This window comes from Melospiza melodia, chromosome 19 (assembly GCF_035770615.1).
Source record: "Melospiza melodia melodia isolate bMelMel2 chromosome 19, bMelMel2.pri, whole genome shotgun sequence".
Lineage (NCBI taxonomy): Eukaryota > Metazoa > Chordata > Aves > Passeriformes > Passerellidae > Melospiza > Melospiza melodia.
Window position 1 is genome coordinate 9052834 of NC_086212.1, and position 553676 is coordinate 9606509.

The following is a 553676-nucleotide window of genomic DNA, read 5'->3' on the forward strand; positions in this document are numbered from 1 at the left end:
AGCAGATCCTGCAGAGCTGCCCAGCTGGGAATGCAAAAAGGACATTGAGCCTGTGGTTGGCAATAGGGAAGGGGAGCAGACCCCTGCCTGCCCAGCACCCAAACCCACAGGGGTGGCTGAGCCTGGCCCAGCCCACGTGGAGCTCGTGCCTTCCCCAAACAGGTGCTAGCAGCGTGATGTGAGTTCCTCACTGTGCCTCAAAGCTGTGAAAATCAACTCATTCTTGAAAAGCTCTCCAGAAACACTGCCCTGTCCCCATGCTGGCTGCTGCCCAGCTCCTGGGGCCAGGGAGAGCCCAGCTCTGGAATCCCCTGGGGTCTCTGAAATCCTCCCTGCCGGAGCAGGGGTTTTGAGCTGAAGCAGGGAGATGCTGCAGAGCGAGCACAGCCTGGCTGCCCGCTGGCAGCACAGAGAGCCTGGCAGTGCTGCCCGCCCTGCCAAGCAGTGCTGCAGCCTCCTGCTCACCGTGGGTGTTCTGTACAGAAGGATGATGATGATGATGGCAGAGTTGAGCTCCCAAAATTTTGCCTTGTCCCCCTGTCTCAGGCGCGCAAGGAGCCAAATGCTCCTCTCTCCCTGGTTCCCAGTGCAGGGCAAGGGCTGCCCTGCCAGGGTGAATCCTCCAGACCTCTCGTGTTGGAGCAGGGCCCCTGTGATGCAGAGTGGAAGGGCCATGGGTGGGAGGGGAGGCAGCTGAGCCTGCCCATATGCTTCCTAATGGGGAGCAATAGCAGCTCTTCCCGGGAAGCTCGCGCCGCACCATCTGCTCTGTGCAGTACCTTCTCTTGCAGAGCTTTTTAAAGCTCTAACTTCCCTTCCCGAGCACTCTGCGGTGGCTGCTGCTTGTGTGCAGGCTGGCTCTGCTCTGAAATCGCCTCAGAACAGGTTGTCTGAACCTTCCACACCGAGCAGAGCATCCCAGGCAGGCTGAAGCCAACCAGGCCTCCAGGATCTGTGCTTCCATGTAAAAATAACCAGGAAAGGTGGCTGTGAATGGCTGCAGTGTGTCCCTGGCATTTGCCCTCATGCTGGGCACTCACTTGCCCTGAGGGTCTCTGCTCCTGGACTTGGGCTGGGTGGGATGCACTGCCCATGGTGGTGTAGCTGCAGGGCTTCCACAATCCACTGCTAATCCCATGGAATATCCAGAGCTGAAAGTGACCCACAAGGATCAGCAAGTCCAACTCCTGTCCTGGCACAGGACACCCCAAGAACCCCACCCTGTGCCTGAGAGCATTGTCCAAATGCTTTTTGTGCTCTGCCAGGCTTGAGGCTGTGACTGGGGAGCCTCTTCCAGTACCCAAACACTCTGTGGTAGAAGAACCTTTTCCCAATACCAACCTCAAACTTCCCTGACAGAGCTTCATGCAGTTCCCTGGAGGCTTATCACTGGTCACCAGAGAGCAGAGCTCAGCACCTTTGCTTCCTCTGAGGTGTAGTGTCCCTCTTGTAGTGATGTGTCCCTGTGTCCCATCCCTGTGCAAAGAAATTATTGCTGTGCACAAAAGGCCAAATCCAAGTGCACCTCTGGACCCCTGCTCCCTGTTGGCCACTCTGGCCAGCTCTGTGAAGGGAAATTATGGCTGTGCTTGGCTTTCCAGGACCAACGCTGCTGGCCACAAAAGTTTTTCCAGTGGGATCAGAACTGGCCACAACGCTTGAGTGCAGCCTCCAGCTGCCAGGGGATGGCAGAGGGAGGTGGGTGCAGAAGCCTGGGGAGTGGTTCCCGGTCCCAGCAGCGCTAAATTAAGGCTGGATGTGCCCCATGGGCGTAGCTGGGGCTGAGGGGGAGGCTGGCGGGGCCGGGGATGCGCGGGCGGACGCCGTGCGCAGATTGATGGTGCCAAGTCACTTCAGATATCTCGGCTGTGTTTGTGCGAGGCTCTAAATAAAACCGACAGCCCTGGCGGCTGCCTGCAGAGGGAGGGAGAGGAGGAGGAGGAGGAGGGGGAGCCGGCAGCGGGTCCTCCAGTGTGCACCCAACGCTGTCCTCGGGGACCCGGCCCAGTGTGCAGAGTGATGGTGCGAGCTGTGATGCTGCGTGGGCTGGGAGCTCCTGCTCTGCAGCGCCTGCCCCGTCCCTGCCAGGGCGGAGGGCACAGTGGGGTGGTGCTGGGAGCTGCCAGCATCGCACCTGGCAGCCCAGGTGCCTGGCCTGGCTGAAGTGCCCCTGGGCCGTGTGAGAAGCTGTGACAGGTGCAGGCAGTGGAGAATGTGTCCTTGTGATTCCCGTGGGAAGGACTTGGTGTCAGGGAGAAGCAGGGCGGTGCAGGGACACGAATCCCATGGATGCTGACACCCCGACAGCCTCTTCCTCAGCCCTGCCCACCACTACAGCTGCCTTGTCCTCAGAGTCTTGCTTCTGCCTGCTGCAGGCTCCCTCGGAGGGGACATCACGGGGATGTCCCCATTCTCCCAGTGTGCCGTGCAGGAATCTCCTCTCCCTCCCCATCCACCCTGTGCCTGTCTGTGCTGCACCAATGTCCCCTCCTGGCCCTGAGCCCCGTGGGCCAAGCTGATCTGTCCCTGTGGCACCACAAAACACTCCCTGTGCCTCTGCCATGGGCTCACCTGTCCCTTGGGAGAGCACTTGGGACCCCAACGCTTTGTGCTGTTTGTGCCTCTGCCACGGGCTGTCCTGGCTCAGCCCAGGTGGCCCCTGTGTGGTCAGGACCGCGAAGGCTGTGTGTGCCCCTGTCCCCAGTCCCAGCTCGGGGATGCAGGGCTGTGTATTGTGGTCCCTGTGTGCCCCTGTCCCCATTCCCAGCTCGGGGATGCAGGGCTGTGTGTTGTGGTCCCTGTGTGCCCCTGTCCCCATTCCCAGCTCGGGGATGCAGGGCTGTGTGTTGTGGTCCCTGTGTGCTCCTGCCCGCATTTCCAGCTCAGGGATGCAGGGCTGTGTGTTGTGGTCCCTGTGTGCTCCTGTCCCCAGTCCCAGCTCGGGGATGCAGGGCTGTGTGTTGTGGCCGTGCCCAAGCGCTGCCTACACCGGCAGCCTGCGGCGAGTGAGCGGATCCCCAGCCCCCATCCTGGGGCCGCGGAGCCGCCTCGCTGTGCCCCGGCGGGCAGGGACCGGGCACGGCGGGGCTGCTGGCGGCCGGTGCCGGGGTTCCCCTCCCAGCCCACCTTAAGGCAGCCGCACACCGGGCTGACCGGAGGACTCTGCCCCGGGGCGGGCGGGGCTGGCTGCGCCCCCGCCGCGGTGGGAAGCGGCGCCGCACCGGGGCTGCTGGGAGCCGAAGGGGGTCTCGGAGCTGGGGCCGGCTCCGTCCCTCCCCGGTACCACGGCAACGGAGGCGGCGCGGCGCGGGGGGAGGCGGCTCCGCGCGGCACCGGGGCACGCGCCCGCCCGGGGCCCCGCCGCGGCGGCCCCGTCAGCGGCCCCGAGCCCGCTCCGGTGCCCACGGGCGCGGCGGGGCCGCGGGTCCGTGTCGGTGCGTGCGTGTGCGCTGCCCGCCCGCCGCGGGGGGAGAACGGGGGGAGCCCGGCCTCCTTCCTCATTTTGGGGCTGAGAAGGGCGATTTCCTTCGCCAGCTGCAGTTCTGCTCTTCTTGCCTTTTTTTTTTTTTTCCTTTTGCCTTTTTTTTTTTTTTTTAAAAATTTGTTTTATTTATCAAACCCAGCCGCCGAGCCGGGCGCGGGGCCGCGCTCTGAAGCCGCGGGCTCCGCTCCCCGCACCGATGGAGCCGCATCCCCGGGATCCCGGCCGCGCCGCCTGGGCATTGCCGTGCCTGCTGCTGCTCGCCCTGCCCGGTAAGCCATGGCTCCTGCCTGCCTTCCTGCTCCTTTCCTAGCCCCGTTCCCCCCTTTCCTTCCCACCCTGCCGCCCTGCTCTGTCCCGTCCTCCCTTTTCTCCCGCTGCTCCTCTCCTCTGTTTTGCCTTGTTTTCCCCCCTTTTCCCCCCCCTGCTCCTGCCTCCTCTGTCCTGTTTTCCACCTTTCCCTCCCACACAGCTCCTCTCCCCGCTCTGCCCTGTTTCCCCCCTTTTCCCTGCTCCTCTTCTCTGCCCTGTCCCCCCCTTGTCTCCCTGCCCTGTCCCCCGTTTGCCCCGATCCTCTCCCCGCACACCTCCGGTACCGACATGACGCCGCCTCTCCGCGCACGGTTGCTTTGACCTTTCTGCTGTGACCTAGAGAGCGGCGGTGGCCGAGGGGCTCCCGCAGGGCCCTTGCCTCTTCCCCAACCCATCTTCAAGGCAGGCAGACATGCCCTTTCCCAGCGAGGCAGGGAATTCGGCAGGGGCATGAAGAGGCATGTTGTTCCCACCCATTTGCGAGCACCCCCTGCCAGCTATGGGTGAGGCAAAACTCAGCAAGCAGCCGGAATTCCCACTTGGAGATGGTAGTGGAGAGGGCATGGGGAGGCTCGGTGAGGGCTGACAGTTTTCTCTGCCAAGAACTTGTTTTTCTTGCTGCCCTCCTGCTTCACCCCACAGCGGGCTCTCAGCTGTTGGGCACTGAGGCGGTGGAATTGCAACACCTCTGGCCGTGTAGTCCTGTGTAGCCTCAGGGTGCCCCAGACCTCCCAGGGGTTCATGGCTCCACCAGTCCCTTATAAAAGCTGGGGGACACTGCAAAGGACCAGTCAGAGTGTGCCACTCTTGGCTGTTTCCCTTGCTGGCAGCGGGAAGTCTCTCATCCCACCAGGAACCAAGCCCTGTGCTGACTGCTGCTTTCAAGGATGCTTCCTTTCTAGGGTGTTTCGTTTTGGGTGATTTCGAAGGAATTGCTCTCCCTGCCAAAGAGGGATGGGGTTTTTGAGGCAAACCTGCAGCAATAATGATGCATCTTCAGGAGCATCTCGCTGCTGAGCTTTCTGCTTAATTCCAACCCCATCCCTTCCAGCCAGATCCCACTACAAACAGCCCAGCCCAGGTTCCGCGGGGGAAACCCACATTCTCCCGAGCCCATTGAAATAGTTACCATCAAAGCTTTGCTTGGGCAAAGAGTTGGATGCAAACTTGGGTAGAAAGCAAATGCTTTCAGCACAACGCTCCTTGCTTTGAGTCGCCTGATCACAACTGAGAAGAGTTGGCCCCAAACTGAAAACTCAGGCTGCCGAGAGCCAAGAAGGCTTTGGCGGTGAGCGCAGCTTCCCAGTGAGCCACTGTGATTTCCTGCGTGAAAGAATAGCTCCAGTAAAGCTCCTGAACTTAATTAAATGTGGTCTTGGAGTAAGAACCCCATTTCTTTGAGCCAGCCATGGGAAAAAACCACCCTGGTGTTTTGAAGTGGTTTGCATCCCTGATTTTAGGTGCAAACGTGCACGTCTTTTTTTTCCATATGGCGAATCCCTCCTGGGCCGTGGCTCAAACTGAGCTGAACTCCAGCAGAGTTGGCCCAGGCTCCCACTGCCGGCTGTTCTGACAGCTTCTGCAGAAGTGAAGGGGAAAAGGAAAGGTCCTGGAGGAGACCTTCCTGTGGGGCAAAGGCAGTGAGATGTGGGAAACCAAACAGCAAAGCCCCATTGAGGAACTGTGCCCTGCAGAGCCCTTCCAGGCCGGTCTGTCCCCACAGAGGGTTTCAGCTGTGCTTCACAGAGCCTCTTCCAAAGGGGAATTCGGTTTCCTGCTGGGGCTCTGGCTCTTGGGATGAATTTCTGCTGATGCTGGAGGAGGGGAGCTTGGAAATGGAGGCTGCCTGTGAGCTGAGGCTTCCTCTGATGTCACGGATGTGAAGCACAGCCTTTACTACAGCCCTCCCTGAGCGCCCTGGGGTCTGCTCAGGGCTCAGCAGCTATCCCCAGGGCTCTCCTTGCCTTCCCTAAACAGCAGATTCCAGGCCTTTTATAGGCAGCACCTGTTAGTTTCCGCCCCTGGCAGCCCTGCTGCAGGTGAAATTCCAGCAGGATTATTTTGGGGTTCCCCTGCCCGATGGCCTGCTCCTTCAGTGAGTGACTGTGGGGCTTGGGATGCCGGTGACCAGCTGCACGTTGTTTCTGGAGCACGCAGCCATCCCGGAGCTCCTTACCCAGCTCCTTCAGAGGAAAAAAATCTATTTTTACCAGGAAGCATCCAAGCAGCCTCTCCTGAATTAAACCCCGGCCTCTTGCAATCTGTTCAATATCAAATACTTCAAAAGGTGGAATACAGAAAAAAATGTGTCACCGACATGGAAAACTTGCACTGCAGCGAGAGCTGGGATTATTTTGCTCCCAAATTAAACTGAATAAGGGGAAGGAGGCAGGCTCTGCTAGATCGTGCTCCTGCCTCTGCTCTGGGCTGGAAGTGCTCTGGGTCTGCACTGCGAGGGTGCTCCCTCCTACGTGGGAACTGTCAGGTGATGCTTTTCAGGGCTCTAAAACCCTTGGCTAATTCTGGAGTGCAGGATAGAACAGATTACAGGGTCAGAGCACCTAAGTTCCCCATGATCTTGGGGGCAAGAGGATCGTGTTCCAATTCCTAGTGGTTTGAAATCTAAGGAAAAAGGTGTCATCAGGCAGCAGGGGAGAAGCAGGGAAACAGTGAGAAATTGTCGTGTCTCATGTTTCTGTGGCCTGAAGCCCCTGAATGTCCCACTCCTGGTGCACAAGCACATCGTGAGCTGCTGGGAGAGAGCTTGGCTGGGCTCTCACTCCCACTCCCACTGGGTGAGCACCTCAAAAGGGGAAGGAAAGGGATCAGCTGCATGTGAGGAGAAGCTGTGTTCCGGGAGAAAGAGGAAAGAAGCTTTGGTGGAAACTTTGCATTTTCTAACTAATGTATTCTGGGGTTTTCTGCCAACTTCCCCTTTGTGTTTTCCCTTTGGGGTGGAGGGGTGGGAGCATTGCTCTGAGCTGCTGCAGGGTGTTGGGGTCGTTCTGAGCAGGAAGGGGTCAGGCTGGTCCTGGTTGGGGTGATGGATGCAGGCAGGAGGTGGAGGAGCCAGGTCTGGCTGGCACTCCTGCTCCTCAGCCAGGAGCTGCTCCTGGTTGGGGTGTTTTGTGGTGGATCTGGCTGGAGCTTGTGTGTCATAGAGCAGAAATCAGAACAGGGTGGTCTGAGCAGAGCTGGGTGAGGGTCTCTGAGGCAGCAGAGCAGAACATGTGGGAAAATACCCCAAAGCCCCATTTCAGTCCTGTCTGAGGGGCTGCCTGGAGCCTCATGGTGTGACTCTTGTGCAGTGACCAAGAGCTGCCAGTGAAGCCCTTTTTCCCCTCCATCCTCTGGGAGCAGCAGCAGTCAGGAAAGCAGGAAAGCACCTTGCATCCTATCCCTGGACACCAGCACGCTCTGTGCCTGCTAATCCCTGCGCAGGGCAGGCGGGCACGCTGCTGCCCCGGTGAGGAGGGAATGTGAGCTCGGGCTGTGGAATGCATACACACCTTCCACTTGTGGCTGCAAATCTGCACCCTGGGAGAGATCCCTGCTGCTTGCAGGGGTAAATCCCTGCGGCCCCAGGAAGGCAGGACCCTTGTGCCAAGGTGGTGGGGAGCCCTTGCTGCCCGCCAGCCACAGGCAGGGCACCCAGCCACGCTCAGCTCAATGTTCCACTGCGGTCAAGAAATGAACTTTGGAGTTGAGCAGTGCCCACCCTGAGGCTCTTTGGTGTTGGGGTCAGCTCTGGGGCCCCAAAGCAGGCACTTGCCCAGCTCTCCCCCTCAGCACACCATGTGCCTCATGGGGAGATGGGCAGATGGAGAGAGGGAGGATGAGGAGGAGGCACTTGGCTCGCTCAGGTTGGGCTGTGTGGGGCCGTGCAGGCAGTTCTGCCCAGTGCAGGGGACCCTCATGGGGGTAACCACTCCACAGAAGTTGCTTTTGCAGAGGGGAGCAGTGAGTAACTCACTCATCACAGGGCACAGAGTGAGTGGTAGGGGTGGCCCTGGCTTCCTGCTCCTGTGGCCGCACATGGGACGTGTCCCTTGCTGTGCTGAGTGCCACCAGCTAATGAGCTTTGTTTGCCCAGTGTGGTGGAGCCAGTGCTTGGTGTTGTGGCCCCCTGGGTACCTGGGAGGGCTGGGGGTGCCAGTCTCTGTGCCTGTGACGGCCTGGTCCCTGCCTGTGTCACATCCACGTGCAGTGGGTTGGCATGAGACAGATGATGTGATGATGCTTCTGTGCTTGTGAACTTCCTCTGGGTGTTTCTCAACCATTTCTTGCAAAAGGTCTCTCGGCAGCAGGAGATGGAGAAGTTCAGGAGCTGCCACAGAAGCAGATCTGGTGGTGTTTGCCCCGTGTCAGTGCTGCATTCAGCACTTGGAGTGCACGAGGCCTCTGCTCCAGGGCTGCTCCCCACAATTTTGGTGTCATCTGAGAAACACAGGGCTGTCCTGCAGGTGCCCAGGGCACCACTGCTCAGGTGCAGGACCAAGGCTCAGAGTCAATGACTCATCTGGACATGACACAAACCAACTCTGTCCCTCTGTGCTTGTTTTGTGGGAAAAACTTGTTCGCATGTTGAATGCTGCTGGTGCGTTAACCCTGACATGGCTTCAAAGGGAAACACCAAGGCCTGAAGGTTTTGGCTGAAAATGCTGTGGACTGATGCCCTGGGCAAAAAGCCTTTAACTGGGGCAGTCTGGAGAAACTGCTCCTGGTAATTCTGACCGTGGAGATTGAGTAATTCCACACACAGTGCAACACAGTGAAAACATCTGTGGGTACAGCACATACCGCTGTGAGTCAGGAGGGATTAACAGCTGCCAAAAATCAGCTCCGGTCTCTGTGACAGCCAGCTGTGGCCAGAGGGGTCAGAGCAGCTTGTCCTGCAGCAGGTCCTCCTGGGAGCATCCAGCCAGAGATTATCCTGCTGGGTCCCAAGGGAAGCCCTGGCACGAGTTGCTGTCCTGGATTTCCCTGAGAGGAGGCTGTAGCCAGGTGGAGGTCATTCTCCTCTCCCAAATAACAAACAACAGGACAGGAGGCTTCAAGTTGTACAGGGGAGGTTTAGGTTAGATATTTGGGAAGAGTTCTTCACTGAAAGGGTAAGAGAGCTGTCCAGGGCGGTGGTGGGGTCACCATCCCTGGAGGGATTTAAAAGATGTGTGGATGTGGCACTTGGGGGTCGTGGTTTGGTCAGGGGCTTGGCAGTGCTGGCTTAATGGTTGGGCTCAGCGATCTTAGGGCTTTTCCAGCCTAAAGGATTCTGTGATTCCATGAGTCTGCTGTGAGGGATGTGGGGTGCTGGTCCGTGTGCTCCCCGTGCTGCTCAGCATTACCTGCTCAAACACTGAGATCTCTGTGTGACTGTGACACTGGTTCTGGGTGCCACGGCCACCTGTTACCAGCAGGTGGATCTAAATTGGTTCTCTCACTTCTCTCCCCATGCAGCTTTAAAAAATGTTCCTTTAAGCAGTGACCAGCACTGAAATCTTATGTGAATTTGGTTGCTATAACTATATTGGCATAGGAAGCACTGACAAAATTAACCCCTGGGTAACCCATGTGTGTAGTGAGGGTTATCTGGGATGTTACTGTCTGTCTGTCTGTGCAGGGAGGTGTGGCACAAGTGACTGGATTAGGGGCCAGTGGTATGGAGATGCTCCAAAGGTGATGTCTCCCTGTGCTTGCTGCTGAACAGGAACAGCACCTGCTTGGCTGGCATTGGTGGGGGATTGGCTGTGCTCTGCTGGGATCACCGGGACTGGGATTCCATGCAGAAATGAGACAGATTCAGGATAGAAAATGCAGTGTCACATTGGTGATGGGAGCTGGCTCTTTGGAGCACCTTGTTTTGTGAGCTTCTTTCTCCTGGCTGACAAAGCCAGGTTGCTGTGGGAGGCAACCCAGCGTGCTGGAGACACGGGCAGCTGGGATGTGCTCCATCTGTACAGGGCTCAGCACAGTCACCAAGCAAAGCTCTGTCCAGCTCTGCTGCCAAGCCCTGCAGGCAGAGCAGTGTGGCCACAGCCCATCACCTGGGGTGCTCAGCCTGTCCCGGGGCTGGGAGAACCGTCAGGAGTCTGGATGTGTGGTGCCAGGCAAGACTTGGTCTCTTTTTTCTCTAGGTGTGGATGCCCAGGCGGGTCAGGGCTTCACTCTGCAGCAGCCCCAGGCCAAGGTGACGGTGACAGCGGGGGACAATCTCACCCTGATCTGCACTGTATCTGGAATTGCTGGACCAGGTTCTGTGATGTGGCTGAAGGGCTGGGGCAGTGGGAACAAGACTGTCTATGACCAGAATAACGCGGATCCCTCCTCCCGTGTGACGGCGGCAGTGCCTGGGTCTGACACAAACTTCACCATCCACATCAGGAACGTCCAGCCTGAGGACATGGGCACCTACTACTGTGTCAAGTTTGTCAAGGGTGCCTTTGGTGCTGATGAGGTGTTTAAGCATGGCAGTGGCACCGAGGTGACTGTGCAAGGTGAGTGGGGCTCCTGGAGCAGCTCCTGCTGGGAACCACCCAGCGGGCTCTGCTCAGCTGGAGCAGGGATGGGGAAGGGGCTCAGGGCGGCTCCAGGAGAGGATCCCATGGGCCATCCCCGTGCCCTTGTGTGAGACTCTGCTCCAGGCAGGCCCAGGGCTGGGCAGGGGGCAGAGCCTGGTCTGAGGGCCCCGTGCTTCTCCCCACAGCCAAACCCAGCCCCCCGCTCGTGTCCGGGCCTGAGCAGAGAGCGAGGCCGAACGACTCAGTGCCTTTCACCTGCACGACTGGAGGGTTCTTTCCTGACAAGATTGACGTGAAATGGTTCAAGAACGACAACTCCATGACGGCTCAGCAACCCCAGGTCACTCAGTCAAGGATGAAAACCTACAACATGTCCAGCACAGCGCAGGTGACCCTGCAGAAGGACGATGCCCGCTCGCAGATCACCTGTGAGGTGACGCACCCCACGCTGCGGGCCCCGCTGCGAGGGAGCTTCCAGCTCAGCAGGGTGCTGAGAGGTGAGGGCTGGGGGCTCGCATGGGGGTGCTGCTCTGTGGGGCTGGGGTCCCTGGGAGGAGGGCAGGGTGCCCTGTGGGGCGCAGCAAACACCGAGCTCTGCCTCTCTTCCCAGTTCCCCCCAGCGTCAAAATGCGCGCTGAGCCGAGCCCCGCTGAGGTGAACAAGACCGTGGCCTTCACCTGCCTCCTGAAGGAGTTTTACCCAGCTAATGTGTCCATTTCCTGGCTGGAGAATGGGATTGAGATAAAGGGGCAGAACCTCTCCGGGCCACGGGAGGTGTCCCGGGGCTTGTTTGAGCTGAGCAGCCGCGTGGAGGTGCAAGCGACAGAGGAGAAAAACGGGTCCACGATCACCTGCAGGGTGGTGCATGATGGCCAGGCCCCTGCCAACGACTCAGCCGTCCTGTTGATCTCCAACCCAACCCTGGGGGGATTGAGCAACGAGTTCCAGATTAATAAAGGTGCGTCAGAGCTGCTGGGATGGGGTGCCTGGCAGGGTGGCTGTGTGGTGTCACCCCTGAGGAAGCTCAAAGCCCCAGTCAAAATCTGGTTAAAGGACCAAATCTCCATATCAGGGGTCTGGGGGATGTGATGGTGGCAGGCACTGAGCTGTCCCCCTTGGTCCTTCATGCATCACTGGGCCAGTCCCAGTTGTGAGGCTGCTGGTACTGGGTGGTACCACGTTCCTGGGCCATGGTGACCTTTTTGTTGGTGTTTCAGATGATATGCTCATCTACATCGTGGTGGGTGTGGTCTGCACCGTGCTGGCCCTGCTGGTGGCTGCCATTCTGTACCTGATCCGGACCAAGCAGATCAAGGGTAAGGGAGCCAAGTGTGGGGCAGGGAGGCAGCTGCTCCCAGCCCCGTTTTTCCTCTCTTTCCCATATGTTTCACATTGCCCCATTGGACAATAACTCCTGGCAGTGCAGCTGCAGGTCCTTCCCAGTGGGGTGATGGATAGAGCTGCCCAGGTTGTTTGAGGCTGCAGGGTAAACTCTGGCTGGTCTAAATCCTGCCCTGCACCTCCTGTGCTCCCCCAGGAGCAGTCCTGAATGAAATTGATTGAAACTCCAGGGAATTGCAAGCACTTGCCTCTGGGAAAAGATGTGTCCTTGTCCTTGAAGCAGTCTCTGCATGTGTTCTCTGTGCCCAGGGAAATGGGGCGTTTATCTTGTTTCCTGAATTATTTTTTCCCTAATTTTTTCCTTCTCTTTCAGCAGGTAAAAGCTCACCGTCTGCCAGGTGAGTGCAAATCTCTTCTAGTCACCAGGTAACCTGTGGGTACTCTGAGCTGGATACCTCCAGTCCACAGAGTCCCTCAGGACTGGGACAGAGCTGTATCCCCAAAACTTGTGAAGGGGAAGGCAGGAGCACAGTCTCTGCCCATCTCCCCAGCTGGGGTTCTGGGGATTTTTTGCTTGTGGTGGGGCTGAGCAGAATGGTGGGAGCTGGTCTCTGGCCAGCAGAGAGGCAGCTGTACCAGCACAAGCCAATGTTCAGGACCTGTCTTGCTGGGTGCAGCTGTGAGGACCTTGGCTTGCATCTGACCTCCATCACCAGGGAAAGGGCAACAGGACCCTCCATCCATCTGACTGTTCTTGTCCCTCCTTCCAGGTTACATGAGCCAGAGAAGAGCAGCGAGGCCACGACCCAGGTGGGTCATGCTGGGACTGGGGAGGGAGGGTGGCTGGGAGCCACTGGAGATGGCAGTGGAGGGTGGTGGTTCTCAGTGAAACATCTCAGTGTCTCCACTCTGTGGCCAGAGGTGGAAGAGAGGCTGCCCCAGGAAGAGGATAGCCACTTCCCAGAATCTTTTCTGCCGTCACCCTCCCTCCTCCTCCTCCTTCTCCTTCTTCTTCTCCTTCTCCTCCCAGTAAAGTCTGGGTTGGTGCTGCCTGGAGAACCAGCTGTGCGATAGCCAGCCAGGCTATTTGTGGAGTTATTTTGCATTTGGTGACGCAGCTACGAGCGAAGTCGTGATCAGCAGCAATCTGTCCATCCCACCCAGGCTCTGCCAGCTCCCACGTGGGCATCACTGGGCAGTCTGGCCTTGCTGGGATGCAGTGGCTTCAGTGACAGCTCTGGAATTGTGGCAGTGGTTTTGAAGCCAGAGCAGGGTGATGGGGTGGCTCACGATGTGAAGCTATAGCATGGGGTAGAGCATGGCTTCAGGGTGGTGGCTGCTGGCATTGTTCCCCCATAGAAGCAAGGCTGAGGTGCCCCAGGCCGAGCTGCAGTGGGATTGACTCCAGAACAGGGCTGTGGGTCCAGGGGCATCGTTCTAGAGGAGGAACTCTTGGTGCCTCACGCAGGAATCCGACCCCAACAACCTGACCTACGCGGACCTGAACTTCGAGAAGGAGAGGAAGAGCATCCGGCGGATGGTGGAGATGAGCCAGCAGTCGGAGTACGCCTGCATCCAGAGCAACCAGGCGCCCAACGGCGACGACAACCTCACCTACGCCGACCTGGACATGGTGCACCTCAGCAAGGCGCCCAAGCGGCCGGCCCCGCGCCCCGAGGAGGCTGGCTCCGAGTATGCCAGCGTCCAGATCACCAGGAAGTGAGCAGTGGCTGCAGGGACCCCCTGTCCTGCCGGGAACAGCTCTGCTCCTCCCTAAGACTGTTCTCTTGGATGCAGCGGGAGCGATGTGAGGATGCGCTGCGGTACCTGTGTTTTAGGATGGAAATGGAGCCCGCAGTACTTGTGGGGGTCTTCTCCCATCCAGAGAGACATGATTTTTGGGGGCAGTTTGGTCCTGGGGCTGCCAGCTCCATCCCTTCAGGACCCCCATCAAGGGTTGCTCAACCTCAGTGTGCCGGGTTTGCCCGTGAGCAGATTCAGCCAGCGGAGCTGCAGCCCCTTGGGAAGCTCCAGCTGGGCTGAGGGGACAGGTACAGTGCCTCCACACCAGCTCTCATGGGGATGCCCCTGCCTGGCCCACGGCTCCCCAGGACCAGCAGGGCCCCCACACTGCCTTCTGGGGCTCTGCCACCACGCCTGGACACCAAACTCTGGCTTTAAAGGAAGGACCCGAGTGTCCGCCTCTCTTCCCAAGTGTCCCTTCTGCGGGACCTCTGTCTCGCCACAAGGCCAAGAGGCTGGAAGGCCAACGAGCCAAGGCCCCCGCCCTGCCATCCAGGGGAGCTCCAGGTCTGGCTCCTCAGCACCAAGCATCCTCCTCATCATCATCACCACCTTCCTGTGCTCAGCCTTGCCCTGCCCTGGGACCCACCAGCGCTGCCCCAGGCTTGTACAAAGCGTGCGAGGGCCCCGCCAGCCTGGCTCCCCCCGGGAGCTCCCCGCAGGTACCGTGTAACATGTTTTGACTGTTTGACATGTAACTGTTAATTTTTAGAGCTGAAACCCCCAATGTTTTGTGTTGTACGTGGGTGTACTGCTGTGTACTTAACACTAGAATAAGATGTGCAAAATTAAGACCGAGGCCTCAGTAAAGAATCCCCCAAACCCTACAGAGTTTATAAGAGACTTCTATGCTCCCCCCACCCCAGCTCTGTCTTGGGGGCCAAGCAGGCTCCCCCCAGCCCGCCCATGGGGACAAATGTCTTCCCTGTGCCCCCTGCCTGGGCCACCCTGTGGAGTCTGACCCTCTGTTGGCTCCTGCAGCAGTGGAAGTACAGGGGGCTTGAGGGCACCTGGGGTCCTTGGGGGTGCTTTGGGAGCAATGTGACTGCTTGTACAGACATTTTTTTTGTTGTTGTTTTTTCTTTTTTTTTTTTTGCTTGCAAGATATTTTTATAATAAAAGTGAAAAGTCCTGTGCTGCTCCCGCACATGAGCGTGTCCCTGTGCTCAGGGGGGTCACCTTGGCCCTGGGGCTGCAGGGTGGGCTTGGGGGTCTGTGTGTCCTGCAGGGAGGAGGAGAGGAGGGCTCGTCCTGCACAGCCCTGTTGTGTGAGCTGGAGGGAGGGAAGAGAAGGCAGGAGGTCAAGGCTGGGATGGGGGCTGTGGTGCTGGTTCCCCTGGGCACCATGAGGGAGGGGAGCAGTGCACCCCATGGGCAGGGAGCTGAGCTGGGGTGCCCAGACTGGTGTGCAGGCAGGCTGGCTGCTGGCTCCAGCCTGTGCTGTGAGCTGAGTGTTCAGGGCTCTGCAGTGACCTCCCCCCCTTTCCCAAGCTGGAGCTGGTGCCTGGGCTGTGTCTGGGGCATGAACTGTCTCGCCAGAGCCAGGAACTGCCATGTGGGGCTACAGAGACACTCAAACCCAGGCTGGGTTTCCTCGGTGCTGAGCTGCTGCTGGAGGGGTCACTGAGCAGAAAAGGGACAGTTTGCCCCCTGCCCTCAGCACAACTGCCCCTTCCCAGCTGGGCAGCAGTGGTGATTCCCAAGGGAGTCTCCCCTTGCCAGCACCCTACACACCCCTGCAGCAGGCTGAGCATGGCTTGCTCAGCTGAGATGGCTCTGTCACCCCCAGGATATGGCTCCAGAGGTGTGTGGGGTCCCACATTCCTTTTGGCCCCCATGGCCCAGGAAGGACACCACCGTGTGCTGCCTGCAGCTCTCACAGCCAGCACCCCTGGCCCATCTGGGCACCCCAGTTTGGGGTGCTTGCTCTGCCCTGCAGAGCACACTCAGCACCCAGATGGCTTCAGCTTCGTTGGCATCTGCCTTTTATTGACTGCGGGGGGAGTTGGGTGTTGGGGCTTGGGGCTGACCCTGCCTCTGGAGTCGCTCTTGGAGGGGGAGCCCAGGGGCACCAGGAGGGTGCTGGGATCGGTGGGACACTGTGAGAAGCTCGGGGTGGGGAGTGAGGGCTGGGCTCAGCACTGCTTGAACACCTGGTGATGGTGCTGTGGTTTCACCAGCCACCTCTGCCCGTGGCCTCCCCGGTCCTGCCCTGGTTCATCCTTCCCAGTGCTCGGAGCCCCCTGCCCTGTAGCTCAGCTCTGGTGGTTTGCAGACCCTGCTGTGCTCCGGCAGCCACGGGAGGATGGAGGATCTGTGTCCCCAGCAATACCCCCGGGAACCCTGGGCTGGGCCACAGCCACTCCACCAGCAGCCGGAGTGGCACTGTCCCCTCCTGCACACAGGATGGGCAGGTGAACCAGAGAGGGACAATGGGACGGAACTCACGGTCCCCTGAGCGAATGAGGCAAGGGTGACACCGGGCCGGGCAGGGGACAGGGCTGGGGGCGATGGCACGGTCGGGGTGGCAGTGGCAGTGCGGGGAGCCATGCCTGGCTCTATAGGTCTGAGACCTCCCCTGAGTAGGCGCTGGGGTCCTCGTCCGAGCGCGTGGTCACCTTGAACTGCCGCCGCAGGAAGCCCCCGTAGCGCTTCTGATTGTCCCACTTGAGCTTGGGCCGGATGCGGCGCAGGAAGCCCCCGTAGCGCTTGTGCAGCTCCGGCCCCTCGGCCCCCGTGGGCTCCTCGTCCCCATCCCCGTCCCCTGCCGGCCCCGGGTAGTCCTCGGGGGCCGCTCGCTCGCCCGGCTTGTGGCCGAAGCCCCCGGACTTCTTGCTGAGGCCGCCCTTGCTGTGAGCGTTCTCGCGGAGCAGGGACAGCAGCTTCGCCTTGGACATCATCTTCATGAAGCCCCCGTAGCGCTTGGCCGGCGCTGGTGGCAGCTCTGCAGCGCCCAGAGCCTGCTCTGGCTCTGCCTCATCCTCCTCTGCCTCCTGTGGGGATGGCTCTGTCCCCTCGGCCAGGGCCACCAGCGGGGCCAGGAGCGCCAGCGCCTTCCTGCACATCTCCCACTCGGGGCCGGGTGACAAGGAGCCCTGGCATTCCCACAGGCACATCTGTAAAACAGCGGCCACAGGTGCTCGGGGTGAGCCCCTGCCTTCCTCCCACCCCACCCCGAGCCCAGGGGTCCGTGCCCACCGTGCTGCTCAGCTCGGTGAGAAGCCAAATTTGCACAACCCCAGCACCCTGGGGTGCCCGTGACCAGCACACCAGGTGCCACCCAGCTCTGCCACCCTGCACCCGTGGCACTCCACTGCTGTGGCTCCTTGGCTCACGTCCCCGTGGGGCTGGCACTCACCAGGGGCTGGACGCTGCTCTCGGCACCGCGGCTCTGGGCTGCGCAGAGGGAGCACTGGGTGACACAGTCGGCAGATGCCACCGCAGACAGGGACAGGCAGAGTGCCAGCGCCAGTGCCCGCCGTGCCATCTCGCCCTGCAGACGCTGCCTGGAGAGGGGAAGACAGCACAGAGCCTGTCACCATCCCTGTGCCAGCTCTGGGGGCCATCACCACTCCAGAGGCACTGGGCACCTACCACCTCCATCTGTGAGCTGCTCCTGGGATCATACACAGGGACCTGTGCCTGTGCCCACTTCCACATGACTCACCTGTGGGTGCTGCTCCCAGCAAGGACACCACAGGATGGGACCCCTTACCCTGGCTGCAGCCTGGTCCTTGGCACAAGCCCAGAGCCATTGCCAGCCCCTGGTGGGCACCAAGTCAGTGTGGGCAGGACCACAATATTGCATCTCGTATCTCATCTCATCTCATCTCATATCTCAGTTCCTCTCCATCTCTTACCATACCATTAAAAAGAAAAGTCCCTTTTTTCCCCCAGCACTGGGTTTCTCTGTGGTTGCCACGTCTGCATGGCGCAGGCAGATGAATCACCAGCTCTTCCCCTTGGCCCTGGGGAAAAGAGCCCCAGCAAACGGAGCTGTGGTGGCAGGTGGATGGGGGGATGCCATGGCCCAGTGTGGACTCACCCCAGGCTGTTGTACCCCACACCAGGGCAGCCTCATCTCCCCTCCCTCCCACCCACCAAGTCTGCTGGGCTGGTGCATCAGGAGAAGGGGAAAAGGAGGACTCTGGGTTCCAGCCTACCTGCAGACCACCATTGCCATCCTCCAGATGTTTGAGAGCCTCTGGCCTCTGTGGATGGACGAGGACACTGTGCTCAGCTGGGAGAGGGGCTCTGCAGGTGGCAGTGCTAAACCTGACCCTGGCTGAGGCTGGAGGGGCCCCTGCCAACCCCAGCAGCAGTGCCACAGGATCACGGTGCCACTGGGACCATGATAGCCCTGGAGTAAGAGCCAGCCCCAAAGGGGTGCGCTGGCTGCAAACCCCTGCCCGCCTCCATTGCTGCTTTTATCTAGGGTGGGTAAGGCATGACCCAGAGGGATCTGTTACACATTAATGACGCATATTAGAGACTATTGTGCTCTCCAGCAGTAGCAGCTAATGTACTGTAATTGGTACTGATGAAGAATTGTTAATGCCACAGTATTAATTCATGCTGGATTAAAATTTAATTTAAATTATCTGCACCATCGTGTGTCGAGCTGTCTGCATTCCTTGGCTGCACAGCCAGCAGCTCCGTGAATCCTCGCAGTGCCCTGGCAGTGTGGCAGGGCACGGGATGGCAGCTGCCCAGGACGGCAGGGGCACGGTGGGACCTCAGCCAGCCTGGACTCTGACACGGGGACAGTCCCTTATGGCATCAGGGCCACCGAGACCGCAGAGAGGAGCGAGGACGTGCCCGCCGCACAGGTAGGTGCCAGCTGCAGCTCCAGGGGGAATGAAGCTCCGACAAAGAGCTGATAACTGCTTCGCCGAGCCCCGCCGGGAACCTTTTCTTTCCCTTTCCCCACCCGCTCCCTCCCTTGCTCCTCCGCTGCCGGTGCTCCCGTGGGTGCCGCCAGAGCAGCACACAGGGACGGCACCGGGCACGTTCCCATGCTGGTTTGTCTGACACCGCACAGTTCAGACCTCTGGCATTCCAGACACGGTGTGTCCCATCCCTGTCACCCTGCTGCCGACCGGGGATTTCATGGCACTCAGGGGAGCTGCAGTTCCCTGAGCACGGCGTGGCCAAGGACACCCTGGGACACCCCACTGCAAATGTACCGTGTCCAGGTGGTGCCACAAATGTCCCAGCAGTGCTCTGTCTGCTCCCGGAGCTGGGGTGAGGAGGACTGGCAAAACGGGAGCAGGAAAAGGGGAAGAAAACAAAGGGCTTTGGACAAAAGAGGAAAGAAGCAGCGGAGAAGAAAAAGCGAAAAGAACACAAAGGGAGGAAGAAGAAAAGCAGAGTTCGAGCTCAATCCTGCGTTACCTGCAGGAGCCCAAGGCTCCGGAGCCTTTCTTCCTGCAGGAACACCTTGCAAGGACCATGGCAGGGTCTGACAATGCCAGCATTGAGTCCCAGCCTCTGTGGCCACTCTCGGCACATCCTACCTGTACCAGGCGCCTGCTGATGTCCCTTCCTCCCCTGTCCCATTTCCACTTCAAATACCAGGCTTTGCTTTGGAAAACCCCCAAGCATCATCCATGCACCCCAGGGGCCAGTTACAGAGCTGGTGACCCAAGGAGGGATGAGGAATCAGGACTGTGTGTGCTGGACAGCAGAGACTGGCCCCATCCTGACTAACCTGTGATTATACCTAACAAAGGATGTGAACAGCTCTCCCACACTGAGCAGATCCCTCCTCCCACACAGGTCCAGTTTCACAGGTTTGGGTCCTGCACATAGATCTGGTGGAGAAGAACAATCAACCTTCCAACATCTCCTTTCCTCACCTCCAAAAATTTCCTGGAAACACCATCAGGACAAGGCTTCTCAAAAAAGCTGGTAACTTTTGGAATAGAATCACTCAAGCACTGCAGCCACACTGCTGCTTGAACCAAGAAGGGGGAGAGAGAACCCCCCATCCTCTCTGCCCACTCCCTTTGCCCCTCCAAGCCCTGGGTGATTCTGCTGCCAGGATGGCAGGCACAGCATCAGCACAGAAATGAACCCCAGCAGAGCTCTGGACTGCTGCTCACGGGCTCTGAAACCACTCAAGGGACAGGAGGGACCTACAGCCATGTGGAAGCTCCCCAAAATATAACACAACTCCAACCACAAGCCACTCTCAGCAGTGCTGTTCTTAAACTGTTGCTTTTTGGGGAGCAAGAGCGATGCCCTGATGGTGCCCTGGCAAGGGAAGGGGGATGCCACCCCCGGCAGCCCTACCTGCCGCTGCTCCCCGTCCCGCCGAGCACCCGCTTCGCCAAGTCAGGACGGCTCGTGGCCGGTGGCTGTCCCTCCACGGGCGTCAGGCTGCGCCAGTCATCGGTGGCAAGGCCACACTGGCAGGTGGCCCCGCGGTGCCGCCCCGGTTGCCCACCGGACTCGCCGCCGGCTGCCTCTCGCCCCGCTTTTATGGCCACGGAGTCTCCTCCTGCGGCGGGGCCCGGCTGTGCGCGGCGGCAGAGCCAATCGGGGCGAGGGAAGCTGTGAATAATCAGCCCCGCAGCATCCCCGCCACCTCCCCAGCAGGCTCGCCCGCACCGCCGAGGCCTCCCCGCAGCCCCCGGCCGCCCCGGGAATCGGGGTGCGCATCCCACTACTGCTCGGAGACATCCATCGTGCCCTGCCTCGGTCCTCGGGGCTGAAACGCCTGCCCCAGACAAGGAAGGTGGCAGAGGACCGGGATGGGGTCTGCGTGCCTTCCCGCACAGCTGCGTCCCAGAGGGGTTTGGCTGCTGGGGGTGTGAATCCCCTGGGCACCGAATTCAAATCATGTCCAAGAAGGGTGGAGGGGGACAGGTGAATCCCTGACCTGTTCTCACGCTGCTCCCCAGGCTGGGGAGAGGCACTGTCCTCAAGTGAGCCCATCCAGAGCTGCAGGAAGGGAGAGAGGGTCTTCATGCCCCGGGAAAGGGATGTCCCAACCCACCCAGCCTAGCTGCTGTCAGTGAAAAAGCCTTTGCATAGAAACCCCCCAAGCTCGGCAATGCCAGGGCTCAGAGCCAAGCTCCACATCTCCCTGAACCCCCTCCTCACGAGGGCAAACACTGAGACGAGCCGAAGAGGCAGGGGGAGCTGGGTGGGGGGAAAAAGACACCCCTACTTTCCCCACTCAGCCCTGATTCCTGTTCTCACACATTTCCAAGTCTGATCTGGGGATAAAGGCGAACAGCACTGGGGCAATGACGGGCAATCCCCGATCCCCTGCAGCTCTGTCCCACTGCACCATGTCACAACAGACATGGGGGACGGGGGTCCGAGGTGCAGACCCCACAGGACATCCTGTGCTGGCCCCCACACCCCGGAGGGTGCAGACACATCCCCTGCGCCGCTGGCAGTGCAGCCAGTCCTCTCGCCTTGAAGATGGAGCTATTTTTATCGGAGCTCAAGAGGGATGTTTCCCAGCAACCTGCTGTTCTCCCGGCTCGAACACCAGCTGCTGGACCTGGTGCCCCCCTTGCTCAGCCCTCCCAGCACTGCTGAGGGAAGTGGGGGCCATCGACACGGCTGGGACCCTCTGCTGGGCGCCCGGCAGCCACGGCAACCTGTGCCCGTGGTTCTCTGTCAGGGCTGGTGATCGGGTCCGTCGGCATCCTTGAAAAGCAGGCGGGACCCCAGGCTTTTGTCTGGAGGTGGATTTTAACTCATCCGGGCTGGGCTGTGCCAACACGGAGGGGCCAAGGGAGCAGGGCAGACCCCGCAGCCCCCTCAGGGCCAAGGGAGTAACCCACCCCTCCATCCCTGGCGCTGCAGCGAGGGCGGATGGAGCTCAGGCCCCGCAGGGGCAGAGGGCGGCCACGGCCCCGCCTCGCTGTGTCGGGCTGTGCTGGGCTGGGCAGGCACAGAACAAAGCTGAGAAGAACAAAACGCATCTGCAAACCACCACAGCACCCCGGGCGAGGGGCTGTGGGCAGCCCTCGGGCAGTTTAACCCTTGCTGCTGGGACTGATGGCCGTGCGGGCACCACAGACACGGCGGGGTGGAGCATTTCTACACCAAAGCCAATATTTTTATATCAATATGTGTAAATGTATATATGCACCCAGCGGCCTGGGGTGCAGTCACCTCCCCGCAGAGGGTAATTGCACACGAGGGAGATGTGTTAGAGATCGAACAAATCCCCAGGACGCAGAGGGAAAAGTCGTTTGGAATGAGGCTCCTTCCCTTTGCTCCGCGTGGGAGGTCGAATTACTCCTGTCCCCAGAGCGAAGTGCCACCGATCCACTGAGCTGGGTAAGAGGGTCCTCCACGGGTCCAGGGCGTGGAGGGTGACAGGGTCCCCCGGGAGAGGAGCTGGAAGCCAGCCCACCCACCAGCAACTCAACTTAATATTCATCTGTCTCTTCCTAATGGGAAAGTGTCTCTGAGTCACACTGACATTTCCCTGGGACAATGGTAATTAAGTACCTGGGTAAGTGAAATGTGCGGTAATAGAAAAGTTAACTTTTCCCAACTACATGAGTGAAAGGCGCGTTCGGCGAGGAGGGGGCCGAGCGTGCCAGGCACCCGCGGAAGCAGTGGGAGTTAATGCCAGCTGGCGTCACACGGCGCTGCCACTCTGTCCCTGAGCCCCCAGGCCCCCCCGAAGGACCCTGCCCCGGAGCAGACAGGGCTCCCCATGCTCTGGGGCGCGGTAAATCGCCCCTGCAGCTGGTACAAGCTCTGCCGAGGCTGTCCCCGAGCAGGGGGACCGCGACCCAGAGCTCCGGCGGGAGCATCCCCAGGCGGGCAGTGGCTGCGCTGTGGGTGCTTCAGCACGCTCAGCTTTATCCCGTTCAGGGACACGGCTTTTCCAGAAACTCCCAAAACGCTTGCACGCCTGCCTGGCCCTGCCGTAAGCAGGAGAGGGAGGCGTTCAGACGAATTTTGCGGGACATGGGGAGAAACACCGCGGTTTCTGCTCCAAACCGCCCGCGGAGCTCCGATCCAGGGAGCCTCCGGCGAAGGGAGCCCCGAGCAGGGGGCGGCCAGCGCTGCCCAGGCGGGCACACGGTGACCTCCCTGCGTGGGCAGGAGGCACAAGTGCCACTCCACGGCGGTACGAGCAGCGGCGCTCTCGTAAACACGGCGAGTCACGCCGCTGCCGAGCGGCACCGGGGGCGCGGGGCTGCGGCGCGACCCCCGCGGCCTCCCCGGGAGGAGAAGCGGCTCCATTTAAAAATAAATTGAGGTCAAAGCACTTGCAGGAGCTGCAGCCGGCGCCGTGACACCGGGGGCAGCCTCGCATTAGAGTCGCCGGTGGCTCCGGGGGTCGCCGTCCCTTCCCCGCGGGCACCGGCGTGACGCAGCCGGGAGCTGCTGGGGCTGCGTGATGGCAGCGGCACACGGCCCAGCAGTGGGGCAAGAAAATGGGAATTTTGAGAGCTCCTCCGTGAACCGGCGCTGCAGACGCCGTCTCTGACCGGCAGCAGTGCCCGCCGCCAGCGGCACCGTGCGGGGGGCGGGAGAACGCGGGAGAGGCGGCTGGAAAAGTTCATTTGGGTTGGATCGCAATTCCCTCCCCAGATATTCCCTCCTCCTCCCGAGGAGCGGGGCGGCGGCGTGCAAAGCCCCGAGCCCGGGGGCTGCCAGCAGCGCCAGGAACAGGAGGAGAGCTCCGGGCAGCCCGGAGTGGACGGACACTGGTGATGCTCATGGCTCAGGGAGTGAAAAGCAATGTAGGGACGGGGACCTCTGTGGTTCACCCCACCTGCTCGCAGGAGAAAGGCCACCAAACTAGCCAAGATTCAACCCCGCGGGGACATGGACATCCCTGGGGACACACTGCAGCCCCGCGGTCTCCCCCGGCCCTCGCCGCCCCTCGGGGTCCCAGTGTAGGGCGGTCGCCGTGTCCCGCTCTTGGTGACCAGTGCCCGTTCCACCACCGGACACCCGGTGGGTGCCGCGCCACATTTGCGTGCGCCCAAAACCCTGGATCCTGGCCCGCAGGGATCCTCTCGGGATCGCAGCCACTTTTCCGGGGAACTTCCAGTTGGAAACTCCCCGGGGATCCCCGGCAGTGGGGTCGAACCCTCGGGGTGAGCGCAGCGCCCGGGAGGGGTCCCCGAATGCCGCCAGAGCTGCGAAACCGACCCCGAGCCTCATGCCCGCCCTTCCCGGTGCGGCTGCACAGCGCCGGCTCGCCGAGCATCCAGCACCGCGCGGCTGCCGCCGGCGCAGCGCGTCCCGGGATTTACCGGGTGCCGAGGATTTATTGGGTCCCGGGGCACCACCCCCTCCCCGGGGAATCACCTCCCCGCCGGGTCATCACCTACAACGTGCGCACCGCCCCCTCCTCGGTGCACCGTGTCCCGGAGCATCACCCCCCAGCCCCGGCGGCATCACCCCTGTCCCGCCGGTACATCCCATCCCGGGGCATCCCGTCCCCCCGGTGCGCCGCCCGTCCCGGGGCGGGGGGAGGGGGCTGCTGGGGGCGGGTCACCCCCCGCCGTTACATAAGGGGTTACGTCAGGGCGCGCGGTCACGCTCTTATCCCACCGCCGCCGCCGCCGCTCCCCCACCCCGCCCATTCACACTGCGCCGTGCAGCGCCCGGCCCGGAGCCGCCGCCGCCGCTCCCCAGGTGAGCCCCGCGGGCCGGGCCCGAGCCCGCAGCGCCTCCCGCGGGCCAGGCCCGGAGGGAAGGGAGGGAGGGGGGAGACCCGCGGCGGACGCCGGGGCCCCCATGACCGGCCTGTTTACACCGGCGCGGCGCGTACCACCGTGGCGGGGGAGCGCGAGGGGCCTGCCGCCGCGCTGAGCCCCGGCCGCGCCGAGCCGCGCTGGCGGCGCCGCGACCCGGTTACCGCGCCCGGGGCGGCAAACCCGGACCTCTCTTTCCGAGTACGGGGCCGGCACCGGGGAGAGGCCGAGCCCCGTCGCGGCGGCCGCCGCCCCCCCCCGGCGCCGCGGTGGTTCGCGCCGCGCGGCCGCGATTGGCCGAGCGCTTAAAGCGGCCGGCAGCGCGCGCTTTTCCGCCCCGCGGCGCGGCGGCGGCATCGGCGCGTGCCCCCTCGCCCGCGCGGCGCTGCCCGGCACGCGGGGCGGGGGGGGCCATGGACGGCGGCCGCCGCGGGACACAAAGGATGGGGCGGCGGCGGCGGGCGACGCGGCGCGGGGCCATGGCGGCGGCGGTGGCGGCCGGGCCGGGCATCGGCGGCGGCGGCGGCCCGCGGTACAGCCTGCTGGCCGAGATCGGCCGCGGCGCCTACGGCGTGGTGTACGAGGCGGTGTCGGGCCGCAGCGGCGCCCGGCTGGCGGTGAAGCGGATCCGTTGCGACGCTCCCGAGAACGTGGAGCTGGCGCTGGCCGAGTTCTGGGCCCTGACGAGCCTCCGGCGGCAGCACCCCAACGTGGTGCGCTTCGAGGAGTGCGTCCTGCAGCGGCACGGCCTGGGGCAGCGCATGAGCCACGGCAACAAGCGCAGCCAACTCTACCTGCGCCTCGTCGAGACCTCCCTCAAAGGTACCGGCACCCCCGGGGCCGCCCCGGCCCGGCCCCAACGCCCTCCGGGGCCTGCGGGGACCCTGTCCCTGGCACCCGTGTCACCCATCCCCACCCCTGAGCACCTGGATGTGCCGCCTCCCTGCTGCCCTCAGTGACCCCCGCACCCGGATCCTCCTGCCCCAGTCCCAGGTTACACCCCCGGAGCAGGTGGCTGCTGGGATGCCCCATGCGAGACATCCTGGGTTTGTCTCCTTTCTTCATGGACACCCTTCCACAGTATCCACACCTCAGGCACTGCTGCTGCCCTGCTTGCTACCCATCACCCCAGTGCTCAAATCCTTCCTGGGCATTGCCTGTGATTAACAGCACCCAATGCTCCCCCCAGCTCTCACTATGCTCTTCCTCCCACCCTGACTCACTGCATTTCCAGTGTAACCACACCTGGGCTCCTCCCTGAGCACCCCTCAGCCCTGCACACTTGGGGTCCTCTCTGGGGTATCTGCTCCAGGCTTGCTCCTATCACCGATCTCTGTCCTGTCCCTACAGGGCTCCCCACAGGGTCTCTGCTGCCACTCACCCTGAACACACCTGAGGGACCCTTGTCTGGACTCTGTCCCCCTGTGATGTGCATCCCTTCACACTCTCCTGTACGATTCTCCCAGGAAACCATTCCCTATGCCCCACCCATGTCTTGCAGCAGTGCCAGTGGGGTTCCTCCATGTGTCCTGCAGTCCCACCCCCAGTCCTGAGGGGCCCTCTTGCCATCTCCACGCTCAAACCTAACCCTTGGGGGACATCCCTGTGTGCTGGACCCCTGGCCAGCACTGACTCCAAATCCTGAGGCTCCATCTTCTACCCTGGCCTGTGCCACAGCCCGCACACATCCCCTTGGGGACCTTCACAGCCTGTGACTGTGTCCCAGTCACAGCAAGGGGACATCTCCCCCTCTCTGCCCAATGTACTGTCCCATCTCTGAGCACCCCAAGGCTGCAGCCTGTTATGGCTCAAGCTCTCACAGTTTTAGGACTGTCCCTGTGTCCCCCCCACTGCTGGCTCTGTAGGAACAGCCCTGGAAGCACTAATGCCTGTAGCCTAGGCTGATACCTCCATTTTCCCCTGGGGTCCCTCAGCAGCATCACGGGGCTGTCAGGGGTCACCTTCTCCTGTCACAGTCGATGGTTGTGATGCTGACATCTCCAAAATGCTCCCTCCCTTTGCTCCCTTGGCTGCTTGTCAGACCCAGCTTTGCCAATGTGCTGTGAAGATGTGGAAAAATACAGGAGCCCTGTTCCCTCACTGCCCCTGTGCCTCCCAGCCTGCTGTGAGCAGAACCACCCCCCCCAATCCTTCCTTCCCCAAACTTGTGTGCCAGGGTTCCTGTCAGCTCCTTGGGGTGCTCAGTGTCCCCGATCCCCCAGACCCTGTGGCAGGCACAGAGTTCATGCAAAGCTCCTGAGATCCATCCTCTGAGCAAACCTGTGGCTCTGACTGTCCCTGCCTTGCCTGTCCCCTCTGTGTCCCCACTGGGTGGACATGTCCAGACGTGCCTGGCTCTCCCCGTGCATCCCAGCTCCTGATCTTCTTCACACAGCCACCCAAGGGAGGCTCCCTGAGAAGGGCAGTGTCCAAATTCCTGTACAGCCAGGGCACACAGCTCCCTGGGACAGGAGCCAGCTCTTCCCTTCGGGTGTGTCCAGCTGTAGCAGGAGTGAGGGGTCCTGCCCCCTCTGTCTGTTGCACACCCTGAGGCGAGCTGGCTTGGCTTGGGGAGAGCCCTTGGGTAGCTGCAGGTGTCCCATGTGCAGGTGGGGAAGGAGACCCATCTCTGGAGGGGGTTGAGCCTTCTGAATTCCCAGCAGTGGGGAGGGCTTTGCCTGCCCTGGTCCTCCAGCAGCCCCTCAGAGGGGAGCAGAGCTGGGCTCTGCATCCCCAGCCTGGGCAGGAGTAGTTGTACTCCCCAAACCAAGCTGGGGCACATTCTCCTTCCCCTCTGCCTGGGGCTGCGTTGTGCCAGGCAGCCTGTGCTCGCTGCCTGCCCAAGTCTTGGCTCTGATAGATGTGGGTAAATGTTTTCACAACAAGAGGCTGTGCTGGATGAGCCCTGCAGGTCTGTCCCTGCCTGCCTGCGGTGGCCGTGGCGCTGCGCTCCGTGCCATTCTGCACGACCGCAGCTGGGCTATTTACGGGCCAGCACAGATGCTGTGCCAACGTGCCGGGGCTCAGGGCACGGCCAGGATTAATCTGAGACTCTCTGAATTGGAGCACAACGGTGGGGATACAGGCGGGGTTTGCTCTCAGCTACGGCCAGAGGCTGAGCCTTTAGCGTTTTAACGAGGTGTGGAGTAATTAAATTTAAAGGGCAGGGTGTGAAAAGGAAGGTGGAAGCTCGGTTCTGAGCTGGAGGAGAGGCACCTGTGCAATGTGCTCAGAGCACCTCCAGTGCTTGTGCACATCACATGCCCCTCTTGTTCCCATCCCAGAGCAGTGACAGAGCTGCCTTAAGTGAACAGGTATAAGGTGTTGCTTTCTGTTCCTCCCGTGTCATCTGTGAGGCCATCAACCTGCCACCAGCACTCAGCCTCTCTCATGGGCTGCCCTGGCATCACCTCTGTGTGTTGCCATCATTCCAGCTGCCTGGAATTCCATGCTGCCAGCTCCCATGTCTCTGGTGCAGCCTCCTTGCACAGAGGGAGTCAGAGGTTACATGTGCTGGTGGGCACTGGGATGCTGCTTCTGCTCTCGCTGCATTTCCATTTCCCCTGTGCAGCTAAGCAAATTAGCACGCTGTTAATGAGCTCCCCGGGATGGGGTGGGGGAGGTGTGTGTGTGCTGCTGGAAAGATGGAGTGTGAGTGTGTGCCATGCTGTGTTTGGGCAGGGAGCACATGGGGATGCTGGCTTGGTGATAGAGAACAGGTCCAGCCTGTCATTGGCATCTCCTCAGCTCCTGACTGCTTGTCTGCAGTTTGCTAACATCTCATCTTTAGGGAGCGTCTTGCCAGCTCTTTATGTTTAAAGCTGTTTGTTTTGAAGGCAGGAAGATGATTTAACAACTAAAACACTTTCAGATTATAGAAAGAAAATGAGGAAATATTACTTTTGGCTTAAGCCTCCACTCACAATGCTCCACCCAAAGTGAAGTGCCTGGTGCTCGCAGCTACTGCTGGATCCCCGTCATCTTTCCTGCGTTTGCTGACGTTCAGGGGCCAAGTTTTAAGTCAGAGCCTTCCTTATGCTAAAAACAAACCTTGGCTTGTCAGAACTAACAGGTCCTGGCTGCTGCTGAGCCAGTGTTTGAGCCACTGCCTGTGGGAAGGGGCTGCCAGCAGTGCTGTGTGTGAGGGATGTGGGGCTCTGCCGTGCTCCCTGTCATGGTTTGACTCCTGGCAGAGAAGACACAGACACTCCTGCTCCCTGTGTTGGGGCTGTATGGCTGCAGAGGGGAGCAGGAAAGCCAAACCCTGTGTTCTGCTGTGAATCTCAGAGATTTAACAAATCAAAGTAATGGCAGCTGTGTGAGCTGGGGCTGTCCTGGCTGTGCTGAGGTCTGTGCTCCCATGCTGTCATGCCAAAGGTGGCTTGCACCAGAGAAGCTGCTTTTCCTGGTCAGCATTTTGGTCTCCAGAGCCAAGCTGTCCTGTGCTGCTCCCAGCTGGTCCTTTCATGGTGAGCCTCCTTCCAGCCAGATGAGACCCCCAGAGTGCACCCAGTGCCCTGTGTAACTCCACCCTGTTCTTTCATCCCCTGCATCTGACCCTCAGACCTAATCTCAGCAGAAGATTGCTGAGGATGGGGAGGTGCAGCCAAATCCTTCTGTTGTGCCAATTTCCATTTCCATAGCAGTAGCCATGGATACAGACTGTTTGTGCAAATAACCAATATTCCCACCCACACTGCCTGCTGACCAGTGCAGCCCAGGGCTGGGTGGCCCTGGTAGTCCTTGGCTTTACCTGCTGCTGGAAGTTTTTTGCTTTCCCAGATGCTCTCTAGGGCTTTGCTCTAACAAAACCCAACTTTGTCAAATGGGTGGAGTTATGTAACTGCTTTCCAAAACACTTGAGTTCAGCTGTGGGACTTTTTAGCTGTGGCAGAGGTGAGTGGTATCCTCCAGCTTTTCTCTTATGGTACTTGATGATAAGAAAATCAATTTCTAGAGCAAAATGATGCTCTGGTGGTGTGTGCAGGCTCTGCCAATCACCTGGGTGCTCTCTGGAGGAGACTTGGAGTCTGACCCTGGGGTTTGCATTCCTGACATCAGCTAATGGGGATGGGTCTGTTGCCAATGCTCCCTGGGGCATCCTGGCATCCCTGGAGAGCATGAGTGGCAGACCTGGCCCCATTAGCTGATATGATGCTGTTGTGTTCTTCACATGTCTAATTGATGGGCAAGAGTCCTTCCTTAGGCAGGAGTTTTATGGAGTAAAGCCTGAGATGCTCTGAGCTTGAGGAGCTCAGTTTGATGTCTGGTGAAGGAAGAAGCTGTTTGGGGTGAAATACTGAGCAGTAGGAGTATTTACAGTCACAAGTGTGGCTGAGATTACACTCAGCAAACATTTTGCAGCTTGGACCTCCAGTTTCTTCTCATTAAAGACTTGTTGGCAGTTAATGAAAGTTGAAAGTTAATGAAGTGGCAGAGTTTCCCCAGCACAAATGCAATCCTTAAATGCACAGATTTGTTCTGGGAAGACCCAGTGGGCCATAGGGCTGGGACACTGCTGTGACCACTCTTGGCAGGTCTGTGCTGGCAGTGTGAAGGGCTGTGATTTACTCCCTGTGTGCAGTTCCAGTAAAGTGTGTGCAATGAGCCAGCCTTTGCCTCCTGCAGCACAGCTGAGGTGGGAGAGGAGGCATTCACAGAAGTGATTTATTTTTCCTGTAGACTCACTGCTAATTATGCTTTTAGCCTCTGCTGCTTTGGCTGTCAGAGCCTGGGGAGAATGGCCTGCTGGTAGGACTGAAGAACATGTGTTCTCTGCACTTTGCTGGGAGAAGGAGGTCCCTGAGCTGGTTCCCAGCAGTGGGTTTGGGTAAACATGGTGCTGGTGTGTCCTGCTCAACAGGATCCCAAAGCACTTGAAGCCACAGCAGTGCAATAGGTCCCAGTCACATTCCCAAAATTTTTGTTATCCACGTAAACCAGACCTGTTCCTCAGCCATCCTGGCTTAGTGTGGACTTTAAAATGTGTATGACAAACCCACTTTTTTTTGTCTCTTCTGGTCAGGTGAGAGGATCCTGGGCTATGCAGAGGAGCCTTGCTACCTGTGGTTTGTCATGGAGTTCTGTGAAGGAGGAGACCTCAACCAGTACGTGCTGTCCCGAAGGCCCGACCCTGCCACCAACAAGAGCTTCATGCTGCAGCTGACCAGTGCCATTGCCTTCCTGCACAAGAACCACATTGTCCACCGGGACCTGAAGCCAGACAACATCCTGATAACTGAGAAATCTGGCACCCCTGTGCTCAAGGTGGCTGACTTTGGGCTGAGCAAGGTCTGTGCTGGCCTGACTGCTCGGGGCAAGGAGGGTGGGCATGAGAACAAAAATGTGAATGTGAACAAGTACTGGCTCTCCTCAGCCTGTGGCTCTGATTTCTACATGGCACCCGAGGTGTGGGAGGGACACTACACTGCCAAGGCTGACATCTTCGCCCTCGGCATCATCATCTGGGCCATGATTGAGAGGATCACCTTCATTGATGCTGAGACCAAGAAGGAGCTGCTGGGGACTTACATCAAGCAGGGGACCGAGATTGTGCCCGTCGGGGAAGCGCTGCTAGAAAACCCAAAGATGGAGCTGCACATCCCTCAGAAACGCAGGACTTCCATGTCTGAGGGGATCAAGCAGCTCTTGAAAGACATGTTGGCTGCTAACCCACAGGATCGACCTGATGCCTTTGAGCTTGAAACCAGAATGGACCAGGTTACATGTGCTGCTTAAATTCAGGGCAGGGCACTGCTGTGCTTTGCAGCTGGGTAAGTGATTTGTGTTTTTTGTCTTGTTTCTGTCCACTAGTGCACTTTGTAGTGGCACAAAGGAGTCTTTTATGTTCTTAGAGCTATTTCTGTAGTGACTCATCAGAGCACTGCTTCTGAGGTTGTTTTCACCTATTCTACTGCAAAAATAAAATAGAGGTGAGAAATAGAATTAGCAGCTGCACATCCTGTCACTGCCCAAGGGCCCAGTGGAGCTGGAAGGGCTGGGCAGGAGCCTTGCTCCTCAGAGGTCCTGGCCAGTGGCTGAGACAGGCTGGGGCACAGCAGAGACACCTGCAAGCACTTGGTATAAGCTTTGGTGACATCTGTCTCTCTCAGGGTCAGGGAGGGATCTGCCAGTTCTGCCTCCTCTGCTGTGTGATGTAATTTTCACAGTCTGTGCTGGAGCTCCCTGTCTAGCACCCTCCCCCTCTGTGACACTTGGACAGGACACCTCGGGGCCCAGCTGGCTCAGTGAGTAGCACCAAGTGGCACATCTGTCTTGGCACAGAACTCTCTGCTTTCACCTACGAGGCACATGGGTCCATCCTGTGGCTCTGTTTCATTTCCCTATTCAAGGCAGGACTTCCCTTTGGTGTGAACGGCAGTGCCCAGACCCAGGAGATGCTTTGGTCTCCAGCATCTGTGCTTGTAGACCTGTGTCTGCTAAGGAAGGAAGCTTAAAAACAGCTCTGCTCAGACTGAGCTCAGCTCTGCCCAGAGTCCCCTCCCTTCTCCCCCCCTGCTAAACAGTCTCAGAGGTCTTGATCCTGAGGCCTGGGTGGTCACACATGGTCTGGAAGGACCCCAGGGACGTGGTTTAGCTGGCAGTGTCCCTCACCAGTGACACAGAAAGACTGGGAGGTGTTGCCTACATGGCAAAGCTGTCTGTAAACAGAAGCTGTTACTAGGGATTCTCCCAGCCAAACATTTCAATGAAACTGAAGAATTACAGATTACCAGGGGTGAGGCTGACATCTTTCCAGCCCACATCCTTTCTCAGGCTCCTGCAGAGCTGCCTGCCCATCACTGGTCCCAGGAGATCTTTGACAGCCTGCCTGTGTCACGTGCTGGCATCACAGCTTGGGCCCAGCCCTCACCTCACCCCAAAACCACACACAGCCAGCTGGACTGGAGCTGACCATGGATGCAAGAGGCTAAAGAGGAAGGAAATCTTGTCCTTGGCCCGCATGCACCAGCCCTCAGCTGATGGCTGTGTGTCTGTCCAGCTCTGAGAGCAAGCCCCCAGCTGCAGGCAGTGGGGAAGGTGGAGGTGTTTTGGCAGGTTTTGCTAAAATCCCTCATTGCTGCCACCTGAGGGTTCCTGAGCTTTAGAAAAACGCTGTGGGGCCTGACCCCCCTCTCTCTGTGTGCCCAGGTACACTGTGTGCTGTTTGTAGAGAAATAGGGATGGAAATGGAAAAACCCATTGGGTGGGTTTTGTTCTTCTCTGTTGGTTTGTCCAAACTGGTCCACAGACCATCCCCTCTGCACTCTTCCACCCACAAAATGTTTACCACCCCTCTCAAGTGCGAGTAACCGATTCAAGCACTGCTGCCTGGGGCTGGAGACTGGTCCCAGTGAAGTGTGGGCTGGGGATTAGGGTGGGGGAATGAATCTGGAAATGAGAGCCCTCAAGATGGGTGTGCTGCAGCCCCGGGGCAGACACCCTGCCCCGTGCCCGGGGCTGTGGGAGCAGCTCTGCCGCACGTGGAGGGTCAGGCCGGGCTCTGCCATCTGCGCTGCCTCTGTGCTGACACGATGCTGCTGCTTATGCAACCGGCCCCTGCCCTCGGGGGAAATTCATCCTGCGCAGATCTGCGGAATAGTACATGAAGGGATAACAAACACCGAGGGGACAGTCCTACCCCGCGGCTGTTTGCTCAGACCCAGCTGCCTCTTGCAGCCCCCCCCCAAGTCCATCCGTGAGTCTGCACCGATGGCTCCGTCGTGACACAGCTGCAGCAGCCAGGGATGCTCTTACATAACCCAACCTGGCACATGGAGCGTGGCTGCCTGGCCCACATAGAGCCCAGCACCAGCCATATGTCCCTGCAAACCCAGAGCGTTCTTTGCCTCACTCGTGGGGCAGCCAGAATATATGTATGGTGCACTTTGCTGTGTGGTTTTCCTGGGGTACTTGTGTATTCAAATCAGCCTTCTTCTGGCTGCTATTAAATGCAAATCTTAAATTGGAAACCTGCTTGAGAAGCTTAAAATGGGATTTAGAGCAGAGCCTGAATTCTGCTCTCAGGTAATTTTAGTTGACCGAGAAACTCACGTAACCTCTCCCAACTTATTTGTGGCACTGGCATGTAGCTTTGCTGTGCTGGGTCATGCAGCAGGTTCTTCCCCAGGACAGTTCAGACCTGCTCAGCCTTGGTTCATGTCATAACCTGGAAAACTGTAACCCTTCCTGACCCAGGGAATCGGATTTTTGCTTATTCTTTGCTATGCCACTGACCTATTCAGATTTTGCTTAATGTCTCAGCAGCTTCAGTTCTGCCATGGATGCTGCACGCACCTGAGAGCTTCATGCTCTGTTACCCTTCCAAAATGCAGATAGGAAATGTCAGTTCTCAGAAGGGAAGGTGTTTTTTGCTTGGTTTATGCTGGGCACCGGGCTGCCTGAGGTGGAGATAACTCATTATCTCCTTGCTTTTCCCACTGCTGGTGGCACTGGTGCAAACAGTTCCAGCAGAGATGGGCAGCATTTCTGTGGGAAAAACAAAGGTATTCTCTTTTTCATTTGAACACTTCTTCGCTTCCTTCTGCAAATATTTAGATAAAACCAAGTTTATCTACAGCTGTCTAGAGTTGTTGGCAAAAGCTGCCTTTTGGGCAAAGAGGACAAAAGCCTTTCTAGTACAATTGAGGAGTGGCTGGGTTGTGCTGGGTATCTGCTGATGGGTCTCTTTCTGTGATAGCCCAGCACTAACTGCACTGCCCACTGGGGAGTATTTCACCCTTCCTTCCCAATACTGAAAAACTGGAATGATTCTCCTTTCCTGCAATGAGAACATCTTTCTATGTCACTTTTGTAGTTGCCCTCCAGATTCCCTGGGGATGGTGAGGGGCCTCCCAGAGATGCTGCTCTGGTGGGATCCTCTGATGGGATGGCTTTGTGCAACCCTCAGACAGGTTGTAGAGGAAAAAGGTACAGTGGCAGTGTGGCCTTTTGCTTCTCCCTGCAGTGACACAAGGGCCTTGGCCGCAGAAACACAAAGGGTGAGTGCAGCATCACCCACCACTGACAGTTATGTGTTTAAGAAACTTTGCAGTTTTGATTCACACAGGACATCAAACTACAGTGGTTGTGATCAGTGTAGAGGCAGCTTGTTCTGGTAGGTTTGCATTCAATGATATTTTCACTGTGGATAAAACAGTTGATCTGATTTTGGGTGGATGCTCAAGATGAATGGCAAGAATCTGTGCAGGCTGAAGCATCTCAGGGGCTGTCATGAGCAGGATGGTGTTCAATAGCTGTGGCCAGTCTGGTTCTCTCCAGCACTCCTCTCTCACTGGGTTTGATTATTCCAGTTTCAGCTGAAAGTGGCTGTTTGTATTTGCATTGTTCTGCTCTTTGCATTTTACACGTGCACCAGGAGCTGATGCTGAACAAGCTTATCTGCTCACCCTGCACGATGGTGTCTGCTCTGGCCAGAGCTCTCTGGTGCTGTGCCCAGCCACCCCCAGCACTGCTGATAAACTGCTGCCCTGTGGAATTTCAGAGCTGAAGGAGGGACAGGGATCAGGGACACAGCAGCAGCTCTGAGAGCTGTCAGTGAGCAGGGACTGCTACATCCAGTTAGATTTTGGCTGTTAGTATCACTCAGCTCAAGTTTTACTCACTGGCCTAAAGAACAGCAATTTCATTCCTAAAACAATGTTGGTTTTGACTTTGGACTGTTTTCAGTGTGGTTTGTGGATCTTGGCATGGACAAAAGCCATAGTAAAAGCAAGGTCAGTTCCTCTTAGCCATAGTAGTGAATGCAGCATCACAGGGGCCACTCCATGGAGTGGTGACACCCTTCTGGACAGTGTTGATTCTACCTGGGGTGAAATGAAGCCTGAGGGTGACCTGGACCATGTCACCTCTGGCCAGTTGGATTGGTGTTTGTGTTTACTTGCTGTCATCCCTGCTTTGCCCTCTGGGGGCGGTCACTGCGGTTGGGTTTAAGGATGCACCCAAGGAATGCATCACAAGTACAGGTACAGAGCATGAGGGAAGGCTCAGGAGGTAAATCAGGCACTCAGCTCCGTTCCCTTGCACTCAGTGTCCACACCCAGGGGCAGATGACATGGCTAACACCAGGAGCTGCTGGGTTGTCTCTCCCTCCTCTGCACTGAGTCCTCTCTGCCATGCAGACCCCACTGCCCCTCTGTGTGACCCACACATTGGTGTCATCTTGTGTGCTGGACGAGGGCTCCATGGGCTGCTGCTTCACATCCTGCTGATGCCAAATGAACATTGGAGCTGATTAAAGCTATAAATGGCATCAGTGGAGGGATTAAAAGCTCTTGAACAAGCCCCTGTAAAAACGTGCGTCAGTGGGGCGAGCTCTCCTGTCTCAGAGCAGCGAGCTCAGGGCTGCTCAAGCAAGTTCCTTCCCTCATAATGTTCCTACTCCAGGGAAGCACAAACAGAAACCCTGCCCTACTTGCTAACAAAGCTGCATAATAGGAGAAACCTTCCAGAAGAATCCTTGTGTGTTTGCCCTGACCTGATGTCTGTGTGCCTCTCGCCTCCTCAAACAGAAAGGCTTTATTCCGATGGCAGCCTGCAAAAGTGGCATCCCTTTGGTTAACCTCTCCTGGAAAGGAGTGTGCCCATGACCTTGCCTTCTGCTCTGAGCAGCCTTGTCCTTTAGAAATGTGTTCCTCAGGCAGGGATTTCTTTAATGAGATTTCCTAGGGCTAAGGTATTGGAGTAATTTGCTGGGCAGTAGCATTTTTTCTGCAGCAGGTCTTTCCCACTGCTCCCTTGGTGTCTCTGCAGAGCCCTTTGCCTGGTGGCCTAGGACCTGCCCCTGCTGAATGGGGGAGTTAAATCCACCCCACACATTTTTTTCCCATCTGAGTTTAGAGCTCATGGACCACCCCGACTGCTTCCCAGCACAACCACTGCCCTCAGCTCTGCTGGTGCCTCCTTGAGTTTGGGACATCCTAAAGGATGGATTTTCAGTACAGAAGTGGCATCATGTGTATATAGGTGTGCTGTTCTTCTGCTGTCCACAGGGAATTTTCTGGGTTGCAGACAAACTATGTGGAAAATGCTGGTGGCTTATGTGCAGCATTGAGCATTCCATGTCCCTGAGCTCAGAGGACAGGAGGGTGCCAGGGCTGTGGATGCCAGGGTGCTGCAGGGACCATGGGGGTTGTTGTGTGTTGAGGCTTTGGCCAAAGCAGGGATTGATGCAACAAATCCAACTCTAAAATCCCTGGCACTGAGCATCCTTGTGGGCTGAGCTGTGAACCTCTCCTGCTCTGTTTCCAGTTGCACCAGCCTGGATTTTACCCACCAAACCTCTCCTGCTCTGTTTCCACTTGCACCAGCCTGGATTTTACTCAGCTTTTGCAGAGCCACTTGTGCTGCCCGAGCGCTGCTGACGCAGCAGGCGAGTGGTGCAGGGCAGCTCTGGGCTTGCAGCTTGTTCCACCTTTCCTGTGGAGTGCATGGAGCCAGCACTCACAGACACATCACATGGACTCTCAAGGCCAGGCTCTGCTGTGGGAACACTTGTCCTTGTTCCAGCAGGACTGTGTGGGATGGGGCTGTGTGTGGGGGTGTGAGGAGATGCTCAGCCCCAGCCAGCCTGTCCGTGGGGCAGCTGGATGTGTGCTGTCCTTGGCAGTGTGCTCCAGGCACTGCTGTCTGAGTCCTTCTGGGATAAAATCTGACTGTAAACTGAGCCCAGTCCCTGTCTGGATCGATAGCCAAAGCACTGGGCAGTAGAGAGAGGTGGCAGCACCCATTTGGGGCTAACTGGGATAAGTGGGCAGGTGGCAGGAGTGGTGTCCTCCACCCCTTCCATCCAGGAGCCAATGCCTGCAGTCACAATGTAGTAACAGAGACAAACCACTGACAAACCTGACCTCTCTTTCTCCTCTCTTGTTTTTTCTTGCAGATTTATTTACCAGGGACCCATAATCTCCATTATTTACGTGCAAGAAGGAAGTCAAAGATAAGGGAAGATGATAATACAGAAGATCCCCGGTCTACAGGATCTCTTGCAATGTGAAATATTTGAGTGTTACTTTTTTGTGTTGGGAAGGGTGTTGTGGGGGTGTGGGAGGGGGCTGCAGGTGCCTGTGGAAGAACACAAGCTGGCAGCTGTCACTCACAAAACTTTGAAAGAAGATCCAGAGAGCAGAGCTGCCCTTGCCTAGCCCTCCCTGTGTCTCCTGTGCTGCTGTTTGACTCATTAGATGTTTTTAGGGATGTGGTTCCATGAGGAAATGGGAATCAGCAGCCTGATGGTGAGGTGTACTGCCAGGCACCAGCTCTAAGTCCAGCTGGGCACAGCTTTGGGTTCAAAGCTATTGATTTTGCCTAAGGAAAATGGGAGCAAAGTGGTGGGTAGGCTTGCATTGGGAGTGCAGTGCTTTAGGAAAGAGGAATCTCTTGGTCCACATGTTGCAAGCAGATAAATAACTTCATAGCCAGGCAGCTCCTGAATAGGTGGTGCTGCCCAGGCTTGTGAGCAGCTGACATTAGGATAGAGTAGGATAAACAAGCTGGAAAGCCATTTGGCAAAGCAGGTCTTCCCAAGCTGGATTTCATGATCATCTTTGTGACTTTCTATACAGAGGGAACTGGGGAGCTGCTGAGAACATTTTCAGGTTGACATCATCTGGGTACAAGAGAAACAGAGAGCAGTGCACTGCTCTGATCCATTTAATGCCAAACTTCAGTCAATAGGAACAATGCTGTGGAGAGAAGGAGGTTTGGCCTAATGGGTCAAGGGCTGGATTTTAGCCTCCCACAGGACACTTTTCCCTGCTAGCTAATGATCTCCAGGAAGCAAAAGGCAATGCTGCTATTCAGGATAGGCTACAGTATAGTACAGCTCAGGTCAGGAGATTGGAACCTCAGGCTGAGCACTTAAAACTCTATTTCCTTGCCTATATTTAAAGCAAAACTCATTTTCTGGGGCTGCCCTGTGTTGATGATCTTTAGACTTTGCTCACTGTAAATGCAATGTAAAGCACCACCTCTTCTCCACTCTGCAGCTTCTGAACCACCTAAAATGTTTCTCAGCAGGTGAAATCACCAGCAGTGGTTTGGGAAGTGGGGCTGGTCTGACCCAGGGTGCTCAGTCTGGAGCTGGCCATGGCAGCACCTGCTCCCCTCATCCCTGGCTGTGGGAACTGCTCCTTGCATGCAGCTTTCCTCTGCCATCACTGGAAGGTTCCTAACTGGCAGCACCTCTATGATCTCCTCAGTGTACTGTGCTGAGCTCACAGGACTGAATGGAAATGGAGGAAATTCAGGTGGGCTCAGGCAGAGCAGGGAAAGGGTGGAGGAGCTTCTTTTCCATCTTTTCCAGAACACAAAGCTAAAGCTGTGGCTGCAGAAAGACCTAGTCCTTCTTAGGAGGACCAGGAGGCTCCAGACTGGCTGTCTGTGACTTGTGAAGGTTTGGACAGCACAAATGCACTGCCAAGCCCTTGTTCTCACACTGTGTTTGTCCCTAGGGATGTTTCTATGGGCTGCAGCTGGGTGGGATTCCTGCAGCTTCCTGTGCTGCATCCCACAGGGAGGGGAGAGTGAACCATTTAGCTCACAAGTGCAGTGTTAGTGCCCTGATCACTGGACCATCCTTCCTCCACCTGGCAGAGCCTTTGCTCCTGACTGTCACAGCTGTTCTAAGCAAACCCTGGCCTGAAGGGGCGCAGTAAGAGGGCAGGAGGGGAAGCTGGAAGGCAGTCAGTGCATTGCCCTGTTCTTCTCAGGACAGGAGTGAGTCCAGCAGGCCCTGGGAGGGTCGGCCCTCTTGGTCCACTGCTGTTTCAGGCCATCTTCAAACCACACGTGTCCACCTCAGCTTTTGCATTGCAGATGTGTTTTTCAAGCAGCTTGATGTTAGTGAGCTAGACCGTAGTGCCTTACTTAGGATTTAGCAAACACTTCCAAGGAGGAGTCCTAGGGCTGCTAGCCTTTGGCCAACATGGATGTTTCCCTGATTAGTTTGTCCTTCTAAGAGCATTTCTCTCTGATTTTGCTGCTGTTTGTGCTCAACTCCCCAGACTATATAGGAACCTGCCTTGTGTTTACAGCTCCCCACATCTCTCCTTCAGTTACTTTGGCCCAGACCAGCACTCCCTCTAGAACAAGGTGGGAACAGCTCAAACCTGCATATGCTGTGGGATGGAGAATGTTTTAGTTTTTTCCCAGCTGGGTCTTTTGGGTCTCACCTGCCCAGCCCCTGCAGGCCAAACTTCTTCCTCTGCTGTGGATGTTTGGCATCAGGATGCGCTGCTGGGAAAATCCAAGTTTAAGAAGGCAATCCCGAGCCTGTGGCCCATTTCCCACCCCAGGGCCATGCTGTCTGTCTCTTCCTGGCTGCAGTGAAGCTGAGCATCCAGGTGCTGGGGGTAGCTGGTTGGTGTGGGGGGAGCCAAGCCCCCCTTGCAGAACTCTCTGGGCTCGTTGGCCCCAGATGGTGCCCACGCCGGGGGAGTGATTGTATGAAACTGTTTACTTCTGATTTTGCTGTTTACAAGAGGGATGTGGGGTGGGTGGGGGGAACAAGCCAAGCCTCAGGAGGATTGGGAACTGTGTTATCTGCACCAGCCTGCAGCAAGGCCGACAGCACCCGCATCGTGCAGGTGTCACGGGGATCTCCCAGCCAGCTTTGGTCCATGGGGAGGAGAGCAGAGGTGGCTGTAGCCTAGAGGGGTTAGATTAGCTCCCCTGTATCCCCTTGCTGCTGTGTTTGAGGTTCAGCAGTGCTAGTGACAGATAAGAGTTACCCCTGTGGTCTTCCTCTACTCCTCAGGACCCAGCTCCTTCACATATCACAGGCTCCCAGAGCCTTTCTGGAGCAATAAGATGTAAAGCAAGCGTTACCATCGTCGTGGAAATCCTCCGTTGTGTGCGGTGTCTGTCTCCTCCGTATGCAGTACGAGTCTGGGTTTAAGCCTGCCAAGCATCACAGGGGAGCTGCTGCAGGCCACAAACTGGGATTTGTTTCCCTGGGCTCTCTGCAGGTCGGGAGAACAGGGAAATGCTGCTGCTTTCCTTCCTTAGCCCAGGCCTGTGCTGCCCAAGGCTCACACTACAGCTGCCCAGAGCAAGGCTGCTCCTGGTCCCTTCCTGGCAATGCTGGCATGGGGTGGGTGAGCAGAGCTCAGTGCTCCACTCCTCACAGCCCCCATCCCATCAGCCAGTGGGAAAGCAGAGCCCCATTTCCTTTGAACAGGGGTGCAGCCAATGCTTGTGCCACTGCTGTGGGAGGAGTTGTGCCTGTGTTCCTCAGCTGGATACAGGCACATCCAGCGTGTGGGCCCTTCATGTCCAGAAGCATTTCTCACTTCAGGGCAGGGTGTCTGGTGGGTGTAGCTGGAAGGGAAGTGCAGGGAGCTGTTCTCTTCCAGCTGTGATCTGCCAGATCATTTCTCTGCAGCCTGCACAAATGCTTTTAGCCCTGAGGGTGTCTGGGCTGCTGCAAGAGCTCACAGGGGCCACATGGGAGTGCCTGGTGGCCCCAGCCTGGCACCTATGCCCAGCAGCTGCCCAGGCCAGCATGGACCCTCAGCTCACTCACCCAGCAGAAAACAGCAGCTTTGCAGGGTGAGCTGCTTCACCACCACACCAGAACAGTTCTGGGTGAACCCCAGGACAGGGGCTCATGGCTGCCCCAGCCCTGCTGAGGGCTCTCCCTGCTCCCCACAGCTCCTGTGCTGAGCTAGCAAGAGCAGAAGGCTTAAACCCAGACTCCAAACTAAAGATAATATTAGTAAATGAATCTGTATTTTTCTTTTCATCTTTTTTTTTTTTTTTTTTTTTGCACAGAAGCTGGTTATCTAGGACCTATGTGTGAACAACTTTATATAAATATTTTTTGTACTTGGTTTCCTTGGGTTGGTATGAAACGTTCTATTTAAGTTTTTTGAACACTGTGGATCCCCTGATGTGTATGAATGGCAGAGGCTTTGTAAATTAAGGGACGTTTGTGTGAATAAAGCTATTTGATGGGGTTGAAAAGCCACACACAACTTGAAACGTGAGCTCTGTGTGTTTGTCCTGTGCTGTGCTGACAGCAGTGAGGCTGAAAGGGTGTCCCTGGCAGCAGTGGGCAGGCCAAGGCCCTAAAGCAGCTCTGGCTCCATCCTGGAGGGAAGGTCCAGCTAAGCCTGAACTGGAACTGGGCTAGCTGGACTGACCTCGGGGCTTAGGGCACTAAACCAAGGCACCCTGGCCAGTGCCAACCACAACGTGGCTCCCTGGCATGAAGCACTTGTGGCCCTTTATCCTTGGCCTGGATTAGGATTAGCCCCGTTCTTGATGCAGACACCAAGTAGGGCATTGTGATTAGCAGGACAGGCAAGCTTGGCCTCTGCCCTTACAGAAACACCTCCCCATCCTGCCCCTTCCTCCCCATCTGGCCACAAGCTGGCACCCCCATGGTTCAGGAGCCAGAAAGGACCGGCTGCCCACTCTTGAAGGTGCCTGCAAACCCCCCAAGGAAAATGCCCTGCAGAGCTGCCACTTGGGCAGCCACAATGGGCTCCTCCCTTTTCACAGACCCTCTGCCCCAAGTCCCAGATGCCCAAGCTGGTCACAGCAGCTGGGAGCCCCCGGTGCCGCGGTGAGAAAAGCATCACGAGGCTGAGCCGCATCCTGCAGCCACGGGAAGTTTTCCTGTGGGTGATGCCCACAGGAGTGAGCAGCCTGGGGCCACCCCGAGCCGGCGTGGGGCTCAGGATGTCCCGGCACCCTCGGCCCTTGGTAAGGGCCCCGCAGCCTCGCACGACCCGCGGCAGCCGCGCTGGACGTGCAGGGCAGGCCGTGCTCGCTGCGCTCCCCCTGCGGCAGCCCCAGCGCCGCCGGCCGCGTGGCCGTGGGCTCCCCCCGCACGGCCGTCACCATTGTGCGCCTTAATCGCTGCCGACAGGCACCTAAAATGGATGTTTTCAGCCCAGTGGGGCCGCAAGGAGGCTGCTCGACCGCAGCCGCAGCGATGCCGAGGGGCTGGCGAGGGGCCCCAAGCTGCGCTTCCTCCCGCTTCCTGCTGGGTTAGCTCGGGCAGTGACTGCGGCACCCTGTGAGGGGCAGCCTGGGGGCTCAAACATCCCCCCGGTCCTGCCCACAGCATCCTGCCTGCAGGCAGGGAAGGGGCTGCATTGGCTCCAGTGACACTGGCCCCAAGACTGTCCCTGTCCTGGTGACAAACGCAGCTGCAGAGACCCATTGTGCTACACTGCTGCTCCCCACCAAATGCAGGCACCCCCAAAACCTCTGTCACAAATGCTGTGTGGCACCTCCAAAAACACTTCTGCTCTTGTGACTTCCCTCTGGTTTAAGCTACACTGGTGACAAGGATCATGTTGACTCCAGGCTTGTGGCATTTCACTCGTCTCTGTGACCAGACACAAAATGAGCTCCATGAGCCCCATGGCCCCTGACTCCCAGCTCAGCCCTTGCAAATGGGATGAAACTGAACCCCAGCAGGAGCTTGGGCTTGGAGCCTGGCTCACCTCTCACGTGTGCTGCAGGTGAGGAGCCGGTAAGGGCAGGTGACCCCACAGCAAAGCAGAAAAGCACCATTAATGAGAAAGTTGATGTCAGTCACCAGAAGAGATGTTTCACTCTGGATTTGCTCTCTGGAGACCTGCTATTTCATATGCAAAGAGGTTTGCTGAACTCCACAAAGGTGCGTCAAGCATTTGACAGCTGACAGAATCCCCCAGGAGCCACCAGCCCTGTGCTCCTCAGGGACCAGGAGTGGGGCACGTGCTGGGGCAGAACTGCACATGGCAAAGGCCACAGCCAGGCAGCAGGGCCAGGGTGGGGAAGGCCAGGACAGCCCTGGCAGGCACCATGGCCGTGAGGCCATTCACAGTCCTGAGTGCCAGCACCAACCTCACCTGATGGGATTAAACCTCAGAGTAGAGGTGAGGTGCTGCTGCAGCCATGGCTTTGCTCTCCCTCCCTCTGCTTGCACACAGGAACATTTTCAAGGGCTTCCTCTCCACAGAGGCTGTGTTTTACAGTTGAAGCACTAAGTCATTCATCATAAAATGTAAGTCCATATTTCTGTGAAGATCTCCTGAGCTCCTCAAGCAGCAGCCACTTCAGCAGCACTCGCTGGGCCAGAGCGACACGAGCTCAGATGGAAGCTGCTGCTTGAGCTGGTGGGAGGAGGGCAAGGTCCATTGTATCGGCAAAGGACATTCATTTGCCTCATCCCCACACTGATGAATTGCTCCACTTGCCCGTGTCAGGCTCCAGCACAGCAGAGGATGAACAGCTAAAGCTGCACTAAGCCCACACACTCCATTGAGCGGCAGATGACTCACAGGAGGCTCTCGGTGCGGTGCGGGCGGAGGTGACAATGAACACAAGGGACAAAAGCTGAGTGAGCAGGGACTCTGCTCTCCCCCCTGACCCATTGTGAGGCAGAAGCCTGGACCCTCCTCACCCTCTGTCCTCCTGTTCAATGTTAGGACAGTCACAAGGGCCCTCGGACAGCCCAGCCCCACGGCACACGGCAGACAGGCTGTGGATGGCACCAAGCTTAAATACATTCCATCCCATTGCACACAATATCCCAGCAGCTCACCAGCTCAGACAGAGCAGTGCAGCCCCCCGTGTGTGTGGAATGGCTGTGGCTCCCATCCCTCCTTCTGCAGAAACCAGGCAGCCCTGCCCAGGGGACCTGGGGATGGAGCAGGGGGAGCAACATTACCCAAACCACCTCCTGATTCCACCCAAGGCTTCAAAAAATGTAATTTTTGCCTGCAATCTGTCTCAAATGCATTGTGCAGTCTGCCCACCCCACGCACACCCCACCTGCCTCTCCCCACAGCAGGGACTGCACGTGGCAGCAGCAGCAGCTTCACCCAGAGCCACTTTGGGTCAGTCTCAGTTCCGTGAACAAAAGCTGCTTCCCCAGCTCCTTTCCTGACAGAGCTGATGCCCTGTGCCCCTCTGGGGACCCAGAAATTGCTGGGAGGCAGCAAGGCAGGGAATTAAGAACTATTTCCTCTGCCAGAGATAAGATCTCTAAACAAGCTTCTCAGCCAAGAACTTTAATTTTTTTTTATTTTACAGGTTTTGCAACGGAATCTTATTCTCCAGAATTGCATCCGCCTCCAACCCCACTTAGAGCTGCCAAAGCCTGCACTTCCCCCGGGACCAGCCTGCAAGAGGCAGAGATGGATGGGATGACATGGGCATGATTTCACCCTTCTGTCCTGCTGCTGGAGCCAGGGGCTGTCAGGATTCCCAGAGGGACCCCCACCCTGCTCTGTCTCTGTGCTACAGCCCCTCCAGCCCCCCTGGATCAACCCCCAGACCACAGCCATGGGGTGCCACAGCCCCTGCCCCAGCCTCAGGGCCAGGGGAGAGCACCCTCAGGGCCCCTGCCCCAGCCTGAGGCCCCGGGGAGAGCATCCCTGTGAGCAGCAGACAACACCAAAGCCCAGCATCTCTCCAAGCTCTGACTCTGCTCCCTTTGCACAGATCCAGCCCCACAGTCAGTCCTGTTTAACCCAGGAAGGGCCAGTGTCTGTGCTCATGTGAAAGGTGCTCATGCCCCCCTGAAAAGCTTTTTGGGAATCAGTGAGGGCACTAAACTGGTTGTGCAGAGTTCACCTCCCCTTCTCCACAAACACAAGCAGGTCATTATATCTCTGTGAGCCTCAATCCCTCCTTGAGGCACAGACATGCCCCAGTCCTGGCCCTTCACACAGACAGATGTTCCTCAAACCACTGTGGCATTCAAGAAATAAAAGCCCCTGCCCTGCTCCTGCCCTGGCAGTTTGCAGTCCCCTTGCTTGTAGGCTGTTGTGGGATCAAACGCTCCAGGCTGATTTATCCACGGGACACGACAGCCCAGACAGATGGGAGGGAGCACAAGCCCAGCCGGATAATAAATCACAGCAGGGCAGCTCAGCCCGCCGTGCCGGCAGCGCGATCCCAGCGGGATCAATGCTCGGAGCTGTGTCCATGTCCCATTCCCTGGGGAGGGCAGGCATCCAGCTCCCCTGGCGTGCTGCACCCGAGCAGTGACACGGGGACAGAGCTGCAGGCTCAGCAAGCTTCCCACTCCCACATCCAAGGAAACGTGACCCCCTTGGGAAGTTCCCTGGAAAAAGGGGAATCACAGTCGCTGCTGGGATGAGGCTGCCAGCAAGGGATTCTCATGGGATCCGGGACAGGAAAACCTGCCTTGAACTCACGCTCAAGGACGTCTGTCTTGCAAAGCTCAGCACAGCACAAAGAGATCCGAACGGGCTTTTGATGAGCTTCCAGCAAGATAAAGGAGCTCCCCTGACCCCGCTCCATCTCCCTGGGCGGGATCATCAATAACCCAGCCCCGCCGCAGCCTGCGGCTCAGACGGGCTCTCCACTCTCATGTCCGCACGTGCTTAAATTAATGTCACCGCCGGAGAAAGGAGGGGGTGTCCACCCCAGGGGTCCCCTTGGGTGCCAAGGCTTGTCCGGGCTGTCCGTCCATCAGCAGGGGAGGAAAGCAGAGCCTATGAGGCAAATGCTCCCGAGGAAATCCGGGGTCTCAGCCCTGCGTGACGGCGGGGCTCAGACCACAGAAGGTTTTTGTCCCAAACCAGCCTCCAACCCCCCAAATTTATTGACAAACAGCCACTACAAACTCTGGCACGTCCAGGCTTTGGGGCTCCCTCCTCGGGTGCCATTAGTGGGTGTAATGAGCTGGAGATAATTGCTGCCTCGGGGACACAATTAACTCTTTCCTGCCCTGGTCCAGCTGGGGCTTTTGCATCCCACGGGAGCAATTCTCTCCTTCCTTCCCCCGGGTTCCTTAGAAAACTTCAATTCCTCTTCCTTCTCAAAGTGAGCCTCTGAATCAGAGTCTGACGAACACCACGAGTTCACTGATGTGTGGCTGTGATTTAGAGTTGGAATATATTTGGAATGTATAATTTATTTCAGGTACCAGTGAAACTGGGAGCGAGCAGTGAGTAAATCAGTCATACCCTTGTGATGATGGGGGCTGGAGCCTTTATGTTGCTCTGAAAATCCTGCTTCCACGCAGCCAGGTGAATATCATGAAGGATGGGTAAGATTTGGGGCTGCAGGGATAACTCAGGCACCCTGGAGGAGGGGGTGTTGGCAGATTTAACGACAGTGCTGCCATTGGGACACAACCTGTAGCAGAAAGGTCAGTGTTGCTCAGCCCTCTGTCCTGGAACAGGGATCACATTGCACCAGGTGCTGCCCAAAGAGCTGCTCCAAACCTGGCACCCACCTCCACCTGCCAGGTACCACCTGGAAACAACAGAAGAGGAACCAGGCACAAAGTCCACCCTCCTCCCTGCCTCTGTGGTTGTTACCTTTACAGCAAATCTCTTTCTCAGAAATGCAGATGTGAAATATGAAGACAGAAATTGCCAGTGACTTTTAATTTGGGTTCTGCCAATTTTTCTGTTCCAGCTATTGATTTTCCATAAAGACTAATCCTTGCTCTCAGCCTTCTCTGACAAGCACTATCTGGATGTTTTGCTTACCCTGAGTGTGGAAATATATGTTTTATTAAGTGTCAGAACTCACTAATGAGAGGAAGGAGGAAAATCAATTGTCTGCTTATATCTTGATCTCAGACAGGACTAACAAGTTCTTTATTTTGATGCTGTGGACAGAACAGGCAGAGTGACAAAAGGGTGACAGTGGCTGTCAGCTCTGTCACAGAGACAGCTCAGCTGATGAGGGGGGCAAAGGGTTACATGGTGTTGGAGCCTTCAAACACATTTGTATGTGTATTAATTCAAAGATATTCATAGAATGCTATAAAATCCTGTGGCTGAATTGATCCCTGTTGCAAAGGGATGGAAAACACTAAAATTTCAGCTTCAGACTCTAAGCAGGTTTATTCTCCCATCCCTAAAACCAAGAAAACAGCTTGGCCAGCAGCTCAGGGTAGGGGCAACCAAAGGGATTCCCTTTTTCCACGCTAAAGTTGGGATTCGGGTTAGTATTTATGGCAATAGAAGTACAAGCAAGCTCAGCGCCAGGCCTCTCAGTGCAATAAAGCCCATTTCAAACATGCACTGTGCTGTGCTCAGGTGGAATGAGAGGAGCAGTGAGGCCCCTTCCAGACCAAGCCACCCTGTGATTCTATGATTCCATGATTCCTGCTTGGGCATCTGGCACAGGGCCCAGCTGGAGCAGGAGTCAGGGCAAGCTGCACCTCCACAGGGCTCTTCTCACACCCTCAGACCACCAAGGCTGATTGGAAGGGACAGCTCCCTTTCCCAGCACACACCATCCAAACAACGGGATCAAGACCCGTGACACGAGCACGAACATTCGTTTCCCACAGAAACTTTGTATAATTATAAAATATTAATCTCTGCTGGCCCTCCTCTCCAAACAAAGATACCAACCTGCTTTCACTCATATTTGTTATCTCCCTTGTCTGTTAGAGGATCACACCTGACAGTTGTATAGTTAATCTCTTGGCAGCTGTGAAATGAAACCGTAAGCTCTGGCTGCCTTGAGAAGATGCATTGATTTCTTAAAATGACACATCGCCTCCTCCCTTGCTGTTCGAGCAGGAGCCCAGGGCTGGCGTTATGAATCTTGCCTGTCATTCAATTACAAAAGCTTAGCAGAGATGCTCCAGCTGAGCACACCAGACAGCATTAAGGCTGAGCCCTGACCCAAAGATTTAATAACAGGGAGTACGAAGGCACCTGCAGCCCCAGAGGCTTGACCAGTTTGCTGATGAGTTCACCAGTTGTGGTATGGAGCTTGCCACCTTGAACCAGACCAGCCACTCTCTTCTCCACAGCAACACAGCTGACTGGGCAGCCAGGTGTCCCGTAGGAAAGCAGAGCAGGAAAATCCCTTCCTTCCCAGAAGGAAGTTCGCTGCACTTAATGGAGCATTTTATATCCTATTTCAACACAGCTCTTTTATGAGGATTATGTGTTTAACAAAACTCTTGACAGTGTGGAACAGCCTCAGTCTCACTGTGGACAGTGAAGTGCTGGTGTCTGGCCTCTGTCAGAAGGAAATGCAAGATTCTCCCCCAAAAGGACTTTGCAGGATTCTCCCCATTTGCAGCAATGTCATAAAGCCCAGAGGGCTTTATCTGAGATTTAGATGGGATATTAGGAAGAAATTCTTCCCTGTGAGGCTGGCACAGACTGCCCAGAGAAGCTGTGGCTGCTCCATCCCTGGAAGCGTCCAAGGCCAGGTTGGACAGGGCTTGGAGCAATGTCACTATAGGACATGAAATAACACAAGCCACACACTGCTGCTTTCAAGGTGAAGAAAAGGGAAGTTTATTTTCTGACTCCAACATTTATAGTTCTCCAAAAGTGACAGTGGATTGGAGGGTGACAGTGCCACCTCTCCAATGACACTGGACAGACCAACAGTCCATCAAATTTCTCCTCCTCCATAAAAGAATGCAAACTATAAGTTATTTACAGAAAGTGTGTGAGAAAGTTTGCTACAAGAATTTAAACACCAGAAGGCTTAAAAAAATCTTAAAAAATCAGGGCGACAGAGCAACCTGGGTTAGTGGAAGGTGTGGAAGGGGGGTGGAAGGGGGGTGACCTTCCAGCCCCAGCCCTCCTGTGAGCCTGTGATTTCACGGTTCCATCCCGCAGCGTTCCACCTTCCCGGGTTCCACCACCATCGGTGCCATTGTGATGCAGCGGCGGGCACCGAGCGCCGCGGTGCTGGCCCGTGTCACCGCCGTGTCACCGCTCCGCAGACGCCGCGGGCACATCCGGCCGCACGGGCAGAGCAGAGCCGCTCTCCCCACGACGCCCGGTGTCACCGAGCCTGAGGCCTCCGAAGGTCCGGGGGACGGGCAGGGCGGGAAGCGGCTGGGGAGGAGATTAGTGGGATTCACTGCCATCGCTACCCACGGCTGGGGCGTGGAATGGGATGAGCTTTATGGTCTTTCCAAGCCGAACGGTTCCGGGGGTGACGGAGGGGAGGGTTACGAACGATTCCCGGGGTGCCCCGGCCGGGCCGCAGCTCCCCAGGCCGAGGGGTCGCCGTGGCAACGGCCGCGACCTGCGGGGCCGGGCCGGGCCGGGCCAGGCCGCGGGGGCATCCGGCGGGGCCGCGCCGGGACCGGAGCGTCTGGACAGAGATACCGGGGGTGAATAGCAGCCGGATACAGATCCCGGGGGAGAACAGCACCTGGACACTGCTCCCGGGGGTGAATAGCAACTGGACACTGCTCCCGGGGGTGAACAGCACCTGGACACTGCGCCCGGGGTCTGAACGGCACCTGGACACTGCTCCCGGGGGTGAATAGCAACTGGACACTGCTCCCGGGGGTGAACAGCACCTGGACACTGCTCCCGGGGGTGAATAGCAACTGGACGCAGATCGCGGGGGTGAACAGCGCCTGGACACTGCTCCCAGGGGTGAACAACACCTGAACACTGCTCCTGGGGGTGAATATCGACTGGACACTGCGCCCGGGGTCTGAACGGCACCTGGACACTGCTCCCGGAGGTGAATATCAACCGGACACTGCTGCCGGGACTGAACGGCACCTGGACACTGCTCCTGGGGTCTGAACGGCACCTGGACACTGCTCCCGGGGGTGAATGGCACCTGGACACTGCTCAAGGGATGTGACAAGGTGGGCCAGGGCCCGAGGGAGCAGCCCCTGGTGCCCCTGAGACCTCTCCAAAGCCTGCCTTGGGTGAACACAGAGCCCCCTCCCTGGGTGATGCAGCTCCTCGTGGCTGCAAACAGAACAGCAGGGAATGCAGCCAGCCCTCCCTGGCAGGAGGGAAAAATAGGGATGTAAAAACATGGGGAAAAGCAGGGGAAAATAAGCACAATGACAGCTCGGTCTGTGGGCAAACACATTGCTCAGCAGAGCCAAATCCCTCCAAGAGTGGGGAATGTCACCTGGCACATGTGCTGGTCCTGCTGCTTCATACACGATGCCGGGAGCTGGCACTGCTTTAGTTTAGGTCGGGATTTTTTGTGGAAAGAAAAAAGTGAAAAGGAAATACAGCTTGTTTTTCTTCAGTTGACAGCTCTCTTGGATGATAAAGTTGCATATGAATGACTTACTATAAACTGTGGTGCAGCTCAGGGCCAGACAGCTGAAAGGTTTACAAATGCTTGGAATTCCTATGAGGAAGTGTTATTAGCTCTGTTATGAATTTAGGGAAAATGAGGCCAAGAAAAATTGCTTTGTTAAGTAGATTTCCCCATCTAGCTTCTACAGGGCATTTAAGAATTAAGATATCCCAATTAGATCTTGGTTTCAGAATGCTATATTTATTTTGTTTTCAAATCAAGTGTATTCAGCTTGTGAAAGCCACCTAAATATCCATCTGGGTTTTCATTACAGTATCACTGACAACAGGGACACAGGCATTTATTTAGCTAATTGCTGTTTGTGGTACATAAGCTGTGTGAGCCACAGGCACTTTGGTTAAAGAACAACACAGAAACACCTTCCACCTTGGCACAGATGGCATCATCAGGCAGGGCATATCTTTGCCAGTAAATGAGATATAAAATCATCCCAGAATGGTTTGAGTTGGAAAGGACCTTGAAGCTCATTTCATTCCAATGCCCTGACATGGCAGGGACACCTTCCAGTAGAACAGGTTACTCCCAGCCCCATCCAACCTGGCCTTGAACACTTCCAGGGATGGGGCAGCCACAGCTTCTCTGGGCAGTCTGTGCCAGAGCTTCACCACCCTTCTTCCCAATATCCAATCTAATCTTGCCCTCTGTCAGTTTGAGGCCATTCCCCCTTGTCCTGTCACTCCAGACCCCTGTAAACAGCTAAGATTAAGCCAGCAGAAGTGGTGCTGCAAGAACCACTGCCTAAACACCCCCACAGCAAACTGTTACCTGTTTAGAGGTGCTTTACATGTGTGTCATCCTCTTGCTGTGCATTGCAGAAAATCCAAGTAGACCTCATGGTCTGAGATGATTCAAACTAAACCCAAAGACAGGGAAAGCAGCACATCACAGAAAACACTGTCAGGTTGTGACTGTCAATCCGCTGGTGAAGGTAGAAGCACAAGGAAAATGCTGTCATTCCTCTTGGAAGCTGTCGTGAGGTGGCACTCGGTGGATTGTGTTGTTCTGCCTGCTCCATTCCAGCTCGTGTGGGGGCAGAGGGTTAATTTGAATCACCAATGTGATTATGTAGAACTGGCTGAGAAGATGGGCCTCAAACCTCAACAGCCTGGCAGATTACAAAGAGAGAAAAATAGGCATCTCCAGAGAGGCAGAAGAATGGAAAGAAATTGCTTACAGGAGTACAAAGGCAGCTAATTAGAATGAAACAAGATAATAAGATAGGGAGAAATTTTGGCAGAGTGTATCAGAGAATAGTTCCTGTCAGTGAATCTATTAAGTAGAGGTAGAACCTCTCAAGGGCGGGTAGAGGGAGACCAGTTGGAACACATATAACTAGAGGATACAAAACATTAGACACCAGACAAGTATAAAGGAAAATTCCTCTGAAACTACATCTAGTCTGACAGTTCTTTATAAGCTAAGCTTTAATTAAGAGAGAAGAGTCACAGCCATGATTGTACTCCCTCCCATCTGCTTTTCCTTTGGTTCTTAATGTTTTTATTGTTGCTTTCCTACACAGCACCCAAGCTTTGGAAACATGGCTAAGGTTTTGCATGAATCTGAAACCACTCCGGACAGTACCCCACCCAGAGAAGAACAGGATGACAATGCCAGCATGAAGCAGTACCTGAGAAACAAAAACCTTGTTCTGGATTTCCTGCGCTCTGACCTGAACCCCCACCACCTCCAGTACCACTGGAACAAAGTTCATCTTCTGAAGAAGTGTTACTTTTACTTGAAGTTTGAGCCCAGACACGTGTGCGTGAGAGACCAGAACAATATGATGATTTTTGCCGATATCTTGCAAATAGCAAACCCCTGCCAACTCCAGAAGATCAAGAAGGTGGGAAGAAAACAGACTGAAATCCAGCTGGCACTTTTAACAGAGCTGTTGGAACAGCTGGAACGAGGCCGGGAGGAGCTGAGCCGTTACGTACAGATCTGTGACGTAGAAGATTTCCTCTCCCAGTGGGACTTGAATATAAAGAGAGTGCTCAAGCTCTCCATGTTTTTCAATAAGCTCATTTCCTTGGAAGAGCCAAGGAAGCTCCACGTCAAGCACAGTTTGGTGTCACAGATACATCTCGGGGGTGCTCTACACCCTCCCATCACTTTTTCTCTCTACACGAAGAAGCCGCCGATTTTTGATCGGATAGAGTCGTTCGCGTGCCAGACCTGGGCCCAGCTCAAGTGGTTCACTGAGAGTCAAGAGTCCCACCTGGAGCGATGGCAGCTGGAGATCAAGCTGGTGACAGATGACAGTCAGACAGAACCAGGATACGGTCGGACCCAGGAAGTCATCTCCAACCCGTGCGTAATCAACCACCTGCTGCCTGGCAGGTTGTACGAGTTCAAAGTGAGGAGATCCGACACGCACACGCTCGTCTACTCGCAGTGGCACGACTGCATTATATTGAAGACAAAAACTCACCCTGCTGAAGACACCAAGGAAGCCCCCAACCGCAGCCTGATGAGGCGGCTCACGAGACCGACTCCCTCAGTTTAATGGTTTAATGAAAAAGATGAATAAGAGTAATTAAAAAGAAATTGTTTAAACAGTTTGTTTTAAATCAAACTCGTTCTGTTTTCAACAGCAATTGTACAGGTGCCTTCCCAAAATCTCTCCAGGTTTGCAGTAATCCATTCAAAATTTCTCACAAAAAATAACATTTTTAGGCAGCATTTGGGACTCAGCAGTTTTGTCCCACTGCCAGAGGCAATGGTGGGAGCAGCCAGAACCAGAAAATCTTACAGGACACCTCTGAAGCAGAGCACAAGAGACAGAAGCATCTCTACCATCCAGTGCTTTCCATCCACTGAAGGATGATCAGTGTCAGCTTCTTCCAATGATGTTTTGGGTTTGTATTGTCCTTCTTCCAAAATACCAAAACTGAATTCTTAAGCTCTTCAAATCACCCACCCAGAGGTATGTCCATCACTGCTTTCTCTCACCTTCTACACCCTGTGCCATATAGGTACCTAAGCATGGTACCTCTATAGTGCATGAAAAGATCACTTTAATAAAGAAAAAGTCACCAACCAAAACCCAACAATAAATCCCCAAGCCTCCCAACAAACAGGAAAGGGTAATGCATCAATATATAAAAAATTATTCTCTGCCAAAAACCTGCAGTTAATGTTGATTTTCTTTTTTACCATTTGGTTCGGTCCAAACAAAGCTGCCCCACACAGATTCTAGTCAAACCACTACATAAACAGACCTTTTATTAATAAAATTTATTATTTAAATAAATTCAAATAATTTTTACAATTATGGCTTAAATATCAAAAAAGGAATGTTGAGATTCATTCTTATGAACAGTCAAAGCAGATAAAAATATTGGTATCCAAAAGGTCATTTGAGGTTTGCTGCGAGTCACAGACATACAAAAGATAAAAACCTGCCCCATTTCAAGTTCCTTAATTCAGACTTCATGACACTTGACATTTCATTTCTATTTTTAAAAACCCCACCGATTTATTGCAGTAAATTGATTGTCCTACACAGATCTGTCCATATCCTCAAAAACAGTCCAGCCTGCCTGATGCTGGGCTGCCTGCACAGGTTCCCCTTGTTCAATTTGTGCTCAAGCTCTAGCTAGTGCTGAGGAAATTAAGTTAATGCTGTTGGATGAACTGACATTTGTGTCCTGCAGCCATGTGCTTTTGTCTTTGAGTGTGGAGAACACAGAGCCTGTGACTGGACAGATGCCCTGGGCACCACGCTGCCAGGGTCTTCCTATTGGGATTACCAAAAGTTTGGTATTTTAAGAATATTGCTTGAACATAAAATTCTTCCAAAAGTAAATTCAAAACTCTGCATGGAAATGAAAGCAGGCTAATTTGAACTTTTTTTCCTCTATTGATTTCTATGATTCACTCCATGAGCATAAGGACAAGAACATGATACTCAGCTACAGTCTATAAAAAGTTTAATTGCACTTTCTGCTATCCCTGACTATTCATGACCAGGTCTCCAGGAACCTGCTGACAGCACCAGCAGCCCGAAGGCCCAGCCTGGCTGTACCTGCTGCTTGGGTGCATTTCCTAATCACCAGTTATAAAATACATCCTCAGAGGAAAAAAAAATAACATGTATATTGTCTTGCAACACAGACCAAGCAAAACATTTCCTTCTACCTCCATGGAGTAGAAATAAACACTTTTTTCCCACTAAGGACAAAGGGAGTTGCTTTATGAGGACTCTCTCTTGGCCAAACCCCCCAAGAGCACTGACTAAGCCACAAATCTGGGGTGAGACTCCTTGTTTGGGTTACATGTATGAAATAACCAGCACAAAACCCAGGGGAGAAACTCTTCACTTAAAGGAGATAATGAAAATGAGACCCACTGGTTCTAAAGGAACCAAGGTGGCTTTGTTAAATGAAGCTGGTACCATGCTAAAGTAGTTATCCCAACAATTCCAGCATTTTTTGCAATTCTCCATAGCATCTTTGGAACCAGATGATTTTATTACAGTAGTCCACAGAATGATCCACAGACAATCTTATTTTGGAATTGCAATAATATTTGCTAATCAGGCTGGTGCAGAATCTTTTAAGATCCCACACAGGATGACTTCAAAGAGGAACAATTAATTTTACACCTTAGCAACTTTTACCAAGCATCTTTAGAACAGCAGGAGATACTTCCTATGGGTTTTTATCCTTCATGGAATTGCCAGCCATATGCCCACTATTATGCTTCAGCAGGACAAGAGCAAGCCTGGGTGGTCTTTGGCATACAGCTCAAACCCCCCAAGGGCAGACTGCAGGAAGGTAGTTTAAACTAGGAGGAGAACAACAAAACCTCTCCATAGGTTCTGGAGGCAAGTCTTACACAGAGTCATGAGAAGAAACACAGAGTTAAACAGAGACTTTTACAGACACAGTGCTTTCCTATTGCCATTCCTCCACATGGGAAAGAGCCACGCTGGATTTCAGTTGCAAACAGCACAAAATTCCTCCTGCCATAGCGCTGTGACATCACAGGGATCCACACCACAAGGGAAACTTGTGTGATTGCATCTCAGCTCCATCCCACATGAACACCCAAGGACAGCCAAGCATGTGGTTTGGGGAGAGCTGAGGCAGGCACTTCATACATTCAGAATTGAAATGAGATAAAAGACACCCTCCCTCAAAACTGTCATGCTTCCAAAAGCAGCTCCATGATTTTCAGAGGCACCATTCACCACAATACATCTCTACCAGCCACATGTCACTGGGTGAAAGCAGCCTCTCTGGTGAACCACAGCTTCCAGCTCACAGCAGTTTGGCTACAGAAAATATAAAAATACATTATACACATACACTCCTTCACTGCTCTTAAAAACTCAGGCCATAAGGCTGTGAAACAAATTCACAGAGTTAAAAGTTAATAAATTAAAAGCAGCTTTAAAAAAAGTGGGGTAGGAAAGGGAGGGGGGATTAACAGGAGATTTCAAATAAAATTCTGAACAGTTTAAAATGTGCTGACAAATCCCAAGGTTTCCTGGTAGGAGAGGTCCCCGCTTTTTGTTGCCTTTATGCTGGTGAGGACAACCTCCTTCCTACAAAGAACACGTAAATCTATTTACAAAATCACCTTGGCCTTGCCACTGTGATATTTACACGCTCAGACAACATCATTTTGGCTAGACAAAGAGTGGTGCATGCATCTCTCGTTGCTTTCCTCCTTCACTTAAAAAAAAAAAAAAAAAAGTAAAAAGTGAAAAGTCTTAAAAATCTCCTGTCCTTGGATTTAAAATGAGAGGCAGTACTCAGAAGCTTTGGTCCTCCATGGCAAACAGCATCTTGCTGTGCTGCTCCACTGCTTGCAGTCGTTCCCCCTCTGATGAACAGACTGAGCATTTGATCCCCAAAGTGCAACCCTGACAGCTGGAGTAATTATTTGGTCCCCCCAAACTGCAGCTGCAGTAGGATGAGGGTTCTGCTGAGCAGCTTGGTTACAAAAATAGTATCATCATCAGTAAAGTCACATGCCCATCATCCACTTCCAATGCCTTTTTGGTTTGCTAGAATTGAAAGTTCCTGCCCAGGATTGCACTGATTAAAAACACCTCAAGATGCTGAAGGAGACGCCGAAGCTGAGTTGTCACGGGAAGCTCCCAGATCCCCCGCTGCATTTGGCTCCATGGGTCATTGAATAATGGAAAGATTTGGTCCTTCCCAAGGCACACATGATGCAGCTCAGGCAGAGAGAGCCCTTCCTCACCGGGAGAGGGCTGGGGTCCTCCTGACACGGATCTCCTGGGCTGTGGTGCAGCTGTTGTGGTGGTAGTAATGCTGGACCAGTCTCTTCCACAGAGGGTTGCACTCCAGGAGGTACCGGTTCCCTGTGGGCAGCAGGATGGGGACAGCAGGTGAGTGGCTAGAAGAGGCTTGGCTGATGCTGTTTTTGTCTATAACCTCTAGCTAAGGGGGGGCTGGGTCACTTGCAGGGAGATATCTGTGAAATCCCAGCTCCCTTTTCCGTGCTGTCATATCTGTGAGCAGCTTCCCTACACATCACAGCCTACACCTGTGTGTTTAGGAGCAAAATGAGCAGCTAGATTTTTGTTAGGACAGAGTTCTAGCTTGAAAGCAACAGAAACAACATGGTCCAAAACAAACGGTGAGAAAAACGAACTATAGTTGCTGTATTCAAGCTGGGAATGAACCCTGCTTTGCCCAGACTCCCCAGTTTTCAAAACCCCAGACTAAAGGGCAGAAGAATAAAGCATGATCACTGGTTGTCATAGTTTGGATCACCATCCCTTTATCCAAGAATCCTGTTCCCCTGAAGGCTTGTGCATGGTCCAAGGATACCAACCTATGATGCAGAGTCCTTCCTGAGCTCGTGTGATGCCAACATTGACCTGGTTTGGGTCAGTAACAAAGCCCAGGTATTTCTTCTGCCAGCTCTTTGTGGGCTTCCTATCGATCTCAGACCGGGGGCAGGAGCGTACAGTTGACAGGATCACATATTTCCATTCACTTCCTAGAAAGTGGAAACAAACCAGATTTTCTTAGAAGGAAGCATCTGAGCATTTCTTTACCCCACAGGACATTAATTTCTCTACTTCCACCCTATGGGTTTCTCCAGCTTTGGAGGCCTTTGCACTCCTGGTCATTGCTTTCCAAAGAGAACAAATGTTTTCTGGCAGTTCTCTAACACCCTTCTCAGGTGTAGAAGCACAGAATCACAGAATGGTTTTGTTTGGAAGGGACATTCTGTGTTCCAACTTCCCTGATATGGGCAGGGAACCTTTCATTAGAAATTCACTAGAGATCTTTCACCTCTCAGCCTTCAGCAGCCTCACCCTGCCCAAGCATTCCAGAGGCTTTCAAAGGATTTACTGTAATCACAAATCACCCCAAAATCTGGTCTTCCACGGCTGCAATGACCCTGGGGTAGGGTTTGCTCAAGGACTGTATCTGTGAGCAGCTCCTCAGGAAGGCAGGAGGGGACAGGCCCAACCCTGCCCCTGCTGTCCCCTCACCTTGACTCTTGGTGATGGTGCAGACGGTCACCCCGCGGATGCCCTCCCTCTTCAGGCTCTTGTTGATCTCGGACACCTGGGCGCTGTAGGGGCTCAGGATGGCGATGCTGTCCGGCCGGATGGTGCCATCTAGTGTCAGCTGCTTGGCTATCCTCACCTGGAGACACCAGCGTCCTGCTCACCTGGCAGCGGGGCCGGAGGGAAGAGACCCCCAGCACCCCTCCCCAGGCCACCCATGGCACCTGCCTTGCGATCACCTTGCCCTACACCTGCCTCTGCCCAGGGGCGTCCTGGTGTGCTCCAGAGCCGTGAGGCACCAGGCAGACACTGCTGATCTTTGTATCTTTATCATCCCTCCATGATTCCAGCACAACTCCCTCCTTTCTGCATCCCCAGCAATTCCCCAGGACCCTGCTCACCGCCTGTGCCACTTCCTCCAGGTTAGCTTTGGAGTTCTCGTTTCCTTCCTCGGTGGAAATCATGAGGGAGTGCTCCTTCCCTTCCACGTGCCCAAAGATGATGGGGCAGCAGTTGTTGTCTCTGTGGTGGAGCATGCTGGGTTTCCGAGTGAGCTGGGGACACGTTCTCAGCCGATTTTCATAGAACTCCTGGGATGGGAACTCACAAATGCTCTTGTGCTGGCAGAGAAAGGGAGGGAAACTGAGGTGAACAAAAGCCAATGAACTTCTCAGCCTGCAGCGTCTTTCTGGGCAGGCTTCAGCACAATGCCATTCTGCCGGAGCTGGCACTGGCATATTCCTACATATAATCCCGTGTCTAGGAAGGGGAAACACGAATGGAGACTATCTGATGCTTAAGGCAAGCCTGGATTTTCTGTGATGGAGAGAAGACAACCCACTGGAGGGCCTCACCATGCGGTACTGCGTGTCCAGCATCCAGGCCTGCTCCTGGTAGCGCTCAAAGAGAGACGTCTCCATGCCAAGGGTCTTGCAGACATCATTGTTAACCACTGGCCTCAGCTGTTTGTGATCCCCCAGCAAAACAACCTGGAAGGAAGAGCAGACACCTCAGCTGCAAGGTGGAGGCCCTGCAAAGGCCATCAGCTCTTTGGAAGGCTGTTTGCACACAGATATCCGGTGCTACTTATTTATATTACATTTACAGCAACCTCAGCCAAAGACCACATTGGACATGACGTAAAGATGCTGTCCTAGATAATGTTTCCATCTGATGGGAGGAACACAAAGAACCATAGAATTCTAGAGGCACAGAATAGTTTGGGTTGGAAGGAACCTTAAAGCTCATCTTGTTCCAACCCCATACCATGGGCAGTGAGACCTTCCACTATCTCAGGTTGCCCCAAGTCCCATCTAACCTGTCCTGGAACATTTCCAAGGATGAGGCAGCCACAGCTTTCCTGGGCAAACTGTGCCAGAGCCTCACTATCCTCACAGGGAAGAATTTCTTCCTAATATCCAATCTAACTCTGTCCTCTATCAGTGTGAAGCCATTCCTCCTTGTCCAGTCACTCCATGCCCTTGTCCAAGGTCCCTCTCCATTGCTCTTGGAGTCCCTTTAGGCATTGTAAAGGGCTCTAAAGTCTCCCTGGACCCTTCTCTTCTCCAGACTGAACAGCCCAAACTCTGTCTATGCTTCTTGTCATGTTAATACTTTGTACCTGGGCCAGAATATTTTTTCGATGGCAGCGACACCCATCCCATAAAGAAGCACAAACCTTAAAATCCTAACAGTTCTTGTAAGAGCAGCGTGGTAAGGGATGGAAAGGGTTTGAGAGCCCTGAGCAGCTGTCCCAGAGACACGTCTTTGGCAGGGACATACCTTCTCAGCACGGCCGTGGCAGACCAAGGGGATGAGGGTCTCGGGCTCCGTGGACATGGCACACTCATCAATGATGATCTGTTTCACATTGAGGTTCTCCAGGGCGCTGGCAGACGAGACAGAGCACGTGCACAGGATGACATCGTGACACGCCAGCTGATACGAACGACCTTGTGCCAACCAAACTTTGTACCTAGTGTTGATGCAGAAAACACCAGGTTAATGCATAAGGGAAACACCTCCAGATGCTTCACGTGGGAACCAGGCAGAGGTTGTGCTTTCCCAAATGATTATGGCTTCACCTCCCTCCCCAGGATGAGCTGGTGTTCCCAGAAAAGGACTTCGGATGGACACTGTAGGAAATGTACTTTGTCCTGAGCTCAACAGGGCAGGGGGTCCAGGTGAAGGATTCAAGGGTCACACAGGCAGAATAGGAATTTTTGGTCCAAAAGGACAACAGCACCAGTGCAAAAGTGATTCAGAGGCTCTGTGCTGTACCTGTCACCTTGAGCTCATCACTTTTTATCGTTATTCTGAACACACAGTTTATTAATCTGTGCTTCAGAGGTGGCACACAGCCAAAGTCACCCATCTCTCACCAGGGTCTCTTCCTACTCACTCCTTTGTTTCTTCTTCTGTGATCTCCTCTCCGTTCTTCACCCGAGCGTCAAAGTGACGGATCCTCTGCCAGAAGGGGCTGGGCGCCCGCCGGATGCGATGGTGCAGGATTATTTCACTGAATAAAGAGTCAATATATTAATATTTTCCCTCAACACTGAGACCTGAGTAATTTTTTCTACAGTGAAGCAGACCACACCACCTGCCTATGTGGAGAAACCCCATTAGCTAAAAAAACTCACAGCCAAACTTTCCCATCTTTGTAGACCAAATAATTCAACCTTGAGAACATAAAATACAACTGCTTCCTTTTAGCAGCTGCAAGCAGGAATGAAGTCAGAGATGTTCAGGGCTGTTCCAAAAGGAAATAGAGACTTTTCACCAACCTGGATTTCCTGACTAGGTGCCAGATTAGAGTGTACACATTCACTTGAAAAAATTAATTACAAATTAATTAGAAAGCAGGTTAATAGTGCTGCTCTGCAGTGGTGGAATGAAGCTATTTGCTGTGGTTTTCTCAGCATTACTGATGCAGAAGCCACCTCTCCCCAGCACCCTAGGAGCCTGCAGGGCCATGCCATCCTACCTGAGCTCATGTTTTGGCTTTGCATCCCGTAGGGATTTACGGGAGATGTTCCGGTTGCTCCCCGGGTATGGGAATTCCATCGTCTCAATGGCCTCCCCATAAACCCTCAGTGGTTTCAGCTTCTTCATCTTCAGCAGCATCTCTGGAGAAGGAGGGCAGGTCTGCTCAGACAGCACCAGGCACTGGTGGTGCTCAGGCCTGTCTCTCCCTGTCCCTCTCTCATCATCCTGTCTCTGGTCCTTGCCCTGCAGCGCAGGGTCCTCTGTAAGGACCAGCCCCACTTTCAGCCCCTGCACACCACGTGTTCTCCCTCCCACCAGTACATGCCACTTGAGGGGCTTAAAAGATGATAGTTACCAGCAACAACATCAACAGACTTGTTGGATGGGCCACAGTACAAGATGCACTTTCTCTTCTTGTCCTTTTCATCTTCCAAGCACTGTGTTTGGTCCTTCTCAACACTCTCCTCATTCAGTTTATGGAACCAGTAGACAATGTGAGTTCCAACAACGGTCTTCCCTGTGCCTAGAAAAAAAAGGGAATTTGCTGAGAACATTTTAACCATAATATTGATGCTCTGGACCTGCATCCAGCTGATCAGCCACAAAATAAAATCAAGAATGGAGGGGATTGCCTTGCACAGCTGTGGGTGATGCCAACCCATGCTCCCTTCACCTGGCTTCACCAAGGGTCCAATGGAAAGCAGCAGATCATCTCTTACCTGCCATTCATACCACAGCAGGTGTATTCTGCTCTCCCCTCTTACCTGGTGGGCCTTGGATGAGCATGAAGGATTTTCTTAGAGCATCCAGAACAGCCTGGTTCTGACTCTTGTTAAGTTTCCAGTTGCTGCCAGGGATATCAAAGGATTTTTGCTGCAGGATTTTGGATTTTGTCACTGTTAGAGCAAAGAGCCAAGAAAGCAAATTTAAAGAAGGTTACTGAGGGCAGCACAGAAATGATCCAGCAAGAGGGTGTAGCAGGCACCTAGTGATGGTGGTCCATTACAAGACCACCTAGAAATAATCCTTGTTGCATGCCAGGATTCTCTGCCCATGAACCATCTCTGTGAGTCCTGGGGATGACAATCTCAGCTGTGCCAGCCACCAGCAGAGCATCCCAAATTACATGGCAGCATCACCCCTATCACCCACAGAAACTGCCAGGGCACCTGCCTGGCCAGCAGTAAATAGCCACAAGGTAAGAAAGGTTAATATTTGCACTTACGTTTCTGAGGAGGTTCGTGGCCAAGGGCAATGCTTGTAGCAAGGTCAGAGGCATACTTGAGCCTCCAAATTGCTTTTTCTTTCCGTCTGACAGACAAGGAAAAATAGGAATGAATGGAATGTTGCATAAAATAGCAAAAGTTGTAATACAGCTTTGCTTAACTGCCTTACTTATTCTTACTCTCTTTGTTGTTACATTAGCTCCTTCCATAAAGAACTTAAACCACAAGTAACATAAACTTATTCTGCTCCTCTGCATCTGGGACCATTTCTCAACTGACTGAAGAGCTGAGCCCACAAAGATGTTGAGAGCAAGGAACACAACTCCTGTCCCAAGTCTGTTTTGTTGCAGCCCACATCCTTTTATTGGGTTAGCTTCTAATGTTTCCTAAAATTCACAATGCAAAAGGAAGCACATTCTGCCCTGAGAATGCTACAGCACTGGGGGTGCATAGCAGCCTGTGCTGTGTGCAAGGAAGGGCAAACTAGACACCAGCTCTGATTTAAAAAGAGCACAACTTGCTTTGCAGCAGCAGCAAAGGGGAATGATTTGGAAATCAGGGAACTCTTCCTCTAAGCAAATCCCACTCCGCGGCTTCATTTGGGCTTTTAAAACACATATTGCAGTAATATAAGAAGCAGGTGCTCAGGGAAATTTCACCACCTTCCCCTATCTCCCCATTCTCAGGGACAACCAGAAGAGAATGAGACCCTCTGGAAAGCAGACATAAAGGGTGCTGCCACCCCCACCAAAAACCCACAGACCAACAGGATGGCCAGTCAGAGCAAGGATAAGAGCAGGTTTTTCAGGGGATCAGCCACAGCAGTGAGGAAAGCCCCTGGGGGTGCAGCAGAGGGGTCCTGTGGGAAGCCAGGTTAACCAAAGCACACTGCTGAGCCCACTTACATGTCTGGCAGCATCTTTGGAATGAGCTCCACTGTGAACCTTGCAGAATCCTGTGAGATCTCCACAGGGATGGTCTCCATAGACATATAGTGGATGTAAAAATTCACAGTCTGATGACCAGTCCTGTCCAACTTCTCGTCATCGTTGAACTCCTCTGTGACCCCGTGAGCCACCCAGGTGTAGGTATCGGGATCAACCACAAGTTTGTTCTCTGATTTGCCATTGTCAAGCAAAGACAGGTTCTGGAGGCCATGGCTGAGGCTTTCCTCATCGCTCTGAGGGCTCTTGGGAAGCTTCAGCCCACCTAAACGAATGCACAGGTAACAGTGGAAGAAGTCCACTTCAATGGAGCAGTCCTCCAACCACTTCTTGTTCACCACAAAGCTCCCTTGCAGCTGTCCTTTGCTCGTCCTTTGGTTTGCCCACTTTATTTTAATATCATGGAGGACAATTGAGTCATTCTCGGCCACGGCACACGACGCAGACTCCATGGCACTCATGGGCATCCACACCTTGTTGTACTCCGTCGCGCTCTTGTACTTGTCCTTGGACTGCAGCGTGGCGTAGGCCGAGAAGCAGTCGATTGGCTTCTCCATGTGCTGCAGGCAGACCTCAAAGCCCGGTGTCACACACCACAGCTGCACGAAGGGCACCAGGAAGCCGCGGCTGATGTCGGTGGTGAGCTGGAACCACAGCGCGTCGCCGGCGCTCAGCTCCAGGGACAGCTCCATGTAGTGGGAGCAGGAGCTCTTCCTCACCCAGCCTATGTGCCGGTGGTAGAGCTCCTTGCTCTGCCGCAGGAGGGATGCAGCCCTGTCAAACTCCTCGTTCCTGATGGCCATCAGCACCTCCTGCCACGTCTGGGTGCGGAAGAGGGTGACACTCTTGTCACAGAGGGGTCCTTCCCGCAGGCTCTGCTCCTTTGTCTCTGCAGAGTACATCCTCCTCTTCCAGGCCAGCCTGATGCTGCTCCGCTGCTGGATGAACACAGGCTGCTCTATCAGCTGAAGGGACCTGTAGCTAATTCTCTGCGGATCTGGAAGACTCTCGTTGTTCAGGGGAAACAGGGCTTTAAAAAACCTGCTCATCTCTTCAATATCCACTACAAAGGCAATCTTCTGCAGGACTTGGTCCTTCAGCTGGCTGGCCATCTGCAGGGAGTGGGCTCTCTTCTCATACGTCAGTGCCTGGCTATTTTTCCTGTTGAAGTCGTGACAGAGGAACTCAATGTCGTCCGCGGAATAGATGAGGGGCTTCTTGCGGAGCACAGAGTGAAGGTGCCGCTGCACCACCACGTCCACGTACCGGCGGATGGGAGAGGAGGCCCAGGTGTAGGAGTCAACGTGCAGGGAGTAATGGCCTGCCTTCGACTGCACGGTGGAGTTGGAGCGACAGAAATAGGAGCGGCTGAGCAGTCTCCTGAACTCCAGGACCACGGGGGCCAGCTTTGGGTGGATGTCATCAGTGACAACGAGGTCGAGCATCTTCTGGAAGTCACGGGCATTAGCAGCTGACTGCAGGTGCTCCCAGATGGGGCCCAGAAGACTGAACTCCACATTTTTAGGGGAGTCTTGAGCAGGAGGCATTTCTCCAAGGTGATGCAAGAGATGAATAGACAAAGGAATGATGTGGCTGTACTTGTTTTTCATGTGTGACAGCTGTGCAAGACTTGGCTCACACTGACACCGGAGAGGAGTGACATTTCTGGTCACCTCCTGGTTGGTGAGGAACTCGGCCACGAAACTATTGAACATGATCATTAACTCCTCTATCATCTGATGGGACCCCCTGTTACCTGGGGAACTTTCCTCATCCAGCCGGTCATAGAAACAGTCCTCCTGTAGCCGAGACTTCCGATGGATCCTGGAGAAGTGATAAGCCACAGCAATGCAGTCCTCCAGGGTATCAAAACAAAGGGCTTTTGCTGATGCCCTGTAGCAGTTCTTAATGCAGAGCTCTGCCTCTTCGTAGGACAGCTGCCTGTCCGAGCGGATCACGGAGATGGTGAAGATTCCCTTCAGCATCTGATCAGTCTCCTTCTCTACGGTGACAAACAAGGAGATCACCCGTCGGTCTTTCTGCGGCAGGAGGCTGCAGACATCTTGGCTGATTTTGGGTGGGAACATGCACAGAGGCTCCTGCTTGGGAGCATAGAAGGTGACACCTCGCTTCTTTGCTTCCAGGTCCAAGGCACTGCCTTTGGGAATGATGCCAGCCACATCTGCAATGTGGATCCCAATCTCATAGTGCCGCCCAAGATCCCTAACGCTGATGGCATCGTCCAAATCCCTGGCACCTTCGGGGTCAATTGTGAAGGTCATGTAATTCCGACAGTCCTTCCGAGCTTCCTTGGTGAGGTTTATGTTGTTGTTGGAGGTGTATTTGGCTGACTCTTTGGTGACAGCAGCCGGGTATTTCTTCTCCAAACCATACTCCAAGGCGAGGATCTTTAAGCCTTCTTCCAAAGTCAGTGCTGCCTGCAGTACCTCTGTTATTATCCCCAAAGGGTAGTAAAACCCTTCCCTCCAGGAGATGACCTGGACACAGAAGAACTGGCACCTCCTCATCTCCTGGCTGATCTTCTCACAGCTGACCACTCTGTACTGCCCCTTGACAAACCTGCGGATGGGGATGACATTGGGTTTCTCCTTCAGCCCTGGGACGAATATTTTGGTGACAGTGGGATCGATGGGTATCATCACACGGGGATCAAACTCATCCATCATGCAGATGAAGGTGGGTTCTCTCTCAGCACGTTTCAGGATGCCCACCACCCTCCCCTGTGGGCGGTGGCTGCTGCCATCACCTGTGCTGTTCTGCAGGATTTCCACCAGCACCTCATCCCCAGTGAAGGCTGTCCCACAGTTAACTCTGCCTTTGATCTGGATGTTCATGGCAGGGGAGTCATTGAGGGTGAAGGCAGAAGCTCTGTCGAACGCCTCTTTGATCAGCTCACACCTCTTGTACATTTGGGGGTGCATATGCTGGTACTGCTGCATCATCTGAGAGGAGAAGCTGACGTACTCCCGCTTGTCTTTCCACTGCTTTGAAGCCTCGGCCTTCACATTCAGCAGCCCTTCGTCAGACACTGTCACCAGCATGTTCTTGCTCTCATCTAAGAGCTCCTGCAGGATGGGATCATCAGCATTCATGCTGTCATAGTCAGAGCTCGAGGATTCCGCGTCGCTGTCGTCCTTGTCCCCCTCCAGGCTCCTGCTCCAGCTCTCCTTGTCGCACGCAGCCTGTTTGATGTGAGCCATTGTCAGGCTCTCCGGGAAGATGCTCCCCTTGTCGATGCACTGCTGGATGAACCGTTTCCACACCTTGCTGCACTGGCCGTGGGAGCACAAGGCCACGGCATCCCCCACCACAACCACCAGCGACTGAGCCCGGGTCATGATGGTGTTGAGCACTCTGGCCTCGTTGAAGAACTCGAGGTGGTGGGAGGCTGAGACGCGCAGGCTCTCGCTGGTGTGGACCGTGCTGATGATGATGACCCGAAACTCACGCCCTGCACCAGAGGGGACAAGGGAAAGGTCACTCATGAGATCCCAGCAGGGAAGACCTTGCCTGGCTGCCACCTGCCTACGCTGTGTCACATGGCCATGGACTGATGTAACCCTGCTTGGCTGAAATATGGGGGCCACCCCACGTGAGTAAAGCAGGGGGATCCTGAGATCCTCTGTGCATGAACCAGGGTGGACATCACAGGCACCACCACCCACACACTAGGGAGGGAAGGACAGCCTGGAGATGGGATAAAGGCAGAGCACTGCACCAGTGCAGCCATGAGCACCCACAGAGTAGCCCAGCATGCCCAGTGCCACCAGCAGCCCCTCCTTGCAAACAGGGGTAGAGTTTGCTGTGAATCTCAAATTCCATGAGGAACTGAGGGTCTTGCAGGAACAAGAGCAGTGCTCATTTGCAAGGATCCCTCTCTCCCCTCAGGAAGAGCTCTGCTGGTCACAAAACAAATAACAACCAACAAGAGGCATCCTAGTGATGTCAGAGCTGGGAAGAGACTGCAAAGAAAGGGTATGGAGATCACAAACACCCCCTGGGGTCAGTTATTCTCACCACGAGGAGTCCCAGCTGCGCAATAAAAAAATAAAAAAATAAAAAAGAAAAAAAAGAAAACAAACACGGATGAGTCATAAATTAAGTCCTTGAGGACAAAACCAGCCTCTTGTCATCCAGAGCAGGAGACTCCTCCTCTAGTGAGCTGTTCTGTGATTGGTACCCATCCTGGTTTCAATTCCCTTCTGTCACTAGCCTCCCTCACTGGTACTTAGGGCTTCACATGATTCACACATACTCAAGTCTCTGGGATGGCACTTACAGGGTTTCTACCCTCCTACAAAGCAAAGTCCATATATTTGAAATGAGTAATCAGCTGGGCAGAGATTTAATTCTGTGAGAAATCTTATTCACGCAGGAAAAGACAAAATCAAAGCTCTACCAACCAGAAGGTATGGAAACCAGCCAAAGGAGTTCCAGGCACTCCCTCCTAACTGGGACTGTGGTGGTGGCAGCGACACTGAGAGGACAGGGGAGCTCTGTCTGGCAGCACCTCCCAGAGAGGTATTTTTCCACAACAACAGCCAATATTTCGCGTGTTAACCAGGAGGAAAATGTAAAGGTGTTGGAAACTCCTCTGTGTCTCTTCCTCCTGCCTGTTACCCCGTGGCTGTAGTTGCTATGGACCCTCATGTCCACCAGCATGACTGCAAAAGCTGCGTATGACTCACACAGAAGACCCCAAAATGCAGCCAGGCATGAAGGACTGTTGCACAAAACACAAACCTGGCAAATTTTCATAGTTTTCCACCACCACTTCTTGCAGCTGCTTTTTCCTCAGCTCTTGTCTTGTTGCAGAAACCTGGTAAGAAAGAGGCACAACTGATCTCAGCTCAGAAAGGCCACCCACCAAACACCAGAGTCCCTCATCCTGCCCAGCTGCAGGTTTCCCAAACTACTTGAAAGCAGCCACACATGTGGGCTGACTTAAGCCAGAGCTCCCACTGCTCTGTAATTAACCTGCCTAGAAGATGCTGATAGAAGTGTTTAACTAAGCCATCCCACCATCTCTGCTCCAACCACCCAAGACACTCTACCTAAATGGAGGGTGCTCAAAAAAACACTGAAGGCACAGAAGACCCCAGATTTCCTATTTTTACTAGCACAAATACAAATAAATAGATTAAAAGGGTCTTTCTTAGGGAGTGTTTAGTCAGCAGTGCTGGCATAGCCCCCTCAGGTGGAATGCAGAATTCCTCTAGGTACCTGTGTCCCATGGGAGACCACACAGATCTTCTTCAGATCCCGGACACCCCACTCATCTGGCCACCTCTGATAGATCTCCTTCACTTTCTCAACCACTTGTATTATCTCAGAGATGTTTTGCCAAGAAATCATGGAGATATCCCTTTCAGCCACACCAGACACATGGCAGAACACGAGGGGATAAATTTCGGGGTGGGGAGGGATGTTCCCACTGGCGCGGATAGCGTTGCCCTTGCCGACGTAGAAATGCTTGGAGATGAACTCAATGATGCCGGCGGTGGAACGGTAATTCTCATTGAAGATGATCCTGCTCTTCTTGGCCACCTCATGCGTCTCCTTCTGGTAGAACTGAAAGAGCCGGTTCAGGAGGGTGTGATCAGCAGATTGCCCACCCCCAACACAGAACAGCTTCGGGGTTATCTGCATGTGGTCCCCAGCCAGGACAATGCGGGTCTCGGAAGTGGCGTAGGAGAGCGGAACCAAAGCTTCGCACTCCAGCATCTGCGCGGCCTCGTCGATCATGATGTGGGTGAAGTAGCCAGGGCACACCTTCAGGTCCTTGGACAGCATGGAGGTGGTGATGATGATGCGGTGCTTGTCGATCTCGGCCGGCGTGGGGCGGCGGAAGGAGCGCTGGTCCGGCGAGAGGCAGCAGTACATCTGGGTGATGGGGTCCATGGTGCTGACGGGCCGGTCCGTGTACATGATCCGCAGGGGAACCGCCCAGGGGTTCCCCGAGGTCACGTAGCTGTGGAAATACTCCCGGATGTAAATGTCAGCAGCGCTGCAGGGGAGCAAAAGGGAAAAGTGTCAAGGAATCGTCGGTGCTGTTCTTAAATTCTGCAACACAAAGTTCTCTCTCATCATTCCGCAACGCTCATGCAGTTTCTCTCCTGGCTCTGGTGACACCACACTTGTCACAGCAGACATTCACAACTGCACAAAGGAGTGGGTGCCTACGCAGTCACCAATTCCCAGCCTCTTTCAACAGCATGATTTAAAATAGGAGTTGGTATTTGAGACTACGACAACTCTTGACACTCTTATGGAAAAATGTGATGTGCCTCACAAAAGCTGTGCCCCTGATGCTGTGCAGGGCCAAGTGACAAGGAGCTCTCCTCTGACAGCAAAGCATCCCCATCCCCTGGTGAGACAAGACCTACAGGAGAAGCTTCCGTGCAAGCAAACAGCCTGGAACAGGCTAAGATTAGCAGTCACCATCTATTATGCATTAAAAACTGAGGCAGGCAGTAACAGCCTGCAGGATCAGATGTGGACACTCTTTTCAGTGTAACTGCTCTAATTTTAACAGTCTTGGCCTGGTTTCTCTGAAGGCAGATCCAATGGCATTCAGACCAGATCTGCATTTTCTCTTCCCCAAACTCTCCCTGGAAAAGTCAATAGATTGGCATACAGAGCCAAACAGCCTTCAAGGGCAACTAGAGCACAACATTATCCCAGCATGGACAGGCAGCAGCTTTCTACTTCTTGGAGTACACAGTAAAGGCTGGAGAGAACTCTCTCTCCATCCACATTCCCATTTTATGACGAGGCAGGAATATGTGAAGTGCTCAAGGCCAGGATGGACAGGGCTTGGAGCAACGCGGTCTAGGGGAAGGCTTTGGAGCAGGACAAGCTGTAATGTCCTTTCCAACCCAAACCATTCAGGGATTCTGTAAGTCTGCATTGGCTCTTCCACACAGACTTCCACCCATGCTAGGCTTCCTCCTAACAGGAAGTAGAGCAGTTTAAGACAAATTCAACAAAAACTAATTTAATTCAAAAAGCAACTGAAGTGCACACTGAGAAAAGGGCAGCTCAACTCTGTCTCATACACCCTGACTCCCCTTCACCCCCTCAGTGAGCAATGCACCAGCTTGCCCACAGTTCTCACTGCTTCTTCCCTGCTAACCTGTTTGTGTGTGTGCAGATCAGCACGCGTGTGTTGGGCTGCCTGAGGATCTCCAAGGTGGCCATGGCCAAGGTGAATGTCTTCCCTGTGCCGAAGGGCCCATAGATGAGCAGAGGTGGGACCTGCCGGCTGGTGGTCGGCTGGCCCGTGATGAAGGAGATGGCTTGTTTCTGCTTGCTGTTCCCTCTCTGTGGGGATCCAAGAGAGTAGGGGATGGAGCAACTGGCAACATCTGGCAGGACCAGCTTCTCATCCGACAGGCTGTCCACAGCTTGGTGCCACTGCCGGAACAGCAGCTGGTCTATTTGGAACTGGATCTCCACCTTGTGGGAGGTGTCTGCCTTGAAGTTCAGCTCCGAGCAGCATCTGCTTGGTATCTGTAGCCAGATGGTCTTCTCTGTGGTGGCTTTATGCTCCACAAAAACTTCATAAACCCGATTGTCCACAGGTGGGTCAAGCGCCAGGAAGGCGGTGGGCACAGACCTGCTGAGCAGGTACCCCTCGTCCGTGTCTGGTGAGAGGTTGTAAGGGGTAGGCACTTCAGCAAACAGCTCCCCAGAGAGAGCAAACTTCGCCCCCATGGAGAGGCTCTGCAGCATGGGGGTCAGCGAGATGAGCACACGCAGGTTGAGTCTGAAAGGAGGAAACACCCAAATGAAGAGCAGAGAAAGGATCTGGCAGTTGCTGGGACCTCCTCCATGGAGAGGGGATTGCCATCTACACCCAGAGAGGGTCTGCCAGCCCCCCAAGCACATACAGAGAGAAATCATGCTCTAGCTAATCCATGGCCACAGGATGAGACCCAGCAAGCCATGCTTCTTGTTTCCAGTTTTCTGGAAAGGCACCACAAGACCCAACCCAGAATGAACAGAAGACCCCAGGAGCAGCATGGCCCCAAAGGTTAGCAACAGGCTTGTGGTCCCTAGTGAAGGGGATCTCCAAAAGGATTCACATCTGGCACTTACTTGGCAATCAGAGCCTGCTCAGCTTCTTCCTCACGGAAGAGGAATCTATGCATCCTCTCCCGATAGTTGAGCCGGGTGATGGGAACGACTTCCCTACTCTCACTTTGGTAATCCAGTGCCAGAGCAGGAGGTTTGTACTTTGCCAGCAGCTCCATGTCTTCTGCAGTCCTTGGCATGCTGGGAACGATGATGCGGTTTCCGCGATCCCAGCGCACAAAGTTGACGGGGCGGGCGCTCTCCCTGGTGCTGGGGACCTGCTGGGGAGCCTCCTGCCGGCCCACCCTCACCCTGAGCTTCTGCATGAGCACGGGGCGCTGGCCAAAGTCGAAGACCACCCACTGCTCAAAGATGCCCAGGATGCAGCTCTCCACGCTGACCTCCACCTGCGCGACGCGGGGCGAGGAGGACACGGTGGCCACGTGGTCCCCACGGAGGTACTGCAGGCCCCGGGAAAGCCCATTCCCCGAGAAGCAGAAGTTGATTCCAGGGTCCCGCTTCAGCAGGGCCACGTGCTGCAGGTGCATCTGCCATTGAGGAGAAGACAGGGACACAGTGAGGGCAGCCCACGGGAAGAGCCCAGCAGCTGGTGAGGTGCTCCAGCAGCGTTTCCTAGAAAAAGCTGCTAGAGGAACCAAACTCTGAGGTGTCAACCTCACCACAGCTTACGCCTCATGCAATCACACAGCAATTACTCTAAGGTCTCAGAGAACCTCAGGTTTCAGTTTAATATCAACCAGTGTGCAGTAAATGGGAAATCTACTTTGGAGAAGACAGGCTCTTGCCCCCAACATCTACAAAATCCTGGTCAGGAAATCAACTGAATGTTGTTATTTGTGATGATACAGGCGAGGTGTTGAGAGCAGCCAGGTCTGCCCCAGGACCACTGCACAAAACAGGAGACACAGTGGCTGCATGCCCTGCACACAGTCCCAGTGCAGGCACCACCTGAGCAGCTCCTGTGTACCCAGCACATGTTTTCATTTAAACATGCCCGAATCCCCACCCTTCTGCCCCTTGCAGAAATTATAACTAAAACCCGCCCAAGCAAACAAAACCCTGCAAAGACTGAGCTAACCTTAGAGTGGACCTTGAAATGCCACTGGTATTTCTTCTTCCTGTCCTCCAGCTGAATATGCAGAGGCTGCTCACACACAACTTTGACACCCTCGACGTGCTCAGCCATCTGTGGGGAGTCATAAGAGGAGAGGGACTGAAGGCAGCATCCCAGGGACACAGCCCTCCACAGTGCCTCCCTCATCCTTGCCTTTACGCTACGTCCTCCCAAGAGCGATCAAGAGTACATCCTCATATTCCATCCTCACCCACTGCTGCTCCACACAGCAGCCTTGGGAAGCAAGAGGACCCACGGCATAGCTCGAGTACCCCGAGCAGGCTCTCAGGTTTCTGTCTCCAAAGGAGGAAGGAGGATGCCACATCCCTTTTTGCATTCCCATTAGGAAAGTGAGCAGTGGGCTCCATTCCCAAGCTCTCACACCAGAGGATTCCTGCGATGTGCTGGACCAAAGCACTCCCACCCTGTGCCCACCACTCACAATTAACACCTCGTTGGAGCACTTCCGATACTCAGCAAGGAGCCGGTCCTGGTAGGACAAGAGCCCATCCTTCAGGGCTTGCTTCTTTTTCTTCACAGAAACCTTCACCCTCTGGATCCACTCCTGCAGCTCCTCTTTGGAATGAGCCTTGGTGCAGCTGTTCCCCATTTCACACACCTCCGCTCTGTCAGGAGAGAGGCGTTCCTGGTGGCACGGGGATCCTCAGGGAGCCGGCAGCTCCCTGCTGCCCCTGCCCTCTTCCCTGCTGGACGCCTTACCTGCTGCACAGTGAGAACTTGGTCAGCCCGAGCGGTGGTGCGCGGTGCACCCACTGCATGGAGCTGTCGGCCGAGAGCATCTGCACGTGCTCGATGGAGGAGCAGTGGTTCTCAAAGCTCTCCTGCGAGCTGCAGGTCACCAGGCAGACGTGGCAGTAGAAGTACACGGGCTCGGGCGCTGCTGGCTTGCTGCTGGTGCTGCCGGTGCCCACGGACGGCAGCAGGTCGGAGCGCTGCAATCCGCGCTCCCTCTCGGCCTCCCACACGGCCATCTCCACGTCGCTGTGGGCGTACTGGCAGCGCTGCGGGCCGTGCCGGCAGGGCTGGCCCCGGGACACGAACCGGCAGTAGGAGAGCTTCTCGATGAACTCGGGGCAGGGCCGGATGGCCGTGTACTGCTGCTTCTTCTGGCTGTCCAGCACGGCGTGCACCAGGAGCGGGTCCCAGGTGCGGTGGGACTCGCAGAGCCACCCGCAGCCGCCCGCCGTGATGCGCTGGGGGCAGCCAAAAAAGCATTGCTTGCAGATCTCCTGGAACTGCCCCCCGAACTCGCTGGTGATCTCGCTGGCAGCGCTGGCAGTGAGGTGGGGGGTGGCAGCGGGGTGGCCCCCCAGCTGCGCCTGCAGCACCGCCGCCTTCAGCCAGCGCCGCTCCAGCTGGTGCTCCCTCTCAAAGTTCCAGACCATGGCCTCCTCCGCGCTCCAGGCAAAGGTGCACTGGTTCTTGTGCCTGCTGCAGCCCAGCCCCATCACGTAGTACCTGCAGACAGCGTAGCGCGCCGGGTTGGGGAAGCCGGGCCGCCGGGACACCTTCCTCCATGCCGTGCTCCGGCGGCTGCGGCAGCGCGCCAGCAGGATCTCGTACATGCACTTGTGCTCCACCTCCTGAGGGTGGTAGGTGATCTCGTTCTCCTTCACGCTGCACTTGGAGCAGACCAGGAGCAGCTCCAGCTGCTGCAGGAGGCTGCCCAGTGGCACCTTTGGGCCGTTGGCTGTTGGCATCTTGGGCAGCAGCTTGAGCAGGGCACAATTAATGGTGGGAAGATCTTAGAAGGTGATGCCACCGTGGGGAGGAGGTGCCATGGAGCTAGTGGCCTTGTCCGAGCTCACTGCATACCTGCTGGTCATCGGTGCAAACTCATGAAGCCTGACAAAGGAACAAGGAACAAGTGACTTCGCAGGAAAGATCAGACAGTCCCTGGCAGGTGCACACAGAGGCACTGGCACAGCCAGGAACCTCACCCAGGCAACCTCTGCCTCAGCTCTCCCTTAGCTCTGTTCCCCCACCAGCCCAGGTCCCAGGGGAATGTTTTGCTCAGGGATCAGGCTGCTGAGTGGTGCTGGTTCCTGGCAGGGCTCAGCCTGGTCCCCAGTGTCCCCATAGACCATCAGCATTTACCATCCAAAGTGGCAAAGCAGTAACTGCTCCAGAGGGCCCAGCACGGTCCCCACAGCAGCCACCGATCTCCCCAGAGCATGGACACCTGATCCAACTTCCTCCTCCTGCTGCCAGCACCTGCCCCACCTCGGGTCCCTCCTGCCAACTTTCTCTTTCTTTATCCTGTTTTCTTCCCCAAACTGGCCAGGCACCTCCACGCTGAGCAGGAGGAACCCAGCTTCAGCCCCTCAGCCCATCCACCCCATAGCACAAAAGATTAATTAGAACTAATTAATGAAGCAACCAGCCTCTTAGCTCCTGGGTTGCAGCACCCAAAGCTGGAGATGGGCATGCTGGAACAGGGGCCGACAGCTCCGCAAACACCCGGCTGGGAGAGCTCGGCCCTGGCAGCGGGGAAGGCAACTCACGGCTCGCTGCCCCTTCCAGCCACCAGCTCCAGCATTTGCCATCAGTTTCCTGGGTAACCAGAGGCCAGGAGCAGCCCTGGGAATGATGCTGCAGGGTTTGGTGGCCGGGCCACGTGGTCAGGGTGAAGGGAACATGCTGGGGCACATTTCTGGGCAGGGTGTGCTGCCAAGAAAAGCCAACAGCCTCATGCTGAGCACCCAACTTGGGCTCCTGGCCAGCAGCCACCACAGACTGGCTCTCTGGCAAGCCAGGGAAGAGCAGGATTTACAGCTGAGGGCCAGTGGACAATGGAGCAGGAAGACAAATCCTGCATTGCTTCTGCATTTTTAATTAAGTATCCTTTGCTCTTTTCTGGGATAAACAGGGTGCTGGGCAAAGTGGGCAGGGAGTGCTGAGGCTGCTGGAGCTCCAGACAACAAACACAAAGCTGGAAGTGGCTGGAGCATCACCCACATTCCCAGCATACCCTCAGAGAGCTCCTCACAGCATCCACCTGCTGCTGAGCCATGAAGGAGCCGTCTAATCCTACTTGTGTGTGTGCATCAGGTCAGACACGTGCTCGGCGGATAAACACCCGCTCAGTTTATCTCTCAAGGCCTGGCAGCAAGCCTGGCACTGGGCAGAGCTGCAGGTTTCCATTCTGGGAAGCTGTGGGATTCCGTGGCAGACTCCCACGCCAGCGCTGTCTTGATTGGGGTCACTGTGCCACGCCACTGTGCCACGCCATGGGCTCTGCATCCAGGGCTGAATCACCCAGAGTCAGCTCTGTGCCTTCAATTCCAAACCTGCACTTGAAGCGCTGCAGGCTGGCAGTGAAAGAAGAGCAGTGACCCCGGGCTGGCTGGGGCCAGCAGACAGCCAGGGTATTCCTATCCTCCGGCTGAAACAAGGTCATGGTCACTGGAATAAAACTTTCTGTAGTCCAGGGGTCGGGAGCTCTTTGTTTGTTCTGGTTCTACTACAAAAAAAAGGAAAATTGGAGCCACAGCTGAGGTTTTGGTGCTGCCTAATTGCTGATTGATGCAGATAAAATGCTTTGCACCGGAACGAAACAATTTGGGAAAATTTGGAAATAAGCACCTATGAAGAGAGGAGGGAGAGTGGAACAATCTGTCCCATGCCCAAGGGCATCAAGGGATGCTCCTCTGATTCCCAGCAAAGGCAGCACAGCGATGAGGGGGCTGCAGACCCCCTGGAGCTGCTCCGGGCTGTGAGTACCAGAAAATCCCCAGACAATGGAAATCAGGCAGAGTCTGGGGAGACACAGCCTGCTCCGAGGGCTGGGCTGCAGGAGGGAAAAACCCTGCACCTCGTGGGGGCCAAAATCCCTCCTGTCTGAGCCTGGGGAGGCTGTTTGCTCCAAGGGAGCATTCCCACTGGGCTTTCCCCGGGAGACAGGGATGGGCTGGAGCCAGGCGGGACCCCAGGGCAGAGTGAGCGCAGGCTCAGCTGCCCCGGGGCTCGCACAGGGCAGGGGCACCCGGAGGGCGGCGCTGGCAGCGGGGCCGGGGCTGCTCCCGAACCCGCACCCGGAGCGGACACGGGTCACGCTCAGCCTCCAGCTGCTCTGGAGCTGGCCAGGGCAGCGCGTTCCCGGTGGAACTGCCTGATTTCGGCACTTTCGGGAACACTCCGGCATCCCTCCCTTCAGCACTTCCACCTTCCTTCCTCCCTCTGGAAGTCTCCGCCTCCGGCCGAGCCCTCCTGGGAAAGGCGCTCAGGGTTTGTGCGACATCCGTGCAACACCGTAACTGTGAAAACTCCAGCAAACCTCAGCTACACACGCGGGAGAGGACGAAACCTGATGGCTGGCACTCGGCTCCGTGCTCAGGGAGCCCAACTTCCCGGGCCCGGCACATCCAGGGCCGCAGAGCTCACGGGAGACGCGGTCCCGCCGGTACCGAACGCTGAAGAACTGCCCGTAAATCCGAGCAGGACAGCTGGGGTGCCACCGGAATTCATGGCTAGCCAGGGCATCCCAGCTGGAAAAAGATAAGAGGGAATATTCCACCTTTAAAGGGGTCAATTTCCTTGCTGTTTATTTTTTTAAGAAGGCGTTTGATTCTGAGCAAACTGCCAGAACATGCTCTGGGTCTGGAGGTGGGAGGGAAGAGGAAGTGCAAACCCCGCTCAAAGTCTCTGCACAGCACTAGTGCTGACGCCAAATTAAAGCTTTTCCCTCTCTACAGCACTCTTGTACTAGGAAAGGAAAAAAGAAAAAAAAAAAGAAAAAAAAATGAAAATGAAAATGCTAAGGGAACTTTTGCAATCCAAGCTCGGGTGGAGGGAAGACACAAAGCACGAGGAAGCTCGGGAAGGTGTGCCCCAAAACAACCGTCCCACTGGGAATAAAAGTGATGTCAACAGGGCAAAATCCAACTGCTTCAGGGCAGGTAAGAGCGGAAGGGGAGCAGTATTTACCAGCAAGCCACAGACCATTATTTACAAGCTGAATTTTGTATATGTAAAGAAAAAGCAACCTTTTTTACCCTGATCCTGAAAAGCTCAGCCTGGCATTTAAAGCCACTCACGCCCTGCTGCTGGGTGACAAGTCACCATGACAGACAGAGGCTGGTTTATTGTACCCTCAGCCCCATCTGGGCGAGTTCTACCTCTCTCCCAGGCACCAACACAGCCCCATGCATGCTCTGCCCAGCTCTGGTTCAGCCTTGCCACAAACCAAACCCAAACAGAGCACACCATGGCCTCGCTGATGGCATTTCCTCTGCGCTCAGGAAAACGCTGTGGGTCAGGGCCGGGCCACGCTGTGTCCGAGCATCGCCCCGGGCAGGCGCCTTGCAGGGCAGTGCTGTGGCCAGAGATAATCACATTTCTCTGGAAATGGCGAGGGGGAAGCACGGCCGCGGTAGAGAAATGCTCATTGTGCCTCTGCATCCCCATGCTCTGCACCCATCCTGTCCCACCGGGAGGAAGGTGGCCCTTCCCTGAGCTCCTGGCTTCATTAATTATTGACAGAACGTTGGGCAACGCGCTACGCTGGAGTAAGCCAAGTGCCCCTCGATCAGAGCAAGGGATGTGGGTCAGTGTTGGGAGTGGGATGGGGACAGGGGACATCCATGTGCCTTGGGGGGCTGCAGCCCCACATCCCAGTTACCGGACCTAGCCAAGCACGGGCCCTTGGAAGTTTTTCTACAGCTGCAAGCAGCACTCAGAGCAACAGTGCAAGAGCTTCCCAGCATCTCCAGCACCCCGCCAGCGGTCAGTGCAGCCGGGCTGGCCGGGAGCGTTTGGGAACGGTGGCAGAGGAGCTGCCTGGCAGATGCCGGGCAGTGCCACCCCAACCACCCGCACTCCTCCTGGCTGCACCGAAACCACACCGCTCTGGAATCTCCCTCCAGGGCAAAAACAGCCTCCAGAGTTCTTGGCGCCCCTCTTTCCCAGCCTTTTTCAACCAGACAGCTCCCTCCACATCCCGCCCAAGATTCGGCACTACCAGCCCGGCTGCTGCAGTGACCGCCGCCACACCACTGCCCCAGTGTGTGCAGGCACAGACCCTGCAGCGTGTGCGGAGCCCTGAGACACGTGGACCCCCGGATGCTGCGTTTGCTTTTATCCAACTGTAAGAAGTTCACCGGGAGCTCCCAGATGCCATTCCCGGAGTTCTGAGGCGGCAGCAGGGTTAGAATATCGCGGTCGGGGATTGCTCACAGAAGGCATCACTGTGCACCCCCAGGGCTCTCCCCACCCTCCAAACAAAGCTTTGCCCCTCAAACCTGCACCCTGGCCACGACCCTGCCCTGCCGAACGCGTCCCATCCCAGCGGGGACGCTGCGAGCCGGGCCGGGGCTGAGGGGGATGCGCTCCCCGCAGCATCCCGCTGGTCCTGCAGCACCCACGGCTGCTCCGGGGCTACCGGGGGCACCCCCGCTCCTGCAGCCCCCCGGGCGCTCCGCTGACCGCCCGTCCCCGGAGCTCCCGCACCCCCGGAGCGCCCCCGCCGCTCTCACCGCCGCCGCCGCCGCCGCGCTGCGGGGACCCGCGGGGACCGGGACTCGCCGCCGGCGGTAGTTTCGCTTCTGGGGCCTCCCTGCATTCAAACCGGGGCCGGACTTCACGGAAATTGCATCACGGCGGCCCCGCCCCGCCCCGCCCGCCGGCACCGGGGGGAGCAGGAGCCGGCACGGCCACCGGGCGGGCACCGGGCGGGGGGGGCGGCACCGGCACCGCCGGGAGGCACAGCGGGCACCGGGACCGCCACCGGCAGGGGGGAGCCGGCACCGGACAGCAGGGACAGGCACCGGGGGGAAGGGGCACCAGGGGGAGCGGGCACCGGCATTCAGGGCAGCAGACTCCGGTACCGGTACCGGCCGCGGCGGGACAGCACCGCCCGCATGGCGCAGGGAATCCCCAGGACGGGCGCTCCTGGGGGTACCAGCCTCACACCCGGCCCCGTCCCAGCCTCGCATCCCCGCGCATCCCGGGCCGAGTCTCCCCCGGGCCGGTGCTGCCCCCCCGGTGCCGAGGGGCCGCTCCGGGGGCGCTGCTCACCCGCAGGTCGGGATTCCCCGCGCTCAGATTCGGTCCAGCCGCGGCACCGGAGTTTGAAGTGAATACTGAGCAGCAGTCCCGGTCCTCAGCCCGGCGCCCCCGGCCGCCTCCTTTTAACGGGGCTCGGGGGGCGGGGGTGGGTGCGGAGCGCTACCCTCCTTTCTGTTCATCACCGCTTTCGTTTTCTGTTCGGTTCCTCGCCTGGCGCGATGCGCCCGCTGCAGAGCTCAGCCTCGAGCCAAAAAAAAACCTCTAACCCCAAATACACCCCTGGCAGCAGCCGAGTCTCATTTGCATCCTGTTTCGTGGGGCAGCACCGGCAGCCGGGGGGCAACACCCGCACCCCGGTTTGTGGGCACGGGTTACCACACAAGCACCATCAGCTGATGCTCAGCGCCCGAGGAGTGGGGGATCCTCAGCACCGGGGCTGTGCAGCCCCTTCTCAGCCCCTTCTCACCTCACCAAACCCATCCCACAACAGTTTAGCACCTCATCCCAGCCCTCCCCCTGCGCGGTTTGGTGATGGCGCAAATTAGCGGGATAAACCACACAGAACAAAAACCCCTGCAACCCGATATGACCCCAAAACACACGCACCCCAGCAAAATCCCAGGAAGTTCCCCTAACAGCGCTAGCCCCAGGAAGCCACAACAGCAGCCCCACCTCCCCAGCCTGGACACAAGGCTTCAGAGAGCCCTGACCTGTAAAGCAGCTGCTGTGCCAAACACTGCGGTCAAGCCCCAGCATTCTCACTTAATGGAATTATCTCCGTGCCAGAAGGCAGCTGCAAGCCCTGGAAACAACCGGGGAAAACGAACACACCTCCAGCTACAAGTGGCTGTTGGAAATCCAGGCCCCAGAGGCAAAGTGTCCCTGCTGATGGGGACACCGCTCAATCCTTCCAGCAACAGATGGACACCTCCTTGGTGGTGCCACCTGAAGCAAAGCCAGCCTTAGCGACAAAAGTTTTTCCGCAAAGCAAATGGGAGGAGGAAACACGGAGCCAGCCCGTGGGGCACGCAGGCACGGGAGCAGGAAGGAAGGAGGGGCAGAGACTGGTACCTGGCACGTTTGTCAGCACCAGTGGAAAAAGAGAAACGATGTTTTTGACCTTCCTGCTCTGTGCAGTCGCAGGCACTGGGAGCCTCAGAGGGAGCTCTCACCTTGCTCCCATCCAGCAGCGCCCTGGGGAGCCAAGGAAAGGGTTTTCCCAGCAAAAACCTGGGGCAGCCCAGGTCGTCTGTGGGTGCTGAAAGGATCCCACCGGAGCAGAGGGCACTGGATGGATCCCAGCAGAGCACTGGGTGTCTGGGAACCAGGTATTCCTGGGCAGCAAAGCCACCAGGGCTGTGCAACAACACCCTGGTCACTGCTGGATCAGTGGCAGGACAGCCACCTGCACATGGCCATGGCTGTCAGGCTCTGCTGCTCTCTGTGCTCTGCCAGCCAGGAACAGGGGGTGGCTCAGCCTCACAGCAGGGTCTGACCCCATGGAGCCCCTGTGCTCAGCGTTCCCATCCAGGAAAGGGCTCCCCATCTTTGTCCTTGCAGCTGCCCTGGGAACTGTTATGGTTTGAGCAGCACCAATCCCATCCCTGCCTGGGAAGGAGTGACCCAGCAAAGCCCAGCCCTGGTATCAGAGTGGTCCATAGTGATGGAGTCCATCCCTGTTTGCCTGGGGCAGGAATCATCCTCTCTGCAGCCCTGACTCTAAACCACAGCAAAGGTCTCTGTGACAGCATCAGACAACAGTGAAAAACAAACAAAATACCTGGCACCACTCCCCTGAGGTGCCCGAGCCAGGACGGGCAGTGCCCAGCTCATCCAGGCAGAACAGCTTTGGCACTGAGGCTTCACTCTGGACTTACAGGTGGGATATCTGGAGGTTTCACTGATTTTACAGGTGGGATATCTGGAGGTTTCACTGATTTTATAGGTGGGATATCTGGAGGTTTCACTGATTTTACAGGTTGGGATATTTTCCCTCCAGCTCTAGAAGCAAACAAACAGCTTTCACTGTGTTATATAAAGCTTCCGGCCGTGCTCATCGCTCAGCAAGGAGCAGCGCAGGGAGCACCGGCTCTGCCGTCCCTCCATCGCTGCCTGCGGGAGGAAGGCACTGCTGGAGCAGGGAGGAGGCAAAGCAGCGTCACCACATCCACAGCTTTAGGGCGGGGGAGAGCCGAAACCCGGGATCTGCCGATTTTAGACAAACAAACGCCGAGCCGAAAGCCGTGAGTTTCGGTTTCCATTCCTGAGGCGGCACGGGCGGCAGTCACGGAGCGGTTTCCCCAGGAAACCATCGCCGTGCTCCCCGCCCAGCGCCAGACGCGCTGTCCTTTGTGCGCTGCACCCCCTGCTCGTCCCGGAAAGCTGCTGGGAGCTGGGAGAGCATTCCCGCCAGGATGCTGGAGCATCTCCTGTCCCGGTAACAGCCCCAACCTGCCCGGAGACACGCAGAGAGTGAGGAATTGGCGATTTCTCACAGCCCCTGGCACCACGGGCAGCTGCCAGGCAGGACCGTGGCAAAGCTCTGCTGGCAGTGCTGCCGGGGAGTGGGAGCCTCTGCTCTTCCCAAACACTGCACTCTGCTCCCGTGGATACCTGGAGGTGAAAATGCAGGTGGCTGAGGCTCCTTCACCGCACAATTCAGGGAAAAGCAGGGACTTGGCATGAGTCATCTGCAGCCCTTACATAACTTGGTCTCTGGGTTCGAGTCCTCTACACCTGGCTGTGAGCAGAGCAGCCCCGGGCTCCCCACGGGAGGAAAGGGGAGCAGATCTCAGCCTGAGCACCCAAGGGGACCCCAGGAAGGCAGTGCTGGCAGCACCAAGCTGATAGAATGGATGCTGAGAGCCCTAGCCCTGCCCAGGGACCCCACAGAGCAGGTTGTCCCACTGGGATCCACAGCAATGTCTCAGTTTGGGGTGCACAACACCCACTCAGGGATCCCACAGAGCAGGTTGTCCCCCTGGGATCCACAGCAATGTCTCAGTTTGGGGTGCACAACACCCACTCAGGGATCCCACAGAGCAGGTTGTCCCCCTGGGATCCACAGCAATGTCTCAGTTTGGGGTGCACAACACCCACTCAGGGATCCCACAGAGCAGGTTGTCCCCCTGGGATCCACAGCAATGTCTCAGTTTGGGTGCACAACACCCACTCAGGGACCCCACAGAGCAGGTTGTCCCCCTGGGATCCACAGCAATGTCTCAGTTTGGGTGCACCCACTGCAGCATTGGGAGCCCCCAGGAGGGTGCAGCCCCCTGGAGGGGCTGGGGGGCTCCCCCTGCAGAGCCCCGGGGCTCAGTGCCATGGGGAGGGAGAGGCTGATCCACAGGTGGGATGTGCTGCTCACAAGCAGTGCTTTACCACCCCTGCTGAAACCAGACCAGGATCTGCTGCCAAGCTCACACGGGACTTCCCCCCGGCCGGGGAATGTCGCCAGATCGCCCACGGCCACATCCACACGCACCCAGACACTGATAATCGCTGCAGACAACTTCCCTTCTTGGCTTTTCCTTCTCAGCCCTCATCCCACCGCCAGCTGCTGGCTCTGCGAGCCCCCGGCTGCCCTCGGCCGGGCGGGGAAGCAGCGCGGCACACCCGGAGCTGCACGGCCAGCCCAGGAGGGGAGCACTGCACCGGGACATCCCCGAATGGCCCAGGGGTCGCTCCAGGGAGACAGGGCTGCCCCGAGAGCTGCTGCAAAGGGAGGGGAGAATTGCACCAGCCCAAATCTGCCTGCCCAGCTTTTATTGCTTGGGGAGCTGTTTACATCCCAAGACGAGCTGCTGTGCAGGGCAGAGTACACCCACGCTGGGAATGCTTTGCCGGTGAGGTGATCTGTGGTCTCCAGGGCAGGTAAAGGTGCACAGAGCCTTCTGCTTGCTCTGCTCTGCCCTTACTGCCCACAGCAACGCAGAGCTGACACAAATCCCACCCCACACTCCACTGCCACCTCTCAGATACCTATAAAGAGGAGCCAGGAGGTCTCTCCAGCAGTCCCCCTTCCAGCTGAACATTCCCTCTCCCACAGCCTCTGGTTGACCCAGATGAGTTTGGCCAAAGCAGAGGTGGCTGGAGCAGCGTGCTCAGCCCACAGCTCTCCAGGGCTGGGCAAAGGCAGCACGGCTTTCCAGCCCTGGCCCTGCTGGGGAAAGGTGTCCCTGTGCTGAGGGAAACTCACTCACCATTGCAGCACAGGAAGGGGGGAATTCAGCTGGAAACCCACCTCAGGTGTGGCTCAGCACTGCTGCTCACGCTGGAGAGGCAAAAGGCAGCTCAGGGTGATCACAACCCTTTATATGTCCTCAGTCTGACACGCTACTGCTGTCCCAAGTACAGAGATATGACGGTGATATCTCAGCAGCAGCCAGCTGGGAGGGAAAAACCTCTGATAAGGCAGGACTCCTCCTCGTCAACTACGGCCTCAGCTGAGTCTTGGCCAAAACGAAACAAAATCTAATGCTTCAGAGGAATAGATCACTTTTCTTCCTGATTACGTGTCAAAACTCTCCTAACCACAGGCTGGGGACCAGTGGTTATCAGCACTGGGTGCAGCCAGTCCCAGCTGTGCCACGGACAAGCAGACTTTGGAGCCACGTTTCAGGTTCCTTGCACACCCACGGCCAGAGGGAACACAGAGGACACGGACATTTATATTTAGTAAAGTGTGTTCCTGGCCTGCCTTAGCCCCATTTCACAATCCCAGCTGTTATACCTGGACATAGAAAACACAATAAACATTAACATTCTTTCAAAAAAATATTTATTACTCAATAAAGTGACCTGTCGTTGCTGCTGTTGCCAGATCAAGTTTGGGAAACCCCAACACTCCAAGCACCCGACTCCTCCCAGCCAGAGGCAGCGTGAGACACACAGGCCCTGGCATGGGGCCTGGTGAGAGCTGCAGTGAGTGGGGTGGCTGTAGGAGAACTGGGGGGCTGACCACCCCGTTACAGAACGGCTGCTTGACCCCAGCAGGGAGGGAATGGCAGTGTCCTGCTCCCATGGGATGCTGGGGACTGGGGACAGCAGGGTCTGCCCTCGTGAGGAAGTGTGAGCTCCCTGGAGCATGGCCATGGGGCACAGCTCTGCACGCTCTGCAGCACGGCTCTGCCATGCAGAACGAGCTTCCCAACCTGGGCTTTGCTTAAAAATCGCCGGTGGCTTAAAAAAATCCCAATAATGGATTTTTTTTTTTTTGAGAAAACTAGAAAAAGACCCCAAATCCTCAGAAGTCACAGCTCTTCTCAGCCCTCTGGGCTCCCCTGTCTTGCTGCTTCTTCCCCAGTAGACCTGGGCAACCACTATGCCCACTGTCACAACAGCTCCCATTTGTTTTTTCCACCCAAAGCCAGTGTCACGCACAAACCCAACTCCCAGGGCCTGTGCCCATGCTGCCAGAGCTCTTCCTGGTGTCAATGATTGTACACATCCACTGAATTCCTGCTCTTGGCATCCCTCTCCACTCCTGCAGCCCCTAGGGATGGGGAGCAGCCAGCTCCCTGCACACCAGACCCCCTTTGGCAGCCTCCTTTTGCTACCACCTTCTCCCTGCTCCTGCCCACTCCTCCGATGGACACTGCTCCAGCTGTGCCAGCCAAAAAGGCTGGGCTGACAACCCAGAGCAGGAAAGCTACTCCAAGAGAACAGGGGAGGAAAGCTTTATAAAAAAATAAGCTCTTTTTTTCTTCCCTCCTCCAAACAAGGCAGAGCATTTCTGCCTCTGCCTTCTCCAGGCATCCTTCCTCCCCCCTCCTTCCCTCTGACCTGAACCTCCTCGCTCCCAACACGAGCTGCTCTGAGTCTCGCTAGCCCGTGCCCCTCACGACACCGCTCCTCGTCCCACAGCGCAGCCAGAGAAGAGGCAGTTCCCCCCAGAGTGGCACGGCCAGCGTCCCTCCAGGCAAGTCCCCCCTCTCACTTCTGCTCCGCCTCGTCGGCCACCGCGGTCACCTCGATGGCGGCGGCAGCGTGCTCGTCCCCGGCGGCCTCGGCGGCCCCGGACGGGACAGTCACCACCGTGCTCCCGCCGGGAGCTATTTGTGTCACATTCTGGATGGTCGTGCCAAGTCCTGGAAGGGTCAGGAGCTGGAAGGGGCTCACCACCTTCACCACCGTGCTGCCGTCCTGGACCGCAGCCGTGCTCAGCACCGTCAGGTTGGAAGCGTCCGGGTGGATCTCCACGGTGCCGGGGAAGGTGGAGCCGGCGGAGGCCAGCACCGTGTACCCCCCCAGCAGAGGGGAGGCCGGGGAGCTGGCGGCGGGGGGCTGGGCCGGGCTCTTCCCCAGCACCGAAGGAGGGAGGGCCGAGACCACTTTGCCAAGAGGGAGGTTGGCAATCTGGGATACTGGGACACCAGGGGTGACAGTGAGCTGCGCTGGCTGGGACAGGACTTGGGAGGTGATGGCAGCTGGTCCGGAGGTGGCCCTGGTGAGCCGGGGGCGTTTCAGAGGTGTGGGAACAGAGACGGGTGTGAGGGTCATCAGGACGTTGTTGAGATGCTGCGATTTGTGCTTCAGCTCCTTCGCTCGCTTGCGGTGCTCGTCACACTGCTGCTCCAGAGCTGGACAGAGAAGAGAGGTTCGGCTCAGCCTGGACCTTGGACAAGCTTCCCAGAGGCCTGTGGCAATGCCTGGTGTGGCTGGTTTAACACCACCAGCTTTAACACAACCCCCACTTGCTCAGCCCAAAAGGAAGTGCACAGGCAGCAATGCCCAGTGCTGCACTGCTGTGTCCATACCTGCCAAATCCCGTGTGTACTGCTCCCTCGAGCGATCCATCTGGCACTTGTGGCTGGCCAGGACCTTCTTGACCAGATCCAGCATCCCAAAGTTCTGGACTACGTTGTTGAGTAAAACAGCATCTTAAAAACAAGACACAGAATCTTTGAGGAAGCAAAACTCCCTGAGCAAACTATTTGTGGCTTGGCAAAAGCCACAAACATGTCCAGGAACAAACATGTCCAGCTGAGACAGCCAAAATCTGCGGGAGGGTAATGCAAGAGGCTGGGGAAGAGGAGAAGGCAGAAGCCATGAGAAAGGGCAAGAGGTCACTGGCCGTGTAAACAGTCCTCTCCTGCCTAGCAGAGGTGATAAGAAATCTGCTGGCACAGTAGCTGCTTGCTGCATCATTATTCCAATGGCCTAAATTCCACCTCAATTCCCAAGCCAAGCATTTGTCCAGAGCCAGAGGCAGCAGGGAGGAAGCCTCATGCACGGGGAACTGGAGAACTGAGGTCACCTGCATTATCCCCAAGGGCAGCCTCATCAACCAGTCAAAAATGAGATTTCCTATGATGAGCTACATCCCTATCATGCCATCCAGATACCCCTAAGGATAAAAACATCCACAAGCCCCTCTCCCAAGATGACTGACCACCCATGACCAGGACCTTACCCCCAAGCTGCAGTGGGGGATCCTGTGCTCGCTGCTGCAAGCCCTTCATGGTCTCCACCAGCTCTTGGTGGAACTCATGGATCACTTCTTCCAGGAGACCACTGTCCTTCAGACCTTGCCAAAAAGCAAAGGTGTCATCTGGAGAAAGAGGAAGCAAGGGAGAACCTCAAAATCCTCGGCAGGGTTTAATGGTAATCTGCTATGGGTTCCCTGTGGACACCCCTGCAGGGGTGCATTCCTGCCAGGCTGGGGCAAGGCCCACGCAGAGCATGGACACAAAGGAGGATATGCTGTCCCCACCCTGTCCCACACCAATAGGACACTTTGCTACAGCCAGTAGCACCAAGGAGAATGATTTCATGACCCTTCTGATAAGAATTTTTTTTTCCCAGAGCACATTTGGCTCTCTGGCTTTGATATGTTGGTGCTTGGAAACAACTTCATTGCGAGGCTGCAGAGGGATGTAACACAGAGCTGTTCCACCAGCACAGAAGGAATAATCCCAGTGGAGGCTCATGCAAGGCTGCTCTGGTAAGAGGGTCCTTCCTGCTCCTTACTCTGCTGCTTCCCTGCTTGCCCACATCTCCTCCACCCCTGCAGGATGGCAGGCCATACCTCCAATGCTGGTGCTCCAATCGCTGGTGTCCTCGCATGTTTCTATGGTTATTGTAGCTGGGGATCCGTTCACTGCAACCAATAGCAAAAGAGAAGAGAAAAAAATTCCCAGGTCCTGATTTTTCCCTGTATTTTCACAGGCTGTTTCCAAAGGAAGCACTCCCTTGCTGCATTTCTGTACTTCTCCTTTGTATTGCAGAGGATCACATCTGTTTGAATGCAGATCTCAACGCTGAACAGAGACATCCAAGTGGCTGCTGTGCCAGCTGTACTTATTTTCCTACATTAGAGTGCAATCCCCAGGGACTGCTCCTGCAACCTTTGCAGCACAAGAACACATGCTTGAGAGCAGCATTTCCCTCCTGAAAACACACCAGCACTGCTCAGGGCAAAAGTCAAACAGATTTAGAGTCTGATTTTTTTGGCAGCCCTTTTTACGCAGCTACCATTTGTCTGGAGGGTTTCTAAACTCTGCAAGAGAAGAGCAGCCCCCCACTGCACAGGGATGCAGGGGGGATCCCTCCTTCCCTCCAGCTCTGCCAATCTCAGCAGTTTTGTTACCATAGAGCCGGGGAACAGGCGTCATTCATGCCGTGTGCAGGAGCAGGATGGATGGGAATCTGGCCAGAGCCCCACAGAGCTGTGCAGAGCCTTTGGAATGCTCAGTTGCAGTCATTAATCCAGTCCCTCTGCTCCTTTACTCCACAGCTTTCAGGGCTCTGGTTATTTCAGCACAGCCCAGCAGCTGGCAAACATCTCCCATTAATGAGCTCATGTTCAACAGAGGTTCTTGGAGAGGGCTGGGCTGTGCATCAGCATCAGCTTCCCCACCACAATACCAGGATGTGGTGGATGGGTGCTCTGCAGAGCCAGCCAAGGGGCTTATCCTGTCCCAGAGGCTCCACCAGGAGCTTGGGGTGTGGGGCACTTTCAGGGCTGTTCTTAATGCTCAGGGGCTAAAGGTGTTAATTACAGAACTATTTAAAAATCAAAACATCTTCCAATGAAACAATTACCTGTAATTATAGGTCAAATTAATAAAATCAGAGAATGGCTTGGGTTGGAAGAGACCTCAAAGCTCATCTCATTCCAACCCCCTGCCATGGGCAGGGACACCCTCCACTAGACCAGATTGCTCCAAGTGCTGTCCAACCTGTGACACTTCCAGAGCTGGGGCAGCTACAGGAACCTTGGTTATGTGGCACCCATGGGCTCTGCTGTGCCAAAGGCCCTGCTGAGGTGAGGAAGGGCTGCACGTACCATCAGCAGAGGCAGGAGTCAGAGGGATGTACTCTGTTGATGTCTGGCTGGTCAGGGACACCCTGGCTCCTGTCAGGTCAATCTTGGTGCTCCGGCAGGTGTTGGAACAGACCTTTGTGTGCTGGTAGAAATCCAGCTCTCCTGAGTCCATAATCTTCCTGAAAGACAGGGAGCAAGCACAAGGACAGGCACATCAGCAACAACTAAGAGCTCTGAGATTGCTCCTGGCAGCCTTCACCCCAAACTTCTGAGTCCCAAAACACCAGGAGAGCAGGCAGAGCCAGCAGAAGCCTTACTGAGAAGGGGAAGAGAGAGCCCCTAACTGGGGCCACCAGCACATCCCCTCCAAAGCTCCAGCTTCCAACCAAAGGATCAGCTGGAGTCTCAGTCTAGAGTGAGACCACAGGGAGCTTCTTTCTTGCCTTTTTGACTCTATAGCTCAAAAGGAGACAGGACATACCCCTATTTAGAAACTAAAATCAGGTCTCTCATTCAAAGGGAGTGCCAACACTGGCACACAGGATCTTCCAATCCAAGAACATTATCTCCAAAACATTCCCAGCCTTGCTGGCCAACAACCACCTAAGCTTCCAGAGATGTGCTCCCATGGGATGTTGGGTTTGCCTTTAGACATTCCCCTGAAGTGTTTTTCCCCCTCTCAAAGCCCTGCCTTGACAAAGCCTAAACCTATTATGCAAAATTTATGTGAGGCAAAAGCTGCTTAAAAGGAATACAGGAGATGCCTGCATTGAAGTAGAATAATACAGAGAAAGGCAATGTCACCCTGTGAAAAGAGCACAAAACCACTGACAATTCCTGGGGAAAGAGGTGATTCTTTTTTAATCCTGTCCAAAGGCAGAGAAAGACTTTAATTAAATCACAGTTTCAGGCTGGTGTTCAGAAGGACCATAGAGGAATTGAATTACTGTAGTTAATACTAGAGAAGAGAAATGTTTGCAATAAAGAACCTTTTTTTTTTTTTTGCCAAGGACTTATTTAGAAGTGATGTCAAGCAGGAGTGCTGCAACCAGAGCATTGGTGATGACCAGACTGATTTCATTTGGTGAGTCACACTGAGAATCCTCACGCAGCATAGCCCAACCACCAACAGCCATTAAAATTTCCAATGTCCCTACACCAGCATGAAACTCAGTGTAGTTCAAGGCCTGAAAAGGCAAGAGAAATATTTCTTGTCCCCAATTATTCCCTAAGCACAAGGACAGAACAAAGCCATTTAACTGACCCCATGTGGGACCAGGCTGTCATTACAACAAACATTTATAGTGGTTCATTTGCTCCCTCAGCAGCAGAACTGCCATTCCAAAGGTTGTGTTCCCCCCACCACAATCCCCCAGCAGTGTCCAGAGGCACAGGGGAAGGCACTGACCGGAGCATGATCCCGTTCATCCGGATCGCCCGCTTCCAGTCCTTCAAGGTCGACTTCCCTGCCAGGTGCACAAACTCCTTGGGGCTGATGAGGTGATCATGAAACTGCAAAGGCAGGGGTGCAACATCAGTGCCACAAGCCATAAACGAGCCAAGGGTGTCCTGTGAGCAGGGTCCAGCTGCAGCCTGCTGGCATTTCCCAGTGCCTGGCAGTGTCTGCAGCCTCCATGTGCCACTGAGCATCCCCAAACCAAATGGCTAACAGGCACTCCCCATCCCAGAGGACACTGCCCAAGTCAGAAAGATTAAAGCTGTCACCAGTGGTTAGTTAACAGCTGCTCCAGGGGTGTGTGAGTTTGCCCAGCTCAGGCAGGACAGCTGGGAAAACACCCAGAGCTTGTGCAGAGTGTCATTAGCAGCAGGGAGCTGCTCATGCTCCCACTAACAATGCACTCAGTGAACGCTGGGCTGCACTGCCAACATTTGGGTCCAGGGCACATTATGCCCCATAGGGGAGAGAGAAGAAGCCCATTTGGTCTTTGACCTCCTGCTCCCAAGCCCAACCACTGGTATCAGGGAACCTCTGGCCTCTCTGGCTGTGCACACCCACTGCCACTGCAAACCAGCTTCAGGGAGCTGGCACATACCTGCCAACTCTTCCTTTCTTTTATTGCCCTACACACCCAGCTGTGCCTGAACCCAACAGCAACCTGCAGGATCACAGAATTATAGAATCACTAAGGGTGGAGAAGTTCTCCAAGATCCTTGAGTCCAATCGTGACCCAGTTTTCTTAAGAGCTGCCTTACAGCCCATCTCAAAGGATTTCCCAAATCCAGGCCTCCTCTTTTCCATGGCCATGTTGACCAACATAGAGCAACTCACTGTTACTGCATGAGAAACTGCATCTCTGAACAAGGACAAGGGCTTCAGTGCAGAGAGGACAGATTTTAGGAGGCAGCAGCATCTATCCTCTGTCTCATGGATAGAGGAGACCACCTCTGCTGGGAAGGGCAAGGACTATCCTCTGGGAGCCCAAGGAGACTCTCCCTCAGCAGGGCATTGTTTAGGCTGTGTACAAATGCCAGCAATGACTCACTCGTGGCATGTTCCTGAATTCATGTAAATTTTAACCATGAGTTACCCAGCACACAGCAGCAACTCTTCAGCAGGTCCTCAATCAATACACTCCTCAAACTTTCCAACTGAGCAGACACTGCAAGTGCCCAAATTTCTCAAATTTTCAATAACACATTAAACTGAGGCACCATCTCTCCAGCCAGAACTAAATAATTTTGTCAGGACAAATATCAGGTACCCAGCACCAGGAAAATGTCATCCTTTCCTACCATGACATGGATCAAATGCAAAGCAGCTGATCAAAGGTTATCACAACCAGGACAAGCCAGGTCACCTCTCAGTGTGGGCAAGGGAAAAGCACAAGCCCAGTGCTGGGCTCTCTGTTCTCACCTGCACACACTTCACATTGATTCCAGGGCACACAAACTTCCTCCAGATGAGGTTGGCTTTGCTGTCCCCGCAGGTGATGGGGTAGACAATCTCTGCCTCCAAACTGTCCTCATCTTCAGCCATCTTCACTTCTCACAGTGATCAGAGGAAGGGACAGATCAAAGAGAAACATGAGCCACAGCTCCTGAGCCACACATGCAATGACAGTTTTGAAACTCAGAAATAAATAAAAAACCAAGTAGATGATGCATGGTGGGGTGTGCTGGGGTTTGTGGCCACCACTCATTTGCACTTTTCTGTGAAAGTATCCAAACACCCAAATTTCTCAGGCAAAACAGCCAACTAAGATTTATGCCAATCCAGCTGCAGCTGAGCACAGGGAAAATGAGAAGTCACCCATTCTTGATAAAAGAGAATGATGTTATCTGGGTGGAGTCACCCTTGGTTTTAAAGTAAAACTGGTTTCAAGTCAACATTAGCCCAGCTGATCAGTCTCTGCTCCCTAAACTCGCTTTTACTTGCAACCAAAGCCAGCAAGCTGCTGCAAAACTGACACCCCTGTGGCAACCTGGAATGGCAGGAGCAGGGATGGCCGGACACAGGGACACATCCCGGACCAGGAGAGGGCAGCAGCAGCCCAGCCAGCCACTGCCAGCTCCCTGCTGGTCACCGAGCCCCCTGGATGCTGGGACAGCATCGCTGGCATCCCCAAGGCTCACACGAGAACACCCCCGAGCCCCAGCAGCTCTGCACAGCAGTGCTTGGGGTGTCCCACTCGACACCAGTGCAGGGCTGGGGCACACTGGGGGGCTGCAGCTGCCACCAAGGGGCTGTGGAAAGAGCTGACCTACCTAGAACCGCTTCCTTCAGGTCAGTGGAGGCTGTGAAGGCAGCAGCAGCTGCAGCAGCTGCATTTTCAGTCTCCAGAGTGTCTTCGTTGATGTCACCGCTGGGAAGAGAGGCAGAGGCATTCTTAAGCCATGTGGCTGTGCCACCCCCACCCCCGATGCCCTGTGGAGACATTGCCTCACAAGTCCCTCGGATCACATTTTCCCACAAGAGCTAAGAGTCAGCTCTGGGTTTGAGAGGCTCAGCTCCATTTTTTCATGTGGAGATGAAGAACCCCACAGCAGGCAAGCCTCTGTCAGCAGCCAGGCCAGCTCTCTCTCCCTCCCCTTTAATCCCAGCCCTGTGGATCTGCCTCCAGCCCAGCCCATGCTGGAGAGCTGGCATGGAGAGATGCTGTCAGCACAGCCCCTTGCTCAGAAGTCACTGCCAGCCTTTGGAAGCTTTGCCTGAGATTTCCCCAGGAAAAACATGTGTGAAACATGCTGCTGCTGTCTGGGCAATGCACTGGCTGAATCCCCTGGTATGCAGGATGCTCCAGGGAGGGAGCAGGACCTCAAAGAGCCACAGAGACACTATAAAGGAGTTGGACAAACCCCAAGAGCAGATCTGTGAGCAGAGATAACATAACATGAGTTACAGACACTTGCAATACAATCTCTGAGCCTCTTAAAACTTATTATATCCATGACATTCATTAATAGCTGGCTGTTCAGCTGTTTCCATTGTCCCCACACTGAGATCTCCATCTTCTCTGGGTGCTTTGCCCATGGAGTCACACAGTGGGTCCTGCACAGCACCCACTCCCTCGCTGTTCTCCCATCCCAGGTACAGGAATATGGAGCCCCAAGCCCCTCCAAGGAGCTTCCCACACTCAGAGGGCACAGGCACTTCTGGCTGGCATGTGGGACATGCTCCTCACCCCCCTGGCTTTGGAGGTGAGGTCCCAAAGGGAGGGAGCCCACATTGGTGCCCCTATGGATCCACCTGTACCTCACAGCCAGTGCTCAGCAGGGACCATTCCTAATGGGTTTTCATACAAACACAGAATGGTTTGGGCTGAAAGGGCCCTTAAAACTCATCTTGTTCCAAGCCCCTCCCATAGGCAGGGACACCTTCCACTATCCCAGGCTGCTCCAAGCCCTGTCCAACCTGGCCTTGAACAATTCCAGGGATGGGGCAGCCACAGCTTCTCTGGACAGTCTGTGCCAGGGCCTCACCACCCTCACAAGGAACAATTTCTTCCCAATATCTAATCTAAGTCTACCCTCCTTTTAAGATGTATGTTTGGTGGTGTTACTGAAGCTGCAGAAAGCTCAGTCCACAGGGGCAGGGAGAGAAACACAATTAGCTTTTCACATACTTTGCCATATAAACTCCCTATGAAGACTCCACAGAGAAAATAAACCTGAACCTCCCTCCCTTTGGTACCATGGATGAATTAAAAGACAGTCCTAGTGACTCACTGGCAACCACATTTCTCACCCCCCATGCCACGGGGACAAGGAAATTCAAGAGCAACTGGTTTTTCCATTCTGGGCTCCTAACACACAGCTCCAGGGTGGAACTGCAGCTTCAAAGCATCCCTGCCCTCAGCAGCTGCAGGGCAGGTCCCTGTGGGGAGCAGCACAGAGATAAGGAATGGTGTGGGTGGCAGCCCAGCCTCACCAGGTGAGTGGCTCAGATGCTGCTCCAGAGAGGGGAGACAGCTCCTGCTGTGACAGAAAGAAGATGGACACAACTCTGCCTCTGCAGCTCACAGCAACCACCAGCCCAGAGCCCTGGCAGAGCATGGGGAGGGAACGTGAAAGGACCCAAAAAGGTAAACTCTGAGCCAAGGCATTTGCACCCAGGTGATTATTACACAAGTGGCAGTCTGACAGAAGAACAGAAGAATTCTAACCTGGGGTTTTTCATCAGTTTGCAGCAGTGGCACTTCAGCAGGGTGCCAGAGGAAGCAACCCCTTCTGGCATGCAAAGCCCAGCACCCCACAGCCCTGACCTGCCTCCAGATCAAGAACCTCCACCAACTTACCCAGAAGAAACCCTCCAGCAGAAAAGTCAGCACCTTTCAGAGCTTCCTCCAGGACTCCACCACATTTGCACCGCTCCGAAAAATGACCAAAAGGTGCAACTGGATGGGGAGGAATAACCCAGCCCATGCCTTTAACCTCCAGAGGAAAACAAACAAACCAACTCCCAGCCTGTATGAAAAATTCAGGCAACTGAAATCTGTGTCTGCCATGGGCACATGGGGGAAAGAAAACCACAAAAAAAGGCAAGTTTCTCCCATCCCATTCCAGGGAAACAGACTGAGGCAGAAGCAAAGGAAAACACAAACACCTTCCAAGCCCCAGCAGTGCAGCCCCCCAGCTGGCCCTGCCTTTGCCAGTTGCCATGACGAAGGCAGGGGAGGATGGTTCTCATCTTCCTCCCCAGGAGGATCCACAAACCAGATGGGAAGAAGAAAGCATGTGCAGATAACTCTGCGGGCTGGCGTCTCTTTTCTTTTCTGCTCCTGCCTTGCCTGGAAACTTGAGAGAGAAAATTCTCCCCCAGAATCCTGTGCTGATCAGAAATACATGTACCTCATCAGAGCATCAAGCACAGATCCCCTCCTCTCACAGACCAAAGAGAAAAGCTTCTTGCTCATTATTATTTTCCCATTTCCCTCAGCTTTTTCCTTAAGAACACACGAACTAATTAAGCTCTTAACAATTGGTTGTACAGAGGGGTTTTTTAATAGCAAATCCATACCCAGATGAGCACTAGAAAAAGGCACCAACCCCAAGCTGAGTTTAAGTGTCACACCAAGCAAACAGAAAGCTCCCCATGTGAGCAGTGACTGAGCCAACAGCAAGGGATCCCAGCCCGTGCCTGCAGCTGCTCTCCTGACACCAGCTGGGGCTGCAGAGGGAAATCAGAGGGAAAGGGAGAAAGAGCCAGCACCACTGTGGTATTGCCCTGGAGGAGCAGAGCCTGGTGGGGGCAACTGTCCAAGGCCACAGAGAGACCATGGTGGCTCGTGCTGCCACCCACCAGCAGCCCCACTGCCCTGCTCAGTGAGGGGAGTCAGGCAGGTTTTACTCTGTAATGCCAAAATTCACACCCTTTCTATTAACCCACTACCATCCCCAAGAATGGGGGAGCAAAGGGCCTGTCCAGGGGCTCTTCTCCAGAGAGATGCATGGAAAACCCTCAGGGAATCTCTTCATCCATACCAAGATGTCTCTGCTCACAGCTGTCACTAAATGAAAGCATTCTTCACTGTGCTGCATGGAGCTGTCCTGCTTCTGACCAGCCAGGGGCCACTGGGAGAGTGAGAAGAGATGTCCAAAGAAAAACAGGAAGGGAACTAAGAGTGAAAGGAAACCAACTGACTGAGCCAGCCTCTGCCATGATCCATTTTCCCAGACAATACCACAATGGGTCTGAAGAGGCTCAGAGCCACATGACAACCAGGAACCACTCTGCATCCAAGAGCAGCCACATCCCAAGAGTCACATCTGGCTGCTTCTCCATCCCAAGAGTCACATCTGGCTGCTTCTCCATCCCAAGAGTCACATCTGGCTGCTTCTCCATCCCAAGAGTCACATCTGGCTGCTTCTCCACTGAGGGAGACAATGGAGTCTCCATGGGACAGAAAACAAGAGGAGTACAGCCTTTCTTCCCCACCATCACCGTTCTTCTGGGAATTGAAGATGTTTTGGAAACACAGACCCAGGGTGTGGATGAAGAGCAGGGCAGGTCCTGCCCATCCCAGCACCAACAGCTCCTGCCTCTGCCTGTCCTGCCCATTTTTTACCAAAATTTCATCTATTAATAGGGTTTATCTCAGTTGAAGCAGCACAAGGGGAACGGCCCTGGACTCAGCTGTCACCTTCTGCCCTGCCCAAAGCCCCAGGGCACTGACACAAAGACACGTTTGAGAAAAGCAGACAAACACCTCCGGAGAGCAATAAACAGCCATTCAACACCCACTTATTTCAGACAAGCCTGCCTGGATGCAGCTCCAGGTGTGAACTTGGATTCTCTGCCCACTGACTGAACAAAACACGCAAACGGCTCTGGGCTCTGTTCCACCCAAAAAACCACGGAGAAATAAAGCAGAGAGTCCATTGCTATGTGGGCCTTCAAGAAAGGCTCTTTGGCCATGGCCAACCTGCCACTGAACAGACCAGACCTGAACAAACAGCAGCCCTGAATATAAAATGCCAACAAAAAAGGCAGAAATTGGGCAAAACAGCAGCACTTTAACAATCAGATCTGCGCTTTTTTTTTTGTTTGAGCAGTGCATCTCCATTCAGGGCAACACTGTTTCAAGGACAGCTCTCTCACTCCTATTGCTGGCAGTGGAGGTTCCTGCAGAGCTCAGCCAAAAACCAGCCGACCCCAAACCTCCTCAGCCTTCAGGGAAGGGGAGCTCAGCTGCACCACCCTCAGCCTGGTGAGGACAAACTTGTCTCTTGGAGTTCAGAGCTCAGCATAGCCATCATGAAATAAATAGCAGAAAAACACTGATTTAGCTTCTGGTGTCCTGTTCCAACTGGGTTCGTGTCTACTCCAACATCCAAATCCAGAAACTCTCAGAAATCCAGAAAAATATCAGAAATCCAGAAAAATCTCAGAAAAAGGTATTTGGGGTCAGTCATTTTTCCCCACCTCAAAAGAAGGAAAGAATGGAGCCTGTTCTGCCCAGAGCTGCAGAGCCCTGGTGTGGAAGCCCTAGCAAGGAGCTGGACGTTCCATGGCCACCGCTGAGGTGCCCACAGTGAGCAGGGATGCAGGAGGAAGCAGTGGGGGATCAATCCCATCTGGGAGGGTTTCCAGCACGTCCCCTCAGCGTGCACCAGCCCCATCTCTTACCCGTGCTGGGACAGGTTGGTGGTGACCAGCACTGTCTTGACCTCCTCCATGGCAGCGCCGTCCACGGCGCCGTCCGGCGTGGTCACCACCACCACCTCCTCCATGTGCACGCTGACGTCCGGCGTCGCCATCGCGGCACCAGCTCGGTCACCACCTGCTGGGGGAGAAATTCCGGAGTGCCAGAGTCAAAAGGTGAGCTTGGTCATGGGAGGGTCCTGGGAGCAAGGAGAGAAGGGACTGCAGGGACATCGTGCTCTGAATGGGATGAGCGAATCCCCAAGCGCTCCATCGCAGGAGGGAGGATGAGGGGAAGCTCAACCCAACCCAATCCTTTGCAAGCTGGGTGAGAACGATGGGCACGGGTGGGACTGGGGTGCAGGAGGTGAAGGGCAGAGTGTGAAAGAGGTCCAAAAAAAAAAATGTTCCTGACATCCATCATAAACTCTGTGAAGATACTCAGTTTGAAGGTGCTTTTCTAAATGTATTTCAAACTATCTCACGATTTCACACTGTTGGAGGAGCTTGTCACTGTCTCCTCCACAGCAAAACAGGGATTCTTCCCTCCTCCAAAGTCACACACACACAAAAAAAAAATCAAATTAAAAAAGCACGTCAAGCCTGGAGAAACAGTGACATCTGGAAACTATTTCAAAGTGTGCATTTCTAATAAATCAGCAATAGATGTAAGACAGCATTCCCTCTCCAGCTTTCTTGAAGCCCCTTAAGGAACTGAAAGGGACTCTCAGGTCTCCTCAGAGCCTTCTTTTCTCCAGCTCTCTCAGCCTGTCTCTAGAGCAGAAGTGTCCAGCCCTCAGAGCATCTCCATGACCTGCTCTGGACTCGCTCCAGCAGCTCCACATGCCTCTGATGCTGGGAGCCCAGAGCTGGATGCAGCACTGCAGGGGGGGTCCCACCTGAGGAGAGCAGAGGGGAACAATCCCCTCCCTTGCCCTGCTGCCCACAATGCTGAGGATCAGCCCATGCCCAGGTAAGGAGAACTTGGTGCCCACAAAGCATCTCCTACAGCACTAGTGCAGCCCCCACAGAGACAGGTAAGGGAACACCTCACCCAGGTCTGGCTGTTCCAGGCTCAGACCCCCATGGAGAACTCCAAGCAGTGGCACAGAGCACAGCAGAGATGTCAACTGGCTCCCACCACTTCCCCAGACCATGGCTGGAGCACAGCACTGACCCAGCATGGCCAGTGTGACTTCACAACCAAGTTCACGGCCTTCAGAAACACCTGCCTGACCCACAGGGACACCATGAGTTGCTCCTTACCTCCACAGAGCCCACAGGGTCTGTCCAATGGCCCCTCTGTGCCAGCCCAGCACAAGGCCACCAGCAGAAGCACTTCAGTTTCCACAGCAGCACCGAAGCTCAGCTGCCCTCAGCTCAACCCCTCCAATCTCTGTTGTCACTCTATCTCTATCCTTGTCCTTCATTTTGGGGTAAAACCCATCCCACTCAGTGATTAGCATCACTCACAACACTCCTGAGCTTCAGGATGCCCCAGACATCCTGCCCAGCATCACGGGACTGAACCCCACGTGTGCTGCTCAAATGCCTCTGGGCAGGAACCAGCACTGAATGGAGGAAAAGTGGGCTGGAACCATAAGTAATCAAAAAAGTGGCTAAAACACACCAGCAGTGGGGCTGTGGAGGGGGACAAGGGGCACCCCAGCTCTACCAGGACTCAGGGTGTCCATGCCTGTCCCTCCTGGCGCACCTGGCAGGGGGCTGAGAGCGTGTCAAGGGCTGTGGAAAGATTTGGGGCGAAGTGAGGAAGAAAACATAAAAGGAAAAAAAGCATAGCACAGCAGGGAGAGGACACAGATCTTTGGGGTGCAGCACCAGGAGGGCAGAGAGACCAGATTACATTGTGTGCAAGGCTGTGCACAGAGAGGGGGATGCAGTGTGGATGGAGAGAGGGGATGCATGGTGGTTTTAGGGGGGTTAAACAGAGCTGCACATGGGGTGCCAGAGGGTGCCCAGGGGTCCACGGACAGAGGAGATGGAGAGCTGCACAGACAGCACCGGCGGGGGGTTGCAGCTGCACGGGGTGGGGGGACACAAACTGGGGGTGCACGACTGGGGGGCTGCCCTGAGAGCGGCAGGGAAGATGCAGGACGAAGGCGAGCCCCAAGGAGGGGTGAAGAAGGCAGAGTGCGGCACAGGGGGACCCAGAGAGGGGATACCCGGGGGGCTGCAGCGCTGGGGGATACTGGGGGGCGGTTTGCAGAGCGGGGTGCCCGGGGGGCTGCAGGGCTGGGGGACATTGGGGGGGCGGTTTGCAGAGCGGGGTGCCCGGGGGCGGAGGGCGCTGCACGTGGAGGCTGCCGGGGGGTCTCCGGGGGTGCCCCGGTGCCGAGGCTGGCGGGCGGGCAGGGGGTGCCCCGGTGTCGCCGCGGTGTCCCCGTTCCCCCCCCCATCTCCCCGGTTCCCGTTGCGGGGCGGCGCGCGCGGAGGGGGGTGGGGGTTGCGGGGGGCCGAGAGGGGCGCGTGGGCGCGCTCCCGCTGGCAGGGAGGAGGAGGAGGAGGAGGAAGAGGAGGAGGAGGAGGCGGGGGGGCCGCGGGGCGGGCGGGCGGCCGGGCGCTGCCGCCGCCGCCGTAACGTCCTGACGCTCCGCAGGGACCCGGGCGGCGCGTGCGGCGGAGGCCCCGCGGCGGGCGAGGCCGCGCCCGGCGCTTACCTCGGGCCGGCGTCCCGCGGGCCCCGCTCGGGCTGCGGCGGCGGCGGGCGCTGGGGCCGGGCGGCGGTGGGCGCGGGCAGGGCGGCGGCGGCGGGGCCGGGGGGAGCGGGGCTCCGCCGCGCGGCTCTGGGGCCCCGCGCAGGCGCACGGCCCGCACCGGCTACCGAGACTTATTTGGCGCGGGCGCCGCGGCCCGCGCTCCCCGTGAAATAGGGACCGGGCGGGCGCTCTGCGCCTGCGCCGCCGCCGGGCGGGGGTGGGAGGGGGCGCGGCGCGCGCCGCCGGGGGGTCCCCGCGCGCGGGGTCCTGCGGGGGAATCCCCCCATGTCACCCCCCCCCCCCACGCCGTGTTCCCCCCGTGTGTCCCCACCCTGTGTCCTCTGCACCCCCCGTGTCTCCCTTCTGTGCCTGGCCCGTGCCCTTCGTGCCCTCCTCCTGGTTGCCGGTACCCCCCCGTCCCCTGTGTGTGCCCCGCACGCCTCCCGTGTCTCCTGTCTGCCCCCGTACCGTGTACACGGCGTGTCTTCCTTTGCTCTCCTGCGTGCCCCCCGTGTCCCCCTCCAGGGTTCTGCAGGCTCCCCGTGTCCCCTGTATGTCGCCCCCAGGCTGTGTGCCCCATGCCTGTCTCCCGACTGTATCTCCTGTGTGCCCCCGTGTCCCCTACCTGTCCCTAGCTGGGGTCCTGCATGACACTTTTTCTCCTGTGTCCCTCTGTGGCTCTCCAGGGTTTTGTGAAAGGCCTCAGCTGTTCCTGGCTGAGCATTTCCTTGAACACTTCCAGTGATGGGGCAGCCACAGCTTTTCTGGGCAGCCTGTGCCAGGGCCTCACCGCCCTCACAGGGAAGGATTTTTCCCAATACCCCATCTAACTCTGCCCTCAGTCAGTGTGAAGCCATTCCCCCTTGCTCTGTCACTCCAGGCCCTTGTCCAAAGTCTCTCTCCATCTCTCTTGGAGCCCATTTAGGCACTGGAAGGGGCTTTAAGGTCTCCCTGGGGCCAGCATTTAAACATTTCTAGCATTTAAAAAGTGCCCTTGAGCAGTTTGTTTCAGGGCTGTTTTCCTCCTTGAGCCATCCCAAGCTGCTGCTGGTCCTTACCAGCGCTAACCCTCGAGCTGTGACTGCTCTCTGTGTTTCCCCAGGCACCACAAGCTGTCGCAAGTTTTGGTTAATTTCTGCCATTTCTGTGCCTGTGAGGCCCAGGGTTTAGGAGGCACTCAAGAATTTCTCAGGGAGGACTTTTAGCACGATTTTACCACATTGCACTTCTTCTGTGAGTAGGTGGTTAACACGTTCTGGGAACGGATGAGCGAGGCCAGAGGCCCCAAAAGTCGTGAATCCCTTTTGGAAGCACTTGCTGTGTTTCCATTCTGTCAGCTTTTCACAGCTACTGGGTGGGTGGCTTTTCCTGACAGGTGTTCAGGTGGCGTTTGGTCTGTTTAGTATTTTTTTACACAAATTTCTAATGATCCTGTCTGATGTATTTGTGGTGGTTTATTTAATGGTTTTGGGGTTTTTTTTCCTCTAAGGCTCTTCCTCTTCTTTTTTTTTTTTTTTTTTTTTTGTCCTATGGAAACTAACCCTGCCTTATAACCAGCTGCCACCTCTATTTCCCTCATGCTCCCCCTCACCAGTCTACCCCAGCCAATACCATTAAAGTGATATTAATTCCACAAGGAATTGTATTTCTTTTCCTTCCCTGAGATAACCAGTGATAACCAGCAAGGTTAAATCACCCACCCAAATGGTGACTCCCTTTTCCATGGAAGCATATCTGTCTCTCTACCAATGCTACTGCTGCATCCTTTGGACTCCAGTGGGGTGGGACAGGACAGATAAAAGGTCCATTTTTCCACTAAAGCCATCTCCCTACAGTGCCCAAGAGCAGTGTCCTTATCAAGGTGGTAAGAAGGCAGCAAACCCCCAGTCATGCTGCCCTACTCCAGTTTTCCCTCTTGGAAAGCAAACCTGGCTTTTCCTGTCAGTTTCCCGGACACAGGAAGGTCCCTGTGCTCCTCCTCACACAGAGGATGGGATGATTTCACCTCCTGGCACCCAATCTGCTCCCTGCTCTGCCCCTTTATCAGTGGGCAGACCTGCTCCAGCCATGGTGCCAGTGAGGCTGCCGAAACAGGGTGAGCTGTTGTCTTTCAAACCAAATCACTCTGCAACATTTCTGGGTTTTGCCTGCCCAGGTGAGCCTTTGCACTCATCCTGGCAGAGTCTCTGATCCCTTCCCTTACTCAAGCACTTTGTAGGGATCCCTCCCAGAGTTATGTAGGTATTTTGCTTTCTTGGTTTTGATTTTTTCCATAAGGAACTCTTGACATGCATGGAGTGACAAGACAGGGGCATTGAGAGGGGGCAGGGTGAGATTGGATATTTGGAATAAATTCTTTCCTGTGAGGGTGGGGGGACCCTGGTGCCCAGAGGAGCTGTGGCTGCCCCATCCCTGGAGGTTCTCAAGGCTGGACAGGACTTGGAGCAGCCTGAGATAGTGAAAAGTGGTTGGAACCAAACCATTCCTTGATTCTATGATTTTGTGGGTGCTGGAGTGTGGTTCAAGCCTTCAGTATTGTATCTTCAGCACTCAGCCCCACAGGGCTGCATGGTGGGCAGGGCTGGAAGGTGGTGGGAGCCTCTCCACAATTCCATCTGCTCCTCCTGCCCCATCCTGCCCCAGCAGATCCCATGCCTATGTGGTTTTCTCCTTCAGATCACAAAAGGATGAAGGATGTCTCTTGAATTAACTAGTTAGGAGCTGACCATGCTTGGTCTCATCAATATATCTCGAATTGTCTGGCACCAAGGACTGTGCCTGTTTTCCTAAGACAAATGCAGGGGGTTTCTTTGCTACATCCAGGTTTTAGAAGAGCCTGGGTTACTGGGCTGTATCAAATCTCAGAGGAGAAGGGAGCAACGCTGCGTTTGCAGTCAGGTTGTTATCTCCGGAATCAGGAAGATCAAGCTGCAAAAATAGAATTCCTGTTTGTGCGGGCAGCAGCATCCTGAGGACACGTGGGAAAAGCATCAGGCATGGGCTGCTTGCCACTGCCACCACCGTGATGGCCCCAGCACTGTCCTGGCACCGTCCTCCTGGCACTCTCCTCCCTGCCCTTACAGAACAGGGAATTAAAATTAAAATCCCTCCTGCCTTCCCCTCAGTTTGTCTCCTTGTGCCCCAGTGCTGCTGAGCTCTGTGGAGAGTCTCCCACACTGGTTATTTTGATGGGATCACACGATGTAGGACAGCCCAGGAGGATGCTGCCATTTCAATATCCCCTCAAGGACAGGGAGGACAGTGGCCAGTGACACTGGGCACCACTTGTGGTGGCAAAAACCCTCCCCAAAATGCATGTGGGGGAACCTTTCCCCAGCAGCAAGGAAAGCACCCAGGCACCCTCTCACACATGTCCTTGAGGATTACAAACTTCCCTGTTTTCAGTTTTGGATCTTTTTGTGTACCTGGCTCCAGGGATGGGATTGGGAGCATTGGCCATGCAGGGTCTCATGGGTTGGGTCCATCTCCCTGAGCCCTGCAGCCCTGCTCCCTCCCACTCTGGATCCTTTCTCAGGAAAAGCTCATAAAGAAAACACTGGATTTTTTAATAAAGAAGCTCATGTGGTTTCCAGAACTGCGCTTGTATTTGTAACTTTTTTGTATCTTTTTCGATCTTCCTGCATAAAGACTTTGCACACCCTCACTCCCAGCCACAGGAGTGGCAGCAGGACCCTCATTAAAGGATTTATTACATTGTCCCTCTGAGAATGGTGATAAACTGTCAATTTCTGTCTCTTTCATGCTGTGTGAAAAAGCAGTCACTGAGCATTCAGAGGATTAAGGTCTATTTTGTTAAATCTTTAGGTCAATTTTCTGTTTAATGCTGTTTATTAGTATTCTCACAATACAAAGAGAAGCCTTGCAACTGAAACAACCCAGAGAGAGACGGACATACACAGTTTCATACCAACTTTATTTCTTTTTTTTTTCCTTTATTTTTTTTCATGATCACTTCTTTTGCACAACAACAACCTCAAGTTGACAATGAAATGCACGTGGCAGACCGAAGGGAACCGGACAAGGCTCTGTTAGGGATGGAAAGTCTTTCCATGACACTGTGCCAGCTCCCCACCCAGCCCAAGGGATGTGACCCCAGCTGTGGCAGGAGGAGCACATCCTGCCCGGGGTGCTGAGCCCTGGGCTGACAGCTCAGCCCTGTGCCCACACAGTCACCTTCCAACCCTCTCCTGCAGCCACGGGCCGGGGTGTTCCTCCCGGCGTGCACAGCTGCCTATCCCTGCTCCATACTTTGGTACTTTCCATTTCAGAGCACTTTAGAGATGTGGAGGCATCAGCTCTCCTGTGGTTCCTGTGGGGAGGCAGCATCTCTGTCCCCTTGTCAAAGGGTGTGGGAAACTGAGGCACAGGGGATGCCAGGGCAGGGATGCCCAGCTGTCCCCTGCATCCCTGCACCCCGGGGACCACAGGGCACCCACACATAGGCATGGGCCAGCGCCCCTCTGCTGCTTTACTTAAAGACAACTGACTACAAAGGTGGAGTTTATTGGTCTTGCTGTGTCATCTCATCCCTAGCATGGAGAGTAAGAAATCTCTAGCACCGTAAACAGCCATTCCCTGACTCATTTCAAGTGGTATCAGAGTGAATGTGCATATATGGTTTCCACGGATGCGTTTCTGTGCGCGTGTGCACGGCCGGGTGCACAGACACTGCCACGAGGACAGGAATGCCATGGGAGGGACAGAGCAAACCCTGTGAGACAGGATTGCAGAGCCAGGGCCAGAGAGTCACGCTGGGCTAAGCTAAAGCAAGCAAGCTGAAGTTTACATTTGAAAGGGAGCAGCAATACCGACCTACCCCCGAGGTAGGATGCATGCAACTCCTCAGCTCCCACCGGCCCTGGAAGGTCAACTCAAAGGGAACCCCACAACTGGGTTAGAGCAAGATTTTTATTGACTCCAAAATAATAAGAAGGAATAGGCTCAGTCCAGAAGCAGTCAGAGGGGCCAGCATCCTTGGAAGTGCCTATTTACAGGCAGAGTTGAGCTCTGCTCTGTGGAATAATGTGGGCACAGAGCTGTAGTTTGGGCTGTTGTGCCTTTCCTACAGCTTCACCCATTGCCTGGCTGTTGGTGCCAGCTGGGAGCTCATTTTAGCTTCAGCTCCTCATTCTTCCCAAATCAAAGGTTCTTCTCCAGGAGGGCTCTTGGAGGGCCTATGCATGCACATAATGATGTCACCCTCCTGGCTTTCCTCCCTCATACTGCTGCCACTTGAGGCCCAGGCAGGGTGGGTGGGTGCCCTGAGGATGCTCCCCCTACAAGGCACATTCCCATGTCCATATGATGCTGCTAAAATGGGGCTGGAAACTGTTGGTTCAGAACTCAATTCATAAACACCTTCAGGGATCAGTGGAGACCTCAAACCCCCAGTAAGGAAGGTGACCCCAAGAACTAAAGGAGTTGCATGCCGTGTCCACATCCACAGTACATGGGAATGCTCCAGGAATGACACAGGCTGGGGCAGTAAGGATGTTAATGAGGATACTTAATTAGTCTCATTTGAGGCATGAAGTATGCAGCTGCACATAGCCAATAGCATGAAGGGATATGGGAAGGCATGGAATAGCCATGATCCTGGCCATGCCACGTGCTGCAGGTTGGGTACAGCGCTGCATGAGCTCCTGGCCACGATGGGTTTGGAGCAGTGGGTGGACACCCCTCATCCAGCCAACACCATGCAGCCAAAGCAGTCACACAATTCCCTGATAGTGCCCAGTGGCACTGGACAAGCTCCTGAACATCCCTATCCATCCACCTGCACCAGGCAAACCCGGCTCTGGGACACGTGAAGCCTCTGGCCCCACAGCTGAGGCTGCTTCCTTGGCACAACATGTCTCAGCAGCAGCTCCCTGACTTTACCCATGCACAGCTCTCCCTGCTCCTCCCTGCAGGAGCTTCTCCTGCAGGAACACATTTCCCAGCCATATCCACCGTCCCTCACTGCACCAACCTGATGGAGGGGAGAAAAATTAGTTTCCCAGTGCTCACACCTGCATGAGCACCATCTGCCAGGCCATTCTGCACTTGCCGTGGGAATCTTTGCCAGGAAAAGCTATTGCAAGAATGAATCTCCACTTGAGACCCATCTGGGCTCCAGGGAGGGGGAAGAGAGGGACATAGGGCAGCACAAGGGACTGAGAGAGAAGATCCAGGCAGGAATTGAGCCTGGAGACTCAGGAGCTGTTTGGGAGGATGGCTCTGACCAGCACAACCTGTGTACAGCTCTCTTCCAGCACATGCTAAACCTGACAGATCCTCCAGCTTCCGCTGGGTTGCAGGGAACCACCTGGAACCTCCACACAGGGAGGTTTAGATCAACACTAAATTAGATGTACTAGAACTGAAGCATCACCTCTATTCTTCTCTCAGCCCTTCCTTCTCCTCCCAGCACGAGGAGCAGCCGTCCCCGCTCTCACTGCCCTGCCTGCAGGACTCGGCTGCCTCCAGCTCCCAATTCCATCATTTTCCATCTGCTCTCTGCTCCAGCATCCCACTGGCACCCTGCCTTCACCTGGCCCAGCCTCCGACTCCTTCTGAGCCCCCAGGAGAGAGTGAAAATGGCCATTTCTCTTGTTTTCAACTCTTGCTCATGAGCACAACATTTCTGATAATAATAATCATAATAATCATAGTACTAAAAACAGTATTTACAACAAGCTCCAGGTCAGAATTACACACCAAGCAAACACTCAGCACCACAGAGAGTAGGACAGGGTTAATATCTCGCAGATACCTTCTCAGATCCCACCAACGTGGGACGCAGACATTTGACAGTTTCAACCATTTCTTACACACAAACATTTCATTTAAATTACTTCTTAAATTTTTTTTTTAAACTTTTTAAAATTTCTCGTCACTATATGGATGAGGTGATGCTGGCGGTGATGCCGCGCTCTACACAAATGCTTATCTAAGACAGCTGCTACTATAAACTGATCATTAGCTACTGATAAGAAATTCAACCCTCAGTTTCCTTCTTTGCCCTAAATCTAATTTTCTTTTGTCACTGACAGCACAGGAGCTTTCTAACAGCCCTATTGTCCCCCCAGAGCAGGAGGAGGGCTTTGGGAGTAAGGTAGCCCTTCCTTTTAGGAGCAGAGTCCCCTGACATCAAGCCATGGCCATGGAGGGATCTCTCCCATATCCAGCTGGGAATTCAGTGGAGATCAGAAGAGAGCCCCAGGATTTGGTCTCCAGCAATCTACCCTGTGATGGCCCCAAAGAGCCACATCCATCACTGGAAAGAGGGAAGAATTCTTCTGTTCACTAAAAGGCAATTTCACAACCACGCACTCTTTTTGTTGGATTTGCTTTCCTAACAGAGTAGAATCCTATCTGGTGGGAGCACTGGGGAGCCCACAGAAGACTGAGGGTCTCTCCAGGGCTCCCACGGAGCTGGAAATGCAATCACCACCCACAGCTCTCCCAGGCAGAGCAGCCAAGACCTCTCAGTCCCCACTCAGCTGGGGAGGGGGTGGCTCAGTGGCCAGCCAGGGCACCAGGCAGTGCCCACCGTGACAGGGACTTGCTGTGATGTGGCAACTGGCACCAAGCTTTGGGTGGAGCCCCTCAGCTTCCATACAGGTTCTCAAAAATCACCCAAAGATGAGGGCTGTGGTCACTGCCTACCTGGGCTGGCTCTGAAGGCAGCCAAAAGATGGGGGTTCTGCACACTGCAACTCCTGAGCTGTCCGTCCCTTTCCTTCCTCTCCCCCACCATAGGCAAACAGGAGACTGCTCCCTATTTTGCTTCACACACAGAAATTATCACTTATTTCCCATTTTTCTGAAACTGATATTTGGCTCAGAGCAAACACCAAGAGGAGGAAAAGCCCCGGATAAGAAATCCGTATCTTTGTGACACTGATGGTTGAATTTATTAATATCTTCGTTTGGTTTTTTTGTTTACATCCGTTTAAGAAATATTTTTTTTAAAAAAAGGACAAAACCCTCCAAAGAAGCTGTTTGATTGGCTGATTGACTGATTGATTCTCTATTTGATGTGAACTAGCTGCTATTCTGCTTAGAGGTCCCTATGATCTGTGAATCCCCACAAGCACTGACAATTAGGGATGCAGAGAGAAGCGTGTAGCTGGGGGACAAACACCGGGGAGGGGGGATGGAGAACCGAATGTTGCATCTAGACAAACAAAATAAAATGTGTTGGTTGGTCGACTGGTCGGTTTGTTAACAGGAATCAGGTGCTAGATGTGTAGAAAAGCCCTTTATCCAGAGATCTCCTCCCGCTGTTCCTTGTTCCTGCGGACCTCGGCCGCGTGCAGTTCCTGCAAAGACGGGAGAAATGACACCGGGCTAACATGCCCTGCTCTTGTGATCAATATTTTCCTCCTGTACACAGGATTTGCATCAGACATTAAAAAAGAGATCAGTTTCTCATCCAAAACATCCCAAGGGTGTGGGAGTTACAGCTGCAAGGAGTGAAGAGGGAGCTTGGAGGTGATGGAACCTCCAGTGAACGCGCTCCTGGCTCCTCTCTCCTGCAAAACCCTTCAGCCACACAGCCCACGGTGGGCCTGACACTGTGGCTTTGGACTTGCACTTATCAGATTATCCAGGCTTTGTTCTCTACCGACCTTGAAGGACATAACCCCCTCTTCACGCTGCTCTGGAGCAGAGCTCCTCCTCAGCAACCACCACCAAGGAGACACCCTGTCCCTCGCGCCCTTCACCCTGGGACCAGGCCCCATTTTCCATGAGGACCAGCCCCCCCAGCCCCCAGCCCTGTGCCGGGGTCCCACTCGCCTTCTCGCGGAGCCGCTCCCTCAAGGCAGCGAGGTGTGCCTCACGGATCTCCCTGCTCAGCTCCATCTTGTAGTTGAGCTTCTCCTCGGCCAGGCGGCTGAAGTTGTTGTTCTCCTCCAGCGCCTTGTGCAGCACCTCCCGCTCGTGCTCCCGCTTCTCCGCCAGCTGCTTCAGCACCTGCGCCTCCTGGGTCTGCCAGGGCATGGGGCGAGGCTGCTGGACAAGCTCTCCCAGCCCTCATCTCCCCAGAGAGGGTTCCTGACTCCCTCCTCTGCTCAAACCACTCTGCCACCCTCCCCTCCACCCCATAACACAATCTTCTTGCTTGGAGGATACTTTTGGTGCTTTTTCCCTGCTGCCATAGAGTTGTCTAGGTTGGGAAAGCCCTCTGAGATCATTGACAACAGTTCCCCCAGCACTGGCCAGCCCACCACCAACCCATGTCCCCAAGTGCCTTGGTGATCCCATGGTGATGTTGAGGATGGAGTTGAATTCCCTGCCTAAATCACACTGCAGAACCTCACTCCATGATTCCTATGTCTCACCTGACAATTTACAGTGGAATAACAAGTGTCAGAACACTTCCCAGCTGTTTTAGATTAATCTTGCTGAGTTTTAGGGTTTGGGGCAATCAGTAGCAGAAAGTTCACTGCTTCTACAGGACATCTCCTTACCTTCCTCCTCTCCTCTGCAGCCTCCAGCCTCCTCTGCAGCTCCTCCAGGGACAGATCCTTCTTCTTGGGAGGGGAGGAGAGGATTGGGCTCTCAGGAGATAAATCTGAAGGGGACTTCAGGATCACTTCGAAGCTCTGGCCTGATGCCCTCTTATCCAGCTGCTTCACCTCCATATCTTTGTGGGGAAAAAACAACAGTGACTCTGTGAACCTGTGCCCTTCAGGAGAGTGACCTGAGGTCATCAAGCTCCTCACACAGGAATTAGGATCTTCCCATGTCTCGATCTGGGTGATTTTATTTTATCTCCAGAATTTCTTGATTAGTGATCACCTTCATTCCCTCCATGCAAATGCAATTTATTTAAAGTCATGGCATAATTACAGAAAGGTCACATTGCTGTTAATACCTTGTGTGTCACCCTTGCATGAAGCAGAGAGACTCTGACTCTGGCAAGCTCCCACACTGCCTGTGGGAGAACAACCCAAACACTGCTGGAGCTCCTGTGGGAGCAGGTTACCTACCTCCATACTGGTAGATGGTGTTGGGGTGGGGCTGGGTGTGGAAACAGGAGCAGATGAGGGAGAGCAGAGACAGCTCCTTCATTTTCTCCTTGTAGGCTGAAAAATATGAAATAGCCATGAGAGAGATTCTAATGGCAACAGCATCTCTTTTTCATGGAGAAATTAAGCAAGTATCCCATCTGCAGCTATCAGACTCTATGGAAGCTTTTCCATGCAGCCAGGAAATCCCACTTGCAGCTACCAGACTCTGTGGAGACGTTTCCAGGCTGCCATAGCTTGCCAAAAGGTCCCCAAGGAGTGTCTGATCTAGAGCAGCCTAAATTAGCTGCCAGTGTGGCAAATGTTATGGGAACACACAGAGCAGGGATTTAACACATCCAGAGGCTGAGTTTCTGTGCAGGGTTTTCCCTCCAAAGGAGCTGGGAGCTGCAGCCTGTGTAGTTAAACATGTTGGGACGGTTGCCCCACCCTTTCTCTGGAAGTGGAATTTCCAGTCTCTGAGATAAATGATGCCCACTGACACCTGGAAGCATTGCTCAACCCCTGGCCAGCTGGGAATATTTCATAATTCAGCATTTCTGAGGTGAGGGTGAAGAGGCAGGAGGAGGTCAGCAATGTGGAGAACAAATGGGCAGTTGGGTGATGAAACTGTTCAGGGGCTCTGGAACCAGGGGAAGAGCTGGACCCCACTTCACAAGGCACCTCCTGCCCTGCAGCAGCAGCTCAGGGGGGATGTGGGTGGATGGTGGATCCTGCCTTCACCATGGCCCACACAGGCAGAGGATGGCACAGCCTGTGACCACAATAACAGTCACAGTCTGTGACCTGTCCTTCTGCAAAGGACAGCAAACACTCAATCCTTTCTGCTGCTGTGAGCCCTCCAGTTTGCTCTTTGCTCCTGTGACTGGAGGATGCACCACAGCATCCAAGTTCTGCCCCAACACAGATTGCAGCAATCTGCTTCTGGGGCAAAATTCACCTGTAGTTTTGGAGTTCAGCAAAAGACAGTGAATTGTTTGCACAGTGCTGACAAAGAACCTCAGAATAGAAGGAGTTGAAGCCAGTGAGGTGCTCTGCCAGGCTGTCATGGCCTTTATCACATCAGTGAAACCCTCACAGCATCACTCCTATGAGCCAGGTCAGCAGCTGGGGCTCAGCACTGGGTGCTGCTGGTGAGGCTCTGTCCTGGGCTGGCTCCTTGGGTGGCACCAGGCTCATGGGGACAGTGTTTTCATGGCTGCATGTCCTGATAACCTGCCCTGAGCATCCTTGTGCTGCCCTTCCTCCTGCCCCTGCCACAGGCACAGACATTCTGCTGTCCTGCCCTGGCCCTGCCCCTGGATTCCCCTCACATCCTGCTGCTTCTGCCCTTGGTTTGTCCCCTCTGTCCTCAGCTCCATTTCATGCTCCAGAGAGAGGTGACTCTGCAGCTCAGCTTCCAGTGCCACCTTCAGAGCAGGGCCCTCCCCCAGGCCAGGATAGGGAAATCCCCAGAACTCTGTGATCTGAAGAGAAATTAGACACAGAACAATTCCCCAGAAAAGTAACATCCTGTGTATCACGTGCCCTTAGGAACATCTTTCAGGTATTCTCCTCTGTCTTCCCACAGCTAATTGAGTGGGAAAACACCTATGTCATTTCCATGCTTGCACTGATTTTTCCTCCTAGGTACAGAACTGCAGCATAACTAGCACCCTAAACCACCATCCTTGAAGCTCAGATCTTGACTGAACACTTTTTTAGCTCACCCCCCATTCTGATTTGAACTTCCTGCCCAGTCCTGTTGCCAAATGTAAACCAAATAGGAACAGTTTACACCAGCAGTGGCAGCCAGACATCTTTGATTTTGTTCTTAATGGAAAAACCTCTGGAGAGCCTCTGAGAGGCCCAAAGTCGTGGCATGGAGCAGGAAGCTAATGCATCTCCTAATGTGCTGCCAAGAGCCCTGAGGAGGATCCCTGGGAATAGATGAGAGGCATTATCATTTATTATCATTTAGACATCCTCATTTAATACAAACAAACCAGTCAACAAGGTCGGTGCTCCTCCATTATGTCTGGTCCTGGGTGAAACGAAGGCATGAGGCAGATGTGCCACACCCCCGACCCCCTCATTTAATTCAATTTAATTGTCTGACAGCACTTGTCACAGAGCACAGTGCTTTGTGTTTCACAGGCTGCAGCACTGGTACAGGTGATTCCATGCTGCATTCCCTGCCTTTCGGGAGCTTTGCCGGGCTGATTTCACAGCTGCCTCCATTCTGTTCCATTCCGTTCCATTCCATCCCATTCCATTCCATTCCATTCCATTCCATTCCATTCCATTCCATTCCATTCCATCCCATTCCATTCCATTCCATTCCATTCCATTCCATTCCATTCCATTCCATCCCGTTCCATCCCGTTCCATCCCGTTCCATCCCGTTCCATTCCGTTCCATTCCATTCCATTCCATCCTGTTCCGTTCCATCCTGTTCCGTTCCATCCCATTCCATCCCATTCCATCCCATTCCATTCCATCCCATTCCATCCCATTCCATCCCATTCCATCCCATTCCATTCCATCCCATTCCATCCCATTCCATTCCATTCCATTCCATTCCATTCCATTCCATTCCATCCCGTTCCATCCCGTTCCATTCCATTCCATTCCATTCCATTCCGTCCCATTCCATTCCATTCCATTCCATCCCGTTCCATTCCATTCCATTCCATTCCATCCCATTCCATTCCATCCCATTCCATTCCATTCCATTCCATCCCATTCCGTTCCGTTCTATTCCATTCCATTCCATCGGGATCTCCCCTGTGCTGCTTTCCCTCCTGCAGAGCAAGCTGACCGTGCCTCTTTGCCAATTGAAACGAAGAGGAGCAGGAGGACAAAGGCCAGGGCTGCTGCAGGGCTGTGCTCCGTGTCCGTCCCCCACCAGCCCGCAGATGCCAATAGCGGCACACGGGGCCGGGGGGCGGCAGGGAGGGTCCCGAGCAGCCCCCGCTGCCGGGGGAGCAGCGGGAAGGGGCAGCGGAACCGGGACCCCCGGGACCCCCGGAGCCGCCGGGGCTGCGCTGCCCGCCCGGAGCTGTCCCGTAGGACCGGCACCGGCACCGGACCCCGGCAGGAGCTGTCCCTTCAGCACCTCCCATGCGGGGCCGGGCATGAAGAGAAGAATTATAGAATTATATAATTCTATATGTAATTGAAATTATAGAATCATAGGAGAGCAGAATGGTCACGGGTTTGTTGGGATTGGAAAAGCTCTCCAAGATCATCAGGTCCGATGTTCCCCCAGCACAGCCAAGCCCACCATTAAATCATGTCCCCAGGTGTCCCTCTGCATGGCTTTTAAGTCCACCCAGGGATGGTGACTCCACTGGGACCCTGGGCAGGCTGTGCCAGGGCTTGACAGCCGTTTTGGTGGAACATTTTCCTGATGTCCAATCTAAGCCTCCCCTGGCACAACTTGAGCCATGTCCTCTTGTCCTGTCACTTGTTAATTGGGACAGGAGGCCGAGCGCCGTGCGGCAGCTCCCTCCTGTCGGGGAGTTGTGCAGAGTGAGAAGGTCTCCCCTGAGCCTCCTTTTCTCCAGGCTGAGCCTTCCCAGCTCCCTCAGCCTCTCCTGGTGCTCCAGCCCCTTTCCCAGCTCTGTTCCTTTCTCTGATCACAGACAACACACCCCTCAGTGACATTCACACCCTGAGGAGCCCCTGGTGCATGCCCTGAGAGCTGCGTGAGTCCCTGAAAGCCCCACACGTGTGCCCCAGAGCCAGCAGTGTCCCCCACACCTGTGGGACACAGGAGCAGCACAGGGGTGGCCTGGTGCTCATGACACATCCTGTGACAAGTAAACGTTTTATCAGGCTAAGACAAGAAAAGGCAAACTGTGAGGAGAGGTACATCCCCTGATTCTAAAATAAATACCCATAACTTCTGGGTTGCTATTTAGGAACCTGTGAAGTGAATATCAAACCTGAGATATCCTGAAGCAAGACTTGGGCTCAGTCACAGCTGCTTAAAACTCAGGGGTGAAACCAGCCAACCTCAGCACTAGAATTTGCTTCAGAAATATCTGCACTCCATTTGCAATAGATTTAAGATTTTGAGGACATATTTATGCCAGTGGACAAAACCCTTGAACCAGGAAAAGACATGTGGCTGGCCAGAATCTGACATGGCCAAGGAGTTCCTGCCCAAAAAGGAGGGGTCTGGTGCACAAATGAACATATTTTAAGAACAATTAGACAGGGAATGCTGAACGTTTTATTTGAGGATCTATTAGAATTTTTACTTCTGTTAACTTAGGAAAAATAAATTCAGCTTGCACTGAACAAATATTTCATTTCTGTATAAATTAATCTGACTCAGGTCCTCAGGGACTTGATACCAAAGCTTGCTTCAGTCTCAGAGGTGCAGCAAAAACTCTGTATTGCTGGTGGGCAGAGGATTAGGGCTGTTCACTGAGGTGTGACTTACTGACATTTCACTTCTCTTTTAAGGCAAACACTGCAATAGAAGGAGAAATTCAGCAAAATTCATTCTCATTCGTTTGCCTCAGCAGCAAATTTATTCACTCTGGTAGGATCTTCATCACTGTGTCATGACATTTCACTGCTGTCATCAGAATTGGGGTGAAACATTGCAAATGACTGAGTTGTGTAAACCAAGAAGTGAATAAACTGCAGAAGTTAGAGATAATATATCAGTGTCTCATCCTCTAAAGTGGAGTGAACTCACATTTTGTTGGCTTTAGAGGAATTTGAGCAGTGATTAAGCTACAATCCATAAAGGTACAGCCAGTTCCTCAACCCTTATGAACATTTATGCCCTGCAATCAGCACAGGCTGATTCTGGTTTGGTTGTATCCCACCCCACACCCCATCAGCCAATCAATCTTTATTACATTTTTTCACCGGGTGTCCTGATTCTTCACCAAGGCACCAGGAGGCCCAGGGTGCTCCCAGCCCTCTCCAGACTCCTTTCCTGTGCTCCCTCTGCAGGGAACATCCTGCATTTCCACATCCCCTCTGCTGCTCACACCATCGATCCATGTAAAGTGTTTATCTCCAAGCCAAGCCCTGGAGACATTATCCAGCTGCTCCCCAAGTGCTGCTGGTGCCAGAGATGGAGGAACAGCTGGGAATGGCGTGGTGCAGGAGCAATGGGATTCATTTTCCTGCTCATGATGTGCCTGGATGGTGGGGCTTGGAACCTCTTATTCATTAAAAATTTTGCTCTCTATTTCCTAAATACATAAAGCTAAATTGCTACCAGGTTTTGGGGTGGCATTTAATGGCATCCATCAAAATAGAGGGAAGCCATCTCAGCACAACACTGACATGGCATCAGTCACAGTGAAGCAGAGGAAGAGCAAGGTTAATTTATGTGAAATTTAAATGGATGAGAGTGGATGTGCTCTGACTGATAGCAGGGTCAGAGGAAGGTTATTACAAGAAAATAATTTGGTTTGTGAAGATAACTTTGGAGAAGTAAGAATTGCTTCCATAATGAATATTATCTCATGCAAAAATAAGAACAGGCCAATTATAAATGTAGTCAAAGCTTAAACAGAAGGTACAAAGACAGAGAGACAGAACTGAGACCTTCAGTACTCCAGACCTCCAGAGACTGCAATGCCACACAAACAACAAAAGCTACCAGAGTCCTCAACAAGCCTTGAGGGAGCAGCAGGCTCCAGATATTCTCTCCTGCTATGAATCCTATCATAAAAACACTGGCCAGACCTTCAGTCTAATGCACTTCCACCTTCCTGCTGCCCAGCTTCCACAAACAAGTCAGCAGCAGATCTTACAGAGCCGGAAAACACTAATGGGGTTTTGTTTGGTTTTTTTTCTTCTTTTTTTTTTTTTTTTTTTGTTTTGTGGGGGGCTTTTTGGTTTTTTTTTTTTTTTTTTTTTTTTTTTTTTTTTTTGTTTTGTTTTGTTTTGTTTTGTTTTGTTTTTTTGGGTTTTTTTTTTGGTTTTTTTTTTTTTTGGGTTTTTTTTGTTTTGTTTTTTTTTTTTTTTGAGGGGTTTGGAGTTTTTTCTTGCCAGCTCAGTAGTTGTAGCCCACACTGATGGTACCATGAGATCCAGGCCCAGCAGTTGCCATGGGCTCATGTGGAATCATCCATGAGAGCAGGCAGATGTGAGGTTTACTCTGCCTTCTGTCAGACATCTGCTAAACTACTGCCCAGGAGTGGTTTCCAATCACCCACCTCCTTCCCCCCAGCTTTCATTGGCAGCTCATGAATGTCACAACAACCCGGGCTGTGCATCAGCAAATCACTGGAGCTGTAGCACTGGAACATGTGAGAGAATATCCAGGGAAATCTCCTCTTGCATGGGCTCAGCAACAGAGAAGGGCCCAAGCTGTGGAGCAGAGCCCTGGCTGGGGTTGCTGTTGGATGGAGGGAAGCACGGCCTGGGTTGCTTTATAAAGCAGAGGAAGGAACCCAATGGAAGCAGCCAACCCAGAGTGTTTGTGGATTTGAGGCAAACACGGGTTTGGATGGGGAGGTTTGGGTGAGACAAGCAGCTGTGAAAGAGCTGGGGAGATGATGAGGCAGCAGCTCATGAGACAGCCAAGGACAGAGCCCAGTGCCATGATGTGTCAGGTGTGTGATGTGCCACGATGTGCTCTGTAACCACAGTCATTTGGCTTCTTTGGATCTTGGTTTCATTCACATTAACTGAGGATTATTGTATTTCCCCATTATATAGTGGTACTATTTGCATAAAAAAATTCAGAGGGGATAAGATTCTCTAGCAGGGCAATAATCATGTAGAGGTACCTTGAAAGAATAAAAGGATTATTTGGAAATATGCTGAGCAGCTCTTCACCATTTGGGAGGTGCTGAAGTGGCACAGCACATGCACATGGTCTTTGGTTGCCCTTTGGTTCTTTTGTATTTTCTAAATCACAGCCCATTGGTTTAACTCCCCTCTGGAGGGGAGACTTCAATTTTTGAAACATAACTCACATCTGGAGGAGTAAAGCCCATGTCAGTGGGACAGCTGTGAGGGATTAGCCAGGCATGTTTTTCCAGTTAATTTAGGGGTACAGAAGTTTGAGTGAGTTTCAGGTCCCCCCAAGGATTGTCATGAAGAATCATTGGCCTCGTTCACCCCTCTGCTGCCCACACTGCTGTCACAATGGGCTTATCTGCAGCCTTCTGGTTGCCACATCAGACCACTAAATCTCAGCTTTTACTCAAAAGAAGGAAAATGTGTTCATCTGATAAAACAGTGCCTTCACCAGATCTGAACCAACAATGACAGATTACAAGAAAGGGCTCCTTCGAGATATCTGAAGCATCTTCCCTGAGTCCACATGTTGCCATTAAACAAGATATTATTTGTATTTTAGAAAGAAAAGGTATTTGCTAACTATTTAGATCCCTTGTTTGGGTGCAATGGTGGGGGAAAAAAGCCTACAATAATAGGCTCTTTTGGCATGTGAAACTGAATTCCCAATAATTTTTAAGGCCATATAGCCTTTTTCAACAGCCAAAGAAGAAGACACTAGTTATTTCTTGAGAGCACAGCGAGATGGAGAGCTGGATAGAAAGGACCCTGACTCTCCAGCGTGGGCAGTAGAAATGTCAGGACAGGGCAGCACCACATGGTGTCCTTCAACACCACCCAGAAAAGGGATCAGGGGATAACCCAGAGTCACATGAAGTCCCTCAGCTCTCACATTTCAGTGCAGGACGGGAAAACCTTGTGCTCTGCCAAGGCCATTTCCCATGCCCAGCCATGAGGCCGGGAACGCCAGGCTGGCCTTTCCTCCTGGCTCCACCCTCCCCAGACACGCCAATGCCGGAGACAGCCGGTGGGGATGTCACCTTGCGCATCATTTCAGAACCTCACGTCCCTTTATCCACCCCACCGTGCGGGGAGTCCCGCAGCCCCGGGGAGCCGGACGGGCCGCTCCGAGGGGCACAAAAGCACAAAGCCCCGTGCGGATGCTGCGGGAGGAGGCGCGGGGGCTCTGCCCTGCCCGGAGCGGGGCCGGCACCGCAGCCCCGCGGGCACTGAGCATGTGCCGCCCATCCCGCCCCAAACCCGCCCCGGGGCACAGGGGGGAAACAGAGAGGGCAGCCCTGCTTCTTCTGATGCCCAGGGTTTGGGTGTTTGTTTAAACAAACCGAGCGGGTCTTCCCGAGGGGGTTAAAAAGCCCCCGGGCAGCAGGCGCAGACTGCAGCTGCCCTGCCCTCCGCACGGAACTGGGAATAAAGGAGGAATAATGAAGAAAGCAAACAAGACTCATTCGTTAATTGAAGGATTCGTAGTTCTTTTTCTCCTGCTTTTCCAGGCTGCTCTCCATTGCTGCTGTACGAGCTGTGGGCGATGGGGAGATGGGGAGCTGCTCCTGCAAAGGCAGCTGGGCGAGGCTCAGCCCCGACCCTCCCTTGGCACACAGCGCCCTATTCTCTTCCCTGCTGCCACAGCACTGCTTTCCACGACTTCCTACTCCTTGAAATTGCTTCTCTGTTTGATCTGAGTCACAAGGAAGCCCCATTTCACGCTTCTTCATGATCTTAAGTCTCTTTGACAGTAAAACTGCATCTTTGAGAGAAGGAGATGCACTGTGGGCATGCAGTGGGCTGGGAGGGTGAGAATGCACCAACTGGAAATCGCATGTTCTGCCTACGTGTGTCTCATCCACCACCTCGTCCATCTCAAGTTCGGTGCCACCTTGGTTTAGAGGGCTGGTAAGCCTGAGCCTTGCCTGCCACCCCCACTGTGCAAACCAGGTCCAACCCTGCTCGGCAGGGAAGGCAGGAGATGGGTGGCACCTCCCAGGAGTGCACTGCTGCAGACGCTCATCGAGACAGGGATACTCGCAGGAATATATACAATAGCTGGAGGTTTTCTATCATAAACACGTTTTTACAGTGCTGTTTTATGTCTTTAATTGCATGCAAAGCCCACTCAGGATCAGCTGCGCCCTTATACTCCCCCCACATACACACCCGTCCATCCCTCTGTCCTTCCTTCCGCTGCATTTACCGGTCTTTTAAAAAGAGCAAGGAATAGAAAATGCATGGCAGGAAACCTCGGCAAAGGGCAGGGAAAGAAGCAAAAAGTGTTGCCTGGTTTCCTGCGGGCTGGGTCCCTGCCTGGGGGGCACAAAGCACTGCCTGCTCTTCCTTTTTGTCTGTCACTCCTGCTCAGCCCTCCAGCATCTCACTCCCCCCTCCCAAGCCCCTCTTTGTAGGCTGCAGAATTCAGAGTCATTCCAAGAAAAAAAAAAAAATCGGTTTTCTAAAAGAAAAAGACCCTCTAAGCCCACCCACTGTTCATGGTACCATTTCAAGCTTCTCCTTCACCCACACTCTCAGTTTCAGCCACTTGAATTTCTCTTTCCCAGTCAAAGGGGGCAAGATGGGTCTGTAGGAAGCTGGACCGAAGCAGCACAGCATCCTTGGGCTGCCATCCTGAAGGCAGACCCGAGCAGGCTCCCGGGCAGCCGCGCTGCGATTGCCGGCACTGCTGCAGGAGGGAGGAAGGGCTTCCCTTGCAGCATCTCATTTCACCCAACGCCATCAGAGGACCGCTCCCCTGTAGCATCTTCGAACCAAGAAATGTGAGCTGTGCAAGAAATCTGGGGCTGGGAAGCCCGGAGAATACACAAAAACCCATCCAGGTTATTCTAATTGGCTTTGGGGGATTTTTTAGGGCATTACCCAATTAGGCAATACATGATCTTCACAACACAAAATGTAATTTCTGATTTCCTTACATCCAGCTGCACCGTGTGCAATTTTTTTCTTAGGGAAAAAAAAAAAAAAAAGCTCTACGACTTTACAAAAAGAATATTTAATTGGCACGTAGCAGCATCTTCTAATGGCACAATGAAATGGCAGCAATACTTTAAATTGGCAAGTTTATCACACGTGTATTCATATTAAAATAAAAAGCCCACCTGCTATCTTGCATCAGAGGGGTGTGTGTATGGGGGAGGAAGGGGAACAATGCTGCCATACCAGCTGCCTCCTCAGCACAGAACTCCCCCGAAACCCACGGAGGGAAAAAAAAAACCCCAAAAAACCCCCAATCCAAACCTTCAGAATAATGATAAAAAAACCATATCAAACTCGATGATTTTAGAAGCGCGTTGATGTCAAGCCCCGAGAAGGCGCCTGTCCTACCTGAGACGGTGCTGGCCATGCTGCGGCGGGAGCAGAGCGGTGCTGCAGGAGCGGCGGGAGCGCAGGAGCTGCGGAGGTGCTGCAATGCTGCGGGAGGCAGGACTGACTCAGCTGGAGGGGGCTGCAGCCATCCGCGGCGGGGAGAGGCTGGAGCGCCCACAGAAAGGCGAGGGGCGGAAAGAAAAAGCAGGGTCACTAGTTCAGAATATTAATGAGCGTATCAGGCCTCCTTTCCTGGGTGGCTTTGACGGCAGATCCCTCCCAGGCAAGCCTGCCTGCCAGGAACGCAGCCCCACGGCGGGGGGGGCGAGACACACCCAGCCGGGCGCTGGCAAAAGAGGATTTTTTCTCCTCTTCCTCCCTTTCTTGTCTGCTCGAGATGGGCTAAACTGTTTTTTCCCTTGCTGAAAGCAGAATTAAGCAAAATAATTTTTTTTTTTTCTTTTTTTTTTCTTTTTTTTTTTTTTCTTTTTTTTAACCCTCACCTGCAGGGCCAGGTCGGGAGTGTGCCTTGACTGGGCTGAGGTGTGAAACCCAAACCCCAAACCTTGCAGCAGCTTTAGGCAAACAGCACAGGGAGGAGGGATCCCAGCAGGTTTTTAGGCATGGGATTAGTTCTTTTTTTTTTGCACCAGCACTGAGGCACTAAAGGAGCTGCAGTTTGAGGTGGAAACTGCTGTAAAAGTAGAGGAGAAAGAGCAGAATGGAGCCTTTTGATTTCAGTGAGATTCTCTGGGTTTCTCCCCCTCCCTAGGCATCAGGACCTCTTTTCTTATAATTTTCTGTCTGTTTTCTGTAATTTCTATCATTTCCATTTTTGGGTATTGCCAGGGGCCAATGCTTCTGTGCTTTTAGAGCACACACACACACTTGGGAGCAAGGAATCCTCCCAAACCCACACATCTCCTGGCACGCTGCAATGCAGACACTCCCAAACAATTCCAGTTGCTGCAGAGAACCACAGGTTGTTGGAATACCTGCCAGTGCTCTGGCTTGCTCAGGGGTAGAAACCACAGTAAATTCACTTAGAAAGACCAGAGATTTTTCTACTTTCCTAATTTTTCCCCAATCTCACAGTGTCATAACACTGCCATAGAAGAAAAGAAAAATAGAGAAAATGTCTAACTCAGAATAAAATGAACACTATCCACACATTTTCAAAATTTGTTTACAAGATTTTTAATGACTTTTAACTGCTTCCTGTTCTGTCCAAGCCTTGTTTTGTATTTCCAACTCTCTCTGCTTTCTCCATGGATTGAATTTCCAGGATTTGACAGGTTATCTTGTGTGTGCTTCAAAACCACCTTTGCCATGATCAGAGGAATGCAGCCATGCCAGGCACCCACACCAGGGCAGTGATTTCCCCCTTCTGCTCAGGGTGAACTCTGCCTTTGATATTCCCAGCAGTCCCAAGAGAGTCTGGCTACCTCCTGCAACATTCTGGATCTTCTGACATCAAATCCAGCACACATTTTATTCCTTTTATTGAGGAAAGGGTGTGGAATGATTTAAAGGTGCCATGGCCATGTGTCCCACTGGAATACACTGTGTGAGAAATAGGGAGCAAATTATTTGGAGGGTCAAGGTGGAAAGATGTGTTGTTATTTCCCAGCAGTAAATGGACTGAAAGGCTCTGGACTATCAGGATTGAAAGAAATCAATAATTAGGGGGGAAAACAAAAGACTCAGAAAGACAACAAATGGCAACTCAAACCTCCTCTATCTGAAAAGGGGTAAATAACCTTCATGCCAACCACAGGAGTTTCACAGATGGCCCTTGTGGTTCTTTTGTCCCATTCCTGCACACTCCTGTTCCCCTGGATCTCATCTGGAAAGAGAGACCCTGCCTGGGCAGCCTCTGAACAAACATGGCCATTATTCACTTTGCACTTCTGCACAGCACAGTGCTCTCCTTGCTGGTGTGGTTCAGCCTCTTCCCCACAGAGGTTAAGGACCATCTTTCACAAGGTTTTTATTTTGTACGTGGTTTTTCTTTTTCTTGAAAATGAAAAATACTTTATCCAAGATCTTAAAACCCAGGAATGAGTGGGAAGTGGAGATGGGCTGGTTCCTCCTGGCTGGGCTGTCACACAACTTTCTGTGCTGCTCAGTTTTGAAATCCTCCCTCTCCAAACTCTGGCTCTGTAAGAACTCAGGGTCTATCCTAGGCAGACAAACACCAAGATGGCAATCCAGTGTGAGACCAACACCTTTATTTATCACGTCTTTATCCCAACAGATACTGCAGCTTCACTCAACCTCCACAACAAGGAATGTATTTTCCTCTCTAAGCTTACAGCACATTTCCTCTGTTTGTTTTCAGAGGAGGCAGCCTGCAGCCCTGGTCAGGTGAGGTCACTGGTGCAGAGGAGCAGCTCCGGGAGCTGCGGGTGCTGACTCACGGCTGCTGCTGGGCACCTGCTGAGTCACAGCCCGCTCCTGCCTGGGCTGGGCACCTCCCAGCTCCCCTCTCCCTGCAGGTGACACAGCTTCTAGCAGCAGCACTGAAATAAGGCAAAAAAAAAAATCTCATTTGGTAAACTATTGCTATTGTTCTTCCAGGTGGGAAAGATTTACAGGAAATGACAACAACAGAGTATTCCATGTATTTATGAGGAGTTTTAAATTTATTTTTTCTTCCCTAAAGTTGTACCACACTCTCATTTCACAAAGTAATTTCTTTTGCTGCTTCATCGTGCGTGACTGGTATCATATTAAAAGAGTTCACAGTCAGAAACATGAGCAAAACCAGCTGTTAAATTTTGTGTGGAGAACACAAAGTTCCACGGCAATAACTCAGTGTTCTCCTGCTCATTCCCTGCAATTAAAGACAGTTTATGATCCAGGGAAGTTCAGCTCAAGGAATTTAAAGGCTGGCCACCAAAACAGCAACACCCATGAGCTCCCCTGACCCAACACCATGACACAGGAGGCGCCACGAGTTTGCGAACAGAACAAACCACACAATGCTCAACTTACATAGTTTAAGGTTTGCTCCTTTTAACATGAGAACTGTTCTGCACACAAGCAAGCTGTGCAGCTGGCCAGGAGTAAAGCATTTTAAAGCTACAATAAAAGAAGCCACATCCTGTTCTACATCTATGCAGTGACAGCATGAGACACAGCAATAAACCACAGAGATGAGTACAAAGTATTTTCTTCCTGCATCCTCTCTCATCTAGCTGCATGAAACACAATTTTACAAAATTTGGGGACACAAGTAAGCCATGCTTATGCATTTATTGAAAGCAAATTCTTGCAAAAGTGGATAATTCATTAATACAGAGCAGTTCACCAGAGTCACAGGGCCTGAGCACCTGGAGTGCCAAAGCCGCTCCTGGATGTGCCTGGATGCACTGGCAGGGGACTGGAGGGTGGGAGCACCGCGCTGCAGAAAAGCCGGGAACAAAGGCGCGGCACATTCACCCCTAACAAAAGAGACCCGTCAGAATTCATTACCGTTCCTATGGCAGGAGCTCAGCATAAAGCCACAGAGCCCTCCCACCTCAAACGCCGAGGGTTTCACAAAGAACCCCGCCGCGTTCTGCCCTCTCCAGCGAGCAGCGCCGCCCATGGGGAGCAGAGCCCGGCACAGAGCGCAGCGGGGCCCGGGACACGAACAGTGCCCGAGGGCAGCGCTTGTCCTGAGCCCTGCAAACGGGGACAAACGCCACTCCCGGGGGGCCTTGCCGCGGGGAGACCCTACAGGGCTGGGAGGCTTTGGAAATGCAGCTCTTGGGGAGGGAACGGCCACATCCCGCACCTCCGGGGCCCAAGCTCGGCCTCCGCCCCGGGGGAAGCGGCTGCGGAACCGTCCGGCTGAACCACAGGGCCTGTCTGGGGAGCGGAACCGGCTTCCCTCAGACCTAGCAGCGCTCAAACCCCACCGGGCTTGCGCTACTCCTGCCCGGGGGCCCTCATGAGCCGCCACCAGCCCCGCTCGCTCCCCAACACCCCGGCCCGGGCTCCAGCGGGATCGCATGGCCCAGACCCGCCATGGCCGCCGCCTTCCCGGCCGGTTACCGGGGCAACGCCGCCGCTCTCGCGAGAGCGCGCGCAGGAAGTGACGCATGGATCGCGGGGGTGTGGCACGTGACAGCGGCGCGGGGATTCCGAACGGAGCAGCGGGAGGTGAGGGAGCGCCGGGGACACGGGGGTACGGGGACACGGCAGTGTGGGGACACAGCAATATAGGGACACGGGGACACGGGGGTACGGGGACACGGGGGTACGGGGACACGGGGGTACGGGGACACGGCAGTGTGGGGACACGGCAGTGTGGGGACACGGCGGTACGGGGACACAGCGGTACGGGGACACAGCGACACGGGGGTGCGGGAAGCCCGGAGCACAGGGATCTGGGACCGCCGGGGGCGCGGAGACACGAGGACACTGCAGTATGGGGACACAGCAATATAGGGACACGGGGGCACGGGAAACCCGGAGCACAGGGATCTGGGAGCGCCGGGAGCGCGGAGATACGGGGACACGGGGATATGGGAATCCTGGAGCACAGGGATATGGGACCGCCGGGACCACGGGGCTGAGGGGACATGGGAACACGGAAATATGGGGACAAGGGGACATGGGAGTCCGGGAGCACAGGGATCTGGAACTGCCGGGAACGGGGAGACACGGGGACACGGGAACACAGCAATATGGGGACACGGGAGCCCCGGAGCACAGGAGTCTGGGACCGCGGGAACAGCGGCCGGAGCGGGTGGTGCAGCCCCGGAGTAGGGGACCGGGACCGTGTCCCGAGTGCCCGTGCCCGGCCCGGAACGCTGTGACCCAATTGCTCCTTCCCGCTCCCGCAGGGGCCGACAGGACAACGGGAGGGACCCTATTTACTCGGGCCTGGCATGGCTGGACCCAGGGGAACGCTGCAGCCTGAGTGTGATACTGGGAAGAAATTCTTCCCTCTGTGGATGGTGACAGCTCTGGTGCAGGGTGCCCAGAGAAGCTGTGGCTGTCCCTGGATCCATGGGAGTGTCCAAGGCCAGGTTGGATGGGGCTCTGAGCAGCTTGGAATAGTGGAAGGTGTCCCTGCCCATGGCAGGGGTTGAATGAGGTGAATTCCAGGTCTCTTTCAGCCTTAGCTTGGCACGATATCACCACCACAACAGGGTCAGCATGGTCTGCTATTCCTTACAGGCACCTCAGGGAAGGAGCCATGCCCAGGATCACTCTGAATGGGATCACAGTGGATTTCCCCTTCCAGCCCTACCCGTGCCAGGAAGCCTATATGGCCAAGGTGCTGGAATGCCTGCAAAAGGTGAGTGAGTGTCATTGCTAACTGTACTAAATGGTTTCTCTAAGAAGAGGTTGTCACAATTCAAGTTTTCTTTATGTGCTTTGTATGCTGCTTTTCCAAATCTTCTCCGACCTTTTACTTGTATTTTTATTTTACTCTGTGGTAATGAAAATCGTGGCTGGCAGGTGGCAGTCAGTAGAAATATAGCTGTTCCTGCCTAAATTGGGAAAAGGAAGAAAGGCTGCTTGTGTTCATGCAGTCTGTCCTTGGCTGGTTGGGTCTGACTGCAGAATCATAAATGGTTTGGGTTGAAAGGGACATTAAAGCTCACCTTGTTCCACCCCCTGCCATGGGCAGGTAACCTTCCACTATCCCAGGCTGCTCCAAACCCCATCCAACCTGGCCTTGGACACTTCCAGGGATGGAGCAGCCACAGCTTCTCTGGGCACCCTGTGCCAGGGCCTCAGCATCCTCACAGGGAACAATTTCTCCCTATTCTCCAACATAAATCTACACTTTCTCAATAGGAATCCATTTTTGTCCTGTTACTACAGGTCCTTGTAAAAAGTCCCTTTCTGTGTTTCTTGTAGCCCCCTTCAGAAACTGGAAGGCCCCAGTTAGGTCATCTTGAAGTCTTCTGTTCTCCAGGCTGAACAATTCCAGTTGTCTCAGCCTTTCCTCACAGGAGGGATTTTACCTTGTCTTGTTAATATCTGGACTATTTGTATAATTTTCCATTTGCTGTGCGAGAGGAGAATTTTCCTGAATGAATGTCAAAATAATAAAATGGTATTTTTCACAGTAATTACCTTTTTTTCTGGACACATCTTTGTGGGAACCAAAGGATTGTTCTGAGGGACCAAACAATCTTATTGTGGAAACTTTGGCTTTCCACCATAAGCTCTGGATCACAGTACCTGCTTGGTGCCTCCTCTCAGTATTGTGATATAAATTCCTCTCATACCCTTGAGCTCAGCTGCTGCTTTTTTCCAATTTTTAGTATTGCCACACACTTAAAAATTGTAACATCCTGTAGGTCAAGGTGTTCCAAGTGCTGACAAACTGGCATGGAATAAAACCTTAATCCTAAGGGAAACCATCACTCTGTTAACTGGGAACTTTAACTTTCTGGGCTGGTTTTTCAGTAACTTCTCACATTTTCATGTATTTTATCCTGAAATGTGACAACACTCCAATGGCTCTAAGAGTGGAAAATTGAATTATTGTGCTAAATAAATGTGATGGCTGGCTCTGGGTTTTTGATTAAGCCTCATTAAGTTAATTAGAGGGTCCTACAGGTTGATTAGACCTCGTGGGTGGGAGTTCCTTGGTGGGGCTGGCGTTTGCTCCTTGGCAGAGGATGTGCAGAGCTGCACCAAGACCTGTCCTGCTGAACCCCTGAATCCCTCTCTTATTTCTTTATTTCTCTCCACCAAAGAAGGTGAATGGCATTTTGGAGAGCCCCACAGGCACAGGGAAGACCCTGTGCCTGCTGTGTTCCACCCTGGCCTGGAGGGAGCACTTCAAGGACACCATCTCAGCCCGGAAAATCGCGCAGCGCATGAATGGGGTGGAGCTCTTCCCTGACAGACCTGTGTCCTCCTGGGGCACTGCTGCCACGGATGGAGATGTCCCAAGTGAGTACCACCACCTCTGCACTCAGGAATGGTAGTCAACACGTGCTTTTATCTGTCTTTTATAATAAATATACAATTATAAAAGTTATAGAGCTGTTGTTGAGCAGATGGAGCACAGTTTCACCATTTTATACATTTTCAAGGTGCTTTATGTAGTTTGAATTTTTCTTGGAGCTCATTTAGTTCTTGGAAAATCATTTAGCTCATTTTATGTTTGTGAATAGTTGGATGACAGCATTTCCTGCTGTCTCCACAAGCCAAACTGTTACCATAGTACCAACTGGGGAAGGAGGCTAAGAATATCCCTAGTTCTCCTTTCTATGCTTATAATGTCTTTCTGCTTTTTTTTTTTCCTCTTCTATTTGGCAGCTTATTACACTGACATTCCAAAAATAATTTATGCCTCCAGGACTCACTCTCAGCTTACACAGGTCATTAATGAGCTAAAGAACACAGTGTACAGGTGAGTATGATTTAGGGTAGTGTCCTTATTCAAAGAAAAGGTAGAGAAACCCCTCTGGTGTAGTTATTGTTTGAACTTCTGTGGATGAATGCATAAAAGATGCTATCCAGAGAAATGTAGTTCCTTTAATGTGCATCTTTAGAGCCTGGTTTTCTTTGTTGATGGGCTTGGTTTATTTTAATACTTCACAGCTTCTCTCCTTCAGTCATAGAATCTTCAGCATTTAGTCTGGTTTTGGTTTTTTACTTGACACATTAATTTATTAAATGACCTTTACAAATTTCCCCTATTTATATTTTTCTGGGGATATTTTTTAAGGCAGTGAGAAGCCATTACTAAGTTGAGCTCCTTAGGCTGATGTAAATCTATTAAGAACTTTGTGGTTCTGTTATACCAGTGCCTGTCACAGTTTTCAGCTGTTCTCATGCCAGCGTGTGGCTAAACTTTGGAGAGGCACAGCCATTTGTTTATGTAGCTCCTGGACAGATACAGCCTTGTAATAAGCAAAAAAGCCCAAACCATGGTGAATGTTTGTAGTGAACCAGTTCTGTCCTAACCTTGCTCTGAACATCACAACCAGCTGGGAAAAGCTTGTAATGGATGACAGGCCCCAGCTGCCTGGGCTGAGCTGTCATAACAGAACCCAGATTGTGTGGTGGATGGTGTAAATTGCTGCTTGTGACTTCTTGCTGTGAGCTGCTGCTGCTTATTGACACCCACTGCTGCCAGCAAAGATGCAGTGCCTCCACGTCCAGTAACACACACAGCAGTTACAGACAGACTCATTGACTGGTTCTGGCTCTGACCCTTGCTTTGGGCTCATCTGTTTCACCTGAATCTTTCACTCTTGAGATATTGAATCTAAGCATGTACAACTCTGTTGTCTCTTGCCTTATTTTTAATGTCAGTTTTGTGTATCCAGGCCAAAGGTTTGTGTGCTGGGGTCCAGGGAGCAGCTCTGCATCAATCCTGAAGTGAAGCGACAGGAGAGCAACCACATGCAGGTGAGACCAGAGCCTGGAGAGGATGTTCAGGGAGAACATGGAGGCTTTTGTGTCATTTGTGTGCCATTCTTCACCCTGACATTGTTTAGCTATAAGAGGCTGCATGTACAGTAGTTCTAAATGTTTTTTTTAGGAATGTTTGGTTTCCAGTTATGTGAGTGCAAAATGTAATTCCGCCTCTGGTGGCATTTTCTATCCAAAGAAAGATGTCACTGTGTAGAACATGACAGTTAATAATTTGTAGTTTCTGATCTGCTATTTATGAGTTTGTCAAGAGCAATAATAATTTCAAAACATTGCTTCAGCTATTGATTTAGCTGTTATTTTTTCAATATCAAAGATTACTGTTTTGAAAAGTATTAATGGTAAAATATAACACATTTTTCTCTGAGCATGTGAGTATTCTGTGCTGCAAAAAAAGAGCCTAACTTGCAAGGTGAGCAGGGCATGTGGTTTTAAAGCTGAAGAACTTTGATTAGCAATTATTCATTAGCTGGGGTTAGATCTGATTCCACTCCTTAACCTGCTTTCAGTGCCTGACAGGCTGTGCTACTCTGGGCTGAAATAGGCTTTGTTTTACAGATCTACATGTGCAGAATGAAAGTGATGGCTCGTGCTTGTCATTTCTATAACAATGTGGAAGGTGAGTGTGGCTCACCTTGACTTCCCCTGGAAGCAAAGCCCTGGTTTTTGGAGAGGGAGGGATTTGCTAGGCAGGTGGAGAGGTTTGGAAGAGTTGGCAAAATCCACCTGTGTTTTTCTCTGTTACTGTCTTTCAAGAGTGAAATATTAGTGGGTGAGTTTGATGATCAGGGTAACAACAAATCTTTGTGTGATGCTTTCACCTAAGCTGGTGTCATTTTAATGTCATCTTTTACAGAGAAGAGTACAGAGAAAGAAGTGATTGAATCAATCATGGATATTGAAGACTTGGTTAAAAATGGAAACAAGCACAGGTGAGTGGTCCCCTCTGACCTTCCTCCCCCTGACTTGTGAAAATAATGAAAATTGTTTCCTTGTTCACTTTTATTAATCCATTTGTGTATCAGAGTGCATGAATGTTGAATGCCCTCTTAATATTTCTGCAAGCATTATAGTCTGTACTGTTTTCTTTTTTTAAACAGAGCTTGTCCTTATTATCTCTCTCGGAGCCTGAAGCAGCAAGCAGACATTATTTTTATGCCTTACAACTATTTACTAGACTCAAAGGTAACATGTAACTTTGCTTTTAAATACAGTTGTTCTTCTGTTTGTTTTATGCTTTTATGCTTTTAGTGGATAAACAGTGAAGAGTGATGCCTGGAAAGTGGATGCATTATGTGTGATTCAAAACTGACCAAACCCCAGTTCAGTTCAGGACCATGGGGTTTTCTCTGTAATTTCTTTCCCATGATTAAAAAAAAAAAAAATTGACATTTTTCTATACTCATAGAATTAGCTTTGCAGAATGTGGTTCCATTTTTAGGTGATATTCACTTCCTGAACACAAATCTTCAGTCACATAATGTGCAGTATTTTTGCATGCAATCTGAGGTGTTTTTGTTTCTGCAGCTGTTGCATGATTTTCAGAATAAGGAAGTTTTCAGTAGAAACTGGACATATCTCTTGGAAGTAATATCTGGTTTTGTGTACAAACAGTTGTAATAAGCTGTTTGTATTTTATGGATAGGAAGTGAAACCTTTGAAAACTCTGTTGAGGAAACAAATGTGCTGACATCTTCATGCAACTTGGAGTAATTAATGAATTATAGTAAAAGCCAGATTGCACCCCACTGCTGCAGGAAGACTGAAAGTTTAATAAATTGAAAAAAGAAATTTAAAAGATCCCTTAAGCCTTATAAGCAGAGAAGCATTGGGAAATGAAGTCATGTGGTGCTGGAGGGGTTGTGTCCAGAATATCCACTTGCAAAGGCAACACAAGCATCAAATTGTAAATACATGGCAAATCCTCTGCTTTACACCCCACTTCTCCCAGATCTCTATTGTCAAAAATGACTCAAAGTGACTCAAATTGATAGGTAAACTTTCTCAAATTAGTTAAACTAATCCAAATATGGCACATAGGGTTTGTTTTTTTTTTTCTTTATTACAAATTGTAACCTCTGTAAACATTTACATGATACATTTTAGCACCTTCATTTCCAGAGAAAGTGATTCTGTGGTTTCTGTAGCCGGCAGCCACAGCCATTACTTGCTGTTTTCTAAAAGGAAAAAACCAACCCAACTAAAAAATACACAAAAACCCAAAAGTATCTCAGCATCCACTTTCTCAGCCAATCAAATCCATATTTCTCAGTGGCCTTTTTGTCCACTTCTTTGTTCTGATTTTGTCTTTAGAGCAGGAAATCACACAACTTGGACCTGAAGGGGACTGTGGTGATACTCGATGAAGCTCACAACGTGGTGAGTTGTTCTGGTCTGTTACCATTTTCAATCTGCACCCAAAGAGTAAAACAAACAGCCTGTAAAATGTGTACTCAGGTGTATGTTGCTAATATTCATTATCATGAACATTTCTTGTTTCTCTGACAGTTAAATTTTGTAGTTAACAGTCCTTTGACACTGCTGATTTTTTTATGAGGTGATGGTTTCTTTCTGAAGGGTACATCTCCAGATTTATGAGGTGCTTCTTTTCTTGGAGACTTCTAAGAAAACACTGTGTAAGAAATGATGGAAGACCCACTCTTGAATCTGCATCAGCTCTGTCAAGTGCAGTAGATGGCAAACAGGCTTCTTGTAATATTTCCAAGTCCTCATTCACAGACCAAAACAAGAAAAAATAATGAATGCTGCTGTGGGAGTTCTTCCATTTTGCTGGCTTGAAACTGCAGCTCTTTTCTAAATTATGAAATGCAGAGGAACATTTGAAATATGTCCCTTTCTCTGCCACACGAAGCCACAGACTCCCAGTGGGATTTCTGCTGAACAGCTGTGGTTTGTTGTGTGAGTGCCTGGTGTCCTTTCAGTAAACAGCCACCCGAGTCTGCTCTGCTTCACTAGAGAGCCTTGCCTTGCTGCATCCAGGGTTTGCTCCTTTCCTCAGAACATCTTCTGTTGAAAAAATGTCTGGAAATCCTGTCACAGTTGTTTGGGGTTTGGATTTGTTTTTCCCTTTGTAGTGTGCAGGAATTACTAATTGATGCCTGCATGCAGAAATTAGCCAGAGCATCTTCTCATTTTGCAATAGTTATCTGATGGTGCTGTTGCTTCCAGATTAATATGTGGAAATTTAGGGATTATCCTGAAATAAAATTAATTTCTTTCTGATTAGATTGTTTACACATGCATCTTGCTCAGCACTTAATTTCTTTATAACTTATTTCTTCATAGCTATTACAGTCAAATATTTGTGTAGGTTAGGCCTTATTATTTATCATCAATCCTCAGGGAAAATGATTCTTTTTGTCACAGAAAATTTCTTGTAAAGCAATATGTGATTTAATTTTCAAAGTCAGAGAAAGTTTTGTCAAAGTTACTAATCCTGAGTGTTTAAACCATTACTACTTTTTAAATAGAAAGTAGAGAAATAGCTTTTTCGAAGAACAAACCAATTATCTAAGTAAAGAATTTCCTGCTTGAACATCAGACAACTACTGTCTGTACTCTCTAGGATGTTGATAATGTGGAAGAGGCAAAATCTGTTCTACATTTCAGAAAAAATGTTGTTTATGAATGGTCCAAGTCTTCAGGTGTTTATGAAATATCCTCTGGCCTGAGCTGGAGATCAAAAATAAAATCAGGCCTGGTTGTCTGGACTTCATCATGTCTGAAACTGCCTGAATAAACAGGGCACAGAGGGGTCAGAATAATTCTTCCATTCCTTCTATTTTAGGAGAAGTTGTGTGAGGAGTCCTCTTCTTTTGACTTGACTCCCTACGATCTGGCTTCAGCAATGGATGCAATAAATGTTGTCCTGGAGGAACAAGCCAAAGTGGTTCAACAGAATGAAATCAATGCTGAATTCAACATGGAGTTGGCCACTTCAGGTGTGTTGACAGTGACACATCACTTTTTCTCTGGGATAATGAAGTGCCACTACCAAGAACTTGAAAATAACTTTTAGGGGAAGTTTCTGGGAAATTTACATCCCTGTTATTAAGTAAATTGTTGTTAATTAGTAATTGTTGCCAGACGCTGGAAGATTTGATCAAACTAATGGGACATGAGGGGCTATGAAAGAGAACAGTGAGTGGACCACAAAAAATATCTTTCTATGTACACAATTCTAACCTTCATAGCCATAATTTCTGGAAAGGCATAAAGAAACTGGGAATGAAAAAGGGGTGAAACAACCTCTTTAAAGTCTTAACTTTTTTCAACAGGATTGAACATGGAACTGGAAGATATAGCAAAGATCAAGAGTAAGTGTATTTTTTGTGATGTTGAAAATTGTTGAAGCAGTTTGAAAAGGTCAGCAACTACAAATCAAGCTCACACAGCATTGCCATATACGTAACTTAAGCGTCAATGAATGTCTCAGTTATAAGTTATCTGGATCTGGCTTTTCCCAAGAACTTTTTAGAATGTTTAGTTAGTTTTTTCCCAAGAAGAGAGATTTGGCAGATTAATGTGTCTTTTCCTTCGTTGTTAGAAGTTCCCATGTTTTCTAACCTTGTCAGTGTGCTGGAATTGCATCAGTTGCATAATTCTGCTGTCAGAACCTGAAGTTAACATCAAGAGCTTGAGATATCTCATGTATACAAAGGATTTTCAAGAACAACTTTCCCTGTCTGTAAAGAGTTTAACATTTAGCTGCTGACTCTTCAGCTTCATTAGAAATTGAGGTCATGGAAGTTCTTAGAGTTGAATATGAATATTTAAAGGTGATATCCAGGAAATTGGTTTTGATCAACAGCTGGGCTTCTGTCTTTTGTAACAGCCTTTGTCATAAAGTACATTTGAAAAAGTGACTTAGATGTGTCCCAGACATGACTTTCTGTGCACCCTAACTTTTTCCTCTTAATTTTCCTAAAGAAATTCTTCTTCAGCTCGAAAGTGCTATTGATGCAGTGGAGCTGCCAGCAAATGGTAATGGAGTCACCAAAGAGGGAAGGTAAATTTCTTCTCATTAATGTGTTTAAATGTTAAAAAGAACAGCAAATTGGAGCTGGGGCAGCTGTTAGGGCTATAGCTCTATTCTACTTTCTGGGAATAGTATTTATTCAAGGTTTCAATTTTCCTGAAATCCCCTATCTATAGCAATCATTATTTTTGGAGAAACTCCCTTTTTTAGTGTTTCAAGAGTGGAAAATCCTCTGCTTGGGTTTCCTGAGCTGGAAGAAGCTGTGCTTCTTTCGATTTTGTGTCATGATTTAAGCAGAGGTACCAGTGCTGCAGTGGTGTCTGAGGTACCTCTGAGCTCTGGAAGTCCATTTCTAAACTGGTGCCTGTTATACATGATAAAAAAAAGAGGAAATTGCATGCCAATCTGCTTCTAAATTAGCAATGAATTGTATGTTGGGGAGGAATGATGGAAAAAGGGAATGACATGGTCTGTGTACCTTCTGCCATGGCAGTATTGTGCACTGTCTTTATAAGCAAGTACTTAATTTTATTCTTGGAAACTTTTCATTCTCATGGAGACAGAAACATGTTTTACTACATGATGGTGAAATTGTTCTTCTGAAAGACCAACATTATTTGTGCCTGTTTGGTTCTTTACAGTATTTCCCAATTCTGCTTTTTCTTTATAAATTGCAGCTACATCTTTGATCTGTTTGCAGAAGCCCAAATAACCCTGCAGACCAAATCCTCCCTCTTGGAGTCACTGGAGCAGATTTTGCAGTTTCTTTCAGGCCGTAAGTGCATGAACCTTTAAACTTTTTTACTCAGTTTCTTTCACTAAAGGCTTTCCTCTTTAGTGTAAGAAACTGGAAATTTGTGTTGTTGGGGGAGACATCAAATGATAAAGCCTCTGTAAGCTAAAATCTGACCTTAAAGACTTGTGTCTTTTATTAAGATGTGCAGGGTCCTCTGCTGGGAAACATATTTAAATCTGTTCATGTAGCTGAACTGATGCTGAGAACAACCTTGTGTCAAAACAGGAGTGTATGGGTCCATCCATGCACATAGAGGACTTTTGCACAGACACTATTTTTCTCCAAAACCACATGGATTGTGGTGTGAAGCTTGCTGACATTTTGCTGATGGTACTTTTAGTGTCTTGAGTTCTTCCTTGGTCCTGGATTTAAAAAACAGGAAGGTGGAGAATCATATAAAATTATTTTTCCCCCTGTTGATTTAACAAGCTTTTGTTCTAATGTCTGTCAGCATCTTGTTCTTAAATTGCTCTTCTGTAAAGAAAATTTTTCAACTTCTACATGTGTGGTCTTGTGTTGCTTTCTCCAGGTACTGGGATATTTGTCAATACATCTGGATTGCATAAGGTCTCAGATATTATCCAGGTAAATATTTAGTGCTGTTTCTACACATAAAGGATAGAAGAGTTGGTTTAAAAGATATGTAAAGATATTGGATCAATTTTATTCTTGTTGGGATGTACAATGGTGCAAGTTTGTAGTTTTTGAGGAGAAAGTTGCTGCCTGATGGGATGGATTAATCTGATTTTTACCCAGGTTGTTCTTTTGTAGTTCTGGTCTCTCTTTTTGGAGATGCTGGATTTAAATTTTGGCTGGGCTTAGCATCCACCAGGTGGAGCTGGGTCATTGAACTTGCTTGCAGCAGTGTTGGGGAATATGAGATCATCTCATGAAATAACAAGAGGGGCTAAGGAAAAAAGCAAACAAAAGGTAATTTAACAGTATTTTTTTTTCATTTAATTATTAACTTATGAGATGTCTAAAACAAAAGTCTTTTCAGTTCCACAGGAACTGAATGTGACACTTGTGGGTATCCACATAATGCTGTCATCTCCTTTTTGTACACTTCCAAAACTTTGTTTATGAAAATCCCAAGCCCCATAAAATTCAGAGATGCAGTGAGCCTCTATGTTAGACAGTGGTCTGTCTGATACATGTGTACACAAAGGCACCAGAGATTAACACCCTGTTTAAAACTGAAAATAAAAACTTTATTCAAACCTTGCAGACCTGTATGATAAAGACAAGTCACCTGGGTGTGTTTTGAGTGGTCCTGGCAGGTTTGCAGCACTGAACTCTGAATGCATGGATGTTTGTGGGGCTGCATTCACAGTGGTATACACAGGATTTCATTTTTCTAGCAGTGATTTACACTATACTACTCTACTACACTACAGTAGTAGTGAATTATGGTACCAAATGGTTTGTGCTGGGAGAGGTTGCTGTTCTGAGGGAAGGACAGTTGAGCCTAATTTAAATTGGTTTCTCAGGGTTTCAAAGCTGAGAGATGAGAAAATTCAGAAGTAGAAACCAGGTCCCCTGATCCCAGAGGACTGGGAATAATTGTCTGTGTGTGCTCTTTTGGGTTGTGGATAGATAAAAAAGGAGATTTGACTTTGGAGGAGAAAGCTCAGATCCCTTTTCTGCTGCTGAGCACATGCACGTGGACAGTGCCTGCAAAGGATCTGCCAGGGACAGTTTGCCATCTTGAGATAGGAGGGACATGGACAGAGTTTGCTTCTTGCAGAGCCTTGAGTCTTAATTTAACACCAGCTTGTATTAATTAATAGTAATTGTTTTTCTTGCTTGTCAAGGAACACTTACCAAAATGCCTTTTCTGTGCCGTATCTTTGGCTATTTTTCAGGAGTAAATATTTCCAGGAATTGTGTCTTTTTTTTTTAATTGCTAGGGAACATCTTGTAACTAGCTGATACTCTTATGAGCTTGGGTAATTCCTATCAGTGTCTGGAGAAATTTTGTTTAGAAAAATTAAAAGAGTTGTAAATATTTGAGAACCACAGCTGTTTTCACTGGAGTTGCACTGGGATGCTTTATGTTTGAAAGAGCATCGTCTGTAGTCGTGAGACGTCACATGCAGGAAAGGGGGGAAAAACATAACTCAGATAGAAGCTTTTAATTTAATGTATGGACAATTAGATATGATTACAACTTAATTATTTATATAAGCAGAGTGTTATTAGCAGAGGGACCACAGATGAAATTTTAAACTGAAGGAACTCAAAAAGCTCTTCTATGCTTGCTTCTGACTGATCTCCTTAGAGTGTTTTTTTATCCACAGTCAGAGTCATGAACAGTGTGAATAATAACATTGTCATTTATGTAGTTTGAGTATGTTTAGATATTTACTTGAAGTTTTTGGAACAGTTGAGAGCACCATGTGGGGAGCAGGAATTGCCTGGAAGAACCACATTTATTCAAAAGTTACCTTATTTGATAACAAGAGTAGGAAAGAAATTTAAGGTTATTGCAGTGATGTTTGTGGAGACACTTCTCGGTGTGGGGATTTTACCAAAAGGATGTGTGTGTGTGTATGTATCAAAACTAAAGTGGCCAGCAGGACCAGGGATGTCATTGTCCCTCTGAGCAATGATGAGGCTTCACCTTGAGTCCTGTGTCCAGTTCTGAGCCCCTCATGACAAGAAGGACATTGAGCATCCAGGGAAGGGAACAGAGCTGGGGAAGGGATTGGAGCACCAGGAGAGGCTGAGGGGGCTCAGCCTGGAGAAAAGGAAGCTCAGGAGGGACCTTCTCACCTTCACAAGTCCCTGACAGGAGGGAGCAGCCATCTAGGGGTCAGGCTCTGCTCCCAGGGAACAGGGACAGGATAAGAAGAATTGACCTCATGCAGTGTCAGGGGAGGTTCAGGCTGGACATCAGGAAGATTTTCTACATGGAAAGGGTTGTCAGGCATTGGAAGGGGCTGCCCAGGGGGGGTGATGGAGTTCCCATCCCTGGAGGTGTTTGTTGAACACCTGGATGTGGCACTCAGTGCTCTGGGCTGGGTGATCAATCACAGCTTGGACTCAACCATCTCAGAGGTCATTCCCAACCTAAATAATTCTGTGGTTCTGTTTCCCTCCATTTTGCAGACAGTGTTCAGCATGGATCCCCCAGAAGGAGTCACAACAGGGTTCCTGCCACGTCAGGCAATATCTAAATATTACAAGGTATGGGAGCTTTTGTGTGCTGTGTTTTTCCTCACAGCATTTAATGTCTGTGCTTGGTGTATCTCAGCCTTGGAAGGATGTGGGTAGTACAGCACATGATGTTGATTACAGGGAGGAAAAAAGAGACCACAACCAAAAAAAACCCACCAAAGGAACGGTATTTAATTTAGATTCTGAAGAAAACCACAATTTTGAAATGAATTTATTAATTAAATTTTGAAAGTGCAGCAAATGGAACTGTCAGAAAATTTTGAAATTGGATATTAAACAAGAATCAAGGTATTCTTCCAATATTGTATATTTAGTTTAGCCCAGTGCTAAGCAACTGCAGCAAAACCACTGAACCTCCTCCCTGAAGTTGTTTTAATTTGTTTAAAGTTTGGAATTTATGGGATGTGTTGTTATGATGAATTTTAGGAACAGATCTTTTTCTAGATATCACATTTAGACTTTATACTATTTTTGTTGCCAAATGAAGCAAATCTTTCCACCATGATAGTGTTCTGCATTTGATCTGTGTGGTTTATGCTGGTGGAAATACCCAAATAATTGGGTTTTTGGTCTCTGCTCAGGTCAGCCTATGAAAAGCTGCTCCCATCATCTGATTCAAAAATGACTGGTTGGATGGTGATGCACTTTTTTGCTCATGGTTACGAAATACTGGAAGCAAAATAGAAAAGAGACAGGAAATTTATATAACCTTAGTAAAACTGTAAAAGTGGCAATAATTGCATTAATTACTCTTAATGTAGGCCATTTATTTTTTTTTGAGGGATGAAGTTCAAGTTCATTTCTGCAGCCATTGCTAGAAATGTTTGCTACTTTCCTTCAGGTACATATTCATGTGGATAATGGTAATCAGAAAAAGAAACAAAGGACAGATCTCTGGAACTCATCATCTTCAAAAAGACAAGGTACAGGACTGTTCTTGGGGAGGTTCATGCAAAAGCTGCCTTGAAAACTCATCAACTGCTCCTTTCTGATTCAAATAGAAGAAAACAGGTGCAGCTCTATTGTGGATTCAATGAGCTGGGGACAAGCTTTTCACTTTTATAGTTGTTTCTGAAGGGGAGGTGGCATGTGCCATCTCAATATAAGAATTTCTTGTACCATTGGTGGTTTGTGCACTGCTGGAGTTCTTTTAGGGTGATGATTGTGGTGAAAGATCATCTCCATCATGGAATTGTTGTATTGGTGTAGACAAAATCTTCAGAGCAGCCAAGAATGGGGGACTCTCCTCCAACCCTCAGGTTGCTACTGAGGTTCGTTACAGGTTCTGTTCTCATACCAGCTGGATTTCTCTGTACAACTGTGTTGACTTAAACACAAAACTGGTGTTGAATAAGGCTGTAACTGCCTTTGGCAAAAAGGGGGTTCAGTTACAGTTTTGATGGCAAAAATGTTTGTCAGAGGTGGTATAAGAAATTCTATTCCATTCTCTGTTGAAATTATTTACATTGTGGAGGTGTTACAGTTTGTTTGCTCATTTTTGGAGCTCTGTAGAGAAGTTTCATGTGATATACCAGAGATCTTGTCCAGATCATGTGAATTCTGAGGCAGAAAATGCCTTGCCCTGGGGCATATTTACCTTTTCTGGGATCACCTGCTTTGTGGAACTTCCTGTTTTGAGCAACTTTCAGGGTGTGTTGTCAATTCTTGAGAGTTTCAGCTTCAGCTATACTTTCCAATCTCCTCCCTTGTCAGTCTCCTCCCACCTGTTTTGTTCCTTATGCTCTGCAGTTCCCAGTATCTGGAATTACCTCAATATAACTGAGGTAACTTCAGAACTATATATTTAGAAGAAAAGAAACTTGGCCTCTGAATCAAAGGCTTATCCTAATGCTCCTATAAAGCAGCATCAAACTTGGCTTTGTTGGACTGCAGCATTCATTCTTTCTGATATTTTAATTTATTTTTTTAATAATTAAGTTGAAATTTTCAATTTAAGTTGACATTTTCAATTACAGAAGGCAGATGCAGATCCCTTTACCTAAGCCTTCTTAACAGAACACTCTTCAGAGACTTTTGTAAATACTTTGTCTCATAACTATCTACTTAATTACTTAGTTTCTACTTAATTACTCAGTTAAGTGCTCATTAGTGTGTATTTATCTCTTTCATGGTAGTCCTTCTTTTAAGGGCAAAAGTAACATTTTTCAAAGAATGAATTTTCAAGAATTTACTGGGTTTGCACATAATAGCCCCTTAAATGTTTCCATTAAATTAGTGCTGTTTAGTAATCTCTTAATGCTGTTTTCCTGAGATATTCCTCAATTGGAGTTTTAAGATGCAGGAATAATTCTGAGTGGATTTGGTTAAAGATGGATGCAGGAAGAGGCTAATACAAACATTGTTAGGTTAATTGCATAATTTGGAGAATTTATACACAGAAATACAAAGCAGTGAGAGAATTCTATGATTCAGTAGATGGATTCTGATATATTTGTTTTTCAAATAAGAACAGTATTTGCAAGTACCTGTGTAACACACCTGAGTATGCTGACATTTGTCCTTTATGTAAGCCTAGCAGAGGCCAGACATGATAGATGGAGTCTCTGGTTTCCTGTAGTGATGGAGCAAATGGTCTAGAAATAATTCAAGCATTTAAGAACAGCTGTTTTCCAGGGATTTTGTGGAAATTGTCCACTCAAACATCATTCTCTACAAAGTAGTTGGTGAGGACAAGGGGCATAGCTTGGGGTAGCTGATGAGATTGCTGCCTGAGTCATCTGGGAACAGATGCTGTTTATGTCAACAGTATTGGACTGTTGCAGTTTAACATTTGCTCTAAATCATCATGCTGTAGACTATTAGCAAGCCATTTCTCCTTGCATTAGCTGTCCTTGTACCAGGAATGAAAGAAGAGACCAGCTTTGTTTAATGCCCAACACTTCCTGCTGGTGAATGGAACCTTGAAAATGGATTTATTGTTGTTAAGCTTAAAGACATAATTGCAGCACACCAGGCTAAAAATGTACAGCAGCCCCAACTTGTCCAGGAACTGGGAACTGGTGCCTGGCTGGGTTACAGAAATGTGTTTCCAACTGAGCACTGGAGGAGCAGACATGAGGGGCTGCTGTCCTTTTCCAGGCCATCCCATATCAGCCCAGTTTGGTTTTGTGCTGGGATTTCTTGGGTTCCTGGCTGAGTGACTTTGCTCTTATCTGCAGATACTCACTGGCTTGTCCAAACTAATTTGCACCAATTGTTGGTGTGAGTTAGAAAGAGAGGGACTCTCCTGAATTTTGGAATGTGAGTCTTCTAGAATTTGGGCATTGTCTGGATAGGTCTGTCCAAATGAGATGGAAGGATAAAACTTTCAGCTAAATGTTCACTTGTAATTCTAAGCAGTAAGTGACTCACTGGGCACGTCTTAATGGGGATTTCCTGAAAGCACCAGCTTTTTCTTTTGGAAATGAAGGCTTTGATTGACTTGTGTAAAATTCAAAGAAATTCACGTGATACTTCAGTGAGAGGTATTTATTTTTTTTACTGAAACTAATCATGAAAAGCTGAAACAGAAACTAAAGGTGGTGTTTCATTTGGCTGCTCTTGTTCTTGACATGGATTTTCTTTTCATTCCCTTGTGCCTGTGTCTCTGACAAGCTCATGCAGTTTTCAGCAAGCTTGAGCTGAGCAATGAAGGAAATTACTGATGTGATTTATTTATTTTTCTTAATATTCTTTCTGTTGATAACTTACATATTTTCAGAGTCACACACTAAAATACATATATATATATATATATATATATATTTGTCACCACATCCCACAAAAGATTTGAGCAGAAATTGTAATGTTTTTGAGTTGACTCTGGGGAAAGTGGGAAGTTTAGGTGAAAGATTTATAGCCTATATAGTTACATAGGAAATTCCTCATAGAGAAGGGGTTCTTTTTTCAAGCCAGTGCAAGGTTGGACATACTGTCTTGTTAGATTATGAGGAAGCAGTGATATTTTCATTAAAAGTCATTAAATCTGGGAAGAACCAAAGCAGGACATGCCATACCCCTGGAATTTTGACTTTGGATGCTGTCTGGTTTACTCTCAGAAGTTCAAGTGCCATGTGCCATATGCTGGTCATAGTCTAGTTTTTCCACTTTGATTTCTTAGTGTTTTCTCTTTATTTAATGCAGGGAAGACTTTAAGCTATTGGTGTTTCAGCCCTGGGTACAGCATGCACGAGCTCGTTCGACAGGGAGTCAGGACAATCATCCTCACCAGTGGGACACTCTCCCCCCTCTCATCATTTACCATGGAAATGCAGATGTGAGTACCTGGGTTTGGGACACTGCCATTCCTGAAAGATGCACAAATGGATTTAGGTTTTATCTCAGGATTTTAAAGTCCTCTGTTTGCCCAGAGAAGCTGTGGCTGCTCCATCCCTGGAAGTGTCCAAGGCCAGGCTGGATGGAGTTTGGAGCAGCCTAGGATAATGGAAGGTGTCCCTGCCCATGGCAGGGGGTGGAATGAGATGAGCTTTAAGGTTTCTTCCAACCAAACCACTCTTATGATTCTGGAAATGGTAGGGAATCATATAATGGGTATGACTGGGATCTTCCTCTTTTTTTTTCTCCAGCCCTTTTCCTGTTTGCCTGGAGAATCCTCATGTAATTGATAAACACCAGCTCTGGGTGGGGATCATTCCAAAGGGACCTGATGGAGCTGTGCTTACTTCCACCTATGAAAGAAGGTAATGAACTTCCATGTGGAATCCTGCTTGGAAGCTTTGGGTTCCAGCGTTGGGTTCTGTTAACAGGAGTATGCCAGCTAAGTAAGGGATCTCTAGTGGTTTTCTTGGATAAATGCTGAATAACAACACCCTTTAACCACTCCTATTGAAGGTCTGGAAGGGATCAGGCACTGATATTCCTTGATGGCCCTGGCCAGCCTCAGCTGGGATTGCACCCACAGCCATCCCCCAGGAGCTTCACTGAATCCTATCCAATTTTTTTTTTGCTGAAGGCTTAATTGACTTGAAACATGACTGGCCTTTGCAATAACTATTTTTATATTTAAAGCTTGTCACCATGCCCAGCCTCTCTTTCACCTCTGGGTTGCCTTCTTAAGGAAAACATGTCCAAATATTTGTCAAGCTTTTCATCATCATTTTTCTTGCTTGTCTGGTCTTCCATCACTTTGTCTCTTTCTATCTGTTGTTCAGAGTTGGCAGTGCTTCTGCTGCCAGCAAAGGCCAAATGTTCCACGGAACTGGAAAGGGATTCAGCAATTGTAATGGATTTTTACAGAGAAGTCATAATCTGGAAAACCCTCAGACTGCATTTCTTATTTTCAGAAGCTTTAGTGTGCTATTTCAGTGTATTTCTGTTGAAGATACTGTATTTTAAAGAAAGAGGGTTGGGGATTCCACCCCTCTAGGGCTTTTAGAACATGGGGATTTTTTGAAGGAAAGGGATTCACTGTGTTCACTGTGTTTTGACAACATGTCTGTGCTGATACTGGTTTTTGTATGTCCTATAAAAATATATATGTTAGGTTTTTTCCCTGCATATATAAATTTTCTGGGAAAACAGTACACAAAACTACAAGGCACTAAAAAAAGGAGCATAAAGGCATGAGAGAATAGGGGAGTTTTCAGTCAGGTGTGGAAGAACATAAATAGTCCTGCTCACTGGAGAGCAGGACTTCTTCAGCCAAAGACAAAGTGATTTATTGAGTAATAACCATAGTAACCAAACTAATTGCAGCAACACCACACCTAATTTTAATGTTAGTCAGGCTTGGCAGACTTCCTGGCAAAACTCTCACATGTGTTGCTACTCACATGGCTGCCATTTCTACCTGAACATTTTGAAATATTGAAGCTTAGATCATCTTCAGAGCTATCAATAAGAGTATTTAATAGTATTAATAAAATGTAGTCAAGGTATTGTTAATTCTTGCCCTTGGTGTTGGTGCTTGCCACAGAAGGGAGAGCAACTGGGAGTCTGGAAATGTTATTTTAGGTGAATGTCAAAGGAAGCCAGTGTGGATGAAAAACATAGAAAATGAAATGCAATGGTGTTATTTGATTTTTCTTTTTTGTAGGTTTTCAGAAGATTATTTATCTTCTCTGGGGAAAACAATTGGTAAGTGAAGTGTGGATTTCAGAGATGGGTTCATGCCCAGGATATTTGGAAATTTAGAAAGGGCAATGCTAAAGATGCAGTAAGAGAAAGGTAAAGGATTGCAGTGCATAGCTTGCTGCTATCAGGTTTTCCATGTTTCTACTTGCTCAAGGCAACTGGCTGCTGCAATAGCACATTAAATTGAGTCTCTGGTTTCATATTTCCAAGTCTGGACTTCTGTCAGGAGTTTGTGTTTGGATCAAAAGTGTGGTTCCTAAACACAGTCAGAAAGTGGTTCAAACTAGGAAATCAATACCCAGAGATGATGCAGCAAAGCAATTGAGAATCACAGGAAATCAGTGCAATTTTTTATAATACTTTAGACTATGTCAAGCCTGCCTGAAGACAGCATTTATTGTTTTGGTAATCTTTTATAATAGAATTACAAAGTCATAACACATAAGGACAGAATAAAAGAAGATCATCTGTGTAGCTTGGCTAACATGATTGAAAAGAATCTGTTAAATCTAGAAATGCTTGAAGGATGTGGAGGAGAAATGAAAGCTAGTTTGGCTTCAAACTTACACCTTGACAAGATTATCAAATTATTTTAAGAAATTGAACAACTTCTAATACACAATCATTCATGTCAAGAAAGTAGAAAATATTTGGGAAGGAGGCCACACTGTTGTTTTTCCTCTGCAGTCCATGTTCTCCATCCCAGGATGAAAATGCCCTCAGCTGCACACTTGTCTTCTCTCCCTGCAGGCAACCTTGTGCGAGTTGTGCCACATGGGCTCTTGGTGTTCTTCCCATCCTACCCTGTCATGGATAAGAGCCTGGAATATTGGAGAGTATGTTCATTGCTCTGCCTTTGTTAGGTGGTTTGGTTATTTGCATCAGGCAGCTTGTAGTTATTCCATTTAACTATGTTATATTAAAAACCTTCTATTGGAAGTGGTTGTTGCTCATGGAAGGGAGTTGGAACTAAATTATTATTAAGGTCCCTTCCAACCCAAAATGTTCTGGGATTCTATGAAAAATTTTTTGTTAGTAAGTAAATTATAAAATCTGGAAGGTAAAATCTCAGGTAAGGCTTCTTTTATTTTGATCACAATATACTGAAGTGCAATGCTGTAGAAACCAAACCCAAAGGAATCTTAATATATTATTCCATCTGATATCACATTTTATTTAGTTCACTAGACCTTTCTTTATTAAACCTCTGAAAAAAAGGAGGAAAAAAGTCCAATATGAGCATTTCTTCTTTATTTTTAATTTGCAACCATTGCAGCTGTAACTTCTGGTACTTCTGTGCTCATGAGTTGAATGTCCCTGGTGAGATTTGCCAGAACAGTTCTGGTTTAAATGCTGCTTGAAAAGGCAGGGAAAGATGTTTCATGCTGTGGTGTGGGACTGGGAGGTGAGTGCTGCAACTCTCCCATCTGCCTGATGCCTGAGGTGCACCAACTGCAAGGAATCACTGCTAGTGCTCTCAGGGGGTTGCACATTTCTGCTCCCATCTCTTCCAGTGTTTGGCAGGAGAGGAGCAGGCTGTGGTGAAGAAGTGTTTCTGTTCTTGTGGAGTGAGCTCACTTGGCATTTCTGACCTGCTCCTTCTCTTTCCAACAGGAGCATGATTTTGCCAAAAGAATAGAAGAAGTGAAGCCGATGTTTGTGGAACCCAGGAACAAAGGAAGCTTTTCAGAGGTCGATTATTTCCATTACATACTTCTATCATTTTCAGAAATTGTTTTTATGTTTAATGACCTTTTCTAAAGTGTGTTTGGGTATGAAACACCCCAGGTTTTGGCCTAGAGTGAAAGTAAAACTCTGACTGCTACTTTGAAGTGTAGTTTTCCTGTGCATCCTTCCTTTCCTCTCTTGTCTGGCCATGCAGGGTTCAGTCTTCATTTAAATCTGGTGACGTAGAGCAGCCAACACACACAAGTGCTGAGTAATCAAGCTGGTAGAAAGCTGTCGCTTCAGTAGACAGCATTTGTGAATGTTCTGCAGGACTTTTCCTCCCAGCTTATCCTGCTTTGGGTGTTTAACAATTGTACAGTGTCATCCTATTTATTTATAGCCATTCTGTTTGCTTCTTGGAATAATTAATATTTATAATTGCTTTCCTGTTGTGTCTATTTTACTTAACAATCTGCAGAAACACAGGATGGTCCATCTTATCAGAAGTACCTGAATTTTTTTGTGCTTACCCAGATGTGTTCTGGATATCACAGTGATGCGAGGATTTTACTGAGAAAATGGCTTCTCACACTTGCAATTATTTAAAAGTAAAGACAGTTATACTAAGCCAAATTAATCACAGTTTAGATCTTAGTGTACAAAGATCTTAGTACAGGATGATACCATTCTTCCTCTTAAACTTGTTTATATTTTAGGTTATTGATGCCTACTATGATAAAGTCGCCTGTCCTAAGTCAAATGGAGCTGCTTTTTTGGCAGTGTGTCGTGGCAAGGTAATGTAACTGAGAATTTGTTTTATCTGAGGTCATATTATATAATTGATAGGAAAAAACCTCCTTTTTGGATTTAAATACATTTCTTGTTATTTGACTGTAATTATATGCGGGGAAAAAACAAGTGCTCTGAAGCTTTTCAAAATTAGGTCACATTTCTGTGTGATTCACTCTTGTTTTTATTGGAGGGACACATTTTGATTTCTCTGAAGTGGATGAGCATCATACTTGCATTTCATGTTGGCTGCTCACTGAAAACATAACCCATTAGATAAGAGCAGCCGTTCTGGAGAACTGTAATGAAACAAGTTAAAACAACACTGCTGCAAACCAAACATAATGCTTAGTCTTAAAACACTTGCTTTATTAACTTCCTGTTCTGTGGATGCATTTGATGGCCTTTCCTTTGCATCTTCCAGTGGTGGTAAATTGACTTATGTTTATCAGTGGAAATACTGGTGAAATTACTCTTCGAGCCTTTTTGCTGCTGTTTACTGTATACCAGAAGAAGTTACAACTTCTTTTGCAGCTTTAGTCCCAGTCTCCAAAGAGGCTGTTGAAGTGAAGAAAAGATGTGGCTCTCTCAAGTATTGTTGATGAGATTTGGATAATTGATTCAGCTGAAAAACAAAACAGCTTTTTTTTTCCTTGATTTTTTTTTTTTCAATCTGTTCAACTTTATTCGTTTCACAAAGTGATTTGCCAGCACAGTGAGCATGTATAGGACACATGAGTGACAGATACTTGATGGAATGTCAACAGCACAGCTGCTGGGCATGGCACTATGGTCTGGTGAACCTGATGGCTTTCTGTTATTGCTTTGAAGTGATTCTGTTAATTTTTACTGTCAGAGAAGATTTGCTGTGTTGTTATGTCTTGTCAACAACCCAGGGTGTGAAAGGTTTAAACAAAGGTGTTGACATGTTCTCAATACAGCTGATCTTATCTAGGAACAGAACAGCTGTGAACAGGGTTTGCTGAGCTGTGCTTTGGCAGAGGAAAAAGCCAAGTTTAAACTCCTGGTAATAAAAGAAAAAAAAAATCTAGTTGAGATTATTCATTGACACTATTGATTAACTACACTAGACCAGGGAGTTAATGGAATGGAGAAAAAGGGCCAACAACTGCTGAATTGCTCTGAAATGTCACTGCAAACTCCACTGAGGATGGAAAACTCTGTCCCTGCAGGCCAGTGAAGGCTTGGACTTTGCAGACATAAATGGACGAGGAGTCATCATTACTGGGCTTCCATTTCCCCCTCGTATGGAGCCCAGAGTCGTTTTAAAGATGCAATTCCTGGATGAGATGAGGAAAAGTGGTGCAGGTGGACAGGTAAGACTGGGCAGCTTTTCACTCTTGGCTGTTTGCATGTTCTTGTCATTGGTTCTCTCTCTTGTCCCAGTGGGTTCTGGGTTTTGTTTTCCTCTCAGTCTCATGGGACCATGAATATCAGAAATTCAAACAGCTTGGGAATTTGTCACAAATCCAGCCACCTTTTTTAACCAGTGTTGAAGGTTCCATGTACTGGAACAGTCTTAAATATAGGCCCTAATAAAGGTTGTAATTAAAGTTTACAAAATCTTTGTATGTGTGTTATTCATCTCTTGTTCTGAGGGATGTTTTTCATCCAGAGAGTGGGTGGGCAGGAAGAATGGCCTGCACTGGCTGTTTTGGGAATGATTGTTTTGGAAGTGTGGTGGTGTGTGTCATGGTGTTTGGGTTTGGTGCTCTATTGCTTCAGGCACAAGAATGAATGATGTGACAATTTAGTCTGATCTACAGTCTTAAAGAATATGAAGAGTCTGTTGTACTGCCAGGGCTCTGAGTGCACCATACAGGAAACAGCCTCTCCAGCTGGACATTGCTACTTGAATTTTCTGTGCTCTGGAAATCAGGTGTGACTTTTGAGTCCGTCTTTGGTTTTCCTCAGCTCTTTGAGACTTGTCAGTACATCTGGTTGATATTATCCAAGATCTGTGCTTCACTTTTTATTTCTTTAGGTAAAAAATAATGGCTGTACAGCACAGAGAATACATTTAACATGGTGAACAATGTTAATTCTTCCTCCTACCTCTTGCAGTATCTCTCTGGGCGTGAGTGGTACAGTCAGCAAGCGTCCCGGGCTGTCAACCAGGCCATTGGCCGGGTCATCAGGCACCGCCAGGACTATGGGGCCATCTTCCTGTGTGACCACAGGTAAGCCCTGGCTCACCAAATCCCAGAATATTTGGGGTTGGAAGGAACCTTAAAGCTCATCTCATTCCAACCCCCTGCCAAGGGCAGAGACACCTTCCACCACCCTGTCCTACCTGGCCTTGAGCACTTCCAGGTTTGGAGCATCAATAACATCAACAGCTTATATCCCAACATAGGTGCTGGTATTTTGAATATAAATGTGCTGATGTTGCTGTTTGGAAAAGGCTACTGTTCATAATAATAAAATTAATTTATATAAATATTACACTACTTCATAAAACTAGCTGGATTGTTATCTTCTGCTCCCCGTCCGTGTAGTCTTGGAGCTGCAGAAGGAGATCAATGGTTTTAATGGAAAATAAACCAATTTTTGGAATTCATGTTTGTAATGCCATGGGAAATTATGTGACAATAACTTATGATCTTGCATTTTCTCCATCTTTCATTTGAGATGGCAGTCATCAACACTGCAGTGTTTTGAGAGAACAAGAATGGAAATGGGGACAGATTGTTACTGAAACAATACTGTTTATAGTCATATCCTATATTAACATTATAGTGCATTAATATGCATTTTTGTAATGCTAATTAGTATAATATGTATATTATAGGCAACAGGAGTTTAATTGATAGTACATGGAATCAGCAAAGCCCTTTCTCCTGAGTGAAGGCATCACCCCATTATATTTACTGCACTGTTATGTCTTTATTTGTGTTGGTGCTCCTCTCTTGTCCTTTTGGATAGTGTCTTGGTTTGAACAGACATGTGTCTGCTAAGGAAGACAGGAGCCTTCCTTGAAATGGAAAATGTAAATCCCCTCTCTCCAAAGTATTATAATTTTGAAATTAAGGGGCTCTCAGGCAAAGATATGGGAGTAGAAAAAACAGTTCTTTATTAGGAAAATAAAAATGCAGTAATACAAAACAACACTAACAGAGTCAGAATACAACCTGGCACCCTGTGGGTCAGGGTGGTGGCAGCAGTCCCATTAAATGGTGGCTGCAGCCCTCCTGCAGTGACAGATATGGTTCTGGTGGAGCACTCACCATTGTAGAAGGGTAGAGTTTTCCTCTGAAGGTCCAGTGGTGGTGCAGATGGGCCTGGTCTTCCTCTGGGAATCCAGTGGGAAAAGGCTGCTGTGGTGTTCCAAATCTCAGATTATATCCAGGTAGGAATGCTTGGCTCCTCCCCCTGGGCGGAGCATCTCCCAATGGGATGATGGAATTTTATCAGTCATGAAGTGATACTCAATGGCCCATTAACAAAAGATATCTCCCTGGAGGGAGGATGGGTGGAAGAGATAAAGAAAACTGCTCCACTTTCCTTTAACAGAAAACTGCCCCACCTGGTTCTAACAGATGGCAATAGAATACACACTCCCAGCCTCATCTTGCATTGCAACCTAAGACAGATAGTGATCTAGGGTTCTTTTAATTAATTTAGCCCAACCTGGCAAATGATTCTCAGGTTTTCCCATCCTGCCCAGGTTCACCACTTGTGATGTCAGGGGCAAACTGCCCTCGTGGGTCCGACCCTACGTGAACGTTTATGACAACTTCGGGCACGCGGTCAGGAGTGTCTCCCTCTTCTTCCGTGTTGCTCAAGAAACTGTAAGTGTCTTTTAAAAAACCCCACAAAATGGACAACCACCTTCCTGAGTAGTGTTGGAAACTGGGAATGCTAAGCTAGGTGGGAGATGTGAGAGAATCACAGGTGATCTCAAATTGGAAGGGCTGCTTAAGGATCACTGAGTCCAGCTCTCTGCTCCTCACAAGCCTGCCCAGCACGGGGTCACTTGTCATTTCTAAACATTGGAAGATTTACTGGAAGGAGGTATGCCTCATGTTTCTCCATGAGTGATCTGGGACAGGATGTTGTTCTTATGCTGGGCAACTCATTAGGTTACATCACAAAAATAACTTCCTCTTCCAGCTCCTGCTAAACAAACATGTATTTATTGGCTGGTATGCAAATCCTGGAACTGATATTGGCATCCAGAGGCTTTCTGTCTCAGGGAGGGGTTATGTGTGTGGAAGGATCATACCCCAAAATTTAAATTGAAGCTGACTAGTAATAAAGAGTAATAAAAACCATCAGTTGTTATTGCAGTTCAACACTGGGTCATCTTTACTAAAACAGCTTCTCTATTAGCATTAGGAAACTGATGTTGTCTGTAGTAATTCCTTGATTTAATAAGTGATATTGTAAAAAGGCTTCCTAATTCACTGGAGAAAGTCATAGCAAGAAACGGGCTGGAAGCCAGAATGGGAAACTCTTTGTTTCCAAAACAGAGGTTAAGATTAAAATAAGCACTTAAAAATTTCATTTGCAGACTTGAACAGCTTCCTGGAAGATGCTTTAGCCAACTACAAGGCTAAAATAGTTGTTCAGGCTGATTAGTTACATATGAATGATGCTGCAGGACTTGATGATCTTTTCTGATTATGAGTGACAGTTTCATGGTAAATCAAAACCACAGCCCGATGTGCTTTGTCAGAAGGGGCTGTTTTTGCAGGCATAGCATTAGGAACTGATTTTCTTTAGCAGGTCCTGATCCTTTTTCTGGTACCTGGTCACTTAGAGTGCACTTACTGCGCTTCAGCTGTGTCACTTGGGAGGTGTTTGATCCTTTTTTTCAAAAGCCCATAAACCCAGAGTGTGTAACAGTCTTGCTACCAAAGATTATTTGGGGAAAAGGAGATGTCTTTGGATTGTTGCTGAGATTTTTGGTCACAGATGAAGTGGAAAAGTGGTCTTTGCCTATTGTAACACTTTGTAAACTCCTTGCAGATGCCCCCACCCCTGCCTCAGTGCCCTCCTGGACACGCTGGTTCCCTAAGTGAAAGCAATGCAGCACCATCTACTTCATCTGAGCAGGTCCTCTCCCTGCAAAAAGCTAAAAATCTGGATGACCACGTTCCAAGTTTGAAGAGGAAAAGGAAAGGTAATGTTTGGGTCCTCACAGATGCACCTTTTTGTTTTAAGCTGAACCATGACAAGGAGGATCAAGAGACTAGAAACTGAAATGGGAGAGAAAGCAAGGAGAGCTCAAAGACTGATGTAAAAGTCTGATCAGAAGGGACACAGTTAACCATTAGAAAATGGAGGAAAATAGTTGCAATTGCAGAGGAAATTGCAGAGACAAAAGGCAGATGGGGCTGGCAAAACTGTCCCATAGATGGGGAGGTTTTGGTGCAGTGTCACAGATAGTTTGGGAAATAAGACCTGGAAGTCTCTTTCTGCCTAGAACTGGCTTCCATATGTCCTCATTCCATCCTGTTGTATAGATTACTCTTACTCAGTAATCTAAGAAAACAAAAAGAGCATGGGAACAAAACAGTCTTTAAAATTTTGTGGGTAGAATGCTAAAGAATAAAGCATTTCTCATGTCAGATGTTTTTTCAGCACTCTAGACTACTTGCTGGTTTGGAATAGAACGATGAAGTTTGTTTAAAGCTGTGGTTCCTAATCAGTTATGAGTGAGGGCAAGTTCACATTGCCTTTAAAGCCTGGTAACAGCCAGTGTGATTGCTGGTTATTGTTAAAAGGGATTACTTTGACCACCACTTTTTTCCCCTCTCAGTTTCCAACTGTGCACTTTTTGCTCCTTTATTGATTTGAGTCCATCTTTTGTGCAGTTGCAGAGTGAGCAGCTGAGCTGTGCTGAAACAGTTTATTTACCTTTCATACACTTGACTGCCAGATCCATCTCAAAGGATGGGCTGGAATGTGGGACTGGAGGTGAAGGGAGGAAGCTGCATTTCCTGTTTAATAGAGATTTTCAGTTGCATTGCATCAGCTGTAACGTCAAACTCCCCTGTAGTCATACTGATCATAATATACTCCCATTCTTATCAAGATAGTGGCTTTCCTCAGTAACTGACTGCTGGAGTAATTCCACAAAGTAGTGGAAATACATTTTGTAGGTAATGCCTTACAGAAATAGCAAGCTGAGACCAATTTGACAAAATTCTTATATTTGAAACCTGGATTCTGATTAGTGAGAATATGTAATTTGGAACTTTGGTAACTGTCTTATGGGTATTGATACTATAAGAATTGTCAGCTTTAAAAAACTTCCTCTGTTTAAAAGTAATAAATCATGTTTTGTACCAAAATCTCTTAAAAACTCTGGAACTCAGTTTTGGGAAAATCCATAAATCTAAAATAATTGAACACAGCTGCTGCAGTAAGACTTTTTGCCTTTGATCCTACACCATTTTTGGGTTAAGTGACTTGAGGAAAAGTTTGAGAGCAGTCTGCCAGATTGTGGTAACAAATACTTGAGCAATTTTGGAAGTGATGTATAAAAGCAGTCTTCTTACTAAATTATATAATGCAATTTTGCAAGAGGTGGAAGATTATTTAATTCATCAACACATATTTGTGGGTTGCTTTGTAAGATGGAGAGCTATCACTAACTTAAAGAAAATGCAGGAGAGCATGTGGAGTGTGAATTTGTCTCCTGTGTTGTGCTGTGATGGCAGTAAATGGAGATGGAGCACCCAGCCTGTGTGTGGAATATGAGCAAGAGTTTGTCTCACCCCGAAGAAAATGTGTTGGGCTCTTGGATGCCTTGGAGCGCAGTGAGAAGAGCAGTGAAGATGCAGAGGAGGAAACTGATTTGCAAGGAGAGGAAAAGGTAATGGCAAAATACTTCCTTATAAGTAAAAATTGCAGGCTCTAAAGCAAAATGGTTTTGGCATCCAGAGAACCAGCTCAATCCTCTATCGAGAAAAGCTCACTGTAATCAGCACCAGTAGCTGCAAGTTCTCATAATTAATCAAAGGGTTTCCTTGCCACTTTCAAGCAGATGATTGACAGGTATGTGCTTGTTCTGTGCTCCAAGGCTGCTGACCAGAGATTCCTGGAAGTTAACCAGACTTTCTGCGGAGCAAGGAGCTCTCAGAGAAGGGATTTGTAAATACACAATTTGTCCTGGGTAGACTCTGTGTCAACACTTCGTATGAGACTAGATATTGAATTCAAAAAGGGATTTTCCCCAGAGAAAGAATGTTGCTGACTTGTGGAATATTTTATCTGAATCAAAAATCCTCTATCACAAGATCAACAAAGCTGCTTCTGTACTGTTAATTTTCTTTCCTCTTGGATTGGTTTTTTTGATACATCAGTGATTAAGATGTGTTCTTACTTTCCCAAAATCCCTGTTTGCTGTAGTTGGAGAGGTGACTTCCTTTATTTGGCTGGAGCATTTTACTGTTGGCTTGCAGACCCATTTAGCAATGCCTATTGCAGCATTCTTAAGTACTTTCCTCAGGGAAAGAATGCCTGAGGTAAAATGTGTAAATGTAGGAGTGTCTGGGGGATATCTGAGTAGGCCCAAGGACATGAATGGAGACACGTACAGATCAGAGGGAATGTACAAAGGGCACCAAATATTTAACTTGTGTGCAGCCAAGCGGGAAGTGGGCTCTGTCACCCATTGGGTGGCCATGACATTGACACCAAAACCTATTCTTTGGAAAGCCTGGCACATTTCCAGGGACTTTGGTAACTCAGATACAGAATATTCTTAGCACAGCTGCAGTGCTTTTGGCAGAGCTCAGCATTTCCTGGAGTTAGGCAAGCTGATAAACCAAATAGCTTGATGGTTGCTCAGGTCCACTTCCTATTTGTGTATTTGGCCTATTTGTGTATTTGGCATTGCTGCTTGTCTGAGGCTTGTGGAGAGCTCTGGGGTCACCCTGTGCTGCTTCCAAATTGATGACCTGATCCCAGCAGTCTGGTGAATGTAGTTCTGAGACAGGCAGTGGCTCTCAGGCAGCCAGCTTTCGCTCTGACTCCAGCACTGAGCATTGGATTTGGACTGAGGATGGGCTTGGTGTCATTTCCTGTCTTCACCATTCAGCATAGTATCTGTGTTATCATTTTTCCTTTAATCAATGTTACACTGCACTCTTGATCCCTAAATAATGAAAGTTTAGCTGCTCTCATTCTGAAAGAATTTGGTTTGCCATCTCAAAAATTCACAATACAAATAATAATTTCTCAATCCATTTAAGTAATAGCAGTTCCCCGTAATCAGATTTCTTTGTGAGTTACAGCTCATGTCTAGGAAGCCTTATTTCTGCTGAATCATGCTTTTCAATGTGCTGCCTTTACACAGCACGGGACTAAAAAGATGGTTTTGATAATTTTTCTGATTTACTGTTTGTATCATAAATATTTGACTTGCTGCTTATATTCCAATCCCTTATGTAAAGAGAATTCCAGGCAGGAAAGTGAAGGGGAGTGTGAACACTGGTTACACACAGTCTATGTACACTCTCAGGCTGTCCTGTAGCAGTCTGCTGTGAGTCCAGCTTTACTTAGCCAGGAATTTGCACCCTCAAGACCAACTTTGTCTTTAATTTCTTCTAGTTTGGTCTCAGTGAGTTGTCCAGTAAATTTCTACCCTCTAGAAACAGGTACGTGCCCAGGCTCTGTTAAAATAATTTAGGTTGACTTGTTCCACTTCCTTGAATGGTATCACAAACTGGGTTACCAGGTTTTACTGCTGGACATACCTAAATTAAATGGGCAACAACTCTGAAAAGTATTTTTTGTACCTTACTTACTTTCTTTTCATCTTCACAGGCACATCGTCTGTCCACGCTTTCCCTTCAGTATGAGAAGAGATTAACAGATGAGCAGAAAGGAGGAAGGAAGAAAATAAAGCTAGTCAGCAATACAGTATGTGTTTCCCTGTGTCTGTGCCATCCCTTTGATTTATAGATTGCTTTAATTTGAATTGGAAATTTCCAGGCAGACAGATACGTGATGCTAGAACAAGTGTTTTTTCTCCAAAATGTAAATATTTATCTCTGCACATCTGAAAGCTATTTGTTGTGCTCTTTCCCAAATCCAGACATCCCAGACCAAATCAAGCACAGGTCCATATAGGGTAGTAGGTGAAAAGAATTGTTTTCTGACACTGACTGTGTTGTGAACAATTTGACCAGGGTGGTGTGGATGGTTTCACTCTTTTTGATTAAAATGGAATAGTTCAGTTGGCAGGGACCTACAATGATGAGCAAGTCCAGCTGCTCTGGTAGAGCCTCAAATGGTTGAACTGACCAGTTTGGGGTAAGGGATCACATATTACCCCCATGAGGTGGATCATAGTTGTGTGTTAGCTCTGCAGCTGTGCATTAATGTTTTGACCTGTCTCCAAACCCAGTTAACTCATTATGCAGCTAATTGCTTAAGTCACAATAAATTCAGGAGAATTCCCTGGGTGATGTGAGTGCCAGTAGTTGTCCAAGGTGCTGTCCTGACTGGATATTCCCTGACAGTCTGACAGTCTGCCAAGCACCTGGCAAACGAAATTGATCCCAAAGTCGATAATATGCAAGAGAAGATAGAAGGAAGAGAACAGGTTCATGCAAAAGGTTGTGTTTGGAGTTTGTTGCTATCTGATGTCATGTTGAGTCAGCTCAGCCTCCAGCTTTGGAATAGATGTAATTTTGTTAACCCTTCTCCTAAGAATAGAATTGTGCAATGATACTTGGCTGCTTTCTCTAGGAATTTTTCTTGAAGTTATCTGTTTTGGCACTGGGCAAGATGAATTATGGGGGTGACTGCCATGGTTTAATGCAGTGGTACTGCTCGCTGGGCCATTGGACTGGGTGACTTCAGAGGACTTTTCCAAGCACAGCTGTTCTATAATCCCTTTCGTTATCCTGTGTGCTGTTGGCATTGTAAACTAAATTGCTCCACCTGAAATTAATCCCTCATGTGCTGCTTTTGACTAATGAGGGGCGTTCCCTGCCTTGCAGCAGGAGCGCAGAGCGGAGACGGCAGAGCCCAAGAAGGCGCGGGCCACGTTTTACATCACCACAGTGAAGGACACCCTGAGCCAGCAGAACTATGAGCTCTTCTCCAAGGCTCTGCAGCAGTACAAGAAGACAGATGACTTCCATGCCATGCTGTCCCAGATGAGCTCCCTCTTTGTAGAGGATGAAAAGAAGCACGTCTTGCTGCGAGGTACTTTCGGAGTGTTTGTGCATCCCTGGTGTATTTGTAGACGTGACTTTTATCTTTTAAACAGGCTTGAGTACTTCAGAAATGTTTTAGATGTGAAGTACAACTCAATTAAGATGATTCATCACTTTATATTCCCAGATAAAACAGAAGATTTTCATCAGTCTGATCATCATGTGTTAGCTCATATGATTTGAAGAAATCATATTCCATGGAAGTTTGTGTTATTTTAAGCCTTGTCTAAAAGTACAGTGACTTATTCCTGGTAGTTTGGAGATCAAGACTGTGATTGTGTGAGTTGGAGAGATGCATTCATAAGAGTTTGGTGCTAAAGCAGTAAATAGAATATAGAGAAATTTTCTGTTAGATAATTGTGAGTATAAAACAAAGGATCTGGACAAATGTGGATACTTACTGCATTGGCAGGTTTTTTTATTGCCTTTTAACAATTGTACTGGTAGGAACTGAATTCCCACCAAGATTTCTTCTATTTTCTGTGTAATTTTTCCTTTCCCTCTCAGCTTGTGAACAAAAGCATAGATTTTTCTGTGACTTTTCCATGAACTGAAATAATAAATGCATCGTTATGCATTTATTTATAGTTTCAGGGAAATTCTAAGGTTAAAGAATGGGAAGCTCAGTCACTTGGTTTCCCAGTTTGCTATGATCTACATAAATAAGAAAATATTTGATCATCAAATCAAGGTCTAAATCTAGTTTTGGAAACTGTCAGGCACCTGAAACCTAAAGTTGTTTTAATGTTTAGGGTTCTGGCTGGCCAGCATTTTGTGGTGAGTAAGTACCATGGGATGTAAAGTTAGCAGTTCATCAGTTATTTAAAGTATCAGCCTAGCAGTTACTTGGATCTCATGGTTTCTGAGGCACCTCAAGGGCTGTTTCACTGAGAGGTGAGTTACTTTATATCTACCTTGAAAAAATGAGGTTTTACCTCATTTTAGTGATAATATATTGCTCAATGTTTGCATGATAGCTGACGTTTGTGTAATTTGTGTGTTTATTGTATAAATATTAGATGAAAGCATTTATACATTTATATTTTAATTTATTTAGTTGCACCTTTTTATCTAACCTTGAACTTCCACTCTTGTGGCTTTCGGTAACATTTATTGCCTGTTGTGGATTGATTTTTTTTCCTTTCTTTTTCCCCCCTTTTCCCTCTCTCTGATGCAAGATTTTTACCAGTTTGTTCGACCCCAGCATAAAAAGCAGTTTGATGAAGCGTGCTGCAATCTGACTGGATTGGGCTGTGGCTACAAACCTGAGCACAGCCTCCCACGGGAGGAGAGGGAGATCCTGGCCAAGAGAATGGGTGAGAGCTTGGTTCAGTTCTAGCATTTGAAGGAGAAATATCCTTGTTCACCCAGCCATAGAGCAGGATGTGAGATGTGGAAATGCAAGGAAGTTCAATTTAATCAATACTGAGCTAAGTCTCTGCTCTCCATGATCTTGTTGCCTTCCCTTGAGCTGTGCAGATGCCTGAGCATTGGTTACTGCAGTTGATAATAATGTAATTTTGTTTCAAAAGGGGATTTTACTGATCTGCTAAAATCATTTACTCTGGGGAATTAAACAACCTGCTGTGTGACTTCTTTGCTGCCCACATAGTGCCAGCAGAATTGTGAATAGAGGGTGATTGTGTCCTCACAGAACTTGTCAAATCTATGAAATCCTGGAGCAGTAAAATTCTGAAAAAATGGGGTGTTAGCTCATCATCAGAGAAATAAATCTGTGTGGAATCCCAGCCTGGTTTGGGTTGAAAGGGACTTTAAAACTCATCCAGTTCCACCCCTGCCATGGGCAGGGACACCTTCCACTATCCCAGGCTGCTCCAAGCCCCATCCAGCCTGGCCTTGGACAATTCCAGGCATGGGGCAGCCACAGCTTCTGTGGGTTGCTCAGATGTTTTCAGCACAGGATGGAATGCATTGAAGTGCACTATTCCATGTTCATTCTTCCCTAAATTCACTGTTAATGGACTGGTTTCGTTTAACAGAAGAAAAACAGAGCCAGCAGAAAAGTACATTCTCCAAGGCCTCGTGTGCTCAGCTGAACCCTGGGCTCCACCTGAACCAAGGAGGATCCCACTTGACAACAGGACTGAATAGTGCAGGTACCCTCCATGTTTAATGAAATCCAGTCTATTGTGTTTTATTTCATCACTGACTGGAAATTCTCCTGGGGCAAATCAATGTTCTTTATGCTTGCCTAGCACAGTGGCTCCCCCTCCGTAGATGGGAGGGATGATAATTCAGAATTTTCAGCAAGGATTGTGCAAAACAAAACACAAAAGTCAATAAATTAAATTAAGCTGCATGTGAAAGAAACCAGCTGAAGCCAGACACTTGTACTAGAGGCTGAGCTGGGAAAAGTGGGGGTTGAGCACAGGTCTGCTGGGCTTCCTGTTTGTCCAGGGTCCATGAAAGGGAGCCGGGTAAGGAGTGTGAGTTAAGATTACGTCAGTGTGAATTCAGGTATGTAGAAACTGTTTCATTTTGTTCTTGGTGTAATGTGTACACTCCCTCTGTGGACAGCCTGGCTTTTTCTGCAGAAACAGAGAGTACTAAGTGTAATCTCTGTGTGCATCCCTCTAATCTCACTCTGTCCAGTATTTACCTTCAAGCTCGTGGGCTCATTTATTTAATTATGGGTTTTCCTGAGAACAGCTGGGAATTTTTTGTGTTTCTCACAAGGAAATGAATAGGATCATTGGACAGCTTAGAAGTCTTTCTGTAGAGGACAAAGAATAGTCAAATGCTAATCCTTTCTTTAAAAAAACAAGCCAGTTTCCTGGAAGGCTTCAAATACTTCTAATGTGTGAAGCTATACTGTTTCTTTTTATTTGTTTTTCCATTTTCTTTTCTATTTTGAGGATATTTGAATAAAGCAAAATCTTTAGTAATTATCTTGTACTGAAATCATTAGAATGGTTTCACAGAAACTTGTTTCCACAAAAAGTAATTGAGAAAATAATAGGAGTAAATGGATATGTTATTTCTATGCCTCCTTAAGAAGAGAATGCTTCTCTGGAAATATAAGAAACCTCTGGGATATGCAATAAATACTGCTTATAAAATGCACACTCAATTTTTTCACTTCCACCAAATTGAATGAAGCCTGTGTTTTGAAACCTAATTATCTTTATTATCCAATAAAGGACTTTTAAAGATCCAGATACCAAAATATATGGCAGGTTAATTTAAATAAATTTCTTATCATATCCTTTATCCATATTTGCATGCCTATGATATGCAAACCAGAACTTTTTTCTCTAAAACATACCAGAAATCAGAGAATTATACAGTAGATAAAGTTCACTTGGCATTTAGCAGAATGTTCCAAGCTGCTTCTATCTTTTGCAGACCTCCTACCTGGCTCTTGTGATCTCTTGAGTGTTGTTTCAGGTCAGATAGTATTTTTGGACATAGTTTTCCTGTTAGGAAACACACACCCCACCCCTTGTCTGCCTTTATTATTGAGGAGTGAGAAATCTGAACTTTAAAACTACCTATTTCAGGCCAGCAGAGTTGGTTTACCCACCTGTTTAACCTCATTCCCTAGTGACCTTCTGACACATTTCTCCATTCAAAACGATCAAGGAGCTCCAGAAGATGCTAAAAGTGATCCCCAGAATAATTTTGCTCTGCTGCCATTTCCAGGAGCAGGTGTGGCCATGCTGGGCAGGTGGGGTTGGCTTCACCACTTTGAAATAGTTCAGGAGTTCCCTCCAAATGTGAGAAGTGGATGTGATGGAGTGACCTGTTTGTTCCTCAAGCCTTCTCACGCGTTCTTTGTCCCCCAGGGCAGAATGCCAGTGCAGCTCCAAGGAAAGAGGCTGAAAAGGCTCCAGGCTCCAGGAGAGAGCATCACCAGGCCCTCAGGACTGCCTATCTCAGTGATGTGCAGAGGGCTTTGGACAAAAGCAGCTACAGCCAGTTCTATGAGGCTCTGCTGGCTTACAAGAAGACGGATAATTACGATGCCATGGTGTCGGTGATAGCAGCCCTCACCACCGAGAGGCCACAGGACTTTCACCTCCTACAAAGTAAGGGGTTTTTTAAAAATCACTCTTATTTATTTGAAAGGAAAATGTGGGTGCTGTGGTCTCACGTGAGGTCTCACCTTTTGGTTTAACTACCCAGATCAGCAGAGCAGCTGGAGCAGTGGGTTCAGTGAATGCCATTCAGAGAGCAGAACATATCAAGGTTATGAAATGTTATCTCTGTCTGCTCAGGTAGAAATTGACCATTAAAAATTTTACACAACACCTCAGTAATTCCAGTCCTAACCTTCATCTCACCTGTTTTGTCTCCTCAATTACTACAATTGCTCTTTAGAAAGGACAATGCTGACTATTGAACTGACCTAATTTTATTCCCATGACCAGTGATTGCTGTACTGGTGCTAAGTTCTTAGATCACTTTCAGGTTCCAGGATAAGCAGTTAGGCTTTTGATATACTATTCTACAGAGCTTCAGTTGAAAATATTTCTGGAGCTGTGATATAATTTATTTTGTCAGAAGTGGTTTGTTTTGTTTTATTTTCCTTTCATGGGTTTAGTGATGGAAGAGTTTAGGGAGCTACAGGTTTTTAAAATTTGAAATTGGACCTAATTGTTTGGAAGAAGAAGAGGCATTGTATGCTGATCCTGACTGCCTCAATGGTGATATGTTGTGTGATGTGACGCCTCAGTTCCACCTTCTCCCAAGTGTCTGAGGTGACTCTTCTGCTGGAAATGATGCATTCAGTGTATGCTGGGAAATGCTGATGAAATTTGGTTTGTTATCTTTAGCAGATAACAATAAATATTCCACTGGCCTTGAATAGGTACCATAGTCTGCAAGTTGTGAGAGAATACGCTTATCCTGGTGTGTTAGGTAACTGTTAAATTAGATTAGTCTTGGCAAAGTGGAGAGTGGAAGAAAATTATCTGTGTGAGTCATAACCTCCCCCTGAGCACTCTTTCAGAGTCACTGTCTCTATTGAACAAATGTTTTGACCTCAGAAGACCTTGTGATAGAATTGTCTTTGGCAGTAAGTCATAATCGGGGTTTTTCAGAATTTCTGTACATGTGTTGTGAATCCTTGTCAACCAAACAGTAACAAGAAATTTTCTTCCTGAGCGTCTCTCTGGATATTGTGTTCTTAGATCACTTCTCAGGTGAAGTGCTGGGGTGGGTGTTTATTCTGAGCTGTACAGAGTGGAAGAATTTCAAGACAAATTGGGATTATTTTCAATACTAAATACTCATCTGCCTTCTGGCAAGGAAAGCCCCGTAATTACAAAAATCACAAAAGCATCAAATGTTTCACCAAGCTGAATATACTCCGAGGAATCTGACTGATGTTATTCAGCTTCCAAAGAATTTCTCCCCTCCAAAGCAAGGAGTTTTCCATGGTCAGGCACTGATTTTCCTATGCACTTGTCTGTATTTTCTTTTGGCCAGGGTTTTACATGTTCGTGCGTCCTCACCACAAGGAGCAGTTCAGAGAGCTGTGCAAGGGTTTGACTGGAATGGTCTGTGGTGATGGAGAGAAGCAATTGCAACAGTTGGAGCAAAGTGAAGGGAAACCCCAGAGCTTGGAGAGCTGCACAAAAGGAATCAGCCACATACAAGGTAGGGAATGAGCAGTTGTAACAAGTTTAGAATCTTACTTATTATTATGATGGGTAAGGCTCAACAGCCTCACAATCATGGAATCACAGGCTGAATTGAGTTGGAAAAGACCTTAAACCTCATTCAGTTCCACCCCCTGCCTTGGGCAGGGACACCTTCCATAGACCAGGTTGCTCTGAGCCTTGTCCAACCTGGCCATGAACACTTCCAGGAATGGAGCAGCCACAGCTTCTGTGGGCACCCTGTGCCAGGGCCTCACCACCCTCACAAAGAGGAATTTCCCCCTAATCTCTAATCTAAACCTGCTCTCCTTTAGTTTAAGGCCATTTGCCCTTGTTCTACCACTCCCCACCCCTGTGAAAAGTCCCTCTCCTGGGCTAGGGCCTCCCTGCCTGAGATCTGTCAAGGAGAATCAGTCATTGGTTATCTCTGCACTGGGTTAAGAAAACCACACTCAAACAGGAATAAGATAAAAGATAACATGAGATGGGGAAGTGCAAGGGAATAAGAAAGAAACTAGTTGTAGTTCTGCCATGTTTAAACTGTGAAGTGTGTTAAGGGTGAAGGCAGAATTTTTACATTTAAGTGGGATGGGAGCAGGAGTGGATCAAGGCCCATTCTGTAGGAAGAAGTGCCATAGAACTATTTCAATATAAAGAGTCTCTTTCAGTAATATTGCATGGGTTAGTATCCATCAAAAACATCTGTTGCCAAGCACTATGGCATAAAAACTAGTTCTTTAAATTTGTTTTTCTTCTTATACAATGACAACAGAGTGAATTTACTGTTGACTTTGTTTTCCATGATACAGGTTCATACACTGGTTTTCTCTTTTTCTCCCCAGATGCAGCCCCTCCTAAGAGTGGGGCACCAGAAAAAATTCAGAGTAAGATTTCCTCCTTCTGCTTCAGCCAGAAAAGTGAACTTGAGTTGCCAAAGACTAAAGTGTCCAAAGAAACCAATACTGTGAGAGCACCCACAGACTCTGGAGTTGTGCCCATCTTTCCCCTAGAGATGGAACCAGAGTGTGGTAGGTACAGGAGGGAGTTGGGATGTAATTTTCTGATTCCTGGGAATAAAGATAAATTGCAGAAATGAGACTGATGGTGTATGAAACCACTGGTTCCTGCCTGTATTTGCTCAGGTGCAGTGTGATTGGTGTGGTTTGCTGAGGAGAATCTTTACTTTCTGTACCTTGCATGTGCTCTCAAAGTTCTTCATTGTCTTCATCACAATGCTTTAGTAGTTTCCTGAGAACTTTAGGGATTTTTTCTTGACAACTTCCTTGTAAAGGAAGGATGTAACCCGAGTTCCTACTGGGATCTGAAGCATCAAGAGACTGTGAGATCACTTGAAAGAAATAATGTGGCAGGGCACTGTTGAGCTAGTTCATTGCACTCATGGTCATTGTTTTCTGGACTGCACTGGAAGTGTGGATACATGAGAATTTCTCAGGTGATTACAGGAATTTAGTCATTTCCTCCCTCTCTTTCTCTCTCCTCACCCTCCCCTCTGTTCCAGGAAGGTTCCACTGCTCTAACTGCAAATCCGAGGATGATGTGCCTTTTAAATGCCCATTTTGTGACTTCACTTGCTGCAAAACGTGCTGGAAGCAGTTCTTAAAGGTTCTCCTGTTTATTGGTTTGGTTTTCCCAAAACTGCCGGGGAATTTTGTGCTTTTCAGGAGAATGATGTGAACAAGCCTGGAATCAGAATTCTTCTGTTTCCAGGAAGAACAGTCAAATGCCAATGGAAGATTTACCACTTGATCCATTGTTTCCCATGGTTTGCTATGATTGGAGGCAAATCTGTGCCCTAAGCTGGGGTTTTACACTTTGACATCTTTCCGAGCTGCCTCCACATGTTTTCTGGTCTAAAACTACAAAGGCAACAAGTTGTGGAGTCAACTTTAAAAACACTTCATTTTTTTTTATATTTTAATGTTTATTTTATTTTTTTTTCTCAGTTTCAATATTTTCCCCATCAAAATCCTATTGTAAAGCTCTGTTATGAGAATGAGGCAAACAAGGAACAGGCTGCCCAGGAAAGTGGTTGAGTCACCATTCTTGGACGGATTTGTGATGTGTAGATGTGGTACTTGGTGGCATAGTTAAGAGGTAAACTTAGCAGTGCTGGGCCAGCCATTGGACTCTGTGACCTTTTGGGTCTTTCCCAGCCAAACAAGTCTGTGAATCTGTGATTCTAAATTCCTGCTCAAATACCTCCAGTCTCTTGGTTTTCCCAGCTGAGTAAATTGAAATTCTTTAGGTAAGATGTAGCTGGTCCCAGGGTGCCTGGGTTTGGGAGCATCTTACCAGAATTTAATTCAGCAGCCAGATGTTAAAATACTTTCAAAACCAGAATAATGCAAGAGTTTAGGGGTTTCTAAAAACATTCATATGTGGTGAGAAAGCTGCTGATCAGTGGAGCTCAGGAATATCCAAAAACAGTACAGAAGGAAAAGAAACTTCTTCAGCTTGTCAATCTATAAGCAAGTACAAAATCATCTGTTATTCCAAGTTCCAGGGAAAGATATTTTTCTTGGGAAGACATTGAATTGTAAGGTGAGCATAGAAAACATTGGACTGACATCCAAATAAAATATAGCAGCCAAGACAGAGTTGGTCCAAGAGGAGTATGGAATAAGCACAAGATCAGGATTGGAAGGGACATTAAATCTCATCTCATTCCAACCCCCTGCAATGAGCAGGGACCCTGCCACTGTCCCAGGTTGGTCAAAGCCCCCTCCAGCCTGGCCTTGGACACTTCCAGGGATGGGGCAGCCACAGCTTCTCTGGGCACCCTGTGCCAGCACCTCACCACCCTCACAGGAAAGAGTTTCTTCCCAATATCCCCTCTAACCCTGCTCTCTTTTAAGGCTCCTCCCCCTTGTCCTGTCACCCCAGGTCCTTGTCCAAAGCCCCTCCTGAGGAGGGGACACAGGGAGGTGCTGAGCTCTTCTCCTTGGGATTTAATGTCAGGATTCATGGGAGCTGTCCAAAGCTTTTATTGGTGAGGTTCAGACTGAATATCAGGAGACATTTCTATTCCAAGAGGTTGGTCAAGCACTGGAAGAGGCTTCCTAGAGAGGCTCCAATGCCCTTTAACATTACAGTGCCATAACTTCTGTACAGCCCTTAAAGAGGTCAGGCACTTGGACTGTAGGAGCACTGTAGGTTCCTTCCAACTGGAGTGTTCTTGCTCTTCTATTTAGATATCCCATGCAGCCAATTTCCATGTTTGAGGAAATGAGTCATGGGTCATTTGCTAATAATGATTTCCATATTTGCTACTTACTGAATAATCTTATTATTAATTATTTTGATATCTGCCACTTACCTGATTAATCTTACTCACACACCTGTAGTGATTAATGTTCTCAGTGTACAGGAGTGTTAAGTGGCTCATGATGTGATTCAGGTGTTGTTTGGTTAATGAAAAATCAAATACAGTCATAGAATCATTTATGTTGGAAGAGACCTTAAAGACCATCAACCCAGCACCACCAGGGTGTTCACCTTAGACCACATCCTGAGGTGCCATAGCCACATGGGTTTTGAACACTCCAGGGATGATGATTCCAGCACTTCCCTGTGCAGCCTGTTCCAGTGCTTTACTTCCCTTTCCATGGGGAAATGCCTGCTGTTGTCCAAACCTCCCTTCCCCCCTTGTAGTTTAGGATGTGACTTGTGCTGATGCAGAGATGCCTCTCCAGTGATGGGGCAGAGCTGTGCTGGTCATGCAGCTGAGAGGCAAACACAGGATTGCAAACAGGAAGCTGATCCTGTGTTTCTCTGAAAGCAATCCCAGAGGAGCCGTGTCCCACCACATCCATCCCCACTCATGCCCGGTGAGGCTGGACAGTCAACCCCATCCATGTGTTTGGGACAGGGGTACCCTTACCAGCAGGAAATGAGCAACCTTGTCCCAGCTCTGAGCTCTCATCAGATGGGACTGGGCTTTGTCACTCTGACAGGGCTGCATTTAGAACTGTTTTTCTTTCCTAATAACTTACTCACTGTTTTTTCAGCTCAAAAGCCCTTTGGTGCATATTGTCCCACCGAGGAAGTGACTCAGAGCATCATTCACAGCACGGGGTTTGCAAATTGACATCTTGTCCAATCTGTTATTTTAGCAAAACACTGGTGGGGAGAGGTGCTGAACAATTTTGGAAGCTTTTAGAAGCTTTTGGAGGTGCTTTTCCAGAGCAGATGGAATTCCCTGCAGCTAGAGGGGGATTAGGGGGATTAGTGCTGGAGCGTGTTGGGTGATTCAGTGTGTTAGGGGAAGCTTTGCAGAGACTGGACCAGGATATGCTTGTGTGGTTTTCCCTTCCAGAGGCTCTGTTGCTGCTTCCAGGTGTTTAAATGCATTTATTCATGTGGGTCTTCCAAGAAGACTGAGTTATTTTCATTTGGACTATCTATAATATGGGGAAATAATCAAAGGTTTCACAATTAAATTTTACACTTAAAATTGCCTTTGGTAAAGCACTGGCTATTGCGAGATAAAATGACCTTTCCTCTGCCCTTCAATTTTTGATATTTCAGTTAATGTCACCTGAACCAAAATCCTACTGCCTGAGCCTGCTCTGCAGTCTGCTCCTTTTCTTGCAATGGCTCCCCACTGCCAGAGGTTAGATGGGATATTGGCAAGAAATTCTTCCCTGTGAGGCCCTGGCACAGGGTACCCAGAGAAGCTGTGGCTGCCCCTGGATCCCTGCAAGTGTCCAAGGTCAGGCTGGACAGGGCTTGGCATCCAACCTGATTGAGTGGAAAGTGTCCCTGCCCATGGCAGGGGTTTGGAACTGGATGAGCTTTAATGTCCCTTCCAGCCCAAACCACTCTATGGTTCTAATGAGGAATTTCCACACTTCAGGGAAGGCTGTGCAGTGCCACTGATGTAGCTGCCCATCTTTTTAGGCCTCCTGAACTGGCAATCTTCTCCCAAAAAAAATTTTTTAAAAGAAAACCAATTTGCTATCTCCCTTTTGAAATAAAGAGACCAGTTCAGTTTTACCAGTAATTTGCAAGCTATGAGAAGAGCAGTTTGGATTCATCTGCAAGTCAAATTACTTTAAAATTGATGATTAGTGAAGAAGCAAACTGAAACCTGAGTGAAGAAATGATGCCTCATGTGTCTTCATGTCTCACGCTGCTAATGAGGAAGGTGTGGGGTGCTATGAAGAAATAAATGTACTTGGTTCCCCTACAAAACTCTTGGCAATGTCCATGTGTGTCATCCATGTCCAGGATGTCAGGAAGACATTTCCTTGTTATCTGTGCAAAGAGGAAGCAGGAATTCAGGGAACTCAGGCAGTTGACAGGATTTTACCCGCAGGTGCAGCTGTACTTCACAAGAGCTCTTGCAGCCCCACATTTCCTCGTTCCTGTATTTCAGTCCCCCAGACGTGTCATAGCTGGGGCAAGTGCTGTAAATTCTGGTGCCACTTTGCATGGTGCCACAAAGCCTCCTCTCCTTTTTATTCCTACCAAGGAAATAATTCACTCTGTGGTAACAGGGAGGTTGCAAACAGCAGATGCCAGCTCAGGGACTGACAAATGGCTGCTGTGGCTTGTAGTTCATATTGGCCAAAATGTGCTACAGATATTTAATATCAGAGTGGTTTGGGTTGGAAGGGACATTAAAGCTGATCTGCCATGGGCAGGGACACCTTCCTTAGACCAGGCTGCTCCAAGCCCCATCCAGCCTGGCCCTGAACACTTCCAGGGCTGGGGCAGCCTCACATTCTGTGGGAAAGCTGTGCCAGGGCCTCTCAGCACCCTCCGAGTACAGAATTTCTTCCTAAAATTTAATCTAATGCTTCCCTGTTTCAGTTTAAAACCATTGCCCCTTATCCTGTCACTATTTGCCCACATGAAAAGTCCCTCCATCTGTGGCATTTCCTCCACAACAAATCCATTCCCTGTGTGTTTTGTCTGTTGGTTTCTGCAGGTGGTGAAGAAGTGCCCCGAGTGCCGCAGTGATGTGAAGAGGCAGCGATTGACCCAAGTGTTCTTCTGGTCCTGATGGCAGCCCCAGCAGGGGCAGGAGGCCCTTGGTGCCAGCAGAAGGCAGTGGCTGTGCTCTGGCTCTTGCTGAGCAGGAGCAGGATGGAGGCTCCTTTAAATCCCTGTGATCCTTGGCTCTGCATTATGAGCTGAGCATTTTCCAGCAAAGGTGGTCAGTTCTGAAAGGTCTCACTGCAGGAGACAAAGCAGAACATTGTCCTCTGTTAGAGCTAAGAAAGTTAATTTTTTACTTATTTTATTCCCTGAATTCTCCTGTGGCCGCTCTTAGGCTGAAATTTTATATCCTGGAGGCTGCTGTCATTTTATGGCTCCTTCAGGTAACACCAGATCATGGAAATACCCCAGGAATGCTCCTACAGTGGAACTGAGCTGGCTGAGGGTGCCAGGCCACCCACCCCTACCCCACTGGTGTTCCTGGAAGAGGTGATTCACATTCACTCCTTGGCTTTGGCAGCAGCCATTGCCTCCAGTAGCAGAAGATACTGAAAGGATCATTTTTCACAGACAAATTCCACTGGTGGATGGTGAGCAGAAACTCCGTCTCACCTGTTGTGCATCCCAACATCCTAACCTGATTCCATCATCCATGGTGGGATTTTTTTGGAATATGCTTCTAAGGAGGCTTTATTCTTCACTCAGTGCTGGTATTTCCATGTGCCTGTGTTACCTGATTTGCTTTCCAAGTAGAAGGATCTCAGTGTTTTAAAACTTTTAAATTAATCAGGTTAGATGGGTTAAAAACAAATCTTTAATATTTCCACTCTCTGTGAGTAGTGGATATAAGTGGTATAACTGTATCAATTTTAAATCTTCTGTAGCTGCTGTCAATTAGACTGTAAAATAAAACTATTTTGTCTAAATTTGATTTGTTTGGATTAAAAAACCAGGAATTAAAAAAAAAAAAAAAACAAAAAAACCCACCAGCTATAAAAACATTGGCTTTTGAGTCTTAATGGCCCTGGTAGGAGCAAGTGGAAAGGCTGTACTCTGTAGATACTTTTCACATCAATGGAATTTGGAAAATTTTATGTTAATAAAATGTTATTCTTAATAAAATTGAAATGTGAGCTGCATTTTAACAAAGTTTCCAATTTCTCCTGGTTATATAATTCAAACCCAGTGTCTCTTCAAATCTCAGAGTTGCTGGCAGTGAAATGGAAACTTTTGTACTTCATTGACAATTAACAAAGGCTTTGGCAGGAATTGAGGTAGCTGTGGGCTATCATATTCTGTCTTGTTTAACTTTGTGGATGAATATTACCTTCTAAGCCAGGTATCTATTCAGTGCAGCAAAACAGGAATAAATAAATCAGATAAAGTCCTGGATGTTTCAAATGTAAGTGGGGGAAATGACAGGAAAGTGTTATATAAATACAGGTGTGATGTAGAAATGAACAGAAGAATATTTGGAGTGAAGCTGGGGGCAGCGGGCAGTAAAATGTCATTTTTTGGGGGTAGCTCGGTGCCCGCAGGTCTGTCCCAGGGAGCTGCAGCTGCCTGCCTGTGCCGCTGGAGGGAAACCACAGCCCAGCCCTGAGCGTGCTCGGGGCGGTGACGCCGCCGCTGGGAATTGTCTGCCCCGAGCTGCCAAAATGCCGCCAGACCCGGCAAGAGAGAAGGAAATGCTTGAGAGGTGTTGTGGGGCTGAATCACCCCCCACACTTGGATAGGGGTTGGCAGGGACAAATATGATGATGCTGCTTTTCCCCCCTGTCAGCTGAAGTAGTTTTAAAGCTGTGCCTTTTCCTGGAGTTGTTTTGGTCTGAAGACTGGTCCAGCCTGGGGATGCTCTGTTCTGAGACAGAGGAGCAATGCTGAGAACATCTCAGAGCCTTCAAGAGAGTCACAGAATGGTTGGGGTTGGGAGGGACCTCTGGGGATCACCCAGTCCAGCCCCCCTGGAGCAGGGGACAAGGGGATGCATCCAGGTGGGTTTGGAATATCCAGGGAAGGAGACTCCACACACCCTCCCTGAGCAGCTGTTCCAGTGCTCTGCCACCTCCATGGAAAGCTCTTCTCCATGTTGAGGTGAAAATCCTTGAGTTTTAGTTTATGGCTGTTGCTCCTTGTTGCTGGGCACCATAAAAAGAGTCTGGCACCCCTTGGAGATATTTATGTGCATTGATGAGATCCCCTCTGAGCCTTCTCCAGGCTAACCAGGCCCAGCTGTGTCTCCTCATCAGAGATGCTCCAGGCCCTTCATCATCTCTGTGGCCCCTGCTGGATCCTCTCCAGCAGCTCCTTGTCCTTCTTACACAGAGGGAAAAACTTGCTGAGGGTTTTTCTCCCCTGTCACCCAGGACATTCCATTCCTTTGACCAGGGAACTCCATTTCTTCATCTCTTACCCTTCAGCAGAGGGATTGCATTGCTGAAGAGCTTTGCAGTCACTGCCCTTCACCAGCTGAGCCCTCCAGACAAGCTCTGAAACACTCCAGTGTCCCACCAGTGTCCCACCAGTGTCCCAGTGCACATGGCTTTGGTTTGGGGTGGGTTTGGTGCTGGTTTCTGGTGCACTGGGAGTTGCACTGCAGTGGATCTGGGAATCAATCCCTGCTGTTGGTGGCTGGGGCAGGACTGAGGGATGCTAATGGGTCCTGGAGATGGGAGAACTGGACGAGCTTTGGGTCCCTCTCAACCCAAACCCTGCTGTGATCCCATGAGACCTTGAAGAAGAAGGTCCCCAGCAGTCAGAACTGTTCTGTCATCTGGAAATGAATTTGTTGAATTTACAGGAAGGAGAGACAGGGGCAGTTAATTAATTATAAAGAACAGAAAGTGAGAAAACTTACAGAAAAATCTGTATTGCTTTAGGTGCTTATTGGAATTTATGCAAATTATTTATTGGCTGGGGGGACAAAAACCTATCCTGGACACTCCTTGCTGATTTTCAGAAGCAAATGACACATGGCTTACAGATCATGAAGGAAGTAGATACTAACTTTTTGATTGCCCTTGCCTTGCAGTGCTATGACTAGACCTGGAACGTTGTAGTGTGTCATTGAACAAACCTTTCCTGCTGGTTTCTTCTCCCGCCAAAAAACTGAGAGGACTCACAAAAGAGATCAAAATCAGCAAAGCAAAATGTTTCATCAGGAAATAGATGAGCCCTGTCTCTGGCTGGCAAAGTGGTTACTGAGGGGGCAAGGGATTTCTTTGCTTAACAGAATTTTCTCTGAGTATAAGAAGAAACTTTATTTTGCAAGAGTAGTTTCAGAAGGTGGTGCTGGAGTGTGAAACGATGCCCTGTATGGAAAAGTGAAGGAAGAGCCACGGCAAAAGGATGCTGAATTCCATTTCCATGCTACCTCCACTAATCAAAGTCAGTAGTGAGTTGTGTTGCTGCTTTCTGGTATCAGGCAGTGACCCATAAACCCATTCTGGGAGGTTTGTTGGACCAACAGAAGAACAGACAGAAAAAGATTAATCAAAGGTCATTGCTCCGCCAGACTGTTGGAGTGTGGGGAAGTTGTCTGGGGAAGCCCTTTCTGTCCCATTAATGTGGTGTTTTCCTCTCTAGGAGCATCCATCTGACACATTTTTTTCATTATCAAACTCACAACAAAAGTAATTGCTGATAAGGCATCGCAGTGCAGCGAGGAGTGAGGAGTTTCCCAGTGCATTGTGTCCATCCCAGCAGGGCACAGCTGGGACACAGGGACTGCCAGCAGTGCCATTCAGAGTGTACCCACCTGCTATTGTTCCATACACCTTGTGAGTTCCGTGTGAAATCCACAGAAAACTGAAATTGTGTTTCTGCCTGCGGAGGAGGAAACGCTCTGCGGCTCCTGGGTGGTCAAGCCTCAGGCAGAGGGATCCCACTGAAACTCCCCAGCTGGGTGGGCCCAGAGCAGGGCTCTCTATTGGATCCAGTTTAGTGGTTTCATCCAAAAAAACATCCAGGGGCTGTGCCTCTGTGCCAGGGCAGGGCTGGGAGATTAGCTGATTAATTACTGAGCTGATGCACACTGACAAAGCGAAATCCCGGCAGTCCTTGGCTCAGGGATTATGTCAAAATGAGTAACAAACCATCAGGATTACTTTGGACAGCTACAGGGGATCCAGATAAACAAGCAGTAAAACAAAAAACCACTTCAGAGTGGCCTGTGTAAATCAGCCCATCGCCTGTTCTGTGTAAAGTGCAAATAAACACAGCCCAGATCCTGCTGCTGGACTGTGGTACTGACCCTCCTTGGCTCCTGTTGGAGTCAGAGGATTTTCTTTAACCAAGGTGGGTAGAAACTGACCTTACTGGAAGGAGCTTTGGATTCTTTCTGACCATTGCGGTTTCCTTCTCTTTCTGGGTGGTGGAGAACTGGGCTTGATTTTCTTGGTGAATCATGTGTTTAGCTCCTGTAGGTCTGAACTTCAAGAGTGTTCAGAGTAAAGCCCATGAGATTCTCCATCTGCAGCCCCAGTGGCTGAGAGCTGGGTGAGAGAGGCAGAAGGCAGATGCAGAATTGTTCATTCTCTGCAGTGATCTGCAGGAGGAGCCGGCTGCTGACTCCTGAGGAGCAAAACCTCTACACCCTCTCAGGTCCTCGCTGTGGTTCCCTCATCTTTGCAGAGACTTGCATTTGCTTTTTGATCATTTGCTCTGATTTTCACTGTTCAGCAATGTCTGTTCAGAGGGAATCTGGCAAGACAGAGCAGGACAAAGCGCAGGAGTCTCGTGTCTTGAAGCAGACACTGGAACACATGTTCTGCCAAGGCTGTACCTGCAAGGCTGAGTTCAGTTTTCATTTGAGTCCTTGGGCTCCAAGACTTGGGGTACTGTCACCTGTAAGGGATTTAAATGCTGACCTCCTCAGCTGCTGGATGTTGTGCCACAAAAGGTGCCCGTGTTTGGTGTTAGAGCTGGAGGTGGTGCTGGATGTTGTGCCACAAAAGGTGCCCGTGTTTGGTGTTACAGCTGGAGGTGGTGCTGGATGTTGTGCCACAAAAGGTGCCCGTGTTTGGTGTTACAGCTGGAGGTGGTGTCACCCTCGGCGCACCTGGAAGGAGAGGTTTGAAGTTCGGGGCCGGCTTTAGGAACGCAGTGCCCAAGCACGGGCGATCGGGGCTGTTTTGGCAGGGTCGGTGCCCTCGCAGGAGGAGCGGGATGGGTCTGGTCCCGGGGCCCGGGGCAGAACCGAGCGATGCTTCCCACAGCGCCGGTTTCAGTGCCCGGAACCGGAGCCAGGAGCGGCCCCTCGGGGCTGCCTTTGACGGGGCGAACTCCCCGCGGGAGGCAGCTGCTCTTACTGGGAAGTTCTTTGGCGCTTCCAGCCGGGCAACAGAACATTCGCAGGGGAATTTCCCTGCCTTTCCCCTTGCCAGAAAACGAGTTCTCACCAACCCCCTGTAAAACTTAGAGAGGTTTGAAAAACTGTGCCAGTGCCACTCTCCTCCTTCCTCCACACAGGTACACGAACTTCATTGCTCTGAAAGCCTCACTTTCAGAGGCAAGAGCAGAAACGAGAGCGAAAGCGGCGCTCGGGTGAGGGAGGGAACCGGGACGGGAAGGCGGAGCCGGTACCGCCGCCGCGGGGAACCGGGAAGGGCTCGGGGCCGGGACGGACCGGGGGGGGAGCGGGATGGAGCGGCGCTGTCACCTCCCCTTGCCCGAGAGGGGTCTTTCCCAGGGGCCGGTCTATAAAGGCGCTGCCGGCCGCGGGGAGCGGCGCGGAGCGGAGGGGCGAGGCGGAGTTGCGGTAAGCGGAGCCGGTCCCCAGGGATGGGATGGGATGGGATGGGATTGGGGAGGAAAGGGAGACCTAGGCTGCTTGCCCACCAGCTGTTGCTCCCTCTCGGTGCGGTGGGCTGGGGGTGGTTTCCGTCCCACGTGTCTGGCTCTGCGTGGGTGCGGGGGTGCCCAGAGCCTCTGGCCCGCAGCCGCTAAAAGGCTCTGCCCCGTCCCTGCGCTGGGGAGAGCCGGCAGCTCCCTCCGAGGAAGGGCTGACTGGGAAGAGAGCAGGCGAGGAAACCCATTCTTTCCCAACAGCCCTTCCCTATCAGCCTTTACCTACCGGCCCTTCCCCATCTCTGTCTGTTTTTACGCTGGCCGGTCGGATTGAGCCTGCCGCCACAGAGAGCAGCTTCGGCGCAGGCAGCAGCAGCCTCTGAGAGCCCTCTCTGTCCCTCCAGGTTTGTGATCCCGGCGCTCGGAAGCCCTCGGTGCGATGCCATCCTGCCATGTGCCCAGTTTGAGGCATCTGTCCAAGGTAAGGGACCTTCTGCTTGTCAGGTTGGGCACGTGGGCTTTGGAAAGGAAAGGGAGGGTCAACAAGCTCTGGCATTCAGTTCTATCCTGAGCATCTGCGTTTCCGAAAGGTGTTAAAGGTCCTAGGGAGCATGCTTTGTATCTGCTAGTCTGGAAAACTTCCCTTCTTCTTCTTGGGTTGCAAAGGTGTCTCTTCCTGCAATGGTGGGGAACTGACCGGGGTGAAAGAGAGGAATGTGCTGGAGCTGCTCCAAGTTCTGAGCGAGGGAAATTGGGCTCTGAATGCATCACAAACGGGTTTGGGAAGGATGCTCTGTCACCTGGCATGGCAAAGGAGGGCAGCACCTGGTGCTTGGGCTGGGAACGGCATAGGGAGGGAGAACAATTCCTTGTCTCTACAACAATAACAAGTTCTGTAACAGCAGCCAGCCGCGTTTGCTGCTCCCGCCTCTGCCCGAGGATGAGCTCAGGGCTCTTTGCGCTGTCTTTGCCGTAGTGGATGCTCCCCCCTCTCCTCCTTTTGCTGGCTGAGCTCGCCTGCGATGCGCAGCCCACGTACCAGTGGAAGGATGCTGCGACGGGCGAGAGGATCACTTGCCAGCAGTGCCCGCCGGGGACCTTCGTGGCTCAGCACTGCTCCAGGGACAGAGCCACGCTGTGCCAGCCCTGCCCGGATTTGCACTACACTCAGTACTGGAACTACCTGGAGAAGTGCCGCTACTGCAACGTGATCTGCGGGGAGAAGCAGGTGGAGGTGCAGCAGTGCAATGCCACGCACAACCGCGCCTGCCAGTGCCAGCAGGGCTACTACTCCAACATGGAGCTGTGCATCCGCCACTCCGAGTGCCCGCCCGGCACCGGGGCTCTGAGGCCGGGTAAGTAACGCGAGCGCTGCTCATCCTCACACGGCGCCTGTCACGCCCCAAAATCTCCGCGGGAGATAAAAATCAAGGATAAATACAGCAGCCAAACGCAGCAGCCAAATGCAGCAGCCAGTGCTTGCCCATAGCCTGACCGGCTCCCTTTCAGCTCTGCTGCTGGCACAGTGCCGTCCCTGCCAGCTGTTCCTGCTTCTTTTCCATGGAGGAATTTGGTTGGGTTTTTCCGCAGCTATCAATTTGAGATCTTTTGAAATCCCCAGCAGCGCACTCCGACGGGATGTGTCAGTCCCAGCTCCCGGCCTCACCTGCCGCAGCAGGCAGAGCCAGGCTGTGACTTGGCCATCCCTGGAGCAGCCCCTGGCCCTGTGCCACAGGCAGGGGGAACGGTCCAAGCTGCTCCCGAGCATTCATCAGCTCCCTGCTCCTTGCACAGGCAGCCCGGGAGCTGGGAATGATGATTATCTGGGCTGAAGAAGGTGGCTGATGATGTAAGACCTGGGCTGAGGAATGTGTGTAGCTCTGGGGCTGGTTTTGTGGTTTTTCAATGAGCACTTTGGAGAGGCTGTGTTGAAGACACACAGTGGACACATAGCCAGGTCACAAATCCACAAAACCAGCTTTGTTTTGACTCCTGAGTCTGAGACTCCATCTCCTTGTGTGATCTAAGTCCCAAGGTATTTTAGGGGATTTATTCTACTGTTGTTTCCCCTGTACAGATTTCTCTGGTCCTTTAATGGCTCCAAATGTGTGGAAACTCACCAGTGAGGACCAGGCTCTGCCTGGAAACCACAGCAGGGGATGGCAAACCAGGGTGGGCAGCACCAGCAAACCCAGCAGCATCTTGCTGCACATTTTGAAGTAGGGAGGCTTTTGAAGCATGGAGTCTTTTGAAGTCCTTCCAGGTGTGGCATGGAAGAGCTCCAGGCTCACCAGCCACAGGGAAAATATCTGTTGCCTTCCGCTGATGTTTATGATTGAGATTTGGGGTCTAATTTTCTATAGGACATGACAAAATGCAGTAATACAGCAAAGGGGGAAGATCTCCAGGCATTACAGAGAAGCACTTTGAAATCAAACATGAAAGTTGTCTGGAGGCTTGGCTTTAGGACTGAGGAGCCATGCAAGCAAGCTGGGTATTTGAAGAGAAGCTGGTTTTTTGGTTTTTTTTATTATTATTATTTTTTATTTTTTGCAAATGGCTTCTTGTGTGGGTAGGGTTGCTGCCCAGCCCAGCTGCCTGAACACCACAGCAAGGACTGAATGTCCAGTGTGGGGGGCAGAGCCCTGGCCCTGCCAGAGCTGGTACTGGGTGGGGAAGGTGCCCTGGGGGCTGTAGGCAGAGTTTGCTGCTGTTTGGGTTGCATGAGGGCTTTGATCCTTGTGCAATCCCCCTGGGCAACCAAACTTCTTTGGGATTTCCCATTTGTAAATAGTGGCTCAGATGTTGGGGGTTTTGGCGGGGCCTTTTGGATGGTCTGGGTTGGAAGGGACCTGAAAGGCGGGAAAGCCTAAAGGCGGTGGCAACAGCATAGAAACTGCTTGTAACTTGATTTGTGAAAGGAGTGGGAAATCTCCTGCCCCAGGGCCCTTCCCTCTGCTCCCAGGGAGCGGGAATGCTCTCGGTGCAGCCCTGTCCCTGTGGCACCAGCCCTGTGACACAGTGACACACGGGAGGTGCTGGCCCGGAGCCAGGGCAGCAGTGACAGCGTGGCCAAGGCCAGCTCAGCTTTCACCTCCACTCAGACTTTTACTTTCACTTGCTCTGGGAAGGGCTCTGGGAGCCAGGGCTGGTCTGGCAGCTCAGCACCAGCCTGGCTGCTGGCTCCTGCCTGGGACGTGGCCCTTTCGTAGTGAGATGTCCTCTTGTTGTCCTCTCATGTCTGCGGGCTGCTGACAATTCATCAGCGCTGCTGTTTGCCCTGTGTGAGGACACACAGTTCCCAGGGGAAATGCTGGCAGTGATCATTTGCAAAACATCACCCTCATGCTCAGATGGTGTCTGGTATCATCCCCAGCTGCTCCTCTGCTCCTGTGCCAGCCTGTCACCTGACAGTCCCCTTGTGTCCCCATGCACAGGTACCCCCTTTGAGGACACCCAGTGCCATGACTGCCCCCATGGCTTCTTCTCCTCCAACTCCAGCGCCAACCCATGCCAGCCACACCAGAACTGTGAGCAGCAGGGGAAGGTGACCAACGTGAAGGGCAACAGGTACCATGACACCCTGTGCACGTCCTGCAGACCTGGGGGAGGCAACAGCACACAGGGAGCAGGTGAGCCACAGGCACAGTGCCAGGACTGATGCTGCCAGGGTGAGAGCAAACTTCCTCATGACTTTCTCCTAGTTAGATGCAAATGAGGTGAAATGGCTTGTAAAAGCATGGAGTGATCCATAATTAGTAATACTTATGGATGAAATAATCTGTCTTCCTTCATCTCCTTCCAGTGTCAGTCCCATAGAGCAAGGACAGGGTGCTGGGCTTAAGCAACAGTCACTGCACAGTGAGAACAAAGAGCTGACAGTGAAATCCTGCTGGATGTTACCAGGGACAACCGGGAGTGCTGGAACAGGGGATTTTGGCAGCTGAGGCACAGCTTGGCACAGATCCTGCACTCCCTTCCCTGGCTGCACCTGTTTCCTGGAAACTTTTACGGCAGCCTGGTCTTGTGCAGGTTGAGTGGAGCAGAGCCCAAGGTTCATTGGAGCTGGTGTGGGGTGGATTTTAACCCGTCAGGTGTAAAAGTGGAGACGTGGTGTCAGTCATAAAGCCATAGAAGAGCTCAGGTGGGAGGGACTTGGAAAATTTATCTGGTCCAACCTTTAACAGGAAAGTGAGCCTGGATGAGATTATCCATTGCCATGTCCTGAAAATCTGAAAAGCAATGGGGACCTCATCGCATCCTGGGGAGGTTTTTCTGGAGTGAAAAAATGTCATTCTTTTGTCAGGATGAAGCTTGGTAGAAAAGCTTTAATGAAACCCACCCACAGGGTGGTCAGGCACTGGAACAGGCTCCCCAGGGAAGTGGTCATGGCCAAAGCTGTCAGGGGTGTTGTAGGGGTTTTGGGTGGTCTGTGCAGAGCCAGGACTTGGACTCAATGAACCTTGTGGGTCCCTTCCAGCTCAGGACATCCTGTGCCTCTAAAGGATTTTCCTGTGTGGTGAGGGAACATGGAGGCTTCTCCCCGCCCCAGGCAGCTCTCACTTTTCCACACTCTCCTGGCACCACCAGCACGGAGATTTCTCCTTGCAAAGCCTGACTCACACCATGAGCTCCCTGCCAGGAGTGTGATCCTGACACAGAGACTGGAAATCTCCGTCAGCAGTGGGATGCAGTCCCGGGGTGGGCATGGCCGGGTCAGAGCAGTGTCAGCAGCACGTGCGTCAGGCACCGGCCCCCGCAGCCGCACCAGCCCTTTGCAGATATTTATAGAGGGAGGAGGCCCCAGCAATGGGAGCTGGAGGCTTTTTTAATTCCAGTTTGTTATGATTCCTTCAGGAGGCACACAGGGATCTGCTCATCATCAAGCCGAGCCTGCCGGGGAGGCAGAGCCGGAGCAGTGGAGCTCAACCCACCCCACTAAAACCAGTGAAACCATTCCCAGTCTGCAGTGGCATGTCTCTGGGCTAATCTCTCCCTGATTGAGTAATCCTTTGGCCTTGACCTCTTGAAAATTCGTTCTGTTTTCATTCCTGATGCTGGATGCACTCCAGCAGCTTCCAGCAGCCAGGGCCGGATCTGTCCCATCCCAGTGCCCTGATTGGGGCTGTGCTTAGGGCTGGTCCTGTGACAAATCTGTTACAAAGGGTTACAAGTCTGCAGGGGAAAAGAGAAACTATCAGGAAAAAGAATGTGTAAATACTCACTGCAATTGCATCAGATTTGTCTGGGCTTTTCCTCTATTCCCTGATGGGGAGGAGCATGGAATAGGTACATTGACTTTCTACAGAACTTGTACACTTTGTTTTCCAACTGCCCCGTGTAGGTTGCATCACTGATAGGAGTGCAACCTTCCACTAGACCAGGTTGTTCCAACACCCATCCAACCTGGCCTTTAACACTTCCAGGCCTGGGGCACTCACCAGCCCTGTGGGCAGATGTCCCCCAGAGAGCCTTGGCAGGGCTGTGCCCTGCTGTCCCGTGTCCCTTTAACCCCGGGCTGTTTTCCCCCACCAGCCGCAGATGACGACGACTGCGACCAGGCCATGATAGACTTTGTGGTGTACCAGAACATCCCCGTCAAGAAGCTGAAGCGCCTGCAGCAGATCCTGGAGCGCTCCCCAAAGAAGCAGGCAGGATGGACCAGGGCAGCCATCCAGGAGAAAATCCGGGCTTTCCTCACCCACAAGAAGGAGGAGGACTCTGAAGTCACCAAGGAGCTGCTGGACGCGCTGCGCATGGTTAAGCTCCACTCCATTGAGGAGAAAGTCCGTGAGCGCTTCCTGCGGCGCTGAGAGCAGGGACTGGACTTTTTGGGTGCTCTTTGTTTTGGTTTTTATCTTCTGAGGCTTCGTTAATTTATTCATCTTTCCAAACATAACTTGAAAAGCAGCATGAGAGATGAGTGATGGAGTGGCATCGTGCTGTGGCAGCTGTGTCACTGCTGATGGATGGGATGGGATGGGATGGGATGGGATGGGATGGGATGGGATGGGATGGGATGGGATGGGATGGGATGGGATGGGATGGGATGGGATGGGATGGAATGTGTGAGCAGCAGCACCCCCTTGCCAGCTGCTGGGGCAGCTCCTAGGAGCTCAGCAGGTGTTGGCCATGGATTTTCCAGCCCTCAGCAAGAATCAATATTTTATCATGAGTAAAACCTGCATCCAAGGTCATTATTTCTGGGGAAGAACAAGGTTCCCTTTGTAGAAAATGGTTTGGCTTTGTTTTAAACTGTGTAAGTTTGGGCTTGTTGGGAGTTTTAGTCATTTAACAGTATTTCCCATGGAGGATTTGCTTGTGATTTTTATCATGCTTTTGTTTGAGAAGAGAGTTTGCTGCTGAGGCACAGGAAGGGGGAGGATGCCCCAAACTCAGTGGTACAGCTAGTTTGAAATTTATTTCTTAACTACCTGTTTTTATACCATGTATGAAAGATGTTTTCTAAAGAAAGAAACCAAAGAAGTTATTTTATCATACACCTCTCTGTCCCCCAAGTCCTTTCCTAAGTCTCACCTGGAGGTGGTGCTGGGAGACCCAGACCATCATATCTGACCCTGGATATTGTCTGTTTTCCCCACATGTTGGCATCTCTGCCCATGGCAGGGCATTGGAACAAGGTGATCTTGGAGATGCCTTCCAACCCAAACCATTCTGGGATTCTGTGATCACACAGCCCCAGCCCTGAGCCACGGTGAGGCTGTGTGCCAGCAGGATGCAGAGAGTTTGCACTGGGATTTGTGGCCAGGGTGACTCACAGCCCAGCTATGTCCCCCTGAGCCCCAGCTCTGTCCCCAAACCTGGCTGTGTGCTCAGTGAGCTGGGCTTGGGACAGTTCTGCTGACTGCAGGAGGTTTTTATAAACAGATGTTGCTTAGGGAAGTCAACAAGACTGACCCCCTCCGGCATTTTCCAGCCTGTAGCAATGATGACGCAGAGCTACATTTTATGCTGTGAATGAGTTTGACTTTTTACAGCTCTTTTCCTGTGGAGCAGATGCCAGGAATAGTTTGTGGTTCAGAAGATGATGTTTTCCCCCAGTTTAAAGCTCTCTGAAGCGAGTGCTACCTGGAAGTGCTCCCGCACTTCCTCTGTGCCAGGAAGCTGAGGGGGAAGAAGGGAATTTTACCCTCCCCTCACTGCCCACAGACACATCCCGGGCTTTCCCTGCTGCAGTGACAAGTTAATCCACGGCAGTCTGGATGACAGGGGATGATCTCAAGGAGCAGTGCTTGCCTCTTCACTGCTCCTGAGCTTGGGAGTCCCTGGATGTGTGCTCCCACCTGCCTGGCACCACAGGCTTGAACTGAGGATCCCAGGCTTGAACTGGGATCCCAAACTTGCAATGTCTCACCCCATTTTTGGGCTCTGAGGATGAAGCAGCTCAGTGACCCTGGCATTGTCCTGGGTTGGTTCAGCCAGGGAAGAAGAGAAGCAAATGGCTGAAAAGCAGCTGAGGGGAGCCCTCACCCCTCTGTATTGAGCCTGGTCTGACCCTGGGAATCCCCTGTCCTGGCAATCTCCTTGAAGCTTCACCAAGCCTGGCCTTGAAATCCTGCTAAGGAGCTTCACAGGGGACCAGAACTCCCCTTTCCAATGCTCAGTTTTTACCATTTCTGATTTCTGCCCTCCCAAGCTGCTTTATCCCAGTGGGATGCAGCTCAGTCTCTGAGCATCACTTTCTCTGAGTCCCTTGGCAGGAGCCAAGTGTCTCTGCAGGGTCTGAGAGCAGCTGGGACAGGACATGAGGAGGGTTTCCACCAGAGCACAGTGAGAACTGGAGCTCAGCTGCAGCACTTTGCTCCAAGGCAGAGTGCAAGGCAGGACAGCCCGTGCTGATGGGTTGAAGGCTGGAGCAGCCGGAGCCTCTGGCGTTGGCTGCAGCTCCTTGAGGGATTCCCAGCCTGCTGCATTGCAGTTATCCTGACTCAGCACAAAGCATTTGGAGCCCTTGGACTCAAGGGGAACAGGAATGGAGAGCTGTGAGTGCAGGAACTGCCTCCCACACTGAATGAGGGTCCACCATGTCCAGCCCTCCTTAGGGCACCATGTCTGGCTCCCTTGTGCCTTGGCAGGCTGCAGTGGGGACCACAGAGCTCAGCTCAGTGAAGCAGGAGAGGGGGATTAAATACTGAGATGGCCCAGCCTGTGTGAGAGAGCTCTGCACCCACTGCCAGCTTCCCCTGCCACCAGCCACTGCAGCACTGAGGAGCTGGCAGGGGACGATGCCCTGTGCCAGGGTATCTCCTGAGCCTGATTGCTCTGCCAGGGTATCTCCTGAGCACCCACACGTTGTTATCATGTTCTGTTCTTCTGTTCTGGGGATTTGGAGCCTCTCCTCAGTCTCCTCCCAACCCTGTTCCCCTCATTGCCAAGTTAGCTGGAATTTCTGCACAGGGAATTTTCTTCTCACGTGGGCTCGTAGGCAGGGTGACTGAGGAAGATCTTTCTGATAAATATTAACCTTTATAAGTGTGGCCAAACAAACAGCCTGGCATGTGAGTCCTGCTGGGCTTCCAGGAACTGGGCTTTGCTGGAAAAGCCAGGATGGGCACTGCACAGAGAGCACTCTCAAACCACCTGTGGCTTCATCACAAGGTATTTCACCTTTTCAGCTAATTAACATTAAGAGGATGAAAATCCCTTTTGGTTTCCCCTGAAGTTTCCAAAGCCCAGAGAGAGAAGAGGAAGAGTTGGCAGCGTGAGCTTCTTCCTGATGATTTGAAAGACTCTTTCCTCATAAACTGTGGCAGAGGAGAGCACACAGTAAGATCTAAAAGTAGATGCAGTGATATCCCAGGATGACTCAGATATTTAGTACACAGAAGATAATTTTCCAAATGCTACAAGCACTATATAAAAAGCCAAGCCCGTGCTGCTCTCCACGTCAGGATTCCCCCTGCTGTTAGATGCTTAAACCCAGATAAAATCCCACAAAACCACTGGCTGGTTTAAAGTGCTGAGGTGGGTTAGGTCAGTGCCATGGGCTCCTTGGCCACCTGTAACCACAGCCAGGTGTGGCAATGACTCAGGCTGGTGGTGGTGATGCCTCAAACCCTGCAGGATTGGCAGCAGGAGCTGACATGCTCCCAACCTGCTCGCTGCAGGAGCAGCTGGGACACGTCTCTCCTCATCCCAGGAGAGCTGGCCCAGCTGTAAAGCTTGGAATGAGGTCCGGGAATTACTAACGTGAATGGAAGGAGTCAGAGGGAGTTTTTATAGTGAGGTCACATAGCTGGCTCATGCCAGGGGTGGAGAGCCAGGATTGATAGAGGAAAGAAAGCGGGGGAATTTCTGAGGTGTGCAGAGAGCTGTGAGGGGATGAAACCAGGGCAAGTGCACAATTCATCTTGTTGAAACAGCCTGCAGCCCTCCTGGCCCGAGGCTGCCAACTTGTCACGCACAAGGCAGGTAAATTCAATCTTCTGCCTGCAGATTTTGCCACCCTCCCGTGTTGCTCAGCAGCTGACAATGGGCTGACCCCTCCAGGTTCTGTGGGAGAGTGCTCAGGGAGTGCTAATGCACACCAAACTTGTTTGCATTCTCCCATCATTATTCCAGAGGTGGCAATTTTATCATATTTTGAAGCACACTTCTGTTTTCCCACTGATGGTAATATTTTCCTTTCTGGCTGTAAATCTGTGTGATGTGCCCAGCCTGTCCCTGCTGGGACTCATCCCTCACAGCAGTCACCCAACAGTGGGACCAAATTTCCTGGTGCCAGGGCCAGAGGGGGACAGTGCCAGCCCTGTTGGAGAAGCAGAGGTGAGCCTGAGGAAGTCAATCCTGCCCTAGAGCAGGAGCAGAGGGGGCTGAGATGTGCAGGGCAGAGAACAGGGATGTTGGGACATCTTTTCCCACAGGGTCTCACCTGATTCCCTGCCTTCATTTCTACCCCTCCTCAATTTATAATTTTTATTCCTTTCTGTGTTCAAGGAGCTTCCTAAGAATGGAAAGTCTACAAAAGCAAGCAAGAGAAGGCACAGCAGGTGACCTGTCCCAGATGGAGCCAGGAGGACACGGGGGAACTGAGGAGCCCCAGGATGAGCTGGTGTCACTTTGGCCAGGTGAGGAGATGGGTCAGGTGCTCTTGGGCTGAGTGGCACTCACACCATGGATCTGCATCCAGAGCTGGGTGAAACTCTGCCTGCTGAGCACATACCATGTATTTTTTAATGGAAAGAGAATTTTTGCCTCACATTGAGCAAAACTAGAATCTGACTGATAAACCCTCCCAATGAAACTATGAAAACCTCCATGAAAAACATCAATAAAAAGAAACAGTTTGGTTTGTCAGTATAGTCCTATTAAAGAAGCTCAAACACATTTTGGTGGCCTGATGACCTTACAAGTGTTGCTGGAGGGTCACCAGTTTAGAGCTGTGTCTGGCCTTGGGGTGCAGGAGGGGCTGGGGGGTGACTCCCCACCCTCACCTCACTGTCCAGCTGCCTGTGTTGGTCCCCAAAGGGCCTTTTTGTCCCCCTTGCAAAATAGCAGAGTTGGAACTGTGGTTAAGTCCAGATTTATGGTTCTCTCCCTGACTCAGGACCCGTTCCCAGACTCAGGATCCAGTCCCTGACTCTGCTGGTGGTGGAGAAAATCCTGTTAAATCCAGGTAATGGCACCAAACCCCTCTGGGACAGCTGGAAACCAGCACTGGCAATGGGAACCATGGAAATTGTGGCCAGGGAGGGTGGGGAGGGTGATCCTGGGGTGGAAATTCAGTTGCTGTCTGTTTTTAGGAGGAGAACGAGAGTGGGAGATGGTTTGGGGTCTGCTGAGGAGAAAGTTGAAATCTCTTAGACAGGTTACAGCAATGCTGGCAAAGCAGTCCCTGGGTGGGGGTTTATATGGAATTAATAGGATTTTGATGATGCTTGCAAAGTTTCTTGAGGCTTAGATGCAAAACCAGATTAAAGATGAACAATTGGCATTGTGAGCTTCACAAACCTGTAATTGAGTACAACTCAAATAGAAGCTACTGTTCAGACCTAACCTAACAGTCCCTTCCAGCTCAAACTGTTCTGTGATTCTATGAAAGGGGATGATCTTCCCAGCTTCCACAATACCAAAGGTGTTGAGATGTCTTTGGATTAATCACCTTCTAAAAAAAGCAAATTATTGCCACCTACTGCTGAGTAAGCTGAGAACAGATGATGGTACCTTTTGTCACCATCCCCCAGAGTAAATTTGATTATTCAAGAATAATTAGTGCTCAACAGGCTTGTTCATACAATCCTGTAGTGCTGAATCAACCATTTCAAAGGCAGCTAAAGAAGTACTAACATGTAATTGTCTTTTTTAAGAAAAACTTGGACTTGGTTTCTTGTGGTAGTTACAGGGCACTGTGGTAGTACAGAGGTAGTTACAGAGCACAATGCTGGAGTTTTCACTTCTTCCTAGAGTTTGCTTCCAAGCAAGTGTTGGGACACCACTTGCCCTTCATGGGACAGCTTGGTTTTGCCCTGGGAGGTTTAAAGGGTCACTTACAGGGGCAGCACTGGCCTTTGCTCGCTGGTGACCAGTGACAGGAGCTGAGGGAATGGCTGGAGCTGTGTCAAGGGAGGTTTAGGCTGGATTTTAGGAAAAGATCTTTCTCCCAGAGGGTGGTTGGGCATTAGAACTGGCTCCCCAGGGCAGTGGTCACAGCCCAAAGCCTGAACCAGAGCTCAAAGACCATTTGGACAATGCTCTCAGGCACAGGGTGGGATTTTGGTATGTCCTGTGTGAGGCCAGGAGTTGGACTGATGACCCTTGTGGGTCCCTCCCAACCCAGGATGTTCTGTGATTCTGTTTGATCAGACATTGCTTGGCTCCCCTGACCTTGCTCTACCTGGGCTCTAGGGATCAGGTCTGGGCACTGCCTCCTCTTAGCTCAATAAAATTTGAATTTATTAATAAAGGTGCCCTTTAACTTAAAGGTTTTCTCAGTAACAAAGCCATGGCTACAACTACAATACCCATGCACAACACTCTCCCTGTCTAGAACCAAGAGCCTGACGTGTTATTGTCTGAGTCAACAGGAGTCTTCCCTCAGCAACTCTTCGTTTACTTTGAAAACAATTATAATTGCACAATGTTTAGGGAAAAAGGGCAGAAAACCCTCTGTGTCCAAGTGACTAAGCAGCATTGGGGATCCCAGACCTCACAGTGCCATGTGGGGGTGGGGAGAATTGAGGTCACTGTGCTTTGTCATTGTTCACCCAAGCATCATCCTGGGCCACCCAGTGCCCCAGGATCCTGTGCTTGGCCTGAGGATGAAGGAGCTCCAGCAGTGTGGTGACTTAGCTGTAACATGGGAGACTTGATGATTTTCCTATGGAAACACAAGCAATGACAACTTCCCAGCTCTGGCTGCGAGGACACGAGCTCAGCAGGGATGTGTGTGGGGTGGTCAGTGCTGCTGAGCCTCAGGCACGTGGATTTCAGGCTGGTTTTGAATGGGAAGTGCAAGGCACCAGAAAAGGAGTCCAGATTGGCTTCAGGGACTTGATCCAATGTGCTTGCTCAGCTTTGGTCAAATCACACAGATTACTTACTGCTGGTTTCTATTGCTGTCTCTCCACTTCCTTCTGTGATACAGCAGCCTGGCAGGTGATTTATTGAACTTCTTTTGATCTTCCCAGAAGCTGAGAGCCCTTTAGCTGGGAAACTTGGGAGATAAGAATAGGAGTGTACATTTCCTACCTCATGATTCTGAACCTGAAAGGAAAAATCAGCTCTGAGAATATCAACCCCAAGTTCTCCTTTCACACAGTTTCACGTGTTGTGTGCTGTCATGTCATGGAGGAACAGCCTTGTCTGTGATTCAGCACCTCTTGTCTGCAGAGATCCCCTGCCCTTTGACACATCACAAGTACTCACAGGGTTGTGGTGTGGGCTATCCCATAATCCTGCCTCTGCTCACGGCATGGAAATGAGCTGTCAAAATTTCCATCATGCTGAGGGTGTGGGGACAGCCCTGGGAAAGCTTAATTCTTGCCATGTGGCATTGGCTGGTTTTGGGGTTTGTCCTTTCCAGGAGGCTACAGCTGCCTTTGCCCCCACTGTTGTCTCTGCAGGGCAAAGCCCTGCTGGTGGTGAGGACTAGGGGTTTCATGTGTAATGCCAATATCTTGGTTAAAAATCAGTCTTGTTTTTGTCAGAGGAGAAAAATCTTTCAACAGGGCAGGATACACCTCAGTATGCCCCAGGTCCTCTTGTTCCCCTGGCAGAAGAGCCCATCTGAAAGCCCTTGGTCACCAAACCCAGCAAAAGCCCAGCATGGAGCTGAACTCGATGATCCCTGTTGGCCTTTCCCAACTCAGGACATTTAATAGTTCTCTGAAACACTGAGCTGCCCATACATTCCTCTGCCTGTTACTGTTACAGGCAGTGAGGAGGTGCTGTGCCTTACACCAGCTTCTGGGAACAGCAAATTGCTTATTCCTCCTTATGACTGCCTTATAGAATGGTTTTATTCTTTGTAGGAGTCTGACTCAAGAAGGAAAAAAATTCTAATGAAAATCTCTAATTAAATAGTATCAGGTTCTCTGACCTCTGAGAACTGGCAGAGGAGATCCTGGCTATGAACTGAACTGCAATGCAACAGAAACTACTCCAGAGGTTCCTGTTTCAGGAAAACACTTAATTTTCAAGTCAATTTAGTTTGCCCTCAGAGTAGTGCTACTGGTATGTGCTGAATACAGATGGCTTAAGGCTGCATAGTTCCTCCAAATGTTTAGCATGAAATGCGTTCAGCTGAAGGATATATTCTGCAAATGATGAAGAATCACAGAATCCCAGAATTCCAGCTTGGGAGTGACCTCAAGGATCATCCAATCCAACCTTTCTTGGCAAAAGCATAGCCTACACAAGGTGGGCCAAGCACAAAAAGAAGCTACTAGTCATGAATTAGCAGTGTTAGTGAGAATAATACATATTGGTGCAGAAGGGCTTTGTTTCAAGAAAAGGATCCTGTGTGTTCTGAAGTGAATGTATCCACTGCCTCATCCTCACAGCTACCTTGGGTAACACGTGGGAAAGGTGGGACTGCACAGACAGCCTCAAGAGAGATGTGAGGAATGTGATACTCAAGAGGACTCTAATAACAACACAGGAATTTTGAAACTTCATTTGGCATCAGCAGCTTTAAGGAAGAAGTGCACCCAAGAAGGAATGAGGATTCCTGCCCCCTGATTTTGTGTTATAAAAAAAAAAAAAGTCAGGCAGAATTCCAGCACTGTGTAGTTGGAACTGCCAATGTTCCTCCTCTCCTTTCTTCCAGCTGACGAGCATCTCATTTATGGAAAACCTTTAGGTAATTTTTTCCCCCAGTGCTAGTGCACACTGTGCTATCCATGTCTTCTGCACCTGATGTGTGTCATTTTCCATGAGGTCTGATTCTTTTTAGTAGTAGTTTGTTGCTTTACCAGGAATTTTAGGCATCACTCCCTTCTGATGTAATGGATGAACGCTTGTGATCGGAAGTAATTTGTGCAGATGAAGTGATTTGAGAGCAGACACTGCTGAGAGCTGGGACTAGGTCATCATGAAGGCAGTCTGGGAATAAAAAAGCTTCAGTGTGTGTAAAGAAGTGAATGGAAAGCCCCCAGGAGTTGTCATGGAAGCTGGTTTTACCAGACGAGCAGAGAAACAACTCCCTTAGGGATTGCAGAAGCACAAAGAACAAAACTCAAGGATAAAGTTTCAGGAAATGCCCAAGGTCAAGTAAACAACAACGTGTTATCCACCAGGAATGTTTCACATGGGATTTCCAGGTGCTATAAAATTCCAGTGTAAAAAGCACCTGCTCCAGTTTTTTAGCATCCATTGTAAGAACTCAGAAGAGGGGAAAGGCTCTTGGCACCTCACCACTCCCCCTGATCTCTCAGGAGAGAAATTAGAGTAGAAAACTGCCAGGAGGGAATTGTGAGAGGTCACCCAGCCTAGAACCTGTCTGCATGGCAGGGGAAATTCAGCCTGTTTTCATTAATTGTTCAAATTGGTCTTGGGAAAGCTATAGACAAATACTCAGGAGTCTGAAAACAGCCCCAAAGGTGAAGGCAAACTGAGCCTGTGGTGCTGCTTTGGGCAGAAGCTGAGGAGCAGCAGCAGAGCTGGACATGGGAGGCAGGATTCACTGTCCTTGATGTGTGGACACTGCTGGTTGTGTGCCAGGAATTACCACCCACATTAATCAGATTTTTTTTATTTAAAAGGATATTTGTCAAGTGCAGTGACAGCACCACTCAGTCTTTCTCTGTAAGTTCTCTCCTTGACACCATTTGCCAGGAGAGAGATCCCAGGATAGTGTTAAAAATCCAGGGAAATACTAGATCAATTCAGAACCCTCCAAAAGTACTTTAAGGCAGGTTTCTAGCTGAGCCTTACATTTCCACATCTGTACTACCAGCTCAGAGTCAGTTAATCAAGAACACTTCTGGAAATCATGACTAACCCAACAATCTCATATACAGCTAAAACATCACTGCTGGAGACACTCATCAAGATTGTGATCTGTCTTGTATCAGCAGATCCATTCCCTAAAAAAAACCTGCTGGATTTGCTGTGTCAGCAGTACACAAGCAGGATGGTAAGGAAGAAGAGACTAAAAATAGCTCAGTTAGCAATAAAACCATCCTACAGCACTGGATACTAAGTCCATTTCATGATGATGACTTGATTTCAGTTTGTCAGAGTAGGAAGGATGGCCAGGGCCTCTGTTTGCTCCATTTTCTGAGAAAGATGTTAGCAGCCAGAGACTGGACTAAGATGCTGGACTTACTCTGAAGCTGGGTCTGATTTGTCTTGGCATTTTCCATGGTTCTGTGGAACAGAATGTCATGGCAAGAGGGATGAGCTGTGACCTCAGCACCTCTGCAACACACATGTCCCTGTGGGACGGGACAGGGTCAGACCAGCCAAAAGTATTCACTCTGCATCCTTCCAGAATTCCACATGAAGATGGAATTGCCAGCACACAGGCAGCACTGGGACTCAAAGAAATGCTTTAGAAGTGGTTTTTCAGCTCTTGTCTCTTGCAGTTATTGAATGTTAGCATAGGAAATTCCAGATGGGTGAGAGAATTCCAAACGGGTGAGAGAAATGTAATCATCTGTCCATGCTCAAATAAGGCAAGTGGGATTCTCTGCTGAAGTTATTGAACTCTTACCTTTATCTCATGGACAGCATGCCAAAGGGAAGAGGGATTGCAAAGTGCAGATGATCAGTCTGTATCCCCTTGGGAAGATAAACCAGCTCTTCAGGCAATTTCATTGCTGTGAACAGGCATGGCCAAAACAAGTCCAATGCAAAGGTATCAAAAATCTGGAAAACTGACTAAATTTGAACTTTGAATTCAGAAACATTCTTGCTTTGAGGTTTGGTAGAGGGGTTACTTGAAACAAAAAAAGCATTTCAAATAAGTCTGTGCTTCCTGTAAGTATAAAATGTGAAAAATCATTACATTTCCGATCAAAATATAAAAAATATCCCATCTGCTGGGATGCTGCTGTGGTAGGTCACTTTGAATTAGAATGAACTTTACACTGGTGGTTTCAGAGAAATCCTCCCTGATTTCTTGTAGCCAGAGCACACTCATGCATACCTATCCCAGCTTGGGCATGTCTCTGGGAAAATGACTCTCCTACGCCTGAGAACTTGGAATCCTGAGGTCAAAACATTGGCTTTAAGACACTCTGCTGATATGGACCACAAAGCAGTCTGTGTCTAGAAACTGTTTTGTCATTTCTGGTTTCCCAGGGAAAAAAGAGAGCGAGAGATCTGAAAACAGTATGTGGAAATCTTGGAAAATTCCTCATGTCCTAAAGAATAGACATTTCAAACTACTTGACTAAAGTGTTTTTACCCTCAGCAAGGTACTTTTGTTCATTAGTTACTGTTTTACATCTTCAGTTTCATTGTCAGTACCAACTCTGCCAACCAAAGCAGCCAGGGCCACAAAGTCACCTTGAAAACACTCAGGCTTTCCAAGTGTTTTAAAAGAGCCCAGTGAGAGAGATGCTCCTAATAATCAAAGGCCAAATGTTCTCCAAAACTTTAGTACTCTTGAAAATCTCAGCCCTGCAGCACCCAACAAAAGTGCCACTTCCTACAGTGGGTGAGTGATTTCCAAGGGATCCTCCATATTCACAAAAACACACAAGAAAAATTACTTGACTGACTCCCTAGGTCTGAAGGAGCCTTACTCCTGCTGAGAAGCAAAGATTCTGCTCTTCAGTTTGCATTTTTTTCTGCTGACTTCATGAATTTAATGATACAGCCCAGCTGCCTTTGTGCTTTAACCCAAATGTGAGCAAATGATTGATGTTCTCTCTCAAAAAACATCTGAGAGTTCCATGCAGGAAATTCAGCAGAAAGTTCTTTGACAGTTGCCAACTAAGAGACTAAACAAATACTATGGACTGGCTCGAGTACAGCTTGAATGATGGCCCCTTCTTTATGTCAGCAAACAGCACAGAACGTTCACCAGTGCCAGGAGTAAATAAAACAGCAGAAGAGCAAAACCCATTGCCAAACCACCATGAAATTCACCTAAAAACTCATATTCAGGGAAAAGATATTGATATATCAGCAGATCTAGCTGAGTAGGTGATGTAAGCACTGAGCACTGTTTGTCTTTTGAGTGCTGCCTTTCTGGTTTTTCCTATAATTAAAAAAAAAAAAAAAAAAAAACAAACCTAGGCTAAGTACTGCTATTCCCAAATACCACTGTTTCAGCCAGGGAAGTTCAAATAAGTAGGAAGCTTTATTGCATATTGATTTCTTCCTGTCTAGAGGTTGATTTCAGCTTAGAAAGATCACACAGAGGGCCTTGATTCACTCCAGTTCCAGAAGATCTCAATTACTCTTAGGATTAAAGAGAGTGCACAAAGAGACTGGCAGTCAGAGCAAGGCAGTGCTTCTGGAATCGGGGTCCTGGTAGGAAAATCCATTTCAGCCAGCAGAGCTGGATTTGATGAGGTGTTTTCCAACATTAGCAATTCCACAATCCAATGACCACCGTGCAGTTGCTGATTTCCACATCTGCTTTTACCACAGGTCAGTTATGAATCAACACCCCGAGTGAAAATCAAGTTCTAATCAATGCTGTCTCTCCCCACTACACAAACAGCAGCATAACAGGGCCAGTAACACCCTGCAGGAACATGGGGCTGGAGCAGCAAGGATCTTGGCAATTAGGAGGAACAGCCATTCCCCAGGCTGTTCCTCCCCTTCAACATTCACCTCTGCATCTCCTTCAGGAGTTCCTTCATGTCACCAGCCTCCAGCCTGTTAGACTCACAAATCAGGAATCACAAAGTAAGATAGTAGAAAAATTAAGTCTTTTGCATTGGCAACAATGTGTGGGTTGCTACATAGGATGCTCAGAGGCCAATGACAATACTTAATGTAAGAGATTCCCACCCCCCACCCAGTTGGAATCCTTGGCTCAAGTGTTTTTTAGACACAGAAAGAGAATATTTGTCTCCAAATTTAGGAAAGAATCAGGTGTAATAGGAATCCAGTGGATCACCTTCTTCAAAGGGAACACAAAAGTGTGTGGAAAGAGACTGTCCATTGCTTGGCTGGCTCAGAGCTCTACGTGATGTCCTTCTTCCTCGGGGGGCGGTGGATGTTCCTCACCACACACTTCACCATCCACTCAATCCCTTCGTTCACCCCTTTGCTAAGGAAGGCAAGCAGACAAGGTTTTAAAATAAAGCAACAACAAGAACACAAACATGGATCATACAGGCCCTAACTGAGCCCTTACATGAGGAAGGGAGGGGCTCTACACAGTTGTTTGCTGGCATTTCTGTGTTATTTTGCACGTAGGCAAACAATAGGGATCTGATTTCTTTTAGCTCAGCAACATATACCTCCATCCTTTATTTTTCTGGTGTCTGTGCAAGTCTACACCCAACTTAGTCACCAACTCTGTGGAAATCTTGGGATGAACAAGCATCAAACCCACCTGACAGTTGCTTTGAGGTCATTTTGCCACAAACCTCACACTAGTTGTACAAGATCTTGCAATCTTGGTTCCAGCTTTGTGTAATCATCTGTGCTGGGACTGCCAAGCAAGTCAATACCTTGCTGGTCTGCACAGCTCCCCAGCCATGACTTCCATGAGTTATTCTTTTAGTGCAAGCTCAAACACTGGAATTTTGAAAGGAAATTCCACAGAGATCAAAACTAGAAAAGTTTGCACAAATAAGGTTATTATCTAATACTTCTCTTCCAGTCAGTGCTTGAACACTGTTCTTGTGATTATTCACCTGCTCAATGGCATGTGATTTGTAGCAATGCAGACAACAGATTTTTTTTCATGGTTCAGGAAGTTTTTGTTATCCTTTGCAGTAGCTTGTATGATAACACAGAAAAAAATTCAAAGCTCTAGATTCAGCCCAGGCAGTAATTCAGCCAGGAGTGTTTCCATCAACTGGAACAAAACTTTTGATTTATGCCAAGTAGCACTTTTCACTTAAAGGACTGAAAGTACCAAGAACAAATGTACTGCGGGCCTCGATACGCAACGATGATGCTGAGATCCCAAGAATCCAGTGGGCTGGTCACGGCCGTGGCGTGCAGCTGACTAAACCCAAATTAGGGTTTGTTTTAGTCATTAAATCTTAAACCACAGGCATCCCCATGTAAGAGGACTCCTGGAAACTGTGATATCATCCCCATCACGAAGCTCATCTGTGTGCCAAAGAATATGAAAGTAGAAACATAATTATGGCAGCAGCAGTGAAGCACCACCCATTTCTCTGGTACAGGCATCAACAATGGCATTTTCAACTGACTGCTAACCTAAAAACCAGCAGCTGCAGCAAAGCAACATCTGCAGGGATTATTGTGTAAGGAGAAGGGACGATACAGGACAACAAATATGCCTCCAAGTCCCACTGCTCTCAGCCAGGAATACACTGTCATTGTGTTCTACAGGCAGGATTTACAGATGAAGTTACTGAGCTGGTGCAAGTCCAAGAATCTTGAACAAATGTCTGTCAGTGCTGGAAGGAAGCACAGCTCCCTTTCAAGGCTTAATAACTCATGTAGTGCTGCTCTGTGTGTTACACCCCACAGCTGCTCAGTCAACAAACTCTCAGTCTGCCCCTTCTCATACTCACCCAGTAAGAGCTGAGCAGGCTTGTGTCAGGCAGTCTCTCTTCCCAATTTTGTTAATGCAGTCACTAAATGCTGTCTTGATATCGGGTATTGACAGACAAGTCTGCAAAGGGAACCAAAGTAGAGCTTGTTTGTGCCACAAGACATATGGTGACCTTCTTCCACAATGAATCCTCCCATGATTGCAGTCTTGTATCAGTTAGGATGCAATGCTATCAGAATAAACCCACTCACCCACCACAGAGTAAATTCACCTGTTTAGGTTCCAAAGAAATGAGCATACTCTTTTTTCAACAAAGACAATGCTGTTTGCTGACAGCACACACACTGCCTCACCTCCCTGATCCCTAATCTGTACAGTTCTAAGCAAACAGTCCTGAAAATGAGCACAACCTGTATCCTCCAACAATACCCCTTCCAAGCTGCTCAACAGCTTATATTTACCAGGACACTACAACAGCTTTAATATTTACAAAGCCTTTTGAAACTGTCCCTGCCACAAGCCCAGCTGGCTCTTTGCCAGCATCCTGGGCACTCTCACAAAATTAGCTGTGATTCTTCCTCAGCTCTCAGCACACTCCTTGGCATTACCCATGTGCCACCAGCACTTCTCTGTCTGCACTCAGAGAAAACACTGGCAGCACTGAATGCAGCACATTTTCTGTAATTGTGCTCTTGATCCCCAGCAGGTCCTGAACTTCTGTGAGTCTGCCAGGAGGCTGCTGGGAACAACAACACAAATCATAACCCCCCAGTAAATCAGTGGATTACCTTCCCCACATAAATCACAGTGTCACCACAAAAATCTTACAGTTACAACAAAAGCAAACCTGCTCAACTAAAGTCTGGACTTGCACTTCCCTGAGCACTCAGTGTTCATTTTTCCCTCAGAAGCCTTGGACAAGCCATTTAAGCACTTCAGCTGGCCACCAGCTCACCTTCCCTCCTCTCTGCAAAGACATTTTGGACCTTCAACAAGTCTCAAATATGTGTTTGGAACCTTCAGTCAGGCCCACATACATGTTTTGGACAAATGTTTACACAAATGCCAAACTGGACCCTCTGTGAGTCCTGAGGATAGGCCAAGTGAATGTGAACTCTGAGAGAACAGAAATATGAAAATTGTTACCAGCCATCCATTTGCAAAACACTGATTCTGGAGAAATTAAATACAGGACATTTTTGTGGACAACAGAGGTAGATTCCATTGCTTATACGTAGGAAGGGATCTTAAGAAATGGCTTGCAAGGAGTTTAAGAACACCCAATTCATCCAGTGCCCATGGCTCCATTAACTGCGCAGCTTTTGATGACTGTACTTTCTTATGACCTCAGCTGCATTTTAAACTTGCCCTTTCAATCAGTGACCTGGAAACTGTATCCAAAAACGTTACTGACATCATTCTGCAGAACCCTCAACAATTTAGATCAGGATTTTTGACAAGAGAAAAATGTGCAGTTCATACAGATGAGCTGTCAGCCACAGGATACACAGTTAATTAAAAAAAACCCAACAACAACAATTACTAACTTTAGAGGGAGTCAGACTGGGCTTGGGAGCTGGAATTCAAACCAGCAGGTCTGCAAGATGGGCAAGAAATTACAAGCAACCAAGCAACCAACCAGGCAACCATTCTCTACTGGTTTGTAAAAGCCTGGTATGGTGTCCACTGCCCAGTAAGAAAGGCAGGTCCAAATGCTCCTGGTTAACCCAAAGCCCCAGACACGTCAATTACCCAACAACTGGGAAGGAGAAGCATGTCAGTAATCTGAGCTATTTTCCACATCTTTGTTTTTTTCAGTCAATGAGACTTGGCAGCTGAAATTGAACAAATGTTTCTTGAAATATACTTGAAGCTTCTCAGAGTTGAATATCGTTGTATAATTATATACTTTTGAGTATATGCTTTCTTCTTCTTCTTGAGTCTACCTTTCCTTCTCCTTTTCTGAATGATACATTTTAAAATATTTTAAAATAAATCAGACAAAGAGTTCAAAGTACAAAGTAACACTAGAGAGCACAGTCATGCCATCCTTGATTCAATTTCTACTAGCACAGGTAGCAAAGCAATCAGGCAATGAACTTCCCAACACCACCAGCAGACCAGGACACCTGCACGTACCCAGCAGCACAGAGAACCCACATCCTTCACCTTGCCCATCCTTGAAGCCTTTAGGAGTCCACTTTTCCCAGAACAGCTAACAATTACAGCCTTTTTTATCTCCCAGTATAAATAAACCATTGTTATAACTTCCCTTTCCCACCTTCTGGTAGAGCTGTGGCCTGCCCCACCTTCACAGAGCTACCCAGTCATGGCTTTCCATGGAAATCTGCATCAGGAGGAGTTTTGCTTCTGAGGAGACTTTGCACCATTCACACTGTCACAGCAGGATGCCACTGCATCACCAATCCTATGTTGAGGAACATCATTTTATCACTTCCCCTTGGGATGAAACAGAGCAGCACAGCAGACAGGTGACACCAAAGTATCAATGCCTTGTTTTAGTGTTCCAGGGAAAGCCATGGACTGGAATCTCATGTGACAGCAGGGGCTGATTCTCCACCACTTCAGCAAGGGGCACCTGAGCTTCTCATGCTCAGGGGAAAATGTCAGCTGTGGCTTCCAAGTTCCCCTACTCCCCAGACACATTACAAAGTATTTGTTTACAGATGTGCTTTGTTCCTCAGCTGCAAACCCATAAGCCAAGGGCAAAGAAGGGAAGCTGGCTCTGTGATCCCATCAGGAGTGCTCCATTACAATAGCACAATCCACAGTGACCTCTCAGGAATGATGGCATCCCTCAGGCAGTTCACAGGAACCTCACACACAACACAGACAAACCAGATTGCCATTTCAGCTTCCCCAAAATAACACACTGGAAAACAGATTTTGATGAAGGCTCCTCCAGGCATAATTTAGCCAGGACTGAACCAAACTCCTCCTGTGAAGGGTTCAGAATAGCATTACCCAAAGTAAGACTCAGCAATGGCACACCTAAAAATCTATCAAACAGCAAGGCAAGTTTTAGTCAGTAAAGGTGGCATTGTAGAGCCTTTGCCCATTTCCCAAATGCACTGGAGCAAAGACAGTGCTGCTGCCTGCTCTCCTGTCAGGATAAATCCAGAAGCATGCACAAAATCTCAAGTAGAGGCTCTTCAGTCATCTCAAGAGTAATCAACCATCAGAATGGAACTAAAAGAGAAACAAGAGCAAGGTGGATTGCCTAAATAAAATCTTATTTCACAAAAAGTCTGACTCACCTGACCTGTGGTCTAGGACTACTTTTATATGAGTTTATTTTAAATTAAAATTTAAGCTTCATTAGGAATAGTATAGCCTCAATTGAAACCACTTTATTTAAATGGAAACTAATTTTACAGGGAAGCTGTGGGAGGTCTTCAGTTGGAAACTAGAATGACTTTCATGCAGGTCTGTTCTCTAACAGCTGTGTGGAAGTGAGTACTCTGTTACTCACCATGACTTCTTATGTTTTCCAGAGGCACGAGGAGGCTTTTCAACATTCTGGAGATTTCAAATTGAATTTTCAAAATTTATCATTAGATGAGGATGGAAAAACTTCCTCCCAGACATGGGTCATCATACAGCATCCAGTCATTTTCAGATTGTTAAATTTCAGATGCTGGTTTTGACGGGTCATGCTTTTCCAGTATTTTGAACAGTGTTGCATAATGAGACATTCTATGCTCAAATTGTAACAGTTCATTGTAAAGCACAGAAATATATACCTTGTGTAAACCTTTCAACAGCTGCATTCACATCAAAACAGCAATTATCAATTCTTATATTGCTGGTTTTTCGGCAATAAGCTGTATTTTCAAAAGTGGCATTCTGAGTTCAAAGAGAGCTCACAGGAGTTAGCAGATATTAGATAATTTATTTCTCCTACAAAGCAATAGTTCCTTTAAAAACCTAAACAAATTCCTTCATCCAACATGCATTTAACTCAGTTTTAAAATTATTTATAAAATAATCCAGTTTTGGAGCCCCTGCTGAACACAAAGCATTCTCCTGATACCATAAAATATCACACTCAGTATTGTGAGAATTAGAATTGGTGTTCTGCAGCCAATGGCCATATTTTATCTCCTGGAATGACCAAATACCACTCATGCCTGGCAGTGCTGAGAGGACACAATGTACCCTGGGGTTCACAGCAGAATTCTTAACACTTTATGCAATTTCAGGTTGCATCAATACTTTTGTTATCTTGATAACAGAATGTACACTTAAAAAACAAACTATGTCAGATGTTCTATTTCTGATGAATTTGACCACAAGCCTTCTGCTGGCCTCTATAGATATCATCATCAAGAATTACCCTTAATCTCCAAATACCAGTGAGGTTAAGATACTCCTTATCCTCCCTTATCATGATTCAGGACAGAGGGATGCTGGTGAGAATTTCCTACAACTTTATATCTGGAGATCCAGAGCAGAAAAATCTCTATCAATGCTAATTATCAGTTTTATCCCAGAGGTCTTCAGTTCTGCTAAATCAGAGGAAGATAAACAGGCTACTGAGTTTTCTCAATTTTGTTTAAGAGAACCTCAGTAATTACTGAAAAATAGGGTATAATCCCCTTAGTGATTTGTTAATAACATTGATGGCTTTTTGCTGGCTCCATAACCAAGATCATTCTGTAGGAGTGAACCTCTAAATATCCAGTGTAGGTATTTCTTACAAACAGGCAAACCTCCAGTGGGTTTAGCTTTGCTAATCTCTTGTTGTAGCTCTACAACTGCATGAAGGCACTAAGTCTGTGGGCTCGTCTTGGACCCTCCAGAGGGAGCAAGAAGCCAGATTTTCTTTTCAAAGGCTGTTCCAAACAGCTCTTTCTAGCAATTTAAAGAAGCCCAATTCTTCAATTATTTGTCTTTAGTCTGGTCAGAGTCTCAGAAGAGCCAGCATCTGCAGCCTGTAAGAAAGGGTGTGTACACAACCAAAAGAGAAACTGGAACAAATTTCCAGATCACTGCTTGGATCTTATCCTCAACAGGTCAAGGCAAGAGTGCAGACTGTTCCCTGCAGAAAAGCTATGGGGTTGTACAGAAATGAGTCAATATTCTGGTTTCCACAGAAAAAAAGACAGACAATTTCCCCATATTCCAGAGGCTACAGCAAAGTCAGGACTATAAATCAGGAGTTCAGTCCTGATCTTATGCTTTTACATGGAATTCCATTTCTCTTATTTCTAAGACTAGATAATCCAGATAAATTAGATCATCCAAAGACTAATCTGTGTTGTACTCAAGAAACCCTGCTTTAGAGCCAAGTGATTTCTATGGAAGCCTCACGTGTTTCCACAAGTGCAATCGCTCGGACAAGTGGAAAGTGCAGAGGAGGAACCTGAGGAGTATTTGCATCCTTTGGAACAGAGGCTGAGCCCAGCTGCCAGGCCGGCTGCTCCAAACCCTACTGCAAACCTCTGGCTCCATCTACAGACCAGTCCCTGGAGCTGCAGTCCTGCAAATCCAGGCTCAATTCCCAGGAGGAAAACATGAAAACCACCACGTCCACCTTGGGCATTCTCTTCTTTTTTTTTCCATGCTGGGGGAGGTAAGGATGGCCCAGGATGTGTCACCTAAACACTGCACCACCCACGAACTGCCAAACCCAAACCAAGAGCTTTATAGCTCTGAATACACTGGAAAGAATTCAAATTATCAGAAAAGAGCATTCCTTGCCATTCAGTGCTGTCACTGATGGAATGCTCTACAACAAACAAATGTTTTATTGAACAGATCTTATCCAATTATGGGGAAAGGATGGTTTGCTTCACATACATCTGTTGTGCTATTCCTGAGCTTTCAAAGAACAGCATAAACAAAGTGCACTAAACATTTTTTTTCTGAATAAACAGGAAAACATTTTTTTTCTGAAAAAACAGCATCAATAGAGCCAGTCACGGTACAAGAAAGACCCACCATAGCTGTGCAGTTTGTTCTGTTTACATAAAGAATTCAGAACTATGTGCCTGTAGGAAGCTCATTCATGGCACTGAAAAAGGGCTGGAGGAGAAAGGAAAAAAAATACAACTAAATTCAAAGTATTTCCAGTGGTGGGAAAGTACCATAGGATCAGCTCAGGGCTGTGGAACAAATTTAACATGAATACAGAGTTTACCTTTCCAAGGCTTATTTGCTCGTTTATGTAAATCCTCCTTACTTTACCTCTACATCCTGCTTGTTGGCCAACACCAGAATGGGAACCCCTTCCAGAGCTTCACTGGTAATCATCTTCTCTACAAAGGACAGAAACAAAACCAGGTTTAGCCAGTTCTGGAAGTTGTACAAAACTTGAATCTGGCACAGATTCTTTGGACAGAGGGATGAAGCCAGAAACTCCCTCTTGAATTACAGTTTCATTTGATACAACCTTCCAGGTCTATTTTGTTCACACTGTACTTACCAAAAGCTCTTTTGGACTCAGAGAGCCTCTCCTCATCAGTGGAGTCAATAACATAGATCACCCCATGAGATTCAGCATAGTACTGGAAGGAGAACACAGATATTGGTGTCAATGCACTAGGATCACTTGTTCCTCTTCCTGACTTGATTTTGGTACAGTTTTGGTGCATGTGGAGAAGATCAACCAGTTAGAGGCAGCTGCTTCCACAGTGTGCCTGGACAGAAAGGAGGCACACAGCCTGTGCTGCCTGCTCTGTTTGCAGGCCTGATCAACACACCAGGTGGAAAAGCTTTTGTCCCCCCAAAGCTTTTTTCTATGGCACAGCCCCTGATCTGGGTTGTTAATTGCTGTCTGCAAGCAATAATGCAAATACTAAGCACAGAAATAGTGGAATCCCTGAAAAGGTGTTAATGCTAAATACTGGGGTTATCAATAAGCCTGTGTGATTACCAAGTGATTGTGGTGGTTCAGCTCTAAAAGAGACAAAACCACTTCTAAAAGAAATCACAGAATCACAGGATGGTTTGTGTTGGAAAGGGCTAACCACCTCATTCCAACTCATTCCACCTCCCACTAGATCAGGCTGATCACAGCTCCATCCACCCTGGCTTTGAACACTTCCAGGGATGGGGTAGCCACAGCTTCTCTGGGCAAAAAAAAAAAATCAATCAAACATTAATTCAAATAAATATCAAATATTTATAAATCAAACAAAACAAAACCACATCTCTAACCTTATCCCAAAGTGACTGCAGCTCCTCCTGCCCACCAAGGTCCCAGAACATGAGCCGAGTTTTGCCAACATCAATAGTTCCAACTAGAAGGAAGGAATGAAGAAAGGGCAATCCAATGAAAACTATGGGTGCTGTAAAGCACAGACAGCTGCACACCCCACTCAGAAATCTGGGCTGGGACAGGCTTGTAGGGTAGCAAATCACAGGCAGCAGCTGCTTGCACCAACACAGCAAAACCTGCACTGAGTGATCACAAATATTGAGCAGCATCAGTGCAAATAATTCCAGAACTGGGCCAGGGAATGAACTCCAGGGAAATACAGTTTGAGGATAGCACTGAAATAGGATACCTGGAGTTTTAATAGTTTTACTGCTTCAAGAGTTTCTCCTCCTAAGCTAAGAAAGTCTATTTTATTCTCTACAAAAAGACCTGGACAGCTGGGAGATACAATCTCTGCACCCAGGAATTATTCTGCCCTTCTGAATTCTTAAACATTTCAAACAAAAAAACAGCTATCTGTGTCTATCTGTGCAAGAAAGCTGAAAAAATTCCACGTGGATTTACTTACTGTTTAAGCCTACAGTGGTTGTGATTTTGGACAAACTCATCCCTTTGTAGTTCTTGTTAAATCGGGTTTTAGTTTGTTCAAGGAAGGTCTGAAAAAGAATAAGAAAAGTATTTACTGTCAAACATTTTACTGGCTGGAGTAATCCTACCCCAAACCCTTTTCATTCCAGCACAATCCTGCTGGAGCAGATACTGCCCTACCTAATTTTGGACAAACCACTCTTCTTGCTCCCTATTTTAGCAAGGAAAGAAGGGATCACATGTGATTATGGGATTACCAAAGCCTCAGCCACATCCCTGAGAGCTTGTACTAAATTTAAGTAATGAGGAAAAGTTGATTGCTTGGTGTGACATCACTAAAGCAACTCAGGACACAGCTGAAGAGAGATTGACCCTTGTTGGAAGATTTATCCCTGGAGGATGTTTAGGATTGTGTGTGCCCCTCCACGGGGTGATAAACAGCACTTACAGTTTTACCAGCATTGTCCAAACCCAGGATCAGGACACAGTACTCATCCCTCTGGAACATGTATTTATAGAGCCCTGACAGCAGTGTATACATCCTGCTCCTGCAACAAATGCCAGGAAATCAATTAGCAAACAGCTCATTCCCAAAGCCTCTCATGCCATGACGCCAAACAAATAAATGATGTTACTCTTTTATCAGTAAATCTCATATTTAGGTAATTCCAGGAAAATCAGAGATCTAAGAGAGATCATGAAAAAAGCTCAACATCAAATTTGGGGTTTAAAAGGGAACTGAGGAAGGACTTTGACACTTCTTGCAGTAAAACAAGACCCACAGAAAATGAAGTGATTTTCACACAAACACAAAGAACAGGTATTTTGAGCAAGAATCTGCAGAAGCGCCCAGCTGGATGTGCACACAGGCTGGGATGCAGGGAGCTCTGGCACCAAGCGCTGCAGCTGACTCAGAGCCATTGCAGCAACCCTTGTGCTCAAACCCAGATAAAGGGAACAGAGGCTTTGAGAGGCAGCGCGTGGTTAAACAACCACTTTGAAGTCAAATACCATTACCTAAAGGGAAATAAAAGTGCTCCAAAGCAGGAATGGGATCGGGGGTTTCACGGGGCTTCAATCCCACAGGTACCGGAGCCACCCCTCGCTCCCAGCTGAGACCGGGGCGCTCCTGCCGCCCCCACGGGCCAGGGGGGGAACCCCGGCCCGCTCCCCCTCGGGACAGCGACTGATCCCGACCGCCGGCCTGCTCCTCCCCAAGCCCGGAGATCCTCCCGGACCCGGCAGATCCCTCCAGCCCCACAAGATCCGGGAGATCCGGCCCGGCCCTTTCCGCCCTGCCGCGGCAGTGACGGCTGAAGAGGAACACCGGCCCTAGCGCCATTTCCTCCTCATGGCCCCGCGCCACGTCCCTGGCCAGAGACAGGTCCCGGCCCAAGCTCCCGAGGAAAAGAACCCGAGCCCGAGGCCCGCGGCCCCTCACCTGGTGCTGGTGCCGGTGTCAGCGCTGGAGCCGGAGTCGCCTCTCACGACTCCCCAGCGCCACCAGCCGCCGCCATTCCGCGCCCGAAACTCTGGGAAATGTAGTCCTGTCGCCGCTGCGATGGCGGTGCGAAGGGGGGCCTGTGGACTACAACTCCCAGAATGCGCAGCGCTTCCCGGGTACTCCGGCTGCGGAGCGGCTGACGCGCTGCCAGCGCAGCCGGAAGTGGAGGCACTGATGCCGGAAGTGGGGGTGTCATGGCGGCTGTCATGGAGGCGGCTCGCAGGGACTGAGGTGGCTGAGGGCGCGGTGGCGGCTCAGGGAGGCGCTGCAGCCCTGGGGCGGAGGGAGCGCCCAGGCTGCGGGAGGAGCGGTGCCGTGCGGGAGCCCGGTGGGCGAGAGTGGACTCCGTGGCGGGGGAGGGCAGGGCCAGGCCCGGCCTCTCCTCGCACTCTCCCGTCGCCTCTTGCCGCCTGTTTCCAGCAGAAGCATCGCCCTGGTCATTCCCGAGGGAAAGAGCGGGTAGATGTCGCTTCTGCGGGCGAGGACTTGTTATCCAGAAGTGCTTGAGTGAACTCTGAATGTGTTTTGAGTTCGTGGAGAGGACGCGGGCAGCAGCGCCATTCCTGTGCTGAGGATGGATGAAGAGAGTCTGGAGGCGGCGATCCAGACCTACAACGCGCAGCTGGAGCAGGTGGAGCTGGCGCTGGGGGCGGGCCAGGACCCGTCGCAGCACTCGGACCTGATCCAGCTGCAGGAGGATTTGAAGCAGCTCATAGAACTGACCGAGTCGAGCCTGGTGGCTGTGAAAAAGAGCAAACTTCTGGCCACTCTGGACACAGATGCCTCCTCCTCCTCCCCAGCAGCTCTCCCAGGGCAGGATTCCCACTTGGAGAACTCTGCCCAAGATGAGGAATATGCTGCTTTTAAGGAAGCCATTGCTGGGCTTGGAACAGATGAGGAGCCTCCAGCTGATGACAACGGGATCTCCTCAGAGAGAGAGGGAGAAACGGGGGATAAATGCAAATCAAAGTGCAGTGAGGAGGAGGAGGAGTCTGAGAGAGAGGAGGAGGAGGAGGAGTTGAGTGGGATGAAGGTTAAAGCCCCCTACTACAGCTCCTGGGGGACCCTGGAGTACCACAATGCCATGATTGTGGGGACAGAGGAGCTGGAGGATGGCACTGCAGGGGTCAGGGTGCTCTACCTGTACCCCACCCACAAGTCCCTGAAGCCTTGCCCTTTCTTCCTGGATGACAAGTGCAGATTTAAGGAGAACTGTCGGTAAAGAGAGAGGGGTGGGAGGGTTCAGAGGGACAAACCTCCTCCCCAAGTGCTCTGTGTGCCTTTGTCACCCAGAGAAATTGTGCCTTGGTGTTTTTGAAATGTGCTGTGGGGAGCAGTGGCATCAGTTTGGCTGCTCTCTATAGCTGATGCACAGGTGAAGTGGAAAATCCTATGGGAAAGGTGCAGAGGTTTTACATAACTGAGTGGCTGAATTAACAACTGATGGAGTGTTTTAAAACAAAACACCCGGGTCTGTGGGTAATGCACACATTCCAGTTGCACAGGAGGGTTGGATGTTTTTGGGGATCTATTTGGGGCTCTAGTTTTGGGGATCTTCCCCAGGAGGAGCCTCAGTGGTGTCTGAAGGTGTTGGGCTGGAGCTGGGCTGTGAACCTCACCTTTGTGAAGGTGCTGGGCTGGAGCCCTGCCTGTCTCTGATCCCATTTATCCCCAAATCCATGAATTTTTTAATTGGATGTGTCACCAGCAAGGAAGTTTAATTCTCTGGGGTGAGCTGCATTCTTTGTCCCATGACATAAACAACATGTTTAAGGTGCAACATGAACAACTTCAGGGAAGTTTGACCACGTGCTGTTGTAATTATAATTCTGGTGAAGGCTCCTCAGCCCTGACACTCGTGTGCATTTCCTTTGAGGAAGGAAAGAAGGGATTTTCCTTTGAGACCTCCTGTTCCTCCTTCCCTGCAGGTTTTCCCATGGTCAGGTGGTGTCGGTGGAGGAGCTGCAGCCCTTCCAGGAGCCCGACCTGAGCAGTCTGGGGGTGGGCTCAGCCTGCCTGGCCAAGCACACTGATGGCATCTGGTACACGGCCAAAATCACCGGTGAGGGGCCCAGGGGAAAGGCTGAGGTTTGTGTGGATCTAAAACTTGGCTGCTGTGGTTAATGACAGAAAACCATAAACTGTGTGGCTGCTGCCCTGAACTCAAAATCTTGACCTAGCTGAGGAAACAGGCTGAGTTTTGTCAGGCTAGAGGAGAGAATTGACTGGGAAGTAGGAGATAAAGAGCAAGAATGTGGAAAGGAAATGACTGCGGGGTCATTAACTGCTCCAGGGAGGGGCTGCAGGAATTTACATGTCTGCTAGGTGAGAATGGCAATAATCTGGTCTTGTTTAAACAAAAACCCGGGGAGCTGGCCCTGCCCAGCAGCTGCTGATACAGGCTTCCCTCTGTCCTGGGAAGGGGAAGGGTTTATTCCCTCTTTCCATCTTTCTTTTTAAACTGTTATTAAGTCAGGAGGGAGCAAGTCCAATTTCTCTTTAATTCCATTTCTCAGCAGCCCATCTTTCTTGATTTCCAGATATAAACTTCTGGGTATCAACACAGGCATTGTGGAAATAGCTTTTCATTGCAGTGGGTGCTTCCCCCTCCCAGACAGAAATAAAAATCACAGATTAAACCCAGGATTTTCTAGAGCTGTTCCTTGGGCCTCCCCCCACCCTGTGTCGTTCTGCTGGAGCTGACTCTGGTTTAGCTCCCCATGTGCTGCAGCTCCTGTCCTTGCTGTTCCCTCTGTAGATGTGGACAGTGGCTACTACACGGTGAAATTTGACTCCCTGCTCCTCAAGGAGGCCGTGGTGGAAGGGGACAGTGTCATCCCACCCCTGAGAAGTGAAGATGCTGCTGAATCTGGCGAGTCTGATGAGGACAGTGTGGATGATTCTGGTTATGCCAAAGGTAAGGGAATGGGGGGAAAGTGAGCAAAAGTGACTTGGGATTTTGTTCTGCATTTCTGTGGGACTGGCTGGTTGTCCTGGAGCTCTCACTCTGAGTGTCTCACCTCTGATAGAGGACCAGATCTCTTTATGTGTTCCTGAAAGATTGAGAACAGTAACTGGCTGTTCTGCCATAACTGCAAACTAAAACCTTTGTTTTGTGCAAATCCCTGGGCTAATGAAGGCTGGAGGTTTCCATGGGAACTCCCCACACAAGGAAGAAGAGGGTGTGATATTTTGGAATTCCAGGCTCTGAGCCTCATTCTTACATGTCTGGCTGAGCTGAGTTAATAAGTGAATCAGAATTTCTCATCCCTGGAAGCTCCATGACTCAGGAATGTGGGACCCAAGGAAATGTTGGGTCCTTCTGGTGCCTTGAGGCTGCAGGAACAGCCATGCCTGTTTTACTGCTGAAAGGTGACACAGAGAGCACCCATATGACTTCTTGGAAGGTGCACAGGCAGCACTGTCCCTCTTGTGGTGCCACAGCTGCATCACAGGGACAAAGTTGTGTCCTAGAGCTCTTTACATTTAACCTGACAGAGGTTATTGGATCCTAATAACACAAAATCAATGTTATGGCCTGGAGGAGCCTCATACCAGAGACAGGAAACAAAGGATAAGTATTAGGTGTCACTGTGTTAAATTCTGCCCAGATGTATACATTATTCTGTATTACCATCCTGGAAGGAAGGAAAAGAATCATAAAACTCCTGGGTGATTCTGCCTGGATCTGGGAGATGGTATGTGCATTAAATCAAGTGAAACCTCACATTTCAGCCACTCCTGTGCAGTGTTCATGGAACCTGACAATTCAGTAGGAACTGAGTAAAGCTGGAGCATGACCAAATGCTTTTAGGGTTGGAGAATTGAATTGTACTTTCCTGTGAGGGATGCTGCAAACAGCAGCTTTACTCACAATTCCTGTTTCACTGATTCTTCTCTTGTGTTTCACAGTGATAGACTCAGGAGTTCCAGAGAATGGGGAGTGGACCCCAGCCTGCAGCTCCTCTTTTGGTGGCTGGGAGGCCCATACTCGTGGCATTGGCTCCAAGCTGCTTGTTCAGATGGGATATGAGTTTGGAAAAGGTAAGGGGAGAGGGGCTCCTGGGGCTGGTAAGAAAAACCCAAGATTTTGGTTGAAACCAGAACTTTGCTGTGCTGAAGGCCACTTGGCTGGGGCTCAAGCAATGTGATAGATCCCAGCAGTGTTGGAGGGAAGAGGGATGAGTTATTTCATGGAAGTACAGGCATGTGGGGCACCAAGCCCTGTATGGAAATGGCAAACAGTGGAGGCACCTGGGAGCAGGGTCAGGCTGATGATCAAAGCTGTGAGAACCTTGTGGAATGTTCAAAGGCTGGAGGTGGAGGGGAGCTGATCTGCAAAGCTTCTGATGCCTGTGCTAATGCATCTCCTGGCCTGACACAGACTTCAAAGCCTGCTGAACTCGCTGCTCCCACCCAAATTGCATCGAGCCTTGGGGGCTCTGGGAGGGCCTCTGTGTCTCCAGTCCTCCCAGAGGAACCAAACCAGTTTTGAGTAGAACCTGGCTTGGGTTCTCCCAGAGGAACCAAACCAGTTTTGAGTAGAACCTGGCTTGGTTCTCCCAGAGGAACCAAACCAGTTTGAAGCAGAACCTGGCTTGGGTTCTCCCAGAGGAACCAAACCAGTTTGAAGCAGAACCTGGCTTGAGAAGCTGAGGATGTGAGGCTGAACCTGGTTTCACAGAAACCGGCCTGACGGATGGCCTCGGGCTTGGAATCACAAATCTCCTGCTCTGAAAGGCTCCTGGCCTGGCCTTTCCTGGTGCCCTTGGCTTGGACAGAAGTTGTAACTTTTGGTACCTCAAAAGCCTCTTAGCTTGTTTTAAGCTTGTGTCTGTCAGTGTGAGCTTGTGGTGGGGGGATGCTGTAATGACTCGGAGTCTCCCCTCAGGCCTAGGGAAGAATGGCGAGGGCAGAGTGGAGCCAGTGCAGGCTGTGGTGCTCCCTCGAGGGAAGTCCCTGGACCAGTGTGCTGAGGTGCTGCAGAAGAAGAAGCAGGGGAAGCTGGAGCCAGGCAAATCGAGGAAATGCCGGGCAAAGGGAGGCAGCTCTGGGCAGCCGGGCGGCCGCAAGGCCCCGCGCAACGTCTTTGACTTCCTGAACGAGAAACTGCGCGGGAAGAGCGCCGGGGACAGGGCTGGGGGGGTGGCCCTGCCCCAGAGGAACAGCAAAGAGATCTACCATGCCAGCAAGAGCACCAAGAAGGCCCTGAGTGTCAGCCTCTTCCAGACCACGGAGAAGATTGAGCAGACGCAGAGGGATATCAGGGGAATCCAGCAGGCCCTGGCGCGCAACGTCGGGAGGTAGGAGGATGTTCTTTGGGATGCAGTTTGTGGTGCTTCTGGGGAGGGGTGGGCTTGGAATGAGGTGTGGGAGGAACAAGTGAAGTGTGTCTGGATGGGACTTAAGGGGAAGTGGAGGACAGAGTTCAGTGTGTGCTTCAGACCAGCGTGGACACTGCCAGATGTGTCTGGGGCAGATGTGTCTGAATTCAGGCTGTGGCAAAGAGAGGAGCTCTCTGAGGAAAGGTTCTGGAGTCCTTCTTGTGCCCACTCCTGCAGCATTGCTGTTGAGGGTCCCAGGAGGACATTCTCTAGGCCAGATAGTGCTGAGCATCAGGTTATTCCTGGCTTTCAGCAGATCCCTTGGGCTAATCCTACAGGAAAGGGCAAACCCTCCTGAGATGGAATCCTCTTTTGATCTTACCATGCAGGATGACATTGTCACTGTGCTTTTTGCTTTCAGGCACAGCATTGCTGCAGCTCAGCTGGAGGAGAAGCTGGCTAATGCCCACAAGCAGCTGGGGCAGCTGCAGGCCCAGGAAGCCAGGCTACAGCGGGAGCAGAAGAAAGCAGACACCCACAAGAAGATGACTGAGTTCTAGGTGCTGAGGAAGGTGTTGGACTGCAGGAGTTGTCCTTCTGGTGCTCCTGGCCTCAGAGTCTCGATGAGCTGTCCTGCTCTGCTGGGTCTCAGGCTGCTCAGCCTAAAACTGGGCAAAAAAGCAGCAGTTTCTGGATGCTTCTGAGCTCTTCTGGGAGGGGGAGTAGTGCACATCCGTCCAGCCCTGAAAGCATTCAGTGAGTTGGGCCTTGGATGAGGCCTAGCTACAAGAGATACAATTCTCTGCTCTCTTGCACACTTCTTTCCTTCATTTTCCCTGCAGCAGCAGCTCCATCCAGAGTCTGTGGCTGCTCAGGTGATAACACTGCTGGCTACAAACCAGCTGAGGGGGCTTGGACAGCCCCACATCCTGCCAGTAACTGTGGCTTCTGTCTGTGGCCACCTGCCAAGCACAGGTGCAGGCAGGGTCCCAACCATGGCTGGGTGAAAACATCAAAGGTCAAGTGCTGTAGCTGCTCTCTGCCTTCTGGTTTTTACTGTGGGATTTATCTGAGAACTCCATTTTTGGGGGGAGCAAGTTCTTTGTAGCCCTAGTGTAAGGAAGGGACAGAAAACTGACAGCTCAGAGGTGGAACCAGCAGCCTGGAGCATCAGATTTCAGCAGTTTGACTGTTGGAGTATCCCAGGCCATGCTGTAGCCAAACCCACTGGCTTGGCATGGAAAGCTGGTTCCACAAGTAGAGTGCCATAGCTGGGGGAATAAGCCAGCAGCATAACAGAATTCCCAAACCTATCCAGGAACAGCTCCACAGGGAACCTTGTGATTTTTGCCACCATCAGTCGGGTTTTTCTGTCCAAGGTGGCTCACTGAGCATGGGTCCTTTTACTAAAAAACTTCAGGACCCAGATCCATGTTGGACTGTGCCCTGGGTGAGCACAAGGAGCAGGATCTGTATGAGCCCAGTGTGCAGCCCTGCAGTGGCAGAGCTTGGGCTGGGCTGGAAGCAGGCCAGGCAAGCCAAATGCTCTTCCCTGCCATGTGGAAAGTGGACAGGAAGGATGTCCTCTCCCCTTGGTTACATTCTGTGTTGGTGGTGGCCAGTCCTTGCCTTAGAGATGCTGGTTTCATCATCTGGTGGGATTTCTGCATTGTAAAGGCTTTTTTTTAAAACAAAAATATTTTGCAATTCATGCCAGTATCTTAAGGACACCAATTTTTTTTTTTTTTTAATTTAAGGAACCAATTTCCTTTTATTCTGTGAGTAATTTTTCTAATGAAAAGGTTCCTTTAGTACTCTCTTTTTTATCTACCCTAAGAACAGATTAAAAACAAGCTGTCAGCCTGGGCAGGGCAGTGCCTGATCTACAGGGTCAGGCTGCCAAACGAGCAAGAAAATCTGAGACTGAAGAAGATATGATCAGAGCTGTTCAGGTTGTGTGGGATTTCACATTGCTGCAGACACGCCTCAGAAACACAGCGAGACAGCAAAACCAAACAAGATGAACATCTTCAGGAAACCTGTGGGAGTGAGTCTGTGCTCCTGAAGAGCACCTGGATCGTGCTGTGATCCTGGTGGATGAGGGAATAATCATGTGCTGCCTCAGGCACTTCAACATCCATCGGTTCCCATTGGAATTGGCTGTACTGTCCTCATTGTTCTGAATTCGTGTTCTTCACACACCAGGCTCAACTCAAGGGTTTAACAATGGCCCTTCCCTCACAAATGACTGTTTCTCACACTTGAGTGCTAAGTGGTGACAAGGATTAATGTGCCCAGCTTAGCGTGGATGCTCACTGAAGTGGCCCACGACTGGAGAACTGAGCTGGGCAGAGAAAACTTGGGGGTTTATTTTGTGTTCTGAGACTGTTTAACATCATCATAATCTCTTTAGGAACTGGGTGTATGACCCCTGTGTCTTTGCTCAGTCCTGTTTTGACCCTTCCTTGGGATCTCCACAGCCTGACTGTCACCTCCCACCCAGCGCAGTTCACATCCCTGATGAATAAAGTTGGTGTTTCTTTTTTCCTCCTCTCTCCTTGTAAGGCGTTGTTCATTTGCAAGGTAATGATGTTCCGGGGCTCCCCATTCTTCCCTTACATCGCCCTGAGCCCCGGGAGGAGCCGGGCGGGGCAGGGGCTGCTCGGTGTGCTGAGCTTCCCGCCCCGGCTGCGAGCACAGACCCAGCCTACCCCGGGCTGCAGCCGCCACCTCCGAGGCCAGGAAGCTGTGGTGGGTGTGCTCGGTGTCTGCTCACAGCCGGCTGCTCCTCAGGGAGCGGGAGAGCTCAGTGCGGGGAGCCCTGACTGGGACTTGCTGCGGGATAAGAAATGAAATTCTCCAGGTTGGTCAGCGGGGAAGAGAGCATGATTGGATCCCTGTGCTCCACACTCGCTGGATTTTGAGTTCCTGTAGGTAAGTGGTGGTGGCTTTCCTGCCTGGGAAATGAGGAATCTGCAGCTAAACTGGGGTGGGAAATACCTTAACCCCTCCAAAGTATAGAGAAATCACAGGATTGTCAGAGATGCTCTTAGGGCTGGACAGACTGGACAGGCAGGATTCCTGCTCTGGGAGAGCTAGGCTCAGCTTTGTGAGTTGAGCTCCAAGCTGTGTCATTCCATGCTGTGTGCTCTGTAGCTGGGCTTGAGAGGGAAGCAGAGGTGGTGGAGCTTGGCAATGCTGCTGGGATCCCATGGCTGGGGTCTGGAGGCTGAGTGAGAGCCAATTGCTTTTGGGGTGAATGAATTCAGTTCAGAGGTGCATGACATTGTGGAAATTTCCAGTTGTTTTGTGGGGAGGAGGACAGGAATGTTGCTGGTGTGTGCAATGGGAAAGTGCTGAGCCCGTCTCTGGGTGAGGAGGATTGAGAATGTGGCCCCTGAAATGCTGTCTTCTGAAAACCTAGGATGATGTAGAAGCAGTGCATGTGTGGCAAAGGAAACCTGGAGAAGACACATCTCCTTCACGCAGCCATGCTCTAGTTTGGAATCTGGCTTCCCATAACAGCAACTCTGAGCTCTCTGTTGGTCTCCTGCCATGGCTCAGCTCTGCAGAAAACCTCTTGAGATTATTCTTGCCTTAAAAGAGCATTTTTCTGCCCAAGTGAGTGTTCAGCAACCAGGGAAGGGCAGGAAGAAAGAAAAGTGCTGAAATGAGGTCAGCCTCGAGCAGAGCCCTGTGGTGTGGGCTGACAGTCACTCACCTGAAACTTTTAAAGTTGTGTTTTCTCAAAAGCCACTCCAGCATGTGAGCAGCGATCAGAACTGCAGCTAGAAGTCTGCATCAAAGTTTTCAGGTATTTGGGTCTGGCATTTAGAAGTATCGTTGGCACTTTCTAAATGAAAAGCCCCCAGAGGTATTTGAGCATGAAATCTCACTATGGAGAATAAGCAAAGTGGGTGAGATCTCATGCCTGCTTTTTTGAAATAGTCTTACAATTCACTAATTGCACCCCATGGTCCAGGGCAGATTCAGTGTTGTGACTGACTGTAAACAGATCTTTCACTTTTTGTAATTGAAAAGAAAAAAATTTATCTACTTCTGCTTCTTGGGCCTTTTTTGAAGCACAACTCCCTGGGGTACCTGAGCAGAGTTTGCTGCAGCTGTGTGCACAGTTGCTGATGGAAATCAGCTCAAAATGTTCCTCTTGGTTTTGTGCAAATAGGCTTTGAGTAGCTTTGCAGACTTTTTTCTTGCCACCCTGCGCTGAAGACTGTGTGGTTTTATCTGGGGAGATGAATCAGAGGCCAGGCAGAATCATCACCAGCAGCGCTTGGTTTTGCAGTGAATTTAATCTTGCTTTCAGGAAGCCCAGATGAAAAACTTGCACCTTTCATAGGACTCACAAAAAACTCCCACATCCTGGAGTAACAACCCATCTGCCTTCAGGGTGCCTGTGCTGGGGTGTCACACACGGAGGGGAGAGATCCCTGCTCAGGGCTGTGGGTGCTGTCACACGTACGCAACAGCTGTGACCGCCCTCGCCTTCAAAGCCACCGGGGCTGGGCTGGGCTGGGCTGGCAGAGCCGGCGCCTTTGAAACGCCTCTGCTGAGCCTCCTGTCCCGGGGAGCAGCCCCAGGGCAGGGAGATCGATAACTTCATCGGCAGGAAACCCAGGTGTTTGCCTTGCAAACCTGCCCAGTCCTACCTGTCGTTAGTCAGGGGTTCTGCTTGCAAATCTGTGGCTTTGGGAGACCCAAGGTGTTGTCCCAAGAAGTGGCTGCTGATCCTGAGCACTGAGGAGGATGCACTGCACAGTTTCACTGTTCAGAAATCCTGGAGCAACCATCGACCTGCTCTACAGAAAACAGGCCAGAAGAATTTCTCTGTGCTCGTTCCTACTCAAGGAAGTCTCTCCTTTTAATCTTCAAAATTCAGGGATGGAAAATCCCCCTGCTGAGGGATAAGCTGCCCCGTGTGTGCCTGCCTCAGCATGCTGAAAGCTCCCACCTGGATTCCAATACCACACCAGCTCCTGGCCATCAAACCTCGCTAGAACTTTGCTCAACTCCAGAGCCTGCTCAGCTCTGCCCTGCTCCTGCAGCCCATGATCCCATCCCTCTAATGAGCTGAACGAGCCCAGCGAGGAGCTCCAGGCTCTGTCTAACACACCAGCCCTGTTGCAGGTAATCCCAATAATTAAAGTGTGCTCAGACAGAAAAGCTGTGTTGTCTAATTAAAACGTTGGAAAGGGAACAGCCTCCCCTTCCCAGCTCTGATCTAAGCCAGTCTGTCCAGCCTGGTTAGTCCTTAAAACCTCTCTGTCTCACTTTCTACCTTGAAATAATTGCTCTCCAGGGTTCATGCTTCAGTCAGGGCAGTTTCCAAAGGCATGGGAAGTTCTTAGATAAAAGGATGCTCGCAGATAAAAGGGTGCTGCAAATGGGCAGAGACCTTCTGGGTATTGGGGTAAAAATGTGCCAGAGATGCTGTGTGACCCAGGGTGAAGGGGAGAGGGGAATTCCGGTGGGCTTTTTGAGATTTACGCAAGGCAGGGTGGCTTCTCACCAGAGCTCATCTGGGCTTTGTCACCCGGATGAAGATATGCAAGAGGGTGAGTAAGAGGTGCTCAGCACATCCCTCTGGATCTCTGGGTTCCCATCTGTGCTGGTGGAAGCTGATCCTGCTCAGCTCTGCCCAGGGACCCTACTGCTGGCCCCATCTGGATCAGCTGCCCTGGTGTCTTGAAGCTGTGCTTTACTCCAGGAACTGCCTTCATCTCCTTTCAGATCAGGCATTTCTTGGGTGCTGGTGACAGGCCAGGCTGTTTTTGCAGAGCAGGGTGCACAGAGCTGAGCTGTGCAGAGCTGGGACCTGCAGACACCGGTGAAGGGGTTTCAGCTTTTGCTTTGGGTTTGCAGCGTGCTGGCAGCTGGGGACGGGGATGGTGGCATGGGAATGATGGGACAGGGGTCACCAAAAGCCTCCTGGGGAAGGAGGTGATCCTGACAGGCTGGGGAGCACCCGTGCTTTGTGTCAGGACACCCTCCTACCCCTGCTGCGGTTTGCAGGGGGTGATTTTTGCCCTGAGGAAAGCACAGGGACAAGGGCTGGGGTTGGGCAAGGCACAGCTTTAGGCGCAGGAAAGGGGTGGGAAATGGGGAGATTTCTGCTCTGTGTCACAGCAGAGAGGGACTGCAGAGCTGGGGTTGTGGTGGCACAGGGAATGTGTGAATCCATTGCAGAAGGAGGGTGTCCTGGTGTGTTCTGCTGAGGCCAGGGCATGAGGAGGCAGAGGAAGGAGATGCTGAACTCCCCTTGTTTCCAGGAAATTGAGTCATACTGCCTGTCCTTACTGGCCTCCCCTATGCTCAGGATTGGTGTCACCCCCATCCCACAGCCCAGTTTGGTGTCCTGGTGTCCCCTGAAAGCACTCTGTCATTCCTAGGGTGTCTCCAGAGGTTTTCAGGGCTCCTGGGCATCTCCTTTTCACCATTTCAGTGAGCTCGAATCCCGCTGGTTTTGTTGGATTGTTTTTCAAAAGGAACCAAAATCTGAAGTTTTCCCTGGTGGTGACAGAGAACCCAGTGCCAAGTGTTCACACGGGGCTGGGCACTGGAGGGGTTACAGTGACTCTGGGGACAACAATCTCTGGCCAGAAAATGGGACACCCGGTGAAATGTCCCCATCCAGAGCATCCAGAGAGATGCCCTGCAGGGGTCCCTGTGGGTGACAGAGCACCATTCCAGCAGCTCCAGGCTGAACCCCAGCTCGTGTTCTCTCTCCTCAGAGCTCAGTGGTGCTGCGAGCAGCTCCCCCATGGCTGCAGCCAGCAGTGAGGGGACAGCAGGGACCCGGCTGCTGCCAGCTGGCACTGCCCTGGCCCTGCTCGGTGGCCTGGTCTACCTGGGCACCCTGTGTGCTGCCTGCAAACGGTACGTGCTGCCCACAGCTCCTGCACCTTGCCTCCTGGGGCTGGGTGGGGCTGGGGACCCCTCGGTGGCATTTGGTGGGGACTCTGTGTGCAGCCATCCTGAGCTGGGATCGTGGGATCTGCTGCTCTGCTCACCCCAAACCCTCACCTGCACCCCAGTGCAGCTCTGCCTGGCTTGGCCCTGCATCCCTGTGTGTCACAGCCCCCTGGAGCAGCCCCTATGCCCAAAAAACTCAGAGGAGCAGCCCAGAGAGGGCTGAGCTGTGAGCAGCAGGGGCAATGCCAAGGGTGGTGCCCTGCACAGCTCAGTGGGGTGCAGGATGCAATTGTGATGTCCCCAGGCAGCACAGAGCCTGCTGTGGGGCAGGGGAAGGAGCAGGATGTGGGGTTTGGGAGTGCCACACTGGCACCCTTGCTCCTCACCCCTGGCTCTGCCACCAGCCCTGGGCTCAGCCCCACCTCTCCCTGCAGGAAGGGCAGGAAGAAAGTCGCTCCGGACGGGGTGAAGCTCGTGGAGGAGGTAAGAGCACATGTGGGGGGCAGGATGAGCCCTGGGGGTGCCCTGGGCTCCCAGCCCAGCCTGAGGGTGTCTGTCCCCCCCGTCAGGCCCTGCTCTGCCAGACACAGCTGCGCTCGCTCAGCAAGTCGGACACGAAGCTGCACGAGCTGTACCGGGTGAAGGTCAGGGATGGTGAGTGCCCTGGAGCAGGGGGAGCCCGAGGGGCTGGGGGCCCTTGGCAGCTCCCTGCAGTCCCCAAGCTGCCCCTCATGTCACAGACAGACGTGCCACAGCGCTGGCACGGGGCTTGGTGCCTGCTGCATCCCCTCATTTCCTCTTCTCTCCCACAGTCCAGCGTCCTGCCAGCCTGGATCTCCCCGGTCCCGCGGCCCCTGCGGGTGAATCCCTGCACAGCTCTGGCCTCCTGCACCGTGAGCTGCCCCAGATCCCCGTCCCTGAGCCCCCGGCCACCTGCCCAGCCCCCGACCAGACCTACTCCAACCTGCTCTTCACCCCGCTGCGCAAACCGGCGCCAGACGCCGTCTATGAGTGCCTGGCAGTGGGGGACGAGGGCTCCCCCGTGCCCCCCAGTGTCACCCCCGTGCCCCCCATGCCAGCTGGCACCCAGGTGTCCCCTCCACGGGCTGGGCACGGCGCAGCTGATTACGCCTGTGTCCATAAAGTGAAGAAGGTGGTGTCGGTGGAGGTGCAGGACGGGGCTGTGGCAGGACCCTCTGGAGCACAGCACGGCTGGGATGGCACAGGCAGTGCCCCTCATGCCAAGGTACACTCTGGGGGACAGCAGGGATGGGCACATGGTGGGGTTATTTAATTCCCTCTCTCCTGGCTCTGCCCATGTGTGGAGCAGGGTATAAGTTAGGATGCACTGCCAGGATCCTCCTGGGGGGCTGTCAGAAGGTGGGGGGGACAAAATCACGAGGGTACCCTGCAGTGGGCAGGGATTGCCCCCAAACCTCCACCCAAAAAAAATTTCCTTTTGCAGCTGGAGGAGATGTACTCGACGGTGTGCAAAGCCACCAAGAAGAAATCCCAGGCCCCTGCATCAACCCCGAGGGCTGTGAAGGACGGGGGGTCTGGGGGGCTGCCCCCCTGCCAGCAGGAGGGGGCCCCAGCAGCCCCAGGGCCCCCTGACCCCTGTTACGAGTCCATCAATGACAGAGCATGGACTGCCCAGGCCCGTGGCCCCGAGCCTGACTATGAGGCTGTGGACATTCACTGGAAGAAGGCAGCAAAAGGGGCCAAGCCAGGGAAGGGCTGTGTGCCTGAGAACCTCTACGAGAGCGTGGTGGACGTCTGGGCAGGGGGGTCCCAGAAAGGCTCTGCCCGCACAGCAGCCAACGGGCTGCAGGTTTACATCACCAACCTATAGCCCCCAGGAGCAGGGGCAGTGCCACGGGGGGGCCCACCTGGCTGGGCACCACTGGGTGCCAAAGGGACAGGTGCCAGCACCCCTGTGCCCACCCTGTGCCCTGCACTCACTCTCTGTATATATTTTCTGTTACTTTTCTACAAGTGTCCTTGTCCCATTCCAGCCCAGCTGGTGCCAGCAGTGGTGGGTTGTCCCAGCACGGGCAGTTTGGGGGTGCTGGGTGGGACCCCAGTGAGACAGGGCTGGCACTGGCACCAAGATGGGAACAGGGTGGGGACCAGTCACGTTTTGGGGCAGGGGGGTGACAGGGCGGCAGCCAGCCCCCTGCCTTGGGCTGCAGGATCAGATCCCCATCAGGAGGTTTCTGCCATGCCTGAGGGTCTCTGTGCTCCTCACACTGCCTGGGGGAGAGCAGGGCCTCCTCCAGCCCCCAGGAGCCCTGAGAAGCTTTGCCCCCATCACAGAATGTCCCTTGTCATGGGGAGGTGGAGTCAGCCCTGTGCCTCCACGGAATCATAAAATATCCAGAGCTGGAAAGGGCCCACAAGGGACCATTGAGTCCATGTCACCCTGCACAGGACAACACAGAAATGTCACTGGTGTGGGCTGTGGGCTCTGCTCCATCCTCCATCCCCACCCTCTCAGACCCGTGCAAGGGTGTCTCCATGGGTCACCATTAAAAGGCTGAGAGAAAGTTTACACTCTTAAACTGAGTCTAAATCCCTGGTTCTGAGGGCTCTTGCTGCTGCTGCTGGTGCAGCTGGTGCTGAGGGAGCAGCTTTGAGCACAGTGTGTCAGTGAGTGCACCAGCCCCGCATGGCTGGTTTGGCACCTCTGAAATGGGGACACACAGCCACCAAGAGCTGCTCTTTGGGGGGATCTGTGCCAGAGCCGAGCCTTGCGCAGGGCTGTGGTACAAACCAGGCTCAGCATTTGCTTCCTTGCTCACCTCCCCATCACTGCTGTGGGTCCTGCAGCCTCCGTGTGCCAAAAGATCCTGGGTGAGCTGCATGTGTACCGGAGCTAAACCTCCGCTCCTCTCCTCCCCGGTGGAGCTGCACAGCCGTGCCCCAAGGGACGCGGTGGCAATGACGGTGTGACAATGACGGTGTCCGTGTCACACGGCCAGCGGCTGCCTGACCTCGTGGCACGATGGCCTGGTGTGGCTGGGGCGGGGTGGAGCCCCCGTGCCGTGCTGTGCCGTGCCAGACTGTGCCGTGCCAGACTGTGTCGTGCCTGGCCGTGCCGTGCCGTGCCGGGCCGGGCCGGGCCGGGCCGGACCGTGCCGTGCCGTGCCTGGCTGTGCTGTGCCTGGCCGTGCCGTGCCGTGCCGTGCCTGGCCGTGCTGTGCGGTGCCGTGCCGTGCTGTGCCGTGCCGTGCCGTGCCGTGCCAGGCGCTGTGCGGCAGGAAGCGCCGCTCCTCCCCTCAGCATCTTTGCCCGTGCACCGCGGCGGGTGAAGAGATTAACACGGAAAACGCAGCGCTCAGCAAACCCCGCTGGAGGTGTCAGAGCCGAGGCACCCGAGGCGCCGTCAGCCAAACCACAGCGGCCCTCGAGAGCTTCTCCCACCCCCCTGCGAGATCGGGGCGCCGATAGAGCGCGGCTGTGCCGCTGCTGCCGCGCTCCTCCTGCTGCCAGGCTGCCACCAGCACGCGTGGGCTCCCCCGCGCTGCCCCGGCCGCATCCTGCCCCTGCTCCCCTCTCCATCACCCCAGCACTCACGGCTGGGGCCCCCCTGCACCTCCTGAACCCCAGGGAGCTGTTCCGGGCTGTGCTGCCAGGCACGGGAGCTTCATTTCCATGCGGGATCAGTGGGGCTTCGCTCCGGTCCCGTGGGGTGTGGGTGACACTGTGGGTGGGTACCGCGCGGTGCCACCTCCCTGGGAAAAGGCGGGCTCGGAATGGCACGGGGGAAGGGACAGATCCTGCTGCCGAGGGGCTGAGGCGGCCAAAGTTGGGCTCCAATTTCCCCCAGCAGCAGTAGAAAGAGTGCGCAAGTGTGCGAGAGAGAGGGAGTGCATGGGCGCGCAGGAGTGTGAGCGAGTGTGCAAGAGTGTGCATGAGTGTGTGCGGGTGTGCTGAGCGGTGCCTTTCCCACAAGAGGGAGCGAGCAGGAGCCCACAGAGAACCCGAAGGGGCTGAACGGGGCTGCGCGTCCTGTAATCCGCACCCTGTGGGATGTAGCGAGGGACAGCACACCCTGCACGGTGTGACACCCGCACTGTGTGACACCCACACTGTGTGACACCCGCACGGCGCTGTAGGGCACCCTGTGCCATCAGGACCCGCACCCCCATGTCCCTGCACCCCGCAGGGCCCGCAGCCCGCGCAGCTCTGTGCCTGTCCGGCAGCACAGCGCTCTCCATCCCCCCAAACCCGCCCCACAGCCGAGCAGCTCCGCACCCCGCCAAGCCCCCCCATGCCTGGAGCTCACCCCCGTGTGGCGCCGTGCCCCGGCAGCCCCGCAGCCCCGGCGGGCAGCCAGGGGGACACGGGCAGCGCGGGCACGGCCGCGATCCCTCTGCAGAGCCCCTGGGCGAGGGGCATCAGCGCAGTCCGCAGCCAAACCCCGGCAAGGGCACCCGGGTACCACGGGGCATCTCGCAGGGATGGTGATTCCTGGGGGAGTCCTGTGCAGGGCCAGCAGTCGGACTAAACGATCCTTGCACGGCCTTCCCAACTCAGGAGGTGCCATGACCACGTTTTAAATTCGGGGTGCCCTCGTGCCGAGCCCCCCTGTCCGGGCCGGGGTCGGGCTGGTGGCGCCCTGTGCGAGGGTGGGCACAGGGAGTGGAGTTGCACAACACCGAGCGGAGCTGCCGGAGCCTCCAGCTCTGCGCTTGGGCCGCCGTTAACCATTAAACCGGAGCGGGGGCGGCCGCGGAGCCTCCCCCGGGCCCCACGGGCTCCTGCGCTAACGGGGGCTGCGGGATCGGACTCCCCAGGCACGGCGCAGATGGGGAACAAACGCTGCTGCGGCTGCGCTCCCCCTGCCGTGCTGGTTTTGGGGCCCGGGGGTGCCCCGGTTCCCGGTTGATCCCCGTTCCCGTGGCAGGGACACCCCGCGGGCGGCCGTGCCGGGGTGGCACCGAGCGCTTGGCCGGGTTCGGGGGGGTTTTCCCGGTTTGCTGCTTTTTTCGCTCCTAGGAAAACACCCGGGCTTGGCGCAGGGTGGAAGCGGCACCTCCAGCCCCACCTCCAGCAGAGCGGGGAACGGGGGGCGGCCGAGCCCCCCAGGAGCCAGGCTGGGAACGTCCCCCCTCCCCAGGCAGGGGATCCCGGGGTGCCGCCCCATCAATGCCACAGCCCCCGAGCGGCGGGGATCGGCCGAGGGGACAGGCGGGGGGGGGACAGGCGGGGGCCGCCATCCGGGACAGCCGCACGGACTCTGTCCCGGCCTTCGGGCTGCTCAATCCGGCAGCAGCAGCGGGAGCCGCGGCCCCTCGGAGCCGCCCCGCGGGTTTTGGGGCAGTGAGGGGCAGAACGCGGGTAGTCGAGTCCCCCAAACACCCCCTGCACCCCAAAACCCGCCGCACGCCATGTGTCACATGGACCCCACAGACCCCCTGCCCTACAGGTCCCCCCTGCCAGCCCAGGCACCCAGGGCGCCCCAGGGCACCCCAGAACCCCCTGCACCCCACGCACCCCAAGCATTCCGCGCACCCAGGGCATTCCAGGCATCCCACATGCCCAGGGCACCCCACGCTCCCCATGGAGCCCCCGCACCCCGTGTGCCCCCCACGCCCCTCAGCACCCCAAGAACCTCCTGCACCCCCCGCAGCCCACCCACGCCCAGCCCCGCCACTCTGGGGGGGTTTTGGCACCGATTCCTCGTGGTGGGCAGGACTGACGGGGGAATCAGGGACTTCTTTCCTACTGGGAACGGCGCACACACCCCAAAAGTCCAGACCACACCCCCTTTCTAGCAGAAGGTGACTGTAACTTTTGGGGAAGCCCTAGAGCTGATGGGGGAGCCCTACAGGCGAGTTATAGGGGATTTAAAACTTCGCAGAGAACTTGGGGTGGAACCTACAAGTTTTGGGGAGTATGACTTTGTGATGAGCTCTTCAGCGTTTGAAGAACCCCTGTAACTTATCGGCAGCCCTATAATTTGGCGCGGAACATCGCTTTTGCGCGAATCCCCCAAATTTTAACGCTGCGTGTTTCACCCCGGTAAGTCCGCAGGAGCCGTCGGGAGTTTTGCGGGATGCTCCGCGGTGACGGCATCCCCGCGTTTATTCGGGCAGCACCCAGAATCCGGAGCCGTAACAACAAAACCGCAACTTTCGGGGGTCCTCTGCGACTTTTGGGGAGCCCCGCGAGTTTGGCGGGAAAAGGCGGGGGTGACTTCGCGGCTGGCCCGGGGGTGCCGGCGGGGACTCGGTGGTGAGCGGGGGGTGACCGGGCGGGCTGGCGGAGGTGGGGTGGGGTTGTTTTGGGGGGGGTGTTTTGGTTTTTGGGGGGGTCCCGCGGGCAGCGCGCGCGGCGGGAGGGCGGGGCGCGCGAAGATGGCCGCTGCCGGCGGGGGCGTGGCGCGGCCGGGCCGGGGGGGCGTGGCCGGCTCGCGAGGGCGGGGGCGCGGCCGCCGCGAGCGAAGTGGCAGCGGGCCTCGGCCAATCAGCGGCGCGGAAAGCGGCGGCCGCGTTCCAGCCCGCGCGCTCCGGCCAATGGCGCGGCGCTCGGGGGGCGTGGCCCGACCGGCGCCGACACCGGGGCCGCGCGCGGCGGAGCGCGCTCCCCCCGCCGGGCCGCGGCCGCTCCGCGCATGGACCCCCCGCGCCCGCCCGCGGTCCTAATGCCCGCCCGCCGCCGCCGCCGCCCGCCGTCGCCCACCGCGCCGCCCGCCGCCCGCGCCGACCCCGCCAAGGTACCGGGGGGGCGGCGGCGGAGAGCGGGGTGGGATCCGGGGGAGGCGGCGGGGGGGCGGTGACAGCTGACAGCGGCCCGCCCGAAACTTTCCCCGCCGGTAAAATGGCGCCGCGATGGGATAAACTTTGGGGGGCGGGAAGGGGGGGGGTTGTGGCGGCGGGGCGCGGAGGGAGGGGGTGGGTCACAGCGGCCGCGCCCCCGGCCGGATCGTCTCGCCTGGATCGCGGCGCTTTGGGATCTTGCCGGGATCTCCCGCCGCCGGGATCCGCCCGGCCCCGCCCCGGGGAGAGCGGCCGGGATCCGCTTGCAGGGGGATCCGCTTGGTGCTGGATCCCGTGGGATCTCCCCGGAGCGGGATCCGCTCGGTGCCGAGCCCGGGCAGCGGGTGCCGGTGTCGGGCTGGCCTGGCGGGCACGAGTGCGCTCCCGGCGCTGGGAGAGCCGCTGGATCCCGGCTGATCCGCTCAGAGCGGGAAAAACTTGGGGTGTGGATCCACAAGGTGTGGATCTACACCGGGGTGTGGGATGTGGGTGCTGCCACCTTAGGGCTGCGTTGCCAGGAGGGTGTCAGGTCCTGGCTCTGGAGATCCCTGCTGGATCCGCGCTGATGCTGAGCCAGTGGGTGATGGTGCTGGCAGCAGCATCACAGGGGCATCTGGAGAGCGCTCAGGAACTCCTGGCTGGATCCCACTGCGACCTGGCGGGATCCACTTGGGATTTACCCCAGGGGGAGTGGCTGGCAGGGTCCCACCACAGCCCTGCCTGGAGGCGCTGATCCAGCTGCCCAAACCCAGCTCCCCATCCCACTGAGGCCGTGGGGATCCCTGCAGACCCCACTGTTCGGGGGGATCCCTGTGGAATCCTCTGCTGGGGATCCCTGCAGACCCCACTGCTGGGGATCCCTATGGAATTCTCTGCTGGGGATCCCCGCTGCCCGCTGCCGTGTCTCCCGCAGGCTCCGCTGGGACCCGAGGGCTGGCTGGGGGAGCTGCCGTCGCGCCAGGACGAGGCCGTGCTGCGGGCGCTGGACGCGGGGCTGGAGCGCTGCCTGGCGCTGCACTCGGCCGTGCAGTGCATTCCCGTGCCCCGGCACAGGTAGGGACACCGTGCAGTGCATTCCCGTGCCCCGGCACAGGTAGGGACACTGTGCAGTGCATCCCCATGCCAGGCACATGTAGGGACACCGTGCAGTGCATTCCCGTGCCCCGGCACAGGTAGGGACACCGTGCAGTGCATCCCCATGCCAGGCACAGGTAGGGACACCGTGCAGTGCATTCCCGTGCCCCGGCACAGGTAGGGACACCGTGCAGTGCATCCCCATGCCAGGCACAGGTAGGGACACCGTGCAGTGCATTCCCGTGCCCCGGCACAGGTAGGGACACCGGCACCGCCCACCGGCACTGGCCTGGCTGCGGCAGCTGGGATTCTTTCTGCAGGAGGACTTTGGCCGCTGGTGGCTGTGCTGGGATCCCCGGTGGTGAGAGGCTGTCCCACTGTGGCAGCTCCGGGGACTCCCAGCGGGGAACATCACCAGGTTATCTGTTTGCAAAATGCTTTTGGGTGATCTTGACCTCTTGCTTTTTTTTTTGTCTAAAATTTTTATAGTTTTTTCCCACCTCAAGGAATTGTTTGGCCTTAGGGAAGCTGTCCCTGGGCAGGATGCAGCTGCCTGTACCCTCTGGCACAGTGCTGCCCACAGTTATGGAGGGTTGCCCCTGCATGGCACAGGCAGTGGCATTTTGGCAGCTTGCCTGCACTGGGAGTGCCTTGCCTAGGGGAGTTCCAGCCAGCTGCTGGGATGGTCCCTGGAGAGATCAGCAGCATCCTGGGATCCTGCAGGCTGTGGGGCACCTGTGGGTGCCTTTCCACCTGGTGGTGCCACCAACATGGTGGGGCCACTGACACCTGGTGCCACCCCTGTACCCCCACACAAACCACCCTAGGGAGGGTGCAGACCCCTGTGGGTGGGAGGTCCTGGCACCTCAGTGGGGGAGGTAAAGCAGTAGAGGGTCCCAGGGGACCTGTCCATCCTGACACAGCCCCTCTGCTCTCGCTGGCAGGAAGCTCTCGGGCAAGGCGGGCATTGATGAGGTGATGGCAGCTGCGGTGCTCACCAGCCTCTCCGCCAGCCCCCTGGTGCTCGGGCACCCACCGGCCACTCATGGCACAGGTAGGAGCCTGTCCCTGTCCCCCCATCCCTGGATGTGTGTCCCACTGCAGGACCTGACCTTCCTCTTCCTCCTCCTCCTCACCAGAGCCTGGCAGCGAGGTCTGGAAGGAGGCTCCTGCCATGTCCTCCAGCTGCAGCAGCAGCAGCAACGCCAGCGGGGACTGGAGCTGGGACCCCTCCAGCGACCGATCCACCCCCTCCACCCCCTCACCCCCCCTCTCCAGCCACGTCCCCAGCACCTTCCTGCCTGCCCCACTCCCAGATGAGGGCCCTGATGAGCCCGACAGCACCCACTTCGTCTTTGGAGAGCCCACCCCACGGAAGAGGAAGGTGGGATGAAGCTGGGGATGACAATGGGGGTGAAGTTGGGTTTTGGGAATAGTAAGGATTAGGAGGATGAGGTTAAGGATGGGGATGACAGTTGGGATGAGTTTGGGAATGGGGATAGTAAGGATGGAGATGAGGAGGAGAATGACATTTGGGGTGGGAATGAAGAAGATGAGGTTGGAGGTAGGGATGAGAGCTGAGATGAGTTTGAGGGTACAGGTGATAATGTGGGTAAGGTTGGGGATGACAATGAGGGTGATATTTGGGCTGGGATGACAGCGGGGCTGGAGATGAGGATGAGGATGGGGATGGGGCTGCCAGCCTGACACCTCTCTCCTGCAGAACTCCACCAAGGTGATGTTCAAGTGCTTGTGGAAGAGCTGCGGCAAAGTCCTCAGCAGCTCCTCAGGGATGCAGAAGCACATCCGAACCATGCACCTTGGGTAAGCACACGGGGTACCCCTGGACACCCCAGACCCCCTGGTACCCCCTGCAGGGCCCTGCAGTGCTGGGGCACAGTGTCCCAGCCAGGCTCTGCTCTCCCCACAGCCGGAAAGCCGACCTGGAGCAGAGCGATGGCGAGGAGGATTTCTACTACACGGAGCTGGACGTGGACATGGAGGCGCTGACGGACGGGCTCTCCAGCCTCACCCCGGTGTCTCCCACCTCCTCGGTGCCCCCTGCCTTCCCCGGCCCCGAGGCTCCTCTGCCACCAGCCCTGCCCATCCTGGAGCTGGCCCTGGCCTCCCCCTGCAGCCCCCCGGGGCCCCCCGGGCGCTGCCACGTCCACACCGACCACGCGTACCAGGTGGGGGGACAGGGATGGAGTGGAACAGGGATGGGGAGAAGGATGGAGTGGGGACAGGGATGGAGAGGGACAAGGATGGGGAACAGGGATGGAGGGGTGACAGGGATGGAGAGGTGACAGGAATGGGGGACAGGCATGGAGGGTGACAGGGACTGGGGACAGGGGTGGAGGGGGACAGGGATGGAGGTGGGGCTGCTGCACTCCCTCCTCACTTTGTCTGATGAGGGTTGTGTCCTCTCCCTGCAGGGCTGCCGGACGCCCCCACGGCCACCCGTGTCCCCCACTGTCCCCACCCCGCCACCACCCAAGCCACCGGCCGTGCCCAGGTGAGCCATTGCCATCACGCCCCACCTTGTCCCCTCTCCCCCGCGCGTGTCCCCGGTTGTGACTGTCCCTGTGCCCGCAGGCGGCCGCGGGGCGAGGCCAAGAAGTGCCGCAAGGTGTACGGCATGGAGCACCGGGAGATGTGGTGCACGGCTTGCCGCTGGAAGAAGGCGTGCCAGCGCTTCCTCGACTGACGACGGAGCCCCGCCGCTCCCTCCTTCTTGCACATTTTGCACTCGAGGTGCCTTCGCGCCCCCCCGGCCGCCCCCCGGACTCAGGGAACGGCCCCCCGAAAGCTTTATGCACACACACAGCCCCCCCTGCCACGGAGCTTGTCCCCCCTGCCTTGTTTTCCCTTTGAAAATAAGCTAAATCCATCGATCCCACCCCGCTCCTTGCCGGGGGGGCTGGCAGGGGGTGTCTGGCTGCTCCCGGCCCCCTCCCCACTCCGGTTTGGGGACCCCCCCATGGCTGAGTGAGCTGTGCCTGTGGCCGGCAGGGGCTGGGAAAAGGGGGTGTCTGTTCCTGCCCCCCGCCTGCTCCCGGGGGGCAGCCCCAGTGCCCAGGGCAGAGGTGGGCGCCTGCCCCCCCTCGCCCCCCCCAGGGGGGTTTTTACTCTTTGTAATGTCATTTCTCTCTCTCGTTTTGGGGAGCCCCCGCCGGGGCCATGCCCCGGGAAGTGCCTGCAGGAATGCGCCCATTTGCACTAAGCCAAACTGCACAAAGAGGGGTCTTTTTTGTTTTCCTTTACTTTTATTTTTTTTTTTTCCTTCGTGTGGTTTTTATTTTTTAAATAAAATATATGAAAATTCGTATTTTTTACCTACTCCCTCGCACAGCACGAGAGCGCGCGGGCCGCGGGGTGCCTCCAGCCCTGGGCGGGTTTCAAGGGGTTTAATTCACTTTAAACTCCCTTTTTACCCAAAAAAACCCCCATTTTCCCCTCAAATCCCTTCCTCCCCTCTTGTCCTGTCACTCTCCAGCTCAGACAGCAGCTCAGTTTGGCCAGGCCACGCCACCCTGCTCCTCTCCCCATGCAGGGAGGGGACAGGGGCGTGGTGGCCCTGCCACCCTCCTGCCCTGTGGGAAGGTTCCCTTTGCATCAGAGACCCCCCCATTGCAGGGTCCCCCCTTGCAGGGTCGGACACTGCTTGGGCCCCATGGGTCAGGCTGGTGCTGTGCCCCCACCTGTCCCCTCCAGGGATGTGATGTATCAGATCCAAAAGAAAAACAAAATAAATACTTGGATTTTTTAATGATTCCTGTTCTTTAGTTACTGTTAAGACAGGCAGGGTGGGCACCCTGGGCCCCTTGGCACCCCCAGACCCACTGCTGTCACCCCACTCCTGCATCCCTCATCCCCCAGGGATGGCATCACCCTGTGCATCCTCCTGGGAGCTATTTTAATTTCAGATAATGCCCAAAAAATCAGGAAATTGCCACCAACAGGCAGCAGGGAGGAATGGAATGAGCCACAGGTGCCTGTTTCGGATGGGGATGGGGAAGGTGGAGGGGTGAGCAGGGCTCCCTGCTGGCCCCCATATTGCCCCATCCTTCCACACAGGGCAAGACAGAAAATAATAATAATTACGTATTAAAAAAAAAATGGAAAAGAAAAAGCAGACAAAATTGTAGCAGCAATTTCCCAATTTATTGAACTGATTGATTTTTGCAGGTACGTCTAAGCTAAATCCCATCACAAAGGTTCTATCCGAGGGACAGTCCCCGAGCAGGTGAGGAACTGGGCAGCAACTAGAAAATAAAATCAGATTTACCTGAAACTACATTGACAGAAAATCAGTACAACACAGCATGTTCTCCCACTGAATTCTGGTTACGAAACCTCCTCAACCTCCCCAAAATATTAAACACATCTTCAATACAAACACAGGTTTATAATAATTAATATAAAGTCAGTATAATATAGAATATTCCCAGAAAAAAAATCAACAATCTTCAAACACCATCCTTTTTGTGTTTGTTCAGCTTTATTTTTGTAGACAGGTTTAAAGCACGTTGAAAAATAAATATATATGAAAGCATACACACAGCACTCTGACTAGGGGGACTAAAAAAAAAAGATTGAAATTCAAAACACGACTCAGGATCTACAAAATCAAAGGAACCATTAATTATGGCTTTTGTAGGAGTCACACGTGTCACAGAATGAGCGAAAATTAGATTATCTTTCAGAATATTGCAAAAAATTCCAGTTTTTGCATTGTTTTCATGGAGTTTCTTTCCTCAAGGGTGATGTGCAAAAGGGGGAGCTTTGAGGGGAGGTGCTCAGGGTCAGCCCCAAAACGCAGCAATCACCCCAAAGCCACAGCTTTGCTTGGGGGAAATGGAGTGTTCAAAGGCAGGAGAGGGGAGAGGAAACAAAAGGGGAAGTAATGCTGGAGTGGGTTTCCTTCCGGACAAAAATTACTCATTTTGCTGTCCAAAAAACGGATTTTTGATTAAGGAAAAATAAAAAAAAAAAAAAAAAGAAAAGGGAAGGGACAATCACATTGCAAACCTTCATCAGGGAAGTCCCCCTCTGCTTCCCCACAAAGCCGCTCCGCAGCTCTGAGGTTTGGGGTAACCTTAAAAACCACAAAACTGGGGAAATTCATGATTTCAAGAATATTTTCTGGAAATCCCAAATCAACACAAGGACCTTTTTTGTCTCCATCCTTTAAGATGTTCTCCAAGTCCATGGATCCCTGGGATGTTCTCCAGAGGGCTCAGACAGGACGATGCCCTCTGCCCCATTCTCTACTCCTGGCACTCAGATTTAAAATAAAAAATGAGGGTAATCAAGGAATTCAAGGAGGAACATTTACATGTACAAATGCTTTAAAAAAATGAATTGCAAGTTCTCAAGACGGAGTATATCCATGTTTTACCTCTAAGGGAGTTATTGTTGTGGAACTAAGTCTGTATATATATACACACACATATATATATATATATTTAGAAAAAATTAAAAAAAGGGAACCTCAGTGAAGTATACAAAGCCCTGAAGGGAAATACAAAGACGAGATGCAGAACAGGCAGAATTAGTGGGGTTTTGTTTAAATCTCCAAGAGCAGAAGTTTGCATAGGCAGTATATCCGAGAGACCCCGGAGAGAAGCTGGAGGGATGCGATCACCTGGAGTGACTGATGAAGTTTATAAAGTTTCAGCATAAAAAAACATGCCCAAATTCCTGTTTTTCAAACCCAAGTTGGAGCATGGAAGGCTAAAGATGAATCCCTGTGTTTCCAACTCTGCACAGCTCCATCAGAACAAAGCACTTCAGTAGACATCAGGTGTTAGAAGGGTTTTATTTGGTACACGGAGTGTGTTAGTGGGGCAGAAGCACGTGTGAGGTTATGATAAGGGGGAAGTTAGTTTTTGTGTGGATTTTCCATTTTTCTCTCTCCCTTTTTCTTTTTTTTTTTTTTTTCTTTATTTTTTGCATCCTCAGTTCAAAGAGCCTCAAAGTGACACAGTTTGGAAACGCTCCTGAGCGCTACCTGGCTCTCTGCCCACCTTCAATAAAAATTAGAAAAGAATAAAATATTTCTAAGGGGATTGTGAAGAAAGCTCAGCACTCCATAATTCTGATGGCAAAGTTGAGTCACCCAAGGGCAGGGAGGAGGAAGAGGAGGGCTTGGCCCACACCTGCTCCTCCTCAGAAGGTGGATGCACACACCAGCATTGGAGGGGATGGGCCATCGGAATGTGACACAAACCCAGGGGTTTGAACTGTTTGGGCTTTAAAATTCTCTTTAAAATAGATTTTTACATATAAAAAGCAAAGCTAAAGATAAATCTTTTAAGTACTGTATGTATTTGTCTACATGCAACAGGTGAGGCTGCACATTCAGGACTTCAGGCACTCCCTAACCCCTCCCTATTTACAGGGCAAATGACAATAAATACAGAGCCCACATCTGGGGGGGCCAAAATCAGGATAAGGGAACAGCCTCCTCACTCTCTGTGAGCCCCCAAAACCATTGGAAAAGGGTATATAAAGGTCCAATTGTGACATACTGGGTAGGTTTTTACAGCTTTTTAAATAAGGGAAGAGAAGGAAAAGAAGTTAAAATGCAAAATGATATTTTTACAAGTTAAGAAAAATGTTCTTACATGACCTGCTCTGCTCTTGCCGAAAGCAACAAGTGCCACAACTCCTCCAGTCCAAGGGGCAGCAGCAGCAGTGCTGGTGTGGCCCCACTGAGCCACACTGAGGATTTAAGGAAAGATCTGTGTTCCCACAGCACTGAGCACCCCCAAACCCACGGGGCAGGAGGCTCCCAATGGAAGCAATGGTGAACTGGATGTAGAGAGAAGGTGCTGAAGGTCTGCAAGGAACTGAGGAGCAGAGAAAGGGAGGGAATGCCATAAACCCAGGATGCAGCTGGAAGGAGGGAAGGGAGAGAGATCCCAGCTCCTGCAGGTGCCAGGACTGAGGCTCCCACCACGCTCCATGAAATCCTGGCACCAAGTGGCTTAAATCCTTTCAGGTTATTTGCTTTATGGGGGTTTATTGTACAATATACTTTTAATTCCTTTGCTGGGTGGAACCACACTTTTCCTCATGGACCACCAGGCCTGCAGGAAGGAAAATAGCACCTTGAGTCATTTGGCTTCTGGCAATGGGGTGTCTTCCGTGGCAGGTTTCAAGGTACCACAGTCACAGACATCATAAAAAATTGCTTGATGGCAAGGATGGAGTGAGGTCTTCAGCTTTTTTTAAAAATTTATTTTAAAAAGCACCAGAAGCAAAGAGGTGAAGGTAGAACAAGCTGTTTCTCAGGAATAAGACAACTCCAACACATGCTGTTGCTGTTGTTATTTAGGTGTAGCTGAAAGAAGGCAACAGTGGCCAATATGAACAGGGAGAATCCAACTGTCTGGAACAGCCCCACAGAGTCTGAGGAGATGCTGGGAGAGAAACCTGGTTCTTATTTAAAGAAAAAATGGTTTATTGGAACATTTACATGGAACCAGTGCAACTAAAGCTGAAGGTTTTTGTCATGAATTAAGTAGGTGTTAGACCTACCCATGATCAACAAGAATGTTGAGATTGGCAAGGAAGAACAAGGTAGCCAGGTGAAATCCTGGCCCCACACAAGTCCATGGGATGGGAGCAGCAGGATTCCACCCTGCTGGGATCTCCTCACCTCGGCTTCTCACCTTCCCCAGCTCATCCTGAACGCCTTCATTTTGCTACAGTTTGCATATATTTGTGAAAAAGGCAGCTGAGCAAAGGGAGAAAAGTGAAGATCTTTGTGGAGAAGAATGACTGGTACAGAATTGTGTCCTCTAGAGCAAAAGGTGCTTCCAGAAGCACAAAAGTGTTTCAGTGCCCACGGATGACCAAGGCTGGAAGACAGGACGTGGGTAAGATGCCAGTAGGTCCAAGAAAAGTCACAATCTGTTTTTGATGGTGATTCTTTTGGAAGCTAAGAATCCAAGAGAAGTATTCGTAAGGCTGTAGTCTGACTTGCCTTTTGATCTATTTGGCTCAATAAAAAATAATTAAAACTCATTTAAATAACTTTGCAAAAGGCCTATATCATCAGGGGAAGCCCTCCAACACATCCATCCATCTGCTTTCACAACCTTAGCTTGAAATTCCACTGCTGCTGGGATTTTAGCACAGACAAGGTGTAAAAAACCCCAACCAACCAACAAACCTGCTTTGGACACAATGACCTCCCTGGTGCTCGGTTTGGAGTGGGAAGGGGAGGAGGATTCATGCTTCACCAGCCTCCCCACACCTGCAGAGACTCCACCTCCCTCCTGGGCAACCTGGCTGGCTTGGCTGAAGGGGTGGCCATGGGCAGGGGGGCACAGGGGGAAAAGGGAAAGGGAAAAGGGGGAAGGCGAAGTCAGTCGTGCCGCTGGAAGCGACTCTGCTAAGACAGTGTCTGAGTGGAACAGAGAAGGACTTGTTTAGAAAACACAAGAGTTATTTTGCACACATGGACGACAACAAGGCTACTTAGTTTTTCCAACATACTCCTTCCTCCCCACCCTCCCTCCCCCTACAAACAACAGAGCGAAACAAAAAAAAAAAAAACAAACAAACAAAAAACAATCCCTAAGAAATCCAGGTAAAATCCTTGTCGTTCTCCCCAGAGTTGTCCTGCTCCTGCGGGGAGTCGACATCTTTGTCATCATCTAAAATCACATCATCCTGTGACATCCCCACGTCCTCCTTCCACTTGATGTCGTCGTCGTCTCCCATCTCCTCGTCTCCTTCCACCTTGATGTCCTCGGGATCCTCCATGTAGGGCCCCTCCCCGGGGTAGCACTCCTCGGGGGAGCCCTCGGCCCCGTTGTGGTCCAGGTGCGCGGCCACGCCGCGGCCGGAGCAGTCGGCGCAGACGCCGTGCCGGCGCGAGCCGTGCTTGATCCCCACGCTGGCTGCTGACATGAACACCCGGTTGCAAACCTTGCAGACGTATTTCTTGTCTTTGCTGTGGACCTGGAGAGGAAGGAAGACCACAGAGGTGAGTGCCAACAGAGAGGGGATGGGACCTGCTCCTGTTCTTGCAAATCCACAATTTCTACCTGAGATCCCAACTGGCTTCCACCATGAGCTCAAACCCACCACGATTAATTCAACCCTGCAGTGATGACGCACAATGGAAAATCCTTTGGGACTGCCTGCTCATCATCACACTCATAAGTCTGAGACAAACTTTTATCATAATTATTTTTCTTCCTTTTTCCTTCTGTTTTTCTGGGGTGCAATAGTTGTGTCACACCCACCATCTATGCTCTCCGCTGCCCTGAGCCAGTCCCCATGACATTCTTCTGCTGCATCAAGCAAAGGCATTAAATTTTATCACTTTTTTTAAAGCAGTTGGACAGGGCTGCTCAGAGTCATCCAGCAGGATCTATAGGTATCACTCACTTTCAACTTGTACAAGAGGAAAATGTTAAAAATAAATAAAGAAACAGTCCACAAGCACCAGTTCTGTTCAGAGAAGAACAACCCTGATCAAACCAGTGTTAATGCCATGGTGATTTAGTGGTCTCCCTCCTGGTCCCACTGCTATCCAGAACCAAAGAACAGGAACACTTGGAATTTCTCCTGTATCTCCCAAAAAATGTATCTGAATGCTCTGAAACCTTATTTCCGACTACTTTGGTTTGACAAAAATGTTTTTCTTCCATAACTCATGCTGCAAGAATCCTGGGCATATGAAACTATCACAGAACACATGGCCAGTAAAGGAAGCAAGAAAAATGCTCTGCAGGATAAAAGAATTCACTTCCAGAGCCAAACTGCACTATTCAATGAGCAAAACTGCATACTTTGAAAAGCACAGAACACCTGTTTAAAGGTGAGATCTGTCCCTGGCCAGATTTGTCCCTTTTGCCCTGCATGAAAGGCAAGGAGCTTGTTCAAACAATCCACCTGCTCCTCTGCCAAATAAACCAGGGCAGTGAATTCCCAAACTCCACCACAAGGAGCCTCATCGGGTACTTCCATTTACACATATATATCTACATGTAAAATACATATTGGTTTTATCAATATGTAGAAAAGTTTAGTAGGAAGGGACCCATGACAATCTTTTACTCCAACTGCCTGACTGCTTCAGGGCTGCCCAATATATATTATAAATATGTATTTTTCTTTTCTATATTTTTTCTTTATTCTTTTATAGACTAACACCACACGGGGACAGCACAGGCACTCGATGCACTGATCCTCAGGAGAGACTTTAGGAAGTGGTGTAGAAGCACACAAGGATCCAGTGCCAGTGCTTTGGGGTTGTTCCCAGCAGCCCAGCAGCCACCAGAGCCTCAGGTACATATCACCAGTCCCTAATCCTTTTTAACTCATTTCTTCCTTTCATGCTCACAAAAGCCTGTGGGAAAGATTTTGCTGATTAAAGTCCTTCCTTTTATTTTAAAGCAGCTGCCTGGATGCCTGCTCCCTGCTCCTGCCTCAGCAGGGGCTCACCAGCTCTCAGCACCTGACTCTGCACTCTGGAATACTCAGCTGAGCTGCAGCTCTTTGGGAAGAGGACAAATTGACCCACTGCAGCCCCTCAGCCCTCACTGCTGCAGGACACTGGCTCAGGCTCTGTGTTGCACCAGTCCCAGCCGTGTTCAAAGCCTGTGAGTGCCTCTGATATGCTCTGGCTGCAGGTTCCCCTGCCCCGAGCCAGTCCCCATGACATTCTTCTACTGCATCAAGCAAAGGCATTAAATTTTATTACTTTTTTTTTTTTTTTTAAAGCAGTTGGACAGGGCTGCTCAGAGTCATCCAGCAGGATCTATAGGTATCGCTCACTTTCAACTTGCACAAGAATGATTTTCAGGCATCAAAAGCTGAATAGGAGAACAGAAGGTGGTCAGGGGCGCAGAATAAGGGCTAAAAGAGCCATATAAAAAAGAAATTATAAAACAGGTACTAAACCAATTTGTAATTATCACAGAATGGTTTGGGTTGGAGGTGACCTTGAAGCTGATGTAGTTCTGACCCCCTGCCATGGGCAGGGACATCTTCCACTAGAGCAGGCTGCATTTCTGCTAAAAAACTCTAAAAAACTAAAATCACCTCTCTCCTTCTTTTCCAGTGCTGACAGTTCAGTCAGCAGATTCAAAGTGAGCCATATTCCTGGATGCAACTGAACAGAAATTAATCTCATTCCCTTTACAGCCAAATTAGTATTAAACACAGAAACAGGATTTGGCCCTCAGTATTGGACAGTGCCATTAGAAAGATGATAGTCTAACTGATTAAATGCCAATATTTCAAGGTAGAGAAGGGGAAATATGCTGACAACATCCTAAACTTATGAAAAAAAAAAAAAAAAAAGGGAAAGTTCTCAGAAATAAAATGCTGGAGGCAACCAGCTGGCATGACAAGGTGTTCCCTGCTGCAAAACCAGGACCAGATCTCAAATCCTGCTGGGTGCTTGCAGCAGGACTGAGCTCATGCTGGGATCTGCTCCCAAACTCCAGCACCCCAAGAGAAGGAGGAAGGGACATGTCAGGGAGCAGGCAGTGCCCAGGCAGAGGGCTGGGCACTCATCCAAACAGAGATGGGCAGCAAAGGAGGGAAGGAGATGATGGGGCACTGTGGAAAATTGTCACACAGGACTCCGGGATCCCAGTGTGGGCCCTGGAGCATCATCTGAGGTGAGCCAGATCTGCTGCTGGAATTACTGCCTAGAAACCACCTGCTCTGCCACAACACCACCTCTACACCAAGCTTTGAGAACCTCTTTAGGATGGCAAATCATTTCTACCCTGAAAGGAAAAATAATCAAAGTTCAGCTTAAAATTCTGTTTCTGAAGAAGCTGTGAAGAGCCAGACACCAGCACCAGCCTCACAGCCTCTTTAACAAGGTCTAACAGCATTTTTGATAACTAAGCATGGCCAGAACAGAGTAGCTTTGCCTCAAGTTCTTGCTGAGCAATGTGTTTTAAAGCCTTCTGCACCAAGTCATAGAATTACAGAATTGTTAAATTGGGAAAGGCCTTTAAGATCAAGTCCAATTGTTACCCCAGCACTGCCAAGTCCACCACTAAATCATGTCCCCAGAAGCCACATTTACATGTTTGTTAAACCCTTCCAGGGATGGTGACTCCCCTAATGTCCTGGGCAGCCTGTGCCAGGGCTGAACAACCCTTTCAGTGAAGAATTTTTTCTAATATCCACCCAAAACCTTGGAAAGCTTCTAGCTGAGCTTGAAGAATGAGAAGAGGATGAACAGGCAGCCAGCCACGAGGCCTTGGAAAGGCAGGGGAAAAAGATACAGGAGAAGCCTTCAGATGAGCCCTGAGTGGCAAACAAAACCCAGACTAGAAGAGGTGAGCTCCTGCTCTCTTTGCCCTGAAGAGAAGGGCTGATGGCCAGCACTGCCCTTACCAAGGTGTGGCGCTTCATGTGCTCGCGGCGGGTGAACTTCTTGCCACAGATCTCGCAGGGATAGGGCCTCTCCCCCGTGTGGGACCTCATGTGTCTCTTCAGGATGCACTGGTGCATGGCCGAAAAGCTGCAGTACGGGCACTTGAACTTCTTCCTGATGACTGTGAACTCGTTCACTGCAAGAGAGAAAGCAGAACACACAGATTAATCTCAGAACATCTCAAAACAATCTTCTCGTAGACTATTTCACTATTAAATGAGTTCACTGTGAAATCACACTCTTACCCCTTAACCATCTACATATTTTTAATCCTTATACTGTACTAGAACCCATATATTATTAAATGCACAGGCCAAGGAAAATACTACTAAGAAATTGAGTCCCTCCATCACAGCAGCTTTTGCACAAGTTGACACACAAACATTTAGCAACAGCCTGTTACACACATTGCTTGCTAAAGGGAAAATGAAGAGGGCTGTCAACCTGGTAGAATTCTGATTTATTATGAAGGGTTATCCTGAATATCAAGATCTAAAATGCTAACAGTATTACTTCTGGAAGAAGCAGAGGAATAGAAGTCCACAAAGGTGGCACCCAAACAGTGCCAGTGTTATTTATGGGGTGATGCCAGAACATCATCACACACCCCAGGAGCACTTTGGTGAAGAAGCAGAGGCAGAGGATGGCCCAGAGGAAACAGAACAGTTCCAACCACCATTCTCTACATTGTCCAGTGATGGTGCCACACACAAAATACAGCAGGGGAAAAAGCTGAGTATTTGCTGCTCCCTGAGGGCACCACCCATCCACTACAAGTTTGGAAGGGACTGACCACAAGGAGATGATTTCTCCTGTTTCTCCTTCATTCTATTGCTTCCTGTTAGTGTGTTAATTTTCACCCACTTTTCTCCTAATTATTGCTATTTCTCAAAGCAATATATTTACATAGCAAGGAGGGGGAAAAAAAGAAAGCAAGTTCTGGTTAATCACTGCAATTTATGTATTTGTAAATGGCTCCTGGTAAAGGAAACAGTCTATGGAGGAGACTTTCTTACATTTTTTTTAACAACTAGAATATGAAAATTCTTTGTCTTTTATTACAGGAAATTAATTTTTTTAAAATTTTCTCCTAGGGTTTGACACTCCCTCATCTATACACTCAGAGGCAAGGAGCCCACGTTTTCCTACAGCAGGCAGCAATTTTATCATACAAAGCTATTTATTCTAAATTCATTTCCAGTCTGATTTTGTAACCACTTGATTTTGGCGACAGGCCACACACACTTGTAACAACCCTGTCACTATGGAGTGTAGACAAGGTGAGCAAGCTGTAAACTGAGCATGGAGAGGCAAGAGGGGACACAAACCCTCCTTCCTCCAGTCCTGCTCCACACCACACACACTGCAGAGACACAGAGCCACTGGGAAACACTGACTGGACATCCTGACAGCAACCAGATCCTGGGAGCATGAAGAAAAAGGAGAGAAACCCAGGAATCCCCTATTCCTCCATCACTGGGTGTAGCTGATCCTGCTGTTCCCTCAGTGCCTGCTCCTGTTTCCTGCTCGCCTCTCCCTTCCCTTCAGGGCTGAGCTGCTGCAAAGCTGAAAAGGCAACACCCCAGGCTGGGAGCACGAGCTGCACCCCAGCAGGCTCCTCCCCAGCCACCTGCTTCCAACACATCCCTGGATTCCCAACAGCCAATGCCCGACTCTGTCCAAGATCCCTCACGCCTGCATTCGGCTTAAAGCACTCAAAACCAATATTTTCAGCTTCTGTGTTTAAAAATACTCATAGAGCACTGTTTGTTGCTATAGTTTTATTGAAAACTATTTTTGCACCAAATAGCCACATATTTAGTTCTGGTATCTACAAAAGGAAACACCTCAAAAACAGCAGCATGGTCAGAAAAATAATTGCATATTGCAGCGTTAACATTTTCACAGTCCTGTAAAATATATGCCACCACAGTAAATCTATTTAATGCATAAATACCAGCTTTGGTATGAGAATCATCCTTTGTCTAAATGACAATATTTTATAGCAGCATTAAGTGTAGCAGCATTAAGGTCCTAAGAAATCATCTTTAACATGATCATCAAGGTGATAAACAGCAGCACCATGGGTAAAGAGCTCCTGGACACAGCACCAAGAAAAGGAAAAGGAAATAGAAACAGTGACACAGTAAAAATCTGTGTCCGTAATGCCACTAAAATATTTATGGAAATGTGTGTTTTTAAACAATAATGCTTGGGAAAAAATCTTTGGTATAGTCATCTCAAGTAACTCATTTCACTGAGGCTGTTAAAGGACACAGGATCCTACATCCCTGAGAGTGAAGGAAATGCACTAGTGATGCCTGATGGAGCTGCTCTGAGTAGCTCTGTAAACTGTCATGCAGTAAATAATCACTGAAATACTCCATTCTTTGGGTTATTAGAAAGAATTCCCAAACTTCAGCAGAATTCTTGTCCACTAAATCCCCTTTATATCTAAGGTTATAAATAGGAAGGTGCAATTTAACTGCCAGACTCACACCTCCCATCAGGTTCCCATGCCATTTCCTAACAGTAAAATCCCGCTTCTAACACCTGTCCTACAAAAACCCAGTAAAGCTCTGCCCTGTTGTACCCTTCAGTTCTAACAGTTTAAAAAACCTAGTCCTGATCCTGAAGGGAAGCACTGGAAATTCCCAGTGCTGAAGTCAGGAAGCACTCTGATGCACAGGCCAAGGAAAATACTAAAACCTCTTTTACCGACAGCAGAAAAATAATTCTCTGCTGAATTAAATTCTAAAATACAAGAAAAATCAGCAAACATGAAAACTCATTAACTATTATTATGTAATGAAAATTTTTAAAGTTTGCTGAAATTGCTTTTGCTGGCATCTTCCCTTCCCAAGTCAGACAAATCCTTCCCTGCTGCTCCCAAATTATAAGATTCATCAGGTTACAACTTTGTTTTCTGGCTCAGCTTTCTCCTTTCTCACTAGCTGATTATTTAAGAGCAAAATAAATCATGAGGCAATTACTCTGACATCTGTCACAAGGGAAGCTGACACTAAAAGCTGCACACACTCCCAGCCAGCTGAGATCTCCCATGCCAAAGACGTCAACGAGAACAAGAGCAGAAAAAACGAACCTGACTTTGCAAAAAGCATAACATCTAAACCCAAATGATTAAAGTGTACTACAGTGATTACATGGGAACTTATCCTCAGTTCTGAATGCAGAATGATCAAATGAAGGGTAAGAGCTAAGCCAAGCAAGGGAAACTCCAGCTTCCCAGTCCTGGTGTGGCACGGAGCTGTGTCCCTGAAGCTCCAGCTCCCAGCAGGATCAGGTGGAGCAGAGCTCCTGTTCCTCCTCCACAAATCTAAGTCCAGCAGGTCCTGGTGGGCTCTCATTCACCTTTCCACGGGAAAAGGCTGGGGAAGAAGCTCCTCACTAAGTCCACATTGTGCACAACTATTTCTCAATTTTGTCTCCCTGAGATGCAACAGTGTAATGAGAAAGAACTTCCCTGAAGAACTCCAGAGAACATTTGTGGAAGTTGGGTTTTTTTCTCCTCAGCTGTCTCTCACACTGAGGAAAGAAACCCCACATGCTGACAAGCTGTGCTGCACACAGAGCAGCTGGGAAGCACTGCTCTTAATTATGCTACTTTCATTTCACAGTTACCATAATCTGGTTTTGTATGTAAATATATAGCAATAGACACAGAAGTATTTAATTTTTTTAAAAAATAAGTGAATTTCATAGAACGAAATAGGAATTACAGATTTCTACCCACCAGGAGCAGCCATTACTGATTCTGTGTGCATATCCCAAATTACAATTGAATTTATGTAAAGCCTCCTTCCTCTGTTTCAACACCACCACACTCAGCCTGGCTAACTTAATTACAGTGTATAAACCAAAAGAGTCACAAAAATGTACAGAATCCCTGCAAACCACAGCCAAACTCCAGCATGTTATTCAAAAAAAGCCCTGAAAGTACTGAAATACAGTATCAATAAAAGATGCAAGCCTTGCAACAACTTTCAAGCCCAAGTAACATACCCTACTGGACATATGAACAAGAAGTATATTTTGCTCCTTTGAAAGATATAGAAAACCACTTTACAAACAGCAACCCTGTGCTTGCACAGCTCCTAAGTTCACAGTGAAAATCCCTGGAATGCCCAAATAGTCTAATGGACAGAGCACTAGAGCAGAACTCAGAATTGAATTCTATTATTAATTCTATTGCTAGCACTTCCAACAACCTGAGGGATGTTATTTTCCAGAGGAATTGGAGGAAAACATCCCCATTTCTTTTATAAAGCACTTTGAGATCAACTGATAAGGCAGTTCAAGGCAGTGTCAGAACACAGAATGAACACTCCAATAAAACAGCCGAAGTGCCCATTTTATGGACCTCAAAAAAGTTATCTTTGCACAAAAATTGCCACAAGGCTGCAGTGACACAGCATCTGGAACCAGCACAGCACCAACTGATCACCTTTGGGGAGTCACTCTATGAAATTACACCTGTGGAACATTTATTTGCAGCACAAGAACCATGGCACAATTTGATTTTCCTAGTTCAAGGAAGCATCTTGTATACAACAACAACAACAACAGCAGCAGCTATGCATCCTCAGGATCCTGGCTTGGCCCTACACTGTCCAAAAGCTCCAGCCCAGCCAGGTGGGCAGAGCCCAGGGAACACATTTTCAGGTGGCCACTGAGGCTCTTCTGGGTGCTGAAGCCCTTCCCAGAGCAGAGACAGAGCAAGGCGCGCTCGCTCGAGTGCACGGACACAAGGTGCCGCTTCAAGTCTGTCTTGTCCCGAAAGAGCTTGGCACAGAGAGGACACTGCATCTTCTTACAGTGGCAGTGGATGGTCTTCTCGTGGCGCTCCATGTTGGATCTCAGGGTGAAGCTGGCGGGGCACTTGGAGCACTGGAAGCGGCCGAGCTGGCCGGCGGTGAGGCCGGGCTGGGAGCAGTCGAGCAGCATGGAGAAGGCGTGCCCGTGGATGTGCTCCTGCAGCTCCTCAGCACGCTGGAACACCCTCCTGCAGAAGCCACAGGTCAGCCTCTTGGCCAGGGCTGAGTCCAGGAAGGTCCCATCAGAGGTGATGTCTGTGTCTTCAGACCTTGGGAAACTGGAATCTGAAACAGGACCACGGGTACACACGCACGGATCAGCCTCTTCTGGTATAAAATAACGACAGTTTAAAGGTGCATTTTTCTCTCTGCTTACCTGAGTCAGAGTTATCAAACTGCCAAAGTGCCAGCAATCTGTCAAAGGCAGCCTGGAAAGGAAAAGCACAGGGAAGTTAGGGCAGGCATTGACAAGAAGCTGTCCCATAGGCAGAGCTCTGACTCCCATCACTGCCTTCATCCCCTCTCCAAGGGAGGCTCAGTCGTTTGACCTGACAGCTCAAAGTGCCTGTACAAAGCTTTCACTGCCAGAGCAGTGAACTGGGCCTTTATCTTGCCTCAAAACACCCTATCATTTGGTGTTTTGAAGGCAGTAATCAACATCCCTGTTTAAGTCTTGGATAACTACTCAATTTCCAGTCTTACTAAGCACCCATAGCTCCCACTCAGGCCAGGGAAATGCTGGACAGGATATTTTTAGTTGATACAACAGAACTGAAAAATTCTCCCTTAGTCCTCCACAGGTACTTTTCCTTTCCACACAGAAGAGCCTGTAGAACACAAACACCTTCTGCATAGCTCCCCTTCTGCAATGCCCTCTGGCACTGCTGATCCAAATTCTAAATAAAAGCTGATTTTATCTTTTTTTTCTTGTAAATTCTTTGCAATATGCCGGTGTGTGGCAGATGGCAGCCCTGTGTGAGGCAGAGGCATGCTGCAGACCCGGCAGGTCTGTGCAGACCAGCTCACTTTGCTCTATGGGGATGGCAAAGCAAAATCTGTTTTCCACCCATTTGTTTAGTTGAGTATCATTCAAAAATATTAACAGTAAGAAATGCTGCAGAAAGCTATGGATTTTTGGTCAAACTTCTGACTTCTGTAATAGAGAGAGCCAGCCCACTTCTGTCTGAATGTAGACAGTTACAGGAAACCCAAATGCCCAGCACCAGAAGTGAGCAATGGGTAGCTGAGGTCTCATGGCATTATTACATGCTAGTGTGCAATGTTGTGCAAATGAAGGGATTTACAATTAAAAGGGCATTCATATTTTAAAAAATCCTAGAGGTTTTTGAACAGAAGTTCTGTTGAGGTAAGACAGAAAGACTAAAACTGGGACAGCACCAGTCCTGACCCTCAACAGACTTCTAGTTTTAAAACAACCTGTACTTTTTTTAAAAAGGCTCACAGATTAAAGTATAAGGTCTTTCAAAATACTCCTAACTGGGGAGGATTTGATCAAACAGTCCCCTTTGCATTTCAAATTCTTTGTATTTCCCCCTTTCCCCCCCTCTCAATCTTACCTGAGTTGAGGAAGGCACCTCTCCTTTTATCCCAGTTTCTGGTGACATTTCACCAGAAGAGCAGATCCTGGTGGGGCTCTGAGTGGCAAGGTGTGCTGAAGGCAGCGGGGGGGATGGTGCTTCCACTTTGCCATCACTTTCACCCCTTGAGGGATTCGAGCTGGTGCCAGGCCCTGGGGAACACAGGAAACGAATCTCACCCACGAGAACGAGCACCAGCTGGTGGCTTTACAAACGGCCTCGCAAAGGCAGCGCCCCAGCACTCGCAGCTCATCTTCTGTCAGTGGCAGGGAATGCAGCAGGACAGGGATGCCAGCCTTTTGGTCTTTCTGCTTGATGGGTTGGTTTGTTTTTTTTTTTTTTTAAACAGCCTCCCCACCCAAATGTCTGTGTGTACTGGAGTGACGTCGCAGGGCTCGGTCACTACAGAGTCCGTCGGGAGAAAGGAGCACAGTGGAGGACAAATATCCACATTTCTCTTGGAGAAGCATCATTCTGAGCACATACACTTCCACCTTTAAGGAAATATCAAGCTTCATTCCACTAACTTTCTTGAAAGTTTATGTCACAGGTTCAGATCTCAAGATCTGTCCGTGGTGGTTTATTTAATATCAGGCTGTCAGTACTTGATCTCAAAGTGCTTTACAAAAGATGGAAAAAAGGATTCCTGTCACTCTCTATTTAGCAAGCATGGAGGTTCAAATATTTGTACAAAACTGTTCGATTATACCTGACAGTCATTACAGTCTAAAAATCTCCCATAATTCAAAAGGAAAACTTGCTGTGTCTGCCCTCACCTACACTGTAGCAGCAGCCAAATGGAAAACAATATTCCAGAAACTGCCCTGAGGATCAATGGCAAAGCTAAATACAAATAAAGGTTGTGTCATCAATATCACTGTACATTATAAATTATAGTACAAACTTTAGCACATGCCTTGACGGAATATTGGAATGACATACTGAGCAGGTTGTTCTTTTTGAAATGCAAGGCGGCAAAACCAGAAGCAAATGTGGCATAAAATAAACAAATTCATATTTAAAGCACTCTATGCCCTAAAGGCTTTTCCATTTCCAGCAAAAAACAGTCTGATGGAAGCCTTCAGGGATATAAAAACACCACTTTTTAATGCAGCTACAAACAACAAGTCACAGTTTACACTGTGTCCGAATAAAATGTGCTGTGATCTGGGTGACAACAAAGCACCCGAGTGAAACCACACCAAGTTTCAAAATGTGAACAATCCCAAACCTTACTTTTTTATCAGCTATCAAAGGAAATTCTGCTCCTGTGCCACAAGCTGGATGTTTGATTTGCTTTCCTCTGCTTTGATGACAGATCAATATCTTTCCCAGTTGAGTTAATGCTGCTCAGCTGGGATAACAATGCTCCAAGGTTTCCTTCAGGTGCTGCTCATCTGCTGCTGTTGTCATTTTAATGTAGGACAACAAAATGCCAAAAATTCAAGATAGGAAAAAATTCAGGGGGGAAAAAGGAATTTATCAGTATTTCCTGCTAGAAACTATTACCAGGAATCCAGCTCTACAAGTCCATAGCAGAATTCCTGCCTACAAAGACACAGACTCTTTTTCTTTACCCCTGAACATCCCAAACCGATTCAAACCACCCCAAGGGCATCTCTGGGTTACAATTCCTTGAACTAATGGTATTTTAGCACACAGTAAAGATAAACCAGTGGGGCCTTGCTTAATGAATTCTTTATTAGCACCTTCCCAGAGTTTCACAGGTTCCAAAAAAACCTCTGCATTAAAGCAAAAGCTAAGGCTAATGAACAGGCAATGAAATAAAGCACACAGAAGCAATAAACTATCATCCAAGGTATACAAACACACAAAGATGTACAACACAACAAAGGTGAGTTTTCAAACAATAATCAGTATTTATTTGGTTTCAACAACTGCAAGTAACACAAGAAGAGAGAAACCCACATCAATGACCCACACTTTGTACACAAGAACACAGATTTATGTCCATTCTGACTTGTACTGTGAGAAACCCTTTTCCCTCTTAAACTTGTACTAAAATGAATTTTAAGCAAAAGTATTTTAACTTCTAAATCAGAAATCAAAACCACTTTCCTTCAGTCAGCTCTGCACACAGAAAATGAAGCAAGGGTTTAGCAATATTTGTGTGTATACAGAATTCTTGTGACAGCTGGACAGTAAAATATTGTGGAAAAGAGAAAGGCAAAGTAATTACATCTCATTTAAAATTGCATCCATTCTCCCCTAAATCTTCTTTTACCATGTATGAAAATTCCACACCAAACTGAATACCTTTAACTTCTTCCTGGGAAAGTTGACCACTGTGTAAAATGTATTTCTTAACATTCAGTGCAAGGATAAATTATTGGCTCCAATGAACCACTAACTAAAAATAACCTATTAGCTGGTTTGCCCAAAAGAAAAGGGCTCTGTGCACCACGTAATCACTTGGACTGGAAGCTTCATAGGAATTGCTTCTATAAACAGTTTCAGATGCCACAGGGTAAACAGGAAAAGCCAAACTTAGACATATAAAAAAGCCTTCAAATGTGCTATTCTGAAATGTGGAAGTCACCCTTTAAGGCAGTTGTCCCCCTACAACAATCTGAAAAATTTCTTTTTTTTTTAATGAGAAAACAAGGATGCAAGCTAACCACCTCATTTTCTGATGAAAATTAAAATTCTCATTCTCTTGGTTATACTTGGCAAAACCATCTCAAAACATTTGACTGAAGCCTTTGAGACTTCTGGCTGTGTGATGTAACCATGTGGAACAATGCTACCAAAGTTCAGGCTCATAAATGAAATAAGACACGTTATTAAACCAAGGAGCTCTGCAGAGCAGAGTGGAAATCACACAACAACCACCTGCTTTTGGAGACAAACCAGGAAAACACGGCAAGACCAGGAAAATTCATGGTGTCTTATCTGAAAGGCATCCCCAACAACCAGGCAGGTTCAGTAACCAAGAGCTCCCCAGACAGCCTCAGTGTTACCCATGAGTAACTCACACATTTTTTCCTGCAAAATCTGCGTGTTCCAGGTTTCTGAGCAGCATATGAACAACGTCAATCTTGATCACACATCATGAACATCAAACTCTCAGAGCCCTTCAGCTGCAGGTTATCTGGCAACTGTGCTACCCAAATGGCAAGGTATTTCAATTTTCCCTTCTGATTTTAAATGAGTTTGAACTGGTTAGCTTCAGAAATTCACCATAGTGATACAACACCCCCGCATACACATTCTGGGCTTCATTTTCCACCAGCAGAATGTCAAGTTCATACCTCATATGATCAGATAATGAATTAGTTAAAAAGAACATGTAGTAAAATGAAAACCTTGGGATATCCTCTAATATCTAAAACAGGAAGAATTATGTGGAAGAGCAAGTGAAAACTTTTTATGTGTGCATTAACCTGGAGAATAATATCCCCTTTAGAAATGGCTCATCTGAATTTTAAACATGTTTAACACCCTCTTTGCATCTGCCCACCTCCATTAAGTCTTTTATCCTTCAGGAAAAAAAAAATCAAAACAAAACCCGAATACTGCTCCTTCAGGCAGTTATGTACTGCAGTGCTTTCTAAGAGAAGATAATCCAGTGATAGCAGCCAAGATTAAAAAACACTTCACTTCTTTACAGTCAGAGAGACTGATCACTTATAATCCCTGAAATTAGTGCATTTCTTTTCAAACCAAGACAGATGAAAACTGCTGGGTTTGGTTGTCTTGTTAAATTCAGGCTTTTTCACTGTGCTCCTACCTACTCACTCCTCCTTTTTTTTTTTTTAATATAACACAGGACTTAAAATGACTCAACATCCTCAAATTGTTTTTGAAGAAAAATGTCAAAAACACCTACAAAGCCAGCACCAACCTAGACTGTGCTTTTACATCTCCACAATCTTCCTACCACTTGCTTCACTGTCATTTTACACACTGAAAATTCTCATCAAACTTGATGTTCTGTTGTATTCAGTAATGACCACTTAAAAGGGAATCTTATATCACAAGATCTTTTTCAAGTGATTAAAATACATTGATACCTGTGAATCTGAATAAGATGAAAGAAAAAGATGTCTCTTAACTCCTGGCTTCTATAAAAATCCTCTTACCAGGCCACAGCCACATCCCTGACTGCTGTGAGAGCTACAGACCAAGCAGGGTGTGTTCCTTTTGACTTGGGCATTTCACTTTGCTTCCATAAAGATGAGATAATTGAAGCTCAGCTGAACGAAATTCAAGTAATAGCGAGAAGACTGGAAAATAAGGACCTCAAATACAGACTGGACAGGACCTCTGGGCCATGGCACCCCTCAGTGGGATATCAACTACCCCCTTTTCTAAATACATCAAGTTTATTTTAAACCCAGCTGTCCCCTGCCTGCACCATGCCCATCCCCAAGCTCTGCTTCTCGGGTGGTTGGGAAATCTCTAATTTTGAACCTGGATTTATGACTGCTTCATACACATTTATCTTTATGTCAAGTGGTGCTTCAGTTCTTAAGTATAACCTAAAATCCTCCAACGAGGAGAAGGATGATGGATAGAGGGCAGCCCCGTCATTATTCCAATTTATCAAGACACGAGATGAAATTGCTGATTTCACCTGTCAGGAGCCACAGACCCGAAGCCGTGGTGCATCCATCACCCATGGTCACACACCAGCCAGGCTCCCACCCCTCCCTGTGCCAGCTCAGGGCACCCTGCCACTGAACTGAGCCACATCTGTGCTGCTCCCCTGCAACTGAGGGATTTTCAACCCTGGAGCCCAGTCTGAACCCTCTAAATCTGATTTAACAGGAGATCCTTCGGGAAGTGAGTTACTGTGAAAGAAACCAGAACACTGCACCAGCCATTCCCCACAAATATTTAAGCTACAGAATAAGGTACAGAAACTTCAAGGTTTTTGGATTTTTTAAAAAACAATCCCATTGTTCAGACATGAGAAGTGAAAAGAGATGCCAAGTCTGACAGTGCATTGTGCAATTATTTCCCTTTGTCACACAACTCCAGGGGTCAGCTGGGCACTTGGATGGGGCTGGGAGCACCCTGGTCTAGTGGAAAGTGTCCCTGCCCATGGCACGGGGCTGGAAAAAGGTGATCTTCAAAGTCCCTTAAAACCCAAAGCATTCTGCAATTCTGTGATTCATTCTCCAATCCTATGACCATTAAAGTAATCTATCTTTTCCCATTGAGGAAACGAAAAGAAAATAAAATAATAGTATCCCTAAGTGACCTTTCATTCTATTTACTTGGTCAGTTTTCTCAGCATAGATAAAGACAAACCTTTTCTTCTGGAAATTAACATGTAGTACTCAGAAAACTGTTGCTTGCTGTATTCTATTTCACAAATGATGTATCTTCTCAGAGCATTACTAAAATAGAACACTAATAATTTCTTTCTTTATGCACTAGAGAATCAGGCTGCAATGAAGAAAACACAAAAATATGCTGAAAAATCAGCTGTCCACTCCTAATGGTTCACATCAGCTGTCTCCAACAGATCACCAGTAGGAAAACATTCATTTCCAGGTGCAAGAATAACAAAATCAATAGCTGCTCACTACTTGCAGGTCTAAAATTAAAGTGCAAGTAAAGATCATGCAGTCAACAACATCCCAATTGTTTCCACAGACACAGGAGCAACCTTCAAGCTGTTCAACATCAATCAAGTTTGGATTCAAAACCTTTCCCATAACGACTCAAATACTTTATATTTTGTTTGTAAGTGCCATTGTGCAAACGAGTGAAACAGAAATCTGAGGGCAAGCACTACCGGCTGGATATTTTCTTCTATGACTTCAGCAGTTAACAACAAAGCTGGATCAACATCAGACTAAAGTTTCCATATTTTACGGAAAGTGGGATTAAGCAGGAGTTAAACCAGCAGCAACAAACGAGGCGGTGACCTCTATTTTCTTCTCACTAAAGATTTCCCTTAAAGAAACGCTAAAAAAAAAAAAAAATATAGAAAAACAAAATAGAAGAATAACTTACGGGAGAGCGAGTGGGTGCCTTTGGGGAGGTACTCGAAGAGCAGCGAGCTGTCCTCGCTCAGCATGTCGGCTTTCAGCGACAGCAAGCTGTTCTTGCTCATCAGGGCCGCGCGCAGGTTGGCGACAGTGGCGGCCTGCAGCGCGTCCTCCTTGTCCGGAGTCAGGGGCTGCGGGATGTAGCTGGGCTCCCCCGCCAGCAGCGCCTCCTCCACGCTGCCGTAGGGCTCCGGCCGCTCCACCCGGCTCTCCGCGCTGCTGGGCTCCGTCCCGGCCGCATCGGCGCCTGCAGCGGGGGAGAGGCGGTCAGAGACACGGGGGCACTGCGGGAGCGGGGCAGCAGCGCAGCCAGGAACGCAGCGAGGTTCTGCTGGCTTTGCTGCTCGCGGGGAGCGCTGCCCTCACCCCCTTTTCCTGCCCCCATCCCCCTTTTCCTGCCCTCACCCCCTTTTCCTGCCCCCATCCCCCTTTTCCTGCCCTCACCCCCTTTTCCTGCCCCCTTCCCCCTTTTCCTGCCTCCATCCCCCTTTTCCTGCCCCCTTCCCCGTTTTCCTGCCCCCATCCCACTTTTCCTGCCCCCATCCCACTTTTCCTGCTCTCATCCCCTTTTCATGCCCCCATCCCCCTTTTCCTGCCCTCACCCCCTTTTCCTGCCCCCATCCCCCTTTTCCGGCTCTCACCCCCTTTTCCTGCCCTCTTCCCCCTTTTCCTGCCCTTATCCCCGTTTCCATTTGCTCCCAGCACATATCACAGGATGGGTTTTATACAGAAATGTTACAGTTAAAAAAACCCCAAACTGATCAGCCACTTTGCAACATGTAACTATAAAGAAATTGCATAAACATATAACACATTAGTAACAAATATATCAATCACTGAACCCTTTGCCTGCCCTCATCCCACTTTTCCTGCCCTCAGACCCCTTTTCCATTGGTTCCCAGCACATATCACAGGATGGCTTTTAAACAGAAATGCTACAGTTAAAAAACCCAAACTGATCAGAAACTTTACAACATGTAACGAACTATATAACCATAAAGAAACTGTATAAAAATATAACACATTAGTAACAAATATATCAATTACTGAACCCTTTTCCTGCCCTCAGCCCCCTTTTCCATTGGTTCCCAGCATACATCACATGATGGCTTTTAAACAGAAATGTTACAGTTAAAAAAACCCAAACTGATCAGCCACTTTTCAACATGTAACTATAAAGAAACTGCATAAAAATATAACACATTAGTAACAAATATATCAATTACTGAACCCTTTTCCTGCCCCACACCTGGGGTTCTGTTTTTCCAGCCCCTTCCCTCCTGCCTCACCTCCTGGGCTTCAGTTCTGCACCACACACTATGAAGACAAGGCAGAGGATGTGTATTTTACCACAGCCTGGATAAGATTATTTATTAATCTTAAACTAAGATTTCAGGATAGTTTGACAGTACTGAAATGACATTCAAAGGTTTAAGTTGTGTTTTCTCCCTAAGTTAACACTTCACTTAGCCCAAATTTTCACTCTTTGTTTCTTCCCCATGATGAAGGTTTTGAGAAGCACAGTAATAAACAGCCTCTAATAGTGGGGTGATGGGTATAGACCCCTGGGGTCACTTTCTGAAAAATTCACAGCAACCATTGGTTCCCAGCATATATCACAGGAGACGGGTTTTATACTGAAGTGTAACTGTTAAAAAAAATATGTATCAGCCACTTTACAACATGTAACTACAAAGAAACTGTATAAAAATATAACATATTAGTAACAAATACATCAATTACTGAACCCAAACAAAACAAAAAAAGCTATGATAAAGTAAACTCCTTTCTGCAAAAACACAGTTTATTTTTGTGTTTTTGGGAGGTCTAATTGAAGAGCCTCCATTGTTTGAACTTTGACTCTCTTATCAGCTTAAATAATTTATGTATTTTTGTGTAAAGGAAAATGACTCTCAGACTCCTCTCTATTCTTCACATGAAACAACAAAAATTACACACAAAAAGGGCTGTTAGCCCATTTAAAAGTGCATAAAACAAATTGCAATTACCTACTCCACAATCTGCAGCAGCAAACACAGCTGACACACTCAAAGCCCAGCTGAGCACCTGGCAAACGGAGCTGAAGCTTCCCAACAAACTTATGCCTTTGTGGCATTTCTCCTATCAGGGAGAAGGAAAAACATCCATATCCAAAGAGAAGGCACAGATAATGAGCTATCAGATGGAGAAAGAAGCTGTTTTGCAGATCCTGAATATTTTATTGCCTCCTAGTTTAAAATAGATTTAAATCTACTTAATGCAAGAGGGAACTATTAGAGCTCAAACCAGTGGTAGGACACTTACAAAATTAATACCTGCTGCTTCCACAAATTCACTTTGCACTCTTCAGGGCAAGGAATTCAGGTGTTGCCCACACACAGCACTGCAATAAACTCACTCCTGCACAGAAGCTCAGGAGAAGGGAGGAGGCAGATGGGGACAAACCAGCCCTTGGTTTCCACAACTTCAAACCAGGGCAAGGTATTAATCTGCAGAGCCTTATTAAAAAATGCTAATGAGGACATTGGTACCGTGCCCACCTCCTGTAACCTGGAAAACAGCTGAAGGAAGATCATTATTTTTATCTCCATTTCACAGGTGGTGGCTGCCAGAGGAAGACGTGGGGACTGGCTCAAGGTGCCCAGGCTGCAGAGCCAGGAGCAGCCAGAGAATTTCCCAGTCCCAGCTCAGGGCACATCAGATTCCACAACATGTTCAGATTGGTTTTACTAAGCTGCACTGTTCTGCCAGTACATCCTACTGCTAAAGTTGTTCCTTTAAAAAACAAACAGCCTCAAAGCAAACAAGAAGGAAAAAGCAATCATAGGCAGAGTGCTCCCACACCCCAGAGAGGCAGGGAATGCCCAAGGCTGGGGGCTACAAACACAGTAGGAAGTTCATAAATGTGAACTACCAGAGATGCTCTCTGTTTAAAACAAGCCATTTTCCCTCCTCCATCTGTGTTTTGCTTGTATAATTTCACATTATCAGTTTTATTAAGTCTTAGCCAAGCAGAAGAATTGAAATGCTTTGAATTTTTATGTATTTTGTCATCCCACCGTTAGGGGATCACAGGATATCCACTTTTCTAGATGATAATGAAGGTTTTTTGAAAACAAGCCAGCATGCCTACATAAAGGAAAACTACAAGACAGTAAAAACCAGCAGCTGTTACAAAAAGTGGTGAAGGAAGCAAATGAAACTTTAGCCCATTAAACTGGTAAGGTAACAGAGCTTCACCACATCAAAGCCACAATAACACCACTGTCCCACTGCCTGCATGGGGAATCACAGCACATAACTCAGGCCAGAAAAGGGTGTCTGCCCACAAAACTGCATTCCCAAATAAGCAGGCAGGCAGGGAATCACCTTGTGCTTTGTGCACTCCTTTTCAGAGCCTGTACAGCTGCTGATTGACAGTTGCCAGAATTGGCTGCACATAAACACTAATTGCTAAAACACACGCAGATTAATTGTAACCACAACAAGACATTAAATGTTCCTCAAAAGCCAAGATTAGAGACAGACAGCGAAATAGATGCTTCAGAGCTTCCAGTATTTATAGCTGATGTAATCTAATCAAACACACATTATGGCAAAATAAATATCCACTTAGTCGCATAAGTACTAAAATACTCTCAGCACACCAAAACCCAAAAAAATGCACCAAGTTCCTCTCCACAGTGCCTCCAAAACCACTTCTCCTTTCTCTAGAATGCAGCTCCTTTTAACAAGATTTAGCCAAAGAATTATATGAATCAAAAGCATCCGTCACTTCCCAGTAATCCAAACTGTTTACTACAGAGCCTCAGCCCCATGTAAACCAGGCTTTAGTCAATGAGCTTCTATTCTGCAATTATTCACTGCCACGGGCCCAGAGCTCCATCCCAGCCCTCCAGAGCTCGTTTTTCACCCTGCTGGGACTGCCCAGTGACTGCAGGGCTGCACACGCAGGAAATCCCGAGCTAAACACGGGATTAATGCTGCTCAAAAACTGAGCTCATTAGTCTCTTTAGCAAATCATTATTTTGCAGTTATTCTATTACACCAGCCCGCTTTCCAAAACACAGAAGCTTTAGACAAGCTTTCTTAAATTTGTTGACTTGGGTGAATATTTTATTATTAGCTTTTATTGTCAAATAAAACACAGAGTTTATTTTCTGACAATTTTGGCCACAGTGCTTCCATACAATTCTGAAAACAACAGTAAAGTTCTTAACTACACATGAAGCATCATCTAATAGGTATACAAGGACTGCAAGAACCTTCTCACAGAGGTCACCCATCCCAGCTGAGCTCAAAACACACTTCATTCCCAGCCACACAGGCCAGGCAGGCTTTAACAGATCCATGAAGAGGAATAAAGCTCACACCAGGACAACAGGAGCAGTAAAATATTCCCAACACAGCCAGGGTGGCTACTGTGTGAGCTCTGGAAGTCCTATAAACTGAGCTCCTGTCACAAACCCGGGAATGGGAAAAGCAAGTTGCACCAGTCACAAAGAAATCAAGCACTACAGACATCTGTCAGCCCCTTGGAAAGGGCTATGGCACAAATCAAAGTAATGCAATGTACTAAAAGTATCCAAATGTTAATGTGATAATTTATTTTCAAAGATCTAGGAAGAAGCTGACAGTAAAAAGCATAAAACCTAGTCCAACAACTGAACAAAACACACATGCCATCCCAGAAACGGCAAGGAAAGGCTCCATTTTAAAGACTCCATTCATTACCTTAATTAATTACTTTAATACACAAACCAATTTTTTCTCTTGTATTTCTTCTCTCTGCTTTTGTCATTTTTTCTCATTACAGCTTAAACTCAGCTGTTACCAAAGTACCTCCTCAGCGTCTGCTTCTCTCACACCACTTATTTCTTGTTTGTTCTGTGTTTTAACCTTCTCACTAAACCCCCAGTGGGGTTTCCCAGACTCCCAATGCTATTATTCTCTTTCATAGTTCTTTTTTTTTTTAATTATTTTTTTCGTCTTTTCATCCTTTATTCCTGCTCTCTCATGTAGACAGTTGAACACCTAGAAATCAGGAGCTGGAGAACTAAACCCATGAGAAAGGAGTGAATAAAAGCCATACAAGGTTGCATCTGCTGCTGGAAAACTCAAAGTAGAAACAAGCTTTATTCCCAAGAACTAAGAGCAGAGTTTTGCAAGGTCTCTCTCTCTCTCTCAATATTGCTCTTTTCATTACAGTCTGGAGGTAAGAGGGGATCAGAGATCTGTCATCTCCTCCTCACAGCCCCGTTCAGGGTGGCAGGAGCACAAAGCAGGGACGTGGTGGCCCCAGTCTCTGGGGCTGTGCGACAGAGGTGACCCCCAGCAGTGAGGGGGAGCCAGCCACAGGCACAGGAGTCCTTCAGAGGAGGAGAACAGAGCCTCACCTGCCATTTACAGAGCTTTGAAGCAGCTCCTATGTGTTTCTCCACCTGCCTGGCAAATTTCAGGAATCTTTGAGGAGCCCTCCCAAGCTGCACTGGAGTGCAGGGGTGGTTCATGAGCACACCTTCCTCAGCACCTGGAATAAACTCCCTGCAAGCCCCACAGCCCCCAAAGACACTGGCAATTCAAGGTATCTGCCACAAAAACCTCCTGAGCCTTTTCTGTAGCTGACCCCACCTGCAGGAGCCAATTTGGCAGAATTAGGGTGGAAAGGTGAACTGGAGGGCAGACACCTCTGGGGACAGGAGTCCGGCTGTCAGCAAGGCAAGAACCCAGGAAAATCCAGTCTGGAGAGAGGAGCAGCTGGACCTAATCTGAAGCAGCATCACCATCAGACAGAGAGTGAGAAGTCATCCTGACCTAGGGCAGCATTACTGCTCTGTCACCTGGAGTCATCTTTAAGAACTGGAGAATAAATTAGGTTGAAAGTGACTTGAGAGCTATTTTAGAGTAAGATTCCAGTGGCTTGTACAGCCCAGGTATGAATATCAGCAGGGAAGACGGAGTACAACTTCCCCAGGTCCTTCCTCCACCTTTTGTGAAGAATCTCCTTCTTTCACCCTGTGAGAATCTCCCTTCCTGTAACTCATCCATTACCTCTCACCCTTTCTCAACCTACATCTGAGAAGGGTCTGGCCCTGGTTAATCCACCTACCCCCTTCTCTTCTCCAAGATTTTAAAGCAAGCTGTCTCAGCCTCTCCTCACACATCATCTTGATGGCCTCAGCTGCTCTTGCTCAAGCTTGTCAAAGTCTTTCTTGGCCTGGAGATGCCCAAAGTGGATCCTGAACTCCAAATGCTGTTCCTCAGGCAGGCAGCCAGCCTTGCCTGGCTGCGAGGGCACACAGGCTCCTCCTCAGCTCCTTACTCACCAGGAGACATTTTCTGCAAAGCTGCTTTTCCTCTCCTTGGCTGCCAACCCAGACTGCTGCACAGGGTTATCCTGCGCCACATGCAGGACTTCACACTTGTCTTGGTGGAATTGCTGCTGTGCCTGGCACTGCTGCCTTCCAGCCAATCATCCCTCCCAGCCTGGTGCCACCCAACATCCCACCACACTGTTGTTAATTAATAAAGTCAACAGCATCAGGCCTGGAAGCAGCCTGGGATGGATGTGGGGCAGATGTTTTGGATCTCCTGCACACAGGCTGGATAATTTTTAATGTGATGGAAAACATGATTTTTTTTTCTGTTTACAAGCAGAAAGGGAAGAGATCCCAGCATCAGCAACTTCTCCCATGCCAAATTCCTGCACCCTCCCCTGCTACTCCCTCAGTGGCACCAAGACTACACATATAGTTGTGATTGAACTTGAGACAGGAACTAATATGTTAAAAATAAATTGATTTATTTTAAAAAAAAGTTATATTAAATGCAGATCAGTTCCCCTGTGTGGTTCTCTACATGGTCACACAGAGATTTTCACCGGAACAACTGCAGGAGAGCGTGGGGGTGCAATTCAGCACCAAAGGAAAGTGGGAGCCACTGAAGCCACTTAAACTCAGCTTTTGTTTCAGGTGCACTGACAAAATGTGACCCAAAAAAACTTAGGTGAAATAAAAGACTTAATTTTCTGAGGTTCTTCAACCTATCTGGGTCAAGTATCTGCCTGACAGTTGATTTTATCTAGAATTCCAGGGATGATGTTTCTTGTGTAAGTTTAGGAAGGTTTGGCTTGATCTCCTTCTGTACAAAAGGCAATTAATTTTTAAACTCTCAGGGAAAAATAAAAAAAGAAAAAATAGCTTTCATTTCATAGTGTGGTTTTTGATTGGGAATTAAAAAAAAAAAGAGCACACAAGCTGGCAGAAAAATGACAATCTTTTACCAGCTGCTAAAAATATCCTTGAAGTTTGTATTTCAGTTCCCTCCTCCTTTCTAACAGAAATCTTCCAAAAGTGTTTCACAACTCACTATTTGTTAAGCAAACCCCAGCATTCTCACCCACTGCAATATTTACATGGGGAAGTGATGCCATGAGCTATATTGGGTTTGATTTGCACTATTTTACAACCATAACAGCAGCCATGTGGATACAATAAATGTGCACAGCATTCAGAATCAGCTCCAATTTCCTCAAGCAGGAAACAATCAAGCAAACATAGATATTCAACCACAACACATACGATCATTAAAAACTCTCTTTATGTTGAAGGCTGTGAGATTTCTTAAGTGAATCCTCATGGAATCTTGGTGTCCTTCAGGCTGTGCTTTCCCAACCCTCTTCTTTCAGGTTTGAGCCCTACCACAGCTTCTCCACCACCACTCAAAGCAGGGTGACCTGGGACTGTCAGGATTTGAGTTCTGAAAAACTCTGTCCTGCAGGAAAGTGCCAATTTCCACTGTTGCTCCTGTTTCTGGAGGGCTCAGAAGGAGCCCATGCCAGCTCCAATATAATTTTCCAGCCTACAGCCATAGGATGATCACTCTCTGTGTTTTACCAACAGAAACATTCTCCTCACCAGCTCTAGAACACTCCTGCTAAAATAAACCAGCCTTGTTCTACACAAATATGACCTGGTTTTATGTTGCTATTCCTGCAGCATGTTCCAAACACAAGTGTATCCCCATCTTTGTCTTCCTCAAAACAGTAATCAGTGTACAAATAACTGGAAAATTCCCTCCACTCCTCCAGGTAGCTGGAAAAAAATAATCAATTTTCATCCCTTTCCCGTAATATTTGTTTTTCTACCATTGAATCAAGTTCTGCAGACTCTTTCCTGTGGTCAGCAAAAGGAGCTCCTGGCCCAAACCCTGCTGCGTTTTTGCTGCTTCCCCACCTCCTGTCAGTGACCTCAACTCAGCTGTTCCTTGGGCTACAGAGCAAACCTGGCCAGCTGCTGATCTTCCTAAAAAAGACAGAACAGAATAAATCCAAAAAAGAGAGTAATGGTTTAACTGGGTGAGTTAATTGTTTTAGAAACTATTCTAAAGTGGGATAATAAAGTATCCGTGGAGCAAGGAATGACTGGGCAGTGCAGAAATACCTTAAGCCACTCTTGTTTCTCCAAAATATGCAGAGAATTGTAGAGTAACTTGAGACTATCACTTTAACAGTAGTGCAAGCTTAACCTCTTTTTCCAAGTCTCCTAATTCAGGCAATAAAAGGAGTGACACTATTCCCTGCTGCTCCTCAGGACAGAGGCAGACACAAACACGAAGGGACAGAAATAAAACATTCAAGTACCACGTTAAATATGAATATTAGCGCTCGTGATATGACAGAATGCTGAGTTATAAACTCTGAAAATCCTCAGAACAAATATTTACCTTTAGAAACAAGTGCCTTGAAAAAAAAAAAAAAAAAAAAAAAAGAGAGAATAAAAAATTAATCAGAGACCAGTACAGAAAAGCTTGGGTTTGATTCCCAGGCATTGCATCTTCAGAATTAATTCCTACTACATTTTAATGCAAAAGCAGCACTGCAAATAAGGAAATTAAAGTCTTGAAGAGGGCTGATTGCAAAGTAGGAATAGAATTTATGTTAAAATGCTAAAAGCTTCTTGATTTCTCACTCATAATTTCAAAGTAAAGAACCAAAAAAGGGGTAAAAGGTTTTTTGAGAAGTTGAGATCTCCCTAAAGAAGAGCACAAGGAATAAATAAAATAGTGAGAAGAGAGAGGGGAAATGCCTCTGATCTCTGGAGTTCAAGCAGATTAACAGAATCAGAACTGCTACCAGGGGGAGGAGGAAGAGGAGGAGGAGGGCTTTGGAGCCTGGGGAAAATGGAATGCAGGGTGGGGAAAGGAAACAGACACTGAGCATTGAGCTAAAGCTGGTTTAGGGTGGAACCTTTTTAAAGCCAGGGTGTAGCCGGGGAGTAAGTGTGTCTGGGTTTAAAGCAATGATTTTAGTTTCCAAACTTGAAAATAACCTGACCTAACCCTTCAATAACAGAAACTCCAAAGTTACTCCTGCAAAGATTGTATCCTAATAGCTCCATTAGCCTGTAGCTGCGGTGATACAGAGAACCTGAATTATTCACTCTGCTAAATTCCCAATATGGACACAGATCAGTGGTCTTGGGGGTCAGAGATTTGTTTTTTTCCTTTGGTTTTGCATTTGAGGCAACTCTCAGCCACCTCCACACAGCTTCAGGCACACCAAGAGTTCCAGAGAGGGTCCAGGAACCTGGGCAGCTCCTAAGCCCAAGGAATGCAGGCTAAGCCGATTTTGGGCTAAGAAAGAATTCAGGGGGTGGCACAAGAGCACAGAGCTGTAACCCCTCCATGCCTGGCTGCATCACTGGCCACAGGCTAACTAAATATCTCCCCCTCAATTGTAGCAAAGATTTTAACACCTTGCACCATAACTGCAATGTCATGGCTGTAAAAGAAGGTGGAAAAATGCAGTAATTAACTTAATTTTCCAAGTGGCAGGCAATTTGTAGTTTACTATTACCTACCAACACCTTTCCAATGACCTGTTTTAATCCAAAACATCTATCCTGCTTAAGAAGTGATCTTTCCAAAATGAGGCATAAAAAAGGTCTAAGAAACAAACTAAAAGTAGGAAATTATTAAAATTTGATTTATCTGACAACTGAAATTTTAGCCAGCCCAGTTTTCAGTCATGGCTGTAACAAACCATTAACACCTGAAGTTTTCCCATTGCAGCCAGGACTCAGACCATGGCAGGTGGACTGGAGACCCCCTCTCTTCAAAGCAAAATCCATTTAAAGGAAGAGTAACTGACTGCATTCTGTCCCAGTGACTTTTCTGGCTGGATAATTTCAACACTGCCCACTTCCAACACTTCTCTTAGCACCTCCTTCAATACATTAATTTTTGTCTTGTAGAACAAAGCAAAAATCTTTAGGAGTTCCTTAAACACCTGAATCCTGAGCACCAACACCACACTCATCTTTCCCCCCCTTTCTCATTTTGCAAAATCTGGATTCCTCTAGTTGGACCAATATGTTTGCCAAATACCACAACGGGAACAGGGGAATTTTCAGGGGAATTACTTATTTAATAATGACTTGCAAATATGAATCAGGGGAAGATCTGAAGATTTGCTGATAAAGGGACAGAGTCACAGGAAGCCCAGCAGCTTGCTGAGAAAAAACCAACTTTGTTTCAAGAATAAAATCATCCTGTACTGAGGCAATCCACACATTCACCTGCCTGTGCTCAGGTCCGGAGACCTCACCTGCAGAAACTTCACTGAGTTCATCTGGAACAAGTTCTTCCTTGCCTGCCTCTGAAACCTTTTGCAATGTAAGCTCCCAATGTGATCCAACTGCTCAGCATCTGTGCTCCCCAACAGCTCCTGTAATCATAATTTGCTCTCTGGAAACCAGGACAGAAGAAGGGATGGGGAATGCTGAGGAGAGCAGCTGTCTCCAGGCTTCCTGGGGAGCAGAGCTCCTGCAGCAGCACTGCAGCCACACGTGTGGCTTTGGAAAAGCAGCAACTGCAACAGCTCCTCACCAGGAGGGAGGAAACTTGTGCATAATTAAAGATTTTGATGGGGAAAATGTTAAAGGAACTGTGAGCTCTGCAAAGCTGAGGATACAGCAAAGTCCTGCTTGTCCTTCCCATGGAGGTCACCACTCTGGGCTTACTCAAGTCCTGAAGCTCTTCTGAACAGAGCACAGCAATTCCAATGCATGTGTTAAAGGAAAGAAAAGAGTTCCCAAACTGTGGTGCCTTTAGAAAGGGCTGCTCTGTTTTTAAAATAATTAGCTTCATTTCACAGTCAATTGGCACACAGAAATTCACTTGCAGCTTTTGGGTGCAAACACTCAGAAGTTGTGTGGGTGTATTTCCTTGGAAATAAATTCCTGAATCATAACTACCATGCTTGAACTAACACATTAATAAAGCTGTCAATAAATTCTTCAGAAGACACCCTTCAAGTGACAGTTTTCCATTACATGAAGAGGCAAAACCAGCAACACTTTGCTGGTTTAACAGTGAAGATATCCAGTCACTTTTCCAAACACCACCTGATCCTGTACACCTCAAGATGTGTAATCCTGAAAAACTTTTATCCAGCAAGGTTAAAGGAACAGGAACCTAATGCAAATAAAGATGTTCAAGGCACAAGACTACTTCTGAATTTCATAAGCATCTTTGATATGAAAACTAACAAAAACTAAAAAATATGGTTCTTTAGAAAACCTCTAAAATTTAAGAAAAAGGCATAAAATAAAAGGCAGACCTGTTCTTCTGGCAAGTCCATGGAAGAAATTCTTCTTGGCTCAATTATGAAGAAAGTTATTATTTATAAAAGCCCATCCTTCAGTTTACTTTGGAGTAACTGCTGCTTCAAGTTAATGTGTCTTGATGAGGAAAACATATATTTGAATGTTTCCTACAAGGAATGACAGACTGACATCCTGAACAACCCAAACAGGATGAGAAAGACAAAATCTAATGTGTTTGATGCTAAACAGACAGTCCAAATTAATAAATAGAGACTAGCATGAAAAGATGGTGCTCATCAAGCTTTGTGTTTGACTGACACTGCCCTGAGAAACCGAGAGCTGAATCACAGCCCCAATCCTGCACCTCAGTTTTGCATTTGCATTGTTCTGCAAATCCCATTTGATCATTCTTTCTTGGATGAAAAAGACAATCTTCATGGCAGACATTAACAATCTCTTGCTATTTCCATTATGTTAGATTAACATTAATAAGATTACTCCAGACACTCCTTTTTATTTTAATCTCCAATGTTGTCAGATTCAAAAACTCTCAACAGCACCCCACCAGCATATGGGAAATCAATGGATTCATGAAGAATTTTCTTACCCTTTCAATTTAAATAAAATCTCAGTCTTTTTTTGAGATATCATTGATTTGTATTTAAATAGTCTACTTAAATATTTGTGATGCTTTAATACACCTGCCTGTACTGATAAGAATGTTTTTTTCCCACTGATAACAGCACCACTGCTGAGTGTGAATGAGCTGAGTTGTTTCAAAAGCCAAGTTTCAATAACTGCAATGTACTTCTTTGCAATGTAACAGGAATTAAATAATCCTATATATAATAGAGGAGTAGGAAGTATATTTTTCATTTGTGATTATCTGTCCCAAATAATCACTGTACTTAAAGGGTGATGCAATGGTTACTTGCAAGTTTCCTCTTCCAAAATGCTGCTGAAATGCAGTGCTGTTTGCAACCAAGATCAAAAGAGTACCTTACACAATTTCAGGAGGAAGACTGAGCTGTGAAGAAGTATTCTCCCTAATCAGCTTTTGCATTTTCAGAATGTAATGTCTGTGTCAGCCCAGCAGTAGAGAGGCATTTGTAAACCATCCCAGTGAACTCAGCAAGAACTTTCAGCCTTAGCAAGCAGCACCTTAAAATAATTGATAGGATCGGAAAAGTGAACAAGCCTCAAAGAACAGAGAGTTCTAGGTAACTTTCTTTCCTCCCACTTACTTCTGAAAGAACATTCAACACCCATTTCCTCAGTGAGTGAGTAGCTTTCCATCTTAGCTGTGTACATTGCTGATAGGGATACTTCTAAATAAATGAGGTAAAAGAGAGTGCCAGACTATGAAGTCTGTTTTCAAAAATGAAACCTGACATGACTAAATCAAAGACAACTTCAAGCTGAAATTTAAGCACAGCCCAAATACTTGTTCTAAGTGTCTGCACTGTGTCATTACCCATTTGCACACAAGAAAATCAATTATTCTTCACACTTAGGAGTCAAGTCTGCAACACCCCTACAGCACTGCTGAATTCCAATAGGAGAGGGAAGAATCTGGGGTACCAAAATCCAGCCTAAGCACTACCCTGTAGCTCAGGATATGAAGTTTGCTGGGAAAAATCTCCCATCTGCTGGATATGGGAAATACCCATGCAAGAGCAGAAGATCTGCTGCTTGCAGTGCCCCAGACAGGGATGTTTTTGGGGTAGCAGGGTTGCTTTTAATTCACAGTGAAAGATCAGCAGCCTCACTTGAGTGCCCATTTGATTTTCCCCAAACCACAGGTTTATCACAACCCGAGAGAGAGAGGCTGTCTGTCTGTGGACAAGGTGTCCAAGGCTAACCAAAACTGAACACGTATGGATCTCAAATCCTTTGAAATCATACTGAAAAAATCCCCAAAGACACCACAACCTGACCTACCACACAGGCAGGGACAATCCCTGCTGCTAAGCCCACATGCACCCATTCCACAATTTCAGGCCCCACAATGCAGAGGAACCTCCCAGTCCAGCAGGGCAGAAATGAGAATTTCACCTGCATTCACCTCTCCAGATGGCCAATCTGGGGAGCCCAGAACAGCTCAGTCTCCACACCCCCACCTTGTTCCTCATGGACACACTGCTCTCTCCCAGTTGCCACTGCCAGCACAGGCAGCCCCCAAACCTGTTCATTTTTCATTTTGGACAGCAAGAAGTCTTGTTGCTCATTTTTTTCTTTTCTTTTACCAGCACTATTGCTGGAATATTGAAACTCTTCCCCCAACCATCACCATCCAGTTGCCCTTTTCCCACCACTGAAACCACCTCCTTTATTGGAAACTGCATTTAAGGCAAGATTTGGAACAAATAATTTGATGTGCCTGCTGACATGCTGTCTCAGCACTGTGCTGAGTCAACCCCTCGAGCCATCTTCCTCTCATCTGAGAGCAGCCACTGCAATTTAATTCCTTAACAATTAGGAATTAAATAATCTAAGTTTCATTCAGCTTCCAGGAACCTCTGCTGTTGTGCACTATTTTCCATAAAGATACTCAGTCTGCACCCAGCTTTCCAGGAGGATCAGAGCTGCAGCTCTGTTTCTGCAGCCACTCCAAAATGTGTTTCACTGCAGGTACCTGTCCAAACCCACATCCCTCAGACAGCACAAGTGATGGAGCTGTTTCTATGGGATGCCATGGAAAATGAAAAATAGTTGCATGAGAACAGAGATCAAGCAATCCATGCTGAGTCTTCACTCAAAACAAGGATAAAATACATGCATTGCAAAAATTGAGATTCTTCATAAATCACTGTTGCCTGAAATTATCTTGCATTTTTCTTTTAAATTACGTTGTTTAGATTTTATCATCAGCTAATTAGAATAATTACATGCAATTATCTTGCTGCAGCAGATAACCATAAAACATAATAAATCTCAAGACATTTGCAGAATTACTGTTCAATGAAAACCACATTTAAACTCCAATATGTGAGCAACTTCAACCTCCTTTTTCAACCCATAAAGACTTTTAAGACTTTCAGTACTCTTTGTATTGTTTTTTTAACCCAAATTTGGCAACATAAAAGTCTATAATCTCCCACACCCTTCTCCTGGCTGACTTGGTATGCAATGAAACACAGGCTAACTCACAGCACAAAGTTCTTGAAGTCAGCTTGAGAGAGTTTACTAACACACTCCCGTAAGTTCTTAGAAAAAAACATCAAACTCCTAGTCCAAAAGCATTCCTGAATCTATTTACTGTCACAGATTAATGAATCAAATGGGCCAGTTATCTTGAGACAAAAAAAAAGTAACTACTGAAGATTCAAAGGAAGTCAAGAAAACAATTTTCTTGCTGGCTACACACTTTAAACGCAGCCACTCGTCTCAGACCACAAGCAGTCACACATCAAAATGCACTTGAAGCCATAGCGATGCCTCAGAAAAACATGTTGTTCTTGAGAGTTACCAAACACTTATCCTGCCACTACCAGCAAGAAGCTATGGTGGTTTTCTTACCCAAGAGAAAGTGACACCTGAATATCAGGAAATTCTGAAGATGCTATCGGCAAGACTAAATTACACCTGCGTGTGTGGTGTAATTACCTCATCAATATACAGTGAAAGGAAAATTCTTCAACCTTGACATCAATGTCCACACCTGCTAAAATAAATTCTTTTGACCTTTTCTCTCATTAATTCCAACACTTAGTGGTGGTTTTGGGGTGATTCATGTCGTTCAAAGCCAAAACAAAACCACCACTTTTACAGGAGGACCAACCTCCATTGGGGCTCCTGACTGAACCACACAGTGCTTGGTGCTTCTCTTTTGCTGGCAATACAAGTTTCTACATTTTTGTATTTCTGGCAAGCTCCTATTTCAGAGGCTGATAAGATCATCCCATAAACAGATCTAATTAACTCAACGTTTTCATCCCCAAAAACTGGAAGAATGACTTACTTGGGTCTCGACTGCTGTACGGCCATCCTGAGGCAGGTAAAAGGGGCAGCACAGGAGAATTTGCCCTGCTGTCATCCTCCACTTGCTGTGTTATATGTCTGACAGTTTCTTTGTTTTTCCTGTTCTTCCTGCGGCCCGTGGGCTGCCAGCCATCCCCTCCTTGCTCTGAGAACCCACTCTGTATTGCACTATCCTTGGCAGAGTGCAGCTCACCCCCTCCGTAGTGGGACGGGGACACCTGCTCCTCTTTGATACGCATAGACCCATAGCCCATGTCACTAGCCCAGAGAGACTGGGATGAAATGTCTTCGTGGCTGTCTGCTTTTGGTTCTTGATCCTCTTTCCCATAACTGCTCCCTCCCTCGTGGCAGCTGGCAATGGCTGAGTCCCCAGAGGAGTTTGCTGGGCTGGTTCTCCGAGCCAGCCATGGGGATATACTCCTGCCAGCCACCACTGCCGAGATCAGAGCGTCCGTGCTGCTGCTGGAAGGGGCTCCCAGCTCATAATCAACGAGGTCCTCCGAGGCATCAGACTTGATGCTTATGTCCAGAGCTGCTTTGATGAAGTTGTGACAGGCCTGCACGATGTCTGTCATCTGCAGGTAGCTGGCGGCCGACATCACCTCGATGACGTTCCTGCTGGTCAGCGCCAGGTGTGCCGAGTACATGAAGTCAATGATTGCCTTAAAGCCCTGGGCGGTGACAATGTCCAGGTGGGTGACTGTGGCCTGGTCTGAGGTTTTCTGCACCTGGCAGTAGAGGGTTTTGAAGTAGCGGCTGCTGCCCAGGAGGACGTTTTTGTGAGCCTTGAAGATCTTGCCCTCCACGATGATGCAGACGTCGCACAGGATGCCGTGCTGCCGCTGCTCGTTCAGCTCCCGCAGCAGGTGACGGTAGTGGGAAGCAATTTCCATATCTTCCTTTCGGTTATTCATCTGGAGATCTTTATGTTTCCTCTTCCACAAGTCCTGCAGGGGGAAGGAAATGATAGGATTACAAAATCCAAGACAAACCTCGGGTTGTACCAAAAGAAGCAACGGGTTCATCTGGGAAGAGTGCCACAAATACAGCTACTGCCTGCAATGCCTCCACAATCATTACAAAATGCACCTTACTTTGGCCAGACTTCAAATAATTTACATTAAAAAGGACTAGATTTGAAGCCAATCCTCCAGTGGCTCGTAACATCCCAGAGCAAATGTTTCTTTAAATTACTACAAACTGTAAAAAAAAAAACATCTGAAGTAAGTAGAGAAGAACAGCTGTCAGTTTTTACTGTGAATTTGTTGAAATCTGGTTTTGAAAGAGATACTGCACTTGAAACCATGCTCAGATGCCCACAGCCTACTGAGGGGCACACTGTAACACATTTTCCTCAAGGGAACAAGCATTGTGTGCAGCACATAGAGGAGCTGAAATCCTCAAACAGCAAGAGCCAATTGAACCCAGCACTTCCCTAGTTATACTCCCGTGGAGGGGCTGTAAAAATAGTTTAAAAGTCACAAGAGCAACAAGCAAATCCAAGACAAGCTCTAAGTCCCCACCCAAACTAAACTGGCAATAGATAACAACAATGAAATTAACGTTATTTGAAGCTGAACTACTTACAAGCAATACTTTGCAATAAACCTGTTATTTCCTTGCTTTACATCTCCAAGTTTACCCTGCAGCCACCCCCAGATACTGAGTAGAGAACTTCTCATGATCACCTAAAGAAAGGATCCTTATGACCAACATGAAGGTGAGAAAAATTCACAGGGCACTTGAACACCTTTCATAAAATTTGGCAGTATTATCCAAAATAAAAGGCTAGCTGGTGCCTGCAGCAAGGTATCTTTTAATTTATGTCCAGCTTATCCTCCTCTTACACCCCAAAACAGAAAAGAAGTCCTAAATGTTGACAGCAATCAGCAGTGTGAGGATTTTCAGATTGAATTTTTTCCAGTTACTATCTTTGCAACTCCATATTTACCTTTGATGTCACAGCTTTACAAATCCTCTGGCATTCAATTCTGCCATTTTCTCTAGATTATACCACTTTTTTGGAACTTATTATACAGATTTATCTACCACGGAACAGTGGTTTAGTAGTCCAACTATTCAAGAGCACCAAGGTGAAGGATAGTTTACTCCTTTCTCTCAGAAGCTTAAAATTTGTTCCAATACAAAAAGTCCCAACTGTAGAATTGATATGAGTGTCCACATGTCAACACACAACTGTAAATTGGACCCAGTTCCAAATGTTATTATTTGCAGGCACACTCATCAGAAGCTTGGGTTTAGCTACTGGTTGTTACTTATAAAAACAAAACCTCTGAGGTTGTACAGCCTTAAAGCACACATGGTTGAGGGTTAGCACTGGCTTTAAGGAGGAGCTCCCAGCCTGGAGCACCTTTCCAACATGCACAGAGCTCACACACAAGCTCAGCACCATCTGCTCCCACTGGCTCGCAGCAGTGGGCAGCGCAGCCGAGATTCAGGAAGTTTCCTTGGCACATTCAAGTGTGTTTCCTGGGCTGTGGAACACAGATCCACAAGTACCCTGCCCCCTTCCCCTGCCCTGTGCTATTATTATCATTGGCAGGAGCAAAATAGCTGCAGTTTAGTCACTGTGGGCTGGAAAAGCACCTCCCAGCCCACAGAACATCGGTGAGGAGGGAACCTTCTCCTAGAGAGACACCTGATGATTCAAAAGTTCAAGCTATGCAAGACTGCTCCAAGCTCCTCCAGTTCTTCAAGCATGGAGCTGCCTCTCTGCAGCCCCAAAAAATCCTAATTTGCAAGGCCAGCTGGTCCCTGATCTTTGAGAAATGTTTGCTTCCCTCTAGAGGACCTTCTTCCTGCAACACAGGCAGGATGAACTGTGTTCATCCACTTCAAACCATGCAGCTTTTCTGCAGAATTAAGCACAGAATGCACAGGGAAGCCAATATTTTCTTTTTTTTTTTTTTATTGAACTGAAAGAGGTCAATACCAGTGCGGCTGCACACACCTATTTACCACAGAAATCTGCCCAGAGACCTCAAACCAAATCCTCACCCAGACACCATCTCTGCCTCAAATAAACAAAATAAGTCAATGAAAATCAAACCAAGAATCAAGGCTGGGGAGTATGGAAAGAAAAATAAATTAATTTTCAGGTGTTTGGCCTGAAAAGGTTGTGATGGCACCAGCCAGCACAGCATCTCTCTAAGCCAGGCTCTGGAGGTGGCTGCCAGCACTTCCCAACATCTCCATGTTGGAAAGAACCACCTCTTAAAGCAGAGTGACAGCTCAGTTTTGTCTTTATTCCAGAAACCACTACTGCATCTACTTTTAGGAGCTGAAGAGTCAGCTTAGTCCCCTCAGGAAATATGAATTGCCACATAGGATAAAGTGAGCTGTCCATCACCAGTCGTGTCTCCAACAGCTGCCATATCCACACAATTCAGGGGAAGATGGAAGAAAACCTCAGAGCCCACAGTGAGGAAAGGGTCAGAATGTTCTGGATATGGCATTTCCTTTCACTGCTCCTTCATGGATATTAAAATCCATATTCCTGCATGAACTCCAAGGAACTGTGGGGAGGAGGGACAGGAAATATCCTACAAGGGTAATTTTCTCTTCCTCAACTTCATACAGATTAGCATCACAGTATTTGTCAATGTCTCCACTTGCTCTTGTGAATTTATTGCACATTTTTCCTTCTTGAACTGGAAATAGTCTTGAACTGGAAATGGTATCAATTCCTTGAGATTTTATTTCTTCGCTATCTCATACATTTATTCAGTTTAGTTCATTGGGTCAGGTCTCCCCCCCACTGATAACATTCACTTCAGATACATTTTGTCCTTTTTCAAGCTGCCTGTGGCAGAAATACAGAATTTCAAATATGTCTCTTGCTACTTTTGGTTTAGACTGGAGCAGTTTGAGGTTCAGGCATTGACATGGATGGATGGATGGATGGATGGATGGATGGATGGATGGATGGATGGATGGATGGATGGATGGATGGATGGATGGATGGATGGATGGATGGATGGATGGATGGATGGATGGATGGATCTCTTGCTCATCTCTTTAGGAAATAGAAGATAAAGTCAGAGAAAAGATACCAGGGAATTTTTACTAAACACAAGGACACAAAAATCTCTGCAAGACTCCTTCCTGACCACTGAGGTGGGCACATTACAGCTCCTTCAAGCAAGCAGTGAGGTGGATACTCCCGTGTTCACTGTAATCAATAAAATGTAACAGTTTCCAAATCAGGAATTATTACTGTAGATGTCTTGATCTTCCTCTGTCACAAGGTCTGCTCCCTCACACCCATCACTCCACATCCAACATCTGTCACAGCATTGTACCTTTTAAACAAGAGGTCTTTAGGGGAGAAAATTAAATATGCCTCAAATTCAGAGGAATTAATTAGTTTTCTGTCTACCCATGTCAAACCAGAACATCCGTTTAATGTCAAGGATCACCAGGGAATTAATCCAAGTTAAATTTAAGGCAATTTGCTAGTAGTTAAAAATTCAGGAAGCTTTAAAACCCTGTTCTTGTGTTCCAATTTCACATGCTGTTTTGCGGCTTGTTGATGGTTTGTTTTTCTTTTTTTTTTTTTTCCTTTCCCTGGTAAGGATATTTATTTCCACTTAAAAAACATTGTGGAAAGATTTCTTCAGAAAAGCTGCACCCTTCAAACTTCTGCAGAAGCAGAGTGAAGATGGAATAAACTGGAGATTTCTTAGAAACAGACCTCAAAGATTAATGATGTCTTCTTTTGGTTTATCTCAGGTCTTTTTAGTACATGAAGGCTTTAAAAGTTGAGCATCTACCAGAATTCTTTAGGCCACATGGCCACGACAAAACTTTCCAGGAAGCCAATGAACTAGAAAAGCTCAGCTGAAGATTTTCCACAAAATAAAATTGTATCAGATCAGGCTTTCTTCATAAGCCAGTTCACAGGCAGTACAGTAACTCAAGTCTATTACTCCTCCAAAAAGAACTAAAAAAAAATGTCCCAAACCAAACCATGGCACTTAACAGCAAAAAGAACACAAAGTGAGCAGATTTAAGAGTCACTTTCATGCAAACTTCTATAAAATACAGGCTTGCTTTTATTTCTCATATCAGAAAACCCTGGTCTTGAAGTAAGCATAAATAATTTATACAATCTTTAACCCTAGCTAGAGTGAACCTATGAAAGTGGTTTATTTTGCACTGCCAGTACAGTTATTTAAACATGAAAATAGCATCTAATGGCACAGTAGGATTCTAAATCACACTTCACTTCCCATTGGAAAGGTTTTAAGAAGAGTAAATATTTATTTACTGGCAAATTTCTCAGTCCAGGAATGAGTCTCCTAACCAAAATCTTAACATCACTAAAATTAGGGGGAACAAATTTGTTGCAGCTAAATCTTAGTGCATTACTTACATTTTGACAAAAAGTCACAGATGACAAATGAATTGCACACAAAATCCTCTACAGAGCAGTCCCCTGGGAAAAAGTGGGGACAAAAATAAACTTCCTTCCCTCAGAAAGAAAACAGGGGAAAAAAAAGGCCTGGAGGGAGGTTTGTTTTTTTGGTTGTTTTTTTTTTTTGGAGGGGGAGGGGGATTGCTGTTGTTAGGATTTGTTGATTAGTTACTTTTTCTTTTCTGAGAATGTAAGAGAACTGAAGATTTAAACTACATGGCATTTCATCTGTATCAACTTTCTCAGCATGTTTCTCCACTTAATACCAAGGACCAAAGGTGAAGAGCACCAAAATGCTCACTAGTGCACTCCTCCACCACTCTGCTCCCTAGAGAAAACATGCCAACTGGAATTTAACCAAAAATGTGTTGTTTCCTCCCCCCTCTCCCTTCAGAGAAAAGTAAAAACAGATTAAGGAAGAACTCCAATTCACTCCAATGCTTTATTACACAAAAACCCAACAAACACACCCCACTTCTCTGCTTCCCCTGTGTCCTGTCCATGTTTCCACTCCCAAGACATTCCAACATTTTTAAAATTCCTCTGCAAAGGAGCTCTGTAAGGTGAGATTGGGCTTGAAATGCTTCCTTGCACAACAAGACACTGTGTGCATGCAAGTTCCACTTTTATCCAGTTAAAGACAACAGAAATGCACAGGATTCCTACTCCCCATCTGCCCTGTGCTGAAAAGAATGGAGAACAAAACCCCTTAGGAACTGAAAAGAACAGTAAAGGAGAGAAAAAGGAGTCTTCATGGAGGGTAACTCTGCAAAGACACTGCTCAGGAGCTTCACAAGCACAATCTCCACAACAGCAGTGTTTTCTCACACCTGTGTTTGAGGAACAGCAGCACACAATTCTGAAAGAGTTTCAATTTCTTGATACTATATAACATCAAATTACATTCACATTATCATCTTTGTCCAAAATAGATATAAGTAACAGCTTACAAAAATGAACAGTTGCCAAAAAAGAAACTCCTTTACCCTATTCTGATTCCTGAAACCAATCATCCCTTGTTTTTTAAGTTGGTCATCCCAACCACAACTCTGAACCGGAGGAGGAAGAGGCAGATGTTTGTAAATAGCTCAAACCAGAGCCTTGGGCCAGAGGGGTCACTCAGGGCTCAGGGTTTCATGCAAACAAGGAGCAGCACTTCTCCCTGATGAGCAGGGATGGGAAGGTTTAACTGCAGCCCAACACTGCAGGGGCTCATGGGCTGGAAGAAAATAAAAGTTTCACCATTCACCTTGAGAAGAACTATAGAAGTACAGAAAGGGCAGGGATTTGGGAGGCACGTGATTTTCAGTAAACTTAAAGAAAAATACTAATTCCATTTTCATTACCAAATTTGATAGCCCCACTGAATTGTCAGTGATTGCAGGGCAAAAAGAGGCCCAAATCCCTACACAAATTTATTAACATTGGTCTGCTCAGGATTCACTAAAATTTCTCCAACTTCAAGCCAACATTGCCCCATCATAGAGAACATTAAAACAATATCTCTGTTTAGAATCTGTAGCAGACACAATCCAGAAAGTCCATGAGTAAAGTTCAAACAGCAGAGTAGAACACTGCACACTTCCAGCATTTCACCATCCATTAAAGCTTTGTTTCCACAGTCCAAACAAGAACAAGGAAAATCTAACTCCAGCAGCACAACTTAAAATAGCAGGGAGTCATCATTAAACATTTCACTCTACTCCCAAACTTTAAACCATAGACTTGGCTGTGGCCTTCCACTTGTCAAACTATCCACCTGAAGTTAAGGGTCAGCCAATGTGCAGGAGCTGGGCAGCAAAAAAGGGCAATCAAAACACAGGATTTCAGAGAAAAATCCATTTATTAACCTTCATTAGCTCTGACAGCACATGAAGAATTTCAAGAGAAAACCAGGACTGAAAATGAGAGGTAAGTGAAAACTGCTGTCCTCCACATTGTGGGAGGAGAGTAATTAGAATTCAAAATTTAGAAACCGTAAAGTTAAAAATTTTAGAGGGAAAAAAAGACCAGATATGCATATTTTGCTATATTGTTATTAAAAGTAACAAGTGATTTTTGCAGATTTAGTTAATGAAAACATGTAAACTGCAACGTTGAATAAATAAACAAATGAAATCCAAGACAATTACTTCTTACCAGTAACAAACTGGGTTCCAGGTCTAGTGTTTCTCCTACAACAGCTGAGGACATCAACAGCCCCAGGGCAGCACAGGTAGTGCCCTGCTTGTGACCTTCTGACAGCACTGGTGTGAACTCTTGTAGGAGAAAGACAGAACTATGACAAAAAACAAAACCAGAACAAATTATTAGCAATAAACTAACAGTGAAATGTTTTGAAGTCCTTTCCCTCCAAACTCACAGTTATGGCATCCTTACTTGTGACTTAATGAATTCCAAAAAAGTCAACTCCAAGCATATCAATACATTGAAATTAATTAAAGTCTGGCTACCACTTTGTAATAATGTAAACAAGAGTTACTTCTTAAAGGTATGGGAACAAAAAGGTCTAATTTTAGCTACTAAAACTTCAATCAGACCCTTGAACAACAGGGTTTCCTGTTTGGGAGCTTTTCAAAACATTCTCACTTTAATGACTCTTTAAAGAGACTCACCTTATCTGACCTATAAAATACTGAGCTTTAAAAGCTACCAGAACAGCTCCTGAAAGAAATTTGCAGTGGAACACTCAGGAGAATTTGCTCTCAAAATGTTTAGCTGCCACTTTCTAGTGGCTGACACCAGCCACTGGAAAGAGACCAAACAATCCCAAGATTTGTAAAGTTTTGTGTAAAATACAAATATTTAGGTATAGTAAGCCACATTTACAGACAGGCTTCTCAGAGAAAACCTGAGTATTTATGGTTACAAGGTACAAGGAGTAGGAATAGTTCAACTACACCAAGGCTTCTGTCTGTGAGGACATATTCACTAAAACTATCATCTTAGACACCTATTTTTCTTGTATAAAACAGACTCTTTTCTTCAGAGTAGCATATACACCACACTGGCAACATTTAAAATCTAACACTTCTGAGTCTACTTTATTAAAAACTTCATATTTTTAGTAATAATAAAGTCCTTTTTGATCTCTGCATTCAAACATCCTCAATACACAGATTAGCTCTCTTAATGAAAATAAGCTATAAATCAATATTGGTGATTTCAAGACTGACCTTCTGCAGTAACAGATTGTGAAAGGAAACATCAGAAGATAAAAGTTAAGGAAGCTTTTCCAACACAAATTAATGCCATTATAGAAGGTGAAATAAAATATCAAATAAACAAACAAAGTAATTAGGAAAATCCAAGCATTCTTATGGCAAACTGCAGAACTGAAAATCTTGAAAACAAATATGACCCAATTGAAGCAAACACCAGTGACTTTGTTCTCTGTTTCTATTCTGGACTGCCAAGTCTTGCCTTTCTCTATTTCTGATTGCTTCTCCATAGCAATTGTTTTGGCGAGCTCCTTTTAGTGCTGTTATTTGGACAGTTAAGAAAAAATAAAGGAGTGAAGTGAGGGAGCCAGAGCAACCCAGACACACGGGAAACTACTTTGTTAGCAAAGCGTAACAAGGTGTATGTATTTCTACTGTTAAAACTCTCACTTACACCTGTCCCAGAGCACAAAAAGAGCCAGAACAGATTGGTAAAAATGGCAAAGCTGAGCCCTGCACTTTGTCTTCTTTGCTTGGAGCTCTGCACCTGTTTCCCTGCTGTGATCAAACAGATGAGAACTGAGGGACCGTGATGGTTGGAGGCACCTCTGCCACAAGGAAGGAGCAGAACAGCCACAGGTATTTCTCCAATTCTTGCAGATGACCAAGATTTCTAAATGAGCCTTTGTTATAATTGTTAAGTCAAGTTTTATGAGGAAGTTTCAGCTCTCATAACAACGTTCTCTCCAGGTCCCCTTTCTCTTTCCTACACCACATGACAAAAATATCTTTGAAATGCTGAGAGCTTACCGATACTTGAAAGTGTTTCCTGTCAGCAAAAATAAACCTTGCAATGTTTCACAGCTGGACAGTGCATGTTTCAATGAAGAGAGGAGAATGGTCTCTGCTGAGAAGCTCCAGAAGGTTCATCAGATGTCCTGTGTTTGGGAATGGAAAGAGTAGGAGGCAAAAATTAAAATCCAAATTTTAACTCAATGCAAAGCCCTTCAGTGTCACACAATTACAAGCAATGTTTAAAATAACTGCACATTTACAACACTGTTTGCCATTTTAACAAGAAACATTCTGATATATTCCTATAATTAATCACACAGGAAAAATTATTTAGCCCTTGTGTTAATGTAAAGAAGGAGTTTAACATACTAGTGTTAAGACTGTCAACAAATCCTGACTATGCTTCCAGAAGTGCTTTGAAAATGTCACTCTAAAAAACCAGCAGTTTATAAAAGGATTTAAAAAAATTTAACAACATAGTTTCAGTTGACATGTAAGTTTCAGTTAATGTTTCTGTGCCCTCTGCCACCCACAAGCTTTAAATGGGGTTGGAATTAATCTCACCTCATGGTTATAGTGATTCCCCTCCAAACCAAAATATTTGCCTAAGGTTACAGAAAAATCATGTGTCCATGCTGTGTGAAAGGAACACATTTGAATTTTATTCCCATCCATCTCGACCCAATCACAGCCTTCAAAAGCCAGCAATGACCCCCAGATTTTAACCACAAAGGTACTGAGGAAAGCACTTTGCTTCTCTTGCAAACATAGAAAACTTTAAAAAAAAAAAAAACCCAAACAAACAACCCAAACACAAAAATGAAGATGTAAATAACTAACAGAAGCTTTACTTTCCATGCCTGTAAAAGCTATGCACCTGAAATGCAATATTCCAGTGGGTAACAAGCTGCTGATCCCACAGGATGCACCTTTGCACCGGGGCACAGGTGTGCGCACCCAGTTCCAGCTGCTCGCCCGCAGAAATATTTCCACTGCACTTGCATTTCCTCTGCATTTCCCTTATTCATTTCCCCAGAACTTCCAGTCCTGTCCATCTGCCTGTCTCCCATCCTGGTACAATAACAGTTGCTCAAATCATTCCCCTGTTTTTGATCTCTGCTCCCTCTCTCATCTGGGTGCACCAGAAGAACAGACCCAACACTACTCATGACATGGACCCTGTAGAACACAGCAAGAACTTGGCAGAACTGGCACAGGGTACCAGGCTTGAGAAGCCTGATGTCATCAAAAAAATATAAGAATTTAACTCCAGATATATCTGCTAATCTAGCAGCAAAGATTAAAAAACAACCTGAAAAATTCAAATGCCTGTGGCTCACATGACACTTACCTGTCCAAGTGCCATTAGATCTCCTTAAGATCTCCTACAAGATCCTAAGTTTTTACTTTAAAAAGACACAGAGGAAATCTAAGCAAAAAACCTCTGCCCTTGTGCATCTATTAGTCAAAAAAACAACACAAAAAGTACCTTAAAAAAAAAGAGGATTAGAGAACTGTAAACTTTTCACACTGGGAATTGCCCTGAAGAATGGTTTCCCCCAAACTTTCTCATTGGTTTTTGGCTTTTGAATCAGGGGATCTTTGCCAAAGTTCCCAAACTCAATATGTAAAAGGGGAGGGAGCCAAAGGAGGAAGAATCACGAGGTGATTTTTAAAAAGAAGAAAATCGGGGGTAAAAACCAAGAGAAAGATCACCTAAAAGACAGAAAAGACACACAAGGAGTCATGAATAATCTAAGAGTAAAAGAATCAACCAGTGCAAAACTAAAGATAACACATGAAGGGCTCTGAGAACAACCTAATTCTGTTTGTGTAATTCATGGGACAAGCCCTCTGTGCCTTGGGTAAGGATCCTGTTTTACTTTTTAGCACAAATCTCATAATCCAGATTTGAGGAAAAAAAAAAAAAGGGTGGGGAGGGAGTGAAGCCAAGAAGGAGACATTGGTAACAAGAAGGAAGTCAAAAAGCTCATTTTATATTTAGCCACCACCTCATTCTCCAGCCTTATAGTAGCAGGACTGTTAAGAGCAACTGGGCCCTGACTACTTCATTTATTGGCACTTAAATTAGTTGGGTTTGGATATTTTAAGCACCTAATGTCCAATACAGACCATTGATTCTTCTGTTTCGTGGCATGATCTGAGCACTAGTCAGGAAGGCATTTCCTCTGATGCTGTATCAGTGCAAAAGGTGCAAAGTTGGTTTAACCCTTTCCTCTAAGAGAGTGAGCCAAAGCCCTGAAATACTGAAATATCAGCTTTCTGCAGAGCCCTTCTGCATGGGGTGAGAAATACCAGGAAGCAAACTCACTTGGATGGAATATGCAGTTTGTTCAATACATGGCAAGGAAATAATTAGGAAAGATAACTAGGTATTTTAATATACAGAGGTATAAATATATTCTTTAATATACAATACCCTGCTCATTTTCTAAGTAGGGTTCTTGGGCAGGTGAGGTCCTGGTACACACTGACATTCTCCTTAACAAGTGTATTTTAGCTCATGCACAAGCTCATAGATGTGTTTGTAGAGTTTTTTTGACACCTTGGTGCCTCTTTCCAGTACAGGAGATGCCAACTCAGAGTCACTATAAAGCAAACACAGGACAACTTCCAACATTTGCAGGGTGTTGTTCTTCCCAAGGGCACACACGAGTCAAGTGAGCAGCAGGACAAGATCATCACTGTCTAGGCTGGGATAAAAGCCAGCCACAGCCCCCAAAATCAAGGCAAAAAGGTGAATTTCAGCTCTAATCCAGCATCTACCTGTCACATTTCAGCAAAGCCACCTCTGCCCTCTTGTGCCAGGGACATCCTTACCTATGCACAACTGAACTCTGCCAAGTGGGAACACATTTCCATCTCATTGGAATGGCTGTCAAGGATCTCACCCTGTGCCCAGGAGCTATTCCAAACCAGCAGCTCAGCAACAGCCTGATGCTTCTTAAATACAGGGGTATGAAAGAAAGTTAAAGCAACTGTTCAGAAAATAACTGCACCACAGCTGACTTGGTAAGGGACAGCAAACCCCACCCACAGCCTCTGGACTCCACCACATCCCAGAGGGAATTCACCCAGGACTTCACACTGGTTTGCCTTTATGAAGAATAAGCACTTTTAGTACAATTTTTCACCAGGATAACTGAAAATGTTTGGGAGAGCTGAGTAAACCCCTGTTTCAGAGAAGGGGAAATGGGTAACAAGAAGTTACACACCAGCACATTCAATCAAAGCTGGAGGATGGGAAGTGAGTCCCAAAGAGCAGCTTTGAGGATGGGAACTGAGTCCCAAAGAGCAGCTTTCCCTCTAAATTGGACACTCTTGTGCATCCAAGGCAGCACAAATCAGAAATCTATTGATCTGTTTAGGGAAGTTGAGATTCTTCCCTCTTGCAGCTCAAGGAAAGAAGCCCCACACGAAGTGATGTAGGCTTTTATTTCTCATCCTGTCTAAAGGAGTGCAGATCCAGAGGGAACTGAGAAACCCACCTGAAGGTTGTGTTTAAGGGGGCTGCAAACACAAACATACAAAAAATCCTCAGGAAGGGAATAAAGTGAAGTGAAGCAACAAATTTTAACACTGGAGCCCTGACTGTTTGTGTGCTTGCCCAAATATCACCAAAACTCCCACGGAGATGCTTTGGGGATGCAGTAGGATGGCAGGATTTCCTACAGACCAAATTCCTGCCTCAGGTCCTAACATGACCCCTGCTCTGCGCACACAACCTGCTCACTTTCACTATGAACACACTCCCAGTTTCAAATATCACACACAGAAAACACAGGTGAGCTCCACACTTCAAAACATTCCAGCCTAGTGCAAGCCAGGAGCGAAATATAAAAATGGAATTAATCTCTGCGTGTAAAGTGTCTGAATTTTCCAGGGTAGTGCTCCCAGCCAGGAGTGGACACAGATTGCTGCCTCCTGAGAATTATAACAGACATGTGGGATAACCATTACAACTGCAGGTAGGTCTTCAAAGACTTCAACTAAACCCTCTCTCCCTGCCCTTCTGTTTGCCCATTAAAATAGGAGCATGGAAAACCCCTGTGAATGCTTTTTACCAATTTAGGGGGAGTCTGGAAAGCGTTACAGAGTGCTCTGGAGCAGCCAGAAAAACCAGCAACACGAAGGGAAAAATGTCCTGGGAAAGGTTGAGCTGTTTATGAAATAATTCTGCCCTGAAAGCAGGCAGTGGCAGTTTGGATTGGGTGTCAGCCTGCTGCTGCTGGGAGGAGAGGAAACTTTGCTTAGAAACTTCAAAAACACGGATCTAAAAAAAAAAATTTAAAAAAAAAATCCACCCAAGTGGATAGCAAAGACAAAAAGAATATGCTGAACCTCACAGAAACACAGCACATCACCAGAGGAAAAGAAAGCAGGCAATTAAGAGATCTTCCAAACATGAGGCATTTTTCCTTTTGACAGAGGGCTGCTGGGGAGGGGGGAGCTGCTAAACTGGTTTTCCTCAAAGCACTTCCAGATATTAAAAAAAGAAAAAAAAATCCTCTCGCAAGGAACATATCCACTGTTGTACAACTGTCCCAGAAAACAAAGACCACGGGGAGAAAGTGGCCCATTTTCTCCAGCCTCCAAGAACCCCAAGTACAGGTCATGTTTTCAAAGGCTCAGTCCTACACACCCCAGATCAGAGCAGCATTTCAAGCACAGAAATAAACACCTAAGGTGAGAGTTACTAGAATGCCTCGTTTTTGGTACCAGCCTGAAATTGACTCTGAAATTGCACCCAGGCGAACACACAGCCTCTGAAAACAACCGCGAGTGAAGTTTCACTGTGAGTGAGTTTCCCCCTCCTGGACACGCTGCATCAAAACCAAAAGATTCGTTTTCTATTTCAGTTATCCCATGAACGCACCAAACCACGGGATATTTTTCAGCAATTTGGGAGCCCCCTGAATCCTGTCCTGTAGCTCATTCTGCTCTGCCTGCTCCCTGTCAGCTCCCAAGAAACACCTCAAAGCTGTAATTCCTCACCACATGTTGAAAATATTGTGACTAATAATACACTCCACCCATTTTTTTTCCATCACTAAGGATTTCAAAATATAAAACTTGACAAACAGTGAGAGAGTTTAGAAGGGGAAAGTCAAATTTTTTTTCCAATTAAAAGAGGCTTTTAAAGCATAAAAGTGAGGTATTGATTAAAGTGAAAGAGCTATCCAGTCACAGAAAGCTTCTTCTTCAAAAATTATGTTTTTCTCACTATTCTTGGGTATCACTGCCTTTTCTTATAATCCCCACAGGGAAATAAAAAGAGAAAAAATACTCCCTGTCTTTTTTGAGAAAACACATTTAAGGCATTAGTAGCAGGGCTGATCTGTGCATACAGAGAACCCACACTCAATAAATACTTGATTGAGTCCACAAACTGAGACCTACATCTCAATGACAGCAACTAAATGCTAAAAATGATACCAGTGATGCAATTAAAACGCATGCACGAACTTTGGTACAGGTGTCTACAACGCCACTGTTTGCTAAACACATCTCCTAATTAGCATGGCTTTAAACAATGCTGATAATAATCCCGTTCTGTAAGGCTTGCCAAATGAATCATTGGGATTGCAAAATAAAAAGCATGAGGAATTCATTAAAGAGCTGTTAAACTCTCCTTTGTTTATCTTTCCCCGGTCAGGTGTAAAAATAAATAAATATGGGTTTATGTCTCCGGATTCTGTCCGAATGCTCCGCTCCACAATAACGTGCCGGGGAAGAACCTCCTCAGGAGGTACCAACATCTTCTTTTTTTCCTCTCCGCTTCAAAAGAGAAATCCTCCCACTATTACAGTCCTGAAAATCTGCTCCATTCTCTATTTGTCATCTGGGATTGAGTTATCAGACACTACTTGTATTACTTTGGGAACTGACATGTCTATTTACAGAGACACAAAGGCAATCCAGCAGCACAACCCCTGCTTTTCCCAGCACCTCTCCTTCTCCCCTCCGCCAAATTCTACCAGCACTTTTTTCTGGGGAGAGGGGAGGACACCTCACTAGTTTCCCAGCATGACAGAGAACATTTCCAGCCACTTTTGCACTTGTTACAGCCTTATGAAAAATCACCTATATCCCCCCCAAAGGAACAGCATTATTCTTTCAAGGCTTTTTTTGTTTGTTTGCTTGTTGGGGTTTTTTGTATTTCTTTTTTTAAAAGAGGGTCACTTCCCCCATTTCAGCCTGCAATTAAAATGGAGGCAAGGCCAGGCGATCTATGTCTGGCTTTAGGGGGAGACAATAACCCAAAACAGGCCTGGCTTTAAAAAAAAAAAAAAAAAAAAAAAAAAAAAAAAAAAAAAAAGAGAGAGAGGAGAGGGAGAAAGAGAAAGAGACACGCAGAAAGAGAGAAATACAACATGCTTCACCAGTATTATTACCTCATCCCTTTTTCCAAGCAGTTTTGAACCACACTCCTGACAAACTCTTGGTCCAACTTGCACGGATGCTGGTTTTTAGGGGGCGGAAAGGGTTTTAATGCTGGAGCCGGGATTGAGGCTGGCTATCCGCAAGTGGAGCTGCTGTTAAAATGCCCCCTTGTCTCTTCTCCTCTCCCTTGAGCTGGGTGTTGACGCAGCAGAAATTACCAGCTGGAAAATTCCCCTTTTGGAGGTTACGGGGAGGAGGGGGGGGCGGGCGGAGGAGCGAGGGGAGGGGAGGGCCGGGGGAGGGGGGTTAAACCCGGCACTTACCAAGTTAAGCCATCCACCCACACCAAATAGGACATCGCGTCCCAAAGAAGGCTCCGTGCCCCCCTCGGCGGGCAGGGCGCGACCGGCCGCGCTCCCCCCGCGGCGGGCGGCCAGTGGGGGGAATAGCGGGGATAAAAACGGGGATAAAAGCGGGCATAGGGAGCAAAACGGGCATAATAAGGGCGATAATAACGGGGATAACACCGGGGCGGCGGTGCGGGAGAGGCGGGGGGGCGCCCCGCCGCCCCTCGAGGGGTGGGGGGGCGGCCATGGCGACCCCCGCTCACCCCGGGGGGCGGGGGGCGGCGCGCTTACCTGTGCCCCATGGAGGAGAGCGGGGTGTCGGAGCGGCCGGAGCGGTGGCTCCGTCGGTCACTCCGTGCCTCTCCTCCCGGGTGGGGAGGGGAAGGGGAAGGGGGGGCGGAGGGCGGAGGAGGGGGGGGGAGAACCCGGCGGAGGGGGGGAAGGGGGGGGCGCCCGGGCGCGCTCCCGACGCTCCCTCGGGCGCGCGGGGCGCGAGCCCGCGGCGGGCGGGGGGGGCGCGGGGGGGCGGGGCCGCGCGGCGCGTGCCGGCGCTGTCCCCGCCCACTCTCCCCCAGCGGCCGGCGGTGATTGGGCGGCGGCCTCTCGGTCGGCCACGCCCCCTCGCCACGCCCCCCTCCCCTTGCGCCGGGGGAGCGGGGGCGCCGCCGGCGGCGCTGCCACTGCCGGACACCGGAAGTGAGGGAGGGCGGGGGCGCGCGGCGCGCGGGGCACGCCGGGACAGCGCGGGGGCTGCGCTGAGGCGGGGGCGGCAGCGGGAGCTCGGGAGCGCTCCCGGTGCTGGTGCCGGTCCTGATCCCGATCCGAACCCCGCTCCCGCTCCGGACCTCCCCGGGTGTCTCCTGCCCCCGGCAGGTGCGCCTGGCTCCGGGAGGGGCGGCTGTGCCGCGTCCCTTAAGCCCTGCCGCGGGATGGAGGGCGGCGGGTACTGGAGCGGGGCAGCGCTGCAGCCTCGTCCGGACCTCGCAGAGAGAAACCAAAATCACTTTCCCCCTGTTGTACGCACTGAAGTGTATTTCACACAATGCCCTGAAACGAAATAATGTGAAATAAGCGCAGTTCAGAACCCCCTGACCCGTAATGGCCAGAGAGCGAGGCCGGTGGTCGGGGAGGGATGGAGATCAGAGCGATGGAGATCAGAGCCAGCTCCGCAATGGAAAAGCTCCCGCTGCAACAAAGGGCAGGGCTTTGCCCTTTTGACTGTCGCGCTGAAGGATCTGACAGAAAGTGCCCTATATTTCAAAGGACGGAGCTTAACAGGGCAGGATAGGTCTGGAGCGTGGGGGAATCGGCGCGATGGCTGCGGCGAGCGGGGACCGCTCTCGGGGCTGTGTGCGGTCCCTGGGTTGTGAAAGCAGGAGCTGCACCGGCAGATAAAGCGCTTGCAAACTGTTTAATCAACATCTGCGTGCTGTGATTGCGCCCGAAACTGGGGAAATACGTGTGTGACCGACGGGCTTGGCCGTTTGCACAGTTAACTGACTTAGGTGTGCAATCACAGTAATTGCCTGGCTAATCGCGTGCCGAAGGTTTAAAAATTTCCTCCGTGGTTTCCTTTCCCTCATCCTATGTATTTCCTTCATCTCTGGCTTTCAAGTAGGCAGACCTGCTGTCGAAATCTTAGATTTGACTTTTATGCCTGCTCTTCATTCAAATCCATTTCTATAAGGTGCTTTTAATCCGTAGGATGTCCCCCTACAAAAAGTGTATTTTCCACTTTTTATCCTGTAATTTAAATAAACGGATGTTCCATCGTGTGTTTTCCTCCCCCCGTTTCCTCCCACATACCCTAAATACCTTTAATTTTAAAAAGACTCTGAATAAACCTGATTAATGAAAACAAAATGCCTTTTCACTCCAGCATGTTTTTAATTACCTCTTCATTTTATATTGCAACAGAGTCCAAGCACCACCTTCCTAGAAAGAGTTCCATTAAAATGCAAATGAAGACTTTGCAGAAGTTGTTAATGTGACCAAGGACACAATTTCTTAGACTTGAGCAACACAGAATCGGTGCTGAGCAGGGGTTCCTGCTGCCACCTGCTCTTTCTGCACACACAATCCTGTGTAGAACATGTTTTCCAGCCTGTGTCACCTGTGGGTGAGAAGCACCAGAGCTAAACAAGCAAAATCCCTTTTCCACCCTAAATGTCGCACTGGTTTTCACACGTATCTGTCCCCCCCATATCTGCAGGTATTAAATCCTTCTGTGCTTTGAGTCTGTGCTTTTTTTTAGGCTGAAACATGAAGGTTCAAGGGGCTGTTGAAAGTGGAGCTTTATGCCATTATGCCTTGTTTTGCATGACATCTGCATCATACCTGGTCATGTCTCTAACCATTCCTGCCTTTCCTCACTCCTCTGTTTGAGCTCCCCCAAAGCTCCTCAGGTGCAGGATGTGCTCTCCCCTCCTCTCCTCCTGCCCAGGGTTTCTTCCCCAGGTCTTTGTTGGAAGAAAGCATTTCTTCCCGTGGTATTTGTTTGTGTGTCAGGCTGGGCTGACTCCCCCGGAGCAGCAGCAGCTGCTGCCTGGGCACTGCCCTGGGGAATGTTCCCAAGAGGGGGAGGGTGGCAGCAGGCCCCGTTTCCCAAAGCTGTTCCACACAAAGGATTTCAGGAGACTTGAAAAGCTTCAATATTCTTTTGCCAAGCCCCCTCTCCTTTAATTAGACGTTTGTGTTGTATTTTAGGTAAATACAGCAATAGCTCTGAGAGATGCTTTCTCCTCATGAAGAAGGAAAGGATGTGCATGGAAAAAATAAGAGCTTGGAGGAAAAATTGGAGTAGTTGGGGTAGTTCCTGTGATTTTTGGTGTGCAAAGGAGTGATTAGGAGTGTAATATCATGTCAGAGGTTACAGACCATGTGTTTCTGGCCCGAGTCCACATCCCTTGGTACCCACTATACCACAGGTTCTACCCTGGCAGAGACTGGTGGTATCACACTTCTGATGGGTTTTAGCCACTGGCACAACAGGTAAAGACCATATTCCTGTAGCACAAGAGTGCTTGAGGTTGCCCTGATATGATTCTTTTTGCTCTGCCAAAGCACTTGAACCCCAGCACAGCCACGTGCCACCATGTGCCAGTGCTCCATCCTCACTGAGCGGGTAAATTAAGCACCACGGACTGTGTGCTGTTGAATTTCACTGCCTTTTCAGTGTCCCTGCACCTCTGTGACTGCTCCTGCACAATCTCCAAGACCTCTCCAGTACAAATAAGTCAGCACCATCCTCCCACTCTCTCCTACGCTGGGGTATGGTGGGACCAGGCTGGGGGACAGCAGCAGAGGAGAGCTGGCTGGGTGCTGCATTCATACCATGTCCTGTTTGCAAAAACATGGGGTTGGTGAGGCTGGAAAAGACCTCCAAGATCACCAAGCCCAAATGTTAAAGCAGCACTACCAAACCCAGCACTAAACTATGTCCCCATGTGCCACATTTGCACATTTTTTGAACACTTCTAGGGATGGTGATTCCACCACTTCCCTTGGCAGAAATTCCCAAAATTTGCCAATATGGGCAAAGAAATTCCTGGCCAGAAATGCCAAATCATCAGAAGCACTGAACATTCTCATTTCGGTTCCTCTTTCCAGCTCTCTTCTACTTTATGTTCATTGCAGTTGTAGGAGATTCTACATTTGATAAACTGAAATGATTTCCTGTGTGTCCTTGTCATGCAGGCAGTTTGGGAACAGGTTGACAAAATCTAAATGGCCTGACTACTGTTTTTCCTCTACTAAAGTATTGTAGAAATAAAGGTTTCAAAGCAATCCTGGGCAATCTGTGATCTCTGCTCTCAGTGATCCCCATTTTGTTTCCATGTTCTGTACAAGGTAGACTTGGCTCTCCATCACCAAACCCTGCTCTTCCCTAGGTATAGCAGGAAGAAAGCCATTTTGCAGAGCTCTGCTTCTGCCCTCCATAGCATCTCTGAATGCTTGCAAACCCCAGGACCATCAGCTTTGTGCACGGCATGGAGAGCAGCTGGCAGATGTCAGAGGAAAGGGTTAAAGGACCCACATTCCTGTCCCCACTGCCCTGACCAAAGGTCAGGGGTTCCTTAGGTGAAGGAAAGGAGGGAGGTGGTGCAGCCCTGACCAGGTCATTTGAGGAGTAAACCACATCTGAGGGGAGCTAATGAAGCAGCATTTGTCTCTCTCACAGGCTCATACTCCCGGTCTGTGCCGGGCAAGTCGGAATTCCTTCTCTAGTGGGAGTGAAGATGTTGATTGTATTTTTTCCATGATGTGTATTGAGGCATTTGCTAGGTTGTGGGAGTAAACACTTGGGGGAATTCTCCATGAGCTAGCAAGGGCAAGTCACAGGCCTACTAAATATGGTGAGTGAAGATTACAAAAAAACCCTGGAGAGTAAATCTCCCTCTTTCCACCCCGTCTCCCCACCACCACCACCCCCGCAGATTTGTTCTCATTATCCTGTGCTGTGTCTCACTGCTGGCTGGCTAAACCTGCTGCCATTTGTGGGACTAAACACATTGTGCTGATTTAGTTTTGTTTTCTGCACCCAAGGGCAGCGCTGGGGTGGTCCTTCATGGCTCCACCATGCACTGAGACACACAGGAGCATCCTGCTGGAGCAGAGACACCAGATACTCAACAGGGGGGAACAGCAGGAAATGCTCTCAGGTCTGTAAATACTTGAGGGGGTGAGAGATGATGGTCATGTACAAAATATTTGACCAAACACATCCCACTGACCTCCTTTGGTGCTGCTCTTGAAAAGGATCAGCCAGAGTCAAACAGTTGATCTTTAATGCTCCAAAAATACATTCCCTTTCAAAGCTTCTCAAGTGGAGAAACATCCAGGCTGTCAAATTCAGTCCCTCACTCCCAACTTCTTGTGGCCTGGGTGAGCTCAGCTCTGGGTGTCCATTTAGGTTCCCCCAAGGCTGCAGGTGATGATGAGGATGAAGGATGCTGGGGTCATGGCAGGGGGGTGCAACAAGCTCTGTCTCCACCTTCTCCTGCCTGCTCCATCTCCACTGTCCTTGACTTGCTGCTCTGGCTCTGTCCCATCCTTCTCTCCTCCCCTCCCTGGAGTGGCCCAGCAGCAGCCAAACACTGATTCTTGTGGGAGCCTGGAGCCAACCTGGGCCCCTCAAAGTCCCACCCAGGAGCCATTTATGTGCTGGTTGGAGCTCAAGAGATCCCTGTGCCCTGCTGACACCACCCTCCTCCTGCAATAAAGGATCTCCACTTTCAGCTCGGGCTCTCCTCAGAGTTGTTTCCTGCTGTATTTTGCATCACAGTGCTCTGGTACTTCACCCCTTCCCAGGTTTCCTCCTGCCCCAGGTGTGGATGAGGAGCAGCTCAGTGCTGTGCACTTTGGGCAGTGCTCTTTACCCAGATCTTCTCCCTCTGCAGCTTTTTGCAGACTGTCACCTCTGCACATCTGGGAAATGTCTTGGTGCTTGGGCCAGGCTTTGTCCTGATGCCAACAGCAAAATGTCAGCACATTCAGAATAAATTTTGATTCTTCCTCCTCCACTATCACCCTCCCTTACTCCTGCAACCTTTCCTGGTCATTATCAGGAGCTCACAGCATTCATTTAGAAGCAGACAAACCCATTTTCAGGAGACAGAAGCAGGGACGTCCCCATGGTCCCACATCCTTCAAAGTCTGATTTGTCTCTCAGTCCAGCCCAACCCTCTTTACCACAACACCTACAAACCCAGTGGATAAGAGAGATTTCACTGAAATAGATCCCTCTGTTTGCAAAGATTTGGTTTTCTTCAGAACCCAAGGAAATTGCAGGGCTGCATGCAAGTCCTTGGCTCAGTGTGATCCATGAAAGCCATGTGTGTCATGGAGCTGTGCTGGCAACAGGCAGAGGCAACAGTTAAAAAATACATATATATATAAATATACATAACTCCTGGAGTTTGGGAAGTGTGGTTTGGGGTTTCAGCAGGCAATTGCTGGTTCTCCTAACGACTCAGGCCACAGCCAGGGTTTAGCTGGGTTAAACACTGCGTCAAGTTTTGCTCTAGTTATTGTGGAGCTTGGGATGACACTCCACTCTGGGAGCATTAACCCACCTCCATTCCCAGCCTCCTCAGCTTGTTTTCCTTTTGCTCCTGCCCTGATGCCTCCTTTAGGTTTTACCTCCAGTGTCCTGAATTTGCTCAGACAGCTCCAATTTCAGGGTTCCCTGCAGGGCTGTGCTGGAGCTGAACTGCAGGGTGTGGGGAGCAGCATATCTCTGGTTGCTTCCCATTCTAAAATAATAAGAAAAATCAGGAGGACTCTGGCAAAACATTCACAAAATGCTCTTAAGTAAATAAGAAGGCTTATGCAAGATATTTGAATTTATATTAAATTGCCTGTCAGGAGGAGCGATGAGGCTGTCAATAATTACTTTATGTTTGGAGCTGTTCAAAGGCTGTTCATGGCATTTTGCACCCTTCTGTGAGCAGCCACCTGGTTCCTGCACACCTGAGCCGTGCCAGTGGCATCCATCACACTGGTCAGCATCTCCCTGCTGTGATGCCCTCTCCTCCCACCGTTCCCAATGGGACAGTGGCTCATTTAAGTGCCTAAACCTTGCTGTTGTAAATGGCACATTTCCATGGTGGGTGTCCACCCTGGGCACCTCATCACTGTCTCCATGCCCTTCCCTGGGTTTCCCCTGGCTCATCCCAGCTTTTCCCAGGGAAGCCTGGCTGGCTGCTGTGACCCGTAGGCGAAATCCCAGCGCTGCCAAGCCCTGGGGAGAGCTCGGCCGCTGTTCCCAGGCTCCAGTTCCCGCAGGATTTCCTATCTGGGCAGAGCCGGGGTCAGCAGGGAGGGGTCCGGCCAAGCACCCCGCAGCCCCCAGCCCTCGCCCTGCTGCAGGAAACTCTGCCGGGAGCGCGGGGTGGAGTGGGGGAAAGGAGGGGAGAGGAGGAAAATGGGGAGTCACAGGGGGAGCCGCCAGATAAGGCTGGGCTGGAAACGCCGGGCGGATGCAGCTCCGGGCTGGGGCTCGGACCTGCGCCCCGGTCACTTCCCCCGTGCCGCCCAGCCAGGGCTGTCACAGGAGCCCGGGGATGGAATTACAGCCAGGGAGATCCAGCACCTGAGCTGCCTCCAGCAGCACGTGGCCAACAGGCAGCGGAAAATCCCTCTCGGAGCCAGCTGCCCTCGGGAAGATGTTTCCTCCTCTCCGGTCAGGCGGGGCAGAGCTCAGCATCGGCCGGGGCCGGGGGCATCGGCCCGGAGGGTTTGGGGGCCCGGGGCAGGCAGGGCCCCGTGCATCCCGTGTCTGGTGAGCCCTGGAGCCCGCAGCTGGAGCTGTTCAGAAGGTTCAGGGGTGCCCCCAAGCAGAGGCCGAGCCACCGCTGGCCCCAAAGCCCAGGAGAGCCCCTGATCTCTGGGAAGCAGCACAGGGATGTGGGCAAGCAAAAAGACAGATGCTTTCTTTATTTTCTTTCCCCCTGGATTTAGTAGTTCCAACCCCCTCCAAAAAAAAATGCCTGTGCTCTCTTCTCAGCTCTTTTCTAAACCCAACCCACTCATTTTTATTATCCCTTCAGGAGTTTGTTCCCTGTAATACATTATCTGCTCCCTCATTGTCACACCAGCCCCGAGCTCCACATCCTGCTGGACCCAGCATCAGTTTGAGCAGCCCTGTTGTGCTTCCCCTCTGCCTTGCTCACATCCCACTCCATCCTTGCTTTTCCCAGAGAAGGCAGTGCTGGAGCTGCCTGTGTAACCCCCCCTAGCATTTGTAGCCACATCCTAGCACCACACTCCTTCACTTCCAACCTCCAAGGGGTGAGGGGAGCAGAGCTGCCCCCAGAGATGGGTTCTTGGCCCCATCAGTGTCGCACAAACCCCCAAGTAGTGTGGTTACAGTGTGATCCCGAAGACCCCTGACACCTCACAGACAGGGCTGAGGGCTGTGGGGAGTTGGGGGACCTAAAGGGGTCCTGTTTGTGTCTCACTGGAACCCCAAACCCCAACCCTACTCTTTTCCTAGCCCAGGCTTGGCTCAGGGAGCATCAGAGCAGTGCGGGTTTGGTTTAATCTGCAGGGAGATCTTCACACCTTCCTTTGCTCTTTTCCTCGCCAGCCCCTCCGCCTGCCAGTGCAGCACCTTGGCGGGGGCAGTGCCCATCTGCTGGCAACTGCGGGTTTTTTGAAATGTTTTCCCTCCCTCCCTCCCCCTCCTCCGTCCTCTGCTCCTCCTCTTCTCACCCTTTGCTTTCTCCATGTGTTTCTCGCTGGTGCAGCACGGATACAGCTCAGTGGGATGAGGGAGGATGGGGAGATGCTGTGCCCGGTGCCAGCTGGGAATTGACCCCTGCCAACCTGCAGTGAGTGCAGGTCACAGCAAGAGCAGGTCCCAGCCTCGCACAGGCGTGTGCAATCCCTGCTGTGCTGCCTGGGGCTGGAGCTGTCCCTGCCAAGGACGGGGTTAGGGCAGCAGAGGCTGCCTGGGCTCTGCGGGGTTAGCGGGGGTACAGCCTGCATCCGTGCAGATGCAGCGTGTTTATTCTCACCAGATAGTTTGATGGCTTTATCTGATCACAGGTTTTCCTGAGGAAGGAAGGGTGAGTCTGAGTCACTTGAAAATGGGGGCCCTTCATCTCTGGGTATGACTGGTGGGGCCGTGGATGTCAGCAGAGCCCCAGGGCAAGATGTGCTCCCAGCGCTGGCCTCGCTCCAGGTTTGCTCTGTGGCTCTGCTGGGTGGGCAATGCCATGGTCAGTAATGGGTGTAAATCCAGTGTGAGCAGCCGTGGGTGTCAGAGAAAGCACCCAGGACTTGATGCCACCAAGGGAAGAGCGAGATCATTTACTGTGTCTGTGGTGAGAGAGGAGGGAGCTGCTGACATGGTGCCCCTGGTGCAGAAAACACCATCACAAGCAAATTGAAAGCAAGAGATAAAATCTGGCAGCAATTGATAAATTCAAGGGAGAGACAGGTTCATGCCCTCCTGGAAGAAAACCCAGATAATTAAACTCCCTTGTTCTGTTAATGCCTTCTGTGAGGGGCTGGAGGAATCAGCCATGGGAGAGCTGTGGCTGATGCTGGAGAGCTGGGAGGTGCTGGGGGTGTGCTGGGAGATGGGGGAGCAGAGTGGGTAGAAACAGCTCCAGCTCCTTAAAACTGGGGAGCTGGGCTGGGGGCTGCAGCAAGCTGGAGCTGTCCTCTGCTCCACGACCCACCCACACACCAGCATCCTTCCCAGCTGCCTGTGTGCCTGAGAAAACAAATGGATTTTCCATGAAGTGCCCTCAGAGCCGTCACACTCGGCATTCTGTGGAAACCGGGGGTTTCGAGCCTTCCTGAGCTCAGCCAGGCTCAGGAGAGGGGAGCGGAGCAGGCAGTGCTGAGCTGCTGAATGCACACAGAGCCAGGCCCCTGGGGTCCAGAATTAATAGGACAGAGCAGGGGCTGTTCCCTGCATGTTTTATTTATGGGAATCAGGCCAGTGAAGTTCCCTCAGCTCACCGAAATAGTCACATCGCCTCTGCCGTGCGCTGCCCACAGCCGTGACCTTGATAAATGGGTCAGTGCCCGGCCCCTCTGCGTGCCTGGGGGGTGTTTGCTGCATGGGGGGAGGTTGGGCTCCCTCCTCAGACCCCAAAACTCAGCTTTGATGGAGCCGAGTGCTCCTGCTATGGGCAGGATGTCTGTGCTGCCTGCAGTGCTGCCTCTGCCCGCAGCAGGAGCAACCCGTGAGAAAGGACCCACGGGAACTCCACCGAAAATCCCCCGAACACCAAGTGAGCTCTGGGCACCCCCCTTCTGAGAACAGTGCATGCCCGGAGCCGTGTCCCCAGCCCCGAGGTGACATCAGCCTCTCACACCAAACTGGAGCCCCGGGGCAGTGCCTGGTAGCAGAGATGGAGACCCCAAAACAGGAAGCAAAAGTGGGGCTCTGCTTGGTTTCTGTGTTTTTTCTTAACCTGAATTTTTTAGACGTTTCCTGATGCCAGATCACAGCTGTCGCCTCACCACACTCCCTATCACAATGACATCTCTGCCAGTCCCATTTGGCAGCCCCGAGGCCAGCAGAGCATCCCTGAAGTGGTACCCAGGAGGGAGGGATGCTGATCCCGGGATCACATTGCCCGGGTGTGATGGCCAAAGGGCGTTATCAGTGTCAGTGTTTGGTAACCATGGAGCAGGGTGCCTTTCCCAGGGCTGCCGGTGAGTCAGTGGCGGAGCCGGGAGCAGCCCGGTTCCTCTCCCCACCCTCGGCCCCAGCACAGCATCTCCCTCCCCACTTCCTTCCCCTGCCGATAATTAGCCCTCAGCTCTGCGGTTCCCGGTGATTTCTCCCAGCGTGGCATTTCCCCATTTGGGTGCTGGGAGGGAGACGTGAGCCCCACACCCACTCTGGTTCCCACCACGGGAAATGACCATGGGTGGCCCCAGGAGTGGGGAACGCGGGAGGCGTTTCCCGAAAATCCCATGGCAGGAACAGTCCAGGCCAAGGGACAGCGGTGCCCTTTGCTGGCAGGAAATCCTCCCCAGTGCTTAAAGCCCAAGGGGTCCCTGGAGCATCTCAGCAGCTCCAGGCTCAGCCCAGGGCAGCAATGGTGGGTGCAGGCAGGGAATCCTATGCCACATCCTGCTCCAGCGGGATCAGCAGTCGGGGGAGGCTGCACACCCACCCCGTGTTTGCTCTGAAAGGAGGGCAGCTGCCAGCACAGCCGGTCCCTGGGGAGGGCATGTGGGGACAGGGCTGTGGAGAGCCTGTCAAGGACCTTTGTGTGGCTGCCACCATCCAAGGCTGATAAAAGGCTCTGGACGTTCTTCCTGCTGCCTCCAAACCCATGGCCCCACCCTGACCCTGACCTCTGCTGCTCCAGGTCCTTCATGACTCAGGATCCCTTGTGGCACCAGGATCCCGGGGCTCAGCGGAGGCTGGGGCAGGGTGGCAGGATGACACTTTGTCAGTGGCTGACCCAGATCACTTGCCCCAGCCCTGAAATGGGGTTTGCCATACAACCCCTTCTCCGTGCCAAGGAGAGCTTTGCTGTCCTGCTGTGCGTGTGGGGTTTGCTCTTGGAAGGGCACAAGCCTGGAAGCATTGCGGAGATGTTTGCCCACAGGGGAGGGATTTCTCCTTCTCTGCATAGTCTTCCTCACTACCTCCCCAAGGATTTGAGAGGCTTCGCCCAGAGGTCCTTGTCCTCCAGCAGCATCTCAGGGGCTGGCAGTGAAATCAATAATAAAAATGATGCTCAGCTCCTGTACAGAGCATTACATCTTCAAAGCCCTTTGCTGGCATAAACTCATTAACGGCGAGGAATCGAATTCCTCCTCACACAGGTCCCAGGGATGCAGATCCGGGGGGCGATGGACCGGAACATATTTGTAATAAGAAATCGCTGCTGTCGGTGGCCCCGTGCAGGAGGGCCCTGAGGAGCCAGCAGGAGCAGATGGAGAAGGGAGGGCTGAGATGGAAACAGTGCCCAGGGCGGGCTGGCAGCATCCTGGCACAGGAGTTGCTTCCCCTCCTCACGGCAGCCGGTGGGCCAGGGGCAGGGAGTTGGTCTCCTGTGCTCCCCACAGCCCCCCTGGGCCTCCCAATGCAAGGGGAAATGAGTCTGGCATCATCTCTGCTCCCTTTGGGAGGATCCCACCCCTGCTGAGCCCCTTTGTGCCATTCCCAGTGGAGCATCCCAGTCTTCTCCAGCCCTGGCTGCCTACCCTGAAAGACTCGTTTAACATAAGCCAGGATTAATGGAAAATTGGGGATGTTCATCCTGGTTGGACTGCAGGGATGGGGTGGGGAAAGGTGGGGAGGTGAGGGGGGGTTGCAGTGTCTGTCTGTGCTGAATGGCTCAGAGCTGCTGTACTGGCCTGGGGCACAGTGGGGGTTGGAGGGACAGAGTGACCCCCTGGAATACGTCCAAAGTGGCTTTTTTTGAGGCACTCCCAGCCTGGCCAGCATGTCTCAACTGGGACAGTACCCACACGTCTCTCAGCCCACCCCCTTAAGAACCCCCAGGGACCCCTGCACCCACTGCACTGCCTGCTCAGCCCATCCCACCCTGACAGGAGGTGTCTGGGGACAGACTCCATCCAGGGCATCCCGTGGGACTCGGGGCGCGCTCCCACCCGCGGCCATGGCCTCTTGCCCAGGGCAGGGTGGGGAACCACAGATTCTATTTCTGGTTTTCTCCCTGGGAGGTGCTGCAGGAGGGAGGACGGGAACACCCTGACCTGGTCCCCGAGGTCCTTGAGGTCCTGTCTTTGGAACAGGTCACACACACCCATGCCCAGGGGATGGCTGTGCTGGGAACGGGGAGGGAAGGGATGTCCTGTACCTCTCCACTTCCCTATCCCTCCTCCCTGCGGTTCCCTCCCCATCCCGTCCCTGGAGGGACCAAACCCCTGCCGCACTGAGCAGGAGACTCCTCGGTGCGGGGGATTGCGGGATGCAGGGGCTCAGAGGGATGCGGGGACATGGAGAGATGCGGAGGCCGAGCTCATCCAGGGTTACCTTGGAAACGGCGCCCGAGCCACACATCCCTGTCACCACGGAGGGACTCAGCCACTGCGGTGGCGAGGCCAAGCCCCACTCGCCGGCTCAGGGTGACAGCAGCAGTGTTGGGAAGCCGTCCCCCCATCCCGCTCGATGGCTGGTGCCAGGCAGGGGCAGAGGTGGCTGCAAAGGGGGCTGTGATCCCCCCGGGGCAGGGGGCATCGCCCAGCCATGGGCAGGGAGAGAAGCCCTGCAAGGGTGGCTGCTGGCCAGCGTTCCTCCTGGCAGCTGTATCCCTCCCCGGCAGCCGGATCCGTCCCTGGCAGCCGGATCCCTGCTGCAGGACAGGCACTCCCCGCGAAGATGGAGCTTTAAATAAATAACGAGCTGCCGACATCTCCCGGCTCCGCTGGCAGCGCCACGCTGGGAGCCCTCGCTGGCAGCCCCCGCACTCCGGAACGCGGCGGGAATGGGGACAGCGCTGCTGGGAGCTCGGCCCGGGGCGGGGGAATGATCCAGGGAAAAGGAGCCCTGGGAATGGTCCAGGGAAAAGGAGCCCTGGGATGCCGCCGGCGGGGTCAGCGCTGGCTGATGGCGCTGCCAGCCCTCCCCTTAAAGCTCTCTGTGATGGAGCATCACAGCCTTGCGCTGGGAATGGGATTTAATCACTGACGGTCGGCTGGGAGAGAAGCGCTTGGCGCTTCCCGGGGAGCTGTGATGGATGCGGGGATGTGGCGATGCGGGAAGGATGCAGGAATGCGGGCAGGCTGTGGGGACGAGGGAGGGATGCGGGAACGCAGGCAGGGCGCGGGCGGGGCAGCGGGGATGTGACCCATCGGTTTTTCCCTGCTGGAAGATGCAAACCGGTTTGCAGGGTGGAGCGTTCCAGAAGGCGCTGGCGGCCGGGGGAGGCAGGCCGGGCCGGGCAGAGCCCGCAGGCAGGGTTCAGGCAGAGGCCAGGCAGCGCAGGCAGAGCAGGGAGGGAGCGGGGCGAGCCAGGGAGCCTGGCAGGGCGGCGCAGGCTGCAATTAGCCGAGGAGCCACGGCAGGATCCTGCCTCAATTAGAGCCTCCATCCCCGGCCGGCGGGCAGGGAGCTGTGCCCGTGGGCAGCACGGCCTGGCACCCCCATGCCAGCACCGGGCATCGCCCGCCGGGCCCCTCGGGGCAATGCAGGGGTGGGGTGGCCGGGCTGGGGGCTGCCAGAGGGGAGAGGGGACGGAATCTGCTCCAAAAGCAGCTGAGAGGAAGGAAGAAGCAGCTAAAATAAGCAGGTGAGTGGACAGGGAGGAAATGATAGTGAGGCTGATAAGGAATGGGCTGGGGAAGGGGGACAAGAACCAAAAGGTCCCCAGGAAATGGGAACTGGTCCCTCTGGGAAGCAGAGGGAGGTCACGGCACAGGAGGAGGTTCTGAGCTCCCGGAGAGTGGGTGTGCAGGAGAGGGATGGACAGAATGCTGCAGCAACGTGGGGAGTGCCCTGTCCCACATCCTGCTTTGGGCAGGGGGACAACGGGAGGCAGACGAGCACAGAGGCACCCGGAGCATCCTCGGAGGGTGGGAGGGAACCCCTGGAGGGAGATGCTGGGAGGAGGAGAGCAGCACAGAGCTCTGTGTGGTTTGTGTGCACACAGCCGCCACCTCCGCTCCAGGCATGGCCATGAAGGGCCATGGAGGGGAGCAGAGACCAAACCGAGTGCCCAGCACTCCAGGAGTGGTTTGGGATGGACCCAAGGGGAACGGGGCAGGGGGTGGGGGCAAGCAAAGTCCTCCCTCAGCGTGGCACTTCCCTGCCCTCTCTGCCTTCTGGCTGCCGGCATCTCTGGGGACTTCCACAGCATCCCACCTGCCCTCTGCGTGTCACAGATGGGAAGGATGGTGTCAGGAAGGGTGTGGGGACATGGGGCTGGGGTTAGGACAAACCCAGCGATTAGGGCAGGGTGACTGGGGTGCTGAGGACACTCCAGAGGGGCTGTAGCTCTGCTGTGTAATCATGGAATGGTTTGGGTTGGAAGGGACCATAAAGCTCATCTCGTTCCAACCCTCTGCCATGGGCAGCGACACCTTCCACTGGGCCTGGTTGTTCCCAGCCCTGCCCGACCTTGGCAGAGGCGGCTGGCCAGAGCTCAGGATGCTCAGGGCCAGAGCCGTGGCTGCTGTCCTGGGAGTTTCCACATGAACCACACACTGTTCACATCTGAGCCTTCTCCCCGTCCAGGGCAGCCGCTGCCGGGGGTTATTTCCTGCCCTCCGCGCTCTCCCCCCGCCGCCCCTGCCTGCCCCAGCCCGGCTGCTTCCTCTCGGCCGCCCCGGGGGCTTTCCATGCTGCCAGAAAATAAATCTCAGGCTATTTTTAACAGAGGGGAAAACGCCAAGGTCTCCTCCAGCCTGGGCTGCTGCGGAGCCGAGCACGGACGGGCACCCCCGGAGAGATGAAGGAGGGAGAGGAATGTGCGGGAAGGATGTGGGTAGGCAGGGCAGCGTGACCCCGCTTTCATCTCCCTGCCTTCGGGCGGATTTTGGGGAAAGCAGAGAGAAGGGCTCCGGGAAGGGGGCACCAGCTGGGTGCTGTGGCACCCCCTTGCCCCCCCTTTGCAGCGGACAAACAGCCACAGCACCCCCAGCACCCATTAATGTCACCCATCTCTCCCCCTAAGGCAGGGACAGAGCGGCAGGAGGGGTGTGCTCCCACCGCCCCAGCTGGCATGGGGGGACCGGGAGGTGCCCTGGAACGGGGAGGGCCGCACACACACACACAGTGCCCACCCCGCACTGGGGCAGTGCCAACCCCAAGGGAGCTGGGGACTCGGAGGGTCCCCTGGGGTCAGCGCTGGGCCAGTTGCTGTTTTTAACCCCCGTAAGTGCCTTAGGGAGGCTGCGGGCGGGATCAGCTGGATAATGCTGGCGGGGGCAGAGGGGGGCTGGTGAGAACGGGGGGGCACGGACAGGCCACCCCACCCCGCTGCTCCCCGAGGGGGGCTGTCCCCCTGCAGCCTGGGACACTGCCGTTCCCTGCCAGCTGTCCCCACTGTCGCTCCGCACGCATCTTTCGGGCTGCAGCGACACGATCCAAGGACTCGCCCTTTCCTGGGACTCCAGGGACCGAGGATTTATTCCTTACAAGGCTCCTGCTGAAATCTCTCCACCTGAGAGACTCCCACCAGCCCCGGCACTCCCAGCGCTCCCATCGGAGTGGGAGGAGGTCTCTGCTCTCCTTCTCCTAGCGGGAGATGTTGTGCAAAGCCCGCAGGCAGCGGAAATGCGGGAAGAAAAGCAGGGAGAAAAAGAGGAGCCGTTTCCAAGGGCTCGGTGGGAGGAGAGCAGAAAACAGGAGGTGGAGGTGAAAATGTCAAACCTCCCAGGACTGGCTGCGCGGAGACAGAGTGCTCACTGGTGGCTTTTGGTCCTTGTTCCTCAAGGAATCACTGAGACCACCTTTGCCTCTGGTCCCCAACGTGGTGGTGATACTGCAGCCACCTCCCTGCCAGTGCTGTGGCACCCAGGGCTCAGCCTGTGCTGGAGTTTTCAGGGAAAATCTGAGCTCCTCATTCCCAGCCCAGGAACTGCTGACCACCTTTGATGACATTTTCCTGTGACACAGGGGAAAACCCCCGGGGCTGGCTGGGATTTGGGGTGCCTGGTCAGGCCCCAGGCTGGGGGGTTTCCAGAGCCAGGGGTGTGGGGCAATCCCCATGTCATGGGACACCCACAGAACTCTAAGCTGGACTTCACCTGCCCCAGCCCCATTTAAGCCACAGGGAAACCCCTGCTCTCTTCCCTGGGACAGCCTAAAACATCCCTGGGGACTTCACACAATAGGCTGAATTAAAAAGGACATTAAAGCTCATCTTGTTGCAACCCCTTGCCACAGGCAGGGACAGCTTCCACTGTCCCAGATTGCTCTAAGCCCCATCCAGCCTGGCCTTGGACACTCACAAGTATGGGGCAGCCACAACATCACTGGGCAGCCAGGGTCAATGCCTCACCACCCTCACAGGGAAGAATTTCTTCCCAATATCTCATCTATCCCTGCCCCCTCAGGTTGAAGCCATTGCCCCTTGTCCTGTCACTCCAGGCACTTGTCCAAAGGCCCCAGCTCTCTTGGAGCCCCTTTAGCACTGGAAGTGGCTGTAAGGTCTCCCCAGAGCCTTCTCTTTTTCAAGCTGAGTACCCGCAGCTCTCTCGACCTCTCTCCAGAGCAGAGGTGCTCCAGCTTTTGGAGCCCCTCCATAGACTCCTCTGGGCAGCACAAACTCCTTCTCAGCCTGTCCAGGTTCCTCTGGACGCCACCCCTCCCCTCCAAAATGTCAGCTGCACCACATGGCTTGCCTGGAAAGGGGAATAAGCAGGATTTGGGGACCATCCCCGCCACAGGGCTCACGGGATCACCTGGAGGGGCCTGACCCAGCTGGAGGGACGGTGCCGAGGGGCTCTGCCTGTGACCAGATGGCTCCGAGCAGCCCTAAGCTCTCCATAATGCCCCTAATTGTCCCCCGGCGCGGGAGCGGGTGGCCCGGCCCAGCTGGTGCCTGTGTCCCCCCGCAGCCACGGCTCCGGGACCTCTGGCTATTTTTAATCCCAGGAAGCTATTTTTGAAGGGAGAGGCTATTTTCCCTGCCCGCGGCTAATCCTGTCTTGCCGTTCAACCTTACCCAGCTATTTGCCGGGGCCGCGCAGTGGGCAGCTCCCTGCCCCTGGGCAGCTGCATCCAGAGGGATTCGGGGCAGGAGGGATGGGCTGGGAAGCGCCGGCCGGGATGGGATGGGGATGGGGATGGGGATGGGGATGGGGATGGGGATGGGGATGGGGATGGGGATGGGGATGGGGATGGGGATGGGGTGGTCCTGCACCCCCTGTCCTGCTCTGCCGGGGCTGCTGAACGCCCGGGCTTGATCCGGGCAAGGGCACCGCAGTGCCGCGGAGGGGAAGCGCCCCATTTGCGGCCACCACTGATCGTCCCCCGCCCGCCCCCGGGAGCCGGGAAGGCCATCGGAGGATGGGGATGCCAAAGGTGACGGGGCCGCGCGTCCCCTGGGCGTGGCGGGGTCCTGGGAGCGCCGGCGAGCTGGGGCCGGGCTGGAAGCAGGTGCTGGGCACGTCCCGGCGGGAGGAAGGCGGGGGGTGCGGCCCGGGGGGAGCGGGGTGCACATCTGGCAGCGGAGGGGGGGCAGGAAGCGCCGCGCTGGCCCGGCCCCCCCGGGCTCGGCTGCTCGGGGTCCCGGGGGGCCGCGCCGCTGCCAGATGTTGTGCAGCTGTCTCCGGCGCTTCCTCTCCCTCCGTGCCCCGCATCCTTCGGGAAGCTCTTCCCTGCGCTTCCTCGGCGGGGAGAGCGAGGGAGACCTCCCCAGCCCCCCGCTCCTGCGGCCCCGGCTTCCTGAGCCGCCGGCTCTGTCCGCTCCGGCGTTCAGCTCCTTCACCCTCGGGCTCACCGCCCCCCACCCTCCTCCCGCCTCTCCGCGGCCCCTCGCTCCTTTTCTTCTCCTGCCAGCTCCCGATCCCGAGGGATCTCTCCCCTCTCCCGCCTCCCGATGCCGGGGCTGCTCCCCGCGCTCCTGGCTCAGAGCTCGCCTCGCTCCCAGGGCGAAGGAAGCAGCAGCGTCGAGCATCACTTATTGCTTTCCTTCTCTCGCTTCTCTCAGCATTTCCCATTTTCCCGCAGCGCAGGGACTGCTGAGAGCCCGAGCAGCCCATCACGGGCAGGGAAAAGCCGGGAGAGCCGCAGGGAGCGGGGCCGGGGGCTGCGGGAGCGTGGGCTGCGGAAGCCGGGGAGATGCTGCCGGCAGCTCACACCGACTGCGGGGCGCAGATAGGATTCAGGGATTAGAGCAGCTTAGGGAACAGGGCTCTTCCAAGCGGCAGATGGTGCTGGATGGATCCCAGGGCAGGGTTAGAGGGGTGGGAAACAGGTCCCAGAGCAACCCTGGGCCGGGCAGGGGAAATCAGGCAGAAGCAGGGAGGAGGAGGAGGAGGAGGAGGAGGAGGAGGAGGAGGAGGAGGAGGAGGAGGAGGAGGAAGGTTTTTGCCCAGCCCGTTTCCGGAGCTGCAGGGACGGATCCTTGCCCCAGCTCCCAGGAATGGCAGATGACGTCCAGAGCCCGTCACAGCTGCAGTGACAGCAGCGTGGCTTTTGTCCCCGGGAAGTTTCCCTTGTACCCCAGCCCGGCTGCGCGGTTCAAGGTCCCGGTTTTGGGACGCGGCTCCATCACCCACCGGCTCCTTCAGGTGCACGTGTCCCTTGTCCCCACGTGTGTGGGTGTGTCCCCACAGGAGTGCACATTCCCGGGTGTGCTCATCCTTCTGGGACTGCGTGGGAAGCCCCGAGACCAGAGGCTTCATCCCATCCATGTCCCCTGCATCCCCCTGAGGTGGTCTCAGCCACAGGGATGCGTTTTTGGGCTACCTAAAAACAGAGGCCAGACAAAATCAAGGAATAAAAAGTGGTTATATTTATTGAAGGACCTTCATTTTGGGCAGACAAAGCTCCCCAGGGGCTACACCAAAAATGGATGACAGATCATGGGTTTTCACTCTTTTGTAAGTTTGGTCCTTTTGCATATTGGAGGTTAATCTTCCAATTACACCTTTAGGTAATGAAATAATTTACCTCAAGTTTGCCCCTCCCAAACTCACTTTTGTTTACATTTGTTGGGGCCTGAGACAGTGAGGTGTCCTTGATTCCCAGGCCTGGAGAGGAATTGTTTTGTCTGACCAAAATGGGAAAGCAGGAGCCAAGACTTCCTATGGAGTTTAGAGTTATACACTAAAGAATTGAAGGATTACAAATATATGAAAAATATAAAAGCTAAAATCCTAAGGCATCGAGAGGAGTACATGCTCCCAGGTGTGCATGGGATGTCCCTCCATGTCCCCTGCATGTCCCTGAGATGTTCTTGGGCACAGGGACGGGTTTGTGGGCAGCAGGGTGCTGCTGTGGGGCTGGAAAGGGACAGCCCCTCCTGCCCCACGGCTCTGGCGGCTCCCTGGACTCTGCTGTGACTGCAGAGATGAGCAACTTCACCCCAAATTCTGCTGGGGGGATTCCCAGTGACGAGGGTGAAAACAAGAGATGATGAGGTGGGGCCCAGAGAGAAACCCCACAGCCAGGGCAGCACTGGTGGCTGACATGGAGTGCCCTGGTGCCCCCAGGAGCTGTTTGGGAGCTGAGAGCAGCAAAATGAGCCAGGATAAAAAAGCAGAAATTAAGGGACCCATTTCCAGCAGAGGGGTGTGATCATCAAAAGTAGCTTCAGAGGAGAAGGGTCTGAGCTCTCCAGCTGAGATTGTCCCCATGGCTCCTGAGGGCGTTTGTGGTGGGAACAGGGGCACTCCTGCTGACAGTGGGAAATCCCAGCCACCAGCCAGGGAGTCACTGACATTTTCTGGGAAAGAGCAGGACGTGAATGGGAACCCCTGGGGCAGCCCGTGGGCGCAGCTTTCTGCTTGGGGTGGAGAGGTGGGCGTGGTGAACCCCTGGTCATGGTGGGACCCCAGCCCACCCCAGACTGCCCCATGGGATGCAGCCACATGATCCAGGTGCTCTGACCAACCCCTGACACCGGCAGGGAGGTGGAAATGAGGGGGGTTGTGGGGGTGGTCCAGGCAGGGAGCTGAGCACCCAGAGGATGCTCCGGATCCATGCCTGATGTCAGCCCCAGCAGCTGCACCCACGTCCCCTCGGCTCATCCCCACTTGAGAGTCCCTGCACCTTCCCCAGGAGCCACGGTGGTGTCTCAGAAAGAGGAAGTGTCACTCCCAGCATCCCCCTGCCGTGTCCGTGGCTATTTTGGGTCTGGAGAAAAGCGGAAGGCAGCACCGGGCGGGCGATGCCCTGCAGCACGCAGGGGCCAGGGGTGGGTGGGGAAAGAGGAACCCCAACACTGCCCCACACCCCCCTCCCACCTGTGGCATGAGGAAAGAGGATCTGTCTCACCTGAAGCATTAAAGGTTTTGGGGGGCTTGGGCAGTTCCCAGGGTGATTGCAGGGGAGCCTCCAATGTGTCCAGCTCCCCATCCTGCCTTTGTGAACCAGGGGCAGGGTGCTGGTGCAGACCCCATTTTTAAATGCTGGATTTTGCTCTTAAATGTGTGTTTTGCTACCAGGGCCCAGGTAAATGGTAAATCTTCATCTGTGTGGCTGCGTGTGTGGGTGACCCAAGGGAAGGTCAGGGATATAACCATGAGTGGGGACTGATGCTGATGGGGAGATAAGGATGGATGGATGGATGGATGGATGGATGGATGGATGGATGGATGGATGGATGGATGGATGGATGGATGGATGGATGGAGGGATGGAGGAAGGAAGGAAGGAAGGAAGGAAGGAAGGAAGGAAGGAAGGAAGGAAGGAAGGAAGGAAGGAAGGAAGGAAGGAAGGAAGGAAGGAAGGAAGGAAGGAAGGAAGGAAGGAAGGAAGGAAGGAAGGATAGATAAAGGGATGGATGGATTGATGGATGGATGGATGGATGGATGGATGGATGGATGGATGGATGGATGATGGATGGATGGATGATGGATGGATGGATGGATGGATGGATGGATGGATGGATGGATGGATGGATGATGGATGGGTGGATGGATGGGGGGATGGATGGAGGGAGGGAGGGAGGGAGGGAGGGAGGGAGGAAGGAAGGAAGGAAGGAAGGAAGGAAGGAAGGAAGGAAGGAAGGAAGGAAGGAAGGAAGGAAGGAAGGAAGGAAGGAAGGAAGGAAGGAAGGAAGGAAGGAAGGAAGGAAGGAAGGAAGGAAGGAAGGAAGGAAGGAAGGAAGGAAGGAAGGAAGGAAGGAAGGAAGGAAGGAAGGAAGGAAGGAAGGAAGGAAGGAAGGAAGGAAGGAAGGAAGGAAGGATAAAGGGATGGATGGATGGATGATGGATGGGTGGATGGATGGATGGATGGACAAATGGATGGCCAAATGGAGGGGCAGATGGACACAGGGATGGACAGACAGGGTCCTGTTGCACCCACACTCTGCAGGAGGCCATCCAGCTGTGCTCCCTCCCCGTTGCACTCCCTGGCTGATGCTGTCCCCAGTGTCAGCCCTGGGTGAGGGGTGGGACACGCCTGGGGCCCAGTGGGAACGGGGGCACTGCTGTGGGGGGAGGACAAGAGGAGCCAAAGGCTGGCCATGGGCCATCACCGCCGCCTCTGGACGCTGATATCTCTGCCGAGCAGAGACAGCCCCCCCGGCCGCCCTCCTGCTCGGGGGATGCTCCATCAGCACCTGGCGCCTGGGGATGGCTCCGGGCCGGGCGATAGCGGCTGTATCAGCCGGCACAGGCTCTCTGCTCCGCCGGGGCGGGTGCACTGGCACAAGGAGCCGGAGCCGGCTCCGCTGGGCCCCTTCCAGCCGCGGGGAGGAGCGGCGGGAGAGCCGAGCCCGGCGGCTGTGCACGGGCAGGGAGGGAATCTAGGTCAGGGCTTGCTTTAAAAGGGGGCACGGAGCCCAGAACGCGGCGGCTCCCAGCGAAGCCACGGAGCAGCAGCGCCTGCCCGAGCCCGGCGCGGACACCGGGAGCTGGAGCTGAGCAATGTCGGGGCTCACCCACCGGAGCATCCCCATCCCGGGAACGCCCACGGGTGCTGCTCCTCGTGTGCGGGGCCGTTCACGCAATTCCTTGCTTTGGTGGGGAACGGTGGTTTGTGGCTCAGGGCTGGAGAACAGCGTGGTGCCCGGGGACATGCGCTTTCCAGAGACACGGACACAGGGAGATGCTGCTCACCCCCAAAACGAGAGGGTCAAATGGCTCCCTCCTTCCCCTCCGCCTCCACACGGCTGGAAGGGCGTCAGCCAAGGGAACTCGCCCCATGCCTGACATTTCTGCATTCGCCAGCAAACGGCCAAAAAAAAAAAGCCCCAACCGAGCAAAAATCCCGGTGGCAGCAAAAAGGGAACCGGGGAGAGGTGGAGGGTGCAGAGCTGTGGCTGCCAGGGTGAACAAACGCCTGCACATTTTGTCCCCCAGATAACTGCCCAGCCCTGGCAGAGCCCCAGCAGATCTGAAAATACAAAAGGGATTTTATTTTTCTCCTCTCCCCAAATTTAGGATTGCTCTGCACTTCCCAACACCTTTCAAGGTCTTGGGATTGGAGGATGATTAAGTTGGCACCACGATGCATTTAATTAAAAGCCAGCGCCTGAAGGTGGAGGGAAATCAGCTGCTGGAGCAGGCGATTTTTGGAGGGCAATCCCGTGAGGCACAGCCCGATCCCTGGCTGCTCAGGGAGGCTGGACTTGGCAGGGCTTTGTGCCTGGCAGAGCTGGCAGAGGCCACAGCAGTCCCTGGAGCCGCAGCCCCCCTGGCCCCTCCTGCTGCTGCCACCTCAGGGCCAGATTTTCAGGAACTCAGGCTCCGGTGAGCTTGGAAAAATCCAGATTTTTTCTCATGGGCTCAGCATTCGGCCACTCCCTGGGTTTCCACTGAGCTCAGCTTTGAAATGAGCTGTGCACCAAGGCTCCAAAATGCACAATAACCCCTCAAAAAAAATCCCCCAATAAAAAGTTAAGCTGTTCAAGTGCTCCCTGTCCTTGCAAGGCCAAGCAGGCGGATGGGTGTCATGTGCTGTGCTCCAGGAAGGGCATTTCCAGGAGCTCTTGTGGGTGCTAACCCTCTGCTCGGGCGGCCAAGGTGCTGATGGAAAGGGTTCTGACAAATTCCATTTCCCCATCTATATTCACTTCCCTTTTCACGCCTCATCCTGGGGAACCCGAAGAGACAGGGGAAAAGGGCTCTGAAAACGAAACGAGCAGCCAACCCAGTGGGATTTTCAAGGAAGGGGTTGCAGAATAGTTGGGAGCGGAGCAGCCCAGGGCTTCCCTGTGCCCTGCCGCAGGTCTCAGACCCAGGTGGGAGGGCAGGCTGTGCTGCCATCCGCGCCCAGCCCCCGCAAAGGGAACAACAGATTGTCACCAGAGCCGGGCTCGGCCCGCAGCAGGCACGGGCCCGACCTCCCCGTCCTGCCGCTGCTTCCCCTCCGATGTCACTGCAGGTGGCACCGCGGCGATCCGGTTTTTGAGGCACATTTGGAGCCTGATCCCTGCAGCTGCACACCGGGCGGGGGGTCTCTGTGACCGGGCACCCGGGGCGGGCCGGGGGTGCCGGGAAGGCTCCGGGCACCGCAGCCACGGCCGGACCCAACGGGAGCCCCGAACCCCGAAGGTGCGGGGACAGGCAGCTCGTCACCGTGCTGAGTGATCAGCGCTAATTAACGAGCCCGGTGCGAGGATTGGGCGGGGAACGGAGCTCGGGGATCGTACAGGACAGGGCAGGGAATTCCCTGGAGTCCCGTGCCGGTGCCGCCCGGTGTGTCGGGCTGTCCCGGTGCCCCGTGCCGGTATGTCAGGCCGTGCCCGGTGTCCCGGTGCTGCCCGGTGTGTCAGGCCATGCTCGCTGTCCCGGTGTCCCGGTGCCCCGTGCCGGTGCTGCCCGGTGTGCCTGGCCGTGCCCGCTGTCCCGGTGCCCCGTGCCGGTGCTGCCCGGTGTGCTGGGCCGTGCCCGCTGTCCCAGTGCTGCCCGGTGTGCCGGGCCATGCCCGCTGTCCCCGTGCTGCCCGGTGTGCCGCCGGGCCGTGCCCGCTGTCCCGGTGCCCCGTGCCGGTGCCGGTGCTGCCCGGTGTGCCGCCGGGCCGTGCCCGCTGTCCCGGTGCCCCGTGCCGGTGCTGCCCCCTGCCCTCCGGCCGCGCTCACGGCACCGCCCGGCCCCGCCCGGCCGCGCTGCCCCCTGCATGACGTCACGCCGGTGTCCGGTGCGGGGGGCAGTGACACGCGTGTCACCGTCACCGTGGCGACGCGGCGCTGACGCGCTGTGCCCGCGACCCTCCCCGGAACGGGCGGGCGGCGCGCGCTGAGCGCGTCACCGGGGGCGGCGGCGGCGGCGGCTGGACGGGCCCGGGGCGCCGCCATGGAGAGCGCGAACCAGGGTACGGCCCGGGGGCTGCTCCGGCAATGGGGCGGGGAGTGCCGGGCACGGGGGGAGCCCGGGGATGGCGGGGCGGGAGCTGCCGCTGCTGTGATGGGGGAGAGGCCCCGGGGATGGGGAGCGGCCCCACGGGTGGGGAGCGGCCCCACGGGTGGGGAGCGGCCCCGGGGGTCTCTCCTTGGCTCCGCTTCCCTCGCCGCGCCCCGTCCCCACGCACGGAGCCGGGCCCAGGGGCTGTGAGGCCGCGGAATGTCCGGCGCTGCTGCCCCCGGTTCCGATGGATGCTCGCGGAGGAAACTCCGGCCGAGGTTTCTGTTCCCGTTCCCGTCCCCTTGCCGCAGCTCCGCCGCCCCCAGCCCTGCTTTGCATAACGCGTCTCGCCCGCCGCTTGCTTATTCCGTGCCCTCTGCTCCTTGTCTGCGACAGATATCAACCTTAACTCTCCCAACAAAGGTCTGCTGGCCGATGCCATGACAGATGTTCCCGTGGATAACGCGGCCCGGGGCGCTGCGCCCGAGGGATTGACTCTGGCCGAGGAGGAGGAGCTGAGAGCCGAGCTCGCCAAGGTACGGGGGGCTCGCCTGGGCAGCCTGTGCCTCGCTTCTGTTCTGCTGGGAAGGAACAAACAGGAGCCACAGGGGCAGGACCGGGTGTTTTGTTGTTGGGGTTTGTTTTTTGTTTTTTTTTTTGGTTTTTAATTTTGCAATGTTACCTTTGGGTCTCGGAGGTAATTGTTGAAATGCACAAAGCTGGCTGATACTTCAAACGCTGCGGTGTGTTGTTTGCTCTTTCCCAGAACAGCCTAATTTAGAGCTCTAAGGAAACAAGTAGCTTTTGATGCCAGGAGCTCAGTGTAGGATTTTAGTTCCATGTGAAGCCAGAAAACACTACAGACAAATGCTAAGTGAAATAACACCATTTTTCCTTAGGAAACTGAAACATTGGAGCACTTAATGGGCTTTTCTTCCTACCTTTTGCTCTTAAATATTTATTACCCGTTACGGGCAATTGTTTTTGGTGCCTGTATGCTTTCAAAGAGCTGAGGGTTTACAATGTAGCATCCTAAAGTTTGAGCACCTTTGGTTATCATTTCTGTCTGAAAGGTGGCTGAAGATCATTGCAGCTGTTTCTCCGTGGTCCTTTCCTTCATGTGAGAACACTGTGGTGATTCTTTGACCTGCAGGTTGTGGCAGGGGAGGACTTTGCTGCTCTGGGTGCTCATGCAGGGCTTGCTGAGCTGCAGCTAAGGTAGAAATGAACCCACTCTGCATGGAAACAGCTCCAGAGTGCTTTGAAATTGTTGTAAAAAAGATCTCTGAGAAAAAACTCTCTGCTTTAAAGACATCAGAGGAAAAGAAACATAAGATAAAATCTTAGTTAATAAGGTTTGGCGGCTGAATGGTGTTTACAGTTGAAATTACAATACAAGGAGTGAGTTCTGTTTATCTCAGTGTCACTAAGTCACAGTGACTTGTATGGAGGTGAAGTCTGAGTGGCCTCCCATCCAGTTCATGTTGAGTTGAATAATTCATCTGATGTTCTTCCCAGTTTGTAAAATTAATGTTAATGAAATGTTGCTAGTTCTGAGGGAGGTAAAAATCTGTTTTAATTTACAGTTTTTAACTAAACTGTGATTTGAGACTAACCTCTGCCTTTCTCTAAGGTTGAAGAAGAAATTGGTACTCTCAGACAAGTTCTGGCTGCCAAAGAGAGGCACTGTGGGGAGCTGAAGAGGAAGCTGGGTCTGACTCCCTTGGATGGGCTGAAGCAGAACCTGTCCAAAAGCTGGCACGATGTGCAAGTCTCCAACGCGTGAGTGTTGCTTGTGACACACCTGGGTTTAACCAGGGCTCTGTGGGACACTTCCCAGCTGGGTATTCCAGAGCTCTGCTCAGTGCCTGGAGGTTTCTCTTCTGGTGGGTTTATGGAGTAAAAGACACCTTAAAAAATCCTTTTGGTGCCTGCATAAGCTGGATTTCCATATCCGTGATCGGGATAAATTGTTGCTGGCTGCTCTTTGCCATGGTGTTAAAAACCTGGATCACACTTGGTGTTAAAAATCTGGATCACATTTACTGGTTCAGTTTGCCCATTTCTGCCCATTCTTTGAGGCACAGGCAGCTGCTGCCTTGTTCTGAACTCAGGCTCAAAGAGAAGTGCAAGCAGTTTCACAGCTTGTGCCAGTTCAGAAGCTTTCCCTGGGTCCTATAGCCTGAATTAAAAGCCTGCACTTCCTAGGAAAAAAATCTGTCATATTGGTGTGCTTCACCAGAGTCATCTTGTCCTAAATATGCGAAGTGAGACTGTTCCTGAGCAGGCATTAAGGGTATGGTCCCTGCTGTGCCTGACAGTGCCAAAAGGAGGGTCCCTGAGGTGAGTTTGTCCCTGCACTGGGTGTCAGGGACTCTGGGTGCCCATGGACATCATTCAGGCTAAAAAGTCTCCTTAACTTAACAGGGGTTTGGAGTTAATGGTACTGCAGAGCAGATTGTTGAGCTGTTCATCTTGCTGTTTATTCTTCTCCCTTTTTCCTCATCTTCCCTCCTCTGTCCCTGCCCTATTTCTGTTTTTCCTTTGTCACTGGAATCTGTGTCATTGTCTTGTAAAAAATGAATATTAAAGTTATATTCATTAACACTTTCTGTTTCTAGTTATGTGAAAACATCTGAGAAACTTGGAGAGTGGAATGACAAAGTGACACAGTCTGACTTGTGAGTGCCTCGGGCTCCTCAGCATCACCTCCTTGTTCCTTGCTGCCTTCCCTCATTTGTGCTGCTCCTTGTTCTCCCAGGCATCAGGGCTTGCTTGGGAGCTGGAGGCAGGGTGAAGCTGGATTGTTACGTCCAGCATGCCTGGCTTCCAGCTAGAAACATCCCTCAGTTGCAGAGGAGATGAGTAAATGTTACTGCCATCATCTCTGTCATGGTCTTGCAATTGCAAGAGAAAAATTCCAATCAGTTACCAGACCATATTTTGAATAAAAAAAAAAAAAAAATAGGAGGGGACAGAAGGGGACAAAAATGTAACCACAATTTCCCTTCTGCTGGTAATTAATAGGTTAGTCTGTTGTTTCCAGTGTCTTATTAGTGAACCTCTACCTTTACTGTGAAACTGTTTTTCTTCTCATGATGAATGTGGTAGCAATCAGTTTGACTGCTGCCTTTCTGTATGGCCACCTGGGAGAGAAGAGGCTGGAGGGGCTTCTCCATAGCTGGAATTTGGGGCTGTGCAACTGCCAATGTGTTCATGAGCTTCTGAATCTGCTGCATTGGTGTGTGACCCTTTGCCAGTGTCAGCACTAGAAATCCATGAATTTTAATCTTGGCTGTGTATCCAAGCAGGTGACAAATGCAGACAAAGAGCATCTGGCTACTTTTGCTTCTGGAATAAATTCTTTAATTATATTAGAGCTCCACTGATATTAGACATGAATCATCGATTCCTGCTGCATAGCTGAACTTAAGGAGCCCTTGAGTGCTTTCTGTGCTGAAGTTTCTCTCTGTTTGTCTTGTGTTGAAGGAGATGATTTAGCTAAGAGGAAAACATGAATTGGGAGCATCACATCAATAGGCAAGGTGGCACTGATCTAATTGGGGCAAGTGAATTCTGGGTGATAAGTCCCCTCCTTTGAGCACTCTGTGTTCTGTCTGAGGTGGGAGCAGCCACCTCCTGTAGTGTGTGTGTTCTGTACCTCCAGAGTTAGTCGTCACAGCCCTTAAGGTACTGTTTTTGTATAGAGAAACATGGTTTTTAAAGATTGGAAAAACAAAAGTTTAATTGTTTGTCTGGTTCCTGCTGTATTGGTAAAATACAACTTTGGGTGTGGCAATTTGATTTTTTTGGCTTTAAGATCAGTTCACTGCTCTGTGCTTTTAATACAGACCAGCAAGAGAACGTGTAGGAAGGGAGAAGAAGATGCAAAGCTTTTCATTTCCTGACACCTTTTAAATTGCAGGCTTTGTTTCTTTGTGCTCAGCGTTTGAACATGCTTAAACAAAAGAAACTGGGGCTTAGGTGTCTCCCTGCCTCTCAAACAGTTCATTTCCCTTTGGCTGTACCAGAGAGGCTGAAGCTGTTGTCAGAGCAATAAAGCCTCTGATACTGTAAGTGAAAAGAGTCACTAATAATGTGGAAAGTATCAGAAGAAGCATCTGTAGTGAATCTTGGAGCTGTCTCTAACCTCAGTTGTGTTTGTAGATATCTTTCAGCCAGCAGCACACTGGAGGACTGGAATGAAAAATTAACTCAATCAGAAGCGTGAGTGTCTTAACCTTCAGCCTTAACAAATGCTTTCCTCTGCCAGTCTGCTGCCACTAACTGTGCTGTGCCTCTGCTCCCAGTCCTCTGCTTTCACCAGATCTACCTGGACATTTATCTTTCTTAGCTTTTAACTTTTTTAACCCAATAAACGCCTCTGCTGGGAGAGGGAGCTTTTCCTCAGGTCAGTATCCAAGGGATACTCTATAAATGCCTGCCTGGTCTCAGGAACTGGCTGGAACCCCTGGCTAGCTGAAACCTGTGTGCCACATGTTACACCTTCAGCTGAGAAGCTGTGGAATAGCCAGACTGCCTTTCCTGTTACCCCAACATGCTCTGCAGGGAGCAGGAGCTTTGCTTTCTGCTGTGGTACCTGATGAGAATAGAGCTGTAGTGTCCAGGGCAGCTTCCTGTCATGTTGGGGCCACAAATAGACTCAACCAGCTTAAACCTCACAGCTGTTCTACTCCAGTTGTTGAATGCAAATCTCTCTTAGATGTGCTCTTACTAAATGCCTGAAATTAAATTCTCATCTGGACTAAATTATGGAGGGATATTATGGAAGTTGGCCTTTGTCCTTCTCACTGTGCATTTCCCACAGCATGTAGGGCGATGCCTTGCAGTGCTGGAGTAGGTGCAGGTAGGTTTTGTCATTATTTTCTGAGCTGATTTAACTGGGGAGGTAGGTCTTAGATGTGAGCCAGCTTTTCCTGTTCCCTGGAGTGGGTATAAAGTGCAGTCCTTGGAGCTGGCTGGTTATCAGCAGCATGTGTGAATGCACCGTTTTCTTCCTAACACGGGTGAAAGAGGAGCAGAGATAAAGTGTAGGAGTAGCAGAAAGAACTTTGAAGAGTATACAGGTCGACTTTCAACTGTATTTTCTAGATTAAGAAGCTGTAAACTGTCAACATTTCACTTGCCAAGCAGAGTGACCTTGGTTTTTGTGCTCGCTGTCAGTGGCTGACTCCAGCAGAGTTCAGAGTCCCTCCCTGGGTGTGCCTGCAAGAGCAGAAAGCTTCTGGTTAGATCTGTTTCCTTGTACTTCATAAGCACAGAAATGTGGAGGAAATGTGCTTTTGTGGAGCACTTGGGGCCTGAAGAGCTGTGGCACCTTTGCTTTCCTGCTTGCTTTGGCACTGGACACCGTGACAGTTGGTGCTGGCAAGGCAGAGACTGAAACAGGGACGTGAGGGGGATTGAAACTGCAACATTCCAGAAATCAATCAGAGTTTCTACTTCTTCAGAGTTTAGTGAGTGCAAAAAGTCAAGTTCAAGAAGTCCAAGGGTGAGGTTTCATTCATGTTTTGGGGTTTTTTATGCAAATAATTTGTCTTTCCTGTTTCAATGTTGCTCTGCTCTGTAACTAACAAGGCTCTTGAGTGAGCTGGGAATGGACCTGACTCCTGACCTTATGGTGCTTTTGCATGCTGTGGAATTTCCTGGTGTTTGCCATTCCTGGCCACAGACTTTCCCTCTGCAAGCAGTACATAAACAGGGAAAAACCCACCCCAGTCTGTTCCTAGAGCCAGTTTCACTGTAAGCAGAATGAGAGGTGACTTACACAGTTTGTGTCTTTAGCCAGACAGCTCAAATGGTGATTGCTGGGTGAAAGCAAGTGAGAGGATGCTGGTGTTAATGGATAAAGGAGGATTTGAGGGTGCAGATTTCACTCCTTCCTGTCAGGGTTTATAGGGGAGGGGTGCAGTGAAATGTTTGAATACCACAGGATGAACAGCACAGGGCAGAGATCATCTCTGCAGCTTCTGCTGCAGCCAATTGCCTGTGAGTAAAGTGGGGTATTAGCCAGAGCTTATATTTATTACTCCCAGATTTGGATTATTCCTTTGTGCTTTGTGCTGGGGCTAAGAGAAGAGAGTGCTTATGAATTTACACCCATGGAAAACCAGGCTGTGGCACTTGCAGGAGAAGGGTTGCAACTTCTAGGTCAGGGCTGGGTGTAGTTAAGTTGCATTAAAGCCTTGTATAAGCTGATCCCTTGCTGTCACAGCTGCAGCTGTGCATGTGTGTGGTGGCAGTTCTGGGTTACAGAGCTGCTCATCTCCCTGTGCTTCCCTGGCTCTGCCTGGCAGCACTGAGGTGTGTGTGTGTGTGTGGGAGCTGTGGGTGCAGGACTAGGCTGGCCACCTGATCCAGCTGCTGCTTTTTTGTGCTTCCAAGTTTATATTTCATCCAGATTGTTGCCTTGATCTAGATTGCTGTGCTAGCACAGGCAGTTGTGCTGGAGGAAGGAGCGCACTCAGGCAGGAGCAGCAGCACCCAGGCGCTTGTTCTTTGGTTATATTAAAAATTCTGCGGTCAGGTGTGGAAAACATGATTAGAAAACTGTCTGGCCTGCTGAAGCTGGAATGGTACCTGGAATTTTGCAATGTGAATGCCATGATGGTGTCTTTTGAGGCTGTAAACCATTCCTCAGTGCTGAGCTCTGGGTGCCAAGCAGAACTAGAGTCAGCACTGCATACTTTGGTGAGCACGAGGTCTTCAATACTTGTTAGGCAGCTGTAAATCAAACCCCATGACAGGGCTCAGCCAGGGAGGAGCCTGGCAGCTGTAGGCAGGGCTTGAGATCCTCCTTAAACACACTAGTTGTCATAGGAAGACAATCCTTGTATGAGATCAAGCAGCCTTGGTGCTGATCAGTTCAATCCTAAATTGTGCTGAGGTACAGAAAATTGTGCTGTGCAGAGGCAGTGTTGAGGTCTTGCTGTTGGGGCATGCTCAGGTTCTTCTGGAGCTCTTGACTTCCAGAAGAATTGGTCTGAAAAAGGGAATTACAGGAATTAGAGGAGTTAAAGGAATTTTCTCTGAGAAGCAGGAAGAAGGAAAAGCTGATGCAGTTTTGCCCTGTTCTGCCTAATTCTCGTGTGTATTCGTGATTCAGAAATACTTGGCTGTGGTATTTAAAAAAAAAACAAAACCCAACATGTTGTAATTGGAATTGCTCAAATCCAGTTCTGGTGCTGTGGTGCTGTCCATGCATTTCTGCTGGAGAGAAGGAGATGTGAGTAAGTCATCTGTCACCATGGTGTTTGTAGCCAGGGCAGCTCAGGCATGAGAGAACATTAGGCTGTTTATAAAGCTGTTCTCCTAAATGTCCTCACCAGGCAAAAAAATAATCTCAAGCTGAAATATTTGTAATAAGAAAAGTTTAAAATGTTGTTTTCCAGCCTGAGTCTTTTCTTTGTAGTCTGAAGAATGACATAAATCTAGATGTTAATCATCAACTGTAGAATAGTTTAGAGAGAATGAATTAATGAAAGTGACACAAAGAATCTTTGTTCCTGAGATTAGTCTCATCTGGAGGAAACAAAGGTTCTCAAGTGTCTCCAGCTCAGGTATAAACTCAAATAATCAGCTGAAAAATAAAAGCTGTCAAACTTTTTCCCTATTGTGGTTAATGGTAACTGATAGGAAACTTCTCTACTAATTTATTTCTAAACTGCTGCTGTAGAGATAATGCTGATTCCTGCATTTCTTTTCTATATGATGATAATGGTCTTGCTTCTTGCCTCTTTCCTCCAAAACATAACTCCACATCAAGTGCTATGGCTTCCTCAAGGCTGAAAGAATAGTTTGGAATAGGTTCCTAGATTTATTTTATCCAGAACATGAAAAGATGGTTGCAGAGCAATTAGGCTGCAGTGCTGAGGTGTTAGAGCTTCCATGTAGAAATTGGATTTGCTTTGGTTTTTAGCAAATATTTGTTAGATTTAAGAATTTATGGTCAAAATTATAAGGTAAGGAAAGGTTAATGGAAAGGTTGATACTACACTTGCTGCTTTTGTAAAACTTCAAGTATTTGAATGTATGCAAATCTGGAAGTGGCTCTTTCAGTGAAGCCAGGGCAGCTCACTAACCCAGCTTCTTTCCTTTAATATGGGGTCCTTTCACAAAATGGGGGGGACACTTTTGGATCCAACTTGTTAGTTCAATTTATGATTCTTTTTTCCATGTAGTTATAAGAAGACCCAGGAAACCCTTTCCCAGGCAGGACAGAAGACTTCAGCAGCCCTTTCCAATGTAGGTTCTGTTATCAGCAGGAAGCTTGGTGACATGAGGTAAGATTTCTGCTTTGCACTCCAGGGCTTTGATCTTGGTTTCAAACAGGAATGGGAATTCAGACAATAACTAGGCTTTCTTCCATTTTTCTGCTTAGTTGGCAGCAGGTTGCTGTTGATGGACTGCCACCTTCTGTGTGGCCCTGTGCATTGTAGCTTAGGACAGATTGAACTCTTATTGAAGACTTACTGAGGGGATAAGCCTGTTCTAAGGCATTTAAGTTTGGTTTGGTTTAGGAGATCTGACCAAACATTTTTAGCAGCTTTTCCCCTTTTACCATCATGTGGATTCACTGCAGCTTTTATATCATATGTAAGAAATTAGAATTAAAATTTCCCTTTTAGATTATGGAGATGTGTTTTCTCAGTGTAACTGCTTTGGATTAGAGAGGGGTCATCCCTCCTATGCTCTGTTATGATTAAAAACAAAAAGGGAAAAGTCTGTTTGCTGCATTCCATGTGGTTTCAAGCCCTGGGTGTTGACATTCCATGGAGAAAGGCAGCATGTCTTCCAGGCACAGTTATTTAATGTTCGTTGGAAAATTTCAATTGATTCAGAAGATTATGACAACATTATTTTTTTTTCTGTGGTTGGGATTATCTCCGTTCCTTAAGTAGATGACCACTGAAATAATTGCAAATTTCAATATCTCCAAACTGCCAAGAGAGACAAGTTCTCCTGGCTAAGGTTCTTGCTCTGTGAGATTCTGAGCTGTACAAAGCCCAAGGTTAGAATTGGTGATTTACCTGCTCCTCAGGTAAACTTAAAGATAAAGATTTAAACTAAAGATTTCTACAGAACTTTAAGCCAAAGATTTCTTCCCCACTGATGGTAACATCCACATTTTTCATGCAGAATCCCTTGACCATGTTTTCTTGGATTTGAGAGCTAATTCTAGGTTACTGAGAGCCTGTCTAGGTTACTAAGGAAGGATTTTTAGAGTTTGTATTTAACCTGCTGTCTCAGACCTTGGATTGAATGGGTAGCTGTCATTCTTTGTAGGGAATTTCCTATTCCACTGTGGCCGGGAGTATCTGAGTGGTAAGAACTTGTTGGCCTCTGATCACATAGTCCTGATTTATTCTGGTTCTGTCCTCAGTGAGTTAGTTACTGTGTTCCTGGAGGCTGTTTTTTGGTGTTTTCAGAAGCTCACATCTTTGAATTTGGCAGAGGACTAGCTGGCTTCCTACCCTTTCCAGCATTCAAGTTGTAACTTTTCTTTCCTGGAAACTCCCTAGTCTGATGGAAAAAGAGACTTTCATGTAATGACAGCAGATTACAGATACTGGCACAAGATGTGGTGGGAACACATTATGCCAAACTGATAAATGAACTTGGGGCCTGGTTTCTGCAGTCTGACTGGGCTATTGCAGCAAAGGAATGGGAACTGTGCTTTTTTTGGGACCACAGGGGGAACTCCTGAACTGGGGTTGCCTCAGGCAGAAGCTGTTTGGACAGGCTTGGTCCTGCCTGTTGTTTTTGAGCTGGGAGAATGCAGGTCATGCAGCTGCTGAAGTGATTGTGCCATCCCAGGAGCAGGTGATGGAGGGAGGGGATGCTGGGGTGCTTTCCTGAAGGCAGAGCTGGCCTGGCACAGTCACTGTCACAGCTGGCTCAGGGACATGCCAGGCCTTGGCAGCAATGGTTTTTGTCATCTTCAACATCTGCATTCCTTTTTATAGCTAATACCTTGGGTGAGGTGTTATGAAATACAGGCAGCTTCTGTTTTTATCATTTGGGAATCCCTGCCAAAGTTATTTCAGCAGGATTTGTATATGTGGCCCTGAGGGGAACACAGTAATGATTTTTTTCTTTAAGACTTTTACTTTTTCTCTGCATATATAAACAGACTTCTATCTCCTATGCTGCATCCAAGTGTTCCTTTTTCTGATACTGAAGAAGGTTTAACTCTGAGCATAAGGTTTTGCAGGAGCTGTCCCATTTTTCACCCTTGCCAGGTGAACTCTGGTGTTCTGGGATGTGATCAGAGCTGACAAGGAGTGAAGTCTGTTGTATTGCTGTGATCACTGCTCTGAACCAGTGGGATGATCTCTGTTCCCAGAGAATCTCTCTTACAGGCCTTGTAGCCCACACTGACCTCCATTACTGTACTCTGTTTTTTTCCTTCTTACACTACAAATTCACTTGTAAAGCGAGTTTATTTTCCAGCACTGGAAGTGTTGAGATAACAGAGGGGATTTCCTTGTTTAGTCAGCCTTCACTGGCTGATAAATGCAAGGAAGGCCTGATGGATGGGACAGAGCCTCCAATACACCCAGGGTGTGGGCCTAATTCCATTAAAAATGCTTGGGCCAAATTGTTTTTAAATACAAGTAATATGTTAAATCTTTAGACATGCTGTATTCTGGTCAAAATAATTTTGGTGTGTGGATTTTAACCTTGGGAAGTTAATGTTGTAACTGTGCTTAATGCATTAATGCTTGACTGGATTGCTCTGAGGGGAGGAAATGTATTTAGTGGGTGGGATTTTTTCAAATCTTGGCCTGTTCAGATGTCTCTGTTATCTCCACCTACAGTTAAAAAGTAAATTGGCTTTTAGACATTCTGTTCCTGCATTTTACTGATGCCAGTAAACTGCAAAATTGGAAGTGTTTCCTTTTTGTTGCTTTGTGGGTTTGTGTCCACCTGTGCACTTCGTGGTGTCTGGTGAAGTTTGCTGCTGTACATAATGCTACGAGCAAATTCATTGTGAAGTGTTAGCCTGAACCCAAAGGGCCTGCAGATTCTGGAATTTATGTAAACTTTCAATCCTTATGGAAGGAGAAGGGTTTCTGCTAGGTCCAGGCCAAGATCCTGAACAAGGAACCAGTGCTTGTGGTATTCTGTATGGAGCAGCATGGTGCATGGATGTGTTGTCTGTGTTGTTCTCCTTTAAGCAAGAGTAAGTAGAAAGTTAATATATTTCACATGCGAAGGCAGCATTTCAAGGCATCTGCCCTGCCAAAAACAGCTGACTTGGATATATGGGGAAATGGAACCACAGAGCCCAACATCTTCACTCTGGCTGTCAGGAAAAGCCCTTGTACTCATTGCCAAGTACTTCACATCCAGCTTGCCATGACTGCTTCCTACTGCAGAAGAATTATATTTAAGTGGAATAAAACACTGCTCTGGCAGGAGAAGCTCCTTTAGAGCATCCTGGTAATCTTCCTAATAGAAGTAGGAAACCTCAGTCTGTTGTTTCAGACTGCTGAGATGCTGCTGCGCTGCAAAGTCCCATCCTGAAAATGGGCAAGCAAGTTACAGGGTAAACATGATACCTTTAATCTTCTCTTTAATAACCTGCAGTGCATTTGTTCTCTGAACTGTAACTTTGAGATTTGCAGGCTTGGCAAGATGAAGTGCAGGTATCCATTGCAGGTTGCCCTTACTCAAGTCCTCACCAGAAGTCTGAGCAATGCTGTCTTTGTATGAGGGATCACAGGGGGAAATGGGGAAGGAGGTATCTCTACCAATATAGCTGGGGCTTGGTAAAACCTTCAGTTTAGGAAAAAATGCTTAAAAGAACATGTGAAAGCAATAGATGTTGCAAAAATGTTTTGGTTTTCTGTTGCACATCTACTCCTTCCCCTCCCCAGCTGGGTTCCAAGTTGATGTAGGTGCTGTTATTGCTCTTTGATAAACACTTTAGCTTTTCTGGAGTTAATGAAAAGCTTTTTTTTTTGTTTACTCTTGTGATTTATTTTGAGAGGCTTCCTCCTGGGTAGTTGACTTTGCTGTCCCATGATTCTGTGACCGTGTCCCTGCATTTGGTGTTTATCTCTGTGCAAGTTTCTGACCATTCCTTCCTTTTTCTCTCTGCTGCCCGTGGCCTCTCCCAGGGCTCACTCCATCTCACATTCCCTTAGGTAAGATACTCTTCAAGGCTCTAAAAGAGCATTTGTTTCTGTGCCAGGCCCTTGCAGACCTTAAAGGGGAAGCTGGTTATTTAAGCCTTGCCTAAACTTTTGACACAGATTGAGAAATCTACCACAAACCAATGCCCTGGCATTGACTTTTGTATCACAGTTGCAGTTAAATACTGGCTATCCTGTGTCTGGGGAACTGAACTCAGGGCTGCAGCTGTTAAATAAGGGGAGACAGGGCTGGCTCCTACCACTTGGGCTGCCCACAGCAACCTGTGTGTGGGCAGTGAGTGTGGGGTTAGGCTGCTTTTGCACGGTGTCACATTGTTGTTAACTTTTTCCTCCTTGTCCCAAACGCTTCCGAGCAGCGGCTACTCCATCCGCCACTCGATAAGTATGCCAGCCATGAGGTAATGTAGCACCTGCCTGTGTCTCCTGAGTGGGGCTGGGGGGAACAGCTGCCTCCATCACTGCTGGGGGGTTTGTTCTGACTGGCACAACCAGCTCCTTCCTCGAGCAGGCCCCTCTCTGAGCATGGATTAAGCACGGCCTGCAGTTTGATTATTTAAAGGGTTTTTTAATATCTCTTAAGGTCATTAGCACCTGTCTTTTCTTGGACTAAGTGAAGTGTTGCACCTCTAGCAAAGTGTGGTTGAAGCTTGCAGCTTTCAGAGGTCCCTGAAGGGCAGGATTACAGTTCTGCCACAATGTATGGCACAGCCATTGCTGACACTGAGGTGAATCCTAACAGGAGCCCTCTCCTTAGCCTTCCCTTAGCTGGTGATCTCCTTGCCAGAGAAATAATTGCCAGGGCTGGACAAGCCCACAGAACTCTCTCTGTTCATCCTCTTTCCAGATCAGCAGAGGTTGTTCTATGGCTGCAAATCTAAAGCAATGCCTTGGAACAAAAATAACCGAGATGAGGCGAGTCATCTCCCAGCGCTCCCGCAGCCTGGCCCGGGGGAGCAGCTCGATGAGTAATTGCCTGGTCTGGATGCTCAGCACAGAGCACTCCCTGGAATCCTTCGCCAGCCAAGCAGCTTGTTGGGCTGTCAAACAGCTGACCTGGTTTTCTTTGCTAGAAATATGAAATGCTCTGATTAATTTATTAAGCTGTGATTTTTGTGAGCATTTCCTGATGCAAATGATCACCCCTGTAGAAATAAAACTGCTGATAGGTGGAGGTGCATGGCCCTTCCCCTTCCTCTCCATGGGATGTGATACAGGAAAATGAAGCCTTTGTTTTAAGCTTCCTCAGCTTTCCCTTTCCACTGTTTAAATCAAAATGTTTTAGTTGGAAATTTTTTAAAGCTAAGAGCTGTTTTCTTCTCTACTTAAATGGGCCTTGATTCCCCAGTAAACTAGGACTTGTTTCCCTCAACATTTTAGCTTGAGCAATTGAGTGGACTGCATGTGGTATAAATGTTTTCCTTCAGAGTTTGGATGTGGTGTTCATGCCTAATGTGCCTGAGAGATTTGTGCCAAGGGCTGTGAGGAGCTGGAAGTGCTCTGGGTGATGGTGTCACTGCAGGGGAATGGCCACAGAGCCCAGTCACACCAAGCCATTTGATATGGTTAAGAGCTAACTTGTCTTGATTTGTTGTTTGTTTTCTCCCCTCTTCTTTCTTCAAGGAATTCTGCAACCTTCAAGTCCTTTGAAGATAGAGTTGGGACCATAAAGGTAACAGTCTGCTTTGTCTTGTAAACACAGAGAGTGAAGCCTTGTGCAGAAACTTTAATTTCTGCAATGTTTTTCTTGTAGACTAGTATTCGGGCAAATGGCCTCTCAGATATGTGAAGTCTTGGCTACAGTAGGTGACCTCGACAAGGGGGAATTGACTTGGTATTCCCAGTGCTGCTTTCTTGGTGTCCTCACTCTCTTCTCTCCTTCCAGTCCCGCGTGGTGGGCAGCAGGGAAAACAGCGCTGACGGCCTGCACTCCCCCTCTGGAGCTGGGGACAAGCCTCCACAAGACAACGCTCCCTTCTAGGCCTGGATGTGGCTTTGCACAGCTGTGCACAACTGGAAGAGCCCCCTCCCTCCCAAACCTTCACCACAGCAACAACATGCCAATCCAAGAAGGGGCTGAGAGCCAGTCTGGAGAGATCCATCCTTCATTCATAGACACTGCTGCTGGATCCAAGTCAAATAAAGAGAATGCAAAGTTTTGTACACAAATAATATTTTACACTAAAGTTTGTAGATTAAATGTATCACTGCTGTCCTTTTGGGAGAGCGTGTAAGCTGGAGTTTCCTTAAAGTAGCTCAGAAATGCCACTGCTGTGGATGAAAACAGTTTTCCTTTGTCTGACATGGCTTGGAGCAGATACACGGCCCTGAGCAGCATGAGGAGGGCAGTAACTGGAGAAGCCAAGTGCTTGGGCACCTTAGCTTCAGCTTCTGGCTCTATTCTCTGTGTGGGCTACTCTGGGAGCTCCCAGGCTTCTCCTGTTACTGTTTTCTCTGGCTCTCATTGGAGCTGTTGGGTAGATGGGGTAAACAGTTGGGGTTTTTTCTGGGCTCCTAAAAGGTAAACTTCACTTAGCAGCTGCCTCGTTGTTACACTAATGCTCTAGCTTTAACAAAACTAAGAATCTTTATTTTTAAATGCAATGAACTTTAAAGAAATAAAGCGTAAAAACAAACAAAAAAAAAAGCTTTCGCATATTAGGGCAAAGCTCCCTTGGACTCTGAAGCTGAACTGCAAGCCTTACATCACTTATGCTTTACTTGTTTATGATTTGTTTTCTGTAGAGGAGACTGCAAGGGTTCTAAAGCTGGTTGTTGAGCACTGGAGTTTTGCATCATGCAGTCATAGCAGCATGTTTATAAAGCCAGTTCTTGTGTTAAATTCAGTGGTGCACTCTGTTTCCCGAGTGTATGAAACTTGCTTCTCCCTTCTCAGCTTATCCCTTCATTCTTGGAGGAGGAATTTCTGAAGGCTGGAATATGGATACCATTGGAGGGACTCTGCTCTGCTCTCTGAGGGCTCCTCCAGCTGGTACATCTGGCTGTGACTGGATGGGTTTCTCAGTTGAAAGCCCCAGCTCTAATTTTAGTTTACAAAACTGGCAGAGAGTCATGGAGCTCACCCAGTCCCTCCAGGGGCTGGATGTTTTGCTCTTTTGATGTCCAACTTCATTGCTCAGGAGCTGACAAATTCCAAGTTTTCTCCTAGAGGCCTGATCTTATTCTAGGCAAGGTGCCTCCACATAGAAATACCTAGAGTGAGCAATTCTGTGCCTTAGAGGCGAAGTGGGACTTACTCAGGTCTTTAAACTTATGTACATATCTGGGTAGTTTTAGTGGTTAATCACCCTGGAGGGAATGAACTGCCTCTGACCCTTTAAGAAGCAAGTTTTGACACTGATTTGATAAATCTCCATTTCCCCCACCCCTGCTCCCCTCCCTCTGCAGACCTGGGGATGTGGGATGAGATGTTAGTGGGCAGATGTACTAGGCCATAGGTGGAGTGTAGAGTGTCGTTCACAGGCACTCCTCACTTGACTGGAACTGTGAGGAACAGAGCCAGTGAAATGGGGACTGCAGGAGTTTGGGTATGGAACTGTTTCTCTTTAAGATAAAGACTGAGGAAATGTGTCAATAAAGAATTCCTTTGGGAGAAAATGGGTTGAATGTCTTTGTCTTGTTCTAACAGCACTGAAATCCTCTCTTGAGTGGTTGTTATGAACTCATGAGGTAAATGCTGCAGCAGCCGGAGGCAAGAAGCAAGTGAAATATTCCATCATATCCCTCTGGCTTATCTGCTGGCTCTTTGGGTGCTCTCTCATGAAGGAATGTGCTAAATAATATTTACAATCTGATGTTTCCTTTCCAAGATACTGGACACTGTTCCCAAGCTGTTTCCTCTGGGCTGGGGTGCTGCAAACTCCATGGCCGGTGCTGGAGGTGAATTCCAGACTTCCTCATGCCCTTTTCCTGCGCTGGGAGCATGGAGCTGCAATCCCAGCAGTAACCTTGGCAGGGGGAGTTGAGGCTGGAGAAATTTCTAATATGGAAAAGCTGCAGCTGGGGTGCTGACATGGCCTGACACTGTGGTACCTCAGGGAATCAGTCACCTCCATGGAAGCTCTGGCACTCCAACAGCACAGCATGGAGGACTTGTGGATGGGTGGCTGGAGCTGCTGTCTCCAAGTTTAAAAGGGAAGTGCAGAGCCGGCAAATAGGTTGTGGAGAGGCCAGCAGAGCTCCTCAGTGTGCTGTTTGCACAGGAAGGATGCCCAGCTAGGCTTGGGACATCTTGGTGATGAGGGTTTGGTTTTGGATTTGTGGGGTTTGGGTGTTTGTTTTGAAGATTGGGGATGTTATTCCTATATGACTTCATTAGATAAAACTACATCTCTCCAAGTGGGGCTAAGGACTGACAGGTTGGTGTGAGACCTGATCCTGGAGGAGAGATACTGCTGGGAGCACCCAGGCTGAGGTGAGGGCAGATGGCTCCATCCCACAAAGCAGATAAACAGCAGAATCAAAAAGTAAGTAACTGCAAAAAGCAGGAAGGAGCCACTTTTCCCTGCTGGCACCATGTCTGAACCTTCAGCCAAAACCACTGCAAGTGTTTCTTAAGGAATTTGAGATTTGTGGTCTGAGAGGGGTTGCACAACCACTCCAGCAGCCTGTGCTCGTCCTGGCTGAGCGGGCAGTGTCCAGAGCCAAGCTGCCAGCCTGGGCCCACTTTCTGCACCCCCGTGGGTGCTGGGTGGGCTCAGCATCTCCTCTTGGGTGCAGACTCTGTGCAAGATCCAAGGTCAGTGCTGGGGAGCCCCACAAGTGGCTGGTGTTTTGGACAGGGAAAGCTGCAGGAGCTGGGCTGGGCATGGAGCTGAAGCAAGGAGATGGTGTGGGTGTGTGACTCATGCTGATGACTCTGTTGGCAAAGAGGGTCCATCATCATTCATTTCTTTAAAACGTGAGTCAGAGGCAGCAGACGGGAAAGGCCATTAGAGCCTCACGGAGAAGCCACACAGCAGCAGGAGTGATGGGAGGGATAATGATGACGGAACCAGTGTTCCTGAGGCCACCACCCCAGCCACACCTGCTCCAGGACGCACTGGATGGGTGGAAATTGTGTTTTTACCTAACACCGGGAAATAGCCGTGTTTCCCAGGAAACAGCCAGGAAACTTGACCGACTGGGAAAAACAGGCTCATGAGCTTAAATACTTCATTTGTCCTGATTGTAAGGAGTCGTTTTCGTTAAAGGGAACAGGCTCTCCAGTGAGCTCCTGAGGAGCCCAAGGGCGCTGTGGGGCTGGGTGGGTGGCAGGATGGGATGGGATGCTCGGAAGGTGCTGCCCAGGCACGCTGCGGGTCGCTGTGCGAGCACGGGCTGAGTGACAGCGCCCTGAACCCTCAGCCTGCAGACCACGAGTGATGGCCTAGCCGTGTTCTGTGCGCTGCTGCATTCCGTACCTCCGGCTCCTTCACTGTCCTGCAGCCCCGTGCCTCTGTCCCTAGCCCCGCAGATCCCCGCGTCACAGCCCCCGAGCCAGCGCTCCCTGTGCCACTGTCACCAGCTCCTGTGGGGAGCTGCAGCCCTGGCCTCGCTGATCCCTGTGCCGCAGCCGCCAGCCCCACTGCAGATCCCGATCCCTGTGCCACAGTCACCGGTCCCATCGTGTCACCGTCCCTGCCTGGCCAAGGAGGCAGTGCATGAAAGACACGAGAACCTCACACTACCATCGCTCCCTGGTGGTCTAGTGGTTAGGATTCGGCGCTCTCACCGCCGCGGCCCGGGTTCGATTCCCGGTCAGGGAAGTTCCATTTTTGCCGCGCTCTCCTCCCGCTTTTCGCCCTGCCGTCCCCGCCCCCTCCGTTCCCACCGGGATCCCCGCGCGCGCTCCCGGCGCTGCGGCCGCGTGCCCGCGCGCGCGCACGGCGGGGGCGCTGCGTGTCGGGGACGCGCATGCGCAGTGCGCCGGCGCCGCCCCCTCCCGTGGCCGGGTCCCGGTCGGTGTCTGGCGGCGGCGGCGGCACCGGCGCTGAGGACGGAGCGCGCGCGCCGCCGCGACCGGGCCCCGCGCGAGGCCCCCGAGGAGCCGCCCCCGCCCCGCGGGGCCGCCCCCGCCCGCCCGGGGCTGTGCGGCCCCCGCCCGCCCGCCCGTGGGCCGCAGGTGAGCGCGGCGGGGCCGGGCCGCGGGCGGAGGCCAAGATGGAGCTGGTGGCGGTGGCGGGGGGGGGGGGGTGCGGCGAGGCGAGGCGAGGCGGGAGGACTGGGGGAAGGTGGGGATGTGCCCGCCGGGATCTCCCTGTCTGCCGGCATCTCCCTGCCCGGGGGCATCGCCCGCCGAGCATCCCCGCCCCGGGAGCCCCCGCCCCGGTCCCCGGTGCCGGTGCGGGGCCCGCGCCCCCCCCGCTCCTCCGAGCAGGGGAAAAGAGCCCCGAACAAAAGGCCTGGGAAGGTGAATTCCAAATGAAAGTCATCTCTGTGTGTGGGAGCCGTGAATCACTCCGGCTCGCTCCAGAAGCCGGGGTGATTTTCCTTTCCCTTTCCCTTTCCTTACATTATCCTGCTTAATTTTTATCGAAATAATTAGCAGCCGCTCGGCTGATGAGGTGCTTAATGAATGACGTACCGGCGGCGGGAAGCAAATCCAGCCTTTATAACGTGAAACTTGCATAGGCAGCATATTTCTGTTTATTCGTGCAGTGTCTTCTGGCTCTCAAATTAAGAATTCCGGTCAGGTAATTCTGGAGATACGGAATGGACCGAACGAGACAGCGGATTCCCTGGTAGCGCCTCGCTGCTGCTTTTGTGCTGTATCAATACCTGCCTGCTCCACACCGGTGACACAAAGCCTTGAGGTTATTAGTGGAGTGTGGGCACTGATGGAGCCCGTGCTCCCTGGGGAGCAAGGTGAAGGCCATTCTGTCTGACATAAGAGGGAAATCCAAAGGGTTTTATCTTTTCTAGGTTTGTTTTCATTGGGGTGTTAATTTTTGTGCGCTGTGAGACGTTGCTGTTGAGCTGTCTGTGCTGCTGTAAGGCTTAAAAAAAAAAAGGCCATAAATCTTCTGCATCATCTCAGACCGGTGTGAAATAATCCAATTCTCCTTGCTGATGTTTGCCTCGTGCCAGCTTATCACCAGGAAAGGGAAACGCTGTGTGTGTGCTTAAATACTGTGTTTGTCTGCTGCTTTTGAAGCAAAAACTTGCAGGCCGCAGTCACCCAGTGGCTGAGCAGTGGTGGTTCACCCATTTCTCTGGGTAAATTAAGCTCTCCAAAGTATGCAGAGCTGCAAGGATTTCCTTTGGAAATGCGTCAGGATTGGACCTATTTAAATTCTTGAATTGTAGCAGCCTCCTTGAAGTGGAATTTATTCTTTTGACTGCAATTTCATTAGAGGCGTTTTCAGCTTCTCAGGCATCTGTTGGTTTCAGGTTGCTTAGGATCAGTGTTTGCATTTTTGTTTGCTTTTGGTAGAATATGATAGAATCCTAATCTGACTAAGGGATCCTGAGAAATAGATGCCAAATTAATTTGCTTTAATGAATTAGTTCTAATAAATCAAGTATGCTGTGTGCTGGGAGGGAGACAAGAAGGGAAACAGAAGCTGGAGTGGAAGAGAAATTGACATTAATATATAGAGTGTGAGATGAAAAGAAGTTTATTTTTATTGAGCAGCTTCCTGTGGTTTTCTCGCCATGCTCTAAGGGCTTTGGAGAAATTCGTCATGTTGCTGGCAGTGCAGAATCTGCTTTGTGGAGAACTCAGGCTTTGGAGATGGGATTTTCAGCCAAACAGCTTTTTGTGAGCATAAATAAGTACTTCTCTCCCTCCCTCATTTATTTTGTCTTAGGGATTGTCCACAGTGTTTAAATGAAAGGAGAGATGCTGCAACATGGTCATGTTCCTCCTAATTTTTGGATGTGTTGCATTGATAAATTGCAGGCTGGAGGCTCAAGTGGAAGATTCCCCTCCTTCCCAGAGTGGCTTTGTGCTATATTTAACCATCTTTTATTAGTGAGTGCCTGAAAAAAGTAATGTTTGGTAGTGTGTTTTGGCTCCTGGTGTAGACCATAGTTGGTGTTGATTATTCCCAGGATATATAAACACTGTTTCAGTGTTTTCCAGTGCCCAGGGACCCTGTCCCAGTTTGCAGTGGGTTGTGGGCAGCTGCTTTGGTTTGTGGCTGAGGTGGCACCATCACTGCCCTGGCTGCAGCAGGGAAGTTGCCCAGGATGGCTGGAGCCTGCCAGAGGCTTGTTGAGCTGCAGGTGATGGGAGCAGGGCTTGGAATGCACCTGGGGTATGGACAAGCTTCTCACAGCAGGTGGAGGCAGCAAGGGAGGGTGGATCCTCATACTTTGGAAACATGGAGCAGTACCAGAGTGTGGCTTAAGAACTTTCATGCTGGATGAGTCCAGAGGAGGGCATGAAGATGCTCCCAGGGCTGGAGCAGCTCTGCTGTGGAGAGAGTTGGGGTTGTACAGCCTGGGGAAGAGAAGGCTCCAGTACTGAAGTGACTCCTGCCCCTGGAGTGACAGGACAAGGGGGAATGGCTTCACTGACAGGGGACAGGGTTGGATTGGATATTGGGAAGAATTCTTCCCTGTGAGGATGGTGAGGCCCTGGCACAGGTTGCCCAGAGAAGCTGTGGCTGCTCCATCCCTGGAGTGTTCAAAGCCAGACTGGATTGGAGCAGCCTGGCCTTGTGGAAGGTGTCCTGACCCATGGCAGGGGAGTGGAACTAAATCATCTGCAAGGTCCCTTCCAAACCGAAGCAGTCTGGGATTCTGGGATTCCAACAGCACAAGAGTTGATGTTGAGATCCCTTGGCCTCCCAGGTTCTGTGTTTGGCAGGTGGTGGTTGTCAGCACTGATGCTGTTATTCAGTGTAGTTCCTCTCATGGTGAGCTTCAAGAAGGATTTTTGTCTGTTGAACAGTGTGATGGGGAGTATGAAATGGGAACCTAAGTGGATTACTTAAGAAATCATGGTTTAGGTTAAATATAAAAGCTGCTGTTCTGACTATTTTTTGAATTTATGAATTCAATTGTCAGAATATCCTCCCTGGGAAAGCAGGTACAACTGAAGGCTGGAAGGGCCTTCAGCAAATCCTGTCTATCCACTGAACAACTTGACTTAGAACAACAGTGCTGTAACTGCCTCTGATATTTGCCATATTTCTCTCTTTTATCAGTTTGCCAGTTTGCAATATTTTTATAAGTATTGTTAATGTTAATAACCAGATCAAAATATTTTTCACTATGTCTGGAAATGGGTTGCCAGAACTTTTCTGCAGAGCTTATGCCCAGACTGAGCACTCCAGTACCTCCCCAGAGCATGCAAACTGGCATCTGCTGGCACCTTCACTGCTCTCCTGTCAAACCACAAACAGGGATTCATTTCAGGTAGTTTTACTACATTAACTGATTTCCCTCACAGTTTGCTTTCAAGCTGTGCAAGTCCTCTTTGTTTGGCTTTGCCTCTGCCTGGGAGGATGAGGATCTTCTGTTGCTCTCCACTGGCCTGAGGAGAAGGATGTTTTCCAGGAGCAGGAGTGTGTGGCTTGGGGTTCTGTGAGGTGCCCCCACCTTCTCAGCAGATGGCACAGAATCCTGCAGTGAGCCTGTCCCCTGTCTCAGGTGTGCCCACCTGGGCCTTGGGACAGCTGGGTCATGGCAGAATCCAGAGGGAGGGATGAGGAACATCACAACATCACCAATGCCCAGGACCAGTGTGAAGGATTGCACTGTTCCTTTTCACCTGAAGAAGTTGTTTTCCAGGTGCTCTGATAATTGAAGTAGTTTGAATTCAACAGTACTGGAGCTCTGTGGTGATGATGGTTGGTTAACCAGTGGCTGCTTTCAGTCTTGAAAGAAAGGAGTTTGAATGTTGTGATATCTTAGGATTTCCTTAGAGGCTCAGTTGAAATATTGTCTTAATCAATAAAAACATACAAAGCACAGTGGTTGGAAAGTGCATGTTTTACCTTCAGAGGCACTTTGCTTCCTACTTCAGGCCATGCAAACTGATAGAAAGACCTGTGTTCCAGAAGGTGCATCAAGATTGCTTAAATAATAAGATTGTTTTAACATATGTTCAAATTTCTTATTTCCTGGCAACTGCTTCTAATTCCTCTTACTTTGTATCTGCATTGCACTGAAATGTGCCTTTTAAAAGCCTTTTTCTGCCTCTTTCATTAATGGTGAAATGTTTTCAGAGCCAGTGTGTTGTAGGGCCAAATTCAGTAAAATCCAAGTGCTTTTTTCCTCTGGGTGCAAGTTTCTCATCTTCTTGTGCAAGTATTGGAAGGAGAAAATGGAAGGTTTGTGGTGCACAGGGGTGCAAACAGAACGAGTCCTCTAGGCCTGAGTTAAATTTGCAGCTGCCATCTCCTCTTTCATAATCTGCTCAAGGGTTTTGTAAATGAGAATAGAGTTTCTCAATGAAAGACTGGGGCTGTTTATTTTTTTTTTTTTAATATACTTCAATGCCATAATCTAAAATTTGTTGGGCAAATGGTTGAAGAAACAAAAAACCTGGTGGTATTTGCTTACCTGTTACCCAAGCATCACTAAGGAACCTTTTTTTCTGTTTTGTGACATAAGTCTGCATTCATTAACTGGTATTTCTGTGTTGGTGGCTTCTGACCAGTGGATGATGCAAGTAAACAGTTCAGTGGATCTGGTTGCAATGACAGGCAGTATCTAATACCAGTGAGAGAAAAGCACAAACCAGGGATCCACCAGCACCCCACATTTTCCCCTCCTGCTTTTGGGGCTTCCTCTTCCCTTTGAGAACATTTATTTATTTATATATCTGAGCACTTACACCATCCTGCTTCTGCTTTGGTTGCAGGGAACTTCACTTCCTTGGTTTTCATCTGGGTCTTACTAAAGTTGTGTTCAGTGTCAGGAGTTCTGAACCTTTGTGACTTTTAAGGAACAATCTGTAGAAAAAGTGAATGTACAGATTGCTCACATTTTGCAGGGGCACAGGAGAAGCCCAGAGTTCTCTGATGTCATCACAGTGACCTATGATGCAGTGCCAAAAAGCAGAAACTCACAGAGGTCTTCTCTTTGCATTTCCCCTTTTATGTCTTTAATTTTTTGGCTGTACTTCAAATGAAAATATTCTTTTCCATTCCATCTGCCATTACTTATTTTATATCTTAGCAGGTTTTTCTGTTGCTGTGCAGTTTTATTTATGTAGGCCTTTGCCTGGGTCAGTTGTCAGAGAAGTTTCTTTATGTATCTGCTTCTCATGTCTTGAGGATTTAGGGACATTTACTGGAATGTCCCTGAATGGACATTTACATGATTATGTTTAAAGCTGCTTGTGGATAGGAGGGGAATTTGGGATCCAAACTCCAGATGTTGTGGGCAGTTTTTAGTAGTAATATCTGTCATAATCTTGAATGTGCCAGGTGCAGGAAATTCCTTCCACCAAGGCTAGGCCCCACCAAATGAGATATTTGTAATTTCATTTGCTTCCAGAGTTTCCTGAGGGTAAGCAATTAATCTATTGTTAAAAATATTTTAAGTAATGTCTGAATTTTTCTTCTCTGTAGTTCAAAGGTCATTATGAAAGCTGGTGCTCTTGCTTCTGATAGTTAGAAGTACAGGAAGGGAATGAGATGACAAAATGGGATTTGTAAGATCCTGTTCAGAGCCTGGGCTGCGGTCTGCCTTTGGGAGACATGTGACATTGTGATAAAAGCAGGTGGAAGGGGAATAAAATTAATAAGTGTTCATGTGCTTTCACAAAGGCCATGTGGGATCCCTGTGAAATCATCTGGACAGGGAATTGAAGCAGTGCTTGGTTTGGTTTTTTAAAGGTCTGCTCTAGTCCACATCCGCAGGGACTGGAGTTATCCCTTTGCAGTCCCAGGTCAGACTGGTGACAGCTTTGAGGTGACACACTGGACCCATCTGACACACCTCACCTGACCTGATCTGTGTGGCATTTTGGGCAGGGGCCCTTGGTGGGTGTGGTGAGCTGGGGAAGAGGTTTGGAGTGGTTGGAGGTCCTGCATCCTACACTGCCCCCAGCACTCCCTGGCATCTCCTCACCTGCTGTTGTTGAGGAGGAGGGGAGGGACCATGAAATCCACTGAAATCTGAGGTGACCTGTTTCTGGGAGGCTATAACCAGAAATGCTCCTGTTTTAAATTGAATTTAAAAGCCAGATTCAGTTACTGTTCAGAGCAGTGAATAGATTTAAGTTCCTGGTCCATTCTCAGCTGTTGTTTGAGAACTTGAGGAATATTTTCCATGTGTTTCCTAACAAGTTCTGTTGCACAGGGACCCTGCTCTCTCCATTTGTACAGTTCTGAGGTGTGTCTTGGAGTTCTTCTGGTCTGAGTAGTGAAGGAGAAATAGGGTCTGAAGCATGTCTTTTCTTTAGAAAACTTATTTTATCATTTTGGTGTTTGGTTTGACACATCACTGGTCAGTCAGTCCTTCTGAAGGCACTCATTTTAATGCTGGGAAATAACATTCTTGCTTGGAGTACACCATTTTTATCACATAGCAAAATAAATGCATGTTCCATAGAAGTATTTTTGTCTGGACAGTAACTAGTGAAAATATTTATTTTCCTCAATGAAGTCTCACTTCTTCTTTTCCTACAAAGTTCCTGATTTCCATACTAGCTCACTTCATTCTTGTTGCACTTTTAAATTGGCATTGGAAGAGCACTGGCTCTTCACAATTGATTTGGGAAAACCAGGCAGTCAGAATTAATCAGAAGGTGTTTGGAAGGTGCACAGGGTAATTTCCCAAGCCTACCTTACTGTTTCCCTGAGTGCTTTGGGTGACAGGGCCAGCAGCCAACATGACTTTGTTCTGGGGCCTGGCATGGAATATATGTTGTGTGCAACATCCTGGATGATGAAAACCCTGCAGCTCCTGTGCTTCTCCTGTAATGCACAGCTCCTTACCCTGGTTTCCTGCAGCATATCTAAAAACCACATTTCTTCCTGTGACTTGGTTTTTTGATGTTTTCCATATAAAGGCCAGGGAGTCCTTCTTGCTGTTAAAAAGGATCTGTGATGACTTTCACTCTTCTTGCTGTTTTGAGGCTGTTTAAATGTGCAGATGTATGAAATATTATTTTTAAATGACCCTCAGTGAGGAAAGGTGCTATTTTACAACTAATTTTGTTCCTGTTAAGGATCTCCAGGAGGACATACCCTTGGTTTGGGGAATACATGTAGGAATGACCCTGGTTTAACATTGTACTGATGGCATCACATCAGGGGTACAGGCAGAGTGAAGATTCATCTGTCACGCTCCAGTGTTTGTGAAAATCAGAGGCTGGAATAAAAACATCAGTCAAAAGCTATGCATAGGGGTTTCTGAATTTATTACCAGTTATTTACATGGAAAAAAGACTAAATGTGGTCATTCCATACTTTGTGCTGAAACTGAAAGGCCTTGGGAATGGCCTTTGATAATGTGGTTAAATTAAGCCCCAGTATAACCAAAAGCGGCCTTTTGGTTCTAAGCCCTCTGAAATATGACTCCTGTCTGAAAACCTAGTGTATACAATCTACATGTATTTTAATTCTTGCCCAATTACAGTGTTAGAAAACTCAATTGCAAATAAAGTCTGAACATGGTTTTTCCTGACGTGTCAGGATTTCAACCTAAGTCTGTGGTCTGCAATTCAAGCTGTGTCTTTGCTTATTAAATCACCAGTGAGTTAGTGGGAAAATCAGTAGGACAGATACATTCTTTGCTACCCTATTATTTCTAAATTATGGACTGGCTTTTCTTTTTTTTTTTTCTTTTTAAGCAGCCATGAAATACTGTTGCTAGACTGAGTGGTGGAACTGAGGACATCCTTCATCAGGCAGTCTGCAGATTAAATGTATGCAGAGTGAGAGAACAGGGAAATAAATATCATTATGGTTTGTGGGGGAGTAGTATAAAATAAATCTTTTTGTTGGTGAAACCACACTGTATGGTTAGAAAATACCAAAGAGTTTGTCTTCTGTGAGAGAATGCCAGTTTAAATTAAAGCTGGTTTTAGTCCAGCCCTGTGATTTGTTTGGGTATTTGTAGCTGAAAGAGCTGACTCCAACATGCAGGGGGTGTACTGGGCATCATTCTGGGGTTATTATAAGAATATTGTGACATTAGCATTGTATTCATAAGGATGAATTTGGGATCAGTAGGGAATAAATGTGTTCTGTATCCCAAGGTGCTTCTCTGATTTACTATTTGTGTGTTTGCCCCTTGACATATGCTCTGGTTTAATTCACTGAGAAGAAACTGAAATATTTGCAGTGAAGGCATCACCTCTGGCATCACCCAGCCTTCAAAAGGAACTTGGTTGAATTTTCCTGCCAAAACAACAAGTAGAAGTTTTGGAAAATACAAGTTGTGCTGGTCAGTTCAGATTTTATTGTGGAATTCTGTGGTTTTAAGCCCCTTCATGCTTCTGAATATCCACGTGCTGGGGGTTTGAATGGGGCAGATATGAAACTCATTGTGGCTTTTAGACCATTTTCTGTAACACCTGACACAACCCAGAGGGGAGAAATCTGTGGCATGAAGTGAAGAACGTCTTCCATGACATATTTATCTATATATATCTATATATATCTATTTCCTGGAGATGGTCTCTGGGGCTATTGGTTTGTTTGGGTTTTGCTCACCCCTCCCAGTGGTCAGAGGGGTTTTACCTACACCTGTGCCCCATTTCTAATCAGAGCACCCCTTGCTCCTGCTGATGCTTTATTGGTTTTGTTTTTATTTGGGTTTTTTGGTTGTTTTTTCAAGCCTAAAATATCTGTTACGACACCAATTGCTCAGTTTCTGTGAGGAAGTGAAATAAACAAATAGTCTCTTCCCCACCCTCCACAAAAACTGGGGAAATCCAGTTGAGCAATTAGGAGAAGTGAGGATCTTTAGATATGCTTAATTTTTTAACTTTGCAGAGGAAATAATCTCTGGAACTAAAGCCTTTGGACCTTAACTGAGTGGATACATGTGCTGCTTGAATAATTATGCTTCACCTTAGGCTGGAGGACCTGATTGGATACAAGAGGTAAAAGTAAATGGGGGAGAGGGAAAGTTTATTTTCTGCCTGTATTATTAAATAAATAAGCTTAATTTTTAGAATAAAACCTAATATCCTGTGAAATAGAAAGGCTCTGACAGAGGCAGTGTCATTGGGTTCCTGGTAATCACATAAAGACATTTTGGCTTTTCTGCTTCTGAGCTTTCGTTGTGATTGTTTCTGGAAAATATAAAATCTTCATAAGTTCTGTTCAATTCTGCTTATTTTGCCTTTTTATTCATAACTTTTTAAGTGGAAGATTTGTGTGTTTGGTGGGAGAGAGCCATTAAAGAGCAGAGATTAATAATCTGAAAATAGGTGAAGTTTCTCAAAAGGGAAGCACCAGAGTGGATCATTTTAGATCAGGATGAGGATATGAGTATTGCCTTCAGTTGTTGCCATAAACTGGTCTTCTGTTTTGCTTTTTTTACTTAGTAAAATAAAGTCTTCATTTCAAAGTCTTTAACAAAAACTGCTCATGATTGAAACTGCCAAGAGTGTTTATTTGATGACAAAGCAATTCTAACACCAAATTAGGTGTAAAATAATTTTGGTACATGTTTTGCAGTTGGTAAGGCCATACTTTCACATTATTTAAATTGTGTGTATGGGGAAACCCTCATTCACCTTTTCATCTGCCTCACAGTTGATAGGAAAAGAAAATAGGAATGAACTTTTTTCCCCTCCATCTCTTACTGCTGTCCATGAGCACAGAGAGGAACCACCTTCCCCTGCCCTTCCAAGTTAATTTTGGATAGATCTTTTTCTTGCCCTTCGGCAACCAAGTTGCAATTTGAAAGATGTGTTCCTTTCTGTTCCTTTTGTGTCTCAAACTGCTTATTTGGCCTTTTTGCTGTTCTTTGTAACCTCACTTTGTTCCTTCTTTTTGACCAGGCAAAAGCCTCCTGTGCTGTGAGAAGGAGCTGCTTGGATCAACGTTATCTCCTTAAATTCTCTTTTTGTAACAGTCTGCCAAGGGATTCATGTTTTGACAACTGATGTGATTTTCTCAACCTTTTCTTACACAAGACAATAGACTTCTTTTTTTCTTTCTATTTAAAAACCTTTAGTTGTCTTACCTAGAGGTGTGACATAATAATGTAAATCTCATTTTTATGTGAGTAGACCCATCTGTTCCAAGAGTTCTTTTATATTTTAAAGGTTAGGCTATATTGATATAGTCATTAACAATATGAAGGGGTTTTATTGATGTAGTTTATACAACCCACTTAGCAGAAGTGGGGCTTTATGTCTATGCAGAAGTTGAAGATATTTCTTCAGAAAAGTGGCATCAGCATCACTCATCCCAGCAGGGAATGTTGTGGGTTGACTGATTGGTTCTGGTGAACTTGCAGTGAGTAGTCACAGTGATTCAAAAACTATTTATAGGGAGGAAAAATTAAAAGTAATAATGAACAAAGCAAACACAGCTGCTGATTTTTCAGAGATTTTTAACTAACTGAGTAAGCAGATGTGGAGATTTTATTGCCATGTGCAGTTTGTGATGTTGCACTCTGCACATAAACTGCTGTGATGTCATAAACAATAATTCATTATTACTGAAAGATTAAATAGGAGCAATGAAATCCTAAGTAGGGAATTCACTGACCCCATCCCCCCCAGGTTTTTAGAGTAATTATTTTAATTGAGGAGAGAGGACAGAAAATGCAAATCCATTACTTCATATTTTCTCCCCTAATATGGAAAGCTGTCTTTGGTAGGTTTGAATCTTACTCTTGTGTAGGGTAAAAGGTCACAAGTCTTTATAACAGGTTGGTCAATCAGACTTAAATGGTTACATTTTAATCTGCTAAGCTCATTAGAGAAACAACTCTGTGTCGCTGTAGTTAAGTTTGTCACAAGTTTCAGTGGAACCTCTCCTGCAGTCAGCAGTGGTGGATGTTAGTAATTTCAAACTTGAATTTAGCAGAAAAATGGTATTGCTCCAGATTTCAATTGTTTAAAAGCTGTGTTTTTCTGTTTTTTAAAAGAACTCAAGAGAATTTAATGAAGTTTTTAGTGTCACAGTCTTTCAGTATAGGAGACCTGTCCTGTGTTCCCAAGGCAGATGGATTTGGACACAGTAAAGTTCTTTTTTTTCCAGGAGATGTATGCATTTACATCAATTCCTTGGATACTCAGCTTTCCATCAGGGCTTATATGTTAAAACAGAATGTTTTTATGGATATGAGATCTCTCACATGATCTTTATCAAAAGGTCACAAACTGAATAGCAAAATTCAGCTGAAAGGCTTTTGTGCTGTGATATAAAAAATATAAGCAATGCCAGAACACACTCTTGGATGCTTTAATGGAATATAAAATGTTAGTGCTCTGATTAATAGGTTAAAAATCTTTATTTGAAGACAGCTAAGGGCCAAGAAAAGTGCTTTAAAATAGTAGTGGTCTTCTGCTTGCACTTGTTAGCCAGCGTGCTTTCCCTTCAGCTGTTTCACATTGTTCTTCCAGTAATGTTTCATTTTGCAAGTCATGTAAGCAAGAAGGGATGTGAAAATAAAGACTTTGGAGTTTCTGTTTTGTATATTGGTTATTTAATTTACCTTAATTGCAGCCTTATTTCTTATAATACTTGCTAACCATGATACAGCTCCTGTACATGGTGGAGATGGATTATGAAGCCATGTATGCTGAAGATAATTTCCCCTTTCTGGTAACAACATATGGAGCAGGATGAGGACAATTCTATCAGTAGAATTATTCAGTAAAAAGAGTTATCCTGCATCACTCAGAGGAGATTTGGGTTCTCAAGAAACACACAAGCTTCTTGTCCAGTAGAGCTGAGAACATGTCTGATTTCTGCAAGGAGAAGGCAGTATCTGTCTCTTGGGCAGAGGAGAAAAGGGTGCTGAGCAGATTTATGGTTCCAGTGTATGGCGAAGATACAACAGTACATAAATTGAGTTCTAATTTGCAGAAGAAATAAGGCTGGAAGAGCTGGTTTGCTATGAGCAAAATGGTTGCAAGAGCATGCAACCTCCCCAAGCAAATTTCTTCCACTGTGTTACAAAATTTACCGCAGTTTTGATGTGTTGCTGAATTCAGTTTGCATTTTTGAGGCTTAGCTTGTTTTTATCTTCATCATTCTTTAATCTTTTTTCTTCTAATTTTCATACTCATTTCTGTATTTTCTGATTCTTCAACAGTTATATATTCCTGTCCCCAGACTTCCTCCTTTCTCATGTGTATTGTTGAGCTGGGTGTCATGCACTGATGTAGATTTGAATGCTTCCATTCCTTCTCCAGCATCTGTCCTTTCATCTTCTCTGCTTTTGTTTGGATTGTGAATATCATGTAATAAGGAGGGGAGATATTTACAAGTAATTACAAGCAGGGTATTATGTAGAGCTCTGGGTCAGTGGATCTGGCCTGCTGAATAATGAGATTGGATGGGGAGATCAAAACATTCCTGAGTCACTAAATTGGAATTGCCAGTTGCAACAGAAAATGAGGGAGTGAACCCCTGGGAGGTGCTGGGCTGGCTCAGTGCTGGCAGGAAGGATGAGAAGTACCTGGCATGGGTTTCTCATGTACTTTGATTTTTACAAGAAGCAGTTTCCTTGGGAATTTATTTTTGTCTTGTTTGGTTATTTTCAGCTGTAAATCAGGCTGCCTGCTCTTAATGAAACTTGGTATTGGCATAGCTGTGAGACTGAAGAAAATATTGCTGCTTGCATCCAGATTAAGACAACACTTGACTGTGTATTTTGAGTCTCTACATGGCTGGTTATTATATATAAGTGCTGTAAAAAATACTGACTTTTCTGCTGATGGAGTTTTGATGAGGCTTGGGCCAGGATCTTATATTTGAACCTTCCATCCACACATCATGGTCTGATATTTACATCATTATGTGCCCAGTTCTGACCTTAGCAGGATAGCTCATTTTTTCAAAGTACATTTGCTTCCAAATTACATTTGGACTTTGTTTTTTTTTCCCTTTCCTTTTATGTTCTACTCATATTATTTCCATAAATTGAACATAGTTTGACTGTCAACATACTTGGATCTGGGCTTGCTGTCTGAAACAGAATGAGTGGCACAATTAGAGGTGGTCTTCATCTGGGTAGGGAGCCATAATTCTGGTTGCCAACACCATTAACAATCTGCAGCTTTCTATAAATGCATAAATAATGTTCTTGTGGATTATTTTTAATAAAGAAAGCTGTGGGCAGAGAACCTGGAAGCTTCTATAGCTTCACAAAATAGCACATTTTTCCTTGGGGAGTTACCCCCTCCCTAGTATTGCACGGGCTCTGAGTGGGAAAGTTTAACTCCCTGCCTTTCATTATTCAGGAAAAGTCCTTTGCTGCTTCCTATCAAAGGAACTAAACAGATCCATTAACAATAAGCTGATTATTGAGTTGTTGCTTGGTTCATTCATACCCACTTAGGGATGTGTTGCTGGATCAAGCAGCTTCTTACAGATGGCACCAAGCAACTGCTGTGGGCAGCAATGCCAGCAGCTCCCTGGGTTTATTCCCAACATCTCTGTTTGCCATGCTGGAACCTTCCAGCCCATGAAAGGCATAATTATTAATTCAATGAGGAGTTTATTTCTCAAGTGCATTCAGAGCTGGTTCTCTGAAAGCTGTTGAAAGGGTTTGTATGGCAATTAAGTGATGACTTGCCAGGTAAAAGCTGCTCTGAAGTTCGCTCACGAGGTTTAAATTGTTCAGTCATCTAATGCATAAGTGACTTTGTGATTGGTGATGTGGGTTAGATGTGTCCTGCACCTGCTTAATCAGAAAGGTATTTTAATCTGTTGCAGTGAGTTTCCCTGATTTTTTCTATAGCACCATGCAGCATTTCCTAGGCTGTTCTTGCCCCTTTGCTCTGTTATTTCCATGCTGGAGCTTGACTGCTGAAAGATCGAGTGTGCTGCTGGGTCACCTCAGGTTCTCTCCCTCCTTGTACACCAAAATGAGACTGGTTTTCATCTGCATCAGGATGAGGGAATCCAAATTGGATGACAGCATGGTTTTCTTGATGGAAATGTGTCCTGGCAGGAGGAGCTGGTGCTGCTCCCCAGAGCAGGCTGTGCCTGCTGCTCCAGTGCCGGAGCTTGGGGTCTGCTCTGTTGGCTAAGCTGCTTTACAGTCTCTCTCTAACAGCACAACAGATTAGCAAGACTTGAAAAACATGCTTCTCATGCTCTCAGTATATATATTCACAAAGGCCTAAGTTGAAAAAGTCCAAAGTCTTAAATAGATAATGGTTATTAGAGTTTCCATGCAACTGGGTAGGTGTGTGTCTTTCCCATGATAAAAGTTAGGGAGAAGAGACTGAAGCTCTGGTTCAAACCATAGAGGCCTTGACTCTGTGTTTTTAAATATTTGTCATTTATTTCGACAGTTTATCATTCTAAAGACAAATATTTACATTGTGAAAACTTATTTGGTACTTGTGATACAAATATTTATAAAACACTTGTGTGTTTTTACTGCCAGTAATATGATGATAATTTATCAATGAATCCTCAACTTCAGAATTGGTGAACAACTAATTTGCTTTTGTTTTGTCTTTAGGAGAATCAGTTTTAGAAGTGTGTGAAGATTGCTATCACTTACCCTAGAATATTCAAAATAGACACCAGGTGAGTTCTGGATTTTTTTTTATTTTTTGTATCTCATTTAAAGGCAAAATATTGCTGAAGAAACAAAGTTTCCTACAAAAATCTCTTACTACCTCAGGAAGCCAAGGCTAAAACACCTCATATTTTTGTGGTAACACAGTCTTGTGTATGCTTCTCTCATCGCCCTTTTAGTTTTTTTTTCCTCCCTTGAAAAATACCAGATTGTGAGGACAACTCTAAGTGACTCTGAGACAGATGGACAGGATGTGGAGGCCAGTGGTGCTTTTTCCTTTCTGTGACAAATCAATATTTACTGAAGTGCTTTCAGGCTCGGTGTTTTTATTTAGGCTTTTACTGATAAATGCTGGTTGGTATAGAATAATTCAGTTTTAAATTAACACCTAAAGTTAGGTGCTATTATAAGTTAATTTTCTGCACAGGAAATCTTTGCAAAGCCAGAATTTTAGCTTTAACCAACATTATATTTTACTACTTAGCAGCAATGCTTTGTGGAATCCAAATCTTTCCTAAAATACTCAAGTGGTTCCTAAAGTCGTATAATAAAATATCAACTAGACATTATTTTTATAAGAGCTGGCAAAACATCATTTCCAAGCTGGACTCTTCAATCATCTTTTAATATGCTCTTAAAACTTAATTGTAGAGGGCTTGACAGCATTCCTGATAGTTTGTGTTACTGACATGTGCAGGGTTGGGCTGAGCTGGGACAGCAGCAACTCCTCCTGTCCAGCACTTCCCTGAGTCTGTCTGTCATTCCTTCTGGTTCTTGTCTTCCCTTTTGGGGATTCCTCTGTTCTCTGTGTTACTGGGGATTTTTTGGAAGACTGAGAGGATGTTATGTGCTGGTTTTAACCAAACTCTTTTGCAAACAATACCCATTAAGGTTAATAACCTCCCATTGTCCTGTGTCCAGTGGGTATCATTCACTGTGTCAGCAGGAGGTGGATTTTCTCCTTCACAGAGGGATTTCACTTTCTGGAGCAGCTGTTTCCAACCAGGCTCCCCACACTGTGTGCAGACAGTTCACTGTAATGCAGTTTTTACCTGTGTACAGGTCTGGGTGTTGGCACATCCATTCAGGGAGTGATTTCATTATTTTATTTAATTTTTAGGAACTTAAACTGAGAAGTATACAGGCATGGAGAAAATTAGAATTCTGGAGATTGTGCTCCAGCTGGAGATCTTTAAAGCTAACCTTGTTTGGTGTCCTGTGCCCCTTTTGATTTTGATCAGTGCAGCTGAACAGCCACAAGTCCTTCCTGCAGCAGCCTTTCCTCCAGCAAGGAAATTCAAGGGACAGCAGTGCCTGTGTCACTTACACAGGGGGAGATGGGGAAAGGGAGAGTTGAGGTTACAGCTTTATCCCAGAAGTTTGTTCTGGGATAAATACTCAGTGCTTCAGCCCTGGAGGGAAATGAGAAGAGCTCAGAGGCGGATGACACCCACATACTGTGGCTGTTGTCCATGGAATGAGCCTTCCATCCCTTTATCTCAAGGTAGCCCTCCCTAAATCCAGCAGAGGTGGTTCAGTGTTGTCCCAGGCACTCCTGTCTGTGTGAGCAGGGTCAGTACCTCCACCCTCCATTCTGCCTCACAGCCCAGCATGTTTTCCTGCAAAAATGTGTCCTCCTCACTGCCAGCTTCCACTGACATTCTTTGCAGCATCCTGCAGTGCATCAGATGGAGTTTAATTCCTCCTTCCCTGCTTCTGGCCACCAGATCTGCTGTCACCCTGTTCAGTGCAGACATTATTTGGGATGTTCTGTGAGTATTTAATTCCCTAAACTGGCAGAGAACTATTGATTTTTTTCCCTTGGCTGTAATAACTCTTTGCCATTTTAATGAGTTAAATACAACTTCCAAAAGGGTCAGCAGACCTTGCAGAAGCTAAGGTATCACCAGTTTCATGAAACTTGATGGGTTTCCTTTGGGAAGCTGAAAAGCAAATCAGTGTTTCTAAGGTTAAATTTTCCATGGAGGTATTTAGAACATTAAGGCTGACTTCCATAAATAACCTGCCAGGTTTAATCTGAGTCTTTTCAGTGAGGTGGTGCTGAATGCAGCTGCCTGTTGTGGTAGAGCTGACTGGGGCAGGATATTGTGGTGCTCAGATGGTTAAACACTCTGCTGGTTAATCCAGGAGATTACCTTTCTCCAGAGCCTTCCCAAAGAAACCTCTTCAGGGCATCCTGCTTGGATAGAAAAGGGAGCAGATGGTTTGTTGCTGCTGAACACAACAGTTTTTAAAAATACAGGGCAGCTTTCAGGATTGTGAATTAGAGCCACGTGTGAAAACAGCAGAAATGATACCTGAGTTTAGGAAAATTGGAACTTAAATAACTTGCACCTTTACTGTCTGTTTTATATTAAAAAAGCCAAAGGTTGAATTCCTAGTGATAATACTCCCCTGTTCCCTTAAGTAAAAAGCTTCCCAGATGAATTCCCATCCCTGCCTTGTCCTCCACTCTCCTGCCAAGGCCAATGTGTCCATTTCATACCAGTTTGGAGAAATAAATGTTAACATCCCATTAGACCAAGCTGTGGATCCCCAGCACTGTTCAGATGGAAGCAATTAAGGATGCAGCAGTGTGGAATTGTATCCCTGTGCCTGCAGACTGACTGCCTGGGTCAAACTGAATTCATTTTTATTAAACAAATTGGCCCTAATTGAGCAGTGCAGATTTTGTTAAGCAGAACATGGTGTATGGCTGTGATCTGCAGCATCTGTCACCAAGGCCACGCTGGATTGATGTTACAGGAAGCTTGTTATGCTTAAATAGAGCTGCAGTTTGTAGCAAAAATGTCCATAATGTCCTGGAAGCTCCTGTTCGAAGCAGTGCCTTCTTCACGAGGGCTAAATCAACATGTGAAATTCCAATCAAGGTGCTTTTTTTTCCTCCTCCTGACTTCTCAGGTCCCTGTCCAAGAGCAGTGGTGACAGACACTCCTTGGCAGGAGCTGCTGGCAGGGGCTGTGTGCTGGAGCTGCAGGGAGGTTCTGGGTGCTGATGGGCACAGAGCAGGAGGAGCTGAGCAGGGAGCCTGGGAAGCAGCAGGGGCAGGCTGCTGTGATTAGGTAGATTAGCAGAGACACGTCAGGATCATCAGTGTTTGACCTCAGCTCCGGGGCAGAGGGGGCTGGGAGCTGCCTGTGGGAAAGGCTGGCCCAGAGGGTTTCTTTCCTGAAATATGGTTTTCCTTTCCCTGAATCAGATTATGCCCCAATAAGTGAGTTGTGTTGTGTCTTGCAGCACTCAGTACTTTTCTTCCCATACAGAAAGAACAGTGTCCTTGAAAAGAAAATACTTCCTCTCCCTACCCACACATTCACCTTCCAGATTTGGGGTGTAGTTTGAATTTTTAGCCAGAGAATTAGAGTTTAGGCAAATAATTATTAATAGTAATAATTTATAGCATTCTATAGGAAGCTTTAAATTAAACTAGGTAGAATTGCCAAAGGCTTCTTGAAGGTGATTAGATGAGAGTTTGGTTGAGCCAGTGTATTCCAGTTAAAACAACTGGGCCTGGTGAGCAGCGTTAAATGGATGTAAAGGCAGAGAATCAACAGCAGGCTCTGAGCTGAACAAGACAGTGGTGATGTGTCTGTCCACATCCTTGTCACTTGGTCCCCCTTGTGTGGGTGTGACAATTCCCATGTGTTGGGAGGAGCAGAGGTGTGGTCACAGCCCCTCCCAGGCAGTGCAGGGGGGTGAGGCCTGAGGGTGTTGCTTTCAGCCAACCTTGTGAAAGCTGAGGTTATTAATTTGTTATATAAGACATAGGGTTAAATTAGAAAAGTCTGCTGCTTTAAATATCTTTTTCAAAGTCTGCATAATCTGGTGTGGGCTAATTGTAATGACATAATCCAAAAATAGCCAATAGTCTTTTCTTGGATGCTCATCCTGGCTGCAGTTCTGCAGCTAAAGAACAGCAAAGCTGATCTCCTCAGGGTGGGAGAGGGCAGAACCAGATCTGCTCCTGGCATGGCACAGGGGACACCTCTGGGGTCTGTCACATTTGGATCTGGAGCAGGAGGTTAATCCATGTTCAAGTAACGTGATTTTAACTAGAATGCATGTTAAATGTTGGAGCCACAACTTTAAATAGTGACAGAGGGATCTCCTCTCTGGGCAGACATTCCCTCTTTCCTTGTGGAATGCACAGCTTTGGTCACACTGGATTTATCTAAGGATTCTGTTTGGCCTGGTGCTGGTGATAAGATGGGAGACTGGGATTTGGGAGGTGTGGGAAAGGTTGGTTTTTGTTTTTGTTTTTTAAATGTAATTTCTGAAATAGAAAATACAAATAAAGTCAGTTACTCCTATGCTAGTGTGGTTCAAAAAGGCAACCTCAACAGCAACTTCTCTGTTGTCATGTGGTTTTTATATGTATTATCACAAATAAATTATCTTAATATTAAGACTAAGAAAGGAGATGAAGTGATTTGAGAGATGTGTTATGCAGTACATGGCTATAGCTGCACATCAGCTCTTAATTTGGGGTTTTTGGAAAGAAGAGTTGAGTCTACACAGCAGGGATTCAGGGTGGCTGCTGTCGTGCCAACAATGTCACAGTTGTTTTCACTGATAATTCACTGAATTTTAAAACTTTTTACCTTCCACGCGTATAAAGAACCTTTTCAAAGCACATTTTATAAAAGCTGAATCTTGATGTGTAGACTCTGTTTTTGAGAGTTTGCTTAAAGAGGCCTGGTTTTTCCTTGGCTTAAGCATTTCTTAATCTTTATTTTTTTTTTGCAGGGGCCAGTTCTCTCCTCAGGTTAGCTCAAGATGGCAGACCAGAGGCAACGCTCGCTCTCTACCTCTGGGGAGTCCTTGTACCACGTGCTGGGGCTGGACAAAAATGCCACTTCAGATGATATCAAAAAGTCTTACAGGTAAAGCTTTGAGTGTTACACCTGTCCCAGCAACACTTTAATTCAGTGTTCAGCAAATGGTCTATTTATGTAGGAGCCTCAGTTGGTTTATTTAGACCTTTTGCAAGAAAGATATGTGGGAAAAATAGGTGAAAACGTGGTTGCTTCTTGCAAAACAGGGTGTGAAAACATGCCTAGGCTTTAAATTTTTACATCTTCTGTCTAGTAAATTAAATTCTAAAATGCTCAATGTCATTCTGAAAGGTCCTTGCCTAAGTTTGAGCAGAATTTTAGGACTGTGATCAGAATTAAACTCTTCCTACTATGTAGCCTTATCTGTCTTAGGGGTACCACAGATGTGCAGAACTGCCCTGATGTCCAACATTTCCACTTCTGGCACAAGGAGATGGAGATTAAATATACAAATAAGGATGAAAACAGAGCATGAATGATTACTTTTTCCTGGAATTCTGTTCAAAAGTTCTTATTTTTTGTGGAGATATTAGTTTTAAAATATTATTTTTTCTGTGTCCCTTTCCTTAAGAGTTGGACACATGAAATGGCTTCATACTTACCAAATAACAACTACCAAAAAAGAATCTTGTAGCATCTTCCTTTCCCATAAATCTGCTGAAAGGCAATTGCTGCTGTGCCCAGTGGCAATGCGTTTGGATTACACTAGGGGTCAGCATCATCTTTCCATGAGGATACTCATTGTCAAAATGGTTTTCCTTTAGTCTCTAACTTTTACCAAGGGTTTTTCCCTTCCAAAGTTACATGATGGCAACTACATGGTGAAGTCTAGGAATAAGCCAGTTCCACAATTCTCAAAAATTAGCTTTATCTTCCTAAAAGCTTTAAGTGGAGATTTGAATAGGTTATCTTCGAGCAACTGGGAAATAATTTTACTTTCTTGGGGAAAATACTGTGAGTTTTTCCTTTGGAGGAACAACCCCACAAGATCCTGGGTTGAAATGCAGCTGCTTCACACTTCCCTGAACCTTCAGCTGATCTTGTTTCCTCTGCTGCTCTTTCATCATGTTCAGTCTGAACATCCTTTGCTGGCCTGGTACTGTGGGGTTTGTGTACGTGTAGGAAATGGGAAATAAAAATATTTAATTGTTGCAGCCTGACTAAGCCCTTTCCAGGTTTATAAAACTTGCTGTGATTATTTCAGCCCTCACTGAGGCTGGGGCACAAGTGGCAGCTGTGGACATGATTTACTGGAGCAGCATCAGGCACTGTGAAGTGTCCCAAGGGCACACTCAGGCTGGTTTCTAAATGCTGTGAGATACTTGCAGACACATCCAAGTGCTTGCACGCATCTTTGTTTTATGTTTGTCTAAACATTTCCCCACTGCAAAGCTGACATATAATTGTCTGCAGACTCCTCCTGTCTTTCTCAGATACGTGACTTTGTGGTCATTTTCTGTAGGAGGACAAGTACCTTTTGTGGTGCAGGAGAGCTGCCAGCATGTGGCTCCGTGTCCTTTTTCTACTTGGGAGCACGTATTTTCCCTTCATAAGGAGGTGTTTAGCCAGTTATTTCTACTGGTGTCTGTAAATAGCCTGGGCCATGTGAGAACTAGCACATTTATCAATGCTTTATCTGATTTTTTTGTTATTTGTAAGAGATCTGGCCTGATTAGGGGAGCTACATTGTGATTTCCTGATGTCTTGAAACTCAGAAGTGTTTTCTATTCTAGCAAAGCTTGAACTGAAAAGTACTTTGTTCCTGCACAGGAATTGGTGAATTAACCACAAGTGATCGTGTGTTCTATTTTTGTGTTCAGACACTGCAGAAGCACCAGTTCAGACACTTTTCAAGCAGCTGTAGCAACTTGCTTTTATTTACTCTTTGGTGCTATACCTTAGACTTGTGGTGTGTCTTTCCTGTGGCAGGAGCAAAACTTACTGATGGAAATTGCTAGAGCTGAGGATAAAAAAACCCCAAACCTATTTTTATTCAATGTCTCTTATTTTTTTCCATTGAATTTTGAGGGTCAAATCCAACAGTCTGAAGTCAGTCCTGTGAACTAAGCTAGACACAGCTGTAGCCTTTTATTATCATCTGAGGAAGAATCATCAGGGAAGTTGAATCACAGATGAGGGAAAACAGTTGCAACTTAAAAGTCTCCCTTGAGTGGCAGGCTGCAGAATTAGAAAAAAAAAAAAAAAAGAAACAAATCAAAAAAACAGGAACCCAAACCCCAGGTTTTATTCTCTTTTTTCTTTCTGCAGGAAACTGGCATTGAAATATCATCCTGATAAAAACCCTGATAATCCAGAGGCAGCAGAAAAATTTAAAGAGATCAATAATGCCCACGCAATATTGACGGATGCCACAAAGCGGAACATTTACGATAAGTATGGGTCTCTGGGGCTCTATGTAGCAGAGCAGTTTGGTGAAGAAAATGTGAACACATACTTCGTGCTGTCCAGCTGGTGGGCAAAGGTAAATAAAAGGGCACAGGAGTTATTCTGGATTGGTATTGGAAACTCTTAGAGAGCTCCAGTTGATAACTGTTCTTGGTTTTACCTTTGAAAGTTGCTGAATTTCTGACACGGGGTTAATTAACCTTCTCTTACTGTTTTGTGATCTTGAGTTCAGGAGTATTTTACTAGGAGCTTCTGGTGAGACAGGTCTAATAAACAAGACCTGGGTTACTAATTGAAACTTGGACTCTTCTAGTGGATTTAGAAGAGAAAAGAATTTGGGGTGTATTCTCTGATAAAATCTGGTCAATATTTTTGCAGAATGAGTCTTGACTGTGAACTTTGGCTTACAGAAAATCTCTTTGCATTTCATTGCATGGGTCCATTGTTTTTATCCTTTGCCAGCATTGCCTCCATCTCTTGATCCCCTAAGGAAGACAGTAATTATATCATCATGCTGTTTTGCTATCTGTAAAATTATTTTTTCAAACAGTTGCACAGTGACCTATAGGAAGACTTTAATTTAGCCCATTGTAACTGTGATAAGCACCTGGCAGGCCTGGCTTGTTTGGAGCTGCCTTGCTCACATGCTGGGAGCATCAATCCTCAGCCATGCCCACAGCCTTGGGCTGCTCCAGGTCCCTGCTGTAGGTACATCATGGCCTGTGCATCAGCTGGTACAGCTCACTCATTTCCAGGGTTATTTATGTGAATTACAGCCTGTCCTAAACCCCTGAATTTTAGTACAGATGTGCTTATTAGACCTGTACCTTCTTCCAGATGCAGCAAAATAGTCCACTTAACTTAAATGGTAGAAATTACTGAAGCATACCAGGCTGGCAGTATTCATCTCAGTGTAAAATGTGGACAACCATAGCCACTTTTGCGCATAATGTGAATTATTTCTCAGTGATAAAGTACAAAGCTGTAGCTGCTAAGTTCTGTCTCTGGACTGCTGTGGTTTTGCTCTCCAATTCTGTATCCAAGTCTCACAAACTCTGTGGTCATGGCACAGTAGACACAGGTCATGACTATTTCTGTGTTTTCTGTCCTCTGCAGGCCTTGTTTGTGTTCTGTGGACTCATCACAGGCTGCTACTGCTGCTGCTGTCTGTGCTGCTGCTGTAATTGTTGCTGTGGGAAGTGTAAACCGAAACCTCCCGAAGGCGAAGAGCAGGAATTCTACGTCTCTCCAGAGGACTTGGAGGCACAGTTGCAGTCAGATGAAAGGGGTAGGTGAAAATGCTGTGAGCTCTGTAGGATGAACATCAGTCCCTGCTGGAGTGCTCAGTGAGCTGGTTGAGGAAAAATCAGGTCCTGGGGTATGGATGATGAGCAGGGAATGTTTGTGCCACGAGTTACATGAGTGGTGCTGATACCAGAGATAAAGTTGCTACAAACACCTGGAGGGTCTTCACTGAAACTAGCTGGGATCAGCTTCAGAGCAGTCAGTGACCATCATTGTGTTCCTTCCACATCCACATAACATTTGGACCAGCCATATGGGATTGCAGCACAGGGCTCTTGTACCCCACGGTTGGAGGTGTCAAGGCAGCTTTCATTGTATCAGGTGTGGAGGAAGTGGCACTGCTACCCTTGTAGCTCTAATACTGTTTGTGAAGCTATTTCTGCAGGATTGAACCAATAATTTAAAATATTGTAGAGCCTTGTGTATGCTCTGATGACATTTTTAATGGGCACTGCTGAATGGTGGGTGAGGATCAGCAGCTTTTACAGGAAAAAGGAAATGGTAATAAACATTCCACATGTAGAGTTGAGGTGAATGCTGTTGTGTGCACACTGAAAATCAGGGAATTAATAAAGGAGTGTAAATGGTGTTATCAGAGGTTTGTAGGGAGATGTGCTTACCAAGACATGCAGTGCTGTGTTTGTTCCTTGGTGTGCTAAGCCTTTTGTCTTCACTTTTCAGAGGCCTCAGACGCACCTATTGTGATACAGCCAGCATCAGCCACAGAGACAACCCAGCTCACAGCTGACTCTCACCCCAGCTACCACACTGATGGATTTAATTAAGTTAAGGAAACACTGTCATTAGAATGGATAAAAAAAAAAATACATGGCCAACTCAACACTAGAATCATGAACATTAGAAGTAGAGAATGGGGAGGGGGAATAATTCTGCCACAGTAAGAGGGCAGCTTTCCAACCTGCCGAAAATATTTTGTAATCCCTTCAGCCTTTTGTCACCTTTCAGTGTCGTATCTCGACGATACGTGAAGTGCTGTAGCATGCAGTATTTAAAGCAGTTTAGCTACGGTCTTATTTGTTTCCTTTCTTTTGTTTTTTTTTTTTTTTTTTTTTCTCCTGTTTTGTTTTGGTTTTTGTTTTTTTTATAGCATGTATGGAGTTATGTTAAATGTCTGTGGTGTAATGTATTGAGTTGTCACAATATCAGTGCGGTGGAGACATTCTGCATTTTAAGCAGCAGTACTGGCCTAAAAATGAGATTTAAAAAGTGTCACAGAAGCCACTGTTCTTCTGTACAGCTGAGCTGTCGAAGACCTTTAGAAGTTGAGGATTTTCATTTGAGTGCAACAAACCAATTCTTTCATTCCTCCTTCTATTCCTGCATTATTATCTAAGCAAGTTTACAAAGCCAAGAACCAAAAACATGCCAGTCCTGCAGAGCTGGAGTCCTCTCTAATGCTGGTTTTCAGCTTAAATAAATCTACCTTGAAAAATAAAAAGGGAGAGTTGCCAATCTTTGAACAGTAAATTGAACAGCTCGTTGTGTATGAGGCGATCTCCAGTGACAATGGAACCAAAACCAACTGGGAATGGGCTCCTGTGGTGGTGGCAGTGGGATTTTAACTCCAAGCACAATTCTGTTTTGATTTGAGTTCAGTTGTTTTCCTGTAATGCTAGAGACCAAATAGTGCAGCTTTGTTTCTGAATGCATGAGAATCTTAAAGTGAAACTGGTTAACTGGCTCTCACTGAGCAAATGGTAAAATGCAGACAGTAGGCAACAGTAGAAATGTTTAAAAACAATTGGTGTTTAAAAATTTGTTCTAATAATTTGAGACTTTAATAGGCAAATGGAGTATTACATATCTTTTTTAAAAGCTTTTATAATACACTAACCCTTTAATTTAATGAACATCTTTGTGGAGTACTTAAATGGGTTTTAAAGAACAAACCACCATTCTTTGTGTTTATATTGTATAATTTGCACATTGTCTTGCATTTAGATTTGTTTACACCATTGTTTCTCTTTTCTTTGGAACAGCTATGCGGAAACCACTGAAAGGTTTCCTGTACTATTTTGAAACCAAATCAAGTCCGAATTCTGTTCTAGAAACTGGTTTACTGAGGTTTAACTGTTAAAAAGGCATTTTAGGCAGCTGCTGAATTACTGGTGTATATTGTTGTCAATAGTCCTGCTTTAGGTGATCCAGAGTCAAATCTAGAACAGCTCCAGAGAACCCACACTTGGCCCTTTCAGTGGGTAATTACGGCCTCGTTAATTTTAATCATTATGGTTTTGTATCACAATGCCTCAACTGTCCCTTGTACCCCCATCCCCCTGATGTGTTTCCCCTCTTTCTGTGGAGGGGCTGTTGGCACCTTCCCCCCGTGTCTGCTGCTCCCTCACCAGCTCCAGGTGGGGCTTTGAAGCAGGGTAAAGATCCACTGGTCTGCACAAAGGCTGCCAGGAAAGGGCAGGGACCCAGAGAACTATTCTGAATATATTTTCCTGCTGTCTTTGCATGAGCAACGTGAAATCTGCCATGAAACCATGTTAAACGTGCTGGGTAGGAGAACATGTTCTCCCCAAGGTCTCAGTGCTCAGTGAGGAGTGTTTGCACACCCAGACTTTGCTGTGGCTGTTGGTACAAGCACATATTTGCCTGCATGGGAGCTTGCTGCAGATCAGCATGATTTTAGTACCATATTCAGCCTCCAAAATTCCCCCAAAAAACTGTTCCTTTTAATTAATGGCTCAATTTCAGCAGCACACTCCTTAAGTCATTTCTTCTTTGCCCATAGTCCTTACAGACCTGAAATGTGGTGGTTTAGTGCAAGATACTTTTATCTTTTCCTGACTTGGATGGCCTTGAGGACATTTGTGTATGATTTGGCTTGAGGTCCTAATTTAGTTAATGTCTTTCTTTGACCCCTTGAACAAAAAGCCATTTTTAGGCTTAAACCCAATATAATTTTGTCTGTCCCTGTAGACTTTGCCTGGAGCCTATTCTTGGTGTAAAATTGCACTGTGGAATATGGTGGGGCATGTGCAGGCTTTGTCCTCTCCACATTCACTGGTTAAAATTGCCTGTATCTGCAAATTGTGTTCATAGTAAAAAAAAAAAAGGTATTGAGGTTTTTTGGCTTTGTAAATGAGTGTGTCTCATCAGAGCAAGTCAGTGAATGAGGGAGGGGCTCTTCCCTGGGAGCTGTTCCATTCCCTGTCCCTGTGTTCATCTCAGTGGATAATATGGAGATGGTTGCTGGGTGTTGCTCTGCTGCAGAGCAGCTCTGCCCCCAGTGCTGGGGGCTGGTTGTCACTGTTCATTTGGAATAATGCTCTTATTTCTTACCCTCTCTGGGCTGTTTCCAGAGAAGTAGAGAGGCTGGTGGGAAGTTGTGGCTCCAGGGAGGTGTGTGGCACACCTGGAGTCACTCTGCAGGCTCCTGACAAGGGAACTGAAGTGTGGCAGCACATGAGGACCAGAGGCAGAACAGTTATCTGTGGGGAAAGATGACATCCAGGATAAGTTTGCAGTTTTAGATCTTTGCTTAGCAAGGGATGAGTTTGGAGAGAGACTGCTTTCCTGTTGGTTCTGTCTGTGGGTGGTGTGTGAACAGGAAATTACTCTGTTACATGCCAGAGTGATGTTAGATGCTCCAAGGGAAACCGTTCTGAGATCTCACTTACAGGGAATGATGGAAAAACATAATTCTAGAGGAATACTCATGTTTTTGGAAGCTCTTTCAAGTTTGCCCATGTTAGTGCTTAATCTCTGAGTTTGGGATCGTTGTGTATTAGTGAAGTTCTTCTTGAACTATGTAAGGAAGTGATTGAAACATTCCTTTTTGAAGCCAAAACCGTGTCATGGCACATAAGTACATTAATGCCCACTTTTCCCCTCTTGGAGGGAAGGTGCAAGAGTACCCTGGGCTCTAACATGAGTTGCACTTCATAGTGGCCAAGTAGAATCCTAGTAAATGCAAAGTTGGGAATAATGGTTTAAAGCTGGCAGAGAAGCTCAAACAGGAATTCTGAGCTTGGGCAAGTGGAGTTGCAGCGTCCCAGTGCTGCAGCCTGACCTGCTTAGTGCACAATGTTTCCCTCCAGAATCAAACCTGACCACTGTCCATCTCAGACCAGTGTTTTGCCAGAATTAAAACTTGAGCTTGGATTTTATTTATTTATTTGTTTCTTTAAAGTAGTATCATTTGTACAAGTTGCCTGAGTCCTCCATTCCAGTTGTTCGGCCGCCTCCATCCAGCTCCTCCAACCTCTCCAGCATTGATTTCCTTAGCACTTGTAGCTAAGGGTGAATCCCAGCTGCAGAGTTTGGTGTTCAGGATACTGATTTATCCCTGTGTTGCATGGAGAGCCATTCCTAGCTTAGGTGAGGAGGGAAAGCTGCTGCTGAGAGCGCTCAGGTGCCAGCTGTCCCTCCTGGCACATGAAGCTGCTGGAAAAGGAGGTGCTGGATCTGTCCTGCCCATCCTCCCTAGGGATGGGAACATCCCAAACGCACTGTACTGAAGGGGCATTGCACCCCTCAAATGCCAGTCTCATTTTGTTAGTGATATTTGTAGGAAATTCTTAAATATTTATCTGTATATAAATTTATGTAAGACCTCAGTGGCATCCCATAGGGTGTCGGTTTTTGCTGGTCCCATGCAGTGATGTTTTAGAGCCATGTTCCCTTTTTTAGTCTTCTTTTTAGATTTGTAGTCTTTTAAAACTGCTTTAGATATTAGCACTCCTAGTGTTCTTAAAGTGGCATCCTCTTGGAGGTTTGGAGGGGCAGAGCAGAGGAGGAGGGCTTGGGCATGGCACAGAAACACTCAGTCTGTGGCAGGGCTGTGGTCGGGGGAGTGCAGCTCTCCAAACCCTTCCTGTCAGCCTGTAAACACCTCACACAGGTGTAACCAGGGCAGGAGCCTGGCAGAAAAACTATTCCTGTCCCATCTGTGAGGCAGTTTAGTGGTGTGGCAGGAACACCTGTGCACTCTGAGGGGCTGTTCCAGAGCGTTTGTACCACGCACGCTCCTTGAGGGAGGCACCTGCTTCTCTCAACTACTTCGTGCCCTTCCTCTGGTGCCCCTTGATCTTTTTGCCAAGTTCTGGATAATATAGGAAATTTATGCTGCAGGTTTTTTTGTACCCAGTGCACGTGTATCTTGGCATCATGTTTAACAGGTCACTCTGGCAGGGTGGTCTGGGCAGTTTGCAGTCCCCACCTCGTGTCAGTAATTCCGAATGGTGTTTAAATGCATTAATCTTGGAGCACTGAACCCCCAGTTATAGTTTATAGTGTCAGGTCGATATAAACTTCACATGCTTCAGCATCTGGTGCTGCTTCTCTGTATTCTAGTGGAGATCATCTAGTTTGTAGTGTCTCATTGCACCAACAGCTGCTTAAAATCTCTCGAAAGAATCGTAGCCAGTAGCTCACCAGGTGGCAGGAAATTTGTCAGTGTTCAGCTCCCACAAGATCCATGGTCCCCTCCACAAGCTGCCTTTGGAGGCTTTCTGGGACTGTCTGGGACTCAGCAAGACTGCAATTCCTGTGTTCTTCCAAGAAGACACTTCCTTTACAAGGAGAAGCCGCGGGAGGGAAGCTGGCTGTCTGATGTTTGCACAAGCCAAATGCCAGAAATCTGGAAGATGAACTTTCATTATGCCAATGTTACATGCACAGTTCATTTTGGCGTTAAAAGGATAGATGCTGGGAATTTCTGGTGGTTATATATATATATATGTATGTATATGTATAGAGGAAGCTCTTATATAAACTGGCTGTTCATTCCCGAGTGCCGTTGTCTTCTCTGCTCCCTCTCCCAGCCCTGTGGGTGTTCTCTTGCAGTCTGTGAGCGGTTGCTTGTCAAACCATTCCAAAAATTGAACAATCTACTTGAATTCCATGAGCTGCCCCTTGTCCCAGCTCCTCTGGATGGAACAGAGCTCTGCCTGCTCCAGCTTTCCTTAGGAGGAGAGAAGGGAGAGCTGGCAGAGGGCACAGAGGCAGCTCTGGAGTGACTGGAATTTGTGCAGCTGGCACGTGGGGTGTTTAGATGTGGTTAATGTGCTCATCACTGAAGCTGTGATAGAACACATGGATTTGGGGTTTTCCCCTAGTTGTCACCACATTGGACTCCCCAAAATGGAGCTGGGTGAGCTCACAGAGCAAGGTCCACCCTGTGCTGAGGGTGTGGGCTGCAGCATCACGTGTGTGTATGTATGTATATATGCACATATGTATATATTTATACAACAGGTGTGCACCTTGGGTTTTTCTTTGGTGGTAAAAAACGTGAGATTTGGCTCCAAGTAGTGCTCTGAACTCAGCCAGACAGGGGGAAGGTGTGAGTTTTGTGTGGCCACAAATTTGTGCTTCTCTGCTCTCAGCTGCAGGAAAACCCAAACCCGACCTGTGGGGTTGAGGGACTGGTGAGGACATGGTGAAGGAGCCTGTTGTATAAATAAATGGGTCCTAGGAGCAGGAGAAGATGCTTCTCCTGCTCCCCACACCCTGCTTGGGGAGTTCCCACATGAGCAGCATGGGGTTTGCAGGGCCAGGTGCTGTCCCTCCTCTTGCAGGTGGGTTCCATAAGGACTTGGAGTTACTGAAATTCCTACACCTGAGGCTGGCAGTGATCCATGTGAAGGCACAATGGTTGTGGCTGATGCACGTGTGAGTCCCACCATGTCCCCTCTAGCTATGCTGGGTAGAGTCACCACCGCCCTCCTCCTCCTCAGGCTGTTCCTGCCAGGGGCTGTTCCTGACACGCAGCACACCAGGGGTTCCTTCACGGCAGAAATGGGGGAATATTGGGGAGATTTTTACTGCTGGCACCTCTGAAGTTCTGTTTGTGACCATCACAGCTGATGAACTCCAAGTTTGCCAATTCCAAGTGTGCTGTTTCCATGCTGGATGCTGAGCTGATGGCTGTCATTCCTTCCTCCCTCTCATCCCACCGTTGCTGCCTTGCTGGGCCGGGGTGTGGATGGGTCGGTTGGTGTCACTGCTGACATCCCAGGCGGTTTATGTTCATTTTGCATGTGAGCAAGGCCCTGAACTGTGTAATTCCTTGTGGGGTTTGGTTTCCTGGCTCCTTTATGGAGCCAGAAGGAGCTGAGGATGCCAGGAGAGACTCGCCTGCATTTGCACTGCACTTCAACTCGGGCAGGGGTGGGGGATAGAGGGAGCCCATCTTTAAAAAAAAGAAAAAAATAGTTAAAAAAAATCCCAAACCAAACCCACCACAATCGAAATATAAATGCATCTGAGAAGCAATTATAATATAGACATATATCTATTTTGTTATGTTACTAAAGGACCATACTTTGAGTTGTCTGTAAGTAGACGTGGCTGTCTGAACTTCGTGGATTGTAACACTCGATACTACTGAGCTCCTGTACATACCCGCGGCGACGGCAGAAGGAATTATTTTCTGTTTTAGCATGGTAATTTGTGTCTTGTATGTCCGAATATAAACTAAAATAAAGATTGCTAAGTTATCGGAAACCACTGTTGTAAAATAAATGTTTTCAATGCAGAAATGCCCATCCGGTTTTTCTTTCTTTATTTGCACAAGAGGGAGGGGCTGTGGGACAGGGTGGGGCTGGCTTGGGAGGTGGGAGAGGTCACCCATCCCTGGGATGGGCACTGGGTGCAGGGTATCTGGGGCAGGAGCTGTAGCCACTCCCCTGTACCCCTCTGGCACCCACCGTGGGGTCTGGGCTGCTTTTGAGCCTGAAAGTCCAAAGATCTTCATGTGATGCTGGACCCTGGCAGATTATTTGGGGTGCAAATGCAGGTTGGAGTTGTTGGTGGGGTGGGAATTGTATGCAGGGCTGAGGGAGGCAACAGGGGCTCTCTCTCTGTTTCTCCTTTTCTGGAGAAACTCAGGTTATTGACACTGGGTTTGCTCCTGCTGTTGCCGATGGAGAGAACAAAGATGAGTGGAAGATGTACTGAAGGTGCTCTGAGCCTGATCCAAGCTGAGGTGGGGACCAAGGCAGCACAAATCTGTCCTGTCCCCAGGCCTGTGGTGACTGTGGGGGTGTCCCTGCTGCAGGTGCCACCAGCAGCTGTTCTGACCCTGGGGTTGTTCATTTTGGAAAGGTGAGTTGTGCATTTGATGGAGGCGAGCATAAAATTGGGTTTTAACCTGAGGTTGTCAGGTTGGACAGGGCTTTGGGCAGCCTGATCTAGAGGGAGTTGTCTCTGCCCGTGGCCCACGTTGCCCTGACAACACCAAAAGATGCTGGGACCGAGGAGCCCCTCCAGAGAGGCAGGAGTGGGGTGCAGGGTCAGGCCAGGTTGGGTTCAAAGCTGAGACCAAGCTGTTTAACTCGGGCTCATGCTCCTCCCCACTTCCCTGCACTCCTGTCTTATCACAGTCTTATCACCTTTACTGTGATTTCTGTCCCAACCCCACAAGTCTCCTCATTGTCCCCTCTGTGATGTCCCCAGGGTGCCAGAGGTCCTGTCCAGCCCTGTGCCCACCCCAGTCAATCACCCAAGGCTGGGATGGCCGAGCTGGCCCGGGGGAAGGATACTGACCCCTTCCCTGCTCTGCAGAGTGCAGGGCCCTGGGACAATTTTCCTTCTTCCTCCACGACTGTCAGTGCCTGGGAGCCTTCCCAAACCCAGCTCAGCCCCGTCAAGCCTGGCAGAGGACTGTGCCCAGTTTGGGATGGGAATGGCTGCTCCGAGCTCTGGGCTGTGCTTGCAGGAGGGGGATTGAGCTGAGGGGGGCTCCATGCCCCAGGGAGGGCACAGCTTGGGGAGGGAGGGAGGGAGCTGCAATGCCCTTGCTGCCAGTGTCGTACAGAAATGCTCACCTTCCTCCAAGAACCGCCAAGCTCAGGTGCCACTAAACCTTGGCCCAAATCCCCGGCTGTGACACAAAAAGGTGCAGACTTGCTATGAATTTGGGGAGCAGCAGCTTTTGGAGCCATTCTCCAGGGATAGTGGAGAAGCCCTGGCTGGGTCTCAGGGTACGGCTTCCAGCTGGGGTTGCACTACCTGCATCATTCAGAGCTCTTTATGGAAATGGTTTTTTCACCCAAGGAAGGATCTGGGATTGCTCTGGTGTTTTTGGGTAGACCTGGTTCGCGTCCACAGGTTTATGACAGCAGGAAAGCATAAGAGCACAGCAGCAGGGCAGGTACGACTGTGACTTTAATGCACAACAGTGACACGCGGGACGCAGTGACAGCAACACTGCCAGGCAAGGTGGGGACTCCCGGGGCACGGCTGCAGCCCACAGCATCCCCCCGTTCTCCGCTCCGCCGTGGTGTCTCGTTACGGGGTCGGTCTCCTTCATTCCCCCACCTCCAGCGACCCTCCCTCATTTCCCTATACTCTGCAGCAAGAGCTTATTGCTGAGCGCCTTCTGGGCCAGTCTCTCCTCCCGGGACATTTCCAGGAACTCGCGCAGGAGGTGGAAGGTGAGATCCAGCGAGTTGGGTTTTCCGTCTCGCCTCTTGCCGGTTTGCAGCGCCCGCCGGGCTCGGGGGGCCGGGGCGAGCTCTGCCCCGTGGAACAGGCACAGTCTTTGGGGCAGGGCATCGGTGCCGGGGACCGGGGCTCTCGGGGCTCCCATCCAGGGCTCCCAGGTGAGTTGGGGGGCCAGGGTCAGCCTGCGGGACGGAGCCCGGGGCCACTGCAGCGGGGAGCAGGTCTCCGAGGGCAGGAAGAGCAGGACGAGGACGGAGGCAGCCGAGATCATCCTGACCCGCATCGCAGCCACTCCGGGGCCAGAAACCTGCAAGAGCAGCCCCCCCCCACCCCGGACCCCCACATCCCCCCGCTGCGGTCAGGGGTCACTCGAGGGGCTTCACCCTCGAGTTTGGGACCCCCTCCCCAGGGATGAAATCCCCCGGGATGGCGTTCCCACCCCCGCCGATGGGAATCCCACCCCCTGTCCCTGGGACAGGACCCTTCTGGGGACGGGACCCCCCACCCGAGGACGCGACGCCCTTTCCCCTGGGATGGGGCTCCCCCAAGCATGAGCCCCCTCGGCAGCCGGGACGGGACCCTCCAGGACCTGGGACCCCTCGAGAGGGGACACCCCCCCATCCCGGGACAGGACCCTCCTCTCCCCGGCCCCAGACGCCCCCAGGCTCGGGATCCCCCTCTTTGTGCCGGTGGCCGTCCCGGTCCCCGTGCGCGTCTCACCGCTCTCGGGCGCTCCGCCGGCTCCGCGCCTCCCGCAGGACGCGCCGCTCCGGCCCCGCGCTTTATAGGGGCGGGGAGCCACGTGATGGGAGCGGGGCCGGGATCTGTCCGCGGTGCTGAACGGGGGGAGAGCGGGGGGACACGGCCGGGAGGGACGGGCCGGGGGGGACATGGGAGGGGGAGAGTCTGGCAGGGGGGGGTTCATGTGGGTCCGGGGGGTACGTGGGGTGAGGAAGGGGAGTGCTTTGGGGGCTGTGGGGTGTGGGGTGTGTGTGCAAGCGGACACAAATGTGCTCAGGGGCGTTTCTCGGTGTGTTGGAGAGGTGAGGGGGTGGGAGGGGTGTGAGGTGAGTGTGAGTTCATGAGTGTGCACGACAGACCCTCTGTGTGTGACAGGGTGCCTGGGGGTGCGGCAGGACCGGCCAGCCAAGCCCACACACCCCCATTGCTCCGGGTGCTGTTCCTGGGCACCCCATGGAGCCCCCCGATTCTCTCGGGGCCAGGTGAGCCCATGGCAGAGGGGCACACCGGGCACACACCCGTGTGCGGGCTCGGCCCTGAGCTCTGCAGCGTTTCCTGTCGCAGGGAAAGTTTTTCCGACGGCTCCTCCGGCAGTTGTTTGGTGGAGGCAGCCCCGGCTTCCTCCCGGCTCCTCCCGGTGATCCCTCTGCTGCGATCACACTGATGAAAACTTCACTGCAGAAGCGAAATGAGCTTCTGGAGCACAATTTGACATAAAGGCATGTTCTTCTCCCGGCCTGATCCTGGCACAGACACACACCTGGAGGTGCATCCTGGGATCCACAAGAGCCAGGCTAGGGATTCATTTCCCTTTCCCTGCTTCCTTGCTGGAGCCTCCATTGCCTGCCCCTCAGAGCTCAGCAATTGCTTCCTTCACCTTGCAGAAGCACTGCTGTCTCTAAAATTAAAATTCCCTCCTGAAAACAAACTTAAGAGAAGGGGGAAAAGCAAACCAGCCCACATTGGGTAGAATTTGGATTAACGGCTAGAACCCCTCCCATCGTCCTCCATGGCAAGAACCACATGGAAAGCAAGGGCTCTGCAGAACTCTGAGGGTCACAGAAAAGAGCTCAAGAGGTTTGTGGGGGTGGCAAGCCAGGGGGGCCCTCACCACCCCAGCTGCAGAATAACTCCCAGCAGCAGCACAGCAAATGCTGGGTGGGCAGGAAGGGGGAGCAGCTGCCTCCTGCTGGCTTTGTGAGCTTTTCACGTCCTTTTCTTCGCTGAATCATCGAGATCCTCTCTCATTTCCAGCGCTTCACCTGAGGCTGCTTTTCTCCCTGCACCCCATGCCTGACCCCGTGCTGTCCCTGCCCCAATACCAGTGCTGTGGGCCTGGCCCTGCTGCACTGCCAGGAGCACTGCCTGCAGCTCCCAGGGCATCCCCACACCTGCTGGGGGCTCAGGGCAAATGAGACCCCCAAATCCCATGGGGAGATGAAAGCAGCTCCAGCAGAGACTGGATCCCAGCATGGGGAATGGAGCTGCCTCCCCTGTGCTGCCTGGCTGCTCATGGGGGCTCCCAGCATGGTTTCAAATCTTCTTGAAGCCGTGCTAGGACTTGGTGGGTCCAGCTCAGCAATGTTGGCTCCTCCCCTGCACATGGGGCTGGGCTGTCTCTGGAAATCTCTTCCTAGCCCATCTCCTGGGGCTGCCCTGCAGGAACAGTGCTTGGAGGGGCCAGGGGCTGCGGCAGGGAGAGATGCAGCAGGAGGGGCTGTGCCCAGAGCATCCCTCAGTGGGCTTCGGGGCCGCCTTGTCTCAGAGGAGTGAGCCCGTGGCTCTGGGCAGGGATTTCTGCTCCTGCAGGGCCACGGGCAGGGCCAGAAGCAGGCTCAGAGAGGGGCAGCTCCACTCGCTCCCTGCCCCCGTGGCCTGCTCTGTGGCCGGTCACGTTTTACACCGTTTAGCTTTAGGATTGATCATTTAATTGTAGGAAAGACAGTGATTCTGACAAGTGTATCTTGGACTTGTGTTTTATTTAGGAAGCTCAACTTGAACAATTAAAAATACCCTTATTTTCCCTGCTCCCTTCATAAATTACTGACAAATCCAGCACTGATGGGCCCTGTGCACTGCCTGGGGATTCATTACCGTCACTTTTAGGGCTGTCACTCTCTCCCCCTCCAGTCAGGAATGTGAGGAGCGAAGTGTTAATGATGCTTTCAGGGATGCCAAAGTCACCCCTGGGCTGCGCTCGCTGCACACGGAGGCACCGATCCGGGAGGGAGTCGGAGAGGCTCCTAATTAGGTGCTTTTGGTGCTCGCAGCCTCCTGTCACATGAGCAGCAGCTCACACGTGGCCGGGGCAGCTCCAGCACTGAGGTGCGGCCGAGCTTCCAGCAGCTTCTCCTGAGGGACAGGCGGGATTTGCCGGCCACTTTCCTCCCTTGGCTGCCTGGGGGCTCACACCCGCTTTGGTCCTTGCCCAGCCGCACCAACAGCCGTGCCAGGGCGCAGATGGAGCTCTGGTGTCTCCCCGCTGTGTTTCTCACTGTGCTGGGTGCAGGTGGCAGCCGTGGGGCTGGTGGGGGTCGGTGCTGCCCGTCCTGCTCTGGAGGAGGCATCTCATGGGCTGACGAACCTGAGATTGACCCTGATGTTTCACCATTCTCAGGTTAGACAGTCCTCGAGGTGCCCCTCGCTGGGGCAGCTGCCAGACCCCCTGCCTTGTGCCTTGTGCCTTGTGCCTCACACCGTGTCCTTGCCCAACCTCTGAAGAATTTGGAGGCAACAAAGAAGCAGCCCCTTGGCTCTGTTTTATGGTGGGGTTGTCTGTGGGACCCACCCAAACATCCTCACATTACTCTGTGTGCTCCCAGGGAATCGAGGAATCACAGAACTATTTGGATTGGAAAAGCCCTCTGAGATCACCAAGCCCAACCATTCCCTCAGCATGGCCAGCACCATCACGAAATCATGTCCCCAAGTGCCACATCCACACTTTTAAATCCCTTCAGGGATAGTGACCCCACTAGTGCCCTGTGCAGCCTGCTCCAGTGCTGGGCAATTCTTGTGGTGAAGAAGTTTTCTCTAATATCCAGCATAAACCCTTCCCAGGTGCAGTTTGAGGCTGTTTCCTCTCATCTTGTCACTTGTTACCTGGGAGAAGAGACCACCCCACCTGGCTACACCCTCCTTTCAGGGAGTTGAAGGAAAAAATGAATGTTAAAAGCTTATCAATCAAAATGAATGAACTTAGTACGAAACTGAAAGGAAAGCTTTTCCCACTGACAAGCTCTGTGCAAGAAGTGAGCGAGCCTGGGAAGCTGTCACAAAAATCACAGTGAAAGGAATCTGTAACCTGTTTTCAGCTCCTTTCTGGATTTCTTACTTTGGGTCCAAACACCCTCCCACTTCTGTGGTGGGGACTGAGCCAGATGTAGCTCTGAGTACCCCACACAGAGCCAAGACTATTCAAGAGGCACTCTGGATTTCCTTCAGAGAAAAGGAAGAAAAAACTTTCTGACAGGAGCAAGGGAATTGTGGAACCGTTGCCCAGATTTACCTTCTCTGATACCTCCACTGGAAATCAGAGCAGCTTTGGGGGATTTTAAGGTTGGTACCATGGGCTTGCAAAGATGAAAAAGAAGAGGTAAAAGCCAATTAGAATTAATTTTTTCCGAGCAAGGTGAAGTTTTAGTAAGTTTCACACAGAGAATAAATTATGGCAGAATCCTCTCAAGTGGCCCCAAGAAGAGTGGAAAATACTTCCAAAAATAGTCAGGAATCATTTGCAGAAGGAATAAAAAGAGGGTGCAGGGCAGTGCCTGCCTTACCTGTGAACCCAGGACCAGGTCCCCAGCACCGCTGGCAGCTCTGGCCCCTCTGGCCTGCTCTCCTCCCCCTGCCACCCCCATGCTGTCTTTTATAGCCTTTCTTGTCCCCCGGCTGAGCTGAGCTGGGCCACAGCGAGCTGCCGCGCTCTCTGCTGGCTTCCTGTTTGCTCATCGAGCGCCTGCGGTAAAATTTCCATTACACGCTGGACAGGCAGGGTGGCAGAGAGAAGTGAGGCAAGAAATGGAACCCCAGCACGTATGGGTGTTTCAGTGGTTCTCTCAAATCTTTTAAAAATGAGAAAGTGCTGTTAGATGGAGGCAGAAGTGAAAAGGGGTGTCCTGGTTGTGTGGGAACAGAAGGCCGTCCTGCAGTCTCGGTCCAGCTGCTCTGGGTTCCCCCTCCCTGCCCCCAAGGGGATAGAGAAGTCCTGCTCCCCAGTTCAGCAAGAAGATCCTCCTTCCCACCCACCACCCCAAAAAAGTGTTTCCCAAATGCTGCCTCACTGAATGGAGCCACAGGACAAAGCTCTGTCCTGCTCTGACCAGAGGCTGTGGGGCTGTCGCCATCCCCCTTCACTCTGTCTCAGCCAGCAGATGCTCCAGGGATGCATAACCCAGTGAGGAAAGATCTGGATGAGAGCAATTAATTTCAATCTTTCATTTATCCTTAGCGTGTGCAGAAGAGCCATTTTGGCTGTAAAACAGACGAGGGCAAAGGGAAAGGAGGAAAACTGCCTGCCATGAAAATATGGAACCTGTCAAAGTATCCACGCCCATCTGGAACAGTGTCTCTTGTTCTGGAGTGGGAAGACCCCCTGGCTGGAACAAGATGAACTTTAAAGTCCCTTCCAGCTCCTTGTGGGAGTCTATAATTCAACAAACATAAACTGAAAATTCACTGCAATGGGCAGGGACACCTTCCACTATCCCAGGTTGCTCCAAGCCCCATCCAACCTGGCCATGAACACTTCCAGTTATGGGGCAGCCACAGCTTCTCTGGGCAGCCTGTGCCAGGGCCTTGCCACTGTGACAAGGAAGAAATTCTTCCCAATGTCCAACCTAACCCTCCCCTCTGTCAGTTTGGAGCCATTCTCACTTGGTCCTGTCATCTCATGCCCTTGTTCAAAGGCACTGAGGTCAAATAAAGCCTTTTAAATATCTTTGATGTTTCTGGATGCCTCTGTGAGTGAGTTTGGCCAAGGATCACTCTAAGCAGCAGATGGCTTAGATGAGTTTGATTTGAGGTGCTGCTGAAAAAGTTTCCAGTGGCACCAGGCAGACACTTTCATGTGTGACCTGTCGGATATATCGGTTGATCACTGTGCCCAACACTGCTCGTTCAACAGCTTCAAAATGCCCCATTTTTTACCACTGTTTCGATATTGACTTCTGAAAACCGCCTCTGCTAACGGAGCAGGGTGTTTGAAGCCAGCCCTGACAAATCTCCTCATTTATAATACATGGAAATTCAGCATTTTTTAACAATTGGCCAAGACTGTGCCCTGCAGAGCCATGGGCTGGACATGCCAGCTCTTGAAGGTCTGGAGAGCTGTGACACACTGCTCACCCAGACCAGGTCTGGGAGGTGACCTTCATGGCACAGCCCACTCCTGCAATGAATTGCCAAGTTCTCAGATGAGTGCTGGGGCCAGCACACAGGTTTCAGCCCACAAGATCTGTTTCTGTACAAATAAGAATCAAGCCGATAACGAGCTCAAAAGGAAAATTAATTTGTCTTCTGACCCATTGTTCCCCTGGCTCCTTTCCAGCCCCGAGAAGCCCACAAGGGGGGCAGCCCCCAGCACTGGAGCCCCGCATGCCATTACCTCAGGCAAGGAGAGATTTCATCTATTTCAGAGAAAAGCGAGCCCATCTGCTGCAGAAAGAGAAAACACAACCCGAAAGTCCTCGTCTCAGGTGTTCCTGCTCGAAATGACTGTGGTTGCTCTTTGATGGTCAAGCAGACATTGTTCTCCTTTTTTCTGTTGGCTTTTTTTTTCCTGTTGGCTTTTTCTTTCTGTTGGCTTTTTTTTTTTTTTTAAACCGCTCGGATCTATTTTTAGCGATGAGGGGATGGCGCTCAAGAGGCTCTGCCATGGGTCACCTCAGTGTGGGTTTGGGTCACTCTGGATGCCAGGCAAGAGGTGAAGCTCAGCTGCTCCTGGTGGTCCTGCCATGGGCACTGGGACCCTGAAGATGGTGGGGGGCTGCAGGTGCTGCTGAGAGCAGGGGTCCCACACTGGGGGTTTGGGATTGTGATGATGGCAGGTGGATGAAATGGGGCTCCTGCCATGGGAGGTGGAACCCAGCGATAGCAGGATGCTGCAGCTGAGCCCAAGGGCACCTCGTGATAGCAATAAATCTAATACTTTTTTTTTTTTTTTGTCTGATTTAATGAGACACCTGGAACTGTGGTTTGCAATGAGAAAAAAGGGTTTTTTTTTCTTTTTCAGTCCTTTTTTCCAGTGTCTCCATGTTATGGAGGAGGCATTAGGGAGTGTCGCCATGTGCCATACACTCCTGGCTGGGCTGTCTGACAGCAGGTAGGGGCTGGAGCAGCACCCATTCTAGTCAGAGTCTGTGCAGGGCTGGGCTCAGCCATGCTCAAAACTCCCCACTTTTGCCCTTTTTACATCTTGAAACATGGCGTGACCCTGGTGGAGTGGTTTGCGCTGGTGCACAAACATGCTGCATCCGCCATGCTGCCATGATAAAACCTCATGGCTGGGGCTGCTCAGAAAGCCTTATACCAATAGTTTGGCAAGAACAGAGTGGTTTTTGCTGTGTTCCACTACCCCAGCCTGTGGCCAGCGTGGCCTCAGAGCCTGTGGCTGGGGGGGCAGTGAGGCACAGGCAGAGGGGAGGGAGGGAGGGAGCCGCCTGCCGCCCACGCAGTGTTTCCGATGTGGTAGCTACCAACAGTTTGTCACAAACAAACCAAATTCTGTCTTGTAGCCCTGAATCTAAATTAGGTCTGATAGCGCTGGTGATGGCGGCGGGAGGGAGAGGAAGGTGGCGGGCTGACGGAGTGTGAGGGATCCAAGATGGCGGCGTGGCGTGAGGGCAATGGCGGCACCGGGGGCAGAACTCACCGGAAACCGTGTTTGAGGATGAATCGGCCATGGCTGCCTCAAGCAGGTGCAGTGTGGGATGAGAGAGGATGGCTCCATGTATTCCAGTGGCAGGAGAAGTCCATGGGATGGGAAGGAAGGTGATGGCTCCATGTTTGCCACCGGCAGGAGCAGTTGACCAGTGGGAGCTGCTGGAATAGGCATAGGGCTGGTTTGCTGAAGCAAAATAATCACAGAAACATAGAATATGCTGAATTGACCCATAGAATATGTTGAAGGGACCCATCAGGATCATTGAGTCCAGCTCCTGGCCATGCACAGGACACAAATCCCACCATGTGCCCAAGAGCCTTATCCGAACCCTTCTCGAATTCAGACAGACTGGGTTGTGCAGATCTGAGTAAAAACGTGGCTCTATTGGGGAAAGCATGGATCTGAGGCAAAAGAGGGATCTGCTAAGGAAAAATGGCAACTCCACCACTGCTCTGGGCTGCCTGTTCCAATGTCTGGGCATCCTTTCAGTGAAGAAATTTTCCTTAATATGCATTCTAAACCTCCCCGGCACAATTGTTTCCTCCTGTCCTGTCGCATGTTACCTGAAGGCAGACACCAACAATGCTGGGGGAGAGGAGATGCTTTGCCCGCAAGAGTAAGTGACACGTGGATATCCCGTCCCTGGAAGCATTCAAGGCCAGCTTGGATGGGGCTGGGAGCAACCTGGTCTAGTGAAGCTGTCCCTGTCCATACCATGGACCCAGTGACCCACTGCTGCTGACCTGCTGCTCCAGCTGAAGCCCCCCCATGCCTGCCTGTCCTCTCGTGTTTGTGCTCATGAGCTCTCCTTCCACCCACACAGGGAACTATTTTTAGCAGACACTAATCAAGTGTCAGTGTTGGCTCTGAGTGCGGCTTTCAGTGGAGGGCTCCTTCTTTCACCAAGTGCTGGCAGGAACTCGGGTGTGTTTTCTTTTAAATCTGGTTGAGAATTTGCACAATGTGTTGCAGAGCTGTGATGGTTATTTTGGGCTCGTCACACCCAAGCCCACACTGAGTGATCACCAGGTGACTCCATTTTGGTGAGGGCTTGGCAGAGCATCCCCCTCCCAATCCCGCGCTGCCAGCAGCACCTGCTTGCCTTGCCTGACCCCTCAGGAGCCAGCTCCCGGCCAGGGATGCCCAGACAAGAGGTAGCTTTGCTCCTCTTGGGATGTTTGTCTCCTGCACAAAGGTGTTGGGTTGGAACTTTGAATCCTGCAGGAAAGGAAAACTCTCCATGTTCAGCCCTGGAGGTCACAGCCTCCTCTGGCTGAGCCCCCCTCATGTGGGGCCAGCTCCCCATCCACTGAGGTCACCCTGCTTTGTGACAGGTCACATCCTGTTTGCTGTGCCCTGGGTCAGACACAGGACCTGCCCCTCACCATGGCTCGAGCAGCTCTGATTGAGTAAGAGCTGCGGTTGGGGTGAGCTCTGTTTCACTTTGGCTGCTGAACTCACAACAGGCACTTGATGCTTCTTCATGATCTGAGTGAACCTCATGGAATCACCTGAGTTAGAAGAGACCCACAAGGATCACTGAGTCCAACTCCTGCCCCTGCACAGGACACCCCAACAATCCCATCATGTGCCTTAGATTGTTGTCTAAATGCTCCTTGAGCTCCGGCAGCCTTGGGACTGTGACCATTGCCATGGGGAGCTCTCTGGGGGGAAGAGCCTTTCCCTAATGTCCAACCTAAAACATCACATGACACAGCTCCAGATGTTCCCTCAGCCCCTGTCCCTGGTCATACACAGAGATCAGTGACTGCCCCTCCACCTCCCTCAGGAGGAAGCTGCAGATCCTGACAGTTTCTCCCCTCAGTCTCCTCCATTCTGAACAAACCAAGTGACCTCAGCTGCTCCTCATATGGCTTTCCCTCCAGATCCTTCATCATCCTTGTGCAGCTCCTTTGGACACTCTATAATAGTTTTGGTTTCCCTTCAGGCAGGAGGAACTGCCTCTACTCTGGCACCAAGTCTTCATTTGGATTGAAGGTGTGGTATTCTTGACCTCCCACCACTGCTCATGGCATCTCCCCTCCCAGGACTGTAGTCTTGAAGGGTCACAAATCCTTCTAGGCACCCATGGGAAATAACAAATAATGGCTCAGTTCAAGAAAACCAGAGAAAAAATTTATTATTGTTCTTTATAAAATATCTCCAATAAGTTATATAGGCAAATATTTAAATTAAAATAAATTAACTCCGCTCTATGCTGGGACACGCAACTGCCCATAAAGTCAAACTAGGATTTACGTTTCTCTGAAAAAATATGCCCTAGATCTCCGATGTAATATTTGAAAAAAATATCTATGCTTGGTGAGAGGAAGGAGAAATCTGCACTGGACAGAGGGGTTAAGGTGCGGTGCTGAAGCTGCCTGGTGCCAGAGGCACCTCCACATCCAGCTAAGTGCTGAGAGCATCCTCATCGTCACTCCAGTCAGGAGGAGCGTCCGTCCCGAAGTACCGATCTCCAAAATTCCCTGTGGGGAGACAGAGAGTCAGAGTGCAGCACTGTGGGAGCCTAGAGACCCATCCTGCTGCCTGTCTTCATCACGGCAGGCAAGGGGAACCAGAGCAGGTTTATGTGACAGCAAAACTGGAGCAGCCTGTAGGCTGGCTTACCACCCGGTGGAAGGTGTTTCCTGGCACAGTAGAGGTGAGGACAGAACACAGTGAGCTTATTTTGGGTGAACTTGTGGAAGGTGTCAGTTTAGGGAAGGAGGTGGGCAAAAGGCTGCTCCAGCTGTCCCAGTCTGACTTCTCTGCCTGGGGCTGGAGGAGGCTCATGGCATGGGGAATGGCTCCTGCTGCTGACACAGCAATGGCTGCCCTGCAGCCCCCAGACCCAGCATTGGTGATCCTGACACCCAGCTGGCAGCAGGACCCACGAGGGCAGTAGGGCTCAGGGTAATGTCAGGCCAGACCTAAACTGCTGGTGACAACCATGTCCCCTCCCCACCAGAAGCACTAAAAATGCCCTCAGCACAAGTCCTTCCTAGCAGGACACTCACCAATGCCGGGGATTATCCGAAAGAGGTCATTCACCTTCTTGTCCACAGCCGTGGTGATGATCTTCACCCGGGGGAACGCATAGGCCACCGAGTGGACACCCATCTCTGCCATGAGCAGGGACAGCAGGAAGATCTTATCCTCTGGGACATCATGATCCTACAGGAAATGCACAGGGACAGCTCAGGGTGAGTTACCCCAGCCTGTGCTGTGTGCCCTGACACCCTCCTTCCCACAGATGTTGCAGGCACATCCCCTCAGCTTGGCTGTGGCTGGTGCTTTGCAGGTTGCTCCAGAGCACACCCCTGCCTGACCCGTCCGTACCAGCAGCACCCTCACTGCCATCATGGCTGCAGCGCCCGTGGAGACCGTGCAGTCCATCAGGATGACGTGGTCTTCGCTGATGTCCTTCGGCAGCCGCAGGTAGTGGAGCTGGGTGGAGGAGAGAGAGAGCAGCTTAGAGGCTGCAGGCAAATGGAACAACCTGAGCCCTTCTCTTTGAGGAGTGAAGGATCCCTCCTGCCTATCTGTCCCTGGCTGTCAGCTCAGAGCCAGCACAAACCAGCCCCTGTGTGCACAAGCCTGCTGGCAAAACCCACCTGAGCAGCTTTCACAGCACTCAACCTTGCCAAGACAAAATGCTGGGTCACTGAAGGGCTGTTGGGAAACACCTGAGCCACAGGCCCACCCCACACACAGGTTAACACCAGGAGATGTCCTGAGCAGCCCAGGGCTTCACCTCTGGCTCGCCGGTGTTGCAGTTGGTCTGGATGAGGATGGTGCCGATGCGGACGTCCTTGCACACCGCGCGCAGAGCCGGCTCCATGGTCTCCCCTGCCCGCAGGATGGACACCCCGGTGATCTGCAGCACGTGCACAGGGTGGTTACACGGGGTAGGAGCTGCCACCACCCCACACTGGGTCTCAGCAGCGGGGGACTCTAATAGGAAATCTAAAAGCACATCCCTTCCAAGGGGGCTGCACCTCTCCCAGGCCACCCTCAGTGAGAGGGCATGGGCAGCACAGTGACACTGCTGAGGGCACCCTTGGTCACCAGCCAGTCTTTCCTGGTGGTACAGGGTGTCATACTCATGATAGCAGGCACCAAACCCAGCCTGATGGCAGCCACGGCTTCCAGTGCAGCCCCACAATGCAGGTCCAAATGGCTTCCACTTACTTGCTTCCCACTGTATGTCCTCCCTTCATAGTCGTGTCCCTGAGGGGTCTGGACTGTGCAACTCTACAAAAAACATGTGAGAAGAGTTACCAGGGGCTCTGATGTGGCTCTCATGGGAGCCCTGGGGTCAGCAAGCCATAGGGGCTGGAGCCTTGGACACCAAGGCTGGAAAAAGAATTGTCACCCAGGGCCACAACACTGCTCCATGGCCTTGGGGAGTCCTGGTGTGTTTTAATCTGAGGGTTGAAAGGACTGGTCCATGGGGAAGGTTGGAGGAGCAGCACCAGGACTGTCCTGGCTCCCCAGCAGTCGAGGGTCAGGAATCAGAGAGGAAACCCAGCTCCTACAGCCTTGAACCCACCTGGAACGGGAGCAGGGAGAGCGCATGCTCAATCAGCAACCGCATCAACCTTTTGGAGTAGAAAATGAACTCGTCTCTGCTGGTCTCCTTGTTTCTAGAGGGGAGGGAAAGGCAACGTCAGCTCTGGACCAAAACATGTCCCAGGAGATGCAGCCAGAGGTCTGGCAGTCCCTGCCCCTTCCTGGTCCTTGTTTGCACCATCTAAGCCTGAAACTGCGCTGTTTCAAGGTAAAAAGCAGAAAAACTGTTGGCAAGATCACTGAGCAGTAATTGCACAGCTCCTCGATGCAGGGCCACCATCATCTGCCCTATTTTGTGTCTTCAAACCATACTGACAGGCAAAAGTGGGATTGGGAAGCCCAAAGACAGGCCAGCCTATCCTACCAGCAGCTGAGCCCCATCCCACCCCAGGAGCCACAGCAGGGGCTTTACCTGATGATGGTGTGCATGCCCCTCACCTGAGGGGTGCTCTTCAGCACACTGAGGGTCTGAGGAAGGGGGTGGCACTGGTGGGCAGAGGCCAGGGCAGCCCTGAAAACCAAACACATGGTCAGAAGGTCTGGGGAAGGCTGCCCAAAGGGTGGAGCACAGCACATGGCCAGAGCCATCCTCCCAGATGTCATCTCACACTGCAAACACACACAGAGGCCATCCAGCTGAGCCGAGTGAGCAGCCAGCCCTGCAAAGGGACCTGCACCCACAAACCAGCACCACTGGAGTTAGGGTGACCTTGCAGCCCAAGGACCTGCCCTTCCTGCTGGACAGCTCACCCAGGATCATGGAGTGGTTTGGGTTGGAAAGGACTTTAAAGACCATCTTGTTCCAGCCCTGTGCCATGGGCAGGGACGCCTTCCACTAGACCAGGTTAATCCAGGCCTCATCCAACCTGGCCTTGAACACTTCCAGGGATGGGGTAGCCACAGCTTCTCTTGAAGGTGGCTGGCCCATCTTGCTTTCCATTGTTTGGGAAGAAAGTAGAAAATAAAATCAAAACCTTCTATTCCAGAGTCTTATCTATTGATGGATCTTGGACTCATGGGGTGAGGAGGGGCTGCTGTGGCTGTCTCTGACCTACAAGTGCCAGATGCCACGAGGAACTGGACAGGCAGCCAGGCTGGCACATATCTGGAATGTGACTATTTTAGAGACCACTTGGGCCATTCCAAATTGGGAACAGCTTCAAGACTTTATGGCTGGCCAGGACTGGCTCTGTGTGACTCATTCCACATAACGAATAGGGCTGGGAGCTATTCTGGGATCAAGGGAACACCATTCACAGGGAAGTGCACAATGGAGCCCCATTAGTCACTTCTCCCTGTGAGAGTGGCAGTAATGAGAAGAAGGTCACATTTGGCTTCCACAAGGCTGGGCAGGATGGACAAGCAACTTTGTCTGGGAGGAGGGCTGGGGTTGGAAAGCCACACGTCAGATCACACACGTGCCAGTGGCTGCATCCAGCAAAAAACACAGAGATGTCAGGGAGGCAGAGAAGAGAGCAAATGAAAGCACTGCATGATTAAGATTTCAAATCAAGCAGAAACCTGGATTAATGGCACACAAAGGCACGCAAGCAGAGAGGAAGACAGAGAAGATGGACAGGCATGGAGGAGGGCAGAGCCTGAGGCCTCCATCCACACAGCCATCTCCTGGTCTTGGCCAACCAACACCAAATGAGACATTGCCAAGGCCTGTGGGTACTTAAGGGCTCCTTCTTGCTTTACCAGCTCCACTCCTCTGTAGCAGCCAAGAGCCCCATGCAGGGAACACTCCAGGACAGCTGGCAGCCATGCAGAGAGCATGGATGGGTGGTGGTACCCTCATGGGCTTGCCTGCTATGTGCAGACCCCATTGCTGGTTGGGATAAGCAGCCCTCAAGGCCCAGCCCTGCTGTCAGTGAAGCAAGCTCACTCTGTTAGTTGCTGTCCTACAGGTTAGAAGCCTTTGGAGATGCTCCCTGCTGGCAGCACCCACAGCTCTGCCCCCACAGCCCTCCCTTCCCTCTCCTGCCAGAGCCTGGGGACAGATCCTGGGGGCACAGCCCTGCCTAAACCCCTCTCAGCCCCCAGGATTCCAATACATGTGGTGGTGAGGGCCTTGGGCAGATGCTGGTGCTTGCATGGGGGCTGCCAGCTCATCTGCTTTAAGGGGCAGAGACAGGCCCCCAACACAGAGCTACACACCCACACATGGCCCTGGCTGGGTCTGCCCAGGTGACAAACTGCTGCTGCCTAAACCAGAGGAGCTGGTAATTACAGGATTGAGCTTGCCACTGGCACTTTTCCCCTCCATCACTGCCAGGTCCATGTCACAGCATCCCACCATGCCAGTGGAATGGGCAGCCCCTCTCCTGTCACCTGACTCCCGCTCCCTGCCACAGATACCAAGGGGTTTTCCAACCTCCATGAGCAGTGGGAACTCCTCCCAGCATCCTCAGCTGTCAACAGACCCCCAAGGAATGCTGTCAGCATCTGTCACCAAGTTTTCCCCACCTTCCTTCCACACCCCTGCAGTGTGGGGACAGGGAGGTCTGGATACCACCCTGCTCGGAAGCCACTCAGTGTTGTGAGGGTCTCCCCATGGTGCTTTCTGGGGAAACAGCTCCCATTTTTGGGATAAAGCTTCTCTTTCAAGTGCCCCCACCTCTGCCTGGCCCACCCACAGCCCCAGCAAAGCAGGACCCCATGAGCTGTGTGCCCCAGGATGCCCTGGCAGGGTTAGTGAGGCAGCTCACCCTGCACAGCCCTCGCCCATCCCTGCTGTTAGTCACAACCAAACACTGCCAAAAGCATTTGTCTCCTCACATATCCCAGCGCAGCTTCCTCTGGTCAGCCGGTGGGAGGGATGTTCAGGGGAGACAAGACAGGAGACACCAGAGTTTAAGAGGAGAGGGACAAACACGACACGAAACAGAGGAGAAAGCACTGTCATTAGTCAGAGGGGGAAAAAATCCCCTAATTGATCAATGGCTCTTGGACCTGCACTGTGCAGACACAGCACTCCTCCCCTGGTGACCAAGGCATGTCACCACTGCTCTCCACGGCACTGGCTCCACTCCTGGCTCCATGAGGGAAAAGAACTGTCTGCTCTCACTGTCCTGGAGCCACAGCAGGGACACTGTCCCACCTGTGTCCCAGGTAGTTCCACACTGCAATGGTGGCTCCTGGAGTTTGGAGTGACATACAACCATAGAATGATTTGGATGAGAAGGAACCTCAAAGATCAGCTCATTCCACCCTCCCTGCCATGGGCAGGGACACCTTTCACTAGAGCAGGTTGCTCCAAGCCCCATCCAACTTCAGTTGGATGAGGAGTGAAGGAGAGCTCATGCCAAGCCCTCACTGAGGGCTCCAATCCAGTCTCAGAGCAAGCAGAGGCACTCAAGGCCCAAAACCTTTGCCCAACCTAAAAATCCTTCATCCAACCTGCCCTGCTCCCAGGCAAAATGCTTGTGGGCTGCCAGGGGGGGGGCCCCCTCCTGCATGATTATCATCTCCAAGCCTTGGAGAACACTGAAAGCCAAGAACACAAGAAATGTCAAGGGAAATCTGTCTCTGAACAGAACATCACTTGCTAAAGGTGATGTTGTAAAGGGACAACTTTACTTCCCCTGGGCTCACCATGACTGGAGAGGGCCTGCAGGCTGAGGAAGAGCTCAGCCCTTCCAGCAGCCATCCCCTGTGTCACCTCCTGCCCATCCTGGAGGGAAGGAGGGACTGTGATGCCTCCTGTCCCTCTCTGCCAACACCGGCCTGTGACGGAACATCCAGACGGGCAGCCATGAGCACGTCAAGAAAACGTCTTATTTTGGAAACTTATTTTTTCCCCCTGAGAACAAAGGCTTTAAAGAGAAAATAAAATAGAAAGAAGAAGAAAGAGAGAGAGGGAGAGAGAGAAAGGGGTGACCATCTCCCAGGAAGGCTTCAGGGAGCATCCTTGGCTCTTTGTGGAACATGCTATCGAGCAGGAAGCAGACAAGAGACATCCAGCTACAAAGGAGATGATGCAGTCAAGGCATTTCAAACACGTACACGGCTGCCTTTCAGGGCTGACATTTCAAACAAGGGCTATTAAACTGCGCCACGGGTTGATATTTAAAGACACAATTGGCAAAGGGCACGCCAAGCTGATCGGGACCTTGGGGGTGGGGAATATTGATTGGCCAGGGGAACGGGCTGCAAAGAGCGGCGGCTCCAGGAGCGGGGCTGGATGCTGAGAGCGTGGCAGGAGGGATGGAGAGCAGGCTGGGCTGGGAGCACTGAGCCTCAGCATGGGCTGGCTGCTCCAGCTCCTGCTGCCAGGCTCCTGGAGGAACACCCACCTGGGAGTGCTGGGATGGAACCACGATTCCAGAGTGAGCACAGTCAAACAGGGGGGAAGCTGGACAAGAAATAGCCTAAGAATGCTAAGGTCCAAGCTGTGCTCTGAGGGATTAACTGGGAAGGCAAGCATGCTCCTCAGGAGCCAGTGGTTTCAGAATGAAAAGAAGCCTTGCATGTCCAAGGAAAGCGCCACTTGCTTTAAACCCCCCAGAATTCACCCACGTGAGTGGGGAAAGGCACTCCCTGCCTGTCCCAGCCAGTCACTCGGCCAGGAGAGGCAGCCCTGGAGCACAAGGACCACAGAGACACCTGGGACTGGGGCCAGATCTGAGCATTCAGGTTTTATCCTACCAGCACAAAGCCCTCCCTGTGTCCCCACCACTGCCAAACAGCAGTGACTTCAGAACAACCGTGACATTTAGATGGAGCCATTCCAGACAAGAGGATGGGGAATTGTCTGTGATGAAAAGCCCATGTTTGCCAGGCACATCTCACTCAATGTGACTCTCCATCCACCCCACTCCTCTTGCAGAGACAGCAGGGCTGGGGGAAACCACAGAAGCAGTAAAGCACTGGGGCTCTAGCAGCAGCAACAGATTTGGGTTTTTGCAGGAATTTTTTCCCAGATTTTCTGTCAAAGGCATAAATGGAAGCTTTAAAGAGAACATAAAACCACCCGTGGGTGTGGTGATTACGGAGGTGTTTCTGGAGGTCAGAGTTACCTTTTCAAACTTGCCATCATAAAACTTCTAATACTTTATGGATATATTAAAAACCCAATTTTTAAGTGCAGAAGAATATCACTTGCACTGAGCAATCCTTTGATTAAGGAAGAGAAAGGAAATTTTATGTGTGTTTAAGTATCTATCTGTCTCTATATACACATACCTATTTGCACACATATTAGTCTCCTCTCTGATGTTATTCCTGCCATTATTAAAGCCACAAATTTCTCTTCATACTAAAGAGCACTTTCCCACCTGGACCTCCAGACACAGAGGGAAGCTTACGTGTCTGTATGGAAATATCAGGCCCCAGGGTGTTAAACAAGCAAAGGGAAATAAAATAAAACATCCACTTGTCTAGTCTAGGAAGTCACTGGCTGAGGCAGAAATAAGTAAAGCAGAGCCTCTTCCATGTTCATCTCAGTTATTTTAAAAGCTCATTGTATACCAAATGTAAATCTTAAGGTTACTTGAGTTGAGTGTCTCCATGCAATGATGGAGATCTAAATGGAAACCCATCTTCAGTAATGCATTCCCTCTGCTCCCTGAAAGAATACCTGAAAGCCTAGGTGGCTTCTTAATGGAAGCAGGAGAGCTGAAGTCCCATCTGGGGCCCCATGCTGAAGAGGTTAAGTAATTCAACATATATGTTATAGCATCCAACTGCAGATATTGAGAATTTAGAAATCCTGCTGGACTTAGGCAGCAGGATTTTCTCAGTCCTCCAGAAAATGTTCTGCATCCTGCAGAAGCTGTGGGAAAGTTGGTACCTCTGGCCATGGGAAGGTGCCAAGCTCCTTTGGGTGCCTCCAGGCAGATCCCTGTGCGCAGTGAGGGGCCCAGGGCTCCCACCACCCTCAGTATCAGACTGGTTTGGGCTGGGAGAAACCTCAAAGACCATCTTGTTCCCAACCCCATGCCAAAGGCAGGGACACCTCCCACTATCCCAAGGTACTCCCAGCCCCATCTAACCTGGCCTTGGGCACTTCCAGGGATGGGGCAGCCACAGCTTCTTTGGCCTCCCTGTGCCAGGGCCTCAGCACCCTCACAGGGGAGAATTCCTTCCTATTACCCAATCTAAATTTCTCCTCCTTTAGTTTAAAACTGTTCCCCTTCATCCTATCACTATCTGCCCATTTAAAAAGTCACTCTCTATCCTTTTCTCAAGATGCTTTGACTAATCTAATAATTGATGTTTAATGATCTTTAATCATCAGGGGTGGAGAGCAGCTCTGATAATCATTCATTTTAGAGGATGAAGAGAAACAAAAGAGAATCTCAGGATGCAAAGCAGAGACTGGGGACCCCCAGGTACAAACCTGGCCCTGGCCCAGCCTCAGGGGTCTGCACTCAGGCTGGCAGTACCTCCCGGGGGAGGAGCCCTGTCCCTGCCATCCCACAGCCAAGGGAAGGTGGCCTTTTGTCACCATGGGGGTGCCAAGGCCCTGCAAGCTGCCAGTCCTGCCGTGGGTGGGGGTGAGGCCAAGCAGTGCCTGGCATTGGAAATGCCTGGGCTGCACACACAGGACACAGTGAGGGCTCTTACCTGACACTGAGTTCACGCTGCGGCAGCAACACAAAGACACAACGCAACCGGTATTAAGCATTGTCAACACCAGGGTCGTTTCAAGATAAAAAAAAAGGAAAAATAGGAGTATTTTCCTGAATTCACATGCAGCCTTTTTGCCCTTCTTCCCCTCCCCAGGTCAGGACAGCCCTCCCCAAGCCAACCCCTTGCCTGGCTCGCAGTGGCACCCTGGGGGTGCTGGGTTTGCTCTGGAGTTCCCTGGCTGGATCCAGGAGCTGGGGGAAACAGCCATTCCCCTCTCCTGCCTCTGCCTCAGGGCTGGGTGCCCTTCTCAGCCTGGCACCAGCACAGATGCTGGGGCTTCCAGCCTTCTTCTGTGACCGAGGGTTTAGAAACCACCTTCCCAACCAGAGTTTGGTGCTGGGAATTCAGGCAGCCACGTACTCCAGGAGGAGGAAACTGCCAAGACACCTTTGCAAGAGCAGTCCCTCCTGAGCAGGCACGGGAAGCTGGATGCCAAGGCATGCCAGCTCCCATCCCAGGCCTGAGCAGCTCCTGCCACCTGGGAGCTCCAAAAAAGACTTGAAAGAATCAAGCCCTGTACTTTCCAGTGCATCTATACCCAGGTCACACTCCCTGCACTTACCACTCTGAGCATTTCCATGACTGAAACATCACCAAACCTATGGGGTGGGAGGAGACTGTGCTGCTCGGGGACAGCAACACAAAATGCCATCAGTTCATTGCAGAGTCCCAAACCACTGGTCAGGACTGGCCCAGGATCAACAGAAGACTTAAAGCCAGCAGTGGGGAAGTGATGGAGCATGTGCCTGGACTGGGGCTCCAATGTGACGAGACTTTGAGTTTTGAAACCCAGGAGCTGCACACAGCACAGAAGAGGAGAAGTGGGCTCCTGACTGGAAAGATTGTGCAGCAGTGTCTGCATGGGAGGGAAGAGGAGAAGCCCAAGAGCAGTGGAGGGTTTGGGGCAATGCTGGCCCTGGGAGGGCTGCAGGCAGGGGGACACATCCTTTGGGTCACAGGAGGGTGTCTGGTTTGTCCCCTCATGACTTGCTGTCCCAGGGAGGGAAGGAAGCTGCAGCTGGACCACAGCTGGCAGAGGAGCCAGGACTGACCAGAGCACAGGGAGAAGGCATTTTCCTTCACTGGGCTGGGAGGAGTTCACAGGAACTCCCACACCTGGAGCACAGGAGCAGCCAGGCCATTCCCACCTGGGCACCCAGAGCACAGCAAGGCTGTGAACCCCCCTCACCACCCACAGACCAGGCAGCTCTCACCTCTTCCAGCTGGCTGTGGACGTGCTGAACAATCAGGTCGATGGCCACAGTGTTTCCACTCCCTAGAGTGACCCAAAAGCAAAAAAAAAAAAAAATCACAGAATCAGGATTGTAAAGGTTGGAAAAACCCTCTAAGATCATTGAGTCCAACCATTAAACCAGCACTGCCAAGCCCACCACTAAACCATGTCTGTTAGGGTTACACCTGGGGTTGGGGTTCAGAAAACCACAAAGCCCAGAGCTCCAGGGACTGTGCAGCTACAAAAGGCATGCCAAGGGGAACACAGGACTGCCACACCATGGCTCCCTCCATACATCTGCTTGGCACCAGCCTTACCCCCATGAGGGTTCCACTGCTCTGCCCATGGTTAGGGGTCAGCAAACCCCAAAGCCCAGAGCTGAGGGCAGGGGGCTGTGGGGTCTCAGTGCTGTCACAGGTGCCCTGGGCAGGTACCTCGGGGCACCACGATGTCTGCCAGCCTCATGGTGGGCTGGATGTACTGGTCGAAGGCAGGCTTGACAAACTTGTTGTACTGCTTGATGACGCCCTCGATGTCGCGGCCCCGCTCGCTGATGTCCCTGCGCAGGCGGCGCACCAGGCGGATGTCCGAGTCCGTGTCCACAAATATCTTCAGATCCAAGAGCTGAAAGGAGAGGGGAGGGGACAAATCCCCCCTGGTCAGGTGTGGGACTCAACCCACCTTTCCCTGTTACCCCAACCAGGGCTGAGCCCAGCCCAGCAGCTGTTTAACAGGGCTCGGTCCTGCTCTGCTTTTCCCTGGTGCTGGTGCTGCTGTGAGCCCCCTGCTGCCACTTTATTCTCGTGTCCCCTGAGCCCTGTCCTGCTCCAAACTCTGTCCCTCCTGCTAACCAGCTCCAACACTTTGGCTGAATGTTATTTAAGAGTGAAGAGGAGATGAGCAGTTACTGTCCGTGACATACACCAAGCACTGGCTTCCTAATCAAAGAATCCTTGGATGGTTTGAATTGGAAAGGACTTTAAAGATCATCTCATTGCAAGCCTCCCTCACAAGCAGGGAATTAATGCTGGAAAGGAGCCCAGCACAGCAGGGCAGCTCATGACTCTGCCCTTAGCTGCAAGAGGCAGGAGTGGGGATGCTGAGTGGAGTCTCCTGGGGGATTCACCCGGCTGTCCACTGGAGGTCATCCTTGCTCCAGGAAAGTGCAACCCAATGGCAGGCGAGGAAACCTTCCAGACAGCTTGGCTAAGCCTGTGTATGGCTCACTGCCTGCTGCAGCATTTGTCAGGGCTGCAAAGATGCTCTGAGTGATGGAGACAGGCTGAGAGAGCTGTACAGCCTGGAGAAGAGAAGGCTCTGGAGAGACCTCAGAGCCCCTTCCAGTATTCAAAGAAGTTCCAAGAGAGCAGGAGAGGGACTTTGGACAAGGGCTTGAAGTGACAGAACAAGGGGAAGTGGCTTCAGAATGCCAGAAGGAATTGTTAGATGGGTATTGAGAGGAAATTTGTCCCTGTGAAGGTGGTGAGGCCCTGGCACAGAGTGCCCAGAGAAGCTGTGGCTGCGCCATCCCTGGAAATGTTCATGGCCAGGTTGGACAGGGCTGGGAGCAACCTGGTCTCGTGGAAGGTGTCCCTGCCCATGGCAGGGGGTGGAACAAGATGAGCATTAAGGTCCCTTCCAACACAAACCATTCTGTGATCCTGTGATATATCCAAATAATCCCCAAGAGAGCCTGAAGTGCTGGATGATTCCATGCTAGGAACATCAGGCTCTGTGCAGCAGAAGTTCAGCAGACTTTGCCTCTGGCTGTGCAAGCTGCAGCATGCAGTGGAGGTGGGCTGTTTCTAGTTGTGTTTGTGCACTAGCTGAGACTGAGGTATTTGCTGAAACACTTGACCTCTGCCAGGGGCTTTTCCTCTGAGAGTCAAACCCTATTTCTCCTACCTGGGGAAGTGCTGCAGCATCTGGTGTAACCTGGAAGAGAAGGTTCCACCCTCTCTCCCTGGAACTGCCACAAAACCTTTCCTCACCTTCAGGAGCTCCTTGTCTGCAAATGCCATGATGCCTTCAAAGATGATCACATTGGCGCCATACAGGGTTTTCTGTGGAGTCAAAATGGATGTGATTAGGCACAGAACATCTGGTCAGAGGTGCCCTGTCCCAGGAGATCTCTCTGGGTTGTGACTGTGACAGCTCACCCAAAAAACACACCCAGGCACAGAGCAGGGGGTGACAGCACCAATCAGACTGCACAGGCCAGGGGCTGGAGGGGGGCACTTGGCTCCCCCTCTGTCCTGCCCTGGCCATCCCCACCCTGTCCCACACCCCTCAGTGTCCCATACCCATTCCTTCTTCCTGCTGTGGGTGGTGAAGTCGTAGATGGGGATCTTGACACTCTTGCCTTGCTTCAGCTTCTTCAGGGTGGCGATGATGAGGTCGAAGTCGAAGGCGTCGGGGTGGTCAAAGTTGAAGTCGTTGCTGGCTGCCTGCTCCTGCTGCTGCTTGGTCAGCACCTGCCACAGAGCACAGCTTGGGGCACATGGCAGGGCAGCTCCCTCCCCTCTGCTGTGCCCAGCCACTCTTCCCTGCCCCACAAGAGACACTGGAAGGGAAAACCACATGGCTGTGCCTAAATCTACAATGTGTTTCCTTACCAGGGGTTACCACAAAATCCCAGATTGGTATGGGTTGGAAGGAGCCTTAAAACTGATCTCATGCTGACCCCCCTGCCATAGGCAGGGACACCTTCCACTAGAGCAGGTTGCTCTAAGCCCTGTCCAACATGGTCTTGAACATCTCCAGGAATGGGGCAACCACAGATTCCCTGGGCAACAGCAAATTGAGGAGCCTGGCCAGGCCAACAGGGGTGCAGCCTCACCTTGTAGAAGGAGTCCATGGACAGCAGAACCACCCATGGCACATCAAGAGCTTCAATGATCATGGTGGCCACTGTGGTCTTCCCAGAGGCGCTGCCTCCTCCCAGGCCTGCCAGGGAAAAGGTGATGAAGCCACCAAGCCCAGGCACAGCCCTTCCCTTCCCACCACAGGCTGGAGCCCAGGTCCTGTCAGGGAAAAGGTGATGAAGCCACCAAGCCCAGGCACAGCCCTTCCCTTCCCCACCACAGGCTGCAGCCCAGGTCCTGCATGGTTGCACTAAGCTGGAGGGACCTCCAAAGAGGGAAGTCACAGGCACTCCAAGAGATTATCCTGGAAAATGTCAAATGGAATGTACTGGAACTGCCAGCAACATGCCCAGCAAAAGCTGGGAAACCCATTGTTAGGTGGTTATGTAACATGGGGAGTGCTGGCATGGGATCCAGTCCAAACTGACTCCCTAGGAACCTGTGACAGCCCAGGCAACAGGAGCTGAGGGAAAAAGAAGCAGAGCATGGTCTCCTACAAGCCATGCACACTCTGAGGTTCAGCCCAGCCAGTCAATGCAGGCCTAACCACAGGCACTCCCCCTGCTCCTCTCCAATTCCCAAGGATGTGGTGGGGCAGGACTCCCACCGAGACCTCCAGGAGAGCCACGGGGCAGGGGCAGGGTGCAGAGGGGACCCACCTATGACAAAGGCCTCCTTGGACTGCGTGCCGTGCTCGTTGTACCAGGGGGGCCGGCCTGCAGTGTAGATGGTTCTCTTGCTGGTGCGCAGCAGCGGCGGCTCCGACTTGCACTGGCTGGTGGTGCGCTTGCGGGGCGGCTTGGAGGAGCCCACGGCGGGGTACAGCCTGTCCAGGGACTCTGCACTGCTGCTGCTGCATGGGGAGAGAGGGGAAAATTACCCTGAGGGGGAAGGACACACCTACCTGGGTGTAGGAGCGGGGTCTTTGGGGATTCTGAGTTGTGCAGGTGAAGGGCACAGCCCCACTACCAGCACACACAGCCTCAGACAACATCCAGGGATTCTCACACAGAAGCAATTTGAGCCTGGAAGAGGTGCCATGCAAAGATCCATGCCTAAAGTCCTGCTGTCTGAGGAATGTCTGTATGAAATAAATCGCCCAGTGAGCTCTCAAAGCATTGAGGGGTGTGTTCCAGGGGGCAACCACCCACCCTGGTGTGCCCAGGGACATTTCTTGGGGATCACTGTCAAACACATGGGTTACAGCACAACCATCCCCAATCCCTTTCCTCTCCCCACTTTGAGGGCTCCACTCACACCCTAGAACTAGTTCCCCCAAGCTTCTGGAGCCCCCAGGGACAAGCCTGCAAGCTGGGCAGAGCCATCAGCTTTGCCTTGGGAGCTGAGAGAGCTCTGAGCTCACCCAAAGCCCTGAACTGCTGAACACTCTCCCTTATCTTCCCTGCTGGAGAGGGAGAGGAACAAGGCACCCTCCAGAGCCCTTTCCAGCTTGGCAGGAGGAGAGCTGTGGCCTGGAGGTGATAAGTGGCCTCTGGCCAGGAGATAAGCTGCCAGCCAAGGGACAGGGAGGATTATTTATACCAGTGCCTGCTCCTCCCTGCTCCTGCTCTGCTGCCCCAGAGGGATGTCTGCTCCCTGGGAGAAAGTGCAAAGGGCCCTTCTGGCTCCTGCTGTTCCTCTCCCCAGCCATGACTGGGCTGGAAGGGAAATCAATAGATCTGGGCACCACTGGCTCCAAGCCACCACTGTTTGGTACAGCCCAGCCCAGCACAGCCAGCAGGGCTTTGCTGCTGCTCTGTTATGGCTTGCTCTTGAAAGGGCTTAAAGTGCAGGGCTTTACAGATTTTGGGTTAATTTTAAGCTGTTTTGGTATGAAGATTAATTCCCTTCCCTCCCCCAGCCCTTTTTAGAACAATTTTAGATAAAGCTCAAAATTTCAGAAGGGCCAGCTGTGTGTGAAGTGACACGGCATCCCTCATCCCTGCATGGCAAACAAACCCCCTGGGCACTGCAGGATCCCCCTGGCAAAGCCCCTGGGCATGGCAGGATGCCCACAGCACATCCCTACCCCTGGCACATCCCTGTGGGGCAGGCAAGGAGACAGGGATTTGCCTGGCTTTGCTGAACTCCTGCTGGCAAAAGGGAGGCTGCAGCTCCTGCCCCTGTGACAGGAGCTCTCCCACCGATGCCCACCCTAAGCTGGGCACTCATGGAGCTCCCCACAAGGACACCAACACCTCATCCCTGGCACACAGAGCCAGCTCCAAGCACTGCCAGGCTCAGGCTCAAGCAGGAGCCCTAAACACCCCAACTACAACTCTTTAAAAGCAGCCTCAAGAGATGACACCCATCAGGAAACCTTCTGGGGTGTCTTCCTGTGAAAAAATGGCCCCTTCTATGAGGAGAAGCAAACCCAGGGGGGATGTTTGGGTCTCCTGTCCCACGGGTGATGCTGCAGCAGCTGCTGCCCACCGGGGCTGCCAGCAGGGCTGGTGCTGGGGCACAAACAACGTCACTTCAGCTGGATGAAAGCAGAGGTGACACAAACACAGTTGTTTACCACAGCAGGAAGCGGCTCCTTTCATCCACATCCCAGCCCCTCCCCTGGGACTGTGCTCACTCCAGAGCCTGAGCTCGGCTGCTGCTCCTGTGGGACTGCACGTCAGCCTCCATGAGACAGGAGAGCCCCTGGGGCTGCTCTGCCCCTTGGCTGGTGTCACACAGCACCCAGCTCTGCTGCACATCCTGACCCTGGCCACCATCCCCAAAGTGACTCTGAGTTGGATGAAGTTCTGTTTTTTTGGAGCTGGAGCTCTGCTCCCACCAGCATCAATATCACCCAGCTCCCAGCAGGCAGGAAGAGGCTTGGACTCCAACAGCTCCACCAGGGCCCAGAATTACAGCCACAGCCCCACCTTGCCTTCCCATCATCTCTCCATTCTGCTCCCAGTGCCTGCAGCACACCCAGAGAGGGATATTGCTGCAGGATGCAGGGACAAGCCCCTGGGAGAGGAGTGCAGCCATCCTCCCCCTGCACAGCTGGGGCTGCAGCACCTGAATCCCATCCCAAGAGTTGGTGCTCTGCCTTATCTCATCCATATAATTCTGGACTTTCACCAAAATTCTACACATTTCCATCAGTATCACCTAAACCTGTACCTCTACACCTCATCTACATCTGTATCCCCAACAGGCAGATGATATTCTACACCTCTCAAATCCACAATTCCCATGATTTATTTGGGAGAAGTATGGCTGTGGGGCTGTAGGGCTGTCCTGGAGTTCTCCAAAGGTCATGCCTTTTCTCCTAATGTTACACTTCAAGATTTGTAGATGTTTTCCATGGCTGCCTTTGCCAGGAAGGGGCTCTTCTTGCTCCAAAGGTTTGGCTGATCTCAGCCATCCCCACTGGCCATTCCTCCCTATTCCTTTACAGAAATTCCCTGCAGCAGTGCTGGAGCCCCTGCAATGCCCTGTACCCACAAGGTGAAGCCCCCAGAGAGTGGGGCTCTGTTTAGAGCTGGGGCCAATGCCATTGCTCTGCCAGAGGAGGGTCCTGGTCCCACACAGACCCTCCCCAGCAGAGCAAACCCCTGGGCTGCCAAAGCCACACAAACAGGAAAGGAAACATCACCTGGGCTTGGCAACCCCTCTCCTGCCAAGCCTTCCTGCAGGGCTTGGCTGCCACCAGCTCTCTCCAGGCTGTCCCCAGCTTTTGGGGATGCTTTTGCCTTCCCTGCAGGTGCTGCATCCTTGCTAGAGCACTGTAGGAGAAGGAATTACAGGCAACCTTCACCTGGATAAGCCACAGCTGTGCTAATTACCAAAACCAGCCTTGCCCTTAATGGGTCACAGGTGTGACCAATAAGGATGAGCTGGCTGGGGGAGGTCTGACCAAACTGGAGAGAGAATTGCTGCTGTGAGGGGTCTGCTGTGAGCTCAGCCTGAGCCTGCAAGGGAAGCCCACAGTGGGAGCCTGCTGTACCTGAAGTCTGTTGGCTGAGCTGTGAGGAAGAATAAACCAGGACCTTGGCTGATGAAGTAGAGTGTGCATCTCAGCTCATTTCTATCTCTAATGTGGGGTCTGCTGTGCCAGAGTGTCCCAGAGGAAGCCTGGGGGGTCCTGCTCGTGAGAAGGGCTCTCCAGCTCTGCTGTTGTGCCAGCACAAATGAAGGAAGCATTTTGCTCCTGCTTAGTCCAAGCACAGATTTACTGACACCCCTCTCCTTCCCACTGTGCTCCCATCACCATCCCTGTACCCCGTGCTCAGCCTCTCTGCATCCCACTGCCCCCAGAGACCCCTGAACACCCTGGGCTGGCACAGCAAAGGCAGCAGGTCCCAAAAGCACCCACTGCAGCAAGGAAAGATGGCACAGCCCCAAACCTGAGCTTGGCAGCAGCCAGGAGAGCATGTCCTGGGCTCTGCACCCTGTAAACAACCCCACAGACTGTGCTCCCAGCCCATGGACCCCCCAGCAGCCCCCACAGCCTGCTGAGGTGCCCAGCTGGCTGCAGCCACGTCCCATGGGAAGCCAATCTTCTCAGACAGGAATTGGGGCTGAGGGACTGGGACAGGAGCCACCAAGAGTTCACTCCAGCAAACAAACAGACGAAACCCAGCAAATTCCACCCAAAACCAAAGCAAAACTCACCCTCCATCTGGCCCAAGGGCCCAGCAGCCGGAGATGCGGACGCTGGAGAAGGCTGGGGGGCTGCTCATGTCCCCCTGCTGCCAGCCCAGGGCTGAGCCTGGACTGAGGGTGTCACCCCCTGTCCCTGCCCACACTTCAGCCCCTGTCCCACAGCCTCTGGCACTACCAGGGTGAGGCAGGGGCTGTGCCAGCGGGGCTCCCGGGGTGATTCTCGGGGCACAGAGCCATGGAGGGAGTGTCCCCCTGGAAGGGGCACTGAAGGGTCCCACGGGGCCGGGCTGAGGGCTGGAAGATGGCGGCAGGAGAAGGGAGCAGAGCAGGGGGAGTGTCTGTGCCCGGTCAGCAGCATAAGAGGATAGCTTAACCTCCAGATTACGTTCATTACCTGATATTAATAGCACTGGCTTGATTAAAGAAAAAGAGGGGGGCTGGGGATGAGGCGACACCTCCCCTCACCGCCCCCAGCACAGGCAATAAACACCAGCCCAGCGCCTCTGCTCCTGGCACTGGGGGTGCCCGGCTCTCCTGGACCGTGGGCTCGGCAGGGAGGGCACCTGGACTGTGGCATCCACGTCCCCCAGCACTGGTGAGTTCCCAGGGACTCCTGCACACCTCTGGGGAGGGGGCTGCAGGGGGAGATGAGCCCAGGGCAGGGGGTACCCAGCCAGCCAGCCCCCCTCGTGCAGCTGGTTGGGCAGCTGGGGCTGGGGGCCAGGGGCTGCTGGCCATGTAGGGCGCTTTGGTTTGGGATTCTCACCCCTCACCCCTCTCCCTTGGCTCACATCGATGGGGGTTCTGGCTGAGGGTCCCCCCATGTCACTCAGCTTCCCCAAGAGCTGCCCCTCAGCCCTGGAGTAAACAAGTGGGTGAAACTCAACACCCCGGGGCTGCTGGTGGCTAAGAATAACATCCCATGGGCTGTGCCCGCCATCCAGCACCCCCTCCCTGCCAGCTGCCCTTGCCCCCCCAGCCAGCCAGCTCCTCTTCCAGCACCGGCCTCCCCAGGGAGGGCAGGCAGCCTGGGCAAGCTGCAGGAAGCCCAGGGAGCCAGGAGGCTGCTCAGGGGTGGGACATGTGCCAAGGGTGGGAGATGTTGGCACCACGGCAGGGGGGTCCAGGCCAGCCCTGGAGCAGAGACTGGGGCAGAGCAGCTCTCAGCATACAGCCTCTGGCTGCCAAGGAAGGGAGGAGGTGGCACAGGGCACACTGGAGGGCAGCCAGGCTCTGCCAGGGGCACAGAGCACCCGGACAAAGTCCCATGGCCACCGAGTGAGACGCCAGCATGGTGAGACAGGAGCTTGGCCCCTGCACACCCACTGCAGAGGGGTTCCAGGGAGGGAGCTCCCTCCTGCTTAGTACCAACACCTGGAGATGGGGCCAGACATGGAAAAAGACCCTTTCCTCCTCCTCCTCCTCGAGGCATCAAGGTTATTCCAGAGGCAGGGCAGACACACTGCCTCACAGATTATCAGGAAACCCCTCCTGCTCCTGCTCACCAATGGGACCTGCAGAGCATCATCTCAAAAGATGGAAACCTGATGGGAACCAGAAATGAGGGGCTGGTCCTGAGGCAGGGGACAGGGACAGGAGGGTTTTGGGGTAACCTGTCCCAAATGAGCCGTAGCTGCTGCCCCAAAGTCAGGGAAGGGAGCGATGATCAAAGGAACTTTTCCATCCCTGGTCTCTGCCTGGACTCCCCTCTCGCTGTAAAAGCTCTCTCAGAAGTTTAAAAATAAAATTCCCTTCCGGAGCCACTTCTGCTCCTTCTCATTAAAGAAGCAGAAAAGCAAAGGGACACGGGACACGGGCGAGGAGCCCTCGCCCAGGGACATTGTTCCTTATCTCCTGCTCCTGCTGCCACTTTTCCTGCCTTTGTTAAATGTCCAGGCCACAGGAGCAACTCTCCCAGCATCCCACCCACCATTCCCACTGGGCTCCCAGGTGGGACACCCTGGCTCCAAAGGCCACCTGGGACTGAGCCTTCCTGCTGGCACAAATCTCTGCTTCCCAAGCCCCTTCCCAGCTTCTGAGCTCTTGCACAAGTTGAAATTCCTGGGTTTTCCTGGTGATTTTTAAGCAAATCCCTCCTCTAATGGCAGACTTAAAATATGGCAAAAGAGGAAAGCAGGCACAAAGGCCAGGATCCCCTTTTCCTTCTGGCGCTGGCAGCTGCTGGGTGGTTTTCCCCTGGGATTTAAGGATGGAAGCTGGACTGCGTGTGGATTTTCCTCATTTGGTCACAAGTACTGTCACTGGATTGGTGTCAGTGCTGCAGACACACCAAGCCCCCAGTGGAAGGATGCCTGCTCCCAGGAGAGGGTCCTGCTCCCTGATCCCATCCTGGGGGCAGCACCACAGGAGCGTGGAGGTGAAACTTGTTTCCTCCATTGCTGAGTTGGGCTGGATCCATGTGTGCCAGCTCTTGGCTGGGCCTTCCCTGTCCAAGAAACCATCCCAAGGGATGAGGGAACATAGCCAAGGAATGGAGGAACATGTCCAAGGGATCAAGGAACCTCCCCATGGGATGGATGAACCTGCTTGAGGAATGAAGGAACCTGCCTGAGGGATGCAGGAACCCACACAAGGGATGGAGGGACCTGGCTGCCATCCCTCTGTCACATGTCAGACCCATGCCAATCCTGGAACCCACAGAACGTCATTCCCAGTTTACCCAGCCTTGTACCCAGCTCTGTCCTGGCCGGAGCCCCTGGAGCTGATGGTTCATCTCAGCAGCTCCACGCTCACAGCTTCCAGCTCTGTTATGGTCTCTGCTCCCTCACCACAAAAGGACAAACATTTCCCTCTGCAAACCCAATTATCCGTTGCTATTTATACCAAGTGGGAGCCAAGGTGGAGGGGCTCTGTTACACAACCCAGTTACTCATCCCTCACTCGACCAGCACAACTCAGGGAGACTCCTTCCTCTCATCCTCATCCTCCCCACTATCCACCACTGACTCACAGGAAGGGCACAGGCAGCTGCCAGCAATGGGCTTAGCTGCTGGAACATGCAGGATGGGAACAGGAGGGACGGGAACAGGAGGGATGGGAACAGGAGGGACGGGAACAGGAGGGACGGGAACAGGAGGGATGGGAACAGGAGGGATGCTCTGGCACTGACTCCAGGGTTGGTAGGGTGTTGGTACCCAACAAGCAGGGATACAGGGATGCTCCATCCCTGTAAGCTTTGCCACATCCCCAAAGCAGCACTGATGCTCCAAATGCGATTCCCAGATAATTGATGTTTGGGAGCAGTCAGTCCCCTGAGGTTTGTGCTGGAAAAGGGGGTGGAAAATCGAGGGGAAACATGAGTGTTGGGGGTGGAGGGGCTGAAGGCAATCACCCTGTATGGGGGTTTGGGGTGAAAAAGTTTAGGTTGTCCCACTCTTCATCTTGATGGAGAGGATGCATGTGCGAGCAAGCTTGGAATATGGGAGGCTGTGGTTTATCAGCTGGGAAATTAAGGGCAAAAACCATAAAATAGGGTAAATAAGGGAAAAGGCAACAACACGAAAGGGAGGGAGGGAGGGGGGGGAAAGGATGAAAATAAACAACGGATAAAGCGGGGGTGGGAAGAAATGGCTGGTGGGAAAAGCTCAGGGGTTCTATGGAGCGATGGGCTCGGGGAGGCCCCACTCGCGGAAGTGGCACCGGGGGGGACGGCACCGGCACCGCAAGCCCCGAACCGGCGGCGAACCCGAACCGAGGGCCCCGGGGCGCCGCGGGGCCGGTCCCGTCCCGGAGCGATCATCCCGGGGAAAAGCGAGCGGGGTCCTACCTGTCGTGCGGCTCCACCGGAGCCCCCTCGGGCACCGGGGCCGCGGCCATGGTGCTGCGGGGAGAGGCGGAGCGGGCCGGAGCGGCGGGGGCGGCGCTGCCGCGGGGATCCCCGGGACTTGTAGTGCGGGATGGGAGGGAGGGGTTTGGGGGGCTTGGGCACCCATGGGGGCGCCGGGGGACACGGAGGGGCGCTGTGCTCGTGGGTAAGAGCCGTGCGGGGAGATGGGTCTATATGGGCACGGCTGGGTGCTGTGGGGCACAGGGGCGCGTTGTGGGGTGCGGGTGGGTGTTTGGGGTATAGCTGGGTCTATATGGGTACGGCTGGGTGCTGTGGGGCACAGGGGCGCGTTGTGGGGTGCGGGTGGGTGTTTGGGGTATAGCTGGGTCTATATGGGCACGGCTGGGTGCTGTGGGGCACAGGGGGGCGTTGTGGGGTGCGGGTGGGTGTTTGGGGTATAGCTGGGTCTATATGGGCACGGCTGGGTGCTGTGGGGCACAGGGGGGCGTTGTGGGGTGCGGGTGGGTGTTTGGGGTATAGCCGGGTGTTTTGGGCATGGCTGGGTGCTGTGGGGCACAGGGGTGCGTTGTGGGGTGCGGGTGGGTGTTTGGGGTATAGCTGGGTGTTTTGGGCACGGCTGGGTGCTGTGGGGCTCAGAGTGATGCTGTGGGTACCCATGGGGGGCTCCGCAGCAGCATCCCTGCCCAAGGCGCTGAGGGACGCAGCACAGAGCACCCGCCACCATCCTGCAGCTGGGGGGAAGCGCGGTTTGGGTGAGCCGGGCTCTGACAATGTCGCTGGGCACTGGGGACAGCTGGGAGGACCCCGGCCCCGTGGGGGTCCCGGGGCGCTGGCTGGGGTCTGGTTTTACTCAGCATCATCCCGGGGCTGGGGTTTGTTGTGGTACCGCATGTTCGGGGCTGGGGGCGAGCAGCGCTCCCGGGGTCCCCTCCCGTCCCTGGGGAGCCGAGAGCGCCGTGGGGAAGGGTTGTGCTCTCAGCCAGCAGAGAAATCCGTCTAAATCTGTCCCTGCCTTGGGTTCCGTGCCAAAAAAGCCATTAGGGAGCAGAAGAGGATTTATTCCCACGCTGGGAGAGCCGGGGGGTGGCCCCGGGTCCCGCAGAGCTCCCCAGGGTGGAGAAGCCCTGGGCTGGATGTGGCCAGGGCACGCTGGATGCTGCTGATGGGTGGATTGGAAACAGCTTTAGGGGGATTTCTACCATGGAGTGGGGGGCTGTGGGCATTGGGATCCCCCTGGCACCACCAGCCCTCACCTTCCCATCCCAGTTTTGGGGCACCCCTAGGCTGGTGACCACATGCTCCATCCTCCCAGCCACTGCCAGGAAGGACAAACCCAAACCCCCCGGATCCCTTGTCCAACAATCCCACCCAAGTGCCCAATAACGGCGCTGACAGTGCTAATAAAAAATCAATAACCATTTATTCGATACAGCTGTTTCATACATACAGTACAGGGAGCGCCTCGGCGCCGCTCGGAGCTGCTCGGACAGTACTCTCCAACTGAGGATTTGTCAATGATTAACAAAAGAACAGATCATCACAAATCGGGAGTTTATTATAAGATAGTTTACCGTTAAAACAATTTTATTTTTTGCAAATAAACACTTTTTTAATATATATATTTATATATTTATATATATGGTTACAAGTGATAAATTGAAATTTTTTTTTCCTTTTTTTGTGTTTTTTTTTTCTGTTTTAATTTTTTCCCCAAAATACACTTATGCACTAATAACTGGCATCGACGAGAAACATTCGGATATGCCGTGGGATGGGTGTCACGAGGAGAGAAAGAAAAGAACAAAATGCTCTCAAGGTTCCTGGGGGTGGGAGATGCTCCAGGCTCAGGCAGCTCCATCCACTGCTGTGACACAGCCAACCTCACCAGGGCAGGTGTTGGAGCTGAGGTTCCCCACTTCCCCATAATCCCAGCTTTCCATGACTTCCCACAGGCTTGCAGCCCATGCCTGCTCCCATGGAGGGTTAACCCTTTCCTTGGGGACATGGGTGATGGGATGGTGGGTTTACCCAAAAGTGGAGGTGCAGGAGCACAGTGTCACAGTGCCCAGGGTGACAAAATCCCCAGATCCCACGGGTGATGGGATGGAAAGGGACAGGACAACTCATTCCCCATCTGGTCCCACAGCCTCTGCCTGTCCCTGTGGATCAAGGTGGATTCCCCTCTGGCACTGCTTCACTGGGAGCACGTGAAGGGGCACAACCTACTGGCCCCAGCAGTGACACTGTGGTGTCACCTGGCCCTGCCAGCTCACCTGTCGTGGCACTGGCAGGTGCTGGGGATCCCAGCATTGCTCTGGAACCTTCCCTGGACAAGCAGGAGAGTAAAGGATGCCTCCTGGAGAAAGTGTGGGGGGGGAAACATGTTCCTCTCTGAGTGATGACTAGTGGGGAAAAAACCCTGAAGATTTCACTTTCTCATAGGAATTCCCTCCTGACCATGGCGCTGCCCTCACTGGGGCTGTGAGTGCTCTGAGGGTGACAGGGACAGCCCCAGCACCAGCACTGCTGCTCCCACTGCCTGCCCTGTGACCCCAGATGGTCCCTGGGTCCCCTCCAGGCTGGTGTCACTCTGTGAGGCCACTGCAGCTGTCCCTGCTCCTGCCAGACACTCATCATGGAAGCAGAGGTGGATTTTGATCTGGACCTCACAATGACCCCCTGAGCTGGCCCTTTCCCATGTCTACCCTGCCCTGAGCAGCTCCCAGGGCTTCCTGCCTGTGGAGCACAGTGCTGCCAGTTAATTTAATCAATGAGAAGCCAATTAATTGCATGTTAATGAGAGCAGAGTCCCAGGCCATGCCCAAGGGGAGACACTGAGGATTGTGTGGTGACCATCCAAGCCAGCAGCCCGGGCTACCCAGATCTCCCTTCCCTAGGCCAGGACATGGAGCTCTCCTGGGGGCTTCCCTCCATGGCAGGACATGATTTTGGGATCCAGAGGCTCCCTCTGCATCCTCACAGAGATTTCAGTGCCAGACCCAGAGCTCTGCCTGCGCTCCCCTTGCTGCTGCTGCCTGTGAGCCGTTCCAAGCTGTCCTACAGCTCCCAAAGCTCTCCCTGCTCCCCAGGGAGGCAGGATCTACCCCAGTGACACCATCCAAACATGATCTGATGAAGTGCAGGAGCGACCAGGCTGAGCTGCAGTGACTAATTAAGCTTTCTCACTAATTGCCTCGAGGCCCAGCACAGCCAGCAATGCTCAGGCAGTTCCCTCAGCCACAGGCACGTGCCCAGCTCACTGGGCAATGCAGAGGGTGGATCCAGGTGCCAGAGCTGTGGACAGAGCAGGGGCCCTGGACCCTGAGAAGCCACCCTGGCTTCAGCCACCCCTGTCCTCCCTCCCTGGCTGGAATAACCTGCCAGTGGAGGATGTTAATTGTGACTGAGCTGCTGCTCACAGCAGGCACTGATACCGAGCCTCTGGTGGGCAACAAGGAGCAGTGAAGGAAAGCGAGGACTGAGGTTTGAATTGATTAAAGCAAAAGCAGAAGCTCCCCCTCTGATGCCTCTTTCCTGGCTCTGCATAGGGGAAAAATCAATTTAAGGTTTTCTGTTGTGCTACTGAGAGGAAACGTGCCCATTTCCCAAGGACCGAGGTAGCCTGGTTTTGTCTGGAGACGGGCACACCCCGGTCCAGGGATGGCTCCCCCGGGCTGGAGCAAGGTGTGATGGCAGGGTCAGCAAAGGAGAGCTCCAGGGAAGAGCACAAGCAGGGTTGGCACCCCAGGGACCTGCCACCCTGAGGAGGGTGGTCAGGGGCTCAGATGCATCTTTGGAAGCAGAGACTCCTCCTATGGTCGGTCCCAGCCCAAAAGGACAAGGGGAGTGTGAGGTGGCTGGGCAGCAACTGGGCTCATCCTACAGCAGGACCCATGATTGTCTCTCGATGCTGCCCCATCCCTGTGGCCACAGCTGGGGAACTGAGACTCCATTCCTCCCTCCTGGATGATGGCACCGTCAGGATGGAGCACAGTGGGACCCTGAATCACCCTTGGATGCCCCCAGGCTGGGGGGCAGCTCCTTGGCTGCCATCTCCCCCTGACGCTGGCAATTCCATCGTGTCTCTGCCATCACAGCACTCCAGGCCCGGCACACACAACCCCAGCACCGAGGCACAGCTCCCTCACTGCACCCCCTCCACGGCTGCACTGCCACTCTCACGGTGCCCACAGCATTCCCACTACTTCCCATTAAACCCTCTATAGCCTGACCAGCTGCAGAGCACCCCCTCTCCTGCTCACACCGCCAGTGTGCATCCCTCCCCCTGCTCCCTGCTCTGCCCGTGCCTTGCAGACAAACAAACCAACCCTGCCGAGCGCTCAGAGCCGCTCCCTGCCCAGCACCTTCCCCCGGAGCCGCGGCTGCAGGGGAAGCGCTGCCAACCCTCCCACACCGCAGCATCCCCTCCCGGCCGGCTCAAACATCTTTGGAAACACCACCTGGAGCTGGGAGGCCGCTGGGCAGCCTGGCAGCTCCCCCTGGAGCCGCTGGGGAGGGTCCCTGCCCACGGGACCCCGCTGCTATTGCACTTCTCTTTCGCTCAAGCGTCACCAGGTTGGCGCAGGGGAGGGGAACCACGGGCCGGGGGAGGCAGCGGGGCCCCACCGAGGGCTATGTACACGGGCAGGGGGTGGAGAACGTTCCAGCTTCCTTGATCCTCTTTGTTTTCCAGTGTGAAACAAGGTCCGTGATTTGTTTAAAGTGGTTAACTGGTATTTTCTGTCTTTTTTTTTTTTTTCTGTCTTTTTTTTTTCTTTTTGTAAAAAGAGGGTGAGAGGAGGGTGGGGCGAGAGGAGGTGGGATGGGGAGGAGGGGACATAAAACTGGGAGAGACCCCCACCCTGTTACCCTGGGCTGTAAACGAATCCTCGGAGACGAGTCTCTGAGCTGCTCATTTCTCGGGCATCTTGCTGGCTCCTCCCTTCCGCTGGCTCGGGGGCTTCAGGCCGAGCTCGTCCCCCTCGGGGCTGCCCCGGGAGCCTTCCCAGTGCTCGAGGCTTTTCTTGTGATTAGTCTTTGCTGCCACGCTCTCTCTGCCCTTCGGGGACATTTCTGGAGGCCTCTCCTTGGGTTTTCTCCCCCTTTTCTTCCCGTTTGTGCTTTTCTTTTTCTCCTCTTTGCTGGAAGAAAGCTGTTCCCTGTTTTTCTTTTTCCGGCTGGCCTCTGAGGAGGTTCGGAACCAGTTCTGTGTCCGTGGGGTGACACGGGGGTTAGTGACAGTCCTGGGGGCAGGCACTGGAGCACCAGCACACCCACCCCGAGCCTGACCCACCCCTCACCCCACTGGCATCACCTCTCTGAGGTCAAACTGCTCAGGCTGAGCTGCTGCAATGAGCCTGGGGGTGTTAGGGACACCAAGGGGGACAGGGAAGAAGCCCCCAGGCTGTTAGTCAGCTCTGCTCTTAACAGACATGGATGGATGGATGGATGGATGGATGGATGGATGGATGGATGGATGGATGGATGGATGGGGACAGCCCAAGGATGTGTGTGTCAGAGCAGGGACCAGCCCAGCCCAGCTCCAGCTGTTTCCTTACCTCCGAGTGAGCCTTGATGATGTGGTACTTGACGCCGCTCTCGGAGCTGAACTCCTTCTGGCACAGGAGGCAGCGGTACTTGCCCACTGAGTGCTCCCCCTGCAAGACACAGCAGCTCCTGCAGAGCCCAAAGCACCCCAAGGGGTGGCCCTCCCCTGGCCCTGGCCCTCCCATGACCTCAAAGTGACACAAAATAAACAGACACAGGTGGTTCAGACACTCATGACTGAACCACCAGATCTCTGACAGCCTCAGTGCTGGGTCAGGAGCTCACAGCCACATCCTCTTTTTGAGTTTCAGTGCATGCCACTCATGCTGCTGTCTGTGTGTCCCCAACATCAGGTGATGGGGCCACTGCCCCCTGTCCTCGCTATCAGCAGATCTGTGATCCCCTGGGACTGAGCCACCATCAGATTTATGTCCAACACTCACCTCGTTTTCCTGTTACATTGTCAAAGAGCCAGGGTGAGCACTGGATTCCTGTCACCAGCGCCCTGGTGGGATGACAGATCTCCTGGCTCTGCTGTAGGTCATGGCACGTGGGAGATAATGGGCTCTCTATTGATGAGGGGGTTATGGATGGGCCCCTCTGGGCCATATATTTCCTCCCTGGGAATTTCTCCACAGCTGTAAATCTTGAGTCAGACAGGTCTCTCATTTCAGGAGAGGCCAGGCCTGGCTTCAGGAATCCTCGTGCAAAATCATGCTGGTGCATCAATCCCCACTGAGGATGGGGTGCTGCCTGGGAGCAGCCTCTGCTCTTGCTCGGGCTCTGTGTATTGCAACCAGTTCTGCAGGATTTTAGAGTGGGAATCACAGACCAGTTCTGGAGGGGCTGTGATTGATTTATTTATGCCAAATTTGTTGGCACATGCTTTCAAAGTAAATCCTCTCCCCTAAGGGGAAGAATCCTGCTGATGGCAGTGTGGGGGTCACAGAGCAATTCCCCGTTGCTGACTCCCAATACCTGGCCCCAGCTGTGCCAGATCCACAGGGTGCAGCTCTGTGCTTCATGGAAATGTTCATGCAAATCCTGGCTGCTTCCTGTGCATAGAACCAACCAGAAACCAGCTCCATTTTCTCTCTGAGAAGGAGCTGTCCTAGTCTTGTGTGTTTGCTCTTTTATTCTGCATAAATCCAGCTTCTCCTGCCGGATCTCTGCAGCCCATTTTCTAAATGATCTCATTAAGGGCTGCTGTTCCAGCTAGCACTGGAGGAGTGCAGGAGTTGGTGTTTTTAATAACCACAGGGTATGTACTGGAGCTGCCTCCTGGAAGCTCCATTCAATGGAAGTTGCAGCTGGAAATGTTTCAGGGTATAAAGCTTTAGCAGCTCTTACTTGGTTCCAATTTGAGGGACCTACACAGAGCTCCTGATCCCTCCCCTGGGGCAGCTGCAGGGCACTGGAGCTCAGGGCTGCTCCATCCATCCAGTGGGAGGGCACTGCTCTCTGCACGGACCAGGTTCCAGACCCAGCTTATCCCAGGAGGCACCACACCAGCATCCCTCCAGCTGGGCTTCCAGAGGGGCTGTAGGGCTGCTCAAATTGATGGAAGAAGACTCCTGATTCCCACCTGCCTCAGGAAACATTCAGTTTGCAGCACTGAGCTCCTTGGCTCTGAGCTGCTGTGGCTGTGTGTGGTTGTGTGACATGCTGGCCATGCTTAGCCAAGGGCATGTGAGTGATCCAGGGGCTGGAGGGACCAGCTGGGCAGGGGCTGCTGTGGGACAGGAGGACATAAGGCAGGACTGCTGTGGGTCCAAGTGTGTCTGGAGTTCCCCATGACACTTTGTGTGTCAGAGGTCTGGGCTTGGGCGAGAAGCCTGTATTGTGGGACCGTTTCTCTTCAAATGAATAGCAGCTACATCCCCTCTATCCCACCTACTCAGCTCAAGCCTCTCTGCCTCCATCTGCCTGGTGACAACTCACTTGGAGCAGCACTGCCAGCCAGACCTCCAGCACCACCATGCTTTAACCTGTGCCACTGTCCCTTGCCTTGCTCCTTCCAAACCAACTGGGGGGGGGGGGGGGGGAGAGAAAACCCAACACCAAAGCCACCTCTGAGAGAAGGGTGTAAAAGGCAGGACCTACCTTGTTGCAGTTGGCCAGGTGAGCTTTCAGCCCCGAGACACTGGAGTAAATGGCTTCACAGCACTGCAGGAAAAAACAAAGCAGGGTTAGACACGATCCCCCTCATCCCCTGCCTTCCTCTGAGCTGTGGCCAGGAGCCTGCTGAGGCAGCACGGCCACGGGCCCCGGCTGAGCAGTGTGAGGTTAATGCTCTGCGAGGCGCCCGGGGCTCTGGTCACACGTTTCCCATTAACGCTAATGGGAGTCATGTGGCCACATCCCTCTGCAAAGGGCTGAGAAACGTCTCCCCTCAATGTCTCCGTGGAAAAACCTACATTTGTGAGCTGTCGGGAGGTCCTGCTGGGCTACAGGAGCTCTTGGAGCCACAGCAGAGGCTTAACAGAGAGGAGAAATCACCCAGGCAGCAGCATGACCAGTTTCTGAGCAACGTCTTTTCCAAGTGCCTGTGTATGACATTAATTAGGCAGCCCGGCTCCCCTGGCCTTGTGGGAACTGCCTCCTTCAGAACTCCCATTAGCAAGGCTTTGTTTGGGACGATAAATCCAGGCTCAGCACCAGGGTGGGGTTCACCTCTCTGTCAGCTCGGGCCAAGGCTGTGTTTCACAGGGAGATGAGGCACACGCACCATGCCTGAGGCCAGTGCTTGTCTCAGGGCTTTAAAAAGCTTGGCTTAAATCTATTTTCGCTTAACTCTGGGAAAAGCAGGTTTTCTGCATCAAAAGGCTGTGCAGGATGTGCAGCCTTCACCCTGTCAGGATCTTAGGAGCTTCCTAAAGGCAGCTCCAGAGCTCAAACTGGGCAATGCTGCATCATCAGCCCAAGGGTGGCCCTGTCCCCAAGCCCGGTGGCATCAGCACACAAGGAGGATCACAAAGGTGGGACATGCTTTAACCAGACACAGCAGCAAGCTCAGGGAAAGGAGGTGAAATGAGTGTCTGAGCATCACTGTGATCAGGGGCCCAATGAGAACCATTCTTAGTGGGTTTCTGCCCCAAAATTTCCCCCTTCCTCCTGCAGATGGAGACCAGTCACCCCACAGAAGAACAGACAATCCTTACGTTGTTGGGACAGTTGATGCGGCCCTTCTCCTTCACTTCATTCTTCCAGTTTTCCAGCAGCCTGGGATTGAGCTTTGGGAGCCCTGGCCGGGTGTAATTGAGCTGTGAACAATAGCAGTTGATTAGCAGAGCTGCACACCCCAGCCCAGTCCATGGTCCTGCCTCTTCACATGGGTCTTGCACTGCTCTGAAGGGAATAGGAGCTGAAAACTACTTGGGAGGCTTCCTGAGATGCCATTCTCCCCCTGGGCACTGCAGAGCAGGGAGGTGGCTCTGCCCAGTGCCCTGCCACCAGCGAGGAGTCCCTGGCAAACAGGAGAGGAGGCTCCTGCTCCCGGGTGCATGCCCACAGGGCCAGGACTGGACCCATCCTTTTGGTGCACAGCCCTTCTGCCATGTTTTATAAGCAGGGGAATAAACAACGCTGCACACTGGGCAGAGGGGCCTCCATGGCTGCCTTCCATGGATGAATGGGCACAACCCGTTAAACAATGAAAGGCCCTTGTGTCTCTGCCTCTCCTTCTGGCAGGGCTGCTCCTTCCAAGTGCTTTTAATTAGCGCTTTATTAGCGACTTTGAGGGTTAGCATAGCAGGCTGGCCTTCCCAACTCCAGTTCTGCCTGTTCAGCACAAGCCAAGGCAGCTGTGGCAGCTCCAGGCACCTCCAGGCCTCCCAGCCACTGTTCCTGGCCCTACCTGCAGGGCTGCTCCCAGCCTGACCCTGAGCCCTGTGCCAAGGTCTGCAGGGGACACTGGGCTGCACAGCCACCCCAGCACAACTGCCAGCCCAGCCTGCTAGAGCTCACAGTGGGTGCTGTTTCAGTTCTGAGCCACAAACCTTCTGAGTGGGAGCAATGCATGGTGCAGGTGTGGGTACCTGAGCACCTACCACTCTCCATGGGCACCTCCGAGCACTGGACCGAACTGCATCCCTGCATCCATGCTGGATGAGAGGATGCACAGCCACAAAGTGCTTGCAGAGGTGCAAACCAGGCCAAACATTCCCCGAGGTCCTGGAGCTGGTGGTTTGGAGGCAAAAGGAGGCTGGCTGGATTTCTTTTCCAGCTGTGACTTTTCCTGAACGTGCTGATAAAGCTGCATTTGGCCAGCTCACCCCAGCTGCTCCCAAACCTCCCTGCAAAGGGAAGCTGGGGATGTTGAAGGCTCAGATGCCAGCCCCTCCTTTCCGCTCAAACTGAAGTGATCCGTGTGCCCCTGCAGCCCTCCCCATGGCACGTGGCAGGGCACAGCTGGGTCAGGGAGCACTGGGCTCCATGTGAGGGGCAGGGGCACAGGGCCTTGTGAAACAGCTCTGTGAACAGCGCTAAGGACGGATGTGGATGTGGAAAACTCCCCCGAGCCCCAGTGCTGCAATTCTGTCGTGCTTCGCGGCTGGGGGAGATGCCAGCAGAGCTCTTTGAAGCTCTGGGATGGTGCATCTACCAAAAGCTTGGTCCCCAGCCCAGGGAAGGCAATGCCACCTCCAGGGTAGAACACAGGAGTCCCTTTTTGCCATTGATACTGAGAGCCAGGATGCCAAACAGCCTCCATAATTAAAACCCAATCAATCCCATGAATGAGCAAACATTAACGGTAACCGCACACAGCCCCAGCAACAACCTCTCCCTCTGCCTGTCCCCGGGGAGGAGGCGAGGGGGGATGTTCAGAGATGTGGACTCTGCTGCTCTGCTTTCCCACTCCAGAGAAAAATCCCTCCCTGCTCTCCTCCAACAGTCCTGCACAATAACATGCAAATCCCATGTCTTCCCAGGGCGCTGCGGTTCTGGGAATGTCAAAGTCATCTTTATGTCTCTATTAAGAGGAAGCCCCAGGCATGGAATATTTTATATTTTTTTTCTTTTCCATTTATTTTCCTCAAACAGCCTGTAAGTGAAAATTTTCATGGCCACATCATTAAACGACTACAACTGGTTTTGGCTACAGCCCATCTCTTGTGAACAGTCGAAGGATGCTGGGCTGGGAAGGTTTGTTTCCTCTGACTGATGGTTTTATTTAATTAACTTTCATATTTCAATCCTTTCTGCTCCCTAGACAGCTCTCCCCTTCCCCAAAATATATCACACTAAATGAGAACCATGCAGGACGTCTCAGCTGACGAGCACCCTTGAAGCCTCACCAGGTCCCCAGCACAAGGTACAGCTCTCCATCCTGTGAAAGTTGTGGGTGATGCTGTGAAGGCAAAATGCACCCGGGGTGCTGGGCAGCAGCCAGGTCCCACTGGAGGGTCTGCAGAGCAAGGGAGGAAGGATGGACTCAGCCCCACAGCTGGAGCTGGGATCCGGTTTGGCCCCCAGTGCCACGAGTCTGCAGGGCTCAGCCTGGCTCCTGCCTGCATTGCAGGGCCATTGTTTTGGGGGACAAACCCAAGCCAGCCTCTTCTGCTCTGGAATTTATCCTGGTTCCAGTATAAAACCTCAAGCCTGGAGATGACTTTTCCCCTTTAGCTTTATGACTGGCCTACGGCTGCCCCTTGCTCCAGATCCCTGGCACCCCATGACACCAAACTCCACAGGGACGCGCAGACTCAATGGCTGCCCCTACTGACACTGAGACCCCAAGCTGTGGGGAGGCAAATGGAATGTCCATGTATCCCAGAGAGGAGCTGTGCATCTATCCCTGTGTGACACAGCTCCTGCCTGGGCTGCAGGAGCCCATCACAACCTCCGGCACCTTGAAGCAAGGAACCCCACCTCAAGCTCCACCAAGAAAGTGTCACACTGAAACAGTGGAATATCCACAGCATTTTCTCCCCTTCTGCCTTTTAGATGCCTCTTCTCTCTGCTCTAGGAGGTTGTTTCTCATGCCCCACTACATCCCAGAGCCCACTGCCATGAGCTGGGAACCTGCAGCCTCAAGGCTGCTCATGGCAGGCCACAGCCCCAGCAAAGGCCAGAGGAGGGTCGGCATCATCTTCACAGAGCTTCTGCAGAGGGGATTTTTCCCAGAAAAGCAGCAGGGGTGTGCCCTTCCCCATCTGACATCCCCAGCAAGCGGCTGTTGTGAAACACCCCATCTGTTTCAGCTTATCTGGAGGCAAATAAAGATCGGAGCGAGAAAATAAGACTCCAGTGTATATTTAGAAATGCTGGATTTGGTTAGCAGAGACCGAAGGCAGCGCAGGGCCTGGGATGGAGCAGCAATCGTTTATTCTGCTGCCATTGCTTTGGTGTGAAGGAATCCATCCTCCCGGGGAAAGGCGAACGCATCCCACCACAGGCCACCAACGGCATCCAGAGCCAGCATCCCTCTGTCCCTGTCCCCGGCTGGGACCGGCTGCCACGTGGCCCCAGAGCAGGGGCTGCAGTGGGGCTGAGAACCCCTGTGTCCCATGGGCTTGTGCCTTTCCCTGGGAAAAGGTTTTGCTGCCTGGAAAAGGGATGGAGAGCGGTGGCTTTCTTCATCAGCTTCCTTGAAATCAGCACTGACTGCTGGGACCATGGTGGGGAATCAGAGAGTTCAGGGATGGAGCTTGTCCTGTGTTGCAGGGAGTTTGGGTGTATCCATCCACCTCTGGCTACAGACCTGAGCTGGGAAGCATTTGTACCTCTGGAATCCTGGAAATCCCTAGGGCTTGCTGAAAAGTGAAGGAGCAGCTGCAATCTGCTGACATCCCTGACATCCCACTTCTCTCCGTGTCCAGTACAGGCTCTGCAGGCCCAGCAGTGTGTTGCCAATGGCTGGGCACGACTCAGGGGGAAGAAGAGGTGATGGTGGTGGTGTGGTGGCTTTTCTGGGAATTCCATCAGTTCCCACCAGTCCCATGGTCAAGGTGGACTGGTGTTTATCATCCTCCTGCTGCTCCAGTGGCTCTGGGCTGTCAGCTCCCTCAGGGAGGGCCACCACACACATGTGATGAGGTGGTGGCACGGGGACATGGGGACACTGCTGGCTGCTCTGAGCCTTCCATGTGGCACAAAGCTGTCCCACAGACAGTTCTGTTTTGGGGCCATAATGAGGTCAAACTGGGCACTTGCTGGGAGGTTTCTTTCTACCCCCTGAACTGAACCAACTTGTAAATGCAAAGCAATCCTGAGCAATGCAAACCGTGGCTGAACAGAGCAGCTCAGAGCGTGCTGAAGTCAGCAAGCTCCCACCAGCCTGCCTGGGCAGAACCTGCCTCCAACCTCCTCCCAGCATCGCTCATCGAGAAAAAATGTCATAGACTGAACAGATTATAAAGTGTTGTCAAGGGAACGTGACAGTCACTGCAAGACGTACCCAGAGGCACACGCACGGCTCTGTACGGATTCACCCACTACACTGACTTCCTCCAAAATCCATGTGGGATTTCATGCAGGGCCTGAGGTCTCTTGATCCTCCAACTCAAGAGCCTTGTTTTGCCATCTGGGAGCTGATCCAATTCCCCCCTTTCCCATCTTTAATGCAAAACTGCTTCTGCCAACCTCACAGCAATTCTTTGCTTTTTAGCACTGAGATGGGGCTCGGTTAAACTTAAACAATCAGGCTCTGAACACAAGAAATGTCTCATTAAAAAAGCCCACCAGCACTTCATGGAGCAATTACACCAGTGCTGGGACCTTTACGATGCCTTTGTCAGCCTGAGCATGTGCCCCTGCTCCAGGCCTGGGGTCCTGGCTGCTCCCTCAATTCAAAAAGAAAATACCCAAAGTCATGAGTAAAGGGAACAATTCCAAGTGGAAAGAGAAGAATGCAAGAGCTGAGGCAGGAGAGGGGAAAAGAGAGCAGCACACCTCTTCTCCCACAGTATCTGAAATGAAACAGCTACTTTGGGCTCAGTTTTTAAAGTTATTAATGCATAGCAGCTGAAGTAATCTGGAAACCAACAATGGCAACACCAAGCACCGGGGAAATAAAATGTTTGCAAGCAGTTCTGGCCCTGAAATGCCCAGCTCTGCCCCAAGGTGGATAGCAGAGCTGCAGCTGGATCCCCTTCTGTGCCAGTGCCTCACTGGGGTGCCAATGGGGGTAAAGAAACTGCTGGTTTGTTTCTGTGCTGGTTTTCCAGCTGTCCACCACATGCAGACCAGAGGTGAGCCAGGCTTAGCTTCTCTGGGTCTCTGCAGGACCATGGTGGCACTTCTGCTGAGCACACACAGGTGCCAGGACAGCATGGGACAGGCTATGGGAGCAGGAAGGCATTTTGGTGCAAGCTCTGCTCTCCTGCCACCCCTTTTCCTGGTGACCACCATCACTTCTCCAAGCTGGCTCTGAGACTTGGGCTGTTCTCATGGCTTGGGGTAGGTTCTCTGGGCTGGGCCTGTTCACACTGTCCTGCTGCCCTCTGATCCTCACTTTCATCTTTGCAATGCGCCCAATATCTTGACAGAGTGAATTTCAGAGCACTGGACAAGAGATGCCCAACTCTTCAGAGCAGGGAACAGGCCTGGCCCCTACCTGCAGAGTCACCTGCTCAGGAAACAGGCTGCACCTCATGCACAGACTCCGCATTGAGTCCTGGCAAACAAAAAGAACTATTCCCTCTCTTTTTTCCCTTTACACTGAAATGGTTTATGATTTACTGCTGTTTCATTCCTTTTACAGTCCAGAAGGAGCATACCTGAGGGAACTTCAGCTTTAGTACACCCCCAGGAACAATCAAGCCCTCCCACAGGCAGAAGGGAGGTTTGGTTTAATGTGTACTCACTCCAATGCCTACAAAAAGCTCAAGCCTTTGGGGTCCTGTGCAAACCCCACAGCACTGCTGCTGAGCTCGGGGGGCTCAGTTCTGTCTCCACTCACTGCCTCTGCTCCCAGCAGCACTGCTCTGGGATGCTGCAGGCCTTTTACCTCCAGGAAAGCATCTCCCAGAAGTTAAAGAAAAGACATGGAAGGGAGGGAATTCTGCCTGGGGCATCTTTGCTCTGTGACAGCACAAGGGAGATGGTTTCAGAGCTGATCTGCTCTCTTCACGTGCTCCTCTTGGCTGCCAGCCTCTACTTCCCTGCTCAGCATGGACCAGAAATGACCTCCCACCCCAACACTCTCGGGGCCAGACCTTGATCTCTTCCCAGTGCACCTCTTCCTCAAAGAGCACAGCTGCCTGTGCTGGGAGCCTCCAGACCACAGCGGCTCAGCCTGCGCTGGGTGGGCTCTTCAGCAATAAATCTGCCATCACAGCTAATTAATTTAAGGCACAGCAAGTGAGACATGTGAACCCTCAACCAGCTGGGGCCAGGCTGGAATCCTGGAATCTCCGTGTGCAGCTGGAGCCAGGCTAGAATCCTGGGATCTCTGTGTACAGCTAGTGCAAAACCAAAAGCAGAACTAAAAGCTGCTCACCCGCTTTGTTTCAGGCACGAGGTCATCCTTCATCCTCCTTTTGGTCCAATCCCTGGCCAGCTCATCTTCTGCTATCTCCTGGAGGTGGAAGACGGCGACTTGGGCCGACGTCCGGCGGATGCGGCCGCTCGGGGTCCTCTCAAAATCCTCTACAGGAGCAGGCTCTGGCTTCACCTCTGGCTCCTCTGGAGGCTGCAAGAGAGACAGAGTCAGGGAGGGCATGACAAGAGAACAAGTGAGCTCTCCAGCCCAGGATGGGGATGCTGGGATTGGGGCTGTGTGTTTCCAGGCTTGCTTTGTGCCTCTGCCCTGGAGCATGGGAGCAAGGGGAGCACCCGCCTCCCTGAGCCCAGCAGCAGCCATAGGCTGTGTCCCTCCGTGCTCCCACGTGTATAAATGTCTCCAGTTATTAGATTTAGGGAGTGATTAACGTTGGATGCACTGTCAGTAGGGATCAACACAACAGAAAGGGATGCTCCCCAGGGATAGAGCCTGCCACCCCAGCACTGGCAAGCAGCCGGCGCTTGTGAGGGAGCGGCCTGAGGTCTGGTTTTTTATTCCTGCACAGCATAGATGCAGGGTGGGCTGCAGCAAAGCCCTGTGGGCACTGGGGAAAGGCAATGCTGCTGACCACTCCCATAAAACAGCATTTTTGGAGGGGTGGAGGAGGGTGCACCCTGTTCCCCCCAGCACTGCATGGTACAACACACGTGCATGGTGATTTGAGGGAGAAAACAACACCGGCCCGACGGCTGCACCTGCCTTGCCCGGCCCGGCCCTGCCCGGCTCGGTCCTGCCCACGGGCTCCGCAGCTCTGCAGTCCCCCCCGGGGGGGGATGGCCCCGCTCCTCGGGCCGCGGGGGCCTCCGGGGGGCTCACCGAGGCCGTGTGCTCTGACCGCACGTGATAGTCGTGGCCAGCCTTGGATTTGTACTTCTTGCCGCAGTGTGGGCAGCTGAACACGGGCTTGTCGGCCTCGGCAAGCTGCTTGCCACACCGCTTCTGGTGGTACTGGTAGCCCATCAGGCTGGAGAAGTTGGCCACGCAGCCCTATGGAGATGGGGAGAAGGGGAAGGTTGAGCAGGGTTGGGGTTTCACGTGGCCAAAAGGTTGGGGTGCCGTTTCTCCAGGGAGCCCACTCTGGAGAGCAGCTCTGCCAACCCATCCTGTCCAAGTGCTGGGGAATTTGACAGTTCCCAAAGAGCCAGGCACAAGCACAACAGGCAATGCCCTGGAGGGATGGGAGGAGCTGTCCCCGCCCCGGCACTCCCTGCCCCAACACACGGGCAGAGCTCTCTGCACAGACACACAGCAGGCAGCGGGAGGGGAAGGCACTGGGGAGGCGCTGCCTGAAGGGAGAGCAAAGCACACCCGCGGGACAAACCTCTGCCACACGCCTCCCTTACCTGTTCGTGACTTGTCTGCAACCCGCTGGCTCTGCTTTTGGTGTGGTTTGGTTTTATGCTGTGCCCAGGACAGGCTGTGCTCCTTCCTGAGCTCAGGAGGCAGAACCTGCCCTCCAGCGCTCCTCAGTCTGCCCTGTGCCCACCCTCCTGCAGGGCTGTCCCATTGCTGGAGTGCACAGAGCCACTGGGACAGGGATTGGGATGGCTGAGCTAAGGTGGAAACGCTGAGCACATGCCAAGGGATGCCTGCAGAGTACATGTCCCCTTCTGCATGGGACTCTCTCCTTCCACTTTTTCACAGAACGAGAAACAAGAATTGTTCTCGTACCTCATTGGGGCATTTCAGTTTTCCCATCTGCTTTAGCACTTTCCTCAGCCTTTCCCGCTCTTCCTGTTCACCAAGTCCAGCGGTTTCCACAGGAACAGGCTGGAAACAAGGAAGTAACAGAAGCGACAGAGTCAACCATTTACTCATGTCCTCTGTGCCAGGAGTGGATGGTAAAGCCCTGCCTTGCAGGGAGCTGCCCTGGGCTGGAGGGAACCTCTCACTAGGAGAGCTGGATCTCCCACTGCTTCGTTGGTATGTGCTGGATCTGCTCAGGCCTTTCTTGTGATCACACCCAAAGGGCCAGCTGAGAAACCCAGGAGCAGTTCCTGCACAGAGGATTCACCAGCAAGACTGAAGAGCAGGAGGTTAAGGCACAGGTAAAAGACAAGTCACAACTGGTAAGCATGGGACATACAGAAATGTAGTTATGCCTTGCCCTGGTATCTCAGAAATGTACAAAATTTATTCATGATAAATTTTGTGGCTGCTTCTCCCATGCACATTGAAGAGCTAAAGATCAGATTTTGAGATTTGTGCAAGGCAGAACCCATCAGTCCCAGATTTGCAGGCACAGTTTTGGAGGCAGAGCTTTGCCACTCAAAATCCACCTCACCATACTCACCAGATCTTCCCCATGCTGGGATCTGAAACCCTGTTTTATTTTTTCAGTCCTCTGCTCTACTTATCAGGATCAACAGGAGCCTAACTCACTACCAGAGGAGGAAGGGGGAAGGCCACCATCCAGGCTGAGCAGTGTGTGAAATGCTCCAAAGGTGGATCCCTCCTTTACAAAGATCATGGAGAGAGGACTTCTGATGGATGGCTTCCTCACCTGCACGGATAAAGGAGGCCCAAGACGAGCACAGCCCAGCTCCCTTACCTTGCTGACGTGTTCAGCCATGGTGTGGTAATTCAGCCCAGCTTTGGACTTGAACTGCTTTTTGCAGTGCTGACACTTCAAGGCATCCTGCAGCTGAAGGAATTAAAGGCAAGTCACCAGACAGGCCACATCCTCCCAAGGGCTGCTGCTGGTCAATAACCCCATGGGTGGCTGTTGCTGGAGCTGTACCTCAGTGGTGGGACCCAGCAGGCAACACAGCACCCCTGTTTCCCATCCCAGGCCCTGCCTGCAGCTCAGAGTTTTCTCTCTGTTGTCCAGGATACTGTTATCAAATCCACATGCCCCAATTTTTGGAAAACATTCCATTTTGGATTTAGATTTAAAGCCTCACTGGCTGAAAACATCTGGATCTGGCGTCTTACTCTTCCTGTTAAAGGGTTAGAGAGAGAAGAAGCTTTGATCTACCAATGCCAGTGGACTGTGCTCTGCAGTCCTGTTAAGTAAGACAGATCCTGGCATACAGTGCAATTTCTGGGTGCCTGGGCTGTGTGAAATTAAGGACACAATCACAGGAGGATATTTTCTACCTCTCGTTGCCCTGCTGTTTGACCCAACTCGACCTCCTGAGTGTGTGGGGAGATGCATTAACTGCACACCCCAAGGTACAAGGGGCACTTGCACAGTGGGTGAACAGATCTTGGCTTTTACTGAGGCAGGGACCAGAATTTACTGGTTCAGGAGGTTCATGCTCTGGGCACCAGGAGACAGAGTATCTCAACAGGGAGCCAGTGCCCGGCCAGCCATGGTCATTCCTGCTTCTCCTGCCAGATGATTGAAGGGAGAGTGGTGAAGGAGAAGCAAGACTGAACTAAAAGCTGAAGAGGCAATGAAGATGGATCTGCAAATCTCTCCTCATTATGGAACTCCGGGAAAATGAAGAATAGACTCACTGCAGTCAATTGGGAGTGACTCATGGCACCTGTACTCCCATCAGTTAATCTTGTCCCAGACCCAAGCACTTCATCCTAACAAGGTGGATGGTAACAGCTCCTTGACCCATTATATGCCACTAGCAGCTAACCTGGGATTTACTCTGGTCAACACTTAAAAACATACCATGTCCACATTCCAACAAGCCCTCCCACCTGGGATACCAGGAGTATATAACTGCCCCTGCCTCCTTCAGGCCCAAGCACGTTGCAACCCTCTTCATCCCTTATTTCCTTTCCAAAACCAAAGGAAACAAGTCCCTAAGCAGACTGCTTAGTGCAGACTGCTCCTTTTTCTTAATAAGAGTTTTGGGAGCCTGCAAATCCTTTTCCCATTGTCCAGCTAAGGAATATATCAGTCATTAAAAAGAGGGGGTGCCTCAACCCCAGGCTGGCTCTGATAGGGATCCCACGTGGCTGTAGCAGCAGGGTCTCACTCAGGTTGTGCCACAGGTTTATCTCAGAGATGGAATGCTGAGAGCTGGACCTCTGGTCACACACCTGGAGCTTAGGGACTGTCCTGTCTGGTTTCCATGAAGCATCCCAGCTCCCAGAGCAGCACAGCCAGCTCTGGCAAGGACTCTCCCTCTCAGGAAGTGTGACACAACACCCACTCCAAGGGCTGGAGCCCGAGATCTTCAGCTGAATATAGGGCTGGCATATTTCCAGCAGGGAAGACACCGCTGACTGCTCCAGCAGAGCCCTGCTCAGCAGGTCATCTGGCTGTGCAGCCTGCACACAGCCAGCCTGGCCTGGGAGATGCTCCAAAGTGGAGGAAATATGACCAGTGATGGCCAGGATCCCTGCTCCACTGAGGCCAGGAGAATAGTGGAGGCGGCAGGATTCTGTAGGACTGCTGTAGGGTTTGGGAGGGAGAGCAGCCTCCCACTGCTGTATCAACAGCAAGGCAATGGCTGGGGAAGCATTTACAGCAAATGAATGTGGAATCAAAGCCCAGCCACATATTTTCAAAGCAGGAGGCATCGATCCCACGTTGGCTTTCTGTGGTGACGGCTCCACCAGGTGACGGATGAAGATGTAATCCTGTGCTCTGATGGATGGTGGAGTGGCACAGAGACAATTTTTCACTGCACCATTACTGAACTCCTGCATCCTGACAGCCTGCCTGAGCACATCCAGGCTCAGAGTCTCCCTGAGACACGCTCTCATGCAACCAGTTTATCTGGTCTGATACAGCACACAGTGAAACCCCACAGCCAGGGCTCCAGGGGAGGCCAGATTAGAGACAGTCCCAACAATCTCTCCAGCCTTAAAACTATTCCTTTAGCTACTAGAAATACCTGACTCTGTTGAGACACTGGGGCAAAGGGATTCAGAATTGCTGAGAATTAGTGTCCAAATCCCTCTGGGTCAATGTAAGCCAGCCAGCAAGCTGAAGATGACCAACAAGTGTTCTATCAAACACAGCTGAGAAAGGTTTTAGAAGCATCACTACACATTTATGAGAGGCACACATACACATCCATTCCTCCCCAAAATCCATGTGTTTGACTGAATAAAGCAAGGCCTTACTTTCTGGCAGACATCCATGTGTTTCTTGAGTCCCACAATTGTTTTCCTGGTTATAACACTGCAGGTTGGACAGCAAACTTCCCCTTTCTCGCTGATCTCCCGCTGCCACTGGTCCTCGGGGTTTGCTGATGAGGGAGAGAAAGAGGTGTTACATCCAACCTGCCTCAGCTGCTTGATTTGATAAGTTGAAAAGCAGTGAAGTGGGAAAGTTCCTGATATTAAAAAAAGAGAGGCTCTCCCAGGCAAAGCCAAAACTGGACATGAACAATGCAGCACTGCCTCTCCCACTCTCCTGCAGCTGCCCAAGTAAACTGGGTCACTGGGTCAATTTTATGTGGAGTTACCAGACCTGGTGACCTGGGGAAAGACCCAGGTCCTTCCAACCACTCTGGTATCCTGCACACTGGGAGTTATAAAAAGATGATGATGCCCCCAGCCACCTGATCCTGCCCTGCTTGGAATAACTTCCCCCTGCCAAGTGAAACAATTAGCGGGAGTGAAACAAAGGTGAGCGTCTCAGCTCCATCCGGACGTGTGCCTGGAAAGCTTCCCTGGCCCTCCTCTTCTGACAGACACGGAGGAAGCTGGGGACTGCTGGCTTCCAGGCATCTGTTTATTTGAATGGCTGTGACTGGTCCTAAAAAAACCCAAAATAAGAGATATGTGGGGCCAAAAGCAGCTCCCAGGCCCAGAGTTCACACTGTGTTCTCAGCAGAGCAGCGCTGGCCTTCCAGCAAGGGAAGCCTGGGCTGAATAAAATCCACCAAGTCTGTTTATTTGGATGCTCTTGCATGGCTGTGAGATCAGAGAGTCGTTTATTTGAATTTGAAAGTAGTGCAAGGCACTGCAGCTGTGTTTATCTTGCACATCCTGCGTTCCTCCTGCTGTCAGAGCTCTCAGGGAAAGCAAGCAACCTGTGCTGGGTGTAGGCTGCACCTCGAGGCTCAGGCAAGGAATAATTATGCTCACAGCTATGCACTGGTGTCATTCATGGGAATGATGTTAGAAAAATGCTATCATCACACGGGTCACATGCTGACTCACAGTGAAGCCAGGTGGAACTTGGCTCTTAACTCCCAGCACTTTCATCACATTGACCTGGCAGTGAACTGAAGGTAAGGTGCTCCTCAGGACGTCAGTTGTGGCAGCACCAATATTTTAGCAGCAGTGGCTGTTTCCTCATCTGTGTTATAGCTCAAAAGGGCAGGAGTTGTGTGCTCCTACCTCTGACTTTGTGCTGGTTCTCCTGCAAACCTGACAGAAAACTCACTCAGCAAACAACCCGCTGGGCCAAGAGGGTGTGGGGACCACAAGCTGCAGGTGAAGGTGGGGATGGAGGCATGAAGGTAGGGACCATTCAGGCTTGGGGCAGTGCACAGAAAAGGAGCTAAACTGCACACAGAGCTGTTGCCTGTGCTTTGCCCCCACCAGCCTCACCTGCTGGTGGATGCACAGGTGTTTCCTTCTTCACACCAACTCCTGGAGGTTTCTTTTTCAGCTCCTCCATGTTGGCATTTCCCTCCAGCTTCTTGGCTCGATGAGCTTTTGCTTTGTCCTCTGCTTTGACAAGACCTGTAAAGAAAGAGGATTTTTGTTCACTACTTACTTTAATGCCTTCAGAGCAATTCACATTTAACAGGTAAAAAAATCTCTCCCTCTAAGCCAGGGACACTGAGCTGGCTGCATGTCTGCCAAGGCTGTACATGTAGGCTCAGGTCCATAATTATGACAAGCAATATTCTAACAGCTTGTGGTGTTTTACAAACAGCATCATTTTCCCCAACACAAGTTTATGAACTATGGAAACTCTGTGGCAAAGTGAAGTAGGATGCCTCCAGCCAGGCAGACAGGCTGGGGTGAAGGTAATAGGGTGTTTTGCAAGAAACTGAAGGAGGGAATTGGAACAGCAAGTTCAGTGTGTAAAAGGGATGTTCCTGCTGATGTTCCTGCACTGGAAAGGCTGTTTAACTCCCCTGGATCTCCAAATCCTTCTGCAGCTCAGCCCCGTGCCTGAGCTTCCACAGAAGGTGCTGGAGGCAATGAGGTGACTACCAGGGTCAGATCCACATCCCCCTAAACCTGGGGTCTGTGACTCTTGCAAACCCAGGGTCTGAATGGAGACAGCACCCCATGACGTGCTGGGGCACCCTTGTCTTTGGGCAGTGACTGCCACGTGGAGCTTGGGGAGCACAGGCAGACCCCTGCCCCATCTTCACCTCCCATCTGAGGCACTGGGTCATGGGGACACCTTGTTCTCCAGGAGCCAACAGCAGATGGTTCAGCCTCCAGCAGCACCTCCGTGGGGAGGATAAGGGAAACAAGCCCAGACTTCCCAGGAGCCAGAGGAAAGGAAATCACAGAGACCACAACCAGCCTGCTTGTCAGTGTTCAATTCCTTCAAAGCCATTAGTGCCTCTCCCCCGAGTGCCTCATACTGGAAGGTGCTGCCTCCTGCAGTGCCTGGAAATCTGCCTCCTATTTCTCTGGCTGAACATATCTCATAGTCAGCCTGAATCCAGTTGCTCTCATTCCAGGGATGCTCCAGGATTTCCCCCTCCTTCCCGAGCCCATTTGGGTGTATTTATGGAGCATGACCAAAGTCCCACTTGCTCTTGCTTTGTCAGGCTGCAGCAGCCAATTCCTGGGCCTCCTCTCAGCAAACATCCCGGCAACATGTCTCCTCTGCCTTGGATTCATTCTCCTGAACGTGGGCGACCAGCCCAGGAGAGGGAGGCTGAGGGATGGGTGCGTCACGAGCCGCTCTACGCAGCAGAGTTCCTTCCGACGCCGCTGGAAGCGCTGCGGCACGCAGCATGGTGGGATGCTGGTGAGATGATGTTTCTCATATCTCACTGGTGTCAGCAGCTCGTTACTCTTGTGTTACACATGAACATACCCAGATCCTTTCCTCTGTCCCCTCATTTCCCAGTGCCAAGATCCAGAGCAGAGCAGACAGGGTTAATCAGTCCCAGCTCTGCTGCTGCTTTTCACTCCCTTTGTTGCAGACAACTTTTCATTAAAATCCTTTCATTAGGATTTTTCCTGCTAAAGCTGAGAAGTTTCAGCAACAAAGTGTAAACAAGGGTTATCTGCTGCTGTGGAATGCAACAGGTAGATCTGTGATTAGTCTCTTGTAGATATTTAGATTTTACTAACCACTATCGGCGGAGCTGCTCTCGCTCTCTGCCGAGAGACAGATCTTTGTTATTCATTCTTTCTTTTCTATTCTTAGCTTAGCTAGCCTTCAAAGAACTTTTCCTTTTATTTCTTTTTAGTATAGTCATAATGTAATATATATATCACAAAGTAATAAATCAAGCCTTCTGATCATAGAATCAACATTCTTGTCTCTCTCTCATCCCGAAAACCCTTGTGACCACCATCACACCCTTCATGGCTCTCTCATGGTAAAAGGTGCCAGCTCCTCCAGTGTGAGATCCTCAGGCTTTGGCTCCATCACAAGTAGCCCCTCCCTTGGGGAAGGGACTTCCCTGCAATGCCCCGGGGAGAAGGTACAACCTACAGCTGCCCAGAGCTGTCCTGTATTACCTTTCAGTCCAAATGTCCCCGAGATGGATGGCTGCTCCCCCGTAAACTTCTTAGGAGTTTTCTGTTTCCTTCCTGACTCAAAAGAGAGAAACAGAGAGAGAGATTTGGTCAAATAACTGTACTGCCAGGGGGATTCATCAGTCCTGGGGCATAGGGTGGGCACATACTCCATGTTAGGAGTGGGTCAAAGGCTGTCAGATGAAGTACCCACCCACTAAACACCAACAGACTGCTGCTTCCCACTCCACAAAACCAGGATAAATCTGTTATTCAGGATTAATTCAATGAGTAAAAGTGGTGGCTCTGTCTAGTGCAAAAGCTAAGCAGCTCCCACATGTGGCTATGTGGCTGTGGTGGTTTGCTTTGGTGTTGCAAGCAGTGGAAACCATAGTGGGGACAACCACTGCCCTACAGCAGCTCAGCAGTGGCCATGGACAGATAGAGATTCCTCACCCTGCCCCAATCCTTCAGGAAGATGGGTTTGCCAGAACCATCCTGGTTTAACCTCAAACACTCAGGACAGACAGGCTGACACAGCAGCTTGCTGTGCTGCCAGGAATTCCACCCATTTCCAATCCTATCATAGGATTGTTAAGGTTGGAAAGATCTCTAAGATCATTGAATCCAACCATCACACAGGTCCTTTAGAAATATTTCCACCAGAGCTACAATGGGGTTTTAACTCCCAGTGAAGCTGCAAGAAACTGGAGAGCAGGGCAAGTTATCAAGGTCTGGAAACAAGGCTTGGCCACCCCTTGGAATCAGAGACACTCTCAGCAGTGTTGGCTGCAGCAGATCCCCTTCCTGTGGGACACCTTCTGAACCAGCGTAGCCCTGGGCTCTAATCTTACTGTGCTTCATCCTCTCGGGGTCTTCCTCCTGCAGGGAGGCCTGGCTGCCCCGCTGCTGCCCGACATCCTTGCCACTGGAGGACTTGGCCGTGGGGGTGGCAGCTGCCATGGCCTCAGCTGCTGCAATCTGGAACTCCTTGCTCTCCCGGCTCTCCGCCAGGCACTCGCCGTTCTCCGCGTGCTCCTGGGCCACGGCTTTTTCCATCTTTGCCTGTTTGGGATGGATGGTGGGGCAAGCTGAACTCTCAGCAGGTCTAGGGCAAAGCACAGAGGGCTTGTTTAAAGAGGGCTTGTTAGACAAGTGTCCTGACACCTCTCCCCCCTCGCCAGCCCAGGTTGTAGGAATGGAGGCAGGCATGTTCCCCTTCTCCCAACCATCCCCGTGCCACTGCCATGCAGCCCAGCCACAGCCTGGTACCTTTTCTTTCCACTGCTCTTCCCAATGGCCTTGGGCACTTTGTTTTCTGCTTTGCTGGTTGGCACTGGCCGGTCCAAGTGATTCCAGAGCCGATGCTTTTCCAGCTGGGTTTTGGAGGTGAAGGCAGCTTCGCAGTACGAGCATGAGTATGTCAGCTTCTCTGAGATTGCACCCTGAGAGGAGCAGGGAGAGACAGGTGAGCACAGATGTTAGATTACAAAAGAGAGGCTTTTTCTGACACAGGCATGAACATAAATCATGTGTAATACCCTTCTGCCCTTCCAAACTATTACCCAGAGTCCATGATCCCTCTGGGCCAGACCTCACACTGAGCTGCAGAGATCTCAGTTCCTCTCACACACTCACCTCATAAACTGCTCCTGGCCCAACTCTGCCCTCCCATTTCCTCGTTTTAATCTCATGTTTTTCCTGGTGTTTAAGGCCTGAGAGCAGCTTTACCCTGCAGATGGTAATGGAAGAGCCAGCCACTGGAAAGGACAGACAGTTCTGCAGTCTCCTTACCCCCTGGCAGCGCTGATAGTGGTACTTCAAGCCATAAATGCTGGGGAACTCCAGCCAGCAGCCTGAATTGGGACATTTCACCCTGGAGTGGGCTTTGAATTCGTCCTTCCACTGGTTCATCAGGGGGAGCTGGGAATAGGAGAAACAAGAGCTAGCTGAGTGAAGAGCACCCTGTGCCTGTGTGTGTGCTGATGCATCCCAAAGGAGCTGGGAGGACACATGGGACCTCTGATCATTCCCATCCATCCTTTCCACCTTCCACCACCAGTCATGAAGAGGACCCCAGGGATGTGTTTCAGTGTATCAGTGCTCACTCCAGTGAGAGCTGCTGGGACAGATGCTGCAGGCTCCACAGGCTAATGGTTCCTGCTGAGGCTTTACCTTGCCGTGCTTCCCAGAGCACACACACACTCCCTACCAGGCTGGGGAATAAATCAGGCCTGAAGTCACCTGGCTGATTTAATCACCCCACATTTCATCTAGTCCGTAAATCACCCCATGCCCCTGCTCTCATGACAAACTGCTTCATGTGTTGTCCATGCTACCAGGCAGGAATTAAACTGCACAACTCTGCAGGGAATAAATCACCCCCTTGCCATTGCTGCTGGCTCATTAGCCAAGCCTGACATGGCTGTGACGGGATCCAGTCATCTGGACATGGCCCTGGGAAAGCAAGGCTGGAAAGGGGTACAGCTCCTTAACCAGGGCTTTGGAAAGTAATGGGTGCCTGCATGTAGGGGTTGAGGGACCAAGATCTTGCTCAGCCCAAGACGAGGTTGCTCTGAAGACTAAACCACAGTGGAATAGGGCTGGCTGGAGTGTACAGTGCAGGGCATGTCAGATGGAGTGAAGCAGGGACTGGAGTGTGTGAGGTCTTACAGGGATGTCTTTCAGCGCCTGGTTCTCAGCCTTGGGTCTTCCTTTCTTCCTGCCTTCAGTTTTGTCACTGGTTGCATTTCCTGCAAACAGACACAGCACAATCACCAGCTGTGCCAGAGGAGCCACTGTCCCAATAATTCTGCTGCCCAGCCCCAGCTCCCTGCTCCCTGCCTTGCACCCTCAGCTCTAGGCTAGCCATTGTCTGTCCTAGCAAGGCTGGAGATGCCCCTCTGGAAGGCAATTCCAGCTCCCCTGCAAATGAGGTGCTGATAAGACGTGACATAGGGAAAAGCAGTCTCCTGAACACAGGCGTGTTCATATTGCAGACAGCTGGAGTTCATTCCCTTTAGCAATAACTTATCCTCCTCTGTTTGCAATTATGACTTTAATCCCCTCAAGGTAACAGTGGCATCTGGGAAACATTTAGGGCACACACATTTGCCCACAAAGTCACTGATTTTGGAAGCCCCATCTGAGCTGCATCGCTGGGGTCCAACCCTCCCCAGGGGCGCAGGTAGCAAGGTAAAGGCAGTGGGACCCTCTCTCATAGAGGGGATCTGCCCAGCATAAAGAGACAGGAGGAAAAATCTCCTTGGCCTGGAGATTCCTGGATAGAGAAATCAGCCATCCATCAGCGTGACAGCCCTTAGTGTGAGGGTCCCCTGGGGCTTGTACGCCAGCAAGCCTCCATCCCGGGGGCCGCGACACGGGAGGCAGCAGATGGCCTGAACTCATTTAAGCCTTTCCATCCTTTGATGTAGCACTTAGCTACCAACACGATAAATGGGCGGCGAGACACCCATCTCGTTAAGCCAGACACACGCCTCTCCGAAGGGAGAGACCATCTCCATCCCTCCCCTCCTGCTCCCAGCAACCAGCTCTCAGAGCTGGGGCTTTTTGGCCAGCACAGCCCTCACTGGTGAGTCAAAGTGAGGAGCAGGCACATCGAGACCCAGGCACTTGTTTTGGCAGCCACCCCTCAGCTCCTGCCTCTGGGCTCATCCTCTCTGCCCCATCCACCTCCACTGAAAGGACAAATCAGCTCCTTACCCAGCTTGGGCAGCTCTGCCGGTGGGTTTATCCTCGTCTCTGTCCTGCTTTCTTTGCTGGCAGTGGGTTTGTTAGAGCCTGCAGTTTTCCTTCCACCTTTACAGGTATAGGAATCCGCCATCTCTGAAAGAAGCAGGGGAGGCGTTAAAATTCACTCCTCGGAGCTGGGAACAACACATGGTGAGAGCAAGGAGAGCTGCTGGGGAGGGAGGGAGGGAAATGAGAAAACCATCACGCAGCTTCAAGATTCCCACAAAGAGAAGAAACGGGACGTGCTTCCGAGTATTTGTTCTACAGTTGAGGAACGCCACAGACATGGCTGGAAAGCTGCTTTCATTACAGCCTGGCTTCCCCTTCACATACAATGGCAAAGACTTTATTCAAAATTATGGGCTGGCTTTGCCCAGAGAAGGAGTGAATAAATGGCTTTTCCTCTTCGTTTATTTCTCCGCTTTGATTTAAGACACCAAAAGCAAAAAAAAAAAAAAAATAGTGAGTTTTAATGAACAGATGTAATGATAAATTTCCAATTTTCCTTATTAATGGGAAACTGTTATAAACTGAGAATTGTTAATGTTATCTGAATTTTTCGTATTAATAATTCAATTTGGCTTCTCTATAAATAATGAACGTCAGGAATTATCGCACAAGGCCCACTCTCACTCCTGATGGAAGTGGGCACTAGGACACCCCTCCATTCAGCAGTGCCAAGAGGAAGCCCACGGCATGACTGGCTCTGCCTCCGGCTTCAAGTTCCTTCTTCCCCTCCCGACAGCACAAGCAAAGGCACATCTGAGGATGGGGGCTGCTCTGGGAGATGGATATGGAGATCCATATATGGATTTGGGAAAAAGAAGTCCTCCATGCCTCCACAATGAGAACATAAGGCCCTTGGGAAGAGATTCTTTGGACCACCATGGCCTTGAGATCTTGGCTGGGATGGGATGCTGATGTTCACCCATGCGTTTTTTAAAACACGGATTTGACTCATCACCTGCAGTTCCTCCCACATGTTTAGCATCATTTAACTTGAAGGAGCTGATTCCAAAAAGCATCCACACTCATCCTGTCTGTCCTCATGCCCAGAGGATGGAGGAGCATCTCCTGTGTGGCCAGATTGCCAGCCACGCCACCAACATATGGGACAGGAGGGTCCAGCTGTTCTTTCTGAGGTGTCCCCAGGGACTTTCCGTGTAGGATCAGGGACTTTCCATGTGGGATGCAGCCCACATGCTCCAAGAGCTGGCAAAAGCTTCCAGCATGTGCTTGGCTGGTGACACATATGTGGTGGTTGTTTGCATGGGCACAAAGGTTAATCGGATCAAGTGAGAAATTCCAGCTTGGCAACTGGTTCTGTGGCATTTGGTGCTGAACATGGGGATCGCTGATTCAACTAATTTGGGCTCTTTTGGTGGGAGAGCTGGGTAGGAGTTTGTAGCCTGCCTGACAGCAGCTCCTTTCCGGAGCAGGCACAGAGAGGGGTCCCTGTGGTTCCTTCCCAAATCGCTGCTCCACTCCCATCAGTGTGGGCACTGCCACTGTCCCCAGTCCTCCAGGGACAAAAGTGCCAGTCCCCTTCCTTCCCATGCTGGGTCCTGGCACCTCTGAGCAACCCTCACTCAAGCTGCTCAAAGGAAAAAGGGGGAAAAAAAACTCACGAGAAACCAGTGAAGTGAAAGCTGAAGACAAGATTTGTGTGCTTACAATGGGGTGAAAACCGAGGGGAAATCCACACAACTGACACCTCTATCCAGCCAGGGCTAGTGCCAAAATGCCATGGGGGATGGAGCACAGAACCTCCCTGCCTGCCTCGCTGGCCAGCTCGAGGTGACACGCAAAGAGTGACAGCCAGGACAGACCCTGTTGACATCTCTGGTGCTCTCCTCCTGCACCTCATGACACTGCACACCAGTGAGCACCCTCCCAACTCTCCCTTCCCAAAACATCCAAAGTGCCCAGCTCAGCCCTGCTCCAGCAGCTGGACACCTCTCATCCCCCTGAACACATCTGTCCCCTCAAAGGAATCCTCTCTGCCCAGCTTAAGAGGTTCTGAATCTTCTGTTTTTCCACACCAAATACTCCTTTGCATTTTTCCCATTATTTTTTAACCAAATGAAAAATAAAAATCTCATAAACCTGTCAGCAAGAGCCAAAATCCACTCCTTGGCCACTGAAACAACCCCAGGGATCACAGAGGTATTGTCCAGGAGCCACAGGGCAAAAATCAGCCCATTGTGGGGGTTTCTGGTAATGTTCAAACTTCTCGCTCATTTTTGAGTATCACACACTGAAAATAGGCAACAGCCTGTGCTCTTCCACACTTTCCTTAAGGTTTTGTTGAAAACTCTTTTGCAACTGGTAATGGGAAGAGAAGGCATCCACAGGTTCTGGTCATGAGCCAGGGGTGGGATGTGGTGCGGGAAGGCTGGGCCGGGGAACATCTTATGAGGTCTCCAGCTCTTTCCAGGTAACTTTTTAGAACTTTGTGGCAACATTTTTGAAACATCTCACTCCAGCTCCCGGGGGAAAAAAGCTCCTGTGAATGCAGGCACCGAAACGTGATGAGTGAAGGCCAAGCTGGTATTGCTGGGAGCAAAGGGAAGGAGGAAACTCATGGCTGTGGGAAGGGGAAAGTGACATTTGGGAATGAAAGGCACTGTTCCCAAGCCACTGGCAGGCCTGTGCAGCAGGAAATTTGGCAGAGAATGGGAAAGGGGAAATAATTCTATGCAGAAATGCCTGCTCATTAATTTGGATAAGGCCTGAAGGAGCATGTACGCAGCCAGGGATGGCTGCAACCCTCTCACAACGTCCTTACCAGCAGAAAGTCACCTGCTGGCCATGACCACAAGTTTTCCTGACGGGATTCCCACCTCAGTCCCATCCCTATGGATGGACTTTGCTGCATGACAACTGCCTGGTCACCTGTCAATCTTCTCCACCTATCATCAATAATTTACCAACAGAGGCACCGAACACCAAAAGCCAAGGGAGCTGCCTGTCCCAGGACAAGCCGTGTGCCAGCACAGATGATGGATGCCAAAGGGCACTGCCATCCCTGTCACTGTCAGAGGAGATGTGCTCCCTCCCATGAACTCCTGGCAGAACCGGAGATGCTGGGAAAAACTTGCAGTGAATAAAGACAAGGCAGCGGAGGGAGAGGCTTCCTCTCGAAGAATCGCCCTCGCTGGAGGTTTCCCCGAGAGGGAAGCACGTGGCGGATGAAGCCCTGCGAGCCGCTGCCTCCCTGGGCACGGCAGGCAGCCGGGCAGCCCCGGAGGGACACGGCGCATCCCGCCGCTGTCACCCAAACCGAGTGACACCCACCGAGGGAGAGCCTCACCCGAGGCCGCACACCCCGCTCCTGCCGCACATGGCTCTGGCCAGGCGCAGACGAGGCTTTTGAGGGTGTAAAGTTTCTGTTCGAGGCGCGTTATCCCGTCCCTCCCCTCTCCGTCCCCGGGCACTGACATGAAGAAGGGAGAAGCGCCCGCACATGCCTGGCAGACAATGAGCCCGCACCGAGCCGCGGGCACTGGGGTGCCCCCTGTCCCGGGGGTCAGCGGGTGCGGGGAGCTCTGCCCGCTGCCGCTGTCACCTCCGGGACGCGGGGAGCTCTGCCCTGCCCGCTGCCGCTGTCACCTCCCGGGCAGGGGAACCTCTGTCCTGTCACCTCCCGGCCCGGCCGAGCCGCCCGCGTCCCCTCGCTGCCCCTCCCCGCTGTCACCCCGCGGGCAGCGCCGCCCGGGCCTGTCACCCCGCGGGCCCGCGCCCCATCCCCGGGAGGCGGCCGGGGCTTCCCCGCGGGCCGGGCCCGGCAGCCAGGGGACGGAGGGCCCGGCCCGGCCCGGCCGCGCTCCGGGAGGGGAAGAGCGAGCGGCAAAATGGCGACGCGGCGGCGGGCGGAGCGGAGCGGAGCGGAGCGGGGCGCGGGGGTCCCCGCCGCGGGGCCGGGCGGGCCGGGGGCCGCTCGGTGCTTACCTCGGCGGGCCGGGCCGCGGTGCGGGGCGCGCAGGGCCGGCACCCCCCGGCCGGCCAGGCGGTGCCGCCCGCCGCCCCCGGGCCGCCGTGCGGGGCTCCCGGCGCGCCCACACCCGCGGCGGCGCCGCGCTCCGCTGCCGCGCTCCCGCCCGCCCCTCGCCGCCGCCGCCGCCGCCGCCGCCGCGGCTCATGCGCGCTCCCCGCCCCGCCCGGCCCGGCCCGGCCCGCCCCGCGCCCCTCACCGCCGCCACCGGGCCGCTCCGGCCTCGCCTGGTTCCGGGACCGGCACCGGGATCGGCACCGGGAGGACGGGCGGGGGCGCCGCCCCGGGAGGGCGGGACGGGGCAGCGCCCCCCGCACCGGGCTGACCTGGGCAGGTGCGGCCGGAGCCCGGTGCGGGCAGGGCTGCGCTGCGCTGCCTCCGCGGGATGCGGGATGCGGGATGCGGGATGCGGGCAGGGTGCCTAGCTGCCCTCCGCACCTCCGGGCTGTCTGGCCTCTGTCACACCCCGGGGTGCGGGCACCGTGTCCTGCCCACCGTCCTGTCCTGCCCTCCAGGGTGCAGGCGCTGAGTGTCATCTTGCCCTCCAGGTCGGAGGCAGGACACCTTTCCCTTTACTCTATTCTCCAAGATGCAGACAGGATGACCTGCTTGTCGTTCTGCCCGGCAAGGTGCCCTGCTCGTTATCCTTTCCTCTAGGGTGTCCTGCCCATCTTACCACCTCCCAAGGTGTTGGCAGTGTCCTGTATGTCATTGCTCTCTCCAGGGTGTCCTGTTCATCATCCTGCCTGCAAAGATGCGGGTAGGATGCCCTCCCCATCCATCAACACATCAAAACCCAGGGTGCTCCAGGTCCCCTTGTAAAGCCACCCCAGCCCCTGGGAATGTTGCTGCGTGCGAGCCGGTTGCAATGTCCATGGGGCAATTTCCCAGCTTCCAGACTTGGGATGTCACCCCTGCAGAGCCTGTGGCACCTGGGGAGGGGCTGCAGGGCACAGCCAGCCTTGATTACGGGCTGCAGGAATGCATAGCCACACCAGCACCCAGCAGTAGCCCAGAAATTAGGGAAAATCATATTAATTTTGCCAGGTGAGAGCAGAACCCAGAGCAATCACTGTCAGGGCCACCCTGACTGCCATTACCAGTGCGTGATCCTGCCGGGCGCTGGGAGGCCCTGTGGCACAGTTGTGCAAAAAAAAAAAAGCCCAACCCAAGCCGGGAGTTTCCCCGCGGTTTTCCCCTCTTTGTCTCCATTGCGGGGAAAAGAGCTTAATTAACGTCTGCAGAGAGCGGGGAAAGCTCGGTGTAATTGCTAGGTATGATTATCGGTGGAGCGGAGGGTGCTCAGCAGGGTGGGAGGGACGGGCACAGCCCACCTTCTTTGTATAAAATGAGGCATATCCGAGGCGGGCTCGCTTCCCAGGCAGGGAGCTGCCTCCGGGAGAGCTGGGGTGGCTCTCGGGCAGCTCCACGTGCTCGCTGAGACCAGGCAGCGCCTTCAGCACCTTCGAAGTCCCCTCCTCGCTGTAAACACTGCCCATCGCTCATCCTGGCAGCTGTTCCGTGTGTGCAAAGGTGCCACCATGTCCATTTTCTGCACCCACAAAGGGCAGATTTGCATCTCCAGGAGGGGATGAAGATGAGGGGAGATAGGGAGTTTGGCCATGCTGGGTTAGACAGGGGCAAGGAGAGCAGGCAGCTACTGGCTGGGTGAGGAACAAACCCCTGAAATTATGCAATAGAAAGGCACCCACTGTTGTTATTTTCAGGCTCTGCTGAGCAGAGCGGGCCAAGGGATGGACTTGAAAAGAGCAGCAAATGTTAAGCAGATGCTGAGGAGGGCTTTGTTTCACAGGCAGAGCTGTGCTGGGAAAGGCAGGAGGAGGAGGAGGAGGAAGAGCAACAGGGGCAGTGGTGCTGCCTTCCTCCATGTGCTCACAGGAAACCATCACATCCCCTCTTGCACGGTAGCTTTCCTGCAGAGGTGGATTGTGGATCAGAGCTCATCCTTGCAGACCAGCACGATGCTGTGGAGGGGTGCACGTCGTTGTTCCCCAGTGCTCTAGCCCCCTGGTCGCTGCTCCCACTGTCCCCACTGTTCCCACCACCCGAGGCAGGAGGAGGCCAAGGAGCAGCAGCCAGGCACACGCTGCAGCTGTGGATGCTGGAGAAGGTGCTTGGCAGCAGGGATGAAACAGCCCAAGCCATTGAGCATGGAAATTAAATTGATACGGACCCCAGGAAGAGGTGATGAGGGAAAAAACAATTACATAGCCTGTATCAGCGAGGTGCTGCCACCCTCCATGCAGTCCTGACATTGCTTCTCCAGCCTCTCGTGCTGGTGCTGAGCAGATCTCCCTGGAGCTGTCCTGTGCCTGCCAGATGCAGCCAGCACAGCGACCTCCACCCAAACCCAGCAGCAATTTGGGTATCCCCTACAAGGGTCAGTTCTGGCTTGTAAAGATACCTGGCCAAGAGTTTAAAACTCCACAAATGTAAAAAACACCCTTTAAGGAAACGCAGGAAATAATCTGGTTTTCTGGATGGGATCTAGAGGCAGGAAAATGCCCCTTGCCCAGAATGAGCCTGACTGATGAGGCATTTGCACTTTAAAAAGTAACTTAAAAGCACATTAGAATCACAAGTAGACACCTTCCACTACACCAGGCTGCTCCAAGCCCCATCCAGCCTGGCCTGGAACACTTCCAGGGATGGGGCAGCCACAGCTTCTCTGGGCAGCCTGTGCCAATGTCTGATCCAGGGGCTGCAGCAGCACCCTTCAGACCCTGAGGTCTGTTAGAATGAAACATATGCTGAGTCTGCAGAGCCTCTTTCCCATGACACTGCTCTGGAGACATGCCAAAAACTCCCACTAATGGCTGTGCAGGGCCAGCCTCTCCACTGGTGGGATGGTGAGATGCTTAATGGAACTGGGAGCACTGGGAGCACTGGGAGCCCACATCTGCTGAGCCTTGTGCACCAGGCACAGAGACAGGTGAGGGAAAGGCCATGACTGATGCCCAGACCCAGGATGGGAGACTCTGCATTCTCTGTCTCCCAAGGCTTTATCCTGGGATAAAGGATCCCAGCCGGCTGCTGCATCCCCTTTATCCTTGGAGTGGCAGGGGGACAAAGCCCCTTGGAGCAGCCACATGCTCACACATCCTCGGGACAGGCTGTGCAGAGGCTGAAAGAGAGTGATTCCCAAACAAAGAGGGATTTGCAGCTGGTTTGTGCTGCAGCATCCGGGGCAGCCCCAGCCTCCTCCCAGCCCGGGCCGCTGATTGGAAACCCGAGCCTGCCATCACTCCCACAGCCAGGAATTATGCTGATGGATTTTTTATTATTTTTCTCCCCCTCCCTGTGCTTGAATGCACTCAGCAAATATAAGCAAAAGGGAAAAAAAAATAAAAAAAGAAGAGCGAGAGAAAATCCAAACAGATTCAATTTTAGATATGGCGACAAAGCAAAATGGTTGCAGTGCAAAGAGGGAAGGCTAAGGGGGAAAAGCTCCTGCCTCAAGGAGGAGCTGGAGCTGTAAAGCTGCCAGCAGCCCTAAGACTGCTTTTTATAATTTACAGGGTTGTGGTGACATAGGGGGCATGTCCCATGGGGATCCATCAGCCCCACAGATGCAGTGGGAGCTGTGGGGATGCAGCTGGTGGTGAAGTTATGTGGCTTCATCAAATCCTTCCCAGTTTTAGAAAGTGCCTCCTCTGATGGGAAGTGAAGAGGCTAATTTTCTGTGGGGGTGTGAAGGATTTTCCTGGAGGCCCCAGTAACAGCCTGTGCAAATGTGCTGCTTGGGAATGTTGTGCCAAAACCAAACCCCAAACCTGCCTTTCCAAAAAAGGCCCGAGTGAAATGCTGTGGATGTTCAGCTTGGCTTTGCAGCAAATCTACTGCATCCAGGGAAGAGCCCTGGTGGGGGAACAGCCCTGGTCAACCCAAATGACAATTGTTTTGAATCAATTCTTTATCTCAGTCCTGCCGCCTTCCCTGGGCTGCCCAACTCCCAACACTTGCTGCCTTCCCTCTGGTGGCTTCCAGCCTGGGGATGCTGCCTCTCCCTTACTCCAGCTTTGCCAGATGGTCCCATGTGCCACCAACCCTGCACCTGGCACTGCTGCAAACCTGGGACCCCCCCGGTGGAAGCAGCAGCACTGTAGCTGCATCTGCACCCACCCCTCTCCATCCTTGTCCCAGTGAAAGCTCCACAGCCATACCCACACCCACTTCTCTCTATCCTTCCTGCCTCTGTGCCATGCCCACAGTCCCTGGGAGTGTTCCTGGCTCTGGGGAAGCAGAGCATTCAGAGGGCATCCAGCAGCCGAGAATGAGGACCAAAAATGAAGGAGGTAATACAGGGGAACAAAATGAAATGAAGCAATTATCCCTGCTCTGATACTTTCTAATTAAGGAAAGTGTCACCCTTATTAAGAGGCCATTAATTCATTGTCATAAGTCACCACCAGTGCAAGTACCAAAAACGTGCCTGGGCCATGGGGAGTGAGCAGCTTCCCCTCCTCCCTGCACCCCAGGCTGCAGCCCTGAGGGAGAGCTGCTGTTTGGGGCTGCTCACGGATTCCTGCAGGACATGCCCTGTCCCACACCCGGGGCTGTGCTTTGGTGTGCTCTGCGATGATGCTCAGCCTATCCCAAACAGGATTAACCCATCCATCTCCACCTGTGACTGCACACTCTGCCCTGTGGGCTCCAAATGGATTTGTGCAAAGCATGTGCTGGGTTCTCAGCAGAGATCAGCTCCTGGCTGCTCTGGGGGACCAAGCCACCAAAGAGCTGCCCAAATGTCTCCAGCCCTGCCAAGCCAGCATTTCCTCCTGCATCACCTCCCATTAACAGCCAGCTCTGTCTTGGCAGCCTCTCATTACGTATTCTGCATGGAGGGCACCACATCAGCTTAATTAACAAGGTAAGAAAAACGGGACCTTTGAGGAAATCTTAATTATATTATCCATCTCACCCTGAGTGGCACCTGATCCATCCCAACACTGTTTTCAAGTTCATTAGCAATAAATCAAGATTGATTAGTCCTGGGTGCGCAGCAAGAACATACCGGAGCAGAAGACTTCTGCTGCCATTGCTGCAGGACTCTGTGTGTGTGTTCCCAAGCCCTGTCGTGTCCTCCAGCACCAGGCAGTGGGATGGGGAGCAGGGCTGTGGATGAGGCAGAGGGAGCTGTGCCAGAGCTGGGATGTGGCTGTTGGAGCATCCCAGGAGTGGCTGTTTCACTGTGCCCCTGCCACATTCTGGCACTTCACTCTTCCCTGGGATGCTCTGACTTTGGGCAGCACCCAGGCAGCCCTTCCAGAGATGGGGCAGCCACAGCTACTCTGGGCAGCCTGTGCCAGTGCCTCACCACTCTCACAGGGAAGAATTTCTTCCTAATATCCAACCTAACCCTGGCTTCTGCTGGTTTAAAGCCATTCCCCCTTGTCCTGTCACTTCAGGCTCTTGTTCAAAGTAATTCAGCTCATTTAGGCACTGAAAGTGGCTCTAAGATCTCACCAGAACCTTCTCTTTTCCAGGTTTATCAACCCCAGATTTCTCAGCCTGTCTTCATTGCAGCAGTGCTCCAGCCCTTGGAGCACCTTTGGGTTCATATTCTGGACTCACTGCAGCAGCTCCACAACCTTCTAATGTTGGCATCCCCAGAACTCGAGGCAGCGCTGCATGTGGGGTCCCTCCTGAGCAGAGAAGGGAAGGACAAACCCCTCTCCCTGCTGCCATGGTGCTGGGGATGCAGCCCAGGGCAGGGTTGGCTCGTTGGGCTGCCAGCACTTGTTGCTCATGTCAAGCTGCCCCAATGCCTTGGGGTGGTTTGTAATCCTCCCTGTGCCCTGGTGGGATGATGGGTCCTAATTAGATGGAGAATGCAAACCTCTGGGGACAGACATTCCAATTTAAACCAGCTGCACCTCAGCAGAGCCAGGGGCAGGCACTGTCACCTCTGTGCCCAGCATTCCGTGTCCTCCCACCCCGCTCAGCCAGGGACAGCACAGGTTGTGAATTCCAGCATGCACTGTGAATTTCAGCACCCACTGTGAATTTCAGGGTTGGAGGGAAGGGGAGCATTCCCTGCATCAGAGCCACAATCAGCAGCGCTTCAGAGCGGGAGGTGTTTACATCATCAAGCTCAGTAATTACTCAGACAAATTTGCATGCATTTTCTATGGGCATTTCTGCTGGCTTTTTTATTTTCTGCTTGAAAACCTTGCTGGAATCTGCAAACTGCCTCTGCCACTGGGAGGGAATTGCTGGATTGTTCCTTTCTAAGAAGGTGCTGAACATAACTCCTGATGCTGGTGACACATTAGCTCTCTTATTCCAAAGATTTTCCACCAAATAAAATGGCAAAAAAATCTATCAGAGCCAGGAGTTGTGTGGCCATTGCCTGCCCCTGTGCCCCAGTGGTGCTGCCTGTATCCTCCTGCCTGCTGCAGGGGACTGACTGATGCTTGCTGGTGTTTTCTGTTTACTTTAATTGTTGTCTGGTTTTAATATTGCATGAATTGATTCATCTGTGTTTCATTGTCGGCCCTGTTTGTTTTGGGGCAGTGCCTGGAATATCACTGGCAGATAAGTGCTGGACAAATAGAAGGTATTTTTCTTGCTCGGCCAAAGATGAGGAGTGACCAAGCTGTGTCTCAGTCTGAGAGGATCCTGAGCAGCATCTGCCCCCAGTTCCCAGGGTCCTGGTGCAATACTCACCACCCCAAATTCTCACTCATGAGGAGGACTGTCCTTCCTTTGATCCACCATGCAGATGCATTTTGCTGTATGCCCAGAGCTACAGAATTCAAAACCCTGTCAGGGCTGTCCTGGATGCATTCCTGCTGCCTTGGGCAGAGTCCTGGGTGTCCCTTGGACAAACCATGGGCATTAGGTGGCACCAGACACTGCCAGAGCAGTAGTTCAGAGCCAGCCTGCCAAGATGCTCTGCTCTCACTATCACCACCCTCATCAGAACAAAGACACAGAGCAGGGGACTGGGGGCAGGACAGCATCGTCCTGCCAGCCCTGGGAACATTTTTTCACACTGCTCCTCCACCTCATCCTGTGCTGGTGGGTCTCAGAAAGGTACCCAAACAGGGATCATGTCTGGGGCTTCGGCTGAGTGCAATAGGTCAGGTTTCTGCTTTCTTCTGTGCCTCCTTTCTTCCATGCTGAGGAGCTGGAGAGAGCCAGACCATCCTCAGGAGCACAACAAGGGGCAGCCAGGCTTTGGGGCAGGATCTGGGGAAAACCCTTCCTTTTCCAGAGGGTCCAGGGCAGCCCCAGCACTGTTCTGTGCACCCCAGCTGCATTCCAGGCCAGATCTCCACCAGCTCACTGCATGAGCCCAGCTGGAGCCTGGAGAAGGCATTTCCCCCGTGCAGCTCCCAGGCTCTGGAGAGAAGCTCAGCGTCTCCCTCTAACGATGTGCACACACCTGCAGTGTTCTGCTCTTTGGGCTTCTGGCCCCTCATCACCCCACAGCTCCCACTGTCCCACCAGGACACAAACAAACCCCATCAGGGCAAGATGGGCTTTTTCCTGGCTTCTTTTTCCTTGTCTTTAAACTCAGTCAATTCTCCCAGCTCTGTTGCTTGTGAGTCTCCGGTGAGGTGAGAAGAGCAAATTTTTGCTGCATATTAGAAAAGGTCAGTATGGAATGAGGAGGAAATTCTAATTCCTGTGTTCTGGGGTACACACAGCAAAGCCCTGGAGCTGCTTCCCTGCAGACAGAGCTGAGGGTCACAGACCCCTGACCCACAGGCAGAGAGGGAAGATGTTCAGCCTTGCATGGAGGGATTTAGGGCTGTAGACATCTCCTGGGAATCCCCAGGAAGGACTGGAAGGACCAAACTCACAGGGCAGGTTCAGGTATGGGAAGAGTCAGAAGAGCAGTGAGTTAAAATAACAGTCTCTAATTTATTACCAGCAGAGAAGCAGGCAGGAGGATGCCCAGCCAGGGAGCACCGTGACCTGCCTCCACATCCCAGTGCCCCAGGGGGTTTAGGGCTGCTGTTTTTGGACCCCCATGACCCACAGCCCTACCCTCATCACTTGAGGTGGAATGTGGGGAGGTGACAGCATCCACCCTGGCCCAAAATCCTGATTTACACATGGATTTTCCTTATCTACCCACAAGGGCAATCTGTAGCTCTGTATGGGAGAGTTTGGGAGATGGGGACCTGACAGCAAACACTTTGACTGTAATGATGGTGAAGGTCATCAGGAAGGTGCCTGGCTTTGGTGGCACCATCACCAGCCCTTGGCAGGAGGTCAGGACAGGAACCTGCCAATGCCTGGATGAGCACAGCTCTGAGAGCTGGTGGGACCATGGAGCAGAGCAGGACCAGGATGGGAGCTGGGGCACCCCAGCCCCACAACCACCCAGCAGCACCCCAGCCTGCTGCCCCCAGCCCTGCATGGGCTCTCCCTCTGCCTGCTGATGAAGGATGAGCTCTTGGCACAGCTTCCTCCCAGCCGTGGCACCCTCCTGGTGCATCCAGCCTGCTTTCACTTGCAGATTTTCCGGCTCTGATGACTCAGCTCCCTTTTTAACTCACCAAGTGGAGCTGGGTGCTGGGGTCTTGGCCCCGCTGTGAATTTTTTGGCTGGTTGTATCATCTTATTTGCTACCGATAACGTCACCTCCCCGGCCGCTGGAAGGCAGCCCAGTCTGATGAGGAAACCAAAGCTCCCTAAATAAGCTCCAAGGCATGGACACGATTTGCTGGGTGCTGGGATGTTGCCCAAGTGCATAATGCTTCAGTGTCCTGCACATGGCTCCGAGCTGTCCCTGGAATCCCTGCATTCCCTTTCTCCACAGTGCTGAGCCCTGCCTTTTGCCATCTCCTTTTTTCCATCTCTTTCCCTGTGAACTGTCAGGCTCAGGTGGATGGAAGTTCATCATCTGTCCCAGCAGCTGGTTTGCTGATTTTCCTCCAGCCAAGAGCCATGTCTGCTGGAAGAAACCTTCCACCCCTGCACAGGAATGTGTTCCTTTAAAAGAAAGAGAAGGAAGAAGCAGGAGAGGAGCCCTGGAGTGTCTGGGAAGCTGTCTCTTCTTATTCCAAGCGTGTGGCTCAGGTCTCGTATCGGCGATGCACAGCCCATCCCAGCGGAGCTCGGTTCACAGTGTTGGTGCAATCTGCCAAACAGACGGATCAGCTAGGAGACATTTCCAAAAGAAGCTGGAACAAGGTGGGAGAGGAAGGAATAAACAGCCTGCAGGGTGGCACGTCGCAGCTCACCCACCACCATCCCCAGAGAATCTCTTCCCTTCCATGCAGAGGGCCACTGACGGATTTTGGGCTGCGTGTGGCAGCCTGGCCCTGGGTATCCCAACTCCCCCTGTGCTCCCTGAATGGCCCCACAACCCATCCCTGTGCCACAGCCAGCTCTGGGCTACCCTATAGGCCCTACCTTGGCTGAGCAGCTGCAGGTTCCGCACCTCCTCGCGCACCTGGAGCTGCAGGACCTGCTGCAGGAGCTCCTGGCGCTGCGCCTCCAGCGCGATCCCCATGCGCTGCAGCTTCTCCCCGTTCAGCCGCAGCAGCGCCCGGCCTGCAAACACCGAGTGGCTCAGTGCCCCACCAGCCCAAAGAGGGGGGGATGATCCCAGGAAAGGGCAGCACAAAGGAGAACCCATCAGCATGGAGGATTGAGGAGGGAGTGCTCTCTCACTGCCTGCATAGTGTGTGGAGGGACAGGATGGAGGGGGAAGGACTGGCAGGGGATAGGGTTAAACTGGATGTTGGGAAATTCATCCCTGTGAGGGCAGCGAGGCCCTGGCACAGGTTACCCAGAGAAGCTGTGGTTGCCCCATCCCTGGAGGTGTCCAAGACCAGGCTGGAGAAGGCTTAGAGAAACCTGTTCTAGCAGAAGGTGGCCCTGCCCATGGCAAGGGTGTGGAACGAGATGAGCTTTCAGGTCCCTCCCGTTCTGGTTTGTGACCTCCCTTTCAGAGAGCGCCGGGTGGCAGCTCGTGTCCCCAGCCTCTGCCAGGTATCAGCAGCACAATCCTGTAACCCATCCCCGCAGGCAGCAGCTTTTTATTCTCTGCTCCACCTCCCAGATGAGGAGATGTTTTCTGAGCACAGGGTTCCCACACAGGGCTGCTGGTCCTGGGGCAATGAATAGAGGTGCCCATCACAATGCATTAGTGCTCCAGTCCCCACCGAGCCACTTCCCTCCAGTCTGGGGCTATTACAGGAGGGATTTTAAACCAGCTTTTGTCCTTGCTTTACAGCATACACTCACTAATTCTGCCTTTGTTGCCTGAGCAAGGGCTGGCTGAGCTTTTGCATTAGGATTTCTCATCTCCCCCAGGCAGCTCCTGCCCTCACTTCCCTGCCATCGTCCCCTGGCCCTGGCAGAGCTCAGTCTGGACTTGCACATATTGAAGTTGGGCTGGAACGATGCTCTTACACAGAGGTCAAAGCCACTGTCCCCAGGGAGCAAAGGGGAGGGGGCAGATCCTGGAGGTGAGTCTGCTTGATTGGGAGTTGGATTTGGACCTCGACAGAGACCTTTGAAACTTGGACTCCAACTGGGCAGAGATTTTTCTCTTCTGCAAAAATTTTTTAGTATTTAAAAAATTTAATAATACTATTATTGTATTAACTAGGTGATGAGAAGACTATTCCCTGTCTTATAAACCAATTTAATAAAGAATCTCCAGCCTGTCCTGGAGCTCACCCTGGTGGCAGATGCCTCCTGCCCAGCCTGGGTCAGTGTCACTGTGTCCCTTGCTCTCACCCTGGCTGCATCTCATGGGGAGAGGGGACAGAAATGGGGGGCATGTCCATCTTCTGAACCCCCAATGTCCAAACAGCCATTGCCATGGTCTAGAGGGCACTCTGTACCTGTGATGGCATGGTGGGAGAACGCCTCGACGTAGATGAGATAATTGTGTGGGCAGTGCTTCTTCAGCCATTTGCACACATCCTGCTGGGTCCACAGCACCACTGGCTTGACCAGGCTGCCCAGCGTGGGGCTGGTGTGGTAGATGCCATAGTGGTCACAGCCACGGACCTGAGGGAGTAGGAGGGGACAGGGTTAGTGGGACTCAATCCTGGGAGGAGGAAAACAGAAATCAGCGCATGGGGATGGGGGAGATGCTGGCTGGCTGCATAGGATTGTGGTGACACTGGAGGGCTTTGGCTCCACACCCTCTGGAGTCTCTGGGCTCACCCTGAAACCAGAGGAATCAGTAAGGGAGGCACAGAGAGTGGGGATGGGAGGTCAAGTTGATTGTCCTGCCATATATAGACCCAACACCTTAAACTTCCCAGGCCTCCTGCTGCAGGACCCAAGTCCCCTCCTCTACATATCACCCAGCCCAGCAGAACATTGCACAGGCTCAGGAGATGTCCTGGGGTCCTCAGGGTCCCCATCTCACCAGGCAGAGATGGGCATTTGCTGGAAGCTCTCTGTGGGAATGAAGCCAGTGAGATCCTGGAGGAGAGTAGGAACTGGTGCAAAGACATCCCCACCAGATGTTGGTGCTGGTGCAAACTCATCCCCACCAGAATTCCCCAGGAAAGCAGCCAGCAGCCAGCCTGTGCCCGGGAGTAGGAAGGGCTCTCCCTTTCTCTCCCTCTCAACCCCCTCAACCCTGAGCTGACTGGTCACAACCAGGTCCTGCAGCCTTGCAGGTGTCCAAGGCCACCTCTGAATCCTACAGCTGTTCCTGGGGTGCTGCTGCGCTCAGAGACATCCAGGATAAATCAGGGCCACAGTCCCCAGTACCCCAGTGTGCCCTGGCCACCTCCAGCACCTGCTGAGCTGTGCCAAGCACAGTACCAAGCTATGCCCACAGGGAGAGGGGGCTTCTCTGGCAGCATCCCTCCACCCCACCTTCCCTCCCTCCAGCTGTCTGCTGCACTGGCCAGTCTCATTCTGAGCCACCCAGTCTCACCCTGAGCCACCCAGTCTCACCCTGAGCCACTTGGCAGCTCCATTTTCTCTCCCCCATCACAGCTACTCTGGCCTCACAAGGTTGTTGCAGCCTGGACTTATACAGAGCAAATCACATATCTTGAGCTGTGGCTGCACAGGGAGCAAGCCTGCTTCTCCTAGGACATCTTCCAGGCTGGCTGGGAAATGGGGCTGGAGGATGCAGGAAGTTCCCTTTCTCTGCTTTTAGCACCCAGGAGAGATTGGTGAGCTCTTCACTGCTGCTGATGCTGAGACTCCATCCTTGAGCAGCACCAGCAAACATTGCTGCTCCAAAGCATTCACTTGTGCCCAAGATGCTGGGACTGTCCTGGGCTGGATCACAGCAAATTGGGGTGGAAAAGGCATCCCTGCTTCCCACAACAGAAGGGAATTGGACTTCCAGGGCTCACCCATGGCCCAAGCACGGCGGGGACAGGGCGGGAACAGCAGCTGATGCACGGGAAAGGTCGGCAGCGTGTGGCCCACGGTGTGCCAACACCGACCTCTGCCTGTGAACGCTGGCTAATTAAGCACGTCTAATAGAGGAGCGGGATAATTAGTGTAAGAGGGACTCCAGACATCCCGCAGTCACTGAAGCTACTGGCACATTCCTGAGGGATGCTGCAGAGGAGGCAGTGGAGGGCAGCTGGGCTGGATGTGCTCCCTGCCCCGTGCCAGGCATTGCCACGGAGCATGGCCAGCCTGCTGGGGCTGCTGCCTGTGCCCAGGGGAGCCTTCGAGCTTGGAAAGGAACTGTTCCTCAAGCAGAGCTCGTTGGGAGCATCCAAGCAAGAGGGAAGAAGGCAAAGTTGGGAGGCTGTGCGTTAATAAGCAAGGAGTCCGTCTCCAAATGATGGAAAATCCAATAGACAATACCCAGGATTCAGTTTCTGAACCCGACCCTCACCTTTGGGGGACAACCCGGCTCCAGCAGACACATCCCTGCCTGCGGGAGCAGCCCCAGCCCACGCCGGCTGCGGCTCCTTCACACTCGGCTGAGCGCGCCCGAGTGTGCCGGGGGGACGAGGAGGAGGAGGAGGAGGAGGAGGAGGCGGCGATTTGCTCGGCATTCACTTACGAGCGATGATGAGAAGCGGAGGGGCTGGGGGGAATAACAACCATCTTCCCGGGAGCTTCCCGAGGGCTTCCCACAGCTATTATCCAACTAACCCTCCGAGGCACGGGGGAAGAGGGGACAAACAAGCGGCAATTTCCCTGGGCACGCACACGGCTGCACGCACATCGCTCATCACACCCCGCCTGCACCGGGGACCGTCCCAGCATCCCCAAAGCCCGCGCTGCCTGCTCGGCGTGCATCCCCCCTCCCCATGGAGGGTCCCCAAGTGAGCCCAGAGGGGCAGGGGAGGTGTAAAGGGATCGTGGGTTTGTTTTCCAGCCGGCTGAGCCGCGCTGTCTCTCTGATGAACTCTCAGCCGTGAATATCGAGCGCCGGTGTGGAGGAGAGCAGGCAGGAAGGCTGGGAGGCTGCTCTGGCAGGAAGGCAGGAGTGGCTGGGGGAACCGGGGGCACTGCAAGGAGCAACTTGTATCTCCTCCCTTCGCTCTGGCATTTTTCTTTGCTTATGGCAAATTAAGAGCCTTTCATTAAATCCTCCTGGGCAGCGCATATAGAGGTGGAGGAAGGAGAACCATGATAAGCCGCAGCTGGCAGCTGGAAGGTGGCTGGGGTGTCCCCATTCAGGAGCCACCTGGAGGTGATGGGACAGTGCCACCAGCACATGGGACATTGTCTGCCCTGGAGCTGCTGCTCCTGAGAGCATCACGACCATACCCATCCCTGTGGGGTCCCTGCTCCCTTCTGAAGCCAAACCAGACAGGAGGCCCTGTGATACAAAAGCATCTCCATGCTGGCAGCTGGATTTGGATTTGGATTTCCCCTCTTTTCTTTCCAGCATTCACAGTCTGGATGTGCCACTCTGAACCTGATTCCCAGGGTGTTAAGGAGGGGCTGGGAAGCAGCAGGAGCCACCTGCAGGGATGATATTCCTTCCTGGGTCTGTGCAGCAGTGAAGGGAGGGAAATCTTTGGCTCACAGCCTCCATAGTACGATAAAATCAAATTGCCATAGTACAACAAAATCCTTAGTACAATAAAATAAAATTGTCAAATTTCAGGAAGACGATGGTCCAAACCTGGCTAAGAGACACACGCAAGCGATTTTAAGGCATTATAAGGATTTTGGTCCTGGCATACTTAATGCAAAATGGTTTTAAGTCCCATCTGCAGGTGGGAGGGCAGGTGATGCACAGAGGGGAGGTGACACAGAGAGCTCACCCCAGCACAGCACGAGGCCTGGTGAAAACACATGATGATGTTTACATGTCACTATAACTAAACACCCAGCAATCACGAGGACTTCCAGCAAAGCACCATCTGAAGGCCTGATCCTGCAGGGACAGGGGATACTCCTGCACGGGGTCTGGCACACACTGTATTCCCTGGGCACACCCGGGGGGGGTGGGTACCTGCAGGGGTCTGGGAGAAGTGTGCTCCCCTGGGGGGTGGGCGTGGGTACCTGCAGGGGTCTGGCAGACACAGGAGCTGTGTTCCCTGGGCACACCCAGGGGGTGTGGGTACCTGCAGGGGTCTGGCAGACACAAGGAGCTGTGTTCCCTGGGCACGCCCAGGGTGTGTGTGGGTACCTGCAGGGGTCTGGCACACACCGTGTTCCCTGGGCACACCCGGGGGGGTTGGGTACCTGCAGGGGTCTGGCAGACACAAGGAGCTGTGTTCCCTGGGCACACCCGGGGTGTGTGTGGGTACCTGCGAGCCCTCGGTGCCCGGCTGCCGCAGGAGTTTGACGGTGCGCCCGGGGCCGTCGGGGCGCTGGCTGCGGCCGTCGTGCCAGGTGAGGCTGCTGCCCGCGGCGCGCTGCAGGCGGTAGCTCAGGTTCTCGGCCGACACCGTGTGCTCCAGGAGGCTGCGGCAGAAGCTGAAGTGAGCAGAGGCGGCAGCGGCGGCTGCAGAGGGAAGGGGGGTGAGAGACGGCCGTGGTGCCCATCCATCCCACTCCGAGGCACCCAAAAGTGCCTTTTCTACCCTTTTTCTACTCGGGCTGTGGGCCCTTCTCTCCAAAAACTCCCCGTTCCTGCCTTCCTTCCCCATTGCCAAGAAGAAAATCCACCAGCCCAGGAACGCCAGCTGGCGCCGGGATCCAGCAGGCGCCCGACGAGATGTTTGCCCACACAAACCCCTCACGAGCGACGCTTGTTTTGACACCCGCCAGCCGAGCAGACACAGGACCTGCAGCTGATCCCCAACACGTGGTGAGAACCTCCTGCTTGTCACTGCCACCCTGCCGGGACAGGGACCGGGAGGAGGCCCAGGGCAGCTGCATCCCATGGCCCAGGCTGGCAGCAAACAGCCACCACCGAGGGAAGGGGAGCAGAGAATGCAGGCAGTTCCCCCAGCTCAGGCCATGGGTACCTGGGGACAGCTACATGGCCAAACACACACCAGCCCTTCAATAACGACCACAAAGAGACATTTACCCACAACAAGTGCTTTTTGTCCCTTATTCATAGAATCATAGGATATCCTGATTTGGATGGGACCCAGAAAGGTCATTAAAATCCAATTCCTTGTGTTTTAACAAGCTGGGGGTGTTGGGGTTACAATGAGGTTGCAAAGCTTTCCTTTGAGGGGGGCTGAAGGGCCCCAGCTGGCACAGGAGGAGGGTGAGTGGTATTAGGGGCTCACGCTCTGGCTGCTCCGGATAAAAGCCAGACAGCTTGACATAAGCAGCTCTGATCTGCAGAGGCGAAGACTGGAGCATCCCCCAGCTCACCTGCTTCCACCACGGGGAGCCAGGCAAGTCGTGAACCACCCCTAAGAGCAGAGCAGCACCCAAAGGAGGCCCATTTCCAGGACAAACCACTCTGGGAGAGCAGAAGGGCTGGAGAAATCCTGATGCAGCTCATTTTCCTAATTAGCAGGTTTTACGAGGGAAGAGGTTTCAAAGAGCTCATTCAAGTACACCTTTGTGCAATAGGAGAACAACTGACCAAAAAAAAGTCAAAATAGAGCAAAAAAGGGTTGTCCCAGGATACCCAGACCACATCACACAGTGCTGTTTCTTAAACACACCCAGCAGGAAGCATTGCCATGGGGAAGCTGAGGCAGGGGAGCTGTCTGATGGCTGGGGAAGTGATTTTAGAGAAAACAAGGTGGAGGGAGATCCATGGAGAGGCTCAGTGGGGAACAGAGGCAGGACTGGTAGGGGTGGTCTCTGTGCCTGTCCTGGGTGACTTCCAGCAGTCTCAGACACCCTGGGCCTGTCGGGTGAGGACCAGAGCGGGCTGTGCTCCCTCCAGCCAGGGATGTCTGAGGTGCCACTGTGCTGTCCCTGTCACCCTGAGCACTGCAGCTGTACTGGGACACCTCTGAGCTGGAACCTGCCCATCCCACTGGGTGCTGTGGCAGATATAAACCAGGTCTGGAGGGGTTGCTGCCCGAATTGTGTCCTTCAGCTGTGCCAGGGCTTGCTACAGGGAGTGGAGGGAAGGAGGATCTGGCCATCAGCAGGACCCAAATCCATAGGGAGCCATGGAGCAGCTGCCTCCAGCAGCAGGACATGGGCATCTCTGCTCCTGCAGCAAACTCTGCTGGAGGCAACCCCAGGAGTGGGAGCAGATGGGAAAGAGGGGTGAAAGTGGGAAGGAAAAACGAACCAGGAAGAAAGGCAGCTCTGGGAGCTCTGGGGGCATGGCTGTGCATGGGAGCAGGCAGTGGCTGCCCTGCAGCCCAGAGGCCCTGGCTCCAGCAGCTCCTCCACAGTCTCAGTTTCCCCAGCCCAGCCCTTGCATCCCAACTTTCCAATCAACTGGCAGCACCCGACATGGGACGGTAGGGAGTGAGAGCAGGGCATGTGGGAGCGTTTTGGAGCAAGGAAACGATGGGGACAGAGGAGCCCCGTGTCAGGACAGCCCTGGGCTGGCTCCATGCAGGGACAAGGGGGTGACATCCAGCACTGGCTCTCCTTTCCATGCCCTGCACAGGGAGCAGCCACAGCATCCCCAGGAGCAACCAGCCGCCTTCCATCCCCTCCGCCCCTCTCCGCCAAGCCTGCGGCTGTGCCCTCCAGCCAGGAACGCTCATGCAGCATCTCCCCCCAGGCCCGCCGGCCCCACAGCCCCCCCGGCCATGCCCTGAAGAGCCCTCACCTGGCTCGGGTGGTCCCTGCGAGCTGCGGATGGTGGAGACGCAGCAGAGGGATGGCCGGCCCTGCTGCATCTCGGCGGGAGGAGGGATGCGCGTGAGCGCTCGGCACCGCTGTCACGAGTGCGGCTCCATCCCTGCCTCCCCTCATACCTCGTCCACACCTGACTGATTCCCCCGAGCGCCTCCCTCCCGCTGCTCTGAGCCCCGGCTGCACGCTCAGCCCCGCTCCGGGCGGCCAGAGCCGCTCGCACACGGACAGGGGGTGAATGACACCGACACCCCCACCCCGCTGCCCCGGGGGCGTCTGAGCCGGGGGATGCTCGGTGCTTTCCTCTCCTGCTCCCGTCTAATCCCGCGGCAGGGCCAGCTGGCACTGGGGTGGGCAGGGAGCCTGGGGGGCCGCTGCAGGGGACACTGAGCCCCCCGCGCATCAAAGGGCACAAGCGAGCCAAGGCACGAGTGTGGCAGCGCCGGAGCACCGCTGGCTTAGGGCGGCCGGGTGAAGGAGGAAAGAGAAGGAGCGTGGTGAGGAACAGCCTTAAGGGGAAGGGGCCGTAGGGCTCGGTGTGTACTGCACCTGCTCCTGACAGAGCTCTCATGGCCATGGTCGTGTTGGGGTCCCGGCAGAAGTGGGGGTCCCACAGAGCAGAGGCTGTGCTGGACCCTGACACGGGAATGCAGAACCTCCAGGCTGGCTGAGCCTGAGCTGGAGTGGGCAGGGGAGAGCTCAGCTCCCCAAACAGCCACTGTGACCCCACTATTCCGAGTCCCTGCCAGCTGGTCTCGGCTCCCTGTGCCCCTCTGCCTGTCCCCGTGAGTGACACCCACTGCCTGCTCGCCGGGGGAATCGCTGCCGGCTTGTTTCCATGGCTCTTTGATCCATTTTGGGCACCTCTCCAGCCTGGCAGGAGGGGGAGGCCAGGTCCGGGTCACCGCAGGGGGACCGGCAGCGGTGGGACAGGGACAGCCGCTGCTCCCTCCCGTCCCCTCCCGTCCCCGGCGCTGCTCCTGCTGCCATTCCCTCCCAGACACTTTTATGGCTGGTGAAACGTGAGCGCCGGAGAGGCTCAGAGCAGCAGCAGCTGCTGGTGGGGACAGGGACGGGAATCCTCCCGGGGCTGGGCACCTCGGGGCAGGATGTGGCAGCATTCCCCGGCTAAAGCATTTCCGTGTGGGTGCCAGTTTCCCCGAAATGATCACCACCAGCAAACCGGCTGCCAGGGCACTTCCCGCCGGCGCTCCCTGCTCGCAGGTGACCAGGAGCCGCCCAGGGGACACGGTGGCACACAGCCGAGCTGCAGGAGGAGCGGGCAGGGGCACAGGGAGCCTGGGCAGGCAAAGGCTCCTGCTCTGTCCTCTGCCACCACTTCTCACCGCGGCCTCGGGAGCATCCCCGTGTCTCTGATGCCATCGTGGCTGTCCCACAGACCTGCCCTCCAGATGGGGCCGTGCCTGCAGGCAGCTGCGGTGGGGGCAGCCAGGCCTCCCGGGTCAGACGGATTCCCGGGATTAAGGGGAGATGCTTGAGACAAGCCCCACAAGGAATGAAATCACTCTCTTGGCTTGCCTGGCTGCCTGTGTGTGATGACCCTTAAGGGTGGGTCCTCACACGGCATTTGGGAGGGAAAGAGATGTTTAGCACCGAATAAAATTAGGGATTTGTTTATAACTGGAGGTGGATTTGGGGAGCTGGTCATCTCTCTTGTGTTCCTGCAGGCAGGTGAAGGGTGGATGGGAGCAGAAGTCTCTGAGGACTCCCAGGACTCTCTGAGGACCTAGGGAATTTGCTCAATTCAGGGAGCAGCTTTGTGAAGAACTCATCCTGCTTTTAGTGGCATGAGCCATGAGCTCAGCTGGCATTGCCATTGCCCTGGTCCCCTCTGCCCCTTCCATGTGGCTTCACCCTGGTGCAGGAGCTGGTGGAGCCTCCAGGGATGATCCCCACACATCCCATCTTTGAAGCTGTGCCTATAGGATGGACCAGGTCCTGTCCTGAGCTATTGCCAAAGATCTGAGGAAGATGAAACCAGACCCAAAGAGGACTGACTCCCCCTCCAGCCTCTCCAGCTTCCCCTGGAGTGTACTTGGCTCAGGCGCTGGGTGTGGTGAGTGTCACCCCAGCGCTTCCCTCTGAATTCTCGGCTTGCAGAGATGAGATAAGAGCCCCGGCCAGAGCTCAGGCTGGTGACTGCCCACTGCTGGTGCCTCCAGAGGACAGAGGAAGGGAACAAAAGGCAAATGTCCTTTCTGTCCTCCCTGTGCAGCACGATGGGTGCCCTGGGCACACGCTGAGGGAATGGGCACAGTGTATGGGGGGATGTCCATGCCTTTGGGATATCTGTGCTCCTGAGACTGCCAGGGGTACTGCCAAAAGGTCTCTGAGCACCCCATGAGGACTTGGGTTGGACAGTGTGAGAGTGTGGGGTGAGGGCAGTGAGCAGGACTCCAGGTTGCTGTGGGCAGGTTCTCCTGGCAGGTGTGGGAGCCCACAGGCACAGACACTGCCTGCAGTGCGCCCCCTTCCACCCTGACATGCTCTTCCCGGGGGTCCTGCCCTGCCCCAGCACCCCCAGGCCTGCCTGCCCTGTCCTCACACCTGCATCCCTTTGCTCTAGCCAAATTTTCCAGCCCATTTCATTGGTACACCACAATCCCAAGGGTAGGGCAGGGGGACAGCCTCTCCCCGGAACGGGGCAGTAAAGGGGAATGTGGAGGGACTGACTCCCGGGATGGAGAGGACAGCGCTGGGGACGGAGGGCAGGCAGACCCCGGCGATGGAGGGGGCAGCACCGGGCTGGGATAAAGAACAGACCCCCGGCATGGAGGGGGCAGCACCGGGGGATGGAGGACGGACAGACTCCCACGATGGAGGGGACAGCACCGGGGGGAGATGGAGGGCGGCCCCTGGGATGGGGTGGCTCGCCAGGTCCGTGCCCGCGGCGTTGGCGGCTGAGGGAAGCGCGTCCCGCCGCGCACCTGAGCCCCCCCGCCCGCGCCCGGTACCTTCCATGTCCTTGGGCCGGCCGCAGCTCATCCTCCGGCAGCGGCGCCGCGCTCGGGCGGGGACGGAGCCCCGCGCCCCCCGCGCCGCCGGCGGCACCGGGCGCTCCCGCCCGCCCCGCCCCGCCCCGGTGTCCGCGCCGGGGGCGGCGCCGCCATCCGCCACCCCCGGGGGCTCCGCCCGCCGCCGGCCCCGCGCTGCCGCCCGCCGCCAGCATCCCCGAGCATCGCCGAGCATCCCCCGCTCCTGCATCCCCCCCAGCCCTGCCCCGGTCACCATCCCCCCTGCCGCTCTCCAGCTGCGGGAACGGGTCCCTGGGGATAGCAGGGTGCAGAGGCACCATGGACAGGTTTTTGTCATGTTTGCAGTGGGTATAGAATGGAAAACACCTGCTTGTTCCTCCACCCCAAATATCTCTGGTGTCCCCGATCTCCAGCTCCCTGGATGGGGGAGGCAGAGGAAGGGGCTCACCCCCGGGGTGCTGCATGAGTGGGTATCCCCAAACCTCACTGGGGCTTGGCACACCAGCATGGAGATAAATGGTGTCACCAGAACCTGTCACTATCCCCAGTGACAATCCCACAGGTATTTTTTAGGTGCCTGCATTCAGCTGTCACACCTGACCCAGCCAGGGAGCGTCACTGCCAGCCCCTGCAGCCACCAAGGGACAGGGGTCTGGCTGTGCACCCTGTGCTCATCCTGCCCCGGGCTGGGAGAGGGCTGGGGGCACCTCTGGCTGCCCAGAACAAGGACAAGCAGATGCCTGGGCTGTGATACTCCACCTTCCCAAGGGCTCCCTGTCACAGACCCACTGCAGCACAGAGCAGCATCCCCACCCTTGTTTGAAGAGGAAGAACACTCAGCTTAAACACATTGTGTGACACATTCCCACCTTCCCTGTGGGCTGGGAAGGTGCAGCAGGTGGCAGTGGCCTTGCACAGCCTGGGGTAGGGTTTGTGTGCCTGCTCATCAGCCTTGCACAGCTACACCATAAAACCCTCTTGGATGTGGGCTGTGCAGCTGTGTGAGAGTGGAGCGCTTTGCCAAAACTAAATTCAGCTCCCCAAATCAATAGGAGCTTTCCAAAATTTTGGATGCTCAATCAGGAGCTGCTCTGGATGAGGCTCAAGCCCCTGTCAAGGCTGGATGCTGGCTCAGCTCTGCGCTGGGAGCTGGCCAGGGCTGACACACTCAGCCAGCCAACCGTGCTGCCAGGCAGGGAGCAGGGACATCGAGTCACAAACCATGCGTGTAGTGGGGACATCAGGCCCCAAACCCTGCCTGTAGCCTGCAAAAATCCTCTGAGAATTCCTGGGGGGAGCTGACATTCCTCCTCTGGCTTCAAGAGAGCGGGCAGGGCAGTGCTGCTTGTTGCAGGCAGATAAAGAAAGAACGTGTTCTCCATCACTTTGAATTTCCCATTTCTCCCTCAGCCTTTGTCTGCACACAGAGCTTTTGAGCCATGGCAGAAAATTTCCAAGAGAAATATGGCTAAAGAGGGGCCTTGGCAGGAAAAGGCTGATGTCGCTTGAGAAATGTGTGCAGATTACACCAAGCTGTTATTAAAAATAAGTGCTGTGCTGCTTCCAGCCTTTGCTTTCTGTGATTTTTCTGGTAGCAATTGCACTTCTCCAGTAAAGGGTTCACGTGTCCAGGGCATGGAATTTGTTTCCTCCTCATCTGCAAGGGAGAGCCTGGTGCCAAACCCGTATCCCAATGCCTGGGGATAGTGTGGTGGGGTGTGGGTGCCTGGGCAAGTTCAGATTGCTCATCCATCTGAAATTCCAAAGGATTTTCAGAGAAGCCTTGAGGCTGGGGAGGGTTGGTGGTGTGGTCCCCACACCTGCTCCATGCTCCAGCCATCCTTGGTTTTACAGCATCCAGCGTCACTCTTGGGCTCACTCAATCCCTCCCACCCTGAAGCATATTTTAAACAGCCCCAGCAACTTGTCTTGGGTTTTGGTCTGATTTTGGGTCTTTTAATGCCTGGTTAAGGACTTTCCACATTTAAACAGGAGTTAAACAGCAGGAGTTAAACAGTTTTTTGGGGAAAGTCCTAAATCAAGACACAGCTTGGGACACTCACAGCGTGAACCAGGGCTCCTTTTCCCAAGGCAGTGATGGTGTGGGAAGGGGACAAGGTGGGGACAGTGGCTGCAGTAAGCTCTAGACCAACAGGCTTCCCCTGCACATGGATTTGGGTATGGAGAGCTCCAGTGCTCCCGTGGGTGCCACCCCTCCCCAGCCCCCGGCTCTGCAGAGGGGGTGAGGCTGGGATGATTCAGCACGTTCGTTTTTCAGAGAATAAAGGAAGTAATTAAACATCAGCTTTCCTCCCGCCGCGCCCCGCAAGGATGAGAGGGAGGAGATGAAAAGCCTTCAGACGGAAGTTATTTGTCCAAGGAGAAAAGTGGCTAATTTCTCTGGTGCTTTGCTTGTCTGCTCGTTAATGAAAACCGCTCATCAGCAGGAAAAGGGAGCACCCAGCGAGGGGGAGGAACCAGAATCACACATCCATCAGTGTGGATGTCTTGGTGGCCTTGGGACACGCTGCTCTGTTGGGATGTCACCTCCACAAAGCCCCCCATGGCACCCAACCACAGGCCTGGGGGCTGTGAATGCACCTGGGTATTGGGGACCCCTCCTCACTGCAGCCCCATGGGTTGGGAGCAGACACTCCCAAGCTAAACACCATGGATTGGTTTTCCTAAATCCCAACACCCTCCCCCTACCTGCCCCCCGCCCTCAATTTTTTGTGCAAAGACTTCAAAATGAATTTGTTGAGGCACTTGCAGGGAGATAGAATCGAAAACAGCTTCGTGCTGAAGCCTCCTGCCTGGTGCGGGCTGATGGATGGCGCTTATCTCAACCAGGCATGGAAATGTTTAGTGTTATGAAAATCTCTCCCTGAAAAGAATTTATTTTCATGCTGATAATAAAAGAACCAAAGCTCAGCGCTGGAGGGTGGGGATGCTGCAGGTCACATCAGGCTCTGGCTTACACAGACCAGGAGGAACTTGTGCTGTCCTCTGGCCCCTGGCTGGGCAGGTGACCCTCTTGTCACTCACAGTGTGACATCTGCACCTTCCCAAGGTTCCTGATTTACTGGCAGAGGGCATCCAAGGCATTGCTCCCTCTTTGCTGCTGTCTGGCACACAGAGAGGGGTTGAAACAACGAAAACTCTCCCGTGTGGAGGTTTATATAGATATATTTCTAATTGGATTTTGGCATGTCACGGTTATTTTCAAGGCACTCTGTAATTATTTGAGAGCCTGATCGCCTCCTTTCCCTCAGAACAGAGGACTGGCTTTTTTCTTTTTAATATTGTTTCCCCAAGTGAAATTGTGAATTTGCAACTTAATCCAATCAGAGGACACACACGATGTAACTCTGCAAGGACATGGCAGGACAGCAGGATCCACCTCTGCCAGGCTCCTAATCGATTCCCAGCAAGGGCAAAACACATAAGAATAATGTTTTAATTTTAATTTTGTATTAAAAAAAAAGAAAAGAAAGTGTTTTAAAAAGATCATGGGTACTTGATGGAGTGGGGAGGTTTTGCTGGTCCTGCAGTAGCTCAGCCCACCCTGTGCTGAGACTGCCTCGTGTCCAGCTGCAACTCTGCAGCAGCTGAATGCTACTTTCTGGCTTTTTCTGTCCCAGCTGAAACCTGATGAAATTCCCACTAATTACAGGCTTTTATTTTTACATGTGTTGTAATTTTTTGGGGCCAAAATAATTCCATCCAGCTCCATCTGCTCTCCATTAGGGAACTGAAGCTTGAGCAGATCCTCACCAGGGCTCTCCCCAGGTTGGGCACTGCCACCATCCCAGTGCTGCACTTGTTATTCCAGTGCCCAGAATGAGCACAAATGAAAACCATTATCCAAGCAGAGTTTTTCCAGCATCTCACAGCTAATGACCATACACCACCCTGCTGCATCTTAACAGCCTCAAGTTCTTATTTTCTCCAAGCCCGATTTCAGGGCTCTGGGCTGCATTCAATTGCTGCTGAATCCGATTTATTATTTACATTGCAAGGTACAGCCTGGCATGAATTGATTTGCTGTGCTCTGATTGCCACTGCACGCTGCTCTGGGATCTGGGAGCTGGCTGCTCACACAGCCAGGCTGCAAAATCAGAAGTTGGGGAATGCCAGAGTTCAAACTGCCCAGTGCTCTGTGTTCTGCTCTCATCTTTCTCATCTCTCTCGGGATGCAGGGAGTGCTGGTCCCAGTGGGGGCAGTGGGATCGATTAATTGATGTTCCCCAAGGGTTGTCACCCCCGTGCTGCAGAGATCAGATGATTTTAATGGCACCCCTTACTGAAGTAGAAAGGTTTGGGAATTGGAGAGGGCAGGTGACACTGGTTTTTAGGAAGGAGCCATGGGTGGGAGCGCAGGACAGATGGAGAGAGCAGAAAGGATAGGGAATAACAAAACTGGGAAGCAAATGGGTGATCTGGTATATTGGGGGATTTAGCAGTTGAGGGATTCATCACCACTTCACCTTTACTTTCATCATCACCTTCACCATCATCATTACCTTCACCTTCATTTTTGCCTTCACCTTCACTCCTCACCTTGCCCATGGTGGGAGCTGCACTACCTTGGGTGGCAGGAACGAGTGAAAATCCCCCAGACCCAAGCCTGTTACTCTGGGGCAGTGATGAGCAGAGGCTTTGCTGATGGCTCAGCTGTGGGAGATGAACCTGGAGCAGTGGTTTGAAGAGCAGGACCATGGACATGCTGCCCTTGGCACAGGGACCCTCCTCCTCCAGCTCATCCAGCTGCCCAAATCACAGAGCACCTTGGGAAACATTTGTCCATCTGCCAGAGCTCTTGACTCTGGCCATTCCCAGATGAAAAGACAATTTTAAGGAATCCCATTTGGGCAGCATCATTAACATTCTCCTGACAAGACACTGTGCCCTTGAGCTCTCTCCCACGTGGGGATTCTTCCCAGCAAACCCGTGGCTGGTGCCAGCTCCGCTCTCTGGATTGCTGAGAGTGTGAGCCTTGTGCTGACGACCCTTCAGGAATCTCTGCTAATTGTCCCTGAGACCTCCAATGGCTTGGAGGTGACTCTCAAAGGCCCCTCACTCCCTCCCAGCTGCTGTGGGATCTTGGCACCTGCTGCTGCTGGCTCTGGCAAAATCCCCACCCCACACCAGAGCTCGGCTTGGGGTGCAGAGGGGGGCAGGTGCTGCAGATGAGTCCTCAGGGCACCTCTGTGTCGTAGCATGGGACTAATTAAAACTTCAGAATGTATATTTACCTAATAGGGAGTTGATTCGTTAAGTAGGACATCCTGCCTTCAGAGGATTTCACGGCATCAGGTGATAATCAAGTGAGAACAGGCTCCAAAAGTGTTAATTTAGGAACTGAGACAACAGGGATTAAAAATAAGCCCTGTTTTGTTCCTCTCGCACTTCCACATCTGAAATCCAAGTAATCATCCCATTTGGGAGTGCAAAGCAACGGCACCACCACCCAGCAAGCACCACACTGGCTGAGGGTCCAAATGTGGGGCTTCAGTGGCCAAATTTGGGCTCTTTGCCCTCTCAGGGCTCAGCTGAGGAGCTCACACTGCTCCAGCCATTCCTGGCACTTCTGGGATGTCCTGTCCCTGTCCCTGTCCCTGTCCCTGTCCCTGTGCCTGGCACTGGCACACACACAAGGAAGGGGCTGGATTTCTGCTCAGGACTTGCAGGCACGTGTTTTGCAACAGGGATTTTTATAGAATTGTGGAACAATTTGGGTTGGGATGAACCTTTAAAGTCCGTCCCATCTCGGCTTTTGCAGAAGCACCTTCCACGAGACCAGGTTGATCCAAACCCTGTCTAGCCTAATCTTGAACACTCCAGCTCCCTGAACCAGTGTTTTACCACCCCTGCTGTAATAAAGTTTTCCTTATATTTAACCTAAACCTCCTCTTTTAGTTCAAAGCCGTTTCCCCGTCTCTGATTGCCAGAGGCAGGCAGCAGGCAGCAGCACTTGGGAAGAGTCCCGTCGCTGCTCCTGCCCTGCGGATGCATTCCTGCAGCGCTGTGCGATGTTTAAAACACGGATTGCCAGCCTCGGGAGAGCCCCGGGGTTTGTTGTCCCGTTGTCCCGGGAGAAGCCGCCGCCTGCCCTGCTCTCCCCGGGGACACAGAGGCGGCTTTGTGCGACCGAGGGGCCGCGGCGCCCCTGCCCTGGGCCGGGCTGCTCCTGCCTGGGCTTTGGGCTGACCCCGATCCCGGCCCCTGGCAGCATCTGCCTTGGGGAGCTTGTCTTCGAGCTCATCCCAGTGATTTTTTTTCAGTTTCAAACCTTTGTGAGCGATTCTGAGCGTTGATGTGCCCAGCATCCCCTCCCACCTCGCTTTGCTCAGCCACACACACACACAAACTGAGCTTGGGGAGTCCCAGAGCAGAATTGGGATGACTCTGCGCCCAGGAGAGAGGAGGGACCTGCTGTGGGTGGTCTCGTCCCTCTGGGGTTTAATTCCTTTCCCAAAAACGCTGCTGAGGTTGGTGAGAAGCACTGTGCCAACATGCAGACCCAGCAGCAGCTCCCTGCAGGTTAAAGTGCAGCATATTTGCAACTTTAACAGGGGTGCTGCCCCTTCACCCCTTCAGATTTTGTTGCACCAGGGAGAAAACGTTTTTTCCTCCTGCTTCACACCCTGCTTTAAGGTGTTTTGGGAGGACAGAGCAGTGCACAGTGCAGATGCCTCACTCCTTCCCACCATGGGGATGAGCCACATCCTGATCCTGATGATCCCAGGAGCAGCTCAGGGATTTTTCCCCACCTCACTTCCCACCCCACCACCCCTCAGTTGCATCAATCAGAATAATTGCTAATTAATTGCCCCATCGAGCTTTTGGCTACGTTCCTGCAGCAGCCCAGGGTAGCAAAATGAAACCCAAGGAGAAAGCCCTGGAGTGCCCAAAGAGTCGAGCTGGGCTGGAGAGGACGCCTGAGGGCTGGATCCTGACCAGCTCATCCCTGCTGCGTCCAGCCCAGAGCTGACAATGCCCCTGCTGCCCAGGCTTGGTGGGACACACAGCCCTGCACCTACCAGGACAAACCAACCACCCCCAGAGACAATTAAAGCTCATTCATGGTTGATTTTACTTGACCTATAAATTACTCTGAGTTTTCTTGTTGTGTAAGGGTTGCTGTGTAAAGAGAGAAGGTTTAGAGCCCTAACACCAGCCCCATTCTGGGGTGACCCTGCTGCCATCCTTCACCTCAGCTCTGCTTTTTAGGAGATCATCCCAAAAGTGAAATTCCTGCAGCTTTCAGAGCCTCAGCAGAGGTTGGGCACTTCCCTGCTGTCCCCATCCATCCATGGTTCAGGGAGGCTCCTGATGGGCTCCCCCTAATCCTTCATCTTCTGGCAGGATGGGAGAACCCAATTTACCTCCAAAACCCCCAAATTTACCACAACCAGCCCACCGGGAGGACCCACTGGTGCTCCACGACGTTGGATGTGCAGCTCTGGGTGTTCAGAGGGATCTGATCTCAGGCTGGGAGTCAGGGCATCCCACACCTCTCCCTGGTGCTGAGGATGCTCTGCCCTCACTCCAGGGTGGACAGCAGAGCTGGGACCCTGCAGCCTCCCTCCCTCTCTGCCACCCCAACCGTTTGGCAAAAGGGATTTTATTTTTTAAATTTTTTTTTTTTTTTTCTCCAGCGAAAAACCAAAAATAGATTGATGGGAAGCGGCTGGGGGTTGGGATGCCATTAGCATGCAAAATGGGGCTATTTATCTTCCCAGCAGCTGGGTTCTGCTCCCAGAGCTGGCAGGGAGCCTGCAGCTGCTGGCAGGGGGCTGTGGGATGGCACTGTCCCCATCGGGACCGTGGGGACAGCCCCATTCCCTGGCAGCCCTGTCCCCATCAGCCCCATCCCCTCCCAGCCCTGTCCCCATCGGGACACAGCAGAGTTGGAAGTGAGACCCCTCAGAAGGAATGAGTAGAAAAGCTGTTCATGAGGTGAAATGAGTAGAAATCTTCTGCTCCCAGAGAGAATTTGGCTTGGAAACTTTTCCCAGGAGGGAAGGGGGGAAGCGAGGCTTGCAGCTCACAGCCCTGCAAGCAAAGGCTGGGGGACACAAGGGTGAGCAGCACAGGGGCTTTGTCCAGCTCCAGATCCTCCTGGGATGATCCTGGCTCTTTTCCCCCCTTTTCTACCCCATTCTGCCCAAGGTTTGTTAAACACAGCTCAAAATTATCAGCTTTGCTCCTTGCAGGGCCGCTCGCTGCCTGGGATGTCCCTTAGCTGTTGCTTGTTTCCTATCACATTAAAAATAATAAATTGCTATAAATGTTAAACTCCATGACTGCACAGCTCAACATCACCATGATCTTCATCCCCACCATCCTCATTCTCGTCCCCATGACCTTCATCACCAACATCCTCATTCCTGCTTTTCCCATCCTCATCCCCGCGACCTTCATGCCCACCATCCTCATTCCCATTTTCCCATCCCCACCACCACCATCCTCATTCCCGCTTTTCCCATCCCCGCGACCTTCATGCCCACCATCCTCATTCCCATTTTCCCATCCCCATCACCACCATCCTCATTCCTGCTTTTCCCATCCTCATCCCCGTGACCTTCATCCCCACCATCCTCATTCCCATTTTCCCATCCCCATCACCACCATCCTCATTCCTGCTTTTCCCATCCCCGTGACCTTCATCCCCACCATCCTCATCATCCCCGTTCTCCTCCCCTCGCCTCAGGTCCTCCGCCCCGCCAGGGGGCGCTCTCTCCCCGGGAGATCGGAAGTGCCGCTCTCCCCTCGCGGGCAGCCCCGCCTGCTCCCGCCGCCGCTTCCGCCGCCGCCGCCGCTTTCCCGGCCGCCTCTCCCGGCTCTGCTCCGGTCCCTCTTCGGTCTCGCCTCGGTGTCGCTTCGCCGCCAGCGCCGTCATGAACAAGAAGAAGAAGCCGTTCCTGGGCATGCCCGCGCCCCTGGGCTACGTGCCGGGGCTGGGCCGCGGGTGAGACGCTGCCAGGCCAGGCCTGGCCCCCCCACCCCGGTCCCTTCCCGGCCCGGTCGCTCCGCCGGGCCCCGGCGCTCTCCGAGCCCTTTCGCTGCCCGGCTGGGTCCCACCTCCCTGCCCCACTCATCCCTGTCCCCTCGGGGTGGCCCCGAGGCTTTTCAATGTTGTCCCTTCCTGATCGTTCTCGTTCGCTCTCTGGCTGGGCGGGTTTGTGTTTAAAAGCGAGCCTGGCTCCGAGGATGAGTTCCCGGGTGCTTCAGACCGGGATTGTGTCCCTCCTGATCTTGTAAATGTGTGTGCATGGGACCGTCTGAAAAATGATCAAACTTGAGGGCATTTGTTGAGGGAACAGTGAAAGGGGTTAGTGGCAGCTGTGACCATTTTTTAAGGGTGTTTTTGCTGGATGTGAATTGTGTTCGTTCCCCACTGGTTCCCTGGGGAGATCCCGCTGGCTGTGCCCCTCGAGGTGCTGCCAGGCGAGTGTGGGGGTTCAGAACAGCTCCAGCTGCCCCATCCCTTTGCCCAGACCCCCAGCTCGTGGTGTCCCACGGCCTGCAGGGTCAGCTGAGAGCCCCAGAGACAGAGTTTAGGAAGGAGGCCATGCACGGGATAGGTGGCAGAGTCATGAGCTGGGTGGTTGCATTGTGTTTGTGGGAAAAGTTCTCCCTGTAAAAGGGTGCCCAGAGAAGCTGTGGCTGCCCCATCCCTGGTAATGTCTGAGGCCAGGTTGGATGGGGCTTGGAGCAACCTGGGATGGTGGTAGGAGGTTGCAATGGGGTGAGCCCAGAGGTCCCTCCCAACCCAAACCGTTCCATGATTCCAAGGCTATTTCACCCCCTGGCTTTACAAATGCTGGTCATGGAGAGTACCTGACGCCAAATGATATTTCCCCTGCCTGTCCTGAGCAGTGACAGTGGCAGGCTGGGGTGCAGTGAGCTGAGCAGCCCCTGGTTTGTCCCTGCAGGGCCACGGGCTTCACCACGCGCTCCGACATCGGCCCTGCCCGCGATGCCAACGACCCCGTGGACGACCGGCACGCGCCGCCCGGCAAGAGAACCGTGGGCGACCAGATGAAGAAGAACCAGACTGCAGATGATGATGATGAGGATTTGAACGACACCAACTACGATGAGGTGAGGGGGTTTTCATCATCCTGCAGATGTTTTTTCTCAGTTGGAACAGGAGTCCCTTCCTGCTGCAAACTCACAGAATTCACAGAATGACCAGGTTGGAAGAGACCTTCAAGGTCATCGAGTCCAACCCAGCCCCAACGCCTCAACTAAGCCATGGCACTGAGTGCCACATCCAGACTTTGTTAAAGACACCCAGGGATGGTGACTCCACCACCTCCCTGGGCAGACTATTCCATAATTTTATCACCCTTCCTATAAAAAACTTCCTAATATACAACCTATATTTCCCTTGATGCAGCTTGAGACTGTGTCCTCTGGTTCTGGCAGTAAGAGCCCCACTCTTAGCTGGGGCTTCAAACTCAGAATTTCCTGTATTTTGCAGGCAGCGTTTCCTTTTTTATTTATTGGTTGAGATTTCAGTATGCACAGTGGCATGGTGCTTACAGATTTCTGTTGTGGCCTTGCTTTGTGATTGTGGTTTAATTACTGATACAGAGCCCTGAGAATCTTGGGAAAATATCTATAAATAAAAATCAGTTTAAGCATTTTAGGGGTTATATATTTATTTTTCTGTATTTTTTTTAATCAAATGAAAGCTTGTGTGCTTTGACAAGATGGGACTTGATGATCTTGGAGGTCTTTTCCAAACTAAATGACTCTGTGATTCTGTGCCACATATTGTCTTTAAGTGGCCTGTGTAGTCTCTTGTGTTTAAGTCCCACTTTGGTTGGTTGAATGTTGTGATATTCTTTCTGCTTGCTTTCACTGGTGTAAGAAGAGAAAGTGGTTAATGGAAGAGAATGGCTTTTCTGTTCTGGGATCTCATTCATTGCTGAATAGAAGTGGTTCAGAGAGAGAAGCAATTTTGAAAGAAGCAATTTTGTAGCAATTTTGCTTCAAATGTGGGAGACTAAACACCACCATGGGGTGGTAGAAGAAGGATGTTTTTTTTTAGGGATGTGTTGGTCTGCTGCATTGTTGTCAGAAGCAGCCTGTTAATACATTTTCAAGTGATTGTTGCCTGCTGCAGGAATATAACAAGAACTTTAAAAAAAATTCCTTTTTTTTCTCTTTTTTTTTTCCCTCTCTCTCCAATTTCCCAGTTCAATGGCTACGCTGGGAGCCTGTTCTCAAGTGGCCCCTATGAAAAAGATGATGAAGAAGCAGATGCTATTTATGCAGCTTTGGATAAAAGGATGGATGAACGCAGGAAGGAGAGGAGGTAGGATAAGCTGCAGCACTGGCAGGGGGTGTTTTCTGGGTAATTGAGGATGACAGGTATTTTGCACCACTTGCTTTGATAGTGGATGTGGTTAAATTACTTCACTGTAGTTAATTAAGAGTCGCTGTAGTTCATTAAGATGGTGTGGAGAGATGCTGAGCAACTGATATTGATGCATCACAGACTGCACAGTAGACTGGAAGTTGTTAGGGAAGTCACCTCCTGCTTGTGAACAGTATGTGATACTTGTTAAAGTCACTTCTCATTAAGAGGAGGTCAGAGACTGAAGTTCACTTGGAGATGTCTGTTTTTACACTATAATACTCTCTTATTTGATAAAGGATCTCTTGTTATAATGTTGATAATCTAAGCTTGGAAAAATGCCCTTTTTTCTGCCCTAACTCTTATCAAACGCATTTTTCTGGTATGTTGGCACTTTAATCAAAGACTTTCCAGTGTTACTTTGAGCATAACTCAGTATTCCTTTTCCTTAGGGAACAACGAGAAAAAGAGGAAATAGAAAAATACCGTATGGAGCGACCCAAAATCCAGCAGCAGTTCTCAGACTTGAAAGTAAGGAAAAAAATGTCTGAAATGTGACTTTTTATGAGATACAAGAGGTGGCTGTGTATTCTTTTGTGTGTGTTTGTTTCTTTGCTCTGATTTTGTGTATTGGCAAAGGAGTACTTCGATATTCTCCAGATCAGAATTACTTTCTGTTGGAAGAATAAACACTGTTCATGTGGGTACACAAGGCAGTGAAATTTCTGCAAATTTTGATATTGGTAATTTTTGTTTTGTGCTTTGTGGAAGGTGCTACACTTCTGTCTTTGAGGGAAACTGATAACTTGTTAGCATTGCAGGAGTAGCTGAGCAGAATCTCCTGACTCTAAATCTTCTTTTAAGTAAAATGTATTGTTTAAACTGTTGTCTAATGATTAGTAGTAAATCACTCAATGCTCCAGGCACTAGGATTAATCTGAATGTTTGCAGCACTGAATCTAATAACAAAATTGATTTGGAATCTCAGTCTGGACTAAAACCAAATTCCAATTAAATGAATCTAATTCTTTTGTACATTGGATTAGGAAAAAAGTCCGACCCCTAAATGTTTAATTGATCTCGAATTATTTCAAGAAAATAAATCTATTAAGGAGTTAGAGCACTTCAAAAACCATTTCTGCAGCAAATACTGATGACAACTCCTGTCTGAACAGCGGAAATTAGCAGAGGTGACTGAGGAGGAGTGGCTGAGTATTCCTGAGGTGGGGGATGCCAGGAACAAGCGGCAGAGGAATCCTCGCTATGAGAAGCTGACTCCTGTCCCTGACAGCTTCTTTGCAAAGCATTTGCAGTCAGGGGAGAACCACACTTCAGTGGATCCACGCCAAACAGTGAGTACACAGCAAACTGGGCAAGCTGTGGCCAGACTGGGTTAGAGAAGAGTGTTAAACTGGGATTTGACCAAAAAACTTGGTGTGGTTTGTGAGTCTGCCAAAGGAATTCTGGATGTTAAACTTGTGTGCTTGCTGGAGACTTTCAGTGCACAGCCATTACCAGAGAAAACGTGGGGATAAGCAGGGAAAACCTGCTTCCAGTTTTAAAGATGGAAGAAAGTGTTTCTTTTCCTATTTGCTGAATGCAGGGTGGTGGTAGTTTTGGTGAGCAAAACCATTTCTGTTACAATAATGTCTTGCAAAAAGGGAACAGAAAATAAAGTTTCCTTTCACTTAATGGTTTGCCTGATTCTGGGGCAATTGTGTTAAAAATAGTTTGCCTTTCAGTCAACTAAAAATGAGGTAATTTAGCTTGCTGCTCTGTGGCCAGAGTCTTCTGTGGTCATAGAATTACAGGAGCAGCTGACTGGCCTTAGACTGGCTCCAGGTGTCCATGGGACTTCTTTACAGATATTCTTATTTAAATGTGCCAAGTTCAGATGCCTGTGCTTGAATTTTTCACCTTCTCGTTGCTTATTTCACTGACTTGAGTAAACTTTAGTAATTACCTATAGATTTATACATCCTGTATGAGAAATGCTTTGGGATCCAGGGAAGCCATATCAGAAGTACTTGTTGGGGTTGGGCATCTGTGTCCTGCAGCTTCTGGGGAAGTGCAAATCAGCCAATAGTCTGAATTATTTTTGAAATCTCAGAAGAGGTTTTAGGAATGACTTTCTCACTTTTTTCCTTTTTTTTTTTTTTTTAGCAATTTGGTGGACTGAATACTCCATATCCAGGGGGTTTGAATACTCCATACCCAGGAGGAATGACACCAGGCTTGATGACACCTGGGACAGGTGAATTGGATATGAGGAAGATTGGCCAAGCCAGGAACACCTTGATGGATATGAGGCTAAGCCAGGTAAGGATGTGGGAAGGCAGGATCTGTCACTGGTTTTCGAAAAGTGTTAAATTCTCTTGGGTGTTAGAAGATCCAAGAACAGCTGAGCTATGAAATAATTTTGTTGTCCCTCTCCCCAAATTTTATGCCCTCAAAAAGAATAGAATTTCCTGAGAAATACTGGTTTGTCCCTGGAATTCTTGGTCATTATGGGAGAACAGACTGCCTGGTTATAGCAGAGGTGCCCTTGAGGCAAACAACACAGGATGCTACCAGTGGAAGCATCTCTTCTTGTAGGGATGCAGGACAAACTGCTGAAAAATACTGATTTGTGCCTTCTTCATCATTGACTTTCTCATCTAAATCTGGTTATTCTAAAAAGAATGCCTTTAGCTGGCAGGGCTGCAAGACAACCTTTGGGTGACTGCTTATCACCAGCCTGCTTCTTGTCTGGATTTTAATGTTAAAATTGTATATTTTAGAAATAGAAAAAAAGCTGATAAGCAAGGCTTTGTGTCTTCCTCCTTTCTTGCTTTTGGGAACAGATGAATATTTAGGATTTTTATGGAGCCACAGTGTGTTTTTAGGTGTTCAGGGGCTGTGAGTGGTCATTTCAGCAGCTGTGACTTGACTTTCCCAGGTGTCAGACTCTGTGAGTGGCCAGACTGTAGTGGATCCAAAAGGATATTTGACAGACTTGAATTCCATGATTCCCACACATGGAGGAGATATCAAGTAAGTTTAAGAAGGATTAACAGATTTATCCTCTTAGCAATGGCACTGAGCCTACATGTAAATGGAAATCTGTCTGAGTGGCTGCTTTCAGCTGGCATTTAGTTTGTAAGAAATACCAGGTGAGTTTTTGAGGATGAATTCTTTTAACATGAGATCTGGTCTAGTCTTTCAGCTGAGGTATTAGCATCTGACCTGGATGCATCAATTGTGGAGATTGTTTCCATTCCATCCCTATTTCCATGCCAGAATGATGGCAGTGTGTGGCTGCCTGCCATCCAGGAAATAACCTGGTTAATTGTACTTTTGTGCTGCTAATTTAGGCTTGATTGACGACCTCTGAGAACCTCTTTAGCCTGGAGCATGACATGTGTTTCATAAAGACTTGCTCTTTAAATCAGAGCAGCATGTGCAAATATTGATGCTAATTCTTGATTTACATCAGTGCTTGGGCTTATCAGCTTCTGGCTGCAAGTGCCCAGCTGTAATTCCCAAAAATCTTGCTTAAATATTTAACTGGCTTTCACTGTGATCTGGCTGTGTTGGTGTGTATATGTGAGCTTGTTTTGGTAGAAAGTTTTGTGTCTTCAATATGGAAAATTTGAGGTCACAGTTACTGTGGATCTGAGCACATCCTGGTTCAGGAGAATTGTTTCCCAATGTGCTGAACATTTTCCTTCCTGTTTTTCCCTCCTTCTTCAGTGATATTAAAAAAGCCCGTTTGCTGCTGAAATCCGTCCGAGAGACCAATCCTCATCATCCCCCAGCCTGGATAGCATCAGCCCGCCTGGAGGAGGTCACTGGCAAACTCCAGGTGGCTCGAAACCTCATCATGAAAGGAACAGAGATGTGCCCTAAGGTCAGAACTGCTTTGCTTTGCTGATCCTTGTGGGATAGTAGGAAAAAGCTGTGGTTCATGAGCAGCACGATCTCTGTTAAGCTTGACTGAGACTCTGCCCAATACACCTTCATGTTTACTGTATTACAAAACACCTGCTTAGGCAGGAGCTGTGATTTTACATTCTTGTTGTGACGTAAAGGAAGCTGAGTTGTTTATCCTGACAGAGTGAAGATGTTTGGTTGGAAGCTGCCCGGCTGCAGCCTGGAGATACAGCCAAGGCAGTGGTGGCCCAGGCTGTGCGGCACCTGCCGCAGTCGGTGCGGATCTACATCAGAGCAGCAGAGCTGGAGACTGACATCCGGGCCAAGAAACGTGTCCTTAGGAAAGGTGAGAGCTCCTGGGGGCTCAGGGAATGAAGGCATAGCACTCATTGTGCTCTGAGTTGTTCAAGGTGTGGCCATAAGTTCAGCTGCTTTTTTTGCTTCCTTGTTGAAATTACAATTTGTGTACTAGTGGTGGAACTTGCTGCTCTTAAACCAAAGAACAAAAGTGTTGAAGTGTTTGTAAAACATCCTTCAGCAGAAAGCTGCTGAAGGTACTGAACAATTTCAAAATGGTATTTCACTTACCTAAGCCAGTTCCAGCTTGATCACAATTAGATAAGTAGATGGAAGCAATTAAAAAATGATGTTCTGAGGATAAAAAGATGTTCTAGATGTCACCTTGTGATACTTTTTGGAAAAGATACTGGAATTGATTGTTCCTACTTGCTTGTAGCCCTTTAGATGCCACAGTGGCTACTGCTGGAGGAGCTTTAGAGGTCTTGGGGTTCTCATATCATTCAGCTTGTGGAGCTGCAGGATTTGCTATAGTGTAGCAAGTTTTGTCCTTGAGAAAAGGACAAAAAACCTTTCTTTGTGGTGCTTACCTGAAACCTTACATTTCCTTGGATTGATTGCACTTGGAGGTTTTCCTCTTTCACGGAATTACTGTCTGTTCCAAACAATGATCTCTTCAACAGCAGTTTGTTGTATTGTCCTGAGCCCAGGTCTTCCTCAGAAGTTCAAAATATGAATTCTTTGATTAGTTTAAGTAGCTGGGCCTGTATCAGTAGAGATTAGTTCCTTCATGACTACTGAATTGTATTAGTTACATCTCATGCCTTTAATCTAGACAAGGAAAAGAGTCTGGATTTAATACATTTACTGAATCATTGTGAAGCAGTCTGCAGTATTGAGTGGTTTAGGTTCAAAGGAATTCGTTGCCTCCCACCTCTTACCTCTTGCATGTAAAATTGCAGATCTCTAGTGCGATGACCTCTTACTACATCTGGATGAAAGGCATCTCAAAGTTGTTGGATTTGAAGTTCTAAAGAGTTGAGATATTAACTATTCATTAGCTTTTTTAATTTCCATTGGCTCTGCAGTGCAGCATGGTGTGAAGTGCTGCTCCTGTGACACTGTGTGTCCTTCTCAGGAACAGTCACAGATGTTGAACAGAAAAACACTTCTAAAGAAGCAGAAATAGATCTGTGAGCCCAGCTCAGGTAGGAGAGGGTCTTGTGTGAGAGCAGTGACTTACCCACTAATATTGAGCTTTGCTTCAAACACTGTATTTATGAAGAGAAAAACATTCAGTTTTTGGAACCACCTATCTAATCTCATGGTTAGGTAACACTAACAAAGCTGTTAGTGGAATGGAACTGGATTTATCATGCTCTTCCCAGTTTCTGCCTGTTAACAGCTTCACAGTGCTCCTCTGCTGCCTAGGGAGCATCAGTAATATGGAGCTTGGAGCCTTAAGTGGCAGCATAACCCATTATTTCTCCAAAATAAAAAAGCCTGAGTGCCAGGTAATGTCACTGAAGTGTGACCTTCCTTAATGCATTTCTCCTCTCTGTGTGCATTCCTACCATCCAGCAGAACCTCTGGAGTTTTTAAAGCCTCAGTCTGACTGGAGACTCAGCAAGCTGAGTGGCTGAAATACAGCTTGAGGTCTAAAAATCAAATTCTGTGTTTATGAAAACATTTTCTGTCCTGCAGAGTGATACTTTCAGATCTTGGAGGCTGACATTACTCACTTAAATTCTTCAGGAAAATCTCCTGCAGCTGTAGACTTGGAGACAAATGGTTAATGCTTGTTGTAAATCTCTGTGTGAGTTGAGGCTCAGCCCTGTATCTCCGCAGCAATGCCTCAAAGAACAGCATTGCCTGGAAGGCCAGCTAGTTCCAAAGTGGTTTTAGATGCCTTTTCCCACTCATTTTTGTGTCCCTGTGATTGTGCTTGCTTTATTGAAGAGGGATGTGCTCAGTCCTCTGTAACTATGGCACATTTGTGTACAGTCACCATGGAAGCAGTGGAAGTAATGCTGCAATGCAGCTGATTTCAGCAGTCTGGGGTGCAAATTGGAGTGACAAAAGGCTAAAAAACCCCTTTGGTTTCTCAATCTCTCTTAATGAGATGGGCTGAGGAAAGTTGTTGTTTAGTATTTAATGCTTCAGACAGCACATGTAGGACAGGCTGCAGAGAATGCAGCTAACTCTGGGACAAGATTAAGGAAGCCTTGAAGAATCCTAATTAGATGGAGTCCATATTGGATTGCTGGAAGCACTCTTGGTGCTCATGGCTTAGTGTCAGCGAGACCTTTAAGTTTTTATGCATCCCTATTTTATATTTGCATGGCAGGACAACAGCTTTTTGGGAAGTGAAGCTGGGGTCCATTGAGCTGTCAGGAGAGGCTTACAGGAAAACTGAATTGTGAAGGGACAGTTTCAACATATAAGGAACTGTATTATTCAACATGTAAGGCTGTATTATTAGTTATTGTTGAAGATGCTCCTTTTCTATAAAGGCAGACCTGGTGGGATTTAAGCTGCCTAGTGTTGAAGACCTTTATCTGCTCATTTGCTGAGACTGAAGGCTTTGTTCAGCCAGGTGTTTTACTGAGGAGGATGCAATTACAGCATGTACAACAAAAAAGCCCTTGGCTCTCCAAAAGCTGTTTCCAATTAAAATGATTAAGTGTTTTATTTTCTGATTTTAAATTCTCATTGTTGAAGCAAGAGCCCAAATAGGTAAATTCCCTACTTTCCCTCCTTCAGGACATTTCCTTGTAATAGCACAAATCCTTTATTATCTCATGTTTAGAAAATACAGATCTCATACGTAAACTATTTTATCATTATTGACATAATTGTTTTGCCTCTCTAGCCCTTGAGCATGTTCCAAACTCGGTGCGTTTGTGGAAAGCAGCCGTGGAGCTGGAGGAACCTGAGGATGCCAGGATCATGCTGAGCAGGGCTGTGGAGTGCTGTCCAACCAGTGTTGAAGTGAGTTTAAAAAAAAAAAAGTGTAATAAAAAAACCCCTACACCCCACTTCAGGCTGGCAGTAGTGCTTTGCAGGCAAAAGGCAGGGTGAGCAGTGTTTCTCTACACAAGGTTTTCTCCCACAGTGGGAAGGATATGATGAGTGGTGGAATGTGTTTTTTTTTCCTTTGGAGTTAATTGTCTGGTGGTCATTACATGCCTCATTTTGCTGTGTAATTGTTAGGTTAGTCATGGCAGTGCACAGCTGTGTCTGCTGCAGGCACTGAGCCATGTTTGTGTCCATATGTGGTGCCTTGAGAGTTGGGGAAACGAGTGAACGTTTAACCTGGTGAATCGAAAAGTTACTCATTTCTGAAACACCAAACCAGAGTGTTCACTTCAGCTGTTTGAGAGGTGATGTGAACAGAAAATAGGAGTATAAGAGCCCAGCAGATGGGGATGATAGCCAGAGATGATCAGGGCAGTAGCAGCCTGTTTCTCCTCTCCTCCATTGGTATTCCACAGCCTCCTTGCAGTGCTTGAGGACTGTTGCCAACCAGTAGCAAGCAGCGTGAAGCTGCTTATCTCTGTGGGCTGACACTGCCATACAGCAGCCTTGTCATCTCCTTGTTCTCATCTCCAACCCATCTTTTGTTGCTCTGCAGCTGTGGCTGGCGCTGGCAAGGCTGGAGACATACGAGAACGCTCGTAAAGTCCTGAACAAAGCGCGCGAGAACATCCCCACGGACCGGCACATCTGGATCACTGCTGCCAAACTGGAGGAAGCCAATGGAAACACCCAGATGGTGGAGAAAATCATTGACAGAGCCATCACATCTCTCAGGGCTAACGGGGTGGAAATCAACAGGGAGCAGTGGATACAGGTATGTGCTCGGTCTTGAAGGTCCAGGGAGACTCTACAGGTTCTGGTCTGAAGGCTGCTACAGAATCATTTTGCACCTGCCTTGTCAGTGGAGGTCCCTGTGAAGAGACAAGAAATGAGACTAAAAAGCTGAGTAGGGTCAAGGCCATAAGTGATACCCTGGGGTAACATCACATGTGTTTTGCTGAGAAATGTCTGGTTTGCTTCTGTCATGGAAGATAAGTAGCTTCAAGTTGAAGCAGCTGCTGCCTTAAGTAGGATGGAGGCTTAAAGCCTTCAGTGAAGGATTTATGTATTTTTTTGCATATGTCTCTTTTGGCTTGACAGGTATTTGTTTGCCCCACAAGTCTTTGTCAAATGGCATTATGAGAAATCAATACAAATACTGCATTTGCAGCATGTAGGAAATATTCTTTTAGTCCTGTACTGAAGCTCTTTCCTCCTGAATATGTTCTGTGCTTTGTTTGATCATAAGTCTTTAAAGCAGTTTCCTACTGAAATAATTTACAGTGGGTCAAGGCAGCAAAATCTTTTACTGCTTAAAAGCATTGATAATGAATGAAGTATTTAATATTAAATGGATATCCTTGTTAACATCTAAAAGAATTCTGGCTTTCTTTACAGCAGTAAACCAATTAAAGGTTAATTTCAACTTCTCTTTAAAAAAATCCACGAGCACAGCCTCTGCATCATTGTGTTCTCGAGTTCCTTCTCAGGACTAGAACTGCTCCATTTCTGTTATCTGATCAGAGGGCTTCTCAACAAGTTTAAGCAAGACATGCTTGGCTTTCTGAAAGCTTTGGGTGTCAGGAAACTCCACTTTTCCATACATGGTCTGGTGAGAGAGTCTTTGCACCTTTGACTTTACACTGCTTGATGGGATACTCTTAAATTTAGTTATTGTCAAGCCCTTATTGAGACTTAATCATCTCAAAGCTGAAAGAAGGTCAGTAGTTTTGATGTTACAGTTCTTCCTTGTGAATTTTTTTTTTTTATTGCCCAGATCCCTGCTTGGGTCAGCCCAGGGTTGTGGAGCTGTAGGAAAAGGCTTCTGGGTCTGGAAAGATCACACATTGTCACCTTTTCAGTGGATGGAATTGATGTGATCTGTTTCTTAAGCAGCTTGAATGATTCTGTGTAGAGCTGCAGCACCTTCCTGGTGGCTGCAGGCTCCTGCTCAGTGTCAGGGTGTGTTGGAGCAATGAGATGTTTGTGCTGTGGCAGTGACCACAATGTCTCTATGTTTGTGCATGAGGAGCTGCCATTGCAGACTTTAACCTCTTGTGCTGAGCTCCCAGAGTGAGCAGAGCTTTCCTGTTGTTCCTAGGATGCTGAGGAATGTGATAAAGCTGGAAGTGTGGCCACGTGCCAGGCGATCATGAGAGCTGTGATCGGGATTGGGATCGAGGAAGAGGATCGGAAACACACCTGGATGGAGGATGCAGACAGTGTATGTCCAGCTGGATGCTGCTTTTTGGTGATTTTGTTTTATTGTGGGATTGTGTTTTTTCATTTGAGGAAATTGCACTGGGGCCTGGGAAATGGCTTTGTCAGTGAAAGTGGATGTGATTCCCACACCACCTGCCTGCCTTTGGCCACTCTCTGCCTCAGGGGGTTATTATAGAACTTTATTCAGATTTGAGTTTTTATTAAACAAGAAGTTGATATTGATATAGTTTGTGTGCTAACTTGGTGTGGATTTTTTGTTTTTGGTGAGTGTGAGACATCAACAGAGATTGAGTTATGAGTAAAGGAGCTGGGAGTTGAGTTTCAAGGCATAACCATTGTAGCTCAGGAGTTAATGTAAGACTGGACAATGGAGTGGGTAAAAGTTTTACCAGGCTTTCTTTGCTTTAGGGGAATAGTTTGAACATGTGCTAAGAACTAAATCATGTTTCAGCATGAGAAATGTCCAACTTCACTGGCCTTAAATTGGGCTCAGAGCAGTGGGGGGCACATGCTGTGGTGCTTAGGGTTTTGCCTGTGAAATAACAAAATGAAGTGCTAACATGAGATCCTTTCCAATGCCTTGCTGATGTTTCAAGCTGGCCTGTGAGTGTCAGTCCCATTGAAAGGCCAGGGATTCTTGTGCTCTGTAGAGGGATACTTGGAAATTCCTTCCCTGCTTCCTTTTAAAAAGCTGATTGTAAGTGTTCTGTTCTCTATTAATGCCTCAATTCATGGATTACACCGAGTTACTGAGTTCTGGGTTGAATTGTGCATGTGTAATTCCTGCTTGCTCTCGATTCCACTGCTCCCTTAAGCTGACTTAGTCCTGATCTGTCTTCCCTCAGTGTGTTGCTCATAATGCCCTGGAGTGTGCCCGAGCCATTTATGCCTATGCCTTGCAAGTCTTCCCGAGCAAGAAGAGTGTGTGGCTGAGAGCAGCCTACTTTGAAAAGAACCATGGAACCAGGTATGAGTGCTGCACAATCCCTGTGACATGGGGACAGGCTGGGGATGAAGGAAAGCTACAATATGGTCCCTGGTGTGGTGCAAGTGCAGAGTTAGTGCAGCTGGATGAAACTCACTGCTGTGTTTTGCAGGTCTGACCTTCTTTGTTATTGTTGTGCTCAGAACATCCTTAAGTTTTATGAAGTCATAAAATGGTTCTTGGCAATAGGGGTTATGTGGTAAAAATAGCTATGAAGAGACAAGGTAGGAACAATTGTCTTTGAGAAGGCACCTCTGGAAAAATATAGGGCTGCAAATCACCTAAAATGTGTTTTATTTAGTTTTCATAGATAAACTACTTCATAGCTGAATGTGTCCAAGCATCTCTGGTATGTTCTGATTAAACACTGTGAATGTGTATCACATTCTGAATTAAGATTGGTGTTATACTGTTAGACCTCAGGCTCTTTTTAAAGTTTATTCACAAAGCTTTACATGTCAGAAACTTTCTGCCCACAGCTTAGACTAAAGCAAACAATCTCTGCAGTAGGCCACTTATACACATGGAATCATCCTTATTAAGGCCAACAAGGCTATGTTGTGGAAGTGACTGCAGATGCTGAGTTCTTCCTCATTCAAGCCTTTTTTTTTTTTGTTGTTGGGAACAAATATACCTTCTCTTTTGATGTTGTTTTCCCATGTTTCCCAGTGGTGGCTGGCTTTTAAGCCCCATGTTCTACCTGAAAAGTGTATTTACCAGAGGAGAAAAAAATAAATTGCATAAGATCAAGCCAACCTCATCTAATAATTCTGAGAACCTTCCTGTCTCAGCTTCTAGAAAGGTTTGTTAAGCAGAATGACTCTTTCCAAGAGAAAGGAGCTGTTTGTGTGAGGGCTCTTTCCACAGAGGCTATCAAAAGTGTCTGAACAATGAGCCGGTTGTGGAATGCTGATTTCAGAACCCTTGTGAAAAAAGACCCCACCCTTTCCTTGTTATGAAACAACTTATCAAGGTTTACAACATTGGACTTTGCAACAATATTTATAACACTGAGTGATAGTGGAAATGGTGTGAGAGAGCTGGCCCTTGGCAGTACCTGGAGGGATTGTAACTTGCTGTTTCTTGTCCTCAGAGAATCCTTGGAGGCTCTTTTGCAGAGAGCTGTTGCTCACTGTCCCAAAGCAGAGGTGCTGTGGCTCATGGGAGCCAAATCCAAGTGGCTGGCAGGAGATGTGCCAGCAGCCAGAAGCATCTTGGCCCTGGCTTTCCAGGTGGGTCTGTTACACTTGTCAGAGGGTGTTAAATGTGACAGGTAAAGAATACAGAGCAGGCTTTTTCTGTCAACACCAGATTCCTGCTGCCTTTCAGAGTGATGGAGACTTCCGCTGTTCTTTGGTTGCTTTGTGTGACAAAATGTTCTGTAAAATAGCAGCAAGCTGGAAGCAAGGCTGTGGTCCTGCTCTTTTAGTAGTTCTGCACCAGGTCCTGAGCTGGAAGAGGTTGTCCAGAGAGGTTGTGGCTGTCCCATCCCTAGAGGTGTTGAAAGCCAGGTTGGATGGGGCTCTGAGCAACCTGGTCTGGTGCATGACATCCCTACCCATGGGATTGGGATGAGATGATCTATAATGTCCCTTCCAACACAGCCTGTGATTCTATGAGTTTGCAAACCATCAGTCTGACTAGCATGACTCCCACGAATCCCAGCCACGGATCAAAATCCTGTTTTGGGTCACCTCAAGGGAAGGATTGTGGTCTGCCCTAATGAGGTCACAGGTCACTGCATTGCGTATGTCTTGGATCAGTCCCACTAGTGAAGGGAATTGCCTGCTGGATGCTGTAGCAAAGATAGGCAGAGTGCTTCTAACACTGGGAATTAGGCTTAAAAGCTAAGTAAGAAAAAAAAAAAAAAGACAGGTCCTGAAATGGAAGGTAAAAGATACTTCCTTAATCTGTTCTCAGTGCTCTTTGTTACTAGGCTGAAAAGTTCTTGACTGAAATGACTTTTATTGGAAGAGTTTTCACAGACCTCAGTGGGGAATTAAAGCTGCAGCTTTTTTGCTTGAGGGTAATAAAATGAGGGTCTCATTGTGGCAGACCCTGTGATGTTTTCAGTATTTAAACTGGAAGTTCAGAAGATCAAGCATTACTGCTTTTCAACAATTGAGAAGCATCCAACTTCTAAACTGGCATATATCTGTGTTGCCCATCTGTTTTGGAGGATTTCTATAAACTTCAAAGGTCAAAGAAGACTGGGAGGAGCTTGCACTGAAAAAAAATCCTACTGTGGATTGACAAAGCTCTGATTTCAATTTTAATCTGGATCAAACAGAGGATTAAATCTGCTGTTGATTCACTGTGTGCATTTGTCTGTCACTTTGTGTTCTTGCAGGCCAACCCCAACAGCGAGGAGATCTGGCTGGCTGCCGTGAAGCTCGAGTCGGAGAACAATGAGTATGAAAGAGCGAGGAGGCTGCTGGCAAAGGCTCGCAGCAGTGCCCCCACAGCAAGGGTGAGGACGTGGGGAGGGTGAGGAGAGGCTCAGGCCCCTTGGCCACGGGGGATTTGGGACGGAAGGAGGAGTTCCTTCAGTTCTGTGGCCGTGGGGATTGACCCTGTGGCTCCCTGCCATTGCCTTCCGGGGCATGGGGCCGCCGTGCGAGCGCTTGGAATTGCGACACGAAGTCGTGGCATGATGGGAAAAAAAGGCCAGGATCAAGTGAAGGGTTTCAATTGGTTTTTTACATAAATGGCAAAAGTCAGGAATTTCCCAGTTTACAGCTGTTTGTGTAATGTTTGTTTTGCATAAAAGCACGTCTTGGAAAAAAGAGAAAATGCTTTCACAGAAGACTCACTTATGCTTCTACTAAAGACAGCTCTGGGGTGGTTTGGTGCTTAAAGTCACACTCCTGTGTTTATCTCCAGTTACCTCTGGTATGATAAACTGTCCATTTTCAGCTCTTCATACAAAAGCATTTTAACTTGTCCAAGTAAATGAAAAGTTAGTTTGATCTCTGTCCTCTGTTCCTCCCCCTCAGTTGTTGTTACATCCTACATCTTTTTAACTGTTCTCTTCCTCCCTGAGTCAGGGAGCTTCTGCAGCTGGGGCTGAAGCTCTGCTTCAGACTTGGTGCCTCTCTTGTGAGGTCACAGCTGGGGGAGTTTGGGAATGGGGAGGATGGGGATCAGAGAGCAGTGAGAGAGCCTTTGGTTTGTAGTGTATTTCTCATAGCTGTGACTATCCTACATAACCAGAAGGAAGGATTTGGGGGACAGAATAGTTACATGTACCAGTTTCTAATGAGCAGGACAACAGAGCCTGAAACCATAAGTAAGAAAAGGTTGTCTTGGTAGCTTGGATCTGAGGAGATCAGATTGAGCTGGTGAAGGAGGCTCAGGTTTGTTAATTGGTTGAGCTGTTAAAGCTGTGCTCTTTATGCAAATACTACTTTTCCAATGCAAGCCATTCTATGATTCTGTGATGATGCAAATGCCAGATCTATGTTATTAATTATGTAAATAGGTGAGACCACACTGTTCTAACTCCTTTAGTATTTGCATTTACCTTTCTTATTGTTACTTGTTCCTGCTATTATTTAACACTGATATTTTCACTTTTATTTTACTTCAAACTGTAGCTAATCAATAACACTCTAATATGATACATGAATACCTGAAAGGATACATGAAAGTGGAACCTGCTGCTTTGGCAGATAAATGGTTTTCTAATGGCTGCTGGTAGTAAACAGCTCTGCTTTGTTCCCAGGTCTTCATGAAGTCTGTGAAGTTGGAGTGGGTGCTTGGGAACATTGCTGCAGCCCAGGAGCTCTGTGAGGAAGCCCTGAAGCACTATGAGGACTTCCCCAAATTATGGATGATGAAAGGACAAATTGAGGAACAAAAAGAGCTGGTAGAGAAAGCACGGGAGGCTTATAATCAAGGGGTAAGATGGATAATGCTGCTGGTTTGCTTTGTGCTGCTGGCATGGAGAGATGTCTGTCTTTGTATCAGAATGGATAGCCAAGGATATGATTTCTGTCATTGGTTAAGACAGCAAAAGAAAAAAAAAGAAATAAGCAAGAATTTCTTTTACACATTACCCATATGCAGGATTGACTTTCTTGCTTGAGAGAGTTCTCTGTGTGCCTGACTCCTCACAGGCAGGAAAAAAGGCTTTGCACAGTAATTCTCTAAGACCTGTAAAGACTAAAACCAGAACTCTTAAAAGAAAATCTTCCTTAGCAGCTCTTAGATGCACACTGTGAAAGGAGGTGGCCTACAGAGCACTATCTCTTTTAAATGATAATTGGTGTCCTTGGGTATCAATGCTCAAAGTCCACAGCCATCAAAGTCATTTGGGCACAGGTTTCTGCCAGGGTCCATATCCTAATGACTCCCTGCACACTGTGCTGTGGTTCGGGGATGTGTGAGAGCCTCCATCTGCAGAAAGAGCACAAATTGTAGCTCTGTTAAGAGAGGTGTGCTCTTTTTCTTACTGCTGGGATAGCTCAGCCATACCTGATGTACCTGACTGTTATGGGAACAGGAGAAATTTCACTTTTGTGCTATAAGTTTAACTGGAGAAATTTGAGAGACATAATCAGCTTGGTCTTTCTTCTGCTAAACTCTCCAGGAGGATATAGGGAGGGAAGTTGTTTTCTATAGGAATTAGAAGATTTTTTTCCAAATTTACCTATGAGCATTCTTTTTTCTTTTTTTTTAACAGTTGAAGAAGTGCCCCCATTCCATACCCCTGTGGCTTTTGCTGTCCAGGCTGGAGGAGAAAGTTGGGCAGCTGACTAGAGCAAGAGCCATCTTGGAAAAATCTCGCCTGAAGAATCCAAAGAATCCAGATCTCTGGTGAGTTGTGTGGAGTTGAACTGAATTTGAGCTACAAATTCAGTCTGCTCTTCAGGACAGCTATTTCACATCATCTCAGCCATTGGAGCCTGGGACTTAAGACCATGCCCATCCTGGAGTTTCTTCTGGACTAATAACTTCTCTGAATAGTAGAAAAGCTTTGGTGGTCCTGGCTAGCTACTGTAAGGACCTGGGAAGCAGTTATTTCTTTACTGATAGTTGGAGTGCACACAGCATGCAGCATGCACAGGGCTCTTTCCATGCTGTTACTGCTGGTTTCAGATTGTTTTTTATCTTGGCCATTATGGAATAAAAGTCACATTTATTTTTAGATGGAGAGGAATGGGAAGATGTCAGTCACCTACACATATTCAGCATATGGGCAGATGTTTTCAGTTTCCAGTGACCTTCACCAGTGTTTGTTTCAGCCTGGTGAATGTTGGCATAAATATCATCAGAGTCTCTTCCCTACCAGGTTGGAGTCTGTGCGCTTGGAGTACCGAGCTGGGCTGAAGAACATTGCAAACACCCTGATGGCCAAGGCACTGCAAGAGTGCCCCAATTCAGGTGAGCTGGGTCTCAGTTCTACCTTAAACACAATTGTTTTGCCCAGTTGATAGAAGCACATTTTTTTCCCCAAGATATCCTTTCTGGCCAGGTCTCAGAATATGGTGTTTTGGAGAGGTGACAGCCATCCTTCTGCAGAGGAAATGTTGAGGGTCTTTGAGAGCAATCCAAGTTGCTTTGTGCTCTCTCACACCTGAGGGATCATGGGTTAGTGTTGTTCAATTTTTCTGCAGTACCCAGTATATTATGGAATCCATGGTCCACAGTTTGTGCCCAGGCTTCCTGCAAAAGCATCTTGGATATGGGTGGGCTTTTCTCGGAAGCTGGTAGAAGTCTGCCAAAGTTTAAAATGAAAGAAGTATTTGTAGTTAGGAAGTTCAGTGAAAAAAGAGTGGTGCTTTCTCTGTCCCTCTGGAGTACAGCTGGCCTTAGGAGATTCCCAGTTGCTGGTTTGCCTGCACTGGTTGCAGCACTGTGAGTTTAATAACTTGTGCTGGCAGTGAATTTCCACCAGAGTCATGATTAGAGGATCATGAACCATAAATGTTCAGTGCTGGTTTTTGATTATTTTAGCTCATGTAAGAAAAGGCTAAGAGGTCATATGATGTAAGTCAGTTAGTTCTAACCAGCAGTGGAAACATTTGCCTCTTGGGATGGGAGGATGAAGTGCCTATCACATCCCTATTTTGGGGCAGAATTGCATGAAACCTTAATTATTTAAACATGTTGATGTCTTAGGGGAGAAGATGTCACATAACTACAAATTGTAGTAACTTCAGGGCAAGACTTGGCTTGCCTTCAGGCTAGGTTTTGAAGGGTGTTTAATTGGTGGCTGCTTAAGTCTCAGTAAAATAATTGGGAATTAAGAGACATTTATGACACGATAAACTCATTGCAAGGTACTCTCCATGCAAGTGGGTCACCAAAGCAGCACCACCCAAAATCCTGCTTTGTTTTTGTGAATGACCTAATGAGTGTTTGTCATCACAGGCTGTTTTACAGATCTGCCTGTTGCTATGGAAATGGGCAGCAGAATCTCAGTTTTTGTTTAAACAATTGCTTCCAACTTTATCTTAGACCTCAACAAACCATAATCAAAGCCTGCAGGACTTGGCTGGTTGGCCACCTGCAGTCATGTAAACCAGAGGTTTGGGTCCATTGATTGCAGAATTGATTCCTGATGGGTGGCAGGCTGCACAAAGAATAAAATAGAAATATTATGGTGTTTGTGATCCTATATGTAAAGAGCAAGAAGAAGAAGAGAGTCTCTCTCCTGTCCATCACTGCAGTTATCAAAGCTTGTGTGTGTTCCCGTGGTGCCATTTATGAGAAGCCACAGTGCTTTGATGGAGTCCTGGCAGACACCAGCTCTCAGGCTTTGCTTTGAAGTGATCAGGTGTGCCTGGCTGACATGAGAAACTGCAGATTTCATGCTCCCCTGAGCATATTTCCTTCCTTGCTTTTGGCAGTGAGAGGAGCTAGGGATTAAACCCAGCTTTCCTGGATCTACTCTGTCCTTCATCAGTGTGTGTGGAGCCAGCATCAATAAGACTGTGGTGCTCTCCAGCACCCTTGAAACTGCTCCCAGACTGTACTTTGCACTTTTTGAGACTTCTGCCACTGCAGTTGCCTATTCAAACAGACAGATACCTTTCCCTTTGGAAACGCTGATTTTCTCTCTCTGTCCCAGAGTTTGCAGTGTGTCATCTGAAAAGCCTGAGTTAGGCAGTGCTGGAGCTGCAGCATGTGGTACAGAAACTCCCAGAGCTGAAAGTCCAGTGTGGTTCACACAGTAGCTAAAAATTCAGAGTACTCCCAGAGCTGAAAGTCCAGTGTGGTTCACATAGTAGCTAAAAATTCAGAGTACTGAATGAAGTATCTGTGTGGGAAGAGTGGTCTGGGGTGAGGTTGGGGATGAATAACCACCAGGGTGGGGCCTGAACTGCTGCTTGGGATGCACAGCACCAGCCTGATGCCAGGGTGGGGAGGGTTAACCTCAAAATAACACTAAACAATCTTCCTACTTGATTTGATTAAGGAATCCTGTGGTCAGAAGCAATTTTCCTTGAAGCGCGACCGCAACGAAAGACCAAGAGTGTGGATGCTCTCAAGAAGTGTGAACATGACCCACATGTCCTGCTGGCTGTGGCCAAGTGAGTTTCTGTGCTTGATGCAGTAAAAATATCCACGTCAGTGTGTGGCTGCTTCCAGGATGGAGCACTGCACTCCAGCACAGCCGTGTGTTTCTGGCTGCAGCAGCTCTAATAAGTCCCAAAGCAAGGAGCAGCTCTCCAGCTGTCTCCTAGTAACTGTGCAGATCTCTCCCTTGATTCCAAGTGGGGAATGTCAGCCTGCCCTCGAGCTGTTCTGGTGGGTCTGGGACTGGCATAGGCAGCAATACACTCACACAGAGCCCTTTGCCAGTTTTCTTTCTGTCCCTTGAAGAGGGTTTCACTGTCAGGTGAACTAGGCTTAAGTGGTTCAGGGTATGTTTTAAGTATCTGTGAACATAGGGACTTTTTTTAAAGTTATTTTTCAAGTTTTATGTGGCTGACTGTAGTTTTCATCTTTCCTCTCTGTCCTAGATTCTGTCAGGTGTCTTTTTAAATTTTGAGTTAGATATTCTTCTCCTGAATGTCCCCTATGTCAGTGTTCTTCAGCTGTGCCCTCTGCCAGAATGCAAACCACCAGCCATTCTGTAGTTTGCTTCTCTGAAATGGGAAGATAATCTGCTAGGAATTGTTTTCTTGTCCAGGTTGAATTGTAAGAATTTCAGTGATTAAAACCCACTGTTGGAATTGATGTGTGCCACATCCTGCTCTGATGTGTGAGCAGCCTTACAGCAGCTGTGATGGAAACAAACTTACTTTTCTCCCTCTGTGAATAGCAGAAGAGGTTAATGCAGGAGACATTTTGCTCGAAGTTGCCCAATTCTTTCACAACTCTACTTTATAAGCCAAAGAAAACTGTAGGATACACTCCAGTGACTGCAACACTGGGTTCTGCCAGATCCTGACAGCTGACTTGTTCAGCTTTAGCAGCAAGTGAGAAAAATGTTAACTTTTGCTTTATGGCAACTGCTCCCAGGCCCCTTCTGGTGCAACCTCAGGCTGTTTAACAGCTAATCCCAACATAAACAGCTTCCACCACCCATCAGGACTTGCCTCTGTAGGTACAGAGTGTCACACATCTGTGACAAACTTTTGTAAAATACGTTCCTGAAAATGGCCACTGCTTGCAGGTGTTAAACCTCTGCTATCATTGTTCATGCTCTTGTAAATCACAGTTTATTTAACAGAGAACAATCAAGAGTATTATAGGGCTTAAAAACAATCACATAAGCTGTATGATTTTATGACAGGCTAAGCTCTTTATGAGGGGTGGCTGATTTGATAAAGACCTTATAGCTCAAATGAACTCTTTAATGCCAAGGAGTGAAACCAAGAGACTCTTGACTCAGCTTGTTCTTTACTGGGGAGAAATTTCAGCATTGACCAGTGCCTGGATGAAATGGCAGCAGAGGGGCTGTGCCAGGCTGGGATTTGAGTGCAGAAGCTTCCATACTTGTTTTTCCTTGGAAAATGGGGCTGATAAGGCAGGTCTGCTCCACTCCACCCCAGCAGGCTTTGTAAATGTGAGCATGTGACCATACAGAAGTCAGTTACCAGCTTTTAGAAGTTATTTAATTATTAGATGGTAAAATTGACTTGAAATGTAAAGAAATTGAAGGATTGGGAATAGGTGTGGGCATGTAATCCTGTCTCTTCAACACCAAATCTAGAACAGCAAAATTGAAGCAATTAAACAGCAAAGGTTGAGCTCTGTAATGCTTCCCCTCTCAGCAGAGCCTGTCTGTGCCTGGGGCTGAGGTATCCTCTAAGTTGTCCTGCCTCAGTGTGGGCAGTGAATAGGAAGTGCTGGGTGTTCTTTTCAGTCCTCTCACTCCCTTCCCTTTCCAGAGGCAGGATGGTCTGCAAGTTGCCTAAAAATCTGCTGTTTATTTCCTGGGAGAGCAGAGAACTGGAACACCTGTAGAGCCTTTTAGTTGGGAGCTCCTGTGGGTTGCCCTCTTCCCCTGGAGTGAGGCTGTTTGTCAGCTCCCCTCTGCTCTTCCCACCAGGCTGTTCTGGAGCGAGCGGAAAATAACCAAGGCCAGAGAGTGGTTCCACCGCACGGTGAAGATCGACTCTGACCTGGGGGATGCCTGGGCCTTCTTCTACAAATTTGAGCTCCAGCATGGCACAGAGGTGAGTGTGGGCCTGGGAACAGGGGAGGCAGCAGCAATCCCTGGCTGCCAGGGGTTGCCCAGTCCTGGGATTGCTGCAGTGCAGGGCTGAGCACGCTGCCGCTGCTCCTGCCTGTGTGGTCACAGGGGAGGCTGGGTGTCACGCCTGGTCATGAATGAGCATGAACAGGCCTGTGTGGTGGCTTTTCAAAGGTGCTGTCATTAGCTGAGCTGTGTTTCAGGCTGCTTTGCTGTCCACAGTTCTGCTGGTTCATGCAAAAATCTCTGAAATGAATCTTCCTCTTGTAAAACTCAAGCTTGCTCAGAGGGGATTGTGCTGGAATTGTGGTGCTGGGTTTGTGTAACTGGGGCTGTTTCTTCCCAAGTGTTGAGTACAGGTGTCATGTGAACACAGCCAGAGGAACAGCCAACTGTAATCTCTTACAGCAGTTTTTACTGCTGAAATGATGGGGGTGTTTATCTTCTGACTTCAGAGAGACCTTTCACTTGACACAGCATCCTGCAGGTGGTAATGCACAGGAAGTTTCTGTTGCAGTTTCTCTGCAATAGCCAAAACTTGCTTACCTGCAGCTCAGCCAGGCAGGAGACTTGCTGCTTCTGAATTTTGACGTGGACTTCCTTTGGAAATAACAGACCCCAAACCCCACCATCATCTTTGGAAGAGTTTTTGAATTGGGGAGAGTTCAGTTTTTGGCTGTGTTCTGGAACAAAGCAGGACAAACTGTCATTTCTCTTCCCTGTAGGAGCAACAAGAAGAGGTGAGGAAGCGCTGTGAGAATGCTGAACCTCGCCACGGAGAGCTCTGGTGTGATGTCTCCAAGGACATAGAGAACTGGCAGAAAAAGATTGGAGAGATTCTCGTGCTTGTGGCAGCCAAGCTGAAAAATACCTTCTAGAGTGTGCTGGCCTCAGCTGCCTCAGAGGTCCCTGTAGGACTCAACCTGCTCGTGGTGCCCTTTCAGTGGCACAGATTTGGAAGGACAGGACATGGATGATGACAGGAAGGAGCTTTCTCCCAAAAGGAAAAGCTGCTTCCTTCTTTCCCCAGCATGGCCATCAGCTTCTGCAGCACATGGGAACATTGGAGCTGGTGTCACACAGGAGACAGGAGCAGTCCTGTGAGGCTCTGTTGGCATTTCCATGTTGATTTCTGATTCCCCCTGCAAACACAAGCTTTGATTAGCGCTTGTATGGGTTCTGACATGTGGCAGTCCCTCTGTTCTTGGCCCTGGCATGTGTTCCCTGTCCCCCTTTAGTGTTTGGCCCGTCTGATGTTGGTTCCTTGTCTGGGTTGTTGCTGTTGGAATACACAGAGTGTCCTTGAAGGAGATGGGTGGAGTTTTGTGAGCAGCCCAGCAGCACAGGGAAAGCTCTGGGCTGGTTCCTCTTCTTTAGGTGCTTTACTTTGGTCTCTGCTAACAAGCTGCTGCACAGCTTGGAGGTCTTCCTCCAACCTTAGCAGCTGGAGCATTTTGTCAAATTCAAAAGCATATTTTTAGAGAACTTTTCCTCAATTTTTAAATGTATATAGTAAAGGTTATTCTTTTAGGTATCTGAGTTCATTAAGCACAGTGGTGGTTTGAACTAACAAGGCAAAACTCAGCAATCCCTGAAAGCCCTTTTGAAGGAAGAACATTTATTTAGAGTTGTTGGGAGACTGCTGTTACACAGCTGTGACTGCCTGTGGCTGGGAGGTTTGGGATGGCTCCCTGAAAGTGCAAATAGATAAAAGCAAACTCAAGAGAGGGAAAGCTTTGTGTTTGGGACCCTTTGTACACTGTCTTCGATTTTCTACACTTGTGGTGTGTACTATTTTTACCCCAACCTCCTGACTTTCTTGTGATCATAGAATGAGAAGCTGTACTGTCTTACACCTGAGGCTATAGCAGCTGTATCCAGGTCTGTGGATGTGCATTATCCCATGTATTTAGTTGGAGGAGAAACTCCCTTATTATTTGTTGGAGAATATGTATAAAATACAGCTGCTTTTTTTTTTGTTTCCTTCTGTTGTCTTTGAGTGTGGTCTTGTCCTTTGATTCTGACTGGGAAAAGGGGGTCTGATAGCAGAAACCTTTGGACTTATCAGGCTCCCAGCACTCTGGGAAGGTGCCTGCCAGTGCTGGCTGCACCAAGCTGGGCTACAGCCTCTTGCCAAAACGGGTGAGAAGCCAAAAACGGATCTTTTAATACTGGAGCAGAAAGGCTTTTGCTTGCAGGTTGGTCTGGAAGCAAAAGCCTTTGTTTCTTTGGGCTCATAATGGAAACTTGTGCATTCTCTGGAATAGCTGATGAAAGGGTGTAGCTCACGGATGTCCCATGGAATTGTAGTTTCCCAAAGGTGAGTGAGAGGCATTGGGAGTTGAGAAGCTCTTGCTTAGGGATTTTGTGCCATTGCTGGAAGAGAGGGGAAGAGTTTGGGAACGGGAATGGAGATGATGTTCAAAGGAGAGGGTAGACATGGCAAGGGTTGGACAAGGATTCAAGACTGAGGCAGAAAGTGCAGGATGAAAACAAGTTTAAAAGTTTTCAATGTGTGCTGTCCTTCGGCCTCTTGTGCTCCCATGGGGGCTTTATCCTGCTTTTCTGGGCAAGGAATGTGGCATTCTGATTCCTGGTGTAGTGATGTGCTGGGGAAAGCTGGGTGCCTGTGGTGTATAAATCCCTCTGCCCAGTTAGTGGCTGCAGAATTGGGATGGGGAAGGGAAGTAGGAATTGCAGTGGTGTGGCTTTTCCTGCTGGCAAGATTCCTGACTTGTGTTGGGAGCATTTCTCTTGAGCCAGGTAACACAGGTGCAACCACTGATGTCATCCCCACGCTACTCCTGCCCCTTGCTTAGGTGGCACCACCACATCTTGCAAGGGATTTTTGGGATGTGGAAGCTCCAAGGAAGGGGCCCTTTGCTGGGCACTGTGGCACCTCACAACATCAGGCTCCCTTGGCCACCTGGTCCTGGTACCTGCAGCTTCCCTTTCCTTTGGGCTGCATTCCTTAACTTGGAGATTATTTTTTTTTACTTAATAGGGACCATCAATCTTAGAGCCTTTTAATGTTTGTAGATGTCTTGGTGGTTTTTAAATGGATTATGGTACCCATGAATTTTAGCTATATATAGAGCTCAATAAAGAAGTTATATGGGTCCTGTCCCAGTGGAATGCTGCAGTGTGCTGTGGGTCCCACTTCCTGGGGAGGGACATTCTCACCAAGCTGAGCAGAGCTGGATTATTCACCATTTGTTCTATTTCTTACTCAATCACCCACATTCAGCTCCTCAGCGGAGCCTTGTTTCAGTCAGTTCAGTTTTTCCCAAAATTGATGCAAATTGAGTCAGGGCAATTTCTGTGCCTGGGCTGGGGGTGAGGTACAAAATGCAGAGGGGAAGGAGGAGGAGAGAATTGGAAGCATGAGAACACTCCTCGTGTTGATATTGTGGGGGTCTCATCCTGGGCAGTCCCTCGGTGCCGTTGTCGATGTTCACCCTGAACGCAGAGTGAAAGAATCGCCCCACGCCAACAGAAATCGAAACTGCGGGGGTTTGCAGCCGAGCGTGCAGCTCCGGGCTGGGGACACGCGTGGGTTGGAACCCCCGGGTGGCTGCGAGCAGGGGCTGCTGCCCCGCCGGCCCCTCCGGCCCTTGGGACCGTGTGGCACCCCGGGCACGGCCGCTGCTCCTGCGGCCGGGGGGGCCGGGCGGGCTCCGGGGCTGGGCCGGCGCCGGTGCCGTGTCCCGTCCCCCCCGCGGCCGCCGGGCCCGTCCCCTCCCCTCCCACCGTGGAGCCAAGTTCAAACCGCGGGCCCCGGCGCAGCGGGACGGGGCCGGACCGGGCTCCCCGGGACCCGCGGGGCTCCATGGTGAGTGCGCCGGGACACCCCTTGTCCCTGGCACCCCTCCTTGTCCCCTCCTCTTCTCCGGGACACCCCCTTATCCCCGGCACCCCCTTCCCCTTCTCCGGACACCCCTCCCTGGAGGCCTCTGACGGACCGGAGCTCTCCACGCTGCCGGGATGGGCTCGGCTCGGCCGGGCTGGGATTGCAGCACCCGCGGTGGGGCTTGGGACCTGTCGGGAGGTGACTGGTTCTTCTGGAATGGGGCTCGGACTGGTCGGGATGGGGCCAGAGCACTTGGGAAAGGGCTTGGAGCAGTTGGAATGGGGCTGGGCTGGGTCCAAGTGGGACTTTGTTCCATCGTGACCCCTCTAAGGATCTGAGCCTGGGGTCCGTGAGGAAGGGGCTGGGGTCTGCCTGGGGAAGCTGGTCCAGCTGGGATCAGGCTTCTGGGTCTGGGATGGGGCTGAGATCATCAACACCTCGATGGGGCTTGGATCTGGCTGGTCCTGAGGTAGAGAGGGTCTGTCCTTGGAGGGTCTGTCCCTGCCTTGGGGCTCTGGGAGGTGACAGCGTCCCTTTGGGTAGGAAGGACTTGGGGACAGAGTCTGGCTGGCTGGAAGGACCTGGTGGGGTTCCCAGGCTGGCAGCAGGAATTGCCCCTTGCTGCTTTGCTGGCAGGAGTGCCAGCAGGAGCTGCTCTATCAACAATGGTGATTCCCCTTATCTCCTCGTATTTGCTGGAGGATTAGAGTGAGGATGAGATTAGCCATGCCTGTCCTGCACCCGTGCTTCCCAAGGCTGCTCCTTCACTGCCATCTCTGCCCTAGGAAGGGATATGCCACCTGCCTGTAGCTTGCTGCTGTGGGATGGGGCTGAGGGCAGAAGGAATAACCCTGAATCAGCTGCTGAACTTGTTCTCCTCCATCCTGAAGGGAGCAGGATTTGCCACCTCAATCTCCCTGCATCCCTCTCTTCTCACTGCTGCTTTCCTGCTTCCCATGGTGGGGGGAAGCACCTACAGCACCTGCTGCCCTCCTGCCCTGGCTGTTCCCTGGACTACTCTGCACTTCCTTCTGGGCTGAGCACTGAGCCCAGCCTTGGCTCTCATGGAATGCTGGAAATGGTGTGCTTTCTCCTAAAACTGGCTCCCAGTTGTTTAATACACCACTTCAGGGAAGTAATTCCCCTTTTCTTGGTAAAATTGCACAGCCTTGCCTTCCTGGCAGAGGAGACCTCTGGAGAGCAACCCTTAGACTTTGGTCAGAGTGTCCTTGTGGAAGCAGTGCTCTCCTTTGATTATACCCTCAGCTCTCTGCTTAATCACCTCTGGGGCAAGATCTCTCAGTGGTTTGCAGGGAGCAAAGCCAGCAGCACAAGGAGGCTTTTCCCTGCCCTTCCCAGCTCCCAAATAGAGCTCAGCACAGCTCTGCTGGAAGGTGTGTGGTGATTAGGGATGTTCAAGAGCCCAGTGGGGTTTCTACAGGTTATACCTGGGTTTGCTCCTCTCTTTGCATGTGCTCCAAGGTGACGGTTGTGTCCACGTGTTCCCAGAACTGTGCTGTGTTGAATTTTGCCTCATGTTGAGCCTCTATCACTCCCATTGAGCTGCAAGGGGATGGGAAAAGGTTTCCTCACCCTTTTGGGGCCAGGTCCAGCCCAGGACTGAGTAGGGAGCGCAGAGCAGGTGTGGATTTTACAAACAAAACCCCCTAGGCTCTCACCAAAGAGGACAGATGGAGTGTGCCTGGGCTTGGAATTCAGTGAGGGAAATTCTTCCTTCTGGCTTCTTGGAGCAGAAGGGCAAGTGCAGAGGTGCTGGGGAAGGCAGTGACCCCGGAGCTGAGGTGGGGAGCAGCAGGCAGAGCTGCAGGCAGAGCTGTGGCCCCTTCCCCCTCGCTTTGGCTGCAGCACAGGGGTTGCATAGTTGGAAGGAGCTGAGCTGCTTTCTGCCTGCCCAGACCTGACACCTGCAGCATGAGGGTTGTTTGGGAGGGGGTTGTGTTTGGGGGGGACTTTTCCTGAAAATATGAAATGATAGAAATGCCAGGATGGGGCCCCAGGGCTGTGCCCTTGCTCAGAATGTGGAGACGTGTTGAGCTGTTGGGTTCCTTTCCTGGAAGAAATTCTGAGCTCCCCATCCTCACTCTGCTGCTGCTGGGCTGCTCAAATATCCCCAGTCCTGGTCACCTGAGCTTGTGCTGGCTTTTCTTCAAAGCTGTGGGTTCATCCCTGCCTCGGAGGGTCCATGCACCCCTCCCTGTGCCCCCGTGCCAGCTCAGGTGTCAGCCCTTGGGGTTCCCCGCTCTGCACAGCACGCGGCTCTCGGAGGTTTGGAGCCAGGAGCTCAGAGGCAGCTGGGATGTGCTGGTGAGAGCTTGTGCTGCGTGTGGTGAGGGGCCCCAAGCCTGGGATGAGCTTCCCTGAGCTGCAAGGAAGCTGGAAAAAGCTGTATTACAGAGGTGTGGGAGCATCCCTTTGAAGGTGTTTGGATCTGTTTGAGCTGAGCTGTGGATGTTGCTGGTGGGGACCAGGCAGCTCCTGCCTCCAGCTCCTCTCCAAGGAGCTCAGGTCTCTGCTCCCCTTGGGTTTTTTGGCACTTGAGGTTCTCTGGCCTTGAAATGGCACAAAGTGGGGATCATGCTGGGGCAGAGAGCTCAGGGATGAGCCCCACAGACTGACACAGGCCCCGGCACAGCTCTGTGCCAAGAACCCACCTGCTGGCATCAGAGAGAGCTCTGTGTGTGCCATGGGCAGCACTGCTGGGCTGGGCTCAGGCTGGAGCAGTTTCCCAAGGGCTTTGTCCCAGGGGGAGATGGCTCATCTGGGAGGATGTTCTCTTCTCTGGGAGAGAAGACATTGAGACTCCTCCATCACATGTTGCATCTTCAGGTACAGATCCCATGGAGCTTCTGCCTAGGGGTTGAAGGCAGAGCCCAGGACATCCCTTAATCCCCAGCTGACTGTGAGCCCTTCCCTGGCAGATTTTCCCGCGGGTGCTGTCCTGTGCTGTTCTGCTGCTCCTGCTGGTGGCCGTGCTGAGCAGAGGCAGGAGGTGCAGCATCGCCCGGATCCTGCGGCAGTACCGTGCCGTCATCTTCCATGAGCTCCAGAACCTGGTGAGCCGAGCAGGGCTCGCTCTGCCTGCGACCAGCCCTGGCCTGGGGGTGCTGCTGGGCTGGATGCAGCCCTGAGGAGGGAACCTCAATGTGGAGCTGGCTGCTTTGCCAGCAGGGTTGGGGTTTGTTGTTTAAACGGGGGATTGTGGTTGTGTTTAAATGGGGGATCCTCGCTCCAGGTGGGAGGCACTGATCTGTGAGCTGCTGGATGTTTTTGCTCTATTTCTGCAGAGGAACCTGACGGGGTCAGTGTACAGGAGCGGGAGGGCTGGGCCCGCTTGTCGTTCAGACAAGGTGAGCACAGAGACACCTGGGGCTGGGGCATGGCTGGGCTGAGCCCCCAGGGAGCCATGGAGCCTCCCTCCCTGCCCTGTGCTTCCCTGCAGGACCAGAGGATCCTGCTGTCCATCTACAACATCAGCATGTCCCTGCGGGAGGCGGGGGACACCCTGCAGGGCCCCGAGGAGCTGGTGGTCTGGAGGGTGGCCAGGAACACCCACACTGTGCTCCGGGAGAACTGCAGGAGAATCAGCAAGGTAGGAGGCCCTCTGCTTCCCAGCCATGGCAGTGGCTCCCAGTCCCCAGGGCTGTGGGCAGAGCTTGCCTTGTTTGTGCTCTCCTGGCTGCCCGTGAGGAGTCTCCAGGCTCTGCCTGCTTCACTCTGGGAGCTGGGGAATGCTGATGGCACATCCACCCCTGGGAGCTTCAGAATAGCCAGGGGAGGGAGGTTCAATGGTGGCAGTGTGGACCAGGCTGGTGGGGTTTTACCACGGGCTCCCAAGTGGGTTTTTCCACATGTGCCACGATGCCACGGCTGAGGGGAACACAGGGCCTTTGTCCTGGTGGGATTTCTCACCCTGTGGGTGCATTCACCCTGTCCTGCTCTTGCTCCTGAGTGCTCATAGGCAAGAATTGGGATTTCTCCCCTGTGGGCTGGTCTGGGTTCCTCTGGCATCTCTGAGGGTCTGCTGGGCAATCCCCATCCAGGAGATCCCTATGGCAGCACCAGCAGTTCATCAGCCAGCAGGGAAAACCAAGGACGGTGGATGCCAGCTCCCAGCTCTGCCTGACCCTGGCACAGGGCTGGGACTGTCCTCCCTGCCACTGCCAGGGACATTGGCTGGGGACAGCCCTGCCTGGCGTCTGCTGGTGTGGATGGAGCTGCTGCTGCTCTGGAGATGTGCTCTGGTGTCCGTGGCTGGGCTGTGGGGTGCACACTGCCAGCTCAGACAGGGACAGCCACCTTTGGGGGGATCTTGGGCACCTGACACCATGACCATGGGCAGTTTGGCCGCCTCAGCCATGTGTGTGGTGCCTTTTGTCCCCTGACTAATATCTCTGTGGTGCGGGGGGGGTGTTTCTGTCCCCTCCCCGGGCGCACGGACCGCAGAGCCCCGCGCAGCCCGGCCCGGCCCCGCGGCGGCAGCCGGCCCGCAGGAGGCAGCAGCGGCTGCGGGACCTCGGCAGGAAGGCGGAGAGGCTGCAGACCTGCTGGGAGAAGCTCAACGCCCTGCACGCTCCCCGCCAAACCTCCTGGGACTCGTAGGAACGGCCTGGCCTCCCACCGGGGGATGGATGCGCTGCTCCAGCCCCGGGGCTGCTTTGGGAAGCTGGGACAGACTCAGCCCTGAGGGCTGGATTCATCCTCCTGCTCCAAGCCGTGCCAGGCACCCGATCCACCACTCCTGCTTGGGCTGCTGTGGGATGGCTGTGGCTGACTCCTGGAGCACTAGAAACACTGGGGAGAAGAAGGGAAAGAACCAAAAGGAGAAGGTGAGGTGTGGATTCTCAGCTGCTCCCGACCCTGCAGCACCTGCTGCTCTCTTGAGGACAATGGATGTGTTTTGGGGCAGGAAGAGGACATGTGGGGCCATGGCTCTGCTCTGGGGGCTCTGCTGGAGCTGAGGCCACAGTGATCTGCAAGGCTCTGAGGTTACCAGGGCTGTGCATGGGGACAGTGTCCCTGAGGCACCGCTGGGGTGTCAGAGCAGCCGGGCACCCTCAGTGGGCAGGGAAATAAAGGTGCATCACTGGGGAATCCTGGGGGGCTCTGATACCCAAAAATGCCAGGCAGTGAGGGGGCTTGAGGGCAAGGCTGAGCCTCGGTGACAGGCAGCACTGTGGAGGGAACTGAGTGCTTGGCGCTGTGGGTGCCCCAGCAGGGAGGGATGTGGGGTGTGGGCTGAAGGGCATCCTCCTTTGTCACTCTGCTCTGCCAGCAGCCTGCCTGTGGCCTCCACTGCATTGTTGGGCAGCAAACAGCCTCTGGGAAACCAGAAATAAAACCTCTCCTTCCCTGGAAGTGTTTTGGATGCTTCATCTGGTGATCCGGGGGCTCTTATGCTGTGGATGGAGCTGGCACAGTGCTGGCTCTGGCCATGGAACCCAGGCAGAAGCCCACAGCAGGGGAGGGCACCGTGACCTCCTGCCTCTGCTCACTCTATCTGCATCCCTGGGATGGGGCAATGGAAACAACGAACTGCTTTTTTGTAAGGACATTTCCTCTGGAGCAACAGCCTGGAGGGTCTGCCTCAGTTTCCCCACCCCAGCGTGCCCGTGCCTCAGTTTCCCCGGCCCCGGTGTGCCCGTGCCTCAGTTTCCCCAGCCCGTCTCGGCCGTGTGCCGCTGTCCCCGCCCCGAGGGGCTGCGGAGGACACGAGATGGCAGCAGCGGGCTGCGTGTGCTGAGCAGAGCCGGGCACTGCCCACGCCGGCTGTTCCCACGGCCGCGCCAGCACCGCCGGCCCCCGTCCCCACCGAGCCCGGGCCGGGCAGGGCCGTGCCAGGGGTTCACTGAGCGCTGCAGGGAGCGGGGTACCCCCCATGCCCTGGGGGAGGTGGGGGGAAGCTTTCCCTGGGCGTTTCTGGGGGTTCAAACTAGGAAGGGGGGATTCGGGAAGGGAAAGGCAAGGGGCGCTCAGGGGTCCTTGCCCAGCCCCTGCAATTCCCTCTGGAAATTGGGCTGGGAGGAGCTGGAAGGGCTCCATGGGCAGGGGTGGGTGGGTGAGAGCCCTCCCTGCCCTGGGCACAGCAGAGTCTCTGGGGTGTACAGGGTGCAGGCAGGATGGGTGGATTTGATGGGGCAGGACAAGGACCCTGGTTTGGGGTCAGAGCAGGGGGTGCAGCCTGGGAATGCTGCTCTTGTGGGTCCCTGAAGATGCTGTGTGCCTGGCACGGGGCAGGCTGGCACCAGGGGCCATCCAGGGAGCCACAGCTCAGCTCATCCCAATGCCAGAGCCCTCCTGGAGCCGTGCTCCTCCCCGGCTGGCCCCACAATGCCTGCGCTCCTTCCTCTCAGCTCCATCCTCCTCCTCCTCCTCCTCGGGAGCCGGCGCTGCCCTTTCTGCTCCCCCCCCACAGGAGGTTTGGCACTGGTTCAGTTCCTAGGGTTTTTTTCTTATTCCTTCTCCCTTATCCCAACCAGGGTCCCTCCACAAACCACCAGCATCCCAAAATAGCCCTACTGACACTGGATATCCCATGGATGAGGCTGGGGGCCACGGCAGGACCTGACAGCTCAGGCACCAACAGCATGGGGACACTGGCTTGGGACAGGGTGACTGCCAGCCTTTCTCTTTATCAAGGCTGGAGCAAAGTCCCCCGTTCAGTGACCTGTCAGCACCTTCCCAGATAAACCAGAGCAAAAACCACCTCCCTTTACTGCCCCTTCCCTCGCAGGCAGCTGCTGCTGGGAGCCTGGTGTGGCAGTGGGAATGAGTGCATGGAAAGGAAGGAAAGAGTGAAGGAAGAAGCAACAGGGAGGGAGGGGGAAAAATGAGGTCGTTGTGATGGTGGAATCACAGCAAAAACAGCCGGAAAAAGGAAACGGGCCCTGAAAAGTCAAATAAAAATAGCAGCGATGCGAACCCAAGTGTGCAGCACATGGGAGTGAGCGCATTTCCTTCGAGGGCAGCTCTGTGTGCTCCCAGTGGCTCTGGGGGGGCCGCTCTGATGTGGCTCCAGCCGCTGCCACGGCCCCCCAGTCCCCCTGTGCTGTGCCAGGCACTGGGCAGCAGCTCAGGGCCCAGCCAGCCCCTGCCTCACCCGGGGTCCCTGTGTGCCCCCGTGTGCCCTCAGGGCTGTGGCAGGGGCTGGGCAGGGTGCTGGAGCCGAGGGCACTCAGGGCCTGGGGGCTCCTGGCCGTGCCCACAGCCCTGCCCTGTGCCCTGTGCCCTGTGCCCGGCTCACTCTGCCAGCTGCATCCCCGCGCTGTGTGCGCAGCACAGCCCCGGCTTCCTCCCCTCCCTGCCTGTTTTGCAATCACAGCAGGGTCCCCTGGGAGATGGGGGTTGGTGGAGTGGCTGCGGGGACGGGGATGGGGGCGAGCATGGGGGCTGGTGCTCCCTGCCAGGACCACCGGGCTGCATCCCAACCCAGCTCGGGGCTGAGCTCAGAGGCAGCAGCAGAGCCCAGTGAGGGGGGCACTGCTCTGGGGCCCTGCTCTGGGGGAGCAGAGTGGGGCACCGTGCCCTGGGCCCATACAGGGCTGCAATGCCCAGCTGCTGTGCTGTGGGTCCACACCAGGGTACCGTGCCCAGGAGCTGTGCATGGGGAGCTTTGCCTCACTGGGGGAGCATGCCTGGGGCAGAGGGGCTGCTGTGGTTCCACAGAGGCACATTTCAGCCCTCCTCACCACCACTGTCCCACCGAAACGCAGCTGTCCCCAAGCCGTCACCATCTTGGGGTGCCAGCAGCCCCTCTTGGCTCTGGGGGCCCTTGCCCACATAAACCCTCTGCTTCAATGCTCAATCCCTCTGCAGCAGGGCTGGGGGCCCAGCCCCTGGCAGCCCTGGCACACGCAGGCTGTGTCTGATGATGGAGCAGAGCAGCGTTTTGTTCTCTCCCATCTCCCTGCAGCTTCGTGAAGCTGCTGAAAGCCCAGATTTACAGTGTGATAAACGCTGGAGGCTCTGCAAAATATCTGACTGCTCCATCCTTTGGAGAGAGGCTGGTTTGGAGGAGCGGGGAGCTCTGGGCAGCACACCCAGAGGCAGAGCAGCACAGTGGGTCTCAGGGAGGAGGGATGGCCGGGACTGATGGAGCCGTGCCGTGACCCAGGTGGGTCCTGGCCGTGGGTCACCGGCTGCCTGAGCCTCTGTGGGCAGTGGGAAAGCGCTGACCCCCCCCCCCTCCCCCCATCATTTCTTGGGCCTCTTGCTGGTTTTTGGAGCATCTGCCGACCAGATTGCGCCGCGGCGTGCCGGGGTGCCCGTGCCAGGACATGCCAGCCGGGAGGCGGGGCGTGCCCGGCCCGGCTCCGGGTGTGCTCCCCTCGCTGCTCGCTCCCCCGCTGGCTGCCGCGGGCTGCTCGGCGGGAGCTGCGGCCTCATCCTCGCCGGGAAGGGCCGGGAGATGCTGGAAAGCGGCTGCTCCGCTCTCCCCGACAGCAAGAGATGTTCACAGCCTCGGGGCGTGTGGGTGTGAGTCGGTGCTGGGTGTGTGTGCACATGTGTGGGTGTGTGCATGTGTGTGCACAGGTGTGTGCATGCATGTGTGTGTGTGCATCACATGCAGGTGTGAGCATGTGTGTATGTGTGCATGTGTGTGTGTGCACAAATGTGTGTATATGTGTGTGTGCATCACATGCAGGTGTGTACACGTGTGTGTGTACACATGTGAGTGTACATGTGTGTGTGTGTGTGCCTGTGTGCTCGTGCATCACATGCAGGTGTGTGCATGTGTGTCTGGGCACAGGCCTGGGCTGCTGTGAGTGTTGTGAGTGCAGGGCTGTGCACACACGTGTGTGTGATTACAGGTGTGTAAACGCCTGTGCATGTGGCTCCCCTCCACCTCCCCGAAGGGGCGTCTGAGCCCCGGTGCCGCTGTTCCCGTGTCCCTCTTCCCGTGCCATCGGAGCTGCCATCTGACCCGGCAGGCCCCGGCACGGGGCAGCCTGGGCTGCGGGGCTCTCCCGGGGCCTGGTGCTGCCCGTTAGGCCCCGGTGGGACCGCGGCTCCCCGGTCCCGGCGGCTCTCAGCACCCAGCGGGATCCAGGCATTGATGGGCAGGGCCGGTCCCCGCTCCGATGGCTCCGCTGTCATGGGGCACATCCACACCGAGCTGCCAAGAAGATGAGGGGCTTCTGGGGCTCGTTTGGGGCCCCTGGCCCCAGCGCTCAGCCCGCAGCATCCTGCGCCGGGGCCCATTGTTCGGCCGCGCCGGGCTGCGGGGCAGGATTTCTTTGTCAGAGCTCGGCAATATTTTATTCTAACAATTAACCAAACACGCCCGGCCCCCCAGGCCTGTTTGTGATTATTGGAGGACGAATTCCCCAGCCTCTCTCCCTCTTGGTGTTGGCTCCGCCTGGGGCTGCACCGGATCCAGCCCCTCTCCCACCCGCCCGGGGTTGGGGACCCCCAACCTCGCCGGCAGCCCCCCAGTCCTGCCCCAGCGCTGGGGGCTCGGTGGCCTCGACCCCCTCGGGAGCACGGCCCGCATTGTCTCGGCAGGGATCGGAGGGGGCGCAGGGGCAGCGGCGATTCACGGCGGGGGGATGTGAATCACAGCCCTCGCTCCCCGGGCAGGATGCGGCCCCGCGCTCCCAGCTTGCCGCATGCCAGCCGTGGACCGCAGCCTTTGTCCTCCGCAGGGTGGAAGCGGCTCGCTGCCCGTGCTGGGATGGGATGGGGCCGCTGCTCTTCCTGGGATGCCGGCGCAGCTTTCCCAGCTCCGGCTTCGGGGTGGGATGAGGGTGCTGCGGGCTGCGGGGGCCTCCTGCATCCTGGCTCTCTCTCCGAGGCTCCTGGCCGTGCTTGGGCCGCGTCCTCATTGCCGCACCAGTGGTAAAAAGGGTTGACGCTTCTCTTTGCAAACTCTCCTGGAGGGTGAATTGCCCAGCTCAGGTTATCAGATCCCTGTAAAGTCCTTTGCTTGGGGCCATCTCCCTGCTGCTGCAGTTCCACATTCCGGGCAGTGGACGCTGAGTTCCTTTCCTGTAGCTGTGGCCCGAGCTGGCAGCCTCCTCCAGGTGCTGCCCGTCGTGGGCAGGGGAATCTGGAGCTGAGGGTCGGGGTGAGCACTGAGGGTGATGCCGCTCGCTGGGAGTGAAGCAGCCGTGGCCAGTGCCCTGGAGAGTGGCTGTCTGGGCTCCTTGGGGGCTATTGACCATCCTGGGAGAGACAATCCTGAGCAGGTCGCTTCTCTGGCTGCTGCTGGGAGTGAATAGACGCTGGGAGCCACTGGGACACGGGAGGGGGATTGGAGCTGCAGGGTAGGAGGACAGAGAGGGGATCTGTGCTGCGGTGCTGACCCAGCTGTGCCGGCATCCTCCACAGCTGGCTCCAGGCGTGGGGCAGGAGTGAGAGCAGGCAGGAGATAGATCCTGCCGGTAACATTCTCTGGCCCTCCCTGCTGCTGCACGCACACCGCTGCCTAAACTTGCTCCTTCAGAGCCAGGGCTCCTTCCTCAGCGCTGCAGTCTGGCCCCGGGCTCTCAGCCTGATCGTGGATCTTAAAATACAGCGAATCCTCGAAGCAGAGGCGCTCGGGCGGCCGGGCCAGGCCGGGCAGCCGGAGGGCGCTCCCCGTGAGCAGCCCGGCCAGCAGCGAGGCAGCCACGGCCACGGCCAGCCCTGCCGCCTGGCACAGCGCCCGCCCGCCCGCCCCTCGGGACCCCCACTGCCCCTCCAGCACCGCCTCGCTGGCATTGCCCCCAGCGGGGGACAGCTGAGAGGGGTGGGACCCGGCAGTGTCCTGGGGTGCCGCCAGCACGGCCACGACGCTGGCTGCGGCCCCGAGGATGCCGGGCAAGCCGTGCAGGTTGTGGATGCCGCACTGGTCGTGGAGCGTGAGTTTCCTCGCCAGGAGCGGGGTGAGGAACCTGAAGCCGAGGACACAGAGCACGGCCGAGAGGCTGCCCAGGGCCAGGGCGGCCGCGGGGGGCACGGCCATGTCGGCCAGCACGCCGATGGCCACCCCGCCGGCCAGGCTGCCGTTCTGCACGTGGCCGGGGCTGAGCTTGCCGTCCCTGTCCAGCAGGCCGGAGACCACCACGGTGGTTATGGCGCTGGCACTCATGGCCAGGAGGGTGTTTAGGATGGCACGGTGCTGGGCATCGCCCGGCTGGCAGAGGACAGCCACGAAACTGGGCCAGAAAACCCAGAGGATGAGTGTCCCCACCACGGACATGAGGTCAGAGCTGGTTGTTGGGGTCTCCTTGGGGTGCAGTGGCTGCTGTGTTGCCCTGAACAGAGCCTTGGACACGCCAAGGCCAAAATAGCAGGAGAAGATGTGGATGGTGATGGTGCCACCCACATCCTGAACGCCCAGGCAGGTGACAATGACCCACTCGCTGGCCAGGTACAGGGGGATCTCACAGGTGGCCATGACGAGCAGCTGGCAGGGGCTGGCCCTCCCCAGGATGGCCCCCACGGAGATGAGCACTGTCACAGCAGCGAACACAGACAGGAGGAGTTTGTGCAGGTCCAGGTGGATCTGGCCGTGGTGGAAGTGGTGCAGCAGGCCCTGCAGCACCAGCGCCCACTGCATGGAGAAGTTGAGCAGGAGGAAGTTGTGGGTGAGGGCGCTGAACCCGTAGCGGGGCAGGAAGGTCAGCAGGAGTCCCAGCCCCACCACCAGCATCACCTGGATGTCCTGGAAGAAGGGGAAGCTGCTGTAGACCTGGTTGGCCACCAAGCTGGTATCCTGCGCTGAGGGCTCATCATAGGTGACAAAGAGGGCGAAGAAGAGGAGCAGGGCACCCTGGAACAGCCCCAGGAAGAGGGGCAGGAGGCGACGGGGATAGGTGGAGGGTGGCACAGCCATCCTGGAGGGGACAGGAGGGGATGGTGGAGGGTGGTCAGCAGGGCACTGGGGTGAGATGACAGCCCAGCAGTGCTTCTGGCAGGAGATCCACTTGCTCCTACATCAAGGGTTTTATGGCCATGACTAATTATTAACCAAAGATCTGAGTTTATGTTCCAGAAGAGGAGGGGTTTGTCCCTCCCTTCTTTAAACACAACACCCATAAAATAACCACATGTTCTTGTTTGGCTGCCATAAAAGTGGACATGAGGGGCATTATGATTTTGAAGGGAAACAAGAAAAACCTGTGGTGGTGCAGATGAGGGAGAAGGAGTGTGGTGAGGAGCTGGCCAGGGATGGGGGTACCATGGCACTCACCCCCATTGAACTTATCCCCATCCAGGAATGGGGACCTCCCTGCTGCAGCCCTGGAGTGGTGCTGGCAGCTCAGACAATGCCAGCTCCCGCTCTGGCTCTGCCACGTTCCACTCCAGGTTGGCTCCTGCACCTCATTCTGCAGGATGATGCACATTTTCCTTATCCACCACTTGGATTTTGCAAAGCCCCATAAAGCCCCAAAGCCAGGGCTGAAAAGATCGTTTTCTCACAGGTTTGCATTGGCTTAAATGGCTGGATATTCATTAACAATTAGCGCGCGAGAAAAACAAAGCCCAGAGCAGCCAAGCAGCTACCCCGAAGTTTCTGGGTTGCTGCTTAGTGTGACATTTTGCCAGTGAATGTCTGGAAAAAAAGAAATTAAAAAAAAATATATGAGAACCACAAGAACAAAAGGCAGAAGGGTTGGTAAATATTTGTTCCAGAGAGGAGATATTTTTGTGCTGTCCCTGATCTCAACACCCCTGCCGCGGGCGCTGGCTCCGCGCCGCTCTTCGTCATTGTTACTGGAGGATGAGGCAGGCGAGGGCGCAAAATGGGAAACAATTGTTGAATAATCTGCACGAGGCTCCTCTGCCAAACCCTCCCCGGCCATTTTTCAACCCAAAGATGCTGGAAATGGGGGCAACAGAGAGGAGGAGGTGGTGCTTTGAAGGCAGTGCCTTTGACGGGTGAGATGGGGCTCTGTTGTGCCCAAGCCGTGGCCAACAGCAACAGAGGGGTGGTGGGAGCTCTGGGTGTTTTGGGATGGGAGTTGGGATGCTTTGTGCGCCCCTAACACATCCCTGCTGCATGGCTGGAGGTGCTAACAGCAGTGGATGCTCCCATGGGGATCCCTCACCCAAGGAAATGTGGGGCTGGGGTCTTCGTGGTGCCATTCGGATCTTTGCTGTCCCTGAGGTGGCTGGGTTGGGATGGGATGGGATGGGATGGGATGGGATGGGATGGGATGGGATGGGATGGGATGGGATGGGATGGGATGGGATGGAATGGGATGGGATTCTCCCATTGCTCCTGCCTCTGCCTGCACAGGGGCACAACCTGACCCAGCTCCCATGGCTGCTGCCAGCTGCCAGCTCCACCAGTCAGGGCATGAAGGACAAAGGGTGCAGGAAAGGCCAGCCCTGGTTGCTGGTATACAAAAGTCAAACAAAGGGGATTTCAGCCCCCAACGCCTCACCTGTGTCCCTTTACACATCACACCAGCCCATCAAGGAGATTCTCAAGGAGCCTGCCTGGTACAGTGAAACCTCTTTGGTTCACTGTGGGTGAGATACAAGCCCGGGGAGATGCTTGGAGCAGGTTGTGCTCCTGTGATGGAGGAGCTGGGCTGCTCTCACAGAGCTGAGGAAGCATTTTGGCTCTGGCTCAGCAGGGGTTGGGCTCTCTCACTGTGGCTAGAGGTGGGTGCTGCCCTCTTGCTCCTCTCCTGCTCCCCACAGCATCTCAGCCTTCCTCTTCCTGCTTTGGTATGCAGCTTTTTAAAGGTGTGGTTAAATCAAATGCTAAAAGGAAAAGCTTTGATCAGGTCTTTTATGAAACACAGTGCTTGAAAGACTCCAAGGTTATGGCTCAGTGCCTCCTGCAAGGAGGAGGAGGAAGATGCCAGAGGGATGCATGCTTCTGGAGCATCCCAGCACTGCCAGATCTGCTGGAGGGGACAAAGAGCACATTGGAAAGTTTGGGATGTAAATGCTCTCGTGGATCTGGCCATCATCTCTGGCAAGGGACAGAGGCACAGGGCACCAGGAGGTCAGGGTCCCTCCCTGGACTCTGCCAGGTCAGGAGATGCTGGGGACACAGGGGAAGCTCCTGTGAAGGGACTCAGTGCTTGGGGAATTGCAGGGTCTACAGGATGTCCTTGGGCACACAATCTTTTTCCACTTGGAAATCTTGCTCTGACAGGACTTGGGAATTTGGGATGTTTCTCTGGGCTTCTGGGATCCACTGTGACCCACAGCACCTCACATCCCCACCAGCAGCACCTTCAGCTCAGCCACATCCACAGGGCCAACAAACACCACATTCCTTTGATGAGCTGTTGGGTGCCACAATCCCCTTCCCTTGGGAAAAGGCCATCCTGTGAGCCTTTCCACTTCCCAAACCAGATGAGGCACAAAGAGCAGTGATGCCTGAGTACTCCCTGGACCAAAGACCCCACAGCTGAGAAGGGGGAAACCCTGCTAGGTTGCAGATTAAAAAATAACCTTTATGGCACCCATAAAAGAAGGTCAGAATTCCAAGAGGTCGCTGGGAAGGTGAGAGTCCCCCCCGAGCCCTGGAGCACCCCTGAGGGCAGCGAATGATTAACCCCACAGTGCAGGGTGCACCGCTGGGATGCCACGGTCCCTGTGGGGAGAAGGTCCAATCCCTCCAGTAACATTTTCAGGCACACCAAGTTTTCTCTTGGCACCGAAGGACGAGGGATGGAGGAAGCATCTGGCGAGGGCCTGGGCAGCAGGGAGGGAGGGGAGCATTGAATTCCACCCCCCACATCCCCCTTTCACTGGGGGGGGCAGTTGTTTTATGGCAGGAGGACTGGGGAACCATTTTAGCAGGATCCACGCTGGGACTGCTGGAGGAGTTCCCCGCTGAGGGCTGGATACAAAGAAAAGCTGAATTAACCGAGGGTCATATAAGGCAACAGGATCTGACAGATCCGAGCCAATATATGCTGGCAGCAGCCAGTCCATGGCACTGTGAGAAACACTCCTGCAAATTTAACAAATCCCCATGGTCTAGAAAGTCATGTACAAGAAATTACTAATGAAGGGATCTAGTCATATCTGGATTTCCAGACGTTGGTCATGCTCCCACCGCGTTCTGCAGGCCATATAAGTCCATGGATCTGAATCCCGGGTGCAGGAGCCCGGCAGGGCTGTTACGATCGTCCTGCCTGACCTCCTGCGTCAGACGAGGGCTCCCTCCCGGCCAGGAGGGGACACCGGGCGGTGGCAGCCGGATCCTGCCCCTGTGCCGGGCTGGGGATGGATGCAGAGAGAAGCCTGACGGGGAGCAAGGCTTGGGAATGCTGCGGTGCCAGCAGAGGGGCTCCCATCACACTGCGGTGATGCGCTGGCATCCAGGTGCCAGCTCCAAACTCATCCCTGCAGGGATGGGAGGAAACCGCTGACAACACCCCCGACCTGGGCATCACTCTTTAACCCCAGCTCCCTCCAGCCTGGAGCACCCCAAAATTCCCTGTTCCATATAGCTCCTGTCACAAAGCTGGGCTACCTGCGCAGCTCCGACTCTGTTCCATCCCCTCCGTGGCTCCTACAGCACCCACCCTCCTGCTGCCTTAACCGGGAATGCTTTGGGAGCTCCGTGCCAGCCGTGACCCCGGTGCCGCTGTCACAGGGGCGGGCAGGGGGCCAGCCCCCTCCTCGGCAGCCCCTCGCAGCCGGGTCCTGCCGGGTGGGGGGGACACAAAGCCCCACAGACGTCACCCCGGCATCACGCGGACCGAGCGGCCTTCTCCATCTTGTTAGCACATTGTGTAACACAACATGTGGAGGCGCTGGGACCGCACACGCATGCACTCCCCGACAGCCCAACCGGGGGGAAAAGAGGGAGGGGAAAACAAAAAAAAAAAAAAAAAAAAAAGAAAAAAAAAAAAGAAAAACCCAAGTCAAAAAAAAAAAAAAAAAAAAAAAAAAAGGAAGCAATTTAAGCTTTGAATCTTTCTCTTTAAAATGTTCTCATGGCTTCATTAGAATTTGCAGCCACAGAGGCTTTGAAGAACATGGTATAAGGAGTGAAACATCTGGAAAAATTAGGATTAATGAAAACATAATTCCCAAGACTAAAGGAAAGATTAATCCTGCGTTACCACTTGTGTGTTCCACAGCTTTTCCCCAGCTCGTAACACTGAACTTATTAAATCACCCTGAGCTGAGTTTTCCTTTTCTCTCTCCCTCCCCTATGGAGCCCAATGGAAGCAGCTGATGCCAAATGTGAGGATAACCAAGCGTGCTGGCCAGGGCTGGTGTGAGCACACCCAGCCCTGTGCCCAGGTGGGCACCTCCTGCCCAGCACACCTGGGGGGTCCCTGGGTGCTGGGGGGGTCCAGTGGGTTTTGGGGTGCTCTGTTCTGGGCTGGTGGGTGCTGTACCTCACTGGGGCTGCACCTGCTCCTGCCTGGGCAGGGTGGGCACTGACCAGCTCATGGGATGGGGCTGCTGGGGAATTAGAGAGAAATTAATGACCCCCCCCTCTCTGCTGCTGGATGCTTGCCAGGGTCAGACTGAGGTGCTGGTGTCACTGGGTGGCATTTCTGTGAAAGCAAGGGCAGCCCTGGTGATGTGCCATGCTGTGCCATGCTGTGCCATGCTGTGCCACACTGTACTGTGCTACCCTGTGCCATGCTTGCCGTGCTACACCACTCCATACTGTGCTGTCATACCGTACCAAGCTGTGCCACACCGTTCCGTGCTGTTCCATTCCATGCTGTGCCACTCCATGCTGTGCCATCCCATGCTGTCCCATGCCATGCCATGCTTTAGCATCACCCCTGCTCCAGGATCCAGGCTGTGACCAGGGGGTTGGCACACACCAGCCCTGTGCCAGCTGGCAGTGTCCAGCTTTGCCACCCTGGTGCTGGAGGGTATTTGGGGGTCACATTGGCTGTGCCAGCCCTGTTCACAGCTGGCACAGAGCTGCCCTGGGCTCTTGGGCAGCTCTGAGGAGCCCTCTGGGGAAGGTGTGGGGTGACAGACCCCTTGTCCCTGTAAAATCCTGCAGCAATTCCTTTGCCACCAGCAAGTACCACGGTGAGTGCCAGCACCGGTTTGGGGTCACATCAGAGGTTTGTCCCTGCAGCTTTGTCACCTCAGGCTCTGCTCTGCACAAATGGCCCAGAGTGTGTCCCTCCCCACACCCAGGTGCTTCCTGGGAGGAAGGAAAACAAGGAGACCTCACTCCTTGTGTCTCCATCCAGCGGGCCCCGGGCACAGGGGACCGGGCAGTGCCAGCCCCACACCTGGGCTGGCTCTGCCGATCAGCCCCGCAGCGATCCCGGCAGATGTTGGAGCCTGCAGGGCTCGGGATGCTCCGGAGGATGGGGACAGAGAGCAGGGCCCGTTCCGCGATCTCTGCTGGGGTCTGGGTGGGCTCTTGCCTGCTGGGTGCTCCCCACGGTGTCAGGGTGAGAGAACCAGATGTTTTCTGCATCCCCTCCTTGCCTTCCTCCCCGGGTTATGCCAGGACTGCATCTGGAGGGGCCCAAGGTGTGTTTGACCCCTGCACGGGAGAACAGGGCTCATTTGCCCAGGCTGCTGTGCCCCACACGCGGAGCGAAGGAGGCGGCAGCGTGCCCAGGCCACTCCCCGACAGGAGGCTCCCTAGGGGCTCCAGGGGACCCTTCTCTCCCTCCTTCCCGCGCTGCTGTCCCGCTCAGCTCCCGCTTGTTTTCCAGAGAGGAAACCGGCAACCTTGCTATTATATTTTTTTTCGAATTTTTTTTTTTCTATTTTCCTTTTTCTCGCGGCGTGAGCGGCGGGGCCCAGCTGGGGGCAGCGGTGCCGGTGCCGGCGGGGCGGCGCTGGAGGTGCCCGCAGCCCGCCCGGGGGGGACAGAGCCGGCCGAGCTCGGGGCCGCATTGTGCGAGCGAGGAGGAGATGGATGAAGGTCACATCCTGCCACTCTTCCGATGCCCGGCACCAGGAAAAAGCTGCGCTTTGTAAATATAAAAATAAACAACAAACTCTTCCCCCCATTTACCACCTTCCCCCCCCCCCCCACCCCCGCCCCGAAGAAAACAACAACAAACCCCGCGGTACCGCAGCCACCTGCTCGGGGAAGTGATTTTTCATATAGGCAGGAAACGGGGGTCTAATTAAATCTGGGGTCAAGAACATAAAGGGAGAACGAAGTTTATTTAGGAGTCCTCGAAGAGGGCGGGAGGGGGATGCCCAGCAGGGCTGTGGGGAAACATAGGACGGTGTTTTGGTGGGGCTGGGCGTGTTTTGGCCCCAGGGTGAGTGGCAGGGCATCACCTGCCTCCTGCCAGCGGCTCCAGCGTGCCACAGGGGACAGCGGTGGCAGTTGGGTCCTCACCAGGGCAGGGATGCTCTGGGGGACTCCCCACTCACCCTATCCCCCTGCGGGCAGAGAAATGGGCCTGGGAGCGTCACGCTCAGACCTACAAGAGTGTCCCCAAGCCTTCAGCGAGATCATATGAGGTTCCTGTTTCACAAGAACGGAGGATGGCATTTCCATTGTGCTCGCCGGGGATGTGTTGCAACGGGGCAGCCGCTTCCATCCTTTGTCCTCCTCCCCGCAGAGGAGGAGTCTCAGCCTCTGCCAGGGTGACCCGTCACACCCTGCCTCCCCCCCCAGCCCCAAATTTGGCTGCCCTGGCCTCGGCAGCGCTGCTCGGCGGGTCCCGGCCGCAGGCATCGCCCTCTGCCAGCGCTCTCCGGCTCCAAAGGCGCCTCCTTGCAGTGGGAGGCGCTGGGTGCCCTCGGCCGGGGTCCCCACCAGGTTGGGGACACTCCAGGGGGGTGACACCCACCTCCAGCCGCTCACTCTGGGGTGCTCCCTCTGCCTTCCCTGCCCGCTGCGGGTCTCCCGTTCAGTTTTCACCACCAATTAATAAACCAAGGACTGACCCCACCAAAGCGCAAGTGGGGAGCCCTGGGTGCTGGCAGCAGCCCCAGCTCCCCGGGATGATGGCACCACCCCGGCCCCTCTCCCAGCGGGCAGCTTCCAGCTTTTAGGAAGCGCTGCAGAGACCTTTGCCTTCGGGTCGGGTGCTCCCAGCCCGGACCCGCTTTCTACTCCCCAGCTGGGGTGTGCCGAATATAAAGTATCACAGCATTGTTATGAAAAATAATTCAAACCCACCAAAAAGGCCAGCAGCAGATGGAAGGGTGAAATCGGAGCAATCCGGGCTGGCTGTAACCCTTCGTGGGCAGGGAAGGCAGGGCAGGCAGGGGAGCAGCATCCACATCCCAGCCCTGCCGCTGGTTCTGCGGGTGTGGAAGGGAAGGTGATGGGCTGAAAGCGCCCCAGTGCAGACTGTGGGCAGGACAGGGAATGGTTTCCCATGGGAAAGGGGGAGCTCGTGCCTGGGGGATCATAAAACAGCCGGATTTTTAGACAGGCTTTAGGGATGCTGGGGAGCGCCCTCATCCCCAAATTCCTGCCGAAGGATGGGATATCCGACCTGGGCACCGCTCAGCCCGGGCGCTGCCCATCCCCGCACTGCAGCGGGGCCTCAGGTCCCTTCTGTGAGCCCTACTGGGACGCAGGTGCCACCCACCACCCCTGGGTGCGTGTCCCCTCCCTGCCACCAGCCCCCGCCGCCCAGCCGGGCACCAGCGGTGGCGCTGGGGACGAGGACGCGTCCCCGGCCGCGGGCCTCGCTCCAGCTGGGCGCTGTTTTGTAAGGACTCCTGGGCCTCTGCGGCGCAGAGATAAGCCCAAGAATTCGCCGTCGGTTCCAAATATCCCGTCCGCTTCCTCCCGCCGTCCTCGCCGCCGCTCCAGCCCGCTTGTCTCATTTCCGCAGCACCGTGCTGGGGAGCGCTTCCTGTTTTCCCCCCGGCCCCGGGGCGGCGGCGGGGGGCGAGGGGCGCGGGGAGGAAGGGCAGGACAATGGGCGCAGGTCGGGACGCGCAGGACAATGGGCGCAGGTCGGACGGGCAGCTGCCCGTGGCCCAGGATGGGGGCTCCTCGGTGGCGGATGGCAGGTGGCAGCAGCGGGGATGTGGGTCCTGGGCTGAGCTGAGATTGCGGATGGGGTTTCTTCCCTTTCCTGATTTTTTTTTTTTTTCCTAGGGCTTTGCTATAAATCAATCCAAGCTCCCTAGAGAGCATTGTCTCTGTACAGCAGTGGGAGCCCCTGCTGCAGCTGGGCATGAGGACAGGAATGAAGCCGGGTGGAGCACAGCCCTGGGCGGGGGGACCCTGCCCTCTATGGGGCAATTAATACCCCTCCCGAAAATCGCATTTTAGGGTCCCTGCAGTCAAACCACCCACCACAACCCTCTCCTCTGCAGCCACAGCATGGGAGAGCAGCATCCCCATGGGACTGCCACCTCCCGGGAGCTGTGTCACGGGGCAGGAGGTCAGGATGTGGCTACCCCATCCCAAACTTTGAGACAAGAGAGATCCATCCTGGGGCTCTGCTCACTGGGAGCTCAGCAACCTCCTCTGCAGGTAGGACCAGCCAGTGGGCAGCCCTGTGGCCCCCTGTTTTTGAGGCTCCTGCCCCTGCTCCTGGGCTGAGTGTGAGTGTTTACTCGGTGCCTTTCTCACCGCTCACAGCGTGGCAGGAGTTATTCAAAGGCAGGCGGAAGCGAGCGCAGCAACTGAAACAACAATGAAAAGGAAACAGAGCTCGAAAAATTCTCCGTTCATAAATCAACTGAACTGCAGGTGATCCCCGGGCAGGAGCGAGCTGAGGAAGAGACACGGCTCGGCTCGGCATGGCCAGCAGCCAGGCAGGCTCCGGCCCCCCAGGCAGGGGTGGGGGAGCTGGGATTTCCCAGGGTGGTCCTGAGTGATGCCGGGGGTCGGTGTCCGTGTCCCCGGGGCTGCACACCAGGGACTTTGAGGCAGGTGAGGTGCAAGCATTTCGGGATTTATTTTTATTACATATTTTTATTATGCATCTGGGTGAGAAAGGTGAGGCTCTGCTGGGTGGAGTGGGTTTGTGGGGTCAGCATTGCACGCACACGCACAGGCACACGCCTCCTTTCCAGGCCAGAGGAATGCAAAAAGCCCAGGGATGTGATGGAGAGCAGGGACCGTGCCACAGCCCCTGGTGGCCAGTGGACTGAGGGGATATGGTAATTTCGGTGCTTGAGGCATTGCAGAGCAGCCCTATACTCTTTATTCATCTCCATGTCTGCCTTTTTGGGTTGAAATTCATCACTTTGGAAGCAGAGAAGCCAAAAAGGTTTGGGTGAGCATGGTTCCAGCCTGTGGCTGTGCCACGGGAGATGTTGGGGTTAACGGGAGATGATCCAGGGCTCTCGGCAGCATCAGGCCATGGCTCCTTGCTGGGATCTCATAAAAGCTTTTTCCTCCTTAGGAAATAGAGCTGCTGGATTGGGACGAGCTCCCCAGTGCTGGCAGCATCTCTGCACGGGCAGGGGATGGGCATGGTTGGAAAAAATCTCTCCCTCTTGCCTCCAGTTGTGTCCTGCAGCATCTTGCTACAGGCAGCATAGGGGCCAGTTTGGACAAACCCAGCTGTCCCCTCCTAGCTGTCCCCTTTGCCAGCTCCTGTAAGCTGAGACCCAGTCCTGGGGACACCAAAAGGAACTTGTGCTTTTGGGACCAGTGGATGGCCCCAAGAACCAGGCTGGTGGCAGTGGGCTGACCTTACAGCAGAGGAAATGACCCAGTCGTGTTCCCCACAGTGGGAAAGCCAGGAGAGATTGCATGTCCCCCTCTGCTGCTATCTGTTCTCCCTCCTGTGAATTCACTGTCATCTTGTCTTTTGGCAGAGCTGGAAAACCGGGAGACCACCGTAAATAAATCCTGTGTCTTTAAGCCGTTTTGTACAGTACAAGAAAATGCACTCGTTGAATTACAGCTTTTTAATCAAATACATGTAACCATGTCACTTAAAGTGCTCGCGAAAAGCAAGGGAAAAAAAAAAACCCAACACAATTGGAAGAGCACGATATTAAAACCAGCTGCCTGCTTACCCCCACCACAGTTAATAGTTTTTGAATGTTCTGAATGAGAGAGAAACCAGAGCCAAGCTCCACTTTCATGTCCATCTTTCTGATCAAGCCCTGCCAGACGGGGGGAGCCGGGCAGCCTGGCACAGAGGCGCGGGATGCGGGAGAGCTGCACTCCCTTGTCCTCCCGCTCTGCCCATCCCTTCGGGCTTTCTGCTGTGGTGATGAGATGTGAGAGCCCTTCCTGCAGGCAAAGCAGCTCTGCCTGGCTGGGACCCAGCCTGGAGATGAGAGCACAGGTTGCCCAAGCCATGCAGAGGTGAGGGATGCTGCTCTGGGACATCTCCACCATCTTGTGTGTCCCCTTCTGACCAAATTTAACACAATTCTACCTCTTGATGCTTCTTCCCGCAAGCTGCCATTACCGCTTGTCCCCAAGGCACTGCTCTACCCACAGCATCCCTTCCTCTGAGCATGCCAGAGTGTCACATCCCCGTGCCCCATTCCCTTGGGACACACATGCCAGGACCTGCTCAACGCCTGCCTCCGGCCCTCGCTGGCCACCGACCCCCCGCCCGGCACAGCCTGCCAACCACCCGAGCTGTGCAGTTCCCCCGCAACGTGGACCAATGCTCATTAAGCATGAGGCAGAGACCACCAAATATGTCAAAACACACTTAAAATTTATTGTTTCATACCATACGTTTGAGTCTCTTGAACGCCGGCCAGTGTTTCTCCCTCTCCGCGATGGGGCCTATCTGCTGTCACCGACGCTTTGCGTATATGTATAGCCCGCTCGCTTGCTGGCTTTTCTTTCCCTCCCCCTTCTTTCTTTAAATGCAAAATACAAACAATTGATGGAAAATGTACATTTGTTCCATATGGGACGGTCGGAGCGTGGAGAGGAGCCAGCAGAGGCATTTTTAGGCAGACTCCTCTCTCCAGCGGATGGCTGGATGGCTTCCCGGAACGGCCCCGCGCGGCCTGGCCTGACTCTCCTGACGAGCTTCAGACGCTCTGTGACGCTCCCACGATGGTGGGGGGGGACGTGATTCAGTTCCCTGAAGGGATCAACCTCCCTGGGCTGCCGAGCACAGGAGGAGGGAGAGACTCCCACCAAAACCGCTGTGATATCCCAGAAGGGTTGAGCTCAGCTAAGCGGGAGACGATGGAGAGACTTGTCTTAGAACTTGTGTAGGAAGTTGAGTTAGGCTGGTTGGGTCCTGTTGGGTTAGGTAGGCTCAGTTGGGTTGTGTTGGGTTAGGCAGGCTCAGTTGGGTTGGTTGTGTTGTGTTGGGTTACGCTGGGATAGGTTGATTGGGTCCTTGGAATAGGTTACATTGGGTTGAGATTGGTTAGAATGGGTTAGTTTGGTTGGGTTGGTTTGGGTTGGGTTGGGTTCTTTGGGGTTGGGTTACGATGGGTTGTGCTAGGCTGGGTTGGGTTTGGTTGCATTGCATCAGGTGGGTTGGGTTAGGTCGTGCTGTCTGGGTTGTGCTGTGTTGGATTGGATTGGACTAGGTGACCTCTGGAGAACACTCCCTTTCCATGACCTTTTGGACTCCTGGTACCTCACAGCATTGCTGAATCACCTCAGAAGACAAGCACAAAGTGGTTCTGACAGATATTGTCGGGCTCAGAGCCAGTGAGGAAAAGAAGCCCCCAAAGTCCCTCATGGCTCACACAATGAGGCCCAAACCTACCTCCTTCACAGGGACCTGTCCTCTCACGGGGCCTCAGCACGGTGCTGGGTGATCAGATGTTGGTGTGGGGCAGGGGACTGAAGGTCCAGGGCCTTGTGGTGGCCCTAAGGCAGGAGAAGGGATGTGAGGGCTGGTGGGGGCAATGTTGTGAGCTAGGGGGAGACAACCAAGCTCCACAAGGGACGCAGAGGATGAACTTCACAGCAATAAAAGTGCTGAAGGGTTTCAGGCTGCACAGATTTCCCAGGGCACATTAAAGACTCCTTGCTGGCTTCTTTTCTTTTCTTTTGCAAAACCTGTAATATTTATGACATCCCAGCTCCTGTTCCCTGCAGGCAGCTGCCCTCCCCTGCCTGCAGAGAATTCCTGCTGCTGGAAGCAGAGCTGGGGCGGGCACCCAGCCTCACCCAAGTGTTCCTGCTGCCCGGCAGCTCTGGGCATGGCGCAGAGGAAACGGGGCCTTTCCTGTCTGCAAGGAGCACTGAGATTTCCAAACATTTCCTTTCCCAAACTGAGCTGCAAAGAAAAAAGTTGAGGAAGGCTTGGGAACTTTGCTTCTGCTTGACCAGGAAAGGTTGTTCTGGGAACATCTGAAACCTTTCTTTGCATTTCAACCTTTTCCCTTTGCTTAACCTCCCACCACAGAATGCTGTTACCTCTCCAAAGGTTTTGCCTCCCATCTAAAAAAACCTGGAAAGTTTTTTTTTTTTTTCCAATGCACTTTTTCTCGAGTCAGGAAATGTTTTGGAGCCATTTCCCACAAACAGGTTTGGTTTTGATAAATCTTTTTTTTTTTTTTTTTTTTTTTTCTGGAAGAGGGGGGAACACATAAATCCCATCACTTGCTCTAAAGCAGCTGCCTGGTGCCACAGTGAGGAACCAGCATCGGCAGCATGTTCCTTTTCCTAGAGATGCTGAAGACCCAAAATACAGGGATCAAGAGGCCTCTAATTCCCTGTTCATCCCAGCCAGGATGACTTCATCAGGGCTGTTATGTCAGTGTTCCCACTCCAACGGTGAGCTCTGGGCTGGGATGGCTGGGGCTGCTCTGGAGCTGCCACTTGCCACCCTGTGCATCCTGTTTGCCTCTGGCTGTGCCACAGCCTCAGCCTTGGGAGCAGCGAGCCTGGAGCTGAACGCTGCCGGGCTGGGCTGGCTGGCACATGAGGTTTTAATATTTGGGTGGGTGATGTCATTGAGCGCTCCGTAATGCTGTAAAAAATCCAGAACGTCTATAAAGCTGATCTGTGAACCTCCAGCAGAACACACACACACACACACACACACACGTGCACACATGGACAGGCACATGGACATGGACAAACACACAGGCACATGGAGATGCACACACACACACGTGGATGCACCTACACGCATGCACACACATATCCATGGAGAGATGCAGAGATGCATGCATGGATACACATGGAGGAACACCTGGATGCAGGCTCAGACACACAAAGGGACAACAAGAAAGATGCACAAAAAGGAGCAGCACACATGTGCAGAAGTGCTCACACTTGCGCACACACACACACACACACAACCCACCCAGATGCAGGCACACGGATATCCAGGAATGTGCACACACACACACACACACACACACACACACACACACAGAGAAATGCCTGCACACGTGGATAATGCACACAGGGATGGATGTGAGCGTGGATGCATGCAGTGGTGCAGGGACACACGGGTGCTTGCACACCCATTCACACCGATGCTTGCACACATGCAGGTTTGCACAGGGACGTGTTGCACAGTTGCACACAGAGAGAATCCACTGCCCCGCTCCCCCAGGGGACACAGAGCAGATGCCACCTGCCCATAAAGCCCAGGTAGGACCTGGCATCGCCTCCCCCTCTCCCTGCATGCTGGGAAAGCCGGCAGGATGGGCTGTCAGGTTTTCCATTTACCTGTCAAGTACCTTCTCCATATTTCTGCCGTAACGACCTGCTAAAAGCCCCTCACTCCTCCTCCCCAGCCCAAAACCATCCGGCCTTGAGCTTTGGAGAGATTAAGTCATAAAAATCGGAAGGGGCTGTGCAGTAACAGCCCCAGCCTGAGCCATAACGGCAGTGAAATCATCCTCAAACTATGTCAGCTCCAGCCATTTCCAGTCCCACGTCACACCTGAGCCATTGGCATGCAGTGAAAGAAAACACTGGGGGATGGTTTCCTGGCCCCAGAGCAGCTGTACAGGGACAGGGGCAGGGGAAAGATAAAAATAATATATATATGTTAAAAATATATAAAAGTAACATATAAAAATATTGAAAAGAAAAAAAATATTAAATATAAAAAATATAAAATAAATTCTAGTGTATAAAAATAATATAGATAGACGTATAACTAATATATAAGATATGAAACAAGATATAAAATTGTAAAAATAATAAGTAAAATAAGTGATGTAGTTAAAAGCCATCAAGGTGCCAGCACCCTTCACAAGGATCCAGCATCTCTCCCAGGTTCAGCTGAATCCTCTGCCTTCCTGATGGAGCCACATCAGCCCCTGTGCCACCAGGCTCACCAAACCCTGGATTTGGAGGGGGATAAATCCTGTCCTGGCCATGGCTAAACCATGAGGCTGCAGCTGTGACCATGGAGAGGTGGAGGTTTTTTTTCCTCTCTCCTTTCCCTTCTCTTTTATTTCCCTGTGACCTGGGGTAGGGCTGGCCAGCGAGGTGGGGCTTGCACAGTGGCTGTGGCTTCAACGTGGTGTATCCTTGGTGCAGTTATGTATGGGACTGACCACCCATTGCAGCTTTCAGCACCTGCTGAACCCCACAGCAGCATCTGGGACATGAATCACAGCGTGGTTTGAGTTAGAGAGAACCTTAAGGGTCATCGAGTTCTAACCCTCTACCATGGGCAGGGACACCTTCCACTAGACTTCCACCAGGCTGCTCCAAGCCCAATCCAACCTGGCCTTGGACACTTCCATGAACAGGGCATCTGCAGCTTCTCCAGGAACCTGTGCCATTGCATTACTACCCTCATCCTAATGACTTCTCATATCTAATCTAAATTGACCCTCCTTCAATTGAAAAACCATGGTGAGCTGGCACAGCTGAACCGCAGGGACAGAAGGGAATTTCTGCTGCAGAAAAGTGACTTCATGTTTTCTCCACGGTGTGATGGACAGTGGCTCTCCCCGGCACGGCGAGCAGCTGGGTGAGGATCGGCCTGCTCACCGCTGCTTCAAACCGCAGGAAGTGACCGCATCCATGCCTGGAAGGTACCTGGAAGCTGGGAGCTGGAAAATAACTCAGGGCTTTCTTCTTCTCCCCCCCTCCCTCATCTCCTTCCTCCCGGGCCGCTTCGGGGATGGAGCCCATAGCCGGCTGCTTCCTTTCATAGTCATCGGCGGCACAGGATGCTTCTCATTTGGTGTTGTGTTTGTTTGCTGCAGCGCGGGTTCTGGCACCCGCCGGGCGCCCGCCAGCTCTCCCGTGTAGGTAGTGAGGTCATTTTTCCATGTATTCCCCCTTTTTACATACTGTATATGGAAAGACAATGAAGCGCCTTTGTGGCGTTCCATGGGAACGCGTCGCCAGCCCCCGGAGTGGTCCCGTTTATTAGCGCTTCACATTCAACAACAACAAAAAAAAGTGAGTCAGGATTGAGTCCTGTTAACACTAATGTGAATTTAATTTAGGAGAAGCTTGAAAATTAATGTCATTTGTTAAATATCCATTTCCCCTAAAAGGCAATTCTTTGCCAACAACAACAACAAAAAACCTCTTCTTCTATTCAATTTTTAATTTTTTTTTTTTAAACAGCCTTTTTTGGCGATATCAGCCTGGTTTAAATCACTAGGCGCTCAAGGAACGGATGCCACCGGGTTTTAAGCAACAGATTGTTGTTCCTCCTTTTCAAATTGAACAAAAAACTCCCTGTAAATCATACAGTGATTCACAGGAGGGGGATGAAGCTCCAGCAAAGCACCAGCAGCTCCAAGCAGGATCCGGCTGGGCATGGTGATGGCTCGGCAAGATCCGCTGCTGCTGGAGCCGGGAAGCAGCCAATGAAGGCCAGGAGGAGGAAAGGCTCCGCTACACGGAGTTTTCTTCCAGCTCCGAGGACTGGAGAGAAAGCATTGGGGCAGCCTGGCCCTATTTTTGGGGGGTTTCATGGGAAAACAGGGTGAGCCACGGGGACCAGGCATCGGTGCGCTGCCAGCCTGCCAAAACAATGACCACACCAAGGCTCGTTTCGGAGGAGGATATCACATGTTTTATTATATTTTAATCTGAGAACAGCTGCTTTTCCTGCTGGGAGCATCTCAGGGCGGCACGGCGCGGTGCTGTGGGGCTGCCGCCAGAATCCCATCCCATCCCATCCCATCCCATCCCATCCCATCCCATCCCATCCCATCCCATCCCATCCCATCCCATCCCAAGCCACCGTCCTGTGCTGAGCCGAGCAGAGCCGCGCTCGCGGAGCCCGAGGCGGCTGACGGGGCGGGCGGGCGGCAGCTTGGAAATTAATACATTTGCCAGGTTGTCAAAACATTAATCAACGGATACAAAAATCTGGAAATGGTTGGGACAACATGTATTTGCGGAAAATATGTGTTCACACAACAAGCACACAAGATGGGAACAATTATATGAAGATGTTTTAATAATTAACCAGAATAAAACAGTTTGCTCTCCATACAGTTCTAGACAATAAAAGTGTTTGCAGTCATATTTTTCTTTTGTACAAAATTCCAGTCAGTTGTTCCTCAATATTTACATTAGCATTCCCTTTTCACAAAATATCTCCTTTTTTCCCCCTTCCTTTTTTTTTTTTCTTTAAATCCAGCTTTGCTACATAAATGCTTTAGATCTCATGGATATCCCTTGATTTCTTTTTAAAAAGTCTAATAAAAAAAAACCCAAAAGACATTAAATACCATTTTATATATAAAAATGCTTAGTAAAAATATAGTTTTGTTGCCCAATTAAAATATATTGCTGAGAATACAGTAAAAACTGTCCTAAAGCCCACCCCTAATGGGCGCCGACTCTTTAACAGCCCCGGCAAAGTCTTTCTAAAAGTTTTTTCCCCCCTAAAAGTTTGCCTGTCCTTGGGTTAAATACTGGGGACAGGTCACACTTTGGCTCATCCTGGTGTGATTGTTTCAGGCAGGATTTACTGGAATTGACTTGAAAATGCCCTTGGAGCTGGTGGGAGCTGGAGATGTGCCCTGCCGAGGGCTGGAGCGGGGAGCACGGCGGGGAAAGGCGTCTATCTGTGTTATATAGTTATACGGTATATCAGTGAGTTCAGCATGGTCTGTCTCTAAAAAAAATTAAAAAAAAAATCAAAATAAAAAAAGAACAAACAAGAAAGCGATGCATTTAATGAGATACTCTAAATATGATGGAGCTCGTGGTTAAAGAAAGATGGCTTTTTGTTTTTTTAGAGGAGAGTCGGGGCTCTCCTGGTGCACGCATTGGATGGTGGGGTCAACCTAACCGGTGATGCAGGGGCTATAGTAAACAGCACTGCTGGCATCGGACAGGGCAGATATCAAACTGCTCTCCTCACAGGAGATGCTTCTAGGAGTCACTTTGGACAGGGAGACATGGTAAGGGAGGCCCGAGGCTTCGGGACGAGTCCTGCTCATGTTCAAATACTGGTCAAACTCATTGCGGTCAACGTCTGTCCAGAGCTCGGTTTGGTTCAAGTGATCCACGCTCTCCATGTGGTGGGCTTCAGGAGGGGGAGACAGCTGGCCCAGGTGGGCGGAAAGCCCGTTCTGAGTTCCTGAGCACATCTGGTTGTAGTAAAGGCTGGAGGGATGGGGAGTCCTCATGGCGTCGGCCAAGTGTGAGGGGGTCTGAGTGTAGGGCACGGCCACGTCCCGCCCCATGCACTTCTCCTGGGGAAACTCCATCTGGTGATGGTGGTGGTAGCCGCGGAAGGGCATCATGTTGCAGTCATCCTGCATGTGCGGGGGGAAAAACGCCGGCTCGGTCTGTTCCAAGACATCCAAGGGAGACATCTCAGGAGTTGGCAAGCCATAGTTTTCAATATCCGACCCCATGGAGTGGAGTTCTCTGAAGTGGTTAAGTGGGGGAGGCTGGGGGTGGCCCGGCTGGCTGCCGCCATGGTGACTCATGCTGAAGTTGTCACTGCAAGGCTGGGAAAGGTTATGCAGGAGGATATTGGGTTCCATCCTCTTGATTTTCTTGGCTTGCTTCTTTCTCCTTGGGCGGTATTTGTAGTTGGGGTGATCCTGGAGATGCTGGATTCGCAGGCGCTCTGCCTCTTCCACGAAGGGACGCTTGTCGCTGGCGCTCAGCGCTTTCCATGACTGGCCTGGAAGAGGAAAGAGAAGCTCTGTGAGAGTGGCTCAGTCACCTGGCACTGGCCAGGGCAGGGGGGCACCCAGGGAGAGGCAGCCCAGGGGTGAAGGGCTCCTGCAGACGGCTTGGCACCTGAGCCGGGTCTCACTGCTGGCAGCAGGAAGGGCTGGGGAATGGGTTCCCAAGCCAGGCTGTTCCCTTGTCCCAGAAGGAGAATCCAGCAGTGCCCAGCACCTCAGTGCTGTGGGACAATGGGGCTGCATGGAGTGGGAACCCCTCTGCCAGAGCTGGGGATTCTGCCTCCCACTGCCCCTTGGTACAGACCACAGTCCCTGCTTCCCTGCATCTGGCATCCACAACCTGCACCTCTGCAGAGCAAATCACTCATCCCAAAAACTCACAGCACCATATCCTGGATCCCACATCCCCACACCCGGCAGCCCCGTGTCTCTGCATCCTGCTGCTCTGTCTGGCCATATCCTGCTTCCCGTAGTCCCGCATCCTGCATCTCCATTTACCCATATCCTGCTTCCCGTGTTCCCACATCCCGCATCCTACAGTCGTGCATCCCGCATCCTGCAGCCTGTATTCCCATATCCTGCATCCCTGCAGCTGTGTACCGCTCAGCCCTGCATCTCTGCATCCCGCAGCCCTGTTTCCCTGGGGTGTTTCCTTGCATCTTGTGTACATACAGCTCCGTATCTTCACATCCTCATATCCCACAGCCCCATAGTCCCACATCATGTAACACCGCATCCCACAGCCTGAGTCCTGCATCCAAGAGTCCCATCCAAGAGTCTTGCATCCTTACAGCTCGCATCCCTGCAGCCCTGCATCCTTGCAACCTGCAACTGGTAGCCCTTCATCCCACATCCCTAAAGCCTGTGTCCTGCAACTCTTTACCCTTGCAGCCCATAGCCCTGCATCCCCCAGGTGCTCTATCCCACAGCACCCCATCCTTGTACCCTCATATCCTTGCAATCTGCATCCCACAGTCCTGTACCCTTGGAGCCTGGCTAGCAGAGCCCCATATCCTTGCATCCTACACCCTGCTGCATTGTATCTGCGCAGTGTGCATCCCACAGCCCTGGGCTCTCAGCACACACCCCAAATCCCTGTAGTGCTCCATCCCACACTCCCAGCCCTGAATCCCTGTACCTCAGCAGTTCCCATCTCCAGCTCTGTAGCTCTGCATCCCACTGCCTTGGGCTATCAGAACCAAACCTGCCTATCCTGTACACCCCCAGCCCTGTACCCCAACATTCTGAGCTCTGTACCCCTGCATCCCTGCACTCTCGCAGCATCATCCCCAGACCTGTATCTCTGTATTGCTGTATTCCCAGCCCCGTACTCCCACATCTCTGTCTCTCAGCTCGATATCCTCCTCATCCCACAGCCCTGTATCCTTGCAGCCTGGATCCCCAGTCCCACATCCCCGTGTCCCTGGCTCTGTAAACCCGCATCCCACAGCCCTGTACTCTTGCAGCCCGCATCCCTAGCTCCACACTCCCGCATCCCCAGCCCCGTAACGCAGCATCCCCGCATCCCCAGCTCCACACTCCCGCATCCCCAGCCCCGCTCCCCGCATCCCCGCGCCCCCAGCCCTCCTCCCGCTCCGCTCCCGCTCACCCAGCATCTTGCTGAGCACGGCGTTGTGCAGGTCGGGGTTCTGCTGCGCCAGCCGCTTGCGCTCATCCTTCGCCCAGACCATGAAGGCGTTCATGGGCCGGCGGATGCGGGAGTCCTCGGCGGCCTTGCCCTCGGGGCGGCCGGCCGGGGGGCTGTATCCATAGCCCGGCTCGGGGCTGGGCGTGCGGCTGGGGGCCGCGCCGGGGGCCGCGCCGCCGGGGCCGGGGCCGAAGGCGAAGCCGGGCTCGGGGCTGGGCGTGCGGCTGGCGGGGGAGGCGGCTCCCGGGGGGCGCGGGAAGGCGAGCCCGGGCTCAGCGGCCGGCACGGCGGCGGTGACCCATGAACAGTCGCCCCGGGGTTGCGATATCTCCTCTCGGCAGTAGTTAGACTCAGATATATTCATTCCAGCTAGACAGCACTTTGTGTCCGACCCGAGCGGGTGCCGGAGAGAGAGAATCGGGATTCCTGCCGCGTCCCACCGGGTCCAGCACCGCCGAGCAGCCGCCCGCAGCTCGCTTGCCTCGCCTGCCTTCGGGGGACTCGGGCTCGCCTGCGTTTGTTTTGGTTTCTTTTCTTTTTTTTTTTTTTTTCCTATCTTTTTTTGGTTTTTTCCCCCCTTTCCCCCCAAAAAAAAACTTTTGGGATGATGCTGGGCTGGAAGGGGCAAAATATAGCCGGGCTGGACCAATCAGCGGGGCGAGGGGAGGAGGAGGAGGAGGAGAGGGAGAGGAGGAGGAGATGAGGGGGAGGAGGAGAAGGAGGAGATGAGGGGGAGGAGGAGGAGGGAAGGGGGGCGTCCCCAGGCACCAGCAGGAAGAACCACCCGGGGACGCCCGAGCTGGGACCGGTGTGGAAGCTTCTGCCCCGTTCCCTTCTGTCCAAGGAGAAGGGTTGTTACATTTTTCTCTCATTCTTTCTAATTTTTTAAAAATTTTCTTTAATTTTCTTTCTTTCTTTCTTTCTTTCTTTCTTTCTTTCTTTCTTTCTTTCTTTCTTTCTTTCTTTCTTTCTTTCTTTCTTTCTTTCTTTCTTTCTTTCTTTCTTTCTTTCTTTCTTTCTTTCTTTCTTTCTTTCTTTCTTTCTTTCTTTCTTTCTTTCTTTCTTTCTTTCTTTCTTTCTTTCTTTCTTTCTTTCTTTCTTTCTTTCTTTCTTTCTCTCTCTCTCTCTCTCTCTCTCTTTTTTTCTCTCTCTCTCTCCTTCTCTCCTTCTCTCCTTCTCTCTTTCTCTCTTTCTTTCTCTCGGTCTTTATTTATGTCTTCTTTATGTTTTTGTGGTTTTTTGTTTTTTTTTTTCTCTTCTATTTGCGAGCCCCTTTTCTGCTCGCTGTGCCCTGCCCTCGCCCCCTGCCACCAGCGGTGCCGAGGCAGGGAAGCAGGGATCAGGGAGGCAGGGATCAGGGAAGCAGGGAACAGGGAAGGAGGGAAGCAGGGAACAGGGAAGGAGGGATCAGGGAGGCAGGGAAGCAGGGAAGCAGGGAAGCAGGGATCAGGGAGGCAGGGATCAGGGAAGCAGGGATCAGGGAGGCAGGGATCAGGGAAGCAGGGAACAGGAAAGCAGGGAACAGGGAGGCAGGGATCAGGAAAGCAGGGAACAGGGAAGCAGGGAAGCAGGGATCAGGGAGGCAGGGATCAGGGAAGCAGGGAACAGGGAAGCAGGGAACAGGGAAGCAGGGAACAGGGAGGCAGGGATCAGGGAAGCAGGGAAGCAGGGATCAGGGAAGCAGGGATCAGGGAGGCAGGGATCAGGGAAGCAGGGAACAGGGAAGCAGGGAACAGGGAAGCAGGGAACAGGGAGGCAGGGATCAGGGAAGCGCTCAGCTTCGCCTGCCAGGCTGTGTGCAGCAGCACAGGGATGTTCGGGGCTCGGCGTTTATTTTTCTTACTGCTGACTCGGTGTGTGTGTTTTGGCCAGCGTTCCCCATCCGGGGCTGGGAGCAGCCCTGGGGTGAAGGCAGGGGTGAGCCCTCTCTACCCCGGCAGTTTTCTGTGGGAATTTCAGTGTCAGGCACAGAAACGGCTCCTTGGGTTTTACACGAAAAGCTTTGTGTTTTCTAGAGACTGCCGAGGAACGGGGGGTTCAGTGCCAGCCAGGTGATGGTGGCTGAGCCCAGCCTGCAGGGGCTGGCACGGCTGTGCCATCGCTGCGTGCCTTGGGCACGGCTGGGTGCCCACAGCACGCTGCCACCGGCAGCCACAGCAAAGCATCACGTCCCCTGCCACCAGGTCACTGCTCCGCTGGCTTGGCTGCCATCCAGAGGGGATTTGCAGTGCCAAGGGTCAGCCCAGGTTGTCTGAAGGTCCTTCCTGCCCTCAGCACTGGAGTTACTGCGGGACCCATTTGCAATCAATTGGCTGGCACACTGTGCCTGCCCCCTGAAACCCCCGGGGCGATGGGGCTGACTTGGGAGAGATGTGCCAGCCCCGGGTACCTGCCCCCAGGCCCTCTCTGGCTGTGGACATGCCCCAGACCCCAGGCTGAAATGTGAACCTCAGCCTCAGGAAGACTTGGGGCACTGGGTTGCACAAGAGCCCAGCTCCAGCCTCTCACAGCCGTGGGGTATTGCATGCCATGGTTTCTGTGTGTCTGGAAGTGATTTGGACAAGCCGATCTGCTGTTAACCCTAAACAAAACAAAGGCCTCTAAAAAATAAAAAAAAAAATTAAAAAATCATGTCTCACTTATTCTTCAATCGTCAACCAGGAGCGACAGAGGTTTTGGGCGAGATTTCCTTCACGTTTCTGGAGCTTCTCATTAAAATTTTGAAAGTGCAAATCAGCACCAGTCCACAGGAGAGCCCACACAGCTGCAAGGAGTCTCCTCTCCTCTCTCCCCCATGCAGAGGGAGCTGGAGCACTGCTTTGGTGGAGAAGCAGTCCCTGCTGCCATCCAGAGCAGAGCCCCTGGAGCCTTTGGCTCTTTGTCCCTGCTCTGGGAGGAGCAAGGTGGGTGCTGGGGGATCTGGGGACTCTCAAGCTGGGACCTGTGGCAGCCTGTGGAGTGAAGTGAGCAGCCTGTGGGGCAATCAGTCTCAGCAGCTGATGGGGACATCTCCTTCTCCCAGGCTTCAGCCAGGCATGTGGTTCTTTCCCTGATCACATCGTCTCTGTGCCTCCTCCACGGCCCTGGCACAATCCTTGGCCTCCAGGTGGGCTCAGAGCCGCCCTGGAGCTGGGGTTGGACCTGGTGGCACCAGCTGGCATTTGGGATGGGGTGGGGATGAGCTGCAGCAGGGTTGGAGTGGGGACAGCTCTGATTTTCCTAGCCCTGGAATGGTGTTAAAAGCTGGGGCAAACCCTCCCCAGGGGAGGTAGAGCTTCATGTCATCCACACTGCTCTGTGCAGCCACTCCAGGCCTGGGCTCAGGACGCTCTCCCTGTTGCAGGGGGCAGAGATCAGGGTGGTGCTGCTGACCCTGTTATAATGGGATCATTTGAGAGCTCCTGACCATGGAGCAAAGCCAAGCACTTTGACCCTCAAGCTTGCATGAGACCCAGCCTTGCACTGGGTCTGCAAACCTGGTCTTACAGTGCATTTGCTGTTGGTTCTGCATCATTAGGAAATCATTAAGGAAGAAAAAGGGAAAAAATTGCAAAAAAGGAAACAAATAGGAAAAAAAGGGATGGGATGAAGAGCCATGGAGTGTGGCATGGTTTTGGAGGAGGAAAAGCACAGAGAGAGGGGAAGGAGAGCTGAGGGGGATGGAGCAGTATACAAAGCACACAAAAATGCCTGGATGCAGAAATGCCTGTGTGCAAAGCACCCAAAATATCCCGGGAGGAGCCTGCCCTCAAGGACAATGCCACCCTGCTTTGTTCCCCTCGGTGTCCCCACAGCCAGCACCACAGAGCTGCACTCCAGGAGTGAGAGCCCCTCCCCAGGTGCGGGGTGAAGCTGCAGGGTCTGTGCCTGGCTCAGCCTTCCTGGGAGGGGTTTGATACAGCCCTCCTTTCTCCCTGCTGCCCACAGGGCTGGAACACGGGGTGCTGCTGACCCAGCGGCTCCTCACCAGCCACACCTGCAACCGCAGGCAGGGAGGAAGCTCTGGGCATCCCCAGATGGAGCCAGTGACCCGCCCAGTGCCCTCTCCCCGTGCCCTCCTCGCTCGGAACCAGGCAAGCTGGGCCCCAGTCCAGCACACGGCCTCTGCAGTTGTGCGTTTGTTAATTGGTTTTTTTTTTTTTTCATTCTCTCCCCAGTTTTACGGAGCTGGCAGCTGGCTGACCCCAGCCCGGCCCCTGGCTTCCCTGCCGAGCATCCCGCGCAGCGCAGCGCCACACCTAGCGGAGGAAGCGCGGCGGGACGGCCGCCCCTGCTCCCCAGCGCAAAGGCCTTGTCCCTGCCCGCCCCCGGCCCCCCAGCACAAAGGCCTTGTCCCTGCCCGCCCCCAGCCCCCCAGCACAAAGGCATTGTCCCTGCCCGCCCCCGGCCCCCCAGCACAAAGGCATTGTCCCTGCCCGCCCCCAGCCCGCCCGATCCCGGTATTCCTCCCAGCCAGGTCCAGAGCCGAGCTCCCACCCGGCTAAAAATAGACGTGGCACCACCTGGATGATCCCAAGGGATGGCAGGCGTTTGAGGGCTCAAAGAGGGGCTGGTGGGGATGACAAGAAGGGAAGAGCCTGGTGCCAGCTGAGCCTGGTGGTTGTTTCTGCTGCTGCTGACTGCGGGTTGGTGCAGGAGCCCCTGTGCAACAAATCCAAGAGATTTGTCCCCAGAATTTGCATCCAGGTAACAGAGGTGGCAAGTGGATGCTGGAAGGATCCTGTGGCGCAGCAGTGGCCAGGCTCCAAGCTGCAGTGGGAAAGTTGCTTTTTATCCTCCTTTTTCAGAGGGTGCAGGGTGCTTTTATCCTCCTTTTTCAGGGGCAGGGGCAGGATGGGTCCTTGGGACTGGGTGCAAGTGCTGCACCCTCCTCTGGTGCCCAGCACTGCCCTCCCTTGCTCACACAGACCAGCCTTGCCTCGAGATGTGTTCACACCATTAATTGATTAATCACCATGCAATTACCAGCAGTGTGTGGCCAGTGCCGTTGTGTGTCCAACATGGATGAATGAGATATTTCACAGGGAGAGATTTGTCATTAATTACAGTGAATAATTATCATTAGGCTACTAGGAACAGTGCAGCCAGGTGGGGTGGACCTGACACCTGCCAAGGGAGATGGGGATCCTTGGGGTGGCCATGGGCTGTTCCCCACACAGGTTTTGGGGATCTGTGCAGCACAGCCCAGGCTGGCAGCTCCCCCAGTGCCCTGAGAGGTGCCCCCGTGCCACAGCTCCCCTGGGCTCCCCTGGGGCTGCTCCAGCCTTGCTGGAACAAAGGCTTCCCAAAGAAAGGCGCTTCCTGCAGAGCAAAGGACTCAGGGCTGGGGCTGTGTGTGAGCCCTGCTGGGAGGCTGAAGTCATCCCTGGGAAATGCTGCGTTCACCGGAGCCTCCCTTGCTCCAGGGCCCAGCTCAGCGCGCGGTTTCCTCGGGCACAAAGAGTTCAGTGGGTCAGGTGGAGCTGGAAAGTGCCAAGCGAGGTTCAGCATCTGTGTCAGGAGCGTCCTGGCTGCAGCCTTGTGCCTGTACAAGGGTGACAAATCCCCAGTGTCCCCAGCCAGGATCAAACACCCACCCAAGTCAGGGAAAGTGGGAGGCTGTGCCACTCCCAGTCCAGGGAATGCCCAGCTCAGCTATTTTCTGCTCATGTGCTCTTTTTTTTGGCTGCCAGCTGACAAGTGAAGGGCATCAGGGACAGAAGGAAGGTGTCCTGGGCCACAGTGGCTCTCTGCCTGGGAGCTCACTGCCGCTCTGCCCTGCTGCCAACCGTGCTGCAGGTCCCCAACAGCTGCAAGGGCTGAGCTGGGAGCACGGTGTGGGCTGTGTCAGCCAAGCCTGGCAATCAGACACTGCATCTGAGGAAGCAGAGAAAGTTGTCTTTATTTTCAGCTCTTTTCAATAACCAGAGGTCAGCCTTGTTTATACAGGATTATAACTGGAACGACAACAGCGATATCCATTGTGCGAGCAGCGAAACCCGCAGCTAACCTGAAAAAGCTGTTTGCTCTGCATGGGTGCAGCCACTGCACCTCCTGGGTGATGGCCAGAGACCTTGGGCCTCCCCAAGGCTGTCCTGCCTCCCCTTCCCCTGCTTCTGCTCTGCCACAGCCCTTTCTGGCACAGCTGACTCTCTGTCCCACCATCAGCTTGGAGTGCTGCACTTCCAGCCACATCACCCTGTGTTTGCTCCCTGAGCTGCTCCCTGTGAAATCTGGGGTGAGGTTCTCACACCCTAAACACGAGCAGAACTGTTGCAAATCCCACCCATGGTGCTTATGGACACTAAATCCCAGGAAAAGCTTCAGCACAAGGGGATCAGAGCATGTGGGAATGCGCAGGGCACACACTGCCTGCAGTCGCTTCCCTGGCAGCTGATTGCAGCAGCACTCGTTGCTTTAATACCCAGTTCCCATCACAGAGAGAACCCAGGCTTTTAGGAAGGAAAGTCTTACACTTCTACCAACTATTTCAAGACTTCCATAAACACATTTTTGGTTGAGCATTAATGAATTACCTCAATGCAGAGCTGCTCATGCCAAATACATGAACACAGAATGTAGAAAAGCCGCCGAGAAGCAGATTTGGCTGCCATTCAGCTGCTCCGATCCGCACAATTTCTTTTCTTGATTATAGCAAGAAAATGCTCCCTGCCTGTGGCACTGCATCCTCCCAGGAACAGGCAGCTGGCCGACAGTTGGGCTGTGCAGAGCCTGGGCATGCCGGGGTTATTCGCTGCTTCCATCGCTTCAGTTGGCAGAGAACGCTGCTTGCTGGTGTCTGTGCAGGAGATGCAGCCAAGAACTGAGATCCTGCTCCCTCTGCATGCCCAGGCTGGTTGCCTCGGGATGCCTGACCTCCTTTTGGGTACTAAGGAAAGGAAAACTGCAATTAGAATGATTTCTGAGCCTGGGTTTTTTGGGAGGTAGGTTGGAGCTGCCCATCTGTGGCCCTGGAGCTACACATGGCCATGAGAACCACAGCCATCTGCAGCTCCAGCATGGTCCCTCTCCATGGCCTTAGCCTTGGGGACTCCCAGGAGAGGATGTGATCCCCAGGAGAAGTGCAGTTTGAATACACCTTTCTCACAGGGCTCTGCTGAGTGCATTCCCAACCTCTGTGCCCACGTGAGACAGTGGGTGGTGGCACCACTGTGGGCATCGAGCCCCCTGGCTGGCAGAAGAAGGGTCACCCATCCTCTCTCTCGCTGGGATGGATCCAGCAGCACAGGACAGCTGCATCTAGGAAAGGTTTGCTGTTCTCAGGAACTGCTGTGGCTCCTGACATGGTTTAACTTAGCATGAGGCATGACCATGACCTCCATGGGCAGCAGCAGATGGCAGATGGCTGCTGCCTGGGCCGTGTTCTCCTCTTCCCTTTCCCCTCTTTCCTCTCCCCTCCCCTCTCTCTCCACTTCCCCTGCAGCCCCCAGCCCAGTGCTTTCTCCTCGGGGTTTCCATGCACTGGCTGGTTTTTGTTCAGGAAAGGTGGCTGCCTGATTTCTGAGCATCACCACAACCAGGCCTGGAGGAGGAGGAGCCCTTTGCAGCATCCCTGGAGGAAAAGGAGCACTACAGCATCCCTGGAAGGAGGGGAGCCCTTTGCAGCATCCCTGAAGTGACAATCTTTGCCGAAGCTTGCAGCCCACCCCATTGCACACAGGATCTCGTGGCCACCTCTGTGCTTCACCAAGGCTTTTGCTGCCCAGCAGAAAGAATGAGGATGTTGCTGAGAGAATCTCACCTCATACAGACAGGGAAAGGGACATGGAGGAGAGGAATTTTGGCTCAGAGTGGGGTAGATGCTGCTGTGGCTCCGTGCCTCAGTTTCTCCATGTCTTGTACAGGGCATGGGGTGACCCAGCCTCTCCTCAGGCCCTTTAGAGACAAAAATTTCCCCAGCAAAGGGCAGGATGACAGAGTGCTTCTATCCTCAGAGAGAATTATTATAATAATTACAACAACAATAATAATAACAAGAATAATAACACTAAGAATAAAGAGAAGGACCTGAGAGCATTCCCTCTTGCCAGCAGAGGAACAACTTTTGCTTTTAGGTGCTTCACAGGGGACATTAAGGGAAGGGAAAGGGGATGTGCTGCATTTGCAGCTCAAAACCCCAAGAACTGTGACATCCCTGCCATAAATTGGCCTAAAAGTGAGATTTTAAAGCTTGCCACAGGCAGCATCGTTTTCTTCGCTTTCTGATTTCAGAGCATCCTTTGTGCTGCAGCTCGGAAAATCCCCCAGCAGCATAGCTGGAGCTCGGGCGCGCTGGGAGCAGCCTCGGAGGGGTTTGGCACAGGGCTGCAGGGTGGGATGGGCAGGGTGCTGCGGACCCCCGATGCCGGGGGGGATCCCCGCGGCTGGCGGAGCGCAGGGGGCCGGGGCAGCGGGGAGGCGGCGGGGAAGGGCTCCAAGGGAAAGGCTTTGTTCGCGGGCCAGCCGGGAGTGTGCGAGGGCCTCCGGGCTCCAGCGTTTCTCCTCCACTTCGCTCCTGCTGTGCGCGGGAGCCGAGCCAAGGTGCAGCACGGCGGGGTGGAGCGGGTCCCCGAGGAAGGCAGGGGACAAGGGACGGCCGTGCGTTTGGCCCTTAAATTGCCTGGGAAAGCAGCTCTGTCTTTCCATCTCCCCCCAGGGCTCTTCCCTCACCCAAGCTGAGGCCGTTTCCCAGGCTGCTTGCCCTGAACACCTCCAACTCTGCCCTCTGCCAGCGACCCCTCCTCTTGGCCCACGGAGCCCGTGGATCTGCAAGCTCAGGGGAAGGATAAGGAAAGGCTCACGACAGAATGGCCCTTGGAGGAGCGCTCGAGCTGCAGAAATAAGGTTAAAGGCTCTTATCTGATGGAGCTGCAGCCTTGCCAAAGCCTGTTGCTATCAGCTCGGGACACATGTGCTATTGGCAAAGCTTCGGGGACACAATAATACAAACAGTTTTCATTGTCGAGTCAACAATGATGGGAGAAGGAGCCTGGTGCTATTACCGGTATAAAAGGCACTGTAGGAAAGCTCAGGACAGGAGGATGCAGCCGGGATCAACAGCAGGGTTTAGCAGATTACAGTTATATTTGTATTCGGGAAGGAGAAACCTTCCATCCCCAGTGGGCTGGAGCCAGAAGGATGGAGCCAGCGGTGGGGGTTTAGGCTGCAAGGAAAAACTCTTAGAGCAGCACTGGAAGCAGCTGCAGCAAAGTGCTGATGGCAGCGGGTTTGGACAAGGGCAGGTTTGCAGCACGTCAGCCCAAGGTTGTGCTCAGCTCGTGAGGAGTCACTCAGGGAAAAACTCACAGCTGCAGGGCAAGATGGGGTGTACACCAACAGCCCGAGGCTTGCACAATCCTCCACATTTTCACTCAAAAGTCTGTTTATTTGGAAAAGCCAGTGTTTGCAAGGTGGATGTGTGATGTGGCACACACTGTATCCAGACCTTGCCGTCACTTGGGCAGATTTGAGGATGATGGGGAGAGGGTGGGTGCCTGCACAGGGCTGGTGCACGGAGGCCAGGCAGTACCTGTATGTTTCACACACATCTTTCCAACACCTGTGCTTCTTACCCCCACATTCCTTCTCCTCAGCCTTCCTGGCCCCTGTGAATTCGAACAGGGCATTTTTGGAGAACACACACTCCCATACCCTCAGATGAGGATGGTGAGGTGATGGGCAGCATTATCTCAATTGTGGCCATGGTAGTGAGGCAGAGGATGCAGGTTTGCCAGCTGTTGTGCCATGGTGGCAGGAGTCAAGCATCTATCTATCTATCTATCTATCTATCTATCTATCTATCTATCTATCTATCTATCTATCTATCCATCTCTCTATTATCTATCTATCTATCTATCTATCTATCTATCTATCTATCTATCTATCTATCTATCCATCTCTCTATTATCTATCTATCTATCTATCTATCTATCTATCTATCTATCTATCTATCTATCTATCTATCTATCCATCTCTCTATTATCTATCTATCTATCTATCTATCTATCTATCTATCTATCTATCTATCTATCTATCATCTATCTAATCTATCTATCATCTTTCTATCATCTCAGGCACAAAAGCCTCCCCACCATGGGGGGCCGTGGGAGGCTGAAAAGCCGGACAGGAGGTCAGGAAATTGTTGGCTAATGTCAGGGACCGAGTGGGGCCAGGGTGGCCATTCCCACCGGGAGCGATGATGTCAGGCGGCCGCCGGGGCAGGAGGCAGGAAGCCCAACGCAGCCAGCGAGTCTGTCCTCCTTGGACTTCCCCGTGTGTTTCCATGAACAATGCACCTCGTGTCAGGGACACTGGCAGGCAGGTCCTCCTTCACTTGGGGCGCTGCAAGGTTAATCCTCCTGCACTGGAAACACTTTTGTGCTGCTCCAGGTGCTGCTCTTAGCTTGTGTGAGCTCTGGGATGGTGCTGGCGTTGCACTTTTTGCAGAGGGATTTGGTGTGTCTGCTGCATCGCTGTGAGGTCTGGAGGTGACAGCTCTGTGCTGCTTCCCTGGCACATCTGGCCTTGTGCGGGGAGAAGACAGGCTGGTGAGCTCCAGAAACAGCGCTTGGAGAAAGGGTGGCCATGCCAGCTGCTGGCCCTCTCCACTTCCAACTCAGCTCAGACAAGGCACATATCTGCTTTGAGCATCCAGCCGTGCCTGCTTCAGTGTCCAGATATTCCATCTGGAAGTGGAAACAGCAATTACTCAAATGTGACAGGAAAAGCTCTGTCAGCCTGAGACACTTAGGGAAGCTGTGAGATGTGGAGAAGCCTCTCCAGGCTGCAGATCCCCCCTGAGCTGAGGAATGTCCATGGCCCTGCCTGCATCCTCGCAGCCCAGGCAGCTGGGGCTAAGTTTTGCATCTCAGCCCCTTTATGACCTGAGCGGGCATTCAGAGCGGGTAGGGGCTGCAAACAGGGTGGCTGGGACGGGGTGAGACACCTGGTCACAAACAGCAAGAGGGAGAGGGACCTCCTGAGGACAGCGAGCTCATGGGTGGCCCCAAGGACTCTCCTCCACCCCAGCCAGCACACCCTTGTTTTCTCGGGGGTGCCTCCGCGTTTGCCAGCGGCTGGCAGCGATGGCTGTGCTGGTGCCGACAGGCCGGCTGGCATGCTTTCCCCCAGGGAGGCTTTAGCAGGAGGCTGTGCATTTCTGGGAATTGTGTTGGTCATTGTTCGAGCTGCAAGTGTGCGGCGCGCTGATGAGATCAGGGCTCGGTGCTCGGCGCTGGGGCAGCGGAGCCGCTGCAGGGCCGCTGATGGGGCGATAAGCGGGACAAGGTCCTTATCAGCGCTGCCATCGCCGCGGGGAGCAGAGGGCACGGCACAGCCGCGGTGACCTGGCCCTGCTCGGTGAGGGCACTGAGCAGGGAACACTGCCTTTGCCCTTCGGCAAACCACGGCTGAATGCTGAGGTTATTTCATGGAAAAGGTCCCAGCCCTCCTCGCTGAGCCTCTCCTTCCTCCCTCTCTGCCAGGCAATCCCTGTCTCCAGCCCCGCTGAGGTCTCCATCCCAATCCTGTGTGCTCTGCCACATGCTTGCTCCTTTGCTGACAAGACACAGCTCCTGTTGATCCCAAACTCTGTGGGAGACAATATCAGAGCTTTGCTTGCAAAAGCACTGGGAGGAAGGGGCTGGGGTGTTTGAGCCCTTTGCAATTCTTTGCTGAATGGAGAGGTGCCATGTTACCCCCTAAGAAGTCAACCATTTTCCTCCTCCTCCTCCTCCTCGGGAGGATGCCTCCACCGTGTATTTTGACACAGAGCAAGTCAGAGATCCCGAGGAGGTCAGACCTGCTGCCAGGGAGGGGCACTGCCATCCAGAGAGCTTCCCACTGCCGGGGTCTGGAGGTCCCTGGGTGAGCAGGGACAGCGTAGGAAATGCTAGATGGGAAAGCCCTGTGTGGGAGCCCAGGAGCCCCTGCCTTCCCACAGCAGACTTATCAAGGCACCAGTTCAGAGCGGTGCTTTCCATGGGCCAAAAGGGAAGTGCACACACACCAGACTTCTCGGGGTCAAGGATGCTGGGCAGTGAGAGGAGAGGCTGCAGGGGGCAAGGGAGGGAACCGGGGCGTGGGGAAGGAGACACAAATAGCAAAATGAATGGCTTGAACTTCCTATGTTTTATGGAGGTGAATAAAAGGAGACAGAGAGGGGGAGAGAAAGGAGACCTGAGTGCCTGCACAGGCTCTCACGCTCACACAGGCCAGCCCAGACTCACCATCTGCTGGTGGCTGATGTGGGGTGGCAGCCTGCACCCACTTGGCTGGCATGGCTCTAGGCTGGCTGCTTGTCTGGCCCAGTGTCCCCCGGGGGCATCTCACCAAGCGTGACAGGCTGCTGCTTAGCGTTTATTCCTCTCCCTGTCATTATTGTTTTGAACAGCAGCCAGTATAATTAAAATCGTTAGGAGGAAGAGGTTTAGAGAAAATCCAAAATGTCTCAGAAGAGCATCTGCAAAGCTGGAGGTCCAGACTCCACCCTGGCACTCGCGATGAGCAGGGCCCATGGGAGCCATCAGCTCCTCTGCATCCTCCCTTCCATGCTCCCCGTTTCTCAGGGTGGCAGAGGCTGGGCTAGCACACAGGGTGGTCCTGGCCATGTTCCCCTTACAGCTGCTGCCCACTGTAGCCAAATCCTGCAGCTTTTCTTGGTGTAGGACTTGTCCCAGGAGGTCCAGATGGCAGCCCCCCCAGGCACGGGGGCTCACCTGCAGCTCCAGGACAGATGCAGTGAGGGGTGTAGGGAGTGGAGGACACAGAGCCTCTCTGGGCTGCTCTTCCAGAATGGCATGGATGGATCCTGAAATATCTCCTGGGAACCATGATGCTTTCTGTTGTGTTAGGAGTGTCTGGTGCCACAAGAGGAGGTGTGGAGAGGTCCCTTGGCTGCTCAAAGGAGAAAACAAGATGGTCTGTAAGACAGAAATGGAAGTCACCTTTCATGCCACATTCTCCAGGTTTCCTAAGTATTTGAATGGAGGATTTGTCTGCTCTAGAGTCAAATGTCCCCAGTGCCAGGGCTAGGAGATTAAGGACATCAGACATCTGCAGCAAGGAGGGGAAGAAAAGACAGATCCCTGTCTCCATTCCAGGGCTGGCACAAATACATGGTTAGAGGATCAGCCAGGACCCCTCCAGCCAAGGCTGAGGGTGAAAACGAGGGGAAACACATCAAAACCATGAGGGTGAAAAGGAACCTTACCTCAAAACCCCTCCCCAAAATAAGTGGTGCTCTGGCAAAGCCTACAACAGCTGCTCCCATCTCCTGCCTCAGCATCTCCCAGCTACTGATCTGTTGTTTTCTGGATGGGGTCAGTCATTACCAGCTCCGAGCCTAGTGTGTCACCCAGGACAGCCAGTCCTCCAAGGCTGAGGTCCTGGAGATCTAGGCACCCCTGAAGTTAGGGGGTGTCTCAGGACAGAGCTGCCCTGTGGGTTTTATGGTGGGTGGATGAACAAGGCAGGCCCAGGAGCGCCTCTCATCTCTGCTTTTTCCAAAAGTGGACCAGACCAAGCCTCTGGTGGTTGGGAGCAGAGAAAGGGTGGGGTTTGATGGCTGATCTCCAAATGACTTGAACTTACTGGGGATAGTGCAAGCAACTTGATCCAGCCCATTTGCTGTGTTCAAATCTGCTGAGAGTTGCTTGGGAAATACAGTAGCCCAGTGGAAAAAACAGGTGAGATTTTGTGGGGTTTTATTTTGCAGGAAACTTCTCCTGGCTCTCCCAGATCTGCTTGCCAAGGGCAGCTGCCAGCGAGGCACCACGAGCAGAGACTTTCAGGGAGTCTCTTGGTGTGCAGGGGTCAGCAAAAGCCCCCTCCCAGCCTCTCCCTGACGGACTCGCCCCTGCTCTGTTTTTAGCACATTCAAGTAGCTGCTTTCACAAGAGGTAAAAGAAAGTTCATGGATCCGTTGACAGATCACCCCAAGCGGGAATTTCTCTGGGAATTCCTGCAATAGCAGGTTGGCTCCCGCGGAGGTGGAGTTTCCTCTGGATCTACCTCCACCCAGGCTTGGGGAGCGCTCCGGCCAGCGGCTCCACGCTTGGGGGGGCAGGGCTGAGCGACGCCACGGCTGCTTCCCAGCCAAGGTCAGCCAGAAACCCTCCCTGCTCTGCAAGCGCCTGGCCTGTGGTGTCCTGTTAACCCTTGGGAAGAGCAGAGCCTCAGGCTGGCAGGGTTGGGCTGCAGAGCTGGCCTGTGCCCGTGGACACACAGGGGCAGGGGATGTGCCCAGCAGGCACATAGGATTTTGAGGATTTTGTGCCATTTTGTCCTTGGGGACCTGGTGCCAGGCAGGCAGTGGTGGGCCCTGGGTGAGGCTGGCTGCCACTGCAGGAGGGCAGCGCTGGCAGAGTGATGGTTCCTGCTCGAGGCAGGGAGCGCCGGGGTGATGGCGCTCGGCATCAGTGACTGTGAGCTCTGGAATCTCAGACACGTCCCCGGCCATACTTGTGGTCAGGAACCATCTCTGCGTTGCAGCGACACAAACCACACTGACAGTGGCAGCAGTGCCGCTCGAGCGTGTCTCTGACGCCAAGGACCGGCGTGACCCGAGCCCACACACGGGACAGGCAGCTGCTCATTTCCACAAGGTCCCCTTGTTGGGACTTGTTTCCTCCTCCCTAACAGAGGTGGGCTCTCAAAATTGGCACCCCCAACTCCACAGCCAGACCCTGCCGAGGGCTGTTTGATTTCCAGGTGCTGCACAGACTCCAGACTGTGGGGTGGAGGGAACTTGTGTTCACAAACATGGGCCAAGCCAGGAAGTTTCAAGGTGTCATGCCAGGGAGAGGGCCCAGGACTCACTTTTGGTCTGGGCCCACCTTTGCTGCTTCAGGGATGAACTGACACGTGTCTCACACATCCAGGGTGCAGCTCTTGCTCAAGGGGATCCCAGAGCTCTGTGGTATTGTAATCAATCTCCATGGTATTGCTATAAAGAACAGCAAGCTGGCAGCTTGCTAGTGGGGGTCAGGCACCATCAGAGCTTTAGCACTGATCTGTTCAATACCTCTTTCTCTGGAGGAATTCAAAACCCATCCAGACAACTTCCTGTGTCACCTGCTTTAGGTGACTCTGACTTTGAAGGGAGGCAGGACGATCTCCAAGCCCTTTAACCCTACCAATTCTGTGAGTCTGTGATCATGCCCTCAGTGACTCAGCCTGCCCCAGGACAGAGTGCAGCTGGAGATGAGTGCTGGGAATTCTGGTTCCCAAGACCTGCCTGTGCATCCCGAGGCCACACGTAGCAGCATATCCCCGTGCTTCCACACGATCGGCAGCTCCACCGGGGCAGGACACGGCCGCTCCTCACCAGCACAGTCAGGGCCGTGTCTGAAGCAGCGCCTGGCCAGGGCTGTGCAGGCGGCTGTGCATGGAAGCTCTCCCTCTGCCAGGAACCAGCTGGAGGGAGCGACAGCGCTCAGCAGCAGCTCCCGGGGGATGCGCTGCCCTCGCACAGTGTGCGAGTGCCATCTACAGGGGGTCCAGCCGGGCCCCCCAAAGCATCCATCCCCTCGCCACTGGTAACTGCTGTCCAGACCCCAAGGCCGTGTGAGGGGCAGAGCCCCGGTTTATCCAGGGAGCTTTTATCGAGTTTATCCAGCAGTTTATCCAGCACTGTTCCCAGGGCTCAGCACAGCCATGGACAACAGTCACAGTCACGGTATGGTTTGGGGTGAAAGGGGCCTGTAAAGCTCATCTTGTTCCAACCCCCTCTCACGGGCAGGGACACCTTCCACTATCCCAGGCTGCTCCAAGCGCCATCCAACCTGGCCATGAACACTTCCAGGGATCCAGGGGCAGCTTCTCTGGGCACTCTGTCCAGTGCTGTCACCACCCTCACAGGGAAGAATTTATTTCCAATATCCCGTCTGACCCTGCCCTCAGTCAGTGTGAAGCCGTTCCCCCTTGCTCTGCTACTCCAGGCCCTTGTCCAAAGCCTCCCTCCATCTCTCTTGGAGCCCCTTTAGGCATGGGAAGGAGCTTTAAAGGTCTGCCCGGAGCCTTCTCTTCTCCAGGCTGAACCCCGCAGCTCTCAGCCTGTCTCCACTGCAGAGTTGCTCATTATCTCGGTGGCCTCCTCCGGAGCCGCAGCAGCACTCTGGGACACGGCTGTTCCTGCCGTGCCGTGACACAGCCCCGCGGGTGGGGACAGGGACCGGGGGTCCCTCAGCCCCGGCTCCGCTCCGAGCCCCCTGCGCGGGGCGAACCGCAGCCCCCACAGCGCCCCCGGCGGCCGGGCGGCACCGCACGGGACGGCCGCGGGGCACGCTGGGAGATGGAGTCCCACCCGTGGGCTGCGCTCCGGCAGACGGCGGGTGGAGCTGGGTCCCGAGGACTACAACTACCGTCGTGCCCCGCGTGCGCCCGCCCTGACTGCGGCACCGGGGGCTGAGGTGGGCACCGGGCACCGACCGCAGCTCCCCCCGCCCGGACCCCCGTCCGGCCCCGGCACCGATCCCGGGGAGCGGCGAGATGGGCGGGGAGGACGAGATCGTGCGCATTGCCAGGCGCCTGGACAAGATGGTGGCCAAGAAGAACGCGGTGAGTGGCGGCGGCAGGGCCCCCGCAGCCCGGTTGGCGTGGGGAGCCGCCCCCTGCCCCGGGCTCTTGTCTGGCGGACGCGCCCCCTCCTTTCCGCAGGATCCCCTCCTCGCTGCCGCGCTGGTGGACCCCCGCCTCTCCCTCGGTGCCCGTTGTCAGGAGCCTCCCTCCCCCCAGACCCCATTTTGGGAGCCTCTCTTCCAGTGCCGCCCTGTTCGTTACATCGTGCTGCAGCAGACTCTCCCCCCTTTAAAGTGGGGTTCCCTCCCGCAGGCCCCGTCGCCCTCTCTTGTCCCCATCCTTTGCGGAGGTGTGGGATCCACCCACTGCCACTTATTGGGCGGGCAGCCCTATGTGCCCCCTTGGGTGCTGTGGCACTCTCCAGTCCCCATACCCCAGGCCTCCGGCATCCCCAGCCCGCATCTCAGCCCTCCGGGGCTCACCCTGTGCTGCCTGCCCGGTGTTCCCTCCTGGAGAGCATCCCCAGCCCTGCTCCCCTGTCCCGCTGGGAGCCCTTTGGAAGGGGAGTCCCCACCGGCTCGGGGTCCGGTTTGCCCTCGGGGAAAGCCCCGGTGCTGATGGATTTGCTTCCTGCGTCTCCATCCCGCACCGGCACCACTGTCGCTGTCACTGCCGTGGCCTCTGGAGTGTGCAGGGCTGGGCAAGCTGCTGTCTGCACTTGGGGACTCTGGCAGGGTGTGCTGTGACCCGTGTGACAGCCTGGGGGGACAGGAGCCGGTGCTTTCCAGCTTAATGGGATATATCAGGGCTTGTAGGAACAGTGTCATGCGGGTGCTAAGGCAGAAAGCTGACAAGGGTTTGTGATGGAGGTAGGCTGTACATCTGTGTTTGGGGTGGGGGACAGGGATTTTGGGGCTGGGAGTGGGAGATGATGGCTGAGGAGTGGGAGGGATTAGAGGAGTGTGGTACTCGTGTGGTGGGATGCTGGGTGCAGTTATCACATGAACTTTTGGATGTTGGACTGACCTTGCCAGCTGTGGGTAGGGCGGGCGCTGTCACTTGTGTCACTGTTGGAACAGCCCAGGGAAGTATGTTAGGGCTAAAGCACAGCCTGTGATGTCTGTTCTCGCTGGTGGCAAGTTTTCAGCATCAGTGTTGAAATAGGAAAGGAACAACTTAGCAGAATTTGCTTCCAGCTTCATTGGGAAAGAGGCAGCTTCTACAGGAGGAGTATGCAACATTTCCTCTTGGCTGGCATTTGAGACAGTGATGAATTGCAGCATGTTGTGTGTTGGCTAATCTTAGAACTCTTCCTGCAGGACAGTTTGCTGGAGTACCTGCTTGTTGCTCTGTTTTTTTCGTGGATCCTCATCAGCTGCCATTGTGGCAAATGGCTCCATTTGGAGTCAGACTGGGTCACTTTGGGTGTTCAGGGCTGGAGGAACAGGAAAGTGTGGAACTGCCTGGGGGGCAAGTCAGTCATTCTGGGTACAATAAATTGTATGCACACTGAAAGCTTTGACTCTGCTTTGATTTGAGCAACTGTTCTGTAGGGTGGATTGCAGCTGGATTGCTTCCTGGCATGAGTTGGAAGCAGCCCTTCTGCATAGAGAGGATGGGATGTGAGGACAGGGCTGGCTCCCCTACAATGGTGGCTGTGCAGGCCTTGTGCTGCAACTGGGCTTGGAGTGGTTGGTGTTGTAAATGAGCTGCTAAATGTGAACACTGGACGCCTTGTTTGAGGGAAGGGGGTTGGGAGGAAAGAGCCAGCTGAATGGAGACAGGCCTAGGCCAGGCTGGGATGTGCTAGAGTGATTTCCAGTTCTCTGAGTGACTGCCAGTTTTAGGTATCTATAGATTCCTCATCAGATGTTTCATGGTCCTGGGTTCTGGGATGTAGAGATGATGTAAGGAGACTTCACAGAGCAAGTTTCAAGTGACCAGCTCTTCAGCATCACAGCTTGTTGGCTTTGCTCCTGGTCTCTCTTTTCTCCTGAGCAGAGTGAGGTATTTATATGAAAACTAGGAAACAGATACATCTTCTGTTTTCCCCATTCCAATGATTCAGGTGCCTTCAGGTTGCAGGATCTACTGTCTGTGTGGAACATTACCCAGCAGTGCATTTGCTGATGTTTCAGGGAATGCTTGTTGGTGTTCTTCCCTTTGAATTCAACTTTCTGTGTCTATTCCCAAACTGTTGAACTTCTTTAATAAAAGCTGAGGCACTCATTCTCTTTCTCTTTTCCTCTCCAGGAAGGTGCAATGGATTTACTGAAAGAACTGAAAAGTATGCCTATGACTTTGGATTTACTGCAGGTGAGTTGCACAGTTATGGTAAAAAGCTTGAGTTTACATCTGGATGAGTTCAAAATGTTGTCTATATAAACTTAATAGATTTCCTCACACTTCTCGTTTCATCCAAAGAATGAAAATAAACATTAAATCCAACAAAATAGTGCAGAAGTTGGGTTTTGAATTGGCAGTTAAAGAGCTCTGGGTCACCATGTGTGTAACTGCTCAAATCTTGTTTGTAGGCTGCAAAAAGAGGAATGACTGGGTTAAAGTAGCAAACACAGAGGGCAGTCGTGGGAGAAGTTCTTTGTAATGTTGATATTTAGGACATTGGGGAGGAGTGAGCAGAATTACAGTTTGGAGTTTGTGATGCATCTTGGAGTTTTTCACTCTAAGCTTGAATGTCACTCACAAGTGTGCAGGGAAGGGATTTGTGGGGATTGGACGTGTTTTCTCTTCAGCTGTGCAAGCTGGAGGGTGCACCTTGCTCTTCCAGAATTGTAAGGGTCACAGAATCATTCTGCAAGCCTTTGGATGCTCCTGTTTTGGTTATGGCTTTGACTTAGTTGTGGTTATTTGAGATTTCAGTTAATAATATTGAGTGTGTTCTGGAGTGGTTCACCGGGGTGTTCCCTTGCAGTCCACCCGCATTGGGATGTCGGTGAACGCACTGAGGAAGCAGAGCACAGATGAAGAAGTGATATCACTTGCCAAATCCCTCATCAAATCTTGGAAGAAACTTCTAGGTAAGGAAATCAGCATGTTCCTGTCAGATTCAGCTTGTGAACAAGCTGCCTTCAGTGGGAGGCTGAGTTTTTTGGGAGAGCTTATCTCTTGATCTGAATAAACATTCTAGCAAATCAGCCTTTACAATTCCACCCTCTCTGTCTTTCGAGTTTTGTGTCCTATCATGCATCCCTCTAGATTTAGCTCCTGTTTAGCCAGCTCATCATTGGAAGAGCACTGAAAGCTTCAGGACTATTAACTTATACCTCATCACATAATAATTAGCAATGTTATTTGTGCTCTGAACCCTCTGCTCCCACTTGGTGCTCTGCATGGCATTAGCACTATGTGTGCTGTCAGCAGCTCAGGAAGGGAAATGCTGGAATGGAATTTGGGGTGGTGAGTTGGAAAAGGATCTGAGTTCACCATCTTGTAGATAAACTCACATGGACCATTTCCAGCTGGGGAGGCTTTCCCTGTTATGGGCTCTCATTTCTTGCCAGGCTGGATGAGTGTTAAAAGGGCTCTTTTCCTGTCCTGGATTGTTACCTCCTTGTTAGATTGGGTGTGTATTGGCTAGACTCAGACAATTTACCTCTGGGTCAAAATTGTTCTACAGTGTCAAGAAGGTAATTTCCAGGTTTGTGCTGTTGGCTTTCAGCAGCACTTGGGAATCAGAAGAAGTTCCACAAGGACCAGCCTATACTGGCCTTTCAGCTGGTGTTGGCTGGAAATTCTGCTTTTAGTTGTGCTTGAGAGAACTTGATCTAATCCCTGATCAGCAGCTTCTGAAAGAAACTTTTGTGAAGAGACTTGTCTTGTGAGGAAGCTTATCTCCCAGGCAGGGAAGCTGATTGCTCTCTAGTTTGGTGAGGAAAGCTTTTGTTTGAATCAGTTTCTACTTGGAGACAAGGAAAAGGTCTGTTGGGAAGCAGGAAGGCCATAAAGGCATTTTCTCCTGATTCTTTTTGGGAGAATAGTAACTTCAGGCCAACAGTGGGTAGTGTGAAAACACTGAGGAGTATAGACAGGGCTGCAGCATAAAGACCAGTTCTGAACTTACTCCTTTTTTGAACATAGATGCTTCTGAGGAAAAAAATGAGGACAAAAAGAAAAGCCTGTCTTTGCCAACATCTTCCTCCAGGGAGACTGGTAACTCAAGAGACCAAAGGTAATACTTCCCTTTTACCAAAGATGTCACTGTTAGAGAATAAGTTTTACTTTACTTTAATTTTTATTTTTAAGTGTCTGAGTCAGGAATTTTGTGTAGTTAAATTTCTGGTCAGAGATGCTGGAAGTGCTTCTTGATCTGTGTGGTGTTAATAATTAACTATAATGCAGAAATGCACATCTAAAAATACAGTGGCTTCAGTGAGTTTTTAAATTTTACTCATATTTTATTTAAAGTTTTTTACTCTTGGTTATATGTTGCTTTTTCTAGTAGTAGAACATTCCCCTATTCTTTTAAAGCTGCGTTTTTATGCATTTTTGTTTATTTCTAACTTTAAACTCCTTAGAATGAAGATTATTTTTTGCCTTTGCAGTGGATGGGATTGATTGGTACATTACTAAAGTAAAACTTCCATTTCTTTGTCCTTGACAAATGCCAGCAGAAGTGCCCTTTTCCCTGGGCTGATGTCCCCCAGCTGGCAGGTCAGCTGCATGCTTGCTCCTTGCCATGCCTTGGATGCTGCATCCTGTTTCCACTGCCTGTGACTGCAGTTGTTGAGTGCAGACAGTGATCAAAGGGGAGGGGAAAAATGGGATTTAAAGCTTTCTTCTAGAAATTTCTCCCAGCCTCAGATCCCAGAAGGGTGTGTGCTTCCTAGATTTGGCTCTTAAGTGATTTAGCCAATTTCCCAAGTTTGACAGAAGATTTAGAGCATTCAGGCTGTGGTCCTGCTGGCTTGCAGGATTTTCCATGTTTGCAGCCTTTGTTTGTCACTTTCTTGTCACTTCTTTGGTTTTGCTCAGCTCTCTCAGGGTTTGGCACTTCAGGGTGAGCCTTTGCAGCTTGATCCAGAGCTGCTGATGGAGAGAAGGCTGCTGATGCTCCATGACTTTAAATGATTGGTATCTTTGGTTATTTCCTTCCATAAAATGGCAAAAAAGGATTTGCTAAGTGCAATGAAAGGACTTGGAGAACTTCACAGCCAGGATGGAGTTCAGCGATGCAGTGCAGAGTGGGAGCCAGATCTGTGTGTATCTGTGTGGGATTTCACTCAGAAGAGGATCTTGGCTGTAGACACAGGGGCAAAACCTCTCCTTGCTGCCTCCCTTCTTTGTCCCTTATCATGGGTTATGTGGGGAGGAGCTGTCTGTCTTGTGCTGGTGATGTTCCCTTGTGCTGCAGATACTGCAGTTTGATGGGGGTTTTTAATCCTTGGTGCTTTTTACATGTATTCAACCTCCATCTTCTGACTAGCAAAGCATCCCCTTGGCTCTGAAGGATGAGCAGAAGCCAGTGGATTAGTGTAGCCTAGACCAGGAGCAAGGGCCAGCTCCTGGTGTTAGTCTGTTGAGCCAGGCTCTCTTCCAGAGATAGGAATGTTTTTTCTCCAGTCCTGCAAAATAAACTACTAATCTGCCTTAAAAGAATAATAACTTATTGGCAGAGGAGAGTTTCTTTTCTTTGAAGCAGAGACTGCAGTGGAGTCAGACTGGTTGCTCAGCGTGTGATAGCTGGTTCAGATGAGGCTGCTGTCAAGACACCAAAGAAATCAGTTTGTATTCAGATATTTCAGCCTCTTAGTCTGTTAGATTTTGGCTATGCCTTCCATTTTGGTCAGGGAAAAATATTTGACTAACTCTTAGCCTGAAACTCATGTTGCTTTCTGGAGCACAGATGTAGAAATCCCTGTGTAGTGACTGGAGCTATCACTGCAAGACCTGAAGGCTCTGAGCCAGCCAGTGTGGAGCTGGCACCTGTGAATTTAGATGCTGCATTACTCTAATCCAAAGCATATTCTGTTGTGCTGCAGAGTTTCAGACCCATAGTGTAGTGCATTTTAATGGGCTGTGTCTAATGTTTCTGTCTCTGGCAGCATGAGGTTTTCCTTTTCCAGGATTCTCTAAACTGCCTTTATTAGGAGGTTTTGGATCTGTGGCCTGAACTTAGCTCTTCTGTGGCATTTTCTTCCAGTGCAGCCCTGAGATCTGTTTGCAATCCCTGGCTGCTGCTTTGCCACCATTTTGTTCCAGCACAGCCTTGTTTTATGTATAAACTTTTGCTGCCTGGATAGATTTACAAGCTCTTTCTTATGTTTAACAGGAACAGTGTGAACCACAAGGATTTCCTGAAATAAGTCTTCTAGGTGTGTTTGAACTCTATTTCCCAACAATTCTATTTATAAACTAACCTCTAAACCTTAATAAATAATTTTCTGTCTTTGGAATGGCTGAGAAGTCTGTTTCATCTAATTCTTGATCTCAGTGCATGGTTGGTGTGTGTGTGCAGGCAAATGTATCTTTCCTCAGCAGCTAACAGAGGTGGGACTACCATGCATCTTGTTGAGCTTTTTTCAAGGAATAAATATCTAAATATTCAATTGCAGTGAAAACCTCCCTGAAAATCAAATATTACCTCTGCAAATACAGGTTTGAAGGCCTGTGTTTGAGGACTCATTGTAGTGAAGGTTGATGTTCTGAGTTCACACTGAGGTCACTGAGTTCACACACAGCATTTTGCTCTGGGAAACCTTTGTTTGTTGATTGAAAAATGATACAAAATTTAAATCTGGAAGAGCTCTCAGGAAACTTCTCCTGCAGCCCTTTCTCAGCACATCACAACCTCTGCCCAAGCTGTCCCTCACAGGCTTTGTTCAAGCTCTTTGACAGCCCTAGAAAACCTTAGGGTAAGACATTGTCACAGCTGCTCTTGGCAGTATTTCCAATTCATAACTCACCTTTACAGTTTAAAACTTGTAAGTTTAAAACTTGCTCTCAATCAAAACCTGTCTTACAAAACTCATTTCTACACCCTTCTGTGGATTTTTTCCTACCATCCTCCTTTGTAAGGAATTTCAGGACTTGTCTCCTTTAAGTTTCTCTTGCCACAAACCACCCATATTCCTTCAGTCCTTCCTCTTACTGTAAGTATGCTTTGCCTTTGTCCTTTGGGAAGTCTAATTTTTCCAAACTGTTTTATGTAACATGAGAAGCTGTGATTTTTTAGATGGGTTATTCCTGAATTATGGGTTATTCCTTAGTGTATGCTCTGGTATATACACCCCCTTGAGTGGTGCCTGTGATTTGTGTGTAGCTTCTTAAGCACAAAAGTACCTGGTGGCAGTTTCTACATTCCAGATGGGAGAAAATCATCATCTAATGGATTATTTACAGGCTAAGTTGTTTCTTCTTTTTGTAACACGTGCAGTGTAAATCCTATTGAATGTTTTGAGCTGCTTGGACACAAATCTGTTCTTTAATAAGATCCTGCAGTGCTGACCAGTAAAACCAGCTGGTAAAAAGGGGTTTTATTCAGCTACTGGTCAGTAAAACACAGTGAGCTGACAGTACAATCTCCCTCACAGAGTGCATCATCTCATTCATATAAGCAAGAAATCAAAGTTCTGTTTTGTTTTGATGTGAACCATTTGCTGAAGCTTCACTGATGGATGCTTCTGAAAAGGGCTTGGTGAGGTTCTGAACTGAGAAAATCTGGTAGCCCCAGTGATGATCTGTGGGATTTGGGCCAGACTGGATATGACCTTAGTCACAGGATAAGTCCCAAAGTTGTCTGGCTCGGTTTGTGTGGCAGCAGATTCAGAAGGTTTCCAGCTTAGTGCTGTTTTGTTGTGGGCTGACTAATCCCTTCCGGGACAGTGTAGTGGAAGTGCTTGTTCATAACAAATTTATTTTTGATGGCAAAGAACTGGCAGTAGTGACCCAGCTTAACAAAATTTGTCAAGCCACTTGGATCTTCAAGAAGATGTTGCTGGCATGCCATGGGTGGAGTATTGAGGTTTCTTTTTTTCCCTTTCCCTCTCTTTGTGCAATAATGGTACCAGGCATTTTACAGCCAAATCACCAAAGCCAGAGCAATCTCTGCTGAAAAAAAAATTGCTGTTCTGCTGCCTAGATTTAGGGGGGAGAACAAAGCTCTAGAAAATCATCTGTGATTCATACTAACCCAGATCTTTTACCAGCAGTATTTGCAGGGCTGACTAACACCATGTGCAGATGTTAGGCTTTCTGTGTGCACAGCCAGCTGAGCTGCTCATTGAGGTTCCTTCTCTGCATGCAGACCCTGCAGCAGTGACTCAGCCTGCCCACATCATGTGCTGATTGTGCAGGCAGGTCTTCATCCTGCTCCCCTGGCAGGTGACCTGACTGAGTCAGCCACAGCAGGCAGGTGTTTGCATTCCCTTGCCTGTGCCCATGACTGCCTGCAGGTAGAAATGGAGTTATTTTTGAGAGCAAAGCAGTATTTCTTAGTCCTGTGCTAGGCTGGCCCCTGTATGAGCTGTGTGTGGTTGTGTAGGGTTGCTCTTCTGTGAGATGAGTAATCAGTCGTGCTCAGATTACAGGAAAAAGGAAGAACCTTTTATGTGCTACACTTTGTTGTTGTTTTTTAAATATCAAAGCTGAAGGAGCCTTTTTTTTTGTTGTTTTTCTTAGCACAGCTCCTTCTTCTGGAGCTTTCTGCTTGCTTTCTGCTGAGAGCAGTGATAGGCCTGGTGTCCTGCAAAGTTAAAGAGGAAAGAAGTACCATGAATCTGCTCTGCAGTGCCAAACTGAGAGTGCTGATGGTCTCAGATATCCTGAGTGTATTTGGGTTACTGGTGGTGTTCAACAGTGATGTTTTCACTTGATGCCCAGTGGTGCAGCAGCTGATGTGTGTTGAATAACACAAGATTGTTCATGGATTAAACCTCTGCTGGCAGCCAGCAGTGTCCACAGGAGAGCTGTGTCTGGGCTGAGGGCGTTGGCTGCCGTGCTGTGCTCTGTGCTGGTTTGGGACAATGACTTTGCACTGTGTTCTGACTGGTTCTGTATTGTGATTAACAGGATGCTTGGCCACATACCTGCTGCTTCCTTCTCTGCTCTCAGTGGCCCAAACTGAGACATTCTGACAGGTGAAATTTTTCTTTTAGCTCCACCAAAAGGCAGGAGCCTCCAAAGACTCCGACCACCCCCAAAATCACCACCTTCCCTCCGGCCCCCGTCACGTGCGACGCTGTGCGCAACAAATGCAGGGAGATGCTGACAGCAGCTCTGCAGGCTGATGGTGAGTGCTGGGGGAAGCTCTGCAGTGCCTCAAGTGCTTCACAGCTCCTGGACCATTCTCACTGAGACTCTCAGTGCCAGCTCAGCTTAGACATTGTTGTAGAGCAGCTTAGACATTGTTCTAGAGCAGCCTTGTCAGAGGATTATTGCCAGCAGCTCAGTCTAGCCACTGGTCACCCCTTTGATGAACTGGCTGCTGTTGCAGCTTTTTCAGACTCTTATACAGGGACCAGGCTTGAGCTGGAGGCATGACAACGTGCAAAGCAATGGCTGTTAAGAACACAGGGTTTGTCACACAGGGTTGCAACATGGGGTGGTCTGTGAGTTTAATCAGGGTGTGCAGGGATTTGCTTCACTTTCTGATTGCTATTAAGTGAAGCTGTCTTCCCTGTCACCCTTGGGACACAAAGTGAAGCTGTAACTCAGTACATGGACTTTGTAGGGATGGTGCTTATGCCAGTCAGCATCTGCTATAAGACTCTGCTGCCTTTGCAGACAGGAGCCCCTTAAATATTGTGGTCCTCTGGATCTGGGGTGGAACAGATCCCTCTTGCATTCAGACTGTACCATCTCAAGTGAGAGGCAGGTACTCAGCATGTCTGGAAATTTGAGCATCTGGTTGTGTCCACATTGCAGATCACTTAAAAAAAATGGGATCTAAGCACTGCAGAGTCTTATTAATTTGGAGCCAAGGAATGTAGATGACAGATGGAGAAGTTCATGAGGTCTTTATTTCTAGCCTTCCAATGCATGTCTTTGTATGCTGCATTAAATGCTTTGCACAGCTCTTAGAAAAACCCTTTCCATATGAAATCTGGGAAAGAGTTCCCTTGAGCCTTTCCCTAAGCTCAGCTGTGCCCTACCTTCCTTCCTTTATGGTATTTATCATACTGGCTGTCCTAATCCATGGCAGTTATGCACTCTGTATGATGCTGCTTAACTGGTGTGTGGGGGAAGAGGGGAGGAGTAGACAGTCCTGAGGTGAGATGAGAAAGGAAGGCTTGATCCCAATGCTGCACACCTCCAGGCCTCCCAGATGGCTGGTCTGAGTAGAGTTACTTACTGAGGTGAATAGCTGATGAGACTCAATCCCTGCCTATATACATTTGATTTCAATTGTATGAAAAATATATTGGAAAACTAATAAGTTCTTAGGCTGTTGTTAGCTTTGTCTCTTGCAGTCCATATCCTAGAGAGGGACAGGGCACAGACTGGCTAGATTAATCCATTTTCATCACTGCCCTTTTCCAAAGGGTCAGAGAGTAGCAAGAGCAAAGGGCAAGATGCCATTTGATGGGAAGAGCATGTGAATCAAACCAGCAAGCTGTCCAGATGTGTAGCTCAGAAATAGTGAGCCTGGGGAGCCCTGGTGTGGTTGGAAGGCTCTGAGCTCCTGTTTGTGCTGTCTTACAGACGACTACATCGCCATCGGTGCCGACTGCGAGCACATAGCAGCCCAGATTGAAGAGTATATCCTTGCTGTACTGTGCTTCCTGCATGCCTCCAGCAAGAAATCCATGTGCTCAAAGGAAAAATGGGACTCTCTGTGCATAAATGTTCTGCTGCAGCTTGTCAGGGGTCTGGGTCTACTAAGGAACTACCAGTGTGGAATTGGAGCTCAGAGACTGTAATCCCTTGTTTGTCCTTCCCATCAGGGTGTTGTTTCCTGCTTTTGATTCTGCTTCCAAATACATGCAACTTCCCCGGGCTCCCTGTTGAGGAGAGTGTGCTGATCTAGACAAAAGCAATGGAAAGGATGGAGCAGTGAGGTTCAAGTTGCATGGTGGTGTGAGATAAGCCTTATGTGAGGAGTTGGCTTGATTTAGGAACTGTGGGGTTGGAGGTGCAGCTGGGCTCTCTCAGTGGAGGGGTTTGTGGCTGCCTTGCTGAGAGAAAGGGAAGGTTGTCGAACCTGAGCATAGCTGAATATTTCCAGCACAGTGAAAAAGCCCAAGCTGGAAGCCCCTGGAGTTTGGGATTGTATAAACCTGCTCTCAAATCCAGCACTGACCTGGCAGAGCAGATGCTGCTGTTGTGTCCCAGCACCTCCATCCTGGCAGTGGGTGACAGTCCCTGCTCTTTGTGGGTGGCTGGGAAGTGCTTGATGCCTCTGGGTTGGTTGCAGGCTCCTTGACTGCCCTCACGCATCTACCAGGATGTCAAGAACACTGACATGAAATACAAAAACCGCGTGAGGAGCCGCATCTCCAACCTGAAGGACTCCAAAAATCCTGAGCTGAAAAAGAACGTGCTGTGTGGGGCCATCACCCCTGAGCAGATCGCTGTGATGACCTCGGAGGTGAGGGAGCCTGGGGACCAGGGTTTGCTTCTCACAGGGGATGTCCTGAGGCTTAGCTGGGCTGCTTCAGGGTTGCAGTTTTCTCAGTAGCTGCTGTCAGAATGCATGGAGTGAGCTTGCAGTGGGGTTTGCAGTGTGGAGAGTGGTTTGTTGGGTCTTCACATCATCCCAGGGCCCTGGGTATGAACCAGAAACCAGAATTGGAAAAGGCTTTCTGTGTTAATGCCCATCTGTCAGGCTGCCTTGTCCTGTTGGCTGTTTCCACTGTAGTGGGTGTGGTGGTGAAACTGGGCAGATGTGATTTTATTGCCTTTTTTTTTTTTTCTTTTTTCTTTCTTTTTTTTCCTTCTGAAAGGAAATGGCCAGTAATGAGCTGAAAGAGATCAGGAAAGCCATGACAAAAGAAGCAATCCGGGAGCATCAGATGGCCAAGACAGGAGGGACACAGACTGACCTCTTCACCTGTGGGAAATGCAAGAAGAAGAACTGCACCTACACCCAGGTTGGTTTTCCTGCTCCTGTCTTGGCCTCTGCACAGGCCATGATCCGTCATGGTCACGAGCTTGCACTGCTCTGTGACAGGCCCTGCAGCACAACACAAATTTTGCTACTGGTAGAGAGAAAACACTCATGGCTGTCTAAAATGTACTTCTGCACATGTTTCTGTGAGCTTGTGTAAATTTTGGCTCACTTGAACAAGAGCAGGAGTTGTGCAGCACTGAGGAAGCTTTCAAAAGTTCAGCAGTGCTCTACACTGAAAGCAGGTGCTGGGAATGCTGGGATTCAGACAAGAAAGGAGTGGGTAGTGTAGAGGAGAGGCTGCAGAAACTGACTCAGACATGTTGATGGTATTAAAAGTACAAATTAAGAATATAGATTACCTGCAGCTGGATGAGTCCCAACTTATTTAAAATCAAATAGCATGAAATTTGTGAAACAAAAAGAATAAATGAAGCTGTGATGTGAGCAGACAGAGGATTTTTCTTCCTCGTGGCCAGCTGTTGGAAGCCTTGTGCATTACCAGTGCTTTTTAGCTCCCATGTTTGTGCCAGGCATCTGGAGATAAATGTGCCTTTGCTGTGAGTCAGTGGTTTAGAATGTGCAGATACCCAAAAATGCACCAGCAGCCACCAGATTGCTGCTGAGTGACTGCGCACAAACTGCGTGTGCAAGTGCCGGCTGAGACTCCTGCATCTGCTTGGACTTGACATACAAACACATGGAAAGAGAAGGAGATCCAGGAGTCTGACCAGGGAGTTTCCTTTGGCTCAGCAGCAGTCTTACATCCCACAGGCTGGCTCAGGCGAGGGGCCTCGTTCTGCCAGTGCTCCCAGTAAGCATTCCTGGGCTGTCCCAGCACACTCCCAGCACTGTCTCCACCTGGAGTGGACTGGAGTTTGAGTGCCTGGAATTTGAACAGGAGACAGCAGTGTCCCCTAAATAGCAATATCAGGAGGCTTTCTGTACTTTGTTTCCTAGTGAAATCACTAGTGGGTGATGGGATGTAAGTCTCAAGTACATGCACTGGCATTTATGAACATGTTGGAAGCAGACAGTAAAGGGGGAGAATTACAGAATTCAGCTATCCAGCATTCTTGTAAAAATGGTTAATTTGCATCATGCAAATACTGTGACTCTTGCACATGGGGTAATTACACACATAGATCACCATAATCACCCCTCAGCACAGTTCTGCCTGACTGGTATGGCAGTACCAGTGTTTTCAGTCTAGATCTGCCTTGTGGTATTCAAATGCCACGAAAATCTGGTTTTTACTAAAGTATGTGTTTCTGGCAAGAGCCAGTCAGAGGCAGCAATCACATCTGGGTTAAATATCAGAGTTCCTTAATGGCTCAAACACAAACCAGACTGGAACTGTGCAGAACCTGGTAACCCGGAGTGTGTTCCTGTGAGGCCACGACGTTGGACTGCTCTGTAAATGGAAATGACTGGAGTGCTTTTTTAATGCCTTTGTGCTTGGGACTGAGGGGTTTGTCATGGCAGTGCTGGCAACATCCCTTCCTGGGGGACAGTTTGGGGAGGGGAGGGATTGGCTGTGCATGTCCACTTCCAGTGTCACCTGCAAGAAATGGACAGCAGATTGGGTGAAGAGGGAAATACACTGTCCCAAAACTTGTCACTGAGGTAATGTCAGGATGAAGGTGGTCATGATGTGTGTATGTGTGTAACACAACCACCAGACTGATTGTATTGGAAACCTCCTTTTGCCATCCCAAACCTTGGTCTCTCATTGATTTTGTGAGCTGAGCACCAACCCCTGGAGGCCAGAGGGACAGGGCCATGTGTGATGCTCAGCTCTCACCTCCCTTCTGTCCCCGCAGGTGCAGACCCGCAGCTCCGATGAGCCCATGACCACCTTCGTCGTGTGCAATGAGTGTGGGAATCGCTGGAAGGTAGCACACCAGGGCTATTACTGGCACTGAGGGGTGGTGGGGGCTGTTCCCAGCATGCTGCAGGCACTTGCCTGCTGCTCAGAGGTGTTTGCCAAACCCTCTAGAGAGTGATCTTCCCTCTCAGCACAGAGGCAAGTACTCCTGGGTTCATCCCTGCAGACCAGCTGGGGTCAAGTCTCATTTCCACATTCCCTGCTCTCTTCTCATGTCCCTTCTTCCATAACCAGCTTCACAGTGCTTTCCATGCTGCCTCTGAGGGTAGTGGTGATGATGTTCAGGATTTCAGAATGGCTCTTTCATGCTGTGCACAGAGCTCAGGGGTGAGCAGAAATGATGCCACTACAAAGTGCCAAAGAGCCACAGCGAGAGATTCACATGGGAGCTCCCTTTGCCCCCCTGCTCCTGAGAACTCCCAAGCCCTTGCCAGCTTCTGAAACAAGCCCACACCTGGATCCTTACCTTCTTAGCAGTGAGGTTTCTAATGGGGTTTGAACTCCCTTCTCTTGCAGTTCTGCTGACACGTGCCAAGGCCCAGAGCGGCAGCCAAACGCAGACCCGAGCGCAGCCTCCGCACGCCGGCTCCCATGGCAGTTGTGTTTTGTGTCCCAGTGAGTTTGCATTGTCACACGCTGAGAGCAGCAGCAGGGAGGCCTGGGCCTCGCAGAGAGCCACAGCCATGGGCTGACAGGTTGGCAGGAGAGCTCACTAAACACACCCAGTCATTACTTTCTCATCTAAGCGAGTACGGTCACTTTCTCTTCAAAACTAATATTAAACATTTTTGTCAGTTTCTGACTTTTATTTCAACTGTGTGCGAAGCACTTTGTTTTTCCAGCATGGGAACTTGACAGGCGGTCCATGTCCAGGTGGATGAGGACTGAATAAAGCCTGGAGCAGCAGAAAGTGAGATGTGACTTGCAGGCACACCCTTGGTGTGTGAAGGCTTGTTTCTGTCACCTCATGGAATCTCAATCACTGGGCCACGGCCTGGGGCAGCTGGGTGGGCAGTACTATTGACAGGGAACAGCTTTTGGGGCAGAGATCAGATGTTGCTTTCCATCTTGGCAGCATTCACTGGATTTTGCACTGATTCCTTTTCATCTTGAGCCTTTAAATGCCAACAGCATTGGCTACTGCAAAGATCAGAATGTACTGCCCAGGTTGTAACAGACTGAGAGTAGGGTGACACCAGCCACAGTAAATCCCACCCCAAACTGTTCAAAGTGAGTGCCAGGCACTTTCCTGTTTGTGCTCTGCTTGTAGCTTGACAGCTGAGAAACAGCCTGGAGTTTCAGAGGGGCTTGCTGGAGAGGCTCAGGAGAAGGGAAAATGCTGCAAATACAGGAATTTTTCCAGAGGCTTGGATCTGGACAAGGTAAGGGCTAGAGGGATGGGTGGGAGCTGTTGGCACTTAGCTGTGGAATTGGAGGAGGTTTGAAGTGAGCTCAGAGCTGGTGCTTGGAAGGGGTCAGATAAGGAAAGGATCCTGTAGCAAAGCCAGCCCCAGGTGCCACATCTGCAGATGGGACCCTGTGAAGGAGAGATACAAAATGAGGCTCCTTCTGGGAGCTAACTAAAACCTGGTGGGGAAATTCCATCTGAGCTCACAACAGCTTTCAGCCAGACTTAAAATCCCTCCTCTTTCCTTTTCATAGCCTTTAGCTGGGGTGATGCAGCACTTGGGGGACCCCAGCAAGCTCTGTGGGTCTGAGGCTGCCAAGGAGCAGTGCTGTGCCCTCCAGCTCTTGTGCTGACGGGCAGGGCAGGAGCAGTCACATCTCATGGCATTGCTTCCCTCTTCCAGAGTGAAAAACAAGTATTTCCACTGGCTTCCCAGCATGCCAGACAGCAGACATTGAGCAGAGACCTCGGAGATGTTTGGAGAGGAGTAAGCAGCCACATGAAAGCAGCGGAAAACGTGCTCCCAGCCCCTTTGAGGGCTGTGCTGCTCCGGAGGCAGGGATCCCACCAGCATCCTTCGCTCAGGGCTTTCACTTTACAGGGTGCAGCCAAGTCTCCCAAGAAGGAAAATATTCAAAGACGCTGACAACTCCTTTAAGCCTCACGAGTCTTGTGGTGAATGGGATTATTCAAGCCAGGCTTGGGAGGGAGCAGTGTCCTCGCAGTGCTGCTGAAAAAGCTTCAGGATCTAAAACCCACGCTGACCAGAGCACTGGCTCGTGTGCTGGGAAAGGGAGCCAGCTCTTCACCAGTGCCTCTTGCCTTTCTTCTTGTGTTCCTGTGAGGAGCAGAGCTGAGCTTGTGTACAGCCTTCTGACAATCCTGAATTAGGTACCAAGAGTCCCAAGCGGGAGTTTGGGAAAACTACCATGTCATTTTACCGCTCCATTTTCCAGGAGAGCCAGGGAGGGGAAGCACACTGGATAAAAAGGTGTTTCAGAAGTAAAGATTTGCTTGTAAGGTGTTTAAAAGGGAGTGGGAGCAAGAGAAAAACTAGATTATCTTGTGGCAGTGGGGTCTTCCCTGTGCTGAGATCTCTGTGGTGTGTGGAGGGATTCTGACCCCCAGCCATGCTCTTGAACAGCTTCAGGGATGTTCAACCTCCAACCCTCAGGCTGGGGCCACATTTGAGAGTATTTCCCTTACTCACAGAATGAACCCAGAACTAAAACTTGCCCTGTGCAGGGTGGGGATGCTGTAAGGTTGCAGACTGGGGAAAAACCTGCCAATAATAACAATACCGACATTCCTAATAAACCATTGCTGGTCTCTCTCAAAAATACATTTTTTGAACTGTATTTCCAGCTTGGCAAAGAAAACTAAATTTACTGACATGAATTTCCACACAGTCACGCCATGAGGAAGGAAGGAAACAAAAACAACAACAAAAAAAAAAGCTGAAAGAATTGGTTTGTTTAAAAAATATGTTCAATAAAAAGCATTTTTTTTCTTTTGGAAGGGCTGAAGAGAGGAGGGGAAGGGATGGATAAATAAGAAACTGCTGTGGTGGATCAGGAGAAGCAAAGACTGGCAGCAAAACCCCTGTGTTGGCTTTGTTTCAGTGTGAAGGGCAGGGACAGACGTTTTAATCCTGCATACTGAGCCTTCAGTAAATCATTCCTTGTGCTGTGGAGAAACATGGGAATTCTGTATCCTCCCTGTGACACTTCCATCCTGCATGGAGCCCAGGTGCCTGCTCAGGGAGGAACCAGGGCAGACCCCTGGGCTTCTCCCAGGCCTGGGCCAGCTGGGAGCTCTCATGCAGGCATCCTGGTGCCTGTGGGTTCTGCAGGAGGGCAAACAACACCTGTACAGGTGTTTTCCCCCTCTCTGAGGTCCATGAACCAAGGATGGAGGATGCTCTGGGTTTGGGGTGGCAGTGTGTGGTGTCATGGGGACTGGCAGCGGAGGCAGCTGTAAGACATCTCCTGCCCACCCCCTAGCACATCCCCATGGTCCCTTATGGCACCTCAGAGCTCTGCCCTCTGCCCCACCAGGAATACAAACAGCCTCTAGCACCACCCCCCTGCCCTTTGGGCCACCTCAAACAGCTGGAACCAGGTAAACCTGACAAGTTTTTATATGTACAGAGATGCTCGTCAACCCCCCTCCCGCACCCCAAGTCCCCCAGTAAAAGCCAACCAAAGGAGCATTTAAAATTAAAAAAACAAACCAAACCAACAACAGTCGACCTCCCCCCCACCTCAAAAATCCCCCAACTGGGTCTCAGGTGGAAAATGGGGACGTGCTGTGTCCCCAGGTGTGTGGAGATGGGATAAAGTGACCTCTTCCAAACAGGGTGTAGGGGGAGCCAGGCCCTGGGCGCTGTCCTGTGCTCCCCCAGCTCGCTCTGGCCAGCACTGGGGACAGGGCAGAGAATCAGTAGTATGGACTGGCCCAGGCTGTGTCCTGGGGACAGTCCTGCAGTGTGGCCCAGACTCCGGGGTGACAGTTCATAGGTAAAAAGCTAAAAACGGTGAGGTCTGGCAAGGAGGGCGGCAGAGGGGAGGAGGCACCGACCGTCCCTGGCCACCATGTCCCCACTGCTGTCCCCACGGCTAGTGGGTGCCCTTAGGACTCCGAGGAGGAGTGGGAGACGGTCTGGAGCAGCGATTTGTAAATGGCAGAGTTCAGGAAGCGGGGATAGGAGTCTCTGTGCATCAGCGTGTAGATCTGGAGCTGTGCGTCGTCGAAGGTGTGCGAGGACGGCTCCTGCATCTTCCGGTTGATGACCTCCCTCACCCGCGAGTCCAGGCTCACCTGGGGGGCACGGAGAGAAAGTGGGGGCTGGGGGACACCCAAGGACAAGCCCCTGGCCCAGCACCCATCCCCGCACCCCTCTCAAGGGAAACTGAGTAACAATGCAGCACCAGATGTGGGGAGACCAGTGTGCTCCATCCCAGAAGATACTGGCACTGGAGCCCTGGTGGCTGGGGAGGGTTGCAGGATCGAATGGGGATCTCTCTGGGACCCCTCTGTGTTCTCCAGCTGGGCATAGGGAGGTGGGATGGGGTGGTCCCGCCGTGGGTACCCCACTCCAGGGATGCTGTAAGCCGGGATGCAGCATTTTCCCGGCCCGCTGGTGCCCTCGTGAGGTCTCGGCCCCGCAGCACAACCCGGCCCGCAGTCACAGTGCCAGCAGCGTCCCGGGGGTTTCGGGCGGCTGGATATCCCCTTCCCACCGCCGTCACCCTGCCAAACTCATCCCCAAACTGTCACAGGGCTCTGGCAGCAGCTGGAACTGAGCCCTCTCCCTAAGAGCCCTCCCCTCAAAGGCTCTACCTCCTACCTCCTTGGGAGAGAGGATGGAGATGTAATCCTCGTAGATCATCCTGGCCTTCTCGTCGATGGTGTGCTTGTTGCACTCGGTTTTGAGCTCCTCACACGCCAGCCAGAAGAGCATGTTCTCCTCGCTGTACTCAGTCCGCAAAAACTCCCGGAAGACGTTGCGCCCCGCCGGGCTCTTCATCAGCTTGTCAAAGGACTGTGCCCAGCCCTGCACCTCCTCCGGTGTGGGTTTGGCACTGACAGGTCCATGGCAAGGCAAGGGGAAGGTGTTACAGCCAGACAGACATCCCACTGTGTCCCTCCTGTGTCCCAGGGATCCCACTGTGTCCCTCCTGCTCATCCCTGGTCCCACCCAGAGGCACTGTGCCAACCACATCCCCCGTGCCCATGAGGAGATGTTCCTGCTCAGGCTCCAGTGGTGTGGAGCTTCCAGAGGTCACTTCTGGGCTCTGTGCTGGCTCTGCTCAGCCAAGCTGGAGTGTAGCCTTGCTTTGGGATGGATTTCCCAAACTGGGGTGTATTTTGGTGCTGGCTCTGCACAAATATCAACAGGAGGAAAAGCCCTTTGGTGGAGAGGCAGCTCTGAGCCAAGAGACTGACATGGGTCCATCACCCCTCTCAGCTGGGAGGGAGAGAAGGGGGTGGAGAGGGAGGGAGGCTGTTTCCCAGCAAATGCTCAGCACCTGTTTGAGCAGGCCAGGTACACTCATTATCCATGGCTAATTAGCACATCTAACCCTGACCCAGCTGTTCCAGGCACGGCACAGAGCCCCCATGGCTGGGTGTGTCACACTTGTCACTCAGGGAATGGGTGCTTGGTGCCCAGCATTCCTGGAGTGGGGTGCTGGCCCATCCTGCTCCTCCCTGAGTGAATGTAGACACTGCTGCTGCTTCCACTTCAGCGCTGAGACCCCCTGGGAATGGCCTGTCCCCTCCTCTCCCTGTGGCTGCAGGATGCTCTTGGCAGTGGGTCTAAATGGCAGAATGAGGTCCAAAATCTGCTGAGGTTCTTCCATGCCTCAGTTTCCCTTTGCAATGGGCCTGAGGGCAGAACCACAGTAGGATTCAGCCTGTGGCTCCAGATTCCCGGTTTCTTGGTGAGAACTGGGGAGGAGCTGGACACATCACCAGGAACCCCTGAGCCCTGGTGTGTACCCCAAGGGCAGAACACAGTCCTGGCTGCCATGGAGGGTGGCAGAGGGGACAGTGCCATACTGTGCCCTGCTGTGGTTGACCCCAGCCCACTGCACTGGCCCTGCACTCACCACGCTTCACAGTTTGGGATGCTCTCCAGTTTGGTCTCCCGGGATGCCCTCCATGCTCGCTCTCGGTCCTCGTTCCTAACGGGGAGACAGAAAGGTAGTCAGGGGCATTGGGGACACATGCAGACCCTACCTTGACCCCTGACCACTGAATCTCCTCCGTGGGCACCAGCACCCCCCAGCCATGCCTTCCTCTCACCACTGCCCTGGTGGCACCCTGGTTCCCTCATGCTGTCACCATGTGAGCGTGTCCCTGTGCTGTCCCTGTGCTCGGGGGCTGCTGTGGCTCTGGTCCTGCTCCAGCATTCAGGCTGTGTGCCAGGGCCATGTGCCAGGACCATGTGCCAGGACTGAGCTGAGCTGGAGTGGCCACAGCAGCCGGCAGAGGTCAGTGCTGGACCAGCCCAAGGCGGAGCTGATGCGTTCACAACAATTGTGAGCTGTTGTGTCACGAACAATCACCAAGAAATAAACAAGTGTTTATTGGTAACGTGCCAGCACCAGTCCAGCCTGGAGGCAGATAGTGGGATAGAGGTGCTGGGGTTTGGGGATGTGGTGCTCTCTGTCTCTGTGTCCCCTTGTCCCCGGGGGTGCTGGTGGCACAAGTGGAGAGCAGCCATCAGCCAACTTCCCCTGGGCCCGTGAATTTCGGTCCCAGCACTGACCGCAGCCCTTCCTGCTTGCGACACTGTCCCTGCTGCTCACACAGGACTGGCTGTGCAAACCTCTGCCCCAGCATGGGCAGCTGGGTGGGCAAAGCTCTGGGCATGTCCCTGCCTGTGCCACCCCCAGGGCTCGCTGCCTGCCAGGGCTGAGCCCCACTCAACCAGGAACAGGATACAGGAGGAACAGCTGTCCCATCTCTGGGATTTCTGCTCCCTCTCTGTCACAGGCTCTTGCAGAAATTAAGGGCAGACACAGGGAATGCCACCAAGCCTAGGACAGTGTCTAGGAGGGAGATGCATGGGGCTCAGCTCCAGGGTTTTTGCTCCTCCAAGCTCGCTGCTCTTGGTGGGTGTAAAGACCAAAGCTGCTGCAAAGCTGGAGTCATCAGCAATTTCTGAATGAGCAGATGCTGAGGAGGAAGAGCAGATGGGCTCTCCAAAACCTGGGTTATCCAGAGAATAAGGAGCTGGAGATCCTCAGTAAGGACAGGAGATGCAGATGGAGGCAAGCAGCTGCTTCCATCCTTGGCTTTGGGCAGTGTTGGGAGGGCAGGGCTGGACTCTGTGCCCACTGCTGCAAGGCAGAGCTTCCCAGAGGGCTCATATGGATGGGGCCATCCTTGCCTGGAGACCATCAGGGCAGCATGGGGGAGTCCCTCTATGCATCCCAAGAGATCTGTGTCATGAACAGCAATCACGGTGCACCCAGCACTCTATCCCCTGCCCCTGACGAGGTGGGTGGGTGATGCTCAGTGGGTAAGGTTGCAGGAGCCAGGGCAGGGGCAGGGGGACGTACCAGGAGCAGCTGCAGCAGCAGCACCAGCAGAAGCAGCAGGCGTTGGGGCGGTGGTTGCTGGCGGGTTGCACCGTGCTCGGAGAGGTCTCATGCCGGGACATCGGAAGGAGTGACTCTGTGGACGCGGGTCCTGCGTACTGAGAGGGGAGAGGGTCAGGGAGCTGCCGTGACCAACCCCCATCTGTGCAAGCACACAAAGGAGCAGCCCCTGTGCAGTGACTTGCTGTAATTCAGTGCTGGCTCCTGCCTGCCACCCCAGTCACGCCTCACCTGTGTCCCAGCCTCATACACGGCGGACGGCGTTGGGTCTGGGTCGTGTTTCAGGGGCTGTTCTGCCGCTCTCAGCTCCTCCCAGCCCGTGGGTGAGCTCTGAGACCCCCTGGCTACTGTCCCTGCCGCCTCCTGGATGGAGCCTGTGGGGAGGGCAGGAGTGGGACCTCGTTACTGCACAGAACCCCCGGCCTGGAGCGGCTCCAGGGCAGCTCTGTGCAGGGAAATGCCCTGGGCAGGTGGCAAGCGAGGGCAGGGCAGCAGGCAGAAAGTGCAAGAAAAGGAAGTGAGAAGGAAAGTAGAAGAGGAAATGCAGTGGCACATGCTCTGTCAGCCCCCTGCTTTGCCTGGGATCCCATCCCACACTTTGGGGATGCTGTGGGGCTCACTGCAGGCAGCAGTGGGGCTTGGCAGGGTGAGGGGCTCAGTGCTGGCCCTGCACACCCCTGGCCATGCCCTGTGCCATGAGGAAGAGTGGCTGAAACCCCTGGTGTCTTCAGGCATGGGATGGGGAAGTCAGAGCTGCTACACAGCATCACGTGAGTGGAAGGAAACAGGGCAGTGATGGTGAGTTTTCACAGCTCCTGGTGCTAAACCAAACCTTGTCCAGGACACCTGCCTGTCCCTGCCCACACCACTGGCTCAGCCTGGAGCAGGGATGCTCCTGGGAAGGAGAGATGCTGGGCTCAGCACGGGCAGTGTTTATGTCAGGCCACAGCTGGCTCTACCTCCCTGTGCCTTGCCAAGGGTGATGGGCAGCAATCCTGGTCCTTCCCCTGCCAGAAGGAAGGAATGGGAGCAGAGGCAGCAGGGAGAGCCCCCAGAGATCTCAGCCTGAGCATCCCCACCCTGAGCAGCCCCAGGCCTCGTCTGAGTCTTGCTGCCACTCAGCAAGGGGACACAGCAAGGCTGTGGGATGCAGCTGGGGACACAGCTGTCCCCAGAGCCCTCCATGAGCCCTGGGGTAGAGCCCCCCTGTTCCCAGCACAGCCATCACCCAGCAGTGCTTTCCTGGGCCCTCCCAAACCCTCCCACAGTCCCAGTGCTCCCACAGGAACGAAAAAGGAGAGAGTCTGTGTTTCACTCCCAATTGTCCCTATTTATAGCCCCAAGTGCTGGCAGGATGGCTGTGATCTTGTCACCCAGTTCAGCAGCAGCTCTGCTCCCTCTCACACCATGCTGCCTTCGAGTCCACTTAACTCCCCACTTCTTCCCTTTCCTCTGCCTCTCCTGGCCCAACCATCTTCCACTCCCAGCACCCACATCCCACTGCCCATCCCATGGCACCCAGCACTGCCAGGGGCTGTGGCACCAACAGGAGCTGGGGTTGAGGCTGTGGGAACGGGGTGAGCAGGACACCCTGAGCATTGGGAACACCCAGCTCCCTCCCAGCTCAGCCTGGCTCTGCCACAGCCCTGGCTATGGAACGGTTGGATTGGGGGTGACTGAAGCACTGGGATATGGGGACAGTGTGTGGCTTTGCTCTGTGAGGACATCCAGGTACTTCATTTTGCTCCTTGGCCAGAGCTGACCCATAAGTGGCTGAGCCAACACACCCTAGAGAGGCAGCAGGAGGGAGCAGCATCCCCAGGCAGGAGCACCCCCTTCCCATGCCAGGGGTGTGCTCAGCACCCAGCCAGGAGCAGGACCAGGCCACTGCCCACCCTGGGTGCTGTGGGACACAACCCAGGGCCATTCTGGAAGAGTGTGCTGTGCCATGGGAACAGGGAGAAAGGAACTGTGGGCCTGCACAGGGACCACAGGGACACTGTCTGATGGCAGCAAGAGGTGCTGCTGGTGTGATCCTCGTTGGCACCAAAAGGCAATGCCAGCACATCTGGCTTGGCACCAAAAGCCAAGCTCAGCACATCTGGATTGGCACAAAAAGGCAATGCCAGCACATCTGGGTTGGCACCAAAAGCCAAGCTCAGCACGTCTGGGTTGGCACCAAAAGGCAATGCCAGGACACTCCGATGGACACCAAAGGGCAGTGCCATCATGGTCTGGATTTGCAGGGATGATTTCCCAGCACCCTTTAATGTCCCTCCCACCCCCAGCTGCCCAGCTGGCAGGGGCTGGCTGCTGTGGGGCTGTCACCAGTTGCCCCCAGTGCCAGGCCTCCCTGGAGGCTGGCGGATAGGGAAGTGCCGGAGGGAAGGCGAGGGCGTGCGCTCGAGGCTGCAGAAAGAGGAAGGATGACAAAAAGGGGACATTTCCCCACAGAGAGAAGAGACAGCCCAGAACCACCCTCCCTGAGCTCCCCAAGCCCCCTGTGAGGCTGGGAGTCCCCGTGTGCCAGGTGTCCCTGGGCTGTGCCAGGTGGCATCACACACCTGTGATGTCCCCATGATGTCTGGCACTGTCCTCTTGCCAAATGCAGCGGGGACCCTCCAAGCAACCAGACAAGATGAGCTCTCCCCAAACTCACTTTCAAAGGGGAACCTCCCCTTCCAGCAGGCCTTGCTGAGATGTTGGCCCCATCCCACACACCTGCATATGAAGCTCCTCGTGCCCTGGGCAGAGCAATCTCCCCCAGTTCTGCAGCAGAGGGCACAAATCAGCACCCACCTCAGTGCGGGGGCACTCCCAGCACAACCTGTGCTGTCCCTGACGTGCCCACCTGTGCTGTGGGTGCTGGGAGGACTGGGGGGTGTGGGAGCAGCCACTGTGCTGTGTCCATACCTGCAGCCTGGCCATGGCACCAGCCAGGGGGACCCTGCCCGGCTCAGGGGGTGCGCGGCATCGCCAGGACCGCCGGCTCTGCGGGCAGGGAGGTGGGGGAGAAAAGAAGAGAGAAAGAGAAAAGAAAAGCGGCCAAACACATCCTCTCACAGGAAAGGGAGTGGTAAGGGAAGTGGCAAACTCAACCGAAGAGTTCAGGCCTTTTTTGGGAAAGCCCCAGCCCGGCCCAGACGCTCTCCTCGCTGCTCCATCACGGGCCCAGCTGCCCCATGGAGGGGCACAGTGGGGCTGAGCCAGGTCAGCCTCCTGCCTCCAGGAGGGCTGGATCCATGCAAGGATGGATCCACGAGGGCCACCAAGATGGGGCTCCCCAGCCAGGACTGGCACTGATGGCAGCTCCTCGGAAACAGCCCCGGCACGCTGGTGCTGGAACAACCCCGCTCTGCCGAGGGTGACAGGCAGGAACAGCCCCGCAGCCGAGGCCGCTTCAAAGCGACAGCGCTTTCTGCCACGCTGTGCCCCCGATGTGCCCGGGCTGCCAGCACTGCCCGCAGGGCACGGACACCGGCAGCGAGGTGGGCAGTGCGGGAAGGGCTGTGCGGGAAGGGCTGTGCGGGAAGGGCTGAGTCAGAGCCGCCGGCGGTGCCTCCGGCAGCATCCCTGTCCCTGCGAGGTGGGATGTGCCAGCCTGATGCACACACAGAGCGCAGCCCTGCTCCCTCGGCCAAGAGTGACTCACAAACAAAGTTGTTTGATTTTTTTCCTCTTCAGGAAAAATAGAAACACAAGAGAGAGAGAGAGAGAGAGAGAGAGACAGAGAGACAGAGAGAGAGGGGAATCAGCCAACCTCCGTTTTCTTGATTAAATTCACCCTCGGCCCTGCTGTGGGCAGAGGAGGCTGCAGCCCACAAGCGACCAGCACGGCTTGTGGTCTGTGCTGGCGGCTGCCCCTCGGTGGCACGGTCTCACCGCAGGTGAAAAAGGGCAGAAGGGGAGAAAGAGGGAGGAGGGACGCCGGCAGCCACCCCGCTCCCCCGGGGCAGCGCCATGCGCCTGCTATCGGCTCATCCCAGCGCCGCCTTCCCCGGACACGAGTTATCACCTCCCCTCCTCCGAGCCCGCACACCCGGCACGCGAAACCCCACGCGGTTGTGCTGCTGCCGTCCCCAGCCACTCCATCCGGATGGAAACCTTCCTGTCACCCAAAGCCACCACCGGCCTGGGCAGCCCCTTCCCCTGCCGTCACCCCCGGCGCTCCAGGGGCTCCGCCGGGCGCCGCTTCCCTGCGCACCCGAACCTCATTCATTCCCCAGATGGTGTTCCAGGATTCCCTCTGCTGCTGCAAGGCAGGGGGACAGCTGGGGCTGTCAGGATGCAGCCACGCTCTCACGGCTTCCAGCACCCCCAGCTCACAGGCATTGAGAGTATTTCCATTCTCTGGTCACCTCTTGTCACTCTCCACCCCAGGAAGGACCTTCCCTTGGTATTTTATGGGTCAAAACCGGGACAGCAGCTTTGCTGCTCATCACAGGACCCCGCAAGGTGGGCACAATGAACAAACCACCAGCGGCATGGAGACACCATCCCTGTCCAAATCCCTGTCACAGCCCAGCGATGCCTCAGCCAGGAGCAGCGCCGGCTCTGAGCCCTCTCCATGCCTTGGAGGAGCAGCAAACACCCACCACCTGCTAGACCAGCCCCGCTGGATCAGCACGAGGAGAGCCTGGCAGCCCTGGCGTGCTGCTGCTGGATTCTCCAGTGTCTCATAAGGGCTCAGCACAGCCTGCAGCTTCCCTACCCCCTCCCTGGCATCCTCCCAGGAGGTCCCAGCACCTCTGATCTCTGCCAAATTTGGCTGGAACCAGCCACGGAGTGCAACCAGAGGCGAGGCAGCCCAGCAGGCAGCTGGGGTGGGTGGCAGGGGGCTGGCACCCCTCGGGACCCCTCTGCCAGGGTTACCCCATGGTAAGAGCAGAGGCACGGCCCGAGCCCCACAGCTGCCTCCCGCCCCCGCAGCCTGTCCCAGCCACCTGCCAGCAGCACAGGAAGTTTTAGGAGTTATTTTTAGACTCGGTTTTCAATCCCCCCCCCCCTCCACCCCTTAGCAATCTTTTAGAAAAAGATTAAAGAGGTTGAGGGCTTGAGCCCCTGTCTCTGCGGGATGGGGCTGGGCTGAGCCAAATCCCACCAGCACAGAGGTGCCAGTGATCCCTGGCAGGGCTGGGTGGGCTCTGCTGGCATGAAGGCATGGTTGTGCCCATGTGGCTGCACCCTGCCGTGTCCTCTCTGCCCTGTGAGCCCATGGCGCTGATAAGGAGCCCATGGCACTGATAACACCACAGATGTGCCCGCACACATGTCTGTGGCAGTGGTGGCCAGCGGGTACCTCTGGGGAGATCCTCTGTCCTGCAGTGATTCCTCTGCCATTCCCAGAGGCTGGAAAGGCAAATCCTGCTGATGGGAACTGTGACATGCTTCAGTGTGTCCAAACACCTCCCCAGTCTTTAACACCACGAGAGCTGACAGCCCCTCTCCTGCCAGGATGAGGACAATGCCAGGGTCCTTCTCCAGACCACCCACCTCCTCTGCTCCCTGTGTATTTCTGCTTGAGCATCCCCCAAGCTAAATCCCACCATAAGCCCTCCCAAAAGGACCACGTGAACCCATCCAGCACCTGCTGGGAAGAGGAGAACAGACCCATGGCTCTGTCCTGGCACCCTGGCTGCTGGGCAGCAGGACAGGCACAGCACTGCCAGCACCCATCCCCTGACCCTGAAACACTGAACCAGAGTCAATTGTTTTATAGCACAAAAATAGCCCCATGCCAATCAGCTGGGGGTTTAGTAAGGCAAGCCCTGACAATTGTGTTTCTACTACCAGAGGTGCTGTGGTGTGAGGGCAGGGGCCTGTTCTGACCTCAGTAATGATCCATGGGAGAGGAGAAGACAGATCAGTGATCAATACCCAGCAGGGGCTAAACAGATGGAGGAGCCTGCTGGTTGATGGGAGGGAAGATCAGAGGACAGGGAGGAGGATAAGGCACTGGCATGGCCAGGGGAGAGCTGAGCTGGATGGGTGGTGGGGTGCTCCTTGTTCACAGCAAGCTGCCAGCCCCTGGGACCACAGGACAGTGGTAATTTGAGGGATGAAGAGTGGCATCCTTCAAGGAAATGAGGGACCAGACAGAGAACCAAGGCAGGATGGGATGAAAAGGAAGAACACTGCATCACATGGCAATGCTGGATCAAAGGGCTGGCTCAGCACGGCTCTGAGAGCTCCCAGCACACCTGAGGGATGATTCTTCCCCCAGCACAAGCTGGGTTGCATGCAGAGCCCTGCATGGGAGGCACCAGGAGGTGCAGGAGGAGGTTTGGGAGCCTGTGCTGGCACGGGCAGGCGCTGAGTGTGACCACGCTGAGGACAGGTCTGGCCCTGCTCTGCAACCACACTTCCTGCCCAAAGCACGGCCCCAATGGCATTGATGTGGTCAGGGCAGGGCAGAGCCTGGCTCAACCAGCAGTGGGACCAGCCAGGCCAGGGCCACGCCAGCAGCTGGGGACAGCTGGGGACAAGGGGAGCATGTCCCAAACACTGCACCCAGGGGCATTTGCCCACCATGGTTTATTCAGCTGTGGGTGCTGCTGCCTGCACACTGCCAGCCCTGACAGATGCCTTTGGAGCCTGGCTTCAGGCAGATGTCACTTTGTGCTGCTGGGGACATGCACCAGGGCTGGGACATGTCCCCAGCATCAAGTCCCTGGACTACAGCTTTCAGAGCTGGGCTGTCACTTATGCCAGCAAAACTTCCTCCCACATCAGACTTGGGTCCTGCATTAAAACACTGAGGGACTGAGGAATGAATCCCCCAGGCCTCATCCTGCAGGCAAACACCCAGGGAAAGGGGGATTTGCTGACCCAATGCCCTGCCCAAGTTCTGGAGAGTCCCAAGGGTCACAGGTGACCCCTGAGGTGTGGTCATGGTGCCAGGGCAGCAGGGAGGCTCTGCCCTGCCCCAGCCACCAGAAGGGATCAGGGTGAGCAATTCTTGTCCCCCAAATCCAGCTGCCCTGGTGATTTAAACCCCAACCTAAGGGGAAGATTGATGGCAGGGCTCAGCTCCATCACCCAGGGAGGAGCTGGCAGTGTGGGGAGGAAGGAAGCACTGTCACCCTGTGTGGCCCCATGCCCTGGGACACTGTCTGGCAGTGCAGCTGCTCATCCCCCTGCTGCCAGACAGGGCAGGCACGGCTGGGGCGCAGGACCCTGCCCATGGTGGGTGCCCATTGCAGGCATTCTGGGCTCACATGGTGGCAGTGGGCCTTGCAGGGCATCTCAGTGAGACCCTGATTTGCAGGCCATGGTGATGGCCTTTGCTGAGCCCCCAGGATGCTGCAGGGTGCAGGTCCCATCAGAGCACACGAGCTGCTGTCACAGCAATACATTTCTGCAGCCCCAAATCTGCTTTGCCAGCTCTCTCCTGCTGGTGAAACCCCCACCAGGCTCTCAGGCAGCATCTTCCCTTGGTTTTTGTGGGTGTTTTCCAGTCTAGCTTGAAGCTTTCTGCCCACTAATGCCAATATGTACCTGTTTGTTCTTCTCCTGCCCTTTGCCCTGCAGCGCTGCTTGGGCATTCGCCTTCTGTCGAGGAAGCTGCAGCCCTGCTTGGGTTAAACCTGCAGGAGGGGGAGCAGCTGGAAAACCCAAACCCTTGCCCCAAACCCTTTTGCTGACCCGCTTTGGGCTGAACCAGGGGTGTTTCCAGCACTGGGAGTGGGCTGCCAGCGCACCCAGAGCCAGGGCCGTGCACAGGAATGCTGTGACCCCGCTCTGCCGTGCCCATCCCGCTGCTCCCCTGGAGGCTTTGCAGCATTTCTGCCTCCAGAGTGGGGCAAGTGCTGACAAGTGAGAGTGGAGTGTGGCAAACCTGGGCCCCCAAGCCCAGCAGGGAGCCCTCAAAAGGTCAACCCAGGCTGGTTCCAAGTGCTCGGAGAACTTGAAGGGCGGCTTGCTCGAAAACTCGACCACACATTTTCCTGCTGTCAGGAAAACCCCCTTTTTCCATGTCTAAGACGAATGGTGAAGCTGAACCCCAAAGAACTTTGTTGTTGTTTTCACTGCTGCTCCACCCTTCTGCTGGTTAAATGTTGCTCTCACGAAATGGCCAAGGGCAGGAGGTTTTGCAGGATGGGTGAGTGGCAGAGCACTCCCTGCCTCTCCTGGTGCACTCACCCACAATGACTGAGGTCCTATGGATCCAGAAAATATGATGGGATGGGCTGAGGCATCACCCTCCATGCCCTGCACAGTGTCTGGAGAGGGGAAAAATCACAGGCAGGAGGTTTCTGTTACTGGTCCACTCTGAAGAAGGAACCCAGTGGACTTGCAGCCAAAAATAACAGAAATAAAATAATTCTCCATGCTCCCAGGGAGCGCTTTCGCAGAAGGGTGAAAGGTTGATCAAAACTCTGGGGTTGGTGCCTTGTCTTACACGGTGCTCAGGATCTGGATGGAGCCAGGATTCTGCCTTCACTAGCTTTACCCCAAAGCCACCAGCTCCTGTGTCCCCAGGTCCTGAGGATGGCTGGGCAGCTGCACAGGGAACTCACCCCAGGGCTTGTGAAGCAGCACAGCCAACAGCTCCTGCAGAGCATGCACAGCTGGATTTAAGATGTTTGATCCCTGTGAGAAGTTCTGGATGTCCTGAAACCCGTGGGAGCAGAGAGGAGAGCTGGCCAGCGGTGTTGCTGGAGTTACCATCACACCCTTTGGATGGCCAGGGCAGTGAGGATTCAGGATTTTCTGCAGGTGACCCTCCCTGTGCTGCATGGGGTAACCCATGGAGGGGCAGCTGGGGAAGGAAAAGGGCTGGCTGAGCCCAGCAGTGCTGGGAATGAGCTGGAGGAGGCTCGAGTGGTGCCGGATGGGCAGTGAATAGGGAGATGCTGGGGCTGGATGCCCGTTCCCTGAGCTGCCAGAGCTGGGGCAGTGATGGCACCACAGAGCTGCTTCCCCTCTGTGACAGGGCGTTGGGAGTCCTGCGAGTTCAGCTCCTTCCCCTCTCACACCACGGAAGATGTCGGACACTTCCCTCTCCTGCCCTCCCCACAGGTGGAACCCAGGTTGTAACACATGGGAGGATGTAAAAAATCACTGATGAGGTCCAGGATCTTTTCTTCTCCCCTGAATAAGTAACAACTATGAAATAATGTATAAAACCAGCTGCATTTAGATGCTCCCTCTCTGAAGAGCTTCTGTAATGGAAATGCAGAGAGGGATGTGCAGATGAATAAGGAACTGAGCAATAGGAAGTCTCGGGTGAAGTCCCTGGGCACCAGATCACTCAGAACTGCTGTTATTCAGGCAAGAGCCCGCTGCTGAGCCCTGAGAGTGTGGCATGGCAGGGGGAATGCTGCTGGCCTTGCTGTGCCCTGCCTGGTCTTTTTTGGGGTGCTCAGGCATGGCCAGGGGTTGGTGCATGAACTGATCCGAGGAGCAGGAGGAGCTTGAGGGGAAAGGCAGAGTGGCTCTTACCTCCTCATGAGCTTTCCAAAATTATTTTTATCCAGAGGATAAAAATTTGGGAAAAAAAAAAAAAAAGAGGAAAAGCCTCAGCAGCTCAAGCTCATGCTCTGCAGAGGTTGAGGAGTGACACAGTGGCTGATTTGCTACTCCTGACCTGTTGCTCACAGAGAAGAGCTCTGAGCACTGAGCTCACCCACTCACTTCACATCAGCCCAGCTGAAATCCAGGCCCAGCCTAAAGCAAAGACAAGAACCAAAGCTCAGCCAAGATGGGAGAGGATGCACTTCAGGAGATGGCTGAGATGGGCTGCTCCAGCACCTTGGGCAGACTCAGAACCAACAACCCTGCCAAGGTATTTTTCTCCCTTACTCTTTCTGGGTTTCATTTGAAGTATTTATCTGCCTTCAGTTCCTTCTTTTCTTAAATAATAATACCAAAACGGGTGCTTGCACCCTGACTGAGATATATTCATGTCACTAAACTCCTGCTTCTCCACTACAATCCTGTGAGGTGGAGGTTGTTTAATTGCTGAAGAACATGACTGTATTTTGATCAGTGGCTTGAGTCATTTGTGGGGAAGGGCTGACGCGGAGCAGCTAAAATCCTTGTAGGGAAGTCTGATGTGGCGCTCTCCCCTGGGAGATACTCTGAAGTATGTGCCCACTGGGGTGACCCGTTTTCCCAAAGAAAACGCCGTGCACCAGGCCAGCAAATGCCACAGCTCCGCTCACCCAGCATGACACGGGACGAGCATCTCCACTGACGGGGATGGAGACGCATCCAGAGGGGAATGAACTCCCCTCGCAGCAGGGGAATCCCTCCCACTCGCTTCACACGTTTTGTTTAGTTTCTTAAATAAGGCCGTGGATCCGTGCCAGAGCAGCCTCATGGAAGCAGCGGGGAGAGGGAGCTTCCCGGGGAGCCCCTGGGTGCCGGGGGATGCGCGGTGACCCACACAGGATGCAGTGACCTGCACAGGGTGCAGTGACTGGCACAGGGCATGGTGACCCGCACAGGGTGCAGTGACCTGCACAGGGTGCAGTGACTGGCACAGGGTGCAGTGACTGGCACAGGGCATGGTGACCCGCACAGGGTGCAGTGACCCGCACAGGGCACAGGAACCCGCTCAGGGCACAGGGACCCGCACAGGGCACGGTGACCCGCACAGGGTGCAGTGACCCACACAGGGCACAGTGACTGGCACAGGGCACAGTGACCCGCTCAGGGCACAGGGACCCGCTCAGGGCGTGGTGGCCGCGCTGTCCCTCTCCATCCCTGGGCCACCGAGCCCAGCGCCAAGTGCGGCATCCCGCGATGGCGTGCACATGATGGGCTCGTGTCGGGCGACACTCGCATGTCACCTTCCTTCTGGGGACAGCCGCGTCCTCCACACCCCCGAAGCAGGTTCCTGAGCCAGCCCTCGGCCGTGCTCTGCTGGAGAACCCGCGGGCACTGCAGCCCGAGGCTGCCCTGACCTCAGGCAACCTCCCCGAGCCCCGGCGCTGCCCGAGCCCGGCTCAGCGCTGCCCCTCGCCCGGGCGAGGCTCGGCACCCTCCGCACGGAGCCCGGGGAGCCGCACGGGCACGGAGCCCTGCCCGGCCGCGCCGCTGCGGGGATGCTCCGGCACCGCCCTGGCACCCACCTGTGGGTGCGGGAGAGCCGGGGAGGCCTCGGGGGGGATCCTCCCTGCAACCCCCGCCCCGGGCTGGGCAAACCCCGGCGCCGCCGGCCCTGCGGCTGGAGGGTGCCCCCCTCCTTCCCCCTCTCCATCCTCCTCCTCCTCCTGGCAGGAGCCCTGCCCTCCCCTGGGGGGATGCGGCGGGGAGTTCCCCCTCCCTGCTCCGTGCTCGGGGTCCCCCCGCCCCGCCGCCCGGTCCCCACGGAGCATCCCCCC

The 553676-nt window shown here is 51.4% G+C and overlaps 27 protein-coding genes, 2 long non-coding RNA genes and 1 other non-coding gene across 63 annotated transcripts; 15 read left to right on the forward strand and 15 right to left on the reverse strand.

Annotated features, from left to right (window-relative positions):
• Positions 1-3407: 3407 nt before the first annotated feature.
• Positions 3408-14602, forward strand: LOC134426981 (tyrosine-protein phosphatase non-receptor type substrate 1-like). Of its 2 annotated transcripts, none has more exons than XM_063172404.1 (8): positions 3408-3753; positions 9928-10287; positions 10497-10808; positions 10922-11269; positions 11529-11627; positions 12029-12050; positions 12423-12462; positions 13121-14602. In XM_063172404.1, exons 1-8 carry the CDS (start codon positions 3681-3683, stop codon positions 13373-13375), a joined length of 1509 nt encoding a protein of 502 aa, XP_063028474.1. In that variant the 5' UTR covers positions 3408-3680; the 3' UTR covers positions 13376-14602. The 2 variants fall into 2 exon arrangements, with proteins under 2 accessions (XP_063028474.1, XP_063028473.1); XM_063172403.1 differs by having other exon boundaries at positions 3410-3753; positions 12026-12050.
• An 821-nt stretch (positions 14603-15423) lies between these two features.
• PDYN (prodynorphin) lies at positions 15424-20275 on the reverse strand. 2 transcript variants are annotated; one of them, XM_063172411.1, is made up of 3 exons: positions 19750-20275; positions 16814-16961; positions 15424-16571 (listed from the first exon to the last, which is right to left on the reverse strand). In XM_063172411.1, exons 2-3 carry the CDS (start codon positions 16940-16942, stop codon positions 16014-16016), a joined length of 687 nt encoding a protein of 228 aa, XP_063028481.1. In that variant the 5' UTR covers positions 16943-16961; positions 19750-20275; the 3' UTR covers positions 15424-16013. The 2 variants fall into 2 exon arrangements, with proteins under 2 accessions (XP_063028481.1, XP_063028480.1); XM_063172410.1 differs by having other exon boundaries at positions 17619-19839.
• Positions 20276-23573: 3298 nt separating this feature from the next.
• On the forward strand, positions 23574-41147 carry STK35 (serine/threonine kinase 35). Its single transcript, XM_063172732.1, has 4 exons — positions 23574-24313; positions 24370-24968; positions 30172-30919; positions 37048-41147. The coding sequence occupies exons 1-3, from the start codon at positions 23574-23576 to the stop codon at positions 30882-30884; spliced, it is 2052 nt and encodes a 683-aa protein (XP_063028802.1). The 3' UTR covers positions 30885-30919; positions 37048-41147.
• Positions 41148-51747: 10600 nt separating this feature from the next.
• Positions 51748-52759, forward strand: FNDC11 (fibronectin type III domain containing 11). The gene has a single exon (XM_063172106.1). It carries the CDS (start codon positions 51748-51750, stop codon positions 52714-52716), a length of 969 nt encoding a protein of 322 aa, XP_063028176.1. The 3' UTR covers positions 52717-52759.
• Positions 52760-55033: 2274 nt separating this feature from the next.
• HELZ2 (helicase with zinc finger 2) lies at positions 55034-83471 on the reverse strand. 3 transcript variants are annotated; one of them, XM_063172416.1, is made up of 20 exons: positions 83371-83471; positions 72822-73967; positions 72544-72727; positions 72066-72173; positions 70991-71514; positions 70026-70658; positions 68114-68897; positions 67634-67709; positions 62831-66341; positions 61925-62010; positions 61464-61595; positions 61055-61222; positions 60698-60839; positions 60113-60229; positions 59494-59686; positions 58566-58700; positions 58113-58331; positions 57694-57850; positions 57024-57191; positions 55034-56547 (listed from the first exon to the last, which is right to left on the reverse strand). In XM_063172416.1, the coding sequence occupies exons 2-20, from the start codon at positions 73820-73822 to the stop codon at positions 56423-56425; spliced, it is 8463 nt and encodes a 2820-aa protein (XP_063028486.1). In that variant the 5' UTR covers positions 73823-73967; positions 83371-83471; the 3' UTR covers positions 55034-56422. The 3 variants fall into 3 exon arrangements, 2 of the variants coding, with proteins under 2 accessions (XP_063028486.1, XP_063028485.1); XM_063172415.1 differs by having other exon boundaries at positions 83330-83459; XR_010030071.1 differs by lacking the exons at positions 55034-56547; positions 57024-57191; positions 57694-57850; ... (1 more) ...; positions 58566-58700; positions 60698-60839 and having other exon boundaries at positions 59654-59686; positions 83330-83459.
• Positions 83472-83890: 419 nt separating this feature from the next.
• On the reverse strand, positions 83891-99710 carry GMEB2 (glucocorticoid modulatory element binding protein 2). Of its 2 annotated transcripts, none has more exons than XM_063172417.1 (10): positions 99676-99710; positions 96983-97139; positions 92122-92219; positions 91271-91401; positions 89804-89907; positions 88417-88574; positions 87157-87228; positions 86542-86679; positions 85886-86008; positions 83891-85708 (listed from the first exon to the last, which is right to left on the reverse strand). In XM_063172417.1, exons 2-10 carry the CDS (start codon positions 97111-97113, stop codon positions 85062-85064), a joined length of 1602 nt encoding a protein of 533 aa, XP_063028487.1. In that variant the 5' UTR covers positions 97114-97139; positions 99676-99710; the 3' UTR covers positions 83891-85061. The 2 variants fall into 2 exon arrangements, with proteins under 2 accessions (XP_063028487.1, XP_063028488.1); XM_063172418.1 differs by having other exon boundaries at positions 91271-91398; positions 99676-99708.
• A 3919-nt stretch (positions 99711-103629) lies between these two features.
• Positions 103630-120142, reverse strand: STMN3 (stathmin 3). Of its 2 annotated transcripts, XM_063172421.1 has the most exons (5): positions 119868-120142; positions 109716-109811; positions 109194-109369; positions 108520-108711; positions 103630-108041 (listed from the first exon to the last, which is right to left on the reverse strand). In XM_063172421.1, the coding sequence occupies exons 1-5, from the start codon at positions 119884-119886 to the stop codon at positions 107982-107984; spliced, it is 543 nt and encodes a 180-aa protein (XP_063028491.1). In that variant the 5' UTR covers positions 119887-120142; the 3' UTR covers positions 103630-107981. The 2 variants fall into 2 exon arrangements, with proteins under 2 accessions (XP_063028491.1, XP_063028489.1); XM_063172419.1 differs by lacking the exon at positions 119868-120142 and having other exon boundaries at positions 109716-109833.
• Positions 120143-123088: 2946 nt separating this feature from the next.
• Positions 123089-123827, reverse strand: LOC134426763 (uncharacterized). The gene is made up of 2 exons (XR_010030035.1): positions 123631-123827; positions 123089-123295 (listed from the first exon to the last, which is right to left on the reverse strand). It is a non-coding gene; the product is annotated as an uncharacterized LOC134426763 (long non-coding RNA).
• Positions 123828-123944: 117 nt separating this feature from the next.
• RTEL1 (regulator of telomere elongation helicase 1) lies at positions 123945-168543 on the forward strand. Of its 2 annotated transcripts, XM_063172422.1 has the most exons (36): positions 123945-123998; positions 125022-125142; positions 126560-126758; positions 127128-127221; positions 128144-128225; positions 128808-128868; positions 129106-129181; positions 129350-129434; positions 130563-130628; positions 132058-132211; positions 132548-132586; positions 133200-133278; positions 133926-134023; positions 134574-134629; positions 137156-137233; positions 138066-138147; positions 141368-141500; positions 141811-141924; positions 143280-143320; positions 144068-144153; positions 144932-145009; positions 145702-145779; positions 146968-147111; positions 147860-147975; positions 149463-149586; positions 150767-150920; positions 152464-152618; positions 154574-154669; positions 155755-155962; positions 157152-157289; positions 157974-158090; positions 159780-160022; positions 161425-161595; positions 162440-162625; positions 163117-163220; positions 167551-168543. In XM_063172422.1, the coding sequence occupies exons 2-36, from the start codon at positions 125041-125043 to the stop codon at positions 167623-167625; spliced, it is 3912 nt and encodes a 1303-aa protein (XP_063028492.1). In that variant the 5' UTR covers positions 123945-123998; positions 125022-125040; the 3' UTR covers positions 167626-168543. The 2 variants fall into 2 exon arrangements, with proteins under 2 accessions (XP_063028492.1, XP_063028493.1); XM_063172423.1 differs by lacking the exon at positions 163117-163220.
• Positions 168544-173076: 4533 nt separating this feature from the next.
• On the forward strand, positions 173077-179314 carry TNFRSF6B (TNF receptor superfamily member 6b). Of its 2 annotated transcripts, none has more exons than XM_063172001.1 (5): positions 173077-173105; positions 173753-173829; positions 174325-174703; positions 176786-176980; positions 178884-179314. In XM_063172001.1, the coding sequence occupies exons 2-5, from the start codon at positions 173788-173790 to the stop codon at positions 179159-179161; spliced, it is 894 nt and encodes a 297-aa protein (XP_063028071.1). In that variant the 5' UTR covers positions 173077-173105; positions 173753-173787; the 3' UTR covers positions 179162-179314. The 2 variants fall into 2 exon arrangements, with proteins under 2 accessions (XP_063028071.1, XP_063028072.1); XM_063172002.1 differs by lacking the exon at positions 173077-173105 and adding an exon at positions 173290-173319.
• Positions 179315-181686: 2372 nt separating this feature from the next.
• On the forward strand, positions 181687-194532 carry LOC134426999 (uncharacterized). The gene is made up of 3 exons (XR_010030072.1): positions 181687-183436; positions 183916-183984; positions 194174-194532. It is a non-coding gene; the product is annotated as an uncharacterized LOC134426999 (long non-coding RNA).
• On the reverse strand, positions 191100-202802 carry ARFRP1 (ADP ribosylation factor related protein 1). 4 transcript variants are annotated; one of them, XM_063172426.1, is made up of 8 exons: positions 202680-202802; positions 201687-201786; positions 201219-201306; positions 200650-200732; positions 199916-199997; positions 199678-199748; positions 193487-193587; positions 191100-192039 (listed from the first exon to the last, which is right to left on the reverse strand). In XM_063172426.1, exons 2-8 carry the CDS (start codon positions 201777-201779, stop codon positions 191952-191954), a joined length of 606 nt encoding a protein of 201 aa, XP_063028496.1. In that variant the 5' UTR covers positions 201780-201786; positions 202680-202802; the 3' UTR covers positions 191100-191951. The 4 variants fall into 4 exon arrangements, with proteins under 4 accessions (XP_063028496.1, XP_063028498.1, XP_063028497.1 ...); XM_063172428.1 differs by having other exon boundaries at positions 199673-199748; XM_063172427.1 differs by lacking the exon at positions 202680-202802 and adding an exon at positions 202256-202411.
• Positions 202803-202936: 134 nt separating this feature from the next.
• ZGPAT (zinc finger CCCH-type and G-patch domain containing) lies at positions 202937-210619 on the forward strand. Its single transcript, XM_063172424.1, has 6 exons — positions 202937-203960; positions 204671-204804; positions 205501-205659; positions 206655-206786; positions 207634-208045; positions 208488-210619. Exons 1-6 carry the CDS (start codon positions 203317-203319, stop codon positions 208624-208626), a joined length of 1620 nt encoding a protein of 539 aa, XP_063028494.1. The 5' UTR covers positions 202937-203316; the 3' UTR covers positions 208627-210619.
• A 198-nt stretch (positions 210620-210817) lies between these two features.
• Positions 210818-217547, forward strand: LIME1 (Lck interacting transmembrane adaptor 1). 2 transcript variants are annotated; one of them, XM_063172003.1, is made up of 7 exons: positions 210818-211000; positions 212964-213211; positions 214816-214960; positions 215431-215479; positions 215566-215650; positions 215809-216242; positions 216462-217547. In XM_063172003.1, exons 3-7 carry the CDS (start codon positions 214845-214847, stop codon positions 216846-216848), a joined length of 1071 nt encoding a protein of 356 aa, XP_063028073.1. In that variant the 5' UTR covers positions 210818-211000; positions 212964-213211; positions 214816-214844; the 3' UTR covers positions 216849-217547. The 2 variants fall into 2 exon arrangements, with proteins under 2 accessions (XP_063028073.1, XP_063028074.1); XM_063172004.1 differs by lacking the exon at positions 212964-213211.
• A 4098-nt stretch (positions 217548-221645) lies between these two features.
• On the forward strand, positions 221646-226601 carry SLC2A4RG (SLC2A4 regulator). The gene is made up of 8 exons (XM_063172733.1): positions 221646-221717; positions 222602-222813; positions 223779-223888; positions 223974-224218; positions 224558-224658; positions 224765-225023; positions 225270-225349; positions 225430-226601. Exons 1-8 carry the CDS (start codon positions 221646-221648, stop codon positions 225539-225541), a joined length of 1191 nt encoding a protein of 396 aa, XP_063028803.1. The 3' UTR covers positions 225542-226601.
• A 4761-nt stretch (positions 226602-231362) lies between these two features.
• ZBTB46 (zinc finger and BTB domain containing 46) lies at positions 231363-279841 on the reverse strand. 6 transcript variants are annotated; one of them, XM_063172432.1, is made up of 11 exons: positions 279738-279841; positions 279111-279291; positions 272710-272837; positions 270878-271016; positions 263282-264248; positions 247680-247961; positions 241671-241843; positions 240470-240521; positions 240094-240378; positions 235219-235394; positions 231363-231810 (listed from the first exon to the last, which is right to left on the reverse strand). In XM_063172432.1, the coding sequence occupies exons 4-11, from the start codon at positions 270929-270931 to the stop codon at positions 231424-231426; spliced, it is 2376 nt and encodes a 791-aa protein (XP_063028502.1). In that variant the 5' UTR covers positions 270932-271016; positions 272710-272837; positions 279111-279291; positions 279738-279841; the 3' UTR covers positions 231363-231423. The 6 variants fall into 6 exon arrangements, with proteins under 6 accessions (XP_063028502.1, XP_063028503.1, XP_063028500.1 ...); XM_063172433.1 differs by having other exon boundaries at positions 279111-279320; positions 279738-279831; XM_063172430.1 differs by lacking the exon at positions 279738-279841 and adding an exon at positions 279423-279572 and having other exon boundaries at positions 279111-279320.
• Positions 279795-297599, reverse strand: LOC134427149 (collagen alpha-1(I) chain-like). The gene is made up of 2 exons (XM_063172734.1): positions 296850-297599; positions 279795-280325 (listed from the first exon to the last, which is right to left on the reverse strand). Exons 1-2 carry the CDS (start codon positions 297597-297599, stop codon positions 279795-279797), a joined length of 1281 nt encoding a protein of 426 aa, XP_063028804.1.
• A 6144-nt stretch (positions 297600-303743) lies between these two features.
• TPD52L2 (TPD52 like 2) lies at positions 303744-319647 on the forward strand. Of its 7 annotated transcripts, XM_063172440.1 has the most exons (11): positions 303803-303821; positions 304247-304386; positions 305484-305632; positions 306472-306531; positions 308018-308077; positions 312052-312153; positions 315997-316023; positions 316389-316430; positions 317653-317701; positions 317783-317831; positions 317915-319647. In XM_063172440.1, exons 1-10 carry the CDS (start codon positions 303803-303805, stop codon positions 317816-317818), a joined length of 684 nt encoding a protein of 227 aa, XP_063028510.1. In that variant the 3' UTR covers positions 317819-317831; positions 317915-319647. The 7 variants fall into 7 exon arrangements, with proteins under 7 accessions (XP_063028507.1, XP_063028509.1, XP_063028512.1 ...); XM_063172437.1 differs by lacking the exon at positions 317783-317831 and having other exon boundaries at positions 303744-303821; XM_063172438.1 differs by lacking the exon at positions 317783-317831 and having other exon boundaries at positions 303751-303821; positions 304274-304386.
• A 2078-nt stretch (positions 319648-321725) lies between these two features.
• Positions 321726-321797, forward strand: TRNAE-CUC (transfer RNA glutamic acid (anticodon CUC)). The gene has a single exon. It is a non-coding gene; the product is annotated as a tRNA-Glu (tRNA).
• A 331-nt stretch (positions 321798-322128) lies between these two features.
• Positions 322129-352745, forward strand: DNAJC5 (DnaJ heat shock protein family (Hsp40) member C5). Of its 2 annotated transcripts, none has more exons than XM_063172445.1 (6): positions 322129-322153; positions 336601-336668; positions 341428-341564; positions 343785-343998; positions 345039-345210; positions 345909-352745. In XM_063172445.1, the coding sequence occupies exons 3-6, from the start codon at positions 341458-341460 to the stop codon at positions 346010-346012; spliced, it is 597 nt and encodes a 198-aa protein (XP_063028515.1). In that variant the 5' UTR covers positions 322129-322153; positions 336601-336668; positions 341428-341457; the 3' UTR covers positions 346013-352745. The 2 variants fall into 2 exon arrangements, with proteins under 2 accessions (XP_063028515.1, XP_063028514.1); XM_063172444.1 differs by lacking the exon at positions 322129-322153 and adding an exon at positions 330929-331042.
• Positions 352746-354356: 1611 nt separating this feature from the next.
• Positions 354357-362290, reverse strand: LOC134427150 (corticoliberin-like). Its single transcript, XM_063172735.1, has 4 exons — positions 362260-362290; positions 357686-357972; positions 355368-355553; positions 354357-354954 (listed from the first exon to the last, which is right to left on the reverse strand). The coding sequence occupies exons 1-4, from the start codon at positions 362288-362290 to the stop codon at positions 354538-354540; spliced, it is 921 nt and encodes a 306-aa protein (XP_063028805.1). The 3' UTR covers positions 354357-354537.
• A 2095-nt stretch (positions 362291-364385) lies between these two features.
• UCKL1 (uridine-cytidine kinase 1 like 1) lies at positions 364386-386045 on the reverse strand. 3 transcript variants are annotated; one of them, XM_063172453.1, is made up of 15 exons: positions 385970-386045; positions 378237-378430; positions 377553-377659; positions 377017-377187; positions 376705-376776; positions 375148-375337; positions 374694-374755; positions 369625-369644; positions 367256-367354; positions 366824-366917; positions 366463-366525; positions 366026-366148; positions 365611-365718; positions 365289-365445; positions 364386-364757 (listed from the first exon to the last, which is right to left on the reverse strand). In XM_063172453.1, exons 1-15 carry the CDS (start codon positions 386017-386019, stop codon positions 364681-364683), a joined length of 1587 nt encoding a protein of 528 aa, XP_063028523.1. In that variant the 5' UTR covers positions 386020-386045; the 3' UTR covers positions 364386-364680. The 3 variants fall into 3 exon arrangements, with proteins under 3 accessions (XP_063028523.1, XP_063028521.1, XP_063028522.1); XM_063172451.1 differs by lacking the exon at positions 385970-386045 and adding an exon at positions 382192-382542; XM_063172452.1 differs by lacking the exons at positions 369625-369644; positions 385970-386045 and adding exons at positions 373414-373430; positions 382192-382542.
• A 1346-nt stretch (positions 386046-387391) lies between these two features.
• On the reverse strand, positions 387392-417649 carry ZNF512B (zinc finger protein 512B). 4 transcript variants are annotated; one of them, XM_063172450.1, is made up of 17 exons: positions 417569-417649; positions 413346-413468; positions 412296-412375; positions 411417-411545; positions 410895-411067; positions 410477-410730; positions 409626-409697; positions 407514-407648; positions 406077-406201; positions 403594-403686; positions 402714-402812; positions 401859-402029; positions 400980-401171; positions 394699-394800; positions 393641-393703; positions 391549-391647; positions 387392-391196 (listed from the first exon to the last, which is right to left on the reverse strand). In XM_063172450.1, exons 2-17 carry the CDS (start codon positions 413464-413466, stop codon positions 390903-390905), a joined length of 2202 nt encoding a protein of 733 aa, XP_063028520.1. In that variant the 5' UTR covers positions 413467-413468; positions 417569-417649; the 3' UTR covers positions 387392-390902. The 4 variants fall into 4 exon arrangements, with proteins under 4 accessions (XP_063028520.1, XP_063028516.1, XP_063028517.1 ...); XM_063172446.1 differs by having other exon boundaries at positions 401742-402029; XM_063172447.1 differs by lacking the exon at positions 417569-417649 and adding an exon at positions 417327-417385 and having other exon boundaries at positions 401742-402029.
• A 7604-nt stretch (positions 417650-425253) lies between these two features.
• On the reverse strand, positions 425254-437545 carry SAMD10 (sterile alpha motif domain containing 10). Of its 3 annotated transcripts, none has more exons than XM_063172455.1 (5): positions 437463-437545; positions 432063-432259; positions 428205-428373; positions 426763-426903; positions 425254-426487 (listed from the first exon to the last, which is right to left on the reverse strand). In XM_063172455.1, exons 1-5 carry the CDS (start codon positions 437491-437493, stop codon positions 426423-426425), a joined length of 603 nt encoding a protein of 200 aa, XP_063028525.1. In that variant the 5' UTR covers positions 437494-437545; the 3' UTR covers positions 425254-426422. The 3 variants fall into 3 exon arrangements, with proteins under 3 accessions (XP_063028525.1, XP_063028524.1, XP_063028526.1); XM_063172454.1 differs by lacking the exon at positions 437463-437545 and adding an exon at positions 434462-434642; XM_063172456.1 differs by lacking the exon at positions 437463-437545 and adding an exon at positions 434462-434639 and having other exon boundaries at positions 425254-426530.
• An 8739-nt stretch (positions 437546-446284) lies between these two features.
• PRPF6 (pre-mRNA processing factor 6) lies at positions 446285-470984 on the forward strand. The gene is made up of 21 exons (XM_063172458.1): positions 446285-446457; positions 447425-447593; positions 448697-448815; positions 449310-449388; positions 450033-450209; positions 451021-451176; positions 451796-451890; positions 452590-452746; positions 452953-453115; positions 455939-456057; positions 456701-456919; positions 458246-458368; positions 459213-459334; positions 460446-460584; positions 461703-461822; positions 463077-463253; positions 464037-464170; positions 464646-464737; positions 466776-466890; positions 468858-468984; positions 469727-470984. The coding sequence occupies exons 1-21, from the start codon at positions 446387-446389 to the stop codon at positions 469877-469879; spliced, it is 2826 nt and encodes a 941-aa protein (XP_063028528.1). The 5' UTR covers positions 446285-446386; the 3' UTR covers positions 469880-470984.
• A 456-nt stretch (positions 470985-471440) lies between these two features.
• LOC134427151 (uncharacterized) lies at positions 471441-476815 on the forward strand. Its single transcript, XM_063172736.1, has 5 exons — positions 471441-471449; positions 472471-472833; positions 475791-475925; positions 476157-476219; positions 476312-476815. The coding sequence occupies exons 1-5, from the start codon at positions 471441-471443 to the stop codon at positions 476741-476743; spliced, it is 1002 nt and encodes a 333-aa protein (XP_063028806.1). The 3' UTR covers positions 476744-476815.
• Positions 476816-483295: 6480 nt separating this feature from the next.
• On the reverse strand, positions 483296-484687 carry LOC134427152 (ammonium transporter Rh type B-like). The gene has a single exon (XM_063172737.1). It carries the CDS (start codon positions 484685-484687, stop codon positions 483296-483298), a length of 1392 nt encoding a protein of 463 aa, XP_063028807.1.
• A 16267-nt stretch (positions 484688-500954) lies between these two features.
• SOX18 (SRY-box transcription factor 18) lies at positions 500955-504969 on the reverse strand. 2 transcript variants are annotated; one of them, XM_063172459.1, is made up of 2 exons: positions 504341-504969; positions 500955-502724 (listed from the first exon to the last, which is right to left on the reverse strand). In XM_063172459.1, exons 1-2 carry the CDS (start codon positions 504741-504743, stop codon positions 501874-501876), a joined length of 1254 nt encoding a protein of 417 aa, XP_063028529.1. In that variant the 5' UTR covers positions 504744-504969; the 3' UTR covers positions 500955-501873. The 2 variants fall into 2 exon arrangements, with proteins under 2 accessions (XP_063028529.1, XP_063028530.1); XM_063172460.1 differs by lacking the exon at positions 504341-504969 and adding an exon at positions 503113-504159.
• Positions 504970-520729: 15760 nt separating this feature from the next.
• On the forward strand, positions 520730-535642 carry TCEA2 (transcription elongation factor A2). Of its 2 annotated transcripts, XM_063172462.1 has the most exons (10): positions 520730-520915; positions 523130-523192; positions 523809-523914; positions 524975-525065; positions 529990-530123; positions 531536-531592; positions 532267-532421; positions 532777-532923; positions 534764-534835; positions 535345-535642. In XM_063172462.1, the coding sequence occupies exons 1-10, from the start codon at positions 520847-520849 to the stop codon at positions 535351-535353; spliced, it is 903 nt and encodes a 300-aa protein (XP_063028532.1). In that variant the 5' UTR covers positions 520730-520846; the 3' UTR covers positions 535354-535642. The 2 variants fall into 2 exon arrangements, with proteins under 2 accessions (XP_063028532.1, XP_063028531.1); XM_063172461.1 differs by lacking the exon at positions 535345-535642 and having other exon boundaries at positions 534764-534880.
• A 2064-nt stretch (positions 535643-537706) lies between these two features.
• On the reverse strand, positions 537707-545022 carry RGS19 (regulator of G protein signaling 19). The gene is made up of 6 exons (XM_063172463.1): positions 545006-545022; positions 542578-542720; positions 542308-542444; positions 540850-540924; positions 539586-539820; positions 537707-539056 (listed from the first exon to the last, which is right to left on the reverse strand). Exons 3-6 carry the CDS (start codon positions 542406-542408, stop codon positions 538868-538870), a joined length of 600 nt encoding a protein of 199 aa, XP_063028533.1. The 5' UTR covers positions 542409-542444; positions 542578-542720; positions 545006-545022; the 3' UTR covers positions 537707-538867.
• Positions 545023-553676: the final 8654 nt, after the last annotated feature.

Bases quoted from the DNA above. Each gene is read 5' to 3' on its own strand.
- LOC134426981 (XM_063172403.1), top strand. From the start codon at position 3,681: ATGGAGCCGCATCCCCGGGATCCCGGCCGCGCCGCCTGGGCATTGCCG. The intron at 11,628-12,025 runs GTAAGGGAGCCA...CTTCTCTTTCAG, and splicing joins CCGGACCAAGCAGATCAAGG to CAGGTAAAAGCTCACCGTCT. The intron at 12,463-13,120 runs GTGGGTCATGCT...TGCCTCACGCAG, and splicing joins GCAGCGAGGCCACGACCCAG to GAATCCGACCCCAACAACCT.
- PDYN (XM_063172410.1), bottom strand. From the start codon at position 17,638: ATGGCAATGGTGGTCTGCAG. The intron at 16,962-17,618 runs GTAGGCTGGAAC...TCCCCTCTCCAG, and splicing joins ATGGCAATGGTGGTCTGCAG to GCAGCGTCTGCAGGGCGAGA. The intron at 16,572-16,813 runs GTGAGTGCCAGC...GCTGTTTTACAG, and splicing joins AGAGCAGCGTCCAGCCCCTG to ATGTGCCTGTGGGAATGCCA.
- STK35 (XM_063172732.1), top strand. From the start codon at position 23,574: ATGCCGCCAGAGCTGCGAAACCGACCCCGAGCCTCATGCCCGCCCTTC. The intron at 24,314-24,369 runs GCCCGGGGCGGC...GGCACCGGGGAG, and splicing joins CGCCGCGACCCGGTTACCGC to AGGCCGAGCCCCGTCGCGGC. The intron at 24,969-30,171 runs GTACCGGCACCC...TCTTCTGGTCAG, and splicing joins CGTCGAGACCTCCCTCAAAG to GTGAGAGGATCCTGGGCTAT.
- FNDC11 (XM_063172106.1), top strand. From the start codon at position 51,748: ATGGCTAAGGTTTTGCATGAATCTGAAACCACTCCGGACAGTACCCCA.
- HELZ2 (XM_063172416.1), bottom strand. From the start codon at position 73,822: ATGCCAACAGCCAACGGCCCAAAGGTGCCACTGGGCAGCCTCCTGCAG. The intron at 72,174-72,543 runs GTGAGTGGTGGG...GACTCCCCACAG, and splicing joins GCTCCAACGAGGTGTTAATT to ATGGCTGAGCACGTCGAGGG. The intron at 58,332-58,565 runs GTGAGGCCCTCC...TTTCTCTGCCAG, and splicing joins TGGACACGCAGTACCGCATG to CACAAGAGCATTTGTGAGTT.
- GMEB2 (XM_063172417.1), bottom strand. From the start codon at position 97,113: ATGGCGACGCCGGACGTCAGCGTGCACATGGAGGAGGTGGTGGTGGTG. The intron at 91,402-92,121 runs GTAGGTCAGCTC...GATCACTGTGAG, and splicing joins CCTGAAGGAAGCGGTTCTAG to AAGTGAAGATGGCTGAAGAT. The intron at 85,709-85,885 runs GTATGGACACAG...TTCTCTGTCCAG, and splicing joins GTACACACGGGATTTGGCAG to CTCTGGAGCAGCAGTGTGAC.
- STMN3 (XM_063172419.1), bottom strand. From the start codon at position 109,833: ATGGCTATTTCATATTTTTCAGCCTACAAGGAGAAAATGAAGGAGCTG. The intron at 109,370-109,715 runs GTAGGTAACCTG...TTCCCCACAAAG, and splicing joins CACCATCTACCAGTATGGAG to ATATGGAGGTGAAGCAGCTG. The intron at 108,042-108,519 runs GCGAGTGGGACC...CCGTCTTTGCAG, and splicing joins GGGAGCGGCTCCGCGAGAAG to GAACTGCACGCGGCCGAGGT.
- RTEL1 (XM_063172422.1), top strand. From the start codon at position 125,041: ATGCCCAGGATCACTCTGAATGGGATCACAGTGGATTTCCCCTTCCAG. The intron at 157,290-157,973 runs GTGAGAGCTTGG...TTCGTTTAACAG, and splicing joins GATCCTGGCCAAGAGAATGG to AAGAAAAACAGAGCCAGCAG. The intron at 163,221-167,550 runs GTTCTCCTGTTT...TGGTTTCTGCAG, and splicing joins GCTGGAAGCAGTTCTTAAAG to GTGGTGAAGAAGTGCCCCGA.
- TNFRSF6B (XM_063172001.1), top strand. From the start codon at position 173,788: ATGCCATCCTGCCATGTGCCCAGTTTGAGGCATCTGTCCAAG. The intron at 174,704-176,785 runs GTAAGTAACGCG...CCCCATGCACAG, and splicing joins CACCGGGGCTCTGAGGCCGG to GTACCCCCTTTGAGGACACC. The intron at 176,981-178,883 runs GTGAGCCACAGG...TTCCCCCACCAG, and splicing joins CAACAGCACACAGGGAGCAG to CCGCAGATGACGACGACTGC.
- ARFRP1 (XM_063172426.1), bottom strand. From the start codon at position 201,779: ATGTATACACTGCTGTCAGGGCTCTATAAATACATGTTCCAGAGGGAT. The intron at 199,998-200,649 runs GTTAGAGATGTG...TTCTCCTTCCAG, and splicing joins TGCAGTCACTTTGGGATAAG to TACTATGCTGAATCTCATGG. The intron at 192,040-193,486 runs GTGAGTATGAGA...TGCCTTCCTTAG, and splicing joins GCCTGCTCAGCTCTTACTGG to CAAAGGGGTGAACGAAGGGA.
- ZGPAT (XM_063172424.1), top strand. From the start codon at position 203,317: ATGGATGAAGAGAGTCTGGAGGCGGCGATCCAGACCTACAACGCGCAG. The intron at 205,660-206,654 runs GTAAGGGAATGG...TGTGTTTCACAG, and splicing joins TGATTCTGGTTATGCCAAAG to TGATAGACTCAGGAGTTCCA. The intron at 206,787-207,633 runs GTAAGGGGAGAG...GTCTCCCCTCAG, and splicing joins GGGATATGAGTTTGGAAAAG to GCCTAGGGAAGAATGGCGAG.
- LIME1 (XM_063172003.1), top strand. From the start codon at position 214,845: ATGGCTGCAGCCAGCAGTGAGGGGACAGCAGGGACCCGGCTGCTGCCA. The intron at 215,651-215,808 runs GTGAGTGCCCTG...TCTCTCCCACAG, and splicing joins CCGGGTGAAGGTCAGGGATG to TCCAGCGTCCTGCCAGCCTG. The intron at 216,243-216,461 runs GTACACTCTGGG...TTCCTTTTGCAG, and splicing joins GCAGTGCCCCTCATGCCAAG to CTGGAGGAGATGTACTCGAC.
- SLC2A4RG (XM_063172733.1), top strand. From the start codon at position 221,646: ATGCCCGCCCGCCGCCGCCGCCGCCCGCCGTCGCCCACCGCGCCGCCC. The intron at 223,889-223,973 runs GTAGGAGCCTGT...CCTCCTCACCAG, and splicing joins ACCGGCCACTCATGGCACAG to AGCCTGGCAGCGAGGTCTGG. The intron at 224,659-224,764 runs GTAAGCACACGG...CTCTCCCCACAG, and splicing joins ATCCGAACCATGCACCTTGG to CCGGAAAGCCGACCTGGAGC.
- ZBTB46 (XM_063172432.1), bottom strand. From the start codon at position 270,931: ATGTCCTCAGCTGTTGTAGGAGAAACACTAGACCTGGAACCCAGTTTG. The intron at 240,522-241,670 runs GTAAGATTGAGA...TTTCCTTTCCAG, and splicing joins AGGTGCCTTCCTCAACTCAG to GCTGCCTTTGACAGATTGCT. The intron at 231,811-235,218 runs GTAAGGGCAGTG...CTTCCTCTCCAG, and splicing joins ACATGAAGCGCCACACCTTG to GTCCACAGCAAAGACAAGAA.
- LOC134427149 (XM_063172734.1), bottom strand. From the start codon at position 297,599: ATGGGCTGCTCGGGCTCTCAGCAGTCCCTGCGCTGCGGGAAAATGGGA. The intron at 280,326-296,849 runs GCAAATGGGGCG...TCCCGGAGCCAG, and splicing joins GGGGACGATCAGTGGTGGCC to GCGCACCTGCCGGGGGCAGG.
- TPD52L2 (XM_063172437.1), top strand. The intron at 312,154-315,996 runs GTAAGATTTCTG...GGCCTCTCCCAG, and splicing joins AGGAAGCTTGGTGACATGAG to GGCTCACTCCATCTCACATT. The intron at 316,024-316,388 runs GTAAGATACTCT...GCTTCCGAGCAG, and splicing joins TCCATCTCACATTCCCTTAG to CGGCTACTCCATCCGCCACT.
- DNAJC5 (XM_063172445.1), top strand. From the start codon at position 341,458: ATGGCAGACCAGAGGCAACGCTCGCTCTCTACCTCTGGGGAGTCCTTG. The intron at 341,565-343,784 runs GTAAAGCTTTGA...TTCTTTCTGCAG, and splicing joins GATATCAAAAAGTCTTACAG to GAAACTGGCATTGAAATATC. The intron at 345,211-345,908 runs GTAGGTGAAAAT...TTCACTTTTCAG, and splicing joins GTTGCAGTCAGATGAAAGGG to AGGCCTCAGACGCACCTATT.
- LOC134427150 (XM_063172735.1), bottom strand. From the start codon at position 362,290: ATGGCCGATTCATCCTCAAACACGGTTTCCG. The intron at 355,554-357,685 runs GTGAGCTGCTGC...CCCCCCTGCCAG, and splicing joins TGGAGCTGCCCCGGCCACGT to ACTCTCCCCCTCCCATGTCC. The intron at 354,955-355,367 runs GTGAGACGCGCA...CTGCTCTTGCAG, and splicing joins CGGCGGAGCGCCCGAGAGCG to GTTTCTGGCCCCGGAGTGGC.
- UCKL1 (XM_063172451.1), bottom strand. From the start codon at position 382,259: ATGAGCAGCCCCCCAGCCTTCTCCAGCGTCCGCATCTCCGGCTGCTGG. The intron at 375,338-376,704 runs GTGAGGAAAGGT...CTCTCCTTTCAG, and splicing joins CAGACAAGGAGCTCCTGAAG to CTCTTGGATCTGAAGATATT. The intron at 366,918-367,255 runs GTAAAGCCCCTG...CCTCCCCTCTAG, and splicing joins GGCATGCACACCATCATCAG to AAACAAGGAGACCAGCAGAG.
- ZNF512B (XM_063172446.1), bottom strand. From the start codon at position 413,466: ATGGCGGATTCCTATACCTGTAAAGGTGGAAGGAAAACTGCAGGCTCT. The intron at 407,649-409,625 runs GTAATACAGGAC...CTTTCTTTACAG, and splicing joins GGGGACATTTGGACTGAAAG to GTCTTGTCAAAGCAGAGGAC. The intron at 402,030-402,713 runs GTACGAGAACAA...CCATCTCCATAG, and splicing joins AACTGAAATGCCCCAATGAG to GGCTGCGTGGCCAACTTCTC.
- SAMD10 (XM_063172454.1), bottom strand. From the start codon at position 434,531: ATGCAGCAGGGCCGGCCATCCCTCTGCTGCGTCTCCACCATCCGCAGC. The intron at 432,260-434,461 runs GTGAGGGCTCTT...TTCCCTCTGCAG, and splicing joins GCAGGGACCACCCGAGCCAG to CCGCCGCTGCCGCCTCTGCT. The intron at 426,488-426,762 runs GTAGGGCCTATA...TCTGTTTGGCAG, and splicing joins CCTGCAGCTGCTCAGCCAAG to ATTGCACCAACACTGTGAAC.
- PRPF6 (XM_063172458.1), top strand. From the start codon at position 446,387: ATGAACAAGAAGAAGAAGCCGTTCCTGGGCATGCCCGCGCCCCTGGGC. The intron at 449,389-450,032 runs GTAAGGAAAAAA...CTGTCTGAACAG, and splicing joins AGCAGTTCTCAGACTTGAAA to CGGAAATTAGCAGAGGTGAC. The intron at 464,171-464,645 runs GTGAGTTGTGTG...CTTCCCTACCAG, and splicing joins CCAAAGAATCCAGATCTCTG to GTTGGAGTCTGTGCGCTTGG.
- LOC134427151 (XM_063172736.1), top strand. The intron at 475,926-476,156 runs GTGAGCCGAGCA...CTATTTCTGCAG, and splicing joins TCCATGAGCTCCAGAACCTG to AGGAACCTGACGGGGTCAGT. The intron at 476,220-476,311 runs GTGAGCACAGAG...GCTTCCCTGCAG, and splicing joins CCGCTTGTCGTTCAGACAAG to GACCAGAGGATCCTGCTGTC.
- LOC134427152 (XM_063172737.1), bottom strand. From the start codon at position 484,687: ATGGCTGTGCCACCCTCCACCTATCCCCGTCGCCTCCTGCCCCTCTTC.
- SOX18 (XM_063172459.1), bottom strand. From the start codon at position 504,743: ATGAATATATCTGAGTCTAACTACTGCCGAGAGGAGATATCGCAACCC. The intron at 502,725-504,340 runs GTGAGCGGGAGC...TTCCTCTTCCAG, and splicing joins CGTGCTCAGCAAGATGCTGG to GCCAGTCATGGAAAGCGCTG.
- TCEA2 (XM_063172461.1), top strand. From the start codon at position 520,847: ATGGGCGGGGAGGACGAGATCGTGCGCATTGCCAGGCGCCTGGACAAG. The intron at 525,066-529,989 runs GTAATACTTCCC...TTTTTCTTTTAG, and splicing joins GGTAACTCAAGAGACCAAAG to CTCCACCAAAAGGCAGGAGC. The intron at 531,593-532,266 runs ATATCCTTGCTG...GACTGCCCTCAC, and splicing joins AGCAGCCCAGATTGAAGAGT to GCATCTACCAGGATGTCAAG.
- RGS19 (XM_063172463.1), bottom strand. From the start codon at position 542,408: ATGTCCCGGCATGAGACCTCTCCGAGCACGGTGCAACCCGCCAGCAAC. The intron at 539,821-540,849 runs GTGAGTGCAGGG...TGGACCTGTCAG, and splicing joins ATCCCAAACTGTGAAGCGTG to TGCCAAACCCACACCGGAGG. The intron at 539,057-539,585 runs GTAGGAGGTAGA...CGTGCCCCCCAG, and splicing joins CCATCCTCTCTCCCAAGGAG to GTGAGCCTGGACTCGCGGGT.